Source organism: Lagopus muta, chromosome 4 (assembly GCF_023343835.1).
Source record: "Lagopus muta isolate bLagMut1 chromosome 4, bLagMut1 primary, whole genome shotgun sequence".
In the NCBI taxonomy this organism is placed as follows: domain Eukaryota; kingdom Metazoa; phylum Chordata; class Aves; order Galliformes; family Phasianidae; genus Lagopus; species Lagopus muta.
In genome coordinates this window covers 11,420,783-11,862,177 of record NC_064436.1, presented here as the reverse complement: position 1 = coordinate 11,862,177, position 441,395 = coordinate 11,420,783, and the positions used below count along the sequence as shown (strand labels likewise).

The following is a 441,395-nucleotide window of genomic DNA, read 5'->3' as shown; positions in this document are numbered from 1 at the left end:
GCTTTATCGTTCCCAGAGCAAAGAATTTTTTCCTCATGTTCATACAGAACTTCCTATTTCAGTTTCAGTTTGTGCTCATTGGCCCTTGTCCTGCCACTAGGCACCTCTGAAAAGAACCTGACCCTATCCGCTTCACTCCCGCTCTTTAGATACTTAGAAGCATTGATCAGATCCTTCCTCGGTCTTCTCCAGGCTGAACAGACCCAGGTCTCTCATCTCTTTTCATAAGGGAGATGCTCCAGCCCCTAATTATCTCTGAGGCCCTCCACTGGACTCTAAAGAGAGAGTCTTTTTTGAGCTGAGAAGCCTAGAACTGGACACAGTATTCTAAAAGTGGCCTCACTAGAGCAGAGTAGGGGAGCGAGGATCACCTCCCTCAATGTGCCGGTTACACTCTTTTAAATGTGCCCCGGGATTCCAATTGGCCTTTGTGGCCACAAAGGCACGCAGCTGGCTCACAACCAACCTGTTGTCCACCAGGACCTCCAGATGCTTCCCTGCAGAGCTCCTCTCCAGCAGGTCAGCCCCCGACCTTTACTGATGTATAATTGTATGCAGTTATTCCTCCACAGGTGGAGGACTGTACACTTGCCCCTGCTGAACATCATCACGTTCCTATCCACCCAACTCTCCGGCCTGCTCAGGTCTTGCCAAATGGCAGCACAACCTTCCGCTAAGTCAGCCACTCCTATTATCAATAATAAATGAGAATTTTCAGCGCTATTTTGGGAAATGACCTTTCTACACAGCACTGTAGTGCGGCAAGAGCCAGAAGGCTCCCAAGCTGTAATTCCAGCTCCACCACTGACTTGCTGCACGGAGAGGTAAAGCTGCTTTAACCTCTTGTTGGTTATTTCTTTTTCTGTAAAGTTTTAGTGACACTCACTCACTCTAAGCGTGGTGGAGTGCTTTACTGAGTTCAAATATTTGAACAGAGCCTTGAGAAAGCAAAATGCTAAATCAGTGTGACATATTGCTGCTTAAGGACTTTAATATGGCAGAAATTCAGCTGCAGCTGAGAGAACACACTGCATGGCTACAGGATTCCATTTTCATAGGTGAGAATTTATAACCATTGCATTTAGGCTGCAAGTCACCACCTCGTAACACTTAACTCATGATTTCAGCTATGGACTTTCTCGATACACAAGGAAAAAAAAAAAACAAAAAAACTCAGTACTTGTTCCCAGCTACATGGCAGCAGAATTTTGGGTAACGTTAACAACTCACATAATGGTAAAATATACACCTACAATAACAGCATGCAGAGACCATAGGATGAAAGTTACTGGGACGAGCAGAACGCACGCTGGATATTCAGTTTATGCAGTCTGGTACATTTCAAAGGTCAAAAAAAACAGTTGGGTTATAGGAAGTTACAGAGATTAAAAAAACAGAGCTGAGATTGTAACAACACCAGCTCTTTCTCTCTCACTCTCTCTAAATAAATAGAAGTCATGACTAAATGAAGTCATGCTGGAAACATGAATTATTTAATTTGTTTTGGCAGGGTACTCCTAGGCTCAACCCCCTCAAATTGTGATAGAAGGTGGGAAGCAATCCGATCCATTCCCGAAACACAGGAACATGAATAAACACAAAATGAAACTACAGGAAGGTTCTACTCCTAATTTAGAAAATTGCATTCACATCGCTCTTTTCCAAGGTGCAGGGATCAAGTTATTTTTAACAGCTCACTTTTCTTCTGCCTCACTACAAAAGAAAAGATTAGGTTCCAATAGAGTATGTGAGACTTGTCTAATAAATTCTTTTCATAAATTCACCAACAGCTTCCAAATAAAACCTATTTCATGGCTTGAGATCCACTCCGCTGAAGGAAATTTCACTTCACTTTCTGTGTAATTAACAGCACAACTCACACCCTCAGATCTGCATCCCTGATCCAACACCTGTTCAGAAATACAGCATGTTCCACAGCATGGCAGATTTAACCTGAAAGCCACGGTAACATGTCTGTATTTACACAAGGAGAGTGAATACTGTGCTTCCATCACAATGATCCTCAAATGCCCTCAAAAAATCTCTAGTTATTATTCAAAAGCACTTTGTGTTATGGACAGACAGCAACATGTTTGACGAACTCTTAATAACAGGCTTCATGATTTGTAAGAATTAAATTACAGTAGTTACTAAAATCTATGTTCAAATTTAATACTTGTATGCCTCTACTGACAGACTGCATTCACTGATTTTAATTAGAAATGCCCAGAGATAGCTTATCTGTGTTTACATGCTTAAACTAAGGCACAGTTTTAGATCTAGACTATAGATCCTTAGCTATACAGAAAAGAAAGGACAGGAATACACTTTATCCAGCCAGTCACTGGGCATAATATTTTGAAAAGAAAGAATGTTTCCTCTTCTGGAGAGAAAGCTCTTAATTGTGTGAAATGCCCTGATGTAAATCCAGGCCCCGACGGTCCCTTCTGTTCCTACAACTTATTTGTGCAACATCTTGGAATTTTATTTCAGCTGAAAACTTCTTGGAAAAAAAAAAAAAAACAACATTTGAATTTGATTTTCATCGGTAGTCCAAAGTCAGGGGGCCAAAAGGAAGCCTTTCACCAACTCATTAAAGCGTACCCTCAGACTGGGCAAAAGCACCCCTAAGGTGATTTGACCCTGTGGAGGTGCTGCCACCTCCGACGCTGCGCTGAAGAGCTGAGCGTTGCTACGGAGCACCACCTAAGGGCTCTCTGTACACCCTGCAACTCAGATGTAAAGGCTGCAGCTGTTCGTAACCAGCTTTCAAGTTCCCTAACACACCGGGTGCTTTCCAGTTTTCTCTTCGTAAGAAAAAGTCCTAAGCAATTTTGTTTTCTCTGTAAATCATTGTCACTGTTTCATCGAGAAAAATCTAGAAAATGAAACTGAAAATCAAGAGTAGCTTGCATTCTATCTAGCCCGTACAATATCTAAACCTCCATTTCACCTTTTCAATGCAATTTCCCTTTTCTTATACAAGTCTTGTTTGCATTTTTTTTTTTCTGATTTTATGATGAAACCCATGTGAGGAAACATCTGAGGAAACGCTTCATGCAGTCTTAATATTAAGCAGAAGCCAATAAGGAAAAAATTACAAGATTAAGCTCATTCAAACTGTTCAACAGGAATGCCCTTGCACTCTAGATGTTCACTAAGGGATACATGTTCAAAATATTAGATGAGAGATACCCAGATTGGATTCCTTTACGGGATCTGTGCGCATCTACAGAGTGATGTTTCCCAAGATGAAGGAGTTGGCAACGGGCCAGACAAGATTAATTATTCTAGTTCCCCTTCAAAATTTACTGTCTCACTGTATATAAATTTACTACCTCAAAAGTGGGAAACAGACTCACTGATGGGACAAAAATCAGGTGGCCTGTCTTCTAGGACCCTATGCAATCACACTTAAGCACGTGCTCAAATGCCATCCCTTCCTGATGTCAGGATGTAAAGAAAAAGTAGCATTTCCAGATACACAGCCAGGAAATTGTGCAACTGTGTGCAGAATGGAAATAACTGTGGAGAGCGGAGGCCGAAGCCAATCTAAAAGCTAAATGCACCCTGCAAGAGATGAAAATGAGATTTCCCTCTTCAAAATATTTTTTAAACAAAAGAACTCATTAATCTTGGTACAGAAATAAAATACACAGTGCCTTTAACTTGTGCAGCATAGTCAGCCCACTCGCACAGATGTGGAAATGGCAGCACTAAGAAGTAACAACATAGTAAAGACATTATTTCACTCCTAAGAAAATTACACATTCCAAAGAATAGGTAAAGGAAAGGTGAAAGATGATAATATCTTAACTATCTGAAATTGGAAACAGTGATTTTCAAATCTACTTAGTTTCTACCGTCACCTCACCCAGTCAGGTATTCTGCACCACAACACTTAAGAACAACAAAAATGATTTTGCTTTTACTGAAATTGTTTTTAAAAGCTTATTGATTTTGACCAAAGTTCATTCCTTCTCCTGTAAATCAGAAGCTCAAAACACGAGTACAGCTACTTGCTTTGAATCCTGCATGCATAAAAAACAGCAGCTGTTCACTAGACAGAAAAAAAAAATCACATTCACTCAAAACGTGAGTGAATTAATCTCAAAAAATGTGCTCTGTTCAGCAAGCGAGGGCATGACAATGAATCTCTCATGGGCTCAGGCAGGCAGCAGGCAGGATCTCCAAGCAGATCACTTTTTGCTAAAATACGTGCAATTTGAAAAAAAAGCCAGATTTTTGTAACAGAAAACTTTGCAAAGTAATTCATATTCCACTTTGCTATTTATTTCACTTCACTGAGCTCTGCAAGGTGCCAAAGATGTCATGCTTTTGATGTGATACACAGGACTAACGAGTTTCTTGGGTGGCTCCCTTTTCTGAAATGAGTATCTGATCTCAATTGTGCAATTCAAGCAACAGTAGTTCTCTTCAAGAGTCTTATGAGATGAGGACAGTTGATCAAGAAAGTTTACCTGTGAATTTCAGAATAGAAGAGACTGCAGACCAAGTGGGCTTGTGGCACACACGCTGACCTTTTACGATGCTGGCCCAAACTGCTTAACTTACACCATTATCAGCTATCAACAGACCTTGAAGGTTAAGGGCAGAAGTCAGTAGTGGAGGTGAAGGGAAAACAGATGAACCTACACAGCCTCAGCAAGTATTATTTTCCACTTAACGCCCACAAGCTTACAGACGTCTCTTAGTCATAACATTTCGGGCAGGAAAAGTGAGCAAAATAAAGTATGCTTAGCTGTGTCTTAGCTCTAGAATTAAAAGACAGGCACCTGGGTTAAAGAGCTCCTAGCCTACGCTTCTGACATCTAAGTCACGCTAACTATTGTAGTTTGTGATATCACTATAAAACTTTTGTTCAGATAGACTAGCAAATTATAACCTAGAAGATGAAACATGGAACTTCCTCCTTGCTCTTACCCTCCAGGACCTGCCCAATTTGATCAGAGGTGAAAAAAACAAAAAGCTGTCCTGATTCATTGCAGACACTTAATTATTTTCAAACGCATTCAATCTCCCTTCTAGTTCAGTTTGCAAAATGCCTCCTAAGAGATGTAGAACAGAAAATTCTTGGCACCCTCATCTCCCCTTACTCTATGGAGTATTTTGCTTACTCCAAAGTACTGAGAAAGCCTCTCTAAATGAGAATAAACCTTACTGTAATGGCTGAAATCTGTTGCTGCTTCCATGAGTGCAGACATACAGCCTGGGGATTAGCTAGGCCTCTTTTCTCTATAAGTGATAGAAAACTTCTTAGCACAGCTGGATCATCTCTAAGCTTCCCATCCTTCCCAGGATGGTGCCCGTTTTCTTCAAAGGTTTGACCAAAAGGAGAAAGAAGACTAAAGACCAAGTGTAATTAAGGGGTCAAGATGGTTTCTCATAAATGCTGCTAGCACTGAAGTTTCACATGACTTCAGAATTACTTGTCTTTTGCTGGTGAGCTCTGTACAAGCCAAGGTTCGTTGGAATTAGAAGAAAATAGAAGGTTGCACTTTTGTTAATCAGTGCTGCTAAGCAACAAGGCAAAACAACTAACATTACCCTTGTCTTCCACTGGTTGCAATTAGAAAACTACAAACGGTATCTTAGAGCCACAGTTGCAGGCCAAGATAAACTGTTAGCTGCGTGACTCTGAGCCACACAAGTATGTGACACGACACACAATAATGAGAATACTCTCATTATACCTACATTATGTATCCTCAGCTAGCACGTGACCTCAGCCACACCGCGAGTCAGCACAGTCATGAGAATCTGTAGGTGCAGGTTTCTTTCAATATAAGAAGCAAAACAAAAATAATGTTACTCATAAAGCTAATCACTGGTTAAAGCCAATCAGTGATTATCTAAATTATTTTAAAAGGCAATAATTGAACAAGCTGTCTGTTCACTATTCTACTAGGGAAAGATCTAAGCATAAGAGAAAATGAAGACACTGAAAGTAATTAACATATTGCAGATAAACCACCTTGTCCTAATGTTTTAAGGAAGAATACATGAAATTCACCATGAAGGGAAACAGAAAAAAAAAGTTCCAAAAAGTAAAGCTTTTGTTTTCTTGTTGCAAGTGAACGATCGGATTACAAACAAAATCACCTAGTTCCAAAGTACAACTCTCTACATTAGACTAGTCCCTCTTAACAAACAAACCCCAAAAAAAACAGAAAAGGGAATTTATCACAGAATCACCAAGGTTGCAAAAGACCTCCAAGATCATCCAGTCTAACCATCCACTTACCACCAATATTTCCCCACTAAACCAAGTCCCTTAATACAACTTACAAACATTTCTTTAACACCTCCCTGGACAGCCCACTCCAACATCTGACCACTCTTCTTTGTGAGCCTCACCCAGCAAACGCTGCGTGTATCACATCATGTGGCGAGGATTGCCAGTGAAATGTCTGTGGCAATCCTTATGCTCTCCAGAGAGAACAGACATGCTGATTGCTTCTCCTTGATGCTCATTCTGCCTGGACTACCCTGAATGTCAGCTCCTCTATTGCTTACTTCTTCATCAGCTGAACCACTCTCTGGTGTGGCAGCAGGAAACCGAATACGCCTATCACACTTCCACTCTGAAAATGTACTGTTAACAAAAAAAAATTCTCAATCCACAAATATTGTTAATGTTCTAGTATTTCAGTAGTGGAGCAGGGCTTAAAACTGTAAGTGTATTACCACTGAGTACCTGATCTCAGTGAGGAACCCTGTGGTCAAGTTGTACACTGTAAATTGTTCAAGTATGTTCCAGGGAAACCTGCTGATTTCTCTTTAAATATACCTTTTATCTACCCCTGTTCAGTTATGTCGCCAATTATGTGCTCTAGAATGTCGAGCGTGAATAGAATAGTTTTGAAAGCATTAAGCTCTGGAAGAATGTTTCCCATTTTAACTCACAGATAATGCTATATCTTGACTGTGCATTCAAGAAGGGAACAATATAACAACGAGCAAGAAAAAGAAGAAATAGGTATGTTTGTACCAGAACAGACTAAGTCAATAATTATGTCCTGCCAAGGAACTCTAAGATCTAAAACTTTAGGAGGATACTGCATGAGACTGATTTTTTTTTAAAAAACTTCATGTGTATCCTTTAGCTTCGCTCAGCCTCCCCCAGGAAATCTCAAAACCCATGAAGAGACATGTAACACACTGCAAATTCATATATTAGCAACATACTCAAGGAGAGCAAAAAACTGAGCAAGCCATGAAATTACAAGAAGGTGAAGGCAGACTAATTTTCAGAGGTAAGTTCTCTACAACTTCAAGCAGGACATTACTGCAGAACAGTAGTCATGATGGGGTCACTGTGTCCTGTCGCTGAAGACAGAGAAATTAGATATGAAAGGAATAAGTCACACTGGGAACATGAACTTGCGAAGAGCATTTTTCCAACCTTAAGTAACACAGACGTAAATATACTGGGGGCTCGGAGTAAAGACTACTGAACTGTAACCCTTGTACCCTACTGACCTGTTTCAAAGGTCTGAGTAAATCGCTTATCTCACATTTGTTTTTCCAGCTGTTAAACAGCACCAACATCTATTATACAGGGACCTGGGGAAAAGTTTCACACTTAGATATAACTGCAAGACTTGATAGGACACAAGAGTTTATGCATCTGGAAAGTTTGTTCCTCACCTCCCATGACAATTTAACAGCTCATTGTTTTCTCTAGCAATCTTGCTATTTTCTCATACAGTTACATTATTTTCTTACGCTGCTTGGTAGTAGCTGTGGTGTACACATTAATGTGAAAGTAACAACTCTAGAAACTAGACAATATATGTATGCCAACATCCTACTCGACAGATTTATTTACTATGTTTCAGAAGCCTATTTTCTTGAACGGCAATGTTTCAGTGCATTTTACCCTTTTTAATCTCACAGAGCTCAAATTGATGAGATGTACTTCCCATCTCAGGAAATACTGAATTATTTACTAAATTCTAGCCTACCGGCTCAAGCTAGGCAGTCCTTCTGAGCACAATGCGCTTAGTCATTTTGTTTATGCCAGTGAGAACGTAAAGAAAATTGCACAACTAAACGAACAGTTGGCTTTAAAACATTTTGTGGCTGTATTTTACTAGCTAGAAAACAATCTGATTCCCACATGAGAAGCTCAGCTCATAGTTCACACAGTACAGCTTTCCAAATTGGTAGAGGAGTTACAGAAAAACAAAGCAAGGACCCTTGCCATTTCTGCATGATCCTTGTCAGCATGAAGCGTTTCTCTGTCTACTGAAGCGTGAGGCACAAACACATCAAGAGGGCAAATCTAATTCTTCTCATTTAAGAGGAAAATGCAGCTGAATAAAAAGTAGAATTTGCTTAAACCACTGTGTTAGTGTTCATTAGCAAATTAACTACTCTTTAAGAGAAATAACAAAACAAGAAAATAACGACCCATCCTTTGAGTAGATACATCGATCTGGGTCCAGACAACAAATCTTGAATAACTACTCTACAACAGCCCTCAGTTAAACAAAGCCACAAGTTCTATTTTACTTTCCTGACAGTTCCCACAGAGGAGACAAAGAATAAAGCAGTCTCTGACACTAGAAGAAAAAAAATAACGACCAAGAAGAGTTGATCTAGCAGATAAGTACAAGCAAGGTCACTTTAAACACTGTCACCTGAAACAAATGGAGCATCAAAAAGTTGAGAACTTACCAGTTAAAATACTGCTGCTGTCATTCATTCATTTTCCATCCGTCTTTTCCACTGCTCAGTACCATCACAATATTGATAATTTTTAAAACTGAGAGGATGAAAGACATGGCCTTCGGACTGGGGTACTTTTTGTCACATTCAATGGAGACCTAAACTGCTTTTAATTAATTTTTTTTTTTAAAGTGAAAAAAAAGTCGCACTTTTACAGTTTCTAACGCAGAAAGGCAACAATCAAGGCCACGTTCTTCTGCCACCCCTTAAACACTCCTCTCCAGGTACCTCTACGTAAATGGATGCAGTAATCCCAAATTGCTCATTGGGGATGCAAAGTTTAAGAAATAAGTGGTGTTAGAACATTGAGATGCTGATAATCCATGCGGTGGAAATCACTAATATCAGCTACACTGGTGCCAAATGTCTTGATAAAGAAATGCTTAGGCTTCATGTCCTAAAAAAGCCCACAGCTCTGTTAGTATTTCACTACAAATATTCAATGGGATTCTTGCTAAAAATTACAGAGTATTTTTACTTTACATTGCAGTTTCATTTCACTTTCTGTTCATGCTTCATATTCTCAGAGTAAGATATATGGTCAACAAAACATAAACCCTCATACAATGGAAGAAGTAACTGAAATGTTAGCAGCCTGATAGATATTTCTGTATTGTTTAAGTTATGCTGCTTAAAGAAGCACTTACATACTTACTAAGACAAACCAAAGGGAAAAAATCCTCAGCATTTTCATTCATTAATCTTTTCTGATAGTTGCACTACACCTATGAAGGAGTGAAAACTAGGAAGTACAGAGGTCTAGCAAGATAAAGCAGACTTAACTGAGAACACAGTATAACAATTGGAACAGGGGAAGAGAAAAAAAGTCTCCAAAAGAAAACAAAAAACAGCAACACAGGAAGGAAAAAAGAAATAGAATCAAAGGAAACCAAGTCATTGCTACCCTGGAATTGTTAGAGAAATCTAGACTCAGGTTGCCAGAACACAGATGCTCCGCAAAATGCACACTTGTTAGGAATCCGGACAGGTAATACTGAACTGAAATTTAAAAAACAAACAAACAAACCCACAACACTATCTCACATACTATAGTACAGCACTTAACACCTTTTACATTCCTTCATATAAGCAATAGTAGACTCATTAATTTACATTAACTTAATTTTTTTTCCAGCCCTCAAGAAATCAACTATTTTACTTATTTTTCCTATTTTACTCTTCATATCGAGGAGATAAAACCCTGCTTTCCAGTTCATGAATACCTCCAGATGCATTCCCAAGAGAAATCTAAAAAAATAAAAAATAAATTAAAAAGAGACCGCAGCTCTTAAGTACTTTAGTCCTAAATAGTCACGTCATCCACAAGAGAGGAGAAAAGTAGGCATTTTGTTTGAATACGGAAAGCTTACTTCAGTCAAATAAGACCACAGATCAATTATTCTAGTATAAAAAGAGCTGCGATTAAAAACCTGCTGGATGACACTGGTTCCATGTGCCTGTATTTTAAAACATCTATTTAAACTGTGCTTTCATATTAAAACATCTAGTTAGAATCTATGATAGGTACAATTCTCCTCTCCCAGCATACAATAAACTTCCCAACGGTGATAGAACAACCCTTTTTATATGCATACAACATATTTAAAACTAAGACTCCAGTCAGGTGCTACCAGGAGGTCCAGTGTTCTTGCAGAGGCTTGAGAGGAAGAAAAAAGTAAATCAGAATGGAAAGTAGAAGTGTTTATCACCTCTAAGACAGTCTCACAATGAAACTGCTGCACCAAACATCTCACTCACCCTTTCAAAGCCACATCACATTTTGACACAGGCTCACATTTTTGACCAACAAATCCATGATAATGACAGACTCAAACTAACTACTGTTGACCAAACACCATGTGTAGTAATCTGAGTGTGTTTGCACTAAACTTTGCATATACAGAATCCTACACTATTTTTTGCTCAGTATTTTTTTGGCAGAGTAATAATACATACTAATACCAATAAATATGTATTCCATTAGTGTCTGCTGTAGTGAGACATCTGAATTCACACAGACAAAAACTGTATTTAATATTCACGTTTACATGAAGAAATCAGCAAGAACACAGTAGAATATAATGATTAGAGACCATCCTTGAATGCCTTCAGCAGCAAGAACACAGCAGAATATAATGATTAGAGACCATCCTTGAATGCTTTCAGCAGCAGGTCGGCTGCCAGCCCAGGAGACAAGACACCACTAAGAACTTTTTCTTCTAGAAGTGGAATCTTATCTTTGACTGCCAAGTGACTCCGGAAATGTTCCAACATATTTTCTTGGATGAGATTCCACATCCACACTTTCTGCTGTTTCCGTCGCTTGGCAATCAGCTCACCGCTTGTGAGCATGAGGTCACGAAATTCTGTCATTTTATCCCACATATCTGAGATCCCTTCTCCAGTCTTGGCAGAGATACGCATTACCTGTTGGATTCAGAAGAATTTTTAAAGCCAAGTAATTACTGGACTTACGGGTTCACTTACTGCACCAGGTAGACTGCCACAGTCAGGTAACATGGAAGGCAAGTTTGCTTCAATGCACCTACACCCAGTGCCACTCAAAACAGTTTTGTGCTGCTCACACTTTTCTCCATGAAGAATGAAAAATAAAATTAAAAATATCTCAAAGATGGGATTGTACCAACCATAAGTAGATGGTGAGATCCATAATATTTGGGACAAACAGGGCTTGTCCAACTGCTTGTATAACAAGTGAGAATCATTTTAAATAAGATCTTTATCTAAAAATGTACAGCGTTTCTATTTTACATAAATGTAAACTTGATTATGTATGCTGGTAGCCAGACTCTGATAGCTACCCTTCTGACTTCAAGTATTCTGGGAACGAGGCATTAAACTTCTTTTTACATATGCTTCCCAGCCTAGGAATTCATTCTGCCACAGTACTTTAGGCATCCAACAGAACCTTTTAAATTGAGCTGCTTTTATCTTTTCTAAGAAAAAAATCTCCAATCTGATGGCTGAAGTCCCTGCATGTCAATATTTCCTTTTTTTTTTTTCCAGTAGTCAAACAATGCCATCACTGAAACAGAAACAGATTTCTGATAACCTGGTTAATTCAATAAATAAAAATAGGTGTTCCGGGTCACATTTATAAGGCTGAACAAACAGGTACCTGTGCAGATATACTAGCTGCTTATAAGAAGGTGATGAACTAAAAATACAGTGGTGAAAAGCAAAGAACCATGTACCATGCATACAATTACATCACAACAATATGCTGCACCAAGAGGAATCCAAGTATTTTGGTGGAAACAGCTGTTTGTGCCTGCAATAATTTACAGCGTTAAAAATCTTATCTGAAAGAGAATTCAGCATTAGAAACTCTTCTGCACTAACTTCAGTCACTGCATTTCTCATTGCAATGACTAGCAACTCTAATCAGATCTAGAAACAAACGTGGCAAAACAATGGTTAAGCCTCAGGCAGTTCAGCTGATGTAAAATTAATTCAAGGGGTCAGTTTTAGGCAGCGTAGAGCAAAACTCCTTTATACATTCACATACAGAGTGAGAATGCGTGCACATGTACTTATATATTAGTACTGAACATTTTTCTTAATGATTTGCTGTTACCTTTTAATATACAGGATAACGCATCGATACGAAAAGCACTTGGGATGACAAAGCCAATAATTTAGACATTGTACACACCATCAAATGAGGTTCCTGTTCATAAGAACTTCTATTATGTGATTTAAAAAAGAAGCAAAAAAATGAACAAGTAAAAGAACAAAGATAACCACAGGTCCGAGAGTTATAAGAAGGGAAAAAATAGCTCAGAGGACATTTTAAGATACACATAATTTGCCAAAAGCAAGACAAGGTAGTATAACTACAACCCATGTTAGAAATTGGTCTGTTAGCGCTCAGATTGTAGCTCACAACAGAAACCGCAGTGGGCAGAACTGTGGCTTTGCAGTGCCTCATGCAGCACGCCTTGAGATCAGAGATGAAATAGAAACAGCAGCAAACAAGTCTCTCGTACAGTGTAAATAAGCTAAGCAATCATACTAAACTTTTTATAGAAGAGCTCAGAGAGACTTTATACAGCTAGGTGAGACAGTAACAGCTGTAAATCATTCAGCACTTTCTAGGAAAACAAAACCAGACAAAACACCTCAACAAAAACGCCATAGCAAAGTATACACACCTTTGGTCTCCAAACCTTTGAACGCTTGCGAAGCAGCTTCATAGCACTAACATATTCAGCTTGTATTCTCCGTGCGGGCACAATTAAATCACCATCAGCTTTATTTACAGCAACTAGATCTGCCATCTCAATTATACCCCGTTTGATACCCTGAACAGAGTATAGAGAGAAATCATGAATTCCCAGAATAGCTGCACTGCGCTGAGTTAATCACGGAAAGCCGATCAGAAAAGCTTGGCTTTGGTGGCTCCTGCTGGAGGGCAGCTGGATACGCCAGTCATGCAACAGTTGTACCACTGGCCTCTATCAGCACCAGTTATTATTTTGACACTAGGATGCTATGTATGGATATCAGAGTTTGCATGAGAGACTATTTTATGCACAGAGTCTTAAGTTTAACCAAAACATGACCAAGTTTGCAAAACTAGCTATATTGTTTTCCTGTAATTAAAAAAAAACCACTCCCAATACATCATATATAGCCAGTAAATATCAGAATCTTACAACCTAGCACTTCCTACATATGGAAAAAAAAAATCAGACCCCAATTGTGTGATAAATTGGTAAGACAATGAAAAGACTCCAGTAACAGCAGCATAATTGACAAAATGCTGCTGAAGTGAATTTCCTGCATAGACTACATTCCTAGACTTAAATTTCTCTTTCCAAGCTTAGGTAGTACTTAAAAAGAGAACGTGAAAAATACCTGTAATTCATCACCGCCCGCGGGTGGCAGCAATAATATAAACATATCAACCATGTCAGCCACAGCAAATTCTGACTGTCCCACACCTGAAAAATTAAATCCAGAGTTCACCAATTCTGGCAAGCTTTCACAGTTGTGTTAATGACAACACTTATAGCAAAAAGCAGTTTTGCACCATCTTGACAGCGGGTGTCCGTTTTCACCCAATGATCTTGTGTAACAGCAGAAGCAAAATTCAAGATGAAAGATGACAAAGTTTCAAGTGAGAGACACATTAGATATTAGGTATCAGAGCAGGATATCTGGAAGAAAACCCTAAGCACCTACCTACAGTTTCCACAAGAACAACATCGTAGCCTCCTCCTTCGCACAGCAGAATGGCTTCATTTGTAGTCCTTGTTACACCTCCTAATGTTCCTCTGGTTGGAGACGGTCTGATGTACGCATTCATGTCTCTTGACAACTCAGTCATCCGTGTTTTATCACCCAGTAAAGAACCTTAAAAATTTACTATTTTACTACTAAATGCGCAAAACATTCAGATCTCCCTTCCCTGTTCCCTGCCAACCCTGAAACGAGCATGAAAAAGTCACTGCCTGGATCTTCTGGTTTTCAGAAGCTGGAAAGGCCTGACAAGCAGATCTCACTCCTACAAAATATGAAGAATTCCTTCTAGGTCAGAGCGGCTTCCGAAATTTCTAAGCAGCTTTTTTTGTAGCTTACACACAGCAGGCCACAAAATTCACCTTCACCATTTCTTTCCAAAAAGACAAATTCCCACGTTATGACCCTGGTACTTGTTGGTGTGTTGGATTTTACTTGTTTAACACACGTTCCACAAGATAAGAGACGCTCAGTTCACATACGTGGTATAATCCTGGCACATTGCCATGCTACTGATGTGTCCTCAATGTACACACACAAGAACATAACGCTCCCTAGTTTCAACTCATTGTAGACTGAAATTTGTTTCTGTTTAAATAGTTCCACTGCAGCATCTTCTAACAAAGTCCCCAAAAGTTTTGTTTTGAGAGTGACAGATAACAGCCACACAACCCTGAAGAATCCCAAATTTTAAGAAGCCACCAATCTGCACTGCAAGTCTGACAAACTGCAACAATACCGCAGCAGGTGACCGTGACACTGAGCCAGTCATCTCAAATGTACAAATTCTTACTGAGAACTAGTAAGCTGAGAGTTATTCTAACCTGATATACACATCTGGATCGCAATATACCCTAAATTAAAGTTATAAACTGGCATGTGCTTGCTGCCTAGTGATCACCACTATCGCTTTTGAAATATAAATACAAATTTATGTCACTTTACTGTTTAATTCACGCAACAATAAACAGATAAATAAAACCTGAGAGAGAAAAAACAGCAGTTAACTGTAGTTTCAGACAAAAACAAAACAAAACAAAACAAAAAGATGTAAAAGAGCATTCAAACACTGGAGAAGAATAAATCTGACAAAATCAGGACATTGATGCCTAATTTTTGATTTCATATTGTGTGGGGAAAGTGAAAAAATTGACATAATGTTAGTTTTTAATATCTTACAGGCACCCTAACTTATCCTGCATTTGCCCCAAAGAAATATTTATACATTTCAAAACATATTAGAAACCTGACTGAAACATTACGACCTACTTACCACCGCTTGTACTAGAAGAGGGGTCTACAGCCAGCACTGATACTTTGTGTCCTCTTTCTGTAAGCATTTTCCCAAAGCATTCAATGAAAGTTGATTTCCCAGCACCAGGAGGACCAGATAACCCTAAATAAGCACGTTAAGAAAACAGGAAGACAAAAAAGCCTCACCTTGTTAATGAAATAAATAACGCACCACATAAGCACTGTCAATGCTAATTTGAAAACAATTCACGTTGCATCACAATATCACAACAAAGATAAATAAAAGGATGTGCCACAATTGATACACCCAACTAAGCACTTGTAATTAGCTTCAAATACACCTTGGCTAGCAATGCTGACTTCACCACCCCTCATGCTATCCATACCATTAAGTATTTATCCAGCCTTACTCCCTCCTTTCTAATAAATCTAACTACAGCAGCTTATAGTCCCAAACTTAAAAATAATAATAATAATAATAATCTAAAACTCTATTTTTCAGATTTACTTTGAAGGGCTACAGGGCAATTTGCCAGCATTTCAAAGCATGTAAGATAAGACCAGCTTGATAATTTGCACTAAATACTTCCCATGCTTCCCGCACTCAAATTCTCATTTTTACTGCTTTTGTACGCAGGAAAGATGGCAACTTGGTATGACAACTTCTTCTACGCAAGGTAAGAACATTTTTGAGTTTCTAAGAGAATCAGGTTCGACTCTCCTCAGATGAAAACTTGCTGCTTGAAGGCAATGTGATAAAGCAGAAAGATATGGATTTTTTCTCTTATGGATTTTTGAAAGAGTTCAGAACGTACTCCAAGAAAACAGCAGCTTCAGGATAAGAACAGAACTGTTTAGCTACGTTCTTCCCTAAGTTTAGATGACAGCTACATCAATCTGCTAACTACATAGCATTTCAGTTCATAATGCATATCAAAACAAACACCACCACCAAAAAACAAAAAAATTAAAAAACACAAAAACCGAACAACCCACAACAGTAACTATCCCACAACAACTAAGGAAGCATAAATTACTTCTACATTTCTTCAAGAACTTTTCCAGCCCAAGCCATAACTTCACTGGCAGCAGAAGCAATCCGAATTATCAGAAATCATAAGAAACTAAAGATGCAAAATTACAGAGGATAATGTTTAAATTACAATAGTGATATTAAAAGGTGAACACTGTTGTTCTGCCAAAGCAACTACTGAACAGGTATAAAAGGACTAACCCACTCTAAAGGCAAGCGGCCTTCCTTGATTTAACTTTTCTTGCTCCCTGTGGTAGGATAATACCTTCTGAAGGAGCACCTGGGCTACTTTCTTTTTCCTAGTCTGAGATGATTCTATAAGTGTAATGGCTTCAGCTAAACAGGCTCTGTGACCCTGGACAAGGCCATTGTAAAGTCTGTCTATAAGTCCTTTTTCTCTGTTAGAAAGCCCTTCTGCTTCCTGCTCAGGGGGACTTTGGTGACACAGCTCTCTGCTCGAAAACTTCGACAAACACATCTGTTTTGAACAATGTAGGTGCACTGGTGTAAGAGACTCAATGCACAGGAAATCTGATCTGGAAATGCAAGTTAAGTTCTTGAAGTAAGTTCTTTTAGAGAAATAATGATGAGGGAATCTCAGCAGTACAGAAGGGATCTTCATTTTGTTTGGAGTACCAGAGGTATACCACTGCACTTCTGTTTGCAGAAACCCTAAGGAGAGAGGAAAACATTTTTACTTCCTTCTAAGAACTCAGAGTTCTGAATCGTGAGGATTCAGACAAAACACACAGGCAGGCACACATCAGCTATTTCATCCCGGCCTGCCATCTTAAGCAAAAAAGATGGCAGAGAGAGATCATCCTCTCTCCCCATTGAAAAAACAAACAAACAAAAACAGAACAGAACAAAAACGATGCTATGGAATCAGCAGCAGCATCACATCACTTTATTACTGTACGTAACAAATGAAGGCATTACTTGCTGAATAACCAGACAATTAAAAAGCACTTTTAAGTGCTCCAACAGCCTCCAGACCACCCTAAAGTCCTAGGAACAAACACTGCAAACCCACCGTCGCACACGGCAAGTCAGCACACGCTTTACTTTGATGAGCGCAGGGCTTTACAAACTACGACACGTTATTTCCAGACGAAGCACGGCCACGACACGAGAACATCGAGCAGCAACCTGCGGGCGCCGACACGCTGTGGGCCTGCAGCAAACAAGCTCAGCCAGCACCGGCCCGAGCCCCAGAGGCTCCTATAACCGCTTGCCTCTCGGCGGCGCTCCCGCGGGTCAGAACGGCGCCCACTCGCGCCGCGCCGTTCCGCTCCCGCCTCCGGGACCGACGGTTGGTGAAGGACCACCGCCGCGCGCTAGCCTCTCGGGGCGCCTCCCCAGCGCCGCGGGGACGCGCCGCTACCCGCCGTTCCATCACCCGCGACCGCCCCCAGCACCTACCGGCGGCCGTCCCACCACGGGGAAGTGACGCCTTCGTACCGTGCCGGAACTGCCGAGCTGAACCCGCCCCGGCGCCGAGAAGCGTAGCGGCGCCCGGTAGGGGCTGCTCTGAGGGAGCGCAGCGCGCGCGTCGCTTCTCGCGCTCGGCCGTTACGGGGATGGCGCGTGAGCGGCCGTTAGGCAGCAACGGCGCTCGGTCGGAGCCCCGCAGCCGCTGACGGGGGAGGGGACCGCAAAACCGCATTCAACTCCCGACGTCTTCAAAACGGCAGACGGTAATTTCTGCACGAGCACTACCCGTTCTCCGAGAAGAAATGCTGAAGCCCGCGACCGTTTATTCATTTATACTTCTTCCTTGTATTTATTAAGATCAACGACCGCATTTTAAATAATCAAGAAATCAGCGATCTGAGGGAGAGAAGTTCAGTTCTCGGTGTATAGTCATCTTGTGGACCAGAACTAAACAGTGCAGTTGGCAGTTCAGAACATGGAGTGCTCCATGCACAACAGCAGCTGCATTGCCTATCTGCTATGACCATGAGAAACCATGCATGTATTCCACTGTACTGATTCTGGAAGAACCATTTTGAGACACTTGAACAATTATTATTTCCCGGTTGAGCTTCACCAGTGGTTAAGTCAGCTGTTTTCCATCCCCCCCTCCTCAACTCCCATTTTAAACAGTCCCCCCACATCAGACATGGCAGACAGGCTCTGTATTGCGCTGCAATTTACATTCACTTGTTCTCTCAGTCCATTGGCACAGAGATTGCAGAGGGCTACTGGAACTGCGCACTTTCCTTGCCTCTCTGACTTCATATAAAATAGACAAAGTACTTAGAAGCTGGACCATAGCTCATGTCTTCTCCATCTACACTCTGTCCCCTTACAGCGTTCTCTTGTTTCCCAGATGGTGTCTTAAGGCACACTACCAGACATGCTGCTTTTTGCTCTTTATTACACCCACTCCAATACCTTTTGGTTAGTGTGACTGTTTTGTGCTTTCTGATCTCTAACATCAGTAGCTCTCTTGGCCCACACTGTTGGTTGGTTACTTACAAAGTTACAGCCATACTTCTGAGCCAGTACTATAGCAGTCCTGCTGCAAGTTGTTAAAAAGCATTGTGCTGTGGAGTAGAGGTGTGTGGGATGCACGTATCTTTGAACAAAATATGCAACTGAATCCCAAAATAAAGTATTCTGTAGCTTGTTGCAACACAAGCAGTAATACGCCATTAGCATCTTTGCTTAATTCTACCATGCATATTTACATTTCATTTAATCAGCTTCCCCTTGCAGTTTTAGTAGGATTATTTCATTCTTCCCTTCTATTGAAGAACTCATTTCCATAGCTCTGCTCATCTCTTTCTTAATAAGTCCAGAAACAATTTTCATGCACATTATTGTCAGCATTTATAACATTCATGGAAACAGCTATAAGCTATGTGCTGCTAAGGCAAGTACAAAAGTGAAATCCTCAATGACGTAATTGGAAAACGCTGATAAGAAATTAAATCAAGACAAATAATTAAATGAACAGCATCAGCTTGAAACCCACCAGCTTTTGCCTGAGCATAGGAAGACGTACTGTAGTTGTATGCAGGAACTACCTGTATTGGTCTCCCTTCTTTGGATGTTCAGTGGTTCAGCAAGGCTACACTTGGTACCGGTCATGGTTACAAGATAATTATATTCATTTTACAAGAAATGATGTTTATTCAGAAATGAAGCTTTATTCAATTTATTCCCATGCCATTCTCCCCTTGCAAGGATGGAAAGAATATTTAAGAAGGCTCAACCATTCCCCTTCTCTGCTGTGCCTTCTTACTAAATGATCTTCTCGTAATGAAAAACAAATTCAGTGAAATTCCTATGCTGCCAGCCCATTCTGCACTTGCAGTAGTACTATGCTACAAGTCTTTTTTGCTGTCACTCACGTGCTCCAACATTTTTCCATTCTGCCTCTCAGTTCACCCTGCTTGCTTGCAAATGCATGGTTTTGGCTAGTATGGTTACAACCAGACTAGTAGTTTCACTGCTATTATAAGCAGTTCAAGGAAAATAAAGCCATACTTAGACCACATTAAACATTCTGGCTGACATAACAGAGATCCATACTAAGTATCCAAACTATCAAGCTTTCTTACCCAACCACTGTACACTTGTCTCCCAGCTCCCAGAGACAGCAGCAAAGCACTTCTTCCTCTTTCACAGCTGTGAGCGAAATACATTGCATCCCAGAGCACCAACCGGGATCTCCATTGCAATCTCCCACTGCCGACTACAGCAACAAGCAAGCCGTAATCTCGGGTGCAAGTTAAATCCTGCCAATGTGTCAGGTGTAGGTGAGTTACAGAATGACTATAGTCCCTACTACAGTACAAAATGAAACTGCAATGGTGACCAAATGACTGCACGTCCTTTATTTCAGAGGACACTCCTCAATTCATTTCAGTTCGTACACAGAGAAGACTAAACTAATCTGAGCTTCACAGAGCAACACTAAGCAAGGCACCGTCGGATTAACAGCTTTGTTTTCAGCTAAGAGCATAAGACTTCAAATAAGAACAGTCTCAGACTTTAAAACTATGCAGAAGGATTTTTTAAGAAGATCAGACATCTGAAAAAAATACAGCAGGAAACATATTTGCATCAGAAAGTTCACCTACTGCAGTGCAAAACCCAAAGCCTTGGCTCATGATACGTTCATGACTCAGTTAAGGAAAGAGCCCAAAAGAAACAATCTCCAAATGCCCAAAGGCTCATTAACAGTTACACAAGCAGATGTTTACTGTGTTCAAGACAGAAGCCAAAGTCAGCCCTTTGGCTAGGTCTGGGGACAAAAGCCTTGCCCCAGCTTTCTCAGCTGCCAACAGGGAATGACTGGAGTGGTTGAGCAGATTCACTGTACTAGAAAGGAGCTGTAACATTGTGAGAGCAGCTAAAGCTGTCCGGTCAATGTGCAGAAAAAGAATTTGCTCTTAACTTTGCCTGAAACCTATCAAGAGAGTACCTGAAGAAAGAGGAGACAGATTTCATCTTAGATCATACAGTTTACATTTGTAAAGCATTTTTACCAGCAAAGGAGCTGAAATTTCTCCACAGAATTTTATGGCAGTGACTTCAACATTATCTTTTTGGTATTAGCCGAGCTATGACTGAACATTAGTAAGCCATGGCATCACCCTCTAGAGAACAATTTCCTACTGATCATACAGAAGTTTTTCCAACTGCTCACAATGAACTGCCTGACATAATATGAAATGTAAAAGATCTTAAAAATGTTTATCTTCTAGAAGTAGTTATGTTTTGTTATGTTTGCTTGCAAAAGCAAACTAAATTATGTTGTCCAAGGCTGATTCATTCTTAAGAATTGTAAGTCAGGAAAGATAAGTCACCATTAAAATATTGCCCATAAAATAGTATCATTTTTTCTTTCTATTATTAAAAAAACACTTGGTGTAAGGAGTATCTTCTTCTCCACAGCCTCCAGTGAGTCATGATATCAAAATATGTCACACACTGGGCATCACTGAACAGCTGGAAACTGTTAATTGCATCCTGATTATTTTCAGCACAGCAATGAAATCATAGCGAGCATATTCAAATACAGTATGCACAGTAAAATCTGGTGCTTGACTTTTACAAAGCATCCTCATTCCCAGCTACTTTGTGCCTATGGAAATCATTAATGGGCGGCAATTTTTAAGTTCTTTCAGACTTGACAAAGTTGGTAGCAAAGGCAGATGCTTACAAAGGATTAAATCCTACCTGCCTTCTCCTCCCACTCCAGTATGCAAAAAAAAATTCCTTAGATTGGTATGAAATTAGCACAGTCAGAGATCTAGGAAAACTTAAGTATTTGCAGTTCAGGCCAAATTCCCAATAGAAACAGGGAAGCTGTTTCCTGCGGTCCAGGTAAACATCTTAAACATGAGGCTATCATTTATCTTGCAAGTACTTTTGGTTCCTTGTATGCTTACTCTCCAACACGTGCAAAGCTTCAGTCTTCTTAAAATCACTCAATTTTGCACTGTAAATGTCTCTTCTCCAGGCAACTGTAGCGAATAGAGAAGAATCTTTCACCTTTGTCTAAGATTCAATGATATAAGATCAACCTACCCAAAACAGTAGTATCACAACATTGCAAGGGCTGGCAATCTAGCTGAGAAATGGCTTTTAAAAAATGTCAGTTTGTGTTGTGCACGGTTCCTCTATGCCATCAAATAAACACACTCATGTCAGTATATCTGCATTTACCAAACTTGTGCTAATGCTACAAAATATTATGCCACAGAATGACAAATAAGGAAAAGCCTTTAAAATGTTAAGACAAAGCAAGTAAGCAAGCAAAAGGTAAATTCCAAAACAAAAGTAATATCCGTAATGGATTCAGCTACATTGGAAATAACGACATAAAGAATACAAAATAGCAGGAAATTATTTGTTTCTAGCATCAACTGACAGGAATCTGACATGGACATTGGGAACTGCACCGTTTAAATTTATTTTTTAATATCTAGTTTCCAAATTGGGCCCTCATTTAGAAAAGAACTCTTTTCCAACAGTCACCCTATCTCATTCCTTTATTACATAATGGTTCCAATAAACAGTGTCTCACCAGCACTGTCCTTCCCCCTCAGTGGCAGTTAAGTGCTATTTTCTGCTATACAATCATTAGTTTCTATCTTTAGCATACAGAAACAAAAATGATAAACTATTCACATGTATCTTGCCTCCAAGATCCTTTCCTTCTTTTGGCCAGGAGGGGAAGCTAATGCTATGTATTTTGGTCACACAGCTTGGATACATTCTGAACACAAAAGAATTTATTATCACCTCATCATCACAATGATAAATCTATCCTCTTTGGTCACAGCAGTGTCTTAACAACCTGAGGAACAATCTCATTCAACATTTATGTGGGATCACTCAGTTGGATTCAGAATGTGAAAGACTGAAGTGACATATGTGCCAGCATGAGTTCCATCTTGGCAGGCTTATTCACCTAAGACCAGCAGCAATGGGCTGTAACCCTTTATGGGGACCTTTTTCAGACAGTTTCAACCTTTTCAGCAGAATTTTGGTGTTTCTTTTTCTATAATTGCTGCAGTAAGTTAGGTCATCTCCCTACAATATACTGTGTATATATATACACACTGACGTGATCTTATTTCCTACAAAAGATAGACAAAATACGGAGTTTTAACCAGTAGTTCTATTTTCCACATTAGGAAACATACCCAAATTAGTAGTACAGGGAACAGGTTTCAAACTTCATATAAAAGATATGCAGTTCTCATATACCATAAATATTTATTCAATAACTTTTTGTTAAGAATTAAGCAGAAAACTTCATCATTCACCTCAGATGATTCACCAACAGTACCCTTATTCATTTGGAGACCACATTCAATTGTGTTGCAATATTAGAAATTAAAGGGAGGACAGACAGCGAGCCAAGTTTCTCTCCCTATACCAATATCCTATTTTAGCTTATCAGTAAACAGGAACAGCTATTTTGCTGATAAAAGCTAATCCACTGGCAATACTAGATTACCTCACAGTACTATAGAAAGAAACCAATGGTCAGATATCAAAAGCTGCACCTGGCTCTCTTTAAAATTTTCTAGTTTTGCACCTACTTGCCTCTAATTTGGCATAGTCTCAGACTGTGCACTCTGAAAAGGCCAGCAACTGAACCATCTCCCAGGAGCGCTCCAACTCTCAAGCATCCAAGAAGCATCGCAGACACCTGTCCTATGCCCAACATAATTTTTGTAGCCATCTCCATTGGTCAAGTCTCCAAAACCCACCCAGACAACTTGTTATGGCGTTTTGCTACTTCTCCTGTTCGGAAAGGTAACAACTCCACATTAATCCCAATTTTATTCTCCGCAATTTAAGCCCGCTATTGCTTATCCCATTCCCTGTAAAGGGGAGAAAAGCGATAAACTCTTCTACTTCAGAGTACATGTGCATGTACTCTGTATGTTTTGAGACACTTAACACCCCTTGCTGTCATCTCTGAAGACACACTCAGTGGAGGAATCAGCCTTTCTTCCCAAGTCTCATTCTATGTATTCATCATCATTCACACCGATTTCTCCCGACAGTTTCAATCACGTTCTGATGCACAGTGCCCAACTACACACTGTATTCAGTAAAACACCACCAACCCTTGGCAGTACAGTGAAGTGCCTCAGAGGCCACGTAACTCACTGAAACATCCGTGTGTTCCCTCTTACCTCCAGCTTCGTTGCAGAATTGTGAGCAGAAGCCAAATAGGTCAAATCAAACCACTACAGATGCACACTTCCTATCTAGTGTCCATATTCATGCAGTTGTTTATTCTTGTAGTGCAGGCTATCACATTTGTCTCCATTAAAAAGCAAGCTACTGTTTCCAAGTACAAAACTACTGATGTCTGTACCTCAGGGGCTTTGAGAGTCAATGAAGTAAGTAAAAGAAAACCTTGTCTTCACTCTTTACTGGTCTTTGTAACTATTATAAATAAACCTCAGTAGTAAAAAACTTTTCTTGTTTATTTCTACCAACTTAACATCATAAGTCACCTTTTATCCTAGAAATGTGTGCAGTAGATGAAATCTCATCTTTGTATCACAGAAAGCAGAAAAAAACAGCAAATATTCACTAGTTAAAGCCCCAGGACAGAGTTATCGCATGACACTACATAAAACTAATAGTGTAGACTATGAAGATATTTATCTGTCTAAATAGTTAAGTCTGTTTCTTGTAACTGTATTATTAAATGCTAAAACAGGTGGTAAACAAAGTTTCTTAACCATAAAATACAAAATCCCATACTTAGTTATTTTAGAATAAAACTTTCCATAAGTAATATCAGTAATATAGTAAACATAATAAACTCTCACAGGCAATTTCATCACTGGATGTTCCTACAATGCACACAAATACTCCTGCATTACCTAATGAGGACTGGTCTCATAGAAGCTCAGACAACAGCAGAACAAATATTTTACTGAAGGTTATTTCTGAGAAATTTATGGTTGACCTTTCTGGAAGAAGGCTGCAAGTAGAGACCTAATGCAAGCTAACTAACCACATGCTTTCATAATTCATATGCTCTATACTGCAAAGACCAAACTTTAAATGTTTCACCTGCAAAACAAAATTGTTCATTTTTTCGTTCTTGATGCTCAATGAAGATGACAGCACATGCATTTTCCATTGAAATAAGAGGGGAAAAATGTATTTTACCTCTCTCCTTCGCTTTAATGCAACCATAGAAGGTTCTGTTGTTTTCTAAAATCATTCTCAGACGCTCGTCAGATAAACATTTCAAGGCTTGCTTAAAGAACAGCAAATGCTTACTAAAAAAGCTTTCAAAAGAAATTTAAACATTGAGATTTTTTTTGTCAAAAGGACAACTAGAGAAGTATGACAAAGGGCAGGAGGAGCACACCTTTCTTCACAGATGTAAGGCATTATCAAAATGACAGTGAATGATTTGCTGCATCACCAAAGGCAGACTGAAAAGGAATCAAGTTCACTTGCAGAAAGGCAAGTTTTAAATAGTAAGGGAAACTAACAAATAACTCTTACAAATAGTAAGAAACTAACTACAAAGATGGTTAAGAACTAAAAAATGGTACACAGGGAGACTTCCAAATACCTTCTATTTGAGTTCTACCGAATCCTTGTACTCAGTCCTTCTGTCTATACCATACACATCAGAAAGACCATGTGATATGGCTAACCCACCACCTGAATGGGACTTACTGCACTTCTCTACGTCTGTAACACGTACAGGGCTCAAACAGATGTAATATGCAACATTCCTGGAATAACTGCTCTCAAATATTTACGCAAAAAGCCACATTTTCCACTCACAGCCTCTTTACAGACAGTATCCAAAAGAGCATTTGCAAAAACAAGGCGATTCTAACAAGTGACAAGCTGTCACTGACTCTCAACTACTCAGTTCGACAAACCTTTGCTGTTTCCGCCTCCTCTGCCCTCACAAGCATTTTTCAAACCCAGATCTGAAAGCAGGCTGAATAGGTTCTACCAATAAGAGTCCCTTCCTATAAATCCTGAAAAGGGTGTGGGTAACCAGTCAAAACAGAAAGATGGGGTTAAAAAAAAAAAAAATCACTTCCCACTCCTCCCTCAAAAAAAAAACAAAAAAAAACCTTCACCACCTACAGCTTGCTCCTCCAAGGGCTTCTCAGAAAAGCAAGCAGCCAGAGGCAGCGCTGCTGAGGTGTGCTAGGAGGCCAAAGCCTGAGCAGACATTTTCTTGGATGTAAAGCAAGTAACATACAAAGCCACTGAGTTCCCTGTTGACTCTCACTTTTTTCTTTTTTTTTTTTTGCCTTTGTTATTGTTTTCTGATATTCTCAAAACCCTCAAGATTTTCAACCAGACACTGGGATCTGTTCCCCCACGAGAACTCCTGTTGCCGAGTCAGCTTGAGCCAGAAGGAAACCATATATGTCAGTAAGTTCATCCAGACTTATCCTTTCCCTCTGGCAGGACCCCCAGGGGCAGAATCACTTCAGAGGATTGGGTAGTGAGAATTGAAGCACCTCTCTGCACCTTATTTAAAGGGGAAAAAATGAATATGAAGACTATTATCTCTCATTTCCTTTAATCTGCCTTCATTCGGCTTTCCAAATAAAAATAAAATGAGATCATCACTTCAGCACATTTGATGAGACAACACAAACCTAATAAATGAAGTGATGAGCACCCCAAGCTTGGCTCTGTTTTTACAAAGTATTTCCAAATCACTGTACCACATCATTATTCCTGAGAGGTGCTACAGTATACGTAAAAAGTATGAGCACCTATAATGCAAGATCATTTCAGCATTGCATGAAGAACTGGGATGCAATGGCTATGCCAGTTTGTAGCAAATTCACTGGGTACTGTAGAGATGGGACTGACCTCCTTATTTCAAGTACAGTTATTTCAGACAGATTCTACTTTGTCATTCAGGGAAAATAATACACGCACAACTCACAACAGATGCAGCTAAAAGAGAGCAACAAACCAGCTCCTATAAACACCACAGATGCACCTGTTTGACCGTTATCCTCAAAATCAAAGAGACTTGGGAGTGTGAACTGCCACATGCAACAAATCTGTGATGAGCTAAGTAAAAAATTACTGTTTTCTATTCCTACTTCAACATTATTTTCAAGTTCTTGTAAGATTTGCCTTTCGTAAGGAAAGCAACATACAATTTAATTCCTATGTCACTATTTTTCACATCAGTGGTAAACCAGCAATTCCAGGTTAAGCACATCAGACTTGCAGTCTGGAAGCTACACTTCTCACCAGCAATACACTGAATACTCTTATTAAACACACATAAAACAACTGTTTTCCCAGGTATACTAAATGTTTTCTCACAGTACCACATGTAGTTTGTACTCCACTTGTATAAACCTGCCCTTTTTGAGTTCCATAAAAACTTGCATGGAGGGAGCAGGAATGCAAAGCAGGAACTTCCCAAGGCATTTGAAAAACAAAACAAAATATCACCCATAGATTATACACAAGAAAACACAGAAATTGACAGTCAAAATTTCATATGACAAGTGGGGTATCGGTCTACTGCTGTATTACATGGTACTCTTTCTGAGGATTTGATAAAGTTAAGTCAGCTATCACTTACATATTAGCCAGCACTTTCAAACATGCTGTATTCTATCTTTTTATAACAACTCTGTATTTAGTCATAACGACCACTGTTGATTACAGTTCAAGTATGTTACTTCTGTGGGTTTTGTTTTGTTATTTAAGCTATTTATTGTCGTAAGAAACTCAGATGATCAAAGAAACCTCAGCCTCATTTGTAGTGCTCCAAGTCCAGCCCGATTCCCATGTGAACACTTTTACACATGCAGACTTGTACTCACAATTGCTTCATGTAAGGTGTTTGTGCCTCAGACTGACTTTACAGAATGATTTAAATGTGTAAGGCAACAGCTGATATCCACATATTCATTGAGCACATTTTCCAAACTTGTGTGGCACGGAAAGGTTACCATATGGAGATGACTAACGGTCTTATTTAGATTAGGTTTTCAGCTACATTCAGTCCCCTACAAGAGTTGTTTCCTGTTTATGCGATATGCATGTCACATTTTTCAGGCTATGCACAACTGTAAAAACAACAAAGTCTGGCTGGACTCCTTGTGCACATTGATTTAAGGCCATCGCCATTTCCCATGCAAACTCAGTAAAGGGATGACCAAAGCACAGAGAACAAAGGCATGGCCACACACCCTGCATATGCTTTCATCCCCTAACTAAAGAAAGAAAGAAAAGCTGTGCCAGACAACCCGAACAACACAAAATAAACTACACGTATGATAAAACTACTCACAGGGTGATCAGGCCATCCTTTCCCTGTCCCGAGTCCCACACAGTGCTCACACACACAGCAGCCTCCTTGTAAGTTCAGCTGCAATGCTACCAGTCCAATCAACACACACGGGACCATTCCATCCAACTGAATGGCCATAAAACTGCCACCCACCCACAGCTGCTGGCACAGAAAGGAGCATTTTCCCTGTACTTTCTCAAAAAAAAAACAAAAAAAGAAAATTGTTTGCAAACACATTTGCCTCTAGCTCCTTGGCCACTTGTTCCCCATCCACCTGTCCTTCATCACTGACTCCCACCACTCTCTCCCCAGCATAGCTGCAGGATATACATACACACTAGAACTACCTCCAGTAGAGTATCAGGAACATCATTCCCCTTGTGTAACTCTAATCCTAGCAGCCCAAACCACAAAAAACAAAACAAAAACATCATGAGCTTCAATGAACCCTCCTCTTTCTGCAATATACACACCTTTTCTTTTCTGTTGATTGCTCACAGAACAGATTACTCGAGGGATTGTATAACACTGATGGATACCTCAAGCCAAAAAAGTCAGTGCCCTAAGATGGCTCTGCAGAATCAGGTTCCTCAAGCAGGAGGCTCCTAGCTCATTGTAATTGTTTACAATGCCATGTGCCTTATCAACATCAAGATCAACATCCAAGCGCTTTTCCAGGAAATGCTTTGAAGAGCATCAATTTCTAGAACATTTAGGATTTTAGTATTTTGATTATAAAAATGCAAATACCTGCTTTCCATAAATGCTATGTCATCCAATTTAAATTGAACTCTACTGCTATATAACTTCAAATTTTCTTCTTGTGCAAATCATGGAAATATTTACTGCAATTACACACATGCTAAAAAAAACAAGAGGAATACAGTGGGCCATAAAACAGACTGGCCACAGCACAGAGAATATAATTGGAATTGGCATAAAATTAACCATTACCAGCAGGGGTACAAAGAAACCCCAAATACAGAAGAAAACATACCCCATGAAAGCATTTTGACAAAACTCCTCTCCTGGCACAATGTAAAAATCCATCTCCTGAACACCTAATTCTTCAAGGCACCAGACTGAGATAGCTTCCTTCTGTATTGCTTCAGAAAATGGCATGGACACAGCACAAAGCTGCGTTCGAGTTTTTTTGTAGTCAGACCATTGCTTGAGTCATGCTCATAATGAAGCCATGCTTGGATCCAGCCAGTTCTATGGTGATTCTGATTTGGGAAAGCTGGTCCACAAGTTTGAAGAAATATCTGATGGGATAGTAGCCATCTTTCAGACTCTACATGTATCTGAAAATGCTCAGGATTACCAACGCCAGAATGATCGACAAAAGGCAGAAGCGAAAGGCTCAGAGGTGAGACAGAACACTTTCTCTCCTGCCAAGAACCAAGTGCTCTGGGAAAACCATCTCATTGCAGCGTTGCACACACCAAGACTCATCCCCCTTCTTGTAATGAGTTAGGCTCAGTAAACCAAAGAAATATAAAAAAATTAATTCCAAAGTTACTATATAAAGGTAGTGAAAATGGAATTGAGGGGCAACATTTCTTCACGTGAAGGAATACATCCACATGTTAGAGGGATATTGCATAAAGAAATAAGTCCTGATTTAAAGATTGGAATATCTTTAAGAAGGCCAGTTGTGTTTTTCACCAAGCCTAAAAAGCAGCATGCCTACTTAAACAGAATTCTTTGAGCAAGGAAAGCCTACTTGTCAAGTCCCCACTGCAATACAATCATAGCTCACTTAATATCTAGTGCAACAGAGTTGAATGTGACAGGTTTTTCATTGCTACAAGAGACCCTATGACCTCTCAACAATCCGAAGCACGCGAACATTACAGTTTCTCTTTCAAAATTTACCTAACACCTGCCTCCTCCCAGTTTCATAGAATTCATAGAAGTCTCAAAGGAGCTGACAGGATTATGAAGTGAGGATGTGGATTTTTAAACTCATCCATTCATGACAGAATAAACAAACCAACTCTAAAGAGAAAAAATGGGGACTCTACACTTGCTAGAATAAGAATTCCTACACTCCTTACAGTTAACTGAAATGAATTTGTTTGTGAAGTTGGGTTTGACATTATTTTCATGACTTTAGATGACTTTGCATGCATATGACAAAGAAACATACAATGAAGATCCACATACCATTCATAATTATGTGTTTAATCAGACCCAAGTAAAAACTGTACCCTTCTTTTCCATTCACAGCAGTAGAATTGGTCATCTTTGTACCCATACTGCATACTAATGGTATGCCTGCATTATAATCTCACTGGAGTTACATTTGTATTTTCAATAGGCTTGTATGAATCAGGAGTCTAATCTCTCCACTAAAACAGCTTCTTGATTACCACTCTGCCATACACCCCAATCAAACTGGGCTGTTGCAGCTGAAGAGATCATCAACTCCTACAGCTGGGATAAACAGAGCCATCTTGTCAGCTACCTCAAATGAACAAAGAGAGAAATCAGAGCCCTCTTTCTCAGAAGCTCAAAGCACTAACACAGAGGGACAGTTGGTAGCAGTCTGTCACAGCACACCAGCATGGGCCTGTGGCACCTCAATAACAAGCATAGCATCTCAAGAGCTCTGCAGACTATGGTAACAGAGCCACTCCAGCCAGCTCGCACATATCTGCTATCTGAGTGAGCTAGAGACACAGTTTTGTACGTCCCAGAGGTTTCCTCTCCAAGGAGTAGTCACCCAGGCTAGCAGTCAACACAGCAGCTTCATTCTACAAACTACACTACTTGTTTATTCTGGAGTCCATTTGGAGAGAGATGGCAAGAACAAGTGTAGGATTTATCTTGTAAAGCTGATGGCAACAGTCAGAGAATACTGAATGCAAAACCTGGCCGACCGTTTCAGTCCACTGCAAACCATGCAACATACAACCATAAAAAGAAGCCTAGCCAGTGATATAACGAACTATGGAAAACAGTAATCCCCAGCAAAACAGACATTCAGTAGCACTTATTTTCTCTCTCCAAAAGACTTATCATTTGAGATAGTGGGGGATGAAAAAGACTCCAAAGCATTCATATCTTTACAGCAATCTATAGTTCTTTACTGGCCTTTGGCAAGCATATTTAAAAGGGGTTTTTGTTGGACTGAAATACAGATCATCCAACAGGTATGAAAAAATAATCTGACAAAAAAAATACAAGAATTTGTCAAGAAAAATAAGACAAGTCACGAAAAATAAAGGAGTTGAGAAGAAAGGCTAAAAGAATAATGAAAAGGTAGTTTACTGAAAAGGGACAACATGATAAGGTGGTGTCTTAGTTTAACTGTTTAAGTCACAGAACTATAAATATATTTGAAGAAAATGAACTGAGAGACACGTGTAAAGAACACACGGCTCTACTATGACTGGTGGTGGTAAAGTTACATAGCATATTTAGGCACAAATCCAGAAAAAGCAATTGCCAGATCTCAGTTACAAATCTCAAGAGCAGAGTAAGAGGCAACAACGTACTGAACAGAATGAACCAGGAACAATCAATACAACAGATCATCAAGACACAGGCAGCTTCCAACATTCTGATTAAAGGCTTAAAGACAAATAAAAAAAAAAAATGGAGAGAAGCACATTGAGAAAGGGCCACAACATTTTTAGACACCTCTGCACTGATTTATTGCCTTAAAATGATTATATTCACACAGCAGACTAGAAAAATCTTCAGTTGGGAAAACATCTACAGTAACAAAATAAGCGATTTAATAAGAGCAGTTTTATTTGAACTTGTAATGCTATAACATGATGGAAAGCATAGCAATAACAGTGAAGTGGCACAATCCTAGGCTGCAACAAATGAGAACAAGCCCAAAAATAGCAGCTCTAGATGCAAAAATAAAGGAAGAAATAACTACTTACCTTTTAAAGGCCTCTGGAAGGCAGGGATCTCCAGCAAGAGGTGCCCTTGCCTCCACTGCTGACCCTTAAATGAGGTCTGGAAAGGAATGGATCCTGGCTCCACCCCTCTGCTCACTCAGGAACATTGCATGCACCTGAGCTCCCCCGGGTGAGCCCTGCCTTCCCACCAGGTGTTCAATCACTGCTTCAGGCCATGTCTTAGCATTTCTGCTGCAAAACTACATGGCAATACCAGCTGTACAAGATTAAAAGATCAGGCCCATGATTCTTTAAAGCAAGATTTTTCTCCATCCCCTCTTACAAGTAATAACAACTACCTCTCTTAGCTTCCATCAAGCCTTTTACAGATTCACCAAAGGCTTTTACATAGTTAAAAAGCTATCCTCATTTGGAAATAATTTTCTCCCTAGCACTAAAATGCCAAAACATGGTACCTCCACAGAAGTATTTGTCTCAACTTCAGCTTTAGACCTTGAAATCGTCTCTTCCACATTTAACTTGGTTTTCAAGAGATCAGACCCAGGAAACCATGAGGGGAAAAAATACCATATAACCAACAAGGACTCACCTGCTTAGAGAGTGGACAGTGCAGGTTCTCCCTGAGGAGAGCTCAGAGAGCTCTTATCTTTCTGTTCTATGAGAGGCCAACACAAAAAAACCCCTTTCCTTCTGTCCTGCATCTTTGCTGACTTTCTGATTTCTGATTCCAGCTATCTAGAATAGAGCAGGTCAGTAAGAATATTTCTCCAAGCTGCTCCAAAAGGTCTTCACAAACACCTCAGGCTAGCAGTTACTTTTTAAGTAACTGCTGTTCTATCACCTGTTTTTCTGGCAGTCAGTCTCAGGTGCTACTCAATCAACTTCTATAACCAAGTCCAGCTGGGATCTTCTCAGTCATCACACGAAGGGGTACTTTTCCTCTACAGTTCATGTCTCCTTACCACAAACACATAGCTGTATAATAAGTAAAGAAAAAGTATGCACACTGCAATTCAACTATACCGAAAGCATAGAAGAATTCTTAATTTCAAAAGACTGGGACCCCACAAAAGCATTAAGTTTCTGGCACACCACAAATACTGATTTCAATCCCCAGTTAGGAAAAAGAGAGGAATTATGGTAATATATTCAGAGAGTTTCTTGAAATATAAATCCATGTTTTCTGATTGCATTAATCCAGGAAACTCAGTGTGATTTTATAAAAAGAAAAAAAGGCATAGGGGACACTGACAAACTTTGTTTAGCATGTTTTTAAAAATAAATCTTATGGGATTATCTCTATTGTTTCCTCAAACAGCAATAGAAAACATATTTTGCAAAATCCAGGTCTGTTAGTATGCCTTGGGAATGAGAAAGGTCAAACTGATCTGAACTGGTTTGATTGGTTCAGTCCCTCACCTGGCTGCCCGAAACTTACAAGACAATAGCACTCAAAAACCACTTGCAACAGAACTGTCTTTACTTCAAAGCTATTTCAAAGTTTATTATAGTTCTTACAGGATCATCCACACACGGGGAGGCAGAAACACTCATATTACTTAAGACCTGCGTGACTGGTGGATGGTTGTAGCACTTTAAAAAAAAAATTGCCCAATTTCTGTATTCCAACAGAAGAAACGAACCTGGTTGGGAACAGCTGAAACTGAATGTGGTAGAGGTTGAAGACAGGAAAAAAAAAGGCAGAGTGAGCCAACAGCAAACAGTATTATTTTCCTTCTATAATCACCTTTAACTTAAACTTTTAAGACTTGTGCTTGTGCCTTGACTACCACTTTGTAAGAAATCTAATTTTTTAAAATCTAGATTAAAAAAAATTGTTGTTAAAGGTTCTTAAGAAAAAACGAACAAAAAAACCCGCTGCCATTACAGCCTTCACCTCCAGCACATCTCCAGCAAAACAGCTGGGAAGCAGCAATACTCTGCACAAGGCAAACCAACCCAAGGCAAACAGACAAGATTGTGATGGCTGATACGCAAAAGCTGCATCCAAACAATTTCTTCATGGAACATGGGCATTCAAACAACGATGATTAAAGAAATGATTAAAATCAAACTGTAAAGGAGGAAAGTATTCATTTTAAAGGAGATCTCTAAATGTTTCATGAAAGAGGATCGGGCTAACCTGTTTATTCTGAAACAAGAGAAAAAGAAGGCCACAAACGAAGTCATAGCTCACTTGAGTTCTTACATTATAAGAATTTCTAACCGAGTTTCTCAGAACTCAGTGAATATGCACCTGTACTGACTCAGTGACTTCTACACCATCTACAATCTGCTAGATATTTCTGTAAAAGGCAGAGAAACTCCCTGCTCATTCAGATATTGTATGCTGAAAACACAAATTTTATTAACTGGAACTTCTGTGTCACTGCATCCATGTTAATATATTCTATAATTAAGAAGTCTTTCCCTCTAGAGAGCTCATTTATCTTCCATACTAACTTCTGTAGGGTTACTAACCTGTACTAGCCATAAATGTCAGTGTCTCTTCACTCCTAGCCGTTCCTCCCCCAAGATCACATCTTTATCTGGTTTGTGAAAATCTACTAAGAAGTGGACAAGACGAAGTTTTAATCAAATGTAAGCAGTAACAACAGGTTTTATTCAAAACTTCCAGTAAAGAGGACCCACTAAGTTTGGAATAAAGGTACTTAAAGTTCTACAGCTTACGCGAATATAAAAGATCAAAGAGAAGAAAATAAACCAAGCAGTAAAAAAAATTAAAAATATATATATTTTTTAAAAGTTTGAAACAGACCCACATGGGGATTTTGAAGCCCTCCAAACAATTAACAGTTTCTAGATTTGGCAAAACAAGATTCTCTTACAAAATTAAAAGCCTATTTCTGTTACATACACTGTATAAAACTGCTCAATAGTTAAAGAGCACACTGTACAACTTTGTCTTGAAATACATAGAGCTGCAGCCTTCAAACTGCAGGAACTAATCATTTCGTCCTCTTCACAGGTGAAAGAATTAACCAGGTGCATAATTGCTCTGGGAGAAAAAGGAAGAGTCAAAGAAAAAGTCAGGATTAACAAGGTGAAGCCACTATAAAAATGAAATGCACAGCAAAACTCAGACCTCAGTTTAAACTAACAACCTATGTTTACAATATATTCTACATGTCAGTTGTCATCTTCTCTTCCCGCTCCCTCTTCCCCCCATTCAAATACTCCTAATTCCTTTACTGGTCTACGTCTAAAGGATTTCTAAACTTTCATAAACACCGTACATTTACCAGAAAACATACCTAACATTCTTACAGCAGTATGGTCAGGACACAATTTCCAAGATTATTACAAGTTATTGATATTAAAACTTCATGTCAGGTGTTCAGGTCGTTGTTTTTGGTTCATTTGGTTTCTTTTTTTTATTGTCTTAAGAGGAGACTAACCATCAGTTTAAACAAATGATTTTAAAATACACTGCAGAAAGCCTGTTAAAAGCAGGTTTCACCAACATCAGCTCTTAGCCCAAAAGAACAACGCGGAGAAAAAAAATAAGAGAGTGCTGGATATCAAGAAGGAAGAGAATCTCAGAATGCCAACTACAGGAAACTCCTTTGTGAACTCGGTCCAACAGATAGTTGTTTTGGCTCAGTAGCCTCATTTATGATAAGGCCTGTAAATCAACTTTGCAATAGAACGTTACTATGTAAACTAAAATACTTGATACCAACAGTATGACGTCAAAGGGCTTGTTTTTTGTTTTTCTTTGTTTTGTTGGTGTTTTTTTTTCCCAAATCCAACAGTTGGTTGCAGAAGTAAATGATTTCCATGGCTCTTATTCAGCTGTTACAAGTTCGGGGGGGAGGAAAGCATGTGTCTGACTCATACGTCCTTCAAGTACATGCAAGGCTCAATTGTTTCCAAAATGCAGGAGCTTGGGACCTTAAGACACTGAAGAAATAGGATTATGAGGAGAGCCCATCTGAGTAAGTACTTTATCCAGCCACTGAAGAGGACCGTGAAGGTGTATCTCTATCCAGCATGGAGTGCTTGTTACATCTTGTCGATGGTATTCAGCTCCCCAACCCTGGAAACAGAATCATAAGCAGAGAAAAAGAAAATCATCTCATTTTATAATAGCAAATATTTGAGAAGCACACTTCAATCTATTCCCTTCTTACTGAAATAATGTAGCGTTCATAAGCAATTTTCAGCAGAATAGTGCCTGATTATTACCACATTTCAACAAACAAATCTTAAGTTAAAAAACAACATTTGTAGAAATTGTCATTTTGAGATTTCTTGGAATTTAACTCTAAGTTCTCAAAAGAGTTGACTTCTGGAATGCAAGACTTCCCCACACTTCACTGCCAGTTATATCATGTCCAATAAACCCTCTAAAGAGAAAGGTAATCAAGTCTTTGACATCAAGATCAAAAACAAGAAAAATGTTGATAAATAGATGAATAAATTAAAAACTGAGGTCACAGAGTGACACTGTGGAATTGGGGCTGAGGTATTTGCCTGGTAAGAACCAAAGCACCTTTTGCAGGATAGAAAGAATACAAACAGCAATATATCAGGAAATACCTCTTAGAATAAAGAAAGCATTATCACTCCCCAGCAGGGTGTTTCCCAAGTTAAGGCAAGTTTCTACCCAAGTCTGTAACACTTGTTATCAAGGATACATGCAGACACTTAAACAGCATTCACGTGAACTGTTTTGTGTCTGTCCATATTAAACCCGATGAAGGAGCAGCTGGGCTCCCAATAGGTGGCAGCAGCTATAAACACAGTGCAGCACAGCACTGCACATGCAGGAGTCATGCGCATCCATACAACGCTGCGGTGCAACTATTGGGCTACATCCCCCACCAACAATCTGCTCCATTTCAGGAACCCCTGCCCTAACACATCTGAAAGATTCTATTCTCTTCCCATACTAGAGGGCATTTCAGCATCATATCAGCTTCACTTGTCTAGTTTCAAAGATGAGACTAGCCCTTTTACACCAGAACTTACATATATAACTTATTCATAGCCACATAACAAATCTTTACCTTACATAGAATAGAAAGGTACATGTGTTCATTGAAATAATTATTGCCACTCCTAATATGGGAGCTGCTGTTCAAAACAGACTCCCACAACAGCTACAGTGACTTACAAGCTGTACTATCTCGCATCAAAAATACCAGCCAAGAATAAAGGCATAAAGTTCAGCTGGGAACCTTTGAGAACAGGAGATGGCACGGACCATTGCAGCATCATTTAAAAAGGCAAACCAGATGCTATGTAATTAATTTGGGTCTTTCACAGTTTTAGGCCAAGCGATTGACAACTCTATCCAAAGCTTATTTGTACTGTATCATGCCATATCCCACAAAATTAAATAGTACCATAATTCCAGACTAATTACTTAAATAATTATAGAAATATACACGATCACATTAAATACGAGTATTTAACTGAATAATTATGTAAGACAAGCAATTTAATGAAATTAGAGTAGTGAACAGACATGACAGGAATACTTCAGAAAGTAACTGAAGTGATTGCTAAGGAAACACCTTTTACAGGTCACCTCAGTTTTCCAAGTCTATACCAACAGATGGATTTTTTGTCTATGGACAACTTCAAATTGTTAAGGCCCATCCTACACTTAAAGAACAGTATTCATAAATATTTCGATTTAACAGTTATTAACAGGTCAATGGAGGGAGGCAATCAACAATTCAGAATCACAACATTTTGCTTATTTTGCTTAGAAAACAGCCCCAAGCAAATGTTTGCATACCTTTACAAAACTCATGCGGAGAGTGCACATCTTAGTAAGCTCATACACCGTCTCAAAGCCATGGTTCACCGACTGTGCTAAAAGCTGAGCGAACTCCTGATTATTGAAAATCTTCAAACTGCAGCCACTGGGAATTTTGCACACCGTGGTTGGATGGAAACCATGGTGGTAGTTGCAGTTTCGACTTTGCACAAAAATACTGCTGTCGCTGAGGCATTCAGCATACACTTCTCCACCAACATAATAGAGATGAACACCTGGGAAAAGAATGTTGACATGAGGAGGTCAGATTAATTCACACTGAGCATCTGTTTTTCATGGTCTGTTTCCATGTGTTTCTTCTCAAAGAAATGAACATTAATAGTGCATCAGACCATCCATCCTGTCTTAAAACTCTATTTATTTTTCCACGAGTAGATTTAAAGGATGGTCATGTATGTATGTCTGCCTAAGGAGAAAATCAGTAATTGCTCCATTTTAACACGCTGTGTATTCAACAACAACAAACCAGTAAGTAACTACAGTAGTTTTGATGTGGTGCATTGGATGGATTGTTCAGCTAAATTTTCTTTCGCTACATTTACACAAAACAATAATTGGGAATGCAAGAGGAGAGAGCAGAATCTCTATTATGTTGATTGCAAACACTAAAACAGCCCTAAGCTGGACAATCTGTAGAAATTCTGACTGCTATTTTGGCAAGTTCAGTGTAGTTGTTTTCAAGTTTCACACTTGAATGTTTTCACTGCAGAAAACTAAGAATAAAATAATGCATAGACGTATCTCTTAAATGAGGGCACATACCTACCAACTTGACAGTCCCACCCTCCCATTTCTCACTCCCTCACCCGCTGCTGATGGCAGCAAGTCCCAAAAATGCACCCCATAGGGAACCTCTTGAGATGTGCTGTCAGGATGATGCGATATGCAAATCTTTGACGAAGCAAGAAAACTTCCCTTTAGTGTTTAGAAATTATTTGCTGCCTAAACTTCTCACCTCCCACAGTGCAACAAGTCCAAGAAGCAGACAATTCAAATACTGAAGTCAGAAAGCCTCGACTGTGCTCGGTCACGTGAGATGTGTGTACGTGTGAGGGAACACATAGCACCATCTGATCATCAAAACTATTTATGGCTGCCTTCAAGTACGGGATTTACTACCTTTCCTCAAAGACTAACAGTTCTGCGTCATCATTAACTGTGTACATTTTCTTCTTCAACAGCTCCCTTGTCTTTTCCATTCTACTTTGGTATATACACGGTTAAGTGCTTCAGCAGAACTCTGCTCACAGCTGGGTTACTTTTAAAGGGAAAATGAATGAGGTGTTAAATAAATATCCTCATACTTGGTAAGATGGATGGGGAGGAAAAGAAAGAATAAGTTTTAGGACTTGAGTCCCATAGCACAGGTGTGGCGTACTGCTGAGAGCTGCACACACCCTCACGCAAAGGAAGGTTTTCCAGACTAATAGCTATAATTTGATGACTGAATAGTGCTCTTCAGTTTCAATTCTTTTCTTCTCAAAGAAGGGGAAAGATAATCAATTGGCATTTGTCACATTCTCACTGCTTAGGCACGCTCAGCCCTGAACCGTAAGCTCCTAAGAAAGGTGTCTGGCAGGAAAAATCCATGGCAAGGGCGACATCAGACTCACATGTAATCAGTATTACAGACAAGTCCTCAAAAGAGGGGATGGTATTAAGTCTGACATAAAACAGAAGGCCTTTCTCCTCCGCTGGACACTGTCATGGCCATTAAAGAAAAGAGAAGCACAAAATTCCCACTGAAACAATCACGATCCTCTTTAAAAATGCATTTGAAAAAAAACCTGCTTTAGCAAGCTGCCCCTCTGAATACATCTTAGCGTAGCTCATTTGTGTCAGAACTGCAAAACAGATAAGATTTTGTGAGAACTATCATTTGGATTTCCACATTACCAGTAATCAAGAGAAATCAAGACATATCATTTAAAAAAGCCTTAAGCTCTTGCACTAATTAAGGTTATGATAGGCTTTAGGCAATAAAAATGGCTAGGGATAAAATCTTCCAGCAATTATCCAGCTGGTAAGAAAAACACACTGGACTCAAAAGACATAGCCAGAAAACTACGTATTTATTAACATTCTAAATAAGCATTTATCCCACATACTGGGAAGAGCAGCCTGCTCTTGAAGCAAGTGGCTCAGGCTACCGTGCCTAGAGGAAAGAGTCCCAAAGAAACCCCCCAAAAAAGAACGGAAAGATTGAAAATTCACCTTTTCCAATGTGTCTCCTTGTATTCTCAATGGTGGAATTGCGGTTAACATTGGAGAGCAGCCCCAGGCAAAATCTGTTTTTGTTGTTTGAAGGATCAGTGAAGCCATCCACCAGGATGCTGGTGGAAGAAGCGTGGAAGGCCTCCCCAACACGATTATTCAGCTCGTAATAAACAATGGAGCACCAGTGCTTCGGCTCTTCATAAGCAACAGCCTGAACATCTGCAAAGCAACCGGGCAAAGTTACAGTCTGGCAGTGCTGGAACACAGGCCTCAGATCTAAAGATTCATAAACTTGCAGATTTTGGCAGAAGATCACTAAAAGATGATCTGGATAATCAACTGCAGTTAAATGAAGTGTCTTCTGTTCTCAGATATTTTTGAACTTTTCATTGCCACAGAAACACAATAGAATAATTTCACCTTAGCTTTACTTGCACAAGACCCAAAGCAGAAAATACTGGCAACAGTAAGGCACAAGAGCTCCCAAGCACAGAGGAAGCAGTGCCCCAATAACCCTGCTGCACATTCTACAACACGTTATGGCACCGGCTCAGACAGCAGAGAAACACCTCAACCCTAGAGCTCAACTTTCTTTCCAATCTAGTAAGTTAAATTGTATTTCAGCATCATTTTGCTCTGTTTTTTGGGTGTGGGGTTTTTTTTTTTTTTTTGGTCATTTATTTTACCAAATTAAAAGTAATCTTTGTTCTTACTGTGAAGATCTATCTCAACAAGGAGAAACTGCAACTGCAGAAGAAACCATTATAACTGGGTACCCAGCAAGCCTAGAGCTATCTTAAACACAAACTCAGCAGACCAGTAGTTTGGCCTTTGGGGCTTGCACTAATCTTTCTTCAAGAAGTAAAAGAAGTTGACATCTGTCTGCAGAACATGCAAACTACCTGGGATCCAAGGTTGATCAAGGCCATAACACGCAATCCTAACAACTCTGCTGAACAACAGAATACATGCAGAAAAAGCAGATATTACTTAATGTGAGCCTTTTATTCACCAAACGCTAGCCAGTACAAATCCTGCAATTGTTCACCAATAGAAGAATGACTTGTTGAGCAATACCAAGGATTTCTCAGGACTTGGTTTTCTAGATTACGGCAGCAACCAAGTCCTCCTCAGCAGCTCCTAACCAAAGCTGGGAATTGCACAGAATGCCAGCAGAACATCCACAGTTCACCATTTCTATCAGGCTCTACAAATGCACAAAAGCCTTGAGCTAACACCTGTGACTCTGAACTGGGAAAAATTTCTTCAAGATACAGAAGGTCTTCACCAAAAGCAGTTTCTCACTGGGTGTCCAACAGCACTGGCTTCTTCAGAGGTCTCCACCCAATAGGTATTCTTTCAAGTGTCAAATACAGCTACAAATTATTATACTGTCTCCAAATAAAAGGAGGCTAGCAAAGGGATGTGGTTGCTTTATGTGGTTTCTTTCAAACTAAGGAGACTATTTCCCTACTCAGCCTAGCACAGTTGGACCTGCTGTTGAGATAACAGCTCAGCAGATTGAAGCTCTAACTAAAGGCCGAAGTGCTAAAATGAAAATAAGATCAGTATTCCAGGGAAGCTTGTTTCTCTGGCTGAAGATTCCTTCTCTCAACCCCAAGCCTTCACTGAAGTCAGCCAACTAAGTCCAGTGTTAATATTTTCCTTTCTTCACACATCGTGGTTTTTCTGATGTACAGAAGCAAAATTAAAATCCCCTCAAATAAGCATTACATACCAGATACAAAAGGTAACAAATAGCAGAAAGCAGGACAACATATCCTACTTTATTGTGCAAAACTTGAGTACGCCTGCATCTGATTAATACCTTGCTTAAAAGAGTGCTAAAAAGGAGCTAGTCTTTCCTGATCCCTAGCATGTTCTATCGTCTCACATCACTGTTAAAAAATTAAAAACCATTCATTTCTTATTAGTAAGAGGTTACTACACTTTCAACTCACACGAAGATGCCAGCAATTATCAAAGCTGCAGCTTTACCCCAGTTCTCAAAAGTCAGGAAGAAATCCTGCCAGCTGGCCATTCTTCCAGAATGAATCATATCTCTCTCACACAGATTTCATACTAACTTCCTTACATTTGCTTTAAGTCATGCAGAGCAGGTGCGCTTAGTCTCTCTATTCCCAGCATGGGCCAACAATGGAAATTACCCAACTTCATTGACAGGATGCAGCTTGTTAAGTCAAAGCTCTTAAGACTAACAAATCACCATGAAAAACACGCTTCTAAAAGCTTGCAACAAAAATGCTGCAGTCAGTTTACACTAAGAACTGTTCTTTTTTGATCCGTGACAGATTTTTTTTTAAATGTAGTGAAATCACAGTCTGGGTATAGAGAGAGCCCATACGAGTGAGTGTAAATGCATACACAATACAAACAACACACAGTGGCATACAAAAGCAAGGGTTCTAACTTGGTTTTGCTTTACTTATTTATTAACTTTATTAACTGAAGAGGCAGAGGCGAGATTCCACCGTACTTAACTATTAAGAGGGAGAAACACTGACAGTACTTTTATTTGGAATGGCTGAGTATTAAGAGAACGGTTTGTATTTTCCTTCTTGCTTTTTATTAACTCGTGTAATAGAAGAATTACATACACGTGGATTTTTAAGAAGGATAAGCATGCAAAAGTTTGCAGTGAGGCACAAACACTGATAAACGTACTTTGGGCCTTCAGCAGCAGCGAGGACTGTACACACACAGTGTATGGGATCAGAGAATACTGGAAATGCTACACAGATGGGGTTTATCACATGCAAAATTCATTCCACACAGAGTAAATAGTTTACCAGGGAAGCTATCCAAACTGTTTAAAGAGTGCAAATATACTTCCTGAAACCAGACATCAAGCTTAGCAACAAAACAAGCACACACAAAAAAAAATCAAACAATAGTTAAATTGTTCATATGCTTGTGATCTTCATAATCATTCTGGCACTGCACTCTGCTCTTTCTTGGCATGGTCAGTAACTGTGTAAGACTGTTTGTTCTCTAAAGGGACTATTTCTCACAACGTTATGGATGCACTAAATCCTTTACCCAGCAGCAAAGCTGACCGAAAAGGCTTTAAAAAACAACATGCTAAAAAGATTGCTACATCACAGTAGGTAAAGCAATGGGTTATACATTTTATTAAATATAGATTTCGAAGCCTGTAGTGCTGTCATCTCAGCAGACAGCTTAGAATTCTGAAATGCTGTCATTGCAGGACTTATCAATGGAACAAAAAGGTACATCAGAAGCAAAACTTATTTTTTTTTTTACAGCTCTTACCACCAGGCGAAATGGTAACCGTACAAAACAGAGCATATGCTTCAGGGACTTCAAGGTAAGCACTGATTTTAGAACCAAAACACAATGAGAACGGGAAGTTTTATTACATTTACTGACATGTGACATGTACTGTCTGGGAAAAACGTCTGCAGGCATTTACATAATGGCCATATTAGCACCCATTCTCTGACCACGTCCTCATTTAGAGACGTGACTGTATCTGCCATCTACAATTCAGTAGACACTATACAGAACCAACTGCACTGCTTCAGTCATAGGATCATGGAAGCTGGAAGAGAGCTCCAGTCCAACCATCCACTGACTCCCAGTACTGCCCACTGAACCACATCCCAAAGTACTACATCCACCCTTTCCTTAAACATCTCCAGGGACGGTGACAATAAACCTATGTATAAGAGATAAGGAGAATCCTTTCCCTGCACGTGTACCATTTCAGAATTGAATGCAAAAATTCAATTCTGAATAATTGTCTTCTCTGGGACTAACAGAATTTCCACACATAAATATACAAAATAATCTTGACCATGATGTGATTGGGCATCAGAAAGTAATAAAGTCCATGTTTTTTTAAACAAGAGCATTCTGGTCCTAAATAACTACGTACTTCAAAAGTAAAAAGTCTCTCTCTAGATTTATTGTTTCATGCCTTACAGCAACAGGGAAGAGAAATGACATGATTCTGTTTTTTTCTTTTCTACATATAAAGATGTCCACAAACAATATGCATCCAATACTGAAGTAACCAAACAATTCTGAAAGTACTTCGCTCTTAAGAAGCGAAGCAGAAGATGAGAAGGAAATGTTTTTACCTCCTCTGTGTACGTCAGGGTGGATTCCAGGTGCCATCATGTTGGTATCCATTGGCTGGGAGGTATCGTGTGTCATCTGATCTTCCGGAGGCAGGTAAGCAGGAGGAGGAGTATCAGCTAAATACAGAAGAGATAGATGAGCCCTTTCTTCTCTTTAAAGTACATACATATTCACATAAACAGCATTTGTCTGGAAATGCTTCCAGTCTGACTCAGCTATAAATTTCCACTCATCAGAAATCAGAGAAAGCAATCATGGACCTTGATTCAGGAAAGCAAAAAAAATTACCATGCGTGTCAAGCACAAGCACAATAAAAACCAGTTCCTTCCCCCCATCAAACCACTAAAGAAAACTTAGCTACACTGCCTGTCCACGACTTTGGCAGGTAGAAAATTACACAAACAGCACATAGAGAGCTCTTAGGAAAAGGTCTGAAGTACATACTGAATGCTGTACAGGTGAACAGAATTTGGAGCAGAAAGCTTTTAGCTTCAGCTTTTCTGCTTGATTGATTGCTTCAGTGAAGCATGCAGACACTGATAGATCCACAACTCTGTCACTACAACTAGAGAGTACTAGCTCCATCTCCCTAGATAGGAAATAGTAGAAAGTACTGATCAACCCCAGTTCTGCAGAAGTAACTTTCAGGTTTGGAATTTATTTGCTGCCATCTCCTACTGGCTGCACTGGCCAGCTCAGCACTGAACCACTAGCACAAAAACCATCCTAAGCACTGCGACCATACTCACTCACTCACTGTCACCATGCTGTTTGAAGCACCCTAGGCAGGTGCTTGCACTGCTCTCCTGCTGCCTGCTTTGCTTCCTAAACAGCTTCCCAGCAGCTGCAAGAAGCTGCCAATGGCACCGCTTTCCAGGAAAGCAGAGGGCTCGCTTTGTCACAGCAATCACAGAGGCGCATGCACAAGAGAAAACCTTGCCCAAAGCCTACAAGCTTTTACTGCAAAAGCTGAGGTTAGATTGCCTCTCGTGAGCACTGCTGCTGCTCATCCCACATTAACTGCCATCACTGATTGCCAGCTACCACAGTAAGGAATCATGGGTGCCTCCAAAAACCTGAAAACCAAATTCACATCAGGAAAAGGCAAGAAAACCATACCACTGATTTCCAAGCTGAGAGTTTTATGTCTAAAGCTAGAGCTACATTGCTAATTCCCTTCCTTTTGGAAGGAGCAAGCAGCAGGAAAAGAAAAACGACAACAAGACTGCTTTAAAGCTTAGCAGTCTGCAGTGGAGTTCAAAAGCTTTTTGTTATAATAAAACTTGGACATTCATGTGCATGGAAGCACAATATTGGAGATGCACAGATAGGAAAATTAGTGAGTTCCTGGAAAGTTTTCGAGATTTTTGGACATCTGTCTTGATTTTTTTTTTTTTTTTTTTTAATATTTCCAATAGTCAGCCTCCTCTTTCCCTAACAGAGTAAGATGGACAGCTGTGCAGAACTAAACATGATGGACATCAGCAACGCATCTTTCCTCTCAATCAGTTTCTTCACCGCAGCCCATGACTTGTCTTTATGTTTATATCAGACAGAACAGACCTCTCAAGATCAAGCAAGCTTCCACAAGACGATGCTCAGGAAGGCCTTCCTGTTAGAGAAGCCTTTGGAAGAGACCCAACCACATTGGTCATATTTAAAACAAAACAGAATGCAGAAATAAGACAGCTGTTTCTGCTGCAACTTTCCACATTTATAAAACAAACAACCAAAAAAACCCAAAACAACCACCAAATACATCCACTCTTTCTCCTTCCCTCCTGTCTCTGCAAGTTTAGTCATCTTCACACAACTATCAGCACTAGAAATCTCTAAGTGTTAATTTCACATAGTGGAAAGCACATTTTCACAAGCCCGTTGGCTTTTGTTTACACATGCTCTCCTACAGCCCCCCCAAAAAACACATAAACAGAACATCCATGGACTCTGTACAGATGCTTTACTCCTAACATTTAGGTCAAGAGATCCCTCATAAGCAGCTTCCGCAGTATCTTAACACCCCTGTACGGAAATACAATAATGACAGCTTCACAGAATTTTCTGCAAACAGTTCAGCAAAAAAAAGGTTGCTAATTCTTTGAATTTATGAATTAAGAATTCTCAAGATTTATTTTCAGAGCCTCCCATGTTTTTCAGTTGATATATATTTGGTTTTTGAAATTACATCACTACGTGAAGAAACTTTATCAAGTAGCAGCAGCATGATACCCTTGACAAACATCCTTCTGTAGAACTATAGCTCTGTGCTGAATTTATGATTATCTCTCTCCTAAGCAAGACTGATCCATAGCATTACTCTCCCTGAGCATTAAGTTCTACACTCTATGCAATATACTGTCAAACCATCTCCCAACAATATTCATGACATGGAATCCTTTCCTCTGTCCCAGAAGATTTCACCTGTAACATTTGAACTGTGTTCAAGAGGAAACAAATTCAGAGCCTCAATAATATTACGAGAGACCAACCAAGTCTTCATTACCTAAAGTTTACTCCTGAACACAAGCATTGGCTGACAATGAAGTATTACTAAGCAAAAATACAAAGATATCTGTTACGTTCAACCACATTTTCACTTGTCACAAGTCACAGAAGTCGACCATACCTGGCATCTGAAAAGGGCTTCCTGGGTCTGAGCTGGCTGGAGAATGTGGGTAGGTGCTACTGCTGCTTCCAGGCGAGTTTGGATAGCTGCTGTTCGGCGAATGGGGAAACGGGTGACTGTTGGGCTGCTGAAAAGAGTCCGGGAAAGTAGCGTTGTGTGGCATGTGGGGCTCATTTTGCCCCAAGTTGCGGAACTGAGCCAAGAGGCTGTGCTGAGGGTTGTACTCACTGTGCCGTGGAACCAGCACTGGAGGTAGAACTGCAGAGGGAGAAAGCAGGACAAAGCAACGGCATTAGAGACTCAGTACAGAAGAACGAGGCCATACCTGGAAAAAACATTCTTTATCGCATAAGGCATAATTCACACCTGCCTTAAAAACAAGATAGTCGAATCCAGGAACACGTTTCAGCAAGAACTCTTCTCCTTTCATCCAAGTTACTGTATAGCTTGAATTTATAGTGACTGCGCTAGCTACCTGGCTCGCCAGACGAGCTCGATTTTAGAGGCCCAGGGAAGATCCAAACATAAGCAGCAATTCAGCAGTGCAGGCTTTTTTTCTGCACCAAAAAACACTGAAGTAGCCACAGCACAATCATGACAGGCACTTTGTTCTACTCTACTTGTGATCTTGCTAATCATGTAATGGCCTGTAACCTAAAACCTTGCTAGCAAGGACAGATACGTTTTTTCTGAAGAAAATACTAATACTATACAGACCTTGAACTGAGCCTGGTCCCAACAGTTGTAGTTATATATTTAACCTAGGCTAGGTTCTTGTCTAGATTAGAACTGAAATGGTTATTAACACTAAACGTCAGTTTATAAATGCAATTTGAATAAAGTGACACAAAAATAATAAAGACAAAATAAAAACAACTGAGCAGCCATTGAATTCCAAGTAAATGCTACTACATGATCAGAGAAACACATCACATACTGCTGGCCTCCCCACACTCTCAAGGCCTCCTCAGCAGTGGGAAACAAAGGCCTCTTTAACTGGGAATATGAACATGATACCAGCTACATCAAGATAAAAGAATCAGCTCTTTTTCCAACACTTCATCTTCTATCTTTAAATGCCTCACAGCAAAGTCCAAGCTACTCAAAAGATTAAAAGCTCATCTTGTTTGAGAGATTTTGTGGGTTACGGAGGAAAGAGGAGAAGAAAGAGCCTACACAGGAGATCTATGCACAAGGAAGTGAAATAAGAAGTTACTGCCCTCCACACCTGCCTGCATCCATTCACTACCTATTTCACAGCTGCACAGCCACATGGGACCAGGCAGCCCCCTGGGTGTCTTCAAGGGAGAATGCCAAAAAGCACAAAGCATCAAAGCAAGCCAGGACACCTCAGCCCCTCCCCAAGAGCCCTGCCCTGCACCCTGACCAGGCGGCCATGCAGGAGAAAAGCAGGAGCACAGCAGGAGCAGCTACGCAGGAGAAGCCCCCACAGGCAGGACTGTATCACTCAATTAAGGAAGGTGATTCGTAACAGCTGATTCACCATAAGGTGAATTAAGAACTGTGAGTAAAAATACAACAGAGACCAACATCGTTCTGACAAACAGGTTCTTCCAATGCATTAAGAAACTTATTCTTCCAGCGCTTTGCTTACACTAAAGCATTCAGGTTCTTAGTGGAGTGTCCAAGGATTTAAGAAGCACCCCACTATCACTACAACTACAGACCAGGCCTAAAGCCTAGGCCCAAATTCAAATTCAAAGCAGCAAGTTTTGCTTGCCTTTTATATATTTATTTTAAAGATTTAATCTGATGTTTCATTTTCCTAGAACAGCTTCACCAAGTTTCAATGGATCTCAAACACTGAAGACAGATGTCATTTGTAGAGAGATTTGTTTAGGAATGACAATTTTAGCTGACACCCCTTTAAAAGGAATGCAGAAAGTTGCTAATCACAGCATTTTGTGAAACAAAGCACACCTATCTACCATTCTTTTGAAGTTCCCAATTGCAGAACACCGCAGTAGAAGATGGATCTCCCTTGGCCATACAGGCTGCGTCTTGCCTCTAATGCAACTGTTCTCATAGGCCTCATAAGCCACTGGAAAAAGCCAAGAAATAAAAAAAAAAAAATTGAGTTGGACAACATAAATCCCCTCATCCACAACACAGCAAATGTCAGGCCCACTCTGTCTGAATAGTAGGATCCCTCCAAATTAAACACTTTCTGTTAAGCCTGACAGTCCTTTTGTAGTGAGGTCAAGCAGTACTTCAGCTGTCATGGTCAACATCTGCTGGACTCATAAATTACAAGCGGAAAAAAAAGTAACAATGAGATCATGTGTTAAAAAGTATTTTCCCTTTCCTGTCTTTATGGTTCTTCCTTACTTTGCTGAGCATTAAAAACACATCTTTCCTATCTCTTCCTTTCCTGCAGATGAAGGTCAAACCATTAACTTTTCTAAAGTTAATTTGTGCAGAAAGTACATCACTTACCTTTCCCATCCGCAGTCTCACATTAAACAATGACATGCATGACATCACAGGAAACCATACAATTTATAGCACTTAAAAGCTGGACAGCAGGATATTTTCTGTAGGTTTTCTGTAATTAAAATATAGCAGTGCCAATTTTGCCAAGGTACACATGCACATTCTCAAAGTTCAGAAGGACTCAAGACAAGAAAGCATCTCCTCTTCCCAACTATCCCTACGCCTGTGCTCCCACTAATCCTTCAACCTAAAATACTTAAATGCCAAAGTCTTTAAAATACACACAGGAAAGGGAGGATGGGAGGAAGAAAACGACCAGTACTGATACTGCCTAAACAGCCTCAAAAACATCACCGCAGAATTTACTTGAATGCTGCCTCTAATTCACATTCTCCTGCATACAAAATTTAGAGCAGGAGTAAAAGCCCCGAAGGCCACATCAAGTGGGACTGAGCCTACAGCACTGCAATGATTCCGACCCTGAGACAACCACTCCCTGCCATAACTTGATCTCTCTGAGGCACAAGGGTTCTTGGCAGCCTCGACGCTCCCGTTGGAGTCACTGAGGAGTTCATCTGAACACCGTTCTCCCGTGAGCAAAGCCATGAGTGGGACTGGGCAGTTCACGAGCAGGAATGGGTGCCAGGAATTCAATGTGTGAAGGGGGTTACATACCGTTCTTGTTCCCCTCACCCCACTCTAAGGCAGTCAGCTCCTGGTCAGGTTGCAGCCCTCGGCCATATGGAATAACAAATTACCAGGGCTCAGTACAGCAGAGGAGGAGGCTGATCTCTGCAGCAGCTGCCAACTTCAGGAAGAGGTATAATTGAAGAGGAGAAAGCATGAGAGAGTTATTCTGTGCTAAGCCAACACACCTGTTGCTACAAAATAATGAACGAGGGCACATCTTTGTCGTGGGGATCTCTGCAGGACACCACTGTAGTGAGAATCTCTATTTTGCTGCCTTTGGTGGGAAACAGTTGCAAAAGTATGAAAAAAATATATATATTTTTTAAATTATCACTAATTCTGTTCACGGATGCACATACTTAAAGGAAACACTAAATACACTGCTGTCTTGAAAAGCTAGTGAAACAAGCACATCACAAACAGCATCTCACAAAATCTTTAAATTCAACCCCATAAAAACTGTTAAAACCAGGTAATGGAGTAGAACTGCAAGTCAGACAGCTCGATTTTTATACTTTCTCAAACACTGGATTAAAAGGTTTTAAGGGTTAAGCTGTGTCTAAATCCTGCTGCAGACGTGCACCTGAATGCCAGTGCTGAAACATGGCTGCTACTAGCAGCACTGCTACTAAAGGCTGAGGAGGAAGGTAAATCCCCTCGAAGTCAAGCTGGGTATGTTTGCAGAACTGTAGCAAAGAAGAGATCCTATATCTGTCAACAAAGTGAGACAGCCTGGGAATTAGGTAGCTTGTTTTTAACATGCAAATTGCATTCAGAGTTTGCCTGCACCAAACAAGCGGAGCTGTATTAAAGAAATTACAGCTAAAGGGCAATTTCACCCACAGGGCTATTTCATCTAAGAGCCAAGAATGTCAAAAACACAGAATATAGACCAAAGACAACCGGGCTGTTCAGATAAATGTGCCAACCAACCACACCAAGAAAGAAACGCTTTTATGAAAATGTTACAGCGGCCTTTGAAGAAAGCTACTGATCTCTACTCTTTGTATCTCCGTTCTTCAGAAAACTAACAGGTGTGCTGAGCTCAACATTTTCTTGGTTTTCCTTTTTGTTCTAATTTCACATTCCAGAGATAATGGTTTCAGCAAAGATAGAAAGTCACTGATTTATGATTACAACTGATTTTTTAAAGCCTCTCTGTAAAAAAAAAAAAGGAAAAAAGAAAAGAAAAAAAGAAGAAAAACCCTACTCCAGACCGAAGAACACACTGCACATTCCAAGTACCTTATTTTTTATCCAGATGAATTCTGCTTGCCTGACACAAGCCCAGATGATAGCTAGTTTCCCTCACGGGCTTGTTACATGAAGATCTGGGCAAGGATTTCTTTTTTCATGTCTGGAAATTCCAAGAACAAATAATGGAATATTCCAAGCAGCCACACATAAGCAAGCAGGCTCTGATCACCCTTTCCAAAGTAAATTCCATTATTTCTGCTAGCTTTACCACATAAACAAGTAAAAGATGAGCAATTGCTTCTTCACTTTCAACCACCCTGCCCTTAAAAATCATGACAACTTGGTGGATACATGTTGTGTAGAAGTGTTTGTGCAGCCTTACATGAAAACAGGGCCTTCAGCCCTTATAAAGGCCTCAAGGCACTATAATTAGACTGTGTACTTAAATTTGCAAGCATCATACGGCTTTATTTTCATATGAATTTATGCAAAGTCACTCATGTTTCATGGGGAAAATAAAACTGCATGCCGAGAAGGAAGGAAATCCTCACACAGCAGTTGGCACTATCTGGGGATGGACATGAATACACAAGGCTCACTCAATGCTCTGGATGTGTCCTCCTGTAAAGACGAAGTGGCGAAGGAAAAAGTCAGAGAACAAAAGAAGAAACACCGAGCCAGCGCGCACACACACACACACACAAAATCCTAAAGCACAGCAGCAATGTTAAACTAACAAATTTCAATGCTTCTAAAGACTTCTGCCTCAATGTCTGCCTTTGAGGCCAGTGTAGCTGGAGCAGGCTGTGACATCCCAGCACGTAACCAGTCCCATGGTGGGAACAGAGCAGGTACCAGCACACACCGAGCTCAGCGCTTACCTCTGCTTGCTGTCTCCAGCATTAACAAGTCACTGAGGCTCTCTGACTGACATGTCTCGCCAAGGTCTTGCTTGTAAACAATAAAACACCAAACAGAAACAGAAGTTTTCATGTCATTAGGTCTTCTTGTGCTGCCTCCAACAAGACGTGGCAAAATTGAATTTTTTTTGACCAGAGGACAAGTTCTCACATAGAAAGACACTTAAATGCCTACACTTAGGATCAAGTTTACTCTTGGTTAAAAATAATTACTGTTGTGGCAAACGCAATTCCCCAAGGATCTCGCTACTTTCTGTTGTTACAATACCTCCTGGCTGAAGCAGACAGTGCTACAGGCTGCAGAGCACAGCAGCAGAACTGCCAGCCTTTCGAGCAGTTGCTCCAAACCTACTTTCTAGTAGCTGCAAAGGAAAAGGCTCAACAATAGCTGTCCAGCAGTCTGTGCTGGGTGACAGACAGACAAACATTCCAGACTTGCTCTTCCGGGAGAAAGCTGTGAACTTTCTCAACCCTTTGTCTTATTTTGCAGTTTCTGTAGACCCCACAGCTTGCTATGTCATCTTACATAGTTGCAACTGAAGTCTGCATTTAAAAAACAGAAGGGAAAAAGAAAAAAAAAAAGCACAGTTGTTGCTTCGCTGACTTTACTTTTACATCAGACATCTGGTCTAAATGCATTTGGCAAGTAACATTAGTACATTTCCTGCACTACAATATTCAGTTAACATTAGATTTTACTTGCGGATGCTCTGATAAGCTAACGTTTTGATTAAACTGACATTTGTCAAGGCCAATTTCAGAATTTAGTACTAATCATATGCACATTAGTGAGGGAGTTCTTGTAAGCTGATTTGAAGGGAGAAGCACTCCTGATACAGGAGTAAGTACAGGAGAAAGTTACAGCATGATAGCGTGCATTAAGTTAGACATTTACATAGTCCAGAGTTCAAATTACCTGTATGAAAACCATAATCACCATCCCACTGAATAGGTGCAAGTATGAAGTCTGCTCTCCTAAGTCTGAAGAAACATCTGCATCTCATTAATTAAAAACATTAAGAAACAAACTAACATCCTTCTTGACAATTTCTGTACCTTTACCACAGCTCCCCTTCCCAAGGAAAAATAAGTTTGGGCCATCCCCCTCTCTTCTGTCTCCCTGTTTCGGTTCTGGTGGGGAATTCTTAAAGTGAATTCAGCAAAACTGAAATGAGGAAAGTTTCACACTCCTTGCCAAACGAACTGACAGTTGTTTACTATTTTGGGGAACTATCTTATAATTGTACCCACCTGTTGTAACATGCTATTTTTAAAGTTATGCCCAACAGCACGGTTATGTAGCAATAAGGCAAAACTTCCCAGCAACGCCATCCTCTCCTCACACACCCCTCAGCCTCCAGAGATGCATAAACGCTGCTATGTGAATAAAAGGGAATTTTTGTAAACTGGTTCTGTAAATTAGTTTTGTAAACCGGATCTCCTTTATTTCAAATCAGTTGCTGACCTGTTCCTCTAGTATTTCCCCCCCCAACTCCTCTCTTTTCCTCCTCCTGCTGCACACGCATTCTCCTTCTCCGGTCTCCCCCCCTTACACTCCCCACACAAGGCTCCTCTCCGTGCTCCCTGCATCCCCTCTTATCCAGCACCACCCTCCAGAAGGCCAGGCAGTGGGGGAGTGCTGCACACAGCTGGTCCCCAGCTCCCCTGAGCCCTGGCCATCAAAGCTTCTCCATCTGGCCGGAAAGCAGCCGGAGGCTCTCCTGCCGCCTCCGGTCCCTTCCAGGTGCTGGGGCCATGCAGGCCCTGGGAACCCTGGAAGCCCAGGCAAGCTGGCAGTCCCACTGGGAACTGCTGCTCCCCCCCATTTTCCATCCTGCTTCCCTATTTGACCCTGGAGGAATTACAGCCTCTGCCCATTTGATGATGCCTGCGGAAGCAGCCAGAGCCACAAGCAGCACACTGTATTTGAACTCTGCTGCTTATCTGAAGCCTAAGCTCTCTTTGCGGTGATGTAACAGGTACCAGCTCGGGTACCATAGCTTCACACACAGCGATCCTAGCCTAGATGGGTACCAGGGAGCGACACTGGGCTTCACTAATGGGCCCGCTTCTTTATTTGGTACAGTTCCTATATGGAGAAAGAGCACACACGAGGAAACATAAGCCAGCACAAGCTACACAATCACACAACCAAGTATCTGTATGATTTCACAAAGCATTAGAAAGATCCCTTGAACATTTTTTCTTCTGCTGAGTATCAGAGCAGCAACACTTGTCTGTGGAGCATCCAATTCCAGGGTTGCACAAATCTCAACCTGCCTTACCCAGGATTTCCACCATTTTGAGTTTCCTTCTGCACCTCAGGTGCACGCAATCAGGTGTGCAGCCTGACAGATATATTCAGAGCGAAGAACAGAGAAGACCAAAGACAAGTATGAAAGCAATCAGGTTAAAGTCACAGGCTGGAAGCACAAACAGCACAACACAGCTACTGCTCTTCACAGAGCCCAGGGACAGACTTGGTCTGCTCTCGTGGCATAAAGCACCTCTATATTTACGTTAAACATTTCTTGCTGCTGAAGACAAGCTTACTGAGGTAGACATCTACTTTAAATTCATGGTTATACTGGAAAGGAACATGATGCTTAGACAAAATTAAAAATTCAGCCGTTCTGACAACGCTTTCATCCACGTCACAAATAAGCATCCACTGCTTGTTCTGCAATTTAGGCAGAATACAGGCATGCAAGCAGAAGAGTTCATCGGTTGATGAACACAACGAGAATCTCTGAAGCACATCAGCTGGTTCTGACAGAGCAGTTTTAGTGCTCCTCTGCACTGTTTGGTTCAAGAATAGCGCAGCATTAGTCATCACCTCCAGAAATGAATACCAAAACATAACAACTACATTTCCCAAGCCAGGCTTAAGCTTTCTAAGATCTGTGCAAAGCAGGCTTCTTCTGAGCCTGAGCCCCAAATACACCAGCATATTCTAGCACACCACTGTCAGAAGATACCACACAGCTGTGAGCTTGTATACACCCTACATAAAATACTCCGCACCATCGGCTTCCACACACCAAGCTAAAGGAAAAGTTAACCACTCTCTTGCTTCCTTTGCAAAATATTGTAAACTCTCTTTAATCTAGTAGGCCGATAAGCAGCAGGGGCCAGCTAACACAATTCTGCAGCAGATGGAACCCATGGCTGGTACCCATCAGTTCTATGGGAATATGAAACACACAGTTCCTTCCTTCCTTCTGTTCAGCTAAGAAAAGGAACTGAACCACCCCTCCTACTTTTTTTTTTTTTTGAAAAGCAGTGTCAACATAAGCTCCTCTTCATCCTCCCTGTTTCCCTATCCCATCCCTGTTTTGCTATTAGAGCAAACCAGATCCAGGCTTTTTAATTTCTCCAAATTCCGAGTCATACCTTTCACCTGATTCCATTGGCATAACCGAAGAGAGAGAGGCAAGAAACAGAGGGTGCATCTTCGTGAAACAAAAACAACAGACTAAAAGAAGGAAAGAAAGAAGCATCTCAAGGAAGACTTTGGGATGCCATTTCATGCATTCTCCAGCAAAACCAGAAAGGTCATTTGTGGCATTTTCAAACACAGTTAAGGAACAACACATTTGCTTTTTCCTCTCCCAGTGTCTACACCCAATCTTGGGTCTCAGTCATACTTAAAGAGTCCCAGAGCGCACAGAAGCCTCACCTCCAAGTATCTCTAAGCCAAAAGCTAAAACTGAGGAGAAAAAGCAGATTTAGCCACACAAGCATGCCAATTCAGCTGACTGCACCAGCTTTTAAAAGGCATCATATCGAGACCCTACCCTCCTTAATTAAAAGCTTTGCTTCGCCTTGCCACGGGAAAAAATTTCACACCTTGTAACTACAGCCATTTCTGCACCAGAAATAATTCTGCACCCAACAGACCTATGAAACAGCACCAGCAAGCTACTGTAACACACCTCCAGACAATATTTCATCCTGGCACCAGAGAATGTGTTCCTGTTCTCAGCAACAAAACAGCCTCCACTTGGCCTGCGTGTTTCACACCACCTCTGCTCCCACCCACGGGCCAGATGCGAGGCCCTGTGGGTACATGGGTGTTCCTCTATCCCCTGGATGACCCTGATCAGTCCATGAGATAAGGCAGCAGTGGGATGGGAACAAAACACTCCCAAGCTGCTTCAGCACAAGGCCATAGAGACAGCTGTGCTGGCACAGCCCAACGCAGGAGCTGCTCGTGGATGGCATCTCCAAACAGCAGATTTCTGTCTGGTTAGTTTTTCTGACCGTATGGGTGTCAGTGCCTGCACAGAGCCTCTGCAGCAGGTTAGGAGTTACTACCGTAACTCCAAATCACACCCAAGTCTCTTGCTGGATATCAGCAGTTAGGGACACCTGGGAGGCTCTGAAACTCCAGGCAGTTCTCTCCTCAGCCTCCCCAAAACTCCCCACAACCAGTTTTTATCCAACCTCCCTAATGGAGAAAAATCTTGCTTAAATTCAGGTGTAAGATCGTGGTTCAGACAGACAACAGCATGCCAACTGCAATGATTTCCAAGCTCATATTTTGAAGCTGAATAGCAAAGTTGCATCCCTCTGGCACTGTGAAAACATAAAAGCATCCATGAGACTAATTTCCCAACTGAAAGCACTACAGGATTTTATCTATTTGAGGATTTACCGTTAATCCACTCTTCAGAACTTACACAAACACCACCCATGTGACAACTAGCAGGAAAGTGAACAGAGCACACTGATCCCATCCCAGGCAGCACCCTACACAGCAGCTTCTGAGGAGGTGGGACTGTTTGAGGCAGTTAAGAGCTGACCGAGCTGGCAGGCAGAGCCAGGATTTCGCAATGTACTTGTACAGCCTGCACCGAGCGCCCATCATGCACTCCCTTGAACTTCTAGCTTCGTTTAGTCAAGTGCAATTCCAATCCTCCTGGCTGTGGTGATAACCTTGGAAACACAAGTCTTGATATCTGCTTGGGTACGTAGGCTCTTGGAAACAGTGACTCACGCGTGAATTTCCCCTATCCATTAAACTCAAAGTGTAAGCACTTAGGAAGCAATAACAGTGTTTTGATGTCTGGGCAAAAATGGGGAAAACGGTTAGCCAAATTTGAGAGAGACTGTCAGGAACTGAAGCTAAGACTGACGCTCTGGGGACAAAGAACAGGGAAGGGAAAGGAAGAGATGTTGTAACTTACGAAGCGCACATCTCTAGGCCAAATGGCAGCTCACTTAGCACCTGTTCCCAAAAGCCACATATTCCAAATTTATCCAAGCAATATCCCTCAAAACAATGATTGATCTTAATTAATTAAGCAGAAAAACCTCCTTCACAAACCCCATCAGAGACCTCAGTGAAAACTTCCGCCTTAGACCCCACTCCTGAAAGTTCTTAATATGCGACTGCCACATACACACAACTTTTATACCTGCAGCCTCTATCTGTACCTATGCTCACTAGGCAGAAAGTAGCTCCTGTTCAGCACTCCCCTCCAGAAAATTTCAGCTGGTCAAAGCTGCACACTGATCTTCTGAAGGACAGAACACTTTCATCAGCTCTGACAAGCTGATTCCAGCCCTCATCTAAACAAGAAAGCTGCCCAGTCGTCTATGAAGCAGATGACCAGAAGTACCTAGTTTTTCCTTAAGGGCAGTGCCTGGGCAGAAGGGAAACATTTCATTGCTACCATCTCCAAACTGGTTAAGCCACTCTTAGTTTTCCAACAGCAAACATTCTCTAACTACACAAACTCCAGAAATTTTTATCTTACCCCAAAACAACTTAACAGGAATCCCAAATTCAAGCTTACGGTTAATAACATTTTGCTGGTTCCCAATTACACAATCTATAGGATGACACAGGACCCCAAACCACTTTCCAACTACTTAAGCTACCTAGCAGTACTCGACACATTTTAGTTAGACATCTTTCGGAAGTTCTATTCTATCCCTACCGTGTATATCTCAGTGAAGTGGCAGGATACAAATACATATGGCATAAATCATGAGCATTAGAATGTTCTCGAACTCAGTAACTGCTTCCAAGATAGAAGGGAAATGAGTCGTAACACATCACCTGGTGTTACCATGACAGCAAGAGCCTAACTGCTGCTCACTCTGACTGAACTAGATGTGCTTTGGGAATCTTACTTTTCAGTACTTTGGAACACTGAACATGTGCACCTGGTGCAGACACATGCAAACAACAAATAGCACAAACTATGTATTTTATTGTCCCATTTCTGCTTAACATACAACCCTTAAAATCTTTTAAAACTCCTTTTTTTTTTTTCCTCCAGTGCAGAGGATTCCTTTGTTAAAGCATCTGCTGCATAGAAGACATACTTAATGGGTATCACACACATGATTTCCAAACCAATACTAACACACCAAAGGGAAATATTTGCCATCTAGATACGCACTGTGTGTTGCTAATACAAGATAAATGCAATTTCCATTAACAGGAAAATAATCTGGTAACGTCATTTCCACTGCAGTTCTTAAACAATCCATGCCACTCTGCAGAAACAGCTTCACAGTTTACAAAGTGGCTAACACAGACAGATTCCCTAAATTTAAACCAGAGAAGCCCACTCACACCTGCAGTGCATTTCTGAAGACGTCCCTGTACAACCTCACAAGTAACTGGAGACTACTGGAGACATGTTTAAGCGCATTTCATCTTAGTCCCTGGAAATATTCTGAAAACAAACTCACACGAGCAAATCAAGCACAGATTTACTCAAAAGGGATTTGGACCTTGAAGAGGAGACAGAGAACAGGCTGCACTTGTTAAAGCGTGGAAGTGGGTAATGGGTAAACAGACACCACTTGCAGAACAACTAAAGGTAAAACTTCATGTACAAAAAAAATCCACTATCAAAGCTGCAGGTTCAAAGAGTATATTCTGTAGTCTGGAAAAAGAAAAACCAACAAAAACTCAGACTTCAAAAGGCCAAAGTTGTAGGAGGTCTTAAAAACAGTAGTATCTTCTGGAGGGTGAAGGAGCTGAAGAGATAGAACTGAAATAATAACAGAAAGGCCATACAGGAAAGTTTTTCACCCAGTTGCAGTTATCCCTCCTGCACCATTTCACACATACTCAACCTGCACAGTTCAGTAAAAACAGAAAAAAAATAAAATGAATTGGGGTATAGTGGCCACCAACAAAACCAGGAAGCAATAGGTCCAGCAACTTAAGGCACATACAGAGAGTATGCCACCGCACAGTGATAAAATGCACTTATAGCAAGTATTCATCCTATGAAAGGGAGAACTGCAAATCAATGCTTATAGCCAGACAGATTGCAGAGTACAAATCTGACGTGTGCAAACAGCTACTTCTGCTTACTTAAGCTGATGAGTCACATGATTAACTGCCATACTTTGCATTGTTTAGATAAGGTGCAAAGGTACAAACAAGGAAGAACTTACCAGGACTTTCTACCCGCTTGTAGTGGTAAGGATTGATGCAAACCTCCTTCTGCTTTGAACCAAAAGGAAACTCGCAGCATTCCAGTGGTTTCAGTTCATGATGGCTTTGCAGGTCTGGCCAGCGCCACACTCTGCAGTAAATTACATGTGGCAGCCCTTTCCGGTGTGAAACCTGAAGCCGGCCATCCAAGGACCGAGGAATTGTGACACAGTTGCTGGGCTGACCAGGACAACTTAACGCTTTCTCCAGCTCCTCCATAGCACCTTTCTTCTTCTTCAGTTTTTTCACTAGCGCATCAACAGCCTTCTCTGCCCATTTTTCTTCTTCATCTCCCTGCTTCCACCCCAACAGTCTCTTCACCGCTGGGCTGGTGAAGGAAAATAAACTTGTTACGTTCATGCTGACCCCACTTGGTCACACCGGATACCACAGACCAAGCAGGAGAGACTGTCCTGTTCTTCCACCGCAGCTGCACGGCAGATTTCTATCAGTAGTCAAAAGCAGCCTGCCCAAATAATGGTGGTGCTTCTGCTGTTTCAGTCCTCCCGTCCCAGGACGGCCATGCTGACATTCCCCCTTGACAGATGCGGCCTTCTCATCGTACTAAAGCCTTCCGGCTGAGAACCTGCAGGAGAAGAGAGAAAAAGGCAAACAGATTTTATATTTTTAGTTAATCACCAACAGTTAAAAACATTCCACCCCTCAAGAGCAGTATGGCCAAAGACCAACTGAACAACAACAAAACAAAAACACAAAGCGTCAGCAGTCTCAAGCAGTCTCAAAGGAACAGTCTGACAAGGACTTCTAAATAGCAGAGCTTGCTGGTGAAGCCTTTGTACTCTTGCTACCAAAACAGTCCTGAATAAATGAGGGGATTGCCCTGAAAAACAGCGACACTGCATAAACAAAACAAAACTAAGTTGGAGGGAGTTAGGGAAAAGCAGGAAAGAAGCGCGAAGGTGGGGAAATTTAGAAGGTAGAAGGACAACTGCCCCTCTGCTCAGCTCCCTTATCCAACCTGCTATGTAACCTCAGCAATTTTTGTGCCATGCAGCAACGGCAACCGCATTTGCCAGCTTCAAATAATGCTTCTGCTCACTGCCCAAGTGTAGCCTTGCTTAGTGTTGTGAGAAAGCGGACAGAAAAAAGAAAAAATAAGTCACAATTGTAGTCCCTCACATACTTGCCAAAAGGACAAAGTTTTTGAAACAGTTAGGAACAAAAGGACATTGTAGGAACATAGTTTCATCAAATTCAGCTTAAAACAGTCCCCTATATTTCATCTTACACTGTTAAGTGAAAAGTACACTCCTACAGCCTATCAACTTGGCAACTTCACACAGCAAAACATCCCAATAAACTCACGTAGAACGAGCAGTGCTTTTGGTTTTGGTTTCCAAGTGAAGATGGAAGCAAAATACCTCAACAGCACTACACTACCCAGCTCTCTGCAAGCACTACAAATGGAAAATTACTGCATGGGACCTAAGCGTATCACGATCTGAGACAAACTGTTCAGCTTCACCTGAGTTACTTTAAGTGGCAAACCAAAAACAGTAAACTAGCAAGATCCGTGCCCTCATTCATCTCCCCATAAGAAATCAAAGCTCTGTCTTCCCAACCCATCAAGCAGCCCTTGCATAAACAGAATGAAAGGGAAAGACATCGTGAACTTATTTCACTGACTACATCCTGACCGCTCCCTTCACAATGCCAGCCTGATGTGCTCAAAGACATGAAGGAGAGGGAAAGAGGAAAAACTGATATGAGGGTTTCAGGTTACCACCAGTGATCTTCAAGCTGGGAGGCATGAAACAGCAATGAAGTGATGGGTGAAGGTGGGAGAACTCTGCTTGCCGAGAAGTCCCCGTTACAGGATCTTCTGTGAGCAGCAGGCTTCACATTCACTCAGGTTAGGAGCAAGCAGGAGACTCACCTCTGTCACGGGGAGCAGGGGAACAAGGAGATAAGGAGCACTAAAACAGAAACATTCAAATGAAGCACGAAGACAGACGGGAAATGTATCCCAGAGCAGATATCAACAGGTCGCAGAAGAAGAGGAAGAGGATATAAATGTTTTTGTTACCACCAGACAAAATAAAAATAAATAAATCCATACAACTACCCATATACAGACAGGTTAGAAGGTATCAGAGCAACCATGAGCCTGAATTGCAAGTTTATAATAAAAAACAGTAACAATTGTAATTGTAAATGTTGAGCCACATTTACGCTCCTGTCGTTATTTCATTGCGTACCTCTACACGTAGAGCACTTGAAGCTGAAACCCATCCACTTGATTCAAGTAAGTTGTCACTAAAATAATTACCTAACTGCACTTTATTAGGTCAAATGCATAAACTACATTTATGTCAATAATGACCTTGAAGTAAGATAAGGACCACATCTACCTGCACTTCGTAGCAGTACTTCCCATGTCTTTTACGCTGAGACTTCTACTTGAAATGTCAGCGCAATGGAAGATATGCATAAGCCTGGGGCAAATTTAACAATATATTTTGTTACCTGAGCATGAGCTATGCTGTTAACTGAACTAAAACTCCATTACTGTCACTGACTGCGCTCCAGGTATATTTTATCCTTATATACATTCAAAAGTGCTCTACTAAAATGTTGTTTTAGTTCAAGCATTTTATTATCAGAGATCCAGTACACTTGCTTCAGATGTGCATGCAAGTACCGGAGTTATTCTTAACTCATATATAGCTTCTATCTCATTCGATTTTCTAAATGTTTCTTCTACTTTTAGAAAACAAAAAAACACAAGTTCCACACACAAAATGTACACCACCATTATCAAGCATTCAAGTCAAGCTTTCTATTTCACATCTATTAGATTTAAAACAACAAAAAAATAATTAGAATACTTGCACTGAAGTTCTCAGTGAAAAAGAAACCGTCTAGAAGTCTAAATCTCAACCCAAGCTTGAGTCTACATCCATAGAGCTGTGTCGGCATTGATTACCACGACATGACCCACTTCTACCAAGCTTCTTCAAAAATAGATGGGCAAACTACTTGTTATGCAGGGATAAAGTTTTCTGCCTATTAAAATAGTATGTTTTCACTAGAGTCTGAAAATACAGCCTTAACATCTGCTTGCACATAAGGTCTGCTCAGACCAGAAAGACATTCAGACGTAACCCCAAGCAGCCACGCTATAGGAATAGATTCTGTGACATTCTTGGTTCACATCCTAAAACGAGCACACACCCCATTCCAGAAAGCACACATTCCAAAATACATTTCAGCATCACAACCAAAAGTGTTATCTTAACAGCTGGCACCTCTGGAGCAGCAACCAGTAGGAAATACACTGGGAGCACAGGGAGTCCCATTGGGCACAGTACTCGGAAATACAGATGAAAACAAGACAGCTTAGTAGCTGTGAGCTGCACCTACAACCTGCTGCTAATGCTCACCCTGCCCAGAGAAGATCCAGGTCCTGAATTAGCCAGAAAGAAAAGCAAGACAAAATCAACAAGCAAACAAAAAAACCCCCACGCTGCTATATACCACTCGAATGCTGAATTCCAATAGTGGTGTCAAACTAAAAAAAGGTCGTGTAGGTGGAGATTTTCATTTCCAAGAAGCCAGAAGCACGCCTCTAGCACTGAGCTTCTGCCAGTACATTCTGTTTCCCTTTCTGCCACTTTTGGTTTCTGCAATGCATCATTTCCTGTATTACTTTTGCACAAAGTGGTCTTATCAGCTGGAAATGCAAAATAAAGATTAAACCGCAAGTCAACAGATGACAGTCTGCATCTGCCTTCCCAAATACACATGTCCTTCTGGGAAAATAGGAGCTGCTACTCCAATGGCTGAGCAACCACCAGCCATAGAAGGTTATGTTTACTCACAAGGTACCAGTGCAACAGGCTAAGCCAAACAACAGGATACTCTCCAAAAGGCAATCTGGAATCAGTTGAAAGGAAATGAAGTTGTTACCCACTTATCAGCCACTCTTTACACATCAAAAACTACGTGCTTTTTACTGCGTGTTCTGTCTGCTGACGGATGAGCTGGAATCAACCAACTCTTAATATCAGCACTGCTTTATTCCCCCTTCCTCCACTGCTGCTATCTTTTGTGCGATCTTTGGATTGACATACAGACAGACCCACACGCAGCTTGTGAATGGCCTGGGACAAAAATGAGTGTTATATGCAGAGCTGCTCAGCCAGCCTTGGGTTTCAAACTGCCATACTTGGGCAAAACGCCTAAAAACAAAGCTCTGCTTTCCTGGGCTCACAATTACCCTACCGGCAACACGAAGCAGACAGTAAAACACTCAGCGAGACTGTTCTGAAATTCCCACAGGAGATCCCATAGGAAACTGCCCGGCTTTGCATAAGTGATTGTTTTTGGTGGGTGGAGAGGGCTGGGACAATTAAGTGATCCTCTGCTGTGCAGAAGGTGAAACAACTCCAAACCCGAGTTTCAGGCAAACAAGCAGCTCTAACTCCCCCAGCTAACTTCCTTATTTGTATCACAGCTCAGGGATGCCGAAAGGATCCCATTAAGTACTTTTCATAAGTGCTCAGCACAGTTAGACATAAGAAGAGGCAAGAACCACAGCAAATAGAATCTACATAATTGTTAATGAAGAAAGCTGTCTAGTTTTTTAACTAAACTTTAAAAATCCAATGTTATTCAATGTACCTTCTCCCAGCATCCATTGATTATTGACATTTGAATTTGCTTCCTGAAAATAGTCAAACATTTACCTTCCCCAAGAGACAACTTTCCAGCAGTTCTCACCTCCTCTGAGTATGACACTTATTTTTAAAAAGTTTAAAAAGAAAAATGATCAGATTTTGGCACAGAAGCCAGAGAGCTGTCACTTTGCCCCCTGCAAGAGCTATTTCCATTTATTTCCGTTTAAGACCAACTCCAAAGACTGAGCTAACGCTGTGTTAGGTATCGGAATAAACACTGGGCTAACGTTGCGTTAGGTATCAGAAGAATAAACACATAGTACCCTTTAACCAGAGCCAGCAGGCCTGGAGGGGGGCATGACTCAAGATGCTTTGAGGATGTTGCCAACTTCGCAACACAACTCAAGGTCCATGCTGAACTACCTTCATTGTAATATTCAAGTTCACACTCATAGGTCAAGAAGACCCCTGCCCTCATGAAGATCCCTCCCCTGAGCAGGCGTAGCAGTGGAAGTATGAAGTCAGCAATATTATAATTATATGTAAATTATGAACTGATCATCGTGAGGAGAACTGCAAAAATTACTAACTGTAACTTCTGAGTACAGCATGGATTGTTCCATTTGGTGTGTTTGATATGCGGGAAACCACTGAGCACCCAGGCTCATACAAACCTGAAATAAGTAAGTGGTGTCTCCCCGAATGCATGATTACTGACAGTGCACGATACTGACAGTCACACTGGGTGACAATCTGCCTTTCAGACATTACCAAAAAGCATACAGTCCAAACATCTGTTACATCAGGTTGTGCATCAACTTCCTCTGGCTCCTTCTTCTTGGAGCAAGCAGCAAAAAAAGTTTTGATTTTCTTCTTCACATGAAGTGACTTGTTAAGGAGCCTGAAGTCTTCTGCTGATTTACTTTGCTAATCAAAGAATTCTTCCTTTGTACCTTCTTAAGGTACAAGATCAGACCTCATTCATCTTGGAAGAATGCACGGAAACCTTACAAAAGCCTCAGTAGCATCACAGTACTCATGCAAAAAGAGAAACTAACTTCAGACTGCTGTAAAACTCGTTAGAGTTTAAACAGAGCCTGATTTGGCTTTCCTCACATTTCTGAAAAGGATACGGAGAATCAGTGCCAGGAGTGGGCAGGTAGAAGAAGTTCATGTTTTTAAAGAAAAAACTCTTTAAAATGCGAACATATTTATTTCTGCCATGAATCAGCATGTGACACACAATGTGCATATCGAGTGTTCAAATAAGAAGTGAGTACTGCTGTTGAAAATACTTCAAAATATTCAACAGGCTTTTTTCCTGACTTGTAGCAGACAGCCAGCAAGGGCTGGGATACTTCCAGCCTGCCCAGGCTCTGTCTGGATTCCTGAAGCTAAAGCCAAGCACCATGTCTGAGGAAGAGGACAAAGACAAGCGCTCACCATATTTGAATGAGAGGTGCCCTTTGAAGGAAGTCACCAACGTGTAATTATTCATCCCTGAGAGCAAATCCTTTTGGGCACCAACCTGCCCCGCAGCACAGCAGACTGTAATAGAGCACAGCAGTGGTGTGAAGAGCAGGTACCAACTGGAGCCCAGCTAACCACAGCAGCGGTCTGCACAACTCCTTGCACAAACTCCCTACCAGTTATCGGAGGTTACAGCTATCAGTAATACTTCCCTCTATCAAAGGACTTCCCCAGCTTCTAACATTTGATAAGAAAATCAGATTTACGAGTTCTGAACATCACCTGAGCACCAAAAAGCAGAACCACCACTCACTCAAAATGAGACAATGACGCAGTGGATGCCTTACGTAACGGGGGGCACACGACAACAACCCCAGCAATGAAGTTTCCACTGCTCAGTTATTCCAGAGCATGAAGAAACGACCACACGCCATCAATATCTGCCAGCCCCTTGCCAGTTATCATCACAGCTCAAATCAGATACACAGGCTCTGGCTGGTTTCTATCATGAACCAAAACTTTTTCCTACATTCTCCGACCACAGGAACCAGTTTCCAGTTCCCAGGTTTGAAAGACTTCATTAACTTCATTGTTGTTCCTCCTGAGAAAATGCCTCATTTCTGTATACAGTAAAACCCTGTGTTACTGTGTTACAGTCCAACTAAACTGGCATAGGAATCATGGTAAACGAATATGTAATTGTGAGAAGTAACACAATGAAGACACAGCAGAGGTGTTTCCCCTATTTTAACAGAGATACATCATCAAATAAATATTCTTAATTTAGAAACAAACACATACACACACTTCTTGCTAATGCCAGATGCTGTTCTTTGTTATTTCTGACATTTAAAAACTGTACTCCTGAAGACAGATTGGAACAACACACCTTGCAAATTAATTTATACCCTTAATAAAGCAAAATTCCTCCCTGTTACAAGAAACATTAACGTGTACAGTCCCTTAATCATCAAATCCTCAAACCACAGGCTTTTCACCAAGGTTAAAGAAAAATGGCAAACTCCTAGTTTGCACTGATGAATTTTGCTCATCCTAATGTTCAGACACAAGTGAGTCCCAGTGAAGTCACTAGGTGCCATTTTTCTGATGAACACCTGATTCATCACACCAGGACAACAGGCAAATAAGAAACAAAAACCAAATTGAATTAGCTTCATAATTTCACAACTGGGAACAGCCCAGAGCACAGGTGGGCTCGTACAAAAAGAACACACTGAGACACAGACCCAGGTGTGGAGAAACCTCTTCTGGTATTGGCAAGCAGCCGCACTGATTCAGACGTGTTACCAAAGATTATCTCTCAAACTGCAAGTTAATATTTTAACTTCAGTCAGGAAGGAACTGTAATTTGATGATTCGGTTAGAATTCTGACACGGATGGGATTACAAAACTATGAACTCGGCTGAAATAACTTACAAAATGAATACAATGCTGGGAACCACAAATCTTGACAGGATGGCATTCATGTGGGTTATTTTTTGACAAGCTATAATGAAAGATTTTTTACACTTTTTACACTCTGTGCAAACACAAGGTCACTTACAGAGATTTACAAATAAAGCCAAACATTGACAAGAAAAAAACCAGAAAGATGTCAGAAGACAGGATGAATTACCAGCCATTGTAGCTAGCATTATAATGTACATTTCTGGGGCAAATTTATCCATGTTACTTCCACAGGCATTATCCCACTAACCACTCAGAATGGACAGGAGAAAGCAAGGAGCTCAATTAGTAAACGACACAGGCCAAGCTCTGAAAACTCAGAACAGTCTGCAGACCAGTTTGAACCATTGCCATCAGACCTGGCCATGGCTTTGTGAACACAGGGTACCTATAAAGATGCCATAACCAATCTAGCCATCTACATTAGAAATCCTCTAGTAAAAGTTACCAAAAAAAAAAAAAAAAAAAAAAAAGCTGTGGGAAATAGTTTGCTCTCCCTTTCATCATAAAACTCCAGAGCAACTCCCTTTTTCCACAAGGATCATTCCCTTTCCTGACTTTTTGAACTGTCTTCAGAAAACAGGTGTTGTTTACAACAATAACAAAACACACATCTGTGTGGGTGTGTTACTACACACAAAGGCAGGATAACTGAAACCTCTTCCTATATTTAGATCTGTCTGGTCAGCTCTAATTGCTGAATTTAATCAAAACCTTCTCCAACGGAAACACATCCATATTCATCACAGGCATCAAAGGAAACATCTTTACAAACTATATCCTTTTACAAACCAACACATGGTCCCACGCCACTTGCCCAATTGTTGAATTCCTCCTTTGGGAAGGGCATGGAATTTTATTTCTCTTTATCAGCTGTAAAAAGCATTTCCCTGCAATTCATCAGGAGGTGGGAGGAACTTCCTTCACAGGTGAGGGGGAAAATATAGTGACATGTCACTGTCAGGGTTTTTTTTGTTGGTTTGTTTTTAGGGGTAGTTAAAACATACATTTGCAACATAAAGGAAAACTTGCAGAAAAAAAAAGCCCATCTCCTCTAAAGCTTCAACATTTTTTGGACTGAAGTCCATTGAATGCAAGATGTGTTTTGTCTTTACAGAACAGCACAGACTGCTTGGAGTCAGGACAGGCTCTGCTGGCCCCCCTCTAGTGTACTTCTACAACAGTGTATTTTCAAGAAGACAACCACAGCAAACGCAATCCAGTTATGCTCAGCTTATACAAGCTGCTGCTCCTACAAATGATTCACTTCACTAAGACCACGCACTGATACAGTTACATCAGCTGCATTAAACCACTTCTGAAGACTATGGCCCAGATCTCATTCATCAGAGATTAACTAAAGATGTTAAACTACAGCTCCAGATACCCAGCTTTAAGGCAGAATGTTTCAGCAATGCAAGAGGAAACAAAAACCAAGAAGGAAAAATTATTTATTCACTAATTGAATTGTCACTAGGTCAAGCCTGAATGAAGAATAGACCGATGAAAATTAAACCAAGGAAAGAAAGGCCATTAAGATAAACAACTCTTTTCACAGCTTGGCTCTCCCCCCACACCCCAACACACCACTCACAAATTCAAAACAAGAACAGCCTCTTCAGATTGTCACCATTCTTGAGGTACACAGCCATTCAGATGTGTGCTTTACTTAGTTGAAAAAGGACTCCTCTGGTTTTGCTGTTGTTTTGTTGCTGTTTTTCTTTTTTGCCTAGTCTGCAAAACCAATGGAGGTGTTTCTTGCTTTAGAACATGATCTTCATCACATTTTTAAAATGACAAGATGCAGAGTCAAGGATCAGTGTTAAATTTTGTGGATGGTTCTGCAGTTCACAACTATTATTCTAGACAGAGAAAGTGTTCAAAAACGATACAGCTTCACAAGCCAAGTTTATACAGCCCAGAAACAAACATCCCGATCTGCCAGATATCCACCCTCCAATGAAGCACTGTTTAATTACTGCCTGCCATTAGCAGCCTTCTGAAAACCAGGACTGGAGTGCAGCCCCACAGAGACGGGTCTCTTCCCATCGTACCCAGACAGACTCAAGCAGCTGCTGCACCACAGCAAATGCCCCCAGTGCTCACCCACTGTCTGCCAAGCAGGTCCTCTGCAAATGGAAGAGAAAGGTTACACCATTTAGGACTGCCTCTTCAGCTTATACACGAGATAACAGAAGTTAAGACTTGCAGTTAAATACACATTTACAGAAATCTATCTGAGATCGTGTCAGGAAACTTGGGGTTCACATTTAAAAAAACACCATAGATGCAGACTGATAAAGGCCTTTACTGGACCACGAGCTTACAAGAATCAAAAAAACTGAAAGCATGAAGGCCTTCAACTATGCACCACTGAAATTCTAGCAACCATTAACAATCCCACCAATATTAAAAACAGTACTGGTGGAAGAATAGTTATCAACACACCACTACAGTGGCATGTAAGTGTTCTCAGCAAAGCTCTTACTCTAAAGCAATTCAGGTTAAACGGCAGATGAAGTGTTAGAAGCACAGGCACTCCTTCCCACAGGGGTAGGCATGCCTGGTGCAGAAGGTATTGTGCATTGCCGTGGTTGACGAGCAAGTCAACAGCCTCCCAGATGACAACAAGGTAAAGCACTTATATCTCAAGATGTCTGACTGTAAATTGGTTATTGGTGCTTTCTTCTTGCATCCCTAAGCTTGCAGAACCTCGTCAGCAGGAGTAGCATCACATATTGCTGAGCTGGTGCTCAGAAGACACAGATCCCACTCCCTTCGGCCAAGCTGCTTTCTCACCTGAAGCCTTACTTTCTCCCACCAACAATCAGAGAACAAATCTCAGAAGGTTACTGCTCCAGAGGTACATATTAGATGAAGAAAGCCAGAGAGGTAACCATCAGCAAAAAACATTTGCTGGTAGGACCACTTTTTGAGAGTCATCATACCAAGTGACATATTCACATGCCACACGCCCCAAGCAAGAACTCATCACAAGGTTTCAGAAAGAAAAGCTGGAGAGTGAGGCACCACTGCCGAGACCTGAGCGCACGTGAGCACTACTGCATCAGTCCCAGCTATCGTAATTGCCTCCTAACTACCATCAGCAGAGAATGGGGTAACAAGGACCCATTCGGGGTCGCACTCAAGGATCCCAGGAGGTCCCTCCAGCCCCTACAATTCTGTGACTCAGTGATTCGATTCAGGGACATCTGTCCAATTTTAAAAGCACAAGATGTGGGTGCAGCCGTGCTTGAAGATTCAAAGAGGACCGAAAGGCCACAGAATCCAGCAAAAACATTTCACAGCCCTAAATCAGAACATCTGCAGATGTTCAAGCATTTTCTCATATTCCCGAGATCAAGGCTTTGTACAAGGCTTCAGCCCACAGATAGGAACTGAGAGTTCATACAGTACTTGCCAACTGCACAACTTGAAAGGAAGTGGGAGATATCCTCCTACAGTGCTTACTGGGAATAAGGAAGTTTTACAACAAGAGAAAAAAGGTTTTTATCTATCCGTCTGGTCCCCTGCTTATCTGCAAGCTCTTTATGACTTCAGTAGAGAAATCAAACCACGTACAAAGGAATAGCGAGTACCCTTTAAATATAAGATTGAAAGAAAAAAAAACCCAACGCAGCCAGTATAATTCTGAATACAGAATTCAGGGAACTTAGTATCCATCCCATCATTATTTTCTAAGGCCAGCTTAAAGTCACTAAATTCAGGTGTCCCAGCAGTGAAATGCTGCAAGCTTACAGCTGAGACACCAAAAAACACAGCGTTTTCTGATCAACACACGCTCTTTGGGGCCAGCAGCAGACTAGCTAGAAAACGAGGCACCACACTTCGCAAGTTTTCCACTGCTGCCTACTATTGAATAAGCAGTGACAGCTGTCCCAGCACAGTGGATAAGACAACTCCAACTTTCCCAAGTAAGTCACAAAGAAAGATTGCACGGATGAACTTCCAGGACTTGCAGCTCTCCAGGACTACTTAATTTTAGGCTAAATACCAGTGCACAAAGAGAGCACACAACTACACACAATCCTCATCTTTAAGCTGAGATTCTAGATGCCTTTAATTCTGAGGACAAAACCAGCACTGCCAGGTTCTCCCAGTAACAAGACTTCAGGCTCAGACAACTCCAGTTGCTGGCCAGCCTGGAAGACTGAGAATCCCTGTGTGCCAAGTGGACGGAGGCAAGAAGCTTGGCAAAAGGGTAATGGAAACTTGCTTATATTCAGAAACACCGAACTGTGGTTCAGTGGAATTTAGTCAAAGCAGCTTGCCATCAGTACTCTCTGATCTCAGCTCCTCCAGCGCAGGTGCTGAAACTCCTCCCTGCACAATGCAGGCATAAGAACTCAGAGCAGGGGAGAAGTGAGAGGTCACTTGCTGAATTTTTGGGAGGACCAATACAGCCAGGAAAGCATATCATACAGAAACTATGGTTAAGACAGCACAGTGCTTTCTTCCCTCCTTGCAAGCAGGATGAGGCCTGCATGGGCACCCGCATCTATTCCAAAACACTATGAACATCTGGCTTCAGGAACAACATCACTCTTGCTAACAGCCAGTACCATAACAGTCACTGATACCTGGGCCTGGCACAGAGACATGGAGTCAAATGGCATTAAGATCAGTAACAGTTTCTTTGGAGTTTTCTTCATAGCACACGTCAAACTGGCACCTTCCAAACATACGCATACTTACGAATGTAGCTGAAGTTTCTTCAGTATCTCCTCCAAACTGAGGTGACACAGACAAATTCTAAGTCATTTAAGCCACCCACTTCCACCTAATCTTCTCGCTTTCTGCCTCTCCAAAGTGACTTCTCTCCAGTCTACAAGCATACATGCAGACACAAGCGTTCCTCAACTGATTTCAGACAGAATAAAATAAAAAAAAAAATTAAGTAGCAGACCTTTGGAAACTCAGGTTAAAAATCAGTTTGCTGAAACCATGTGGGGACTTTCACAGAAAAAAATCTGCCAGCAGATCTTCAAGCAACTACAAAGGACATCAGGCAGAGGAAATGTGATAGAGCAAGCAGCTCTTCAGACAGCTGTATGATGGAGCACCCAGGTAAGTGTCCTCACATTGGGCAAATCAGAACATGTATTTGCAGTCTCCATCTTCATTAATTCTTTCAACAAAAGGTCATTTGGGTGACTGAAAAAAGCAGTGGGGGAGAACAAAGAAAACACATCATGCAGAGGTCTCAACAGGCCTCTTGACGTGCATGTTTTCCCACTCACCTGCTCCCAGTTCACAGACTACGGGAGATGCCCCAGGTTTGGCTAAGAGTAAGAGTCGCAGCTGATGTGACTAGCGTGGGCAAACGCAAAGAGAAAAGTTAGCCAGGAAGCCATAGTAAATAGCCTTTGAGTACTTACACCAGTTATGTGAGGTGATGTTTTCTGAACTGAACAAAATTTCAAGAAAGCCTATAGACAAGTTTGAGAGGAAAAAGGTTAGTCAGAGTCCCTGGAGTCTGGATAGATCCTCAGTATTACAGAAGGCTACAAAGGAATTTAGTGAGACTCTCACTCAGGCACTGCAGTTAATGAAAACACCTAAAGTTTGTACTTGGAATTTGTAGATATTTAGTCTAATTCCTTGAAATTCAAGATACATATAACAAAGATGTGATGTTTGAACACATGAAAAAACTAGCAGCAAGAAGATTCTTTTAAACACACATACAATACACAGTTAAGTGCTTTCTCAATTTCAAGAAAACTGGACTGACAGCCAAAAATGTCCAAGTGACCTCTGAAGTAGTGTAGAACCCAGGAAAGCTACAAGCAGTTTACAGGCTTACAGCAGCATGTATCATCTTCATCCACACCAACTGTACTCACTGGCAGTGGCTTCTAGTAACACCACCCTGCTTTTATAGAAGGGCTTCAAATGGACTCACAATTTTGCTTTCCTCTCGTTTCTTGCTAATGGCAACTACTGTATCTGGTCCAGCAGATGTTTCACATTATTTCATCCTGTAAACACAGACATTGAACTTGCAGGTCATACTTTTCCCAATGAAAAATAAAACTAAAAAACCCACATTTCACCTATCTTTAACAGGATGCTCTGTTCACACATCATATTAAAAAACATTCCTACTATAGTTTCCATTCTATAACAGAAGAACAGCACTTGACCAGAAAAGCTTGTTCAAATGTTCCTTCCCATCCATCCTCCCTCACCCCCCATAAAATAAACCATATCATTAATCACTGTCATTTTGCTGCCAATATAGCTACACCAGGGCTTTGTGACTGACGTAACTATTGGCAGTCTAACCTCACCACGCTAATCACTGACATAAGCATCTGGGAAGAAAGAAAAACTGTAAATTAGACCTTTCCTTGGAAAGCACTTTGGGCAAGTCTTTATCTGGGATTACTCATTCACAATGGGTTACCTCCAACAGCTGCCTTTGGCCAGCAAGGTAACCTGTCTGCAAGCAGATGAGCAGCTCTAACAGTTTGCTCCCAAGCAAACAGAAAAAGGCTTTCCTTCATCCCCTTTTGCCAGCGTTGACACTCCAATGTAATTCTCTCTCCTGCTTAGCCTGTTAGCACATTCACTAGAAAAAAAACCCACCAACATTCTGCCCAACAGTTCTACCAGTTCACAGCAGACTGAGCAAGAGTTACCAGCAAGGAAACCTGCAGCTGCAGCAGAGAAAAATGGAGCTGCTCAAGTCCTCTCCATCCACTACTACCCTCCTCATTTTAAACGATACTCAGGACAGAGATTAAACATTAGCTTCAACACGAGTGCTTCAGCCTCTGTGGCATCCCGGTCCATTTGCAAAGCCTTCTCCCGTCCCCAAAGAAAAACCTCTGCCTTGTCTGGTTCTAAATAGATAAAGGATCTATCATCTGAAGAAAATATAGAAGTGATTTCACAGTCATCTGTCCAAAAACGTTCCATAATACAAGATTTTAAGCTGAGAATATTCATAAAACATTTTCCAGATGAAATCTAATGTCACATAGAAACTATAATCAAGTTATCCCAAGTTTTTAAGTTAATATGGACAAAGTGTTTTCCTTTAGCTACTGTGCTTCAGTAGAAGGACTTAACACTGACACTCATGTGGCTAAAATAAAGGATCTATTATTAAGTATGCAGGGCTGCAAAGCCACAAGAGAGCAACAATGGAGAACCAGAAAGTCTGACAGCTGAGATGGAAACTATATATATACTAGCCAGGCTTTCCTAGATATCCAGCAAGGTCAAAATTCACTTCTTTTGAAATGGCATCATTCTTCACTGCATTCATCAGGCAAACAGAGATGAAGTCGCAACCAATTTCCATTTTATCCATTTTCCAGACTCAATGATGAAAAGGCAGAAGTATCTGATGACCAACCAAAACTCTGCTTGAAAGAAGGAAAACCAGACTCTGGTCCTGGAGGTTGCAAATCCGTGGTGAGACCTCAATAATGCTACCTGACTTGTCTCTGCCTTTTCCACCTCCCTCTTCCCTCCTTGTGTAAGACAGTTAATACCTGAGCTGAGATACGTGAACAACTACACATTTGAAATTAAGCTCATGTAATCATACCATACACTTAGCAGTCCCAAAAGCCAGAACACACGTGTCAACAAGTCTACAAGAAGGTCTAGGAAAGAGATTTCAAAACTACTTCCATTACTGTCCTGACAGTGTTCTGGAGTAAGTTTAAGGGCAGAAGTCATCAGATAACTTGTAACTGTACTAACTTGAAGAGATGAGAGAAAGTCATCCCTACGTTAAAATAAAACCAAAGAAAAGCCATCTTCTCCAAAGCACATGCGAGTCAGGAAAGCACAGCAGTGGTCAAAATAATATTAAAAAAAAAAAGAGTAGATTTAATAACAGAGCACAAGATACTACGAGAAAGACCCTTAAGAAACAAGACATAAATGAGCAAATTTTAACTTTTGCAAACATTCCTAAGTTGAGGCTTGTGGCCTAACAAGCTTTCTTGTTTCATACAATGCAGTTCAAAAAGCCTTAAGAAAAAAAGACAAATGACCAACAGTGAGCAAAGGCGTTCTGCCAATTTTTCTCCCTACAGGAACATGAACAAGTGTTTGTTTTACCATGTGCTGGGAGAACTGGAAAGAAAAGAACAACAAAGAGTTAAAAAAAATTCTCACACACTTGCTATCCACTTGGTAATTTACTGGGACACCAGAGAGAATTAAACAATGTTGGTAACCTTAAAGAACTTATCAAATGAAACAGCAGGAGACGTCAGTTCCAGCAGGATTTTCTTTTGCTTCCACATTACCTCTCCCCCCTCCACCCCACCCACACACACAGCCAAATGTATCTTGGAGAACATTTGAGTCCTCTCTCAACTGCCTCAGCAAATATGAACATCTAGAAGCCATATACTCCGGTCCCTCACATCAGCAGAATCAAAATCTCCGCTAGTGAATTAAGGCAGCAAATACACTGCATTAATTCTTTCCACATCAATATTCGAAGAAAACATAACAGACACAAAGGAATAAATAGTGAATGGAATAAAATCAAACGCATAGCTTATTAGCAGTACCCCTCCAAGCAGCAAGTATTGCCTCCTACCACTCACAGAAGCACGTTTCAGTGGAAGCCCCAATTTGTCACACGTCCTCCCAGATAGTAACTTCAGCAATCAAAACTAAAAGTGACTTCATAAGTATTTAAACATTTACAAACAGTTACTATCCACACACCTTGATCAATTTTCAGGCACTTCCCAACTTCATACTGGTTTAGTCTACCTTCAACTGGTGCCAATAACTTCCGTCAGCAATGAATGTTATTTTAAGCCCTGACAAGGGCAAGTGCAAATGCAGCACACCTCTTGAGTGTGAATAACCCCACCTATAAGCTTATTCTTACTGTGGCAATCTTACAGGATTTATGTCCTGGTTTCATCACATTACACCCAACCGAATGCTGCTATTGTTGGCAATGCTTAAACAATTTGAATAACCCAAAGTCTGGAAAGATACATCAGAAAAACATCCTCAGCAAACCAGTTTCATGAAAACACAGAAGAATAAATTTTCAATAATTTCAAATACTGAACAAACAGAGGAAGAAAAGCGAGCAAAAGTTATCAACTATGGTCACAGTATGATACAAGGAATGGGAACACAAAGTTTTTCCTGGTAATCATAAAATCCTTTTTGAGCTGCCTTGTGATTGTGAAGTGTTAACTCTGTATGCATACATGGTTTTTTGTTTGTTTGCTTCCCTCCACCTGGAAAAGCTTTTAAACACATACATTCTGGAGAAGAAACTCTAACAGAGTAAATCCCAAAACCCAACCTTACACACAAAATATATGGTAAAACGATAATTTCCAGGTCCAGCAGTTCAAGCTGGCAGGCAGACGACTCTCAACACATGATGTGCACAGAAGCAGAAGAACATATTCAAGACTGTCTAAAATTCCCTTAGCAGGGGAAAAAAAAAAAAAAAAAGGATATCCTATTTCCAAGTTAACCAGCAGCATCTTGATAGTCATAGGTCACTGTGATGTGGACTAGCATTTAATTGATTTGAATGACAAATCTTGCAAGTTCTAAACACCGCTATATGCTATTCAGACAATCTCATTTGTTTCCACATCAGAAAGAGTTTATAATCAAACAAATATGGAGTTGATCGTAGGATCAGCCGACATGCCAAGTCAACATAAAAGTTGCCTTTAGCTGATACTGCTTTGAGCACTGCCTAAATACAATGCTTTATGTAAAGGCATGTTTAAGAACAACTTGTCTTCCTCCTTGTACTCCATGCTTCGCCTCTGCATGCTAGGGAGAAGGTGGGAGAGGAACAACATGAAAAAGATGGGTGACATCTGTTCTAACACCACACTCCCTTGTGGGTAGCCCGCACTGAAAGAAGTGACACTGGCCCAGACCAATTACACAGTTACATCACGATGACTGCATTGTGCAGGTGTTCAGAATAGCTGTTTTGGCCAAGTTCTCTACACTGGTAACGCCATCCTTCCTGGAGTTTAAAAAAATAAAATAAAATAACAATTGACCCATCTATGCTGGGTTTTCAACTGGGTAGCGCTGAAAACTTGACTTCACCCAATCTAATCTGAAGTAGTGTGCTCCAGCATCGCTCCATTCAGCAAACAGATTCTCCCAAAACCAACAAATACCGGCATAAAAATTCAAGTGGGAAGAGATTAGATACAACACTTCTTAACTCTGTAAAATACTTTACATTCCTCTAAATTAGTCTGCTTATGTTATGAAACGCTTTTTTCTCCGTCCTGTTCAAAAACAAAGCCACGCCTCACTCAAATACACACAACACAAAAAAGCTTCTCTGATGCAAATGAGCGTTTGTTCTCAGAGGAGGATAGAGATCTTTGTGGCAGCCATTAACAGCTCAGAGCGTCCTTCTCATCACCCCCGGACCCACTCTCTGCAAAGCCCTTCACAAAAGGCCTAATCCAACATTCGCATGGAAATAGTTGTTACACAGCATTCTGCACGGCTACACCTTTATCAATGAGAGAAAAGTCTCAAATTTAAAATGACTGGTTTTCCACTTCAAGCAAAATCTGCTATTCAAACGCTAAAAAATCCTCTACGCCTTTCTGAAGTTATACCACTACAGCTGGAGTAAAACGGCCAGAACAGCGCAAGATGCCCGTGTATGTCGGCCTTCAAGCCAATGGCATGTCAGGCCACGTTCCCATGCCTTAGTGAGATGCAACTGAACCTGAAGGCTAACACCTCTTTCACAGCGAGTAACTATTTATATATATTAAATATATATATATATATATATATATAAAAACAGCTACTTCAATTATATTATATTTACATATCTCTTTATTTCTCCCATCTTGCTCCAAATTTGCTTTTTCGTTACCTTTGCAACTAAAAAATAAGAGAAAGCTCAAGAGATGCAGCATAGAGCTCTCGCCAATGTGGGTAAAGAAAAGTAGGTTTAACTGCCAATAAAAGACGTCGCTGGTCTCCATCTCTGGAGGCACACCGACCCCTGGAAAGAAGAGTGTTAACAGGATTTGCCCAGAACACTTCTCAGTGATTGTATCAGCAGAAGTGCAAGACAGTTTAGTATGTAATACAGTAAACACTTTTCCATGCACTATGTTCCTTTCTAAGCTATTTAGAGCATAAACATGAACATGAAGCTTGCAGTTGCCTTCACCAAGAACGCAGGATAACCCACACCAACCCATACTCATAATCACCATCTCTGTTCTAAAATAATTTTGCTCATATATTTCAAGTTGCGAATAAATGCTGTCTCACAAAAGAACTCAAACATACAAACATTTCCGCTGGCTCTTACAGAACTTCATAGGACAAAAAACATTAAGGGGAGGAACAGCTTTTTTTGCCTAACTGCCCATTTGATACCTGACAGCACAGCGTGCAGGTGAAGTCGAGGAGACGTGGAGACTAGAGAAAAAAATACCTCAAATGCAGAGATGCCCACTCACAATCACTTCTGCTCCACACACCTCCACGCTGCACACGCATTCATTTATTTCAGCTGCTACTGACTGTAAGGAAGAGGTTAAGAGTCGACCTAGATTGGTTCAGCATTTATTCTGCACAGCACCAAGAGCTTAGATTTCAGTTACTCTTTGCATAACCTAAATAATAAACATGGTGCTCCATTTATTGGATTCTTAAGCCACCCATCTGAAGCACAATGGGATGTGTCACACACGCTTGCTTTGCTGCCCTCATAATACAGTTTAATTATGATGACTGAACTAACGGCCTCACATCATAGACTTTTACAGGTTGACCCCATGTCATCCTGATGTATCATTTTGCACCAGTTCAGTGCTGTAAATCAATTTAAGATCTCCAGCAGGTTGAAGAGGCTGGTAATGATGCTTTCTCTGCAGTCTCCAGGGACTCCACATTATGCACAACCTACATTATTTATAAAGCTGAGATGATGCCTCCATTAGGCTTGCTAAGACTACTCAAATAAGCTTTTATTTCACACACACAGCTTGGACCTCAGAAAGCACACCATTGGCCATATGTGATATATAGCGCATTAATGCTTCAATTAAAAAAAGCCACAACCCCTTCATTTTCAAAATTTAAATGTTTATACTAAGCAACTGAACTCAGAATTTAACCTGAATAATTTCCCAGTATTTTGGAACACGGTAAGTACTTTTCTGAACCATCGTATTGCTTTGCCAGGCATTCAACTCTTTACTTTGTGCTCAAGCCACAGAGGAACTGCAAAAGCTCATCAGCTTTCATGCATCTGACAGTTAATATTTATATAGAAACAGAAAGAGTTTCATCTGCTTATTCAATCACTTTTCTCAAATGCATTGGATCATCACATATTTAAGGGTGCACAAGAAGGCAAGTCAAAGAGGAAGAAAAAAAAAAAATCTATTTGTTTACATTCCCAATGGTTGTGGGGTCAAAATTGCAGCAAGGACAAATCCCTGCCCTTAGGGTAACCTGATCGTGCCTTGAACAGATCCTCCCTGGTAGCTGTGCAGGACTCGGGATCACCCAGCTCAAGGGAAATTTCTCTCAAGCTCCTCCTTGCAGTCTGAAGTAAACTAAGAGGGTTTGATCCCTAAACCGGGGCAGGAATTCCAAAAGGGGCTACAGAGCTCTCAGCGCTCTGAGGATCTTCGGGTCACAGTGATGAGCACTCCGAAGTTGCTCCAAAATCCATTAAGAACCCCTATGGAGCCTCACAGCATAGCTCTCCGGCTCAGTGTGAAAATAGAAGGAATGCTCCTCAGCTATAACTAACAAACTAATCTCCCGTAATTCAGCACGGTAATTACAAACAAGCAAAAGAAAAAATTAAGCCAATGTTGACACCTCGACTTTCCTCACATGATTCGTTCCCATTGTCTGGCAGGCCAAGGTGCAGGCCGGCAGCCTCACGGGCTGGAGGCTGCTGCACACACACTCGGTGGGCCAGGTCAGCTTTAGCTCTTAGTCCTGGTCTAGAGCGCTGCTTAAAAACACACGGATCTACCGGAGTAGATCTTCAACAAGAAAGCAGAATCATCTACACAGCATTTTCTCTTCTGGACTACTCATCTGCGTGCTAAAGCAGTTTTTAAGGATCAGCTATGCCGTATGTAAAGCACAGTTTTTTCCTAAACGCGTCAGCCTCAAGTTGCTGTATTTTTAAGCATTAATGACACGCATTAAACTGTGACACGTTTCACGACAATGAGCTTCCCACTCACTTGTGTCTGGAATACACATCTACCTGCACTGCCATCTCATAACACCTTTTCCTTCTCCCCCAAAATAACACTCATAACTCGATTAACACCCGGCAAACAATTTTTTTTCCCTTGAAATACACTACAATAACGATAATTGCTCAGGCTAAGTTACAGTTATTTGTCCAACGTAACAGCAAACTGGAAGGTCAGAGCACATATCTGGAGACGGGTCTGCTAACAAAAGAGCAAGCGCAGTGCCGCTTCCACAGTCACAACTCGCATTGACTTCGGTTTATGCAAAAAAAATAAGTCAGGATTTGGGCCGAATCCTCTCCAATATTTACACACCGTCAGATTTCAATCAGCTTTGAAGATCCATATTCAGGATAAGATAATCTGGCTGCAGAGCCCAAGCATACGAAGAAACTGCACTGAGAAGGAGGAAATGTCGTGCATCCCAACCTTCTAACGGCAAGGAAAAAAAAATTAAGTGAACTTTCCTTGACCTCTAAGCAGAGATTTGTCGTTAAAGAAAAAGAAAAAAAGAAAAAAGAAAGGGAGGGGGACTGCGGAGAGAAAGAAAGGAAGATTAAGACACGACGCAGGCACAACTGCGGGCCGGCCGAGGGGAAAAGCTTCTCCCCGTAAAAACAAAGGCAGGCGCTCGCCCCGTCCCGAGGCGCCGCGCGTCCCCGGCCGGGGCACAAAGGGGCCGGCAGCGAGAGCGGGGCCGGGCGGCGGCCGCGAGCGGAGGAGCGGCTTCCCGTGGGCCCCCTCCCTCCGAGTCCGCGGCGGCACCCGCACCTACCCGGGAAGCGGGGGCCGGCAGCGGGGCGGGACGCCATCGTGCCGGCGGGGAGAAGGCACGGAGCCGCTTCTCCCGGACGCGCCGGGGACCCTCGCCCGGCCCGGCGCAGCGGGGAGGAGAAAGAAAAGGAGGAGAAAGGCGCAGCCGCCCGCCGCGGGGAGAGGCGAAGGGCCGCGAAGCTGTTACCGGCTGTGGTACGGCCGCCGGGCGCTGAGAGGGGGCGAGCCCCGCGCCCGCCCTGCCTCCGCGCCGGGATTGATCTGGTCGCGCTGGCGTCAGGCAGTCGGAGCCGCCCAGCCTCCACTTACCGCTGCCAAGGCGCACGGACACACACACGGACACACACACATACAGACACACACACACACGAGCGCGCACGCACCGGCCCGGCAAGGGATCCTCTCCAAATTACCGCCCCCGCCGAGCAGGGCTCGGGCCCCGCTAGGAGCGCTGCGCACGCCCAGCCCCGGCGCAGAGCGCCGCGGCGCACTCGCTGCTTTTATCCCCGCCCGGGGCTCGGCCTCCGCCGCCTTCGCTCCGCAGGCATCCTGGGGCGCGCCGAGGGCTCGCGGTGAACGATCGGCAGCGTGCTGACAGAACGGCGTTCTGCGCTACCCTTGGCTTACAGAGTTACTCCTCGTGTACCAAAGTAAAGCAGTGAAAGCTTGCGCTCACGTAAACGGAGATCTTACCCCTGAAACGAACGCGCGCTCTCGGTCCGCGCTCTCAGTCGCTGTGAGGCGCATCCAGCCGAAGGTTCGAAGCCCGCTCGAAGAAAGATAAGCGCTGCTACCTCCTATGCCGGCAGGACCTGCGCGGCGCTCGGCTGAATGCAGCGCAGATGAACGAACGGAAGCTCATCGTTGTGGCAAACACCTTGGCTTTCACCCAGCCATCATCCCTGTGAAGAGATAGGAAGCAACGAGTGGAAGACAGGAAAAGATGATGATCCACCCGCTCCTACAACGTTACATCGCTATACACATGCCAGCAGGTTCTAGGGATGGCGTTAGCCTCGTTTTTAAACACAGCAAGACTTCAGTGTCTGCCCCAAGAGTTTGGCAGCGTCTCTACATGGAGAAACATATGGAAAAGGCCTGACATGCATCCAGAGCCTTGGGTACTCGGCAGGCTGCCTTGGCAGGGCTGGGACAGGCAGCAGGCTCGTAGCATCTCACTGCTCCAGCATCTATTCAGTACATGATTCACACTAAACAGATATGACAAGACAATAATTAGGGCAGCACTGCAGTTTGTCAGGTGTCTTGTTAGAACCACATTTTTACCTCTTTCACTGTCGTTAGGCTTACTGGTTGGTTTGCTTTGGCATAGGAGAATTAAATTATTTTCTACTTAGATTGAGGCTTGGGGAGGATCACATTAATATGAGCTTTTACTATGAAGGGAAACAAAATGGGCCGTCCCTCCTGTAGCCTATCTTTGTATCAGTCTGATTGATGACACCATCAGTCGTAAGGCCCTGAGCCTGAAATTTAATGGAATTGGGATACTTACATGGATAAACTTCTATTAACATTTTCAAAGGAAACATTCATCTCCTATATGCTTCTTAAAATCTCACCAAGCACCTGCCCAATCACTTCTAAAATCCCTCCCCTCAGAAGCAGCAGATCAGAGGGCGTAATGCTAACAGATGCTCAATTATATTGCATATTTCTATTCAGTTACACCACGTAACAAATACTTAAGAAATACTGTGACAACAACTGCTACCACTACTACTACTGATTGAGCAATCATCCTCTATGCTTAGAGTTAATGTGCAGATTATGATTTACTATTTCCTGTTAATCTCAGCCAGGCAGCCTATGTTTAACCAAGTTCACCCACAGAAATTCCAGGGATAGCAAGTGCCTTTTGGAGAAGGTTTATCACTAAATGCATTAACTTTGTCTTACCTCCACTTCACAAGGATTCTGCCAAAAAACTAAAACCTCACGGACAATTAAATTGTATCAAACACACAACTTATTATTTGCATTAAAAACACTGGAGTCATTTTCTTTTTGGCCATTACAATGTTGCCCTAGCGTGGGAAAATACAAAGAGCATTTTCTGAGAGGAGAGGCAGTTCTGTCAGGAAGAACAATGTTTTTTTTAAGGACACTTGATTTCATAATTTCCTTATTTCTGGTCTGGTAAAACAGCACCCATCAACCTCTATTCTCCACAGCTTGTCTTCTTCTCTGAATAGGTGAGGTACTAAACAAGCTTCCCACCACAGCGTTATTAAAACTAGATATGCAGATTGTTCAGAAGTCACACAAATAGGTTTGGGAAAGATGCCTCTGGCAGAAAACAGCATGTGAGAAAAGGTAAGAAGTATTTTTAGGAGGTCACCATAACAGTGCAGAGCTCGGTATGCTTCTCCAAACACATTTAGGTTGAGGGATCTGGTCAGCCATGGCAGTACGGCGCTGGCAGCTGATTTCCACGGCTGAGAAAGGCACTTGGATTTGAGCTGGGCCAAGTCACTTCAGTCTGCACAGCACAAGTGTGACAGTGCACTCGGACTGGCTGAACTGCAGCCTCGAAAGGGCAACTGAATGGGGCACCAAAAGGATAGCAACGCCTGAGCTGCCCATCTGATGCCCTGCCCCTATTAAAGAAGACACTGATCTCCTGTTCCCCTTCTTGTCTGTGCTGCCGAGTGCTCTGCTGGCATCTGGCAGTGGATAGCTGGGGCAAAGTAGGCTTTGGGGCAGCTCTCCTTCCTCCCCTGCTCCACAGCAGCATAAGAGTAGTACCTCAGCAGCCTGAGCTCCTGCCCGAGGTTGGCTGAGTGTGACTAGCAGAGGTTCCCTTCACCAGTGCTTTAAGGGGGATGTGAGAGTGGTGGTACCTTGGGCTGTTCAAAGCAGTTAATGCTTGGAGGAGCTGCTCTGATGCTGTTCCCACAAAAGTGATTCTTGCATCTCCCAGTGGAAGCCCAAAGAAGGTACTCAGTGTCAGAAGTTGACCGGACCTCATCCCCAAGTATCAAGATTCAATTTTTCCTGCTCTGAAAAGAAGCTCTGAGCTGGCACCATGTGGGTTGGACACAAACATAAGGGAACTATCCAAGACACAAATTGTGAGGCTTTTCCATACACATTCTTTGGTGGGTCCAGCCATTTGCTAGAATGAACTCTTCACGAGCCTGTCCCTGCAGGGTCAAAAGCCTGCTTGGGACCTACCTATGTTTCCCGTCTCACTCATGCAGAACAACTATTTCACTCTAACCTAGTACTTCTTCCTAAACTGGCCTATCGTGATCAAGTGGGATTTATATAAAATAAATGTGGAACTGATAATTTTACAACATTACTATTTGTATTTTCCTTTGTTGCATTAAATAAGACTTCCGCTTTAAATCTATTTGCAGATGCCAAAAAGGTCTTTGATCAGATTGAGAAGTCATTCATTTTTCCCCCCATGAGATGATGGGATTCAGACCAAAATTCACGACTTGCCTGAGATTAATGTATGTGGGTAAAGCTGCCAAGATCCTTATTAAAAGTTATGAACCTGAGCGGTTTGGGCAGAGAAAAAGTGCTAAGCATGGCACTCTCTTATCTCCTTTACTGGTTGTTTTCTCTGTGGACTCTAATGTAAGGACTTTGCTCCAGCAATACTATATCACTGGTAAAAAAGGGGGGGAATATTGGGTTGCACTCTGCTCTGACTACAGCTGAGCACAGAGCTCCTGCCCACTATGCTGCACCACTGCTGTACTTTCAAGGGAGTGAAATTTTCTCTTTGTATCTTTTCTGGCACTATGCAGAAGCTTCTGAAGGTAGATTCACTTTCCCCTGGCTTTCATTTTAGTAAGAGATAGAGGACCCCATGTAATCAAGCTTTGCTGGTTCTTTTAAAATTAAATTTCCCTTTAGTCACTCAGCTTAAAAAGATTTACATAACTGGAATAACCTTGCCCTATTATTGGCTTCTTGGAAGATACCACTAAGGGTAATCTTATCTCCTATTTTAATTACTATTTTCAAGTTCTTACAGCCTTGTCCCAGTTACATCTTGCTGTAAAAAAAACACCACAGAATGATACATTAAAATTTACTCAGGCAGGTGGCGGATACAAAATTAAAGCCAATAACACTACCAGAAAAGAAATCAAAAGGTGGCTTGGCGGTTCTGGGCTCTCACTGCTTGGTCACTTGGTTACACCATACACTAAAGCAGTACACTAAAACCTGGTGCTGCAGGAGCAGCTGTGTGTCATAGCTTGTTACCCTACTGCCTGTGAACTAAAGGGACCTTGAAATGAGACTGGCTCAGCAGATCATGGTAACTGGATACAGAGATCTATCTCCTTTATACCCGAAATAATGAGCTCATTCCACACTAAGAACATCATAACTGATTAAAAACATAGAAGAAAAAGCTCTCATGCCCCATTTTTATTCCCCATATAAACAGTACTGAGTATAAATCTTGAGGAATTCAAAACCTTCCTATCATTTTGTTTTCTGAACCAGTGAAATTCTAATTTGCACTGCCAGTGTCACTTCTGGCTGTGTAAGCCAGCAGTAAAACAGTCCCACCCTTTCTCCTCCACAAGAGCTGCTCATCCCTAGCCCTGTGTTACCCACCTCCCTTGTGCTGGCACAATTGCTGGTGCAGCTGCAAACAGAACAGGCCTAGGGAACTGGCGTGGTTGGGAAAAACAAATGTTTCAGGGCCAAGTTCATTTTTAATTTGAATCAGTTCCCTGATATGGTTCACTGTGTGGTTGTCCAAATCCTTGTGCTGACCCTGTACAGGAGCAGGAGTATGGTGGGTGAAAGGATGAATGGCTTCAGCCAATTTAAGTGCTTATGAAACTCTAATAGATACAGCAAACTTCTTTTTAAGCAAGGAAAAACTCTTTTGAGTACAACAGCACACATGGGGTTGAAGAGCTAAGTTAAACTGGGCTCCCTGGTGAATAAAAGAGAGAAAGAGTGATAGGACCAAGGAATTGAATGAGCTGGTGAGATTGCTGCACATTAGAAAAAGCATATATCGGGCCCTGCATTAAATGGTAAGAAGCAAAAAAACCTATTGCCCTTACACTGTTCACAAACAAAAGATGCCAAAGAATCATAACGATACCCGTCAAAAAAAAAGTAATTCTTCAGAATGCTTCCTTACGCTCAAATAAAGAAGCTGATGCAGCTGAGCACAGGGTATGCATGCATTCCCATGCCTTGTTCTTCCGTGTATTCTCCAGTTCCAGAGTTTTCATTTACGTGAGATATGGAAGTAACTAAGCTCTGGAGAGTAGGTAAATTAGTAATTAATTAGTCATCCCAAGGCATCGTAGGCTCAAGATGTCCTGGCAGTCATGCAAGCTGTTAAAAAACATTGCCCACATGACAAAGGCGTTGAGACCAATGTTCAACTCTTTCTTTCCTTGATAGACCAAAAATAGCCAAATTTTAGACAAACAGGTTGAGTAGATTTAAAAGCAACCCTCTATTCATTTCATATACTATTGCACAAACCTCATCTACAAATCCTTATTATAATCCAAAAAATGCTAAACTAGGCTCTTGAAAGTTAGGACCTATCAGAATCTATGCTGTTGATATTATCTGAAGTACTCAGCTGAGATGTGCCGGCACCAATCCTTGACTGTTTACGCTCGTTCTTTCCAAAAGACCCGTCACTGCAGCTAACCATTACAGAAAGGGTTTTGGCAATACCTAGTTGTAAAACTGAGACTAAAATGAGGCTGGTTTGCAGCTTTGTTCATCTCCTGACACAAAAATCATCTTTCCTTTCAAATTGATAAGTTCTCCCTAGTGGACAGGACTGTGACAGCCTCTCAGAACAAAAAAAAGAAAAATGTTCTCTAACGTTTTCAGCTCTGGCAAATCTATTTGTTCATTTCTTTATCTTGTTTTCAGAAATACTTGAACATTTGTGCTGACATTTTCTACACGTATTCTGCCTGAAGCACACACCTAGGATAATTAATATTTGATGAAGTTCTGAATACATAAAATCCATGCAGTCTCAGTGTAGGCAACGTGAATGGCAAACAATGATCTTAGCCCACAAATAATATACGTAGGTTGCTGCAAAAGTAATGCCTCCTATTTATTTAATAGAAACTACAACAGATACAAAGAACATGTTAACACTACTCGATAGGGCAAATTCTCAGCCACAAAACAATATGTTTCAGTATAGTCACCACCATCAGCTGTGCATTTTTGTCAGCACACCACGCTGCTGAAAACACGCACAGCCACCCCGAACATGGCTTGTCTTTCACACTGCTGTCACCACTGCTGAAATGCACTGATGCACTACCCACTGCCTCACAGTGCCAACACCCTTTGTCCGTCCTTCGTACACATTCAGCAAGTGTCCATGAATGTCAATAGGTGCCAGTTTTTCTGCCTGGAAGAATTCAGTGACAAGTCCTTGCTTTACATTCACTTCTATGGCAGACATCATTTGTCAGACTGCCCCTCTGCTGCTGCCTGTCACATGGCAACAACATGTAAAGGGATACTGGCAGGTAAGTTCAACCTCTACTGGCTCTAATGCCATGGGCCGGCATGACAAAATAGGAGGCGTTATCTTTGGAGCAGCCCTCATAGCCCTTAGGACTGAACCGTGCCGAGCATATCCAGAGATTGTGCTGATGTCAGAGGAAAAGACCACATGGCTCACCAACGCTTCAGAAAGCAATATTCTAAGTTCCACAGTCAGTGAGACTAATGGTCTTCAGACAATTAGATTTCAGTATGAAGCATTTTATCCGAGTGCAGAAAAGTATCACTTCTACAGACAAGGATCAAACGTTCAATATGGACATAACCACAAGGAAGTCTCCCCCAGTAGCTGCAAATAGCAAGAGATAGCAACATTGCCTTATTCTAACTGGAAACCTGTAATCAGAGATGGGCCACAATGCACAGCTGGTCCAGCTTCTACAAAGCACTGTCACACAGTATGCGACACCCCTACAGTTCAGTTGTTCATGCTCCTAAGGCTTTCAGCACCTAGAAGATGGCAATGATAGAGAGTATATCACCCTGATTAAGCAAAGCATATGCCTGTCAGAGAGTAACCAGATGGAGGAGTGCAACAATTTATGGCCTGCAGTTAGACAGTCTTGCACTGTGATCTCATCAAATCTTTAACAGAATATGTCAAACTTGGTCAGCGTGTCAGTGCACAGATAAGATACACTCCAGGGAAAACACAGATAGCTTAAGAAACAGTTTAGGATTCTGACATAGGATTCGGATGACTACTGCACTGCTAATGCACTGTTTCAATTCTCAGCTAACTTCACAGATGTCTGATACCCCAATCTAGTTCTGGTTGGTCATATTTGAGAGTCACTGTGCTGCTGGGAGCAGATTTCTCATTTCTCAGATGAGAAATAAAATTACAGTCATGCCTTGTGATTAATTAAAAAAATCATCCTTGGTTTTGCTTGAGGGCATGGCATTTTCAGAGGCAATGCAATAGAGAAAGGAAGATTGCTTGGTTTCTTTGATCCTGGTATAACCTGCCAGCCTTCTTTTTTCAAAATCCTATTTTCAAGTTTTTCAGTACTAGGACACCAAAAGCCAGAAATGTAAGTTGGTTTAAGTCTCAAAACATCATGAGAATTTTCTAGAAAGACATATGCAAAAAAAAAGCAGATGACATAGGACATATAACATATTCTTCTACAGATACTTTCTTTTCTCTTTACGCTCACATTTCTGCTAATTCACACCACTGAAGTAGTCAACTGTTACCTCTACTCATTTCCCCAGATTCTGATCCAATGTGTGTTCATCTGCATGTTGGTTTGAATCTCTTTGGTTCCAATCCTTATCTTCGCCTGCAGAACACAACACACATAGAGAATTTTACATATAACTGTCATGCTCTAACACAGCATACTAAGTTTTATCTCAAACTCATTAAAGATAGTGACAACTATGCTTCCTGGGGAACTAACTAGTCAGAACATAACTAACCAGCCTGAAGTTTAGCCAGGGCACCAAATAGCACCAATAGCTCAAGAGGAAAACGTCCAGGGGATTCCAAGCAGTCAGGTTCCTATCTCCTACACAGTATAACACCGCCCACAGAGGGGTTGCTAAGGCCAAAGAGATTTTACAAACCTTCTGTTCTTCATATTGTTTGGCTGTATCAGCCTATAAAATAATTAATTTCTGGAATTTTTAAGCTGAAAAGCCTTTGCATTTTTTATACTTGCTTTGTTATGATTTTTCTTTCCATTCTTTCAACTTTGTCAAAAGTGAAAAGAAGCAATGCCTGCCTTATCTTGGATTTGCGGTACATAATCATGTTAAGTACAGATCGCTGGCCTCCTAGTTACTGCAGTGCCATTTATAAGAAACAATTATCCCTGCGTGGTGCAGTTTTCATGATCTAGTGATTGAAAATGCTTGTTATCAGTGCAGACCCAGCTAAATGCTGTGTGTTTCTATCTCCAGAGCTGATTTGATTTTCCACTACTGTCTGTCATCCTTGAAGCTTCCCGCAGCGCACCTCAGTTCCCAGTCTGTGCACACCAAGAGAGAACCTTTTGATTTGAGGCGCATGGGGCAGAACCTGCATGCTGCTCCCAGCTGCTCCAGGACAGCAGTACAAGAAAAAGGAAAGAAGTGCATCTACTCTGGGAAGTCTCCAGCCATTGCAATATACTGAAAGGAAGCCCTGCTAAAGGCAGTGACTATGTGCAAATGCCAAAACAAAAGGCAAGGGGGGATGGGGGGTGGAATACAGCAGCTTTGGCTACCAAAGCACTTTCAGTTAGTTTTAAAATTAGCTGGAGAAGATGCAAAGAAGCCTAAGTCTTAATGACCTCAGTCCTGTAATATACTACTAATTAGCTCTATGATGAATAAACAGAAACAAAATAAGGAGCGACAGACTAGGTCAGCCAGTGGTTTGCCAAGCCTTGTCTCATCTCTTCTACTTGGGTCTGTATGAGATGCTTTTTAATTGTGTCTATGCTATCTTTTATTAGTAATCAGGACCAGAATTGCATTGCGTTACACACTACACAAATATACACCATACAAAGAAACATTGCACTTGCTCTTTGATCCTGTAAAACATGGTAAGAGCAGCTCCTCCCCAGCTGCTATTTGTGCAGCTCCTTCTGGTGGGCAGGCACATGCCTTTGCTGTTTCTCTGCCAATCCCTTTCTCTATGTCCTGCTGGCCTAACCCAGCAAGCCTCACGTTTTTCTGCCCTGCCTCTTTCTGCAGCCTATACCATTCTACAATGTGATTATTCTGTCCTCCATGTATTCACCCCTTTGGTCTGTCCCCTAACATTGTTCTCCCTTTCCCTCCTTCCTGTATGATGAAGACTTCAATCATTCTTTTTCATCATCACCAAAGAGTACCTAATTTGCTCCATTTCTATTTGAAGTGTGTGAAGATGTGATGGCCTTAAGATCCCCGTTCCTCCACTGAACAGGAGAAACGTGGCCTTAATCTGCCAATATACTGCTTGCATGTTGAATGTGTCAGAGGATCCATAGGAGGACACCCGTTCCATCCTGCTGAGTCTTCCCAGAAGCAGAAAACTCTCAGCACAGAACAGTGCTGATGCTCAAGTCACAGCGCCTCCACACTAGCAAGGAGAGAAAGAAACGTCTGAAAGTAGCCTTCAGTTTGTTAGAGAACGGGCTCAGTTTTCTAACCAAGTGGTTAGAAAACCTCTCTAGCCCCTCTTGTAACTTCAGTAACTCGTGTCAAGAGACAATGAACATTACCCACTGCAGTCTTTCTGCAAGTTAACTATTCCTTCTTAGAAGGATGCACAGCACATACAGCCTGGCAAAAAAAAGACTTCTGGAAGCCTTGAATATTATATCATTTCCAGATGCCTCATTCCTCCTTAAAATCCATCAGATTTCCTCAGCCCACAGAGGATCTGCTCCTTGAGGATTACTGAACACATTATGCATTTCTCTACATTCAGAGCAGTGGCGCAGACCCCTGACCCAGCTGAACATGTGTCCTAAGCAGTCAGTCAGCGCTGCAAAACCACTCTGAAACACCAGCAGTTTGCTGAGATGGCTGTTGCACGCAGCTCTCACAGCACAAAAGCTCTCCTAGCTTTTCTTGCTAGGATCTGCTATTCCTTGCATACATTCCTGGCTGAGGCGGAGTCTCTTTTTGTTTTAAAACTCATCAACACAGTGGTTACCAAGATCGCAAATGCAGCAAAAAGACTCTTAGAAGCAGAGCAAGTTATTACATCACTGGGAATCTGGTAAATGTTAGAGCAATGCTCTAACAATTGATGGCAACACTGCACTAACTGAGACCACTCAAGCAACATATATTATCAAGGTATACAAGCTATCAAGAAGAAAGTACCCTGCAGGTATGCAGGTGTTGCTTATGTGGGGGTGGGGCATGGTTCAGCAACAACATTTTGGAAAGGAGGCCAAGGTTTTTAAAGAGACCGTGCTCCTCTGACCAGAAAAACAACAAGACCTATTATTAAATAATTCAAATGTTTGCCATTAAAGGCTTTGCCATAGCAGGAGTGCTGTAATTCTATTTGCATCGTTACTCTTTATTTCATTCATGGTAAGTCCTTTAATGACCAGGTACACATTTACCAAGCAGTGGGCAGCCAGGAGGACTTCGGCTCTTCATCAACTGGACCTAGCACATTGTGCCTTACAGATCTTCCTCCTATTTCTGCTTAATTGAAGCTATGCTCCCTTCTAGTCAAATTTACTGAAAGGTCGGGCCAAATAATAGCTTCATTTTCATCTATCAGCCATACCTACATGGGCATGCATACAGCAAACACCCCAAAAACAAAACCTTCCTCCTCTTTGTTGTAACGAAAGTGGGATCACCTTTTTGGTATTAGCACCTAAGAGAGTAGACACAGATGCACACTGTTACCAGCAGGTCTTGTGAACCCAGAGCTCTGCTTTCAGCAGGATAGATGTGATAAAATCTTTCTTCTTTCTTCAACAGCATGACTAATAAACGTAGAAATTCCCTTCTCCTCTCTCCCACTGCCAACATCTGTCTTATCTCCTGTTCTTCCTTCGACATAATTTCAAACATGAAAGACATGTCTGTACTATGACAGGCAACCTTATTTTTGGCATGAGATCCATGGCATGCTGCAGTTCAGTGTTAGGGAGCTGAAAGTTAAGACCTGGCATCTTCAAAATACAGCGATTGGAACGCCTGCTTCTGGATCTCTGCTTGGCTGATTCAGTCTGCTCTTTCTCATGAAGACAGCTGTGGTTCCACTGCTGGTTTCTTGCCACAGCAGGTGCACAATTGAAAAAACATGGTAGGCATGCATGAAACGGTACACCACTGAACACTATATCCAGCAAGTAAAGGGGACCATCCCAAAGCCTTCTCGGAATTTTGGCAACATTTCTGGGAGATCATCTGCAAATTACTAGAGATGGGTATTACATGTACACTGTAGGCAATAAATGAGTGATTTTAAGAAGCAGTGGATACTGACAAAGTAACACCTCTAAGAATAGAATACAATCACTGGAATAAGCAGCAGTTATGCTAGCAGTAATTGAGGAGGATCTAGGGAGCATCTTCAAAGTATATTTAGTAGCAAAAAATTCTTTTAACCAACAAAATCCACAGACTGCAAAGGGCCGCATCCATACTAAAGCCAGTATCCCAGTCACAGCCTCCCTGAATTATAAAACATAACAGGCTACTCATAGTTTGCCCTTAGAATGCGAGTTTCGCAAAAGCAACATCTTTTCCTGACACATGTGTTTTTGCCTGTGGCCTTTTTCTTTTAAGATTTGTAGTATGAGTAGTAAGTAATAAGGAAAAAAATTATATTGCATTGCCTAACATACAAACATTGAAACTTTGAGCACAGGGAGGAAAACCTGCAGGCAACACCAGTAAGTAGCACAAATAAAACAGCTATATCCCAAACCAGGTACAAACATCACAGTACTGTGTTGTGAAACAAGTCATAATCATGGGCCAATACTGGGATTCCCCAGCGAGGAATGTAATATTTTTGCATCACGTGAGGGAAGAGTTAGGACAGACTCAACACAGATGTAAACACTTCCATGTTTAACCTGCCTATATTCTCAAAGCAGCAGGTCAGCTCTAGCATGGATATCATCTCACAACACGCTTGATATCCACCACATTTGAGCAGAGCTCTCTACTTCTGCTATGCTTCTGCCTGCCTTGCAGGCAGAGCCAGCTCACACCTGTTGACCTTGTAATGCAGCAACAAATAACTATGCTATTGTGTTTATTCTTGGTGCCTTAGTGTGGAACAACAACTGCTGTCAAATATTAGAACTTCAGCCAGAGAACTGCCCTGGAATATCCAGGTGGAAAATGCTGAGGCTTTGGCACACCTCTAAAAACTCTTCCCACTTCAGAAGTATTTACTCAGAGCTGCAAGTAAGGTGCCTACCCCCCATTCACACAAATGGGAGTCCTCACGAATAAGCAAAAATAGTTCTCAGTGGGAAGCTGAGCAAGAGATGCCACTGTTGCTGCTATTCTTAAGATCCAAAAATCTCTTTGCTGGCTGGAGGTCTTCCTATGATGCAGCTTCAAATGGTCTTTCACCCCTTCACAGCTGCAGTGGAGGAACTGCCCAGCTACAAGGGAGAGGCCCACACACAGTCAAAGGGGAGCTCTGCACCGTCATACAGAGCTTTTGGGCTCAAACTTGGATGAAGCAAGTCCCACATTATGTATGCTGCATTCACAAATAACTGCCAAAGCCCTGCTTTGGTCACTTCTGCAGTATTTAGATATAGCCCAGTCTGCTTACTAGAGAAAGGATAAAACTTAACCTCACTGATCACATAACATCAGAATTAGTTTGAATACATAAAACAACATTAATACAGGAGAATATAGGTAATAACAGAAGAGCTCCTTCTAAGTTCCTTTAAATTTCTCTTGTTGCATGATGTTAAACTTGCAATATCACATTCAAGAAGTTGTCAATTAGGGTTTAGCCCTGAACAAACACTTCTTACTTACACAAATACCAAATAAGTATCCAAGAAAAATCGTTTTCCTGTAACATAATTCATTCGTACAAAATAATACTAAGGAGAACAATAGCATTAGAAACATTGTTACATCCTTCAATGTGTTATCACATTTCTTTTGGTTCTTTTCTGAACCTGAATCAATTCCTGTCCACGCAAATTCCCCTTGCTCTACTCCATAGGTCAAACAAGCTCATTTGCTAAGATACTGTTCCTCAACAGCTAGATTCATTTGGCATTCTCAAATGTGCAATGTAGTGCAATCTTCCACAGATACATCTATGCTATATATCTTGCACAGATCACGATCTGCTCCAACTTGTGCTTTGAGTTGACCTGCAGCTTCATTAACACGGAGCTGAGCTGAACCTAGTATGAACTGTTGAAAAGTTAAGCACTGGTGACAGGTTAGAACAGCTCTGTAACTTTGTTGGCCAGCTCATAACAAAAAGGCAGCAGTGTCATCTCATCTTTGAAACCTACCCTTCAGAAGCATGGTATTGGATTTTTACCATCATCCAGTGATATCCAAAAAAAAAAAAAGTGGGAAGACTCTTACTGAACTCTGAAGGATGCCAGAAGAGGCCTTACGACTTTCGAATGACCATTGCTAACCTAAATTTTTTTAAATGTACTACAAAAAGTAACATTTCCTCCTTTATAGCAAAGGTAGTTGTCTAAGCTAAATAAGGATGGTTTACAGTTTTAAAACAGCTTTTAAAACAACACGGTTACCAAATCCACCTCAAATTTTTAAGCATTAGGCTCTCCTCCACGAAAAACGACCACTAGCTAATTCCAACTGACTATAAAGCAGCACTGTATTTTACACTATCTGTTTATAGTACAGAGTTGAACTTGTGGTTCTGCCAAACCTGGGGTCGTAGCACAGTAGGAATTCGCTAAGAGCTTCAAACAGATCGAGGAGAGGAAAGTGACACAAAAACTCAGCGTTTGGCCAGTGACAACAGAAACCAAATACTTTTTTTTCTGTTGAAAAAACCCAAAGATTGTCTTGCCTTCACAAGCAGAACTAACAAGATGAAGGGAGAGAACAAGCTTCCTCCAGACCATCTGAGATGTATGATATTGTAAACCCTTTAAATTTTGCTGTCTAAAGACTTGTTTTTTAAACTAGTTTTGCATGTCTGTGCATTAAGACTATTTCTCTCACCCAGGAAAAGCAAACACTGGGATCTGAATACTTCGCAATTTCATGCTAGAAGAGGCCACAGACAGGGAAACAGTTTGATCAATGTGGGAAGGATCAACCCAAAATAACAGCAAGATATATTATATCATCAAAAACAGCACATCTGGAAGGAACATCTCGAGTATAAATTAACAGCGACCTTAGCCAAAACAACTTGCTCTCTTCAACATCTGCAGCTGTGTAGTTGCTAGGGAGTTATCTAGCTTCATACGCTTCTTTTCACATCTGTCAACTAAATCAGAGATGGAAATACAAAAATTTAGCATTAAGGGACATGACATACATTTACAACACTTCTTAAATGACTTGAGGTCTTCCTACTAATCAAGATATTGCAAAGGGGCACAGGTGTAAGTTTGTCCAGCTCTGTGCCTGCTCCATTGTGTAATGGAAAATCTATATCTGTTCTCCTCTGATGAGCTCTCTGAAACTTCCAAACATGGGTAGACAGAACTACAGCACATGAGACAATAAGTTTGGCATACATGTATGAAACTTCATACTTCTGGGATGAGCAAAACGAATAAACTTTCATATTCATTGCCTTACAACACTATGCGTGAGCTAAAACAACAGAGTAGGAACAGATTGTAAGAGGTCAGAGAGACTCTCACAGTTCATCTCATACAACATACTCATGATTCTCCATGATTTTCAACATCACTAGTGACTTTCAAAGACTAAACTGTGAAGCCTTAATAGAAATGGGCATGACAGAGTTATTAAACAGGAATAACAACATTTTTCAGTACGTAGCATGCAAGTTAGTGAAATGAGTGGTATGTTGTATTTCCCCTGCCTGCATCATCTCAGGTTGTGTTACGGTCCAGTCTAAATGACAAGGTGATGAAATCGCAGAGGTGTAACGTACTCTTATTTCAGCAGCATGTGTGACACAAAGTACTAAAATCCCTAAACAGCAACAGTCTTGAATAATATGGCTTTGAATCTTATGGTGTCAGAGGGGTATTTGTAAGTTGTTGCTCCATGATTGCAAATCATGGGAGTTCTTAAATTACGTTCCACGCTTTTATTAAAAACAAACAACAACAAAAGCCACTCAGGCAAAAATGTTTTTGCCCTCATTTTGAATATCTAAGCTTTTAATTCCTAACAGTTTTGCAATTATTTTATGTCTCCATAGTATCAAACTGCATTTTGGGTTCAAAAAAAAATGCAGGGTAATACATTTTTAATGTACTAAAAGATTCAAGGTCATAAATACACAATTGTTTGATTTTTGATTGTGTATGCTTATGCAGACATAAACAAAGGAGTCGACTTTGGTTTACAGTCATCAGGCAAGGTGACAGAAATCCACTTGATTCTCTCTGCATAGCTACCAATAGCATTTGTTCCTCACAGCAAGCAAACATTTTCATATAGAAAGAAGAGCAGAGAAGCCTCTGTAGCAATGAGCTAAACCAAAGCAGAGTTGTAAGAAATAGAGATACTCTTATTCCTACAGAAAGCCATTTTCTACTGAATTTTTTTTTTCTACTGGATTAGCATAATGAAACAGCTCAGACCAACATCAACACTGATGCAAAAGAAAAGGGCTACAGAAGTAAGATTTATTTAAATGGTCTGATCAACTAGACCGCGGCTCAGAAACAATGATGGACTCAGTTGCACACCAAGCATTTGGGTCCAGAATGGTTCTGGCAGAAGTTGGGAGGAGCAGCTCCTGAACAGATGAAGTTCTGCATGGGAACAGACAGGGAGGCATATCATAGGCAAGGACACCTTCCTCTAGACCACTGTGCTCACAGCTCCATCCAGCCTGGCCTTGAACGCTTCTACGGAGGGGGCACCTACAACCTCAGGAGTTGGGCTTACTTGGGTCAAATTTTGATAGACTTAGATTCCTGCATCTCATTTGGGTGATATCTTTTGACTCTCATAAAGCAAGTCTCTGAATTACTGCGAATTCATCTGGTCTATGACTCCACGGGTAAATTTGAAATTAATGTAGCAGTTTTCTTAGAGCAAAGGAAAGAGAAAGTGTAAATACTGGAAAAAAAAAATACAAATCTAAACTGAATTTATATTTTCAAATAAATTTTCTTCATCATTTTTCTTGACCATTCTTTTTGTTCCCTCCCAAAAATAATGGAGATGCTGTCACATACGCGTATACAATGCAAATTTAAATGTTCTGCAGGAACAGCAGCAGAAGCTGAACTTCCTTTAGCACCAAGTATGAAAAAGTATTTTCACATTAAAACAATGCTACTTGGCCAACAGCAGCCAACTAAATGCTACTATAATCCAAAAATGAAAAGGCATTATAAAGGGTGGATAAAATGTAATTTCCAGTATCAGAGGAAATAAAGAAAATATAACAAAAGAAAAAGCTACAGTAGTTTTCATTTTTCTTGTGAACTTTTCACCAAAAGAAGTCATAATATGGCAAAGCAAGGGTTCCCTCCCATCAGCAAGCGAGTAGTTAACCTAAATACTTGTAAATAAGGCTGTAGCTCATGGGAGGTCTCTCTAAACAGAGGTCTTGGTAGCAGGCTGAGTGAATCAGTGCTTCTACTCTCACCCTTCATGTCACCAACCCTCATTCCCCCTTTTTGGCTGCATTCAACCAGTACATCCCCTCGGGTCACAGCCACAAGTTTCTTTTAGGGCCCTGGTCCTTATCTCATCCTTCTTCCCAACCCCATCACTTCATTCCTGGCTTCTGCTGCCTCCTCAGGCATGTAATTGCACCACTTCATGGGGTGGCTTATCAGTGTTATTTTTTAAGCAAGTGTGATTGCGCACTCAGCTCAAGACTGTGCGTGGGCTACGTTCACATCAGCAATCCAGACTTCCCATTTTTTCCTCTGTGCTCCTTAGCCCCACGTAATCAAAAACTTCAAGCTTTAGAACTTCAGCGGTTACAGCCAATGTTTAAACACATCCAACAACTTCTTAATATCTACAAAGTTCTTTCAAGTAAATCCAGCATTTCTTGAGCAGTTAAATCTGGTTGTTTTGTGATGATTTGAAACTGAAAACAGACAGCCTGGGTAACTGGAATTTAAAAAAGCAAAATCTACAACGAATCCAGTTTAGCTTTTGGCATCATATTGTGTTCGTCTCAGCAGTAATAACAGTGATTATGTTTTAAAACTTACCTAGCAACAAAACAGGTTAGATGCATTTCAAAAAGCCAAAGCCGGTGTATTTTTTTTCTTGCTTGACAAGATGATTCATTTACACACTCCTTACTAAATCACAGTGTTTTTAATAGGAGCAGAAATCCAGGATTGCCTGAGACGGACAGGTGGGTCAAGTTAGCCTTCAGAAGAAGTCAGTGAACTAAATGTGAAACAGAGAAATTCCTCTCTGAGCTTCATGCAAACACACTCTGGAAACTCAGTACCTCTCATTCTCCAGGGTTCAACCACAGCACCAGGCCTCCAGGGATGTACTTTCACTAGCACCTCATGCAGTCACTGCCACTGGTAAAAAAAAAAAAAAAAAAAAAAAAAAAGGCAAACAAGAAAACCAACCTGGTCTCTCCCTCCACTCTCACACCCATCTGTTTGCTGTCCACTTTGCACTCATCTGTAATGCTGATCTTGTTTAAAGCTGAACTGCTTATGCTGGTTTGGCTTCGACCCTCTAAATAGCTCAACTGCATGCGCAAGTGCCGGCATAAGGAGGTGGAGAAACAAAAAACAAAAACAGGCGAGTCTGCAGCAGGGTTAGCCCTGGGTACAAGCAGAAGATGCAGCTAAACAAACCTAAAGGCTTGCTGATGCCAGAAACATCAGATATACACCCTCCCTCCTCTAGGTGAGGAGACAGGCCTTTCTTCCTTGGACCCAAAATGACCTTGCAGAGGGCTAGGCCGGCTCATCAAACCACTGTTTAATTGCTGTCATAGTTTAACTGCACAGATGCTGAAGTGGCCTGCTGAAGGATCAGAAAAATAGAGCCAAGTGCAAGAGGAGTAAAGGCAGCACATAGACAGCAGCAGGGAGGCCGGTTGCAGGGACACACAGAAGTGCCAGCCAGTTGCAGTAAGTGACCTGTTAGTTTGGCTCAGCCTGACCAACTAACTGCACTCTTGCACTGTTTTGACAGCAGTGCAAGCTTATGTCAGCTCTCAGTGTTGTGTAACTACATCCTATGTCTCATTTCAGCCATAGGTGAGCAAGACTGTAATGAGCAATTCACATACCCACAGTTAAGAATATGCTGATACACATTTCACATTAAAGCTCCATCTCAAGTGCCACATATAATTTCACAGGAAGCCCAACAAATGCCCTTTAAAGAGGTTCACTGATCTGCATTTCAAAAACTCAGACCATTACACCAGTACTACTCCTCTCCTGAATTATAGCTTTAAGCTCTTGTTATTGATTTAAATTTTCAACTGGTTTGTTTTGATTCAAAACATCATTACACCTACAACTTCATTTGTGTTGAATTACTGTTCAAGTCCACACATAAATTTTTGGATGTCAGGGGGAAATTCTTTACAGAGAGAGTGGTGAGGTATTGGAACAGGCTGCCCAGAGAGGCTGTGGATGCCCTGTCCCTGGAGGTGTTCAAGGCCATGTAGAATGGGACCCTGGGCAGCCTGGACTAGCATTAATCGGGGAGGTTGGTGGCCCTGCCTGTGGCAGGAGGGTTGGAGATTCATGATCCTTGAGGTCTCTTCCCACCCCAGCCATTCTGTGAGCCTGTAAATTATTTATCAACTCACAAGAAATCCAAGGCTGTGATTGCCCATGCAGATGTTGCCAGCTGCAGGAACTCCCAGCATCCGTCTCCTGTTTGTCCTACCTTCATGTTGCTGCTTCCTGTCCCTTCAGTTTTTGCAGCTTGTAGGTATACACTGTAAAGTGGATAACTGGATTCAGACAAAGATACTCTAGCCGGCCCCTTCTATTTTGGGGAGTTAGTACTTCAGGCTGTAGTGCCAGCAGTAATATTGGCATTTTACAGCCAGACATTTTACACAGACCTCTCTGTGTTCCACTTACAGCACCCCTTCCATTGTATCACCATGCACCGTTGTGCTAGGACAGTGAATAGAGGACTTACCAAGCTGAAATGTCATCTGGAAGGGAAAAGAACCTAAAGACACTTAATTCCCTTCAGTAGCTCACAACAAAGGCAGACAAATAATGTGATATGCTGACATGACGTTGGCCACGGTTAAACAGATTACAAGCATTCTGCATACAGAGCTTCCCACTGTTCTTTTCACTTGCCTGGTGGTATATCCTCATCCTTGAGCTTCTTCCCCCATCATGCCAGACAATGAGCAACTTCAAGTCCGTATTACAGTCAATAACTGTAGAAAGCTCTAAGAAACAGAAATTTTCCATTTATCTTCTTTATGCAGCCATTTTGTATTTTAAAACAAACAAGTTTTAAAACAAGCCCAGACTTAGCCTTGTCTCAAAACAATCAATGGCATCTGAATCAGTTGCGACCATCTCAAGACAATCATCCAACAGAGAACAGAAAAGGTGCTGAGCAACAGTGAAGCACCCTCTACACTACCAACAAGCCTAACAGGCTGTCCTGGTTGCCCTAGGCGTTATTGGCTTTGTAGAGCAGACCACGCCACATCCAAACCAGTTAAACTGGCTTCAGAAGTACTACAGGAGCCCAAAGGCAGGTAGTTGTTCCTCCAACTGGGATAAGTACAAAAGTTGCAAATAAGTGTCAGAGATTCTTTCCCATTACTGTTGTCATCTTTGTCAGGGCCGCAGGGCTGACAAACACAATTAGAAAGTACGGGAGCTGTGTAGACAGTAAATCTGCTTTGCCCAAACAGCCTGCATACAGCCCAGGTGAAATACTGACAGTGGCGGATACTACATAGCACTGATCTGTACTTACCAAATGTGATAGAGCACTCTGACAATGAGCTGGCCAGCAGTTTTGACAGCAAATGTCAGGTGAAATTCTCAGTTACCTCACAAACTTTTGCTGGCCTTGTAAAAATGATCATCTTTGTGACGATGAAATAGAGTTCCTCATCTGATAAGGAAAGGTGAGGCATGTAATTAACCATGCAAGTAGCTAAGAGCAAGTCCTGGAGTGTTTGTTTAATGGTTTCTTGGGTGAACTGTACTCATTCATTCAGAAGAGAATTTCTGTTCTTTATTAAAAGTACAGTAAGGATAATCTGCATGTCAACACCGTTAACTATTTCAGCAGTAGAGAAAAGAAAGTCAGAGATCTGCTCAATTAACTCTGAGCAATGTCTCACTTCTCCGTGCCTACGAAGAAAGTAGCATAGAGGAATTTGAAACACATTCAAGGCAAACTAAGACACCTAGACAGGCTGCCTTTTCATGACTCATGTGAGCAGGACTTAATTCGCAAGTGAAGCTTCAAGGAGTATGGTCAACCTCCCTCTGGTCACCAGACCAATATCTCTGACCGCTGTCGTAACAGCTTGGCTTTGCTAGACCTTCCAGGTAGTGTTTGCAACACTTGAGGACACAAAGACACACAAGATGGAGTCAGAGGACCTAGCAGCTCACAGCTCACTACTGCTCCTCAGTGTGACAGAACTATGTACCTGCTTCTGTCCTTGAAGCTTGTCAGACCTGTTCCCTGAGCCAGCCCAAATCACTAATTCAGGAGCCAAGTGATCCAGGAGGAAAAAAAAAAAAAAAAAAAAAGAGGTGCCTTGTCTTTCACCAGAGAAGTAAGCTGAACAAAAAGAGCAGCTAGAGCATGCAGGATATATCAGAAAAGATTCCAAAGTGGAAGCAGAACAGACGGTTGAAACAGCGATGGAAATGGACAGTTAGTTTTCAATCATTAACTCTCACTACACAGAGATCATTACGGTTTAAGATAACCCATTTTTCTTTATGCAGTTTGCTCTGGTCAAATTTTACCTTCAGTGTAATAAAGCCAGCAGTGAATTTATACCTAAATATGTTAGTGAAATCTAACACAGTCTAAGCTTCTAATACTGACAAGGCAACAGCACATTCATGGTATTAGATAATTACATTGAAGCTAGCTAACAGGTTCTTAAAAATCATCCTTTATGAAAGTCCACACCAACCTGTCTAAAGATCGACAGATTCCACAGGTTTAAATACCAGTATCACAGAATGGCTCAGGCTGGAAGAGACCTTAAACGTCATCTATTCCAACCCCTTACCTTAAGCAGGCTTGCCACCTATTAGGTCATGTCACTCAGGGCCACATCCAATCTGGCCATGAAAATCTCTGGGAATGAGGCACCTGCAACTTGTTTCAGCAATTTGCTCCTGTGCTTTACCATCCTCTAAGTAAAATCCTTCCCCCTAACATCTGACCTAAATCCCCACTCCTTTAGCTTAAAAAGTCTGCCTCTCTCTCCTGTCTATTAGCTTCCCTCAAATACTAGAAGAATAATCCTCTGAATCCTGCTTTTGCATTTGCAGCTTAGAAATAGATACCAGCAATAAGTCAATAGGAAAAACAGTATTAGCAAGAGATTAGCAATGATGAAAAAGACATTACAAGAGAAGCTGGTATCGGTAAGGAAGGATTCTGAGGAACTTGCAAATATTCTAACATAGCCACTAGAGTAGTGTAATTTAGTATCCAAACCTCAGAGAATTCAGATTCATGAAATTACGTGGATTTAACAAAACAGTTTGTGTGAAGTATTCCTCAACTCCAGCCACTGATTGTGGCTTCCAAACCATAGTTGCCCACTGAGGCATGTGGGCCATTCGATCTATTTCAAATAAGGTCTGGCGGGCTACTCTAAAAAGGTACATTTGTTCACTGATCTACCACACAAAGACCAGTATTTTTTAACTACAACGTACATCAGAAAGGCACAAACTTGCAGTAAAGTCTTCGCTATTTTTGGACAGCAGGTCACACGAAGGCATTCCTTAAACAAAAGGTTTTATTTCAAATTACTTTAAGATGACCAAACATCATTTTTATGCAAAAAAAGACATGGAAAATTGTTTCTTGCATCCCTAGCCAGCCATGAAACTATACCACTTTTTCAGTTAAGCTAGCTTGACCTCCAGCATTGCTTCCCGAAACAGCCTAATGAGTTCAATGCTGATGCAACAGTTTGATGACAACAAGCTCAGCTTCAGGAACTTTTTCCATCTCGTGACTGCTCTTCATAAATATCATACACATCGTCAGAGCTTTTGTCATTTTTCTTTGTTCTGTTCCTGCTTATTTGCAGATTTCCTTTCTTGTCCGCCCAAACCAAGGTCTCCCAACCCTCTAAGTGAAACTTCCCCTCTTTTACATGCAAAGACTTGGATCAGAAAGTATATAACAAAGTATGCATAGACTCCACGCAGGCAAAGCTGATCAGACTCCACACCTCGTGTTGCAGCAGGGGCCCCTTGCACCTCCAGCAGGTTCTCTGAGCTCCTCAGAGCCTCATCAAAGTGCTGCCTGAAGGGCCTTCCACTCATTTCCCTAATACCTGCATCTTTTGCTTGCAAAGACACCTCCTGAGACAACTGCCTCTTGCCCTACAGCCTTACTCTTCACAGCTCCTTGCCTAAACCAGAGAGTCTGGGATCTTGCAAGCAGCAGCACTGCTGGGCCTCAAGCACAGCAACAGCTCGGCTTACCTTGAGCCTGGAGACAGAAGAGCACAGGGAGGGAGGAAGCCATTTCCTCCTGATCTATTTGCACCACTGCAAGGACATAATATGGCTCAGTGCCAACTACACCTGGTATCTCCCCACTCCTCCTTTCCTGCCACCCTGAGGGGGCTGCTAAAAGGAAGCAAATTTTGCAGTAGGGAAGGAAGGGTAAGAGAATGGCAAAGAGTAAGTGCAGAGGAGAGGGCAGACAGTATTCCTGGCCTGCTTGCATTCCTGTACTGGGGAGCCTCTTTCCTATTTCCATCCAATATGAGCACTTGCTATCATTACAGGCAGAAATGCAACAGAGTGTTGTCCTTACCATTTTAACATCACATTTCATCTCTCATCACCATTTCCCCTGAATCCAGTCCCTTGAAAGCAAAAGCTTTTTCTATAAGCAATGCTATACCCAAGTTTCAGCTTACTACACACGCATATTGCCATTTACACTCTCCAGTCAGCTGCCTTTCCCTCTACTTCTCTTACCTCCTCTCCCAGGACAGGCGTATTGTCTCCTCTCCCTCTTTAAAGCTTCTTCAAATATTGGGCTGACCTTGCTGGGGAGGTGACACCCTCATCCAACAAAAAGTGCAAGACTGAAATGCATATAAGATCAGTGCTTTCTTGGAATATGCAGCATAGCATATGCAAGACATATTAGCAAGACAGCATCCCGGGGCTTTAAAGCTGTCATTGATATTTGTATCACTTGGTCATAACCCCTCTTCTTGTTGTCTGACTAACATCCGCTAAAAAGGGACACAGTATCAGAAGAATAATGTAGAAATATAACTTCCCATTCCTACAGAGGTTTCACTAAGTTAGCAAAATAATAATACTGTTCCGGTTAAGTCAAATGGAAGTCATCTCCTGGAAAACGCAATTGCTTCTGAGAACTCAGAAGAGAAATACCTTTTATAACAAAGTTCTATCCACTTTGGACACATCTTTAGTACAAACCCTTTAAATGCAAGGAAGTCACATCATTATATTTCTCCACAGGTTGAAGCAGAAATGCTACCTACCTCCCTATTATAATGGCAAATGAAAGGAAAGTAATCTTCCTTTTCCGTTGCAGTCTATCTCAATTCTGTGTTATTTACACTCGGGGTGCTCATGACCAACTTCTGCCTTGGTTATATTTACACATTCCAGTAGAACAGTAACAAGATACCACATTTTTCTCCAGAAAGTGTGTTAAGAGTTAATTACTCATGATAACTACTAAGTGGTTGAAGTATTTGCTTTACTAGGCTCTACAAAAACACATTTTAAATGCCATAGGATAAGCTGGTTGTTTTAAACAAAACAAAGCATGAAATCCTGCAGTTCGGATGCTGTGATATGCAATTAAGTAGATAGGCTTCACCTGGCAAACAAAAAAACTGCCAAGTCTATTTCCAATTCCCCTATAAATCTAATTTAAATGTGGACATAATTCTTTTTAGAAATGACGGATCTTAAGTTAAAAAATTATTTGTAAATCACAGTGAATAATGTACACCCAGCTCTACGTGCAATATTTTTCACCTCATGACTGAAATTAGCATCACTAGAAACTGGGAGCTTCCTTAGCACCCTGCAGAAAGCTATCCTTAAAGGGCAACACTTTTCTATTTTGACTTTGATTAAAGTCACCAGTCACACTGATATAAAACATTTGATTAAGATCAACTTGACTTGACCATAATTATTTATGAAATCAACATGAAAGTAAGAACCTCTTGGGCATCCCAAGTCATGTCCGAATTACAAATCATGACCTATCCATGTATGTTACACATAATTAATACAGCCATGCATATGTGAAAAGTGACTTGCAAAATGAGTAAAAAGAATGGCTCTGTGAAAACCAACCTTTCTTACAGGAGCTTCAAATCACAGAAGCTTCCTGGTACAACTCCTGCTTCCTCATATCTCAAATAACGTTTCCTATCCTACTTTACCAAGATAACATTAATATAAACTGTATTTGTCAAGCATTATAAATACTGTGAACACAAACTTTGATCTGGTCACCGTTCTATAAAATACTTTGGTGAAGACACATCAGAGCGAAAGACTTGTCTGTTATCAATATAGGTGCCAGCAGCTCACCCTTAAGGACGTGTATAATCTTGCACTCGCAAAGCCCTTGCAGGAAGTATCTTCAGGGCAATTAGATACCAATGGTTTTTATTTTTTAACTCTACTTCAGTGCTTCCTGAAATGACAAAACAATTGTTTCTTTTCTCCCTGTGCAACTCATTACAAAACTAGATGGAACAGAAAAATATAACAAAGCACAAATCAAGAGGGATGTGTCTGAAAAAAGGAGTAGGACTGCAAGTGCCCAGGAGGAGTGCTGTGTGTATTTGTGGTGTGCAGTTTGATAAGCCATTCCCTAGAGAGGCACCATCCTATTAGAACTCAATATTCCCATTAAATCAGACTGCAAACCTCCTCATAGCACACAAGGCTGGATGATGGCCTCCCAGCACTCAACTGAAAAATGATATTGAGGGATAAGTTTACATTTGATGCCTTTGCAGTACTAATAAAACTTTTGCAAAAAAGATGAACATTAAAAATCCTGTTTTTACAGCAGAGACCAAAGCTAGTAGGCATGACAGACAAGGGACATGTAAGCAAAGACACAGAAAGAAATAAAAATTCCCCAGTGAAAAACAAGCGTTTGCATTTGTATTAATCCTCTCCACTTTCACTGTAAAACACTTGTTCCAAAACTACGAGAGTTCCAGAGGCAATCAAATGGTTCGATTTATTTCATTTATGCTTTTTTTATTCTTGTTCTTATACTTCTTTCAGGCATTTGCCTCCCTCTCCTAACCAATCCGACATTTCTGGTCAGAAGTCTCTCGGTAATAATCCCTCGAATTTCTTCTATTTCTCGTATGCTTTATAATACCATAAAGAAAGGTTTGCGATAACAAATGCCTTCTGTTACAGCATCTGTTAGAGATGGGAAAAGTACCTAAGCTTTCATATACAAAAGGATGCTTTTCGATGCAGACACTACTTCGGCTAAGTAAAGGCTCCCCGGTGACTATCAATGAACTACATATGGAATGAAATTATCCTCGTTTATTGAGAAGACTTGAATTACATCTCATTTTAGAAAGTCTGTATTTAAGCAAGCCTTCACAAAGCATTGAGGAATGTGAACTTTACCAACACTTTTTGTTAAGCAGCTTAATCCACACCCACATCAAAACAAAGACAGAAGGCTGAGCTCTTTACATGTGAGAAGGTGACTTTTCACACATAACCTTAACAGCAAACCTTTTGCTTTTTTTCCAAGATAATGATAAGCCCCCAGATAACAAAGCATCTATGTAATCTACATATCTTCCAAGAAGTGGAAATTAGAAAGCTACAGACAGTAAACATTCACTGATCAGTCCAGAGAAAAAGGTGCAAAGGGAAATCTCAGAAATCGGTTTAGGTTACCACAGGCAGAACGGATCTTGAAAAAAAGCCTTGAATAAATAGTTCTGACCGTGCTAGTGTGAGTTCAGTAACCTCTTAAAATAAATAACGCAGTAATAAACCCAGTATCTAGTTTGTACTTTTCTAAATCTTCCTGAAGATCTGTTTTCTCAAACATAAACGTATAAAAAAAAAATAGTTATCACATGCAACTTCCACAGAAGTCAGCACAGCCTTGCCTACTGGGAGTTTGTTCCGAACCTGCAGCTCTTACTCAATACAGCTGTCAGCCGCAGAGCCTGACGAAGCTGTCACACAGACAGCGTTCAAACGCAGTTGCGTTTTTCCCACAGAGCTGTTGAAAGGAAACCAGTTTGTTAACAAAGCCTGAGAGACGTTAGGATCCTGAAGTGGAAGAAAAGAAAGGATTGTCTCCCCAGCCGATTAACGCCTTCCACGTGCTATGTGTCCCCGGTGCTGAAGCTACAAACTACCGATGTTTTTTAAATCTCTTCCACAAGTATAGGTTAGAAGCACGAACAATTTGTGGGAAAGTTTTTTCTTTGCTGTAGGCCAGAGCTTTATGTCTATTACATAGCGTAGCAAGCAAATGAGAAGCTAAGCACTTCAAAAACGGTGCAGCATTTTGACTGCTTGACCCACACTACTGACAGAAAAGTTTGCCTTAAATGCTAGCACATATAATATTTTCAAATGAATTCTCCAAAACAAGCTTGAGCTTACAGCAGTGAAAAGTGAACAGAAGCTGCCTAAGAGTTCAGCTGACTTTTAGATTATTAACTATGAATGTTAACTGCCTGTAGAGTTTGATACTGTCGACAACAGAAATGCATTCCTCTACCTGCAGTACTCCAGTTCTACAGTGTCTAATTCCTTCAGCTGTCATTTTAGAAGGGAGAAGCCAATTTCTCTGGTATCCCTTTCCCCATCCAGGTGACCACAACTGTTACAGAGCAGGCCCTGGAAGCCCTCAGTGCTGCATCCACAAGTAGCTATGATTTAGCAGTGTGCTGTCACTTGGCCCGTGCTGTTCCTTCTGAGTCATGTCAGGCAGTTACCAGGGGAGCATCTTTAGCCCCATGCCGCTTTGTATCTTGGCTCACAGGCAGGGAGCATGTCTTGCTAATGGGAAGCTACCTCATCAAGAGTGACTGGCAGAAAATGAACAGTACTTCAAAGAAACTGAAGAGATAAGCCTGGCCAGTAACACAAGTCTAGGGCTTTTAGAAACCTTTCAGTACTACAATGACACAGGGATATTGTCACTGGCTTAAGATAAATTGCCTTTCCAAACAAGCCTACTTTGTTTCGGTATCTCGGCATTTGGCTACTCAATTCCCAAACATTAATTGCCACCACAAACTTTCTGTAACAGCAGTCATGTCGAGTTAGAGTGACAACAAGGAGACTGGTGGCAAGGGGGACCCAAAAAGCAGGATAGCTAGTCAGCGCACATTTAGCAGCTGCAGTTATGCCCGCTCTCAAGAAAGACCTACAGCTGAGCTTCGTCTGTGCCCTATTTCAGCCTGTTGCATGACCAGCAATGTAGAGTTGGTCAGAGCCTGCAGGAAAAAGCCATACAGGCAAAAGAGAAATGTATGTTTGTAAAATGAGCCCATGCAGCACCAATTATGAGCCATTCTTAATGTATCTGCTTATAACTACAGCATACATGCTTGACACTGGAAGTACCTTCCCTGTTGCCAGAAGGAAGCACTCTCAGTAAAACTGATAAAAATGGTAAGTCCTTGGAATGTTTTGGACTACATCACTTCATGTATGGCAGGTAGGTCATCACTATCACAGTTGTCTGCTCTACCTGGTCAAACTGAATCTTGTTACTGAGATGCTTATTCCAGCCAATTATCAGAGAGCTTGATCGTAACCTCACGCTCTCATTGATAGCTTTACAGATTCTGCAATCTCATGGCAAGTAGTTCTAGAGAGGAAAAATATAGCCAAGTTTCTGCTAGAGAACTACAAATAACCAGTTAACTCAGAGGTAAATCTCTGACCAGTCCTCAACATCAATGATTGGTTTCTTTTAATTACGCTGTATTTTCAAGGCTCACTTAATGAAAAGTCTAGCAACTTCCCAAACTCTTTCATCTTCCAGGCCTCACAAATTAAAGAGGTGCAGCAGCAATGGGTTTTCAGAAGCAACAAAATGATAGCCTCTAGCTCCAGGTAGTACCTTATCTTCCTACTCTGATTACTGGTAAAGGTAGTATTTGTGATTATGGTTTTAATGACTTTGATATCAAACAAAAATAAAGCTTCCAAACCAGCTTATCCAGACTTGTAGATCAATATAATCTGAACCCTAACATATGAAAGAAATACCTACATGGCTAAAAGAACAAGGACTGACAGCATTTAAGAGATGTGTTGGTTACTGAGATAAAGGCAGAACATGAAAAATGACAGTTTTTTTTTTGTTTTACCTCAGCAATGGAGTTCCAGTTTCAGATTGAACAACTGCCCTCATATCCACTGTGATTACCTTGCTACAACGCTCTTCACAGAAAAGGTAAAAGCTAGGTATATCGCATTAGAACATTAGATACTTCCCTTTATCATCAAGGGCTTCAGAAAGCGAAGGAGTTCCTGAACTTCTTAAGTATTAGTCATAAATTCTATCTTTAGCTTTTGTTGTAATGGAAATAAAATCATTAGGATCACACTACCTCTGATCAAATCTTTCTCCAAATCTGAATTACTTCTGCATCTGTTGTTCATTTGCAGCCAAATTTGAGAAAATAGAGAGGTCTCAAGGCAATTACATTTCCATTAAGTTTTAGACAAAAAGGGAATACAGAAAGGACAAAGACTGTAAGGTATCCTTATATGTGTCCTTACCAGGAATCAGAGAAAGGCTGAAGCACAAAATTATTAAACATTTTGGAATTCGCTAAGCCCTCCTTTCTGAGTTTCATTCAGAGACTTGGCCCCAGACATGAAAGGAAGAAAACACCTGACCAGCACATAACCCACATCTTGCACATTCTTGCACAAGCAAGATGCAAACCAGCTGGAAAGTAAATCTCACCATGAAATATACCCACAGATGAACCTAAATCAACGTTGATCTACAATGAAGTTAGACTACATGCATTAGTATGTCCTATGAGAATTAGCACCTTACATTCAGGTGACCAAACTACACTCCAGATTACTTTCTGGTTCTTCACCAGACTCCAGTTTTAGAATTGACAAAAGCCTACATCATAAGCCATACCTGCTGTTTTCCAGAGGTTCTGCTCTGGAATAATCTCCTATATATCTCTTAGTATTTAAAAATAATTTATATACTATAAGTCACACTGTGAAATACTGACTTTTATAACACAAGATGTTTTAGATTTAAGCAAGTTTATTGCTCAAATCATGTTGCCAGTCTGATTTGTGGAGCGTCTACCTTTGCTTACTGAACCTGCCATCTGAGAAGCCAGATAGACGTTAGGAAAAAAATATATATACCATAAAGACTAAGAGAGAAGCAGAACTTCAAAATGCCACTGTTTTTCAGTGACTTAGCCTTCCAGTAAATTTTTGGGAACTCCCAATAACTATCTTTGTTTTAAATCTGATTTCACGTAAGCAAAAACTTTCAATCAGAAAAAAAACCCAACCAAACACAGGCAATGCATGAAACCGCTGCAGGAATAGAAGGGAAAAATGAATCACGTAGCTACTCTGGAATATTTTTGATGATACAAGTCTGGAATGACTGCGAACTGCAACATTTTTCTTGCCCCAAATCATCAATTTATTTTGGAAGACTGCATACATATGCACAATTACCCCGAAAGCTATTCTGGCCAACTAAGTGGTTAAGCATGAAGCGTGATTTTCAGAGCCATATGCAGTTTTATTACTCTCTGGCAAGATAGTAGCTTAGATCTATTTTCAACATGAGAGCTCAAGTCTGCAGCTAGCAGAATGTGAAGCATAACTTACATTGGCCATTTTTTAAAAGAATCCTTTATTTTCTTACATAATCTTCCTCTAAACATTGTTATTTTCCTGGTTTTGTGTAATGAAATTGAAAAGAACGCTGAAGTGACGCAAGGAATTGAAAATGACATCACTCACTTTGACAGCTCAGGCAATTTTAATAAGTATTTGCTCCAACATTAATATTTTGTCATTGAAGTAGATCAGATTTCACATCGAAATCAGTCTAAATCCACAACATAATTATAATCCTCTAGGGCAAATGCAAGCCAGTGGCTGAAATCCATAGAGATTCAGTGAGAGTGACTGAGGATTGAGAATTATTCCTCTTGGATAGCTCTATGCTGACTGATAGATCTACTGAACTATCTCAACCCAGTTCCCCTGATTAAAAATATCCACAATAGAAAAACAACCATGTAATCAGTGATTCCATTAGCTGCCTCAAGGTACTGAATATGCTCTCCACTAAAATATTCAGGGACTCTTAAAAAAAAAAAAAAAGTCTTCAAAGAGGCTTTAAGAGGTCATCTTGACCTAAAGAAAACAACGTAACTTCTGCCAATCTTGAAGGAAAAGCATCCAACCCATACTTAGAAATGTTAGTTTCAAACGCAGAGTAAAGCCAAGAGCAAACTCAAATTTTCATGAGTTTTCCTCTCATGCTTCAATTGGGTAAAAAATTAGCTGACATTTGATAAACTTCATTTAACATTTTATACTGCATGTATGAAACAGAAAGGAGCTTTAAGGTGATTGAATCTGACACCATATGTATTTTAAAGCAGTTTAGTTAACAGACCAGATCCCACAATGATTTTCTGACAGAGCCACAGAACTGCAGGAACTCATGGAATTTGCAAAGTCTCTGGACTGCTTCCAGGGGGTCAGGGAAAGATAAAAGGGATAGAAAAAAAAACCAAAAGAAACAGCAAATGAAAGCTCATCAGGTAGCCACACAACCATGAAATATTTTTGTCTGTTAATAGGGAGGCTGATCTCAACTGTTACCAGTAGTCAGAGAGGAGCCACTTGTGCCAGTATAAAGTCGACACACAGAAACACTTAAAATATTACATGTTGTGTGTTAGCCTTCAATCCTAGCAGTATCAACTGAAATATCAATATTGATAAAATAATTCATCATTCATAGAGTTACCTGTTTTAGCTGGGACAAAGTTTCCTAGTGTTGCTTTATAACACGATTCTTTATAACATCATGCAGGCAACAAGTTTTAAAAGCAGTGTGATTAAATCAAACATGAAGAGATAATTAAAAAAAACTGTCATAAACAACTTACATGATCATACTGTTCTATAGTGTATTCTCCTCATAGGCCATGGCTATAGGTATTCACATTAGGATTTCTGTGACAAGTTTCTTTCTTCTTTTAAGTACACACATCAATCTTAAATGGTTTTGGAAACCAACTAACTAGCTTACAAAAGCAGAACAAGTAGGAACAAATGCTAGATCTAGGAAATCATTCCTCTATGGCTGGCTACATATTTAAACACACTAAGCTTTAGCCTTCCAACACAGTAGAATGGTTACACATTTTCCCCTATCACGTCTCCTATAAAGAAAGGTTGAGAGGAACTGAGCTTGTTTAGCTTGGAGAAGAGAAGGCTCTGGAGAGACCTCACTGTGGCCTTCCAGTACTTGAAAGGGACATATAAACAGGAGGGGGAATGGCTGTTCATGAGGGTGGATAGTGATAGGACAAGGGGGAATGGTTTTAAACTGAGACAGGGTAAGTTTAGGTTAGATATTAAGAAGAAGTCTTTCCACACAGAGTGGTGACGCACTGGAACAGGTTGCCCAAGGAGGCTGTGGATGCCCCATCTCTGGAGGCATTCGAGGCCAGGCTGCATGTGGCTCTGGGCAGCCTGGTCTGATGGTTAGCGACCTGCAAATAGCAGGGGGGTTGAAACTGGATCAACGTTGTTGTCCTCTTCAACCCAGGTCATTCTATGATTCACACACTATCACACCTCAGCAAAAAGGTGAAACCAACAACAGCCATATATCTCAACATTTTCCAGTGCAGAAATTTAAAAACATTTCAATAGGCTCCTATAAACAAGTTCAGAGAGTGCTGTGAAAAGTGAGTGTGGATTGTGCACTGCATTAACCACTTCAAAATGTCAAGAGTGAAAAACATAAACCTCAATGTAGCTAAGATCTATATGAGATTCACTGTAATGAGATTTACAGTGCTTACCTTTGTACTCAAACACTGTTTTGTGAATTGTCATCTTAGGTAGCCAGAGTTTGATTGAAAAAGGAGAGAGAAGCAATTCAGACAGTATTCATGGATGCAAGTTGTATCTAAAGCCCACCTTTGACTGAACTGAATAAATTGCAGAGTAACTCAAACCTTATTTGTACATTTATTGAAATGGAATCGTGGCATCAGAAACACATTTAAACACAGAAACGATGCTCAAGCCATTTAGGCCTGTCATGCAGCACTCATATATATGCACACAGATAACCACTTTCATGCTGATAAACACTCTTTGAAACTGTCTGTTGGCAGGCACAAGAAGAGACAGCCTTGTTAATACATTGGCATTTCTGTTTCCAAACAATTTTAAGGGTCACTAGACTTCGTTTCCCATCTCATGCAGCCACAAAAATACAACAACTGCTAATAACATACTGAAATCTCTCTCGCAGTCAGCCTGCGGTATTTCAGTCACTACAGAATTGAGACATCATTTTCTCAAAAAACCCTGGTTATTTTTGTTATAAGGAGAACCAGCATAATTTGAAAATGAAAAAAAAAACAAAACCCAGTATTTTCATGTTTCTAGACTTGTAAACCTCGCTGTACCCTGTTATATATAATAAATAGTTCAGATGGCAAGCATATGGCTTTAAGCAATTATGTAAAATAGTCACTAATAAAGAAAACTGTTAAGCAGGAAGAAAGGTTTTCTACTACAAAACCAAATCTCAGTGGTACTACCAGCAATAGCATTCTCTAAAGTTTTCTTATCCATACCTTACCTGGATACAGGTGGAAGCCATTGGAAGAGCTGGGGGAAGCATTAAGGCATTTTGCATAATCTCTACTTCTCCCTTTATCTCTAGACACACAGAGCACTGTAAAAGTTAGTGCCTTTGAAGAAAACTGACAACTTACACTCATGGAATCCATTTAGCAAATAAAGGGAATAAAGATACCCATACACTACCCTGTGCTGAAGAAAACAAAACAAAGCAACATAGTAGCACGTACGCAGACAAAGTAAGTTTTACAACCACATTAAGATACATGTCTATGATGTATCTAAGGAGTCACAGCATTTGTTGACATTACACTTCAAAATAAAGAAATTCAGTGTCATATCATTATCTAGGATATGCAAACTAACTAAAAGTATGTAAAAAATACAGAAAAGCATGGAATAAAAATTTTTAAAAAGCAAATATTTCAATTTTGGCAATGACTACAATATCCTTCGGGATGTATTTTACAAACACAGCCTTTTTTGGGAGTTTAAGCAAGGGTCTTTTCGGAAGAATATGTATGATAGTGGCCAAAATTCCATGGTGTATAACGGCCACAGCAGCTGCCTCACACAGCTAAATGTGAGAGCCTGTAAGGAAAATATGGTATTGCTCACTACACTGTGTGGTTTTGTGGTCTTTACAGGATTAGATACAGCAACAGGAGTGTCAAGCAAAGGTCTGGGCAAAACTTCCCCTTCCAGTTACCAACACATAGGCCACAGCAATTGCTGTCTTAATGGAAGTGATCCTTGTGTTATGAATCCCAATTATTTGTCTTACTCAGCAAAAGTAAGCTTTTGGTTTTGGCCTGTTTGACAGGAGTGCTATCTTTCAAAGCCACTGCCATTGCTAAAGAATTGAAGGCATATTTTTCACAGTCTTTCACAAGGAGAGCAGTCGCATACAACAAGGAATTCAGTAGCCCACAAGGGTAGAATTTACAAGCTTGTCCATCAGCCTGGTAATACTGCAAGCAGCAATAGTATACTTGCCAGTTGGTTCAATATTGCCCATTTGCTAAGAATAACCCGTTCTAAATACACAAATTTCATCTCTATCACAGAAAAATCTCAACAATTGTCACACTTAAAGAATGAGAAGGCAAGGAAAGGGAATGTTCAGATAACAACCTGGAAGGACCATCATAAATACAGCAACAAGCTGACTTTGAAGAAAAAGTATTGACTGGTATTCAGAAGAGTACTGTGTTTACTAAGTAGCAATACCACTACCTTCTTTTCTCCTAAGCAGCAGGCTTGATTATGAAGAGCTAAGCGCTTAACACACGGCTGGGCTCCAGTTATGCCTGCATCTTAACATAGCCTGTTCTCTTACTCTCAAAACTAAAACATGACCTTGTGTTCATATGTAAAAATCTCAACTTCACTATAGCTTAAGCTTTAAGCGATGCCTACTGCACTTCTCTCAGCACAGGTTCTCTACCATTTCACCCCCAACTAGACAAATTGCTAAGCTCTACTCACTCTTCTGCAAACAAGGCCAACAGCCACCTGTGCTTGGTATCGAATGAGTAAAATTGCTTATGCATAGCAGCCCTCCTCTTCCAACACCTCTGGGATTGGTATAGGTGGTGAGTCAAAGTGCTTCAAATAGTAGCTTTCTGCTCATGTGCTCTCTGTTCTTCAGACTCTACTCTTCCTTAAGAACGGATATCTTAAAAATAACATCTTCTACTTCTAAGAGATCATAAAGAACTTATGGTGAAGATGAGGGAATGGGAATTTGCTGATTAGTACTAGATTATCACCAGCTATCACATATTTATTATGCTGTAAGGTATAAGGTTGGGACCAAGTTTGCATTACTTTATCACAGTGCTCTAAGTCAAGTGATGAAAGATATGGTTACACTGATGCAGATGCTGAATAGCAGTCCATGATTTTGAATGTTCTCAGACTCATATACACGTGCAATTTAGGCTGATGGGAACAACAAACTGCTTTCTGAACTGCTACTCAACGTTATCTCTATCTATGCTTATGGATAGAAAGTTGAGAGAACAGTAAGAGCATATCTGTGTACATTACTCATGCACATTTATCTGTCAGCAGATACAGTTAAAGTCTTCCAGATAACTACTTAAAATATTGATTACGATATCATGCATCTTATACCATAAGTAGAGCCAATCTCCTATCTTGTATGTATTTGACACGCAACACTTCATTATTCGCTGATGAATTATCATGTAAATGAGTCAATTTAAACAAGGCAACAAAATTTTGGCTGCCTTTCAGTTATTTTCTAAGTGTCATAAGATTTTACTTCTAAGCCATAACTGTCACGGTGCTGCAGTTCTGCATTGTAAGTTTCCTTTTCCACTCAGAGTGTATTTATTAGGCTGTGCTAAAGGGGACTAATGGGTAAAGTACTCATGTTTCTTTGTGGCTGAGGGGAAGCATCAGAGCTCAACATTTCACAGATTTCTGGGAAGCTAATAAGATGTGCGGCTGATGCTGCATGCCAAGAAGTGGGCAAACAGCAGCAGAAAATCATTTCAAGTCACTTCAGGATCTCTGCTGAGTCATATCAGTTTCAGCGTCTGCATAAATAATTTTAAACTCAAAACTACCAGAACAGATCTGCGCCTGTCTTTATTGTTTTAGTAGAGAATTTACAGCATCTGCCTAAAAAAGCCACGTTAACAAGATTGGAAAATGTAGACTCAGACTGCATGGCTGAACATACAGCCACAAATTTGACAGACCTAAATCCAATTGTACACGCACCGTTACTGAGAAATACTGTTTTCTTCACAGTCTGTCTCTCAAAGGGTGAAGATATCACCAATACAGACCAAACAATTACACTATAACATTTCTACTGATTCCTTTTCATTTTCTGGCAGAGCAGCTGCTGCCTCTGTTATAAGGATCTATGCCTAACCTTTTTTAGACCTAGCGTGCATCTCGGAGCTCCTCCCTTTGTGTGTACAAAGCAAAAACTGATTTTATCAGTTTTTATTCCAGATTCCATTCTGGAACACAGTCTTACCCCTCATTTTCTTCATCGCTCCATGAAAGGAAAAGGGACCATGCCTACCAATGGGCAAATCATAATAAATGGGCTTCACTTGACCCAACAACTACGCACGATCTATTTGGCCAAAATGCGGAACTAAGATTTGCTTTAATTCCCCTCTCTGCCTGTCTACTTGCTAATTATCATACCTTTAAGTCCCACACTACTTCCTCATTGCCTCATGGGGATACATGGAGTAAGCTCCTGTTCAGCATATCCCAGCCATCTATCCATGAGTAAATACTGTTAAAGACACACGTGACCACTCTGATCCCTCATTTGCTGATTAGATACAGACAGAACATAAGCCTTTTTTGGAATGAGTGCCGTTCTTCGACTGCCATTGAGGATCTTAAGCTATCCAGATGGGCAAGAAGAAAAATGGATACATTTGTCTTATCCTTGTCTTCCTTCAACAGACCAGCATTATCCTGGATTTAAACTAGCCTACACTCAACTGTACTCTCACCCTAATCAGCCAAATGTCTCAGTAATAAGAGTTGGGTCAGAACAGAGGGAAAGAGACGAGCCTTAATTTCACTGGCATACCTAAGTACCCCCACAACCCATCTCCCCATTGCAACCCTTTCAACAAATCTCAGTTGACATAAAGGATAGACTGAATTTTGAGAAGCTGTGTTAGACATTTACAACATTAGTTCTTCAGTAGTTTGAGTTTACTACGAATCTGCCTTAAAACACTATGTAAAAGAAATTATACTTGTAATATAATTCATTTTATGAGATCATAGTACCGAAACAAAATTTTACTGGTACAAGAAAGTAAGGCTATCAGAGAGAAATAAACAACTGCAACATCAGAACTACCCTTCATACTGTTAGGAAGCTACATGTATCCCCCAGGTCATTAGAAAAACATAGCCTAGAAATTATGCAGCGGTAAAAAGACTTGTAAGGTCATCCTACCCGTCACAGCAATATGTTTTGTTCAGTCGCGATGCTTCTTTCATTTCTCTTAGAAGATTACTGGAATTAAAGTAAATCAGAGTAAAAATAAATTACTGTGCGTGCTGCAGTTTATTCACTCTGTCTTTAATTTTATCATACTAATTAGCTGCACTAACATAAACATCAAATTCTCCTTTTGTCATCACTGTTCCTGCTCTCTGTATTTACCAGCAGATGCCATGAGCACTTTTTTACTCTTGCTATAAGGTAAAGATTGTTATGGCAGGAACCCTACTGTGATAAAGCTTCTCTTTGACAAGCATCCACCCTACGGGGAAAAAAAACAATGTTTGCAGCTTAGTCACAAGAGGTAATTGGTTATTAGGTGGTAACAAACTCAAAAACTTAACATCTAAGGATGTCATATGCTAACAGTTTGAAGTAAAGATTTTCAGGAGCCTAGGATTAGTCACAACTATTTTCTTATCTTCATTACCCTATTAACTCTGTAGCTAGCTACTACGTATGTAGAAATATACTTCTTTTTAAGCAAATAGAAGAATGAATGTGATTAAGCGATACCATTTTACCAACAGGTAGAAATGAAAAGCATTCCTAACGTCTTAGGAACACAGAAAGGAATTGCAGCTGATCAAAGAGAAGGAAGAAAACGACAATTCTTAAGATTCGGCCAGTTTTGGAAATATTTGGAAATAGCTTAAAAATACAGTTCAGCACCAGTACTTTTACCTGATGGTAGATGGTTCTACTATGAAAGACTTGTTTGAATACAGTGCGCACAAAACTTAGCTTGGCACCTCAGGAAAATGATTGATCTCTACTTGCTCCTCTACCAGTATTTCATAATTGTGTTGTGCTTTTTAAGAACGTACTTAGTCCTAAACAAATGATTAAGTACCCACAGTCAAACGTTCAGTGTCACATTTTGAGGTTTTATGCAGTCTAACTGCAGCCCAGACTTGTAAGTTACATTTTTCTTATGAAGAACTACAGTTTGCATAATTCAGAAGAGTTTTACGCAGAAATGTATTCTCAGATGGATGAAGATGTGCAAATTCCTCAAAAATCAAAGACAAGTGATACCCAGGAGGGCAGAGCAGACAAAACAGCCCATCAGCAACCGAACCACATGAAAGATCACAAAGAAACTCCAAAGCCACCCACACAGCTGCCTGAGGAGTCTGTCAAGGAATGAGGCTCTTGTTCATCTCATGTTGCTGCTGGAAATGTGTTTGAAGACCTTGGCAATACATCTGGCTTGCACGAGTGGTGCACAAAGATGAGAAAAAAACGAAACTGGATTGAATTATATGCTGCAGTACATTGCTAGTGTCGCATCTCTGCTAACTAGCATGTAATATCATTTAAGGGATCGCGGAACAATCTCCTGCACTCGTTATTCCCAGAGGGGATGCTGATAAACATATCCACCGTTTATATACAAAGTCTACTTAACGTGACAGTCACCTAAAAAATAAACATTACCCTTCCCATATTATCTTCAACTACTGAATTTATTTTTTAAAACATTTAGGAAACCTCTGCTTCTGAAAAATGAATATTCAGGCTTAGAATATCAGAGGTGTAAAAAAATCAGAACAGATTTGGTGAAGAATCAAATCCTTTGTTTCTATGCCCTTTAGAAACTACCAGTAAACTCTGGTAGAGTAACACAGATACTACATCACTCGTTAATGCTGTTTTCTTCTGTACAATTGTAACAGAAACACGCCCCTCATCTTAGTCTTTTTACAGACAGATCTGAAGGTATCCTTCTTAAAATTCTTTGCTCTTCTCAGTCAATAAGGAACATCATGTAAGACACACACATTCAGAGTACTTGTCAATAAGCACTCAACACAACTGGTCTTCAATTTTTATCTCTATTACACCAACACAGCTCAGCTAGCTGCACTGAAATTTGGATACAGGGTGCTTTTTTTTTTTTTTTTTTTTAAATGAGAAAACACTGGAAGTACATTTTGAAGTAATTGTTAGAGATAGTTTCCAGCTGCTGCAGGAGTAGAGGAGAGAATGAAGAACCTAAAATAATGAAAACACTTGTCTTCACTGCTTGCTAGATGCTCCCTTGTTTTGTTCACTTCATGAATTTGTAATAAAATGAACAGAAACTTAAATATACAGTGAAGGCTGTGAACTCCTTATTCAGTCTCTGTTTAATCTTCCACAACACATTTTGTTTAAATTTATGAATGACTCATAGCAGTGGCTTCAGCCAAACTTAGCTCAGACAGACACTGTGCATGCCCACACAAATACTGATGAGTCTGTTCCCACTGCTGGCTCGTATGATTCTCACTATCACTACTCTGAGCTTTTTTGAGGAGAGATTATTCTTTGTGTCAGTCCCTGCCAAAGGATCTCATATTCTGGTGAAGGGAATCGGTGGAAACAAGGGACTATATATTCATTTTCATTTATGAGCTAATATAATAGACTACTTTTCATATTAGTCCAAATGAAATACTTGCACCAGAAATTCTACTTCCATAGGCCCCCACACAATGCTCAGATATTTACAGTTAAAAGCTCTCCAGCTGGTACCTTTTGTATATTAAACAATAATCTATTCACATGCGACTGCTTGCTGTTCCACAGAAGAAACTTCAGTGGCCAAAATAAAAAAAAGCTCATTTGCTTCGACATTCTGATTCAAATCTTAAGTCCTCTCTGACATGAGCATCTTCCTCTTGCAAAATTCCAGCACAACTAGCTTAGAAAAACAGAAGTAGTTGCCCTTCTCCCATAATACACAGACAGTTCTCTTGTTTAACGTGCAGATCCTTTGATAAAAGCAGGCAGGGTGCAATCACCCATTAAATACAGAATGTCCAACCTATGGGATCATTATTGTGTTAAAACCATCTACATTTTTAAAGCTAGGATCTAAATTTTTAAAGCTAGTTCTAGCCCACCCCACTTTCCTGAGATGGATTATTATTTTTTTTTGGAGAGGTTGTGTTTAGCCAGGTCAGTTTTGTCATCTGGCTTATTTCCTGGCTGCTCACCTGTCAGCGTCATGCTAGAGAGATGCTGTAGAATTGCACAGCTTGGGACAGACTGAGCAGGATCTCCCCTCTCACCACTGAGCTTTCATTAGCGTAACTAATCCTGGCACCCCACTTGAAGATTGTGGTCTATTATTAAGTGCACCAGCAGTGGTGAAGAGTAACAGTGTTTAGGACTACTGCATTGTTCCATTTAACATCCCTGTTTTAGCACTGGCACTCTAGTTACTCTTCAGTCATTTTTTTCAAGTCAGAAATCTTACCCTCTAGCTTCAAAACCAACTTTGGCTGGCCTATCATTTCTGTGTACTCTCCAGATGTACCAAGAGGGGGATTTTATAACTGATCACCCAACTAAGATCCTTGAGAACACAATGGCATCTGCTATATCAGTTTAGACTTTAGGGCTGCAAATGTGGCTCCTGTATCTTCTGATTATATCATACTTTTTCCTGCTACCCTAATCACACCTACTTTCTACAGCACTCTGACTAGAATTTGTGGGACCTTGGCGTTAACCGAGCCCAAACATTACAGAATGTAACACACTCAAGAAGTTACAGTAAGAAAAAGTATCAACAAGATCTTTAGAGATAAGAGTTCCTCCTATTTATATTATTCTATTAAAAAGTAATGATTTTAAAATGGAAGGGGAAATATAAAGTACTTAAAACAAGCTATTGCCCAGGGACTTTTTTTTTTATTATTTTTTTTGCTATCCACGATCTAATATAAAGGTTCCGTCCAACACCAAGACAGAACCACAACATGACGTCTTTCAATACAAGCTATAGTGGAGATGATGGTAACTAAAGTGAGAAATAATTAGCCACTTACTTTCCTAGAAGTTTAAAAAATAAATGATCCTGCAGACGCTTAAACCTATCCCTGTACACATTTGTAAGACCAATAAGTATACTGATGTTGTGAAGTACTGGATAATCAGTAAGCATACAGAGAAGTTAGGCTAGTAGGATTATTACACTGGAAAACATAAACAGAAATAAGTGAAAAGTGCTCACCAGTGTGGTAGGCTCCAAAGTAATTCTACAAGGAGCAATCTCCAAAAGAGATTCTTCCTCAGTAGCAGTCAGCCCTTAAGTGGGGTCTACAAGAGATGCAACCAGGCTCCATCCCTTCTGATCACACAGCTGAATCGCCTTCATCTGTGCCCCAGGGCTGACTCAGTGCTCACCTCAGGTGATCAACCCAAGGTTCAGGCCCTGATTCAACAGATCCCACACAGCATTTAACTAATCTTTTGAAGAAAATGGGCAGCTTCACATTTGAGCTTCTGAGGAGGCAGGACAAAGTTCCTAAAACTTTGCAGCTACTGCCACACCACCAAACAAGCTTTAGGCTGCACATCATAAAACGATGCCTGGAGTGTAGTGAAACAAGAAGGAAGTTGTTTCAAACACCAGCTGGGCTCACATCATCTGAATGCCTACCAGATGGGGCTCTGAGCAGGTTGGAGATTCCACCTGGGGAGTTAGATTAGTCCCTAAGCTCTGCAGTGGGATGAATGGCCTCTGTGTCACCTCCTCCATGAGTATGAAACCCAGCTGGTCACATCTGGTGAGAATCCTGAGGAAGCTACTGCAGCAGAATCCGGTAAGGAGCTCACGGGCAGAAGGAAAGGCTGGCAGCATTTTCTTAAAAACAATGTTAAATTACAGGGTTTTGTGCATAAAGCCAGCAGTTCAAGCAAGTTATTTCTTTTAGAAATCGTATCTACTTGTCCATAACAACACATGTATTTAAATTTTGAAATGAAACAAAGTTTCACTGAACACTGTGCAAACAGTAACATCCCATATTCTTTTTTATAGTACCGTGTGCCCATTGCTGCAATTGCAGAAATTTAAGACTCTCTTAAGCAATATGCTTCATATTTTGGTATTTAAAAATACACATCTACTCCTAAGTATTTTGCAGTCCAAGAGAAGAAAGTTATTGGCTCCTTTGTTAAGAGGCTGATGCTTCTCTCAGCAGCACAGAGAAAAGAAAACTGAACTCCTATAGGGCTTACAGAAGCATGGCTACACAGACAAAAATTGGACACACACTCAAGAAAAGAATACTTAGGCAACTGAAATCAATACAGGGAGTCAAAGATATTCTCCTTTTTTCTGTCTCAAACTCCAGAATGGAATTATTTAAGCCATTTGACATCAATTCACCAAAAACATCAACTGACAAATTTTATGAAACATGACATGTTTGTATGAAGGTTGAGAGTGAGCTGAAAAATTCAACGATTAAAAAAGTAACGAGGGGAATAATGTCTTATTTCAACCAAGAGATGACATTGTGCCTTAATTTTCTGAAATTATTCCCGTCCTGAAACAAAGCAGGGGAAAAATGCTGATGGCTCTCAAAGGGAATAAAGCGGTACACAACTAGGAGAAAGAACCGAAGGGAACAGAACAGCAAAACTGCTCAGGAAATGATCCAGATATGGACTGCAGACCCATTTGGTAAATTGAGAAGAAAATTTCACATCCCCAAAATCGAAGTGTTTCCTTACACAGATGGAAGACTATCAGTTACTCGTAAGATAGGAAGACTGCAATGAGTCCAGTCCAAATCTTAATGATGAAATCAAAATCTCTACATACAACACATTTCCATTAATGTCAATTGTTAGTGATGCTAATTACTGCAGATAACCGTGGAGACAGACACATGCAGCCTTCAAGAAGGTGTGGTACCTCTTAGGCTATTCTTTATTGGCAACCTTTCTTTAGCAAACTCCGTCAGGCACATCCTGAGGCAGGAGCAGACCTTAGCGTCAAGTTTACAAAGGTGCTCCAGCTTAGAGCTAACATCACTCAGAAAGGACTTGGTACAGACCAGCACATCTGGATCACAGATGACTCCAGCAGCACACTCACTTCAAAGACTGCGATAGGACACTGAGATCCAGAATGATAGGTCATCAAAAAGAGACTAAGAGAGAGCTCAATTACTATAAGAGAAGGGATACAGGATATAAACGTAGGGGAATCTAAATGGGTTAATAATACGTGAGAGGATAAACTCAGTTACGCTTCATCTATAACTGAGCTTTCTTAGTCTTTTGTCTCAGTAGACAGGAAATACGGAGCTTTTTACTGAAGTATTCAAAAATTTTATTTTCTGTATGATTCACATGATAACACATTTGCTTTTGTTTGTTTTTATCTCTGTTCTTTTACTAATTACAGTACTTTGAACAAGGAAATAAATGCAACTTTACAGGAGTTAGTAGCAATGAGGTGTCTGCTAGTAAAAAAAAGTAAATTTCAGGGCAAGAATTCTGCAGGGATTTGTGAGAAGCCTTTAGTGAGCTTAATTTACTGGCTACCTAAAGAAACCTCAAGTACACTGAAATGAAACAGAGATAATAGTAGGCTACACTGTGTAATGCCTAGGCAGCAGAGTTACAGCTTCCCAACCTGACCTATCCAAGTTCAGCATGTATAGAATGAATGAGAAGCAGAAATGAAGAAAAGGCAGAAAAAGTCTAAGGGAAGAGACATCACATGGCTTCACTTCATCTGCATAAAGACCGACTAATTTTAAGGAGAATCATATTCTTCCTAATGATCTGTTAAATCTTGAAGTTATTGAATCTTGAACTGTGTAAGTACTGATTACATGAGGGTAAATAGATAAATGTGTAGCTTTAGATTTTTCATAACTGGTTGTTCAGCTAAGGGGGAAGAGTTGAGCATCAGGACTATATTTGCACAAGGAATGCTTTTTAATAGTTTCCTTGCAATCACTAAGCTTCTTAATCTCCTTTTAAGAGATCTTTTTAAAAATTTTCATAAAGATTCCTGAAAAGCAGTTTTATCAATATGGAGGCACATCACTGAAGAAACTGTATTCCTACTTTACTGAAAGCTTACATTTACCTGTAAGATCACTGCTGTCACAAGAACAAGCTACGACCACAAAAAGGGAATCTTGTATGTTGCATTCATCTCATCGTATTGCATTCAGCTAAACACATAGAAATGCCTGTAATTTTAACTATCTCCTCAACTTCTTCCTGAATGAGCCTAGCATTACTTCCAATCCAGTCCAATTTTTTGTTTAGGTGCATGGAAATTGAAGGAAACAAGGTAATATGCTAATTCTTAAGGAGGTAGCATTTCTTCTAGAATTTCTACATACAATGTATTCTTCTCTGTCCCTTCTTGCTTCATTAATATTAATAAAAACTTGTGCGTTCAAAACATTTATAATACTGAATTACATTAGTCAGTGGCTCTAATTATGTTATGTCTTGAATTCAAAATTGACTCCTAGCCTTACTCATTTTACCAGGTTTAAATAAGAATGATTCATCATTTACAGAAAGCACATCACATAAGTTACACTGTTTCACAATAGAGCATACTGCCTGGATGGAAACTACAGACAGAGAGGACTTTCTATCCCTAGTTTGAAATTAAATTTAGACAACTACAGCAATCACATGAGTTCTGACTTGAATGAGAACAGAAAACATCATCACGTTTTTGACGTTCTACACTAATAATAGTCTGGGATTGGCTTTAAAAAGATATGGCTGTGCTTAGGATGGGTGTGAAGCCTGAGTATAAGTGCTGTAAATAAAAGCTTTGTGGGTTTACTCTCTTTTATAGCCTGTCTTATTCCTCGTGAGGAAAATTTAATCCATATGTAGTAAATACAATGGCTTTGCAATTCTAATGAAAAGAGTAAGCTACAAGCAAATTATTACAGCACCAAAAGCCTGGCACATTGAGCTGTGCACTGTGGCTTACAGACGCGATTCCAATAATAGTAAGTGAGCTCATCCTTAGTGTAGATTATTCATTAGGGAGAGGATAATGTAAGTGATATGATCATTACATCACCTTTTCCTCTACATTATTCGCACTACAGCTGACAGGAAAAACATTTCTCAATTTGAAGTTAAATGATGTCCAAATTATATAGAGTCTAGATCGAAGCGTTCTCTGGACATACATGTGCTTTTAGAGTTTCAATTGATGAAGAATAAAAGTTAAGGCTACAGTGTTGAAATGAATTATTTCTTCAGTATACCTGCTTTCTTCATATTGAACAGCTACTCCACAGCATTACATCCCACAGTAACCATTTAACTTTTAGATAACTGCTTTTAAGAAAAAACCCTTTGGATGTATGTAAGAAAGGCTTGCAGTTGAATGATACGATCAGTTTGATCAGTGTAAATGAGGCCTTAATATTTAATTGAAAGGAAAATTCATAGGTGCAACAAACAGGGAAATTTGGGTTCAGATAGCAACAATAGGGTATTTCCACGATGATGGAGACAATGAATAGGAAAAAAATTCTTGGCTTCTCCCGTGCTTTTGGTAATAGTAGTTTATAATCTATATTCAAGTATGGGATGGAGATCGCGGTTATTATGATTAGGGAGAAATTTATCACAATTAGCAGTGTTTTTACCGGTACTATTGCATAAAGGGAGGAACAACCCAAGCAACAGCAGAATCTCTGAATGTAGAGACCATGGCAATTACAGTTCTGATAGCATGGGTACTTGGGTCTTATTTTTCCAAATTGAACTGCTTACTCACCTACCATCAGAATGAGAATGGTTATCAACAGTTTGTAAAACTCTTAGGCCAGACAAATACAGACATACGCGTGTGTATATCAAAGCTTATTAAAGTTTCCAATAAATCAGGATGTTGTAATCATTTGGCATGCTTACGGGTACATCAAACATCACATTTTTAGATCTGAGCTAAGTTAGGGAAAAGGTACCAGCTCCAACATGTACACAGCAGTCCTGTTTCTGTTGTAGACATTCTTTAGACCATTAATATAAATCTTAAAAATAAGTCTGGAAAACACCAAAATCCTCATTTTCTTACACCTGAGAGTAATTGATTCTCTCCTTTGCATCCTGCTGCAATTAAACAACTGAGATAATTCACTAAAAATAAAAATTTTTGTTAGTAATGGTATTCTTAAGTAATCACCTGATTACAAATGTGCTTATATGAAAAGCATCAATCATTGCAGGACCTTATAAAACTATCCTAATCGTTTTAATATTCATTTTTGTGATGTGGACAAATCCACACAGTTTATAATGGTTGAATACAATCCTCTTCATAGTAAGTGTTACTTGAATCAACAGATTCCAAAATGAAGCCTCTAATTTAGCACCTGGATAAACTGATCACAAGTAGTTTTTGGAGTAGGTATTATCCATACAGGCAACGTATGTTTGTACAAATTCCTTTTATCAGAATGCTTCACTCTCTTTTGTCAAAAGACATGCACAAGATGCAGAAGCATCCATCTCATCACTTTGATACGTGGGAAACAGACACTTTCTGCAGCAGAATGCCTTGTTGCTAGCACTTCTATGGGCTTGTATCTGACCTTGCTGTGTCACCAGAGCACATAGGCAGAGGCGTGCCTTTGCCAGGCCTGCACATCTGTCCCTGCATGACATTTCAAAGGTAAAATATACAGGTTTGCTATAAGCGGGGGGCAAAAACTTCTAGGTGCCTGGGCTAAGTCAATAGCAGCATGGCTGGTGGCTGAGGGCTGGCACTGTAATGGCAAGACAGTGTGCTTCATGAGAAGGGATACACTTTGACAGCTTACAAGCTTGTGGGAACACAAGGCAACTTTTCATAGCAAACTGTGCAGTGTAGATGTGGCCTGAGGAAATGAGGCTCTGCAGTTCTAAGCGCTTCCAGCCCCCTTCTTGCATGACCAATCATTTCCATGCCTGCATTGACACCCTTATTTGTTGTAATACGATTGTTTGTGGAGATGAGATCAGAAACCGGATCTAACAAGCACTCCTACTCTCCCTTTTTTTTTTCCTGTTCTTGAGAACATACCATTGAGAGAAACATCCATAGAACCAAGGCCTGCAAAACCAGGGATGAGATTCTTAGTGATACCACAGCCAAAAAAGAAATTAGTTACCTAAATAAAACTGTTAATTTGATCTCAAATGACCTGTTAAGAATTGTGAGCATACAGATTCTTCAAGCTCAGCAGAAATTCTTCTCTAGCACCCTAATGCTCTGTTTTCCTCATTTAGTAAATGAGCAGTAGTTGAATCTACCACCTTCCAGATGCTAAGGGTGCATATATTTCACAAATGAAATACCAATAGAAGTGGTAAATAAAGTTTATTTGAGCCCTAACTCCAAAATATACAAGTGTAACAGAATACCACACTTAATTAGATTAGGTTGTTAATGCAAATAACTGTTCACACAAGTTCTACACAGTCAACTTGTCACATCTTCCTTTGCAGCCTGACTACCTCCCTATTTTACAGGGAGATTTAGGAGGTTTCTTTCCTTCCCCTGGGATTAAAGACAGTGCTGAACCTTAATTAGCCACCTGCACCCACAGCATGGTGCTGAAGCTTGTTTACTTACAAGGGCTGCTGCACCCCGGGAAAGAGTCAAACTGTGGTGGGCTTTTTCTTTTAAACATCCTACGTTCAGTTATTCTAAAAAACATTAAACATTTTTGCATTACTAGGAAGAGAAAAAGGCTCCTTTTCTCACAGTACTACCTGAGTGCTAGAGAAGAGAAAATACCTGCTGCTTATTTTCCTTCTCTCTTTCAATTGTAGCTTTGCCATTAGCAGACAGTGTCCAACACCAAGTGATTCACACACTTTGTTCACTGGTTTCACTCTGTTCTCCGTAAGATACCTAAAGGGATTTTTGAAAATAAACACAGTATTTAGAATACACACTTTTTTTCCCCAGAATTTTTACTCATGTTAGCATCTCACATCTGAGCAAGAACAACCCCAGGTACTGGTATAGGTTGGGGAGTGATGTGCTGGAGAGCAGCACACGTGGACAACAGGGTGACCATAAATCAGCACAGTGCCCCTGAGGCCAAGAAGGCCAATGGCATCCTGAGGCATACTAGAAGGGGTGTGGTTAATAGGTAGAGAGAAGTTCTCCTCCCCTTCTACTCTGCCCTGGTGAGACTGCATCTGGAATATTATGTCCAGTTCTGGGCCCCTCAGTTCAAGAAGGACAAGGAACTGTTTGAAAAAGTCCAGTGCAGGGCCACAGAGATAATGAAGGGAGCGGAGCATCTCCCTTACAAGGAAAGGCTGAGTGAGCTAAGTCTCTAGTTTGAAAAAAAGAATGAGGGGGAGACCTCATTAAAGTTTATAAATACATGAAGTGCAAGTGTCAGGAAGATGGAGCCAGGCTCTTCTCAGTGACACCCAACGATAGGACAAGAGCCAATGGTGCAAGCTGGAACACAGGAGGTTCCACATAAATATGAGAAAATAAAAGCTTCTTCACTGTGAGTGTGACAGAACACTGGAACAGGCTGCCCAGAGAAGTTGTGGGCACTCCTTCTCTGGAGACATTCAAAACCCAGCAGGGCATGCTCCCGTGTGACCTGATCAAGGCGTTCCTCAGCCAGCAGGGAAATTAGACTGGATCATCTTTTGAAAGTCCTTCCAACCCCTGATATTCTGTGATGCAGAAGTCACTAGCTAGCTAATTAAAATACAAGAACAAAATCGAAAACAAATAAAAGAAGCCTCTCCTCAAATCCTTTTAAATGGCAAAGTTTGAGCAGGCTTTCTATTTGCAAACTCTGTCCCTGAATGAAGCATTATTTAACATTAGCAACTGATAGCAGAAATAATCTAAACTGTTTTCTGCATCTTATTCACCATTCTTTGATAGCACAGCTGACTTCAGAGCAGTACAAATTGGTCTACTTTGTCTTTTATATGTTCTGATTCAGTGGCAGGCAACTACCACTTACGGGCCTGATCTAAAGCCTAGCGAAGTCGACTGGAATGTTTCCAATGACTTCATTAGACTTTGGATTGGGTCTGAAGTGCAGCAATTTACTCAACTCTGAAGCATAAATTACAGACATAAAAAACAAATTATTTGTGTGTTGCTGGATTACTGACAGCAAAATGTATGATGTCAGAAAAATAATAGGCAGAGATAGCCTGTACAAGCTGGAAAAGCTTAAAATACAGACAAAGATAGGGGAATACTCTTTGGCAAGAACAGACTGTCTCAGTTACACTGCTGGTTAAAGAAAGTTGAGTAATTCAACAGAAAATTAAATGACTGATGTATAGTAAAAGATGACACCGCCTGTCCCAGTATAACTCTGCTGCCTGATCACCAAGTTTATACCTGGATGAGATGATGGTCTGTCATCACAGCAGGAAGAGCCCTGAATCAGTAACAACCTGTGAAAAACCCTCTGGGAATATTAAGAATTTCAGGGGCCAAAGCTCAGAGCAAGAGCCGACCATGTGTGCCGACCTTGTGAGCCAAACACGTCAGCTGAGTCTGTTGCCAAGCTTACTATGATAACATTCAGGAGAAGATGAAATTCACTTAATAAATCAAACAATCTCCACTTGAAACATATACTGATGTGTCTGAATTCCATACCGCACATCTTCATATATTCAGAGAGATACAAGAAACCAGGAAGTTATTTCAGCTGAAATAACTCAACTTCTCCCTTGTTTGAAAGTCTTCAAGACATTAGCATCTGACTGTAACTATGTCAGGGAATCCAAGAATACTAAAATATTGTTATAAAGCTCCTATTTGACTTAATCAACTCCTTTTGGATAAGTAATGTACTCTCACATACAATAATCCAATTACTGATGATTAATTCTGTTGTGTAAGAAGACTGATTTGAAATAAAACCGTTTTTTGATCCAGAAAAACCTATTCAAGCAAGAACTAAAATCCTGGAATAGTTGATAATACAACAGCTGTATTATTCCACTTGTATTAGTGGATGACTTCAATATTTAAATATTGATTCCCTGCAGCTCTGAAGAATATATTCACATTTAGACTCAGGTTGTTCTTTTGCTAGGCATGTATACCTTTAAATTCATCTTAGCAGCAATTTAAGAAAAAAATTTCAAAAGTCACATTCATGGCATATTTTTTGAGTTAAAAAGTTAAAAAATAATCAGATACAGATAAAGCACCATCATATTAACTACAAATAATACATCATAAAAGGCATAACTGAAAGACACAAGCACTTTGTTTATAGATTTGATAAGCAAACCACAACAAGTATCTTTTAAAAGAAACACAAGTTAAGGCCATTTTTGACATAAGGTAATGGAACAGACCAACAAACGCAACAATAACAGCAAAGCAGCAATGCTCTAGATAGCAGCAAGTGAGAATATGTCCAAACGTAACACCTACAAACACAAAAACCAAAAACAAAAGAAAAAAAAAAGTTACTTACCTTCAAAAGACCTTAGATACAGAGAAACCTCCAGCAAAACACTTTTGCCTCCAAAGCCAGCCCTTAAATGAGATCTGGGAAGAGCTGGATCCTGGCTCCACCCCTTCCAGTCACTCAGGTACACTGCATGCACCTGAGCTCCCCTAGGTTGGCCCTGCCTTCCCACCGGGTGCTCCATCATTGCTTCAGGCTGTGATTTGGCATTTCTGGTACAGGTGCATATCTTTTGACAAACAAATGGTGCATATAAATTCATGTCCAACAAAAACTGTTCCCTTTTAAGTAATATTTTGCTATTAGACATTATCTTCTTCTCCCAGAAGTGAACAACAACAAAAAAAAACAACTGTGTAAATTATGCATAGGAACTGTAGAATTAGGGCCTGAACCTTGGATTGATCACCTGAGATGAGCTCTGAGTCAGTCAGTACGGAGCACAGCTGAAGTCAATTCACCTGTGCTGCAGGAAGGGGGTGGAGCCTGGCTGCACCTCTCCTAGAGCCATTTAAGGGCTGACTGCCACTGGGGAAGGAGCTCTTCTGGAGATTTCTCCTCTGGAGTTTTGCAGCAAGCTTAAAATACAGGTAAGTATTCTGTCTATTCTTTTCTTGTTATTATGGTCAGCTTTACTAAATTATCTTGTTTATTTCATAATTATAAAATTTTTTATCTTCTAATAACACAGTTATAATGCAACTAAAAAAGTTTTTAACTTTTTATTTTAAATTCAATTTTATTCAATTCCATATCTTAATTCTGTTTTATTTCATAAGAGCAAAATAGAAAATAAAAGGAAAATATGAAAGAAGTGATTAAACCAGATAACACAAGGACAAATAAACAAGAAGTATTGAACATACAAACTTTTCCACTGGTAATATCTAAGTTTTGAACTACAGTAGTTTTTTCTCACTATGTCAATCTAACAAGATTATCCTCAAAATGTTTTTTGTCTCCAAGGAAGAATGAAAAAAAAAAAACAGGTACAGAAAAAGCATACTTGTAATATAGGTCATATCTTGAAAAACATATCAACTTTGAGTAATTAGAAATATTTGTGGAATTATTATAGGAAAAAAAAACATATTTCTCTAGGTTAATTTTCCCCTGCCTTTTGGTACTATCTATAGCAGGTTTATATTACTGCAATTATTATTCAACAGCACTTGTTTATTGCTGGGTAGATCCCATTCAACCTCCCCTTACACTCCTGCTTTGTTGTAGAAGGATGTGCTTAATCTGATGTATTTATTTTCTCTGTAAAATAATAATAACAGATAGAAACCTATTTCATGCTGAGAACTTTATTTTCTTTTAATTGAAAAGGTACTTTTAAGTTTTGTTAGTGAAAGTTATATAGACATTTTCCTACAGAAGATAGGCAATGAGACATAAAGAGAAGTGACTTCTAGTTCTCAAGTTCTGTTTAATTTAGGAGCCAATATTGTTTAGAAGCTAGACTTGGTTGAAAGACAAGGGGCCAGAAGACTTCAGTGTTTTGGGAAGGCTGAGTGATTCACTGAGTCACCTTGGGCTAATCACTTAACTCCTGTGTTCTGTAATGAAACCAGCTGGAATACAGGGTCAAAAAACACACACAAAACCTCACTGAGAAACAGATGCTTAAATCTGGTTCTGTTCTCCAAAGTAAATACATTACAAGAAAAGACCACGACAAATATGGCATGAGAACAAGACATTCCTTTAGAAGCCTCACTAAATCAGACTGAGAAGCAGCTGCAATGAATGCCTGTTCAAATGCAATGTTGAGCTAATTGCCAGCATAAAATAGACTCCAATATCTACTTGGTTATTCAAGACTCTCTTTGATACTAGAAGACAAAATTCAGGCTTCACAAACAGACACAACCACAGCGATTTCAGAAAGAAAAAACAAGCACATACAAATAACAACAAAAAAGCACTGCAAACCCATGGAGTTGTATCTCATGGAGACAAAGCTTCATGCATACAAAAGAGACATCAAGTTAAACAAGTAAGCTCTGCCAGCATCCAGTAGTTTATGAGTTTTATCGATATCTGCACTTCCTCTAAAGCTCTGTGCATTTTGGGGTACTCTACTGTTCTAATCTGAATGCTAGCTCACACTTACGGCAAATAGCAACACTGTTCCATATAAAGATGCATATTAAATGCAGAATAAATCTAGTAGTTAAGGAATGAGAAGACAGATCCATAATCCACCCAGGTTTCATTTTCAAGTATGTCAGGTACCTCCTGGATGGTAACATGCGTATCATAAAATTTTGATATTCCAAGTGCCTCATCTACAAAATGGATCTAGCAGCACTTGCTGAGAAAGTTCGGTGTTGCGAGACTGAGGTGAGAAAACCTTAAAAGATCTGCAGCTAAGGAGGAACTGCTCATGGCTAAATATGGCTGCCATACTTAATTATTCTCCCTTTCCATTAATGCTTGATCAGCTAATTCAGGGTATCATTGAAAATATTATGGAGTGGAGCTATACACAGTTTAAATGTCCCAGTGTTGTTCATCATCAGCTAAATTAATAGCATCTCTTTCACAGAATACACGAGTTTCATGCCAGGAACACTGTGTGTTACACTTCTGCTCAGGATCTTAAACGCTACTCCTTACTGCAGTACTGTCACTTTCTACATTTACAGCAGAACTAGAGTTAACCACAGCACAGGGAGCCACTTATGTATAACTTCAGCATACAAAAGACTCGCTCATGGCATCAAGCCAAGAAATCTGGGTATTCCTGTGCCTGCACATAGCTGGCAGAAGCAGAATAGATAGGAAAAGTAACCTGACAAATCCCTGCTGCTTTATTTACACCTCAGAGTGGTTTCAGCGCAAGCCTGGGGACAAACCAAGCTCAGAATTTGATTTTTTTCTGAAGTTTCTCAGCCCTGTCTTCTGGAGCTGGGCTGCATTCTTCATGCTTTCAGTCAATATTTCTTTTTTTCTTCTTGGGGGGTTGGGAGGGGAGATGGACTGTGGCCAGCATGCCTTCAGCATACTGACTACGTTCCCTTCTGCAAAATATTGGTTCAGGAGTTACTGCTATGTTTCTTTTCCATTATCTCACACTTGAACGTGCTAGAAAAGAAAAAGCCAAAATGTTTAAGGAGCTATTGCCACCTAGAGGCTAATAAGCTGTAGTACACCGTACTGTCACAACCACTAAGAACACTGTACTGCCACAGCTAACTGCTGAGTGCGTTCTCATAGTACAGGCACCACAGAGCTTTAGCTGGAGGAAAAAAGAAAGTTTTTATGTATCGAGGTTACCTCGTTTAAAATTGGTATCTTTTTGTACGATCTTCTAAAAGGATTTTTTATTTAGCACTGGAGCTTTATTAGTAATGTGATTTATCTTAATGCTATTCATATTATGTAATGTCTTTGCTCTTGCCTTTACTTCAAGGGAAGCTGTCAGCAGTATGAACTGCTGCTTATTTCAGAACACAGGTGTCCAAGAATAAATGTCCTATAGAAATAATAGGTTTTTTTAATTATTAGTAACTTATTTTTTTCCAGCTTTGCAAAAAGACAGGCTCCACAAATCATCTCTGGCCTTCCTAAACATGAAGAAAAACACACCTGGTTCCAGAAGTTCCTGATGTTGTCTTCAGTGTAAGCACAAGGCTAACAATTATTTCCTCCCTGGTAACTCCTCCATGCCCCTGAAATAAAATAATGGCAGAATCAATCAGATTGATTCATTTGTAATAAAATAAAATTGCTTTACAAAGGGAAATGCTACAAAAGTAGCATTATTAGGCAATATGGACTTTCTGTTCAAGCTCTAAGAGAAGTCAAGCAGCTTAATATTCTATTTCAGTTTGCTGAAGCTTTTGATGAGTATCTCTTTTCCTGCAAGCAAAATGGCAGTACTTTCTTCATTTGTTTCTTCAATTAGTTCATTCAAACTGAAAAAAACTGAGTAAGAGATTAAAAAAAAAAAAACATTTATTTTTTTTTAAATTACTGTTTCTATCCATAAGGAAAAACACCCAAAACATCAGGAAGGATGAGATAATATCTACATGCTTGAAAGACTGAGTGATACAATTAAATTCTTTTACTACAAGTATACTTCCATATGTTAATAAAACTACTTTTGATAACAACCCAGATGATTGGCCTCTTTGAAAAAATGAGTGATCTCTCCTGTTTGATCTTTGGGCTGGATGATGAGCACATGCCAAGCCCTTCAGCACAAACATAACTTTTTTCAGAATCCCACATGATATCTGCTGCTGCTTTGGGGTCATAGATGGGCATGTAACAGGGGCATGTCAAGCTTGTGCTACCTATTGTGGTAGGAAGAGGGTACGGATAACATACAGGTGGAAGACACAAAGCAGTGAGAAAACAGGATTCAGTACTGCATGGGAACTATTGAATCACCTCTAATTGTTTCCTGTGAGCCCAGGATGCAGGTAAGCTTTTTCATTTGTTTCTGATTATCCCTTCTCAACATCATAATCTTTGCAGTTATATGCTCTCTAAAGACCAGCCTAACTTCTCTGTGTGTCTGTTGATTATGTCTGTGTACCTGTTGATTATACAAATACTTAAGCTGCACCAAGATGAGCTATGCTCACATTGCGTCTGTTTGCTGTTCCCAGAGCCTTACATGGCTTTCATTGCCTCAATTCTTAATATTTCTTGACTGAGCAAACAAATGACCTCAGATTAACATCTTAAAGACATTTCAATGAAAAAGTATTCCTTGAAGGGGGGAATTACAGCTTTTACCACCAAGAAATCCAAAGAAGGAAAAATTCTGCTCCAAGTTAGAGGCTGCAGTGTGATATTCTAGCTGGTCTCGGAATGCATTCACATCAGCACCATCAAAAGTAATTCTGGTAGTGACTTAAATAAGTGTGACAGCATGTTACATGTAGTCCTTTTATCTCCTCATTTAGAAGAGCATTAATTTATTACTCTCAGGAAATAATTGCATGAACTCAAACAAACCGTTCTGTTACTTTCTCTACTGTGCTAAGATATCAAGCTGTTGACTGTGCCATCAGTCCATCATTTAAGTACTGCAAACATGAAATGCTAAGCACCTTGGATCTGATACGGTATCAAATCTACATGGAATCAAAGCAGTCAAAATAACGGTCCTGATTTCTAGCCTTCTCCAAAACTATGGAGAAGACAAGGCGTTAGGATTACTGTATTTTTGGAGAACAATTTCAAACTGAAATAAGCTGCATTTCTGTAGCCCCCTGAGATTTAATAGTAGGGATGTAATACTGAGACCATGTGCTCTTTCACTTGTGCGTGAAGCACAAAGGTGCAGTCACCTATAAACAGAAGTAATGCAACCATTGCTACATGCTTTATTAGCTATTATTACATTGCTTTTCTGTGAGACAAACATAAAATCTGGGCCTGTTCTTCATCAGCAGAAGAAAAAAAGTTTACACACATCTGTAAAGAAAATGGTTGAAGATACTCTGACCATTAGATATTTAAGCCTGATCTTCCTACTGACAATTAAATATCAGACTGAACTATTTACACTACCTCTGTTATCAACAGAAGTCATGTTTTTTCTTTTACCAGTAATAGTAGGTAGGTAACAGTGTCTGCTATTTATTTTTTTAATTATTTATGTATATATTTTTTTAAGAGATTCTAAATGAAGGATTTAACTATTTTAGAGGTAGAAGTATAAACACACCTTCAGTAAGAAATTGCAAAAACATCCACGAAAGTCTCAAAGTAATCCTAACTTATCAGAATCATGGAATGGTTTGGGTTGGAAGAAACTTTAAGATAATCTTGTTCCAATTCCCCTGCCATAGGCAGGGACACCTCTCTGTGGACCAGGTTGCTCACAGCCCCCTCCAGCTGGCCTTGAATGCTTCCAGGGAGTGGGCATCCACAACCTCGCTGGGCAACCTCTTAATGTATACGTCTCATGGGAAACAATAGTATCACCACAGGTTTCAAGCAAAACTTGGAATAGGCAGTTTAGGATTGGTACAATGGGTTTTGGATAACTCTGATTACACATTTTCAGTTTCTCAGGCAGAAGGCTGACAAGGATCAGGCTTGGTGCTACATTAGACACAAAACTTGTCATCTTGTCACATTTTACTTTCCACCCTCCTGTGTTGCTGTTTGTACAGTAAGTGCACAGCAAGGCAGCCTGAAGACCTTATCCCACAGCAAAATATTGCAGGGCTTGGTGTGAGGGAGGGTTAGCTATCAGCCAGAGCATTGCTCTCACCATGTTCTGCTATTCCTCTGTAGGAACCTGCAAACGAACACAGCAGCACAGAGGCACCACAGGTACTGAGCTGGGATTTTGGGACCCTGAGCCTGGGCAGCTCAACCTGGGCTGCTTTTTTTAGCATGCTGTCTTCAAAGTACTGCTCATCTGCCAAATTCTTTAATAGAAAGAAAGTGGCTTGCACCTTCACATGAGAAAATATAAACCTCATAACTGACTGCTTAGCTAAGAAGCTAGCTGGGGAAGTTTGTTTAATAACCAGGCCGCACTTCAATTTTTTATTGTTTTTAAGAACCAGGCTTCATCACCATCATTCGTATTTACACCAGACAGCTTTCAGTATTTATTTGGTCGTTTCTGTTTGTTGCTTGATGTCACCTAAATGTCTGTTTCCCTCTTCCCTAACCAACAGCGGCTCCTGCCCTGCACCTGTTACCCTGGGCTGTTAACCCACAAGAAAAAAAAGTTACCTCTCAGAAAAATCTCTTTGAAGCATTCCCTCCTGCATCCCACAACCTTTCGTAGTGCAGCGAGTCCTCAGAAGAGCGGGAGCTGCTTCAATAGATACCACAGCCAAAGCAGGAGGATTGCGCTAAAGCAGAAGGAATCCCAATTCACACACGTAGGGCCGCGGGACTGTACCGACAGGAGCCCTCACATCGGGCTCTTATTGTGGGCTGCGCCTTCAGGCCAACTCCCGCCCAAGCAGCGAGGAACGCCCTCAGCCATGAAGGGAGCTGAGGCGGGGCGCGCCGCGTGCGAGCAGCGCTGGGCCGTACCACTGCGTGCTCGCAGGGGAGCGCCGCTCTCCTCAGCGCGGCGTGGCACTCCGGAGCCGCCCAGTGGAGGAGCCCGGCAGCGCAACCGCCTTATTTCTCCCCTACGCGGGCGATGGTACGAGCCGCAGGCGCCCGCGCAGGTGCGGCCGATGGGACAAACCAACGGTGCTGCAGGGGGGGCGAAGGAAGGCGGGAGCGGGGTGGGCGGGCGCGCGCGTGCGGCGAGGAGTGATGAGAGGCGGTGGAGGCGAGAGGGTGAGGCCGGCACGGGGCCGGCAGCGGGCGCATCATCGGGCAGCGACGCGGCCGCCGCGGGAGATTGAAGCGCCCGTTCCGCCACCGCGGGGCCGGGAGGGGGCGGCACCGCAGCTTCTCAACCGCTGCCCGGGGGAGGGAGGGAGGCAGAGGAGTGGGCGGTGCGACCGCCGCTTCACCGGTAAGCGCCGGGCGGCGGGGGCAGGCCGCGGGCCGCGAGCCTGGCCTCGTGTTGAGCGGGGCGGGAAGGCTGCGGGCTGAGGGGCCGCGTCGGTGCCGCGTCTGTGTCCTGCGGGGGGCGCGAGGCGGGAAGGGGGGCCGGGCCCGGGCCGAAGCGGGAGCGGGCGGGCCTCGTGTGACGGTGGCGGTGCGGAGAGCCGTCCGAGCAGGGCCCGGCGCAGGGTGGGGGTGTGCCGGCGGCCAGCCGAGGCACAGAACCCGGCCTGGTGCAGAAAATAAAGTTGTGTGGCTTGAGTCAGCTTCCCGAGCTGATTCTCGTGTGGGCGCTGGGGGTGCAGGGAGGAAGCGCGCACTGGGCTGCCGTAGAAGTGCGGGTGGGATGCCTTAGTGCCATTACTCGGTAATTGTAATGTCTGTAGCGACCAACGGGCCGTCCTTAGTGAAGCGTTCATTTGAATGCCGAGGGTCTTTAGCTTTCGGTGGATAAGTTTCTCCTTATGCCTTACAAATCGCTGAAGTCCTTCAGCGGGAGCCTCACCTCTCCAGAAGCCTTTTGTAGCAGTGTATGCATGGGAAAAGCCTGTGGGTCAGTGCTGCTGCTGGCCCTCAGCAGTCAGTCACAAGGAGAGCAGGCCTCTTGGGGATTAACTGCTACATGGTGTGGATTCTGTGATTTTTTTTTTTTTTTTTCTGTGTGTTCTTATCAAAGCCTGTTCTGTCATGTAGGGGGTGGCCTCATGTTTACAGGCACAATACAGGGCATCTGCCATTCCTCCGGTAGACACTGACAGTCGTAGTGTCAGGAGCTTAAATACTAGAGAAGACAAATTTGTAGGCATGTTAGTACATAGTTTAGGCGCTGTGTGTGACAAATAGAATGAGGAAAAATGGAATAGTCTTCATAAACTCTGTAATCGGACTCTAGCCTGCTTGGCCTCAGAAGCATCTTGCCAAATCACTTGGCTCTTTATGAGAACAAACTCTAGCATGCAAGAGCCTGCTACTTATAGTTTGTGAAGTGGATGTAGCAGTGGAACCAGTGATAGCAGCTGTTGGCTGCGCACTTCTATGAGTTGGCCATTTCCACCTTATGGTGAGGAGTTAGGGCTCCTCCCAGCACATTGACCCCAGACTGCCCATCTTAGCCCTCATGTTCCTGGGGCCTAACAGCTCCTAGTCATATAATTGTTTGAGTTGGGACTTTTAAAGGTCATCTGGCCCAATTCTTCAGCAATGAACAGGGACAAACACAGCCAGATCAGGTTGCTCAGAGACCCGTCCAGCCTGACCTCGAATGTCTCCAAGGATGGGGGTATCCACCATCTCTCTGGGCAATCTGTTCCAGTGTTTCACTACCCTTATCATAAAAAAAACTCTTAAGTTCAATCTAAACCTCTTCTCTTTCACTTTGAAACCATTTCCCCTTGTCCTATCACCACAGAACTTCCTAAATAGTACGTTCTCTTCTTTCTTATAGCCCCTGTTTAGATGTTGAATGGCTGGTCTCAGGTCTCCCTGAAGCCTTCAGTTTTTCCAGGCTGAACAGCCTTTCACTTTCAGCCCTGAACAACTCTCTCAGTCTGTCCTTGTGAGGAAGGTGTTCCATCCCTTGGATCATTATTGTGGCCCTTCTCTGGACACACTGTAACAGGTCTGGATGCAGTGCTCCAGGTGAGGTCTCACCAGCACAACCTAGAGGGTCAGGATCACCTCCCCTGACCTTCTGGCCATGTAGCCCAGGATGTGGTTGGCTTTCTGGGCTGCAAGGGCACATTGCTGGCTCATGCCCAGCTTGCCATCCACTATTACCCCCATGTCCATTTCAGCAGGGCTTTGCTCAGTCCTTTTGTTCCCCAACTTCTATTAACAGTGAGGTTGCGTCCACCCAGGTGTGAGCCCTTGCACTTGGCTTTGTTGAACTTGATGAATTTTGCCCGGGCCCACTGCTTGAGCCTGTCTAGGGCTTTGTGCCCTGTAGGTGTCATGAGGCTGTACTGAACTACTTGCAGTTTCTATTCTCCTCTACAGAGATTTCTTTTGTAACTCCTCCTCCTCACAGAAGCCCAGTTTTGCCAATAAGGAAGTTGGATGCTGCTTATGTGAAGCTGCTACAGAGCTTTCTCCTGGCTTGTAGTTTGTTAGTCCGATCATTTATTCTGTACTCAGTTCTCAGCTCAAGTTGTGGCCTTCTCTAGCCTTATTCTGTTGGCTAAGAGTAACAACCAGAGTGTTCATCGCTTCTGTATTCACTGCTTTTTGCATCAAATTTGGTTCATTTAAGCTAAAGGGAAATTGCTCACAGTTGGTCCTAGTGCCAAGCTTTCCCTTGAGGGAAGTTACACAACCACTGTGAAAAATAAAGGATCCTCACGTGTTTGGGAAGCTTCTTTTTGTGTCAGATGTTGTGCACCAAAGCCTGTTTGCAGGGCTGAGCAAAATGTAGTCCTGCGATTGTAGTAAGCATTAGTAGCTTCTTACTGTTCAAGTAGCTTCTTACTGTTAACAGCAATATGGACAAGAGCAGTGTGAGTGTGCTGAAAGCATTGATCATAAGTAGCTTTTTAGCTTTTTTATTACGGTGTGGGGTTTGTTTGTTTGTTTTTAACTGGGCCAGTTTGACTTACTCTCTCGCACGTGGCTGCATTTCAAACTATTATCTTCCCGTCCGTGGAAAAAAAAAAAAAACACACCCGCGGGTGGGATGGGAGTGAATGGGGTGGGGTGGGAAGGAGCCGGGTGCCGGCTGAGCCCCCAGCGACTGGCGGCGGGGTGCGCCCGCTCCTCCTCCGAGACTACCGCTCCCAGCAGCGCCCGGGCTAAAAGTGAAAATAAACTCCAGGCTGCGCTCCCCCCGCCTCCCCTCCGCCTTCCTTCCTCGCACATGTCCTTTCTCTTTTGTTTTCCGTCCCGCAGGCCGGCTGCGCTCCGGATCCGCGGGACCGCCGGGAGTCGTCGCTCCGGGAGAAGCCGGACCGGGATCCCGACGCCGCGCCGTGCCCGCGGCCCGCGGCCCGACCCCGCCGTGAAACTTTCCCGTTTCTCTCCGCGGCTCCCACATGCGGGTTGCTAACGCGGGGCCGGCGGCTGCGCTTCCTCTCGCCGCTGCTCCTTCGGGTGTCTGCGCGCCGGCGCCCCCGGGCCCCGACGGCTGTTGCTGCTGCCCTTCCGCGGCGCTCGGGCTGCCATGTGGGGCTAGGAGGCGCGCAGGCTGTCCCCGCGGCGCGCACCACTGAACATGGAGGCGGCGGCTAAGCCCGGCGGCGGCGAGCAGAGCCGCTCCGCCGGCGGAACGGACGCTCCCGCGGCCGCGTCCATGGACTGCTACTTGAGATCTCAGGGCTTGTACAGGAAGAAGGTTGCCAAGGATGGATCGTGTCTCTTCAGGGCTGTGGCGGAGCAGGTAACTAGTTGCTTAAAGAAAGCTGTTGCACGTGAACGTATGTTTTCTAAAATACAGACAAGCGCAGGCTAAGCGCTGAGGGAGAAAAAAATACCGCTGTGTTGGTGGGGGGAGAGAAGTGCGGCGTGTGCGCAGCACGTGTTACTCTGTAAGCTTTGACCCCTTACTGCTGCCACGGAGCGTTTGTCAGATTGCAGCATTTGGGTGCAGCTGCCTTGTATTGGGACTGCAGGAGAACGAGCTGAGTGGAAGGAGTTCAAAAGCCCTGTGAGTAATTTAGCTTTGCTTCTTCCTGTTGCGTTCCCTTCCCCCCCGTTTCGTGTTTCTGTTAAGAAAAAAAGCGACGGCGTCATCTTGTGTTAAATACAAACAAACAGCAGTGGGAGCTGTGGTGCTTTGCTCTGAGAGAGAAGTCGAAATGCCTGAGCTAATTATACGCAGTTCACTTTTTAACTGATTGAATTCCTTGCTTCAGATGAACGATGACAACAAATGCTACTCCTTTCACTTAGTGAGTCCACACAGAATTGAACATTTCAAATTAATGAGTACGTGAATTCTGCATTTACTTAATTTTGGATACGTAGTTGAGATATTGTTACTGAATATCTAAACATTTGAAATATTCTTCAAGCTAAAACTAGAATATCTCTAAGCCTGTATGTAGGATTGAGTCTCTAATTATTTATGGACAGTTACCAAAAATCAAAAGCACTGGTCTCACTTGTTTTGTTTTCTCCCTTTGGTAGGTGTTACACTCTCAGTCTCGGCACGTTGATGTTAGGATGGCATGTGTAGACTATCTTCGGAAACACAGGGAGAAGTTTGAAGCAGTAAGTATTTCTGGTTCGTTCGTGAGCGTTTAGTAAAAATCTTCCCTGATTCTTTTTTCTTAACTATGTTGTTTGAGAGTATTGACTGTAGCTGTATACTAGTTGATGCTTTTTGAAATGAGTGCCTTTCCTTAGCTGGCATATATGTGGTAGTAACTCGTTTTCTGAAACCTGGAGAAAGACCTGTGTACTGCTTGGGCTGGGCAGACGTGAGTGGGAGAGTGGAAACCCCAGTGTTCCTTTAAAGAAAGAAAACAAAGTAAAGCTTTTTAAGCTCTGCAGTCTGCAGCAGACTAAAATCTGAATTTTATTTTGGAATGATGTCTAAGTTAATAAAAATCCCCAAATATTCTTGCTGTGCTAATTAATTGCTTTTATAGTATATGAGCCATTTGTGTGATGAGGCTGGTGGGTTTTATTTCCAAGTCTGCAGTTTATTATACGTTGCCATAGTGATTCCCCCACCCCTTTCCTAAACATCTGTAACAAAAAGCACTGCAGTCCTGGATATAAAATAACGACATATAGATATTGGTGTATATTTGGCCAGTGTCATCAATGCTACAGTTGTGAAATCTATTTTTAGTTCCTCTTAAAATTTTTAGTTCCTCTTAAAAGAATAGTAATAAACAGTGGTGCTTCTTTTTATATTTTAGTGTAACGCTATCTAACTGGCTTTGAGGGTAGCCATAGTAGGAGCGTTTCTTACCAGGGGATTATTGCTTGCCTCTCTTTTTCTCTGTTAAAAATCACCCAGACACCACTAAGAAAGCTGTCTTGGATGCACATTGCTCAGAGAGGAAAAAGGGATGAGTGCGTATATATGCTGTAATTTCTGGCAAAATGCCCTGTACTCAAATGTAAATGATCCCTGTTAGTGATGTGGAAATGGTCAGGGAGGATTTAAGCAAATTAGAGTGAATCTCTCCAAGAGGATGCGATGCTGACTCACCTGTTGGTGTTTGCCAGGACAATTGGATTTGTTGATGTCCAGTCCCTCTCGTGACTTTGCAACTCTTAGATCCTTCTTCCTATTTTTCCTTTTTTCTGCCATTTCTGCTGATTGTTTGATCCTTTTGTTCCAAAACTGCTTCTTTAAACTTGTTTCCTTGTGGTATTGTGAAGTTTTTCAAAATGCAGTCTTTCTTGACTGTAAATGCATGTTTCTCCTCCCCACTTTTGTCATTCCAGTTGAGTAACTTCATTTTCAACCCTAGCTGCTTTTGCTGTTTTTGTCCTTCTCCTCCCAGCTTTTAGTGTCCCTGTGTGCAGGATCTCACTGCTTTAGGTTTTTTCCTCCGACTTGACCCAAGTGATGTGATCTCCTCTAACCACCTCAGTGGTTCTTCTGAAAAGCTTCTTTGGGGAAGAAAAACGAAATTGTGCTTTTCAAAATAGCTGTTTCCTGTACAACGTTGGGGTATTTTTTATCTGTTCTTGTTTCTTAGTGTTCGTGTTCTCTCAGATACCTTGCTACAGCTCTGCTGATATCCTTGGCTTCCCATATTGTACTTTTTGCTTTCTGTCTATGAAATGCTGTTATTGTTCACTTTTTTTCTCTTAAAAATATATTCCTCTTTCCCCATGTTTCTGTGACTTCCCTCATCTTGTGCCTTAGTGGTTAAGTGCTACCGAACGTTTATTGGTTCTCCTCAGTGAAATTCCTCCCTACCTATTGTAAGCATTTCACCTTCACTTTCTGCCTCTCTTGCATTAGTCCTGCAATAACCAAAGTTTCAGGTGACTGTACTCAGTCTTCCATTTCATCCTCATCATCTCTTCAGGTCTGTCACTGATTGCTTCTGTCTTCTCTTCACTTTTTTTTTTTAACCTCTTCTGTTTTCTGTCAGAACTTCTGGTGCTCTTCCTTTTTTCTGTTATGCATTATCATTAGGTTATTTTATTTCAATACACCTAACAACTACTGTTGATGCTGCTGTTTCATGGATCTTTTACTTCATATCTGTTTGTTTCAGATAAATTAAAAATTTTAGCCAGGCTTTTTGATGGTTTTTATGAACCGTGCTGTCAAGTCTGGTTCAAAATTGCAAAAGCAAAACTTGAATATCACAATTCCGTTCCATTTTTCTTATCACCTTGCTTCTTAATCTGTATAGGCAGAGAGGCTAGTTTGCCTGGATCTTAAGTTCACAATGAGGACTACTTTATTTTTAGCTCCTGGGTCTAAAGTTTAGCTCAATTAAGCAGATTGACTGTCAGTAGCAATTTTAAACTATAGCCGTTCTGCTGGCCAGCGTGGCTGGATGGTGGAAGTTAATGCTTCTCTGTTTCTGCAGCATTTCTCTCTGTAGTGTTGACAAATGTAATTTTGCTCTCTGGGCACGTGAAGCACAGCTGGGGGATTATATTCTTAGCTTATTGCTTACAGGCTTGTCTGGTTTTTTGCATTCTTACACTGGAAGTAAAAGCACTTTTGAAGTGATACAAAAAAAGGGAAAAACTTCTTGATTTGCCTGCCTGATGTACAGGTGCTACAGAAAATGTGACCCCGTTTCTGTCTGATTGCTGCCAGTTTCTTACAAGATACTTGAATCAGCTCATGTGTACTCTGGTTTGTAATGCTGTGCGTGCCATAAACATCTATTTGACAGCATCTTTTCTACTGGATTCTTCTTTGGCTGCTGGGTTTTCGTTTGTTTGTTTTTGTTTTCACTGTGTGAGATCTCCAGACACTGTTCATGTGACTGTCTCCTAGATCGCAGACGTGTGTTTGACTTTTTTTCCCCTCCTTTTATCACTATGTAATTCTGTGTGATTGTGAGTGCTTTGTGGGCTGGGTTCTTGTAAGTTTCCTGTTGTGTGTTGCCATTGGTGCAGTTGGCCTTAGGTTGGGGGAATCCCTATGCTGCACTACTAAAATTAACCTTTTTTTTCCAATACAGTTCATAGAGGGGCCATTTGAAGAATATTTAAAATGTTTGGAAAATCCACAGGTATGGTAATCTTGGCTTATAATAGAAAGTAGTTCTTATCTTTATTGGTAATTGGGATGGTTTTGTTGCAAATATTTTGGACTGAGCTTAAGGGATTTTTTTGAATATGTGTTTTTTGATTATGTGAGGGCCCTGAGGGTAGTGCCTCTCATTTTATTATGTTGGCCCATGATGTTGCAGACATTGGTGGTCCAGGAGTAAGGTTGAACCTTCCCACCAGTACCCCATTCCGTGCTGTTGCTCTGTGACAGATGGCAGCAGAGGGGCAGGCAAAATGGCATCTGACATGGAAGTGGGTACGAAGCCAAAGGCTGTCTTTGAATTCCTCCATGCAGGGAAAATGGCACCCATTGACATTCATCAGTGCTTGCTGAATGTTTATGACCAAACAGGGGATGTGAGCACAGTGAGGGGGTGGGTGGTGTGTTTCAGCAGTGATGATGGTGGGGCACCTTTGCTGGTGTCGATTTTTACAAGTGCAGAATGCAATGCAGAATTGTCCATCGCTGGTGGAAATGCGTAGCTCACGGTGGGGAATGTGTTGGGAAGGATATTTTATACCTGAGATTTTGCTCTAGCTTAGTGTTACTGTGCTCTTTGTACCTCTTATAGCTTCCATGGAAGTGAATAGGAGGCATTACTTCTGGCAGTGACCCGTGTGCATACATATTTTATGCTTTACGAAAGAGTACATATTTGGGAGATTTTTTTTTGCTTCCATTTAATGTTTTGTTTCCCCAAATTGTATTCAAATTCTCAAAGCCTCTAAAACAAAAAACAACAACAACAAAAAAAAACCACAAGAAGCAGCACGATCAGCTTTTACTTTAAGCCTGCCTTGAGTAAAACTGTGAAGATTTAGGTGGTGAAAAGACAGCTGATGTGGTGCACAATTGATTCAATTTTTTAAGTTAAAGAGATAACAGCTTGTATAATGTGAGGAAAAAAAGAGAACAATCTAGTACAACACATAGGAAGGAAACTGAAGAACTTTGTGGATTTTGCAAAGTGTGTTTACATGCATTCTGTGCCAAAATAAAAGCATGTTGGTTTTTTTTTTTCCCTGCTACTACAACGTTCCTAGTGAAGACAGCTCATCAGATGAGTCTTTTTTTTAAGAGACTTTGAGAAAGTCTTTTTTAAGACTTTGAGAACATATGGAAGAAGAGAGTAAAATAGATGTTTAACCTATTCTTTTGTCTTTGCTTTTCCAAGGATTTTTAATCATATAGCATTGTTGCTTGGGTAACGAGGCTATATGCCATACCAAATGGTAAATTATGCTATTTTCCATTGTTTTCAGTTCTCAGGTTTCACACAGATCAGTTTCTAGTTTGGAAAAAAAAGGCCTCCAGTTTCTGTCTCGGAGCCTTACTGGGACAAGTGTTATTTCAAAAGATCTTTGAATACAATCAAATTACCTTGGTTGAACTCCAGACTCAGTGTCAGTGGATTTATATTTGACAATAATTACCTGTTTATCTACTCAGGAAGAGGTGTAATATTTGTGTGTTTGATTGGGCTTAATTTTCTTATTTTTTTTTCTTTTTTTTCTCCAATACAGGAATGGGTTGGACAAGTAGAAATAAGTGCCCTTTCACTTATGTACAAGTAAGACAACCCTTAAGTGTGTTTTATTGATGTCAGTTCAGTTGCTTTAGTTACTCAGTTGGAATACCAAAGATGGAATTGTTTGTTACATCTTAGTTGTCCAGAAAATTACAAATATGCTTGGAAAACTGCAGCTGGCAAGGTATTAAAGAGGAATTGAGAAGTGAGCTTTTAAAACGACGTTTAGCCTGGAGTTTGAGTAACAGTTTGCATTAATGTCATCCATGTCACCTGTGTGATGTAATTGTGGGTGGTGTCATGCTGTTTGTATTTTTGTTATCTTTGTCTGTCTTCTTTTCTGTTAAAACTACATTTCTCCCTATTTCTCATGAAGGTTTGATAGTAACCCTATTACTAAGCTGTGATATGCAGCCTTTTCTTATTTGCTTCAGTTCGGATGCTGTGGAGTGGCTTGATGGAATGAGTATGGTAGGCTATATGTTAGAAAGCCATTCTGATACCTCCCCCAGGGTGCAGCTGGATAAGACTTCCAAGTTCACGTGGCATCTTTTATTCTCATCTCTGTGTAGATTTTCCTTTTTCCACTGTATCAGTGTAGGCAAAATAGGCAACCATAGCCTTAGCTGAACTTAAATGTTTTAGTATTTGTGTCAAGGTAAATGCTCCTGTTGGTGAAGAGCAGTTTTCCAGGTGCAAAAGTTTTAAGTAAATATTATCTTGCATGTTAACCTTTAAATAAGAAAAATATAGGCTATTTTGTGAGTAAAACAATATGCTGAATATCTGTAACTTCTTTGTAATTTCCATGCAAGGAAGTGAGCAATGTACAACATCTTACAGCTATTCATAAACTAGTTAGAAAATTCATTATTGCAGAATCCTAACTGTAAATTAATGACGCTTTTGTACTTTGACTCTTGATGAGATGGTTGATGAGAGAAGAAGCAAAGGAGTTAAATATTACTTTAAGATACTTAAGTGAGCAGGAAATTGCCCAAAAATGTATCTTTGCTTGCACTGTGTGTGTGACTGCTGCGCTTTGTTTTGGGAAGACTGGCTTCCATTGAAAAGGCAGCTTAGAAGCTCTAGGAATGCAGAAAAGGTGATGGAGGGCAAGTGAAAGAGTCTCCTCTTCTACTGCATGCTGGCAGATGGAGGGAAAGCAGAAGTGCAAGTTTCCTGTTCCACGCCAGGTAGAAAAGGGAGAGAGTTTCAGACTTGTGTAGCGCAGGTAGAAGTGCAGTATCGATAGGTTTGGCTCCTTTTCCACTCCTCAGATCTGTCACAGCACCACCTGGGTTATGTTCTAAATTTTAGTCGCTTCTCTGAAGCGGGTGGCTCTCTGAGCTTTGGTGTTATTTTCCTTTTGGAATTGCTGTTCTTCAGGTGAGGTACAAAGGCTTGCTTTTTTTTTTTTTTCCCCTAGATCCATAAACTGCATGTGTGAATATACATAGTCTTTTTGCAAGATTAATTACACTTAAGTTTTTGTGAGAGAAGGTGTTGTTGAAGGAAGTGATGGGTTGCTGAGCAAAGGAAGGACTGGATGAAAGGACAGTTAAATCTTGGGATGTGACAGAGATTGCTTTATAGTAGGAGAGCAAGTATCAAGTCAATATCAGTTGTGAATTTTCCCTTGTCACTTGATTTCCGCTTCATTATGCTTTCTAGTTAAATAGACTGTAAAAATAATTTGAAATATAGAATTTAAATTCCAAATGCAGCATAAATTCTACATTATATTGTTATAGCCCAGCGGCTCATTTGTATTTTTAATCATTGAAAGGACAATGAAGCAGTTATTTCACCTTGGAAAGCAATCATTGCTTAGGACAGAAAAAAAGCTCTTTAAACCCATTTTGTGACAGCGTGCTGGGCTGATGTGCTTCAGGATGAGTATATAAATGCACCAACCTGCAATTTACTGGTTATAGGAAGGCTATAGGGATGGTGTGCTATGCCCCAAATCGAGGCAAATGGAAGAAGATGCCAATATGTTCAGAACCGTGCATAAATCACTTTAATAACATAACAATCAAAAAGGAATTATGTCACAACTGTTGTGTGACAACATTGGTAAGATGGAATTGATAAAAGATTTTACTGCTGCTTCAGAAAAAGAGAAAAAGAGCAGAAAGTTGAAGTGTTTGTGGTGGGTGAGGGGTAGAAATGGCTAAAATTAAGAACTTACTCAAGTCGTTAATAATTGCATCCATGTTAAATCTCTTCTGTGATGTTATTAGCTAAGAGTAAAGTGTACCACAGGCTCCTGTGTCTGTGACAGAAAGCTGTGGTGCATCACAGGGGATGAAGTATTGCACAAAAATTTCACTTGGAGAGTAAGACTAGGGCTGGAATTGTCAAATATAAATATTTTCTGTCTGAATCTCTCCTGAGAGAGCAAATGCATTATAGAAATCCTTTTTGGTCCAGTGAAAGGTCCAGTCATCTTCAGTATTCTTTTCTAATAGGTATTTTTTGCTGTTATAGATATCCTTTGTAGTTGGCTTGAATATTCCTGTTCTTATTGATTGTTAGATGAAATCTTACATAGTTTTTTTTCCTCCCCTCAGGAAAGATTTCATAATATATCGGGAACCAAATGCTTCTCCTTCACACGTGACTGAAAATGGCTTTTCTGATAAGGTTAAAATAACACTAATATTTTTTTGTGTGTGTGTATGTGCTTAGTGAAATCAGAATGAAGGCTACTTTAATTAACAAGTAATATAACGTGAGTTTTATTAGTCAACACTAATACTGAGATAATTCAATTTGAACCATTTCTTCTGTGCCTATTTAAGACAACGATTCTGTTAGTATATGTGGCTCATTTGAATTTAGCTGCACTGTATTTGGTGAGTGGTGCATCTTAGTAGCTTAGAACTGTAAAAATCAATTTACAACTGATGCCCACTCATAGTTATGTTGGCCTTATTTTTTGACTTTCAGCCAACTTTTTTTTATTCAAAAGACATCCACTAAACTTTTGGATTGTTTTACTGTTATTTTGAGATCCTGAAATATAATGAGACATTGAGTTGAAAGGTACTGTTGATATGAAGAATCGAGTGATTCTTCATTTACCTAAAAATATGTGCATTTTTCTTTTTTGCAGGTATTGCTATGCTTCTCAAACGGAAACCACTATGATATTGTTTATCCCATAGAGTATTCAGAAAGGGCTGCTCTATGCCAGTGTAAGTATTATGTTGGTTAGCTAAAAGCACACATTTTTACTGGAAATGATAATCCAGGTTTCAGTTAAAGGGAAAAGGCCCTGTCTGAATGTTTATTATCATTCTCTTGGAGCTTATTATGGAATTATCATTCTCTTGGAGCTTAATTTTCCATTTGGATTGTCAGTGATTGTATGATTCTTCCTATGCCTTGGTTCTTGATTCATGATTGCAAATTAACTACTCAGAGGGGAAGACTTACCTGCCTCTCTTTATCCGGGTGCTCTGACATGAACAGAAAATCGTGGTGTACTGATTTATAATCTATTGAATTGTCTTTGGTCAGCATTTAGGTTTTAATTTTGTATTTCAGATGATGTTAGTGAACTAGTTGTTTACTTAAAAATTATCCTTGCATGTGTAACTTCTACAGAAATCATGGGAGTTGACTATGAATAGATAACTGTCTACGTAAGTTACTGTTATTCTTGACAGAGTGGAGTAATGCCCAGAGGTTCCAGCCAGCTTCAGTGGGTCCCTTGGCCTCCCATACAGGAATTTCTATGCTTTTTGAAATTCCTGCCCATATACAGAGTTGCAACACCAAGACCCAGTTTGCCTGTCAGGAGAACTGCTTGTTAGTAGCTTAGTGCATACTTGTTAAACTACAGTAGCTACTGTTGTTTTGACTTGTAACAACTTCACTGTTTCAGGTAATGCTTTCAGAAATGCTTGTTTTCATCGCAGTGACTTCAGACTCCTGTGTAGTGGTGGTGTAAAACTTCATTTACCTCATAACTGATCTTGTTCTACTACTTTCTTGTCCCCTTCCCCAGCTCTTCTTTATGAGTTGCTGTATGAGAAGGTGTTTGGTACAGATGTAAAGAAAATTATAGAAGAACTTAGTGCTGTTGGTGTGACAGAGGAAAATAATGGTAGCAGTGAATTTTCTGCTTCAGATTCAGAGGATGACAGCTACAGGTAAATGAATTTAGAACTTGCTGTAACATGCATGTGGACGCAATACATGTTAAACAAATCTTCTGAATTTCATGTGCATAGCAGAACTCAACAGGGTTGAAAACATTTAAGAATTAATGAGGAGAAACAAAGAGGAAGGGTTAGAATTTTGAAAGAATTACCTATCTGGTCTTTACTGTAACTAAGGACCTAGTTAGTCTGTTTTTCCTGCGGTCTACCTTTAGGTCTCATTGCATATTGGAGAACTGCCATAGGAACATGTCCCTCTTCCTGTTTAAAGCAGAATAATTCCTGGGGAGAATTGTCAGCATGCCAGTGTGGTGCGGTAAACTCCGTGAGAATTAGTTGCCTCGCTCTCCTACTAGTAATGTAGGGAATCTGCTTTAGCAGAGGGGTGCACTTGTTGATCTCCAGAGGCCCCTGTGATGCTGTGGTGCTGATGGAAATTGACAGAGAGAATACCAAGTCTTGAGGAAGACATGAGTTTTCTTTCTTCTTAGTGAGGGGGAGAGAAGGGCAGAAAAATAGGGAATGTTTCCACATAAAATACAACATATTTCTTTGTAGAGGAACAGTTTTTGTAGCTAAATGTCCGTGTGGAAAGCTTTTCCATTCCTTTCTGATGCTAGAGCTTTCCTGAGCTTCGTGTACAGTGATGTTATCCTCTATCATTGGGATTCGTAAGCAAATATGCTGCTAACCTCTATAGTACATTTATAAGTGGATGTCATGTGCTCACTTGAGACTACCTCACTTGATGTTGTTGATGCAAGACCTCATTTGTTTGAATCTTGATCTGCTTAGTCTCAATTACAAACATTTTGCCCTGTGTATGAAGTCTGAAGGGTTTTTTTTTTTGCTTGTCTTAATGTTTACTTTATCTTGTTGCCTCACCTAGTTTTTTGGAAGTTCTTTTTCATTTTATAAGTGTTAATTTGTCAGTTAGGCTGTTTTAAATGTAAGCAGCTGTGCTGTTGTGGGAGGAGTTAATGCTGACAGTTGTCTAAAACTTCCATTAATGTCAGGGTAGAAAAATAGAGTTAGTTAGATTGTCTGATCCTGGTTATCTAATGAATTATGATATCATTTATTTCTGACGGCCTCTTTTGCTCTGTTTTTCTTATGTAACTGCAAAGTTTTAGAGGAAATTTTTTCCCTTGCAACCTTCATCTTTCTTTTTTATTTAAACTAATAGCTTAGTGTCTTAGTGTAAGATAGGCTTCCTGAGACTTGAACTACAAAAATGAAGTCTTTAGTTTTAGCCTTGTGGTATAGAAATGTAAATCTTATTTTAGACTTAGCTTTTTAATCTTAAGAAACAAAGATGTTGCACGCCGTGTTTAGTGCAGAAAAATATGAAGAGAATGGTAGCCTCAGTATTTTTCTCAGCTTCAGAGACATTTCTTGCTTAGGCCTTACTAATAATATACTGTCACTGTTCCTTTTTTTCTGCAGAAGTAAAGCTACAACAATTGTTGATGTGAATGGATTGAAGTCTCTTTCTGGCAACAAGGTATTTATTTAAGATTTCTTTTTCTCCTGTTAACTGGTATTCTGATTTGTTGGGGTTTTTTGGTCATGTTCATGATATAATCTTGATTTTCTACTTGTACAAACATGTGCTATTTTAAAATCTACTTGGTATTGCTGTTCATTTCTTAATTTTGTTCTGGTATGGTTAAAAGAACACTGTTTGAATTAATTTTTTAACACTTTCTTATGCTTTATGTATTTTTGGCATATTTAAGTTTGGAATCTTAATGCTGTGATTTGAAAATCTATTAGTGTAAGCTTCTGTTTTAATTGGCCACTTTAACACTTCCTTCTGTTTCATACAGCACCTTAAGAGCAGTGGAAATCCCACTCTGTTTTTGCCTAAGAAAGTTCTTAAATCACTCAATCCACTGGTTTACAGAAATGTTGAATATGATGTTTGGCTCCAATCCAAATGGGGTAAGTAACTGCATACTAAGTTCCATCTCTTGCAAGCTGATATGGGAAGCAGAGCCTTTTTTGAGCAGTCATAGTTTCATTTCTGGCTGTGGTCTTCCTCTTATGTGTCAGTGTGTGGATCGAGAGCCTGGACTGCTGCTTTGTAGTTTAACTGTATCATTAAAGTCACTCTTTTAGTGTATTTAAGCTAACAATATGTTACTGCCAATCTGTTTACAGATCAGCAAAAACAAGATTTCTCTATTGCTGCTGGCATGCAATACTCAATTGGAGATAAATGTAAAGTAAGTACTACGTAATTGGAGTTGGAGAAAAACATAAATGTCTCGGTAATGTCAGTTCTCCCCCTTTGTTAACCATTGGGATGTATATCTCAATTATTTTGACACATGCAAGCAGTTTGTGAGTATGTGTGTGTCATGTAAGAAACAATTGATGAGCAAAATCACCGCCACCACCCAGAAGAAACCCCCAGAAACACAATGAAAAAGCTCCTCCTGCAGGCAACAGAACAACCTCTGCCTAAGAGCAGGAAAGCCTTACGTAGAGTTGGTTATTTACTGCTTAATAGGATGGGCTACAGATTTTCTGTTTTAGACCCTGAAGTTGTCCTGTGTGGCATGGACTTCAAGTTGGAGATAGTAGTAGTAGAAGGAGCTCTGGTATTTAACCTCTCTCTCCTGTTTTGTATGTACACAGTAAGACAGTAAGCACATGGGAGAAGAACTTAGGAAGCAGTGAAAGGTGATGTTCACCGAATTAATACAAGTGGAAAACCAAATGCTCAAGCAAGGCATTCATTGATAAACTTATTTTATGTTTAACACAAAAATTTTAAGCATCTAGAATGTCTGGGGTGTTTTTTTTTAGTTTTTTTTTTTTTAGACAGTTAAAACTCTTATCAGATCTGAACAATTCTTTCTTGTTTTCAGAAAGAGTTTTAAAGCAAAGTTACATCTGAAATAATTGGTGTTCTTTATGTTCTTTATGAAACTAAGTTTCAGTGAGGTAGGTGAATGACGTTTCTCTACCTGGATTTAAGCAAGGAAAAGGTTTGGGATTTACTCTGAGAGACGGTGTCTTCAGTAAGGCTGAAAATTCTTGATGGACTAGCTAATTCTGAACTGTTTTGTGAAGTTTTGAAAGCCGTATTTCATAAAGTAAAGGTACCTGGGAAGCTCTCTGTGGTGTGTGTGTGTGTTTTAAGAACTTATGTTGATTGAAGATTTGGATTTTGGTGCATTTACTGGTTGACATGTTCTTATTTCTCAGGTCTTTTATTGCCCAGAGGACAAGATCTATTTTTAATATTACTCTTCTTTGAAGCTTAGGCTCTTTATTTTTATTTATTTTTCGATTTCTTTTTCCATAGGTGCGCTTAGACCATAATGGGAAATTTTATAATGCCCATATTCAAGAGGTTTGCTCTGAGAACGGGCCAGTTGTTGTATTTGTAGAAGAGCTTGGAGCAAAGTAAGTGCTTAATTCCTTTTGGGAAAGAGTGCCAGAGCATTACTTAAGCTCAGAATTGTTTTCAGCACGGGCACCTGCTTCTTTACTTGACGCAGCACTGCAGAAACATTTTTAAGAAAACAATACATTAAATAAAAAAAGGAGGGCAGTTGTACAGGAATTGTCACTGCAGTCTTTTTTTTTTTCTTTAGTGCATTATATTCTGTATATTACTTGTGCAAGAAGTCAGTGACCGTATTAGCATTATGGTTTTTTTTCTTAAGAAAAAATCTTAATAGTGTTGCTTGCAGAAGCTCTAATTCTAAATAGATACCCACTTTCCTATTTAAATGTTGGTTGTTGTGATTGATAATCAGTTGCTAGCTTTTTTTGGCAAGCTTTTTATATGAAAAGGCCCATCAGTTTGCTTAACTTCACTGTTGGTTGAGTAGCTCCTCCTCATTTCTAGGAAGTTGTTGTTTAGGTAAGTGGAAGCTCTTCACTGTACCTTAGGGCAAATTAAACTGTTTAAAATTGGTGATGGTGGTTATTTGTGGGGGAGGGGGCAGTGGGGGCAGAGCATCCTTTCTGTTTTTATTTCAGAGTGTCTTCTTGAGCTCTGCTGTAATTTTTGTGATTCTTCTGGGGAAAAAATGTTAAATCAGCGAGTGTGATGTGTAGCTGTGTCTTTTGGGAACAGGAAATGCAGTCAGGGTAAATAGGGGACGGAAAAAGATCCCCCATTAATTTCATGGAATTTCCTTCTATAAGAAAACTGAGAACTTCACAAGAATCAAGGTGTACTTCCTGTTTGCAGGAGAAAAGAAAATAAACAACTGTAGGACATCTGCGTGCTGTTGAATGTGGGCTAAATTTGTATTACCTTACAAGGGAATGTTTGAAAAATGGAAAAAGTTCTACATACTGCTTGAGTATAATAGAAAAGAAGTAAGGACAGTAAATGCAGTGTTATCAAAAGTGGAAAGATCCACCGTTCTTAGTGAATGCATGGTATTCCCAAGTCTGGTCTTAAATATTTTCCTTTTCCCTCTGTTTTTCCTTGTTTTGTAGGCATTCTGTGTCACTGAAGAGCCTTAAACCTCTTCCACAGGCCTCTCCTATGGAGGGCTGGAACACTGTGCCAGGGAAGAAGATGAAAAAGTTTTTCCCAACGTGGGGGCAGAATGCTCAGCCTGGTAGGACTATGCCTGCCTTTCTGTGGCGGAATCTTTGTCGAATGTTTTGTCCCAGAGAGATGAAAAATAATGAGTTATGTTTTGATTTCTTTATCCCAGACGCAGATTGCAGAGGGCCAAAGAATCAGAGCAAGTCAATAAAACCCCAGTCAGCACTACCTCCTCGACTTCAGCATACTGTGGGAACCAGGCAGCATCAGTTCATATGTTCTGGGCCTCAACCTCATCAGACCTCAACTGAGCAAAAAGCTCCAGGCAGGAATTCTTCCCAAGCTGTAAGGTAAAACTACAGATAACAATTTCCTTATCTTGAACTCCAGCTACACTTCTTGGAATGCTAGTTCCTGTTGAGGTGCTTTTGTCATACTCTTGGCACATGTTGCTGTTGAATTCCTAGGAAGTATTTTGAATCTGTATAAATATGCATAAGCATAGGAAAAGATTTTTTTCATTGCCAAAGCTGTTTCAGAATTGTTGCTATCGTGAGCTTCTACTTCAATTTTGTTGTTATGTATCTTTTTCTTGAGTGACAATATTTCACTGAGAAGAGCTGTGCTTGAAACTGTAGTTTTTTTCTTGGAAGGTTGATTTTTTTCCTGGTTGGATGTAGGTCATGGGCATAGCTAAGATCTTCCCTCAGCTTCTTCCTGTTAAAGAGGACTGCTGCATATTATGACTGATCACATGAAGTATGAACAAGAACACTCTTTTGCCTGTGTTTGTTAGTAACAGCCATTTTGGGTTTGTCTTGCAGCTGTTTCACTGTTGCCACTCTCCTTTTATCTTAAAGACTTGTATTTTGTATACAATTCAACTCTTAATGGTATGTTTTGTTATTCTTTTCTACCTTCTCTTGTACCTTCTTGTGGAATAAGTGAGGCTGGGTTGTATTTGGAGACTCCCACGTGCAGCATTTTGAGCACTCTTCCTTTAACCCAAATGCAAAAGTATCCAGAAAGGTTTAGTTAAATAGATCAGGAAGCTCCAGCAGTGGTGTCAATTTTGTGCTGTGATGCTTCACTTGTTGAAAACTACGAATTTTCTGTGTTTACAGAAATGTCCTTTACTTACTGTTTTTTCTCTGGCACAGTTGTAGATGCTGTTATGGGGCTGCTCAGTTCTCAGAAGGCACTAAATAACCCACCTTCATTTCCTTAAATTTTTTGATTATGGGTAACTGCAATAGGTGGAAAGGATTTTGGTATATGTGGAATCACACGTGCAGTTCTGTATAATTGCATGCTTTCTGCTTTTCTAAACCATGAGTTTGCGTTGCGTTTGATACTTCCATGAAATGTTTCATTTTTTTCCCTTATAGAAAACCAGACCGTGAGAGAACTGAGGATCTTAACCATGGTGGAAGAGACTGTAACTACTTTGGCCTGTCCCCAGAGGAACGCAGGGAGAAGCAGGCAATAGAAGAGTCCCGCTCTCTTTATGAGATCCAGCAGAGGGATGAACAGGCTTTTCCTGCCCTATCCAATGTATGTGTTTTTTTTCTGTTGTAACTGATTAACTCATTCTCCATACCTGTCCATGAACTCTTAACTAGTAACTGTTGATTCAGTGTTGTTGTGTTTTTGTTAGAGGTGTTTTTTTCTTATTCACTTTCTGCATAGCAATGTGTAGATCTACAACATGCGTTCCATATGAGGCCTATGATTAGTAGCTTCCTTTGTGCATTATTAATATCCACATTAGATAGCTCTTTAAGCACATAAATACAGTAGAAATAGGAGCTTCTGAAGCCATGGGCTTCTGTCTTGATTTTTTTCTCTGATGTTTGCAGTGCTTTATGCTCCCCTACAGTTACTCACCCATTGCATTTTTTCAAATAGTGGGATCAAATCTTAAGCGAGGACAAAACGTTCTCTGAAGTTCAGTTTAATACTGAGAAAAAGCTCAGTGAAATGGCTCTGTGGTGCTTGAGTTTATGTCACAGACTTCTAGGTGCCTTTTTCTGATTCAGTTTGCATAAAATGTTTTATTTGGAGGTGACTTTTCTTCTTAGCCTGAGAACTTGCCTGGTGTGGTAGCAATGCAGATGCTTTCTGTTAGACTTTTTCTTTTTTTCTGCAGTAGAACCAGGATGGCTTCAGTACATGTGTCAGTGTCTGAGGGAAGATTGTAGCTTTTAGATTTAATAGATTATTCTGTTGATGTGGGTTTTTTAAAGTGCACAATCCTCTGTGCATCCCGGGAGTAAACAGATCCTGTAGAGAAAAGGATACAATTTAAAGTAGAAATTCTTCAAGTAGAATCAGTTCTAGTTTGTCGTGTAAGTTAATTACATGAACACTTGTAAAGCACAATTTAGCAATGAACGAAATGAATCTGATACTGATGAAGACTGCTTTTCTCCCTTCTTCTGCATATTACTGAAATAAATATACCTGTCACAAAGGCCTGATAGTGTCACACCAGATGACAGCCAAGTGTCACTGAGCTTCTAAAATATATTTGCATTTCCGCTTTTGTCAATGTCTTTAGAATCAGTCAGTCTGTCAGGCTGCTACACAAACCGTGGATAATCCCAAAAAGGTCTCAAATAATGAGAAAAGAAACAGCAAGTGGACAGCAGAAATGGAAGAGCAGAAAGATAAAGGTAAAAAAAAAAAAACAAAAACAGATCAAGTCTTGTTTTTCTTTTATTTATTCTGAGTTTCAGACTTCAAGATTGAATCAGTTTAAGTAATGAGAAAAAAATTATTATATGTAATAGCTCTCAACTAAGCTGAGGTTGAGGTTTGTGAGTGTGGCTGAGAGAAGTAAGCTCCTTGATGGTGTTTCTGTAGTACATGGGAAGATGAATTGGGGAAATGAAAACCTAGATTATTGAATTAAATTAGACACTGTTGAAATGCTAATGAGTATAGCAGGAAGTGCCAGTGGGAGAAATACTAGGAGTGCTTAACCGGAGTAAATTAAGAGCAAAGAGGGTAAAAATAATACATGTGGTGTGATGGAGTATTGGTGCACGATGGTATGGAAGGGGGAGAAAAGTCTGTGCAGAAGAGGTGACACAAAAAAACCCCACCACTGAAAAACCAAACCTGTTTATGTAAGAACTGCCACACAGTCATAACTTGTTTGAGTTCCTCCCCCAAGTGTTTAAACATGCCCTAACTTCTTGGCACCGACTCTAAGCTTTTCCTTTATTGCGAGGAAGAAGAATGTGTCAGTAGTAGAAGGAAGCTGTAGGTGCCAGTAGGTAGTTAATCAGTTTTTGCGAAATGCAGCCAGTGGTATCTTATGTTATTGTCCTGTCAGTTTTGCTGTGGCTGAACGCTGAATTTGGCCTTAGCTTCTTCTGTGGTGTTTTTTCTTCTGTGACCAGATAAAACTCCAACTCAAGCCTTCTCTTAGAAGCTGTTCTTTTCTTACTTTTTTTTTTGTTCCCTTATCTCTGGGAAAAGGCACAGTTGTTTATTTATGGTACTTGTGCCATTTAGTTCCTGTTAGAACATCAAGTACCTTCTTAAATGATCTAACAAGAACTGACATTACCTGTTTTTCATTACTAAAAAAAGCCTTACCACTTGTTTCATAAGTGATGCCAAAAAGAACATATGTGTAGAAGATGCTCTGGGTGGATTTAGTTGTAGTGTGTGCCATGTCACCTTTTCTCTCCTTTTTTTTTTTTTGGTGATGTTTTGGATTCATTGTTTATGGAACTAGACGAAAACTTGTACAGGAATAAACAATTACTTCCTTGTCAGTATTTTGAGATTCCTGTTGGTACCGGGAAATTTGTAGTAATTATAATCAATATTGGTTTTATTTGCACTGTTGTCTATTAGAATGGTGGTACCACACACTGAGGTTTAAAAAAAACAACAAAAAAAAATCTGCTTAGCAGCTGATTTCAAACACATGTGCATGAATTTAGTTGACAAGCAGTGTGAAACAGACTGAAACAAAAGCTAGAACATAAATAGTCTATACAGATCATACATATGAAGATTAAGCCAACTTGTTCTTCACCAGCCTCTTCCCGCACTAATTATTTGCTGGTGCTCAAGGAATTAAATTTTAGGCATTGGTCTGAAAACTTTGTAGATCTTTGGAACCAATGAAACCTTCTAAACTCCAGTCTTCTCTCAATATTTGCATACGGAAATGCAGATGGGACATTTTCAGGACTTTGGTTCAAGTCATTAGGAGGAATTTAGGACGAATGATGTGACTTAAAACTGAGGTGACGGCTCTGTTTTCTTTCCTGCTTCCCTCTGGCATCATTAAAATGGTTAACAAGCACTGATTTTTAAAACAAACAAAAACTCCTGTAAAAGTCTGAAAACCCGGGTTTCAGCTAGCTGTTCTGTTACTGCCCTAACTGGTCACTTAATATTTAGTAAAAATGGATTTCCGAAGTAATACGTGATGGAGGTGGGTTTTGTTTTGAAGACTGAACTTGGGAAAGACAAAATTTAACTGGCTTAACTTGTGATAGCCGTAAATGGTGTCATGGTTCATTTACTAGGTTATGTCTTGGTGTTACAGAGTCAAATTCCAGGCAGATCCACTTAAGTCAGAAGCTTGAGCCAAATTCATCTGAGGTAATCTCAAAGACGAGACGAAATATTTTTTTCTTATAATGTTATTGCTTCTCTGATATGTGATTATCAGATCAATAGCTGCCTTTAGAGCTGTGATTGCTGCTGCTGCTGTACAGCTTTTAGTGAAATACTTTCCAGATTTGAGGCATGTAGTGCCATCAGCTTTCCTCAGCCCTTGTCACAGATGCTTACAGACTTTGTTAACAATCTGAGTTTCCACATCTGGGCCATCAAGCTCTTACAAATCCAGATTTGTAATTGCTTAGTACAGTCTGTATTTTCAATACATTGGGACCGTAGAAGATTTGATGTTAATAGCTACTGTGCTGACAGATTATGAACTCTGAAGTGAAGATTTGTGGCCTCTTGTTGGCTTTTATTCTTTGCTGTCCTTCCAGTGAGTAAAATGTTACACTAATGTAATACTGACTGGATTCTTAGCCCACTTCATGTGTAGCCTGCTTTAATATTTTTGAATGCTTCTTTGAAACATGAATCTTATTATTAGACTAGCTGTGTTTGTCTCTCTCTAACTTTGCTTTAGAGGAATAGTCAAGATGAGAGTTGTCCAAAAGCTTCGTCTCCTTTGGAACAAGTAAAAACAGATTCTCCAGCTCTTGCTGAACAAGTAAGGAGTGTTTGTTTGCTTTCAAAGTTTTCTGGTCAGGAGACTTCAGGCAAAGGAGAGCTTTGTTACAGGCATGTATGTGTTGTGATAACAGCTTTTAACTGTGCGGTCCTTTCTATGGTGATAATGCTAGAATTGCCTGTGTAGAGTTAGGAACCTGTTATATCCAAAGTGAAGAACTTGAAAGGACTGCTCTTGATAGAAAAGTAAAAATAGATCCTTTCTCTTCTGAGAAAGAGGTTATTTCATGTATTTATTTTGTAAGTTAATCGTGCTTTTCACTTCAAATTCTGTTATGTATGCAACTTGATTTGTTGTTCATTGATATTTTGCACTTGTGCTGGTGACAGTCTGGACAGTACTTGAGTCTAGAAGCCTTTTTTTTTTATAACAGTCAAACATGATAGGGCTCACCAACAATGCTGATTTAGAAAAAATTTATGTGATCTTTTTGTCATTATAGAAATTGACAGAATGCTTACCCAGTGTAGCTCCTACACCATCACCAGTCTTTTCTGAGGTGCATTTGCCTCCAACAGTGCCTTCTGTACCAGCCATTGTGCCAGCTTGGCCAAGCGAGCCAACAACCTACGGACCAGCAGGTTTGGAGAAATACTAACATATATCAGAATTAAAACTAATTAGTTTTACCTGTCTTGCTGAATTGAAAATGCCTTCAAGAAATCCTTGTGTCTTGTAGCTTCACATCCCATAGGCATCTATGGGAATGCCATTTACTTGCTGCTCAAAACTAGGGGGAATTCTAGTGGATCTTTGATAGCATGTGTACTTAGATCACTTGACTCCTTATCTGAAGGTGGAAGAGGCATGTGTACTCAGCTTGCTGTACTTCCCCTGAATGAGATAGCTTTCAGTTTTGACGGGGGCTCGTTCTTAAGACTTGCTTAATGTAGAATAGGGTCAGCGTATGGAAGATGGTTGTGTGTTTTGTGTTGTGTCTCACCTAAGTTTCTGATTTGCTGCGGACTCGCCCTGGGTCTGATGTGCCTGGAGCTACTGAGATCCCTTTGAAGCTCAGCTGACTTTGTAGCAGAACTAGTTTAATGCCTTTTCTTGTGCTGTGCACATTTCCTGGTACGTGGAGTAGTATTTACGTTAGGTAAAATTCAGTATTGTTCATTAGGTCAGGTGCTGTATTTTTTCCACTGTTGTTCCTGTACACAAATTATCCTTGGAGTCATCATAGCACGTTCACATGGTGCTATTGTTGCCATGATAACCCTGTCATACTTGACCCTGTTGTTATGGAGTTGTGTAGCCCAGCTTATCTCAGCTCATATTCTGTGGGTTAACTGTTAAATGGGTTAAATGATGAGACTGAAAGAGAAGTGCAAAAACTCAAGTTTAAGCTTCAGTTCCTGCCTTTTTTTCTTGCTTCTCTTTCCTTCTGGTGTTCGTATTTTATTTTTTTTTTAAATAAATATGGGAAGGGTTGAGCTATTTCTAGAAAACGGTTTCACTTCTTTCTAAAAAGAACGATTCTTTACATTTAATCAAATCTTTGGTTTTTTATAACTTACCGACTCTCCATTTCCATGTATCTTTTCCTGAATACCTTTTCTGTTTCTTTCTTTGTCTGTCCTATTAAACTTTATTTTCCTCTATCACTTTCTTTTGTAATCTGATGCAGTCGATATGTAATCGATACAGAAATGTGTGTTTGCCTCTAGGTATTCCAGCCCAAATACCTGCTTCTTCGTTGATGCCAGCCCCAGCAACGGGACCTGACTCTATTGTATCACAGGCTCAGGTAACATCTGCTCCAGTTGCTGGAGTTCCTGTGTCGATACAAGCAGTTAACCAGCCCTTAATGCCTTTGCCTCAGACTCTGAATCCTTATCAGGATCCACTCTATCCTGGATTTCCTTTAAGTGAAAAGGGAGAAAGAGCCATTGCACCCTCTTACTCCCTGTGCAGCAATGGGGAGGACTTACCTAAAGGTGAGAATCTGGAAGGTCTGCATTTGATGCCTTTTTTCCCCAATAGGTTTTCTTTTTTTTTTTTTTTTGTAACAAAAGACTTCTTTTTATACAGGCAAACAGTAGGACCAAAGATGTAATTGTTGTCATTTCAGGATATAATGGGTGGGAGGGAATACTGCGTAGAGTACTGAGTCTTAATATTGTTGATGTTCATGTTGCAGTTATTTTAAGTGGTTACGCCTAGAAGTCTGTTACCATTTCATGGTTCTTAGCTTGACCCGCTGCGGCTTTGGGTTTTGTGAATTGATAGGATTTTCTTTGGAGAACTTCCTTTGCAGTAGCGAACCTAACAGATCTGCTGTTATCAAACGTTGGGAGTTGCTCAGTGTTTCCCTGTTGGTCTGAGAGGAGGCAGGTTTTAGCATACTTAAAATACAGAACGTGCTCATAAAGATTATACTATGTCTGCACAGTGGCATGCATTTACTGAACTGACTCTAAAAATTAAATCGCAGTTCCGTAAGCTACTAAAACTGAAACTTAAACTGTAGTTGCGTAGCAGTTATTTTACTGTGGCCCAAAAGAAACTCATGAAAAAACTCATAAAAGAAAATAAAAAACAATAAATCAAACAATGTCATGCAAGCAACAACTTAATTTTTGTGTTTCTCTACTGAAATGTAATGTTAAGGATCAATTTTTGGATCAGGTGTAAGTTTTCATTGATTGTTGTTGTTCTTCTGTTGTAGATAAGAATATTCTTAGATTCTTCTTCAATCTTGGAGTGAAGGTAACTCTTCAAACTTGCACGTTTCTGTGTTTGGTAGTAATTACAGTGTGGAAGATGAGTTGCTGCAGCTATACACTTCAAACGTGTCTTGTGATTTGTAATACTTTTTGTGCTTTGCCTTCTATTAACTGGAATTATAACAATGTCCACCCTGCAGTTCAACAGTGATAGATCTATCTGCTTCAAACATGGTTATATGCAGTCTGCAGAAATTGTGCTTGACAAATTTGCAGGCAAACCAGTATGTGTTTGCATATGCATTCTTCTAGAAGCAGTAAGTAGTAGAAGACAAACAGTCCTCTGCCTTTGATAATGTCCGTGTACTGGCAAAAGCACTGTAGTAAAAATACCTGGCTTATCTTTTGCTGTGGAGACTCTTCAAGGTAACTGCTGGTCTATGTCACCTGCTCAGGTTAAGGGCGATGTTCAGCACAAGTTACCAAGTGAATTTAGATTTGATAGCCATAGACTCGATACCTAACGCAAGTCTTTTTGTTCACTGGAAAATGCTGAAGTCGCTACCAAGTGCCACTGTGATGTATTTAAAGTGTTTGAGCAGAGTTTGCCTTCAAAACCTATGTGTATTTTGGAACTGTGCTTTGTATTATTTAGGATATAACCTGCCATTTTGGGCTTTCAGCACCATCTACTGGTCAAAGTACTGAGATTAATAGTTGTGTTCTTCAGTTGGTGACCAAATTGTGTGGCAGACCTGGCAACCACCATCCAGGTTCTCTGTGCGCTGCTTTGATCCCAGAGGCTGTCATACTGATGCCTGCACTCTTGAGCTGCTCGTGCTGATTGTTCTGACTAGTTCCCCTCAGAAGGGGTCTGGGTAGGCTTTCAGGATAGTCGGCTGCAGGGACTGTTTCTACGGACAGCACAACTAGACCCCCTACCTATTCCAGTGTTGTTTTCTTGTGCCAACAGCAGCTTTGTGTGGTGTTCTGTAAAACCTGCAATGTGTGTATCTGACACGCTGCCTTAGAAAAACATCCAGTGGTGTTGCTCATGAGCTGTGTTGACAATACTGAAATGATGCGCATAGTGTAGCAAGCCCCTTCCCTTCCTCTGTGTTTGTGTTAGCGAGCTAACCAGTTTGTCATCTATGGTTGTACTGTAGAGTTGACAAATGCAGACTTCGCCTTGCTGTTCATTTGTTTAAATGAAGCTTGCAGCAGCTGTGTTACCAAGTTCTCTTACTGATCATAACTGGTCCCTATTTCAACTGTATTTGGAAGAAAAACGTAAAAGAGAACACTATGCTGAAAGCCCAGAAATTCTTAACAGCTAAGAGCAGTCACTAGAAATAAAATGTTTCATAATGATAAAGAACCTGGGTGGTGCTTACCTGTCTACATATTCAAAAGATCAAGTTTTTGTTTCTTCTTACTTTGCAGGCATACAGCTGTCCCATGTGGGCACCTCATTCTTACCTGTACCCTCTGCACCAGGCCTATTTAGCTGCTTGTCGAATGTACCCAAACGTGTCCCTCCCTGTGTACCCACACAATCCCTGGTTCCAGGAGGCTCCACCGACGCAGATTGAAAATGAGACTGCGCAACCAAACAGGCACTTTGCTATTCAGAGTGAGACCAGATCCAATGGTCAAATGTCACACGTTGACAGCAGGTCGCCATCACTGCCACTGATCGTACCTGCAGCTCAGGTGTCAGAAAGTCAAGGACAGCTCCGTGTTGAATCGGAGAATTCAGTGCAAGCCCTTCATGCAAACTATGATGAGCCCCTGAGGGGGAAAAATATGTTCCCACAACCATCCTTTGGACACGGTCACTTTCTAGGTGCTGTTCCAATAGCACCTCCTTTCTTTCCTCATTTCTGGTATGGGTACCCAGTTCAGGGCTTCATTGAAAATTCAGTAGCAAGACCTAACGTTGTCATGGCACCTGAGGACAAAGAGGCAACAACTAGCACATCTGCAAGCATGTACGTGGCTAAGGAATGCAGTACTCCAGTTCCTACAGTAAACTGTGTGGAACAGCTTCAGAAGACTAACAGCAGCAGTAGCTCAAACGCCATACCGTTCCCTGTGGCTGGTGCGAGCAGCGAACGCAGCGCCCCCAAAGAAACTTCAGCTAGAGCACCTCAGTTGGAGCAAACTTGTACTTCAGCCTCCCCTGCTAAGCAGGCAACAGCTGGACTGCAAAATCGCTCTACACAAGTACAGGGGGTTGAGAGGCAAATGGTGGTGCCCAACACCACGCTGCCGTTGGCAGAAACTCCAAAAAATGAACTGAAAAATACTGTTCACAGTCGTAAGGATAAGACTGATAAAGTTAGAGATTCCAGGAGCGCTGGTAACCTACAGACAGAAAACAGGGCACAAAGAATGAGGGAAGAGAGCTCTGAAGATGAGAATGAAGTTTCCGATATGCTGAGAAGTGGTAGATCCAAGCAATTTTACAGCCAGACTTATGGAGGGGGCAGAAGGCCGAGAATGGAATGGGGCTATTCTACTAGGGGAGGATACCAGTTCCCAAGAAATGAGGAAGCTTGGAAAGGACCGCCCGGCAGGAGCAGAGATGAAGGCAGCCAGTACCAGCGAAACTTTAGAGGTAGGCCATACAGGAATGACAGGAGAAGGGCAACGCTGGGAGATACTCAGAGGGGACATCAAACATAGAATGAATGGATGAACGGATAATTGAAAATTCTCAAACGCAAAAGGCAATTTGAGGTACAAGTCTAAAATCTTACTGTTTGCTTTTAGTAAAGTCCAAGGATATAATGAAATTTTGGTGAGTAAAAACTATGAGAATTTGGGCTCCTATCCTTTCGTTTAGCGGAGATTGCGGTTTGGTTGGCTTAGTGATTTTTTTCCTCAATGTCAGATTAGAAAAAAACAACGTAGGTTTAGTGTTTGAATTCTTTTCACAAAGGCTTGAGTTTGTGATGTAAGATGGATATATATGTTTACTAGGGTGACAAATTACAGCATTTGATGTGATCTAGATTTTAAAATTGATGGTAACATTGCACCAAATATATTTTAACATACAATGCCTTAGTTCTGAACTGAGCTAAAGGAATTCTCAGCCTACTGCACTGTTGTCTTTGATATGCTTCCAACCCAAAGGCCTTTCATCTCAAAAATCTGTCAAACTTGAATGTTTCTCTTCTGTGTGTTACATGTATGGCAGCCAGCTAACAAACAGTGTCTTAGGTATGTTGTATATAGTTCTTTTAATATTCATAGGGTATATTTTTGAATTTTAAAAAGCATTTATTTGAGGAAATCAGAAACAAGCAGTCGAGTAGCTGTGTATGATTTGGTAAGAATGGCTGTTTCCACCAAGAATTATTAATGCTGGAGTGAGTAGAATGGTGCCTATGCCAACTAAACAATTACAAAGACAATACAATGTAGATGCTATGCATTTCCAAGATAATTCTGCATCTGTTACAGTAGCAGAAGTTTTTTTAATGCCACTTTAACACTAATGCACTGACAAATCCTAGATATTTTGTGAAAAGAGATGCATAAAAGTACGTTACTTTTCTTTTTTTAAGTTTGTATGGTTGAGCTACTGTTCAGTATTCTTTTTGTTATTGCACTGTTGATGCAAATTTATGTTTTGCATGTACAACTCACTGCTGGAACTACTTTTTAAAAGCAAGATGGATAGTCTGTGTTCTGCTCTTCTCCAGCCTTCAGAAGAAAATGGCTTCTGCCTTATATTTTTACACTGTCTCAGAGATCTGATGCTGTTTTTTCAGACCCTTATAATGATCTCTTGCAGTGTTACTGTTGCTCTTCCAGGTGGGACTTTTCGTTAAGAGTGCAGTGTGCAGTGTTCACTCAGCTCTGCTCTGTAAAATTAAGTGTTGTGTATATTTTTATATCTCTGTAAATAGTAGCGTAGGAGGTGATTGCACACCCTTCATCAGGAAACCTGCGTGATAGTTACGATTTCTTTCCAGATGCATGTGATGTATAAAACTCCTAATTGAAATAAATGTTTGTGTTTTCAACTTCTTTCTAAATATATTTATGTATTGGAAATTGCTGCAGATACTAGATGCGTGGTTTAGTTCTGCTGACAGAACTACCTGTAAACAGCAGTAGGACTGTATGTACACACTTAGCAGGCATGATGTAGGCAAACTGCAAAACTGACTTAAAAACCACATAAACTGCATTTCTGTTCTTGTCCAAAATGGTAGTGGCTGGGTCGGGGGGCTTTGATGTTTTGTAATCCAGTCAGGATTTCAAGTTGAACTGAGTCCTGGGGGCTGTAGCCACTGAGTTCATTATAGTGCTATTCAAACTGAGCAACAAGGTATGCTCTGTTGTGTGCTTAAAAGCTGAAGCCGTACTTTGCTCAGCTTCTTAAACCTGATAAATCTGAGGTACGCTCTGCCAACGTATGAGCTGCCCTACCCTCTTACATAAAATTCCTGCTTTGTCACAAGCTTCCACACACACGTTCTCTTCAGCTCCACGTAGCTGGACTGCAGTACAGTCGAGGAACGTTCTGCTGCCATCAGTACTTTGGAAGCATTTTATTACTTAGAAAACCTGCTTCTTCCTCTACCGCATAGCGTGTAAAGCAAAGCAGCTGGGACATGAAGCCAGCCACAGATCTTCCTTCACTTGTGCAAGTTTAAGTTACAGAAGCTTGACAGAATTTTAGTGTTTTCCTTGAGACTTTATTTGATTATTCTCTTGTACCTAGGCCTGATAGCATACAGGTTGAGGACTCAAAGATGTAATGGTGTCCTTGTTTACACTCTTATAGGTGGCTGGTACTCCATCTTTTGTTTCTTTTTGTAATGTGAAAAAGGTGTGCGTGCCATCCTATAACCACACAGACACTGCTCCATCAGAACTTGTGCACCGTATCACAGAAGAGCTGTAAGTTTGGATGATATTTATTTATGAAACCCTCATACAGAGAGATTCAGCTTTTTTAAAATAAGAGGATCTTCTGTATCTTGACGTTTTTGGTTAGTCTCCATCTTGTACACAAAAGCTTCAATGATTTTATAAAATTCGGAAGTCCGGTAAGCACCTGGTGTGCAAGTAGAATAGATGGAATGGGAAACCTCCTGGTCATTTTGAGAAAACCGGAGCCTTGTTTGCACAATTTCAAGATGGTTTGGAATTAAAACACTGGAAATAGGGCTGCGTCACCAAAATATAGAAAGTGGCAGTTTTAGTCAGACTAGATTTTACCCTGCTATTGGTCTCAGATGTTACACGCAGCACAGGTTTAAGCTCCAAAAAAACCAAAGTGTTCTAAAACCCAATTGGGCCTTCTTATCCATCAATATTTGTTTTGTATATGCATTTCTATGGGCCAGTTACAAAAGATGCTCAGATTCAATATTTAGTCATCCAAGAAAAAGTAGTTTCCACTCTTCTTTTGTTCCACATCCTGGGGAAGAGAAAAAAGGTCAGTGTTACTGAAAGTAGCCTTTGGCAGACTTGGAACATAGCTGAAATTAAAACCAGTTAGCTCAATTCCTTCTTACTTTACTTATTACTCTTAATACTCATCCCAGGTATTGTTTTCCAGCACAGCAAGACTTGCATGCTAGCCTTCATTCTGCTCCTTAATTTAAATCCCAGATTTACATGGAACAGTCATGGCTTCATCGCTCTCAAGGTGCTTCTTACCTTGATTGAATTGAGTTTGTTTATTCTTGGTCTGTAGTTGTTAGGATCTCTTCTGAAAGTGATTTCAAGTTGGGATAAAAACTTATTCATTCCAGCCAGGAGAGTCTGAGGACTGTTAAGAGAGGTGAGTGGTAGAGATGGTGCATAATTTCCAGCTAAGCTATCAGATGTCCCATGCTTGTGCTGGCAGCTATGCCAGACTACAGAAAGCTTTAATTTCCAGCCTGAGCTCAGTCAGGTCCAGTAACACAACCGAGAGCAGGTATTTGGTGTACATATGCCATAGTTTCAGTAACTCAGCAAGTCAGTAGAAGGCTCCTTGCTGCCTATGCATTCTTCTTACTATTATTTATATAATTCCAAGCAAGTTGGCACATAAATAATTTAGGTATTGAAAAGAAAAGTTGCAAGAAAAAATCATAACATGATGCTGAGAAGTAATTAGGCGCTTGGGTGGGTTGTTTTTTATAATTCAGACTAACATGGTCATCAAAAACAGGCAAACTAGCACATATGAAGACCAATGTGTTTACTGCAGCTAGCTCCTATTAACTACTTCCAAATTACAGTGCTCTACAAGCATGATTTCCAATACGGTTATTGTTCAAAGTTTCCATGGTTTATATGAAATTATTTATTTATTGGAACAGAAGTAGAGAGATCCAAAAAGGACAGCTTTATACTTGAACATGTGAAAACCACAGATGCTACGTTGCTGTCAAAACTTGCACTTCCCACAGTATTTACATAGGTGCCAAAACCAGCCCTAGTTCACAGCTTTCTTTTAATGCATCTGGAAGTTTATTTTCCTTTAGCATACTCTGCTAACAGCCCTTTCTTCATCCCTCCCCACTGATGCCGCCTACTCATCCTCCTGGGACTACAGTTCAACTCCTGTGCAGTAGACTAAGGCTAGAATAAAAAAGCTAGAGCAGCTCCTGACTTAATTTCCACAGGCAAGGATACTTCACCTCTTTTTTTTTTTCAATTGACAAACAATTAATTTCTATGCTGTCATCTTGAATCTTGCTTACCCAACGAACCTCTTACCTGTTTGCAACTGTGTTCTTGGAAGGAACACCATCAAAAACAATCACCCGATCAGCAAGATATGTAGCCATGATAAAGTCATGTTCTACCACAAAAGCTGTTTTTTTAGCATGGAGAATGAAACTGAAATACAAACAGAACGGAGAGAGATGTGAATTTAAACTTACTGTAGAACTACTGGAAGTGTTAAGCATTTTCCCCACTGCCTTCACTTTACCGTTTCATGACTCTAGCAGCCATCAGACGTTGTTCAGAGTCCAAATATGCTGAAGGTTCATCAATTAGGTAGACATCTGCAGGTTTACCAAGACAAAGAGCTAACGCAACGCGCTGCAGCTCACCCCCGGACAACGTCTGAACCTAGTAAGGGGAGGAGAAAAGTGAGCCACATTGCTCCTTTAATGCTGAAAAATTACAATATTCTCTCAGGCCATCAATACCTCTTGGTCAATGATGTTTTCTATTTGAAGAGGTTTCATTACATCAGTTACAAACTGGGGATGGGTATAGGCATCTCTTATCTTCTCATGCAGTAGCTGACGAACACTTCCCTATCAAAAGAAAAGTTCTGCCATTCAGTTTTATGTGTCCTGCTACAAGAAAATAATTTAAAACAAAATGCTCTTTTAATTCTATTCTAGGCATCAACAATTTCTACTTGTATACTAACAACGTGCTTTTTGCAGCAAACACAACACTTAATAAATCAGAGTTAAACATACTGTAGATTTAGGGCTGATCTTCTGTGGCTTGTAGCTGACGTTTAGAATTGGGACCTCACCTACAAAAAGATAAAGTTTACCATAAAAACAAGAGCCTTCCCCATGTCTTAAACACAGTACTTAGTTGAAACTAAGTAGTACCTCCTTCATCAGGTGTAAGTCTTCCTGCAAGCATTCGGATAAATGTAGTTTTGCCAGTTCCTAAAATAAGATACAGGTTACCAATATTTCAGACTTATTTATTAAGACGGACTGGAAGTAAAATCAGTGATACAAAATAAAGACTGGGTAAAGAACACGTTTTAAAATGAAACTGCTGAGTATTCCTACGTTTACTTCAAAAAAACAGTTTTTGCTATTGGTTTTCAAATCAAAAAGACATTTAAAGCTACAGCAGTGTAGATGCATGGCTAAGCTTGCCAGCTCAATAATCATCCTGCCCGTTTGAGTCCTTAAAATGGGATAACAAAATCACGGTATTCTTAACATTCAAGTAACTTCAAGTTCCCACTCTTTATAGAGCAAGCTCATGGCACATCTTTACTAGGAAATGAGCGTTCAACTTGACTTAAAAACATTCATTTCACAGCCTGGCCCTGATTCCAGAAAGGTTTTAGGGGCAAAGGGTTGTTGGAATCATTTCTAACAAGAATTCCACTTACCATTTTCCCCTAACATCACCATGATTTCAGAATCTGTAAATTCTCCAGCTACTATGGATAGTTCAAATTCTCCCATCTTTTTTTTCATTCCTGGATATTTGTACATACACATCTTTTTAACCTCTTCTTCATTTGCTGTTTCAGCCACTTTAAATACCAGAGATGCATCTCGAAACCTCAGATTTTCAGTGGGAACGTAGCCATCTAAAAAGATGTTTATGCCTACGAAGAGAGAAAGGGAATTAAAAATGCCTAACAGAAAAAAAGGAACTTCTGTACAGAACAGTAATTTTTTAGTTGCCAAAAAATTACATAACAGAAGGAATACACATTCACAGTACTTTCTTAGAATATTCTTTCTTCCACGGGATTTTTTTGTAGGTTTAAGAAATAAGAAAAGGCAAGAATTACCTTCTCTTACGCTGAAAGGCATAGTGACGACACCGTAAGCGCTTGGCACACCATACAGGCAGCAGATAAAGTCAGAGAGATAATCTAACACACTTAGATCATGCTCTACAACAATAATGTACCTGAAAAAAAGCAGTCAAGAGTTTTATATTTCAACCCCAAACACACTTGTGTGGTGTTGCATACACACAAGCTATCAATATTTTCACGTACTTAGTACAAAATGTTCCCCCATGCTGCAGTATTACCTACAGAAACTACAGGACATCTCCAAGGTGCAAAAATAAGATATTCCTGGCTTGGAACATTTTAAACATCTATTAATGTACCGCCCTGAGAAGTTTGCACTTGGAGGGAGATGGACTGACTTCTTCCAAAAGCTCTGTGCAGTTGACTACTATTACAGACTAGAGCAACACTTCACAGTTACACTTACCTGTCAGGGTTGATCAGGGATCTAATAGTAATGGCAGCTTTCAAGCGCTGCTTGACATCCAGGTAGCTCGAAGGCTCATCAAACATGAAGCTAACCCCAAAAGAAAGAGTAAGATTTTAGAGAAGGTAAGCTTTCAACATATTCAAATCTAACACCAGCATTTCAACCATAAACACACAGAAATAAAAATTTACATTACTTCTATTGGTGGAGAGTAAAAGTGAAAATTGTTTACTGACACTTTCCTTAAATCTTTGGTTAGTATAACATGAAATTGTTAAGGCTCTGAAAAAGGTATGTTACAACAAGTCACCAATCCGTTAGGAATTTCATGCACTCAGTTTTGATTCATTTTAAATGTAACAGCAAGTGCAAATCCCCCAACTGTAGGAGATTGGAAGAAAAACGTAATCTCCCCACAGATCAAATCAAAACAACAACAAAATAAAAGCCAGAAAATGCAGTCTTATGATCTTGCTTTCTTGATCCAAGGAGTCAAGAGACAGCACAGACTGCATACAGCCTGTATTTCCTGGCTGCAATACAGAGGAAGAGGGAAACAAGTTCCCAAAAGTGGGGAAGGATCTCATTTCTGTCCATTTGTTACTCAAAGATGATTGAGGTACGCTGACAAACAGCTACCTCTCTGAAATTAGATATTTCTGGTCGGACAAATTAAAAACAAAACAAAAAACATTCTACAAATGAAAGAAAAACAGATCCAAGGTACCAAATTGGCCAAAGCGTAAAAAATCAATCAATCTTTTGCTCAAATATTTCTTGCAAAACATAAACATTAAAGGACCGCACTGTAAGACAGGTTAGTAGAAGCAGTGTGTAATAGAAGTAAATTAAACATACATATCAGCCTTCTGAATGCAAACAACTGCACAAGCAAATCTCTGAAGCTCTCCTCCTGAAAGGTCCTCAACATTCCTTTCTTTCAGATGGGTTAAGTCTGCAAATAAGAGTCTAATTTTAGATATGTTACACCAAACAATTCATAGGCTGATTACCTACGCAAACATGTATAATCACAGCGGACATCCTACATGGGGGAAAAAAACAGAAGTGAAGTAAGTAAGTTCATACAGAATCATCGTAACGCTATGCAGAGGAGTCACAGCAACAATAGCTCACTGGTTTGTATGGCTGCTTCCTAACAGGTATAAAGATCACGTTCCTGTCTGCTTTTCCCCCGTGTTTTAACTGAACATTTCTGTCTCTAAGAAGAAAGCAAATACCATTTTTACAATCACGTCCTGTGAGACTTCATTGACAAGTTCTTATTTGCAGGACAATCCAGTCCTCCAAACATTGCAGTGAATGGGTAAAGCCAGTTGTTTTCTTGTCACAGACCACACTTCTGGTGGTACAACTTAGCCCACCTTCACTACCCAGGTCTACCAAAAAGAATCTTGATCTTAGCTTTGCAACGCCTAACTTAACACCTCAATTTAATTGACAACTGTATTCAAAACATGTACAAAAATTATTGGGGCTGGACTATGCAGATGTTCCTATTCGTTATTCTCAGAAACCAGTATATTACTTCCATTAGAATTACTTACACACAGCTCTCTGAATAAGAATTTTTACATGCTTGCATAGTATTTTCTACATGCAATGCTTCTCACCATAGGAGATGCTAGGATTTTGATTGAGTTCTAAGTAAGCAACAACAGCAGATGGCAACTGAAATTTTTCCACTTTTAAAATAAACATGTTCTACCATGAAAGAGAAACTGCATTTGATTCTGTTAATTAGAACGTGTCAATTAGTTTTCCTTTGATACTAACAAGTATTTCTGGCATTGGTTCAGGCAGTACATAAAGCAAGACCTGAGCTTTCTGCCAAAGTACTTTTACATTTTAGATTTAAAAAAAAAAAAAAGATGATAGAATTTAAACCATTTCATCTGCAGCAACTTATTTTTTTCCGGGATAAATACTGATTTTGCAAACTTACTTACCAAGCTGCTGACATACAACAGTTTGTGTCTTAGTTTCATCCTTTCTGTCCAGAATTGATCCCACCGTTCCCTAAAAAGTAAGCAGTACAGATAACCCAACAGTGCTATATCAAGATTAACTGTTGCAGACAGTAGTGAGTTTTTCACTTCAACAAAACCTTTAAAAAGAAGCATATCAGGAGAAGCTCCTAATTTTCCATCAAGTAGTGACATTCCTTACCTTCGCAGCTTTAGGGATCTGGTCCACGTACTGAGGCTTAATGATAGCCTTTAGGTCATCTTCCAGGATCTTGGTGAAATAATTTTGTAATTCAGAACCTCGGAAATAAGTCAAAATTTCTTGCCAGTCAGGTGGGTCCTGTGACAAAATTAAAGCCCATTTTTATTTAAGACATTTCTGATGGTGTATTTTAGGTTACCACCTGATTTTAAAGTGCCAACCAACACGGCAAATGGAATTTGCCTGCAAGATTGAAAGAAACAAAACAAGACCTGGATAAAAGCTAGTCCCTTAATTGTTTTGTTGCCTCTACAAAGTTGTGTTAAGAACAAAACAAGCCAACTGCAAAATGGAGAAGAGTTGAGATTTATTTTCGTTTAAGGCGCACTGCCAGTAGCTCTCTCAAGAAAAGCACCTCACATTTGCACCTGGACAATTAAGATGTGTGAGTGAAACTACATCACAGGGCAAAATGATGCTGTGGGTTACTGTAAAGGAACGTATTTGCTAGCTGACACAGCTCATCCGAAGGAAAGGGGCTAGACTGATAAAATCAACTCGTGCAGAAGATGCAATAAAAACTGGTCATCTTCTCTGCTTACAGACAATGTTTCCAAGGAAAGAAGAGGAAAAAGGAAAAAGCAAGAAAAACCCAACACCTCCAATAGTAAACAAAACAAAACTATTCAGTGCAATCACCCAAAGGAAAAAACTCAACCTGAACAGTATAATTTTGCACAGCGTTGCTACTTTCAGTGATGCCAAATTAATTATTTTGATGGTTAACACAGTACAGAAACAGAGTAGCACAACTGTATTTCCAAGCCAAGCAAAAACACGCAGAGGAAATGCTTCCTAAATTTTAGAGCAGAAGCAGCGTGTAAGATTCAATTCATACCACATGTTTCTGTGGTCTTAATGATTTGGCTCTTCAATGGAAAGTCTGATTCTGGAAGCATGACAATTCAATGAAGTACATTCAAAGAGTCAAAATTTTGCTATTTCTGCAAGCTACCACCTGAAACAAGAAGTCCACAAAATAATATAAACCAAACTTAAAGATGGGAGACAACAGCTGGAAGGTTGTTACTTCTTTGTAGTTTCACGTGGCAGCCATAAAATGGATGATTAATTAAAATGATATTCTTTCACATAACGAAACAGACGAATAGAGGTTCAACAGACATCACAAGGTGATGCGAAGGTGGGAAAGTGTTAACTGAAATACTGGCTGATAAGAAGAAGAGACACAGTAGTGACTGCCTTTTCTGTAATAATTTTTGGTCTTTTGGTGTAGTGTTAGTTAAACAAAGTCTTGTAAATTATTTTCCTGGCTGGCTGCTTTTGGCAACGTGAACAAACTAAGGATTTTCAGAACACAGTATTGAAGTGTACAGTTGGAAACGTCCTCATCAACAATTAACAACAACCACATTTTTTGTAATAAGAAGTCTTTAAAAGAATCAAAGACAGAATAAAGAAAATAAAGAATACTTGGTGCTGTGATAAACATCCTTCTACTATTGTTTCTGGGTGGAGTTAGATCCTGTGGCTGTAAAGAGGTAAAGCTTCACTGTCTTTCCAAATTCTACCCTATTCCTACACAGGAACATCTGCTGAAATTGCATAACAACAGCTATCTATAATGCCAACTCTATTTTATTGCTGATACATACATCATATTTTCCAAGATTTGGCTTCTGCTTTCCTGCTAGAATTTTCAAGGCAGTTGATTTTCCAATACCATTGGTTCCAACCAAACCCAGGACTTCACCTGGACGAGGGATAGGCAACCTGCATGCGACATCGATAACTTTGGGTTAATTGATTTAATCCTGTCACATACCAAGATTTGGAAGTCAAGTAAATGCTACAAACCTGTTTTCAGACTCGCTGATTATTTAAACCTACACTGTCAATCTGTCAATACATGATGGAGCAAAAATTAAGAACAGTGTGGTTTTTAATCAGGAACATTTGTTCTGTAAAATAAGCACTCACTGTAATTTCACTACAGTATTTTTAAATAAGAAAAACAGTCATTAGCATCCAACAATGAAGCTACGGAGCCAATAACCATGAACAGCTGGCTGTGAACTCCTAGTTTAGACTAACAGAATCTTGAGAAGTTTTGTCTTCTACACTGATCTGCAATATAAAATACCTGTGAAGTTTGAAGGCATTGGCACAGTATCTGTGTGTTGTTTCTTTCTCCAGGTTGCTCGGTAAGTTAACAATTGACAAGGCTCCAAAAGGACATTTCTGTAATTTAAACATATTTATGTATTGTATTACTTGTGCACACAAACAGTTTAATAACACAATTCTTATTTTTGGTACTGCACAACTGTGTGCTTTTTTTTTTTTTCCTTTCAAAAAAGAACTTTCAGAAAAAGAAGACTGGCTACATTGCACCAGTTAAAGATTTCTCACTTCTCAGTAAAATACACCAAACCATTTACAGGCTACGTCAGTGACTTTTTAAACTCAGCACTTTAATGACTGGAATTTACAGACTTTTATATTACAGTCAGGAATTGGACTCGATGATCCCTGTGAGTCCACTCCAACTTGGGATATTCTGTCAGAAAGCTACTTCACTGTTGTTTAGTCAACTTAGTCCAAAGAAAGACTACAGCACGCTTTTCAAATTAAAGCAGCAATGCAGACTGTCAGTCAGTGACAGAAGTTAAACAGCATATATGTGATAGCTCTCTTATAAAAGAGCTTGTTTGGCGTCTACTGTTACAAAAACAACCCACCAAGACACACAACAGGAAAAAAAGAAAAAACACCACCAAAACACAAGAAAACCACTACCAAAACCACCAGCCAACCAGCCAAACTCCCAACCACCCCAAAACGACATTATAAACAAAATGATACAACCTACATCCCCAACCCCACCAGTTCAGTAACCTACCACAGTACTTCACTTCATTTTAACAACAACAGTTGACAAGGTCTGATTACTCAGGGAAACAAAAATACTTTGTGAAGTTAGTATCTGCATAGTAATATAGTGTAATTTTAGCATAATAATATTATCGCTTTATATAAAGCAGATAAACTTTTACCTTGATGCAAATCCCACAACCAATACAAAGTGTTTCAGAGATCCATGCTATTTTGCTCTGTGGTGCGACTTCTATGCAAAGTTTTCCTGGTGACAAAGAGTAACATTAGCTCAAGAAAGTTTCTGACGTATCCTATTTCTTGCTAGTACTACTAAATTCCAAAGAACACGCAGTCAAGTACTTGGAAGAAATTCTTCATGGTGAGGGTGGTGAGGCACTGGATGAGGTTGCCCTGAGAAGCTGTGGATCACCCATCCCTGGAAGTGCTCACAGCCAGGCTGGAAGGGGCCCTGGGCAACCTAGTCGAGCTGGAGGTGTCCCCGCTCATGGCAAGGGTTGGAAGTCAATGATTTCCAAGATCCCTTCCAACCCAAGCTATTCAATGACATGATCCTACCAAGAGCCACAGCAGCTTTATATCATTTGAAGGCCTCAAAATTGGCATTACTGCTATGAACTGCTCACGCTTTCAAAGATGAATGTTCAACTTTAATAGTCTTCATAAAACAAAGAACAAAACACCCAACACCCTGGCTCATTCTCACTGAACGTTACTTCAAACTTCCCAGAGTGCTTAAATACTTTGTTAAGATGCATCTCTTACCCATTCGAACCACAGGACAACTCTTCTTGCATTCCTGACGGCATTTCTTTGGCTTACACTTGTCATGGTTGACAATAGCAATTCTTGTTAATTTGTCTGCCATCATGCACGGTTGATGGCTGCACGCATTCACCAATTATGAGGGCAATCTGTCTTCCAGATCTTAAAGAAAAAAAAGCAAAAAAAAAAGAGAACAATTACTGACAGCACAGGGAAGAGAGTACAGATGTCAAGTTATTACTAGCAGGATTCAGAGAGGAAAAAAGCAAACTGTATTTTTTTCCCTCTGTTAAAAACAGACAACAATCAGGGCAAATACACTCAGATACCAGTGGAAAGGATACTGATGTAACGGCTTAGGTTCTAAAATCTGTTTTTCCATCCCTCTCCAATTTCTCAACTGTAAAATAAAATTGCAAATGCATTTGCTTCCTAGAAAAGCATATAATAGCAAGAACTAAATATAATGTGCTTTGTGTCAGCAGCTTGACGACTAACTGTAAGGGAGTCCTGACATACTTCTCATTTCCACGCAACCTGCACAGTCCTTCCAAGAAAAGGAGTTCAGTATTTCTTATGAAAAGAACTGTCCTCTATTGGATGTCCAGTTTATCTTTGTCTCTCCAAACTAAAGCTTTGCAGGCTATTTGCTACATATGGCTTTTATATAATGAAAAGTTGTGAGTTTCAGCCTCCTGAAGAAATCAAGAATAAAACAGCTACATGGCATATTTATTACTTTTAACCCTATTCACTAAGAGCTTCCCTGTGAACCTCAGTTAGAAAGAACCCTACAGACACTCTTAATATGAAAGAAGGGAAGAGACTGGCACCTTATGCGAAGCAGAGGTAAGAAATCAAGATGTTATCGAATCTTTAAGTGCTTTATTACCATGAATATTTTCAGTGCTGCCTTTCAGAAGTCATAGCCTTACTCCTGCTTTGAATTCCTGAAGTATTTTAATGGCTAAAGATGCTCTCATCCAATACAAAGGAACACAACCGTTTAGTCACGTCCCCAACCTTCTTGTGGCCGTTGCTTATTTATAATATTTTAACTTCTTTTTAAGAGCCAAAAAGTAAATCTTAATGACATCACTGATGTTATTAACGACCGAATGTTTAAAAAAATAGTAAGACTCACTCCATAGTCCAGTGGCTGATATATTCATTGTCGGCATGGAACAAAGGGTTTGCAATTCTAATTTTAATACATTTTTCTTACACCAGAGAACAAGAAACATGAAGTTTATTACTAAAAACTCTACTGATGTTTGGCAATTTTCCAGGTAAGTGACAGAATGGATTTTGCCTGTGTTTCAATGAACACAAAGATACCTTCTTCAAGAATATATTATACTGCTTTTTAATGAAAGTTCTGTAGTCTGCAAGGTGCAGAGTGCCCAGAGAAGAAACACTCTCTACAACTTCCCAAAGGAAATGCCTCACCTGGGTGAGTCCTTCTTCCAAAAAAGCCTGTGTGGCTCAGGACTATGAGCAGGCAGACCACACTGTCTACCTTCGGGCAGGGCTTTCCTTTCTAGTCACCTTATCTCTAACAATGCATACAGCTATTTCCACAGGTTATAAGAGCAAGCTCCAGCAGACAAAGCACTGTAGCTCAGGAGCTTGCTTTCCCTGCCCAACCTCCCTAACTTGTGGTAGATGTTTGTGTCTGGGCAATACAGATTAGCAGGCCAGACAGACTCACTGCACTTTCCACCTTTCCAGTCTGGTGCTTAGCTTCAATTTAGCAACAGAGGAGGAAAAGGGAGCGGGTCCCTCTAAAAGACTACACCAAAACGGCTTCAAACACTTAGTTTATGCATTTACTTCAACAAGCTTTCCCCGTGATTTTTCACACAGAGGGTGGTGACGCAGTGGAACAGGTTGCACAAGGAGGCTGTGGATGCCCCATCCCTGGAGGCACTCAAGGCCAGGCTGGATGTGGCTCTTGGCAGCCTGGTCTGCTGGTTGGTGAGCCTGCACCCAGCAGGGGGTTTCAAACTGATGATCATTGTGGCCCTTTTCAACCCAGGCCATTCTATGATTCTACGACTCTAATCTCGGTGGGAAAATTACACTGAAGCCTGAACAGTCAGCCATTGCTGAATCAGACCTTGGTTCTTAAGTAACACAACAGCCTCGCAATTCTTTTTCTTCTAATGCCACTTATATGTGAAAACAACCACCTGCAGTGAAGAGTTTTGAATTGCCTCAAAGTCAGAGAGGTAAGTGCACCAAGCATTTAAAGATTACAGGGGGTGGGAGAGAGAACTACACAGCCAGTATGGAGATGTGGGATGAGGCGTTCCTGCTCCCATCTACACCATGAAGCACCCGTTTATTCAAAACTCTATGGTGATATTACACCATTTTCAGAAAAGGGTATTTGTCACTTCCACAACATCTCCAGGACTGCCCTGATGTCTACAGTGACTGCTACCCACAAGAGAGAAAAAAAGATAATTCTCCTCAGAACTGCTAGTTTAGAGCAGAATAAATAGGTGTCCAAAGCCAGACTGAACTCTGGTTGCACACTCACATGCCGTTACCTCAGTAGAGTTTAGTTTAATGCATTGAACAGGACTGTCTGATTTCAAGGTGCAAAGAGTGAACTCTTAAAACACAAGTCAGCAACAAATACGGGATGCGTATGGTAGAGCGCAGCACAGCATTAATTGCTAGGTACAGTCAGCAGGAGAAACTGGTATTCAGAAGCACTTAAGCTCAGATCTGTATTTCTGCTTTCCAAATCAAGAACAGAACAGAAGACAGAGCACAAAAACATTTGTCTACCACTAACTATAGAGTGGTTATTTTGGATCAGCAAATTTTGGCAGAACTATGGACTGAAGGTGCAGGTGAAAGAATGAGGAACAGTAACAGTTACTAAGCAGAAAGTTTTCAACACCTTGCCAGTATTATTTATTGAAGCCACATGCTGCAAACTAAGTCCAGTTGTATCACTTACCAGAAAAGTGTCTAAAACTAAGACACATAAAAATGTTATCACAAGCATTTCAAGTCAATGTTCTTATGATTTTTGATAGATCATTATTTATTTCTTCTGTCACAGGCATTACTCATAATAGAACTGTCACGTTAGAATGACAGAGAAGGATTTGTAATCGCTTGGAATTACGCAGAACATACAAGCACTAATAAAAGTTACACGTGAAGACTGAAAGATAGCTAGAGTTGATTCAATTAAATGCTACGAAGGAGAGATCCGTGTTCAGAATTGAGTCATACTTCAGTTACTTTGCAAAAGAAAAACAGTTAATATTTTTAACAAATTAGATTGCATCACGTGTAAACTAAACACAGTGGAAAGAAATGAGGATGAGAAGCATTCACACTTTCCTCTGCAAGTAATAAGCCTCAAGAATTCTTTCCACTGCCAACGGATCACATTCAGTGACTCCACAAGAAGAAAAAGTTAGTTAGAATGCCCCAAGTGACTTTATATTAAACACAAAGAGTCTGCATGTACCGGATCACTACGTTTGTTAGTGTGAAAGCAGAAGCAGTGGGAAATGGCACAAGTACCACCAAGGTACACTATGAATTACAAGCCAGCCTATGCTTTGGGTTTTGATGTTTTAGAAACTGAGCTGACGCTGTACAAGAGGTTTAATAAGCCCCAAACCTGATGACTGTACTTAACTCATCACACCGCTCACAAGGCACGAATATGAAAATGAACACAACGTGAACACGAGAAGCGTCTGGTCAAACGCACTGACGCAGCACAGCGAGTGGGTGTGCTCAGCTCTGCTGAGCCGTGGTCATTATCTCTCCATCTTTCATATTCTCCTTCAACGTGAAGCAAAAGGCACAAACCCAGCAACTGCCATCAGCACACAGGAAAATTACAGAAGGTGTCGTTCCTTTTTTTTTTGAGCATGGCAGAGAGCAAGTGCTGCCGCGGCATCGGAGAAATGCCCTCTTCGCTTTTGATTTTTACTTGCGACTTGCGAGGAGCAGCCTAACCCTTTTACCTCGTCAACATGGCAATCGAGTCATCGCTACCTTAAACTAGTCTCGATCTCTCTGCCACGCAAGCAGGCAGCCGTACACCGGGTGAACTTCCTGACGTTAAGCCCGGCTGTCTCCCCTAGCAGCGTCAGCCCCGCCGCCCAGCCCTCCCTCCTTCCCCCGGACGGCTTTTTCGGCCCGGCTCAGCCGCGGGGCTGCGCACGGATCCGCATCGCCGTGCCGCACGGCGCGCTCCCTCAGAAAGTGGCCGCAGCGCGGGGGTCCGAACCCGCATCGCGACCGGACTGGGGGCCGCGGTGCCACAGGAAGGGGCCGCGGCCGGGCCCGGCGCCGAAAGCCGAGCCATCGGCACGGGGAGGGGGCCGCGCCGCTTCCCCGAGATCCGCACGGACCCGCGGACCCGCTCTCCCGTCTCTCCACGGCCCGCTTACCGAGAAACGGGGCCCGCCTTCCGGACCGGGCTCAGCGGCCGCCTCAGCTGCCGAGCGCGGTCCGGCACAACGTGCTCCCGCCGCCACCCGGCCAAGATGGCCGCCTCCCCTGCAGGGCGGGGCCTGCGCCGCGCACCATAGAGAGGAAAGGAAAGACGGGAATGGGGCAGGGACAGAGCGGCGCCTGCGGGAGGGAAGAGGCGGGGCGGGGCTGCGCCCGTTGATGGCGTCATCACCGAGTGACGCCGGCAGGAGCGGCGCCTGACGTAAGTGGAGTGCCCGCGCTCCCGGTTGTAAGGAAGCCCGGCTCCCTCAGCTCCGTCCTTGTGCGGGCCGCGCGCTCCGCGCGCGCCGCTGGCCGAACGCGGACACCTGTTTCCCGCCCCCGTATTTAAGCCGCTTGGCGCGTGCGCGGCCGTTAAACGGTCGGAGTCGGCCCGCTGCTGAGGGAGACGGCCCCGTATGCCGTCTTTCGCTCCTGTCTGTTCCTGCGGTGCTGAGGTTCAGGTGCGGTTGCGGCTCCTCGGTAGGGTTTTTCCGTTTGGGGGCCGCGTGGCCGCTTGACGGGGCGTTTTTTGGGGTGTGCGGGCGTGTGTGTGGGCTGCGGTGGAGCCAGCTGCGCGTGGCTGTCGGTATTGCGGTCTCTCCTCTGAATCAGTTACAAAGTGAAGCAAACAAGAAAAACCTTGAAACTGTCTTAACTGTATACAAAAAGAAAAACAAGGTGGGGGAGAAGAAGGGCTAGTAGCAAATCCCTGGTACAAACAAATATGTACTACAGAACTCAGATCTCTAGTGTCCCACAGAAGTTGTAAGCTTTGCGGTTAGTCTTACATAGCTAATGCTGGCTTTCTTGCTGACCTGCGTTAGCTCTGCAGTGACCCAGCTCTGCACTCTGTGGGCACTGAAGGAATCCAGTGTCCCATTCAGTGTTTAGCTGGGTACTGAGAGACTTTTCCTTGACTTCATTTTTCTTATGAGCAAAGGATTAGAATTTGAGTCTTCTTCCATGACTTCTCAGTACTTTATGTTTGATCCTAGACTTCTATTGTGATTGCTTGCATGGAGGGGATATATTTGGAATCTTTTTTCTTTTTTTTTTTTTTTTTTAGTATATGCAAGGCTTCTGTGGCATTTTGCTGGAGGTAGTAAAGGTGCTCTGTATGACATGGAGAATAGCATCTGGTCTTCTGTGTATGGCAGTAGTGGAGGGGTGAAAGTAAATGCGAGTACTTGAGCAGTGCAACTCACAGCTCAGTGATTGCAGGTAAAAAGGGAAGTTGCTGGGAATTGTCTCTGGATGCGTGTGGCAATAATGAACCTCTACTAAATTAAGGACTACATGATTTGTTTAAACTATCCCTTCCTGTTTTGAAGAAGTATCGTTGGGAGGATGGACTTGCTCTGATTTCTGCATGTGCAGAATAAGATGTCTTCCCTTCCCCGCTTCCATTTAAGTGAAGTTGTAGTGCTAACATTTAACTCAACAAGGCTTATTTTCATTTCTTTAAAAAAAAAAAAACCACAACAGCAGCAAAAAAAACCCCACGCCTGAAACTAGCTCAGTAGGCATGAAAAGAGTGAAGTAAATAAAATACCTTGTGAGTGTTTTCGGTGCACGTCAACTTGAGGTGCATATTTTTGCATCTGTGTGGAACTGTATGTATTAGTGTGATATGTCTACAGTAGTCTTTAGAGTGCATCATTTATATGAATGTGAGGTCACAGGGTTAATGCTTTATTTGAACAAACGTCATCCTTATGTTTTTTTTTATCACTGTGAAAATGTAGCTAACTTTATTTTTTTTAATTAGAAATGACTACCCCAAACAAGACACCGCCTGGTGCTGATCCAAAGCAGTTAGAGAGGACGGGTACTGTAAGAGAAATAGGCTCACAAGCAGTTTGGTCACTTTCTTCTTGTAAACCAGGTAAAAATCACAAAAATTGATGTAAGGATTAAATATAAATATTGCGATTTAGTTAAACATTGTATTTTTCATGAATAATTGCCACTTATAAAACCAGATCTGATTTATGGGGAAGTGTCACTGTAAGTAATTTTGGTCTAGTTCATACTTAAGGCATTTGGAAGTTATAACTGTATCCTCTACAAATCTGATAATCCATGTTCTTTTCACTCAGAGTGATTAAGTTGCTATTCCAGGAATATCTGTTGGGAACTGATTCTATTATTTTCCTGCACCCTGGAGTCAATGGTTACGTTGTTGTAATGTTGTGCTCCGGCTGGAACCTGTTGGTCTGGTATCCTTGGAGAAAAATACTTTATTACTCAGTTACTTCACTAGAATAAAGGGGTTTTTTATTGCAGGTAGAACTTAGACTGCTAAATGTGAACTCTAACTTGTGTGAGCAATTGTTAAAATGACGTGATGAGTAGAAGGATAATGAAAGAAGGAAAAAACTGTTTTTTTATTTAAATGTTACAGCATTAGCTTACAAAAATATCTCAAGAAGCAACTTGTAAAGAAAATATGACTTCTGCTAAAATTTTCTAGTAATGGAATGGTGTCTTAGTGATTTTCATTTAGTTCAGTGGTTTGGTTATAGAATATGTAGACACATGGAAGTGTTAAGCATTTTTCTTGCATTTGTTATGAATTAGTTCCTACCATTTGGAATTGGACAACATGTTGAATGATTAAAAATCCTGCAGACCTCAATAGGAGATAACGTGAGGGCACTCTAGTACTGAGCTTTTGTTGGCAGACTCTTGTTGTAGTTGTGTCACGAGTACAAATTGAGTATTTGGAAATATTTCCTTAAAGCTGAGAATACATCTGTCAATTCGTAACTGCTGTAAAAACAAACAAACAAACAAAAAATACTGTGATGTAGGCATCACAATAACAATGTTCAAGACTGTCATGTTCTCTTCGTCTTAGGATTTGGGGTGGATCAGTTACGAGATGATAATCTGGAAACGTACTGGCAGTCGGATGGATCGCAGCCTCATTTGGTGAACATCCAATTTAGGTAATTAAAATGTCTCCTTATGACTTAGACCATTTTGTGTAACTTCGTGTTGATGTCTGTTTGCCAGGACTGGAGTTGTGGAAGTGCAGGGGCTCCTGAAGTAATCCTGTATGACCTAACGGGCAAAGGGCCAGTTAAAAAGCACTTACAGAGATGAGTATTTGAAATGATGTTATGGCTGTTAAATTCCTAAATGAGCAACAAAAAGGAATTGTTAGGAGTAGGCCATTTGTAGCAATTTCACATTTACCTATGTAAGGTCACATTAGAGTCTTAATTTTTCCTGTCATTGAGTGTAATTCAAAGGGTAGTTGTCTGCTTTTAAAGCAGTCCTGCATTTACCGATGACCTGAAAAACCTTTTATTTTTCTATTTTGCTGTGATTGAGAAGATTGGCTTTAGGATGTTTTCAGTTTTCTAACCAAACTCTTAAGATGCAGAGTCGCATTTTGTTATAGTAGTAGAGCCCATGTTTGGTAAACCAACCATATGTTTCATCACATAGAAGCACCCATTTGACATCTTGCCTTTTTGTTGTAATTTTTTGTATTGTGAGCTTTATGAAGATAGACAACAGATACCGGTGCAGTTCTAGTGTGTGTGCTACTCCATGTGCTAACACCTGTTGCTTTACAGTAAGGTTCTTATTTATCTGTAGACCCTCATACTGTGTTGTAGCATCGGACTCTTCATGAGTGTCTTTCTTTGGGATGCTTACACACTTCTGCTGTTTCTTGCAGACGAAAAACAACAGTGAAGACATTATGTATCTATGCAGACTACAAGTCTGATGAAAGCTACACTCCAAGCAAAATTTCTGTCAGAGTGGGAAATAATTTTCATAATCTCCAGGAAATCCGGGTAGGTCAATAATATTTTGTCCTTCACCTTGAAATAGCCCCCTTTTCTTAGTGCATTTGATGTGACAAAAATGTTGTTTGTGGTAATGTGTCATTGTTCTTGGAGTGGTGAAGTGTCTGGATTAGTTTCAGTATTTGCTTTTATTTATTTTTTTTTTTTTTAAGTTATTTGGGTTGCTCTTTCAGATTTTGATTACCAGCATGGTTGTAACAGCTTTGCTATATGGATCCTGTAATGGATGATAGAATGGGGTTTTCAGAACAGAACTGTTTACAATTGGTAGATATGAAGCATCTGAAAACCCTATGCATGATATACACAAAAAAGAAGAGTTAAAAAAAAAAAAAGCAAGAATTTCCAAATTTAGGCTTTAGAAGGAGGGAAGAGAAGAAAGAAAACAGTCATAATGTAAATGATTTTTGTGAAAGGATTACTGGACTATTGAGTCTTGTCTGGGGTCAGAATTTAAACCTATGAACTTCGGTTATGGCTCTGTATGTCACAAGTGTTGTGTGTATGGCATGTGATAATTATAGTGGGCAGTCATTCAGCACTCAGACGGATACATTATTTTAGGCTGGGTGCTTTGATGACCAGTGTGACTTCCACTTCCATAGCTGTGATATTTGGTGCTTGTCATTTTCAATAGGACGTATTAGAAGAATGCAACAATTGAACCAGTGTTGTTTATGATGGCACCTTTAGCCAGAGTGAACTTTCTTTGGAAGAAGCACTGTGGTGGGATTTGAGATGCTTGAACTACTTAGTTTTGTTTATGTACTGGCTTTTGGTAAACAGCAGAAGTAGCTGTTACCCTTGTAGTAGTTTGCTAGGTAAACTAGTTGAGTTACTCGTGAGTTGGTACATTGGAAAATTATTCATTATGGTAACCTCATTTTCCAGCTTCCTCATCTTTGGTCCTCAGCTGCTATTGGGTTGCATGTTGGGAAGGTTTATCTTAAGTCCCTTACGTGCCAGATATCACGATAAGAGAAGGATGAGCGGTGACTGGAAAAGAAATGTTTTTATAGTGCTCTGAAGTTGCACTTTGATGCTTTTTATTGCTTCCCTTCCGTTTTTCTATCTTAGTTCTACTCAAACTTTTCTTGTTTGAATGTTGTAGATATGGAGGAGGGGGTAGGAAGCTTAGTAAACGTGTGTGCTTGTGCTATGCTATGTTCCACTCTGGATTTTTTTTTTTTTTAAACTGAGATTAGTTGTCCAAAACTTTGAAAGAACAGCACAACACTTACGCTAGGTCTTAAGTGGAAGAAACTTGAACTCTTTTGAAATATTCTGCTAAGAAATGCATCAGCACACCAGAAGCTTTCATCATGTTCTGTCTTTTCCTCTTTATTACAGCTTAGCAATTTGTTTCACCTCGTCGAACTCTAAAACCAGGTTTCTTTTCCTTGCTAGTCTTGAAGTCTGTTTTGTGAGTGTCCACTAGATGTCATTGTTGTCCCTATTGATCAGTTTCTGATTTTGCGTATGTAGTCAAGTTTTCCAATAATTTAAATGGTTGCTCTTTTATAATATTTACTGTGGCATTCTGCATATATCTCAAGAACGTTAGTTTCTTATAAAGTGGTGAGCTTCCACTATTGAGGGTATATGCATTAAAGGTCTGTATAAACAATAAGATGGATTTCCAGAACAACTTTGAGCTTGTGCTGTTGGTTATAAGCATATTTATGTTCTTGGTTTCTGAGTTTTTTTCCTGACTCAGTTTTTTTCCTTCTTAAACACAAGATTACATACATAGAGTATTTAATATAAAAAAGAAGGCACTTGCCTGTGAAATGTTTGTAGTAACATTTATACTAAATTAATGTGACTGTGATAAGTTGCAGGAGAGCAGCAATTCTTATGCATAACATATGTTTGTGTGTTTAATCTTCAAAACTGAAGAAAATGTGGGCAAGCTGCTTACTAATGAGCTGCAGTACTTTGATGCTGTAAAATGCCCATTATTGATTCTCTGGGCACTCTGATGTTAAATGTTGCTATTGGTGTTCATGTTTACTGATCTGCATGGTATTCAGAATGTATTTTAAGTTTTTTCTTCAATCCTCAAACAACTTAATTTCTTCAGCCTCCCTGACACACAGGTTATTAAAGCAATGTGAACAGATGAACTCTTGATAGAAATCTACTTAATTACACAATGATTATGCCGTTGGCTTCAGGACTGATGAACCGGGTTGTGGATTCAAGTAATTTTTACATTTTTCAGTGGATTCTTGCCCAGCTCAATGTCTCATGAAAGTCCTGTGATGCTTCCATGCTATTTTTTTCCCCAATGGTCTGGTTTTTGATAGAGTACAATGTTCAAGTCTAATCCATAATATACCATGAGCTTTAGATTGTTGTCTAGGCTTGTAAAAATGTCTTAATTTGGAATTCAAAATGAAATTATTTCTTCAATCTCTAGAAACAAGTTATTTGTCCCTCATCCCGTGGGTGAGAACAGCTCTTGCAATCTGACAGTATTGACTTCTTGCTCAGCTGGAGGAGCTACAGTTAAGAGGTGTGCAGCAAGACGTCTCTCACATCTGTTTAGAGAGCAGATGTTGTCTCTCTTCCTGCCTCAGAGTTCTCCAACATAATGGTACAGATTATTTCATATGGACACGGTAGTTTCTAGAGGCCTGTTTTAAACAGCGTCTAGACTGAAGCATATGAACTTATTACTCTTTGTAACAGCATGGTAATAACTTGCTGTAAAGGAAGTGAGCAGAAAGTTAGTTGCAGAAGACAATTAGTCTTCATATCATACTTGTTAATTGTCTTTGTATGTCTTTCAAGGCATTGAGATGATCAGAAGTACATCTTGTCATAAAAAGATTGTTTCACATTTGGGAAGATGCTAGCGTTTCGTCTCCAAATTTATGCTTCTTTTAGAGGTAGAACTCCTACGAAGGAGGCCAAGTTGTCTATTCTGCTGTGCCTTATAGAGGACTCAGCAGTCAAATATAGTGTTCATGTCTAGTCAGTAACTAGAGATGAAACAGTGAGTCATTTGCCTATTCAGATTCCATTAGGAATTCTCTTCCAGCATATTTGTTGGACTTAGCACAGTTTCTTATTTGGAAGATGTGTTCTTCATTTACTTGTTCCTGTAGTTCAGGGAAAGGAAAACAATTTGTGCTGGGACAAAAACATTGCCAGTGTATGGCATTGCTCTGTATGCTCTGCTTTTAAATGGGTGTGCTTTTACAACTGTGTCAAGGTAGTAATAATTCACGTACTAGGCAGGATGTATTGATGTTCAGGTTTGAAAGGGAATAACCAGAAATACTTCACTGGAGAAAAGCTGCAGACCGTGGATGTTCTTGATGCACTAGGGCTGGTCTGCACATGGGTAACATTATGGCTTTGAGAAACCTCAGTAAGCCAAGTGTTTGCTATTTGCTTGCTTTGCAAACTGTTAATGCTGAAGCAGGGTAACTAGTGTGGTTAACAACCCTTGTAGATAGAGCGGTCCATTGCTGATCAGTCATAGATGGGGTGGGAAGATGTTTTGTTGCTGGCAGTCCTACCTAGCAGAACTTGCATCAAAGAATAATAAAAAGCATTAGAATTTGCTGTGAAGAGGTCTGCCTGGACTCTATTGTATGTTTGTTTTTCTTGGAACAGAGTCAGCCATAATGGTTTTTATCAGGATTCAGTTATGGAAATGGTTTTGAAGACTCAGATGAAATTCCTGTTACCTTTCTATCTTTGCTGGCAAGTGTGGGCCTTCTGCTTTTTGCTAGGCAGTATGGCTGCTACTTGCTGAGTATCTCGTTGTCAGATTTTCTCACCCTTCTGGTTTTGATTCATGCTTTGTAGCCTCTTGCTCCAGACCCATAGCAAGCACAGCCGTCCTGTTGTGCAGTGGCATTTGGGCTGAGCACCACGGACAGGGACACTTCTGTGCTGAGTGAAGAGACTGCTTTACAGCCAAGTGTTGTCACTCGGGGAAAAATGCCCAAAGTGAAGGAGCTTGTCTTAAAAACAGGGAAATTTAGGCTCTACTGTAATATAGAGCGTTCACTGCCTGTACTGGGGAGGGTGGATTTCTGAGACGTATTAGCTGCTGATCTGTTTTCTGTATGTGAGGTGATTGTAGATTCTGACAAACAAGGAGAGGTGAACTTAATGCAGTGTTGTTGCAAGCTAATGGATTAAGTAAGTTTAATATTTTTGAGTGTCTGAGATGTCTAGGATGCATTTTAAATGACTTTCCTCTGAAGATCTGAGCTGATAATTGATTTAGCCTCCTGACTAAGCTTGAAGTACTTCAGCTAGAAACCCTTCTTTCATGCTCTTAAGTGTAAGAAAAGATGCAGTTCTAATCCCCACTTATTTCTTGAGTTCAGATTATCATTTAAAATATTCAATTAGCATTCTACGAAATAAACCTGATGCAAAGAGAGAATGAGATCTAGTTTGATAGCATTTAGAATGTGGTCTGTCTTGTCTATCTCTAGGATGTTCTGTAGGTGAGATCATCAAACCAGCTTCTTCGTTTTTATCTTGCTGTTTTGCTAATGGAGTATGGATTTGCTTCACCAGCATGCCATAAATCATCTGGTACTTGAATATAAAATTTATCGGTACTGGATATTTGCAAAGCAGGGGAGTAAAATGATCCACTGGTATTTTTTCTTTTTTTTAAGTCTTGTGATGGATGCCAAGGGGAAGGGTCAAATTCAGGAAACAAAATGATTTATAATTCATGCAACTACTGCATGCTGTTCCTGCATTTCAACAGAGAGGATGGCAGAGATGCCAGTCTGGGATGTTGACAGGAAATGTTGTTTAGTTAAGAAAGGCAGGTGAATAACACAACTGTTCCCTGCACGTATCTATGGAGATATGACCTGCTCATCGTTCTTGTGCTTTGGGACGCCAACCAGCATATGTGTCAAACTTTGGAAGTTAGGCGAAGAATTGGAGTTGTTTTGCTTTGGATGTCCTGAAATAGTAGTAAATTGGGAAAGCTTCCCATGGAATCATGAGAAATGCAGTTACTAGAACAACATTCTGTGCATGTGAGACGTGCGTACAGTGAGATCCACATTAGCTCTATCATTTAGGAATAGATATGGTGTGTGGGCTGATTCTTGTTGGCCCACACACTGCAGCGTTTTTATCTTTGCGTGTTTTGAAATGGCATCCTAAGAGAAACCTCTTCTATTGGATCCTGTAAATTGAAAAACAAAATAAGAAAACCTAAACTATTCTACGTTGTATGCTGCATGTAGGTCTTTTTTTTCTTGTTTTGTGTCCCAGTATTCAAAATTGAATCTGAAGGCACCTTTTCTTTCCTATAAAGGGAGTCAATTAGGGAAAGGAATGTTAAAGAAGCCTTGTATTTTTAATACTGTCAGTTTGACTTGTGAAGCAGAGGAAAAACAGTGTCAAAGAAAGTGACAACAGCTCGATGGAAGTGAGGAACTTGATGAAGCACAGAGCTTTTCTCAGGGGAACTTGAGGCTAGCAACTGAAAGCGTCTGGGATTATAATGTTGGTCATGATTATTCGGTGTAAGCTTCATCATGGAAGAGGAATTAGGAAATGCATGTGATTCTTCACACAAAAGTGAAAAAGATTTTCTCTCTATGCCATTGCAATGAGAAAAGGCAAGATAACTAATGATCTAATTAACATCACTGGTATACACTGCCTACCTGTTTCATAGTGTGTGTTTGATGGAATTGTTCTGTTCGTGAAGCTGTAGTAGGAGGGTTTGAAGGAATTCTTACAATGCTTGTTATTTAGATGCTTTAACTACATGGTTTGGGTTTTTTTTGGGTGTAGAGAGCTCAACTCCAATTACAAGTTGTGTGTAAGGAAACTGTTCTCTGATGTGACAAAAGAATTTTTCGTAGACTGACTGTTCTCCAGTGTTTCATTTTAGTTCTTCCTTTGGCGGATGGGAGCAGGTTGCAGTGAGAGCCAAATGCATGAACTTTCTGAATTAATGTTTTTACAGTTAACATCAAAAAATAAGGAAATTGTGGTGATATAATTATGACTTTGTGGGAAACACAGGAATCAGACTGCAAATTTAAACTTCCTCAATGCTTTTGAAGTATATAGGATGATATTAGTACTTCATAAAAATGATAGCATTAGTCATTTCAGAGGAAAGGTGATTTGTTTGTCATCTGTGCAAATTCTGTATGCTGTTGAACCAATATTTCAAGTTGAAGTCAACATCAGATTGTCCTTATTACCTGAGCGACACCTGGGAGCAACTCAGTAAGGAGGAACTGAGGTATGAGGAGGGTTTCCGGGGTACAGTGTGGCTTTTATGGCAACAAGTAGATGTAGATGAAACTGTAGCACAGCATAGGGAGTCTGAACCCTGATAGTCAACCACTTCCTAACATAGCAGTGAGGAGTGCTTTATCAGACTCTCTGAAGGCACTTTCTATTTCTTCTTACACTAGTGTAGCAGAAATGTTAAGTCACGGCCTGAAGCAGTGATTGAGCACCTGGTGGAAGGCAGGGCCAACTCAGGGGAGCTCAGGTGCATGCAATGTACCTGAGTGAGCAGAAGGGGCAGAGGGCAGGATCCACCCCTTCCTAGACCTCATGTAAGGGTTGGCAGCGGAGGCAAAGGTATCTAGGAGATACCTGAGTCCCTCCAAGGGTAAGCAGATTCTTTGTTTCTGTTTCCACAGTTGCTTCATTTGAGCTTATCCTCACTTGCTGCAACCTAGGACTTTGCTAGTCTGTTGTCATGGTTTTCTATTGTTTTACAGCATTACAGCTACAAAGTAGCTAGGCTGAAGATCTACCAATAGTTCTGTTTTATTTGAATTTGTGCTTTTACAAAAGCTCATTTCTAGTATTTTTATTAACCTGGCTGAGACTTGTAATTGTGGTGTTGAGTGGGACCAGATTGTTTGTGTAGGCCTGACAGTTTTGTTCAAATGAAGTAGTTCTGTCTAGAACTGTCTGGCTTTCACTGGTATAATTTGTCTACCTAGAAAATCTGAGGTAGAGCACCATACGTGCTTATAGTAATAGATCCTTCTTCTATCCTGAAGTAAAATGCTCCCCCTTCCAACCCTTAATGTCTTTTGATCTCACCTGTTTATTAACTTCAATAAGGCCTTTGTTATCTGACTCAACTTACTTCAGCACCTTTTTTTCTGAAAAATAATGTTTTCAGCAATGCTTATAACATGAACGAAATAGAAATATTCACAGTGTATTTCTAATCTTAATATCTGTTATTCACTATGTTTATTCCTTTATGGAATCCATACTTCCTTGTTCATCATCTCTGTGACAGTCTTTTGTTCCATGGAGTTCTCAAGTGATTTGACTAGGCTTTGCATTTTTTGGAGTTAAAATGTACGTAACTTAAAAACTGGTAGGATACAGGCACAAGATAAAATGCCACTTAGCCATGATAGTTAGCCTTTTATTTTCTAATCCCTAAAGGATTTGTTGAGAAAGAACTACACTGGTGAAGAGCAGCGTATTAAGTTCTGCTGGCAGCAAAGTTGGCTGTGGTGCTGATCTACAGAAGTTCTAGTTGAAGCTGGGTAGTGCTCATTGCCTTTTTTTTTTTTTTTTTCCCCTCCCTCTACTTCTGCAGCTGATTGCCCCCCAACTCCTACACACACACACACACACACGCACACGCTACTTAGACCTTCTGTTGTGTTGGTGGCTTTTGTGAAAGCATTTTCTGTGGTCTTTAACCCTTCATGCTACGTATAGTATCTCTTTTTCTTAGTTTCTTTTAAACTGCAGGGTTTTTTTTCCAATGCTTGAGAAGAGCAATGTCTTTGATTGTGCTACCACATGATTGGAGATCACAGAGAGATCAATGAAATGTCTGTTCTTTAGATTCTAGGAGTTAGTACAAATATGTATATTTAAGTACAATAGATCATATACATTTAAAAACAGTAGCCCATCCCTCTTCCTCTCGTTCCCTGAAATTCAAGCTGTAATCAAACTTGGAGGCTATCAGGCTGGGGGAAGAAAGGCATGTTTTTCTTTTATGTGCTCCAAATGTAGTGAAAATCCCTGTGGACAGTTGTGTTTACAAGGGTAACTGTCTGCATTCAATTGTGGGTTATAAAAGTGCTTGCTTGAATAAATACACTGAGCTATCAGACAGAACAACCAATAGTTCTTTGGATTAATTGACCTTGTCAGTAGAATAGAAACACTTGCAAATAAAATTCCTATTGCCAGTGAAGCTGTAGCTGAAAACCCCTGAAGAAACTGTGCATATCCTCTAACTATCTTGGAATGCAGTGATTCAAACAGCAGACTTGCAGAGGAGTGGAGATATTTGGGGGGTGGTGGTGGTGATATGGAGTAAGGCATCATTAAGAAAGAAGGCTTAGTATACTAATGTTTTTAGGCATCTTTTCATAGCATGAGATTAAATGCATTCTTAAAATCATGAAGTTGTTCACTTTGCCTATTGAGAATTAGGTTTTTGGACAATTGCTGTTACTTGTACTGTCACTCAAGTCTGATGATTGTATAATTTCTTTTGCTGGCCTGCCTTTATCATGTACCCTTTTTCAGAAAAGGCAAAGATCTTTGGCCAGTAACCACAGCGTGTTGTAATGAGGGTGGAGTGTTTGTTGTTCTACAGTAATATCTGACTTACTTACATGTCAGTGTCTGTAACTGTGTGTAATGTGGCAGTTTGTCTTTTGATTATATTTGAAGAGCTTAACAATGGAAAAGAACCACAGTAAATAACAGAACACCTGGGCTTCCAGTCAGAAGTGTGGTGGAACCAGTTTTTCCTCTTCCCCAGTGAGTTGTGTATCAGAATAAAAAAAAAAAACCAAAACAAAAACCCAGAAAAGTTCTACACTAAGCTTCCATAACTGGATTAATAATCTACTTAACATTTCCTTAAAAAGGTAATTTAACACAGGTGGAAGTAGGATGAAAAAACAAAGCAAGTGTAAGTGAAGCTGCTTATGTGTGCTATTCAAGAAAAATAAATTGGGTTAGAAAACAAAACAGGAAAGATGGCATTGGGAGGGAAGTCTGAAAAACAGCATGGTTAACTGCTAAATAAACTTCAGAGATGAAAGTTGTTAAAAAAGCACCCAAACTTGTAAAAGAGGGCGATAGTGTATTTCACCTTAAGTAAGGGACAATGTGTAATAAGGGATTTAGTGGTTTTACAGCGTGGTGCATGTGTTGGAAAGCTGTTCTCTCAGCAACGTGGGTGGCAGGTTATGCTACCATATAATGTATTGTAGTTGGCTCTCCACACTTGTCAGGGTTAGCGTTCAACCATTCGGAAAATTTTCCCATTGTTCTATCATGTGAACCATGGCTAGTGTTGAATTCCCAATAACCTTCTGCAGGGGAAAAAAGGTTTAATTAGAAAGCTTGAAATTTGATTACTTCGTTATTGTCTTAATGTACCTCTCTATGATTTCAGTGCTTATCTACAAACGCAATGGGTTTTTGCTCAGAAAGCTGAGCAGACTTAACGCTGTACTGCAGTTGCTTCAGCGCTTTTAAAAGAAAACTTGTATACTCAATTCTGTCTTTCTTCAGCATTAACACTCTATTTCCATCTTAAACATGTTTGCTTTAGATGGATCATAGCTTTTGGCAGCTACTGCATTTGTAGCAAATAATACTGTTTCTAGTAGGAGTTGCAAAAAGAAAAAAAAAAAGCACCAAAAACTTTGTGTGAGGTCCTTGTAAACTGAACCTTGGGAACGTTATGTTATTTCTGCATTTTCCCTTTTGTGCTTCTTCTCTATTTGTGTCATGGTTATAAATTACGTTGTTTGAACTAGTGAATTAAAAGAAACTTATTTTGTGATTCATGTGATTTAAAATAGAGAATGTTTGTTTTACGTGTATTTTCTCTTTTTACCTGTTATTTTTGAGGCTGGCACGCAGATAAAGAGGCAATTATGGTACTGAAATTCCATTGTGCTAGCACCTACAGGGTAGAATCCAAAAAAAACCCCTGAAAAATCGCCTTCTGGGTTGTGTTGCATTATGCTTGTGTGAACATCAGTGTCTGCTGGTCCCGTGGCCTTTTTCTTACTGAAAGTTCCTGTTGGAATGAAAGTTCTGTATTTGGAGATCATGCTGGGAGATTTGTTGGTCAATGGTTTTTCAAAACTATTAGGGATTTATAATTGCAGTTTACCAATGTAGTCTTACTAGATAGTTTCTGCTAGTGATCATTAATGCGTTAGAGCTTAAAAAAATAATTGAAAAGGTACTTGGTTTTGGCAGTATAAATGATCAATTGAGATGGAGTTTTATGATCTTCACAGCTACGTTTAAGCATTGTTAGAAGGGAATAAGGTGATGGGATGAAGGCATTGGTGGTGGTGGGACAGAAAAGGCAGAAATGTTGTTGCTCTATTTCAGCGCTTTAATACCCTTTTTTCCCCTTTATTTTAGCCTTCTTAAGTAAGTGTGTTAGCTAGTGGACATTTCAAAACAGTGCAAGCATACCTGGCATGTCATCTGAGTCAGGGTTTGGATGCCTGGGCACAAGCAGAATGTCTTTGTGATACTGGATCAGATGTGCTCCTGCAGTTGATTAGCGTTTGTTTTAACTGTACCTTACATGACATCTGTAATACTATTCCCTTACAAACTGTAGTTTATAGCAACATTTATTTTCTCATTTGTTTTTAATCTCTCTGCTTTGGTATGTTGCTGGAGGCCCTGGTAATTAAACTCTTGAATGCAGGGAGAGAATACAATTGTTAGCGTTGTGATAAGTTTATAAAACAAGGGAAAATAAAATGTAAAATAAACTTATTATAAGGTTCAAGGTAGGTAATGTGTTACTTCACCTTGATACTCAAGATCATTATCCCTTTGCTTGAGTGCTGAGTTTACCCTAGTTATTTAGCAAAGCAAGGAAGTAGATGCGATGAAGCATCTGTCTGGAAGGACCGTTGTTTCATCTTCAGGGAGCAGTGTGGTAGGGAGAAGATCTTGGAGAAGCACCAAATCTCTGGAAGCGAAGTTCTCTCTTTCTGTAGTAAAGAGATCCGCATGCTGCATATGGGAATTGTTAGAGAGAGCCGTTACCTATCTCACTGTCTTTTTTTTCCCCTCCCTTATCACATTCTGCAACAATCCTTTTCCCAGTCCTCGAAATTCCCAGTTCTCAAATAGTTTTCAATTCTGGTTTTGGATTCCATTTGTGAAAGAATATTTTGATAATCCAATAGTGAACACTATTATTTGCTTTGAAAGATGTAAACCGGGGTGGGTTTTTGTTGTGTGTCAGAGAAGATACTAAGACTGCTTGTTCTCTATGGCTTTTTTATTTTGAAACTGAGAGGTTGTGAGCCAATGGGAAATATTTTTCAGGGGTATTTGACCTGCTTGTTTTTGCCCAAACTGTAGAACGGGGCTGGGAAGAACCAGAGAATTATAAATCTGCTTTGATTAACCTGATTGTCTTTGCAGGCTTAATTGTGGGAAATAATCATTACAAAGAGTACTATGTGATTTCAAGCAGTTGGAAGTGACAAGTAGGTGCAGAAAGGTTGAATCAAAAATTGATGTTGATTCTTCTGTATGCTGCTACTAACCCAGCATAACAATTCTTCAAAGAGGGAAGCTAGCAGTTGACATGTGATTTGAGATAAGCATAAGCAACAACATGAAAAGAATGGAGATTTTGAGACAGATAAGAACTGAGAAGGCCTTCAGGCATTGTCTCCACTGATTCTGGAGGTCACTACACCTGATTTTCTGCTTAAGACAACCGACTTATGGGCAGCCGCAGCTGGAAGCACCTTGTGACTCTTTAACAGTTTAGCAGTGAGGTGAGGGGAAGCAGCTGTACCAGTGTGGAAGAAATGAGGAGCTAATTGGACCATTATTAACTTGCTAGCTTGTGTTGTGTCTTCAGAGTTGTAAGTGCATTTGTGTCAGTACAAATGAGTGTTTCCAGTATTTGAAGTAGTATTTCTTTGTGGCAAACATCAAGACATAAACAAGGTTTAAAAAAAAAAAAAAAGCAGAAACAGGCAATGTGCTTTGTGTCAGGCCAGCAGCAAAACAAATAACCAGAAATTTATCAAAATGCAAAAGTTGTGTTAGCATACATAGACAGTATTAAGAATGTGTCATTCTGTATGTGTAAAGGCACAAACAATTGTTTGTCAGGCTGAGTTAGATACACAGGTATATTCCATGCAGATATGTCAGCAGGGTTTTATCTTGAAAATCACACTTGGGTTTCTATTCCTGAAACTTTAACATTTCAGTGGAAAATGTAAAGCTGAAGTTCTCATGTCATTAGGAAAGTAGACTTAGCCTGACTTCTAGTGGAAACTTAGAGAAAATGATGTTTGTTTGATGGAAAAGAGCACTGTTCCCACAGCAATGCTGTCCTTGATGTTCAGAACTAAGTACACCTAGCACGTGATAGATACTGAGAGCCAATATGAAGTTCTTGACATGACTGTCAGTAGCTATAATGGTATCTTTATGACAGTCCTTTCTAGAATTGAGTCTTGCTCCCTTGGTTGCTGGAAGGTTATTTTAGTTGGGAGGCCTATCATCAAGGCACTTCGGTTCACATGCTGCTGGATGGTGTCTACACAGAATTGTCATAAAGTTTTCTGGAAGAAATAATTACGTAGTTGTGTTCTATTCCCTATCTCAATTAGCCTATGGAAATGTTTCTACAAGTATATGGTTTCTTGCTTTCTGAGGACTGTTCGTTCTTATTTGTTCATAAGATTGCAGAGATAAAGCATTTGAATCCTAAAAACCTTTCTCAGGGTTTTCCTATTCTCAGTAGGAACACATGAGAGAGTGGAATGTAGCATGTGTGTCTGGTTTGAGGGCCTGTGTTCTCTGGCCTTTTGAATCCAGTTCCTAAACTAGGTTTATCTCATACTTCTATTATTTCAGAATGAGTTCTGGAATGTTTTCTCTCATCTTATAAGAATATTAAAAAATGGGTTTTAATGAGGCTTTCTATTAGTCCTGTTCTCAATCTTATTTGAGTGAACTCTGCTTTTTTTTCTTCTTCCTCTGTAGTCATTCAATTGTGTCGGAGAGGTTTTATTGATAATTTTTACTAGTTTGTTTTTTTACTTGCAAATGCAGAAAATGCTCTTTTCTTTAATGTTCTGAGACTGCTGTGTACTCATTAGCAGGAATTAACTGATTTGATATTACTGAGGATGACTAGTGAGATTATATCAAAGCATTACTATCTTGCTAAGATAATAGTTGCAGTTCTGTAGTAAGAGTAGTGACCTAAATCATTAAACAGGCTTCCATCTGTGTCAGTAGATCTTTGCGTTTGTGATAGTCACCATGTGTAGTGGAGAGGCTTCCATAAATAGGTTCTGGGTAAATCTAACACTGTGGCTTTATGTTGTGGAATTATTACTGTTTCTGTTTATACTGTCTGTCCTGAGATGTGCACCACTTCCTAGTTTAGTTCTTTGCACATACGTGTGCCCATGGGACTTGAAGATATGTTGGAAGATGTACACTTGCAGTTGGGTTCTGTCAGCATGTTATTAACTTCACCTCTCTAAGAAGTAAGATAAACAAGGAGTACTATTGGACATTAAGGAGTCAGTGGGCCTGGTGGTAAGCAAGTTATCAGTTGTGTTACTTAAGTGTTTTGTTAGATCCATACTCATGCTTCCTGGTTCTTCAGGAGCGTGTATGATGTAGTTCTGTTTCAATTCTCATGTGGCTTATGTGAAAGAGTTTGTATTCCTCGTCTACTGAATACAGAACTATGTAAGGCTTCTGCGAGTAGTAGACATGCTGTTGCAGTAGAATTGCACTAACCCAACCCAGTAGCTTTGTCTGAATACTTTTTTGGAGCTCTGCGTTCTTAAAGTGCGTGGCTGGCTACTTGAGGAGTCTTCAATGCCTAGCACGTATTCAAGAGATCAGTGGTACGTGTGTTGAGTGAAGCAGATCCAAAGGCTGACCTCCAAGTAGTGGAAGATAGCCCTGCACTTTAGTGAGCATGTTTTCATATAGGTTTGTAAGAAAACCCAAGCAAAAGGATAAAAACTCTACTGTATTTGTTCTGGTACATTAGAGAAAAAGAAATTGTGTGGACTTCAAATTAAATGCTTCCATTGGGCAACAGTCCTGATTCTAGCTTTGCAAATTTATGGAAGTGTATTCTGGCTCATGCAAAACTACCCAGCTGAACTTCTGTGACAGATGCACTATTTCTTCTCCTTTAAAGTTCATTCATACAAAAATATATCTCCAGTGAGACGTGTTTATTAACTTGAGATCCTTCTCAGATGAGACAAACTGTTGCCTTTTTAAATTTACACAAATAGTTTTCACAACACTCTTGCATTTGTTTCCAATGAACAAATATTCTTTGTTTAAAGTTGCATCTGCTCTGGATCCTCTGAAATGTTACTCTGTGTTTGGATATTGAAATCTGGCATCTTATAATGAACTTGGTTTATGTTGCAGTTGACTGGGTTTTGACCCACGTACTGTTACTGACTATCTGCCTCTGTCACCAGCAGAATCTTTATCCAGATAGAGGACAATTTCACTTACTACTTTAGGGTCCTTATTCTCTGTTGGGAGAGGTAAGCGTTCTGTGTTTTCTGCTTCCCTGGAAATAAAATCTGCTTAGGAAAATGTAATTGTTCTTTGTGGACCCAGAAGAAATGCTTTCACCATTTTTTTGGTGTGTTTTTCAAAAACAGTGTATTGTCATTGCTCGTTTTAAAAACAAAGTTTCCATTTATTTGCCAGCACTCAGGTGTAACATACTGTATGGGAAGCTTAATTTTTCCTCAGTATATAATAGTTGCCTTTTACAGCAGGAGGCATGGATCCATGTTAGGTGGAACTTCTCTCTCCTTTGCCTGTAGGGGCTTTTTGAGAGCTAGCAGCTGTCTGCTACTAGAGTGACTCAGTTGGTTTTCATTAATTGTCATTATATTTTTTTCCATGATTGTTTTTTGAAGTGTTGCAGCTTTCTGTGGGATGCAGAGGGCGAGAGCTAGTGTTGTAGGCAGCTGATGGTTATTTGGTATGATTTGATATAGGATTAATTCAGTGTGGCTGGTTTTCAGGCATTTGAAACTGTAATGTTCATTGCATAATTTGACTTCTTTAAAAAATACTTTCTTTGTATAATCTAACTGTAGCTATGTCTAGACGTATTTCCTGGGTATGGCTAAACAACTTTGAAGGTCAAGTGTGAGCTGATTTTTTTTTTTTTAAACTTTCACACAAACAAAATATTATCCTCTTATATATGTTAGAACAAATGGAAACAGCAGACATGCCAAGTGCAGTTCTCACCAGCTTTGCAGACCTCCGCAATTTAGTAAGAGTTGTTGTTTTCTGGTAGTGTTTTCAGTCATTATAGCTTCCATTTGTAATTTCTGTTGTGCTTTCTTACGATCTATTTATATTGTTTCCTCTTGTACTATTCGGTGAAACAAGATGACTCAGCAGCTCTGGTTGGGAAAAAATTGTAACTTTTCCTTCCTGCTCCTCTATCCAATAGTTTTTACAAGTCAGAGTGGCTTGGGATGAAGGGATCTTAAAGGTGGTCTGATTCCAACTGCACTGCCATAGACAGTGAGACCTTCCAATAGGTCAGTTTACCCAGGTCCCCATCCAGCCTGGCCTTGAGCATTTGAAGGGATAGGACATCCACATTTTATTTGGGCAAGCTGTTCCAGTGCTCCACTACCCTTGTAGTAAATTTTCTTTCTTCTATCTAATCAAGTCTACTTTTTTTTAACCTGAAAGCTTAATTTTGTCTCTTTCATGTCACTGTCTATTGTTCTCTTAGGTGTAACTGTTTCAGCATTTCCTTGTAAAACGTCTGTTTCTTAGATGCTTACAGGAAAAACTGTTGACTCCTTTCTTATAGGGTTTGGTTGTGATCTGTTACTCTCACAGATGGTGGCTGCTGATGCTAATACCTTGTGCCTTTCTTCAGTCATCGGTCTCATTCATAGTAAATTCTCTTAAATTTCAGGGATTTGAGCGTATTTGCAGTCTACTCCATTGTAGTAGCATATTTGAGTGCTCTCATTCAACGTTTTCTGTTCAGTAGATAATTGAAATGCTATTTTCTCTGAGAGGAGGCTGTCTCGTGTGGAAATAGCAGGAGATCACGTCCTTGTTTTGAATAGATTCCTCTTTGGAGAGTGATTTAAAATTGTAAATCTTAGTAGTTGTAGTGAAAATGCAAGCCATGGCTTGAACCAGTGATTGGGGCAGGGCCAGCCTAGGGTAGCTCAGGCGCGTGCAATGTACCCAAGTGACCACAAGGGGTGGAATCAGGATCCACCCCTTTCCAGACCTCATTTAAGAGTTGGCAGAGGAGGGCAAGGGTATCTTGCTGGAGATCCCTGCGTGCCTGAAGCCTTCTGAAGGTGAGCAGCTTTTTTTCCAGTTTTTCTGTGCCCACTGTTCTTGCATTTGGTCAAATCCTTACTCTCTGCAGCCTGGGATCTTGTTGCTCCGCTGTCATTATTGCACTTTCTATTGTGTTACCATAGTCTAATTAGAAAAATCTTAGCTTTGCTTTTCTTTTTCATGACTAAGATAAAAATGTAAGCAAAAGAGATACTGATGTATCCTCTTAATTGATAACTTTGCCTCGTTTCTTTCATTACGAAAAACTTTTTCCATGTGCTTATCTAGATATTTTTTTTTTATTGGAGGCTCTATTGGTAGAGGTTATCTGGGATTGTGACTTACGGGTTTGAATGCATGAAGTGCCACTTCCTGGAAGAGATTTGGGAAACAAGTTTTTTGTTCTTGATTTTTATTTTTATTTATTTATTTATTTTTGGAGGGGGGGAGAAGGTGGGAAGGAGAGTTGCGTGTGAAGTGGTCTCTTAATTTCTTAGTATTCAGTTTGGGTAAAAGTTACTGCTAGGATTGTCAAAGAAAATCTTCAGTGTATTGCTCATGCCTTAGTCTTCTCTATTTTGATAGTGATTGATCCCTTTGAGAACTGTTAACAAATATGAGTTCTGACATAATATAACATGCTCAGGGTTTGATTTGTGTTTTTCATCTGAGCAGTCTGCCAGGCACCTGCTTTCTGTGTTACTTGTTACCTTGTGCATGTGTAGTCATCTGGTTAGTTACTTGTCTGTGAAATAAAACAAACATTGCTGTGACATAAGCCTGTAGAATGTAAGTGCTTCCTAAATGGAACAAACTATTTGATTTCACTAGATTGAAGTTTCACTTAATTTTAAATGTGCAGTGATAATTGTATATTTTCTATTTCATTTTTTAACTGCATGGCTTCCTTCCTTCCATGTGCATCTTCAATACTTCAAGCTACTGATGGTTTTACTTGAACAGTACTATGGTTAAAAAAAAAAATATCTTGTCATCCCTCTCTCATAATGCTGACTTATGGAAAGCTTAGGCTTGTAACAATCAATTTTTCCATTATATGTTTTCAGAAGCTGTCTGTTCCAGGATGTCTGCATCTTAGTCTTGAAACACTTCAGCTCCCAGAAGTAGACAAATTGAAGAAGAAAGTTTATTTTGTGCTGCACTAACTATTTTTGAGACTGTCAGCCTACCTCTCTAGAGCATTAGCTCAAGGTATTTTAGGTTGCTTTTTTCAGCTTCAGCATATTATCTGCCAAGCTCAAGGGAAGTAACTGAGATTCACTGTATACCTAAGTCACTGTAAGTCTGAAGGGTTTCTCCTAGGCTCAGGAGTCTTCTCCAAGCTTAATACCAATGCCTTGGCAGAGGTATGATGCTCCTGTCTGTGACAAAGCTGGTTAATGAGAAGTAGATCTTAAAACTATAATGCTGACAAGCACAGGATATTGTTAGCCACTCCTACACTTTGATTGGTACTTAAATTAACTAGGAAAAACATTTTCTGAGAAATCAGACCTAAAGTGTCACAGCTGTTGTGTCGGAGAGGGGGTTCCTGCTGGAACAGAAGGTGAATGATGAAATCTGTTTGAACTGAAACAGAAGTAAGCTTAGGTTGCTGACTTTGGAGTTTTAGGTTTAGTTTCACATATGAAGCTGACTGATGGGCTGCACTGTCACCTGCTGTTTCCTGATTTGGTTGCTCTGGTGAATCACTTTTGCTAAATGAAAATTTACATTACATTATGACAGTTGGCATATGTCTTAACTCAGGAACATGCCTTTTTGTGGTTGATAAGGTGCAACATATAACCTGCTGACATTTTCCAGCATGTTACGATTCTTCTGAAATCTGAACGTGATACATGGAAAGGTGGTGCAAGGATCTCCGTTTGAGCTTCATAGCTGCAAATCCTTGGCCTACCATGTAGAGAGAATATGGAAACCTATCAACACTTCTGTACAGTAACTATTTTCTTATAGTAATTATGGTTCTCATTGGTGTTATAGTTTGGCTGCTGTGATTGACTTTTGGAGATCATAGGAGTTGAAGTGCTAGTTAATAAGGAAATGAGAATGGACCAAGGCTGTTGTGTTGTGTTGTTTTGTTCTGGTTTTTTTGGTAGGGGAGCACTAGGCGATATAGGCCTTCTGTACAACACAGTATACTGTTTTGAAGAATTTTGTTCTTCAACTGTATTTTTGTGTCCCTGAGATGATGCATGTTAAAAATTCCGTGTCACGTTTCATGCTGGATGGCTATGGCAAAGTGATATTGATGCTTATGGTTGATAGTGATGAAATTGGAGTGTAGGGCTAGGGATTGTGGCTTGAATTAATTTGGAATCAAGTTTTAAGTAAATTTGTCATTAATGGTAAAATGCAAAAATAAGTCTGTTCTCTGCAAATAATGGTTCAGTTGGATTTCTCATTTGAAAAGGAAACTACTTAAAAGGTTTTCTGACACACCTGTGTAGAAGTGTTAATTACACTAGCCTTTTGATTTGAAGTTTTTATGCTTTTTAAGAAGTATTGCTTTTTTGAAAATGACCATTATAAAACAAGTCTAATGGGACTCAACTCATTTAGCACAGGAGTCTGTTGCTCTTCTACAACTTGTTTGCCTTCTGCCAGGAGTTCTGTGCAATACCCTCAAGAAAGTGGTGAGTTGCCTTTGGCCTGAATTAAAGCAGAAGTGATGCTTTACAGAGCATTTTCTTAATATTTCATTTTTTCTGCAAGACTTGGTACTACTTTGTTCAATGCTTCATACTTGATTGAGTGAGGATAAATTATGGCTGACTCCGGACATTTACTCACTGTCACAAGTGGTTTAATTCCATAAACTGAATTGGTGCGCTTGATGGATTTCATCATTTATATTGATTCAAAAGATTCTGACAAAAACTGAAGATGTGTTGAAAACTTATCTGGGCGAGCTTGATGCACTTCCAAAAACATTGCCCGGTACAGTTTAGATTTTTTCATAGTATCTTTCTGTGACTTCATTGAGCTGATTGAGTGCTCATGTAGGAAATTTTTCACCATGTGATCTGGTTCACTTCTATGGTACTGTAATGGTCAGACATTTTGTGACAAACAGCTATTGAGTTAATCTGCTTTGGTAAAGTTTACATGCTATTTTTAGCTTGGCCTGTGTCTTTCATTTTTAATTGATCCAAATACAACTCTTGGTTAACTTTGACTGTTGTAGTTGGGAGTCAAGTAATCTAAAAGGAGTTCTCAACTTTTTTTTTGGCTAAGGATGTGTTGACCTTTGTTTTTCCACCCCCTCCCACCCCCATATTTCTAGAAGTTCTTTCTTGCAGCTCATTTCAACAAGTAGCTTACATATGATATAAATGTTTGCAGTTTTCATTGCATAATGTAGATTATCCTACAGCTGGTATACTGACTGCCATGCTAATAGTTGAGTCATCTTGAGGGATTGGGTGTACTCCTCTAAACTCTTCAGGAACTACTGTGTTGAATGGAAAACTTATACCTAATGGACTGAAGTTAGATTTCTTGACCATTTTAAAGAGGTGACTGATTAACACCACAGAGCCGCCTCCTTAGGTGGTCGTTGCTTCATTAGAGCAAAGCAGTGTGCTTTTCACAGTGAGCTCTTTGAGAATATTTCTGTGATTCTTGTTAAGCTGCTAATGTGGTGTCCCTCCTTTGACTCACTTGGAACTTGTGAAGTTTCTTTTGGATCTGCCTCATTTTTCTGCTGGATCTGGCGCATCACTGCTATTAACTGGTTTTCTTCCTTCCTAAGTGAAGTGATGGCTGAAGCCCAAGCTCAGCTACTTCCAGTGTTGACAGTTCCAGTACTGGAATTATACATAAGTCTACTGATTCTGAATTCTGCTAGCTATAGATTCTGAATTCTGCTAGCTATGTGGTAGCACATTGTAGTTAAAAAAAAAAAATTTTGGGAACTGGGCCAGCTTTTTTCCTTTCCGGTTGTTGTGTGAAGGTATGTGTGTAGCTGGGGGTGGAAAGTATGCTACAGGAAAGCCTTCTTCATATTCTACTACTCAGCTTGGATAAACTCTGAAATAATGCTTCATTTCTGAAAATAGCACTTCATTACTATCTTTTGCTGTTTGAAAGAATACATTATTGAGAACATCTACTTGGAAAATGCGAGGTGTATTTTATATATCTCTATGATCAGAAGTAGTTAAGCATGTAGAAGGGCAAAACTGTATCTATTAAGAAGGGTGTTGTTGTTTAATGTGGCAGAGCCCCCTGTGATCTTAAGCTTGCTGCCCTTCTTCTCAGTGGGATGGGGGAGAGAAGTGGGGAGGATGGAGGGAAGCAACGTCTAACTCTTATGTTGAGATAAAGCAATTTACTCAGAGAAAAGGATGATAGTTTTGACTCTCTCTCTGTATATATGCATGTATATACCAAGTGATACACAAGCAATTGCTCACTACCCACAGACAAATACTCAGCCAGCCTCCCAAGCAGCATAAGAAGACTAAAATGGACTCCCATCCCTTTTGTAACTCTTTCCCATATGATGTCATGTGATAAGGAATATCCCTTTGATCACTTCAAGTCAGCTGTCCTGATTCTATCCCCAGCTACTTAGCTTTTTGGTGAGAACAGCCTTGGCTCTGTATGATGCTGCTTAACAAAGTGCAAGCATCAATGTGTTAGCAGCATTATTTTTATCCAGGAGCTAAAACATGGCTTCCTACCAGATGTTCTGAGGAGAACAGTTCCATCCTAGCTGAAATTAAGGCTATATCCACCCCTTATTCCATATCATTTACATCATGCTCGGGTCCCACAATTTCTACACATCCTAAAAAATTACTGTCACCTATCTTGTTTATTAATATCTATACACAATATTTCCATGATCTATGGGTCATCCATGTAAGTTCTCCATAATATTCATTCTGTGTGTAACTTTAAGCTCTGTCTTTCATCTTTCAGTCTGAGAGAGATGATTCACAGTGAGTTACTTTGTGCTGAAGTTAGCTCTGGTTCTGTCAGTTTGTTCTCTAACCTCTGTAGTTCTTACTGTAATACTGTTAACAAGACATATCAACTGTAATGATGATGAAATACAGTATTTTATAACGGTTTAACACGGTAAAATTCCAATTACTGGTTGTTCTCACCCAGCTTCAAATCACCTGAAGGTACACAACAGATATTGCCACCCTTCCACGTTACCCACCACGTGCACCCAGTTTCTTGAGCAAAAGCAATCTTATGAGTAGAATCATAGAATGACCAAGGTTGGAAAAGACTTCTGAGTTAGATCATCCAGTCCAACCATCCACACATTGCCAGTATGTCCTGCTAAACTATGTTTCTTGGTATGACATCTATTGGCAGATCTCTGAGTGCTGACTAACCAACTAGCTTTTGTGTAATGTGTGTCCCAGTGTTTGAGTATCCCAGCAGTCATTGTTCTCAGTGTAGCCAGTAACAGTCCATTGCATTGTTCAATTTTTTCCAGCGGTTGCTGTGTGGTAGGGGATGAGATATTCACTCAGTGCCATGTTCTTGGTCCCAGTGTTTATGAAGTTGTTTTAGAAGTGAGTCTGACTTGGTTCTTTCTGGGGTGCCATGTTGCCACGAGACTTGCTTTTCAAGACTCGGGATAGTATTTTGGGTGGTGGCCTTGGGCACAGGATGTGTTTCTATCCATCCAGGGGTTGCTTCCATTACTATAAGCACATGACATTTGCCATGGTGAGTTTGTGGGAGTGTGATACAATCCACCTGTTAGGCCTCCCCATGTTTGTATTTCTGCAATTGTTCTCCACAAGAGGCTTTATCTGCTTCATTTATGTATTTGCAGCACATTACACATTCATGGATAACCTGTGCAATAGCCGCCAGTAGTATGGTATAGGGCAGCCCATCCAAGTAAAGCAAACTGTCCTGTAGTCTGCTGCCATAGGGATTGCAATGTGTGACTAGTCTCTTATGGCATATCATTTGGCTCCCTTTGAGTCAGCTGATACTGAAATTCCAGAATGCCTGGCATAGCAGTGCTTTACCCCCGTGAGACTTCATTCTGCAATAGGCCGCTATAGTCCGCTGTTAGCTTTCACACTCCATTGGACTTCTGCAGTAGCTTTATGAGTGTTCTGAAGCGTGAAAGAGTCTTGTGATGACTCCTTGGTTCTCCTGTTGATGGATCAAGTGATGAATGGGAATTAGGGAATCCCAGTTGGTGTCATATCACTGCTGGTGTGCAATTGAAGTAGCGAAACATAGCACCCTACCTGACATTTGGAAGAAAAAAAATTGCCCCCAAACAAGGAAGGTAGGCTTAATAGTTCTGTGAGAAAAGTAGAAGGGTAAACTTCTGCCATTTGGTTTTACAGTCTGTTTTATACAGAAGTATTTGTATTTGTCGTTTGGATTGAGTAGTACAGATGAATGGATGGAAATATGATTGTATATACCAGTATCTCAAAGAGTTGTTGTATCATGGTAGAGCTGTAATGATAACAGTAATGCTCAGCTTTGTCAGTGCATGTGTGCAGAAAGATTATTTCCAACAAAGAAAATGGTCTCCCTTTCTCTTTCTATATATGCATAGGAAAACAACTGGGAGTCATGTCTTGCATATATCCTGGGATGCATTTGTAGTGACTCTGAATTTGAAGGTACTTGAAACGGTTTTAAACTTTGTGCCTTAACAAAAGATAGCTTTATAGGACAACAGAGATTCTGCCTTGTTTCGATGATGATAACTACAGTAAATGTAGTAGACAACTTGGGTATGATAAGCCTATAAGAATAATTAGCAGTTTGAGTTTTGTACCACTTGAAAGAGATCTCAGAATTGAAATAATATATCTTTGTATATTGAAAAGAGGTCAACTTTCATTTCCAGTAGAATTAAATAACAGTGGAAAAACTTGTTTTCATATGCTGCCTTAAAAACTATGGTGTGGCTTCCATGTGTGAAAGTAACTAATGAGCAGACTTCGTACAGAATACACAAGTACATTCTAGGCCTGTAGTGCTATGAAATGCTAAGTCTGAAGGAACTGAACTTGTTTAAATATGACACCAGACTGGCCTCAGATAATGTATGGCATGGGATAGGTTGGAGGCTGACATCAAGGGCGTTACGATCTTTCATTTAGGCAGCTGCAGGGAAGTCACAAAGGAGTTGCTATATCCAAAATATCCCTGATGCTTGTTATTTCCAAATAGTAGGAAAATGTGTTTTGCTCAGATTCATTTGCTGTCAAGCTTCTGTAATGTCAAAATTGGAAGGCTCTTTGTCCAGTTGAGTTGTCTGACTTTGATTGAATTGTTCTTTGACTCATGAAAATGTCGCCTTTGTTAGTAGCATCCCTTTTCTATGCTGTTATTGGCCAGCTGAAATTAAATTTAACAATGGGACTTAATAATGGGCCTGAAAGATGTATTAATATTTTATTTTTTTTTGAGAGCTTCTGATTCTTTAAAGGAGACATAAGTACAACTGCTGATGATAATGTACCTCAGCTTCTCAACCACTCTGAGAGCAGTAGTAGAGATGGAATAGGCAGATGGATAGGCAGATGGAACAGGCTCTGCACAATGCTGGCAGTCCATATTCAGAACTGTGAACTCATCTTTGCTTGCCCTCCTACTCAGAGAGCAGGTCCAGGGTAGGCCTTTGGGACAAATGTGTACCAACCATGTTTCACTGTTTTTTTTTTTTAATGGATTTTGTGTTCAGAAAACCTAATTCTGTCCACTTGTATTGGTTTTTTTTAGTAGTTGAATCAGATGGATTTGTTTTTATCTGCTGCCTTTAGCCCTTTCTCACTGTTCTTGAGTGTAAGTTACATAATTTCCCTTTAAAGCAGGAAACATAAATAGTTTTAGCGTTATGCTATTGAAAAAGTATGTCTTCTTCCTTAGGAAACCTAAAAGAGGAAGTGTATTGTTTATTTGACTGCTTATTCTATAAGGAAGCCAGCAATACCAGTACAGATTGATTTTGCTATGGGATTTTTAGTCCTTCCCTTATCTGTATGAAGTTCATCAGGTTTTTCTGTTACTTACTTTGTTTTTGTATGTATGGTTTGCATCTTCTGTGGCAGAGCTCCCGTTAGTGGTAATAGTAGCTTTGCTTAATGCATCTCTGAACTACGCGAGAAAATGAAGAAACAGGATTATCAAGTTGATGAGGATTTCCATTTACCCTGTTGTTTCTGCTTTGGCTTTTAAAATTATGTAAATATATACTCTCACTCAAGTAATCCGTATGTGAAGCCGTAGCACGCAAAGGACAGGAAAATAAAGCAGTGGAGAGAAAGCAGGAGAAGAGATAGATAAGAGTATATAACAGCAGCAAAGGACAGGTGAGTGACTTTCCATTTCAATTTTTAATCCCTTTGTTTTTGCATTTATTTTGACTTTCTCACTCTGCTTCTCTACCAAACATCTCAAAATTTATCGTAGTAGAAATGAGTTTAAGCAGCATAACTTAAGCATACTTAATAAGGTGAGAGCAGTAGGAACTGTCCCAGGTCACTAATATTTAACTTGCATTGATTCTTTTTTAAGTAACAAAGAAGTCTTTAATTTTCAAAAATTTTGCTTATGGAATTAGTAATACAGCTGCTAAGTAAAACTTTGCTGGAGGACAGTTACTTGTGATAGATTCCTAATGAATAACTTGCATATGAGAGAAAAATACAGGAAGAAATTTAAATGTGTCATTTGCTTACAATGGATTTAGGCTTTAGGGTTAGGATGGAATATCTATATACAGTGGTTAGTGCTTTTTAAAGAAAACAATTGAGTGCAAAGTCAACCGAAATGAGTGTAATGTATCTACTGTCAGTATAGTTGCCGGTGGCCACCTGTACCTGAGCTATGACCTTTTCTTTTTTAAGACTTAGTTTCTTGAACTTTTATCAGTGTTCAGTTCAAACTGCCATTTCCTGTTTGAGGTATCTGCTTTTGGTTCAATTCCTTAAAAAGTTTCAGCCAAAGCAGTTTAGTTACAAGAAGGCGGTTAGTGAAAAGTATGCTGTTTTGCTTGTGTGAGAATATTCTGGTGTCTTTCTTTGATGCTCCAGTGCCCCCAAGCTCTGAAGCAAGGATTTGTAATTTGGCAGGAGTTCAGCCTTTGTGTTGAGCTTTTGCCTCCCTGTAAAAATCCACCCAAATTTCCAGACCGGTTTACAAGGCTTTGAAAGATTGCCATTTGCATGGGCTTAATAGGAATTTCTTAAAACTTCATAGTAGGTTTCCTTTAGATTCTGTTCACGCTGTGACTGCTTCAGGCAGAGATGAACTGCATATTTCATCCTTTTTCTGCTGAAAATTGTAATGCCTGGATCTGGGTACTGACATTGAACCAAGAGTGGGCAGCGTATTGTCATGTACTGCCACTGCCTATTCCCATTCCTGTTTGTTCTTCGTAATAAAGGATGGATACGAATGAGAAATGTTGAGCAGTGTGTGTCATGATCCCCTGTTCGGGGATTGCGGAATACGTGCATAGCTGGAAAAAATATTTCATTTCTAGTGAATGTTCAGATAATTGTTGTGTTTAAGCTTCAGTAGTTGAATGGATTTCAAGGTTTTAATGATGTCACTGAACTATGTAGGCGTCAGTTAAAAAATGGCAGAGACATGAAAAAAATTACAGGATGGAGATGTTATTTAGACAACTTAAATGCGAGCTTAATTTCTTCAAATGACCAGATGTAAATCTAGACCCCTTGCACTATTCAGCCTAGAACTTCATTCGTGTGTCTTAGGCACTTATTCCAAGAGGCAACTATTAGATTAGAAAGGGGAGCAGAATCTATTTTGAGGATGACTTTGGGGTTTGCACAATAAATTCATTTGTTATGGAAGCTGGAATTTGAGGAGTAAGCAACGCACAGATTTCAGGAATAATTCTAAAAGGTGCCTGAGACAGCTGAGTACTGCTTGAGGACTTCTCTGCTTCGTTGTGGTCTCTTCACAGGATGCACTCAGATAACTGCTCATACATTCTGTGTGTTCCAGTAGCTGATGTAAAAACTTCATCAACTTGTGGAGATGTGAACTTGGTGGGAGCTAAACCTCATCTCAAATACTGTGTGTAGCTAAGGACTTAAAATCTAGGTTTAAAGTAGGCGACATTTGACATCTGAAACTTGGGATTATTTTAATCTGAACTTAGTTGCCTGTTTTACATTTGTATAAATTACTTCTCATCACTGCATAAAGGCTAGGGAAGAAATAAATTGCCTTTTATAGGAGGATTGAAAAATAATGTTCCATGGACACGTGTATTTATCCCCTTCTATCGATAGGGGATGAAACCAAATATTAATACATATGTAACTTGAAGATGTATCCTGATATAGGAAGGAACTTAATGAAGTTTCATTTGCAACTGCCATAATTGTAATGCTCATCTTTGGACCTTAGTAATGTTCTGAGCATGTGATTTTTTTTGTACGTGTAGGTAACAGGCATTTAACTTAATTTAGAGCGAACAATTCAGTTCCACTGATCTCAAGGTACCTCTTTGTTTCTGGAGGTGAAGACCTTTCACTCTATGTAATTAATTTGACAATAAACAGTACGAGTCTGAACTGTATTGGATTTAACTGAAACTGATGAGACAAGGTGAATCAAGTAATCAATTTCTAACTGTTCCAAGCATGAGTTAAAAACATGAGTTTTATAGATCTGAAACTTAACTTTTCATTTTGAATCATCAGTCGAACTTCTAAAACTTTGAGAGTAATATTAAAATGCAAGTTTGATTAGATGCGACTTATAAAATTTGCTACTAAATATAGGCTTTGTACCTTAGTATTAGTTGAATAAAATATTACTGAAATGCTCATTCTTTCCATTTATTGCGGAGATTAAAAGCATGCTTGCTATTATCAGTTGACAACTGTGTTACATAATGAATTTCCTGTTTGTAAAGCTGCTTCAGCAATGGATCAGTTTTATCGCTATATAAAGCTAGTTGCTACCTGAAGCTACCTATGCTAAAAAAGATTTGATAGGCTTTTCTGAAAAGGACAGGGTTACAACAAACATGTGAATGTGTATCTGTGAAAGTTTCCGCTTAGGAGTGTAACTATTCTGCTAACACTCAATGAATTTAATCATTTGGGATCGATCTGTTGGAGAACCTGCGGCAGTGGAAAGAATATTTTAAACAAGTACCTTAGTTGCATTTCTTTTTCAAATTACACCAGTTTTAAGATACGCATCTTTTATCTTCGAATGGTTCTCCAGGTTCTTGATAATGCCTCTAAAATAGCAGATTTCATGTGGATCTTTAAAAAGCTTCAGCGAAGGCAACTTGTTTTAAGCATTTGATGGGATTCTTGTCATGCAGTGTGTTCAGGAGAAGGATGAGACAGTTGAGCTGCCCAAGGCATACCTCTTCTTCAGAAGAACTCATCTGCTAAAAACAGCGGTTTAGCTGTGTGAAGTTCACTTGCTTGTGGAGAACTGATTTATTTCTCTCCCACCCCCACCATTCCCCCTAGGAAGTCTTCCACTGGCTTGTGTGCTCCTCCACATGGTCTCTGAGCTGTGCTTTGAAGTAGGGCAACTAATTTTAATCAAAGATGTCACTATGCTTCTGCGTAACTTCTAGCTTGGTTTTAGTACGCTGACGTGTTAGTGATGTGGTTTAAAGTTAACAAAATGCAATTCTTCATTTGATTTCATGTTGGCTTCTGTAGGAATAAAAAAAAAAAACAAAACATATTCAACTTGGTTGGTTGTGTGAAAGCAAACTCAGAATAGGCTTCTAGAATGTAATTAAATGGCTGTGCAGCAATTGTTATTTAGCCAGGCATCTTTCTTGACACATAGGTGATTCTGTGGTTATCCTGCATTTTTTTCCTCCTTCACCTTCTTATTACTTCTCAATATCCCTAATAGCTTAAGAAATTTGGAAAAAATTGCTTGTACATTTTTAGTTTCTTTTCTATGTCATTCTAGAATACTTCAGTTCAGAGTGCATAAATTAGGATTTAAAAAATTTACAAATGTGCATTCTGTCATTGTGAGTTAGTAATAAGATCCAAATGTTTTGACTTGGCTTCTTCATTATTTTTTTTTTTTAAGATGAAGGCATAAATTTAAGAGCAGATTACTAAAGACAAAAGCAAATAACCATAGTCAAACAAATTAGTTTGTCTCCAGTTGCATCAGCAGTAAGTTAGCTGTGGGTATTCAATTACATTGCTTCAGATGGGTTTGAAAAAGTAACTGAAATCTGACCAGCAAAATTCATCTGTGTTAGATAGGTTTAATATGTAATAGTTTATATTTACTGTTCCTGAATGTTTTGCTTTTTTGTCTTGTTCTTGGCAGCAACTTGAATTAGTGGAACCAAGCGGCTGGATTCATGTTCCTTTAACAGATACCCATAAGAAGCCTATCCGCACATTTATGATTCAGATAGCTGTTCTAGCTAATCACCAAAATGGAAGAGACACTCACATGAGACAAATCAAAGTGTACACCCCAGTGGAAGAGAGCTCTATTGGTAAATTTCCTAGATGTACAACAATTGATTTCATGATGTATCGCTCCATAAGGTAAAATTTCCTAATGGTAAATAAAGGCATCTTTTTGATGGCAGTGTTGTTGTTAAAATATTTGATTACTTAAAAGCAAGGTTAACTTCAGTGTGATGCTGTGTTTACATTTATGTTTTGTATGATTTTGAAATAAAATCTTTTATTACAGTATTTTTTTTTTTTAGAGTGCAATTTTTCATTACTTTGATTCTTTGGGTGCATTGCATTAACTGGGGTGGGGACTTGGTTTGTTTAAGAAGTGCATTTGTGACATGTAATCAGTGATTGATTTGATACAGTGATTATTTTTTTTTTTTACCTCATACATTATTTCCTCCTTGATCGTGCATGGAAGTGATAGTTCTACTGTTTATTCCTTCACCTATAAGCTATGCTTTCAAAGAGCCTTCTTTCTGAGCACCGTAGTTTGAAGACATTAACAGTCCTCTTGTCTGTCCTTGTTTATGTTTGCTCTTCTTTTTTTCTTCTATTCTCCATTAAGAAGCAAGGATTTAGCCTTCTTTGTAACTACAAAGTAGATGATAATGAGATGAGTAAGAACTAATCTTTCCAAATGACGTAGTGTAGTATATATGCTTCAGTGGACAGATTGAGTGTAGGTTATCTAAATACATGCTGGCTGTTTTGAACAGGAGTAATTAAAAAGAGACCGACACCATTTCTGCTATGACTGCACCTAGAGGTGCATTCCTTGAAATACTGTAAGATCAAATATATCATACAAGACAATTGTAGACATGTATAATAATGTTTCTTTAATGTAAGTGTATTAAAAAGTACTGCAAGGGAAATGTGTACTTGGCCTACTTGCTATGAATAGGAATACTTAACACTTAGTAATTAGGCTGAGACAGGAAATAATTATTTTAGCGTTCTGAAAAAGTGAAGGGCTTTAGAAAGTAGGCTGTTCAAGTAAGGGATTTTTGAAGTGTTCAGTAGTGATCTAACTCAGTTGTTCTTCTGAGCACTATGGAGGTTAATGGTAAAATTGAACTAATCTCAACCAAGGAGAACTTAATAAAATTTGTAATTGAGTAAGAAGAGACTAATTCTTATGGAGTGTTGTCAAACAATGACGTTATGTCCTCCAGAAGATAATGGAGGTGACACAGAAAATCGTTGACAGAGAAGGATGAGGATTCTACTGTTGAAAACCTGAAATCCTTCATATGCTCTAATGGAGTAAGCTGATGTTGATTCAACAGTTGTGTCTTTTGGCTGAACTCCACTGTCTTCAGGAAGGTAATTAAAATGAGTATTGTCTGGTAATGTTGTTTGTAGTGCATGAGTAACCTGAGTTTTCCATTAAATGCAGGTTCAGTCTTTAAGAGTATCATACTGGTATTTTGCCCTTTCTGTATGAAGGGTGGCAGAACTCCTGTTCAGCTGAGCAGTAACCTTAACTGATTGTTTTTTCCAACTTGAGTGTTTCTGTGATGCTTTTTATCATGTCTCAGGCAGTTCTGTGAATTTTATGGTATGGTGTCAGGGAGATTGTGTGCGTTTCTGTGAGCTTATTTGAAGCAGAGGTGGTATGACTTTGTATTTTAATCTTGACATAAAGAAAAAAAAATTTTGATAAATTACAGAGGAGAGTTGGTTACAAGGTATGCAGTTATCTGTGTATAGGTTATCTGCAGTTATCCATCCTAGCTTTGTTGTCACACTGCTTTTACTTCCTCATGATTATTCCACTGATAATTCTGTGGTAACTCTAAATCCTGTCCAGGTACAACTAAGATACTTTGAGGCAAAGAAATATTTTAAAATACTCTCTACTCCTATTGTATGGCATGTATTATATACTTCAGTAATATATACGTGTATTTTCTCATCTGTTCAAGGGACCAGTCCTCGAAGTAAGTGTGAATGCATTCCTTATTAACCACCCTGGTGAGTGATTTGCATAGGAGTTGAAGCGTTGTCTAAACAATCAAATGGGTACAAGTTGTTAAAGGTACATATGTTTAAAGCAATTTTTAAAGCCAATCTGAGCTGATAGGACTGGTTCTGCTTGGGAATGGATCTTTTGTCTTGCTTTTTGTTCAGGGCTCCTACATCTTTGTGGAAGAGGTACCAAGTACTTGTATACAAAATACAAAGTTGTCATTCCTGAAAGCAGCCTGACTATTACATGACTCTAAAATCAAAAAGGCTGTTAAAGTAGCTGTAAGAAATGGTGGTACCTGTATAAAACTGGATGCTGTTAAAGATCTTTGTTGAAGAGGGGAACTGTGCTTAAAAAAAAAAAAAAAAGTTCTTGCTGTCTTTTTCTAAACATCAAGGTGTTTAAGGCTCTGTAAAGGTGAAGGCTGTAGTTAATTTATTCTTCTATCAACAACAGATTTAGTCTAAGGCTGTACGTTCCACTATTTTATTTTTGCTTTATTGCCAGTATTTACCATTCCCAAAACTGTGCTTTTACAGTTGCTTCTCTGGTCTCTAAACTACATCTGTGAAATCAATCCTTGGCCCTTTTAAAATGAATCTGATTTTAGTATTGGGTAGAAACAGTACTCTTAAGGGAGTGAAAAGTGAGTTGTCATGATGATGAAGGTGGGAGAAGATGAAGAGAGTACAAGTGGTAACCCCTTCAGCTGCTGCTGAGGGGAAAATATATGACTGTGCCTGAAAGGCAGTGTAAAAAGACAAACTCATTACTACAGTTCTTGTCTTGCTCTTTGTTACTCAGTATTACTGTAAACAAATATGGTGGCTATGCTGAAGCCAACTTAAATCTTTTCTGTTATTTCATAACAACTCTAGAGTGCATTGGTATTTAACATCTGTGAAAGAACATTTGTTTTAATGTTGCTTAGTCACATAAGGCTGTTGATTTAAGTGATAAGATCCCAGAGGATTGTGTCTGTGTCTAGGATACTACTTACGTATTAATACACTATTTTGCGTTTGAGTTAGGATAAACAACCTGGTCTGCCCAAACTTTGCTGGAAGTTGCCATGCATGTTTTGTGTGTAGCTGCAGCTACTTTTTTTTTCTTTCTTTTTTTTTTTGCCACAGTTCTCTGGGATGTCATCACTTAAATAAGGAAATTGATGTGACTGAGTGCTAAAATTGTTGAGCAAATGAATTTTTCCAAGGACTGACGCTGTCAGAAGTTCATGTAATGTTAGTTTAGTTGGAGTTTGTAGATTATCTGGCCAAGTGCTGCTTTAAAAGGCATCAACAAGTGTTGTAAACTGTAGTTAACTGCTAAGGTAAGCTAGAGATCCAAGATCGCAAACCTGTAGAAACACTAATGTGTTACCATTGTACTGAAAACATGCAGAAAACGTTCTTAGGCTCTTGTATAAATAAGTACTGGTGGAATACTATATCCATTTTGACATTGATTTCTCTTCAGTGTGTGGAGGAGGGAGGAGGTTAAATGGGAATGGGAATAATTTTAGTTCAGTATACTTGCCTCTCGTATTCACTGCCTGCTCAGTCTCAAAAATTTCCTTGCTATCCTTTAATATCACCTTACATCAGAACTACTTTTCAGTGCAGTTTTAATTTATTTTTCCACACATGCGTGCTTTGGTTGTTGTTTGGAAGGAGGCAAGTACTGTAGTCTTCAGTGTGTTCTGGTTGTCTACCTGTCTTTAGAAATAAATACAGCACATTGTTTTTAGTAAGCTGATACATAACTGAAGGTTCTCTTAGAATTATTATTTTTAACCAAGTAGCAATTATCCAAGAATTAGATCCAAGGTTGTTCAGTGAGTTTGCTTCTTGTGCATTGTGAGAGTCTGAGAGAGAGAACTGTAAGCTGAGTGTATTGTTGTTAGGAAGAGGAGAAAAAGCCGTTGATGCCACCTTTTTTCCCATGATGACCTATTGTGGCTGTACCTTGTAAAATATTTGGTAACTTGCAGTTACTTTGTGGCTAATGTCAAAAATGAGCAACAAAATTACTTTTTCTGAAGTTGATGGAAATAATGCTACTTAGGGCAAAATAGCTCACAGTGTGTCTTCACAGGTAGATGTGCTTTCACACTGCAATGAGGTTGGAGGTTGAGTTCAAGCCATTGGTAACTCCACGTTGAAGCTATGAGACCAGTTGATTATTGAACAGCTGGCACGTAAATTGTTTTTCTGAGAGCTTGAGGCTTAATATGAATAAAGTATGAGAGATCAAACACTGAAGGTTGTTTAATCTAGGACTTGCTTTTCTTTATCTGTTACAATAACTTCAGGGAAAGCAACCAAACATGATTTAGGATTGCAATCCGTGTGTACACAGAAGGTGAACCAGAAGCCCAGATCAGTGGTGCTGATAAGTGAAAATGGGTGAACTCATTTCGGCTGGCACAACTGAAGGATTTCAGAGAGCTTTCCGTTGTTGGGAAGGTGGGTGATGAATTCAGCCGAGGCAGTGAGCTGGGACTCGAGGCAGCGTGCTTGCATTTGGATGAAGTGACACCTTTCACAAAGCAACAGTCAGAGAGAATGTCTTTGACTCTGAAACTGCAAGTGAAACAGGTCCCAGTGCAATTTATTACCCACTGTGCTAAGTTGAGCTAGCTACAGAGCAGAGTGCCGCATTCCCTAGATCAGGATAAAAAGATTGGACGTAGTAATTACAGATTAAATTAAATTACGTTAAATGCTGTAAATATAAAAAGTGTCAGAAACTAATGTAATAAGCTTCACAGAAAATCCTGACACAATGGATAGCGGTATATTTTAAAACTCTGTTTTTCAGGCAAGATCTTGAGTGAGAGCTCGCTGTTAGACAGTGTCTAAGTGAAAGAATGATTGGCCATTGCTTATGGTATTTTGGTTGCGTGCTTTGGTATGCCAATAAATCATGGAGGTTATTTTTAGTGGGCATTTTTCTTTCATACAGCATCCAGATTTGTAATTTCAGTAGAATCTATCAGACTTGAGAATGATTGTAGTGACCCTAGATTGACATGGGCATGTGTTTGCTTAAATGGGGGCATGCAAGCTTGGGACAGAAAGATAAGTGACAGCCGCATGCAGTGCAGTGGTATGCTTTGTGAGCCTAACTTGTTGAATCAGTTGTTACCTTTGGACTATTACCTACAGTGACAATTTAGGAATAAATGGTTATTAAAAACAAATGGTTGTAAGACTGCTTTGCATTCTTTCTTAGATATAAAAAAAGCTGTTTTACCGAGTGGTTTAACTGCACATTATTTTAATTGCTTTATTAAGTGCTATAAGATTCTGCTGGAACATGAGATAATAATCTAAATGTAATTAAATATTAATAATATTGAGAGTATGTGCACTACCCCAAAAGGTGAGATTACTGAGGCTTTCAGACAAAGAGGTTGGGTGGTCTGCTGTTGGTTTCTAGTAAATGTTCTGCTCTAAATTTGAAAGTTGTTAAGGTGCTTTTATTAAACTGTGTAAGCCATCATTACACATTAGGCATTGAATAAATTATAAACAATCCTTCATGGGATGTTTGCTGCATTTTCAGGTTGGTGTTTCAACAAGCTGCTTTACATCAGCCAAACAGTCATCTATGAGATTTTTCCATTTGCACTGAAAAATACATGTCTCTTTGCGGCTAGTCAACAGTATTAGCATAGCTTAGCTTCGTGAAGTAGGGAAAGAAAAGTGGGGAAAGTGATGCTGATAGTGACTATTGCTAGAGGATATAATCCAGACGTAATTATTTATTAAATAAAAAAAATAAGTTTGGGATCACAGAAGACGTTAAATATCTGAACTTTGGTCCCACTGAAGTGAATTAGCACTGTTAATTAAAGCAGGGAATGGTTAAGCCAATTTCTAGTATTTTAATTCAAGTAGTTTAAATATCGTCAGTGAGTTCCCAATTGTATAGATGAGAAGAGGCGTACCTTCAGCAGTTTTGGAAAATTTATTTTTCAAATAATTTCAATACACAGAACTTCTTTAAGGGAGTAGATTCTAGGCAGTGTGGCACTGAATATGCCATGGAAGTTTTAAATTCAGAGTGTAAAATTCCTCATGTAAAAGGCTGTCACTAGAAATCTGCACTGCTGAAGTTATGAGGCGCTTTATGACTGTAGATTTGTTCTAGTTATATTGACTAAAGAGGGTCTAAACATCATATTGCCAACTATTTATTTCCATCCCCCCATTTTTTGTAAAGCTTGGTGATGACTGAGATACAGCAGCTGAGGACACGTGATTTTTTTTTTTTTTTTTTTAAATTTTATTTTTTCAGGGTGGTTGTGGGACTCTTGTTCTTTGCTGTATCTAGAGGTGGCAGTTTGACTTCTCATCATTGCTGTTTGGCAATTGGACTAAGGAAACCTGAGAAGGAAAAGCACTCGGTTTGGGCTCTGCAGAGGTCCTAATATTGTAGATCAATAAAACCTGACAAACTCAACTGTATGGAAGCTTATGCAATTCCTTGGAATTGATTTTATTTTTTTGCTCTTACTAGCTTAGTTTCAGTAAACAAGATCTAATTCTCTAGTTTTGATTAATGTATTCTTTAGAGGAATCATCTTTGATTATTGGTATTAGTTTTGAATTAAGAAATGAAAAAATAAAGTTAATATGAGTGTAACTAAATCAAATCAATCAGATTTATAGTGGAAAAACCTCATTATTCAAACTGAAGGTACTACAAAAGGAAAATGAGTATTTAGTGAGAGGAGTGATCTGGGTTTCTGGAGTATAAGATAAAGATAGTGTTATCGCTTAAGATCTAGCTTTGAGAATTGACCAAACAGGATTGATAGTAGCTATTTCATTTCAAAACTGACCACATTTTTGTCCTGAAGTTTTGTAGCATGCCTTTGATTGGAAGGGACCTGAAAGACGATCCAGTTCCAGCTTCCTGCTGTAGTTTGGTTGCCATCCACTAGATCATGCTGCTCAGAGTTCCGTCCAATGTAGCCTTGAATGCCTCCAGGGACACTGTTTCGTTGGGCAACCTGTTCCAGTGCCTCATCTTCTTTTGTATGAAGAATTTCTTCTGAACGTCTAACTTAAATCTCCCCTTTTTTAGTTTAAAAGCATTTCTACTCATCCTGTCACTGTATAGGCAGTGGGAGAGAGGGAGTGTCTCCTAGGAGGAATACTGGGATGTTGTCCAGACTTGCGGAGATATTACAAAAGCCAGGGCATGGTCTACCAATTGGAATTGGTGAGCAATATTAAAAGCAACAGAAAGGTTTTCTATAGGTCATAGGTCGGAAGAGACAGGCCGAAGAGAGTGTACTTGCTCTGCTAACTGAGAAAGGAGAACTGAGTGCAGCAGACATGGGGAAGGCTGATGTGCTCAATGAGTTCTTCAGTCTTTACTGGCTGCCAAAATTCTTACATCCCTGCACCTTGCATCTGTTCATTTGAACCTTAAGGTAGGAAATGGGGGGTTAAACTCTGCCCCCCCCCTTCCCTCTCCATTATAAGATAAGGGCATAGCAAGTCTAAGACCCACCCTTGAGACTCAATGTGTACAAGTTTGTGGAACTAGGTGATATGCATCCCATGGTACTTAGGGAGCTGGCTGATATGATTGCTGAGCCACTCTCCATCACATTTGAAAAGTCATGGCTGTGAGGCAGTATTCCTGGAGACTGGAAAAAGGGAAACACCACTCCCACTTAGAAGAAAGGGAGGAAGGAGGACCTGGGGCGCTACAGTTTGGTGATCCTCACTTCTGTGCCTGGGAAGATTGTGTAACGTAAATCTTGGGAGTCACATTAGGGCACATGAGGGACAATTGAGTGATCTGAAAAAGACAGCATGGCTTCACCAGGGGAAGTTGTGCCTGACTAATGTGAGGGCCACAGTGGACAAAGGGAAAGCAACTGAGGTCATCCACCTGGACTTCTGCCTTTGACATGGTCCCCCGCCACATCCTTATCTCTAAACTGGAGAGTTATGGATTTGAGGGATGTCCATTTAGTGGAGAAGGAATTGCTTGAAAGGTAGTGGCCAGAGGATTGTGGTCAGTGGCTCTGCGGCCAGGTGGAGGCCTGTGATGAGCAGTGGTTTGTCTTGAGACCAGTACTTTTTAACATATTTGTCTATGGCATATATGATGGGTTTGGCTGGACCCTCAGCAACTTTGCTGATAACACCATGCGGAGTGGTGCAGTTGATACACTAGAAGACGTGGCTTTTCCTTAGTGCCTTCTGTTCAGAGATATTAAACTGTAACCTCAGAGTTTTGTGGAGACAAATTCAGTGCTGTTATTGAATTGTGCTAGAATGTTTATCCCTTTAATTGTAACTATTTGAATAGGGGAAAGCATTGTGGCTCTGTAGTAAGAATAGTGTAACACAAGAATAAGATCTGAAAGAGGCATTGGCTATTCCGTTCCACTAAGGAGTCTGTTTAAAAATAATAATAATAATAAATTAAAGCTTTGGAACTAAACCCAGTAATACATTCACACGTGGAACAAAAGCTTTCATTCATCTGGTCTGTTTCTCTGGCTACTGGTGCAAGCCCTAAATTTCTTGCTTCTAAGTCCTTGTCTCCAAACTCTTCAGGTTTACAGAGCTTGTTTCCTTCCCAGCATTCCCACTAGGTACAACCCCTAGTCAGATTTATTTTGCCACCTCAGCTTTTGTTTTTATCCTCTCATTCTTGTTCTCCTTCCCTTCCCACATCCATTGTTAAAGCATTTTATCCGTTATAGGTTTTCTCACTCAAATGTTTTTTCAGATTTCCTCCCCTCCCCAAAATCCCTCTTCTGCCCATTTTTTTCGCCTGTGATCTTGAAGACTTTTTCTTAGCTAGTCCCAGCTAAGATCACATGCTTCCTCCCAATAATACATGTTCTGCCTGTCAGCTCCCTTTCCATCGCACTGAAGTAGCAAGATAATGGCATATTAAGAACACAGGGGAGAGATTTGTCTGTGCCCAAGGATAGTCAGCTGCTTCCAGGTATTCTGTGTTGAAAATTGACTTGGTCTTATTGTTTCACACTAGATCATGTTCAGGATTGTTCTGTGGGGTGTGTCCGTTTTCAGTCCTGGCCCAAGTCAGGCAGGCTTTCATTAATGGTTATTTGGGTATATCCTTTATTCTCTTTCCTTTCCCATCTAATTTCAGAAACCCCACTGTGAAGTACTAGAGCGGTAAAAGTTTCCAAATAAAAGGTGGTGAGAGTGTTTCTCTGAAATGGTTGAATAATTTTGGCTGAAGTTTTCCAAAATAAATTCAGTTTAAAGCAGACAGCTGGTATGGGAAATTGCAGCTGAAAGAGTTGCAATTTGGCTAAGTTCTGAGAAACTGAGAAGAGATTTGTGCGGGGAATTAACCCTGGTTAATGTTTCAGGTTTCACCAAATACTGTTTTCTTGGCATATACTTTGTCACTTTGTGTAGACCTTCCCATTTAGTTTAAAACTGTTCTTTACAAGTAGCCAATTTCATGGGTGTAATTCTTGTCTGTATTTCCTTTGGACAAGATAAAACTGTGTTGAAACAATTTTTTAAATGTGAAATAAGTCTGTTAAGCTTCAGTACTGTAAAAAAGCCGTTTTTGTTTAGGGTTTAGAGAGCCAAAAAGTTTTGCAAGTAATTTATTTGCTTCTTCAGACTAGTTGAAGTAACTTCCTGTATAGGTATAGTCTGTCGGGGCCATTTGTATTGGAAATGTCTCTGTTCTTTTATGACTGTAGCTTACACCATGAATATGTGCTGGAGAAGTTCTCTTACAGAGCTAGGACTCTTATTTTAACGTAATATCTGTAGGACTGTGCTGCAGATCTTTCCTATTACGCAATCTGTACGATAAGAAGCAAAGTAATCTGCTTCTTCCCAGTTCTCAACTACTCCTGTGAGCCAGACGCACACCCTTGTTTGTTGTGTTTTTTTATATCTTTTTGTTCCTTCTTCTCTCTCTCTCTTGCTGCCTCTCCCTTCCCCCCAGCTTTTGAAAACAAATGAAATTGTTTTCAACCCAGGCTTACCTTCCTACCTTTTTTGCTGCAGACATTTGTGGGCTGATGGGTGGTTCTTGATTCCTGATATATAGCTGTTACAGCTATATAATGGCTCTAGTCTGTTCAAAAGCCAGTGTCATCTTCCATTCAAAGTTCTTCTGCTACATACATATTCCGGTTTTCCATATCCTCTTGATGTAGCAAATCTCCCAGTACTTTATCTAGCCTTCATGTACGAAGCTGAATGTTAGAAATTCAGAGAGTTACCAGGAGTTTGTAAATCCTGTGCATCCCCATCCTAAGTCAGGTAGCTTTAATGAAGGCGAACAAGTCTTCGAGAGAGACTAATTTGATCATGAACAGTCATTTTGGACTTGTTTATCGTGAAGCAATCAAACCAGTATAAAACCCACAACAAGAAAAGGCACCAAAAAAGACCATTTCTCCCTTAAAGATGGTCAAGGTGTAGAAACTTGGTCCCACTCATTTTCTGTAAGTCCCTTTGACCCTCTGAGTTGGTAGCTTGAGATAAGTTCTGCCTCAAGACAGTCTTTTCATAATCTATGACTTCTTGTTTCAGAAACACATTGAGGAGCGATGTGATACTAGAGATTAGGCAAAATACACTGAACTGTGTGTTGTGATTTCCAGTAGCTATTTCCCCATCACCTGACTTGTGGCCCTTTGTCAGCAACTCCAGGCGATGCAGAGGTCTGTCTGTGCTTGTGTTCAGACCTGGAAGTGTGGAAGTGGCTTTGAATCCATTTGAGTTTTTTTTTTTTTCCTGGTGTCACTTTATTCTCTACACTTGCTTGCAAAAGAAGGGAGCTGTAGGTCTTAACTCCTAATCCAATTTAGATGGAGATGATTGAGTTAGTACCAGAGAAAAAAAGTGCGTGTGTGTGCAAAATGCCTATGTATACAAAGCTGATGCACTCAGCCCCTTAGCTGTTAGTTTATTATAGGCATAAGCTTAAGAGCAATCTGAAAATAGAATAGAAAATGAAAATGGGCACTGGATATTTCATCAGCATTTTATGTCTTTCTCTACTAGGATGCGCAGGCAAGTGTCAACACGTTTACTGTTGAACAGCCTTTGTAAAGGAAAAAATAAGGCAAACATATCCACTGATGGTTTCAGGAAAGTGTATTAGATAAGAGTTAGGTAAGATATCTAAAATCACACTTTCAAAAGGATAAAAAGCTGGAATAATTGTCTCTAGGGATTGTAAGAAGATATTTTGTAGATATGGTATTGAAATCTCCAAAGCAAATACATGTATAACATCTGAAAAAAAAGGGGCAGGGACAAGGAAGCAGGAAGAGAACAAGATGAAACAATCTAAAGGAAGACAGCTCCTGAAGAGCTGTTTCTCCAGAGGCTGAAGTTTTGCTTAAATAAGGAAATGAAGAAGGTCTGACAGATTAGGGTTAGCAATAACAGTACAAGGGATAATTAGAAGAGTAAGTTCTGAACACCTTTGAAGCTAATAATAACTCAATTGAATATGCATTCAGAGCAACAATTCTGTCAATCATTAGGTTTATTGGGCAAATAAGATATGCATTTAAACATTTAGCGTTGCTCCAAAAGTAGTGTCTCACATGTTATGATCTCAGTCCACAGCATCCAAGGCAGATGTTGATGGTACAGCATTAATGGGTGAACCTTCCCAGCGGTGTTCCTTTCCGTGTTGTTGCTGTGTAGCAGATGGCAACAGAGAAGCAGGCTGTCAAAATTACATCTAACATAACAGTGTGTATGAAGCAAAGGTGAGTCACTAAATTCCGCCTTGTGGAGGAAGTTGTGTCTATTGACATTCATCAACAGTTGCTGAAAGCTTCTATAGACCAAGCAGTGAATGTGTGCACAGTGAGGCAGTGGGTGATGCATCTTAGCAGTGATGAGAGTGTGTCGCCTTTGATGGTACAGGTGTTTTCAAGTGCAGCTTTCTGGCTCTTGTTTGTGGCAAAAATGCACATCTGTAGCAGTGAAAATGCTGAAAAAGTGCTTTGTAGCTGAAAAGAGCGTTCTTTGTGTCTGTTGTGGTTTTCATTGAAATAAATAAGTAGTGTTACTTTCAAGACTACCTGTGTGTATAAGTAAAGGAGTCTGTGTTCATCTCAAGTGGTAAGCACGGGTCTAGTATTTTCCTTGCTTAAATGAAAGGTAAACTACTATGGCTATGGAACAATTGTCGTAGGTGAGCAAGTAGGATAAGACTCATCAATATGGAGACAATAAAACCAGTAATATCTTAAGCCTTGAAGTGAGTAGGGATTTATTTATTTTCCCAATGTTTTTTAAGTACAAGAATAAGAGGGCGTCAAGCGATGTTAGCAAATGACAGGTTCAAAACAAATAAATGTAATTTGTGAAGCTGAATTTTATCTGTGTACCTTCTGACCACATAAGGTTACAGATGTTTTAATTTCATTTGAATATTACTGAAAAAAATCATGGGAAAACAAAAAAGATCTATTGAAGGTTACAAAATATAAAAGCAATAGGTTGTAAGTCATTGGAGATTTCTGTAGTACTGGGAAGATACCTGAACTTGCTTGTCCTTTTTATATTTCTCCCTAGGCATTTACTTACAGGCATTGGCCTATACCAGTATGCTAGTTCCTCTTTAGGAGCAGGTTGGTGTTGAGCCCTACACCCAAAAAACCTTTGCTTGTAAGAGGAAAAAAGAGCTAAGGAAAACAGAAGTTTGGAGAAGTCATGTGACTGTGAAGGGTAACAAATGCAGTGTAAGTGAGGAGTGTAAGGTTGGAAGTATCAAAGATGGAAAGCAAGGAAGTGCTCTTCCTTCCCTTGAAAGCACTGGAAAGAGCAAGAAAATATCCAAGAACCCAGTTAATGCTTCCTAGGGCCTCCTGTCAGGGCAGGTTGTACTAAATGGATCAGATAGTGTTATTTGTACTTTTTTCAGTAGTTTAATTTCTTGGCTGTTGGCAGAGTCTGCCTAAAACATGAGGCTAACTGAGCACAGAAACATTGTTAGTTGAGAATGAAGTGTTGCGTTTCTGTAACCCCAAAAACCAAGCTTCTGAGTAGGGCTGAGAAGAGTGGGAGGAAAAAAAAAAGCCAGCTTTCTCATCGTAGTACGCTGAGAAAATGTTTAGACTGATACGTAGCCTTAGTACGGTTGTGTTCTATAATATTGGCAAGAATGTCGTTCTTAGTCTGAATGCTGTGCTTGTTTTGAAATTTAAATAATAAACAATTTATGTATGTATATATTTTAGCTTAAAGTCACATTTTGTCGGATTTGGCTGTTAATAAAAGCTTATGGTGGAATCAGCACTCTGTCCTTCCAGTGAAAATATGAACAGGACCACACAAAATGCTTCCACTGTGTCATTTCTTTTACTGCTGTTCCATTAAAATAAACTCCTTGCCATAGAACTTACTTGTCATTTCCCATTTCTCAAAAATACTGCAATACGTGTAGTTTCTTGGGCTTTTTACCGCTTCTAGCTTTGGTATCTACTCAACTCTATATTTGTAGAAGATCCCTTTGTATTCCTTCTTACCATTCCTTTTTCACCACATATGTTGCTGGGTCTTAAATGTACTTCATTAAATACAGATTTTGGCCAGTGAGGCTTACAACTAGACAGAGGCTAGTCAGATGGGATTATATTTGTCTCGGTTACTGTGGCAGTTGATTGCAGCAAAAGAGCACTTGTGATACTAATGCGTGTACTCTTCCATTCATGTATGTTTCACTATTTACTGAGATAAATTCTTCTGGTTGTAGTATGGTTTTTTTTTTTCATTCTTTTTTCATTCTCTTGGATTCTGTTGCTTGTCAAGCTCCACTGAAGTAAAATAGGAAGGGGCTTTGACGCTTTGTATTTCTTAGTACGTGCTTCTCTCTTACAAAGTGGCCCTGTGTAGTTCTCACTTCTTGAGTCTTCAAAACATGGCTGTATTTTGTTAATCAGTCCTCTTGATTAAAACCTAGTTTTTGACCCCTTGAACACTTATTTTCTTACTTCTCATTTTTTTTGTATTAGGTTTGAGAACTTTTTTTTCAGCATTTCTGAGATTTTCCTTTTACTTCTTCGAAAGCAAGATCATAACTAGAATTTGTTTAGAAATCAGAGGAAACTGGCTTAATAAAACTTTTTGTTTGTTTCTGCCTCATCTGTGCTAATGAAAATTTACAATTATGTTCTTAAATCCTAAAGAGGTAGAGGTAGATTGTGAACTGGAACCTCGGAGGCTTGCTGTGTTAAACTCAAGGTAAGTATCAGCTTTCAATATATCAGCTTCGATATTTCCTCTGACCTTCAGAGCAGTTAGATGAGAATACTGTAACGGCCACTGTGTGACTCATGGTGCTTTAAGGATGGTCTCCTGAGATGATAAGAAAATGTGTTATCAACTGCCCTAAAATTCTGTTCTGGTACCAATGCACAGTAGAACAGTTGGATATGCTGTGAACAACTATAATACAAGCTTTTGTTTTAAGCTTGATTCAGGATGAATTTTCTTTGCAAGTTGGCTTAGCTCACCTCTTAAATGCTTGGCATCAACTAACACTGCTCACTTGCTCCTGCACCTGATGAATCCTTGCAACATTTTGTTGAATTTTTCTATGCAGTTAGTTTCCAACACTTTCTCTTAGTTTATGAGGAAGTGAATAATCTGTGTTTACATTCGCTGCCAGTAGTGTTCGCAAGCTGGCAGGTAATGCTCACAGGGCTGTGCTTGAATGCATCACTTCTGCTATGCTCTTACCCTTCTCTATGCCAACAGCTGTGAGTGCTGTGAGTTTCCCCTACACTTGCATCTTCTGGCTCACTGTCAGTCAAGCTGTTCCAACTGCACCAGCCAGTAAAAGCTTATAGGAAAAATAAATTTGTACAGAAAAGTGATGACTTTCATGCAAGACTACAGAGAAGGCACTGTTAGGCTATACTTTGTCAGTGCTGAGGAAATGGCTTTCAAAATTGAGGTTTTTATTGGTGACAGTGTATCTGAGGATGCTTTTGCTCCAAGGGTGAAGACCAAAGCTGGTTTTTATGAAACTGCTGTAACTTAGGCATTTTTAAAAGTTATATCTATAGATGAGACAATGTGATACTTTGGTGCTGCATCATGCTCAAAGGCTTTTGTGTAAATAACAGTAAAGGGATGTGCCAGCTAATATTCCAGAACACCCAAGATGTGTTAGAGAAATTGATGATTACCTGAAACTTCTGCCACGTCTCCGTGTGTAGCATTATTCACTTCATTAATTTTGTAATGTAAAGTAATAGAAAGTAGAGTTGCTTGTTGTAGGGCATTTATGACCATTGAAGAAACTTGGATGTTTGTTTTCTAACTTGCTTTAAACAAAACACTTTCCATCCTGCTATTATATCATCGGCAGGAAAAATCAAACAGGGTCTTTCTTCTGCAGAACTTGTAACTGCAAGTGTTAGCTTCAGGATTTCCATAATCGTTTTGCATCTAATTCTTCCAAGGAATGCTGAAGGACCTGTAGAAGGCATTGTGGCTTTGAATGCTTAAGTTTAAGCTTAAAGTTTCTTAGTATTTGTATATTCATCTAAATAAGTGTTTTGCATTCAGTTACACGAGTATGCCTAGTGGAATCAATGTCATGAGAATAAGTAGTTCAACTAAAATTAATATTAAATAATGTGCTGTGTTTGTTAGACCTGTCTCCGTGGGCTGCTGAACATGCATTGTTTAACTTGCAAGACTAAGGTTGATGTCATTAATTAATCTATTTAAATTACAATGACTTATTGTAATCCTGCTTTCTAACCTTCATTTGAAATTTACTCTCCATGCATTAGAGATAGTGATTGATGAGAAATAAGGAGGCTCTGGATGTAAGGAGTACGGGGAATAGAATGGACAGGTTTTCTCAAGTCAGAACATTCAAAGAATGTTAAAAGTGCCAAGCATTAGAGATGCTTAGTTTTGGCATTTATAGGAGATCTTGCTGAAACTTGTAAAGAAGCAAACAAATAAAAACCACCAGCAACCCAATCCAAAAACAATCTGTACCAAAAACTGTATTTTCTATTCTGCTGTGAAAACATAGGATGCAAAGGCCACTTAGCAGTAGTTTAGATGGGCACCGTATTTCCCAGACAGCCAAAGATAAGCAAAGACTACATTTACTCGTGCTTGCTATCTCTCTGATTCTGATTTAAGGTGAAAAAGGTTTCTATAAGAAAATTTGAGTAAAGCAAAGAAACACTCATAATAAATTACTCCATATCAACTCCTTTACTGAGATGACATGTTTAATAATTTCAATGATAGAGGAAGAGCGAGTCATCTGCTGTCCTGTCTGTTTTGTTTGTTGCTTATGAAGCTATGTATTGGGTAGAAAGTTATGTATGACAAGTAATAAGCCAGGGAGAAATGATTTTTTTCTTCAGTACAAAAATGACTTTCTGTATTTCTATGAAAACAGTTAATGTAAGGTATTCCAGAAGCAAGGTGATTAGCAGCGTAGCGTATGGCAGTCTTTATTTAGGAGAGGAAGTAGTGCTCTTTTGGCTCTAGAATAGTGCCAAGTATAGTGCAAAGTAGTGTTTCTGTGAAAAGCAAATAAGTTTTGGTTGGTGGATCAGAGGTTCTTATCTTGATGTGCTTATTGTGCAGGGAATTAAGAATTCCAAATAAAATGCTGTTTTGCTAGATTTCTGATGATCTGCCACATGCTTTAGTAAATGCTCTTACTTTGTGATAACACCTGATGGAAATGCTCTATAAAGTAGGTGTTACAAGTGGTTTAATTTCTGTGACTTTTGGAATGCAGTTTGCGGGTGAGCAAAAAAGAGACTGTATGTCCAAGAAATTGTGCAGCAGTTACTCAGTGGGCTAATCTGTGCCCTGTTAAGCTCCAGGACCTATGTCATTCCCATATCTGTGTGAAGGCTCTGGCCTCGATCATAAAGTCCATTTAGTGACTTAAACGCTAAGAGCCACCTTTGTTTCCTAATACGCTTTTTTGAATTCCTGGAGTTCAATTTCCACTCAGTCGTTTGGCTGTAACAGCCCTTATGGATTTTCATATTTTTCCTGGCTCATTTCTTTTGAGGCTTAACTGTTTCTAAATACTTCTAGAATCACCCTCATTTGATTTTAATTAGTAATTATTATGAGTCGCAGATGTGTGTTTATGAGAAAGAGCAGAGGAAAAAAAGACTCTAGCCTTGGTGTTTGGGCAAGTCTTTAGGAAGAGGAAAGACTGTTTTCTTCCTTGTGCTGGCCAAGTCTGTGTTTCATTCCAGTGGATCAATACAACAGGGAAAACAGGTGTTTTGTTTCCTTTCCTTTTCTTTCCTCATTCATGCATCACTTCTGACCCACTTTGATTCTTGATGTGATGTGGATTCACATCACTCCACATAAATGGGTTAAATGGATAAATTCTGGCCTTGGTGAGTGCTTTCATTATGATGTAGGTGAAGGTGTCACTTCAGTGTCTAGTAACATCCAAAGATATTATGGATCTCAAGTTGAGCTCCTTCGCATACCGTTAGGTGTTTAAGAGCATATCTACTCCATGTCTCAGACTCTGGGCTGACTGCCTGCACACCAATCCTGAAGCTAATGGCGCTGGGACCTGCAGGGTGGATAATGGTATTGTAGATCTGCTGTCTAATACCCTGTTGTAAACATCCTCCGGTTCCAGAAGAAAAGTGAATCCAACTCCACAGCATTTGCTGCAGACAAATATCACACAGCTCCAAGCTCAACGTATCCCTTAGAGGACTCTCCCTTTCCAAAGTGCCTTTTTCCCAGCAAATGTTGCCAAGAAAACTGAGACAAGTTAGGACTATTTTTCACTGTGTGGCAAAACAACAAAGTTTTGGGTGTTGTTTCAGAGAATACCTTGTGTGATAAAGCTCTGTTTCTTTTTGGAAGCTCTGTGATGTTTTGTCTTTATATAACCATAACATATACTACAATACGCAGGCTTAGTGACATTGCCTTGTAAGCTGAGGAAGGGAAAAGAACTTGAGTTTTCCTGCTTTTTTTTATTTAGAGCCCAGAGGAAGTGTGATGCTGCTACAGTGGTAGGTGATAATACATTTTATAAGTGAACAGAAGAGAAAATTCAGAAGATGGGTTTTCATGGAAATATTTTGGGGGATAGTTTCTGCAGGCCTGTTTGCGGGAGAAAGATGTGATGCAGCTTGCTTTCTTTTCTTTTAATATAATGGAAAGCTGTACAAAACTGTGCTATGAATTAATGTGGTAATTTATAGACCATTCTGGTAAAATGTGTCTAGATAGAAACCATATATGTCTGATATTACCATAGTGATGAGTACCACTTGTGAAAGTAAAGCAGTGCTTTCAGTGAAAAATCCTATGCAAATAAGTTACACACAGATTTCATCTGTCACTTCTGCTCCCTTTTTGGGGAAATATTCTGATTATTCTTTTGCACTGATGTATTGTTCTTGAGCAACTAACAACTTTCTTTTGTTTACTCCATCCTCTTTTCCTCTATTTCTCCCACATTAAAATGGCAGTGGGAAAAGAGCTAACCATTTAATCGCCAAGTAAGAGAGGCCTTCAATTTTTTTAAGTCCCTTACTGTGTAAGCTTTTAATGCAGATCAATTTTATTTTCCTAGGATCTTGAATTTACCAACTTAGCATCTGGCTTAGCTCTTCCATGTATATACAAATGAGCCAAGTCTCTCAATTGGAAAAAAAACTTTCTTGCTGCAAGCAACCTAGGCGACTGCTTTAATCAGAGGAAAATTAGCTGCATCAGTCCTGCAGATTTAGTGCATCAATACTTAGTCCAATTTATATGAATAAAGAAATCAGAACAGGGATTTGTATTTTTTCATTAGCAAGTTGTTTGCCTATTTTCAAAGAAGTTCTAGGTATAACTGCTATTTGGGTATTCTTGCTTTCAGTACAGATGGTCCAAGGCTATAGAGTCAGGCTCTGACCTACAAAGGAATATTGCTAAAACCTGGAGAGATTTTAAGTCATTATTCCCTTGCATGCTGTGCAAATATACTTCATGCACCAGCATGCTTTATGCAAGTATAAAAGTTGTATAGGAGATGTACTCCTGAATGTGCACCAGATTGCCCCTTGCTTCATGTTTTCTTAAATTCTTGTATGACTTGATGCTGGTGAAAAAAGAGGAGTTGTGGTGTACTGGTGCAGCAGTCACCAGCTGTTGAAATAAGCTCTAATAACCAGTGGAGTTAGGTGGAGTGAGATTGAATGCATTCTATTTAAAACTAGGTTTGCTTCCCTTCTTCAATTGCATCAAGTGTTGTTCTCTAACGTATCAGAATTCGGGTTTTGAAATAAGTGGAATATGAATTTTTGAAACTGCAAGACTTAGCAGGTGATGCTACAGTAATTCATTCACTCATAAAAGAGCCTGTTCTTAACTAACACCAACTTACATGCTGCCATTACTTCCAGAATTTCTTGTATTTTTACTGCTTAACAATAAGAAGACAGAAGTAAAAGCACAAATCAAAGTTAAATTTTGGTGTGAAGTTGTGGAGTTGTGTTCTGCCTATCAGAATTAGTGCAGCTGCTCACTGTTATAGGAGAAATTTGTCTTATGTTTCTCTTTTAAACAGGAAAATTTCCACAAATAATATTTTTTTCTCTCATGGACCAGCAAATAGTCTGCAGACTGGATTATTTTTATTTATTTCAGGTATACCCAGTCTTACATAGGTCACTCTGAAAGTAATGTCTCCTGTTTGTTTTCCTGGAGGCTACAATATTATGATAGAGCAAATTCTCAGCTACAGAACACCATTTTTCAACAGTGTCAGCACCATAGTGCATTTTCACCAGCCACGAACAAGAGCCTAAGTGTTGCATTCATAAAAATCTTCACCACTGGAAGTGGCCCACTGTCACCAGAGCTGAAATTCATCACCTGCCTCCTCACCGTGCTCACATTCACTGTTTGGTCTATAGGGATGTTCAGTAAGTGTTGATGAATGTCAATAGGTGCCATTTTTTCCACGTGGAGGAATTCAGTGACACAGCATTTCTTCTCATGCACTTCCATGTCAGATGCCATTTTGCCAGATTGCCCCTCGGCTGCTATCTGTCACACAGCAACAACATGAAATGGGGTATTTGTGGGAAGGTTTGTTGTCTTCTCCTGTACCACCAACGTCTGCCTCTGATGTTGTGGGCCAACATAATCAAATGAGAGGCATTAGTTTCAGAGCAGCCTTGTATGTTGGCATGGATGCATGTGACTATTTATCAGTGTTCATATTTGTTGTTGTAGTGCAATGCTAACCATGAAAATATGGCTCAGAAGGGGGCGTGAGCTGTGCTGTAGTGGCACTGTTACACTTGCTGCTGCAGGATGTTGTTCCAATTTTCAAGAAGGTTACGTCAGGATACATCGATGTAGGCACAGTATGTAACAAAGAATGATCTGAAGAAATCTTTACAATTTTCACTGAAGTATCCAATAATTAGAGCATTTTTTAAAACTGTAATATTTAGTAGACTCATGCGTTATTCTGTGGGGTGCTTTTCCTCTTTCCACACTCTGAAGGAATGGTATTTTCCATTTTAATACAGTTTTGAAGAGTTTTTTGTACAATCCTTCCTATTAACCTAGGCAATATCTATTTATACCTACTTGAAGGAGATGTAAGGTGGAGTGATTTATGATTTACACTGGTATTGGGATGATAGCAGTGCCTTCATTGGCTACAGTGGAATTAGTACAATTTGCAGTAGCCTAAGAAATCAGGCACGACGTATGCTAGATATATTAATATATACGATGTGACTTTGTTAGATAAACTGATGAAACTGGATAGTCCTTTTTAAAGATGTGTTTCAAAATATTATTTTGAACTCAGAACTCATTCAATCCATGTTTGTGAAATGATTTTGAAGTAATTTGGTAAGCAGGAAGAACTGTGTAAGTTTGTTGTATCTTTTCAAATATTTCTCAAACTGATCTCGTAGCTGAGAGAGACGTAGGTATGTTATTGACAGTTTGAATATCTTCAGCAGTTTTTAAATTCGTTCTTTTCTTGACTCTCCTGATAGCTCTGAAGAAATTTTTCAAAACTGAGAGGAAATTACTGTGCTTGAATGACTCTTCAGGAGCAAGTTAGCAGTCAATAAATCACAGTTACATGTAGGATTTTTAGTTGTCCTTCTCCTTTATCCTGTAAAGGAGTATTCTTACTAACAAGATGTTTTTAAGAAATATGTCACTTGTCCTTTTGCTGACAGAGTTTTGTGCCTTTGGTGCTGTTGGTCTGCACCTTTGTAAGGGAAAAATGTGATCTTGAAATTAGAACGTAAAAGCTGCAGAGGAAAAGAGAAGTGTATTAACAGCAAAGTGCACATAAGTTTTTGGGGTTTTAAGATAATATTTGTTCCCCTAAAATAATAGGATTAAAAGCGTTTCATAATTTTACAAAGCTTCTGTTTGGCTTCCAGCGGGCAAAAATAATCATTTTCAGTAACAGCTAAGGTGGTAGTTAGGCTATTTTGCATTGCAGAGTGTTGTACGTACCATGTTGTGTCAGGTCTCAGAACAAGTCACTATGAAATCAAGAATGAAAGAATCCAAACTTTGAAGATGTTTATTTTTTTTCCAGCTCAGTAACTTAGTATTTCCTCAAGGGCCTTCTGGGAGCTGATCTGAACATGATGCAGTGAAGGGAGCAGCCAGGGAAGAGCTCTAATGGGTCCTCAGTATACATTCCTGACTGCGTTCAAACAATCTGGCGGCCATAATTTTTTAAAACATTCCAAGCACTCATCTCATTGTCTTTTGTGGTTTGGACAGAGGGTTTGTTGATTGTTAGACCGATTTTGAGGTACTCCCTTGACTGAAAGTGTGGATCCTACCTCAACGCTATCGTCTACCTTTGCATGTAATTAAGACATAGGCTTTTTGGCAAGCTACAAAAGGAATGCTCTGCAGCTGTTGTTAAATTTTCTAAGAACAAACACAATAGGAATGCCATCCTAAGATGTAGTTCGGGAATGTTTCCACGGAATATTCTTTAATAAATAGAGTGAAATCTTTTGGATGTTGTCAGATAGAAGTTAAAGGAAAAACCTGTGTCCAAGACTTCTCTCACTGAACAATTGGGAGTAAGATCAAGAGTTGGCTCTTAGGGGTCAGTAGGACAGAGGGAGAAACCACAGAGGCTCTTTAGACTGAACATTGCTCCTGTGGCAGCTAGTGGGGTGAGAGGTGACCTTAGCTATGGCTTACTTTACATAATACCTCCCATCTCTCTGCAGATGTGTGAGTTTGTTTAAACGTTTTATGAGGTTTTTATTACACTATAATACAGTCCCAGCCCCTCTGTAGTTGCCAGTTTGGTCACAAAGTATAATAAATGTTAAAATACCTAATGCTTCAGCTATTCAATAACTTTCTGACAGGGCCCCCAGTGCAATTATGGTACCACTGTGTCACTGAGCTACTTTGCTTTGGGCTGTGTGGAGTAGCACAATTCTCTTATCCCACTCTTAAAAATCATAGAATGGTTTGGGTTGGAAGGGACCACCAAGATCACCTGGTTTCAAGCCCCCTGCCATAGGCAGGACACTTCCCACTAGACCATGTTGTTCACAGCCCCATCCAGCTTGGCTTTGTACACCTACAGGGAGAAGGCATCCACAACCTCTCTGGGCAGTCTAGTCCCGTGTCTCACCACTCTCACAGTAAAGAATATCTAATATTCTAATGTCTAGCTTAAGTCTACCCTCATCCAGTTTATGCCATTTCCTCTTGTCCTGTTGCTGCATGCTGTTATATTTCTGTAGGTCCCCTTCAGGTCCTGGAAGGTCCCCTGGAGTCTTCTCCAGGCTGAAAAGCCTCAGCTCTTTCAGTGTATCTCTGTAAGTGCTCAAGCCTCTAATAAACTTCACAGCCCTCCTCTGGACCCACTCGTACAGCTTGATGTCCTGCTTGTGTTGGGGGCTCCAGATCTGGACTCTAATACTCCAGGTGGGGTCTCTCGAGAGCAGAGTAGAAGAGCAGAATTACCTCCCTAGACCTGCTGCCCTTCTCTAGATGCAACCCAGGGTACAGTTGGCCTTCTGGGCTGCAAGCTCTAGCTGCCAGCTCATGTTGAGTCTTGCATCCACCAACACCCCCATATCCCTTTCTTTGGGGCTGCTCTCGAGGCGTTCTCCGCCCAGTCTGTATTCTTGCCTGGGATTGCCCCAACCCAGGTGTGGGACTTTGCACTCAGTCTTATTTAACTTCATGTGGGTGGCACAGGCCCATCTCTTAAACCTGCTCAGGTCTCTCTGGATGGCATCCCTGGAGTTGAAGCAGATTTGAATGTTCTACATGCTTGTGAAAATTAGTGTGGTTTTGTGTTTGTATTTTTTATGTGCTGTAATATGGTAACAGGATGGATTACTGTAATTAGTACTTGCAGACTCTTTTAAGGTTGCCATACCTACCTGATTTGTGAACTAAGTAGCAATCTCAGCTATGATGTTTGTCAAGGTAATGAAAGAAGCTGAATTCACAGGAGGCATCTGTCAGTAACGCTGATACAATGCTTTTCATCCATACAGTATAGAATTTACCTTGGAATAACCCTTCACCAATGGATACTAAACACTATTTCATGTGACACCCAAGGAAAAACTAGTGTGGTTTTCACCTGATATTAGAGCATTACCCCTCGGTATCCCTCAGACCCTAGTTTCATTTATTTATTGTATTCTACTTCTTTGAAAGAGTGGTCGGCACTGGAATGGGCTGCCCAGGGAGGTGGTGGAGTCACCGACCCTTGAGGTGTTCAAGGAACATATGAGTTTTGTGTTGAGGGATGTGGTTTAGTGAGAACTATTGGTGATAGGTGCATGGTTGGACTGGTGATCTTGTAGGTTTTTTCCAACCTTGGTGTTTCTGTGATTCTGTGATTTGTTTATATATAAAAGGAAGGGAAGTCAATGTCTAAAATAAAAAATTAAAAACACAAAAAGCATACTCTGCTTTAAAAATATACTTAATTTATGAGCAGCTGGTACTTTTAAACTACGCATTTCAAACAGTACTTAAACATAACGTATGCATATGGATAGTGATTCCCTATTTCCAGTTCCAGTGAGGCAGCTTCCTGCGAGGCTCTGACAGTATCTTATTGAAAGGCCCTGTGCAGATCTTGAAAAGGCCTATTTTCTGTTTTGAAATGTTTCTCAAAAAGGCATGAATCTTGAGATGCGAAAGCAGGCGAGTAGAGCTTGAGAATTTCAGCAGAGTTACAGTTCTAGTAAACTTGGGTTACTAAGGGTTAAGGACGTGTGAGGTAAACCACTGGAAACAGCTGCTTCAACTTCTGTGTGAAGTCTCCGAATTTCAGCAGTTGGAAAGTTGGTGCATTATTGAACTGAGAGGAATATGAAAATTGTGCGTGATTTCTTTGTATGATTACTTCTTTAAGGAGGGCAGGTGGGAACAGAAGACTTTCACTTCAGATATTCAGACGCAAGTGGAGATGCACAGTGCTGAAGAAACAAAATAAAATGAAAGGTTCTTCCATGGCTATGGTCTTCAATGGACCTTACAGCAGATAATTGACTGTCTTTCATACTGAACTAGATTCTGTAAGTTGCCCTGTGAAGATGAGAGCAATTAAAAGTAAACTGACTAAGCCCAGTTAAAAATTCAATACTGAAACGCATATAAAATGCATCTGTGATGCAGCCAACTGTCGAAGACATTTGTCATCTGCGTCATGCAGGCTTCTGAATGTTCTGTGTTGTAATGGCCTACTCAAAAAGTAGGTTTGGGTCTCAATGCGTTTAATCTGTATCTTCTCTCTATTTACATATCCACTTATCCATTATTTAGAAACATGGATGGTTTTTCGTCATGTAACTGTCAATTTTAAGCCCACTTATAAATTGTTCAGGCCGCTTTAACAATAACAGCGTCTTACGGCTCGTTCAGAGACCACAAATTCTTACTAACAGAGATTACTACAGGGATTAATATATGGGCAATTTCACCATTAGCCAATGGCTGTGGTAGGGATCAGATCTTAAATCCTTGCACCTGGCTCTGTATTCTAGTTTAGGAAAAAATAAAAAATGATGAGTGAAGGTTACAGTTGTCTCATTTTGTAGCGCAACACATATTGTCAAATTTAGCTGAGTAATGCCAGATCAGTAGCAGGATGGAATGTTATGAAGATCTCTAGGAGTTTTTAATGTGGAATAACCCATTATTATTATTTATTATGTTATTATTAGTCACATACCAGTGCCACAGTGGGGTATTAATAGGATGAAACCACTGCCCAGACATAGTAAATTTTTTGTAACAATCATAGATAGCTGTGCTGGTAAAATAATATTTTAAATAATTATTTTAATAATTTAGCTATGATAAATTTTCATTTTTATTCTGCTCTATTGTGAGGTGTGTTTTGTCTGTTTAAATAATCGTTTTTCATTTGTTTGCAGCTAGTTCTGTTAATTGAATACCTGCGTGTTTGCACAGTGCCCTACTTTTGGGGGTAGAAGATGGCGTATACTCACACTTTTCTATTGTCAGTGATGTCTTAGTTTCAACTGGGATGGAATTGAATTGTTTTCTTCGGAGTGCCTGATATGATGCTATGTTCTGGTTCCAGGAGAAAACCAATGTTTATAACACACCAATGTTTACAGTTGCTCCTGAGCAGTGTTGTTCAGAGCCAAGGCTGTTCTCAGCGAAGGGCCTGGGGAGCTGGGATGGAACAGAATCGGGACAGCTGACTTAAAGTGGCTGAAAGGATATTCCTTACCATACGATATCATGCAGAAGGAGAGTTTTATAGGAAGTGGGAGTTCATTGGGCTCTATTCCACTGCTGGCTGTGTATTGATCAGTGGGTGGTAAGCGATTACTTGTGTGTCACTTGTTATACACGTTCATATGTGTACATATATACTCATGACTATTATCCTTGTCCTTTTCTCTGTCTCAGAAAATAGTTTTGTCTCAACCCGTGAGTTCTACTATGTTGGTTTTTTTTTTTTCAGTTCTCTGCCCCGTCCCATTGGAAGGGAGAGGGAGTGAGGGAATGATTGTGTGGTGCTGAGCCACCTGCTGGGTTCAACCACAACAAGTGGATAAAACACAATTACCTCTATATAGAAAGCAGTAATTGAGATGTTCAGTTCAATGCTGGGTGTAATGTAATATGAAACACTTGGGTAACTTGCTGATTTTTACCCCCCTCTGGAAATGAAATATTAGAATTATCAATCTAAGTTTAGAAGAAAGAATTTTAACTTAATTTTAGCCAGATGGAAGTAGTTTATAGACAAAGGTGAATTGAGAGAGGGTTTTATTGTTATTTTTAAATAATTTAATTTTTTTTGTAATTACGGTGTTTGTGACCTGGATGAAGAGCAAGTGTGTTACCTATAGGGAAAACAACTGAAGCAGAGATACCTTGATTGCAAGATGGAAGGGCTGAAGATTCTGAAGCAAAATTGTGAAGGCACAGTCTGTAACTTATTGTGGTCTCTTGTTTGTGGAAGAGCTGTGAAGAGAGTGAGATCCGTAGCTGGTATATAGTTCAGTGGGAGTTAACTTCAACTGACATAAGAACTGGGAGAAAGTAAAGGGCAGAGGTTTTTGGCTGATGCTTTATTTTCTTATGCGTAGCTTTGTCAGGAAGGGAGCCTGATTTTGCTAGTTTTCCTCAATTCAGAAAGAGCCAACCATCTCCTCTTCTGCTTTCCACCATCTGAATAGCAATTGGGCAGGGGGCCCAGAAGCTACATTCTTTCTCTACCTTACCCCAGTGATGCCTAAGGGAGCCAAGAGTCCTCTTCCCAGCAGTTGCAGTGGGAAAGGGCCAGCGACTACTTAAGAGTGCCCCTTACTCACATCACAGATACTTTGGGGGCTAGAAGGGAAGTAGTAGAAGGCAGCTGGGAGAGCTGCCAAGTGTCACACTTTTGGCAGCTTTGTCACATATTTCTTTAATTTAAGCTTTGGCTCTGCCACGGGAAGACTTGAAGGTTTCTACTTGAAGGTTTCCACTTGAAGTTTTCCTTATTTACCACTTGGGGCCACTGTGGCACTCTTGAGCAGGAAACATGGGCCATGTCCTTGCTGTATCCTGGGCAGGAAGAAGCTTTTGGGAGGTAGAAGTTTCATATAGCCAGAGACATTTCCTTTTGTCCTTATTGCATGCTCCAGGTGACAGAAACAACCTAGGGCACCCCAGCAACTTCCTATCACTTCCCAATTGAGCAAATTCCTTGGTAGTTCTGTACTAGCACAGACATACCCTAGAACATTGTTGTCCTAATTCTTTTCACGTTTCTTAATCGAGCTTGGAGCACCTATTCCAGCTACCAGAGCTTGTGCAGTTCTTTACTTTGCTCTTACTTTCTTCAGGATAATGTGCTGACAACAGGATTGGGTATTTGGTTATCAAAAATTACTGTGAGTGGACAAACTAAAGACACGATTATGTTACATTTTTAATGAGTGGAAGAAAGCCAAGACAGTGGGACAATGTAAAAAAAAAAAAAATAATGAATCTAATAATTGCCATTAAAAATACGTGGTATCTTGAGGTAATGAAGTTCTCTGTTGGTGACAAAGACACTGGAGACTTTCATTTGAACTATAACTGGAACAGTGTGTTAACACTTAATGTGTTAGTCAAATGCCTTACTATGAAATGCACTGCAGTTGAACTGTTGGGTCTCCTCTCTTCTCCTCTCTTCTTCTTTCTTCTCTTTTTTTTTCTTTCTATAGTTGTACCTGACTGAAAATGTCACTTCATTATTACCTTACTACATCATTCTTTTAATATGCAGCTTGGAAAATGATTTTCTTGTTCACTTGTATTTGATGTATTGTGGTGTTTAAACTGAATAATACTGCTTTTTCTATTTGGATGAATTGTGGAAAGTCGGTTTATTTAATTATAATTGCAATTAGAATAGCACTAAATTGGAACACAGTTTTTTTTTTATCTGGTTTTCTGTATACTTCCTACAGATTAAAAGGCGGTTCAGGAGACCTCACACTGACTCTTACTTTTACTATAGACATTAATGCAGTGTCATTCGTAGCGAACAGGCAGAGGAGGTCGTTTCTCTGAAGGAGTTGGAGGCGAAGATAAACTTGCTGTTCTCTCTCGTTTTCATGATAGTAAGTGACCTGCTTAGCCTGGAGCAGCAAGTCTCTGGGGCCCAGCCATCCACTTGAAGCAAAACTGACCACACTGACCCACCGCAGCTCTCCTCTCAGTTGCGGGGGTGTGGATTGGTATTGGTTTTCAATGTAGACAAGATCTTGTGTGAGTCACCCTGCTCCCTGCCCTCCCACCAGTGCTATGAATAATAAACTCAGCGAGAAGTTTTAGGCCAACTGATGTGCTGCCAGGGCACAGCTCCTTCTCCCTGTAGTCCTTCCCCTCTCTGCACTTTGCTGGACCTGCAGGGCTTGTTGTGGGTGGAGGTGAAACACATCTGGAACTGGCTGATTCGAATGACACTCATAAGTAAAGGAGGAGGTTCTAAATTCGACCCACCCTGGGGAAAAGAGGCTGAGGTCATAGGAGGGTAGAATGCAGAGTATTATTATGATGAAAAGTGAAAAAAATTACATCAAATGTTTGTTTAAGGATCAGAAGTCCTGGCCCAGCTCCTTTGGTTTGCCAAATATTACATGAAGCTACATAAAAACCAATTCTAACCTCTCACAGTTCTCCCATTAGGTCACATTAAGCTCTGGCAGGGAAGATGGTCCTACTTGGTGGTTTTCTGATTTGTGGTTTGAATCTGGCCAACCTTGCTTATTTAAATTTATTTTCTAAATGCTCAATGATACAGTAAAACTCTAGAGTAAACTTGTTCTGGCCAACATTTATTGTGGAAACATTCTGCATTATCAAGAGATCTTTGCAGAACAGCTAAGAAATTAAAACAAAGCATTTCAGGCACATATTGTAGCTCTGTTTGTAAATGAAGGAAATGTACCAATGGCTTCAAGCCACCAATGTTAGCTGTTGTCCACTTCTATCCATCTGAGCTTTTATAAAACTGGTGTCTTTTCACTTCCCCTTTGAGCACAGCAGTCCCTTTGACTGTGGAGAAACCAGGGAGGTGAATCAAAATACATTCTCCTCCTTTTCGCTTGTTGAACTTCTTAATATTTTTGTCTGTCTTCTCTTTATGAGTAACTTAGTAAGCCTGTTTGATTACATGGAAACTTAGTTTGACCGCTGCCATTCGAGTATGAATTGCTGATTCCAAGCAGGGATTTTTCCTTATCTGGAAATCAGTCACACAAAATGCAATTTATATCTTGTTCACTGACAATGGAATTCAAAACATATGGAGAATGGCATAGTGATGTTTTCCTTATAGAGATACCTTAACGGGGAAGGAAAATAAAATCAGTTGAATTGTCCTTAACTGAGCATTTTTTATTTGTTAAAAATGACATTTTATTTAGACATTGAATTGGAGGCAGTGTCTGTGGTAGAGTAATAGTCTCCCTTTCAGAGGACTTGGTTCTTGTGGCATGCATTCTCTTCTTTATATCTTTCTCTGGAGCAGTTGCCAGGCTGTACCACTGGAATACAGTCTTGCTAGAGATGAAAAATTTGTGCTGTGTGCAACTCAAACAACAAAAGCTGTGAAACACTTGAACTCACTTGGATTTTGTACCAACCACCTGCTAACTTTCTCAATTTGGGACTCTTGAAAATTTCATTTAGGTGAAAAGCATGCAAAGAAACATTGGAAATGTTTGTTATGTTCTTCATAACTTCAGGATTTGTGAACTTTCTTGATTTGAGGGGTTAAAGGAGCATGTTACTTTTCTCTTTGACAATAAATTGTGAAACTTCTAAAAAAGAAGCAACAGCACTAAATAGAGAGCAATAGCTTAATAATGATTTTATGTATAAACTATATATCAAAAACATGTCTCTTCCGTTGTTTTAAGAAGTATTACTTCAGTTTCTACTCAGCAATTACATAATGTCCTGCTAAAATCCATCATCATCATCTCTGCTTGTTTATTGTGTAGACTAGCTTTTCCATCATTTCGCATGTGAATTTAAGCTCTGCACGTAGCAAACTGACAGCACTGCATTCTGATGGTTATACACAACAGGTTCCATACATGCAGCAGTGTTCAAACAGCATTCCCCACATTTGGCTTTTAACTGGGTTTATCACCCTGCTTTTTGGCAGGTTCATTAACCAAATACCGTTCCTACTGATCCCTCAGCAGAACTGTATCTCGTTCAGAAGTTGGCTTGTTGAAACAGGTTTAAATGTTCTTATAGTCTAACTGTCAGCAGTTTAGATTCAAAATATATTATAAAAGTTATTTGAAGAAATACAATCTCAGGATTTTCTTACACCCTTGCAATGTTTGGACTTTTGGATGATGTTTTCACAAATGATGACAACTACAGCAATAATTTGATAGAGATAGTCAATTCTCTATAAATTAAGAACACCAACTGTTCCACTAGTCACCAACATACTGATTACTGATGACATGGCTTTGTGACTTATTAAATTCCTATATTTTCTGAAAATCTTGTTGCATTCATTTCATCATACTACTCTTTTCTTTGACAGTGGAAACACCTCTAAATATCAAAGCTATTTTGTAAACAGTGCAGAGTTGAAGATGCTTTGTTACAAGGGGACATATCCATGGCCTCCATATTGTTCAGAAGGATGTTGAATTATTAAAAAATTGCAAAGCTAAAAAAACCAGCAAAGAAAGTCTGTCTGTAAAGTCTGAAAATTGTCTGCTGTGTGACAACAGCCTTTCCAATTCTTTAAGAAATCCAAATAAATGTCTGTGAGAAAAGCAGTACAAAATCTCAATCATTTGTTGAGTGAAAAGTGTCATTCATTACCCATATAATGTTCTAGTTTATGATTTTGCATTTGTGCTTTTGTAGAGTTTCAAAAGTGGCAGAAGTAGTATATAACATTTCTTGTTGCTGCAGGGTCAGTCTGTGAGTACATCAGCTCCTCCAATTTGCGGTTAGCTGTGCTTACCAGCTTGTGAGTGGTTCAGATTAAATGTTTAAACATGGTTGTGCTAAAGCTGAAAAGTGATTACTTCCGTTTATATGAATGATTAAAAATGAGGAACTAAATCAAGTTGTTCTCTGGGTCAGTATTGGTGGTCACTCTGAAAAACTGTTGGAAAAAAAAGTATTCTGTATTCTGTGAAGCCACTTGTATTTGGTGTGCATTTGACTTAGAAGTCTGTGTACTGAGTTCTCTTGAAAGTTTAAGTAGAAATCAACAAAAGAATTGTACAGTTTTTCTTCACAAATCAGCGTGCTCCATTTATAGTACTGTATTCTGGTTTCTCAATGAACTTCTACGACAACAGCATTTACGTTGATCTGGGCTGTTATTGTTCACTGGCCAGATTAATACTCTTGCTTTATTTACCGATGAATCTCATAGACAGCCAACACAGTACATAGCAATACTCCTCAGATGTGGAGAAGTGTTCAGTCTTCACTTGCTGTAACAGAAATGCCAGGTCACGGCCTGAAGTAGTGATTGAGCACCTGGTGGGAAGGCAGAGCCAACCCAAGGGGGTTCAGCTGCATACAATGTTCCTGAGTGAGCAGAAGGGCTAGAGCCTGGATCCACCCCTTCCCTCACCTTATTTAGGGCTGACAGCGGAGGTAAGGATGTCTTGCTGGAGATGCCCATGTAGCTGAGGCCTTCTGAAGGTAAGCAGTTTCTTTCCTTTATTTCTTTGCTTACGGCTGTTGTGTTTGTACAAATCCTCACTTGCTGCAGTCTGGGACCTTCCTACTTTGCATTTGTCGCTGCGCTTTCAATCACGTTGCAGTTGCTCTCTTATGGCTTCCTTTAGGTTACCTCTGTATCACTTCTCTTCCTACAATGTTACTGATGGTTACTGGTGCATAAGCATCCAACAGATGTATTATATAGGAATAAATCTGATTAACAATAGGTTGCAATGTCAGGGCTGTCTTTTCGGTACGTGCCTCTAGATCTGTTAACAATATTCAGATACATATCACCGATGTTTTAAGATCATGGTGCTGAGCGCAGCATAAATAACTCACTGAAAGAAGCTAATAGAAAAAACGAGTCTCCCTAAATCATTATTAAAAAATGTAAGAGAATATCAGAAGAACTGGTTAAAAGAACTGGTTAAATAATGTTGAGTTTAGGAAGAACTGGAATTGAATGTTCAAAATTAAGTGTATATATTGTATATATTTTATGTTTACATACAAATATATTTATATACATAGTCCATTATTCAAACTCCATGTTGTCATTACAGTAATTGCTACTTTGTTATTTATTTTAATGTTACTTCAGTAGATCCTCTTCAATTGCTCTACACTGCTTGCTGATGTAGAAGTAGTTGCAGGATCTCTTACCTTTTCCTCATTGTTAAATTGCAGTTTATACACGGTATGCTTAGTTAAGCAGAGAAGCTAACAAATGTATTAAAAACTTACTCTATGTCTGCTTTTTTCCTCAAGCTACAAGAAGATACCTCTATTATGCTAAGAAATTGTTTGAGATTCAACTGAGAAGTATTCTGCTGTTGTATGAGTTATGTGTGGTAGTATTTGCTTTTCCTTTGACTGTTGGAGCTACCACTTTTTCCTTTTAAGACTCCCCTGTGGTGACAGTAAGCATTGCCAGTCACATGGCTAAGATTCAGAGCTGGGAGAGTTGCCATAGTAAACTGAATTTGAACTCTGGTCTTCCCATGCCTCCGCTGGGATCTATAACTGTCTAAAAGCCAGGCCTGGCCAGAATATTTCTGTGTTGCAAAATTACCTTTGATGTGCAGCTGGCTATGTAAAACATTTCTTATTTGTTTGTCAAATTCCAAAGCTGATTTAAACCATGTAGTCTAATCAATAATACAAGTTGTTTTAAAAAACAAAAATATTTATATTTGTTTTTAGCTGGTTTGACAATAACGAACCCAAGCCTTTTTGAATACCAGATGCAAACAAAGCTCTCAAATTTGTTATCGATAGGCTGGTTGGTGAATCAGAGCAAATCTGTATTGAGGCAATGACAAGCCCCTGATAGGTTGCCATTGTCAGGGCTTTGTATGTAGTCCTTAAAATATTTATCATTTCTGTATTATTATGCATTAACTTATGTGAAAAAAACTTTGCTTTTTAAAGCGCCGTATTTTGTGTACATCATCTGTTTGGTCTGCCAGTGCAAAACAGAGGAGCTTCATTGCCTTCAAGCATTCATCATTTTAAACTGAGGACCCTGTCCAAGTGCCTTGTGTTCAGGAACTTTGTTGTAGAAACCTTGTAACACAGAACATGAAATACAACTATAGTGCATAGTAAATATATTTTGCTATGCATAAATCACAGCTGTTTGTGTAAATTATATTTTTTATTCTTTCCGAAATTTAACAACGCTACGATATTTTTTTATAGCACTGATCTAAAATAGATTTTGCAAAAGGACAGTTCTTGTAGAAATGGGTGGTGGGATGGAGACCCCTATAAGTCCCCTCATTGGAGGGAGATTTGTTTGAGCTCGGCAGTCATTTGTGCTGTTTATTCCAGTGGTTGATCAGTCAGCAAAGGCACAGCTGTGCTGACCTCGAAGCCTGCCCAAGAATGTGCTGCTCTTCAGCTACTGACAGAAGTGATGATGTATTTCCAGTTATGTGGGTGAGAGGGATAGGGGAGAAAATTGCTGTGACAAATATTCTGAGAAGTTTACGAGAATGAAAAGGTCAAGGATAAGATCAAAAGAGGGAAAGTGATGGATGGGGAGGAGAAAGGGTTTAGGAGAGATCCAAAGTACTACAAAGGAAGCAGGGAACTGAGGGTGCAAACTGTGCAGCGAGCAAGTCTTCATTTCCTTCACTGATCAATGAATATAGTGTGGACTGGGACCTCGGACACATTTATCACTAGGCTTACTCTCTGCTGTCATTTGTATGACCCTCAGTATTTCTGTCTATCTTACTGTCTGGCCTTCAGCTATTTCATGGTTTAGGAATATAGGACAGGAGAAGTCTGCAACCATTACTAGTCTGGAAAGACATTCTTGGAAAGCAGATGAGACTTAAAAAGCAGGGGGGGGACGATTTTTTGGTGTTACAATAGATGTCTCTTGGACTTGCAGACTAGGTTTTAGACTGATCAACTTGCCTGAGGGAAATGAATTAGAGGCCAGAGCAAATGTGCCTTCTAAAGATAGCCCTACCAGTTACAGATGTTCTACCAATGCTATTGAGCATTCTGGTTCACGCGTATGCGTAAATGAAAATCTTTTGCTGATGTTTTGTTTATGTCCAAGTAAGTGTTTTTTTTTTCTTGTTTTGAATGGAGAATGTCATTATGAAGAGATTAACAGTCCACTTGTATCTTCCCGGTTACTTTTTTTACTGAATTTGGGAGAAATACTTAATATCTCTTGAGTAGTTTTGTCAGATCTCAAGTATATTTGAGTCTGAGAGCTTTGTTTTGTCCTGTTACAGTGCTGTGTTGTGACTTCAAGTTTTGAGTCCTTTTTTCTCTGAATATTTTCAGGATCTTGTCTTTAATTTGAGGCAATATTAAAAAGGAACTCTTTGTGTGAAAAGTTGGAAATCAGTACTTTAGTTTTAAGTTAACCTAAATTACTTGAAAATAATTAGTTTCTGAACTGTGTGTGAACTACTTAGATTCAGCCAATTCTAAATAAAAAGACTAACTTGTCTGCAGAACTAGTAAAACTCTTTACCTTTGTGTTCTTGCAGACTCACTTTTTTCCACTAGTTTTCCATTTTTCATTAATTTTTCTGTTTTTAGATATTAAGTTGTTATTTAAAGGATTCTTGCTATTAGCAAGTATGAAATAAATTGTCAAATTACCATGAATTATTCAAGTATGTTATAAACCAGTTTTCCTTTTAAGTTTCCTCTGGGTCTCTCTTTCACTTGAATACTAGGCGAAATAGTTACAAACCTCTGGAAGGTACCAGCATGACTCTTCAGCTGGTGTTAGAAGCAGTTAGTATTTGGTTCAGTATAAAATTTGCCAAAGAAGGTTATTTAAAAAAAAAAAAATAAGTTAACCCCCTAAGGCTGTTAAGTGTGTAGTCTTAGGAAATCCATGCAGCTGTAGGAAAGAACTACCTTAAAGAGAAAGAACTATTAATACAATTTGCAACAGGTTGCAAAATCTTGACTTGGATTGTGAGTTGAATAGAGGGAGGAAATGCAGAAGGGAACGGTGGAGAAGTTCAAGCAGAGGATGTTGTGTTGCAGAGAAAAAAGGATAAGTAACAACATCTGGGAACTAATTAGCACTTTTCGGTTGTTTCCTCTTTGAGTTGGTAAGAGAAAACAGAATCCAGATTACAGCAGATTGGAAGAGATCAGAAACAGTGAAGAAGAGATCTTTGCGGTAATGTGACATGCAAGAGGACGTGAGCGTGGTGGTTCCTTTTGATTTAGAAAGATGTGTTAGTTTCTTGAAGAGTAATACCTGTGTAATCAGTTTGACAGGTTGCTTTGGTTGCAAGGTGTGAGGTTAGCAGAGATGAACTTAAGAAGTGGGGAAGTAAACTCCACTGCTTTCTTCACAGTTCTGCTACCTCTGATTACCCCTGGCTATGAGTTTTCTTTCTGTGACTGCTCATTTAATTACTAAACTGTGTTTAATTGCCATATCGTGGTGCCTCTGGAGGAGCATCTTTGGTTGTGTACTTGTGGTACATCACTTAGAAGAAGAGTTTATTTGGCAGGTTACATGTAAGTCGTGTTATCATCAGCTTTGCCAGTCATATGGAGCCAATCATAGCTTTCCCTGTTCATTGCAGAAACAATGCAGAGCAATCTGTTCAGAACAGCCTGCAAGTGTTTGGTTTAACTGTTACTCGTTGCTTTTTGCCATCCCTCATTAGTACTACTGGCTGCTCTGATCCATGTTTCCTGCTATGTGCATGCATTTTTCACTGCAACCACACGCTGCTTATGAGGACTGCACAGCTGAGGGCAAATGGGAAAACAGCAGAGATGCGACTATCAATTTAGTAATTCTTTCTCAAAATTGACTTTTCGTTTTAAATTAGAACTTGGAGAACTCACCAACCTGAGGAATACTATTTCTATCTGAGAAAATTGCGATGCCAAGAGCACCAAAATGCTATGGATGTGCTTACAGTTCTCAAAACTGAAAATTCTTCAAATGACAACTCCACTAATGTTCTCCAGATATCTGTAATTAGTTGTTATTTGGTCTCTTCACTTTCTGCTCTGAATTCATTTTCCCCTTTCTTTTCTAGGGCATGTGATTTATTTGTATGTCTTGTTTAGCAGCAGGTAGGTCTTTCCTCATTTTCTCTATTTACATCTGGTTTGATTAAGGAAGAAAAAACATCAAGAACGTATACATCCGTTCAACATGTCATGCGGATTGCTTTCTTAGCTAGACAGCAGTGGTGCACCTATTTATTCATGCTGTGTGGTATTAATCTCAGCTGTGGTTTACAGTACATACTTTTAATAATGAATACTAAAGATTTTAGAACTCTTGCAATTAAATTCTAAACTGAAAAAGAGCAAAGCTTGAAGAGTGAACTAAGGAGAACAGGTGAATGCAGAACTGTTCTTTCTGGTGAGAGCTCAAAGGTCAGCAGAATGGAACAAAAAGAGCCGGTTGATATTGTAGAAGCTATTCACGTGCTCCACTAGGTGGCGGATCCTAGGAGACTTGGTGGCCTGGTATTGCCCATATGTCAATAATGTTTTATGGAAAAACTTTTTGTTAATCCCTGGATAGCACTTGCGTGTACTTCTACAAGTCTCCGTTTTCTTTCGTAATCTAATATTATTCCCATTTTTTCTTTTGTGTAATCTGCTTTTTCAGACAGGTAATGCATGTGCTCATGCTTCAGACTGCTGTCTGATGTCCGAAGTGAAACATTACTTTTTAAAAAATCTGATTATGAACATGAGTCCTGTTTTCTTTACAATAGTCTGAGGCTTCACAGAACTTACCAGTCCTACCTTTTTAGCTTTTCTTCGTGTGGGAGGGATTTGTTTGAAACAAATATTAATCACAATGTTTCCCACGGAATTTTTCCGATTGGTCTTCATGCTGCATGGAATTGTTTTGTTTCTTAATCACATCAAGTGAAATTCACAGATTTAATAGATGATAAATTTATTTAGCTCGAGTAGTAGGAAATGTAGGGATTACTGTTTTGCAAATTAGGCTGAACAGAACTACTTGGTGCTAAGTGTCTTTCTGAACCAAGTCTCAGTGCTAAAGTGTCATGCTGGCTTAAACATGAACTAATATGCACTGTGTGTTATGTATAATACACACTGAATAGTAATGTATATGTATGACATGCACTATTTATTTTAAAATATGATACCTGAAACAAGACTATAATTAAATAATTACCTTAAAATGCATGCATCTTTTTAGAAAGTTATGCCTCATTGCAGATGCTGATCAGATAACTCAGGAGGAAGTTTGTAAAACAGCTTAGCTTATGGGTGGTCTTAGGAATATTAATACGGAAAGATAAAATCAAAAGATAAAAGCAGATAGAATGAAACTGCTTAGGGAAGAATCCTATTTCAGTGGAAGCCAGCTTTTGTAAAGACCGTGACAGCTTTTGGATATCTCACCGGCCAAATACTTTGTATGTAGAGGTATGACAGACTTCCACAGATGTTTAGAAAAGCCTTTTGGTTCACCTGAGGTTTCGTATTGAACTTATCGTGAAGAGTAGTGCAGTGTGCAAGCCCAAATGAATTTTAAAAAATATTTTAAGAAAGTCGTGCTGCTGTGCTCTGAATAAGCTGCTGGTTGGAGTGGGATAGACTTTTGCATAGAAAACTGATTCTTTTGGATGAACAGTGGTAGTCCTACACAATCTTTCTGTGAGCAGTGGAACACATACATATCAGAGTATAGGTGTAAGACAAGGAATGAAACAATTGTAGATTAATTCAAATTATGGCTTATCCACATATATTCAGAGGTAATGAGAGTCAAAACTGCAGTTTCAAATTTGTTGGCAGCTTTATTTTTTGTTCCTTTTCTGCTGGGTAGTACGGACATTTACTATGTGTTTAGTGAATTAGCCCTTTCAGAATTATCTGGAACTTTGAGTGGAATGTGATATGTTGATATCAATTAAGAGTGTGAAATTTTAATTGGAGACTTTGCTATTTAGTACAAAGAGCAAAAGAGAAATAGAAAAGAGACTAGTCCTAGTGGCCATTTTGTCACAGAACAGTGTTTATTTCTTGAATGTGCAGGAGGCAGTATTGACTTGCTATTAATTTATGTCGTAGAAGCTATTGAGATGTAATTATTTAAGTCTTAATTTCCATCTGTGGCTGAGATTATGGCTTGTTGACCAACCACACTGAAAACACGGCAGCTTTAAAGGCTTTGTCAGGGCTCTGTCGATCACTCCTGTTGCAGGAGACCTGGTAATCTTAAGATTTCATAGAGGTTTTGTTATCTTCTGTGTGGGATCTTGGCCAGCAGTCAAATTCTTAAGGGATGAATGGTATTTCTGACAGTTTCTAAGACCATCAAGAGCGAATGCCTTTCCTGACTACTAGCATAAATTCTTACAGTAATCTGTTCTATACTGAACCGTTGCCTAATGGATCGTTTTTAGGTAGTTCATGTTGAATAAAGAATGATGAGTACATCGTATTGCTGAAGGAGATTCACAGTTGCTATTGGAATATTGGAACATACAAAACATAAGAACACATGCTTTTGAGTAAGTAACTTTTGCTGACAATCAATCTGAACTTAAGAATTTAAAGGTTGATTCAGATGAACTCTTTCATTGTTTTTTTTCTGTGTATAATTCAATATTCAAATGGTGTCTCAAGACACTGTATAAAATTAAGTAGCTTAGAAATTACTACTTAAAGGCTTTCCGATTTTTGCCGTATCTTTGGGTAATGGCAACTTAAGTGGATTTATGTTAAATGCATTGCAGATGGAAGGGTTTTGGTATAATACTCCTCTTCAGATTAATTCCAGTGTATTTATATCTGCTCAAGTAATTTTTCTTCTAGAGATAGCGTTCAGTGGCTGGGCACATGCGTGATAGAGTAGAAGCCCTTGAGAGGAGTATTCCCCTTGTAGTTTCTGCATGGTAAGAGGAAAACGCAAAGACTCTTCTTGTTCTACGTCCTTCTTAGAAAGTTTGGAAGACGGTTCAAAGGTTTCTCCAAGAAGAGCCATCTGTTGTCCACAGATCGGTTGTAGTGTAGGAACTATGTATGTGTAGAATCATTAAGGTTGGAAAAACCCCTGAGCTCATTTTCAGGGCAAGTGTCAGCCTATCCCCACCATGTCCACTAAACCACGTCCCTTCTCTGGACAAGCTCCTCGGTCTTGATGTCTTTCTTGTAGTGAGGGGCCCAAACCTGAGCAGAATACTCAACGTGCGGCCTCACCAGTACTGAGTACACAAGGAAGATCACTTCCCTAGTCCTGTGATTATGCTATTTCTGTTATAAGCCAGGATATCACTGGCCTTCTTGGCTGCCTGGAGGCACTGCTGGTTTGCATTTAGATGACTTGACTAATACTTGCAGATCCTCTTCCTTTGTGCAACTTTCCACCATCTCTGCGCCAAAGCTGTAGTGTGCGTGGGGCTATTGTGACCAAATTACAGCCATTGATCAGACATCGGCTGGATTTAATTCAATTCACTGCTGCTCTCTGGGCTCAGCTGTCCAGCCAGTTTCGTACCCAGCGAAAAGTACACCTGTCCAAGCCATGGACTTCCATCTTCCCCAGGGGAATACTGTGGAAGACAAAGTCAAAGACTTGTTTCCCTCAGCCACTAGGTGGGTCACTGTCCCTAGAGATGGTCATCACGTTGGGAAGTCTTGAAGTCATCTGCAAAACTTCCCAGTTACCCAGTTTACTACTGTTGATAAATGATAGAAAGTGTCTTGGTGATCACTTCTGCCAACTCTGTCAGCACCCTTGGGTGGATGGTCCAGGTGAAGTAGCAGGTTGCTAACATGTTTCGGTGTGTTGAAACACTGATACCGTTCATAAAAGTTAAAAAAAAATTACATAACCCTAAAACTAGATCAATTTACTTAAAGCCTTGTGCTGTTCAAGATGTAAAGCGTGTATACACTGTATACATGCTGCTGTTCTGTGTTCAGAATATGCTGTTGCTTTCCCCACTAGTTTAGGCTCCAGCCCTTAAAACGTACCTCCTTTTCATACTCAAATATTCCTCCAGCCCAGCAAATTATTTCCTTGGGAAGGTGTGGTTCCCTACAACACTACTGAGATAGTGTTTTAACCTGGAAATGAAAGGAAAACAGAAGCTAAACTGTTTGAGAAACACTGGCATGGAAAGGGATTACCCTGTCTCATTTTCCCCAAACCTCATACTTGTGAAATGAGACTCATACTGAGAGTCCCCACCCAGGCAGACCTTTTCCCACATGAGGTAAGGAAGCCACCATCAGGCAGAGGTAGGAGCTGTATTTGGCTTCTCCTGGTTGGAAGCCTCTCTTAATTACATCACACCTGGCTGCATTTCAGAGATTAATGAACAGCATCTTGTCAGTTTCAATATATCACGTTGCTTTAGTTTACTTTGACGATGTAATCATAAATTCCCTGAGCTGTGAACTACACCTTAAGGACTTGCATAGAGTTCTGAAAAGAAATGGCTATAAATTGGAGTGTGTGCCAGTTTTGAGAAAAACCTGCAGATTTTCTAGGACATTAGGTTTCAAGGATTACACACAGACTAAACAGAGTAGAAGTCATAAAAATTTAAAGACATCACAAAAATAAGATCCTTTTTAGGTATGACAGAATACTAAAGGAAATTTAAACTGAATTATACCACCCAAGCAGACTCATTAATTAATGTAATGAGAAAATATGTTCCATTTCCATGGAACTAAGCATCTGACGCTTTTAAAAGGGAGGGAGGTGAAAGCATGCACTTCACTGCTCCTGAAATTCTCAGAATTTACCTTATCTATTCGCATTCAAGCTTGGGCTGTTTGGGTATTTGGATAAATAGCGATCAAGAGAAGTAAAAATTACTGTATGTAAGCAGTACAACTAATGTAAACACATGCTGTGTGACTTGTAGATTTACACCTTATATCTTGAACATTGAGGGGATTATCACATCTCCCTAGGAAATCACAAGCGCGGAAAAAGGTTTCTACTATCAAGACCTGATTCTGAAAATAATGCATAGGTGAAGCTTTTGCATCTAAAAATAGATGCTGCGTTTTCATTCCGACTGCTTATACTTTAAAGTTGGCAAGTAGGGCAATTTACCAGATTATAAACTAAAAGCCAGACTTTCAAGGTGACTGAGATAACAATTTTTCATGTGAATGATTTTAAAAATCCCTATCCTCAGATTTTTGTTCAATTCCTGTTAATAAATTGTCCCTTTGCTTATTATTTGGAAATTCTTAAGGTCATTTCTTTTGAAATGCAAGCTCAGAAAATTTATTTTTTTTTTTATTGTGCAGAGAAAACCCAACCCTTGGGATGCATTTTTTCCATTCGTATCCCTGATATAGCAGCCACTTTGTCTTAAGAATGGGATCCTGTAGCATCTTCCGCAGAGTGTTACGTAACATTTCAGTTTGGATTGCAGCTTCCAGATGTTTCCATCATGGTTTGTTTGAAGAGTTTTTTTTTTTATTTAATAGATGTAACTACCTTCAGCAGATAAATTCTTAGGCTTAATATGTTAGTCAGGCTTTATTCTAGTAAGAACCAAAGGAAATTTTGTAGATTAATATGAAAGGTAAGCCTTATTCTGGGACACTGTAGCTGATCCCTGTTAATTTGTTTAAAAATGTTTAAGTAGGCCCTTCAGTTGTCATTAGACATCAGATTATCAGATGCTGGGCAAACACAGCAGTAAATTACAGTTCAATCTATTTTTTTTTATTTCTTGCAAGGATACTTGAACAAATTCACAGTTATAGCAAGGGCTTAGGAGAATTCTGGTCAAATATGGGGATCTGAGAAAATGGTTTCCACTTGATTGTTTTGATATATGTATGCTTATACATATGCAGTTGATGCTGAAGGATTTGCCAGATTACAAATATGTATAATAATCTTAGAATCATAGAATTGCTCTGGTTGGAGAAGACATTAAAAATCATTGAGTCCAACCGCAACCTGACCATGTTACCCTAACTCTAACAACCCTCCACTAAGTCATGTCCCTGAGCACCACCACATCCAAAGGGTTTTCAAACACATCCAGGGATGGTGACTCAACCACCTCCCCAGAAAGCCCATTCCAGTGCTTATCAACCCTTTCTGTAAGGAAGTGATTCCTGATACCCAACTTAAACCTCCCCTGGTACAACTTGAGGCCTTTTCCCCTCATCCTGTCACCACTGAGAAGTGACCACCTTTGCCACCTGGACACACTGCTGGCTCATATTCAGCCGACTTCCATCTGCCTTTATTTCCTCTGGTAGATCAACTTTCTCCTGAGTTGGTGTTGTAAATATGTATAATTATTATGCATGCAAAGTCTGAAGAGGGATTTCCACTTATGTATGCATCTGAAATAATTCACATCGTACTTTGATCCTTCAGTACCTTATTTTTCTTTTCAACTGTCAGGGTCAGAAAATGGACCTTCAGAACTCTCTTCTGTTTTGTACTAAGCAGTTTATATGTAGCGTATGCAAAACTGCACTGTAGCCTAAATAATATTTGAAATGTGTGATAATCTTGATAGAAAGAAGACCAAAGCTCATGCTTTTATAAGCACATTAAAAAGACAGGAAATCTGTAGTAGTAGCTAACCTATCTGTGTGAACTGCGTGGTAGCAGTTACCTTGTATCGATAGAAACTACTGGATAGTTATGAAAGCAAGAAATACTAAATAATTTCTTTAATCAGTGAAGACTTTGTATGTAGGTCTAGTTTATATACCAGTATAGTCTAGTTTATATACTCGTATCTTGCTGTCATCTTGAGTGCTAATTACTGTTATGCTAATTTGATTGCAATCCAGTGGATCTTTGTTTATTTAAAACCTCTTGTATTTCATACCTGCTGTGCAAAGTTTGTCAGTGGTGCCTGTTTCATTATGGATATGCTCTTAAAACAAGCAGAGGAGGGAATCTAATTTACCAGGCTTTACTCTTTATGAAAGATTTATCATTAATTTTTAGCCACAGTTTTTTGCTTAGATCAAGTTAGTAAGGTTAGAAGACTTAAGTGTTTAATAGCTTTTTTGTTTGTTATATTTAATGTTGTTATAACATTGTCACCTTTACACGCGTTTGTTATTTGAGAAGGTTTTGAAGGCTTTGTGTATATATTATGTTGGGTTCATATAGGTACAAAAGATTTATTATGATTCTGTACTTCAAGATGCATTTCTGGCACTAATAAATCTAAAATCCGTAGGAAAAAGCCAACAAAGGGTATTATCTCAAGTGTATGGGGGTGCTGTAGCTTATACTGCTGAAAATTCTTCATGTGGAGTGCGTTCTTGACTGTATCCATATACTCTGTCCATGCAATTGTCAGGAATTAGTTTTCTCTCAGATAGGAGGAATTGATCTTGCTACTGCTAGAGCATATAGAATTGTCACATGAAATAGCTGTTGGATGACGTGATGCAATTCTAATCACCATTCTGTAGTCTTTTCATTAAAACAGTGTAATTTATTATATTTGATATTATTCATTACCGTAGTCAAACAATTGTTGTCTTTGCACAAAATTCATCTTGACAAATGAAGCTTATCAACTGAATGAAATGAATGAATACTGTTATTTTAGACTAAGGTCAGTGTGTTTGTAGACTGAAACCAATGTACTTCTTGTAGAACCATGGCAATACAAAGATGTCAGCATACAGTTTACGTTAGTTTCCGTGTCTGGAGTCCATCACAAGGGTAATGCCCTAAGGGCAATCTGACTGTAGTGTTTTCCATATGCTAGTTGTGTACCTCAGAGTTTCTAAAAGAAAATAAGGCCAATTCAGTGCCCTGCCACTATCACTTGAAATAATTATTTCTCGACCGTTTTTTCCCCTTGTTTATGTGAGATGTTTCTGAACTGTGAAGGTTTTGCTTCAGTCAGTAATGCTACTAAAAAAGTTAATCGTTACTGCAGTACATTGTGGGAATTTCTGAATGAGGAGTTAGTCAGCAATTTAGGTGTGTATTTATGGGTAAAAATAATTGCGTAGAGCTTTGTAGGCTTGCTTCAGATCTTTCTTTTGCTTCTTAGACTTTCTGATGTCATAACTAGGATGTTGCTCATTTTCAAGCTGACTTCGATCTGCCTCACAAATCTCTGTACAGCTCTGTAATCGCTATATAAAACCTTCCACAAAAACATGTCTTCACTTAAATTTCGTTCTATAAGATAGAAACATTTAGGCATCAACAACAATGTATCTGGATTGACACATTAGCAATCTTGGCAGTAGTATTTTGAAAAACGAAGTGAAAATAACTTCTAACTCTCTGTGTTAATTTTTATGCTGAGGCTATTTTTCTTAACAGCCTGTGTGATTGTTTTTGTTTTTTTCTGTTTTCTTTGCAATCTTCTCTTTCTTGTAAATCCATGCCTGTGCTATAAACTAGAGCTTTTATCACATGTATAATCATAATTTAAAAAATTATTCCCTATAAGCAAACACTTTGGGCCTTGTCCCTAAATTATTTTGCATAACTGCTTGGAGATTTCAAAGAGATATTTTGCTACGGGAAGGGGTAAGTGGAGAGAAAAAAAAAAAAAAAAAAAAAGGTATTCTCAGTGCTATCTGTTGAGAGCGGATCAGTTTGAAGTGAGTGAAGCAGATAATACAGGCAGAAAATGGAACTTGGCTGTCAGCTGGAAGAGTAAGAAAAGAACCGTGGCATTGGATCTTGCTTCCCAGAGTGTACATAAATGGTTCTGCTCAGAAACTCAGATCAGGAGCATAATGTTAGATGTTTTTACTTTGGGATAAGTTTTCCCACACAGGAGTGTTCTGACTCCATTCTTCTTTTTCTTTTTTTTTTTTTTTTTTCTTTTTTTTTTTTTTTGACCCTCTGATTTTTATCATTTCCGGCTGCTTCATAGGTTGGATGCAGGCAGAAGAACTGCAGTCAAAGCAGTTTTTGGGGAAGTAGCCAGAAGTGTTTAGATCCATCTCTGAGTATTAATAGTGTTCTTATCATTGAGCTGACATTACCACCCATGAAGTTAATTTAAATGCTTAATAACTTTTCAAGGTTCTTCAAGATCTCAAGCAAGTTTTGCCTGTTGTATGCCTTATTCTGTTTTGCTATTAGGTGGTAACTACCTGCCCCTACGTCGTTCATGTACTTCTGGGAATGTATGCCAGCCAGAAACTTTTCTAGTCAGATTAAAAGGTGTGTAAGGAGTTCAGATGTCAGGAAAATCAAAGCAGTGTACTGGGAACTGGGTAGGTTGGACTGTTGCTTAGAACTCTGTGGGATTTACATGCCTGTGATTCACTTTGAGTAGACCAGACATCAACGGCACTTAGTTTGAAACCCCTTATCCACTTGAAAGAAGAGATTCCAAGCAAGCAAGCAGGATCCAGTCAAATCTGTGTATGACTTTCAAATTTGATTGAAAAGAGATTGAAAGTAAGATATCGGGAGTATTCTATCTTGGGTGATTCCAGTTGAATACTCTACCAGGTCCACCTGCATTCTCTGCAGTTACTGCTGAGTATTATGTATTCTGTGATGTATTCTAGTTCTGGGCTAATAAACGGTGTAAAGAATCTACAAGGTAATAGTAAGTTTGGCAAATGTTAAAATGACTGTTTATCTGTGAGCAAAAGACGCGATAATTCCACAGAATTTCCATAAGTGAAAGCTGTAATGATAAAAATAATAATGATAACTAATTCATAGGGGACCTCTTAGGCAAATGAATCTTACTACTAATATATTTAGATAAGAAAACCAAGAAAATATCAGACGTCTGCATTCTTTGAAATAATTCGAGTAAACTAACGCGGTAGTGAATTTACTAATTTTTTTCCTGTTGCTTCTATGTTATTTAGCCACTTGAGGATTTTTTTCTCTTGCATAACGATCGTAAAAACTATCCAGTCTAAACAAGAAGCCTTTCTGTTCTTTGTTTGCACTAATCTAGAAACAAACGGACTTGAGCAAGGACACAGAGCTTATGTGAGATTTTATGCATGTATATGTAGCTGGATGTTTCTCGTACAGATATAATAAGGAATGAGTACCTGTGGACTGTACAGCTATACATCTTGGATACTTAAGGGTTAGGCTGACATAAGTGCCTTCTGATGGGTTGTTAGGCTATCTATCATGAGGCTCCCAAGGGATGAATTTCTTAAGGAAAAAAAAAGTTACTTTGACCACAATTATTTGATATTATATTCATAGGTGTAAAATAGCAGTTTATAGTTTCACTTGTCTATTTCCCTTGCTCTGGATCTGCTGCTCTGATCAAGAAATTCAATAGCTATTAAAAGCTGCAGCTGTACTAACAATCTTACGCTTTATAGGGGCATTCTGTAGCTATTACTTTAGTACAGGCATTCTGTGCCAGTACAGATGTTGTCTACTTTTTCATAAGATTTTATCTGCACCATGGGCATTGCATTTCTAACGTTTGCTCAAAATTGCTAAGCACACTCCATAGCTGTAATTTATTTGGGCTGGTGCAGTTTAAAGACCTGGAATCTAGATCTGCACCTGTTCTATTCATCTGACCACGAAAGCACTAATTCAACGCATAAGCATTTGTTGAGTTTAGATCTCTTCTTTATAAATCTTAGGAACCACATGCAGCCCTTTTGATTTACACATATGTTCCCCTTTCCTGAGGTGGAAGTTTCTTGCATATGTATCACCAAATTTAATTTTTCTGATATTGAAGGGAGAACATATTGCTTGATCTAATGGAGGACTGGCATTCAACTCCATTTCCTCTCCCAGTCAATATATCTCCAAGTAATCAAAGTTAAAATGCTAAAGATGAAATATATAGAAGGGTGTGTGTGAAAAATGGAGCCTTCTGCTAGCATGATGAGACTGGTTTCATTTTGGAAATAGAATGACAGTGCAGGTAACAGTGAATTTGCATTAATGTAGATGAGGGAGTTGGAGTAGGCTGTGATACTTGCAACTAAGTAATAATTCTAAATATTGAATATTGATCTAGTATAAAAACCATGCATTCAAAACTGTCAGTCCAAAATTTTGGAAGACACACAAGAGCCAGCCTAACTTGGAAAGACAAAAAAACACAAAAAGCCAAGACCAACCAAACAACAAAACAAAACAAAAACAAAACAAAACAAAAACAACAACAAAAAAAAAAAACCCAAAAAAAAAAAACCCAAAGCAACAGAAACCACCCAAAGTCAACCAAGCAAGAAAGCATCTGTTCACTGGGGTTTTTCAAAACCAAAGCCATGTCCCACGTTGCCTAGTTCTGCCAGAGATATATGTCATGTGGAGACATGCCATAAAATATGATTCAAACCAACCCTTCCCCTAAAGTAAATAAATACAGCCACAAAGACCAAAATGATTTCTGGCATTTTAAAGATTTTACTCCACTTACTTTTGGTGCATTGTTAATATTGAGTTAAAGAAAGGGTTAGTCTGTAAGTATTGTTGTTAAAATAATAACAACAACAATGAAATGTTAAAAAACAAACAAACAAAACAGAATCAGAATCGTTAAGGTTGGAAAAGATGTTTGAGGTCATGTAGATGAACCGTCAACATAACTATGCCCACTGTACTATGTCCCTTGAATGCTTTCAAAAACGGTGACTCCATCTCCCTGGGCAGCCTGTTCCAAACCCTCACCACTCTTTGTGAGAAGAGAAATTTCTCCTAATATCTAACCTGAACCTTCCCTGGTGCAAACTGAGGCCATTACCTCTTGTTCAATTGCTAGTTACTTGAGAAAGGAGGTTGAACCCCTCTGCACAACAGCTTCCCACAGCTTCCGTAGTCCTGCTGGCTCTGCTATTTCTGATAGAAGCCAGGATGCTGTTGGTCTTCTTAGCTACCTGGGCACACAGCTGACTTACTTTCTGCTGGTTGTTGACTGATACTTGCAGATCTCCTTCCTCTGTGCAGCTTTCCACCAATTCTGCTCCACGCCTGTAGCGTTGCGTGGGGTTTTTGTGACCAAAGTGCAGGATGCGGCACTTAGTCTTGTTGGAGTTCAGACAGTTGGTTTCATTCCATTAATCTGATTTATCCAGATCCCGCTGTAGGGCCTTCTGAAGCTAATTTAATGCAATAGAATGGAGAAGAAGTATCCCTGTATGAAAATAAAGTACAAAGCAATTAAAGAGCAGAACCGTATGTGGAAGGAAAATGAAGGGAGTAAAAGCAAAGAAGCTTATTTGAAATATATATTATGGGAATAGTGGTTATATACTGAAGAAAAGATATTACTGGTAACTAAATACTAAAATGATATACTCTGGAAAGAATAGTGCGTTTAGGCTTTGGATACCCTTTTGAAACTTTTGATGACATTGATCATCAATAATACAAGCCACGTTCAAGATGCCAGTACCTCAATTAATCCAGCTAATAGCAGAGCAGAATTTGGCCCCTTAGATTTAGGATGTCATCAGAAGCTCTAGATAGAATTACAGTCATGCTATATGCAGTTGAGTGTATATAATTCTTTATGTAAAATTCATGTGCTGTATGTTGTAAAAGAAATGAAAGGTAGCTGTTAATTCCAAGGCTTATAAATATGTCAGTGGGTTTTCATAATGTCTTAATAAATTACAAGAACAAACTTAAATGAGTCATGATGTCAACCAGAACCACATTCTGCACTGTATTTATTATAATTATGTAGAAAACCCTACAGAGTTCTTTTACTTTTTACATGAATATATAGATCCCACTGCGAAGTCAAAACAATCCTTGTTGGTTTCTTCATTCTTTATTTGCTGTCTTTCAGCTGTTCTTGTGATCTGAGCCTTTCTTCAAATTAAGAAAATTCATCTTTAAACGCAAGATGTGTTTAAAAGAACGTTACTGCAGCTGCTATATTTATTCATTGAGAAGCTGAAATAAAATACAGTTTCCAAATATCCTCAAATTTGGGTGAAGTTCAAATTTTCCTTGGATCTTAGTTCGCTGGCTGGCCACCTTCCCGTATCACTAGTGGTGTAACCAGCTGAAAACTGGAAAAACAATTTCATGAAAATTGCAAGACTGTTTTGGCTTACATCTGAAGTGGAGAGATAGCACAATTATCTTGGTTTCAGTAATGCATCGTTTATTCATCTGAAAAATGAACTCAGGATAGACTAAACGCTGTGTGTAAGTTAAGTATGTGAGACTTCAGCGTTTCACAACCAGTAAAGTAAACCTAGGGTGTAAAGAAAAGGTTCTTTGGTGCCCCTTGTCCAAGCTGGTTTTTATCCTGGCAAACTTAAGTTGCAAGTGCAGTTTGCAACTAAATTTCATTATTTAAATGTTATTTTATACCAACAAATATATAGAGTGACCTTGCTTTCACTGGTATGCTTAGGTGTTGCCTTCAGTGGAACAGAATCTGCTCCTTGAGAGTGGAGAAATGCAAGAATTCAACATAGCTTTCTTTTTTTATGACCCTTATTTAAATCACTGCAAATGGTACATCTGGATTTAACATGCATTTATCAGATGATGGACTCCTCTGAAGATGTTAAATGAAGAAAACAAAGGAATCGCCCAGTGTTTCTTCCACACTTACCCAACTAGTTTTCCAAAATATATATACCTGAAAAGCCTTTATGGGAAATTCCTTTGTTCAAGCTGTGAGTACGTTCACATATTGCTTGTAATGAAACAGGTATCTTTTCAATAGGGAGGTCTTAATTTTTGCTCTCATTTATCCAGGAGCAAACAGGAAACCTCAGTCCAAACTTCTCATTCCAAGAATAATAGCAATGTCAGTCACATTTTATGAAAGCATCGTGGAATTTATATAAATAAAGCCAGAGTGCATTTCAAAGAATATATGAAATGCTGGCATTTCGCTTTTGCTGACAAGATCAAAGAGCCGATTTCAAATTAAAATTGTGCTGAATTTTAAATTACGTATTTAGTAATAATAAAAATATTAAAAAGAAAAAAAAGCAGTACATGTACTTTGGGTTATAGGATAAAGTTTAATATATTTTATTAGCTTAAGGGACACAGAATAGCTATCTATCCAAAACTTCAGGCATGCATTTACATAAATATATTAAATTAAGAAAAGCAATTATACACTTAAATGTCCTTTTGTCTAGAAAATCATTAAATCCACAGATTAACAATAAATCCAACTCTATGCATTTATCACTTCCAGATACAACTGTTCAATTTCTTAGATATTACACAAATACATTTGTTAGAATTTATATGCATTATACATATATTATATATTACATAATAGTGTGTATACATACATGATGTTCAATAATATAATTATAATTTGTACTTTCGTAGCACTTTTCATTTGAAGAGCTCAAAGCGCTTTACAAGGATTGGTTTCACTGCTTTTCAGATGGAAGTTGGAGGCACAAAGATGCAATTGTTTAAGATTATCTAGAATTTGTGACACAAGGTAACTGAATTCTCTTGCTTTGAACTTCAGCCATGCTGTCTCCCTATAAAGAAATACACCTAGCATATGTAATCTACGTAGGTAGACTTGCAACGACTTGTAAGTTCTCAAAGCAAGAAAGCAATTATATTAATAATGTTAAGCACATGACTTAGGTGAGGTTCATGTGCTTAAAATGACTTGCGTGCTCCTGTGCTCTGCTAGACTGGTGCCTGTATATGCTTAGTATTATAATACAGATTATGGACATAAACGTAGTTTGAATTATGTTTCCTAAGCTATTTTCCCACATTTCAAATGTACACACAGTACTTGATGGCTACTATATAATAGAGCTACTTGAATGGCAGAGTATCACAACAGTTATGTTCTTAAGTGACAGATTTTTGTTATTTCCTTTTCCTTTCCTGCTTGGCTCCCATTAAAATCTAATTGTTCTCCAAAGGGAATTGAAGTTCTCATTCTGTAGTGTGTTTTGTGGGGAACAGCTAATAGCATTGCTGGATAATTCAGAGGGTAGAATTACCACTTCTGGTATTAGTGGTGATCTCTACAAGATACATGTGGTGACCTAATACCAGATGGTTTCTGGTCTCGATGTAGCTTGATAGGAATTAAGGCCGTTCCGAACAACACCGGTTGTGAAACTGCCTAGAGTGTTTTTTCCTTTAGTGACTCTTCTAAATTCTGTTCAGAAAATGGAATTTAGTTGACGTGATGCAAGTCAGACACAGGAAAAGACAAACAGCCGCATGTCTCTGTCTTCTTCCCATTCAAGAATTTTGGGAACACAGCCTCTATGTACATTCACGTACTTCAGCTGGCACCTTTTTTCTGCAATTTCTGAGAATTTAAATGATTTTTCATTGAAAGGTTTTTTTTTTCACTTTTGCTTTCATTTCTTTCATTTCAAACTGAAAATAAATGGGAAAATGTTACGGAATTTAAGAGGAACTTAACTATAAAGTGTGTGAGACCTTACTGGTCATGTATAGCAGATGGGAAGTTTTGGTTATTTTATTCACAGAGATAAAACTCTTCTGCAACAAGCCAGGTTGCTGTTTGAACATGTTAGCAGTAAATTCTGACACTTTTGATTGTGGAAGCTGATGTGTGTACAGTACACAATAGGTAAAGAAGTGCATGTAGTACAAAGCATTAATTTTTGTGCATTCCCGTAGCATGAAATGATCGGTAGAGTTATGTGTTCAGCATCTGGAGTTCTGGTAAGCTGATGTGTCACTTGGCTTTCCAATCAAACTGCACAGCATAAAGAAAAACTTCCATGGAAGCCTATGAGAGTTTTAGTTGAGTTATGAGATAGCATGATAATCTTTTCCCAATGCGTAGGACAAATTAGTAATTATTAACAACTCAGGAGTGAGCTGAAAGAAAAAGGTTGATTGAACCATTTATACAGTGCTGTGAAATTAAAATATTTCTCTTATCCAAGATAAAGCATTAGTAATACTGTCTGATCGGTCAGTCTGTCCAGTATAAATTTATGTAGAATTAATTGTTATACTAAAATTGTTTATTGTCTGTTCAGTATTTTACAGCGTGATAAATTTCTAGTGCACGCTGTTAATTGAAGTCAGCGCATACAAAGGCAAGCAGACAAACCCTTGGCCTGGCACGGGCCTACAGAAAACCTATTTGTGTCCAGTCTTGCACTTGTTTATACCTGCTACTTTAGTACTTTGAGTAGTCTCCTTGCTTTCAATCTTACTATTCTTACTTATTAGTATGGTTAGAACTTTAGTTGTTGTTTGATCAAGTTTGATCATTTTTGATTGCAGTATTACTCCATTCCTACTTAATACATGAAGAAAGGTTTGAAAATGTGCCTAAATACATTGAATGGAGCTTCTGTAAAACTGGACTCAGAACAGCTGCAGGAACCTTTCCACTGATGTTTGTGAATTGGGATGCTGTCTTTTCTGTGGGGGCAGTTTTTGGCTCTGCCTTCTTACGTGCATTTCATCAAATGGAACCGCTGACTTATTGTTTAAATTATTTTCCTGCTTAGTGGCATGCGCTTAAATATTTGACATAAGCACGTATGTGCAAAGGAGAAAAAAGGTGTATTAACTCCTCAGCATTTTTAAAGAAGTATGAAAAGTCTGGCAGTTATAACAGAACGCTTGTGTAACTGTTGGCAGTATTTATAAGGAAACTCAACAGGGTCGGATATGTTCTGTACTTAAAGACAGGTCTGAATCTGCAGTCCTGTTCTGGAAAACCTTAGTGAGTTTAATGACTGCAGATGCAGACAGAAAGATAATGTGTGCAGTGACATCTGTAGTGAAGTCCTGCCAGCTAAGTGGATATCTTTTGAGGGCTTAATCCTATAATTATTGAAGTCAATAGGAGATTTTCAGTTGACATCATTGGACAGTGAGTCAGGCCCTCAGAGTGTGAAGGAACCCTGCACTGAGCTTTCAGGTAGCTTCAGCTGTTTCACGCCTATACCCTAAATGGTACGTATTATTTCACTGGATTACTCCCCTTGTGAAAAAGAGGAAAATTTTAGTGAAATGATGCTACTTTTTTTCAGTATTTCTACAACATTTTTATCTGAAACTACCCTTGGAAATATTTGTCAGCTTTTTGTAACCCGAACTCAGATTGCTGGGTCTTTACTGTGAATTTGGGTTAGAATAAATATAAGATGTTGGTTGCCTTTTTGGCAGAATTCTTAGTAAAATACATCTTTTAAAAATTACTCCTGTAAAAGATTTCTTGGGCTGAAGTGCTTTTGGAGTCAAAGTTTTGTATATTTGAACATGAAAAGCAACATATTTTCATCTGAGGAATATTGTTCTGGTTTTTACTAGAGGTATCTAATTACTGGATTGAAATCAGTCAATTTCTGACTGCCTCTGAGGCTGAGCAGCTGGAGGCTCTTACTCCTGAATATAACCAGTGTCCAGCTAAGCTACAGCACCAGAAGTCACTATAAGATGACAATTTGTGGAGCGATTGAAAGATAAAGGTCTCAGTCTTCTGGTCCAATTCTTTGATGCATCCATTATTATACAGTTTGAAAGAAAGGAAGCAACACCTGTGGCAACCTGGGATTATTGGGGTTTGCTGTGGTTCTAGAGAGGAATGAGCTGCAAAGCTGAAATGCAGAGAAGTGAATGAAAGGAGATTTAAAAAAAAAAAAAGAGTTCTCATAGTTGCCAATATAAGACATATTTTATTTATATCTAATTCAGAATTCAGATGCATGAAATGGAATAACTTCTTAGGATTTAAAGGTACAGTGGACCTGCATTTGTGTCCCAGGCTGTTAATGGAAGAAATTTATTTCTTTCAGGTGAAAGGTTTGAGTTATTATTTCTTACTGGAGGCATCAGAAAAGTGAGCTTAATGTTGTTTATTGTTTGTTTGTTTTCCTTCTTGTTTCTGAAGTGGGAGTAAAACCATTCGGAGCTAATTTAACATAACATCTTTTTTCTTTTTGTCTGAATACTTATCTATGGACAAAGGACACTTCTAATATTCAAATAATATACCTTTTTTCTGATAAGAAGCATCTTAGAAACAGAAAGATTTTCCGTCTTAAAATAATAAGATGAGAGCTGAAAACTACATCAGGAATAGAATTAGGCTTCTAGCAACAGGTATATTTATTCTCTTTTAACAATAGAAAGCCTGAAAGAATGCTCCAAATGTACAATGTACTGGGAACCGAGGGGGCAGTATCTCACAGTAAAGGAATAAATGAATGGAATAAAAGATTAGGAGCGACAGAGACAGAGACAACTTGAACACACACATAAAATCCTTTCTGGAGGCCCTTATCTAATTGCCTCATTTATCTAGTTTCATTTATAAGCTCAGTTTTATTCTTGGACACTTGCAGAGATTGTGTGAGAATGGCTGTGGAATGACCTGGCTGGCAGCAGGCTTTCTACAACCCCCCTTTTTTTTTTCTTGTATGCCAATTCTCAGGCAATTACTGCAGTTGCCCTTTTTATATTAGCATCTTGGGTGGCTAGGCCTAGGCTTTACTTGCTGTTTTTAATAGTATAATTTCTTTTGATAAATAAGCAGTTGGGATTTTTGTGTCTTTTTTTTGAGAATATTTCTCTTCCTCTGGGACTTCCTACATATCTATCTGGGCTTAATGCAGATGCCTGCTTTCACGTGTTACCAAAAATGATTTAAAACTGAAGCAAAACACCTTTCACAAATTATTTCTCTTTTCCTCCTAATCTTCCCATAGATTCTTTTTTAGTTTTGAAGTTTTGACTCAAACTTTTCTCTTTTAATTTGTTTTAATAAACATAAGTATTTGTTTCAATTTTGAAAGTGGTTTTCTGGCTTCAGCACTGTTGATGAGAGTGTTTGGGGTTTTGTTTTGTTTTGTTTCTCCATTGGTTTGAATGAGACCTGGATTTAATTCTTCCTTTTTAATAGCATTTAATTTTCTGATTCCACTAGTAGACTAAATTGTCTTTATTATTAAGGTGAAGACTGTATCTTCTTTGTTACCCCTTCTCTTCACAGTTATGGCATATAATGGCTATATGTGTGTGTGACTGTGGCATATACATTACCAGGGATCTTCAATTTAGGTACCATCTGTGGAAGTTTGTGGAGTTTTTTTAGAGTTTAAACAGTGAATCGAACTATCACATCTCCCCAGCTGGCTACTGAGAATATCATGAATTAAAGTTTATTTTGTAACACACTCATTAAGTGAAGTGTTAAAGATGTTGTCTCTGTCAGATACTTAAAAGTTGCTAAAATATTTCAGCGACTTTCTGGCTTTACCGATTATGAAGGGTGCAATAAAACTGCACTATCTGACAGATTTAGACAGCTGGCTCATTCATGAGAAGTTCACATTTTTGTCACCCACATTGAATAAGGAAAGATTAGATGGTAAGGTCAATTTACAAAAATGGTTGTCAGGACATTTTTAATTGTAAAACTTTTTGTGATGGAATTCAGGAAAAAGACTAAAGACAGAAAGCAGTGGAGACAAAGAGCTGCTATTAACCTACAGATGCTACTGCAGGGTTCATTTTCAGATTGGTCACACTGCTTAGCCAATGAAGTGTTAGTGTAACTATAAGGGACCACCCTTTTTGGGGTGAGAGGGCAATTCGGTCTTCATGCTCATTTAATCCTGAGATGTCTTTCAATGGACTGTCAGTTGAATCTACATTGTGCAAAATTATGCATGCACTTTTTAATGCAGACTGTTGTTCTCTAAGCACTTAACCAAGATTTCTCAACCAATTTCCATTTGGCATGAGGTCACTTGAAACTCAAGCAAACATATATGGAAGGCAAGTGTAATTTTCTGTTCCTCTTAGCTAGAATGCTTATTAAGATAAATGCAAGTAACATTTTTTATGTGCTTAAAAATTTACCGTTTATTAAATCAAAACTGACAACGTTCCATAAAGGAAAAGTTGTTGCATGTCACTGCCCTGCAAAGAGAATTTTGTTACTGGAGAGCAATACAGTTACAGTAAGCTAGGTGTTATCGCCTAAAGTGTTGTAAACTGTTGACATAAGTAGCTGCTTATAGGAACCATTAATGTGTGCGTGGTGGTGGCCGTGCTACTCTTTGTATGTGCAAGATTTTATAAAAGCCAGATAGTGCAAAGGAAATCTAATAGCTGGCAAACAATGAACAAAGAAACTGCCAATAACTTCCCAGAGATGGAGAGGGCACCAATTCGGAAGATATATCTGATTAAAATATTAATACTTTCAAAAACCTGACTATAGCATGTACACCATATTTATTGATACATTTACAAAAAATCAATTTTACGTTAGCTCTTCAAGAAACATTTACATTTAAAACCATATTTGGCAATAATTGTTATACGTTTTATACAAGTGACATCTTACACAGCCAACAACTGCTAATGTGAGCTTTCATCCAGTGAAGTTCCATTCAGTGTGAAATCTGTGGCAGTCTAGTTGTGTATAATCTAGCCTGTCCTGTTATAGTGATAATCGTTTTATGAGCGCTTTTAATACATGCTGGAATTTTAATGTTTGGTTGGTGGGTTTTTTTTTTTCATCCATTGTAAGTGAATACAAGTTGACACAAGGATACAGAGCCACAATACATTAAAGTGTTTGCTCTTTCCCCATCTCTCCAATTAAATTGGTGAAAAATGTAACATTAGTATTACACAGGACATAGTAAAGCTGTCTCATCTAAGTGATGTCTATATTATAAAAATAAAATAATATAAATATGTAAGATGAACCCAGTGCCCATTGTTAAATAAAATACATGATAGAAAGCAGACCTTCTAGGATGACTGGTTTTGAAATATGTGAGTATAATTTAATTATTAAACACTTGAAACAATCTTGATATCAAGCTGCGATAACCAGATTTTTGCATCTATGCTAGATAAGGAAATACGTAACAGTCTGTAATAGAGTTACATTGATGAAGGTGAAGATTACAGTCTTACAATGAATTGCCTAGATAGGAATGCATAAAGCAGTTATGAAATAGTCTCATAACGTAGTTCATTTCACCTTAAAAACTGTTACAACTGGATTTCATTAAGTCCAGCAGTTTATATGGTGATGGTTCAAAACTGCTCTCTTACTGCAATGATTAGCCAGTTGCAGACGCAAGGTTTCTGGGATGTCAGTGAATCCATTATGACATTGGGAAAGTCCTTAGATGAAAATGTTTTGCAGTGGAATTGCTTTGTAAACTATTTCTCATGAAGAAATACATATAGAAAAATTCCACTAGCTGTAAAACCGTATTTGCGATACTGCTTGCCCTTATATGTGTTGGGTACCTGTACATCTGGAAGATGTACACAGATATTAACACATAAACAATGAAGTTATCTGCACATTTCTGAATATTATATTTAAATTAATAAAGTAAATCAAATCACTGGTATTTGTTGCAGGATAACAGTCTTTAAAAAATGATAGGATTCAAAACAAATGCCCGTTGAAAGTGTAGTTTCCAAACAGTCCCCAAAACTATACAATATAGCTGGTTAGATCCAGCAAGTAGGATGTCATGTCTAGGATCTGATCGAGAATACCTGCCCTTGTAACTCTTCGGATGTTCCTATCCACTTGTTCACACTGGGGGCCCAGATAGCCTTTTTTACATAAGCATTTATTAGGCCTTACGCAGACACCTCCATGTCGGCACGCTGGGTCGCACTTCGCTGTGAGTAAAGAGAAAGAACAATTTCCTTATTTCTTTCAAGTATCACACAGCAAAAAGATACAATACATATACATTAAGAACTACTTTTCTAGTCTAGTAACAGTAAAGCACATAAATTTAAAACAAAGTAGGTTGAAATATCAGATGCTTTGAAACTGTATTTGTTAAAGTTGTAGAATATAAGCGGTAGGCAGTATTTTTCTATGACTGAGCCTATAACCCAGGATAGACTGAGAAACTCAAGGGGCAGATTTTTGAAAATGACCAATTCTTGCATTCATTTTGGCGCATATTGGAGAGTAATCTCAAAAGACTTTAGGCTTCAACATGATATAATTTGAAAACAAGACGTATGAAATACATACCACTTAGACAGTGGTGGTCTGCATCATCCCATTTCTTAGGGGCAAGCCAAAGAAATCCTGAAGTTGTGGAGGCGCAATAGCACCCAACCATGTCCAAACTAACAAGTACCAAATCTTTCAATCCAAACTGAGTCATTCTTGCTCATCAGTAAAATCTCTGAAGCTGCTGAAATTTATGCTCCAGTCTACAAGAATTGTATGCTGACCCTAGCAGGGTCCTTCTGAGTGCCCTTCCAACCTGAAGTATACTGTAGTCCTTTGTGTGATCCTTGCTTTGTCCTACCCTACAATTCTTTTCGTCTTTCATTTCACCTCTGCTTATAGGCAGCTAATCAAGTTCCCTGAGCAAATGTAAGTTGAGAGACTGTACTGATTCGCTAATAGCAGCTTCTGGTACCCACACTTTTTCTGGAAAATCTGTATAGGCTGGAGTTATGTAGCTCAGCAGCAGTAACCATAGTCTCTGTGGGACACCGATAGCACAACCACAGTACTCAGTGTCACTTGTTCATTCATCTTGCCCTCTTGGTGGCATGCTCAGTATCAAATTTGAATGCAGTTTCTTTTTGAAGGGACTTTTCAAAGGTAAACTATAGCAAAAAGACAGGTCCGCAGTTATTTGTCGTGGATTACAGTTATTTTCTGATTTTTAGCTGCTTTGCGATGACTTGTACATAGAATTTTTTGACAAACTGGAGTCGTTTTATTCTGTAGAATGAAAAATAAGTATGTTCTAAAACCGAATTAGTTGTATGAAATTCACTAAGTGCAAAATATGCAATAGCGACCTGCAGGCCTAATATTACATTCTTTCCTGACCAGTTACTCCTATTTGATATATACAAGATAAAATTGAAGGTGGGAGTTGAATGTCCAAACACTGGATATATATTGGCTGAATTTCCTGTCATTTTTATAGTATTGGTAAAAAACTAAGAATGCTGTTATCTGTCATGCTTATGTTCTTAGTTGCATTCTGTAGTGGTTCACATTGTATTAGGTGTTTTAACTGTTGCACTGACATTAAAACTTACACTTCCCCGACACCTCAAGAGATCAGTATCTCATTTATGTTGTCTTAGAACTAATGGTCAATGATAGATGTCGAAAAATTCTCTTAGCAAACTACTAAAAGCAAATTATGCCGTATCATTGCTTTTCTCAGATATTGCTATGGATCTATGTACAAACCAGTTCTGCAGAACTCTCCTTCCCAGCCTTGATTACAGCAGCATTTTCCTGTAGGAGTGCAGTGCCCATTCCGACAGTGCCTTGAGCATTCAGATGTCAGTATCTGTGCCGACTGAGCTGTTCTTTTGCATTCTTCAGGAACTAAAGGCCTGTGAGAAAGTACATGAACCAAATACTTCATTATGAGGTACATTCATTTTCTTCTATTTAGAAAGATCTTGACAATGAAAATAGTATACAAGCTTCATTTCTCGTTGTAGGGTAATTCTTTTATAGGATTATCAGTGGGAGAAATCTGTGTTCTAAGAGCATGGCTTTTTTTTTTTCTTCCTCAAAAACACCAATGAACGTAAAGGTGGTCTGTTAGAATATAGAAAAATGCAGTATGATTTATTATTCTTTCATACAACTGCCTTCAGAAGACTTTTACAAGATTAAATAATAGTCCCTGAGACTTCTTGAAGCCTGAACTTGGTGAAAAGAACTTATCTCAAGCAGCATATATCTCCAGACTCAGGAGATAAATGGGATCTCAGCAAATTTCTTATGGTGCTCAAGTAGCTGACTTCAGATAGGCAGACCCACAGGAAATTTGTGTAAAAAAACTGAAAATCTGTCTTGCTTCCATGGCAAAATTAAGTGAATGAAGCAGTGGGCTTGAGTGAAAGATGATATTCTCCAGGAGAAAAAGCCCTTTTTTTTTAGCCTTCGTTTTTCTCTTTGGTCTGTCAAAGTAAGGAATTACTTATTCTCAGGCATACTGGACAGTTTATCTTCCTTTTTTGCCATTAGGAAATGTTGAAATAAGAAAATATGTGATATTTTTGAGAATGGGCAGAGAAAGAGTAACATATTTTGCTGATGCTTTTAACTTTTGTGTGGATTTCTCCAATTTCAGAATTCACTTCTGTTTAGTGAATGCATACAGGTAATGGAAAGAATAATCTGAACAGCAAGTTTTACAGCATACATTGAGAGACAAAATTTTGCTTCTGTCTACAAACTTGATTTGACTTTAATTTGTGGTCTGGATGCACCTTAAAACATCTGGATCTCAGGAAACATTTTTTTTTTTACTGAAGGTGATGGAGCGCTGGCACAGATTGCCCAGGGGTGGGGAGATCTTCAGAAGCTGCCCGGGCAGCTGGGTGGCCCTGCTGGAGCTGGGGTTGGGTCGGATGGACCCAGGGGGCCCTTCCCACAGTGACCGTTCTGTGGTCATGTCAGTGTCTGAAGTGTATGCGTGAAAGCAATTCTAGTTAAGCTGACCTAAAATATTTCTGATGCTGTTTTTTTTGTTGAGCTTCTTGGTGTTAGGTCTAATGTAGTACAGTTTTTCTGTCAGTCCTTGTTTTGGATGTCTGGTAGCTTTTTTTCATTCAGAAAAGCACAGCATAATATTCCTTAACAAAGAATTATCTCTAGCATCTCAAGTTGGCTAAATGTCCAGCTAGAATCCAAACAAAACAAGCCAAAACAAAAAGGTACACAATAGTAGGAATTGAATAGAAAATAATGTTGTTTCTCATACTGATGTATTAAATTATGTGCAGGCAGTGGGAATATCTAATTGCACGCTTGTTACATTGTCAAATATTAAAATCCTAGACTGGTACACCTGTGTGAAAAAAGATCTTGACACTCTTTGGAGTAAGAGAAATGGATGGGATGGAGGTGTAGAAAACACGAGAAAAAAAAAAAAGAGGAGGAAGATTGGGAATTGTTGTTCACATCCCATTTCAAGATCAGATGAAATGTTGAGGGAAAAATAAAATTGAATGAACTAGTTGAACCCGTGGTTTCTAAGGTACCAGTGAAGCCCAGGTTAGCAGGATAGTTAGCTTTGTCTAGCAGGATTTTGATAAGATATTTCTAAGCGCAATGGGGCCATTCAATGTAATTCTAGGTAGGGTAACATTTTATAGGAAAAGTAAGCCCGCATACCTAATGTCACAGAGTTCCCTCACTAGCTGACTGGGCTTAGATTTTTTTTCACCCATTTTGGCATGCAGCTTCTTAATGGTACATTGCAGAGCTTCTCACATTTTTCTTTGAAGCAGAATAACAGAGCACAGGATCACTGGTTTGTTTCACCCTAGCACTTTCTCTGCTCAGGCTTAATTGCTAAGATGATTATTTAAACATCCATTCAGAACTGGTCTGCCCAATGATGTTAAGAACAAAAAGAATGGGTAGATGTATCATTCAGTGTAGTACCAACTTCTGATTCCTAAAGTTTCTTTGAGAAACAGATTCAAACTTCTGTATTACTTAAAGGTTTTGAAACAGCATCTCTCGTCAAAAATCTCTTCAGCTTTTGCATTCACGCATTTCCATGCTGTCTTTTAATTATAATCCATTATTTTTTGACCTGTAAGAAATTCCAATTCCATAGTGATGAATGCAGTACATATGATCTGCTTAGGGAAGTTCCTGCACTTAAAAATTACATGTGAGCTTCACAGCCAATGTTGTTTTGAGAAGAGGAATACAAATGATGTGATTTTCTGTGGACACTTAAGCAGATTTTAAGTAAAAATATCTGTCTTCTAATTGCTGCCTCAAGAAAAAAAAATACGTACAGCCATCTGCATAGGAGGCAACATTCTTTCTTCATCTGTCTCAAAGCCCATTTCTTTCAAGCTATTTTAGATGAAGCCCTCTCTTTTTCTTGTTCAGTCACAAGTACAGCATTGTGTTTAGCATGAAGAATAACCTCACGTTCCTGGAGCATCTCTTAGAAAAGAGCTCCAGTGGTATCTCTTCAGCAAAGAGTGATCTCCTACATCAAGATGATATTTTTGTTTGTGTAGACAGTTATTTACTTTAATGACAGATACAAAACATTTACCTATGATAGTGCTGGAATATTTAGGTTATTTTATTCATATTTCATTAGGGATCCACAAATGCCATTTTGTATCAATCGCAGCATGACTGGCCACTTCTATAATTTAAAGCTTTCTAATGCTCTTGGTGCTTGTGAATATAGCTTTGCCTTTTATTCTACCATCAATCAATAACTTGCACTCATCAGCCTTGGATAATATTTATTAAAGGTGGGGTGGAGTAGAAACAAAGATGGAAAAAATTCTGGTTGGCAGAGTGCCTTAGGAGAAGAGTAATACAAATGCAGCTGCAGCAGAATCCTTTTTGTGTGTGAGAAGAATTACTGTTTTTCCTTATTTGTACTATGGGAAAAGCCACACTTCTTTCTCAGGATTGGAATGCCATTCTGGTGCAAACACATATCATGAGAAAGTCTCTGCCCCACAATACTTACACTTTACATTCTTAAGGCTTTAAGGGGTGGAAATTTTCAGGTTCATTGTAAGTGTTTTGAACTGAATCTTACAAAGATAACATAAGTCTCGAAACTGACTGCTGGGACTTGATCTTTCCAGCACTTAGACAGCGTAAGGTTTTGTTTATACAACTAGTGCTTCGCTGTGTCTCCTGACATGGAAAAAGGAGGGGAATAGATGGAGCCACACTGTGAGCTGGAGAGAATTTTTTTACTTGTCTCCCTCAATCTATAAAACTCTAAAGGGTACAGCTTGATTACTCTTCCAGTGAGCAGTACTTGGTGCGCAGAAAGTCAGCCAAAAATGTAGCTGATAGTGACTATTTATACGGTCTGTACAATTCTAGTTATCTTAAAGAGCTGTTCATATATACAGTATGGTACAGTATATCTTGCTTGTTAAAACATGCTTTCATGAAACTTTGTAACAAATCTAAGTGTATGGAACATGGAGGAAAAGTACTGGAGGCTGGGGCCCTTGCTGGGTCCCTTCACTAACATGCTCAGTGAACTGAGAATTCTTGACTGGAAAATATGGAAAATAATTTTGACTGTGTTACTGTAGCTGGTGCAGGCACGTAACCTCTGTTGTTAGCTTTGAAGCATACAAAAGGCTGACAAGCTTTATTAGATTAGAACTCATCATATAATTGCTTAGAATTCCACGCTTTCCTTCATACAGCTTTTCACTGCTCCACTGAGTGTGCAGTGATTTAGTTGTTGCATGTGTGTTAGCCTGTAACTCAGATATATGTAAATGGATGCAAATGGAGGGTCAAATTCATCAGTAATACAATGGCATTGAACAGAAAATAGTTCCTCCATCATGCCCTCGACACAGTATTAACAATCTCTCCTTTTCCACCAAAGTGGGAATCCAAAACTCTTGGATGTTCAAATTCTAGCAAATGAGAGGGCCACGGAAATCCTGATTGTGGTGCAAAATACGTGAAAGTAAAATTTTACCTCAATTAGCTGCACGTAAGATATTGGCTATTAGAGCGATATCCTAAAGTTTATATTTTTCCTTTATAAGGGAAAATGTCAAGAAAAAATAATTTTGCTTCATTGTAATTTACTACTTGTCACAGAATAAATATAGCATCTCTTCAGGTACAGTTTCTAAAATTAAAAAGTATACCTTTAGTCCTGGGAGAGATGCCAAAAGCTCGTTACTTGTCTCCAGATTTACTACATGGGAATAATGTGGAAAAAACTCGCAGCTTTTAAGATTTAAACTCAGCAGCATATCAAATTTATTCTTATATGGTATACTTGTTCATGACCTCTAGTCTTAAGAAATTCTGTCATGTTTGAGAACTAGTCCCCAGTGAAGCCTGTATCAATGTTAATAGCTAAGAGGTCAATGCAACTGCTAAACAGTTTGTATTACTGTCAGGGTGGTCATGAAAACAACACCTGCTGCATGAGCACTTGGCAGCTGGGTCAACAGGCACTGTGGGAATTTATCAATTTAGGGGGCCACTTGCATAACACTTTGACTGATGAATTGGGAAAGACTGGCTTACTGGGCTAAAGCTGCTCTATTATGTATGACTTTCTTTAGGATGGCAGAGGCTTCCTGCAGGCTCCAGAAAATAAGCAGAAGATAAACGGAGCTGGTTTTGCCTTATAAAGTGATAAAAAGTGAGAACTCCTTAATAGCCAACACTAGAAAGACTTAGAAAAATGAAAAAAAATCCCAAACCAAAACAAAAACTTTTACAGTCAGTGAGCTGTGATGTGATTGAAAAAAATCTTTAGGTTTTTCCATCGTGGTTACAAAGGAGGTTTTGTCAAGTACTTCTGTAAAGTGAAACTCTCTAGGCTGGTATTCGCAAAAAGCTCTAATTTCTCTTTAGTGTCTCTTATGGGAATAGTAACTGCATGTGGGTAGGTAAATGAGATAAGAATTTTGCATGCTACGGCTAAACTAAACATAATTAGACATTAATTCTGGCTTTCCATTCCCTCAAATGACTTAAGGGATAGTAACTTTCTGAACAGAAAGAAATCATATGGCCCACCTGGGTTGGCGAGAGCATTCACCAACAAAATTTGCTCATTCTGCAGACAGCGTGAGGTAGTAGCTTCCCCCTATTTATACACCATACAAAGTGTATATACCATGACCCATCAGAACTATGTTGATGCAGATCACTCTAGTGCTGTATGTTTCTGAGCTTCCTTTTTCAGAGTAATTAAGGTCTTCAAGGCAGCTTTCACGAATACTGCTTTTACACCTTACAATCAAACACTCTTGTCTCATGGTAAAAAATAACATCACTGACATTCTTGTCAAGGGGCTGAACATCATCAAAATGAGATATAACCTAGGTATAGTTCAGTAACGTTTGAAATCATTCTGTTTGAAAAGACTCTTTGATAGTGGACATCTCAGAAGGCAGTGTTGGAAATGATGATGAATAGAACTACACGCTCTGGAGGGGCATGAAAGAGGAATGAGACGGTTTGAATCAAGTTCAAGTTTCAGCCCAGTGGAAAGCAGCTATTCTGGCTGTTGATAGAAAACACATTGAGATCCAGATCTCTAAGGTGTTAAACATATGGAGAGGAAGAGGAATTCTTCTTACATGTGCAAGGACACTTACTTAAACTCCACCTTCCTTTCTAACAATTATCTGCTAGCTCCCGTGAGCCACGCTGTTCAACACTGTTATTTATCAACTTTGAAGTTGTGGTATAGACAGTTGAAAGCATAACTTCAGAGGGAAACAGCAGTGTGTGACTATCCTTCAAACTTCTATGTGTTTAGTCTCATCTTTTAAATGGAATTCTTTTGCATTCCTTGTCACCTTTCCCTGTGCTTTTCTCCTGTCTTCTCTGAACCTTTACTGATTTATTTAGTATTTGCTTTTATCTATTAAAAGCAATCTTAAGTGTTCTAAAAGAAGACTCACAAAGACACACTATGACTGTGCTACCATCTTACACAGTTTGTTTTCTTTCTTTCTTGTTCCCCCCCGTATGGTTTTCATAGAACAGCTGTAGTAATGTTTATGTTGTAGCTGATACAAACTTATCAATGGATATTTCCTATTAAAATACGCATTAATCCTTAATCCTTTTTTAAAGGATTATATTCTCATTTCTAACAGGTTTGTCTCCCATTTTCTGTGTTATTGACTGAATATTTGGGCTAAAGCATTTTCTGTATCATCACTTATGTAATTATTTTGTCTATGAAAGTTCTAGTGATTATTGTTAGAATGTACTTGTAGAAATAGGCAGACAGAAAAATTGTAAGAAGCATAAGGCTAGAAAGTTTTTCTTTTTTTGGTCACAAAGAGAATTTATAGAATGCTTTTAGTTTGCACTGATCTTTTAGAACATCTGACTATCTCTGTCCTTTATCTGAGAATTATGTGCCGTTGCTCTTTCTCCCTCTGCTTTCTCATTTGTTCCTAGCCTTGGAAAGTATCTTACTTCTCATAATGTTCCTTTTAAAATTTTTTTTAATAATCATCAATGAATGGCTGTGTTTTTAACTTGTGAAACTAAAAAATCAGTAATTTAACCAATTTATCTTCTTTTATGTGTTTGTCATTCTTAAGGCTTCCCTTATCCCCTCCAATTGGAAAGCTATATGAGGTGTTACCTGTACTCTTCATTCTATTCAGTTGTGCTGATATGTGGTATTTATATGTTTTGCAGCGCCTCATATGCTTGATTTTTAAATTCAGTTGTAATTTTCTCAGTTTCTGATTTATCGCTACATTGTCTTAGAGCTCCCAAGTATCAGTTTGTCATTTCAGTAACACTGTTATGGAGAGAGGGATTATTTAGTTCTGTGTTTTTCACAGGAGGCTGTGTAGTTATTGACCTGAAGTAAAGAGAAGTTTCCTGTATTCCCTGTATAATAATACCCTGTATTCTGTGTTTCAAACTACTTTGATGAAGGTATTCTCATTCTCTGTGTTTATCATATTTATTCATTTTCACATGTCACCTCCGTGTAGCCCCTCATTTTTGTTACATCTGAAAGGTTTTAGGGTTGGACCTTCTCACTGCTCATAATTGAAGATTCATGCAAAGAGCTCCTTGGAGTACTCTCATCCTCTGCTCTTCTGATGGTTTGAAAACTTCACTTCTTTTGAAAGCTTTCTACTGCTAGTGATATCCGAATCATAGATTTCTTTCTTGAGCCCTTTGAGACCGGGAAGTCAGGGTCACAGTTATGTTTGAGAAGTTTTTTTTATGCACTAGTTTTCTATAAAGATCAAATGAAACAAAATCCTGCATCTCTTTGTAACGTCTATTATTTAGAATTGAAGGGTAATTTTGTAAGCTTGTAGTAGCTTATTTACAACCACTAGAAGATTGGTTTTTTGCATGAAGTTTTTAATTTCTAGCAAGGAATAATTGTACTCTTCTGTAGTGCCCCACACATGGAAGGCACTATCTGCAAATAGATTAATCTGCCAGGGGCCACCCCTCACAGAGCTTTGTTATGGATTTCTAAGCAATGAATTTCTAAGAGGTGACAAGTCAGTACCTCAGTAACTCTACACCTGATAGCCTACGTGTAGTACTTTTGTTTTGTGTCTTAGAAAGCTCACTGTGCTAGACTGTGCACTTTTATTTGATGTATTTGTATGGTATGTATCTTGAGGAAGGCATTAAATAGAACAGCAAAATGGCAATATGCAAAAAATATTACCTGTGGTTGACAATTAATGTATTAATATTAATTAATAGGGCTTTACATAAGCATTTGCTAAAGCCGTGGAATTTCTAAATTGTTGAGAAGTGTATTATGGAATTTGTGTGATGCGGTAAATAGACCTGCAGTGCTCTTGAGTGAAAGAAATTGACCATCTTTCACTTAAAAACCAGCAGTAGGAATGAAATGAGAAAAACCCAGCCAAACTCAAAACTTTGCTTGAATGAAAACTGTCCATGTCTCTAAAAAGCGTTACCAAACTCTACATCCCCTTGCCATAGTCTGTTTAATCTCAAACGCATGCCAATTTACAAAAGTATTTTATAGTTTTCTGGTTACTTTCACCAGTAACCAAACACAGTCTTGACCGTTTTCCATACGTGAAAACAGCCAAACGTGAGTGCAGCAATGGGAGGTCTGGCCTTTCAGGTATGTCAGCTGAAGACCACCCTACTGGAAGAGGTAACGAGAACAAAAAGCCGAGGTCAAACAAGGCAGCCCCATGTAATTAGATACTAATAGTGGATTTAGGGTGTAAAATTCACTTAAAACCATACACCATCAGTCTAAACAATCCCAATAAGAATAGCAAGTTTTGTTCTAAAAAAATATTTTTAATACCAGAAAGCATAAATAAAACATCCATAATAGCCTTGACTGACAGACTGCAGTAACATCTGCTTCCAAGCTAGTGCCATGGATTTGGGTAGCATAATTAAAAAGCAGTGAAACTCAAGTAGTAAGTACATTGTGTACCCAGTGTCATGAATTTCTTATCAATTTTACGTGTTGTCTTAATAACAGTTTTTTGAGTTTAAATTCCAGCAAAAAAATAAATGAATCTCTCATACAGTCAACATCAAAATAAAAAATGGATGTCTGCCTGTAGGTGATGCTCAAGGGTAAACGTGCTGAAGTAGGTAATGAACTGATAAATGGATAATAATGTAGGTTGTTCTTGTGGGGATGATGAGTTAAAAGTAATCAGTATGACAGACTTGATTTCTGTTGGCCCTTTCATTTTGTGTGTTAATTTTTGATGCTTTGCAGAATGGATGTGGCTTTTCCTGCCATGGACTTGGCGTCACGGAGCAGCAAGATCCATCACTAAGGAAATGGTTTTTCACCAGTCAGAGTAAGTGCTTGTCACCTTCTCTTATTGCTGCTGGGGCTGCATAGGGGACTAGCTAGCTTTTTGCAATCTTTCCTGATTCCCTGGCATTCTCGTAGCTGTAGCTGCTTTGCAAAGTACTTGAAAGTAATCACATCCCAAGAAACTCTGGTTTGGTAATTTTCGTGTATTCTAGTTTTATAGCTGGTAAATTAGACTAAGTAACTGTACCAATTATATTAATTTTGAATCTTATAAATAATTTGGGTGGGATTCATGAGCCTCTTGGAAACAGCAGATGAAATGAATGCTGGTGACTTGAGTGTGTTTTTGTCACATTGTCCAGGGATGTAAGTTTTCTTTCATTGGATTCTCTTTTGTGCTCCAAACCTTCCCAGTGAGATATGGGTGAATGTAGGGACATAGAAGGAACTTGAAAACTAGTAAGCAGTAACGGAATACAGCCCCTGAGGACTGGGCCCTCTGTATTCTTCTCAGTCTGTAGCGTCTTCTAGACAACAGCAGAGATGTCTGGGAAAGACTGAATTTGTCCCTCAGATCTGGTAGCAAAACTGAAATTGTGAGGAAGTGAAACTGGAACTGTCAGGGTAGTAACTGGTGAAATTACTGAGCTTATGATCTCTGCAGTACCTTTCCAGTATACAGAGCAGATATTGTCAATCGGTACTAACCTTTTGAGCCAGCTCTATTTGTGCACTGTCACAGTGCAGTGGCAGGCAAGGCAGCAGTTGCCTTGGGAGGAATTCTAGTATTCTGCCTTCCGTAGGCACTGTATAACCTTTGTAGCACCTACAAGTCCTTTGGCTTCAGAACTACCAGCAGCATCTTTTACTTGTGCTGATCCATATGGTTCCATTTTAAATATGTCTAAACTTCTATGAAAATATCCAAAAAATGTGAATCTTAATTGGGGAAGTTGTCAGCACTTAACATGATGTTAAAGAGTAAAAATCAGAGGCGTTTCTACTTCTACTGTTCTGACAGTCACCTTCTATGAGAGTGATTATTTCGGTGAATTTATCCTGCTTGCTGGTGATGTTACATTTGCTTATAAGAAACCTCTGCACTAAAAATATTCCTTCTTACTTAATGTGAGTATTGTACAGTGCTGCTACACGGGAAGAAGTACATTTTTATTTTGTTTTTTAAACTGTTGAAGGGGAGAATAATCTTAGGGACTAGTGCAGTGCAATGCTCACCTTTTTGGGTCAATGATCTTGTAGAGTTTTCCATTGTGAGTCTGTGTCATGCTTTTACTGTTTGATAATATGTAAATCTCGCCTGTTAAAGAAATCAATACATTAATTAGTTTTCATTTCTTGAGATGTCAAACACTTGTGATCTAGCTACATATACACAATGAGGTTAAAGATATTTTGGAGAAAACACTTCTAGCTGAAATACACTACAGAATCATTGCTATCTGAAAATTTAAATCATTACATATTTTTTTCATATTGTAGTAATTGGTAAAAAATATACGACGGGGGACTTAAGTATTAAAAATGAGGATCCATCTGCTCATGCAGATCTCCTCTGCCCATCTGTAACACTGGAAATAAAAACAAGCATATGACTTGTGTCAGAGAGAGTGACAGAGTTCACAGAATGTGAGAGAAAATAAGAACCTTTGACCCTTTCTCTTAACAGCTCTTCTTACACAGCTGGTAAGGTGTGGATGAAACAGCAGTGTAGACAGCTTTGGCAAAGGGAAACCAGCCTTCAGATTTCTTCTTTTGGAACGTTTACTATGGTTTCAAATGGTTTAGCTAGCATACTTACAGGACTTACAATTTAAAAACCTTTCTTTTTTTCCTATTTACCTAGTTCATCTTCACCAAATCCCAAGACAGGGCCTGAAAAGAAACCTCTACATGATCCGCTGTTGCCAAGACAGAGGGGTTTCTCTTGCCACTGTTTAGTTGCAGGATTCTGTTGCAGCGTTAAAAAATTTCTGTATTCAAAAACACAGAAGGCAAATTGTTATATTACGTTCTGAGTATAGAATTTTCACTGTCCAGATAAATAAGTAAGCACGTTCAGGAAGTAGCTCCTTAGGTAGATCTATATAATTCATCATCTTATTTCCTGCCTGTTATTTTTCAGATGCCTAAAAAGCGTAGCATTTCCCTTCCTGTCATTCAAACATCACAAGATTAGGTTTTGCTGCACTGTATCTAATCATTTGTGAACGCTGACCTATTTGGCATGGGAAAACTGTACTCTTGCAATTAAAAAGCATTCATTTTGCTCCCTCAATGTTGCCATAAAACCCAGAAAGTTTGCCTTATCAGTTAGATCAGTTTGCCAAACTATTCCATGATTCCATTCCATGATTAACATTTACTTGCACTATAAAGTAAAGGATGAATGTAAAGTGTGAAGTTAGTTTCTTTGTCTGTATATTATTCCAAGGATTAGAAATGTTACTTATGTTACCCTTCATTAGAATGTCCTGCTGCTTGATTCTGAATCTGGAATTTAATCTACATCATCACGCTGCTACTTTGGCAAAGTGACACAGTATAAAAAGTCTTGCTGTTGTTTCATACAGGAAGCTCACAACAAAATATACCTCGTGTATATATTATGATTAAGGCTGAAATTATAAGAAACTTACCCATTGCGGTCTCCAAATACGTAACTTCCATAGAGCCTTTCAGACTGGCAACCTCGATAGACAAATCCACCGACCAGGGCTCCGCTGCTGAATGGTTTGAATTCTAAAAGTGAAGGCTCGCTTTCTAAAAAGGAACTACCACAGTGTTAGATCATATGCAGTTTCATGTTTTGATTCACATTTATGAATAGGGTTATTACTTTCAGAATGAAATTAATTCCCTTTAAATGATCCTGAAAATGCAAGATGTATCGCTGGAAATGAAGCATTAGGAAGATCAGAAAATTGCAACGAAAGCTGTTTGTGAAACAGTTAATGAGGAATTTAGGTAGGAGACACTATAATTACCTTCTTCCATGTGCACAGGCCAAGAGAATAAAACTATACCGGGATTAGGTCAGACTTCCATTTAAGTTAATGTGATTACTGCTATTAACTTTTATGTGTCCATACAGTCTACAGAATAGATCTCTTGAACTTCAGGAATACAATTAAACTCCCTTCACTGAAAAGGGGGCTTATGCTTCACCAGAACCCAAGAGCACAAATTCCAGTGATTTTCAGCAGAACTTGTTTTCAAAGCCATTCAGTGGTTTAAGAAACTCTTTCAAATCACATTTGAATACGTTATGTGTGTTGTGTGCCATAAAACAGTAATATTGCTGGATGTAGCTTTTTATGGTAATTTTTTGTGCTGCTATTATAGTTGTAGTGCCTACACTTTTTTCTTCCTTTCTTTCTTTTTTTTTTTTTTACAAAGCTGCAATTTAGTCACATGAGGTAATATCTTGGATAACAGTTCAATGTTAATGTGCCTATGCATTCAGATATTGCTTAAGGTAAATGTAGGCTCAAATTGAAATGCCAACTGCGTAATTTTAAATTAAGCCACAGCTGACAGAACTTTTTGTTTCAGAGGAACTTTGTTTTTAGTTGGAGTGCTCTCTGCAAGTCTTTGAAAAAGGAATTTCCTAGATTGTTCTACAAGAGTAAGAGCTGAAATTCTGTGTTGGACAAAAGGATGAGGAGCATTTTTTATTTAAGCAGTTGACCCACAGCCTCGTATTAAAATAGGCAAGATGTTGTGGATAGACACAATATTGCTTAGTTTACTCTGCAATAAAGATGCAGTCAAAATTCCATTGGAGCCGTGGTTTACCAAATACTGCTCTTTGGTTTGGCTTTCATAAAATGCACACAGAAAATACATGCGGTAACTGAAGTGGAACAATTGCATTACACATTGGGACTATGATACTAGTCAGCACAACTGTTTTACTGGGGAGGTGAATAAAACTTGAAAAAGTTCTGTTCCAGGAAATAGGTTGGTTCTTGATGCTTATACACGCTTAAAATTTATCACCTTTACCACCACGAATTAGGAACTGCTAAATGGTTAAACAAGACAGATGATAGCTCAGATTAACTCTTCTGGCTCACCTGACCTAGCAAATGATCTTGGTATCAGAGTTAAACATCCAAGTTGTGCGAGGCAATCATACTGATTCAGAGAGCACATAAAACACTCTAAAATTTTAAGTTACTAATTGAGTGTGTTTATCCTATTGCAATCTGAACTAATCTTTTATTATGAAGTAGTACCACAGTGCATTTCTCTAAGTAAGTTGTTCATTTTTAGTAACATTTAAACACAGAGCTCAGTCATTTCCCTGTTTGGTTTTAGTCTGTTGTTGTCTTTCTCATTTTTTCCATTATAGGAAGCACATTACATGAGGTTTCCATTCTGTACCTTACAAGGTTATTTGTGAATGACTAATATACATTTTCATCACTTCGTGATATTCCAAAATCTTTTCCTTATAAGCTGTCATTTGCAACTACAATGAGATCTTTGAGTGACTGACAGCTGGCATGTTTCCCAAATCTTATTTGCAGTCACTGTTTTGTCTTTCATCTTTAATCTTCTTGTACTTCAGTTACATCTTCTGTAGGTTACCTGCAATGCAGTCAATGCAGTAAGTTACCTATTATGGCTTTACCATCCTTAATCTTTTGTTTTCTGCTTTCCTTTTATTATTCCATAGTCACAGGAGCCTCCTGTTTCAATTAGCTTTACCCTGGATGCAGCCTCCCACTTTGGTTAGCTTTACCCTGGATGGAACTTACCATAGTCTTTACCCTTTATTATCTGTAAGATTCTTGCAGAAGATCTGTTCTTTCCGTTTGAATCTGAGCAAAGTATAGTTAAATTGATGTTTACATCTGCAGGGTGGTGATCCACAGCACATCTTAAAACAAAAAATAGAAGAAAATCCATGAGATATACAGACTCTTAATGTGTAATTCTCTAACAACAGCATGAAGCATCACATTTTGAAGGATTACTCTTTGTTGCGTCTACTCCTGTGAGGGGCGTTTTGTGAGCCAAAATATCTGAGAGGTGCGTCAGATCTGTACACGAGAGATAATATCTTTCCCGTGCCTGCACCATGGGGAGCAAATCTCTACCTTTACCTAGTGATGGAATGTGCTCTGCTCAGTGTCACTGGAGATGAACATTGCTTTAGCCAAGCTAGGTGAGAAATTTTTGACCGCTTAGAAGTCCAAGAATTTACTCCGTATCGGAACAACTTGAATTTCTCATTTTTTATCAAACGGTGCCTTTAAATGTCACTTAAGTACTACCCCCACCTAATTGGCTGAATTATGTGTTGTTTAGTTAAAGTGTTGCTTTCCTCCTTGTTGTTGTTTAGATTTCACCAGATGTTCTCAATTTTTTTTCTATGCCTTTTTCTTTCTCGGTCAAGATTCTACTGTTCTAATTTCTCAGATTCCAATCCCAGCCATGTTTTCCCAGCTCTCGGCTTTAAGTTCTCTTGTTTCATAGAAAAAGGAAACATAGAGGAGAAAAAAACGAAAACGTGCCAGTACTTTGTTTCTGTCATTTCGGTCTTGACTTTCAAGAGCTGTACATTCTCTCCATTGCTTTTGTCAATGTACAGTTGTTTACAAGTGTGACATATATGTGCACATGGAGAAGTTGCAGTTAAAAAGCTCGTGATTGCCTTTATTATGCAAATTTTTCTAGCAGATTACATACAACATTTCTGGCTGAAAACAGTACCTGCTCTGCTCTGGGTTAATTCCATTTGTAATTGTGACATGCTTACCGGCCTGGATTGTGGAGTCCATGTGCAAAAATTTCAGGAGGTTGGTTTGTGCTATTAAAATGTGGGTTGCTCCGTGGTATGGAATAAGGGACACTGCACAGGTCAGTATTTACATCGAGGCGTAACACAGAACCTGTAAAATCACTGAGAAAGTTGGAGGATAAAATAATTGGTTTTTAAAAGTATTTTGCATGTAATACTTCAACAAGCCAGTAAAAGAAACCACCTACTTTACTTAATAATCACATCTGGTTTGGTTTTACAGCATGGGTGAGTCTTAAGAACTATAGCAGAACTCATCGAGGACCCATTTTGGTTAATATGTCTCACTGTTATGGCTACAGTGTAACTCTTCTGACCACTTTGCTGAGTAGCAACTTAGTAACAAAAACAACTTTCTGTATCACAGCATCTGTTTCAATCTCTCCCATGTTCTATATTAATTTAAAACAAAGCACAAGCATTGCTCTCTTGTTAAGCATATCCTCTCTGTAAAGGTCAGGAATACCTGTTATTCCATGGAGCCAAAGAGGCCTTTGAGTAGAGCAACTCCTTTTAGGTCTGTGAAGACTCAAGAGCAGTCTTTGTCTAAATTAAAGCAAACTTTGTGCCAACATTTTGCAGCTCTAACATAGGATGAGGCTTTGGGCAACCTTATCTTGTTAAAGATGTCCCTGCTCATGGCAGAGTAACTGCCAGCTCAACCAAGTGATTCTATAGCACAGTGACACAGGGTCAAAGCTGTTAGAGAAAACTGTGTAAGCGGAACCAAAGCACTGTTGCTAAATAAATTCTCTAGACATTTTCCTAAGCGATACAGTGTTGTTATTGACTCTGGTATGTGTCTGTTGGAACATGTGCTCAATAAAGCTGATTTGTTTGTAGAATAATAGTCTGGAGAAAAATATGTCTGAGTTATGTTTAAATAGAATTAGATATGCTATTGAGGACTCCAATATTTACAGGGTTTGATAGCAAGCACCTACAACGTGCCTCTAAGTACCCAGATTGTTCTGAAAATTAACTGCTTAATTCAGGTGCTGAAAATAGTGAGGTGCTATAATTAAGAAAGCATGAATAGGATTTTGCTGACAACTGTTAGTCATTTTTGAGTGTGACTCCGAAGTCTATCCCTTGGTAGCTTTTGTACCTTAAACCATCCATTTCTTCCATATCGTCGAGAGTAATCATGCCATCTCCAAGGAAAACGTATAAGAAGCCGTCGGGGCCAAACAGAAGCTGCCCTCCTAGATGTTTTCGATGTAGTTCTGCTACTTCTAAAAACACTCTTGCTGTTCTTATATCAACTTGTTGTGGATTTTTCCTGCAGTGCAAAGATATGAAAAGAGTTTTCACAGCTCACTATCATTGGCTTTCATTTTAAAAATAAATGTGAGTCATTCAAATCATACTTTAAGATGAGGATGTTGTAACTTGGCATAAAAATGTCAAACAATAATTTCTGAGAAATTGCAATTTTCCAGCATTCTCAAAAAATTATTTTGCTTCCCATACACAAGTAGGAAATAAATATAATTTAAAAATGACAGAACAAATAAAAAGAAAGAGGCTTAAAATGAATAAATCAGTATACTGACGGGGGTTCCAAAACTACTGTTTGAAATAAATATCAGCAATAAATTTTCTGCAAGTGCCCAAGTATATGCTTTGTAAATCTGGTAGTTCAGTTTAGAAGCAGGGTATACTAAAATGAGGAAGGTTGCTGGTAAATAGAGAATTTGTGAATTTTAGACTTCTACTGATACCTGGATACTGTGTATTCTACCACCCTAAGGATGTGATCATGAGGTCCAATAGCCCACCGTTCTTGGTTGGTGGTATAAGACACATACAGCTTTCCATTTTTCTTGTAATTGGGATGGAATGCAAGGCTTAACAGTCCTCTTTCATCTCCTCCCTGCAGTCAAATGAAAAACACAAAGAATTGTGAAGTTAATTATGTTCTTTATTGTGTTGCAGCTGGAACCCAAAAAAAAGTTTCTTTCTTGTGGATAATCTTTGCCCAAACTCTTTTATTTCTTTCCTGACTACTGCACAAAAAGGATTATAAAACATTTCACTTTGGGGAACTCTTTAAGTTAGAACAAGACAATTGTCTCATGTAGTTATCTATGCACAAGTCTCTTGCACCATTTTTGTGGAGTGATTTGTGTACGTAATCTTTGGGAAGCCATGAAGACAAGTTTAAGTGCTGTGAAGGATTCTTTGCTGGGTTACTAGGTTGCTTGTAATTCGGAGGGGACAAATAAAAAGGTCTATAATCAGCAGTCGGTTCTAATCCAAGTATCCAAAACCTAAAACACAGTGCTTGCTGCCAGCTCCCACTGTCTTGGCAATATGTTTAGAAAACAGTTAAATTGCTTGTGTAATATGTAAACCTTTGTTTTACCCTGGAGGCAGCAACATCAGTTGTCACAACTATGGTGGTCTGTTCATCATAGCTAGTATACTGTAGGTAATAAGCAGCCTCGGTCTCCGTAGAGAGAAACCATAGTTTTTACATGTGGTCCTTCAATGGAAAGGTTTTAGTTATTTTTTAAAATAAAAATAGAAAAAAATCTCCAAACAACTTTCTTTTGTTATTACGTTTGCCACGAAGATTAGTACAGTTCTATGTTAAACATCAAATCCATGTAATGCACTGTGACAATGCAAAAACACTGTGTATTTAAATAGAAGGCAATTTTCTCCTCTGGCTTCTAAAAAAGCATGTAATGTTACTACGACTAACATTTTAGTTGTATAAATTAAGAATAAAACTTTAACTTCATTTGTTTCTCCAGAGGTAGTTCTGAGAAGTAAAGCTGATGCATAGAAATAAACAGAATATTTAATTAGCAGTTCAAATTCAGTTCAGAGATGTGGTTATTCAGAAGCTGATAGTTGTTTTGGAATTTCACTCGGGGTTTGTCAGCCTTTCAAAACCAGTGGTTCTGTTGTAGATTCAAGCACCCTGGCTGTACTCAGAAGCAGACAACATTTTGCAACTGTACCACAACCATGATAAGTAATTTTAAGTTAGGACAGAGAATGAAGCTTTTTAAATGTATTTGCAGTTCGGAGTGATGGATGAGCCTGTCTTCCTAAGGAAAGATGTCTCACCAAAGCCCTAATTGGGAAAGTGCACAGTTTAACTTATTTTAATTTGATGCAATTGCCATCCTTCCTTTTTAATCACAACCAAAGAGAAACCTGATTCAGAAATGGAGACGTAAATAGGTCAAGTTATTTCCATAGAAAATGATTTGTGCAATGAAATTTGAATCCTCCTAATTTAGAGACAGACAAAATTTGCTAATTTGTTTGCTTGAAAAAATTTAGATTTGGGGGTTATCCAACAGGTTAGATTTGATAGTCTTGTTGGAGCCTATCAGATGCTGTCACTGTGGACGAAGGGATTGGTAATCTAGCTCTTTCTCCTTTACAAGCCAAAAATAATTCTGCAGCTGAGTCTGAACTGATTGTAGGTGTTATTGCATGAGTTTCTGAGAGTTTTGACCAAACTGCTCTGATGAATTCTGTAGTAAATAGAGTCAAATCAGTTGCTTTGGGAACAGTAAGGCATATTGCAAAGATTCCTAATGAGTGAATCTATCTGTTGTGCCCAGACAAAGACATTCCTATTTTATCTCCTGAGAGTGGAGTGCAACTCATTTAAGGGCCCAGGAATGTCAATGATTCACACTAGGCCTGCCATTCAAGGTGAGTTATTGGAAGTATTAGTTAGAGAAGATCATTCTGTTACTATGCTGAAGATTTTACTTAGCACTCAGTGAGCAGTCTCAGCATGAAAGTGAAGTTGTTGAAATAGCAAACAGGTGAAAATTGAATTAAGAGCTTTTAATGAAGTACCCATGAAGTAAGAACATGACAAATGATTGAAACACAGGACTTCTGAGGTACTACGTACAGCAAGTTGCATTCATAGGATCAGGCCAGTATTAATTAATTGCTATTTAATTAATTGCAGTTTTACGTTATTCTACTTGACTGCAATGTATTACTTACTTTGTATCTGCAGTGCATCTATTGTTTCCTGAAAAATCATGCTGCTTTTTGTTTTTCGAAGTAAGCCATTTCCACCGTACTCTAAAAAGTCAATTTACTCTTGCGTTGATCAGAAGGTTGGAAAGATATTGAAATCAGTGCAGCAGCGATCCATTAGATGACACAGTCAGTTAGAAATTTAGTTGAGTTTTTCCATACTTACGCTTTCTGAGTTTGGAAAACCATTGTTCATATGTACTTTCGGCTTTATCACTGGAAATAATAGGCTTGCCTATCATTTCCAATGAAATCACCGAAGTTTTGGCCTCTTACCTTCTTGACATTTTTTTCTTTTCAAATTTCCCCTTAGATGAAGCCAGCACCATCTAGCTGTGTACGACATACTAGCTTAGATTGTTCTGCACAACACTGTTTAAAGGAATAATCGTTAAGAGTTGCCAGTTGTGCAAAGAAGGTGAGAAGAATGAGACAAACCTCATTCCGTTGGATATCTGTTCAGGACAAAGAATGATGATTGGCTGCACTGAGGATTAATTATCTGAACATGCTGTGGACTAGGGCCAATGTACAATCTCTATCATACCTAAACCTGGAAGCTCACACTTCCGATGTCCGCCCATGCAGCTTTTCACCTTGTACACTCTTCAATTCATGGTAATTGCACATTTTGCATGAATGCTACGTTTATTTCAGCACTGATTTTCTTTAAGGCCAGATTTTAAATTTCAACTAAAGAGTTATGTGAAATAAAAAAGCTTACCTTTAAAAAACAGTTTGTTCTAATTTAGGACTACAATTATTTTTATCAGAATTACATTATCATAAGTCAGTACAAAGCTGGGTAAAGATTAATTGCGTGCCTTTCACTTTAAATGTTTCTTTTCATTTTCAAATGGTTGCTTAGATAAATTATGTTTGCTCTAAAAGAATATTTTACTAGGAAGCAGTGATATTATGTACCAGTGTTGTATGTTATATGTAGGTCACTCCGAAAGTAATGCTGCCTGTTTATTTCTGTGGAAACTACGACAGATACAAGGAACGCAGCAACACACTGTTTGACGCAGCAACTCTGCAGTCACCAAACCCTCTTTTCCAGCATAGCCACTGCCACATGCTATGCGTTTTGGCCACCAGTGAACAAGAGCCTGCGTGCTGCTGCACTTGTAAACATCTGCACCAGTGGAGGTGACCCTCTGTCACTGTCGCCTCTGCTGAAGTGCACCACGCACCGCCTCGCTGTGCTCACGTCCGCTGTCTGGTCTCCAGAAATGTTCAGCAAGTATCAGAGATGTCAGTGGCTGCCATTTTATCCACAAGGAGCAATTCAGTGACACACCTTTGCTATGTACCCACTTCCACGTCAGAAGCCTTTTGTCAGAGTGCCCCTCTGCTGCCCTCTGTCCCGCAGCAACAACATGGAGCGGAATGTTGGCGGCACGGGTCAACCTCTGCTGCCGTTCCACCAACATCCATCTCTGACATCGCGTCCAACATAAGGAAAACGGAGGCATTGGTTTCAGAGCAGCCCTCATGCTTACATACAGAAACACGTACAGCAGTTATTTTTCAGAGGCGCTGCCATTTCGTGATACCAATATATCTGTTATTTCCTTTAGTGCACTGAGTGTTACGTGGGAATACTTAACTAATATCACTAACACTAAGCAGTTCCTTTAAAGTGAATCCTATTTTAAGCACGATCCTGAATTAAGTAACCTTACTAATAATTCCTTTTAGTAAGCAAAACCAGACCTATCAATTTATTTTCAGTACTCTCTGTGGCTTCACAGGAAACAACATCGGTAGAAGATTCAGAGTTTTCCTTTAAAACTGATTTCAGAAGTCACTCACTCATTAATATTTCTGGTATTTGTACTTAAGAGCTTTTTCGATTGGACAATCCCACTTTTATTTTAGCTCTGATTAGCAACTTTAAAAAAAAAAAAAAAGGATTTGTAGTACCTTTTAGAAAGTGCTTAAAATGTATATATCACGGTTGTGATTTGTGATGTAAAATATTAACTGTAATGTCTTAATATCATTTCTTGTCATTTACTATTATAAGACCAATACATGGTAACTTGACTGCTTTTACCTTCTTTCCTATGTAGAAAATACCATAACTTGTATGCATTACCGTATGTTTGATATTAAGGAGTTTTATTTATTAAGGGCTTTGGGAAGAGGTCACTGAATATCTTATCAGACAGTACCATATGAGCTCTTCAAATAGAAATTTCTGATTAGGAGATCCTGACAGAATCTCTGCTTATTTGAACCTTCTTTGATGGGATCTTACTGTAGGGCAGAAGATCAATGTTAAGTGTTTTTCTGAGAGGCAAGTGTTTGCTTAAATGACATGTTTTGGAAATTTGGCTCCAACACAGGATGGAAATTTGACAACAGCAGAAGTAAAAACCAGGAAAAGGTCTGCTGTCTGCTGCAAGGGCACACCTTCTTTGTTTTCCACAGCTGTATCAACTGTTTTAAGAAGCACGAGGAGGAGTTCCCTCTGACAGGTGAAAGGGGACAAGGAGAAGAGCAGAAACTGATTGGGCTGTAGGTATGGTATAGAAATGGAACTTCCATAGACCTCTTGGGTGTTGAAAACTTGACTGCTTTGCTATCTGAACATCTGTGGGGCCTGAGGCCTCTGGCAAGGGAAGAATTTGTAACATAAGACATTTACCTTAGGGAAAAATAATTACACTGATGTAATGGTTGAGTATAGTGTATATGCTGGACCCTATCTCCAAAGCATTTCCTTTTTCCTGTTGAGCTGCAAACGTGTTTTTTTTTTCCCCCCCACTCATTTATAATGGGCTTTGCAGTTATCTAAAGTTTGCGTATATATATATATATATATTTCTATGGGTATTTTTACTGAATTAACCAAAAATTTACATTCATATGTAAACAGGAAAAGTATGTGCAGGGCAATACTCCTACTTAAGCACAAATCCTACTGAAGTTAGAGCTGGTTTTTGTTCAGTTACTTTCAGGACAGGATTTGGCTGAAAAACACTGATGGCCAAAGTGCACCTTTCATAAAAAATGCTTCATTTGTCTGCAGTGACATTAAAATGATCCTTTTTTTTTTTTTTTTTCCTAAGGAAAACTGAACTCTGCAATAAAATATTGAAGTCCCACTTCTTTAGAGCTCAGCAGGTCTGAAAATAAGACCTATCAAAAGAAAGTAAGATAATAACATGTAAGAACAGTTCTGCATGGATTTTGAGTGAGGCTTTTCTGAAAGTGTGGAAAAGTACATATTTACAGGAATTATGCATACTGTTACATTATGCAGGATAGTTTTTTTCAGCAAAAGAAGAACTCTGGAGTGGCCACGACTTGAACAGAAGTAAGTAAAAGCGGCTTAAGATCTAAAGGTAGCACTGGAACTTAGAACTTAATTCCTAATTTTCTTCTTAATTCTGTGGCAGCAGCAATAAAATTTTGGCACGACCTTGATCCACAGTCTTTTGAAGAAGCCAGCCACTAAATGCAAGACCTTTCATTTCTAGTTTTAGTCCTCTGTGCTTATTTTTTTAATTCCTCAACTCCAGATTTTGCTGTACTGCTGGGCAAGTCTTTAATTTAATCCAAATGAAAATCCCCATCTCCTGATAACACAATTCTTTCTTCCCGTTCTCCTAAAGAATATACGAAACTTATAAATGCAGATACTATCCCAACACAAACCCGCAGCTTGCCTCCTTCACAGTCTTCTAGGAAGACAAGAATTCTGCTTTGACAGCTCTCCCAATTGTTGGTTAGAAGCAGCTAAAAGCTTTGAGGCTGCCAAAAGCCAGCCAATAATTGAGAGGTTTTGGGCAGAGTGACATATGACTGTGAGTGTGCTTGCAAGGAGGTGGCCATGAGCCCATGTGAGGTCTGCATCTGGACTGGGAAACTTTATGTACTGTACTACTTTAGGAGAATTGGAATAACAGAAGACAGTGGAAATCAGTCCCGGAAGAGGGAGATTCAAATAAAGACCAGATGATTATTGCATTCAGTAAGGCTGGCTCAAGAAGGTGTGAATTACACACTTTCCTGCACCGCAGAGGCCTCTTGAGCTGTAAGCAGCATTCATCCTCTGGGAACACAGGTGGTGATTCCACCTATGTCCCCAGCTGGATTTATTTTCAAGGAAGCTTTACATTCCACCAGCAATTCAGTGAGTGGTTCACCAGTGGAGGCCACTAAGGGAAGGTAAAAAGTAAGAATAGTTCTTGTGATTTCCCTGGCATTCCTCCATTTTCTGGCCATTATTTATTTATTTATTTTGCAAGTCTCATGTCCTATACTTTTCTTCTTCAGTATCCTTCCTCTGTCAGCTTTTTAGCTTCATTGGTTTGAGGCCTATTGTGTTGTAGAACCAGCCTTCTAGGAAAGTGATAAAGCTCCCTTCAAGTGGACAAGAGTGCAGTAAGTGTTAAGAAATTCACTGACCATGAAAATCTGTCACTAGCGGGGAGAATGGACTTGATGACATCTGTGTTTTTTCTCCTTTCTTCTGTGTCTTCTAGGTTTTACCCACCTTTCATGTCACTTCTGTTGGTAAAGGCAGTTTTTACCACTCACTCATTTTCAGTGGGTAGTTCAATCAAATGGGTTCAGAAAACAGAACTACATTACATAAACTTTCACAAATATATGACACAGTGGCAAGTGATGAATAATCTGTTTTTCATTCACCAAAGCTGTGACTTCCTCTTTCAATCAAGAGTGATGTTATCATTTTTTTTTTTTCCACTTAGGCCCTATTTTAATACCATCAAATATTATTTTTCCCTGGACATGAGGAACACAAATTAATTTTAGTGAATTACTGTTCTACCACCACTCTTATTTGACCAAGATGCTCTCAGACTGCTATTTGAGTTTTCTCATGTTCTCATGTCTGACTACGTATCTACAAGATAACTTTATTTTTCAGTAGTGTATTTCATAAAAGCTTTCTTCTTGTTTAAAACACAGGGTCTAATGACAGAGAATTGCCAAAAAACCTTAAAAACTATAATTCAAGAGGGAAGATGCTTTTAGATGGCATGACATTTCAGCAAATCAATGCTGCTTTTGTCATTGCTAAAGAAGATAGATATGTGCCATGAAATAAAATCTTCGTGTGGTGTGAAGAACACCTTGGGTTGCTAAAGTAAGCCTAGAGAGTATCCACAAAAAAGCCTGCAGCACTTCAACATAAGTTGCAAGACTTCTTGTGCTGAGGGAGAGATAAAGGATGTATGGTGACACATAGCAAATTTGACAGTGCTTATGTAAAATGAACCAACCTACAACAAATTCTATACTCTGATAATTGAAAACAAATTCATGCTGTTTTACCGAGACCACTTTATATGGAAATTTAGGGATATAATTCAGAACAGAATAACAGTAATTATCATACCCTCTGCATTAAATTAAAACCAGAAATGTTGATCTGTCTAATTGTAGGCATTAAAAATAACTAGTTGCAAAAAAGAGAGATGCAAATGCAAAGATGCCCTGATGGCATTACTCTGTGTTGCAAACAGTTATGCTTTTCTCCTTTGGCTCTTGGTAGTGAACTGTACTTTTTCAAATTGTAAGGGGAATGTTGCACTCATATGAGATCCGTATTTAAATACTGTGGGTCAGCAGTAGAAAGCATCAAACCATACCCATATTTACAGTTGGACTGGATGATCTTAGAAATCTTTTCCAGCCTTGGTGATTCTATGATTCTGTATTGAAAAGCTGCAAATATCTTTGCTGTTGCGTGTATGCTAATGGGTATTAAAACTTGCTCAGAGATGGCTAGAAGTAAGTTGTTAGCAGTCTGCATCTTGCTGAAGGAAAAAAGAGAAGAGGGGAAGAAAAGCCCATCTTGAGGAATGCACCTATTGCTAGACTGTAACGTAGGACTAGAAGCACTTCTTTTCATCCGCCCCATTGTGTTTTGTTCACAAAGCTTTACTATAGCAGTCACTCATGTTTGTAACATAACCTCAAATTAACAACCGGTCCTTATGAGTTGATTTAAGAGAAGAGTGATTTCTGTGGCTTATCAAACTGATATTAATTTTCACTGTAAAACATAAAGGTATTGAAGGTTATCTCTTTAGCAGATTTCTGCCTTTACGCTCTGAAACTATGTTTAAAAAAATTATGAGATATGAGAGCTGCTTCAAAATTGTGCCTCCCATTTTATTATCTTGGTGGTTTGACAGTAGAGCTTGAACCTTCACACCAATGTTTCATGAGTGACTTCTGAAATCAGTTTTAAAGGAAAACTCTGAATCTTCTACCGATGTTGTTTCCTGTGAAGCCACAGAGAGTACTGAAAATAAATTGATAGGTCTGGTTTTGCTTACTAAAAGGAATTATTAATAAGGTTATTTAATTCAGGATCGTGCTTAAAATAGGATTCACTTTAAAGGAACTGCTTAGCGTTAGTGATATTAGTTAAGTATTCCCATGTAACACTCAGTGCACTAAAGGAAATAACAGATATATTGGTATCATGAAATGGCAGCGCCTCTGAAAAATAACTGCTGAACGTGTTTCTGTATGTAAGCACGAGGGCTGCTCTGAAACTAATGCCTCCGTTTTCCTTATGTTGGACGCGATGTCAGAGATGTATGTTGGTGGAATGGCAGCAGAGGTTGACCCGTGCCGCCAACATTCCGCTCCATGTTGATGCTGCGGGACAGAGGGCAGCAGAGGGGCACTCTGACAAAAGGCGTCTGACGTGGAAGTGGGGACGTAGCAAAGGTGTGTCACTGAATTGCTCCTTGTGGATAAAATGGCAGCCACTGACATCGCTGATACTTGCTGAACATTTCTGGAGACCAGACAGCGGACGTGAGCACAGCGAGGCGGTGCGTGGTGCACTTCAGCAGAGGCGACAGTGACAGAGGGTCACCTCCACTGGTGCAGATGTTTACAAGTGCAGCAGCACGCAGGCTCTTGCTCACTGGTGGCCAAAACGCATAGCTCATGGCAGTGGCTATGCTGGAAAAGAGGGTTTGGTGACTGCAGAGTTGCTGCGTCAAACAGTGTGTTGCTGCGTTCCTTGTATCTGTCGTAGTTTCCACAGAAATAAACAGGCAGCATTACTTTTGGAGTGACCCATGTATTTTCTGCAAGACATTTTAAAATTCTCTGACCTTCTTATTTTTAGAAACTGAAAAATAGAATGATGTAAAGGGTTTTTAGTAGGGAAACGTGACAGAATTTGAAAGAGAAAAATTTAGGGGCTTTAAAAGCTTGGCCCAGAGACAAAAGCACATGGAAGGTTAAATGTAATTTTTGCTTATCATACACCTATCCTTTTGTCTGGGGTTCTCTTAAGGCAGAGCCACCAGTAGTGTGAGGCTTTTCTGTTGTTACAAAAATGGGAACATCACCTTAGTTGGCAAAGAATGTGCGTGCAAATTCTATAGATAAACGAAATGCTATTCTGTTCCCTAACATCTGAAGAACTTTTGGACTGCTGAAATCTGAATGCATGAAAAAGCACATTTCAGCCTATATTTAGCATCAGCATTCAGCATAGTTTTGGTAATGATGTGTCATATCTTCTAAGCAAGTGCTGGTTGCATATGTTACTGGTTTTCTGAGTAGATGATTACACAAAACATAATGTGAAAAATCAGAATCTGTGTTCTTAGAAACTCTATAAGTATTCTTCAACATTTTACGGTAAGACATACAACAGATCTACTGTATGTATGAAGACTGGAGAACTATATAATGTCTATTTATTTCACTTTTGGAATTGTTTATACCTGTGTTCTTTGTTCATTCCATTGTTTCAAACAGTGAACAATCTCATGTTTCTGGCACAAATGCAAACAGAGAAGAAATGCAGAAGTCCAGCATCTGCAACTGAGTCTTAAGCTTCCACGTGGAAGTACATTTTAAGAGTATTTGTTGCCTGAAATCAAACTGTTGGACATTTAAGGACTTCACTTGTTGGAGCCCCAATAGAAAGCCAGGCGAAAAGCAAACCAAACAAAAAAAGTGATATTACTGCATCTTTTTTCAAACATGTACATCATGTTTTATACCAGGGTCAAAAAGTTACTTAAGTGAAAGCACCTTTGTATTTCTGAAAAAGCACTGAATGGAGCTGCAAGGAAAAAAAATGTTTGATTTCTTTGGTACTGTCTGAGCATATTTCTCATTGGTATTTTGCCAAACCTACTGGCCTAGCAGTACCTCAGGAGCCGTGCTGCCAGGCAGAGGGCAGAAAGGCTATCTGTCACACATCTTGCCTGAATTGTTGCTGTTGAGCAACAAGTTGGGCTTTAAATACTGACTCAAATAATCAAATAATTTGAGTTCTTTCAATAAGTCTTAGAAATACCTGTAGTTTGCCAGCTACATGAAAACAAGGAGTAAATAAATCCAAAGCAATCCAAATCTTTTCACTAACATTTTGTGAGCACCAGAGGAAGCTAAAATAATCAAGTAATTTTGTGAATCACTCATATAGATCTTGTCTGTACCTCTCAACGTTGTGAAAAAATATTAATAATTTGAAGCTAGACATGAATATTTTTGTGAAGTGTGCCAAATGGAAAAACCAGGGTGGTGGAGGATATACGGTTTGCTCTTCATGACTAAAATCTGTACATGAGAGGAGAATGATGGCAATCCACAGCCGTGTTGACAATTCAGACATACAGGAAATACCCTTGTAGGAAACTAATACCATCTGGGTTTGGCCCAAGATGTGTGAATGAGAAATATGTTTCTTGTTGAGAATGCGAAGATAGTTTTGGACATTGCAGAAAAGGAATGCGTTAAGCATGCACAGTTATAAAAATGAAATAGGGTGAGGCATTGCATGCATATGGAATAATTAGAGGAATATGTCTGTGTGCGTCAATAGCTGATGCAGACATAGAACTTCAGAATTCAGTTGTCCTAAGACAACCAGTAAATTATCATGAAAAATGTTTTCATTGTAAGTGCCCAGGAGCCTTCTGAGCAACAGCTGTATTTGAAAATGCTGGTTTGTCTAAGCCACGGTGTTCCCTGATAGAAAGGGAGATTTGCTTGTGACACATTATATATTAGGGGGAAAAAATAAAATAGCTTTGAGATTGTTGAAACATCCAGTTCTGATATTTGTAAAATTGGGATTTGGATAATTTTGTTGGGTTGTTTTCAGTTTAGAAATTAGTTTTAGCTAAAAGAATGTCAACACTGAAATGGAATATTTCATTTGGCCCATCCTGAGAACCTTTCAGTTCACACTTGGTGAGAGTATGTTTTCAAAATCTCAGAATATTCTCACTCCTCTCTATCCTGTACTTGCATTAACTGTCTGAGATTTTAGTGTCTGTTCTTGGCATAGGAAAGCGCTCTGGTTTCTAATGAAGCCATTGCCAGCATTCTGAGGTTCCTGAGACTCACTGCCTGCGGGATGGATTTTTGCCTCTCCCTTGACACCCTCATCTACTTGTGAAAGCCCCAGCAATGCTGATTTTTCAGTTATTTGTGTGGCTAATGAATGTTGTGCATGGACAGGAAAAAGTTCCAGATTCTTTTTGATGCACATTTGACTTCTTCTCCAGACTGGCTTGTAGCAATATCATCCTTTCTCTAAGTCCAGCCTCTAAATGCTCTTTTTAAAGAACATTATTTGGAAGATAAAAGGTTTTCATGTCTTTCATGTCTGTCAAGATCCTGGATTAACCCTGTTCCAGACTCAAAGGCACATATTATACAGATTCCCTGTTCCTTAACTGAGCCATGCTCATATGATGACAGCAAACTGTTATTGTTTCTTGGGTCTTCATTTGTTTTTCATCAGATTTTTGACATACCTGAACAGAATTATTCTTATCACTGATGAACACTGCTGTAGACATTCATCTAAGATGTATTAATTGTTTCAGTGCTCACCAAGAAGGCACAATGCAAAAAAAGAAGGAAAATTGAATTGGCCAGTTTGAATATTTTATTTTCCATCAATTCTTAATATGTACTGGCCCTGTGCAGCACCTAAGATCTCCAGACAGTATGATCAAAGTTCATAAATTAAAATGGTGCTCATATAGTAATGATGTACCACTGCATATCTTTGACTGATGATTATGGTCACGTTGGCACAGGCCACCTAAAGAAGCAAGCAAACTAGAGGCATGAACAGCAGCCCATTGCAGAGTCTATCAACAGCTGCAAGTTCAAGCAGATGGATGGGGCTGAGTTCAGTGCCTACCAGCTGTGAATACAAGCCTCATTCGTAAATCCATTCCTTGTTCTTTGGAAATGTATCATTAGTACCTCTGAAGCTGAAGCTTCATTATAGAATTGTGTTGTATTAGTTCAAACTTTGCTAGGCTGTACACAAAGCATTGCTTTCATTTGCATCTACTGTGGAACATGTGCACGTCTGCCTCTCAGGTGAGAACTTATGTGTGTGCAAGGCTTGACTTTTCCGAGTTGTTTACGCTTATACACACACTCAGTACATACGTATATAAACATACACTTGCATCCAGCATTTAGGTGAACACAGAGCTGCTTGTCCCTATATTCTAAATTCTTGTCAAATAGGAGTCTTTCTTGTAGTCCCGAAAGGGGAACACAAACAGATGAAAACACATGCTTGATTTGCACATTGTAAGACTGAAGTAAACTGTGTTAGAACTACTCAAAGGCACTTATTTTATTACATAATAGAATTTGTTAACATTCTTATGCCTATTCTATTCTTTAACATTCTTATTCATTTCCAATGCTGGGGAGAAAGGGGTTTGAAAGTTATGCATTTCATGCATGTGCTGGTGTTTTTAAATAACCCATTAAATTATGGTTGTACGATGTATTTTAAATATTTACATTTCTGAGTGGGATTTAATTTTTATTCTGCCAAGCGCTGTAAATTCCTGTTTTCCTGAGGATTTTGGTGGAGGTGGAAAACCACTAATAATTTCTTCCTCTTGTTCATAGGACTTATATAGGACTTGCATATTTGAAATTGAAGCAGACTTTTTCTGTGGAGGCTGATAACGCAGTTCAGTCTCCTTTGGAGTAGGAAAGAGTAAATTTCCTCTATATGATGGAAATGATAATTACCCTAATACAAAATTTTATTTCGTAAGGCCCAAACTCAGCAAGTTTTTAGGCACGTGCATGAACTCTGCAGACTTTTTTTCTAGTGCTGGATACTCTGTGGCAGCTGATTCTTTAGAGTTTACGTGACTTTTGATGTCAGTAAATGAGATCTGACACAATGGTGATGAGGGATCTTAATGATAAAAAAATGCTTCTGATTGAGAGGGAAAAATGACTGGACAAAATTGAGATTTTTCTCTTAATCAATCTGACCCTGTGATTTCATAAAGATTTCTTTATGGTCTGTAGCTAATGTGGTGGTTATGCAGCTAAAGGCATTATCTTCACATCATTATAATGAAACATAACACTGGTATCCCTGACTTTATTAGCCAGGCTTCATTGGTATCTGACGTTATATATTTCCTATTATAAATCTAAATAAGAACTTACACTGACCCGCATTAGACCAAACATTAAACAATTTACTAAGATTACAACTTTGAAAAGGAACTTAAGAAAAAAAAAAAAAAAAGACTTTTAGACCACCAAGAAACAACCATAAATTTAAGGAAATATGAGGTTTCCACCATGTGACTTCCCCTGCAGAGTTATGCAACAGACTGCTGTTACTTAAAGGTCATACACAAAAAAATTATAGTACATTTTTTAAAGAGATTTATAGTGTTTCTATTTATACAACTTATACATCAACAATTTAAAGGTATAGTATACTACAGTAACAAATTAAAGTCTAATCCCTTTGAATCCTTGATAAAATAGAATGCTCTAGTATAAGTCAAATATAAAAGGTTTAAAAAACATATCTGTATTAATTGATGTGATATGTGTGATGTAATTATTAGCTGTTTATCATCTATTACAGATAATTTATTCATTTTTATCCTGAGAATCATTTGCCAGTGGAGTTCATTAGGGCAGCATTCTTTGTTGCACACATTCCTTACACAGTGGTAACTCTTTAGAAGAGCTCTGCAAATCAATCTCAGAACTGACTGACTTTCAGTATTGTAATGAATTATGCCACTGACGCTATCTCTTGTTTCAGGATGTCTTTGAGCTCAAATGCATATAATTTACCTAACTTGTTTCTGGGCTCCCTGGGGGCAGAAATTTGTAGTGCTGTGTAGAGGTACCACCCCTTAGTTATTTGCCGAGCTTTACTCACTTTGCTCTGAAATGAAGTTGCACCAGCTACAGAATCGCTCAGCCAAGTTAAGGCAAAAGAGAACACCGAGAGGGAACAATTTCTTAAATTACAACAGCTGCTATACCAGTTGTGTTTGATCTCAGCCATCACAGTCATATTCTCAACCTTAGACGTCGTAAATATTATTTCCCATGAAAGCAAGTTTTCTTAGATACACAAAGGTCCCCGTATATGCAAGCCCTATTAACATGCTCGGTCATAAGCACTTTGATAAACCATTTCCTCTGAGGTCAGCTGTGAATATGTTGCTGAATGGGACATTAGTTTTGGTATACTAATAAGGCTATGGAATGAAGACAGATACTGTCATCGAGATTTGTCTCTACCTGGTATTATGGCCTAATCTTGTCCTTTGTAAAGTACTCAAGAATGCAGTTCAGATGGCGGGAAGTTCATAAAATCGGGGGGGGAATTCTTCACAGGAGATGGTCTTTGTGTTACTGAGCTGCCCACTAGACTTTATTTATGGAGTCACTTGAATCATTATGTACTGACGTTCATTGATGACTCTGATAATATTTCTGTAGGGATGTCCTTCATTTGGGCTAGGAAAATGATGTTCCTTACATTGCTGTGCCAGATAACGTTCTGTTGGGTCTCCATGACTACTGCTGTCTCCAGCTTTGAAGATCATGTAAAATACCTACACAGCCCTTTGGAGCTAGAGCTGATAAAGTAGTTGTTGCCAAGTGATCCTCAGCAAAATAACCCAGTAGTCCGTGGAATTCTGCATTCTGTTTTCTTTCTGCATTCTTGCTGGAAAATAGACTTATACTGGTTTTGTGCATTTTGTGTGTCTCTAAAGCTCTGGCATCCTGTGATTTGCCTTTGCTGACTGAAGGAACAGATTGCTATTCCTAGGCTGGTCATCACCCCTTCATCAGCATAATTCATTTCCATAGTAAGAGATTGTTGTCGAAAAATTTGGCTACAACTGTGTCAGCAGAGTTTATAGGTTCATGGGCCAACCTAAGCAGCAATTAATTTAGACAAAGATGTGGTCATTTCCTATCTTTTATGAGCATTAAATAACACAAATTCTTTTCTTTTGGACAAAAAAAAAAAAAAAAAAAAAAGTCAAATGACTAGAATAAGAGCTGAGAGCATCAATGGGATTTTAAAATATTAATATCTGTTACAAATAAGAAAATCTCAAAGTGTTAGAAAAGAGTAACAGGTACAGTATTTTAAAAGCTGGATTTTTTGTTTGTGTTGTTTCTTAAATATATATATAACTGTAAATCCAGAGTTTCTGGGAGAAAACACTAATAAAAATTAGTCATCATTATGATGTCATTCTCATAATTTCCCTTGAAGTAAACTAGCAAGTACAAATAATATTTGTAATGTCTGACATCATCTATGTTGCTTTCCATTGCTCAAACTTGGAGTTAAATTTAGTGATGTTTCCCATTTGTTAAAAAGAACACCTTCTGGGCAGAATGGATTCCATTAGGAATTTTTTTTTTTTTCTGAAGTTAGGCCATCTTTGTGAGTTGTTTGAAAAAACAAAAATAACAATAGCACACCAGGAATGATAGGAGTACAGCAGTCACAATTTGTCAAAAATGTAATCACCTGTAACAACCACAGTTTCAGTTCTGTTTTGAAAGAGTCTGAGTGCTCACATGTGAAGGGAAAAAAAATAAAAAGAAAGAATGCTTTTCAGTTATGTTCTCTTTAAAAAGAATTAAGTGCCATAATTGTTTTAGACAGGGAACATCATTGCCTTCTATATGATGTATGTCTATTTATCGTAGTTTGACCTACAAAGCCTTATAATCACGTAGACTATAAAAAGTGTTTCAGAATAGCCACGGACTCATGCTTTGTTGCTTTTGCATTGAGATGTTAAGATGCTAAGCATTAAAGGACATTTATAAAAATGACTCTTTGGTATAAGGGTTTAATTTTAAAGCTAAGGTTAATTTTTAAGCGAAAAAGTGCTTAGGAATCACAGAAAGAGCGATCAGTATTTCCTGAATAGTCTCAAGCTGACCACAAACACTAACTCACAACTGCAAATCTTAGCCTTATATTTACCTTAGTTAGAATACTATCTATTTAATGTAATTTGTCCATATAGAATGGCCAGCCACTGCCTTACGTACTATTTTTTTTTAATTCTCCTCTCATTCTTAAGTTTTCCACAGTTTTTAAAGTGGTAATTTCATTTCATCATTGCTCCCTATTAGTGACAGGAGTTAGGTCAGTACCACAATATTACTGCAATTCCATGCAGTAGTGAATGCTAGTACCATATGTAGATGGTAGCCAAGTTATATTTCACATAAAACTAGTCTTGCTTCTTTTGTGGAATGCACAGTCTTGCTGCTTCTATCTCTTGCCCACTGTGTCCTTTCCCAGATGAAGGCCAAGGAGAGGAGCAAAGAAGGAGGAGAAAAGCTGGTGAGACATGACTCCCCTTGCCTTCCCAAGACAATCTGTACTACTCTGATCTGTATCGTGACTGGCTTATCAGCTGCTATGTCCTTAACATGCTTTTGATCTAGACAAATAAATACGGATTGAATTCATTTTAAATGAAATTATCAACTCAAACTTCACCTTTCAGTGCTATTTATCTTTTAGAAATAAGCACTGCACAGTTGGTTTGGATCAATTTAATCCTAACTCCTCTGATAATGTTTCCAGATAAGACATTGTAGTACTTAATATAAACTTGAAATCTAAGAAAATATTACTCATCATCACTGTTTGCTTTATTTTTTTTCTTTGGGAAGATTTGGGCATCTGTTGTAAATGGTGTCATCGTTTACACGTGGTGACATCCGTTTGAACAGTATTAGTTAAATGTGACAGTTATTCAAATTCAGATAGAAAAAAAAGACTAGTGTCAGAATTGTGTGATAGTTCAATTCATTATTTCCCAATAAATGTTTATTTCTAGAAAAAAAAAAAAAAATGCACTGCCACATCCTGCTTCTCTACTAAAAAATAAATTAAAAAAAAAAAAATTCATCCAATTACAGTCTATACTCAAGAACTAAATGGAACATTTCCCGAAAACAAAATAGCTAAAATACTCACAGAATCATGAAATATCCCTAGGTGGAAGGTACCCACAAGGATCATGGAGTCCAACTCCTGAGTAATTTGTTTTTGAGAAAAATGAGGTAGGTAAAAATTGAAAGTGCCTTGCTGAGCCATGAGAATCATGTTCTCTTAGGGGAAAAAGAACAACTACTGAAAAAAATGACAGGCTATACACAATTTGTATAGCTGCTGAAGAATGAAAATAAAACAGCTTAAACATATTTAAGAAGTTGTAGATTCAGTTTCTCTAAAAATTCACAGTCACAAATGTTTCCTTGCAATTGTTCTTGGAACTGATAGAGGAAAATCTGCTAGGGACACGTGAAATGAAACAAATATAGTATGAAAATTGCCCTTTCTCTCAGAAAATTAAAAAAAAAAACAACACGTTTTCCAGAAAACCAGTAGGTTTCGCTGCTCATATGTTCTCCTCCCACAGTCTCCCTGCATGAAGGACTCATGAACTTCATCAGAGCTGAGTGTATGGAAGGAATGTGCACTCAAACATCTGAAGGCATGCCACAGAACCTTAGCAATCCACTCTCTCGTTAATTACAACCAATATTTCATTATGTTTTGGAATTTTCAGCTACATAGATGTGTGTGCCCATCCTAGTACATAGTGTAACCAATACTTGCTATTATGTTACAGTTCCTGCAAAGTGCAAGCATTTTGTTGAAACTAGATTTCAGCATTTTAATTTGAAACTTTTAGACTTAGTGACTGCAAGGAAAAGTTTGAGAACATAAATTAAGCAAAAATGCATGAAGGCAGTGAATTTCCACTCCCCCTGTTTCCAAGTGGATTTTTTTAAGCACATGGCTTTTAAGCCAATTTCATGATTTTGGAGTCTGCCTCATGAGTGTCTGAATGGACTGGATTGAAGGTTCTTTATATGGCTTATTCAAAAATAACATCCTAACCCAAGCCATAAATCAACCGTAAGTATTTAATGCCTTATGTATATAATAAATATTCAAGTCTTAAGTATTTGGTTACAGCAGTGATTAAGAGTTCTAAAAATCAACCCCTTAGAAGATACTCTTCAGTGAAAATAGTTAGCAGTGAGGCTTCTTTCACACCCTTCTATGCATGTGTACAGTTTACAGCCAGTGCAGTCAACAGTGGAACAGCATCTGCTATTTCTGAGGTGCTGTGCACCTCCATGTACTTGCAAATCTTATCTGAGTATCAGTTTTTGAAAAAATGCTTGAGAGAGAGGAGACAGTGATACGAAGGAACAGTAGCCCTCATGGTGATCAAAGCAGTGGATGAGATTACAGTGAGAGGAGGGACAGGAGGATAAGAAATACATATCAGGGGAGGCAATCCCTAGGTTTAAAACCTAGGTAAAATCTAAGGTTTTAAAGAGAAAGCTTATCTTTACTGAAGTGGACAAGAACTACCTCTGGCCACAAGGTTACGTAGAGAAAGAATGCATTTGAACTATTCTTCTTCCTTTTTCAAATACTATTATATTTGCAACAACTCTGCTGAAAGAGATTTTGAGGTCTCAGCAGAAAGCAAGTTGAACATGAGCAAGCAGTGTGGCCAGCAAGAGAAGACCAACAGCAGTAACAAGAACAGAGTCAGCAGAGTAAGTCATGATCCTCCCATTAATCTGCGCTCATTTGACTTCATCTAGAATATTGCAGAGGGTTTCTTAGGCTGCCCAGCAGCAAAATGATATTGATACACCAGTATAAAGTGGCTGGAGACTGAAGCATTTCTCTTGCATAGGGATGCTATGACAGCAGAACTTGTTCAGCCCAGTAAAAGAAGCCTTTGGGAACTTGTTCACCAAGGGGAACAGTTAAGTGTGGCACCCAATGCAGAGAACTACATTACTAATGACAGTCTGTAATTATTGGTAAAACATTTATGTGGTAGTTATTGTTGGAAAATCCTAATGAAAAAAGAAAGGAAGTTATTGATTCTGGCAAGACTATTGTTTGCAACTGTTTCCCCAGTCTGCAGTCTCAGAATAGACGACACATGAATACCTAAAATCCCAATACTACTTGATGCAAAATAAATGTCTACACTACCAGTTCACATATCCCACATAAAGACCTAATCTGTCCAGTTTTACAGTTAAGGTGTGCTGGACCTGCTCTAATTTTTTTTTACTAGAATTTTTCGTCTTGGGCAGAGGAGCTTACCAAACAGTGTCCTGAAAATTGCACTAGATTCACGGCAGAGATTACTGTCTGTAGCTTGCATATCCTGAATGACTTCCTTGATCAGCACTATAGAGGAAGGAGTCTTTTTTACCAAGCAATATTTAATTGCTTACTCACATTTGGACAGAGTATCTCTTCAAGAGCAAGTACTATTGTCTTACATGTGCCTTTGGAGCTGCATCTCTGAATTTCATCTGTCATATTGCATATCATGTCCAATATTTTACTATTTATTTTTTCTTATTTTTTCAATAGCTGTTCTCCAGAGTACTTCAAAATCTCTTCAAATTATTGCTTAATATCTGTTTTTTTTTTACCATTTGGTAGCTACTCTCAGTTGTCATGTGATGCCTCTTCAATATTTTTTCAAAGGAGGATACAGTTAGCTGAGAACTCTGTGTTTAAAGATTCTTCCCGAGGTATGTTACACTGAATTTAGTGTACCATTTAATCACCTGGGTTTATAACATTTCTCTAGACTTCCTAACAAAGTATTCTACACTTGTATCACAAGAAAATTCAGCCACTTAGTTAATCATCAGTCATTGGTAAGCATACTAAGAAGTACTAAATGTTTTCCTAGAAAAAAAAGAATCTTAGATTATGCATTTTAACATTAGTTTCAAGGTACCTATTTGTTTCTTCTGTTTTTCACCTCATTTGACAGTATATCAATACTAGAGGTCTGTCCCAAATTTTCTGGTATAGAACTTCCTTCCCTGAGTGCATTCTCAATTGTAATGGGTTTTTCTTTTATGACTAGCAAATTTCATACTACTTTTCTCAGAAACACTGCATAAAGACTTCTAACAATCTCAACTATTTTATTTTTCATTATCTTACTAATTATTTGTCAGAAATCTGTTTGTGGCAGCAAATTAACACATGAGCTGCTTTTCTGACCTAATTTTACAATTCCCTTAATTTTTCTCACCTAGGATTTTTTCTGGGTTCTCACTTCTCTGTAGTTTACCAGATGATCTTTGGAGACCTATTATGGCCAACTCTACATATTTTAGTTATTTTCTGTGTAAATAAATGGTACAACTTTGTTATCTTAACCATTCCAATTTTCATTTCCTTTAGAGCATTTTTTTTTAGGGTAGTTTGTTCTGGTGCTTTCCAGTGCTGTTCTTTTTTTTTCTCTCTCTCTTTTTCTCACAGACTACAGGTGGAGAAACAGAAAATGTTAAACATAAACTAAAAGGTGTGTCTTTCCTTGTCTCTTTATACAAGGAAATCAAGCTGTATCTTTTGCTTTTATACTGTTAGTCTAATTAACTAGCCTCTGCCAAAGATCATCACCTAGGTGAAGGAAGTTCTTCTTCTATCACAATTATTAATTTTTTTCCATTTGTTCTTTAAATTTCCTCTCAAACATCAGAATGTTGTTCTACCATAAATGTTTATGGGAAACTCCTACTTACTCTGCCAGTGAAACAATGGCAGGATATAACCCTTACTCTGGTGTTCAGAATTTATATTCCATTCTATTAGTGTCGCTTGAGTTGGATTTCCATTTTATTATAGGATTATTATTTTTAGGGGGCCTGAACATTCCCTTGTACCTTGCTATATTTCTCACCTTCTTCATTCCTAATTGTTCCAGTATATACATACTTTCTCTGAGTCTAATAAGGTACTTTTAAACAACTTCCATGCTGCTTCTACGGATTTTAATTTCCTAACTTTCCCCTTCAGGCTATTTCTAACTTCCTCAATATAAAAATCTTCCTTTTTTGAAAAGTACTGTAATATTATTACCTCATGGTAGGATCCCATGGGAGGATGTTGAAGTTAATTATATTATAGTCATTTTTATTTAGTGGCTCAACCACATTAACTTCCTGAACAACTCATATATTTTACTGAAGGCCTGCTTCAAGACTGGATTCTCCCTTTTGGTGTTCCAGAATTTTTATAACAAATGATTGTCTTTGGTGTCTACGCTTTATTCCAGTACTATACTGAGAAGGCTTAAAAATACGTGCCTGCAATATACATGAAAAAGTCACCACAAAATATTTGTTTATTCGGAGCACTTTTAGGAGTGCATAAAGTCAAAAGGGCTTAATTGTCACTGAAACCACACGTAGTTTTGTCAATTCAGAATTTGCTCTGTGTGCTTTGATCAGTGGGTCAGTTACCCACCCAACCCTGGGTGCTGAAATTCAGGTTTGTGCAGCGTGAATGGTTACAGTTTAAATATCCCGTGATTATTTAAAATCAGCACAATCAAATTACTGATTCTGCCATGGTTTGAGAGCCTAAGAAGCCCATTGAAAAGCAGTTGGTTCATTATATGATTTTTTCCTTTGTAAACATGAATACAACTTAATGATATCGTGATATGTAATAAATAGAAATTGAGATACAGTACAACTGAAAGCATATTAGAATGTCCAGCAATGCCTCTCTAGTAATTAGTTGTTGTTAGATTAAGATTCAACTGTAAACAAGCCTTGTTAATGAACTATATTGTAATTTTAAAAAGCAGACTGAAACATGGTTTGTCTTTGAACCAGATCCTCTGCTTCTCTGAGCTTATAAACATGACTTTGAAAGAATGTACATTGTTTTTCCTGATTAGAATTCCTTTTTTTTTCCATTACTCATTTATATCAACCCCAATTTTAAAATCTCACTCATTAGAAAAGCATTCTCTGTAACAGAAGTTGAAACAAATACAGATGTGTATTCTCATTCAGCAGAGTGCGAGACAACTATTACTATCACGTGTTACACAAACACTAATATTTATCTGTACTAGGCTAAATTTTGTTATTGTTTAAAATCAAAATGTGATTGCTCTTAAACTTTTACCACGGGAGAAATGTTTACTTCGTTAATTTTGTATTTGTGATTCATGTTTCCAAAGAAACCTAAAGGTAATTTCTGAAATGGTGTGTCTTGCAATCACGGTTAACTTCAATTTTTGCAGTTTCCAGAATTGTTTCACTTTTATAAAGCAGTGAAAGTATTCCACTCTTGCCATTTTTCTAGTACTATAAGAAGCAAGAAAGCAGGAATTTGTTTAGCTCGTTGCCTCCATTTATCCTGAGCCAAGACCATGATCTTGGAAACCCTTTAACTTGGCTGAATCCAGTACAAAGTTCTTTTGTAAAAGCCAGTGCAATTAGAACAACACAGTGTATGTTCTGCTTCAAAATTAAGACGATAAAGTTTCAAACAGCTAGCACTGAAACACACGGTATCACAGACTTGGACCTTTAATGTGTTAAACACAGACTCTAATTCCACCAGTTTCTGATCAAATGAAGAACCATCTAGTTGTGAACAATGTTAAGAAAGCACTATTCTACTTTTTTTGCAAATGAACAGGACAATTAATAAAGAAAATGAGGAACCATAATGGAAGAAGTGTAAGTTTTGCACAGCTCAGCCTTAGTAGCTTCTCTCAACACTGCAGACAGGAATACTATTAGATAAGCAATAGCTTTGGCACTTTATTTTATCACTGTTTACTGGTACGTATACGTTTGCTAAACAATTAGTACACGATTAGTGACTGATTTGAAACTTGGTGCTTCTCTTTGGCGCTGTTTTTTTTCTTTTTTCTTCAAAACCTCCCCTTTGTTAAATAACTAGTAGATTGTGAATGTATCGTAAATCCAACGTTCTCTTTTATTTTGTATGAAAACATATGCAATCAATATTTTGATGAATTATAGGATCTAAGAAAATGAAAGAAATCAAACTGAGGACAAAGGATTCCAGTTAACTGTGTTTCATTTCACCTCCTAAATTGTTCACTGATTGTTAAAGGTACTTTTTGTTCTACTGAATAAAGGAATCCTCAAATCTTACTAAAAGATAAGTTTTTATCTTTTAACAGCAGTAGCACTGACAGAAGAATAGCACTTTCTTTCATTGACTTTTTAAAGCTATTCATAAAAAGGGATTTGAAAAGCTACTAGTTAGTAAGTAGCTAATTAAGTCAATTTCCTTTAGTTGTTTGCTTCTTTTTCACTTAGAATACTTGTTCTTGGAAGTTGAAATGTTTATGCAGATACAATACATATACTTTGTAGACAAAACAGTCTTATTTGATTTACATTTAACTATTCTCCTTTTCTTCTTTCAACTGTGCAACATGTATTTAGTATACTATTTCAAACTGAAATTATCAAAATATCTATATAATTTAAAAAGAGATTATCTCCCTATAAGAAATGCAAAATATTGTAAGTAGCAAAATACGGGCTTACTAAACTAGTAGCAAACCCACACTTCTGAATGTTTCTGTTTCAAGAACTTAATTTACTGCTAAATTAACTGATTGCTTTTTTTTTTTTTTTAACTTTCAGAAATACAGGGGCTTAGCTGTTTTAATCTGTGGCTTTCCAAGCCCCACTGACCTTTGGGGAAACAAGGATACTGGCTGTGGATTTGATTTACCCCAGTGAGGAGGGTGAGGGGGTGAAAACTGGCAGACACTAGTTTTTACTAGGCTGTTCCCTAACACTTGCTACCTTTGGATTTGTCTGTTGCTTCAGACTTCTGAAATAACATTTGGAACTGCACTGTATGTGTAGGGCTTTATAGTGATTCAGTGACTTACAAGCAACTGTAGGGGCAGACTTGTATGGCTTGTTATCTTACTGATTTATTTACACATGCACACACATGCTTTTTAAATGACACCACTGGCTTCTTGCTCTTTCCGTCAAAAAGTCACTGTCCTGTTATAGCCTGCAAGACAGCTGTAGGGGAGGAAATTATCTGTAATGTAAGCTGCCAACATTTTGCATTTCCTTTCTTTTCATCTGAAATTCTATTTGGCTAGACCTTAAAGCATTCAAGATTTTGCTGCATTCATTAGTATACCTAAACAATGACTTGATAAACAGACTCAATAATGCTTAGCTACATCTTCTGCTAGGGTCCTATGAGATGTACAATACTATTTGCATTTATAATACACAGTTAAGCATTCAAATTGTAAAGGAAAGGCATTCATTGTTTTCTCGGAAGAGCTTGAAATTATTACCTTAAAGGTGCTAACTTCCTTCTAACATGACTCCTCATGAAAGATGATCACAATTCCAAAAATAATATAGGTACTACTAGTTTAAGTAAGTTCTACTTTTATTATGTAGTTTGATATATATATTAAAAAAAAGTCTCTTCTCCTTCACTACCAATGTGACTCAGGTCCATTAATCTCTTAGCTCTTCTCGTATGCTGTCTCTGAGCTGTAACTATACTGAGAGTCTAACTTGTAGAAATTCACAAATTTTTTAGGAATGTCAAAATACAAAAGCCTTTAGTGAATTACTCCCTCTTTCATATTTTCTCAGGGCATTCAGTTAGCATAGAAGTAATGATTATTACATAAATTCAAGTTGTTGCAATTCAGCTGTAGGGATTGAGATTCACTGCCAGTGAGATAGATCAAGGTTTTAAAAAATATCTGCTGTAAATTGAAAACAAGTGGTTGAAAGTATTTTGCAGATCTCTCTCCCACAGATTGTATATTCCATTTTCCAAACTAAATCTAAGAGAGAATATTACTTTATTGAGATTTATGGAATAATTTCTTTGAAAATTCCAGCAATATGAGAATGCACTGACAGTGACCAAAAATAAGTGTCAGCTACTAAGTGGTTTCATCTTTTGGAGGGCTTTTTCTCACTAATGGGAAAAAAGTTCTGACAGTTTTTTAAAAGAAGAATTATATGCAAACTTAAATTAGGGACAGATCATTTTGTCCAATTTTAACTGGCTTACCAGTGATAAAATGGGTGGAAAACACGATAATATAGCAGTCATCCATCCTCCCTCAATTCAACATGCTGATCCTGTCTAAAGAATAGGACTTAAGAGCTAGTGAGAAAATGGGTGTAAGAAGTTACAAAAGAAAATTGTTCTCTGGCATTTGGGGGAAGTACATGTAGACACAGCAGTAGGTCTGTATTAACTATAAAAGAGTGTGTGTTTTTCAAGACAATCTTTTTTAAGACAAATAAATTACCTGTTTTCTGTATGGCATGGTAAACGGGATATAACACCAGAAAGACTCATATAGCAATGATGGAAGTGAAGGTACAAAGCTCCCAAGGACAGCAGGTAATGTTTTTGTGTTCTTTTATGTGCTCCCTGGACTGTGTGCTCACTGAAGTATTCTAGGACCTCGTTACAGAATTTGGGGTGTCCAAGAGCTTAAAGGGATGATGAATCATGGAATCTTAGTGGACTGTTAAGCCTCCTCCCATTAAAGAAAAACATGTGGTTGAAACTGTGTTGGCTAAAAACCATGGAATTTTCTGCGTAACATTATTCCTCCTTTGCCATTTTGTGTTGGATATCATGATCTGCCTGTTATATTCCAGCAAACGCAATAATTTCATTTTAATTAGATAATTACCATGTTTTTCATTGGTTTTGATCACTTCTAAATTCAGCTTTCGGTTTTAACAAAAGCAGTTTCAGAAGATGATGGATTTTTACATTTTTAAAACCGCTAAATGTTCAGAAAGGATTTGTACACATAACAAAATTAAAGTAGGGATTATCTAGCACTGTGTGTGGGATACAGCTATAATCTATACAGTGCATGGAAAAGAAACTGGCACTCACAATCGCACTACACACATCTCAGTAATAACAGGGTATAAGGCATACAATTTCATGGAACACCCACAATGAAAATTATTCTTTCCAAACAGCAAATTGTTTTGGAATAAGTTAGGTTAATTGGCACCATGGGATTCCTCTCAAGGAAGCACAGAACATTAAAATCTACACATGTGCATGTAAAATGATAAAGTATTATCTTCTTTCCCCTCTCAGCTCCTCAAATCTAAGACACACTACCCAAAATCAACAGAAATGATCATGTTTTGTTGACTCAAATTTCCTTAGAATAAACTGGCAATTCTTCATCTGGTCAGCTTACAACCTGAGAGTCACTGCACTGTTCTACAATTTCTGGCTTGAGTACGGTTATCTAGTTCAGTCTCTCACACAAAAATAGGTATCTGTCTCTGGAGCATTTGGCACATGCTCTTTGGAATTGTAAAAATCCTTATTTTCTATGCAGGCAACATAGCTAGAAGGTGATAAAATACAGCCACTTTCAAAGGACTGTTGTGCACTCTTCAGGATTGTAACCAAAATCGGCAAATGGTTAATGGGAAATCCAGGCAGGCAAACTTCGCTGTCATTATACAGTCCTCAGTTAAGACAGTGATTGTATTTTACACTTCTGAAAGCAGCTGAAATATATAAAGTCCTCATAAAAATATTATCAGCTTCTCAAAAATCATAATTTTAAAACCTTTTAAAGAAAAAAGTTTTCATTTTAATGGAAAGGATTGAATTATCATGCCAACTGTTAAGTCTGTGCATTAGGTCTATTTCATTAATGTTTAAGGTCATCACATACATATGTGTTGGTTTTGGTTTGTCTTAAAATGTTCCGTACTTTCTGATTTGGCCACATGCACACCTTTACCATTATTTATTCCCTAGTTTTCTGCCTAAATGATGGCAACACATTTAAAACAAATCATGATTCCTACTGGGCAGGTCACAGATGAGATGTGGCCACAGAAACAATGTTTGTTGTGCATCAAGTAGGACTGCATCCCTTCTGACCTCTTGAATGAGTGAGAACTCTGTAATGTCCTAAGACCCCACATGACTTTCACATGTAAGTCCTGTGCTGAAGAACAGCCTTCATTGCTTCCCAACATGCAGTCTCCCAGTGGAGAACTGAACTGTATATCGATTGTCATGTCATTTTCTGCCCAATATCAGAAGAAAAGCAGCAACATGCACAACACGGCATTTCAGTGTCTCACAAAAGACATTCCAGAATCTCACCTTACAGACATCGCAGACATTACTCTGAAGGAGGAGTTTCAAGAAATCAAAAAATACCCCAGAACTTACAATTGTTATACGCCGATAATTTTATTTCCCTTGCCACTCTGCCACTCACACATCTTAAACAGACTTACTATTTAATCATTCTTTGATAGGAGTACTGGGAAAAGACAGCAAGTATTTACACTTAGCATAGGTAGAATTGTAGACTGAAATGAAAATAAAATCTTGCACTGCCAATAACAGGATAAGTGTTGCATTTACATTCTACACTCAAACGTAATTATTTTAAAGAACCATCTATCTTCTATCTATATTTCTTGTAAGCAGGTATTAGCTTGGTCTGGTAGAAGAAAGGGTTTAATTTCTAGAGTTTTCATAAACAAAGTCTCCAAATAACTCAGAAGAGTTGTAGGCCCACTAGCTTGAAGATGGAAGAAATTTAGGTAAGATCTCCCAATCCTCCTTCCAGACCTAGACCCTTTCCACTCCATGCATCAGAATAATCCCATTTGAGATTAACTGATCACAAATTTAGTAGCCATGTTAAGTTCAGCTCTCTAGGGAGCTGATGGCAGAAGATAATTTTGCCAGGAGCATAAACTATTGCTTACCGGAGCACAGCCCAGCTTGTTCTGTGATATCAAGGCAAAGAGGAAGGTGAAGAAAGGTTCGTTAATTTCACCCTAATCCACGTAAGAATTCAGAAGAAAATAAATTCATTGAAATTACTGGGTTTACAAGGGATAATCAGTATGAATTGTCTGTCTCTTGTCAGTAACATAAATCCTGTTAGTACCAGTGAAAAATGTATATGTTAAATGAGGTCTGTGAATCAACATAATGACTAAAATGTTCATACTGACTATTGAGGAGTTTGTAGGAGATTTTATGATGATAAAATTGAGAGTAGAATTCAGCAAACAATAAAATCAATCTTATTCTACTCACATGTTAAAATTTAAGAAGATTTTATTACTGTTTTAGTGTAGATTTCTGTAGCAGCACTCCTCACAGCAGAGGCTCTACAACCTATTATAAGCTCCATGAAACATGTTGTGTCAGTGATGGAGGTAGTGGCTTTTTTTTTCTCCTGTGTTTTGATTTGCATTTTATACTGAATGATCTGATTCATATGTAATTATGCAATTAAAAGTTATGCTGCAAATGCAAACACAGTTGAAGGCACAGTAAAAGTTTCACTACCAATCCTGCATTCTTGCAAAAAGCTGCCTGTGGTGAGATGGTGCTCATTTTAACCTGAGGAGCTTTGGAATGATTGACTTGTAGCATCATAGCTAGCATATGTTTAATACCTGATGGTCTACTCTCAAAGCTGTATACTGACTGTGAAAATTGTTATGGGTGGAAAATGGGTTTACTGCATATGTTCCACATCACTCTTCATTGCATCACCTTGAAAACCTTTTCCTGTAGTCCCACTCATAGACGATTCCTGTCTGAATCATTGGATCACCCATGAGTAAGACTTTGCAGGACTGCAAGCACTTGTGATCTGATATAAAAATCAAACAACATACACTAAGGAATATACCCAACTTATAACTCCTCTTAGGACTACGACTCAAAAACTTAGTGCGCATACACTTAAAATAATGGTTGTTGATATTCATATATTTTTTCAGCGTAAACAGAATTGAACGTTAATATATTTGCAAGGAATTATATAGCAATATCGCATTTTAAAAAACTTTGGGAATTAAAAGAAAAACAACATAAAGTTAGTTTTCCTGATTAACCTGGAAGTAAGATGAAATAAAAGGTTAATGTGGCCTAGAAGTTAGGGAAATCTGTGTTAAAATTGAAGTGTTTGTGACAATAAAAACCACAGTCTGAGAGTAGAAAGTAGAAAAGAAGATAAGTAGGAGAGTGAAGTCAAGGAGTCAAGTATTCTTAGCAGTGGTCTTCAGTACTATTTCACTGGGATTTTCTGTCCCTTTATTGCTTTTCTTCCTCTGCTCTGTCCTTTCCTTCCTAGAAGGCTTTGCCCTTTATCACAGTATGCCCATGAGAATTTCTGCTTGTCAAAAGAAAGAAGAAAAGATCCCTACACAAGTAAAACTGGTATTTTCTTAAAAGCAGTTTTAAGTTTTCACCCCTTTTTGCAAGGGTTTCCACTCTGGGCACTGCATGAAACCATGTGGCAAAGTCCAACTGATTGCAGCTGTTCTTACTAGCTACACAGTCTGTGAACCGACAGACAAATGCCAGAACAATACAACATCTGTGGCCACAGACAACAAAAGCGACAATGAACTTAACGTTACTTAAGGATCAGAAATAACAAGCAACTGAAAACGGAACCCTACTACTATTCCGTTCTTTGAGATCTAATTCAGTCAGTAGATTTACAAATGGAGTGGTTGATAATAGGGACTTGATCCTACCATTGGTGGTCGTGAGATGTCAGCTTGGCTCTTGTGCACAGTTCTGGGTCTTTCATTTTAAAAGAATGTTGAAAAGTGGAATGATTGCAGGGAAGGACCACAAAAATGCTTTAATGACTGAAGGAAGTTCTTTACAATTGCAGCTCTAGAGGTACTTTGCTTTTCAGAAAGTATTTTGATAGGCGATTATTGCATGTACCTCCTAAGAGAAGAGTAGGCTCTTCCTTTTTTGTTGCCAAATCGCACTTAGATGCCTTCCTAACAATATAAATTAGACAGGATTCAGATAGGCGAGGGCTAAGTTATGTTGATAACCAGTTATAAGGTCACCTTAAACACCAGTCAAATTTGAAATCAAAGGACTAACTAGTTCAGTAGCTTCTCATGGAAGCTACTCTCTTCTCCTTGTTAATAGTTTAAAATGTAAAGAAAACAGCAGCAATGATGGTCAGTTCAAAAGAAAAAGCAGGTATTAATGTTTTCATATTAAAATTGTCTTCATTATATAATTTTGAAAGAGCAACTGTACAATGTTGCTCTTTAACTAACAACTGTCTTCACCACAGTGTAATGGAGAAGTAAATTCAACAGATCAAGGAAGCATACTTTTAGGGGATGGGCTCTTATTCTTGTAAACGTTCATTTTATTTCTCTACATATAGGCCACATATTCAGGGTAGCCTGTAACATCAGTGGACACAGGTGATGGAATCGAACAGTATTTTCCAGGATATATATTCCAAGATGTTTGAGCCCAGAGGCATGTCCTAGATTCAAGTTACGGGTGCACGCCCCACTTACGCTCTTAGTCAATTTTGGGGTAGGACTGAGGTAAACAGCTCCCTCCTTTTCACCACATTCTTGAGACAGGAAAGAAAAGGTGAAGGGTGACAGGAGGGATTTGGCCAAGTGTCCAGTGCATCTAGACATACTGCACCAAGGGCCACATATGCCTAATTAGCAATGTCTTGATTAAGATCCATCCATGTCTTCTAACAAAATTGAAAAATAGATCCAAAAGACATTCCTGCTAACTGTGCTTTCAAGAAGGATTACCAACTAGGAGATGTGCAGAGAAAAATTGTTTGTTAAGCTATTCAGAGGGTTTTTTTGTGTTTTTTTTTGTGTTTTTTTTTTTGTTTTTTTTTTTTTTCTTTTTAAATCAGGAATCTTGCACCTCATTTCCATTGAGGAGAATCATAGAACCATAGAATGGCCTGGGTTGAAAAGGACTACAGAGATCATCTAGTTTCAACACTGCTGCTATGTTCAGGGTCACCAACCACCAGGCTGCCCAGAGCCACATCCAGCCTGGCCTTGAATGCCTCCAGGGATGGGGCATCCACAACCTCCTCAGGCAACCTGTTCCAGTGCGTCACCACCCTGTGTGTGAAAAACTTCCTCCTAATATCTAACCCAAACCTCCCCTGCCTGAGTTTAAATCCATTCCCCCTTGTCCTATCACTATCCGCCCTCATAAACAGCCATTCCCTCTCCTGTTTATATGCTCTCTCCAAGTACTGGAAGGCTACAATGAGGTCTCCCCGGAGCCTTCTCCAAGCTCCACAAGTCCAGTTCCCTCAACCTTTCTTCATAGGGGTAGCCCAAGCCACGATCATCCAGGCACGTCTCTCTCTCTTGAAATACTTCCAGGTTTGCTCATATTTCCTCTGAGATACTGGCAACATATAAAGCTACCACTTTTTCTCTTTCGTTTGAACTCCTTAAAATTGAATCACCTACTCAGAACCCAGTGGCTACAAGGATCGTTAAAAGCCAGTGGAACAATAAGACATGCATCTGGTCGTTCCACTTTTCTTAATTTCCATTTACATCCACAGACTTTCAAAGAGGTGAATAGAAGTGACTGCTAAGAAGCAACTCCCGATACTTCTATCTGCGTGTTTAGTTTAGGAACACCAGTGAAGACCTTGGAGCTCACTTGCAGCAACATTAGGGGCTCCAAAAGAATTTCATCAACACAGAGACCATTAGTTCACCCTCTGGTGACAAACTAGCATCTTCTTATGATAATATAATGGCACAATTCCATACAATGCAGTCACTTGTATTTTATGTTGCATGCTTTGTCCTCCTTTTCCTCTCCATGTGGGTGGGATGTAACACCTCCTTATCTGACTGCCAGAGCTATCATGAGGGAAATGATGTTAGAACTGAGCTGATGTCAGAACTGAAGTCCAAGATTATTTTTATGAAGGATATATTTTATTTTTGTTTCTTGTATATATCTGCCAGAATATAGTTTTAAGAATATTCTTTGGAAAATCATTACACAGCAGATTTGCTGCTCCGTGACAATGTAATGATTTATCACTCCTAAATTTCCTTTTTAAATTAGAAAAAAAAGATGAAGTCAACCACCGCTGTTTTACTCTGTCTATCATCACAAAGAATATCTTACTGTGATAGCTGTCCAAAACACTTTTTAGGGGTATCACTTTATATTACATTGCATTTACATGGTACATCACATATCTAAGGTTTGAAAAGGTGTTCTTTTTATTATTTTAAATAGAGCAAAGTGTTTGTTAATATTTCAGGTAGAGGTACGAAATGAAAAGAAACTGCTCTTTTTAGCACAGGTTATAAAAAAGAAAAAAATACTTCAAGTCCTTATTCTGTGTTTTTACGGAAAAAGAATAATTTTCCCTTTCTTGCTACCATTCCTTCAAACTTGGAAAAGAAGTGAACAGGTTTTCTTTTTTCCTTTTTTTTTATTTCAGTGAAGAGTCTCTACATTAGTTCAGAAATAAGACTGTGTGGAAGAATTGACAAGATGTGTGGGTTAACATCTATGAATTTGTGTAAATGAGCAGAGCATTAAAAAATATGCACCATGTTACCTTGGTAAAACATTTCATTGGAAAATGTGGACCTAAGTTTGATCAGACTCATTTGAAACGACATTGATTACACTTAACTTTTTTCACTTGCTCCAGTATATAAAAGAATAAGGCATGCTGAGCAAAATGCATACATACAGCTTCACCTACCTTACTCTAGAAGCATGTCTTGACTAGGCACAGGGGATGCATTCTGTGGTTCTCACACCTTGCATGTGGAAGCAGTGTTTTACAAAATGTCTTTTTAAATTCCTGGCTGCACTACCTGATAGCGAATTGTCCACACAGTATTCTCCATTACTGATTTCTAGTTTTAAAGTGCATAAAGTGCACATAAAATCAAATTATCTTCAAGTATTTTATTTTGATGGAATAATTGTTAATTTTTCACAGTGGTCTTGTATCCTTGTAGGTAAAGAACACTGGACAATGGTTATAGGAATCAGAATGCAGAGGACAAACAAAAATGTTGAGAATATTTGTTTTAAAACTACCATTTGTGTTATATGCTTTTTGTTTTATTCTATTTATTTATTTATTTACTACTTAGAATCATAGAATCATAGAATCACCAAGGTTGGAAAAGACCTAAAAGATCACCCAGTCCAACCGTTCACCTATCACCAATAGTTCCCACTAAACCATGTCCCTCAACACAATTCTAATTCATCACATTCTTTTCTCTGTTTAAGAACTGCTGTTTTGCTTCCAGGCACATTCCCTTTCTCCTTATCTGAAAGTACGTGAAGCCTCTGTTCTTGCCAGCCTACATTAAACACTGCAATACAATTATCCTTAAGCACTGGACTGTTATCTCAGGGAACAGAATTAGATTTCCAAGCTTAGAGAACATCACATTATTTACACAGATTTGCTTTAGAGTATTATACGATGGTGAGGGTGGTAAAGAGACTAAAAAGATCAGGCCACTGATTTAAAACAGCACAAGAAGTTGAGTTTGAATCTCAGGGTGGCTGCTGAGTCTTATCAACTAGGCTATTGCCCATTCAAAAAGCATGGAAAATCCGTTTTCCATTTAGTGTAGCCTCTGAGTTTCAGCTGTAAAAGTTTCCTCCAAGAAAGCTTATTTGGGACTGAAAGGATTTCTGCAGAACGTCTCAGTGTCAGTTTTTCAAAAACACAAATGATAGAATTTTCAGATAAGAAGAACAAATCAGCTTTAGATTGACTTTCAAAAAGATCCCGGAAGTGTTCGTTTTGTTTTGGGATCTCAAACATACTGCCTACCTATACAGGCATAAAGGGAAGAGTTCAAGATATCTCATATTCAGATAAACTGTTTCTTTTCCTTAATAAGGTGTCATATACTTATCTGTTTCAGCATAAAACAAAAGCATTCAGATTTTCTTAAATTGGCTTAGTGACCTTATAGCTGAAAGTCAAAAAGACTACTTAGCATGTGCTGTGCATTTCTAATATTCTGAATGTTGTTCAGCATCATTATTATTTAATTTACTCTGTCGAGAGTATGCCAATGTATTTTTCATCCATTAAGACTTTATGATATACAGTAGTGACTGTTGTAAGAAAAACCCTGTCACAATTTAAATTTGCTTTATATATCTGGGTTTTACTTAGGTTTTACTGCTCTGAAATTTGACAAAAAATCAAGATGGAACAATATTTGTGGTATTTCCTAAGTAGAATATCACTGAACAGGCTTACAAGTTTTCTAGTGAAAGTTACCCACACCTGTATGTGATTTCTTACCTCCACCTGGCAGTGTATTGCCAGCACTGCCCATCCACCATTCACTCCCCTGCTCACAAAAGCCAGGATCACTTTTGCCATTAAGCAGTACGACAGCTGTCATACCAGTCCACCCTCACATCTGAATTTAGAGGGTAAGTGACTCCTTATGTGCATCTCAAATACAAATGGGAGCCTCCTGTCAGGGGCAGCCTGTGCCACTCTGAGGCTGAGCCAAGAGGCAGAGAGCACCCTGCCCTATCCCAGCTTGCCTCCCCAGGCCCTCCAGCTTCTGGGGCATTGCTGAGCACCTGCAGGTCACACCATGCACCAAGCCAAACCTGCTGCCTGCCACTGGAATCACAGCAAAACTCACCTGAATTCAGTGGAAATGAGCACAAAGGTTGAAATACAAAGATAATGCTATGTGGTGCTGATGTATATTTTCTTCTGAATTTGAAGTGAGGAAAAAATGGAGGGAAAAAGAAAAATGTGAAGACATTCTAAGAAGCTATCTTGTCCCTTCATGAACTAAGGAAGAATATTCATTTCTTTGCCAGATAGAACTGCAGTGACTGTTGCCATTACTCTTCTTTTTATTATGTAAATTAATTTTTTTTCTCAAAAACGTTTCTTCCCCTTTTCCTTAGATACAGGCTAAAATATAAGCAGATAGATATAAGTAAAAATTCCAACCTTTATTCCACTTTGAACAAGCTTGTGTATATCCAAAAAAGGTTCCTTGATCAGATCTCCTTCAGGACTGAAAATCTTCACATATCCTTCTTTCTCAAGAATGAAGAGGCGATGAGATCCATCCCCACAATGTACTGCTCCAACAGGCTGCCTCAGTCCACTCATGACTTCCTGAATACAGAAGCAGTTGTGCTTGTGTTTTCTAAAAAAAAAAGTTAAACAGTAGTGAGAAATGGCTTCTTTCTCGTAACCGTGACAAAATAATGTCCCTAAAGATAAAATGATTTTACAAACAGCTATACAATCCAGCATAAATCATTTCCTTGAATGCATGCAAGCAGACAGTACTGAAAATCAAACTGAACTTCACTTGCACAAAATTTGTTTTGTATATATACAAAGAGAAAATCAACTAATCTTAGATCTGAAATGTAGACTAATACTAAAATGTAGTTTAAAAAAGAGAAAAAATATTTATTAATAGAAAAAAATCTACTGCACAATAAACACTAAATAAAAAAAAATAAAATAATAATAAAAATAAACAGTAAATTCCAGCAATTCTACGATTTTCCAAAATTTGATTTTGAAAGTCCATTAGTGACTTATAATGAGACAGTTTATTTACAATCTAATTTAATAATTTTCACAGTGAAAAATAAACAGAAGAAAAAAATTGGAAAACATAATATAGATACTTTGATAATAAACCTCTCGTAGTTGCTTAGTAATGTTAAATTCAGGTAGAAATGACATCCTAGAAGGAGGTATCATCCACAACATGGGCCCCAACCAGGGTCAACGGTTTGGATCAAGCCAAGATTCTAACACCTTTTAGCAACTTAAGTATAAAATGTTAGTGAGATATTGAAGCTAATGTAACTTTCTCTTCAATATACACCAGCTACAGCAACAGAAAGTACCATCTGGAAAACACAGCTGCTGAGCATAAGCACAGACTGAGTTGGTTCACTGTGAAAACCACAGGCTTTGCGATTTTATTTTCTTCAGATTAAACAACATTTATCTTTATGAACCTGCTGATCTCTTCCTCTTTGTCATATTCCTCCATGTGGTCCAGGGAGTTAGAAGCTGGCCCTCGCACTTGTTTTCTTGGAAAATCTGGGAAGCATACACCACCATCTTTTCTTGCATAGTAAAAGCAAAACTCATCAGCTGTAGTTTGGAGAAAACCTTAAAAATGCAAAAGAGCATACAAATATTTAGTGTGTTGTCATGTCTGCAGTTTTGAGCTGTCAAACTAATCTTTAAATAGATTACATATTGAGTGGAAAAAGAAGTCCTTTTAAACAAAGTGCTGTCTGCAAAAAAGGACTGCTCTGAATAAATGCAAACTATTACCTTTTATAGTTTATTCATTCGTATTAAACTTTTATTTTCAATGTGCTTAAGTAAGAAAAAAACAATTCAAAATGACACTATAGTTAGTCATAAGAAAGCAAAGGGGCAAAGGTGAGAGTTAAGGCTGCCTATATTTTTTCCTGATTTTATATCTAAAAATGAAGTTTAGTACCTGCTGCAAAATAGCTTGACCAGCTTTCATTTAACTTTCTTGCTTTTAGTTTTGTATTGGATCCCTTTTTTATTGCTTTAGCAAAAAAACAGTATATTTTGTTACTCTCTGTCCAAAAAAATAATGAAAATGGTAACTCTTCACTGATTTAAGAATTTTTTTTTAAGAGTGGCTTGTTGTTGTAAAACCTTTGGTAAAGACTTTGGTAAAAGATGTGCAATAAAGATTTCGTGGAATGCTGGCACCAAAAACATCAGTTGGAGAGGTGAATAACTGATGTCCCAGAAAGCAAGAAGTACCTGCACCTTGTTGGCAGGTAACTGGCCTCTGGTGAGCTCCTGACATGAGAGCGGGTAAATGCAATGTCCCAATGAAAAAGGGGTTGTATCGTGCTGCATTGGAGCTGGCTTTAAGCTGCCCCTGGATGAAGGATGCTTTTTAGGTTTTAGGTTAAAATAGAAGGAAGTTTAAAGACAGAGGAAACAAGATGTTAGTAAAATGAGAGCCTTTAAGGAAAGCCCCCGACACTGATGATACTACAATATGTTTAATGACAGTAAAAATATCTCTGTCCACAAACATATTACTAGTCATTTCTAGCCAGTTTTTAATTGAATCTAAGATAGAATTTAGCTAGTTATACGTATTTCACTAAAATAGACGTTAACATAATGTGCCTAAAGTCACCTTTCTTACTTTTTGGATGTTTAGCATACTGTGTTAGGATCTGTGTAGCGTGGTCCAAGACATAACTGATAAGATACGCAGAACTAGCACTTCATTGAAATTACAGGTCTAATTTATGCATGACTTTACCACTTGTGAATAATGCTGTAATCCATTGATCTTGGCCGTAAAACCTCTGGCTTACAACTTATAATAAGAGCTGATCAGGGACAGCTGTGTTTCTTTGGAAAATGCCAATTTCTTAAAAGCAACATTTTTTTCAGAAAAGTTATCAATTGCGACAAAATTTTACTTAAAATTATGCTTCTGGTCCAAAATGAAACTTCTTAAAAGAAAAAGAGGGAAACAGACCACAAACTTCAAACTTCCTGTCACTATGCTCCGATGTCTTATAATTAGGGCGCATCATTAGGAAGAGGAGTATTCAGGTCCCTTCATGTGTCAGGCAGGAGTTTGACCCTAAGTCTCCCATTTCCCAAGTAAATGTCCTGACAACTGCTTTATTAGCTATCCTGGGGTGGTCTCTCTGTGGCTTTCTTCATGGAAAATTTCGAAAGACTTCAATTTCTTCCTTATGTGGAATAGGAAAATTTTTTAGATCCCAGAATTTTTGTGGAGTGGAAAGCCTTTCCCACCCAACTATACTTCTTTTCATATGCATCTTCCTTTAAAAACTTTGGACAAATAACATGACAAAGCCTGCCTTTGGTTTCTATAAAACAGTATCTGGAAACACATGGCAGTGTGTTGTGGTATAAAAGTTTAATTACCATGATTTGGAGCTTCAGTAAAAATCATCTGTGAGGAGCTGGTTTTAATTTATAGTAGTTATTTGGAGAAAATGTGAGATACAATTTCAAGTGGAACAACTGAAGAGGAACGCTGATATAATCACAGCCTAGTATTCCAAGGCTTTGTAGATAGAATGCCAAAATCAAAGGTAATCTAAAATCTTGGAGTTATTTGACTTAAGAATACACCGTTTTATATTTAATAATTTCTTTCTCTAGGCACAGAAGATCACTACAGAAGATGCAACAGAATATTAGAGGTGTACAGTTTCCAAGAATTTCTAGCATTTTCTAAGTATGCCACCTACTATTTATTATAAATTAACTGCTCTTGGCTTGAGTTTTATCTTTAGTCAGAATAACTGAGAGCATATTTTTGATCGTGTTTTTCTACTCAGTATATGTTCATTTCAAATAACAATCTGATGCAAACTCACTTAACTAATGCCTTAGGCAGCATCTTTTCTTACATGTAAGACTACTCTCTTTTCCTTATGAAATATTTTATCGTGCTCTTAGGTACATCTTGCACTGCAGTTGCCTTCTGCAACTTCTGGTTTGAAAAGATAAGGCTTACATTCCAGTCTCAGAGTTGTTCCTAAGAAGCGAGTTTTGAATTAAACTATGAAAATTAGAATTAAACTATAAAAATTAGTCAGTGAATTGCTAAATTGTTGCATTGTTGACGGGAATGTGACCTCTGTAAGTACAGTTTCACCTGTGCATCTGGGATAGTTCCGTTCTGTAAGGAAACTAATTCACAAAAAACATCTGCTTCTGTGTTCTATATGCTAGATTCACCGTACAAACAGCTTCTGTGAAGACAGCTTAAAAACACTCCTACTTTCCTATCCACTTACAGCCATTTAATGTTTCCTTTATTGCGCTTACAGTATAAAATCTTTAGTTGAGAGATTGCTGTTTTGTTCAGTGCTTGTACAATGTCCAGAAGAACGGTCCATGACAAGTGCCCCTAAGCACTAGAATTATTCTGGGGAGAAGAAAAGGATAATTTTGCTCACATGGAGTTTATCCAAAAACAGCTCTGTCACCATCCACCATGAGAACTATGCCTAATAAGGACTGCGACGTTCAGTCCTGCGTGAATTTCGGCTCAGCACACTGAATTGAATACCATCTCATCCACTCCTTTGCACAGATCTGCACTGGCTTGAAGAGTGTATGAAAATCAGGCTCATCTGCTTTATTCCTACACTGCTGACCTTGAGCGTACAGTTCTGTATTGTGCAAAAGAAGTGTTTGCTTGTTTGGTTTTTTTCCCCACTAATTTGCATTTCCGACAGCTAGGTGAGAAATTTTTCACTTCTTTTCTCAACTCTCAGTGTAAACTAAAGCAAAGAGGTGATTACAGGCTGATTTGTTCAAAACATACTATGTGCAGTGGTAGCTGACATCACTTCCTACTGGTTTTCAAGTGACTTGTAGCTCTTGCTACACTGCTGCATTGCAGGTACCTTAACAAAAGCAGTGTCACGGTTAGTCCTCCTGCTGTTCTCATCAGCAGTAGCATCACTACTATTTTTCTCTAGGTTGACTATGTGCACGATAACTATAAGTAGACCACGCCAGAACTTCTGGAGGTGTTGTTTCAGTTGCAGAATTTCTCAGTTGTGCTTTGCTTTTTTGGGCTGGGGTGCCCCTGTTTGGAGTAAAAAAAAGAATAAAAAATACTATCTACCATCTGTTCTGGCAATGCCTGTGCTCAGATCTAGGCCTGGATCTGGATTCGCAAACAGTCATCTGGAATCTATTTCTTCAAATGGAAATGAGGCAGTGCATGTAGTTCAAAATCTGTCCAATGTCTTTGGTTGGCAGAACCCTCTGTGGCTGAGGCACAGGTTTGTTCTTTAGAATATGTTGCCATTATGGGCATGAATCAAGTGTTTGCTCATGCCAGGAGGGAGAATTGGCCATGCCTTTCCTTATGTAGCTGTATTAATAATAAATATTAGACAGTCTTCTCTTACGATCTTGTAAAACTTAAAATTCCTATTGTTTGAAGAGTCTTTGTTAACTCCAGCTTCCCATCAGTAATCACTTAAACTGAAATTCACAGTAATGATCAGATGAGAAATAATGACCACAGTCAACCAGTATGAAGCAGGGAACTTCCATAGTCAGATTTCATGAGACATTGCGCCCTCCTTCAGTAAAACATCCATAAAATGCTAACAGCTTCCAGTTCTTCTGCTTGAGTAAATAAGTGGGCCCTCTTAGTCTGTGGATATTCAAAACTACTAAAGAAGTCAATAGAAATCCTGATACACTCCTAAAAACTGGTGGGCAGACTGCTATCTTCAAAAGAATCAACCAATGATATGTGCCCATTTTCATGTTTGCAAATAGCAAAAGAACAAGAAATGAATTTCTGGAGCCAAGTCATCAGAAAACTAGTGTGCAGTTTCTTAGTCTTCTTGGTTAATTTGTACTGCTAACATTTGAATTCCAGAAAAGGTGCTTGTTCTCTTCAATCGCTAATAACAATTCTAATTTCTAATTTGTGCAGCACATAAGGGCTAGAATTACTTTTATAGTCAGCACTTTCCTTACAGTCCTTTCTATGTGTTCAGGAACAATTAGCACTCCTTAATGGAAGAAAAGAAATTATTTGACTTTTTAACAAATGCAGAGTGAATCTCTGGCAGAGACCTCTGGTCTGGGGGCCTGTTAATTTCCAACTCTTTGTTTAATCCTCCAGGCAAAACTGAGAACATAGCTTCCATGTTTTTCCTTTTTCCTTTTGTAATAAATATTACGGACAGATGGGTCTCACAAGAAAAACAAAAGACCTAATTAGCTGCCTTTTTAATTATTTACATTTTCAACTGTACATTAAACCATATTGAAATCCTACATGCAGTCTTCTCAAAAAGATGAGCATGAATTCTAGTACCTTCGTCAAATACTGGTGTAGGCATCCACAACCATGTGGACCAACCAGACCACCTAAAGAACCCTGCTTCTGGCTGCAAGTACGCAACAACTTTTTTTTTTCTAATACTACCCACTTTCAGAAGAAGTATATAGAATGATTATTAGTGTCTGATTGATGTAGGAAAAATCCTATTTTAACTGATGCTAAAGTATGTAAGCTCTTTTCCTGCAAAGCACAGTGCTCTGTCCAGTGCTAAAGTTATGCTTTCATCTGGTTATCTTTCAAGGCAAGCTGGGTGGTCACAGAAAGCACTTGACATCTTGATGCACTTCAGCAGTTTTACATATACACAAACTTTGTAGAAAAATAAATTTGTCATTCGTCACCACATATGTTGATCTGAGGAGTGAGGTTCCTGTGGCTATAGCTCCTGTGCTGCTCAGCCCTTTCTCTTTCTCTCTCGCTCTCTCCATCTCCTCCTTCTTCCTCCACTTTCCCCCCTTTCACTTTTTCCAATTAGAAGAAGTTGTTTCCTCAGAAACTCAGAATTTCACTAAACAACCGTAAGCGACTTGCTCTGCCGAATATGCTCATCGTTTGCATTAGTTACAACTCATGTAGAAAAAACCTCTTTGTGCTGACTTCTCACACGGGCTAAACATCTAAAATATCTAATCTATTATCGCTGTTCAGCAGGCAGTCTTGGCAACTGTGATCCATTCTGCTTCGCTTTGGGGAATGTGATAAAGAGCAAGAAACAGCTGGTTTGAGAAAGCCTTAGAAACATCTCTTAGTTTATAAAGACAATAATAATATTTTCATATTTGAATGGGTTGAGATACATGTTAAACCACAGTAAAGGGGAAAAAGTAAGTCAATTCAAAATATTTTCTCAAGCCAATAAAAGAACATTGCAAAAAATCACTGCACTCTTGGGATTTCATAGAAAACAAGTACACACTGTGCACATGCAATTAAAAACCCTCCTCCAAATCTCATCCACTTAAACTATCCCCTTTACTTAAATACGTTTAAGTTCTATTGCAAAGCTCTGTTCATATATCAAAAAGTACTATTTGTAAATTCATTTTTCTTATCCTTATGAACTCTGCTTTCCAGTCTGTGTTGCTAATCAAAAATCTTAACCGGTTTAATTATTTTCTCCTGTGTGACATTATTTATAAGCACTGTTTGGAAAAAGAAAAAAAGCATAGTTTAAAAATGACAGCCTTCAACATGTAAATAATTTACTATTGAGAATACCAGAGATGTGATTTAATACAGTAGTACATTACAGCAGTGTTTCTAAAATGACCATCTTCAGTGGCTATTTTGTTGATTTATTTACAAGTGATAGCACACATTTGGTGACTGCCTTAGACAATACCAGTCACATTCTGCTGATGGTTTTGTCAAGCTAACTTTTCTGGCTATGGTGAGGAAGTGTTAGGTTAGTTCAGAATTTGGTTGTTAACAGCATGTTGGAACCAATTCAAAGATCACAGAAGTCTATCAAATAGCTCCCTTTGATTTCAAGGGGCTTTAAACTACGGAAAAAACTCACAAGTTCCTAGGGTAACATACCCAGAAAAAACACTTTATTTATCAGCCTGTAGTGTCTGCAGCTTGCAGTGCCAGCACTCTTTCTTTCTTGTATTTGAAAGCTATCTGTCATTTAGAATAGCCTTTTGGATGGCCGACTAATTGCTTACATGATTTGAGTGAACACACCAACATACAAAAAAGGTAATAGCTTCAGGTGCCTTTGATAACAAATAACCCTGTGTTTCATGGAGAGCTGAATAGCAGAGCTCAAAATATTAACTCTCCACGTAAGAAAGAATCACCACAGAGGCCCTGAAATATTCTGTCTTTGGGCAAAATCCCCTAGATATCAGCGGTGATTTCATCTGGTTAAGTGTTGGATCTATGACTAGTCAGGCAATATCAACATTTCAAAGCAGACATCCTTTAGTTCCATATTTTGTTATAGGTTTTACCTGGTAAGTTACCTCTGCAAGTATAATAGAATTCTTTACAATAGTCTTTGCACAAGTAGGGAAGAGTTAGTTCTCTTTCAGAAGTTTCCCCTTTCTCACGTGAGTGGAAAAGATTCTGGGCATGAGGTGAGCAGTGTGCACATCTGATTTCCTCCAGTAGCTTCGCACATTCTGTGTTGTTCGTGACGGAAAGTATCTGCAAGCCACAAACCAAAGACAAATAAACACATGACCTATTTCTCCATCTTACACATAAAGATTTTATGATCTAATGTAATAAACTATGCTAATAGAACCAATACAGTCTGTAATAAATGCATCATGTTTCATGTCACTTTTCCAGAAGAATCAGGTACAAACATTGTTACAATGAAATCTGCAATATGCCATTAGGACAGTGATATTTCAAGTGTTTGCTTCTCTTTCCCAGATAAGAATAATAGCAGTGAAATTTTTTATGGATTCACACCTGCAAACTCTTATCGCACAAGCAATCTGTGAACTAGGCCGATCATTTATACAGGATCTACAGCAGCAGGCCTTCTGCTCATTTATGAGAAGTACCTAAAAACACAGCTTGAAAGGTGACCTATTCAATCTATGTTGAAACTCTATGTAGAGAGTACAAGCAAAAATTCTACCATCAAACACATCAGGGAAACCACATGCAGGTATTTGTTAAGTAGGTGTATCTTGAACTGTGCCACAGTCTGGCTACTGAAGTGCTTGCTGTGTAGTTCGGCAGGTGCCTGGGATTGTTCATTTTTTAAATGCTGCTCTCCATTTTGCACTCTCTAATGCAGACTACTTGGTGGAAAAAGCTGTATGTTTTCAGACGTTTCATAAGGGAGAAAAAGAATTTGTTCATAGCATCTTGTTTCTCTCAATTTTGAAAGCGTAACTTTCTCCTGAAAAAAGAGCATACATTATGCATAGTACTTGAAGAAGCACTAAACCACGATTGATGATGTGTTTAAGTAAACACACGAGCCTAAGGAGCGCAATGTCATCAAATCGTGAAAAATAATGGAAAACAGCATAGCTGTCTTTATTAGTCTTTGAATGCAGTGCACTTTGTTAATCTATTGTTAACCACATGGACTGTTTTTTGATCATTCATCCCAATGGTGGATAATGGGAAATGTGTTCTCAGCTGAGAAGGACTGAATCCGATCCAATGCAAAAACAAAGCTCAGGTTATTTCAACTGTTTGTTTAACGTGGCTATAAACAAAGACTGTAAGAGGCTTATTTTAAGAAATATTAATGCTGTAAGTATTTATATTCCATAAAATGTATAAATATTTGTAAATGTTGCATTTGAAAATAGCAACAAAGTTTTGCTGGAGTTCATATCTGACTTGTTTTGTAGAATGACTTTACAGTGTGTCATTTCCCTGCAGGATAACATAGATGGGAATTATCTAAATCACTTTTGATAAAATTAGTTATTCGGCGCATGAAGACTCTTACTATGTTTGAGTATACTGTCTCATAGGCTGGCTGCCTTCTGGGGCGCAGCAGTTTGGTAACACAGTTCTGAACTCATCGCTTTATTTACATATCATAATTACGCAAGCATAAACCACTTGAGAGAAATGCACTCCCCATTGTTTTAAACAGCTATGTGTTCAAACTATTATACAATACACGGCCTGCGCGGTTACACAAAATCCTGTTTAAAGGAACATTAAGTTAGAAGATAAACTCTTTCAAGGAAAATTAAGTCTTAACTATGTATTGTCATAAGGCTAAGTGAAATGTTTAGTAAAGTTTAGTGTTGAACTTTAGACCACTGATGGGAAGAACACCATTTGGCCTCCACCCCTATTCTGGAAGAGATGCCATTGGCTTTCAGTATAATTCCTCCAGATTTGCTGAAATGACTGAGTATATTACATGTTGTGTTCTTTACACTCTCTCTTCGCAGATTATCTTCATCTTCACAGCATCTGCAATTAAGTAGTGTGACTAACATCAGCCATGTATGGTTTATTATCTCTCTTCAGATCTTCTTTGGGATTATAATTGTCTCATATCTTCCCAGTCCTCCCCCCAAGGCTTATTTATTTATTTATCTATGTAACTTGAAGGCCAATTAATTGCACGTTGCATGTATGGTGAAAGGTTTGTCTTCACCCTGAGTTTACTGAATTCCTTCCACAGCTTGAACTCCTCTCCAGAAATAAATAATAATAATAATAAAAAGAAAAAAAAGGGTTCTTTTGCTAGACTTTTTACTTGGGCCATAGCAGCACAACTGTTAACCTTAGCCTTCCTTCTTGAGTTTCAGATGTTGTTCTAGATGTGACGGATCTGGGAAACATGCCTCAAGGACAAGAACTAAAAATATAATTATAGCTACAATTATAGTATGACCAAAGTAAATAATAGCTACAACTTTGAACTTGACTTAATAGTCTCTGTGATTGCAGTCAAGGTGCTTGCAGTAATGCACAATGCTGAGGCAATTATCTGCATCATCTGGACTTTCTTAAAGAATGATGGCATCCTGACAAAGTACCTTGGTGTTCTGATGGGAAGCGGTGTATACAGTTCAGTCAAATCATTGTCTGCCAAATGGAACAAAGTCTGGGTTCAGCAGCAGATGACTGAAAGCACTGTCCATAAATGCAGTTTTTTAAGAACTTGATGGCATTAGCAAGCTGGAAGTTCTCCTTAAGTAAGGATGAAACGACCACTTTGGTCTTTCCACCAAATGAAAGTGCACCATGACTATAGACTCTTCAGAGTCCTTGCCTATATTCAGTAGTATCACCTACTTTGCACAAGTCTCAGATTTTTTCATCAGTGAGTTAATCTCAAGCAGTAGGCTTTCTTGTGGTAGCGGTATGATGGTGTGTTTAGAAGTGCAAGTAAACACAAGGTATTACTAGGTAAATATTCAGTCTGTTTATTGAATTAACTCCACAGTGATGCAAATATAAAATTCTACCACTTCTACTGGAAGACTCCAGAAAGAATTATGAACAGGAAAAAAAAAAAGAAAAAAAGAAAAAAAGAAATTACAGGATATCAAAGCTAATTTACTGTTTCTTGTGGAAAATGTAATTGACGTTGCCTGGTGATACAGAAGAAGAAATGCTTGCCAATATTTCAGTCCTCAGAATTAAGACAAAAGGATCCTAATCCCCCTGAGCAGCTGCTATCCAGGAATTAACCACAGGAATTCACCCCCTCATGTCATTTCTGGAATGAATCTTGGTCATATAATAGCTAATCGGAAGATTAAGGAATCAGAGTCAATCAATTATCTGAAAATCAAGTATGTTATTTAACTTTTAGAATGCTAAGGCAAAATCGGGTGGTAACGTTTGCTCTGTGTGAGGTCTGATGTGTAACTCTCTACTGGCTGGGAGATAGGACAACCATTCTATTCTGAATCTCAGTAAATTGATAACGTATTTATCCTGGAGTATATTAAATCAGTTGTAAGTGAAAGCTGCAATACTTATCTGAATGAACTTTTTTTCTGTTGGTTCTCCACTTTGCAAATGACCCTACAGTTGACAATGGCTTTTGGTCTTTTGAAGAAATGTAAACTAATTTCCTGCTTCAATTTTTAATGTCGTGTGTGAAAACATCGAACTTCAGTCATTTAAACTAACTGTGCTCTGGAAAATATGTAAAACTCCCAAACATTTATTGCAACATGCCTAATAATGATTATGCCTGCTGCTGAATAAGTTACAACATCTGTAAGATCATCCTTTAATCTTTTGCCACATGACAGTAAAACACAAAGACTAAAGGTAAGATAAATCCCGGAGCGCGGAGGAAAGCATAGTATACAACATTGGTTTATCGACAAAAAGAATAGTGCAAGGAAGAAGAACCAGAGGAAGGCACAGTGGACAGAAATTCTTTACGATGAATGTAGTCATCTGTTTTGTGTACCCTGGTCATATCTAGAACGAAAGGCAACATTGTTTTGATGCTAACCCATAAAAACCCAAGCCATGGTGAAATAAGTCATTGCACTAAGCTGTATTTGACATGCAAGCATTTATGTCTAAAAATCATATGCTTAGGAGATAGTTCAGCTGTTGGGTTGAACATATGCTTCTTCTGTACTATAGAACTGGATTATGTCATTAAAGAGTTCGGTTTCAATTTTTAGGGTAATATGTAAATAGATCATTGTACTAAGGCAGCTGTTAAAGGGACTCCGAGATGAGTTATTTGTTTAGTTGGATGTGTTCAACAATAGCCTTTGTTCGTGAAAGAGCCAGAGCAAACAAATGATTGTAAAAGGGCACACTTGAAAACAATTACTTTTCACCCTTTCCTTGACAGCTTTGGCTGTGAAGCCAACTGAGGTAGAGAGGACTTCCCCGCCTGTTGGGCTATAATCAAACTTTCAGAAAAACTGGCATTGCAATATTTGGCTGGGCTTTAGTAGTCCTTCGTGAACAAAGGGAGAAGAAGAAGACTGGAAGACGAAGAGTTAAATGTCAACAACTGTATGTAAAAATCATACTTGAGGCAGTGCAGTGCTGTGTGTTAGGGTAGCTCCATTTCTGCTTCCAAAACCACAGCCAGTGGTGCCATTTTCGTTATAAATTTCGCAAATTTGGTCAAAAATTCTCAAAGACCCAGCATCTTAACCAAGAAGCTCTCACGAAAATGTCTACTGAGCATGTCAACTCTTTGCTTTTAAAGAAGCTGGTGTTCAGCTTTCTGCTAATGTCAAAGCCATAGATAGATGATGAAGAGCAAGTTTAAACAAGCTATTTTTTTTGGACTGTCATAGAATTTTTAAAACGTTTTTTTTTTATAAGTTCTATTCCAATGCACTCCATAACAGTTTGCCGTGTCTTTTATGGAAAGACCATCTCATTTGGTGAAGTATAAATGACATATTTTGACATTTTTCCCAAACATGTATTGATATGATGAAGCAGATCTGAGACGTTCAGAAAAGTTAATCTGTCGTGGAAAATAGTCTGATTTTAAAAACCTGTAGAATTATATTTCTTAAAAAGCGTAGATTATATTTAAAAGAACAGATTTGACAGCTCAGGAATAGCTGGTGTGGCATATACGGTCAATGCCACACATTTACATGAAGTTTTGAGTGCTGTTTGTCAAATGGCATCCAAGGGGAGTTAGAAGATGCTTTCAAGTAATTCTAAGAAGAGAATAAACCCTACAAGTGTCTAAAGATTGAAAAGTTACTGAAGCACAACTTCCAGTTTACTGTGTGGAGCCAATTGCTGCAAGGGTCTCCAAGCACTGGACAATCTCAGTAGCATATATGCCACTGAGCCATTACAAACAGGGTGATTTAAGGACATATTTTCTAGTCCTTATTCTTTTTTTTTTTTTTTCTTTCTTTTTCTTCTTTTTTTTTTTTTTTTCCCCAGCTACATCTTTCAGGTTATCTGTGTGTGGTTAGCTTATAGTTTAATTCAGTTATCACACAGGGGCTTAATGACATTGTCTCTAGACGACGTGGAGAAATCTATCTGCCTTGAATCTCAAACTGCTGCTGCATATGGTATGAATAAAGAGAGATCTGCAGCTGAAAACCTGCAGTAAGACAGTTCTCACTCATCTGGGAATAGAGGGGGTAGGACAAATGCTCCCTCAAAAGGCATGAACATTTGGACAGAGCTGGGGACTGAAGGAGAATGATGTTCTCCAGTTTCACCCATTAGTGAACCAACTAACAAACACAATGGTGTTGTTGTTATTCTTTTGCCATAAGCAACAGGACTCTGTGTGTGGGCAGCAGTTTAGTGGGGAGGAGGATAAGTCGACCCCTTTTTGTCCTATTGATTTTTTCCTATTTGCATGACTTGAGCAAATTAAATGATGCAATATGGCTTTTTGTTACAAAACAAAGTGAGAGATACCACCCAGACACATATGTTGATTCGTAGAAGCTGTTTACATGAGAATGGAGTGAAATCTACCGTGAACCGAGCATAAAAATTCGATTCAGGCCGGGTATTTCTTTTTTATTATGCTTGGGCCAGCGAGACTGGGACACAAGTTTTCCTCGAGTCTCTCAGACCCTGACAACTACAGAGTCGTAACGGAGGAATTCTTAATTAAACCTAAACCACGATGGAGGAAAAAAAAAAAAAAAAAAAGACAAAAAAAAAAAAAAAAAAAAAAAGACACCTGATGGCTTCTTTCACGTGCAGCGCTTCCTAACGACGCTGCCGGGTGCCGCTCCGCCCGCCGAGGTGCCACACGCCCGCGGGGCTCAGCATCAGGCAGGCGGGCAGCGGCGGGCGGAGGGCGTCCGGAGAAGCGGACTGTGAGCGGCCGCCTCCCCGCAGCCCCCGCCGCGCTGCCGGGCGCAGAGCTGCGCCCGCTCGTGTCCCGGAGCCCGGCCGGGGCTGGCGCTGTGCGCCGGGCGCCGCCACGGCCGCGGGTGGGCTTTGCGGCTGACGCGCGTCATCGCGGGCAGCGCGGGGCCCCGAGGGCTGCGAAGATCGTAAAGTTTGGGTACGCCGACGCCGTCCTCTATCCCAAACCTTCCCTGACTAAACGCGCGGGGAAAAATTGGACGAGATTTTCGTTACTCCAGAAAAATAAACCGGAAACCACCGCCGGGCTCATTTACGGTCCCGACGCCGCCAGCGCCCGGACGGCAGCCAGAGCCCGTCCCGCTCCTCCACCTTCCCGGAGCCGCTACCTGCGGGCGGCACGGTCCCTCCGCTCCGGCCCCGGCGGCGGCCCCCCGGCGCTCCCACGCGAGGCGCGCGGCACGGACCCGTGCCGTACCCGCCGAGCGCCCGTCCCCCGCGGACGGCGCGCGCTCCCCGGGCGCCGGTTCAGCACCGGAGGCGGGCTGCCGCCGTCCCGCGCCCCCGCGCAACAGAAGCGGCCGCGGCGCCCGCCGTCGGCGGTGCCTACCTTGGCCCCGGCGTGCAGCAGCCCCTGCGCGTCGGCGCGGGAGCAGCAGGAGAGGCGCGGGTAGAGGCCGCGGCACATCGCCTCCGCGCCGCCCGGCGCCTCCGGGGACAGCAGCCGCCGGTCGCGCTTCTTCAGCCGCCGCGGCGGGGTCCCGTTGAGGCACCTTCTCCTCCGGGCGCCGCTCTCTCCGAACTTGGCGTCCCCCTCGAAGAAGCAGAGAGCCACGGCCACCAGCAGCAGCTTGAACGGCAGCATCTTGAGCATCATGCCTGAGGGAGCGTGCGAACGCGCCCGAAGGGGGGGAGGAGGGGAATCCCACGGACTTTTCTTTGCACTTCGGGAAAACACCTCCCTCCCTCCCTCCCGCACAGGCTGCGGAACGGGGAGCGGAGCGGGCGGCCCGCGGGGAGCGCCGCTCCGAGAGGACGGGCGGAGGCGAGCGGGTGGAGGATGCTCGGCGGCCCCGCGAGCGGCACAGGTTCAGCAGCGGCCGCTGCCGCGCCGAGGCGCCGAGGCTCGGGGCGGGCCGGGCAGCGGGCGGCGGCGGCAGCCCTCCACTTGTCGTCCCATAGGAAGGGTGTCCCCGCGCTGGGACGGCGGCGGCGGCGGCCGGGCCGGGCGATGCCCCCTCCGCTGCCGGCGGCGGCTGCGGCTCACTAGGGCTCTCATGTTTCGCTCCCTCTTTTCTTCTTCTTTTTAAGCCGCGCGCGGGGAGGTGCTGCCACCGCGCGCCCTGCACGTCACCCGGCGGCACCGGCCGCGCGCGCCTCCCGCGCCGCCGCGGGGGCTCGGCGGGAAGCGGCGCCGCGCCCGGCCTCGCGCCCGGCCTCGCCCCCGGTCCTCGTGCGAGCGGCGCGGGGCCGCGCCCGGCGCGAGCCGCGGGGGCGCGGGGCGGCGTCCCGCCCTGTAACGGTCGCCCGGCGGCTCCGGGTCGCCGCTCCGCTTTCACCCTCGGGGCCGCGCAGGCCGGCCGGCCGTACCCCGGGCACGTGGCCCCGGCTCGTCGGGAAGCGGCGGAGCCCCGCGGTTCCCCGGCGGAAGGCGAGCGCCGTAGGTGGGTGCCGCAGCCCCGACGGGGAAACGGACGGAGGGCGAGCGCCGGCTTCGGCCGGTTCCCAGAGTTCAGGGAACGTTCTGGATGCGCGTGGCCGAGGCCCGCACCGACGGCCGAGCTTCGACGGCCGCGGGGAGAGTCTGAAATGAGTTTGCAGTAGCATCGAGCCGTGAATCGCAGTGGCCGGCCTGTAGCTGCGGCCGCCAGCGGCGTGGGGAAATGGGGCGAGGGGATAGCCTGGCGCGGGCAGAGCTCAGTACTCGGGGACGGGACGAGGGGAAACGGGGAGCCCGCGGAGCGCCTGGCCGAGGGAGACGCCGGGGTGCCTGGAGGGGAGGCGGCCCGGAGTCCCGCGGCGCCAAGAGGAGGTGTGGGCGTCTTCCTGTGGGAACCGCCGCCCTCTGAGCTGCGGTGCAGGTGCAGCCGAGGAGGGAGGAGGGCAGGTGGGCAAACAACGCCCGCGGGGCTGCTTCCCGGAGCTCCGTGGTGTGCTCTGACCGGGAGGGAGAGTGCCTCGCACCCGAGGAGCCCGTCCGGGGGGAAGAAGGGTTGCATGGAGGGCCTTGTTTGAGGTAATGTTTCTGAAGGAAAAGCGAGGAAAATGAGTCTCTTGAGATTTACTTTTGAGCTCTTAGGCTAATACGGTCCACAATGGAATTTGATGCAGATGAGGAGTACCTCCCATAAATCGTGTAGTCATACAAACTGCTGCTTCTCCTTTTAAGTGAGTTCCTTGAAGGCTGGCTGTCCCTTAGCTCACGGCCACCTGACTCTCTTTGACTGAAAACGTTCCTGGCCGAGGCCTGAGCAGCATGAGGGATAAGAAGAGTGCACGAGGGCTCTGGTGCAGCTGATGGGTGGAGTCAGTGTGGCATCCACCAGCGCTAGGAATAGTTTTCTTTGGTGTGTTAGTGGCAGTATGGGAACTGGTTCCATGAGCAACCACCTAGCAGAAGCGATACAGCTGTACTACAACAGCTGCGTCATGCTCGTTTCTCTGGATTATTACGTAGGCTATTCTGAAATAAAGGTGATCCTAGCGTATGATACCAGAATAACCGTCTCAGAATGGAGTCGCTTTTACTCCCAGGCAGTCTCACCACGGAGCGTCACGCAGGTGGAGCTGTAGAGATGGAAATACACAGCTGAAGGCCTGTCTGTCCCTTTCTGTGGGCAGTCAGGTGCTCGTGGTTTTCAAGCAGATTGTGTACTTTTGTGCTGCTTCTCACTTATTGGAATGGGAAACTGGAACTCGATGGAAAGAAGTGGCTGTGGGGCAGAGACCCTCTTGAAAAAACAAATGTTCAGTGAAAATTTCTTTTGCAGCCTGGTCTGCGCAGTTCCTGTCTCTCTGGAGGAGAGAGGAAGTGAGGAATATAAATCTATACGATCAAAGTAGTACAGCTATTAGTAAATAACCTTTCTTCCTCCTTCAACTTCTGCCTGCATAAATATCCGTTTCTATGTATACCTGTACCAGTTCTCAGAGAAGGTGAATTTGAGCTGTATTAATTAAATAGAGAATGATTTCCCGAGACGGGAAGCTGCCAAACTAAGAAAGAGCTGACAGTCTGTGAAGGTCAGGTTCTACACAGAAATTTTGCACGGATCCATGCTGAAGACATTTCCCAGAAATTCTGTGGAATGTACTATTGACCTTGTATAATGTGAAATGTTTGAAACTCTAAGCTCTGTAGCAATAGAGGGATATAAGGATGTATAAGCAAGACTTGCAGAGGGTTGAATGTTTTTTAAAACCCCTGTATAGAAATTGCTGATCTTGTTGGTTTTTTGTGTGTGTGTGCAATTTCATCTTATGTTCTTTTCCACACTTTGAAAAAGTACATGATGGCTTCTTTAACAAAGTATGTTTTTCAAGCTGGTTGATACAGGAATTTATTTATAAACCTTTTTAATAATGCAAAGTTAAGGTCAGTATTAATATATGACATTTCAGAGTGTCAACTTCAGGTGACTTTCAACCTCTTATAAACAGAGATAAGGGAATACTTAGGAAGTAGAAACATATACATAGGAAATATGGTTAATAAACACATCAGTCTTCTAATGCAACCTGGGTTCTGTCATGTGAAGTTCATTATTGCAAATGATTAAATATGATAATGCCCAAAGCAGGGATGAATAAATTCTGTCATTAGTTCAGAGTATGTAGGATGGCAGTGAGGATCTTTCAATTACAATGCAGTTACGTGTGCAAGGGTTAGCAGATTAAAAGGAAGCTGTTACTGCTACAGCTTTTGAATGTAGCTGGGTTTTCCCAGGAGATAAGCAGACTGTACTTACTGATACCTCGATCTTTGTTCAGTTTATTACTGCCTGTATCATTATACATTGTGGGATGTGTATTATGTGAGTTAAACATGCCAGAATAGCCTTCAAAGAGCGTAAGGTGAAGACTACGCATGCAATTAAACTTACAACTTGTTTTCTTTTTAATTTCTGTAGCTTGGCGTTTGAATTTAAACCTTCATAAATATTTTGCAAGGGAATTCAGATGCACCAAGAAACCTGTTATAAGATTTAAAGTTAGTGAGTTCCTGAGTATTTTGATCAGAAAAGGAAATATGGCGGCGGTTCTAATGTCAGTTTGGGGAAGTGCAGTTATCATATGAGTTAACTGATGGAAACAGGAGCTGGGCAAAGGGATCTCAGGGCGTTGTGAGGATTAGGTCTGATGGATTTACTGAGATTATGGAAGCATCAGATTATACCTGAACTGCCAACATGTTTGGCAGCACTCTGTTATGTGCTGCTATGTTTCACAGAAGAATCTTACGTAGCTGTCTCGTCTTTGCATCTGGGCTGTGTAAATTCAACAGTGATAGCAAGACCTAATTCTGTCCTGCCACGTGGGTGGAAAATACCTGGCATGCCATGAGGTGGAATTTTGCAGCGTTGGAGCAGGTTAGGAAATGAGCCAACACACCTTGGTTTGCACCTGAGAAATTAGGGTATTTAAGTTCAGGAAGGCACCCTTCTACTGGGGACATTTCACTGGGTAAAACAGGTGGACTTCTGCTATTGGAGAATAGCTTTGCTTTTCTTGTAGCTGGGATTTGAGTTGAACTTCTGAAATGCCGTTTTACCTTGACATTTATTTTAAGAGAGAAAAAAAGAGTCCTTTTTTTCAGGGCTGGTCCATTGTCAGGTGAAAGGAGGGGGGTAACTCTCCGTGTCTCATCAACATTACACTTTTCAGTGAGTCTGTTACAATGGTACACTTGTTATTTAAAGTGTATTCCCTAAACAGTGCTATGTGTGATTCTTCTACTTTACTTCTTATTGACTCATGTTCTCGTGGAGTTCACGCTGTATTATAGAAAATTGTACTGTAGAAACCAGAGTGTGAGAAACACTGCATCATAGATTCTTCAGTGCGTATACTCAGAAGTTAGTGGTCCAGTTCCAGATTAAATTCTGGAGAGGAAAAAAAAAAAAAAAAAAGCCTTAAAATTTGAATAATGTTTCACTCAGGAAGGAAAGTAGAAAAATCTTTCTAGAGTAGTTAGGAAGTTACTTTCTATTGCTTTGAAATGAGACTGAGCTTGGGAGTCCAAGATAGGAGACTTCAGTGGCTTCTGAAACTTAATGGTCCTATCTCCCCATTTCCCTGTCGACTGGATGGATTGAGACCCAGGAATCTGGAAATTTGGAGTGAGAACTTGGGCAGGAATGTCAAGGTTTGGCAGTCCAGGTTTCTGCGCATCTGGCTTTTTTTTGGGTGAAAGCCTGACTGTCCTGAGAGTCCCATTAGAAGCAGAGTTTGTTCTGGCGCTCAGCTGCATCACTAGGGCTAAGGTTCCTGTGGCTTCAGAGCAAAGACCTGGAATATCAGGAAACCCTGACTCCCGGGCAGTCTCTGTGGCAGGAGTTCCCCACAGCTGTGAACTCTTCAAGTCCATTTGCTGCTGCTGCTCCTCTGGTAGTGAAGAAGGAAAACTGCTGGAGTGGTTTCAGGAAGGCATCTTGCGGTTAGTCAGAAGTTTCTAAAACCATTATATTTTTCCTTATATTTTTACTTGTGATGTAACAGAATTTTTCAGTTTGGTCAGAACATTTCTGGTTGGTTCTATCCACCGTATGCTATAGCCCACATCATTTCATTGGTGTTCAGAATAAAATGTTGCTTGTCTTTGCATACCACAAATACGAGGTGTGAAAGCTGGTGTAACATGAATGAACAGAACTTGCTGGGATATTTTTTTATGGGAAAATAGATGCCCAGACAGTCACAGACAAGTTTTTAGGGTATGTCTCTACCACAGAGTTCCCTTAGGCTCTTAAAAGAAATCCTCTAAACCATCTGAAGCCACCTGGACCATTTGGGACTATAAACTAATGTGTCTAGTCTCCAAAGATGACTTCAAAAAACCCCGACTTCTTTGTACAAAAGCACTATTTGGCTGATGTGAACTCTGCTTGATTGGCTCAACAGGGAATATGAACTACAGATATTTTAGCACATCACCTCAGCTGCTAGCACAAATCATCAGTTACCTGCGTTCAGCTTTGCAACATAAACTAGGCTAACCAGAAGGCAGATAAAGCAAGCCATTTTATGAAAGAATGAGGACTCAAGAGGCTCCTTTGCTTATGGTCTACATACTTTTACTGCCTTCTGTAATTCACCTCAACAGCATGTCTGTATTTATGTGTATTACAAAGAGACAAAGGAAGCTGCCATGGGAAAACCTTTCTTTCTTAGCAGGAACCATAGTGACCCCGCTGCTGATTGCAGTTGACTAGCCACGTGTATGCCAGCCCTTGCTCCAGCTTTTGGAGTATCCTTAATTCCTCTAGGGACTTTGTATAAGTTGCAATCAAGGAAATGCTGAAATGCTTCTAATAGCTATCAGAGGGGTAGAGGTCTTTCTGAATAAGTGATAGTGTGCAGAACAGAACTAAATAAGGGGCCTAAATAATTGTGCCTAACAGTATTTGTTGCCTGCAAAAGGCAGGAGTAGAAATCAAGGCATGGCAGTGTTAAAACCAAGTAGTCACAAAACTCTGCTATGAGCTGCTCGATGGCTGGCGTGCCAGGTAGGATTCCACAGATTTTGTCTGTGGCAGTGTGCTGCATGTGCATTTCACATTGTGTAAATCAATGTGAATCGATTCATATTTGATATGGAAGATCTGGTATTGGAAATTCTTCATAGTAGCTTTCACACAGTAAATGCTAATGCACCACACACTACATTGCTGCAGATAGAACCTATATTCAATTTAAACTGTGCTTTCCAGGTAGTAAAAAACAGTTTTCACCACGGGTAGGAAAATACAGTGGAATCAGTAACTATTTTGACATACTTTCTTAGGAAAATATATATCTAACTCATATAATTTAGCTTTCAGAAGGAAGATTATCTAGTTCAGTAGCATAATTTGTCTTTAGGAAAGCAGGGAGTTCATCTGAAAAACACGTGCTTCTCGACATATCTTTCTCTAAACTACCATGTCCCTTGGCATATAGAGGGAGGTACGAGTTACCTAGCAGTCATTCTCAGACACGTGCTAACAGCATGCTCAGTCAGTGGTTTTGGCTCATGCTAAAGGATTTCAGAATGGTGCTGAAAACTGCCTGACACATCTGATACCGTGCATGCTTCTGGAGGCTCGTGTGCACTTGTAGGCTTCTTGTCTGTGGCGGTGTAATGCACGCATAGTATCATCTTTCTGAAGTGTCCATTTAGCTGTGCTTACCTAAGTTGCAAATTTTACCCTTAGTAACTTTTTCTGCCTTGCTTCTCTGAAGGGCTATGGGGAGTGTCGTGTTAGCAGCCTAGCTCCTAACCGCGTGAGATCAGTCTGGGGAGAATTAAAGCTATGCTCTGAGTCCCAGTCATACACAAAGTTGGAAGGCACAGGTGATTTTGTCACAGCTAATCACAGCTAATTGTGATGGCTAATTGCGATGGAGACTGGTTTTGGGAAGTGACTTAGCTCGGTCTGCTTGCCCTCCCTCACGATTCCATGATGCACAGCAGGTTTCAAGTCTGTGGATCTTAGTTTATTTACAGTATTCAAGCTTTAACTAGAAAGTGATGCTTAAGTTAGTTGTAATTAAAATGAAATATAGACAGCAGTTTGGCTGGGATTGCAGTGTGTGGTCATAAAGCTACTTTATGCGCATGGAGCACTGTCCAACCATTAGGTTTTGGAACTCTGTTTCTGCAGGCTGATATTATTTTGCCAGGAATGTGGTCATCAAAGACACATTGGGCCATGTACGTTCTTCTAAACCTCGACACGAAGACTCCATTAACTTTGGAGAGAAATAAATCTAAGCAGGCGGTAGGTTCACACGCAGGTGGCAACGTGTGAATCATTTCTTTCATTTGACTGGAATATGTATGAACAAAGAAGATCCTTGGATAAAGGTATAAACTGATGTAAATGCCAGATGAACTTTAAATGAACTTAAAGTCAAAGCGTATTTTAAAAAATAAATAACCCAGCATAAGGAGATACAGTAGCAGATGCTGGATCTGTTCCTGGACAGGTATAATAGAAAAATTCTTCCAGTCTGTGTTGTGTTTCCTTGTTAGATAGACTGTAGTGTACAAAAGAATATGCTGCATCTTGTGTGCACGCTTGCAGTCTGGTTCTCTCAAGTTTTCCCGGTGCAGACAGGCACCATAACCATAAGACGGCCACAAGTAGACTTGAAGGCTGTATTATTGCCTTTTCTCTTTCTGCCTTGTCTGTGGCAGTGTAATGCCACAGACAAAACAAAGAGAAAAGCACCAAAAATGGCAAACATATGTTAAAAGAAACCAGCAAACCACTTGCTCATTGATATCACAGTCATTAAACTTAGAACATTCCTTTGGCCCAACATGAAAATATTCTACAGGGATCATGAGCGTCCTCTTCCTTGGCACTAGGTGAACTGGTGTTATTCCTGTTCACGTCTCAAATAACAAAATTCATTAAAATAGTGTATCAAGAGGAAAAGCACAACTTTAGTATCCTTCAGTTGTCCAATTACATTGTAATCAATGGGTTCAGTATATGCATTGAATCCTAAGCCATTTCCCAAAGTAGCGAGCAACAGCTGAGATCTAGCGATTGTAGCACTTAAAAGTCATGCAAAATGTAACACAAGCTATGTGGTTTATTTTGTAGTATTCTCTGCATGAATGTGCTCAGTTGGTGGCCCAGAAATCCAGGTGAGGTGACCTTAATCCAGAAACTTTTGTATGCAGGCCAGCTTCCACAGGATTTGAAGTTATGTTTGCAATCAAGTGATTGAGTCAAGCACTACGTCCTAACCTTGAGGCGTGTATTATAATCACCATCCCATGAACTCTAAGGATGAGCTTAAGTACTAATAATAAGTACCGCTTCATGGAATTCATTACAGATGTAAGGGAGTTCCTAATTTCCCAAGGAATGGTCACCACAGAGTAGCTGTCTGAATGAGGCAGAAGTTCTGTTCTAATTGTGGCAAAAAACAAGGCTTAAAGTGATTGATTCTAGCATTTTGACCTTTCCTATTCTTCATGTTAATTTTTTATAACAGAGCTTGAATGATGATTTAAAACAGGAACAGTAGCTTTCCAGGTTTGGTAAATAGTTGCAAACTGCTTTCTGTGTTTGATACAAGATCAATAGACAGAGATCACTCCAATGGGATGTAACAACCAATGGATTTGCTGTTGACTTCAGTAGAGGATGGTAACTAGTTCCACTTTTCAGACCTGTCAACTGTAATGTGTTTTAGTGTGGGAATTACATAGTTTTCATAGCTTGCAGGACAACAGACCACAGTTAGTAAATTTTTCTAGCTGATCAGTCAAGTATAGGTAGGAGTCAGATGAGTTTCAACAGGCGTTAACTTTTTTTGGAAAATCAAGGGTCAGCTGATTGTTCACAAGGGAATAATTCTAGCAGCTGTGTTTTTGTTTGTTTTCCAATATGAATTAATTAGTCTTTTTGTAGTATTAAGGCTGAGTTGCTAGCATTGTACTTTCAGTAGACTGTTTATGATAAACTTATCTGAATATTTATAATGGTGAAAGGCCCTGAGTTCATCCTGTGCCCCTTCCAGCTTGAAGAAACTGAGGGATTGTGTGGGCTGCTCTCTGTGGACCTACATGTTTTTATAAACCTCACACCGAATTTTCAGTTCTTCTGGGAGGTTTGTGTATCGCTCTGCCAAGCATGGCTTTCCAAAGGGTTTGAACTTTAACATCAAGGGCACTTGTCTGTCTCCTGAGTAAGTAATCTGTACAGACAAAACTTTGGGGAACGCTTCTAAATGACAGCTGTACATTCCCCAAGACTGCTGTTGTAACAAGAAATCAATGAGCTCTTCTGGAATCAGAATTGTTTTGACATAGCTGAACAGACTGATAATAACTGTAGAGTTGCCAGTGGATTTCTTTTTTTTAGGTTGTTGTAGTTTTGAAAAGTTTAAATAGTGATTTTTAACATGATGGAAAAATATGTGGTTTTTAGCAGATGAAGAAGTAATATCTATCTTTCTGGTTTGCTACTAGGAGGGAGCCATATAAGATGCACAAAGGGTGCTTCTGTAAAAAAAAAAATATTTTGACAGGCTAACAGTCCTTTGCTTCTTTTGTTTCTTACTGCTCTTTAGTTTAGAGATTTCTCACATGGGTTTCCACGCTGTATCTTGAGGTCCACCTACCTACTATAGAATGACACTAAATTGTGAAGATGTGACATTTGAATGGACTAATAATCATTTCTGACATCACGTTTGAAAGCATGCCAGAGTTCACCTATTGTCAGGTAGAGCTAAGATAGCTACAGTCCTTTTCTTTGAAGAAAATTAATTTCTACTAATAAAAGGAAAATTAGGCTAGCACTGAAGAGTAGGGAAAAAAGTTAGCAATTAATGATAAAACAGGAAAGGAGAAGTGAAAAGTTCTTTCAGACATGCTTTATCCTCTCAGTCGTGACTTGTTCCAGAACCCATGAACCCACTGCTCTCTGCATTTATCAGCTCTCTCTTGATCATTCCATTATTATCATTGTCCTTTTAACCTTGGCCCAAACTTGAGCATTACAACAGTGCGACACTTTATTTCTTGTGAGTGCAATGATCACATTCAGTATCTGTTAAGTTATATATTCTCATGCTCATTTTTATTCTTCTTGTTAATAGTAATTGATATGGAAAATTTTCAGTCATGCATTGACAGGGAGCTGGAATTGGATGGTGCATTACTTAATTTTTGAAGAGTTAAAGAATCTCTGTTTTCTGGTTAGCTCTGACAGAATCCATTACAATGTAGTCTCATTCTTATTTGATAAAACATTTATTTTCTAACCTTTCTCAGAGGAGGATGCCCTGTTTCAGTGACCTTACTCTGTTTAAACTTTAACAAAAACTTAGACATCTTTTGCTTTGTCATATAGGTTTAATGCTGCATCTGTATATTCGTAAACATTTTGGAATATCTATCATCAACCCAGTGAAAAAGAAACAAGTTTGTGTTGGGTCAGTAGCTGTCAGAAGTGAGCGAATGCTCAGATATTTCTACTCAAGTGACTGATAAAAATTCCTTTGTTTTCATGGCTGTAGTTTTACATTTTCAAAACATGTATAATATTCTGCAGCTGCAATTTCTCGAATTTGCTTTCTTTGTGGAAATGAAGCTTTGCTAAGAGCCAACTTGCTTGATGCTATGACTTTGTTTACATATCTTTTGAAAGGATGCAATTGGAAATGATGATATCACTGTCTTACAGGTAGCCTTGGCTGTGTGAATTTTGGCTGAGAGGCTGAGGAGCGTTGCCACCCAAGTATGATTCCACCGCCAACTCCATCGATGTTTCACGCTGAGAATGGGTAATTAGTTTTCATTTAAAAACTTTTTGTTGATAATAAAAAATGGAAATGTCACTAGAGAATACTATTTGCTGTTGATTTCAGGTACAATGTACATCAAAATTAATTTTATTTTCGTACGGTGGTTTGGCTGAAACTGAGTCAGCTAGCTTTTGAAATGATTGCAGTGTTAATACTGGAATGAGGCACATAATTAAATAGAGGGCTGCATGCAATTATTCTCACAGCCTGTATTATTTACATCATATTAATATATTTCTGGCCTTCTGTTTTATGGCCCTTGGAACAGAATTTGCCATCTGCATTTTACAGTTATTTGTATGTTGTTCTGCATAGTGGCAGTCCATATTTTATTTTGTCCTTTAATTGATATTACAGTAATCAGTAGTAACTTCTGATAGAAGAAAATAGTAGAAACAATCAAGTTTGATAAATAGAGGTTAAAGGAGTAACACTGATTAGAGTGGTGTTGTATACCAACTAAGTATGTACTTTCTCTTGTTACTAAGTTAAATATATATAGGTGGTAATTGAGACTTGCTGAATTAGAGTGTGGAAGCTGAGCTACATTCATATTCAGAATGGTAGCTTCTTTTGTTCTGTAATAATTCAAAGTAAATGAGCAAAGATCGCATGCAATGAAAAAAAGAAAATAAAATAATATGTTACTTATTCTTGCATAAATCCTGACGTGATTTATAAGTATGGGAAAAGAAGCCATATCCCTTTTCATTGCTAAGAGACTAAAATTCTTTGAGTTACAGAAAAATTGAAAAATCCTCAGCTTTTGAAGTATTGATAGTGCAAACATAAAAAGAACTAGAAATATCTGGCCTTCACTGAAACCAGTGGCACTTTGGCTGAAACCTGTAGCAGAGACAGAATGTTTTCCTGGGTATGTGAGGCATGGAAAATCTGTGACAGGACTTCTGATCATCCTTTTCTGGTCATGTTCAGAATCTTCTTCAAAAAGAGCGGTTCAGAACAGTCGTGTCTCTGTTGATTTCAGCTGTAGTAACTCGTACTAGCTAAGAATCTGCCCCAGGATCTTTCTAGAAAGACCTTTCAGTGCTATTTTATTTAAAAGGCAAAAAAGTACCCATGAAACAAAAATTGTCTTGTGCTCTATCCCGTGCATTATTGTTTTAGAATATTAAAGTATAGTGGTATTGCAAAGTTCATAAAGGTAGTATAGTTTAAGCCTGTTAACCAAAGTGGAATCCAGTTTCTATCCATCATCCTCAATCGTCTTATGATATCCTCGTCGCTAACCAGACTCTCTTGCTCTGAATTACTGTATTCATTCCTTTAAATCCCAAATATAGAAATATTACTAGGAAGTAGTGAGTGAACTACAAAAATATGGCATCCTTTTTCAGATCATACTTTTAGCACTGGTGCTTAAAAAATGGAACCTAGTGCTGTTCCACCTGCAAACCTAAAAGCTTTGGCACACAAGCATGGTCACTGAGAGGTAATGGTCTCACTATCATTTCCATGGCATCACTTCAGATACAGCCACCTAAAAAAGTGACTTAAAGATACTGTGGAAATAGTTAAGAATTTAACCATATTGCTTGCTGTAACTGCAGGGAGAGTTCAACAAATCAAAATAGCTCCGAAGTGATTCTCCTCCAATTTGCTGTCCTTAATGCTTCACACTGCATTTAGCCTGCAGGAAAGGAATATCTTTTTTTTTTTCACCCTAAGAAAGAAGTGTTACTCAGCAGATTTCGCTTTGCAGGGTAGGAAGACTTTTTAAGGCTTCTAGCTGCTGCAAAAACATGTGCTGAATATATTGTTTTGGTTGGTAGTTCAAGTATCCTAGCAAGTCCTACTTAGTAATCTATCTGATAAGGCTTGATTGTGCTTCAGTGTGTTTAAATTTTTAGGGAAACTGTTTAGATAACAAAAGTGCTCCAGTGCTCGCATTTGTGTAAAGCTCCAAAATTAGGAAATCCAGAATTCTGTATCTGAAGGTCTCGAAGAAGTGAACTACCAGAAGCAATAGCATATTGTGTTATTTTATTTAATATCTCAGCATTAGCATCAATGGTACCTCCCCTTAGTAATGTATTTATACGTTATTTGTGTCTGTATTTTTGTTGGTTGAGTTTCATAGTGCTTTGCAGTAGGAGAACCTACGAAAGGACAAGGTCAATGTGTAGATCATCTGAGTTTTCTCTTAATGATACTGGATTATACTTTGTATTTTTGAGAGATTATTCTGACTTTTCCATTTAATATCAAGTCATACGTGGTGATATTTCTATTTGGCATCAAATTTTCATTAAATAATATGCGTTGAAAATAGTGTGTTCTCACAGATGGACAGCATCTCATATCCACATGGAAAATAATCTGCTTTAAATCCTAAGAACTTTTACTGGGTAACTAGTAAACTGTTTATTGCTGTTATTATGTGGTCATTTTTTCTAACTGCTCATTTATACAGTGCAAGGGATAGAATGTTAGTGTCCATTTTCTATTCAGCCCAAGTCTCAGTATCTCAAAGCTGCTGCTTCAGTAAAGAACGGTTTAAGCTATAGGCCATAGCTGCTGTAACAAGGAAGGGATTCCAAAGGAGACTACAGTAATCTTGTTGAAGTTAAAATGTTTCAGACCTAAATCCTGTGCCCTGGACACATTCCTTTACCTTTCATTGAAGATATCCATGTGTGGTTCTAGTGATAGCGTTGTTGTAACTGCGGTTGTTCAGTCTGTTTTGTTTACATAAAACTCTTCCTTTCCCCTTCTGCCCCAACGTTATTTGCACTGTTCACAGCGTTTTTACTTAAATCCATCATTTTGATAATTTTAACGGGACAATTCTATTTCATGTACTTATGGCACTTCATGTGAAACAGTTCTGCCTTCATTTCCTGTTTATTTTTAGATGTTAATTTTCAGACTTTTTCCATCCCCTTGGGTTTTTTAAAATCCTGTTTGGTACAAACCAGGGTGGTCCAACTGGCAGCCCAAGGAACAATTCCATCTGGCCTGCTGCATTTGCCAAGGAGGAGCTAGGAAACGCCTGTAAGGGCATGCACTGCCCTCACAAGCAAATATTACCTATTGCTCAGATACTTAACTGTGCTTAAAGCCCAACTGTTGTGCCTTGTCCATCCAGAAAAAGGCTGAGACTGGTCTTACCCTTTCTCCTGAGCTCAGCCAAATGTCTGGAGCGGCTAGCTACACTTTCAAAACAATCTTCAAGGGGGGTGCTTCAAGTGGAAACTTGCACCTGTCCTGAAAAATGCTGGGCTGCTGTTGTTTTTCCTGCTTAGATTGACAGAAAACTCTGCTTAATTCTCAGATCAGTTGGAGCTAGTTAGAATTTTAGTATCCACATCAGCAAAACCGGTATTATTCATTCGTGGTATCTTTGCTGGCTTTGTATTTGTCTTCTGTATGTGTTTTCTAGCACTTAGCTCTTTTTCCCTTATGCAGGTTATCATAGTGATGATAATCAGGCTCTGTCCATTGAAGTCACTGTGAGAACCAACTGTTTTTTGTCGAACCGATTATATAATTTCCAAGGATTTCATTTGGCTGCTGTGTACTTATTTCTTTGTTGGATAATATTCTACCTTTAGAGATACTGTGGTGCCGTACTTGAAATGAGTGCATCTGCCAACATACAGTTTCTCTCAAGTAGTTATCACTGAAGATGAACTTATCCTATGTATTTATCCATTATGTTTAACATTAGCTCCCAATCTATAACAAAACGAGTAATACTAAGCATGAGCTCTAACCAGTGCCTCATGAACAGTAATATCACATCCTTTGTTGTATATTCCATCTCCATTAAAAATAGTGATAATGTTTATGTGGAATGAGGCAGATTACAGCTTGGTAAAAGACTGCACAAGCAAGATACCGAGTGTACATTTACTATTACCATGTAGCTTTGAGCGATGACAGCAGAACTGTGCCAGTTTCAGTATCCCTATCCAAAGTACTGTTGCACATGGAATTATCAAACGTGTAAAATAAATGTACAAAATATAACACAGCATTTGCATTTTATGCTAATGGCTTTTAGCATCCTACTACCTTTTAAATTGTAGAACAATATTGGATTAACATTTGTAACTCAGAAGCCCTTTCCTGCTTAGAGCGTTCAACAGCACAACTGCTCTATTCAGTCTGTGCTCATTTATTTTAAAATATTTCTTTTTGTTTATTGTTCTTGGTCCTCCACTCTGGTCTGTAGTGTTCCCCATTTGTTCCCCATTATACTCTGCATCTCCAATTTTGGTTAAAAAACCGCCATGTATTTCTGATACGGATCATCTTGCCAGGGCTTCTTTTTGGTCTTCATTAATCTCCCTTGTTTTCTCTCTCCTCTTTGTCTGTTCTTTCTTATTGTCTTGTGTCTCACCCTTTTTGCTGTCTATGGCTAGGATGTCTTTCCTTATGTCTTTCTTTCCTTTTCCTTCTTTTTCCATTTAATGCTCAGCTGTTTCTTTTAATACTGATTTTCCTCCACCTTCTTTTGGTGTTCCGTTTCCCCTCTCTGATTTTATCTCTGTATCTTTCAGTCTTTTTTCTTTTTCTTTCTGCTCTACTCAGTTTGCTTTCTATCCTGCATGCCTGCTTGTTTCCCTTTTTCTTCCTTAATATTGTCTGTCATCTGAAAGATGACTGATAATGACAGAAGAGAGGAAAGGAAGATAACAGCTGAAGGAATTAAGACATGAACTAACTTTCAGAGAAGGCTTTTTTTTCAGGAATAAATAATGGAATGAAATCATTAAATAAGAACAGAAACAAAAAAGACTGAATTGCTTATGGCTAATTATCATTAGTGAGTGGAGTTTACTTAAATTGTGGTTGATGATGTTGTAGGACTATGTGACAGCTTACTTAAAACTATATAAAGCATAAGTAGAGGCAAAAACAAAGCTATAACATAGTCATGGTGTGCATGTCTCTGGCCGTGTTCATAGAGAAAGTAGGATAAGGAGAGATTAGTGAAAGAAATAAATACAGAAATAAGACCAGGAAACTATGCAGTCATACATGAAGTATGAGAAGATGGTGAATCAGAGGCAATAAAGACTTACATCAAGCCTTTGGAGCAGGTTGAAAAACAGAAAAAGTAGCACAGAACTGAGAACAAGCAGTGACTATTCTGCTACATGGAAAAACAGGAGCAGTGGAAATGGCTGCAGAACCAGCCTACTGAGGGTACCAGACATACTCTGTTCATTAAAGTGTTTTCAAACAGGGTGTGAAACTGTCTCAATAAGACAGTGATGTGCTAGGAAGCCAGTGCTTTTCAAGGGGTATGGTGCATACTGGTTAAATGGTCCATTGACTATACTGTAGAAAGTGATCAATTAGAAGAATTTAGGTCATACTTACCCGTTGGATAGTGGTTACTCAATATTTTTGAATTGTACTGGTGAAGTGTCCGAAGTATTTGTCCAGGTTCTGTCACTTGTTTTCATATTTTCTGAACAAAAACGTATTCTCAGAGTTATTACTCTGATTTAGGGAAATCACTGCCAGATAAGCAGAACATAGCAAGGCACTGGCATAACTGGAGTAACACTCCTGTAAAAGTATCACAAGTTTTTCAGAGGCAGTATAAGCAAGAAATCATTTTTTCAGTACAAATGTTCATTCCTGTTGCTTCTACAGCATTTCTAAAATGCTTGTCACCAAAGATTGTCAATAAGTGGTGTGCATTGACACAGCATGTTGCTTGGTGAAAACCCTAGAGAAGCACCAGTGAATCATCTGTAGTTTACCAGTACAGTGAATAATTTGATGGCATTACCTTTGTGGCCAGGATGTTTTCTAGCTTGTAAGTCTCATTTCCTGGAAAAATTATCCAAGGAAAAGGTATCAGACACCTGAGTACCATGAATTTCATTAAATAAATGTGAAAGAAGCATATCCTTAATTGAAACATAAGCGAAGTATGCAGCATTCACCCGAAAACTCAACGTAAAGGCAAAGTTGGGTAGAAAGAAAGACAACACAAAGTATTTCAGTGTGTGCCTGTTGTGCTAAAGAATTCTTACCAGCATCTGTGGGACATGCGTATAAGGAATGAAGAGTAAGAGATGTATAATATGTTATTTGTTTTCGATTATTGTCTCAGAGAAGAGAAAAACAAAGTAGATTAAAAACATTTCATTAAAAAAATACTACGGAACATTTTATCTGGGAAAAGATTACATACTGCGGGTTCATTACAGTAGTGCTATTTTAATGTGTGAGTGATTCATTTTTATAGCAATTTGAAGATGAGAAAGGAAAAAGAACAGGCAGTGCTGTGCTTTAAATAGTTACGAGCCCTCAACCTGCAGTCTTGCCAGTTGCAGTAAGTATGAGCAGTTGCAGTATCTGATAGAACAGTGGATATATATCCCTTATTACGACATAATGCACCCAAACAATTTTCACATCCTGTGAATCTGTGCAAGGCAGCAGACACTTTACTGAGAGCCCTTTGATTTTCATGCTCTTCTGGCTCATTCCTTGCTATGCATTAACTTTTCTTCGTAAGTATATAGGCGTGAAAATTATACCAACGTGGCGTTAAAAGATTTATTACAGATATACACAAAGACAGAAAAAATGACCAACATGCAGACTTCTCTTTTAAATGTTGTTGTGGGTTTTGTTTGTTTGTTTGTTTTATGTTACTTCTATTACATATGGTTGCAGTAAAGAAATGAAGGGGATTATCTCCCTCAAGTGATGCAGATGTTTTACTGAGCCAAGTCTGAAATCTTGTTCTTTGTAAGGAAGCAAGAGGGAATGCCTATTTATGGTATTTTGCAGCTGCACTGAAGGAAATATTCCCTTCAGATTGTCTTGAGTGGTTCCATAGTACACAACGTTTGTGGTCCCTCAGTTGAGCCAAGAGCCATGTAAGCTACTTCTACTCAGACTGGACCTCAAGGATCTGATCCTCAGACATGAAGACAGTCCTTCACAAATTTATCATTCAGTGAATTCAAAATTTTCTGCAATAAACAAAATTTGTTCCTGTCCTGGTGGCATGGGTTGCTGACTCATTGCTAGTTGATCTTTCAAAGTATCATTCCTTGTGTTCGAAGAGTTATGAAGATCTCACAAGCTTTCCACAAGAGACTGTGAGAACTGTAGTCCATGGTGTATCTCCATAGCTATTTGCATTGAAACATGTGAATCATGGCCCAGTTTTGTGTTTTTGTGCAGCATATTATGGTGGAGGTCAAAGAGCTAAGGGTTTGTCTGCTTCCAAACTATGTGTGCTGAAAATCAATAGTATTTGAGGACACTGTTATCCTGACTACTTTGGAACTGTCTCCCATCAGTGGATGTGAGAACTAGGGGTGTCTGGCTGCCTTTGTGTTCCTGCAGCCCTACAACCTAGTTCCTAACATGCATCTGTTATTTACAGAAGTATCAATAAATTCTGGATGCCAGTTCAATAAGTTAACTAACTCAGGAAACTTTTATCTTCATAGCCCTACTGAGCAGTAGGGTGGTTTGGCCCACAGAGAGCAGTGTCTGTCATTCGGAGCAAGCCTGTCTATCCCTATATGGTACTGTATTGCTCCAGTTAAATGTACCTCAACTGAGTTGACAACGCAGCATAACTTCTTGGTTGCATAATGTTTGCCCTGATTGCTTTGTGTGTGACCTCTCTAGCCAAACCCTGCCTTGAGTAGCTAATTTCCATGTGGGATTTTCTGTGTGATTATTACTGTATTAAATGAGTTCTCTGCAAACAAGAAATAATTTATTTTGTGAAATGAGCTGCTATGTCTCCACAGAAATATGTGTGTACTTGAAACACTGAAAGAGCAAATCCTGCTTTTTCAAGAATGTCCAGTCCTCAGAATTATGGAGACTTTTGGTCTGACTGCTTATATGGTTTGGAGCTGTTTATAGGGCTTGAAGTGTGAAGGGAAAAAAAAAAATAAAAAAGAAAAACTCTTGTTGATTTCTGTTGCTGTTGTAAGAATTCAGGTCTTCTGGCAGACTTCAGAGACAGAACACAGTTGCAATAAAGCAGCCTTCCATTCCATTTTTGAGACCTTTCTTTTCTCACATCTTACCTTTCACTTGAACGATGTATTCCCTCATCAGTTACAGTGCTGATTATTCCCCTTGGAGCTCCTCTTGTTTAGCTGAAGATGGACTTTTAAATTCACGTTCAGATGACAGAACTGATCTTTGGTTTTCTTGGTTCTTACAGATGCACCTCTGGCTCCCTGGAGCAAATAAGGCTAATGCCTAAGCCTAAACCTTAATCATTTAATAAACACTATGATTGTTGGACAATCCAGGATGGTTATATTAATGTAAAAGAGATTAAATGTAGTCATTAGGCATGCAGGAAGCAATTAAAGGTTGCACAGGTGAATAATACTGATATGTTCTACATTTTGAATAAGACTTTGTGGTATGTTTCATACTTCATACAGGTTTTAATGGACCATCCTGTCTTACAAGGGAGAGACATGTGTAACATAAATAAACAAAATAAGATGTTCCTGAAAAGCAGTTGTCATTAGGTAGAACGAAATAGGCTGCTACAGTGGTATTAATGGAGATTTCACAGACCTGTAGCACAGATTCTTGCATGTCCCAGATGGAGTATCTGGCACCAGCCATAAGCTGTCATCTCTTTTGTGGGTTGACTACAGCATGGAGAAGATACATTCAGTTTAGCAGTGGATTTCCCTGCCATGTACCTACAGCAGAGGGGTGTTGAAAACTGTGAGCTAAGTGTCCTATTCCAGGTTCTTGTGGGAAGCAGTTGCTCTAATTTTCTGCACACTTTTCCCACCAATTTGCCACTTCTGCTCTTGTCCATTAGTGTATCACACATGGCCAGCAATCTTTTCTGGTAGCCCTTTGTCTGCTGTCAAACCTTCCCATCCACACAGATTCTCTTTTCACTCAGTTTTTTATGAGCACTGTGTCTTCCAAACCAAGTGATTCTTTCTGTGAGCTGTGTGTATAACAAGAGGAACATTGAGAACAGAGGAAGACTGTTTGCCTCTTTTCTGTTCCAGTGCCCAGTTCCATAATTGTTTCTGGCAGCTATGAGGAGCTGTTGCAAGAAAAAGCTCTGTTCAGTTCTGGAAGACAAAATGTGAAAGCAGACTCCATAAGGAATGTTGCTTGATACCCTCTAACAAGATTTTATTTAGCACGTGCAAACTCTTGATATTTATCAGAAGTTTATAGCTTGTCCAAACAGGGTGAGATTGCATAGTGACAGTGAAAAGCATCCTGCCACATTTTAAGTCCTTTCTTCAAAGAATGACGGTTGAAGACACTCTCAGTGAAACAACTGTAAGAATTTTTTTTTAACATAGGTAGAACTATATAATTTAGCATCTTTTGCAGAAATGATGCTTTTACAGAGATGAGGTTAAAACCTTGAAATCAGTAATGGCATACATGTTTAGAAGACTTCTAGAGACAGCATCATTTGACTAATATTGTAGAAAGTTATAGATTCATCCACAGAACAGGAGTTACTAGAAAAACAAAATATTTTCTAGAAGAAAATAAATAGCAGGGGAAATTTTTAATGTGTATCTGACTCTATATAAAATAAAATTCATCGAACTATCTGATATAAAATTAACAGGTTTTTGCTAACTAGCAGGTTGGTCTCATTAAAAAAAGAATAGAAAGGGAATGATTTAATCTGCTGATCAATAAATGTAACTATACATTCTTACATGCCGATGGGATGCTTTGTTTTCCTTGAATGCTCTTTGTGGATTTACAGTTTGGTCAGCTTCAGTATCTGCAGAGAATGCTTTGTATTCTGAGCGGAAGGCTGCTCCTTCCTCAGGAGAGTCATATAGCACTTAAATATTGGTTAATCCTTGGCATGATTGGATTCTGCTCTGGAAACCTTCTCTGATTGTTAGGTTTATTGAGGAATGTTATGAAAAAATTTTGGAGGGAACAGAATACCCCATTTGCTTAATAGCTGGGGAGACTGAATGGATGAATTATCTTATTTCTTCTGCTGGCCATTCTGAAACCAGGCTGCCATACAAGAAGAGACAGTGAAGCCAAGTCACCTACCTAAGACAGGCTGAAATAGCAAGAGCACTACCTCATCTTCTCTTTCTTCTAGTTACAGTAGGTCTAAAATGTGTAAAGGATCAGGAGTGAAGATTCCTGAACTCTTTGCCAGCTCTTGGACTCTGGGTTTTTCCTCACACCTGATTTAAATTATCTGCATCATTGATGAGGATAAGTATCAAGTATTACACCCTCAGTAAGTTCACAGATTGTGCCAAGTTCGGTAGGGCTGTTGGTCTGCTTGAGGGTAGGAAGGTTTTGCAGAGGGATCTGAATGTAAATTTGGTTACAGTTTGCTGTCAAGATTTTTTGAATAATCAGATATCTCACTTTCCAAGGTCCTTAAGGAAATGCATGATTTTAGTTTGTCTACCATTCATGAGATTATTTTTTTTCTGTTTGATTTTGAAATGTTTTTAGTGAATTGAACTATTCAATTTGAGGTGAAATCTGAGCTGGATGGAATTAAATCCAGATTCTGATGACTAGCAGCAGCAATCTGTGAATTACAGGCATATATGTTTAATATCTCCCTTGAGAGTAGGAAAGTTCTTCAGATGTTGAAACTGGCTTAAATAATTTAAATTAATAGGACTGGTGAAAATTCTTTGGCTATTAACGTTGGTCTGATTTCTTCATTTCCATTTGAAAATAGAATATTTGTAATAGCTGTTAATAGTGTGTTGATTTATTTGACTCCGTTACTCAGCGGCATGGTTTGTGTCCCTATGCTTCCATCTTAGAACTGATGAGATTAATATTATCAAATTACTTAAAAATATATATATTTCTGTCAAGCACGTGCTTATGGTTTTTTATATTCCTGTTTTTCCTTGGCGTAGTAAGAGCAAGCAGAATGCCTGGCTATTTTTTCGCTGTTTCTGTGAAAGATGTGGGGTGTGATACAGCTGATATTATCATATTATTGTCATTATTATTATTGTTGATGTTATTATTGTTATTATTACTGGCTGGAAATGCTGATTCATTGACACTTTCACTGGAAATGAGGAGAAAATAAATGAACGAAATGAATGGGGCACTGTGACTGCATTGCAGAAGGCCAAATTTCAAATCCCACTCTGACTCTAAAATAAAGGCAGACAGGAATGCTTTTATTGGTATTACTGAGTCTCTCCTTGCTCTTATTTTATGGAGAAGCTTTGAAACTTCTGGGGTTAATTCTATCGTGGAGCAGATTTTTGAGATTTTTGAGATTTCAAAGTTTCACAGGAGAGGAATGATTTACCATTTAGCTGCAGTGTCAACAAGTAGTACTAGAAGTAAAACAATTCTCAATGCCATTCATTCTGTCTTGTCTTTGTTTAAAATTTCTATTCTTATTCACGAGATATCCAGGTTATTGGTAGAAGGGTGCTTCTGTTTGCTTTACAAAAATGGACCTATTTAGTTTCACAATGACAGGATTTTTAGGAGTAAATGAAATATTGCAACATAAAAACGGCTTGTTAGTATGGATAGTGCATTAAGCTTTCTTCTCATTTTTCTTTAGGTTCATCCATTTTCTTCCTTCATGATTTCAAGTCCTAATATCTCTGTAATTCAGCATTTGGAGATCATTGCTACTTATCTCCTTGCAGACAGAAATAAGCAGCATTATATTGCATCCACATTTCTTTCCAGCGGTTTTCATTCATTACAAGTTCAATTATAACTTGTTTTGGGTTTTCTGGTGATCCTCTGCCCATCAACCCTCCTTGACTTTATTTGTATCCTCTTCCTTTAGTCAGACAGAGATGAGGTCTTTCTCTTCTGTCATACTGTTAGGCCACATAGCTATGAGTTTGTTCTACTTCAATGAACTTCTGCAGTCTCTTCTTCTAATGCAGCCAAACCCAACATTCCCTTTCTTTTCAGAGCAGTTTTTTAACTGTCATGTTTAATATTTAGCCTCATAAAATGTTCTGAATTACTGTTAAGGGGTGCTATAAAATAAAAGATATGCCATTGTATTTTACTGTACAAAGGAAGAGTTGCAAGGAACTTGCCCCAGTTTCAGTGCTGATAATGCAGTAATAGCACCACTGTTACATACTGTATAGGAAAAATAGTGCTTAGTGTATTTATAAACTGTAAGTGGGTATGTAATCCAGATATCAGGACTGCTTGCTTAGGATCTCCAAGTTGAAATAGAATCCATTTTCTGATTTTATAGTAACAGCAACTTGGCAATGGCTGCTAAATCAAAAAGTCTTGTTAAAATCCGGGAGGACCAGGCACGTGCAGATTTAACCTGTACATTCAGTGCAATACAGGGGGTACCCAAATATCTGAATAACTAAGGAAATTGAACTTCTGTAAGAACTCTTGCTTGAAAAACATGGATTTACAGAAGAAAATAAGTTGACGTGTTCCTCGGTGGCCGTACGGCAGGATGGTTTCTTGTAGCTGGCCCAAACATCTCTGCCCTCCAGTGTTTTTGGTTTTTTTTTTTGTACAGGCTTTTCTGTAATGTAAATTACACACTAAATGTTTCTTTATTGCTGTGTAAAACAATAATGCATTTGAAGATTACCTCCAGAAGGGGTATAGTAAATAGGTAGAATTTAAAGCACATTATACTTTATGGCATGTTGTCATCAGTAAAAAGTCAGGGACGCTTTAAAAAATAGAGTTAATCAGATACAGAAACTGTTAAGTAAAGCAATTTTTATGAGTCCCTCATAAGGCATAGCTAGGAGAAAACTTCTAGCTTGCAATGTTGTATACTTTGTCAGTTATCAAAGAGAAACAAAACCAAATTTAACTCGTGGGAAGCATGACTCTTGGCATTCAGAACTTTAGAAGCTCCTGCCCTGTAAGTGATTATTTTTCTCCTAATTTTCTATAGCTAAAAATAGAGTATGGTAGGGTTACTGGTTGGTATGTAATTTGAGAATGAATTTTCATGTCTTATAATGTCATATATGATTTATGCTTAAGTCTTTAGTTAGCTACTTAAGGCTGCTTAGTAGCAAAACTGCTTTTAATAAATATGACAGAGACCATCACCTTCTGAAAAGGCAGCATGTGTCATTAAAATAAAGGCAGTCATACAATAGCTTTAAAAGAGGAAAGCCATGGCTGAACAAGCAGCTTTTATGTTCTTTTGTGTTGGACCACCTCAGGGAGTAAGGAGTAAGTTTAGTTTATTGCCTTAGTTTAGCTTTTGGTTTAGTTCTGAACTGAAATTTTCTGGCAGCAAGCTGACATGGGTTCATAATAGGGTAGTATTCCAGAAAGTGCACTAGTACAAATACTGTCAAATGTTGGCAGCGTACAACGCACAACAGGCACAGATTTATTTGTCCCTCTCTTTGTTGTAATGTTTGAATGTGCAGGTACATATATATATATATATATGTATATGAGACTGCATGAATAAAACCTACTATATATGCATGGGTTTGAAAAGGAAACAACAATCTTCTGTTGTGTTAATATGCATGACACTGGATTCAAAGCAGTTCTGCAACGTAAAGCAGTGTAAGAAAAGAGTCAAACCTCACGTGTATTTTTATAGTAAGAGAAATCACACACAAATGTAGGCGCATACACACACAAACTGTATTAAAGGAACATTGTCAACGTTATCAAGTTCAGCAGTCGAATGACAGGACTTAATATATTAGCATGACCTGTGCAGCTGGATTTGAACTTCTGTGTATGCACTGTGTTTAATTACATGACCACACACATTCTGTTTGACAGTGCTCAGAACAGGAAAACACGTACTAAGGCATGACTTCTGCTGTTGTGGGCAAGCTGATAATACTGCATATAAACTATAACAAAATGCTGTTTTCAGTTATGTTCTTCTTTAGATAGTAGCCTTGAAATAACTCCTGCTTTTTACATGTACATCTCTGCACTGTTTTAAGCTGGATTTGGATCTAGGTCCAAACTGGAGCAGATTATGGAATCTGTGGCATGTGGTCTTTTCTTACTCCCAGGAAACATGAAAGAGGGACTGTCCTTTGGGAATGCAGAGGGAAATGAAGGCAGACATATATAAAGAAATGTATTAAAATTGAAGGAACAAACTGGGACAAGAGAGAGAGGAATGGAGAGTAGGGATAACACACTTGTGATAGCATTTGGGAAAATGGAAGGAGAAAGAACTTGGGAGCTCTTGATGGAGTAAAATCAGTACCTCATATGTTTACATTTAATTACGAGATTATTCTGTTTTTCCACAGAATTCCTACCTCATGCAGGATGCACATAATGAGTAGCTATTAAATACATTGTGTTACCCTTATCATATGTGGCCCGAAGCCCTACTTACTGCAGACATTTTATATTCTTGTCCAAAGGCAGAATTATTCATTTCTTTGGAAATTTTTGTCATGTGTGTTTCTCAAACATTTTCAACAACACTAATTCCAGTGTTTCCTAACTTGAAGTTGAAGCCTTAATATTCTTATAATGTCATTGTGTGTAATTATAGGTACACGTATGTTTTTATACAGTATAGTGTGAGCAAACAAACAGGTGTATAATTTTTAATTGTTAAGGTTCTTAAAACTTGTATTTGTAAGGTGTGAGAAACACAAGGTTATGTGAGGACACAAAGAGCTCTAATAGTGACTGGCAAGAAGAGAAAGCAAAGGTATTCTGTACTGTTTTTAACCATTGTGTTACATCATGCAATTTTGCAGAGATTAGTCATCGTATCAAAACGTAGATGGAAATAATAGTGAAAAGGAGTTGGCGAACTTCAAACGTATATGAGGTAACTCTGTAAGAGTTACAAATGACTTCTGGCATTTTAAGGTGAAATGGAAAAACTACAGCCTTTCTGGTGTTTATTATTATTCTTGTTGTTTTACTTTATTTTTAATACCCCGTCGCAATATGATGATATAAGTGAAAATTTTATGGGCATGTACAGGAGTTGGGTAGAGTAGAAGTGCATCAGTTACTGTCAAGTAGTTTTGTCATTTTAAGTATTTTCACTTGTGTGGTCCCTAGCGGCCAGGGCCCCTTGCTTGTGAGTGCCCAAGGGAGAAACAGTCAAGAGTATGATGAGCTGAGCTGTTTCCAGTAGTGAGTTCCAGGAACTGCTCTGTGTCAAACATCTATGTCAGTTAAACTGAAAGGCAAGGGAAAAAAAAAAAAAAAAAGGACAGTTTGGACATATCTTTTTTTCTTTCAGGAGCAAAATAGTGTCAACAAATTTAATAGTGCATTTCTAGAAAATTATTATTATTATTATTATTATTATTATTATTGCCCTGTATCTTAATTAAATTATTTGATTTGTCTGTTTTACTTCCGTATCCAACACATATTTACTTGTGGTTTTTTTCAGTGGGGCTAAAATGAATGGAAACAAAGCACAACACGTGGACAGTGAGGAAGTAGATGACACCTGATCATGAATATATGAATTATTATTGAACTGATCAAAAGTATATTTAAGTATGCATATAGTAACAATTATTTTCAATAGAATTGACATAAGAGGAGGATAAAAATATTTAACGTGTTCAGTTTGTGATGAAAGAGCAATCCCAGCATTTGTTGTTAGATAAACATTAATAGGAATGTTGTTTGAAGCAGAAAAAAATAGCTGAGGAGCGAAACTGTATCAAGTAGGTCCCTTTTTCAGTGGAGATTATAAAATAAAAATGAATATAGTATATATGCATATTTGTAACTTGTATAGTGCTTCATAAAATCAAAGGTTAAGAACTACTTCATACGCATCTGTCCTGTTGCCTTAGCAACTTTTCAATTGACAGAATATGACCAATATTCAAGTGCTATTTTGTTTGGAACATTAGCTCCCATTTTATTTATTGTCCCCATTATTGAAGAAGATGGTGATCAGTATGTTCAGTTAAGTTTCGTGTGATTTTGAGGTCACAGTTTGACAATTGGTGTAAACCAGTAAAAGTTTAAGCATTTTCTGCTACTGTCCCACCACTTTTCTGCTCCAGGCTATGGGTTATAATGCCTTCTTCTGGCACCACCATTCATGCAGCTGTGTAATTGGTTGGATCAGAGAGCTGATCTGCCTGTAAAGCAATTAATTAATTTTGCTAGTTTTCAGCTGAATAGAGTCAATCCATCTGATTCCAGCAATCCAGTTCTGGCACAAAGGAGGGGCCAAGAATTCAAGGAAATACAGAGAACTCTCCCTTTTGGTGGCAGCGTAGACGTGGATTGTGAAATAAACTAGTTGTGAAACTGCTCCTGAATTGTGATGAACAGCATGCTCTAGAGAGGATGGGGAAATAAAAAATGAACTAGCAAATTGTAAATGGGTACTTCTTAATCAGTGGACGTACTTGTAGGAAACAAAACATTCAGTTCCATTTTTCATGGAGTGAAGAGGAAGTATTTCTTCTCCATGAGCCTAATCCAGTTCTCTTAAGAATCTATAGAAAAATCATCATGTTTTCAGTGTAAGATGGATCAGTTCCTGTTTGATGGTAACATGATTCAAACTGAATAATTAACAGAGAAATGACAGTGAGAAGTTTGCCAAAGAAAAACTGAATATCCATCAATGAGTGGAATGATCTTAAATATAATTATTTGAAACCAAAACTATTAACAAATCATATAATAAGGACAAAGTATAATATGGCTTGCTGCTTGAAAAATATGTTTTAAAGGTTGTTTTTGTTTTTTTTTTTTATTCTACTAATTCAGGTCTGATAACTTATACAGTGTTACCTGTGTATCCTGGTCAAATATGTGCTGTAATTTGCTTAAATTCCAATTTCTGAATATTATTGGAAGGCACATTTTAATTTTGACTTTCACTAATAATTAAGTTTAAAATTGGTTCCTTGGTCATAGTGACAGTAGTTGCTGAGATGAATGCAATATGGGTACATTCATAATTGGTTAATTTCAACACTGACTGTATCTTCATGCCAGTAGGGAGATTATAGCATTCATTTATCCTGAAAAACTACAGCTTGCTTCTAAGCACCAAATTTCCAAAAACCTTGGAGAATGCGGTAAAGAGATTAGGCTACGGAAATTATTTAGAAGATAAAATCATATGTTTTCAATACAACTAGGTAAGTAACTTGCTTTCTTGGCAAAGATTCTGTAAGATAATATTAGGATTTTCTCTCTCATTTAGCTAGTTAGGTGATGGTCAGTGGCTACATTTTGCTGGCCATGTCATCTCCTTTCTCCTCTTTTGGTAGGAGGAGAACTATCACTACTATCACAAGTGTGTTAGCCATCCAGAATTAGATTTATAAAGTTCTCTGGCCTTCTGAGTTGCTTTTCTCACATTCATATGATTCTTCCCTGCCAACTTAGCCTTCTGTCCTCCACCCACCACTGTTTTGATTCATTTCCCTCATGACGCGTGCCTAAATATTGCCCAACCCATGTGGAAAGTCCTTAATTCTTGTCAAGACAGGGTCATGACTAGCCCACCCAGGAAGATCAGAACCAAAGCTCCCAAACTGGGAACAAGGCTTGCCCACCAGTATAAAAGCCATTATTCCCTCATGGTTATCCAGCTTTGGTTTAGCAGACAGTTTGAACAGAGGCACAGAAGGTATGTGTTAGAAGAGATGGGCTAGAGTAGGAAATAGCAATAGATTTATCAGGGACATGAAGGGGAAGATGGGAACTGCACGAGACACAGCTGGAGTGGAAGACTGACTATAAGATGGAATATAAGAGGAATTCTGCTGAGATTAGAGGTGTGGGACAGAAATGGCCAGTGGGTGAATGGGATAGGGAAAACCAGACTTGGTTAGTTAGCCAGTATGTTTCCCCTTAGTTGTGTCTGGTCACTTGAAGGAGCTGGGGAAAAGAAACTTGGCAGAGGACCAGCAGGCCACCTACTCCAGCTTTCTTAGTCTCACTGGGGAGCCTTGAATTGAAAAGAATTACTGAGTAGACTGAGGCAGTGCTTAGTTGTGGGACGAGCCCACCCGTAGTTCTGTGATGCATTTGGCCACCTCCATCGAAGTCTGTGATGAGTATTGCCCTTGCTCCATTTGCTAATTTAACTGTATGTCCATGTTGTCAATCCACACTGCCCAATCCATAGTCTGTAGGATACTTATAAATTAAAAAAGCTAGTAAGTAATGAGAGGAACAAATCAAGTTCTCCAGAGATTTGGAACGCTGTAGTCTGAACATCTGAGAATTTGCAGGAAATTTACATACATTGTGAGGATGGTGTGGACACGGAGCAGGACGTCAACACTAGAGATCTCCATTAACCCCAGCTCTGCCTTTCTCAGATGGTAGTAGACATATAGTATGAATATAATTACCATCTCAAATACTGGCCTCTGTTTTACATACATCTGCGTCCCTTTTCTAGAATAGGTGTACAGTCTGTTTCCAGTCCAGTCTTGATATACTCTTGAATCAGACAGTTCACTAATAGCTGACTTCTTTGTTAGTGCTTTCGAGGCAGAGGACATTTCCAGCTATTCTGCTACCTTACATATCTGCTCTCAGGTAGCAGAAATGTGATAGCATAGAGGTGTTATTTCCTGGTCAGATTTGATTAGACAGTAGCTTTCGTTGCCTATCCTTAGAGTTTGAACGTGTCATCCGCCAGAACTGTTGTTCACATGCTTTCCTGGAAATGAGCAAGGGGATGCAGTGGTCACACTGGGAAAACTGTCATTGTTATCTTGAATCTTTTTGAACTACGTAAGATAAGCCAAGCTGTGGCTACATACCCGTGTTGTATTGCAGATGTGTCTCTTGCTACCTGAAACAGAGCACTTATCAAACGTGGGAAAAACACAGATCAATAGCCTTGATCTTTCTTCTTACACTTTATTACACCTCATGGAATGAAAATTCCATTTTCTCGAATTCAGTCCTAACAATAGACATTACATAGCACTGCAATTTTTTGTTCAAAGATAGTTGCATCATTCCAGTCAGGCTATGGTATTTACCTTTTTTTTTTTTGCTGGACGTTATCCTATGGCATCTTGCGAAGTAGCGTAAGTTCTTAGGACACCTTTTATAGTCTTTGACTTTTATGATGATTGTCGTGCTGAGTATAATGAACTGGAGCAGCTGGTCCTAAATACATGGCCCTCCTACATGACTTCTTTTGACTTAGAGCAGTCAACCAGGTGGTATGTCTGGCTGCGTAGTGGCTAATCTCAGTTTCCTGTCTTTGTTATTGGACCTTAGTTTAAGTCTTGGTAGTTGTTAGTGGAGGTTGTTCTTAGGAGTCTATATGTAAATTTCTTTCAAAAAACCTCTTACATGACTGACTGACTAGACCAGAAATCTACTTGTTTCCTCTCAGAGCTCACTGCCTAGTCCTTCAATCCATGTGAAGTTGCTTCAGGAAAGGAGCAGCAGAAACCAGAGTAAGGCAAGAATGTGTGTAAGAACTGCATTTTCTAGAAGTAAAGGGCTAGGGAGAAGATAGAGTACCCATGGCTCTACTCAGAGGTAGTGGAGGGCTATGACTCTCTCAATTGACCAGTGAAAACAGCCTGGGAGTCAGTCTCTAGTGATGGTTCACATATTCTAACTGCAAGGCTGAAATAAATTGTGAGTAGGAAAACCAGAGATTTACTTGTTGGTTAAGAAATGGCCTCGTAGCTTATCTTAAACGATTGTCATAATATATGAATCCTTATTCTGTTCAAATCATTGATTGAGATGATCTCAACTCCTCAAATCCTAGCAGTACAGTTAGAATGCAGCAAGCATACTTTTATTTATGATGTTTTAGAGACTGCAACCTAAGATGAAGGATAGCCCACTAACTGTACACTAACCATATAGCAAGGAGATGTAACCAGTATGAAGATGCAGATTCTTGGTAGAGTTCTTAATGTCATCATTTTTGTTCTGGGCTATACATGCAAATTGTGGTGAGAGGCATGTGGAGAGTTGTGCCTACCTGTTTACATAACACCTCTTGACCATCAAGAGAGACAATCCCAATATGGATGCATTCAGTAGAATTTCCACAACATGCAAAGTTTCATGATACATGGACAGATATTTAGGGAAAATATTTTTGGAGCATTTTCACAGAGTGATAATCTGGCAAAACAGCAATTAAACATGGAAGTTAATTATAGCATCCTTAGCCCCATAACGATGAGTAAAAACTTTAGAAGAGCGAGCAGGAGGTTAATGTGAGAATGTTTGATAGAACAGAATGCATGAAAGTTGAAAATTTTAGGGAAGCAATAAAATGCTTGCTAAAATCCCATAGGAATTAGGAGAAACCCCTTGGCTTTGGTCTATGCATGGCAGTGTGAGTGAGCTGAAAAAAACAATTCTGATTGGACAAGGGCTGGATGAGGCAACCTGGAAACTGTCAGCCTTTAATATCCTGTAACAAGCATGTAATACACCAATGCTAGGAGGAACTGAAATAAAAAGAAAACATACTACAACCATTAATAACTGACTCATCTCAGTTAAATATTGGAACAGAAACACACGTACAGTAAAACTAATGGGCTTGACCAGTGTTTCTGGCATGCTCACTGAAAACACCAAAAGGACATCCTTCTTTTTCATTGCAGATATCTGTAGCATGGTTGGTTTTTAGTTTTTTATTTTTTTCCTACCTCTAATGTATTTTAGCCTAGAGCTAAATATCCTAGTCATAGAATAACACAGTGCATACCATGTGCCATAGCTTTATACTCGTTAATTCCTACTTGAAACCAATACCAATGAACTGGTTGAGAGATTACTTGCCACAGTTCTAGAATGTCAGTGTATTTTCTTATAAGCACCAATACTCAGGACTTGGATTGTATTTGGCCTCCTTGAGCCATGTGACTAGTAATTGTGTTGAATGAGTAATACTAGCAAAATTAACCATGTGCTGTGTGCTGCGCTCAGGACCTTTTTACCTTAACTATTTAATTCTACTGTGTCTTCAGATTTTTATGAAAATTTCACTTATGAAAAAAATATATATGTTTCAGATTCTCATGTTAATTTTTAAATGCCATTTCCAACTTCTGCAGTTACAGAGCAGGACCCTCAGTAATCAGTGCAGTGAAATTAGTCAATACTAAACTAAGCAAGTAGAGAGCTTGGAAAAAAATTCTACAAGGTACAGAAATATCACATGGTGTCAGTCGCCACTATAATATTTTATATTTATTAAAACTTCCCCTGACTTCTCATTTTTACCCTTAATTTCTCATGCCCATTTTACATTTACTTTCTCTTGGGTAATTTCAGCTTTTTTTTTTCTTTTTCAACTGGCAAAGATTAAGTCATTTTAAACATCTCCCTTCTCTGTACTGAGAGGACAGATGATACGTTCAGACCCAGTGCAGGGATAAATCTGAGTAAACTGGGCTTGTAAACTGTCCATAGCCGAAATACAGAAATCTGGGAGACTAAAGTGATAAGCTGAGATAATCATTTGCAGACTACCTCAGTCATGGAAACAGATCTCTTTTAACTAGTTCTTCTGGACATATTGGTGAGCACTGAGGCACCAAAGAAGACTCGGGCTGTTCTGTGATTTTCATGAAATAATCTTTAATAATAATTATTAAAAAAAAAACGTTAAAAGACAGTGAAAACATCTCTTTGGGAGGTTTTCAGTTTTCACTGACCAGCAGTCATTTTCAGCAATGTAAATTTTTGTACTAATATGTAGAGAGTGATATTCCTGAGGTAATGAAATGAGTGGATGTGGCTAGTTGCAGATTTTAGGGGCTTCAGTGCAGACCAGGTTTGCTGCAGAGGACCTGGTCTATACCTTCCTCTGGTGTTTTAGGACTTCTAGAGCTTCTGGTTGCTAGCGGCTGCAGCAGCTGCTGGGACAGGATGGCAGAAAGAATTGCTGCTAACGCTAAAGCAGACAGCAATTTTGCTCAGAATAACAACTGAGTACGCTCAGACAATCGATTCTGGTGCCATAATCCTTCTGGGACAGTGTCCCTTACTTGCTTTACTTTTTCATCATTCTTCCTGCACTGTGGAGCTGCAGTGTGCAAGCAGTCAGCCCCAGGCCTACCTCCGACTAGTTCTCTACAGACATGTATTGAGGGAGTGGATAACCTGGGGACATAAAGCAACTTGTGAGTTTTATTGGGGTCCATTCCTCTGGCATTTTTTAAATCTGTCTACATGCAGTACTTTCTGTCCTGCTGAGCTTTCTGGATTCCTCAGAGAGGACTGATTGTATAATCGTATGGTCTGTGCTGAACTGGGATGTGGAAGATATTTTAAGGCATATACTTCTCCCAGTTAAACTGACGACTGTTGCAATTGACTTCAGTCCTGTTTGACTGAGCTCTGAGACTGAAATTAAGGATTATGAAGAGCTTGTTTTTGTTCAGAATTGGTTTTGAGACATCTTCCATTCCTTGGAGTGTGTCTGGAGCATCTCCGTTTTTATCACAGCGCACACTGGTAGTGTTTCAATTTTCATCTGGAAAAGTAATTCTTGTTTCCTTTGGCTGAAATTGAAGTGATAGAAATTACTGCTTATAATGTCGTGCGATTACTAACTCCTAGGGTAAATGATGAGACAGCATTTCTACTGTGTTCGAGAACTTGATGTATAGTTTTGTCAAACAATAAGTAATACTTCTTAAGCCTGTGTTGTAACAGATTCTAGCATGAGTAGCATGAATATTTTGAGTAAGGCACTTGCTGAAGCAATAACATTACATCATCCAGGAGTTCTTCATCTCTTCACTCTAAATCTTCATAATATGCTTTTAAAACAAATTGGAATACCAGAAGATGACTTAGAATTAATGTTTCTTTCATTTTTACTAAAAATGCTGGTTTTGTATGAATGTTAAAATCTTTCGTGCTTGCTTTCAGAAAGAATATTATATTACAAAGAGTAAACCTAATTATTGAAAATTCTTGGAAGAACTATTTCAGTTGGCAAAAATTAAGATAAATATTTATTTGGCTACATTATGAATTAGTGGACTTACGTTTTACAACATTTGGCAAGATATGAACTGATAAAACAATTTCTTTGGCATCAGTGTATGCTGTTATTCTGTTTTAGTCTTATCTGAAAACCTACTATTGCTTTCTAGAGCACTGATATTTAAACACAAGAGCCTGAATTCTTTAAAATACAGTGCTGACTTTTGATTATAGCAAGTTGGAAATAAAGTCAGCAATTTGTGTGAATGATCACATGCAGTGCATTAATTATATGATCACAGTAATACATTTTTAATCGTAAGTCCAATTAGCAGCATTTACACCAAGATGGTTCTACTATGCGACAGTGTTAATTTCAACAAAATTATTGTAAAAGCATTAGGAAAAAAGAAGTATTGATCACCTCAACTTCAGTCATGTTGTCAAACCTCCTCCTGAAGCCAAAACAGTTTTTAAACGATGCAGAATAAAAGAGCCATAGAATCAAATTGCTTAATCACGAAGAATGAAGTAATGTCATCACAGGAACAGAAATGGATGCCTTGTATTGTTATTTTCTGTAACTTACACAGGAGTCACTGTTATTTCAGACAGTCACCTCTAGATTTACATGGATGGAGTTATGCAGATGTCTGAAATTGCTTTCCCCTCCCCCAAGTGTACAGCAACTGTGGGAGTAAGCAAAGCATTAAGCTATGAATTGATAGCTAGAGACACAGCTGCCAAAACACAAATGTTTTGTGTCCAAAATAAGTATGCGCATATACAATATGTGCCTATGTATATCTTCAAGCATATTTCTACAACTTTACAGACTATTTTCTATGATTTGCTACAACTATGAACCAGCTATATATGGCCATAGGAATGACTCCTCGTATAAATTATTTTGTATGCTATTGTCTTTTCTGTATCTGCTAGCATTTAGGAGCTGTGTATGCGGGAGCTAGGAATAGCTTTCTGAAAGTGCTGAACATCTTTAATTCACATTAGAAAATATGAACCAGAAGAATTGGGGAACCTCTTAGCTCAAATGGAAGTATATGTGCAACTGTAAACATTCAAATAAGATAGGAAGACTACTCTGAAAGTAATGCCTCCTATCTTATTATGTTGGCCCGTGACCCCAGCATAGGTGGATGTTGGTGGTACGGAACCAGAGGTTGAATCTTCCCACCAGTATTCCACTACATTTTACTGCTGTGCAAGAGATGGCAAAACGGGGGCAGTCTGACAAAGTGGTGTCTTGTGTGAAAGTGCATGTGAAGTGAAGCTGTGTCACTGAATTCCTCCCTATGGAAAAAATGGCACTCATTGACATTCTTCGATGCTTGCTGAATGCTTCTGGAAACCAAATGGTGGATGTGAGCACAGTGAGGCATTAGGTGATGTGTTTCAGCAGTGGTGACAGGAGGTCACCTCTGGCGATGCAGGTTTTGATGAACACAGCATGCAGGCTCTTGTTCACTGCTAGATAAAATGCATAAATAATGGGGGTGGGGATGTTGAAGAACAGTGTTTTGTAGGTGTTGCTTAATCAATCAGTGTTATTGTGCTCTTTGGTGTAGTTTCCATTGAAATAAATAGGAGGCATTGCTTTCAGAGCAACCTACATAGAATCACAGAATCACAGAATCACAAGGTTGGAAACGACCTGCAAGATCATCTAGTCCAACACCCTCCCATTCCTATTAGTACCACAAGCACTAAACCATCTCTCGTAGCTCCTCATCCAGGCGCCTCTTGAACACTGCCAGGGACGGTGACTCCACCACCTCCCTGGGCAGCCATTCCAGTGCCTGACCACACTTTGACAGAAAAAGTTTCTCCTGATATCCAACCTAAACCTCCTCTGGTATAACTTCTGGCCGTTTCCTCATGTCCTACTATTTGCCTGGGACAAGAGGCCAGACCCTTTTGCACCACAGCCTCCCTTCAGGAAGTTGTAGAGTGCGATGAGGTCTCCCCCGAGCCTCCTCTTCTCCAGACTGAACAATCCCAGCTCCCTCAGCCGCTCCTCGTAAGACTTGTGCTCCAGACCCCTCACCAGTTTCGTTGCCCTTCTCTGGACACGTTCCAGGGCCTCAATGTCTTTCTTGTAGTGAGGGGACCAAAACTGAACACAATAATCAAGGTGCGGCCTCACCAGTGCTGAGTAGAGGGGGACAATTACCTCCCTGCTCCTGCTGGCCACACTATTTCTAATGCAGGCAATGCACATACTTTATGTGTATTCAGAGCTTCCAGGGTAAGCTCAACAACACATGCTACGTGTATCAAAACGTGAAGATTTCTGATGGCAATTTAATATTCTTAGTTCTGGGGAAGAGACAACGTGACTATTTCTTAAAGAAAGATTAATTTATAATTTCAGATGACTTCCACCAGATGGTTGCAGGTGGACAAGTGAGACTGATTTGCAAATATAATGACTGAGATAATTAAATAATGTATTAAAATCCATCCCAACAAATATAGTTACTTCAGAAACAGTTTTAGTATGTCTCAGCTGTTTTTACTTTGTTTGCAATACAGTTGAGCCTGAAGAGATTATCTTAGGATAGTCTGTTTTTTGAATTGGCGTTTTCTCATGAGAAGTTCTGATTTCAACAAATTTGTAAATATTGTAGCAGAAGATAACAGGAAGGGTAACTTTTGGTATCTGCTTATATGACAAATATGAAGGAAATAAGATTTTTAGGAGCATCAGGTGTTACCCACCGTGTTTGCTCAAAAACATTTTCATGGCATGTAACGTTGAATTTTTAAGATGAGTCAGAAAAAGTTTTGCATTTCATGTCTATTTAAACATTAAATTACATTTCCTGCGTTCTCGTCTCTTAAATTTGCTAGCGTGATTCCTTATGGTTTTTCTTCTTCTAGTGGTGATTGACTGAAAAAGAAAAGTTTTTATGATTTATTCTCATCATATTTACATTAACGGTTTGAATATTTTATAGTATTCAATAACAGCTTTTTTTTTTTTTTTAAGTCATGTAAGCCTATATAATTACCACTGAAAAATGTTGTGTTAGAAGAAGAGGAAAGTAAAAGATGTGTATACTGTGCTATTTCTTGTAGCCACATTTAAAGAGCTTTTATAGATTGTTGGAAATACAGAACTAAAATGCATAAACAATTAATAAAATGTAGAACATACCATGAATACACGAGTGAAACTCTGGAAAATGTTAGAATGAATTATTTTTGTGCAACTTTGTGTGGCTTTTGCTTTGGAAATCAAGCATCAAATTTCTAGTTTTGACTGAAATAAGGACCACCCTGAAGCCAGGCTTAATTGAAAGAAATCCCTTAGTGGGATCCATTTATCATTTTGTTATAAATTTGGCAGCTAAAAGGACCTAACAAAATATGCAAATTAGAGATGGAATAACTTTTACGTTAACACAAACATTTAATTTTTGGTATTTTGAATTCATCACTGACAACTGATTCTTTGGAGAGACGAAATATTACTTAAAAGTAGTTCTGAAAAATTGTCAGTTGTAGCCAGGATACATGATAGCAGGAGATGAGGGGCTTTACTACACAAAATGTTAGTCGTTTCTTCATAATGAAATACTTCTGGAGAGACATTTACATAATTAGAAACCTCAATCCATTAATATTTACCAACATACCTAACTCTTTTCATCTGTTTCCTTCTGTTTATAAAGGAGATATTCTACAGATAATTATCTTATGGGAAAATATCATGACCTCATTGCATTTAGTATCTGCTCTTAAGGATAGTTTTGAAATACTGAGCCATTCGCTGTCAGGGAATCTTTAGATTAGCAATTGATATGAAGTGTGATGTTAATCTCTGTCGGAATGCCTTTACAATGAAATGAATAATTGGGAGTTTGAAACTGAAGGAAAATGTTATTAAAACTATGATATCACTCTGACTAAATAGCAAGGCAGTGTTGGTAATAAATCATTCCAGCTCTTGGATCAGTTGATGAAAATGGATAACCTCTGTAGAAAAAGGGTTCTTGCTGTTGTTAATACATGCTGTTGGTTTCAAAGCAAATTAGGAAAGCATTAAAAGACTGTTTTTAAGATGAAATGTTACGTTTTGTTTCTGTCTATCAGCGCAATTTTGTGGAGCATGTATACATTTTGTATTTGCCTTTGTTACGAGACAAACCAAGGTTTTCCCACATTATACGACTCACAAAGCAGTAAAGCAACAAGAAACTTGGAAGAATATGTACAAATGAGTAAAAGCAGGCCATTCATATTCTCTGATGTTGTGGCTCCTTATCTCAGAAAGGTACATTAGATACAGTAATTCCCATTCTTCTTTGCTCAATAGGAAGAGAAAATACTGCTTCCATGCTGTGTTCAGCTTGACATGAAGAACGTACTATGAATGTCCTCACTCGTCATTCAGAGAGATGTTCTTGACAGCATTTGTTCATGTTATCTGTCAGCTAATTGTTGGAATAGATCTCACTTGGCTGTTTTTGAAGACACGAAATAGGTAAATCAGTGGTTCGTGTAGAAGTACTTAGGGCATGAGAATATTTCTGACATTTGTTGGCTCTAGCAGGATGCTGTGTTTTTCTGCTGTATGCTCCATCGTATGCTGTTATGTTCTGTACAAAGCTGTTTTTAAGAGCAATATATACCTGCATGTTTGCTTATGGTTTTGATCTATCAAACACATGATAGCAAAATACAAACAAACAAACAAACAAAAACCAGTTAAAATAAAAAAAGATCCTGTACGTGATTATTTCTACAAACTATTAAAGGAGTTTAGCAGCTTAAGAAACAAGAAGGTCCAAAGTTGGGAGAAAAAAAGGAAATTGTCATGTGTACGTGGTTCCTGTGTATGTAGCTGGTGTCAGTGCATTATAAGTAAAATTTGATGAAATACTTTCCATAGTGCCTGACACAATAACTATAGTCATAGAAACATGTTGTTAACAAGGGATGTAGCCGTAGTGAAGATGCTAATGGTAGCATAATGGTTGTCAGAGGCACATAGTCAAAAGTTGCCACCTTTATATTGTCACTAAGAGACATCAGTGGCAAGATTGATTCATAAATCTCTCTTGAATTCTGTGATTAGTAAGTTCAGTACCTGAACCTTTTTATGTAAACAGTATTGCTTATAGTTTTGCGTTTAAGTGCAGGAATATCTAATTTGGGATCATCTCACAAAAAGAAATACCATCTGTGCTTGATCAGACATTGCTCTGGAGGAAAAGGTTTTACTGCTAGGGATGGGTTATTGTGAGCATAATGCTTCTCCTGAGGTGTGTGAATAGTAGTGTGATGAGAGGACAGGCATTTTACAGCCTCCTCTTGCAGAATCTTGCAGTCATCATTTCTGCAATATTTCACGAAGTGGCAGGATTGAGGAGTTATGTGCCTTTCATTTATTTCAGTATTTTAAAAGCAAAGTGCTGCACATGGTAATATGTTCAAATTATTCTCACCTGAACAACATAAACCTCGTAAGTTAGAATTCCATGCAGTAAAATAAAAACCGTAGCTCTCATCTATTTTTAATGTCTGAGAGCATGAATACTGGTAATTATTTATTTTTATGTATAATTTTATGCTTGAAAAATAAGTTAGAATTGCACTTCAGTGATATTAAAACCATCCCAAGACTTTTATCCAGAATTATTACAGGCACATTTTGAAGGAAGGTGACGAGACTTTGCAGTCAGTTCATCACTGGAAGACTTTACATATGTTACTTTCTGTTGTAGTGGCAAATAACTCTTTTATAGTTTATAACAGCAGTAAGTTCTTGAATGGGAGCACTGTGCTGCTGACAGCTTGTGTTTAGGTAAATCAAGCAAAGAAGTGATAGGGGGGGCTCTACTCCTTAGCCAATTGAAAACAGGAAGGCAATTTAAATCTGTAAACTTTGATCATTATTTTCCATACCTACAGTTCTACTAGTCTTTAATTTATGAAAGCACAGACTTACTCTTTGGAGTAAAACTTGAAGCAATTTAATGTAATCATTTGTTACCAGCACCTGAAGTTTGATCCTTGTTCTCTGCCAACAGTAAGAGAATGAGATTAGTCATGTCAAACAAATGCAAAAATGTCATCTTGCCAAATTTCAGCAGTGTGAAATCTGACAGTGGCATATGCAAAGATTATCAGGGGGAGAATGGAACTAAAATAACTGTAGAGGAAGTCTGGAGTGTGTATATATATTACAAAATGTAGCAGATAGTATTATTTAGCCCCAGGTTTCTGATTCAGCAGAGCTCACAGAATGTGGGCTTGCACAGTCCGATTAGGAAGAGTGCATCTGTATTTTACAGAGCCGGAATATAGCAGTGTTACATTTACAATGAGAAGTGGTTGAGAAATGTTCTTTGCCCTCGTGCTTAGCCAGAGGCACTTGTTGCTCTGTGCAACAGGAGGTTCCACTGCATTCTTTTTATTTTGTACTGCTTCGCATTGGTGGACTGTTTTCATACTCTGCTGCTGTTTGATAGAGCAGATGGAGTCATGGACTGAGAAACATGGATGTAGAAAAGGCACACAATTTTGACTCTGTCACTTGGATCTGTGGGAACAAACTTGTATTTATTGGGAACTGACTACATGAACAGTCCCATTATTTATTATTTCTTCATCTTTAAAATGCTGACTAGTCTGCAAGTCAGCCTTGTTGGAAATCCTAATTATACAGTAATTCCGACTGTTTATAATATGTTTTCAATTTTCACTACATTTTCTACTGTCAAAAAATCCTCTGACATTTAATTTTATGAAAATATTTAAATCGTAACAGCAAGCTACTGCACGGAACTCTGGCTTTTGGAGACAAGGATGGGCTGGTGAAATTGTTCTCTTGTAAGTGATATGTTCAAAAGAATTCCCAGTTGATTTCAGAAGAGCATAGTCAGTTTGGAGAGTATCTGAAAATCTATTGTATTTTAGTAGCATTCATAAAATGGAAGCAACATATAAATATGCTAATCAGCAGCGTTCAAATACTGATCTAAACTGGCATTTGATTTACCTTATCAAAAGATGAGTGCAGTCTTTAGGACATGAAACTTACTAACCTATTCCTGCTGCTTTAAAGTTGGTGCTTTTCAAATTTGTTACAGGGTCAATCTTTGCTTATGTGTTTTACATTTGCATGTGGAAGACTACATTTTGCCTTCACAAACTTGCAATGAAAATAATGACTTGCTTTGTACTGTACATTGATCTTTGTTCTAGAATCATGCATTATTTTTTCTTGCTACTTAAAAAATAAGCATGTTTAGTAACAGCATGTCAATGTTGACCATGTCATTAAGCAAGGCCTTTAAAAGAAGTACCTATAGATAGGGGCCAAGCTTGAGTACGCTCCTGAAATACCATTTGTTGCTACTATTGTTGAAAGGAGATCAATGGGCTAGGTGGGCTCTTCTCTGATCCTGTAAATCATTTCTTATTTTGTGGTCTTTAAGAGTTAGTAGCTCACTTTTGTTATCGAGATCTGAAATTTTTATAATCAGAGCCTTCAGTTTTTGCTACTGCTGACGTGTTGTAATACCTCCAGCTGCTTGAATTTTCCCCTCTGAAATCTTCTGAATATTTGTTCTGTTCAAGTCTAGAATGATCAAACTCTTGTCTGTCCTAAACAAGTAGCTCCATTGCTTTTGCTAACATCACATCAGGATTTATGAAACAGTCATTGCTCTCTCTGTCCTGCTTGTATGACCTGAGAACTTACACTGTTATTGGCATGGAAAGAGTGGCACCTTTTCCTGATAGGATATATCAGGGACTTCAGAAAGTCCGTGAAGAGTCTCAGTAGTCTGAGTCTCTCCTGACTGACCAGATTTTACTCCTGGTGTCAGAATAATTGCTGTACATCACTACTACTTCATCCCTTTATTAGTAATTTTGCAGTAACTTGTATAGAGCATATACGAGATATTCATTGTATTTCCCTTGGCTCCTATTCCATTGTATGATTATAAATATATTCAAAATAACAGTTGGACTTATGATCCTTGCTGTCCCATTATGGAAAAGTGATGTGAGGAATTAATTTAGTCCAGCATTATAAGACATGCAGGTAAAGGGCTGGGCTTTCTAATTATAGAATCATAGAATGGCCTGGGTTGAAAAGGACAATAATGATCATCTAGTTTCAACCCCCCTGCCACAGTCAGGGTTGCCAATCACCAGACCAGGCTACCCAGAGCCACATCCAGCCTGGCTTTGAATGCCTCCAGGGAGGTTTTTGGTTTTTTTGTTTGTTTTTAATTTGCTGTAAGTGTTACTGTCTTCCCAAGGCAACAAAGAAATAGTACATAGTATTTATGTACAAAATATGGAAGTGGAGATGCTCCAGGCTGCCATCCTGAACAGCTTTGCTAATTTTAGGACTGTCATCTGAATCAATAGCTAAGTAAATCACCTAATACAAGGGCCTATTCAGTCTGCACCTGAAAATAGATGGAATTACATCCCTTTAGATAACAGCTAATTTGGATTTCCTCAGAAATGGAAATAGGTGGCAACCACCATATGCAGTTTTTAAACTGTATCTGCAGGAGCTGGAGGATTCATTGTTGCCAAGCTGAGCTTTCATTTGCTTGTCTGCATCCCTTTTAGTTTCACTTAAGTTTAGTTCTTTGCTGCTTCTCTAAACTTTAAACGTGTTTCTGAAGCTAACCACTGTTTAACGATTGCCACATTTCCTCCACAGGCAGTTATGTTTCACTTGTGGTTCAAGTAATCCATAACATGTTGTTGGGTACTATGAATTTATCAAAGCATTAGTATTTCTTTGAGTTACTAATATCTCTGAGAGACAAAGAAAATCTCATTCACTTCCAAAACTGAGTACTACTGGCATAGAAACTCACTAAATGCTAGTACTTTCTCTACGGCAAGGGACTATTAAAAGAAAAGGATAGAGAAAAAGAAATATTGTTCTGGAATGTGATTCCATAGTGCGTCACTGCTCTCTCTGGTATACCATCAGAGAGAAACGTAGCTAAAATACAAACAAAGGTTGGGATTTTTAAAGAATTTTTGGCCATAATAAATTTGGTTTTGGAACTAAAAAAAAGAGGTGGGAAGGGAAGACTTGCATGCCTAATACTGAAGAACTTGTTTGTATCTAACATATTGGAGAAATTGTTTGAGAACAGTTCATTCTAGTGAAAATATTACTTTTGTAACAATGCCAATATCAGTGTTTTTTTATTCATGAATAAGAGTTCCTTGCTCATTTGTGGTTGCTTTCTTCTCATCTTCTTTCTTTTCCTCCTGTCCTTTTAGAGCAAAAAGCCATGTACAGTTGCCCAGCTAACCAATTGCTCAAGTAAATATCAGGTGCGAAGATCTATGGAACAAGTTAGCTGGGCTTCAGAGGCACTGATGTGCTCTCATTATTAGTGCAGTCTCCACAGCCCTCCAATTTTGTGTGAATACACTAGGATCCTTCTGCAATGATTGAACTGTGTTGTAGAAGAACTCATTTTTCTTATGCTGAGAAGCGTGAAAAAGGTATTGAAAGGTTGTCCTTACTGCAAAGGTGGGGAGGTCCAGCACAAGCAGAAGTGCAGTGTGGACTTCAACTCCTGATACCAACTGCAAATTAGGTGTTGGTTCAAAGAGCAAATGAGCGTATACATGGAGGAAGTGGGCAAAAATACAGAGAACTATCAGGTAGCACAGGTGTGGGAGTCTCCCTCTTAGTAACAGCTATGTAGTGTCAAGGGTTTTTTTTTACTGAGATGGGTTTGCTAGTTCTAATTCTGTTCAAACCAGGAGACTGATGGTGATTACATTGCTGTGGATGTTCTGAGCAGAAGAGTATTGGCCATTTCATTACAATAAATCCAACTAAAACAAAATGATAACTGGGGAAGGAGGGAAGGGAAATGAAGGCATTATTCCTCACCACAAAATGTCCCTCACTTTCTCTACATTCCATAAGCAAATTAACAAGGTAGGTCCTTTACGCAGGCAGGGCTGCTCAGGAAAGTTACTGAAGCACTGACAGCACTGAAGGAAATCACATAAGATATTGTACCTGGCTCCAGTAAAATCTGAGTGTGTGGGTGGCAAGGAACTTAGTTCCATGCGCTTTCCACCCCACAGGCAGCTCCACAACTTCCTGTTGTGGAAGTTTCTCCTCTTTCCTCTGTGGCTTTGTGCAGTAGGCTTGCCTTTCCCTTGGTTGACGTATTTGTAGCCTGTGTACACTAAGTAGCTTTGTGCAGTTTGCTCTTCCAGAAAGACTGCATATAAATTTGACTTATGAACTCTGTAGGGTGATGTTATGAACAATTATCTCAACTAAGAATAATTTTTCATTAGTTAAACAGGAGATGACATAGTGAATGCTGTTATGATTGGGGTTTTTTTCCGTTTTGTTTTTTTTCTTTCTTTCTTTCTTTTTTTTCTTTTCCTCAGACCTTCAATATGTCCCATTCAGGAATCAGAACCAAAGACAATGTTATTTTAATTCTTTTTGGAATATATTCACTCACTCCCAATTTGTTCTTTCCTTTTTAAATGACACATCTTTACTCTGAAAGGAGTATGCTAATCACTACAGTGGTATATTTTCAGAGTTAATATGAAGTGTTTTCTGGCAGCCTGAAAGAAAATTCTGAGATTAAAATCTGAACTCACAGTCAAAGACCAGGCTTTAGTGATTTATAACAAAATTATGTAGCTGCTCATTTTGCTTGTAATTTTTTGTATTAAGGATCAACCTGAAGTCAAGCTATATATATTGCTGAAACATAGGCAAGTTGGACTGAACCATTAAATGTATTCTTTTTTGGTTCTTCTTGATTTATGGAAGGAGAATAGAGCAGAATGAATAGAAGTGTAGATCAGAGCAGAGATTTCCATCTTCCTTGGAGATCAGATCTGTATAGCAAGGTAAATGTTTTGTAATTGAATGTCAAGGAGTAGCTGTGGAGATTAAGTAGCTCAATATAATGCCCAGTTAAGTAATTTTTTTAATGACTGGATATCTAAGTGTTTTGACCACTAAAATGAAGAGGTACAGAAGCCAGTTAAATGTTACAAGACATGGGTAGAGAGGAAGGGGGGCTTAAAACGTTTTGTGTTGGAAGTGTTTATCTTTCTCTGTCAGTTGCCATAAATAGGCATTCAAAATCTGTTGACGTAGCAGTGTTATAGTTGTACCAGCTTTAGTAGTATGAATTTGTTTTACATTTCATGGGATTTAGCTAAAAATTAAAAAAATGAAAACATATTCCAGTTCACCATTTTGGTTTGACTAGCACAGGTCAAACAACTTTGCTTTTTATTGTATAAAGTATACCATGGATAGGTTATTTCATAGTTAAGAGCAGGCAAGGTAATGTTTTCCAAACTGAAAGCAATCGCATTTAATTTTTATGATGTAGAATCATGAAGTAGAATCAATAAAGCTTGAATAGGCATATACATGAGTTGCTTCATGTACCGGATAGTTTAACCAGGTACTCAAGTTAAATAACAACTTGACCAATTTTGAGGACACTTTTTTGTATGTCTAAAGAATTGGTATAGGGTTTTCCATGTCATGTGGAGATTATCTGAATATGTAACATGTAAACAATAGAGATTATGTTCTCTGTTTTAGCATTTATTTTACTAGCAGGGTTTTCACTTGCCTTCTAACTGGAGTCATATTCTGTATAAATATAGAACATAAAAAATATCAACCTCTAGTGATACTGGCTGTGTGCTAATAAGTCCTTTTTTTTCCAGTCCATTAAGCCTTTATATAGTTCAAGCAGGCCAAATATTAAATATTTTTGAAAAGAATTATGAAGTTTAAAGGTATTTATCCTCAGTGCAAATCTGAATGCTTTGTTTGGTTACAAAATAGAGTGTATTTGGTGGGTCCAAGTACCAGGCACACAAGTCCCAACTGACTAATTTCTGTGGGTGCGTGGGTCTTTCATCTCCACTCCTCATTCCAGGCCACTATTTTTTCTCTTTATCTAATCCTCCATGAACAGCTGAATGCATATCAAATAAGTTGATTCTTGGAGAGCAGACCACTATTTTATGTTTCTACCATAAATGCCACTCAATGAACCAACCACTAGGTCATTCTCAAGTGCAGTGGAATCTTGTTTTTCCCTCCCCAACACCTATCATCCCCCCTAGTGTGACTTCAGCTTCTGTCAGGACAATATAGTTGTTTGACAAATGCACTTACTGTGTTTCGAATCTATTTTTTTTATAAATGTGACTATATAAAACTTCTAAACATTTACTTGAGGAGAATCTGGAGATAAGTGTAGAATGTACCTTTTCCCCCAAAACTTCTCTCACATTATGAACATTACTTATTTATAAATTCAAACAAAAGTGAAAAAGAAAAATTAAGGCAGCTTCTCTGAAACCCATAGAAGTCTGTATCATCAAGTATTTTCTCTTTCGTGAGGAAAACAGCAATTGAAATACAAGATTGTTTGTGCATCTTCATCGAAAGATTATTAGTTAACTTCAAATTTTGTTTAACTAGTTACTTCTTCAGGTTCATACTTCAGAGAAAAATTAAGTATTTAATGAAGATTCCTGTTTCTGAAAACATGTAATGATTATTTCTTATATTTAAAGTCTAAATACAAATTTTAATGGCAAAATACTTTCAAGAAAATAAGTTATTAAAATGCCCTGAAATAAATTGTAGAAGATTTGGGAAAATGCAGTTGAAACTGTGGGGGTTTTAGGAGCATTTCCTGAGTCACTGGAATGAAGAGGGTCTTTCTATGGAGACAATCAACAGACATCAGTCTTAAGCTCAAATTCATTTACTTAATAGATATTTTCATAGCTCTGACTGCGACCTTTCTGGAAATTAGGGATTTGCTTATAAATAAGATTCTTTCTGATGGAAGTCTTTTAAATCAGGAAAATGATGCCTTAGCATTTTAAACCTTTTTGAAGTATGTTGTCCATCTAATATGACTGAGAACCATTGGCTTAAACAGACATTACCTAACACTGAAATGTCTATGTTTGTGGAATTTGATGAATATATGGAGAAATACATTCAGTGCAGCAGATTTTCCACTGGCTTAATCACTCCTATGGAATGACCTCACCTTGACTCCTTCTCTAACATCTTTCCCTAAAAAATTTGCTTTCTTTTGGGCAATACAGCAATTGTAACAGTAGTGATTTCTTCCAATGACTATTGCCACTTTTTGTAACCTGTAGCACTCGTTTGAGACCTGTTTACACTATGCAACCTAGAAGGCAATCTTGGAAACAGCAGAAAAATTGAGAAACTAGTTAAGCCAGCGTTCTGTATTTAAGCGAGGTGCAGAACTTACACTCTAGACAAACTGTACGAGAAGGATCCAAGAAATAAATAAGTTTGTATAGCAGATCAGTTGTAGATCTAGGTTTAGTCTCCTGAATCATGATTCTAGCTTTTTTTCACTGTCTAGTACTTATTTTCCGAGTTCTGGCTGATCTTTATCAAATCTTGTTATTGATATGCATCTTCTTAGCCATTAGATTGCTAAGTATATGGCAATTGAACAGATGCACAGTTGAAAGCAAGGTGAGAAGACTGTTAGGTATAGTGGTAACTTAATCATGAATTTAACCATATTTGTTTATACATAGAATTGTGGAAAATGAAACTAATGGTTGACATGTATTATCAAAAGTTTCCATAAAACTGCTTGCTAGGAATCTCCACGCAGTGAATATTTGTCTCACTGCCAGCATTTGCTTGAGGAATGATAGAATAGAGAGTTACTACCCACAAGAAATGTTGCTGACCTGTAGTGGAGTCTACAGAATGGGACACTAGTGTTCTTAAAGAAACACTGGAGAGTCATCCATTAAGGATTTCAGACACTTGGCTACTGGGAAGTTGATGCTGAAGAACGTATCAAAGAGCATAAAATCAGTACCTTCTGAGAAGGAAGCTTAAACTGACATCTGTGATAAGCCTTTCTCTGCCCTAAGTATTCAAAGGCAGATCTTTTACAAAACTGATCTTGACTTGTTAGCTGTAAATAATAAGTAAAATTTCATTAAGTCACTATAAAGATGTTCTACAACAACTCTGTTGTCTTGAAATTAAATGACTGAATTAAAGTGTATGAACTGTTTTTGTGGCAGCAGCTACTACCTCAGACATGGGCAGGAGAGACATGATTTATTCTTTTACCTGAAGTAGGAGAGCCATTCCAAATACTGAAATAATGATTTCCTTCTTTGTATGCATACTTACTGAGAACATGAGGGGCCATAGATTTTTTTATTACCACCAATCAATACAATATCATATGATAGACTTCACTGAGAGGACATACTATGTCTTTACATACAAGCAAGGGTTTTATGAGTCCTTGTTCATAGAGAACAATATAGCAGGGAGCAACAATGTTGGCTATTTTTGTTGATGGTATAGAAAAAAAAGTATGTGAATGCCAAGTGACTTATTTTTGTTAATTACTACTGGGGCAGTATTTTAATGGCTCTTGTTTCAGGGAGATTGAAAAAGAAGCTATGAGGAGTTTACTAGCTTTTTTTTTTTTCTTTTAAATGAAATCTGTTGCTCATTGCTTTAATTGTTTAGCAGTAATTAAGATCGAGGAATTTTGCTGAAAGTGAACGTTAAGTTTGCCATTCTTTTCTTGAGTACACAAGACTAATTTAACTACAGTACAAGAAAGCAGAATATTCTGAGCCTTGCTCTTCCCGTTCTCCATGAATGTGATTTCAGGGCAGAGAGATAACATGTTGCAGTTCCATCTAATTAGCCATCTTTTTCCCTTTTGAGGAATGCATAGACATTTGCTACTTACCCAAGAAGAAGCAAATTAATATTGAAGGTTTATTATCTGAAAGCTTATCTGGACCATGTCTGAAGAGTTATTGACTGATAAAGGAATAGGGAACTACTTTCTGCTTTATTATTAAAAACAAACAAACAAACATAAAAAATACCTGCTTTTTTTTTATTTTTTTTTTTTATTCATAGTCATGCAAATAATTAACTGTTTATACTTGGCATGAAGACAATTGCTTTTTACTTTGCCTATCCTGCAAGTCTCAGTTCAACCTCAGAAAAAGCAGTAAACATTCTTTCATTTTCCCATGGGAAGATATCCATCGTCATAACTTCTGTGAAAGTGAACTCATTTAAGACTCAAATTTGCATTGTCCTTGACTTTTAAATTTATAAATTGGAGGTGGCTGATCCCTACAGACAAATCAGGAGCATTCTGTGGATATATTTTGAACTATAAGGCAAAAAACAAAGTAAATGATTTCAGAATTGCATTAATTTCAAATGTCGTGGAAGACAGGGCATTCTGTTACTAATATTTCAGAGTAGTATATTTTCTATCTGATTTTTTTTTCCTTCTAAGAATGGAGGATATCTCAAAAGATTCCATTTCACTTGAAGTATCTAGAAAATTTCTAATATGGATTTCTTTTATTTCTTAGAGATTTTTTACAGATATTGGCATTATATTTTTGTATTCTAGCAAATACTCTATAGACATTCTTTCTATTCTCAATTACATTGATTTCATTCTGCTTAAGTGAGGGTCGGACCTTCATGGATTGAAGGAAAATTTTGCATATGTTTTCTCATGGTGTTACCCAAGATCTCGAGGAGAGATTGGTTCAGTCATTATGTGTAAGCACTTGTCTCTCTGAATTTACTAGAAATGAAATTTAGATTATAAGTTTAATCTACATGCAGTTAGGAGAGATGAATTCCGTCCGTAATGTAATAACACTTCTTAACAGATATTGAAGATTTACTGTAATCACTGACGATTATAGACGAGATCGTATTGTGCTGATCTGACCTTAGAGACCTGTTCTTCTGTATTTTGTTATTCATTCAGTACTGAATGTTCACATGGTATTTAATAAACACTGAGTCTGACAGCTCACATTGTGTACTAGCTTTGTTGCTTTTCTTAGATTACACAAATGACCCATGAGTAAAATTAGGCAAATTCATGTAACAATTGATAGAGCGGTTAGAGAAAGGAAAGTCACAGGAGATTAGCTGAAAATTACTAGTTTTGAGTCATAACAGTGGAATTGGCTGAGCACACCAATAATTTCACGATAAAGTGTGCTTGCATTCTCTACCCTCAAAGGTTTTTTATCTTTTCATAACTTTAACATGCAAAAATCCATCCAGTTAGAAACTGTGAGATTGTTATTGTATTTAAATTTAGGCCTACTGATTGATTGCATTTCATGGTTGGATTGTATTTGTTTTCAAGTAAATTCATGGAACTTGCAGAGTAAATTGCTGTTGTATTAGTAAGTCTTACGTATTTTATCCCAAACAGATTTAGTTGGGAAGAACACTCTTTCTTTGTTCTTCTTACAGCATTTCCTTTGGTGAATTACTGCAAGTATTTCAAACTCAGTGCTTGATTTCTAGTTCTTTTAGGTGCCTTGCTTTTGTGCTGCTTTGCGTTATAGCAGCATTGAGGTTAATTACGTTACTTTTGCTTTCCATGCTCTCAAATAACATTAAACGGCTTGTCTAGAAATGACAGATATATGTAGAGCTAATTCTTTTTGCCACCTGCCTTATGTTATGAGCACAACAGGGCACTCTGAATGCTCTAGCACTAGACATGAAAAATTTTAAAAACCAAAAAAAAAACAACAAAAAAAACTTATTCTGAAAATATTGTTATTTGTTTTGAAATTCACACCGCTCGATTCTCAGGCTACCACCCAGATTTATCTGTTTATCTCAGATAGTCCAACACATGCACAAATCTGCCTTAAATGTCTTTTCCTTCACCTCTGTTATATCCATTTAATTTTGGAAAAGGTGAAGAAAACATAGGTTGAGAAAAAGAAATCAACTAAGGAATGTTGTTTATTATGACTGGGCAGCTGCATTTGGTCCACTGAGGATCACTTTATGTTTTATTTTGATTGAGGAGATACCAGTCTGCCAACCATAATTTGTACAGTCCTGCTATTGCAGTTGAAAATAGGTGACCTTTTGAAGCAGACAGTGGTACTAATTACAGTATAATTGCTTGGCAAAATTATTCGTACATGACATAATCAGTGGTAGCTTTTTTGATTTGGTTCCTTCCTGTTTTTATGTTGCCAATTTAATGAGTTAGCCTTAGTGATCATAGAATCACAGAATCACAAGGTTGGAAAGGACCTGCAGGATCATCTAGTCCTACTGTCCTTCCACTACCACTGCTACCATAAGCAATAAACCGTATCTTGCAGCTCTTCATCCAGATGCCTCTTGAACACTGCCAGGGACGGTGACTCCACCACCTTCCTGGGCAGCCATTCCAGTGTCTGACCACTCTCTGAGAGAAATAGTTCTTCCTTATGTCTTAACCTAAACCTCCTCCAGTACAACTTGTGGCCATTTCCTTGGGTCCTGTTTGTTGTCTGGGAGAAGAGGCCAAACCCCTCCTTCATCACAGCCTCCCTTCAGGAAGTTGTAGAGTGCAATGAGGTCTCCTCTGAGTCTCCTCTTCTCCAGACTAAATAATCCCAGCTTCCTCAGCCGCTCCTCATAAGACTTGTGCTCCAGACCCCTCAACAGTTCTGTTGCCCTACTCTGGACACATTCCAGAGACTCTTTTTCCAGAGTGTCTTTTTTGAATACTTATATTTATTTTTTTTTCCACTCATTTGGAGAAGGTATATGTGTTCCTATCAATATTTTTTTTTACTTCTTTCACACAGTACCTTTGTTGCACACGGTATTCTTGAATATGCAGTCTTTGTTCAGGTGTTTATGAACCTTTTCTAAGTTCTATGCCATCTTTTCATCGTGCATGAAGACATAGTCATCGTATATGTTTCAGTTTGTTTCTCACTTCATCATAATTCTTCCATCTAGAAGACAGGTGTGGAACAAAATTATATCGTTCTGTCAAGCAAGACTGGTCTCATTGAGAGCAGCTATGTGGAGAAGGACTTGGAGGTCCTGATGAATGAAAATGTGGACATGAGCCAGCAGAGTTCTGTTGTAGCCTGGAAGGCCAACTGTATCCTGAATTGCATTAAAAGAGGGATGGCCAGCAGGGAGAGGGAGGTGATTGTCTTTCCCTCTATTCTGCTGTTGCAAGGCCCCATCTGGAGTACTGTGTACAAGCCTGGGATCCCCAGTACAAGAAGAATGTGGAACTGTTGGAGTGGGTCCTGAGGGGGGCCTTGAAGATGATCGAAGGAGTGGAGTACCTTTCCTATGAAAATAGGTTGAGGGAGTTGGCTTGGTTGGCCTGGAGAAGAGAAGGCTGCAAGGAGACCTCATTGTGACCTTCCAGTACTTGAAGAAGCTTATAAGTATTAGGGGGAACACCTTTTTTCATGGTTTGATAGTGGTAAGACAGGGGGAAATGGCTTTAAAGTAAAAGAGGGAGATCTAGGTTATGTGTTAGGAAGAGACTTTTTACTCAGAGTGGTGAGGTGCTGGAACAGGTTGCCCAGAGAGTTTGTGGATGCCCCCCATCTCTGGAGGCATTGAAGTTCAGGTTGGATGGGATCATGGGCAGCCTGATCTAGTGGTTTTGCCCATAGGAGGGGGCTTGGAACTGGATGATCTTTAAGGTCTCCAGTCTAAGCCATTCTATGAAACTAATTGCCACTGAATCCAGATATCGTATTTGTCTGTTTCTCTACAAGTTATTGTAAGAAAAATAGAGAAAAACAGAATGTAACTACTGGCATCATGTAGATTATGCCTCTTGTCTGGATAAAGGAATCTGTTTTGTACTAGGGAATGATTTAACTCGAACTAATGCCCATACATCCATTTAATTTGAGGGGGAAAACAAACAAACAAACAAAAAAAACCCCACAAGCCAACAAATACAACAGAGGATGTCCAAAAAGGAAGTAGCATATTGCTGTCAATTTATGAAGACTTCAGTTTCAGCACGTCTTGTCTTTTGCTGACTTTATCCAAATATCAGCAGTATGTGAGAGAGATACCCGTTTGTTTTTCATCAAACAAGTCTCAAAGCTGAAAAGAGAGTGGGACCTGGATATATTAAGAAGATGTCATGATCTGGAATTTGCCCAGATGGATTTCAGATTTATTGATGCACTGTGTTCATAAAACAATTTAAACATACATTATGCATGTGAGAAGTAATTGTACTTTGAAAAAAAAAGGCGGTAGGATAAGACAGGAAGAGTGTAAGAAACTCCCTGATGTGCTTCACTAATTGCCATAGCTAAGATAATGATTTGTTTTTATAAAACAATTATTTTAAAAACGCTGTTCAGTATTTAGAGAGCAGCAGGATGGCATTGTTTCAATTCTACATTCAGGCCAATTGAGAATTAAAGCAGAAAAGCTCTCAGAAATCAAATGATCTGGATCGTTGCATTACCCTGTAGTGTTTCTGTAGGAAAACAGATTTTTGAATTTCCATTTGTTAGGTGCTAATAAAACTTGTTCATCTAATTTTACTGCACTACTGAACTTCATATATTTTTTCTTGTTTTCATAGGATTTAGTCTTTACTTTTTCATCAATAGTTGTTTCTTTTAAATTAAATCGTGAAGTACTTTTTCATTTGTTTATTTTTTAAATTCCTGACTCTGGCAAAATTCTCACTGAGAACTGAGTTTTTTATTTCTGAATACTTAGTAAAATAGGAAGATTTCTGAATACTGATTTAAGGAGTAATATGCTTTTCCATGTAGAATGTTAATTATTTTGGTGTACCAGACGTATTCCTTTCCTGCAATCAAATAGAGAAGCATTGTTTGTAGAACAAAATAGGAAAGAAATGCATACAAACGTTACCATATAATGCTTTTATTCCAAGTGTTTCATGCATCAGGCGCTGTACTATGTGGATTTCAGTACTGGAAAGTATTAGAAGTTTGGAGACCTAAAAGAGTAACTACATTATGCTGCCTCTGCCTTTCCTGTGACTCTGTCAAATAGTTGTATTTCCACTAAATGTATCAGAAGTCAGAAGTAAGACTATTAGCTTTGATACTTTCCCAAGAAATATCCAAGTTTCTCTCTTCAGCACCAGGCAAGGCCATTTAATGAAGCATGTATGCAAGGACTGGATTAGCTCCACTGATGTCACTAAAATCAAGCCTTGTTGTGGTTTAAACCAGTAGTTGTTTAAGCACCAGTCAATCACACGCTCCCCCTCCTTCCTAGCGGGATAGGGGACAGAATTGGAAAAAAAAAAACAAACCAGAAAAACAATGGAGTAGAGCTTATGGGTTGAGATAAAACTATTTACTAAGATAGAGAAAAGGAAGAAGAAAAAAAAAGGATCAGTTATTACAGTTTTGTTTATGTATATATATATATATAGAGATAGATAGATATAGATATAGATATAGATATATATAAAACAAGTGACATGCAACATGTGACATGCTCACCGCTCTCTGACTGATGCCCACTAGTGCCCCAGCAGCAGAAGGAAACCCAGTGAACTCCCACCTTTTTCTAACTTTCTGCATGATGTCAAAGGGTGTGCAATATCCTTTCGGCCAGTTTAGGTCAGCTGTCCTGGTTCTGTCCCCTCCCAGTTACTTGTGTCCCCCCAGTCCCCTCACTGGCAGGACAGTACAAGAAGCTGAGATAACTAAAACATCCTAGTCTGTGTGCACAGCTACTGAGGAACAGCTAGAAGCATTGGCAAGTTACAAACGTTGTTTTTCTCCTAAAACCAAAATGTAGCATCATTCCAGGCATTTAGAAGAAAAAACTCTGTTGCAGCTGAAACTAAGACAAGCCTGTACTTGTTTAACAGAACAGGCTTCTCAGGTAATGCTAATGTATTTAGATTTGCTTTGAAGCATTTATTTCTATGAAACAGCCTACTTCAATACAATTATTTAAACTGCGTAGCTTATAATAGCAGCTCACCTCCATATCCCAGTTTGGGGGTAACTGAAATGAAACCACCTGTTTTCTGTACAGAATTGCAGTGTACTGTAGATCATTTTACAATTAAAAATGTTGGTATGATGCGCTCCATTTTTATTGGTGAAGTGCTTATAATTCCTATAGCACTAGGACCACATATCTCAAACCTCGCTTGTGCTTATTTTAAGAGGTTATTTGCTAGATGCAACAAACGGAGCTGACGCAACAATTTAAAATCAGTGCTGTGCCAGCAGGTTTACAGCACGCTAAGTCTGTGATTGCCAGAAAAGCACAAAATATATATATGCCATGCAGTGATGAGATTTTCAAAGAGGAAAAGGCAGCTGTAGGTGGAAGCCTGCCAGCATGCTTTCTTTGAAGAACTGCTCAGGCCATTGCCTGAAATGCCTTAGTTACAAGGACCATGACTGAAATAAAGTGTTTTAAGTTTAGTGCTGCATTTGTGCTACCTATTAGTTTTCAAAAGTGGCTATGATTAAATAGGAGCAAGACCACACTCTATGTCTTTATATGTTGGTTCAATTAATTGCAGCTAATTCCAGCAAGTTTTTTTTATTATTATTTCTTTATTTTGTTTTGTTCTGTTTTTATGCCAGACATGTGACATAACAGAGAAAATAATAAAATTGCAGACTTTCTTGATCTTTCATAGGAGAATGCTGATTTGTTCTAATTGTGTACTGTATGTCTAGTTATGTAATCAGCAGTGTCTGCTAAGTAATGGTGAAATACCTTTTAGTCCTGATTTCTTTATTGAACTACTGGTGGGAAAACAAAAACAAAAACAAAAACAAAAACAACAAAAAAAAAAAACCAACAAATCTGGGTCTGCACCTCAACAAAGAAAAAGAGAATTATTTTACACTGTCTCTGAATTCGGTCTTTAGCACTCAAATCTTCAAGATGAAAGGACTGGACAAGAAATCAACATTTTGTTCACTTAATTTTGAAGAAGGATGTGGTCATCATTAGTATTTATGAAAGAAAGTAAGTTACCTATGACTTAGAGGTCAGTGAAATGGCATATCAGTATATGCTTTGCAGGAAATAATGAGTTCTAAACTTCATCATGTCTGCGTGGAAAAAAAATACAATCGTAAGGTTGACCACAATAGCAGCTTGTAAATTTAAGTGAAGACAAGGGGTTAAATAGTTCATTACCAAGAGATTGATGGGTTGGTTTTGCTTTCAAAAAACACTGTGGTAATCTTTTTCTCTTCCTCTCTAATTATTTCAGTGTTACCTTTTAAATGTTGATACTGTGCTCACTGAATGCTATCCCAGATCATGTAGTTGAAAGGCTGTGGTGTGTCATGAGAATTTACTTCCTCACTGTGGATGGCAGATATTGTCAACAAGATTTTTTTCTTCCATATGAAGTAATAGTGATTGCCACAGAGACTATCATAGAATAGCTTTGGTTGGAAGGAATGTTAAGGATAATCCGTGAAGGCGACTCTGAATGTAATATCTCCTGTTTTATTATGGCACTTCTCATCCTATCGCTTTCACCTGGAAGAGGCTGGCCCCCACTCACCACACCTCCTTTCAGGTTGTTGTAGAGAATGATGTCTCCCCTGAGCCTCCTCAGAACAGGACAATCCTGGTTCCCTCAGCTGCTCCCCATGATAATTTTCCTCCAGGCCCCTCACCATCTTCTTTGTAGGATGATCCTTTGGAGCCATTAAACCATTAACTCTGTTGACTAAGCTGAGGGCTTAAACTTCAAGACTCAGACTGAGAAGATTTGCAAGACCTTTCTCTTGCAACACAATAACACCAGGCTTAATTACAGTTTGAAGAACATGCAGCACATTGCCAGTCTTGGCTGAACTGTCTTACCACACCCACTATATAGACTGTGTTTGTCACCTTCTGACCTCCATCTGTTCAGGCAGATGAAAGATGTACTCTTTGGGTAGCATTCTCCTAACAGCCACCATTGTAGCAGCTGTGAAGAGCTTTGCTCTTGCAGAATTTTATGAGAATGGCATGCAGGCTCTTGTTAATTGCTGGCAAAAGTGCATAGCTAATGGTAGAGAGTGTGTTGAAAAATAGTGTTTTGTAGCTGAGAATTTGCTCCATCAAATAGTATTATTGTGCTTTTTGTATCTGTTGTTGTTTCCAGGAAAATAAGTAGGGAGCATTATTTTCAGAGCTACACGTGCAGTGTAGCTGCTCCCCTAAGACAGCCCAAATCAGGCATTAGATCAGATTGCCCAGACCTCATCCATTGTGGCCTTGAACTCCTTCAGGGATGGGATATCCACAGCTTCTCTGGGCAGTCTGCTTCAGTGCCTTATCACCCTCTGTCAGATCCTACCTATCAGGTGAGGGAAGGGGTGAGCAGATTCAGGAATAGCCTTGCTTAGAGTAAGGTAAAATGATGTTCAGAGGTCCATACACAATCATCACTTCTAATGAGAATCTGTGTACTACAGTTGTCTCAGAAATATTGACACAGTTCTTCCCAAAATATTGGCATTCCAATACTTAGAATCTATCTTAAATCATGTGGCAAAAATATACGACCTTAAGGATCCATAATAAACCTTGCAGCTATTTTACTTCATGGTTTAGCAGCTGTACGAGAGATACAGCTTTTCAGAAGCCATAATAGGTCTTTCAGTTGCTTCATAATTTTGTAAGAGAAAAAAAGAAAGTGAGAAGAGAAAACTGAGGAAAACAGAGAAAGAGTGAAGATCAAGAAAAAGGACAGGAAAAATACTGATTGCTGGTCTATTTTGAAGGTGTGTTTCTAGGAGTTCCATTGCCAGCCTGCAGGCTGGAGTAGGGATCTGGGGGGTGAGTTCATTTGTCTGGAAATTGTAGTCTTCAACTGGTAAACAGCAATGATTAGCAGCAAGAAAATGAATAAGACAAAGAAGAAGATGAAGATGAACCCTGGGATGCTGGGTTTGCAAGGTCATAGGCAAGTGCATTTGCAATAACAGGTGTGTAAAAAAAATAAGTTTGTAGTCAAAACTTTCTTGCAATTTGTCAACAAAGCTGTATTAGCCCATTAGAGGACAGGATATCATACTTGCAGGATATCAGCCTTTGACTGGCAGACATGGTGATGGCCTTGCACTGCAAGTCTTTGAGACACACCAAGCAACCCCAGAAAGTCAGAAAATGCTACTGGTGATGGTTTACACCCTCTGATTGAAAAATTTCTCCCTAGCATCTAATCCAAATCTCCCCTCTATTAGTTCAAAACCATTCCCCCTTGTCCTGACACTATCTGCCTGTATAGAAAGTCTGTCTCCCTCCTGCTTATTAGCTCCCATTCAGTACTGGGAGGCCTCAATCAAGTCTTCCTAGAGCCTTCTCCAGACTAAACAAGTCCAATTCTCTCAGCCTTTCCTCAAAGGAGGGGTGCTCCAGCCCTCTGAAAATCTTTGTGGCCCTCTTCTGGATCCACTCCAATAGCTCTGTCTTTCTTGTACCAAGAGCCCCAAACCTGGGCTAAATAGTCCAGATGAGATCTTATTGCATAGTGGGGCAAAAAAATAAATAGATTGAATGAGACAATTCAAAATGAAAATAAAAAATAGGTTAATGATACATGAAGTTAATCAAATCCTTGTCATGGATTTTTGTCAAGTTTGGTGAACATAACACTCAGTGAAGAAAGTCCCCAGGGATGTCCTTCTGCTAATCTGGGAGTGACTGACAGCACTGTGCGTTTCTCCTGTTGAGAGTACATTTCTCAGAAGAATACTGACAAAGAACAGTGGTTGAACCAGAAATTTCTTCATGAACTCCTAGTAGCAACCCAAAGCAGTGTATACACTGAAAATATCTACACTTGCAAACCCCCAAGTATGAGGAAAACTTAGGAATGAAGAGCGTGTAGTGTTCCAACTCATTGCTGATTGTTGTTAGATCTATTATCACTCATTACTGTCCACCCAGTTTTCACAGAGCGCTTGACAATTTCTTATTAATATTCATAGAAGTTCATAAGAGGGTTAGAACCAGAGATTGCTAGGATATTTATTAGGAAATGAGACTCTTGAATTAGAAATGTGATTCAAACAATCTTCAAGCAATATATTTTCTTGACCTCTGCATATGCTTTTGCCAATTTTATGATGGAGCAATGTTAAATTGAGTGGGTGGTGTAAGCTAGGAAGGATTATATGGACCAGAGGGAATATATCCTGTTAATGTTGAGTTCCAGATATTTCCCAGTTAAGAGTTTTCACAGGGCAGTAGTTTTGGAACAGTACACCTAGTACTTGTTTACAGCAGCTAGCTGGGCTTTTCTGAAACATACTTGACTTTCCCTCATTTTTGAATAAAGATTTCTGTTTCTTCATCCCAGTTTTTGTAAAAAGGCATGTGTATAGGGTTTGTGGGAAGACTCTCATAGGGTATGTGGGAAGTCTTCTCTTTGAGGCCTTTCAAAGTAGGTTATTCCAGAAGAGAATTGTGGTGGGCTGTGAGAAGAGAGGATGGTGAAAGGGAGCTGGCAGACATATATTCAGATGGAATATATTAAGCACATTCCAGTCGCTCCTCTGGTTTCCCCAATAGCTTGAACCTCTGCATCTGACTCACTTAGTTTTATGACCTTCTGTTGCCCCTCCTTCTGTGCAGTTGGTGTTTCTTCTCCTTCATCATGTCTTTGTCTGCCCACACAATTTGTTTTTGTAATGTGCTTCCTCTCTTTAGTAGTTGAAAGCAATGTGCTTTCCATCCACTCTTCATCTTCCCTTAGTTCTCTCCTCTTGCTCTCCACTGTTTCTTAGCAGAATTTCAGTTTATTAAGATAACATTGAGTGGATACACAGTGCTTTTATATTTAATTCTTTAGCACACTTTTGCCATCTGATTTTTGAATTATCTTGGAGCATGATTTTAAGTGTTATGAACTGTAATGGACTTCCCTTTTGCCTTCTGAGTTGAACCCATATTCTCAGATTCTTTCCCTGCATTTTGGTTTCTAGGTTTTCTTTTGTTTGTTTGTTTGTTTGTTTTAATTTTAAGAATACTCAGTAAGTTAGTAATCCTGCTCCACATCTAAACTGTGAGATGCATTTCAGAATACTATTGTGTTTGTCATTCCACAACATTTGGCACACTGCTGCTGGTGGCCTAGTTGTTGACAAGTAACAGATTTTGTGACAAGCCACACAATATACCATAAAATACTGAGTATCAACACTGGGCAATCAATCAAACAAGCTTAGTAATAAAAAAATATTATTATTAGAGGAATACTAAATATTCTTAGGACCCTACCTGGAAATGAAGGTGGCTTTGCTGACTCACACTGCCATTAGGACAACCAGGCTTACCTGTTTCAGTGTAGGAGTAGAAAAATACTTCAGTGTTTCCATCTTGTCATAGCAGATGAGAGAACCCCTAGGTAAGGGGACGGGGGACAAAAGTGGCTGGTCTAGCAATGAAAAAGAAGCACAGAGGAGCAAAACTCAGAAGATAATTTGATCTCTGATTTAAACTTTGAAGCCACTGCTGTTTGAGTTTGCAAAAAAAAGACAGGGCTCAGGGAGGGAAATGTTTGGGCTGTGTTCACTGGATATAAAGTCGTAGTGGGAACTGAGCACTCCTTTTGTTAAACTGTTGCTAAAGCAGGGTAGAAATTAGCTGCGGTGTCTTAGCTAAGCTTCCACACATTTTTCAGGCAGCTAGCTAACTTGAGAGACAGCAAGACATTCATTTTAATTAAAATTTCATTTTCAAACATTGTGTGTTTTGTAATAGTGGTGCACTAGGAACAGCCTCGTTCACATGGATCTCCCGAATAAAATATTTAACAAGCTTGAATGCAATGCTGTACTTGGAGTAATATCTAAACTAGCCTGCATTGACTTCTTTGCTGCCAATTTTGGCAGCTTTTTTTACAGTGATCTCATGCATGTCTGCAATGCAGTCAATACCCTTTTTTTGTAGGATGACATTAGATGTTTGCCTTTTCAAACAGTAAACATTGAATAGAAAGTTATAATCTAAAAGTTAATTAAAAACAAAAAAAAAGTTAATGCACATGAATTATGAGCTTGTACATAAAGAGGCTTAATGGTTCTCTGAATTTATGGTAGAACTTGTCTCTCTGGAAAGAAATACTGATTGTGGAAGAAAATCAAAATTAAAAACAAGGTATGTTATTTAAGCTGAACTGCAAATATCTTTGATGTTTTCATGTTGGATTGTACTCTGACTCAGTTCAAAATGGATAGGAATGCACACTCTGATGAAGAATTAGTTCAAACTCTGCAAACTGCTTTTAGCAGCAGTATGGAAATAGCCAACACCTATCTGGCGTCCTTAGCTGCCTTGCCTGATTTTCCAGAGATTAGTCAGCAAGAGTCAGCTTTGAAGAATTAAGTTCTGCTTATGGCAGCTGGATTGAAAAGAAACAATGTCAGAAGTGAATGACTGAAGGAAAAAGACTGTAAGGGCTTGCAGTAGTGCTCCAGATCGTGATGGCCTCTGTGTTTTTTATTCAGGTATCCACAGCAGTTATGTGGGCAGTGTGGACAAATACTGCCTCATACACACTGTCCTTCTTCTACAGTGCCTCCAGCGGTATTGGACTGCACGAGGGTAGCCATAGGAACCTTTACCTACTGGTACCAGTTTTGGTGAAATGGTGTAGCGTAGGAGCTAAAAATGTTGTTAAAGAGCATGTAAGAATTACTCTTGTTTAGCCAGAGATACATGACAGTTTCCAGAGGAGGTTGTGTATATAGGGTTCAGTGCAAATTACTAATTAGAGCTCACTGGTATTGCCATCTGTGAGTGGAAAGTTGACTACAATCTAGCCAATGATGAAGAGGCCCAGGTTCTCATTACTCAAATGCCTTTTATGTGCCCCATCATACCATCCAGCCTTTATGATGATGTAATTGAGTCCCTTTCCATTAGCATCGTTATAATCCTTTGGGAACTAGTGAACATATACAGGCTCAAAGTTGTTAGAGCCAACTGATATAACTCAAATGGCACCATGCAGAAATATTATGTGGGTGCTGCTGATAAGGTAGACAGATAAAGCATAGTGATATGGAAACTATTGCTTCAAGCCACTAAACATGAGTCTGAAGTGTGATAAAGCTACTAAAAGAAGTAAGTAAGCAGAAGTTACTTTAATGTCTTCACTTCTACTTGGTCCTAAACTTTGGATGTAAAATGATTTCCTAAGGTTTTTTTTGTTTTGTTTTGTTTTTTCTTCCCCCCCCCCCCCTCCCCCCTACACACACACACACTTTTCTTTTTACCAGTATTTAAATTTAAGCTTTAGAGAGATGGTTTCTTAGGTTGATAGCTGTTTAGCTTAGGATGTATGGCTCAAACTAAGCCCAGATAAATAGCAGTGGGAGTTGCTGCCTGAAAATATTTTAATTTTAGATTCATTTAGAGGTGACCAAGAGACAAGTCATTTGAACCAATGGAAATTTGAATAGTTCAACATCTTTCATTCAAATTTGATTAAACAGTAACCATGAGAAGACCTTTATGAAATTTCTGTTTCTATAAAAATGCAGTGTGTTAAGTAGTATGAAAATTCAGCTCCTTAGTAGAAAATGTCACTTTCCTATATTGAAACTAAGCAGAATACCAAATCTTCCTGGAATTTCTGTTGAAGTACTTACCAAAGTTTCAGCAGTATCTCCTAAGGGCAAAAACAAGGTCTGACTCATTTGTGGGAATTTTCATTCTAGCCAAAATTTTGGAGTGTTAATCATTTTTCAGAGAATATTATTTATTATGTATTTTTAAAAATAATTTTTATGCCAATATGAACCTGACTTAATAAATGTTTGAGAGTTCACACGGAAAAAAGGCACTTCTATTGCAATTACATTCGATCAGTATTATTAATACATGCAAGCTTTGGACAGAAGAACTTTTCAATCTTGTCTTTAAAGAAAGATTTCTAAAAATATTTACTATAATGTTAATGTGTACTTACTGTGATCTAGAAAACACACATTTTAGAAATCTCAATTCTGGCTATTACAGTATGGCTGCTCAACCATCAGGTTTTTGGTGAGTGCCTTAGATTCTCATTTTGTTTATTTATTAGCACTGGAGGCCTTATTATGCTAGTGTAATGGTGTTTGCTTTTACCTGAACTGCTGTGAAAATTGGGACTGAGTTCATCCTTGCCACTTGTCTATGCAGTCATCTGTTAATAGAGAAAGCAGAGGCCATCCATGAGAGAGAATGTAATAAAAGCCAGTAACAAGAAGAGATTAGGAGGTTGGAGATGCTGAAAGATAGACAGGTAGATAGAGAGAGAGAGAGAGAGAGAGAGAGATAGGTAGATAGAGAGAGATAGGTAGATAGAGAGGTAGATAGATAGAGATATAAGTATAGGTATAGATACAGGTAGAGGTATAGATGAATTTGCATTTACATTAAAACTTTATAAAATTGAAGTGCTGGTGTGGGCTTCTTCCTATTGATGTCATAACTGTAGGATTACTTTGTTTCTTAAAAGGTCAAATTTTAGAATTTGGATTTCATCAGACTATTAAAGGATTTACTTGTAAATGTCCAGGGAACAGGCTCTCAAAGATTAATTTCTGTCATTCTATAAAGCATATTTTAAGCAGGAAAGTGGTTATTGCAGAAATAAAAATCAAATCAGCACTACTGTAATCAACTAGTAGAAACACTACTTCAGTCTCAGTAATTAAGATTCATCTTTTGTAGCTTGACTCTTGAAAGTACACTCTTACTTCTGTAAACTGTGTACATGAGACCACTACGTGTCTGGCAGCAGAAGGTACTACTCTGAATAAATCACAATAGGCGATTTATATTTTGTTTCCAAATCAAGCGATAAAAAGCTACTGATTCCTTGAAGTGGTTGACTCTTCAGGTTAGTAGAGGTATTAAAATTAGTAGGTATATATCAGAAGTCACTGTCACTCCTAAAAGATTTTCATACAGAGGTCCCACCAGAGACTACTGGAAAATGTATCACTATTTCTCCGCTTTGTTTTCCCTATGCTCTTCATTGAGGGCTTGCAAGGTAGTTGCAAATAATTTTGCCAGGAAGAACTGATTCAGTGTCTCAGTAGTTAGGATGTTCTTCTGGGAAGTCAAAGTTCTTTCAGCAAAGCTGAAATTTGTGTGTGTCACATCATGTCTTAGTACCTTTACCTTCATGGTAGGTACAATACAAAAAATCAGGAAGTTTCTGATCTAAGCTTTAATTGGAATGTTCTGTCCAGCCAGGGTAGAAATTCCTGCAGAAAGCCTGGTACAATTCCATGAGAAGTTTTTGTTTTGGTGTGTGGGTATTGGTGTGTGGAATTACAAAACCAAAATTTCTGGGAGGCAAGGGGAAAGGAGAGGAGGAGAGGAATAACAAAATCTTGACTGGTTCTGATCAGCATTTAATTCTCAGTGTGATTATTAAGGGCATTTGCCTTGGTGAGGCACTGTGGCAACTCCTTAGTCCTATTAGGTGATTTCACCCCATCTTGTGCGGTGCTTCCAGATGTGATTATTCAGAGAATACAGCTTGACCTGGCTACGGGAGTGGAGAAAACAATTTTTGAAATTTGCAACTCTCTAGTTTTAGTTAAAAATCTGAACCTCTCTGGAGAGACTGAATGAGAAGAAGGTAGCAGTTCAGACTCACAGAGCAAACTAGATTTATACCTTGAAAAAGCTACCAATGCTTAGCAGTAACATTTGACATTTCAGTTAAATTACTACTGACTTTGCATCTTAGTGCCAAAAAGTTCTAGAGTGCTTTCCCAAATGGAGATGAAGAAATTTACAGACTACTGTTCTTGAGACGTTTTTTCCTTTAAGATTATAGGACATGCTCTCATCACTTGAGGCCTCTTGATTAAAAGTAATTGGACTCTGGCAATTTTACTTTTCATCCTTCTTGGATGGCAGGGTGTTTTGCATGCTTGCCTGGGTTATCCACTGGAGGTTAGCACAGTACGTTATTTTGTTGCTTGATGCCTGTACACCAGGGGTGGCCAAACGTTTTTGACGTGTTGGCTGCACAGTGATTTACAGATTAAGGCTCTGGTCTGCAACAGTGCCAGCAAGGCTGCTGTTCTCTCTCGCTGACACATTGCACTGCTTTAAGCCGCAAACTCTTTGCTTACCCTTTCAGTCTTATTATAGTTCTTATCCCACATTTCCTTTTGGCACAAAACACTCCTTTATTTCTGCTTTGTGCAAAGAGTCCACTCCTATTTGTCTCAAGTAACTCATGAAAATGACAGAGCAGGCAGAAGCAGCTGACTGTGGTCTACCTGCATTGCAAGGGAGCTGTAGATGGGACCCTTTTTCCTGCAGTTTGGAGCACAAAACAGGACCAGATGTCCTCAGTGAGTGCTGGCCATCCATGAAGAGTTGTGTTTGGAACAGGTGTTCTTAAAGGAATACATCAGCATTTTTCTCTCAAAGACTGCATGCATAGATGGTCTTACATTTAGTTTACGAACAAAAATAAGAGTGAATTAAAAAATCATCTGAAAGCATCAGCATTTCCTTTGGTGTAGCAGCTTTTGAGTCTGTTGAAGAAAGACCTGATACTGAAACAAAACCTTAGAGGGAAAGTGTTTTACCACTTTTATTTGCAGTTTCGCTGTGTAATTACTAAGAACGGTTGAAACAGTTCAGAGCAAAGGATCCGTCTAGTGTACTATTTTTCTATCAACAAGAACAACTATTTCAGCAGTATTTTGTTTTTGTCAGCTATAAGAAAATACCTAGGGAAAAGTAGTAATAGGAACACTAGAAACATATGTCATTCTTTCCCTCTAACACTTTTTCAACCACCGGTTATTTTTAGCTCAGAGGACGTTGTAAACCTGGTGTGAATCATGCTTAGTTACCTGCAACAGATCTTTCTTTCAACTACTTATCCAGCCTTCCTTGGAGTCCATGTAAACCTTTTGCATTCACTTACTTTGGCAAGGAGTTGTATCAAATTACTACTCAGCATAAAAAATAACCTCATTTTGTTTTCTTGCTTTTTTGAACCTGGCTTCTACTCACTTCTTTTTTTCTAACAACTTACCTATATGACATTTGGGATTAAACATAAGCTGGCTTTTAGTTTACTTTGTTTCGATTATTTTGCTGACTGAGGAGGACTGGGGGCTCATTATTGCTATCATTTCTCTCTGTACTTACACTTTAGAATGAATCTGAATTCAGCTATCCATTTAATGAAGGCAGAACTATCACAGAGGTTTCTAAGAACTATTTAATGGACTTTTTAGTGTTTGATACATATGGGGAATAACGTCTCATTAAATTAATTCACCTCTATGGAAGGAATGATTTTTACTGACATGTTCTGTTTTTTGGAATGAAAAAGGGACAGAATGCGTGACTGTGGTCTCAAGTGAAACTGGTCAGAGGGCTCTTGAAGCCTGTTAGGGCATTTAGGGCATTTATGTGCCATATCACATGCATTGTATGGCTGATGCGTGAAACCCTGTTACCTGTAACCCAGAGTTACCTCTGTTGCAGGGGTAACGCTCTAAAGACATTTTTAGTCTCAAGTGAATTAGGAAAGGGGGAACTGATGTAGAAAAACAGGCAAACCCAGACTGTTGTTTTAAAATGTTTACAGACTGATTCCAAGCCTTTTTCAACTGTTTGCACTGATTCAGAATTGTTTCTTTATTTTATTTTGCTCTGTCTCTTCTGTTTGGGTCTCTGGTACTGCTCTGGTGGCCTTATGTTGGTGGCAAGAAATGGTATAATATCTACCACCATGTTTGTCAGCCTACCTCAGCCTCTTCTATATTCCTGCTTAGCTCCTGGCCTCTTTTAATTTACTGCAGAAACTATAGTAAGGTAAGTAAAACCACTGCAACTTTGTCAGCTGGATACATAGGCTTTGGGGAGCATCTTCCACCCAGATGAATATTCATTCAAATTGGATCTAAACATTCTACTATCTTGAAATGTGTCTGGGTAATAACCTGAAATAGAAATATCTCCTGCAGCAAGCACAGGGAAAATCCCTTCAAAATATTATGGCATTGTAGGCATCACCTGCAAACAGTTGTGCTTATCATTTGTATTGAAGGTTTATACTGTTTATACTTTTGAATTTCTCTTGTGCATCCATCTGGTTGCATTAAGGCCTAGGTCTGCGCCAGATTTCTGTATGGGGCCTTAAGGCATGACAAAGTTAGAGACTTCAAATAAATGCTTGCACCATAATTCAGTGCAAAGTTTGCTCAATATTCTGTCTATCCCCATTAAAAAGAAGTCCCTGGCTTTAGCTCATCGTGTGGTCAAAGCCACAATGAATCAGTGGAGAAGTTGTAACTTCTGAGCGCATTAGAAAGGGATGTTCTTGTCTTAAAAATGACTGTGATGTAATTATATTTCTTTGGAAATTCATTTTCATGAGAAGTAGCAAAAAAAAATGGTTTTCAGCAGAATAATTTAAAGATGTATGCACTGTATGTAAATGGAGAGTTTCTGAAAATCATCCAGGACAAAAAAAAAGACTGAATCAAGTATCTGGAAGACTAATAAAGACTCCTGAAATTTAACAGAAATACCAGAGGACTGTAAACAATACATGATCAGCAAGTGCTGACTTCAAGCCACTGAAACTAGAATAGGTTTAAATTTACTGTTAGGAATGATAAAGTGTAGAAGGTCTGCTTTTGGTTATGACCAGAACCCACCAGTATGATAATTCCTGATACTTTGATGTGGGTACCTGGGCTACTGATTTTGGAATTTTGTGTGGTTTTAGTCAACCCAGTTTCTGCCAAGACCAAAACTGGAGGGGAAATGTACTATCCATAAAAGTCAACCACGGAAAGAGTCAACCACAGAAAAACTAGTCAAATAACATTAAGAGTCTCAATTAGCCCATGAATGTTAATACTTGTAGCCTGAAACTACATCTTTGACCTGATTTGTTGGGCTTAAGTGTAATACTTTATCATGATTTGTAGGAATTTTTCTTGAGTCCAACAATAAAAAAAGATGTGTGCTGAAATATTGCTTAATCTGCTTTTGATGAGCTGGGATACCTACAGCAGTCATCTTAATGGAGGCTTCTACTCTTTTGATAAAAGAAAAACAGTGGTCTTTATTATTTCTTTGGAGTTGTACATTTCTACACAGTTCATTCTTGAAACATAAAAAGCAGAATGAGGGTCAGTATCGTCTTTTTATACAAATGTGTGTTCATGAGTACTAGTCAGAGGAATTCTAAGTTGCACTAACTGTATCATGTTAAATACAATAGTGTAAGTTAAATGTTATTCAAAACTGACAGTTACATCTGAGGAGTCATAGCTGAAAGTTCTCCAAAATCATCATCTCAGCGTGTAGCAGCAGCCAATAAAAGTCCGTAAATTGCTGCCATTATCATGAAGGGTATTGAAAAATTATGTAAAATCCTGATGTGCCCACATACTGAGTACTGTGTGCTTCTGATCTCAAGAAGTTATAGTGGAGTTAAAGAAGGTTCGTAGGAGGGCAACTAAATGAAAGAGGGAAAAGAACATCCGCCTTATGGAGAGCAACTGAAACAGCCAGGACTCTTCAGTTTGACAAAGAAAAGGCTGTGAAAGGTTATGATCGAGGTTTGCAAAGACATGAATAAAAGTACTAATTAGCTGCTCATATGGCAGTGCTAGAATTAGAAGGCACTATGGAAATTAATGGGACATGCATTTAGAACAGGTAATACTTTCTTATAAGAGAACTAATGTTGATATTTTGCCTTGTGGAGACAGTGACAGTGAGTTCAAAAGTGTTAAAGCAAATCTATAAGTGTCTGGTTCATAAACATGTACTAAATAAAATGAGAGATTTATTTGTTAGAGTATGAGGGGAATGGTCCCACATAGAGATCAGGCTTATATATTTCTACTTAGCTACTCCTGTTGTCACTGTTCAGTATAGCAAATGGACCGTGGATCTGAATCGGTACGATGTTTTCTGGATTCCTAATGTAAATGTATACTTTAGTATTAAATAATGAGAAATCTGCAGTAATGCATTGCAACTTATAGACACTATGTATGCTTAAATTACACATTTCCCAAAATGAATTTAATAAGTTGGATAGTAACCAGAACGCTCATTATGTGTCAAATAATTGAAGCTGGAAAGGGTTTTCGGGAGAATTCAGGGCATCACATGGTAATTCTTGGTATTGTGTATGTGTTTGCCATACCGTAGTAATGATTTGCAACAAACATCACTCTCACTGTATCCAACTGGCAATTTCAGGTGCTTTTAAATTATTATTCTGGTTATAGTACTGTTGAGCACAGAGGAGAAAAATGTTCACAGAATAACAGAATAGTTTTGGTTATTCTTGTTATTGCAGAGTTGGAGGGGAAAAATTGTTGCTTATTTGAACTTCTGACCTTTTGCTCTGGGATTCTTGCATCAGAGTGTTTCATGAGAATTCTGGCTTCAGACATGTCAGAAATATCACAGAGATAGACTCTCTTGCAGATATTTGATACTTTCACTTCCAACAAACATTGGAAAGTGTGGAGAAGTGTGATTTTTGCTTGCTTGTTTCAGCTAACCAGACTGTCTGAAAGCCTGGAAACAAAGCCTGTTTTCTACACAGCTTTTTGGTGTTGGAATAGTTGTCATTTTTTTTTCATAGTGCCAGCTCAGGTAATACAAGACTTTTTGTGTTTTTCTTTTATCCGAATTTCATTGTTATACTTTAGCAATATACTCTGGGAGATCTACAATAGCATTATGTGATGTACAAAATAGCAGAAAAACACATCTGTTGCCTTTTTTATTTACAAATGGTTTGTGGAGTTTCTTTTGAAAGATGTTTTTACAATGCAACCACTAATTGCCAGCGTGACATTTTTGTCTTTTGGAAACAACTTCATTGACTTTGTGGGTTTCATACTAACTGGAGAGAGTAAGCAAGCTAAATCTGGACTGATAAAGATTAGCATATTTCACCTGCAAGTGTTCTATGAAAAGACTACAAACTATCGCAGAGTTTGGGGATGGTAGAATCTGGACATTATATTAGCCAGACACTATTGCCAAATAGTGTGAATATCTTTCTAGAAACTTTGTACTGTGGAAGTAATAAAATTGAGTACTTCCTCTGGTAATTTATTACTTACATGTTGTATCAAAGCATTGCTTGCCTTGTAGTACTACATTATTCTCTGATTATGTTGTGCAAAATCCTGACTTTGTTACTAAAATGCAAATGTTTGTAATATTGAGCTTCAACTTGCTGTCTTGTAATTTATCCTGGTTTTATTTTTGTTCACGTGAAGTAAAAAGGACAAGATAGAAAGTGCAGGAGCCACTTCTGTCAGTCTAGTTGGTGGCTGTCCAGATTTTTTAAGTTAGTACATAATCTCTCCACTATGCATGAGCAATAAGTTTCGAATTTAAAGTGCTTCTGTATCGAAACTGCCAGCTTGAGGTTTCTGCCCGAGAAGTAGTTCCAACTAGAAGTGAGTTAGCTTTGCTTCTGTGTTAGTTTGAAAAGTGACATTTGGGGCTTCTGAGGGAAGAAATAAGTTCACAGAATTACAGAATTGTAGGGGTTGGAAGGGACCTCCAGAGATCATCGAGTCCAACCCCCCTGCCAAAGCAGGTTCCCTACAGCAGGTCGCACAGGTAGGCATCCAGGCAGGTCTTGAACATCTCCAGAGAAGGAGACTCCACCACCTCCCTGAGCAGCCTGTTCCAGTGCTCCGTCACCTCACTGTAAAGAAGTTCTTGCGCACATTTGTGCAGAACTTCCTATGCTGCAGTTTCCGGCCGTTTCCCCTTGTCCTGTCTCCACTCACCACTGAAAAGAATCCGGCCTCGCCATTCTGCCCCCCACACCTCAGATATTTATAGACCTGGATTAGATGCCCTCTCAGTCGTCTTTTGTCAAGGCTGAACAGACCCAGATCACTCAGCCTTTCTTCACAGGGGAGATGCTCCAGGCCCCTCACCATCTTTGTGGCCCTCTGCTGGACTCTTTCCAAGAGATCCCTGTCTTTTTTGTACTGGGGAGCCCAGAACTGGATGCATTACTCCAGATGAGGCCTCACCAGGGCAGAGTAGAGGGGGAGGATCACCTCCCTCGACCTGCTGGCCACGCTCTTTTTAATGCATCCCAGAATGCCATTGGCCCTCTTGGCCACAAGGGCACACTGCTGGCTCATGGCCAACCTGTCGTCCACCAGGACACCCAGGTCCCTCTCTGCAGAGCTCCCCTCCAGCAGGTCATCCCCCAACCTGTACTGGTGCATGCAATTATTCCTCCCCAGATGCAAGACTCTACACTTGCTTTTGTTGAACCTCATCCGGTTTTTTTCTGCCCAGCTCTCCAGCCTGTCCAGGTCTTGCTGAATGGCAGCACAGCCCTCAGGCGTGTCAGCCAATCCTCCCAACTTCGTATCATCAGCAAACTTGCTGAGGGTGGCCACTATCCCCTCATCAAGGTCATTGATGAAGATGTTGAACAAGACCGGACCCAGCACAAACCCCTTTCCAGGGGTCCTTTCCAGGGACACAGGTGAGGCTGACAGGCCTTATAATTACCTGGGTCTTCCTTCTTGCCCTTTTTGAAGACCGGAGTGACATTGGGTATCCTCCAGTCTTCAGGCACCTCCCCCGTCCTCCAAGACCTCTCAAAGATGATGGAGAGCAGTTCGGCAATGACTTCTGCCAGCTCTCTCAGCACACGTGGATGCACCCCATCAGGTCCCATGGATTTGTGGACCTTAGTGCTGCCTAGGCGCTCACAGACCACCTCTTTCCTGACTGAAGGGAAGTCTCCCATTCCCCAGACCCTCTCACTAACCTCCAGGGTGTGGGAAACCTGAGGGAGAGCCTTTTCACTGAAGACAGAAGTAAAGAAGGCATTCAGTATCTCTGCCTTCTCAGCATTCCCCGTTACCAGAACCCCCCACCCCCACTCACTCAGTAAGGGGCCCACATTCTCTCTAGTTTTCTTTTTGCTGTTAACATACTTAAAAAAGCCTTTTTTATTATCCTGTATCACTTTAGCCAGATTCAATTCCAGGTGGGCTTTAGCCTTCCTCGTTGCATCCCTGCAGGCCCTGACTACATTCCTATATTCCTATATACTAAGTTGAACATATTAAGATAAAAGTAGTTATTTAGAAGCATTTGAATAATGAAAAGCCTTTTCATTTTTCTATTTTCTGCTAAAATAATCTGTTTCCCTTCCAATTGCAAGAGACTGTGATTTCTGTCTTCTGTTAGAGCATGGTCTCAAATTGCCCGTTCAGATGTGAGTTGATTCTTGATCACAACCTTTTCATGCATTAACACAGGGAGTGGAAATTTGTTTTATGTGGTACTGTGACAAGCCGGTGATTAAAATATTTTTATTTGGTTTCCATACAAAGGTGTTTTTCAGAGAAAGTTGGTGAGTTTTGTGTCTCAGCTAGACTGTCATCCACAATTTTTCCCCTTCTTCCAGTATTTGAACAGAGTGCTGGTCTTCCTGGAGGTTATCCAGTGCATGCCTGAAAAAGATTAAGTCTGCAAGGGTGAGATATATTTCATCAGAATTTATGGCTGTTCAAAGCCACCAAAATGATTTCCGCTTAACTCTTTAGTGTTAAAGCCCGTGAAAATTGCTACTACTGTCACAAGTTAGAAATGTTGCAGGTGTTTTTTCATGCAGCATTCCGAGAGAGATCACAAAGAACCAGCAGCCAAAATCTTGGCTAACTCCTTTTTAATCTTTTCCCATGTTGAAACCAGGCCATAATTGCAAGACAGATAAAAACTATGGGTTTACATACTTTCTGCTACTGTCAGTTAGCATAGCTTCACTTAAATTAGTGTACCTTCTGTTTTCCCTCCACCTAAGGTTATGACTGAATATAAGATATGAAGGAGCTAAAGAAGACAATTTGATTACAAGATTTTAAAAATAAGATTTAAAAAGCAAAACATGTCATGGATAGCTGTTGCATTTATGTCACCATTAGATATTTATATTGTGCCTTTCAGAGCGTGGTCCAGCCTCTTTTTAACTCTTCTTCAGCACAGTAAGCAGCTGCAACAGGTACATTTAGTAACCTTTTACTAAATGATAGAATAAAAAATCTGAAGAGATCACAGTGATGATAAATTCTTTTTGATACAAGCACCTTAGTTTCTCTCAATTCCAAAGGGAACAGCCCAGAGTAACTATGTAAGATATACTTTTGTTTAATGCACTTGTACTCTGGACCTGTGCATCATTCCGTGTCTGCCTCTAAAAAATGATTATTCCCCGCTTCTGCTGTTCAGCACGGTGTTTAAGAGCATGACCTCTCTTTGCAAAGCTGCAAGGAAATTTATATTTTCATTCCTGCTGCCAGTTCTCTACCCACTGATGTTAAAGCATGTTGCTTCAGAGAGCTAACAGATGAAGAGTATGAATTCAGACAAAGGAGTAGATTGTCCAGGTGGCGACTCCATGTTTGCACTGCTGAGCACCCAGCTACGAAAGGACAGCTGTCAGAGACTGAGAATTAATCTTGCTGGGTTGTTTGCCTTATTAAATGAGGGATTGTTACACATAGTGAGTGATTGAGTCAGGCAGGATCTCTGAGTGAATGACTGTCTCTCCAGAGATGTTATGAAAGTACCACTTCAAGGTAAAAGGACGTAGATATTTGTAATTAACCATAAGTGAGGGGAGCTTCCAGCACTCTTATCTAAGTAAACTAGGACTTGATGGGAAATGGTTTCCTGTCCTATAAAATGTTGAGATTATTAGAGGGAAATGTTTCCTGTTCAGTGTCTTGGCAGGGTAAAACAGCTGAGGTCTGTACTTTCAAGTCTAGGTTGTTGCTGTTACCCAAACCAGCTTCTTTTAGTCAGCCTGGCTATTCTTATATCATAGTCCACTTAGAGTTTGTTGTAAAAAAAAAAAAAAGAAAAGAAAGAAAGAAATAAAAGGGTTCCACCACACATTGAATTGGTTGCTCAGATTCTCAAGAAAAAAAAAACATGTTCAAAGATTTCACTGTTCTCTCTGGTGCTATAAGAGTCTCTGCTGACTGAATACTGTAGTTTCTTAGTCACTGAATGACTACAGTAGTCAGCAAATTGCCAGTACTGTAGCAATAAATAACAGACCGTAAGACAGATACCCTCAGACTGCCAGGCTGCTGGGAAACCTGTCTGCAGCATGAATCACTCTAGTTCAAATGCCTGTGAGAACTTTGATGTTTTATGTGCTAAGAAAAAGCCTTAGCATTAGAATATCATATGTTTTCATGAAGTTACGTATTTCTTCCTCACCATTTTTGATTAGAAATTCTATTAGAGCCTTTTTTTTTTTTTTTTGTCATAATGAGTACATGGTGACTATATAATTTTCAGTATCATTGCTCCACTCATCTACAAACTAGCCTTATTTTTACATCTGTAATCCTCTCTCCAATCCCTGTGAACAGTGGGAGATGCTGGCAGGTAATAATTTGGTTCAACCTAGTGAGAGAGCATAGGGTTCACTTATTTATTTATTTTTATGTAGTGTTAATGATTTTGTCATGGGTATTTTTTAGGGATTTTCCCCAGTCACTAATTTCAAAGAACATATTTTTCCATATAAATTATGATAAACTGCACAGTAATGTCTAGTGATAGAGTGCAACTTTTAGGCTGTCTACAGCGTGTCATTTTCAAGAAACATACTGTCTGCAATTGAATATTTTTTGTTTCTGGCTGTTCTTGTAGCAGGTATTCTTTACGTAAGGTGTCAGCTCAGATGAGGGAATGCTCAGATTGAGAGCAAGTTAAACTGTGAGCGCAATGTGTGTGTCTTTCATGTTATCATCTTTTAGTTGTGAGTTGAGCGTTTGAGTCTCCTGGGTCAGCCAAGGGATTCCATGGTCTGTAAGACCAGTGGAGCATAAAGATACTATAATTTACCATCTTTGTTCATTAATGGCTTCCTACTGGATAACCAAAATATTTGAAAATCATTTAGTAAAAACTCTGCTCTTTCTCAGACAGACATGACTGGAAGAATGTTCTCATAAACAAGGAATTGCTGTCTGTTTCTTCATCCTAAAATGATATTCAGTGATGAATATCTTTTTCCTGGCTTAAGTCTTCTCCAAATCTTTGTTAACTCCCATCTGTTTTTACTGGATTCTGTATATTCTAATGAATTCTTCAAGTGCCATGAAACCAGGCTTTTTTGGACAAATATTTTAAAACTGTTAGTAACTAAGGATATACCTTACACATTTACAGTGCTTGCTCAATAAAAAAAAAACAAAAAAAACACAGTAGTTGATAACACCAAATTGGCTAAGAATAAACATGCTTAAAACATGTTCTTCTGCAATGCAGGCCATATTAAGTGCAATAAATCCAAAATACTTACTGAGCTTCTAAGAGATGATACAGTGTGTATCATCTACCTTGCCATCTTATGCAGAAAAAAAAAAGAACACTTAACACTAATGTCAATTTAAATATGTAAAGAGGTCTCTTTCAAATATACATATACATACGTATTTTTAAAAATTCATTGCCTTGTGCATTTAACGTGATAGTAAAAGCAATGTAGTGCAGCATTTGAAGAAGCTCAACACGTGTCATGAGATGGCTATAGTTTGTCAAAATCGGAGTTTTAATTTGAAATTGAGTAATTCAAATTGATTTCACTAGAATTTAAAGCCTCTTTTAGCAGACACTTTGCTTGTTGTTCATACTAAACAGATCTTACCCTGCAAAGAGGCATGCCTTTGCAAATAGATACGCCTGCACTCTAAGTCTGCTTTTCTTGAAGGAAAAAAACAATGCATAGTTGCGGTGTACACCTTGATCAAGTTTTGATGTCTCCCTTTTCTGTTGTAACAAACCTGTTAGTCTGAGTAAATAAAAAATTGCTAAGTATTGGAACAGTGTCCCACGCTACCTTGACTGCATCATTATACCCAGAAGTGACTTTCACAGCTTTCAAGGCAGTCTATTTGGTTAGTTTTCTGTAGTGACATTGCATGGTTGCTTATATCTCCAGGACCATTCTGACCACTGTAGGTAGTGAGAATGCTGCATCCCCATCATAGAAGCATTTTCCAGAGGCTTCTTTTTGTACACTTTGCACTTCGGTTCAGCAGTAATCTGTTCTTGTGCCTGTAAGGAAACTTTGTATTGCATCCAACATTCTACTGCATTTGACGAAAGACTTACTTTAACATAGAGATCACTTCCTATTAATATTAATGTATTGTTCTGAAATACTACTTTTGAATGTACTGCTCAAGAAAGTGAAATGAAATTCACACAATATGCAAGCTAATGTACTTCCTAAATTGAATTAATCTGTCTAAATAAAACTGTGCTTTTATGACTCGTGTTCTTTAAATTCATTTGCTGTTGCAAAGACTATAATAACTTGGGATCCTATACATACATTTCTAAACCTATTTTATAAATGGACACAGGGATTTAAAGCAGGATTTTTCTCAAGATTCTTAAAGAGTCCACAGGATATTTTCCACAGATAGCTCCAACTCCTATGTGCCTTGCTCATCCAGATGACGTTGGTATGAAGAGGATGACTGAATAAAATGAACAAACGTAGAGAATTTTAATTTTGATGCCAAGTAAGAAAATTCCTCTCAGTTTAATGATGCTGAGGTTTCATCTTCCTATGCTTCATAGAGGAGCTGGGCAAACCAGTTCTTTTAAAACACTGACAGGATAAGCTCCTCATAAATTCAGGCTATTAAGAGCTTCGGGTGTCTAGCAATACACCTGCCTAGTAAGGTTTGGCTCTTGATACAGCTTTTGCATAGGTTCAGATGGATGTCTCTGAAGTTCTAATTTAAGGTCCTGTCTGCTTTAAATTTACATACTAATAGCTGTAATCCCTTAAAGGACACTTTAAGGGGATTAGGAAAAAGGAGAGAGTAATCAATGCTGAGTTATCTTTTGTGATAGTTAATAATGACAAAACAGATGGCAAAATAGTAATAGTAAAGGATATTATGGTGAATCAGTAGAAATTGGGTGGTTTTTATGGCCAGTCTGGTTTTCTTGGGATATATGCATCAAAATTTAGTACCAGGGTACATATGCACAGGACTGTAGAACATTCAGGATCTGAATGTTGCTGATCTGGTCCCCTGCTCTAGACAGAGCCAACTTCCCATGCTTAAGCAGGAGAGCTTTGAATACCTCTGAGGACACACGTTTCACAGCCTTTCTTATCATCCTGTTGCCTACATAGCCAACTTTCTTTCAATATTATTACACTTATAAGCAGTCACATTTTCGTGATTCTTGCCTCTTATTTCTTCATGGTTCTGCAGAAAGCCTGATTGTCTTCTATACTGCTGCATACCAGCTAACCAAAAGCACCAGTTAGAAATTCTAAGACTTATCTTAGCAAACTCAGTTCCCAGCCTCTTCCTTCATGTTCTCCAGACAACCTAGTTTATGGTCCTCCTCTGAATGCACACCAGTCTGTCAGGCTCTCTCTTACTAGGAGCCCAGGGTTGTGTATGGAGTGTATTCTTTTGTCTCTATAAACTTTTCAAAATAGAACATAATTTCTGCATTCGTAGCCTTTGAAACAGGACTTTTCATCTTTAAGTCATTATACACAAGAGAAGTTGTGAAATTTACTAGGTGACTTTAATTCCCATTTGAGAGCTTATCTGAAGTAAATGAATATATAAAGGTTGCTAATCACGATAATGGCAACTCTGAAATTATTAGAAATCCTGCTGCTTATTTTCCCATCCAACAAGTGTGTAAAATTATTTACTTTCCTTTTTGGTCCCTGGAAAACTATCTCAGTATTCTTGTGTTTATATTTAAGGAAATTCAAAGACATTTATATAATGTCTTGTTTTTTGTACTTTTGTTAATTTTCTAGATCTCTTTTGGCACTTCTTTTCTCTTGGTGCTACCAAAGAGTCTAACTTCTCCTTATTTCATACCGTTCGCTTATTCTACTTCAGCTATACCTTTCTCTGCCCCTTAATTTGCACAACTTTCCTCATTCTGATTCACTTACCTCTGTGCATCTTCCACATCCGCTTGCCTTCTCGAACTGAACCACAGAACTGAGGGAATTTTGAGTTATTGTTCACTTACAGAGCCTACATAAATCATTTTGCAACTAATTTTGGCCCTTTGCTGCTCTCCCAAAGTGATAAGATGCTAAAGAAGGCCCCAGTATTACTTGGTGATTTTAGGAGGTTGATTTCAATAGGGGTTGGCTGTATTAAAGAGCCATTTACACTTTGTTGTCAAGGAGAACTTGCCAGGAGAGCTACAGGGTCATTAGCCTCCACTTAGCACCACACAGTGCAGCAGATGCTTCATGACATGTCACAAGGAAAGGCTTTTTTCTATGGAGTGTCAAGAAATCCTAGTTTCATGAACTTTGTTTTTGCCTTCATCTGCTGCTGTTATCCAGCAGTGAGTTGCCATTTACCAATAGGTGGGCATTTACTTATTTGAACTAGGAAAGAGAGGAGGAAATTAAAGAAGCAAAGAAACATTGCCAGTGATGTTGCATATTTTTCTCCTGCACTTAGTAGCACATCCTTCCATGTAGAGAGATTTGATCCTTAGGCAAGAGTTAAACCTAGAAATGTGAATTCCACGAGCTTTTAAAATTCCACGTGACTTGAAAATGAGTGCAGATAAACCCCCATTTATTTTAGAAAACAGTCCAGAATTACAATGAGCAACATAACTGTCAACTCCCTTTGTGCACTACAGTTACTACAGTGTTAAGATCCACGAGTATCAGATGTGTCCTAGACAGTGTTATGTTCTGGATACAGAAGACTGAGAGTGGGACCTAAGGTAGTTGTCACAGAGAAGGTCCCTTGCAGCTGTTGTGATCTTCTTTTCCAAACACACACCAAAAAAAAAGAATATGATCTGAAGAAATACAAACTACTGCACAGCTTTCTTGAAGAGATGGTTGGTAAAGTTTTAAAAACATCCAAAAACCCCAGCAGAACAGAAACCCTTAGAAAGAGGTTGGATGTCACACAGTATGTGAATGTGTCAGGTTTTACATGGTAAACAGGGCAATTTTGTAAAAGGTTGAATTCAGCCAGTCTTTTAACCGTCATGGTGGCCTTACAATGTGATTTTACTTCTGCTCTCTTATTTAGACAGCTATGTCTTCAGCACTGTATAAATCATCTGAGTTAATCTGAGAAGTGAAGGTTTCCAAGTAAGCAGCCACACCCTGAAAGCGTGGCATGTGAGACAGTATGCCTTCTATTTTAGGAATTCTTCCTTTCATCCAGAGAAAATCCCTCAAGAAGTCTTACCTACGCCATAAGGGCTCCCTGAATAAATGGGAATTCACTGTGTCATCTTGTCCTTAAGAAATACTAATCTCTGTTCCATCGAAACGTGGTTACAAAGTAGCTGGTGGACTTCGTGTCCAGGGCCAACAAATGAGCAGCTGAGGAAGAGTCCTTTGTCCCAGGGAGAACTGCTTTGCCTATTTCTTCTTTACTCCATTTCAGTGAGGTCATGTTATTAGTGTTTACGCAGAGAGAGAATGGAAATTGCTTAAATAAGATGGAGTAACAAAATAAAATTCACACCTAGAGAACAGTTCTATGAGGATCACTGGGATTTTGCTGAGCCCTGTTTTCAAGATTACTGATAACTCTGGCTGTATCTTGTATGTGTCAAGTGGTATGTGTATGAAGAGCCCAGGAAGGCCAGTTGGTGTTGGGTCAGCATCATGCAGACTGTCCAGAAACTTTGTACATCCATGGACCAGCTCTACAGCGTCCTTTTTCTTCTGGCTGTTTCTAAATCCTTGAACAAATCATCGTAGTTCGCTTTCTCAGCCTGGGCAAAATTTACATCTGGAAAAAGAATGTCACAACTGGTAGAACTATAGGAAAATAAAACAAGAATCGTCACCATTTTTTTTATAGACACTACAGTGGCCAGTGTACGACAAAACTGAAATAATAGAAAGTAATTCAACTTTTCTGTAAAAAAAAAAAAAATCAATTTCTTTCAAACTGTATTTGTTTACAAAGTATAATTTGTGTCTTTTGAAGTGCTTACAATTTGTTGCACATTCTTCTACATCTAGAGTTCCAGTCATTTTAGTGTGGGTCACATCTAAACATAGAGTTGATCATACAGAATACTTGTTTGCAATTGCGTCAGATGTGTTTCTTCTGATTCTTGATTGCAGTGGGGCCCTCCAGTTTGTTTCTCTGTGGTACAGTCTTCTGTTTTTAACAGTATTTAACTGTGATTTGGTAGATAGGAATGCAGAGGGATTAGGACTGTATTACTGACAAAAAATTCCGTGACTCATGAGACAAAAGTCTGTGAATTAACACTGTTTTGCTTATCTGCCAAATTTTGGAACCTGTCAGTATAGCTGTATCAGTGTAATATTTTCAATACTTTTTGGAGGATATGGGGATATCTGATGATTTCAAAGTGACTTGTCAAAGATGAGACCTGAAGAAGATTGAAACAGACTTGTTTCCTTTAACTTATTTAAGTATTATTTATTTAAGAGCATTGCATTCCTATTCAGTTTGACGTATGTATATTTAAACATCTTGAGATCTAAGCAAATGAATATAGAATATCTTTGGATGCATCTAAGAGAGGTATTTTTTGAAGTATTGTAACCTTGTAAAATTTTTAGGAAATTTGTCTCATAGGATCACAAAATTAACTCTTGCTGCTGCCTGTTTATCCTTGTCTGAGTTGAATGGCTTTGCTTTAAAAATAGACAGAAATAAATAAATAGACAACAATAAATAAAAAGAACATCAGAGATAAGACCTTGTAAGAACATCCATCCACTCATAATCTCAGTGAAAGATCCATTACATATAATTTTGAGGAGGGTGGGATGAGGAGAGGTGAAATAGACGTGCTGTTTGAAGAATTAGAACTTTTAGGACAAACTTTCATGTTTCCTCGCAAAAATATATCTTCAGCCCCATCCTTGCTCTGTTTTTATTACAGTTCCGAAACAGAGTTTTAGCCTGAGTAAAACAGGTATTTTTACTGTTTAATCCACTAGTGTCAGGACTCAGCTGTTATCACTTCCACCAACAACTGGCTCTCCCTTGGAGCTGTTCTGTTATGGAAGCAAGTGTTCACCATGAAGCAGAAATAATCCAGTGATTTGTGGTGCTGCTGGAGGTCAGCAGCTTCTTGCACAAGCAGCTTAACTTTTTAATGAGGAAGAAACACTAATATAAAAGAAATGAAGGAGTGATTCTCAATACAGGCATCTGTGAAATACTTAGAAGGGAGAAAACTTGCTCTTTAGAAAAGCAGCAGCAGAAAGAGGAAAAACCAGTAAATAGGAAAGTAATGAGATCTAAACAGGCTACAGAGTCATATCTAGCAACTGCCAGCAATGGAATGTTTGAGAATAATATTGCAGCTGTTACCTGGTAAATCATAAGAAATCTGAGAAATGGAAAGATCAAAATGCAGCACATGGGATTGATGCTGAGTGCCATACTGTGTGTATCTGCCCAAACAAAGGAAATGTAGAACACTAATCCATTAAAGCTTCCGTAATGATAATAACCTAAATTGGGGCACTGATTTCTGAACTTTGGCACAAACCCTGGAGCCTAGTAGATATCAGAATATGAGAATTCACTTGGGCTGCAAACTGAGCATCCAGATGTTGAACATGTGATTTTCTGGACCACCTCCATTTCAGTCATTGGAATAACATGCAGGAAGCAGAAAATAGACCCCCTTAGAACAGCAAGCACTAGTGAAACAGAAACAAAGTCAGTGTATTCTGTAGTTTTCTCCAGGCCTCCCACAGAAGAAGAAAACGGGGTAAAATCATGGCTAGTACTCCATCCAGCTGACAAAAAGTCCCCAGGGTGTGTTGTCAGATGGCATTTTTTTCTTATTACCTTGGGTTTTAGCTTTTGTTTGGGCTTGATGATGTTTTTATTTGTTTGCTTTTTTGCTCCAGAATGCACAAGTAATTTAAAAACTTTTAAAGACATGAGGAGAGTGCGGTTTGAATTATCTGGATTTTTCTTTTCTTTTTGCCAGAATACCTGTGGAATTTGGCATCTTAACCCAGCCTCACCTGATCTGATCGCTAACACAGTCAAATTTTTATTAAAATATTTTGAATCTTTCAAACATGATATTGATAACTGAAATGGAGCAAAGAGACAGAAGCATCTGGTTTTAATGAATGTGGTCTGCTTATACTTGAAAGCAAAGCCATGCAGGAAAAGGCTGGAAATTCTTGTTCAGAGAATCAAAGTACAATAGTATTTTCCAATACCTGACATCTGTATGCTTAGTATGACCTGGGTGACTTCATTCAGCCAGTTGTTCATATTTTTTAGATTAAAATGTCATATTTGAAATATATTTGGTGCTTTTTTTTTTTTTTTTAAACCTGTTGTGTACTTCTTATGCTCCTGCAAAGCTCTTTGCTTTGAGTGCTGCAGTAACTTTTAAACTTAGCTACTTTCTTCCATGTAATGTATTATCAAACTATTTTTTTATATAGAAATGTGTGTGTTCCAGTAACTGTTGTAGTCTGGACAAATATGTGAATCCTTTCTGGAGATAATTTTTTTCCCATATGAAAGAAAAGAATAAGTTGAAACATCCTCGTAAACTGCAGAACCATATAAAAACCAACTTCAGACATACCCTGTATTTTGGAGAAAAAATGCAAACAGAACAGATGATGCAATAGACCACCTTGCTCCATTACCTTCAGTTCAGGTTTGTTAGCATTTCATCCTATGCTCTTCACAGGAAACCTGCACACCACTAGAGTGCCTTCCAGACGTGTAGCAGTAGTAGAGTATAATAAAAAGGCTTTCCATATCTTCTCTTTAGGAACTCATGTATCTTAGCTGATGTAGATAAACTTGTTTGGAAATGCAACCTAGATATCTGCTTAGGTTTTATACTTTGACTTCTATGCAGTAAAGATGATGAATTTTTATAACTCCACTTCTTTTTCTGTCACTGTCTTTACAGCCTAATCTCTCTCTTGGATTCAGAGAAATAGTCATCAAGGTGCCTAGCACAACAATGTAAGGCTGTGAATATTTACAGGATAGATGTTCTGGATGCTTTGCATACCATGGTGGAATTTCATGGTGAATGCATCTAACTGTAAAGAATACACCAGGTGCATGAAAACAGTAGTTTAAACTCCAGGGTATGCATTTCAGGATGGTATTGTCTTTGAACCAGTATCTGAATTAAGAGTAAAGGTTTAGAAAAGAATAAATGCTTTTGACCATAGGCACCCACCTATTGCCTATATTTGAGGTTTTAACTCTATTTTTCATACGAAAGACAGAGGATAAGCACCACAATTACTAGCATCTACACTGCTGAGGTTTTCAGTATTTAAAGCTGTAGTAAAAGTAGATTTCAATTACAACTAATAATTTTTTTTGAATCCTTTTGTGACATTCCCAAAGCTGAGAAATCAATGAGGTTGGCCAGTTTGATTAAATACTTTTCTTAAGTCAAACTATTGTAAAGTTAGCCAGTAAAAACAAATAGGTTGCATTGCTTTTGACTATTTACAGTTTTTCTTTGGCTCCACCAAGCACTGGGACGTCTAATCAGGGGATTATCAAGTAGACTAGAGAAATAACAAAATTCAGTGCTCTCGTAAATATTTGTGTAGCACAAGCCTGGAAAAAGTCCATGTTGTATTTTACTGTTGATAATTTAATAACTCTGTGGCACTCCTGAAACTGTCCAGTAAATGTCAGGATGTGTCAAATGAGGTATCTTGTAAAATTTAATAAGCTCAGATGTAAGATGAAGTAACAATGTTATTGGTAAATGGATTTTGTAAATGATGTTTAGGGCATTCATTTAAATTGTGCCAGGAAATAAAGTGAGCAATAGCCATCCAGCTTATTATTAATAACAATGACAACTTATGTGACAAAACAAATAACTCATGCAGAAATGGTTCCGTCTATTAAATTATAATGAGACCAACCAACAGATTTCATATAAGAGTCAAAAAATCTGTGATTTCCTCTTGCGACAGAAAATAGACCGTAGTGTAAACAATTGATTAAATTAACTGAATCTCTGTTCCTTGTGCTTAAGGGATCGCATACAGCATGCTATCTGCCACAGTAGTTTGTTTGCACTGAAATTAAGCAATAATGATTGAGGCACAGAGCATTTCCTGGGGATTAATTGACCGCCTGAGAGAAGTTGATGGCCCAAAGAACAGCTCCTGGCCATTAACCCCAGCCGGTCATTAATCCAAAGGAAATGCCCTGCCCCAAGGTCTTTATTACTCCTAGAAAATGAAAACAAAGAAAAACAAACCCATAAGGACCTAGGTATTTGTTCTGTGTGGTGAAGTTTTAAATCACTTTGTGAGTGCAGATTTTGATAAAATAAATATCTTGCTGATTATTTAGCTGGAGTGCTTGTTTCTCTCTAAAGCGTCTTGATATCATCTAGACCTACAGAGTTGACAAGAAGCTAACTGGAGAAACATGATCTTCTTTTCACCTTTATTAATCTGTCTCTCTGTGGAATGCAACTTATGCTCAGTTCTAATGTGATTTAAGTAAGGTGAATGAGTACATTGAAAATGTATATTTAAGTGGCCTGTGTTATATAAAGTATGTAGAGTAAGTACTGGCAGAACACCAAACAGACATAGATTCTACTTTTATTATTTTAAACTCTTTCTAATTTTGTAATCAGTGGATAGTCTATGCCTATATAAGAAAAAAAAAAAAAAAGTAAATGTGAAAAGTACATAGTAAATTGGATGAGTATGTGTATTGGATTTTTTGAGGTTAACTGCAATTCTTGGATGCTTGTTGTTTCCTCTGCACTTTCTGAAGCTGAAGATCACATCAAAAAAACTAAGAAAGGTGGCAGTTGGAGTGTAAATTTAGTCTCTTCTCCACTATGAAGCAGGATAGCCTCCTCTTTTTATAGCCTTCAGGAAATCTGTCAAAATTTTGTTTTCTGAAAACTTTCAAGCCAAGTTCCATGTGAATATCCATTAGCAACAAAGTTATAGCAATATGCATTTATTAAATAAATAGATTCGATGTTAACATAAAATGTGAACCTAAGTTACTCATTTAGATGCAGAAATTTTGCTTCCTAAGCTATGCTACAAAGAACAGATTATTCAGTTTTATTCTTCATGTTTCTAGCATTGATGGATCCAGGGATCTAGATCTATGATGTAGGGAACTTGCATCAGGTGGAACTGATGACTATTCATGTTCTTCCTCTAGCCACACCTAAAGAAAGAAGCTGGGATAAAAGTTGCAGTGAAGTGGCTTACTATCAGATCATACAGTAGCCTATATAGGCCAGAGATTTACTAGCAAATATTTTTTTTTAGGCGGGGGGAAGCAGAGGAGAGATTGTATAGCACAACTGAAAAACGTAAAATCTTATTCTTGTTTAAGTAAAAGGCAGATTCTTGTAGTTTATACAGTTAATAGCAAGCAGTTAATCTGCAAATAAATCTCTGTTCAGGTGATCGTTTGCAGTATAGCAATAATTGAAGAAACTTAAATTGACGAAGATAAAGGGTAACAAAGAAGTTGAGGTAAGATACCTTTTTAAAAAATGTAACCTTCTACCTTCAAAGCAATCCTAAGGCATTCGTTGCCAAGATATGTTGTGCTTTCCACGTGTCATCTGTTTTACAAAAAAAGTATTTTGTATGATGTGTTGTTTTCAAAAGTGAATGTAAAACTATACTTAGCTATAGATGTGGGAGGATGTCCTGCGAGACTACAGTGACAGTGGCTTATTGCCAATCGGACAGAAAACTGAAATTCTGTTCTTGCCTTTTTGTCCATATAAGTATCCATAAGAATGGAGTTTAAATCTTCTAATGAAGAGCTCTTGATTTTAGTAGAAGTTAGAAGTCAGTACAACTGATAGCTAGAAAAATCTTGACTTCAACAAAGGTTTATTTTGAGTAGAGAAGCTTTTAACCTTTGGAACATTGCACAAACAGAACATCTGTGATAGATTGTTACTGGTCATTTTTATAGTATGCTACTGATTCTTACTTGTATCCTAATATTATGTTTCTAGAATATATGCTTTATGCTAAACTCTGGCGAATCTTTGGCCAGTGTTACTCATGAGGTCAGACAGGGTAATTTTATTTGTTTGCTGTGTGCCAGTAACATACTTCTAGCTTGTGTGATTCAAGGAAATTGGTTTATCTTTTTCTTTAGTGTCTCCATTTCTTATATATATATACGTGTGTGTGTGTGTGTATAAGAAGTACTTACATTTTATTTGGATTTCTTCAAAGGAAAATATCCTGGTAATGTCTTAGGATTTTGATAAAATAGTTCTTATTGCGTGTGTCATTGATGCAAAGATTCAAACAGTGCTAAGAAAATTCTGGCTCATAAACTTATATGATTACAGTACTTCACTTATGAAAAAAGATTTTCACATAAGCATATTTTTGGGGTTAGCAGAACCCAAGGTGTCTTTACTGGGAGCATGACTAAGGATTTACAGTATCATACCTGAGTTTATTTGTAATCTTCCATTGATGTGGAAGGGGGGTGTTTTTCAGCTGAACTCACTGGGATTTAGATCTTTCTACTAACTACAAAAGGAATTATTTCTGTTCATTCACCATAATCCCTTTAGAACAGGAACTACTGTAGATACAGAAATCTAGGAAAAACAGTATTGCAATAAATATAGTACACGTAATCATCTTGGGTAGTACATGATGGAACAAGTAGTGTAATCCTAGCAAAAACTGGAAAAAAAAACAACAAACAAAACTAAAACAGCTTACTGATTTGTTTGAAGAGGAAATGAGTGGTTTCATTTTAAGCTCCTCTTCCTCTACTATTCAGAAGACTACTTATTAGGAAAAAGTAGTGCTAAAACCAGGAAGTATATAGGGAATGCAAGTGTTTGGCACTTACAAATCTAAACAGGACGTGCTGCGTTTCAAAAAACACAGAGATGCTAAGGTACAAGTAATGTCATTCCATACTAAGGGCCAGACCTAAAACGAGGCCAGAGCTTACAACTCCATCCTGACATTTTGGTGTTCTGGAATGTGTACTTTTATAAATCTGGCCAGCACAGTAAACTTAAAACAGTAATGTTTTGTATTAGGGATAGGAAGGCCCTGGTACGCATCAAAACTACTGAGCATCTCTATCCACGATTCAGTAGAGAGCGGTGAAGGCAGAGGTGAATGTTGAATCCTGCTTTAAGATGTTTAAAAGAGAACCACTTCCTTCTGTTAAAGTTTTGCAGATGTTCCTCTCCCAGTATAACTTCTAAATCTTTACAGAGTAAAGTTTGTTTGTTTCTTTTTTTTGAAAATGTTTCCAGTAATCATAAACACCTCAGAAACAATTACATGCTTATACGCATACTAGTGCTCATTCTACATGGGAAATGTAGAGTCCAACTGCCACTTTAGATGACTCAAATATATCTTCTGCTGTGAGTATTGTCTGTAACTGACTTGGAGTGATAAAGTGGCAGTCTACAATTGTTCTTTTGAATCTCAGTTACTGTAGGTAAACTATCTGAAACAAATACAAAGAAAGTTGACTTCGTGATTAAGCCTTCAACTGGAAATGGGGAGACCCTAGGACCTTACAAGTGGTAGAATCATCTTGTTTATGCACTCATTTGTTTTTTCTCTCATAAAATACATGCATTGTTTTAGAAACAGTGTATAAGCAGAAACTGGAATATAGGAAGTTGCATACTAATACAAGCAAGAACTTCTGTACTGTCAGCAGCACTGGAATAACCTGCCCAGCATGGTTGTGGACTTCCCTTCTCTAGAGATATTCAAGACCTGTCTGGTCACCTACCTGCGTGACCTTCTTTAGGGAAGTTGCATTAGCATGGGTGTTGGACTTGATCTACACAGGTCCCTTCCAGCAATTCTGTGTCTCTGTGAAACATGTCTTAAAACAGCAGTTTCTCACCTTTTCCTGTCATATTCTGGTCTTCAAACAGAAACCTTGAAATCTTGACGTTTCAAGAACAGCTTCAGAACAATGTTTGTTGTTGCTCCTCTGTGCATACACATACTTTTATTTTGCTGGTAAACAAAACACAAGAAGAAAGTGTAGCTACTACTGCTTTTTTTGTGGAACCTGATCTAGATCAACTAACTGCATTGTCAGAATTCCTCTGCGGTAATTAATATGTGTAAAGACAGGCATGGATGCAGCAAGGAAGGCACTCAGCAGTCTGAAAAATGAAAGCTAAATTGATTGTATTTGATTTGATTGTATTTGCTAGATTTTGACTGTATTTGCTAGTAGCTAAGTAGTCTTTCCAGGATTGCCTAAACTCTCTCTGAATTTCAGTTTGATTCCCATGTCCTTTTATTGCATCTGACCACACCATGGCTGTTCACTGAACAAAGATCAAAAGCATGCCTTACACAGTCACTATATATGGTCAAACCCCACTGCTTTTGATTTCTTCTTTTGACATCAAAGTACTAGAAAAAGCATCTTCACTGAGTTCACTGATGTACTTTAACAGGGTGGTCTATAAATTGACTAAAGCTTTACTTACTGTATTAAAGTACAAGACTTGCATCGCTTGCATATAGTCATTTCTTTTCTTAATTGACAATTGCAATATACTTTGTGAAAACATAGTAAATTTTATGTGCCAGGTAGTGATTCTTGTCTCAGAATTGAAGGCAGCAAGTATGAACTGTACCTATATCTACAGAACATACTGACCTGAAACACTTTGTCGCTTTGTATTTGAAGCAAAAGAAGAGATTTTGAACCTGTGTTGCTGTTTTCAAAGTAGATCTGATTTGTGTCAATCATACAGACAAGGCAACTGTAAACGAGAACAAAAAGAGACCAGACCAGTGTGAAAAACATGTATTCTGCGTACACAAAGGAAACTGGAAATGTGGTCTTTTTTAGAAGACTTTGTGTGTAAGGGAAAGTTGAGACACTTAGGAAGCAGCAACTCATATGCTGACTTTTATGTGCCCTGAGACAAAGATGCATTGTGTTAATTTTAGGCCAGTGAGATGAAGATGCAAAAGTTGTGTTAAAGTATGTTTCAACTATTTGTCAAGCCCAGAATAGTGGTAAAATCCTGCTGGATTTTTCTATCAAGTAAATTCTCCTCATCAAATAAAACTTATAGCCGTAAATGTGCCCCTGTGTTCAAACATAGGTGCTATTTAGAACCAACTCAAGATCTTCTGTCTAAATCCCAATTTTCAGATTGGGTGTTAGGAAACACAAGGCTATCTCTTTCTATATAAATTCATGTAACATAATTCTGTTAGATGGCATGCATTTACTCATGGGTTAAGATTATAATTGCATTTCAAAGCAGTTCTCTTGAAACATTCTAAAACAGATTATGTTCTTAAAAACTGTGCTCTTTACTTTGCATGTTTTAGTACGACATCCCATTAAAGCTGTGTTTGAAGTTACTAGGATTTGTTAAAAATTTGATAATGCCTAAGTAGATAAGAGATTATATGCTTTATGTATATATTTGAAGGATTTGTTCCAGCTTGGATACAGTGTATTAATTGGCCACCTACAGTGAACAGCAGTGTTTAATATTTAGAATCCTTTTCTTCATTGTTTTCCAGGCAGAAGAGCATGTAAGTATTCTTTTAAGTAAATTTGCTAACTTTCTGGAACACATTTAAACAATGTGTGCTACTTGTGTCATATTACATTAACTTCACTTCTACAGACAGGTTGTATACATATGTAATAAATAGCCCCTCAGGGATCAGATCTAGATTAACTGAGAAAAACGTACTCTGCTGTACGTTAAGTAATTTACAATATCTCAGTAAACATTAGAAAAGACATGTTTGTCTCACTAGAACAGGTTAACTATGCCTGCAGACTCAGTAATGATTGTAGAATGTTAAACTATGAAGTGGAAAGTTATAATTGCTTTAAATAGTCTAATTTTTTCCCCCTAAAACCTCATCCTATCTGGAGTTTGATACCATGATGTCTGTAATAACACTGAATGCTTATGATACAGAATGAAAATAGTAAAGAAAGGGACCAGTTCTGCAAAGGATCTAAACAAAGTGACTTAAAACCGAGAGGGAAAAGGTTGGAGAGAAAACTTAATTTTAAGTGGGTAATCTTTTATTTAAATATTATTCCTTTGTAATTAAATTATAATATCTGAAATGATATCTCCATAGAGAAGAAGCGTGTTTTAAGCATGCTAGTTTTATTTACATATCACAACATTCCTGTAGCCTCTCTATGACTATCAGCTCAATTACTGCCTGGTAATTATTTCAGTAGTATGGCACGTATGGTAACGGTGGTATTGTTAGCTTTGGTTTTTATTGTCTCAGTCTAAATCTAATTAACAGTGTTCTATGTAAGCGTACAAAAGTTATTTCAGAAGAGTTTGGATGCTTGGACATCACAACTCTAGAACTTATTAGATTTACCAGCTATTGAGAAAAGTAACGTATAGGATAACATTTATTTTTTGCTGTACTTTCTTATTGTAAAAATGATGTTGGGTGCACTGGACATCTGTAAGTTTTCCCATCTCCTAAGAAAACAGCGCTCATCCCAAAACACTCATGCAAGCTTAGGGTAAACCATAAAATTATCAGAAGTGCTGCAGTTTCAGGGTTTAACCTAGCTGTCTTGTCTTTGATATGCAGAAGGGGATAGAAAATAAGCTAAATTCTGAATGCAGAAGCATACTTAGAATTCTGTCTTAATTGATCATTTAAGGAAAACCATCTTAATTGTTTAATTACATTATTTATCTGTCTTGAAGTCAAGCAAGAGGCCCACCAGCATTGAGAAATAACAAACTGTAGTAGGAGAGTGGCTAGAGCAGACAGCCATAAGCCCTGGACTCTGGAGGAGCCATTTAACACTGTTTGCTTGTCCTGAACTAGAAATAATAAATACTTCATTATATTCAATTATTGGAGACCTTAAGATAAGAAGTGCCATATTAGAAATAATCATTATTTTGTTATATATTAGCTTTGCAACAAAAACAACTGAAGACTTTTGTGCATAAAGTAAGGATAATTTAATATACGTTAAGTTCCTACATTACATAGGAATGGTTAAAAATATTTATTAATCACATATGAAAATGTTAAAGTAACTAAAAAAACAGTTGAAGGAAATGCTCGTAAACACTGTGGCTATCTGCAGAAGAGGCACAGGTAAGTCAGAAACCACGGTGTTCTATTTCCTTACTGTATAGAAACAGCTTGATTGTACACATACTGTTTGGGGAGAGAGAAAAAGTACTTTTCAAACAGACAACAGTTGCAGTCACAAGGAAGGGCCAATTTTGAATTCATAGCATGGAAGAGCTGGTGAAGTGTAATTCGATAAAAGTGATATCTACCGAAGTAAGAATCAAAGAGCACAGTTTGTTTCAGGTAGGCCTGACTATAGTTCTGTTCCATTTGTCTATAAACAGTAAAGGAAAAGGCATAGTCATTCGTTTATTCAGTTGAGAAATTGACGTGTATCATGCTTTGAGAGAAACTTGAAAACTGAATATGATGGAGTTTATCTATCAATTATGCTTTGTAGTTACTTGCAGGTGAGTGAATTCTGTTCTCTCGTCATCTTCTTTCTCTGTTCTTTCCAGGGAGTAAGTGCATTCCAACACACAAATGTCATGCAGTGCCAATAATTCAGTATACAGGTTCATTTATAATTAAATACTGTGCCTTAAAAAAAAGAAAATGTTTATTAGAAAGAAATCGATAACTTTAAATAATGACATTGATTTTTGAAGTGTGATGAGGTGTATTGTACCATAGCAAAAACAAGAAAGTAAATTAAAAACCTACCATGAACTCAAGAATTATGTGGACACAATCCCTGTTACTTTAAAGTGAGATATAAATCCAGAGATTTCTCATGCCATCATTTTGTAAATAATTACAGTTCTGCTGAATCTGTTGTATAAAGTTTACATGGGAGGTTCAGTGCACCCTCGCTCTTGTTTAGAACATTCAGAACCACCAGAGAGATGTTGACATATGGCTGCACTGTTTTAGTGCACGAGACATCTACTACATGGGAGCATAATAAACAGGAGCATAAAGACAGGTTTGTGCAAGCAGTTTGGATTGACCTTTTTGGCAGCTGAAATCCATCTTGAGTACATGGTGCTGATGTGGACAGACATGTAAACTTCATCTTGTTACCACAACTACTAGCTTTACAAATATATTCCAAAGCTCAAAATGTATATCATCTTAGGTAAAGAGATTTTAAACAGGAGAGGAGATACAATGGCAACAATTCCAACTAGATTCAGCAGAAACTGTTTCTTCAGTTTGTGGCAGTGCACCTACTGATAAATAAACAGTTATGCAATCATGTTTTATACCAGCAGGAATTCTCATGGTAATTTCAGGGGGATGGCTTATTTAATGTATTTTTTCTCTAGCGAAATACTTGACCAACTGGTACAGTATTTTAATTTTAGCATTTCGAAAGAACAATCTGCTGTCCTTTCAGTGAGCACTTGTTATGTCAATGTGATCAAAAAGTTGGAACATTAGTATAAACTGATTTTACTCTGGAAGAGGAGTCTAAGAATCTGGTCCACATTCATATTTGTAGATACTGAATGAATCCAATTGCATTTTTGAAGAAACATTTCTCAAAACATTTTCTATCTTTTGACAAGTATCTAGGGAAAAATTAAATTGTTTTATCAAGTCCTAATCTACCACTGCAGACTAGGAACCTGTATGAACCTATGCATATAGTTGTAGTAGCATTTGGCTCTGTTTCCTCCATTCCGATATTCGTATGCACTGATGAGATCTCCCTGAACCTCGTCTCCTCTTAACTAAACAGTGTCAGCTCTCAGCCTTTACTGATATGAGAGATGCTTATATGTTGTTTTATCTTATAGAATGTATCGAGTTGGTTGGTTTGCACTGCATGAAGACGGCAGTTTTCATGCACCTACACTGTTCATGATAATTGATCGTTTCGGACAGAAGACTTCTATTTACTTAAGGCAGCATCTGTCTCCTGGGATTTGTATGTCTGTGTTTTGCTGATGATGATACTCACTGGTACAAAAGAAACTAATTCAGAACAAACTGTCAGATGCTTTTCTTCCATTTAAGTACCTTGAGGCTTACATTTATTGCAAATATAAGCTAATGCTGTTAAAAGGGAATCAATGCAGCTTTTCTGAGTGTTGCAAGCTCTTACCCCCATTACTTGAAGCATTTTCATATGTTCTTAACCACATTTGAGGACAAAGTCCTAGTACTATGCTGCTAGTATCACCTCTTTTTAAGAATTTAACCATTTCCTCATTTCTTTGTGAATTTTAGTGTTTTGGGAATGACGAAGCTGAACAGTATTGTAGCTTCAGTTGAGCAATATTCTCTCCCTGGTATGGCTCTTGGACAGAGGGATAAGGTGAGGAAGGGGTGGAATTGGTCTTTCCTCCCTCACCTGAACCTTTTAGACACAGTGCAAAATAATTTTCTTTCTGCTTGCCTAGTGAAAACCTTTCTTCCACTCCCTTACACATGTTGTTATCCTTTCCTGGGCTCACATGCTTATTCCAGGCTCTGGACAGAAAATTTGACCTTAGAGTATTTGCACTATATTTGCTCGTTACAAGTAAGGGTGTTTTGAAAGCAGCCAAGTTTAGATCTGTAGCTATCCTTATATTACAGAGGCTTAGGAAATGTTTTATGTTATGCTCATACATCTGGACAAAACAAGTAAATTTGTATGGCTTTCATTTTTTAAAGTTTTTGAAGTGGTGTTGTTGGTTCAGTCTGCTGGTAGAGTTGAATATTGCTGTTCTCACTCAAGCAAATCTCCCAGTGAGATCAACACAAGTTTTGTCTGAGGAGAAGGTTACCAATCTGGCTTATAATAGCCAGAAGGAGAAGGGAGTTGTGCTTCACTCAGCTCCTTTTGGTAACTGCATCACTTGAAATCTCAAGCATTGGAGATCTTTTGAGCATTCCACTTTCAGGAAGGATACTCTATATGATCTGTCTCAGAATATTTTTTACTTTTTCTAGTATGGAAAATGTGTATGAAGATGTTAAACACTAGCTATTCCACTGCTATGAGTGAAATCCTAACTTTTATACAGTCCTACATTTTTTTCACGGAGAGATTTTAATTTATTGTTACTGTGGTTAAAGTGGTACTTAATCCATCACTAAGAATTCCATGATTAAGTTCAGGCTATGCCTTGGGTGACCTGTCAGAAACTATATATCTTACTGCTAGGAATCTTTTGAGACCTGGGACTTGATTTTTCTCTTGCACATATAGAGATGTCTTTGGCAAAGGTCACACAAGTTTTAACCCACAATATTAAGTCACAAACGAAACTGATTTAAGTGGTCTTGCCCTACTCCCTTGCGAGTGCTTGCTCACATCTCAAAACCACTGTATAATTTGTCACAATTCAACATGATTATCTGTCTTTGCTCAGGAGGACTATAATAGCTAAAGGATAAGTTATATTGCAGGTAAGGAATTAGGATTACTGGTAGAGCTGGCTGAAGGAGCTTTTAAAACTGTGGTGTAAGCCTATCTGACCCTAGCTGGTGCTTACTTTTTTATTTCCTCTATTTTCTGTTATGTTGTCTTTTTTCTTTGTTTTATTTTTGTCTTGTACTCTTTTCTGTTAATGTTGTGCTAAAAAATGTCCTAGATTGCACCAAAAAAGCCAACGCAAAACAGGACAACGAACAAAGATTCAGCTGACAGCATGTAAATAGACACACCAATCTTTGATTCAGCTGTCCTTCCTGCTCAAAAAAGTTTTTTCAGCACGTAGACAGTGAAGCATATAAATGTTATTTTCTAAACTCTGCATGTCCAAATGATCTAAACAGGATCATGGAACAGAACATAGTTTGAAAAGTTACCCTCCCACACATTAACCCCCCCGCTGCTGCCCGCCCCATCTGAGCTCTTTGAAAAGCAGAGCATGTTCTAGTTGCCAATCAAGCTGTTATGTAAAGTCGCTCTGAAGTTCAGTGCACTTTGGAAATATTTCAGGCTTTGGTACATTAAAAAGAAATGCTTAAGAAAAACTCGGTATCGTAATGAGCTGTACATATCTTTTTCATTTTCATTAGTTGCATGTTAATGGCTATGTTTAAAATTCATTCTGATTTTATTTCCTGATTGATGGGAACTCGAACCAACCTCTAGACTTACAGACTTTGCTCAGCTACTGTCATTTCCATTTGCAGAATAAATCACCTGATGTGAAAAATATTGTACACTATCTTGGTTCCCTGTTCAACCCTGTTCACATCAACATCTATGTTGTTTTACATTGATGAGCTCCTATATTATATGACAGCCTTTATTATTTAGCAAAGTATCAGGAATTTTTGCCTTCTGCTGTAGCAGCATAGGACAAAGGAATTGCATGCTGCTCTTTTAATTTTTTCTCTGCTTTTTTTCCTTCACTGTAGCTGCTTGGGTTAAAAGACAAACAAACAAATCTCTGTGGACTTCAAAGAGATAAAATTAAAAAAAAAAAAAAAAAAAAAAAAAAACCAAAACCCAAGTAATTTCTACAGCTAGGCTGTTTTGCTGTGTTTCTCTCCTGTTTTTCTTTTCTCCTTTTTTTTTTTTTTTTTTCTTTTTTTTTATTCTGAAAAGAAATAGCAGGCTGTAGGCACTGCCTGTGGCTTGCTAGCCTCCCTTCGTGTGTGGTCTGTGCAGACTTTATGATTTATTCAGCTAATGGGAAAGGAGCATGACCCCCAGTGGCCACAGAAAGAGAGCTGCATGTGGGTTTAATGCTTTCACCACAAAAATGTCTGCTATGACTAAGCTGTGTGGCTGAAGTCACTGTCTGAATGGTGCTAAAAAGGAACTTAGGCATTAAGTGTGCACTATTTACTATAGATTGGCTCTTGGGATTAGGCCAAGGGTTTCTTACTCAGTTTCAAAGAATAGCATGGAAGCTGCTAGGAAAATTAGAGCTGTGCAATTTATTTTTACCAGTCTCCCCAGCGAGTGACCCAGTGAAGGATTTGCTTCATAACACTTTTTTTTATCAGTTACCAAAGAGCAATTCAAAATGTACAAGTTTTTTTTTGTGAGTTTTATGGGACTTATTGTTTACATTTTCCCATCTCCTACTTTTCTTCGTGTTAACCTAACTTTATAGTACTGTTTTTCTTTATTACATAGGACTTTAAAGGAAAACTGGTTTGAACAAAACTTATGCATCAATAGCTGAGACTAGTTACACTGCTGTCTCTGACTGAATGGATCAAACTGTGGGCCATATCATGAATCTAGCTCTATTCTTATTCAAAACAATGAAAATCATCCTGTTTTCTTAAGGCAAAATTTTACTAGATCTTGATAATTTGTGAGGAGGTTATGGTACTCTGCATCTGTTTGCTTGTTGTCAGGCATTATTTACAGGGAGACATTGAAAAACAAAAGCAAAACCTTCCAAATTATGTTGAAAGAAAAAGAAACATCAAGGTGTGTTAGAGTCTTGAAAAACACTTAAAAATTCTGTTTTCCCAGCATTTTCTTCATGCTATGTAAGACGAATTAAAAATTAATTGCAATAATTTTGCTAATGTCTTGTTTTGTTTTCCTGAAGAATGTTCTTTGTTACCATATAAAGTGAGGATTCCTTTTAGAAAGGCAGAGAGAAGACTTAAAGCCAAAAAAGATACGGAGCTCTAAGAACTGGCATTCCTTCTGTCCATCCCTTGTTATATCTCAGCACTAATAAGTTTAAGGATTCTGCTATAAATGAAAATGGGATTTGGTGTTAATATTTATTCTGGCTATTGGATTATTGACAAGCATGTAGAGAAAGACTTAACAACCAAACTAAAAAACCTATGTATTGTGTTCTTTAGATATCAAGTATTTGACAAAACAAAGATGGCCATTTTTTACCACCTGTGTGTATATCTCTGCATTTTGTCTTGTAGCTTTGTGTCTTGTAGGCAATGTTTTAAAATCTAGATGACAAATGTTAGGGCCCATATCTGTACTTACACACCCAGGCATCAATTTCTATATGTGTTAAGAACACACAAAATAGAAGTGGGTGAATTAGGTGTTTAATTTACAGGAAGTCAAAATCTTGGTGAATTATTAGGTGAAAAATACTTTGCTGAAAAACTCAAACTGTATTATTTTGTCACGTATTAAAAGAAAATACTTTAGTGTTACCTTTTGGAACACAAGTGTAATATTTGGTTGGGTTTTTTTTTTAGTAAATTCAAAAATGGAGGTGGAATCTTTCAAATGAAATGACTGAAAATAAGTTGTTGAGCAGTTTTTCAAAAACCTTTTTCGTTTTCTACAAGAACTTCTTTAGGAAAACAAATATTCATACAGCTCTATTTCATAGTATTAAGACAGAGATTTGTAATCTTTCCTTGATTCTGGTTTGAAGTTGATCCATCCTGTCCTCCTGTCCTGTTTTCTGGCACATCTGAAATAGGTTTAGAAATATGAAGGTAAAAGCTATCATCTAGTCCTTAGTATATTCCTGGTTCTTGCACAACCAGGAAGAAAAAAAATGCAAAGAAATCATCACTGATGCCGTTATCTAAGCAGCAAAATTTGCAAAAATGTAGTGAAAGTGAAGCAGAAGAAGTGGACCTAATCTGATCTTACACGTTTGTAGTTCCTGATTAGAGGAGGGTTCTGACTTTATGCTGCCCTGTAACCCAACCCTAGAATGATGTGGTGATTGTGCCATAAGAGAATTTGACAAGTCACTGCTTTGGGACAGGCAGGATATTTTTGCTGGGCTGCTGTACCTCCTGGAGAACTTCCCTTCTTCAGGCAGGATAGTAAAAAGAACTGCACAAGAGCAGTGGGAATAATAACACTAAAAGGCTACTTAGCTATGTTGCAGAGATCCTTTACCTACAGCATGCAAGCTGGTGTGTGTGGTGTGCAGTGCAGATGCCTTGTCAGCAAGAGGCATGGGAGAGAAACAGCTGTATGTGTCTGGCATGCAGGTGTTTCAGCTGGTATTCACACTGTCTACTGGCAAACAGATTTTTTTTCCCCTGGTGGAGGAGGAAGAGACAGTGGGAGGTAAAGAAAGAAGAGGGATCACCCACAGTCATTTCCCAGAGTGGAGGAGAGAGAAACAACACATCAGCTCAACCCCTGTTTACACATATAACTGGCTTAGCTCTCGTTTGCAAGTATAAATCAAATGGTACGGACTGAGGATGTTTTTCTGTCTCCTGTAAGGACAGCCTCTTCATTTTTGACTTATGGGAATTGTGTTAGTACTCCAGGAGTTCTAAGTTGCAAGTTGCAAACTTGACTTGGGCATTCTAGACTATAAACTTGACTTTCACTCCAATAGGTATTCTGTTTCTATGGCAAATATCATAGTGACTTCTTGTCACTGTAAACTGCTTTGGGGATATGAAGTGGCTATACATACAGTAGCTTTAGTTCTCCCTTGGAAATATCCCTTCTGAAGACTATATTTTCTGGGTATCATGACAGAACCTGCCTCCTCTGGCTAACAACGGAAAGAGCACAGAGTTATTTGAATTTCTGAAATTCTTTGTAGTGATTGGCACTTGGTAAAAGTTCGAGTAGCTCTTGGGATATTTTCACCTAAGCAGAGATACAGACCAACTCAGGGTAAGTTGTAGGCAGTTGCGTTCTCTCATCTGCTGACTAATTTCACGTTTTTGTGCAATTTAGGCTCTTAATAATGAGATCCAAGTATAAGTTACTAGGGTCTGCCAGTACCTACAGATAAAAGCTGTTTTATCATAGAATCATTGAATCATAGAATGACTTGGGTTGGAAGGGACCTCAAGGATCATCAAGTTCCAACCTCCATATCTTATACTAGACCAGGCTGCCCAGGGCCCCCTCCAGCTTGGTCTTGAACAGCTCCAGGAGTGGGGTATCCACAGCCTCTCTGGGCAGCTGTTCCAGCACCTCATCACTCTCTCTGTGAGGAACTTCCCCCTGACATCCAATCTAAATCTTTCCTCTCTCAACTTAAAACCATTTCCCCTTGT

At 39.0% G+C, this 441,395-nt stretch overlaps 7 protein-coding genes across 25 annotated transcripts; 2 read left to right on the top strand and 5 right to left on the bottom strand.

Moving 5' to 3' along the window:
• Positions 1–8,863: 8,863 nt before the first annotated feature.
• MMAA (metabolism of cobalamin associated A) lies at positions 8,864–17,972 on the bottom strand. Its single transcript, XM_048941973.1, has 7 exons — positions 17,729–17,972; positions 16,508–16,978; positions 15,293–15,415; positions 13,963–14,133; positions 13,636–13,721; positions 12,930–13,079; positions 8,864–11,181 (listed from the first exon to the last, which is right to left on the bottom strand). Exons 1-7 carry the CDS (start codon positions 17,970–17,972, stop codon positions 10,894–10,896), a joined length of 1,533 nt encoding a protein of 510 aa, XP_048797930.1. The 3' UTR covers positions 8,864–10,893.
• A 16,755-nt stretch (positions 17,973–34,727) lies between these two features.
• On the bottom strand, positions 34,728–138,647 carry SMAD1 (SMAD family member 1). Of its 9 annotated transcripts, XM_048942051.1 has the most exons (11): positions 138,384–138,647; positions 135,261–135,343; positions 128,978–129,094; positions 88,876–88,961; positions 81,805–82,013; positions 59,458–60,083; positions 46,772–47,029; positions 44,144–44,260; positions 40,017–40,238; positions 37,761–38,017; positions 34,728–36,050 (listed from the first exon to the last, which is right to left on the bottom strand). In XM_048942051.1, the coding sequence occupies exons 6-11, from the start codon at positions 59,855–59,857 to the stop codon at positions 35,907–35,909; spliced, it is 1,398 nt and encodes a 465-aa protein (XP_048798008.1). In that variant the 5' UTR covers positions 59,858–60,083; positions 81,805–82,013; positions 88,876–88,961; positions 128,978–129,094; positions 135,261–135,343; positions 138,384–138,647; the 3' UTR covers positions 34,728–35,906. The 9 variants fall into 9 exon arrangements, with proteins under 9 accessions (XP_048798008.1, XP_048798011.1, XP_048798009.1 ...); XM_048942054.1 differs by lacking the exon at positions 128,978–129,094; XM_048942052.1 differs by lacking the exons at positions 135,261–135,343; positions 138,384–138,647 and adding an exon at positions 131,670–131,711.
• Positions 138,648–138,935: 288 nt separating this feature from the next.
• Positions 138,936–168,561, top strand: OTUD4 (OTU deubiquitinase 4). Of its 2 annotated transcripts, none has more exons than XM_048942045.1 (22): positions 138,936–139,128; positions 142,041–142,527; positions 143,277–143,360; positions 146,264–146,314; positions 147,879–147,925; positions 150,460–150,532; positions 151,005–151,086; positions 151,902–152,046; positions 153,502–153,559; positions 153,885–153,999; positions 154,219–154,283; positions 155,372–155,472; positions 156,523–156,647; positions 156,747–156,927; positions 157,966–158,131; positions 159,138–159,252; positions 161,151–161,206; positions 161,751–161,834; positions 162,298–162,436; positions 163,526–163,795; positions 164,527–164,567; positions 165,968–168,561. In XM_048942045.1, exons 2-22 carry the CDS (start codon positions 142,363–142,365, stop codon positions 167,210–167,212), a joined length of 3,408 nt encoding a protein of 1,135 aa, XP_048798002.1. In that variant the 5' UTR covers positions 138,936–139,128; positions 142,041–142,362; the 3' UTR covers positions 167,213–168,561. The 2 variants fall into 2 exon arrangements, with proteins under 2 accessions (XP_048798002.1, XP_048798003.1); XM_048942046.1 differs by lacking the exon at positions 138,936–139,128 and having other exon boundaries at positions 163,526–163,605; positions 163,681–163,795.
• Positions 139,123–142,185, bottom strand: LOC125691951 (translation initiation factor IF-2-like). Its single transcript, XM_048941972.1, has 2 exons — positions 141,818–142,185; positions 139,123–139,390 (listed from the first exon to the last, which is right to left on the bottom strand). The coding sequence occupies exons 1-2, from the start codon at positions 142,183–142,185 to the stop codon at positions 139,123–139,125; spliced, it is 636 nt and encodes a 211-aa protein (XP_048797929.1).
• An 882-nt stretch (positions 168,562–169,443) lies between the features above and the next one.
• Positions 169,444–183,924, bottom strand: ABCE1 (ATP binding cassette subfamily E member 1). Its single transcript, XM_048942050.1, has 18 exons — positions 183,798–183,924; positions 179,365–179,526; positions 178,761–178,846; positions 177,848–177,945; positions 177,360–177,477; positions 175,684–175,821; positions 175,464–175,533; positions 174,352–174,448; positions 173,491–173,580; positions 173,055–173,176; positions 172,644–172,865; positions 172,123–172,182; positions 171,982–172,040; positions 171,700–171,810; positions 171,477–171,619; positions 171,260–171,382; positions 170,210–170,321; positions 169,444–169,967 (listed from the first exon to the last, which is right to left on the bottom strand). Exons 2-18 carry the CDS (start codon positions 179,468–179,470, stop codon positions 169,920–169,922), a joined length of 1,803 nt encoding a protein of 600 aa, XP_048798007.1. The 5' UTR covers positions 179,471–179,526; positions 183,798–183,924; the 3' UTR covers positions 169,444–169,919.
• A 55-nt stretch (positions 183,925–183,979) lies between these two features.
• On the top strand, positions 183,980–340,928 carry ANAPC10 (anaphase promoting complex subunit 10). Of its 9 annotated transcripts, none has more exons than XM_048942069.1 (6): positions 184,070–184,323; positions 185,612–185,728; positions 186,704–186,794; positions 187,535–187,655; positions 284,898–284,982; positions 338,022–340,928. In XM_048942069.1, the coding sequence occupies exons 1-6, from the start codon at positions 184,260–184,262 to the stop codon at positions 338,081–338,083; spliced, it is 540 nt and encodes a 179-aa protein (XP_048798026.1). In that variant the 5' UTR covers positions 184,070–184,259; the 3' UTR covers positions 338,084–340,928. The 9 variants fall into 9 exon arrangements, with proteins under 9 accessions (XP_048798024.1, XP_048798026.1, XP_048798025.1 ...); XM_048942068.1 differs by having other exon boundaries at positions 338,016–340,928; XM_048942063.1 differs by lacking the exon at positions 338,022–340,928 and adding an exon at positions 331,053–331,275.
• Positions 273,963–342,942, bottom strand: LOC125692016 (hedgehog interacting protein). Of its 2 annotated transcripts, none has more exons than XM_048942047.1 (13): positions 342,620–342,942; positions 335,730–335,925; positions 328,859–329,015; positions 327,822–328,023; positions 292,497–292,648; positions 291,881–292,054; positions 290,731–290,874; positions 289,727–289,848; positions 287,600–287,723; positions 286,803–286,933; positions 286,179–286,260; positions 275,860–276,008; positions 273,963–274,301 (listed from the first exon to the last, which is right to left on the bottom strand). In XM_048942047.1, exons 1-13 carry the CDS (start codon positions 342,884–342,886, stop codon positions 274,108–274,110), a joined length of 2,094 nt encoding a protein of 697 aa, XP_048798004.1. In that variant the 5' UTR covers positions 342,887–342,942; the 3' UTR covers positions 273,963–274,107. The 2 variants fall into 2 exon arrangements, with proteins under 2 accessions (XP_048798004.1, XP_048798006.1); XM_048942049.1 differs by having other exon boundaries at positions 335,742–335,925.
• Positions 342,943–441,395: the final 98,453 nt, after the last annotated feature.

Bases quoted from the DNA above. Each gene is read 5' to 3' on its own strand.
- MMAA (XM_048941973.1), bottom strand. From the start codon at position 17,972: ATGCGGTTTTGCGGTCCCCTCCCCCGTCAGCGGCTGCGGGGCTCCGAC. The intron at 16,979-17,728 runs GTAGGTGCTGGG...CTCTCTCCTTAG, and splicing joins CCGTGGTGGGACGGCCGCCG to GGTTTCTGCAAACAGAAGTG. The intron at 13,722-13,962 runs GTAGGTGCTTAG...TTAATTTTTCAG, and splicing joins TGTTCTTGTGGAAACTGTAG to GTGTGGGACAGTCAGAATTT.
- SMAD1 (XM_048942051.1), bottom strand. From the start codon at position 59,857: ATGAACGTAACAAGTTTATTTTCCTTCACCAGCCCAGCGGTGAAGAGA. The intron at 44,261-46,771 runs GTATGGTCGACT...TTCTGTATTTAG, and splicing joins AAGCCCTTTTCAGATGCCAG to CTGATACTCCTCCTCCTGCT. The intron at 36,051-37,760 runs GTATGCAAACAT...TTCTGTTTCCAG, and splicing joins TCCGCATGAGTTTTGTAAAG to GGTTGGGGAGCTGAATACCA.
- LOC125691951 (XM_048941972.1), bottom strand. From the start codon at position 142,185: ATGTGGGAGCCGCGGAGAGAAACGGGAAAGTTTCACGGCGGGGTCGGG. The intron at 139,391-141,817 runs GTGTGTTTTTTT...TTTCTGCACCAG, and splicing joins CACTCCCATCCCACCCGCGG to GCCGGGTTCTGTGCCTCGGC.
- OTUD4 (XM_048942045.1), top strand. From the start codon at position 142,363: ATGGAGGCGGCGGCTAAGCCCGGCGGCGGCGAGCAGAGCCGCTCCGCC. The intron at 161,835-162,297 runs GTAAGGAGTGTT...TTGTCATTATAG, and splicing joins CTCCAGCTCTTGCTGAACAA to AAATTGACAGAATGCTTACC. The intron at 162,437-163,525 runs GTTTGGAGAAAT...GTTTGCCTCTAG, and splicing joins AACAACCTACGGACCAGCAG to GTATTCCAGCCCAAATACCT.
- ABCE1 (XM_048942050.1), bottom strand. From the start codon at position 179,470: ATGATGGCAGACAAATTAACAAGAATTGCTATTGTCAACCATGACAAG. The intron at 173,581-174,351 runs GTATGTTTAATT...TTTTGGGGTTAG, and splicing joins TGCATTCAGAAGGCTGATAT to CTTCATGTTTGATGAGCCTT. The intron at 169,968-170,209 runs GTAAGAAGCACC...TCTCTTCCCCAG, and splicing joins ACAAACTCAATTCAATCAAG to GATGTGGAACAAAAGAAGAG.
- ANAPC10 (XM_048942062.1), top strand. From the start codon at position 184,260: ATGCCGTCTTTCGCTCCTGTCTGTTCCTGCGGTGCTGAGGTTCAGGTG. The intron at 185,729-186,703 runs GTAAAAATCACA...TCTTCGTCTTAG, and splicing joins ACTTTCTTCTTGTAAACCAG to GATTTGGGGTGGATCAGTTA. The intron at 186,795-187,534 runs GTAATTAAAATG...TGTTTCTTGCAG, and splicing joins TTGGTGAACATCCAATTTAG to ACGAAAAACAACAGTGAAGA.
- LOC125692016 (XM_048942047.1), bottom strand. From the start codon at position 342,886: ATGATGCTCAAGATGCTGCCGTTCAAGCTGCTGCTGGTGGCCGTGGCT. The intron at 289,849-290,730 runs GTAAGCATGTCA...TTTTGTTTTAAG, and splicing joins GGACTCCACAATCCAGGCCG to ATGTGCTGTGGATCACCACC. The intron at 286,261-286,802 runs GTAAATAGGAAA...TTTCTTTAACAG, and splicing joins ATTTGGTGAAGATGAACTAG to GCGAGATTTACATATTATCA.